Consider the following 477,284-nt stretch of genomic DNA (forward strand, 5'->3'; position numbering starts at 1 on the left):
ATCCTTCCTTCCTTCCGGACAAAGCCACAGCGGGCAGGGGACAAGGCAGAGGTGGCAGAGGCCCCCAGTCACAACAGCGGCGGAGGGTGGGGGCCAGGGCCAAGGCCCTTGCACAAATTCCGTGCATTGGGCCTCTAGTTCTTTATGAAATGTGTCCCTAAGTTCCAGATTTTTATAATATGGAAACAGAGCCAGCTTCCTGGGTATGCCACCTATGCAATTATCCAAAGCTCCATGACTACATGGGCCCCACACTTAGTTTAAGGCTCTGCTGTCACCATCTTGAAATATTTAATAATCCTATATAATAAAGAGGTAATATGCTAATTGACCATCATGCCCTCACAAGATGGCAGCACCCAGTCCCCTCAGCCCCACGGGGGGGAGGGGGGGAGAGGGGGAGGGAGGCAGCAGGTGCATGGCTGGGCCTGCCCCCAGGTGGGTCCAGCCTCTCTGTGCACCTGCTGCCAGAGTCCCCCAGTCCCCTCAGCCCCACTGGCAGTGAATTTTCATGTAACCATTACCTTTTTAAAAAATCCTTAGCAAAGGATATGATTATTTCTTTTAGATGATCTGTTCTTGGGGAGCAGGCCTAAACCAGCAGGTGGGCATCCCCCAAGGGTCCCAGACTATGAGAGGGTGCAGGCTGGGCTAAGGGACCCCCCATTGCATGAATTTTCATGCACCAGGCCTCTAGTTTTTAAATAATTTTTAATGTTTAATAATTTAAAAAACATTTTCTTTTGCACTGAGCCTTGCAAATTATGTAACCAGTTCTGCATGGATAAGTCAATACTCACCAGAATTTAAATTGCTTCCACAGTATCACTGCCAAGTTCTCTGCTTACATACAGTCTATGCTTCAGTACTTCCAATCAGGAGAAATGGACTACCGTTCCCCCCCCACCCCGCCCGGGCACTCTCTCTCTCCCACTCTCTAAAAAATCAATAAAAACATATCCTCAGGTGAGCTATAGGTCATTAACAGTGTCACCCTTTTTAATAATTTTAATAGGTCTATGAAAACATTTTGACTGTCATGTTTAATTAATTCACATGTAATCCTTCAGGTCTAATGGAAGGCTCTCTCTTGAGCAGTTGCTAAGATTAGAATTACAGTTCTGTTACTCAAGTTTTACATAACTTTTTCATACCTCATTTTTCTCATCTGTAAAATGGGGGTCATGTTTCTTAGTATTATATTTCAGCGAATGATATATGAGAATGATGCCTGGCATAGAGTAAATATATAGATATTAGTTCTCATCTTTCTTAATAAAATTAATGGTGTTAGTGCTCCTTTGGTGAATGATTAGGAGCTGTGGATCAAGTCCTTCCATTAAGTGGAGTTGAAATTTAAGAGGAAATTGTGACAAGTAGAACCCATATCATAGGCATCTCCAAGCCCCAAACTGTCATCAGTCCTATCCGTCCCCTGGGCCATTCTTCACAAGGTACCTAAAGTGCCAGGACATGCCACTGTGTCCACAGAGAGCTTGTGGTGGCCTCTTGCTGAGCTATCCAAGCCAGTCCCTGAAGTCCAGACAAGGACAACGTGAACCAGTGATGGCTAGACTTATTACTTTCGGTCTCACCTTTTCAAACTGCCCCTACCAACCCCACATCCAGGTAGCACCTGGGAAATTGATTCCCAATTCCCCTGCATTTCTCTAGAAGTTATTTTGGGCTTCAATGTCTTTCTGTTTCATTCCTTGAAGACCAAAAGGCATCATCTCTTTTCTTCATGCTTAGGTCCAGTTGTTTCAGGAGACCGGAAATCAGCGCCAGGAGAGATCAGATAGTAGGCTGACTTACCCACACCACACATACATGCCCAGTTCTGTGTTCTCAGACTATGAGTATGTAGGGTTGGGTATTACCAGGAGAATTGAACCAGAATGGCACCAGGTAATGCTGGGACAGCATCCTAAAGCCCCCTCCTATGTTGGCATTAGTCCTTTAGTTGCTGGATCATGGGGAGGCTGGAGGAGGAGGTGTTGTCAGGGTGTGGCTATTGCCACCTGCCCTGTGCCTTCTCAAACAGGGTGTCTAAAGTTCCTATTCTTACCTGGAGCGGGATGTGGTTAGAATTTCTTAGTTTAGTGTATGATCAGTTGCAGATAGTAGAGACTTCTTTTTCATTAAATTTGTGCTTGTTTTCTTCCCTTCAGACTCAGGCAAGAATATCATTTTCCATTAAAGTCCAACTAATGACCTCACTTTTCTGGATTTCACTATAGCCTGAAAGCAGAATTTTTGTGTACCCCAGTATTTTAACAACCAGAATGCTTATACAGATGTGAACTACTTGTTAGCTCTCTCCAGGGCTCCCATACCTAACAATGGAGTTTCATGGTGATGCATTTTGGGAGCAGGAAAGTTATCACTTAGCCACTAGATCTGGGAAACTGACTTACTGTAAAATTTCACCAGAAAAGAAAATTGAGGATTTGCCTCAGGACTGGCTCAGGAAACCAGGCAAGAAGGGAGCTGAGAAGTAGGCTTTTTGAAGTAAGGAGAGTTTATGGAGTTACATGGCAATTTTGTTCACCACTTTATCCTCATTGTGCCTAATACATGTCGTATAGTAAATGCTCAATAAACATTTATAAGTGAGTGAGTTAAGTGTAAAGCAGAACCAGAAGAAGAAATGAGATTGGTCTTACTATTGAGAGATGACATAAGTCATCTACTAGAAAACTGTTAGAATTAATAAATGAGCTCAGTAAAGTAGCAGGATGCAGAGTCATTATATAAAAATCAGTTACATTTCTATACACTAACAACAAACTATCTGAAAGAAAAGTCAAGAAAGCAATTCCATTTACAGTTGCATCAAAAACAATAAAATGCTTAGGAATAAATTTAACCAAGGAGGTGGAAGACCTGTTCACTGAAAACTACAAGACACTGATGCCAGAGATTAAAGAAGACACAAACAGAAAGATACCCTGTTCTTAGATTGGAATAATTCATATTGTGAAAAATGTTCATACCACCCAAAGCAATCTACAGAGTCAATGCAATCCCAATGAAAATTCTAGTGGCATTTTTTTTCTCACAGAAATAGAAAAAGCAATCCCCAAATTTGTATAGATTTAGAACCACAAAAGACCCTACAGAGCCAAAGAAATCCTGAGTAAGAACAAAGCTAGATTCTTCTGAAGATAGCAGCAGAGTAGGTGGACGTTACACTCATCTCTTCCCAGGACCAAATCAGAATTACAGCTAAATTATAGAAAAACCAACCTGAATAACCAACTGAAGACCAGCTGAACAGAAGTCTTATAAGCAAGGATTTCCAGAAACCGCATAGAGACTAGTAGGAAGGGCAGAGATGGGGAGGGTGAGAAGCTGGAAGGATGTCTCAGCTGCAAAGGTTCCCCCTGAGGAGTGTGGGATTTCAACCTCACGCCAGGTTACACAGCCCAGAGCATCAGAGCCAAGAAGAGGAGCCCACATAACACCTGGCTGTGAAAATCAGTGTGGATTCTGCCCACCAGGATGAGATGGGAGTCGGTTAGAAACCCAGATGCCCATCAAAGGACCCATACACATAATTTCATTCTCAGCTATTCGCCCAGGGCTCTGGCGGAGAAAAGGCAGCTCTGAGAGGACTGGAGTCACAGAGTAGGACTGGTTTGTGTGTTCCCGAGGAGAGGGTTAGAGGGACAGCCACCTAGGTCCCTGTGCTGATTCTCACTTCCACTGCCCACAGACACCATCTTTACACCATCTTTCCTGGGTCAGGTACTCCCCTCCATAGGGCACTAGCCTGGAGAATGCACTATCACCATCCTCCTGACTCCCTGTGGCTCTGCCCTGCTGAGCTCGAGCTCTGTGGAGGAGTCTGTTGGCTATGGCCAGGCTGAGCACATGATGCAGACTTCCTTGGTGAGCTCTTGAGGAGGACTGGGCAGTATTAGGAAGTGTCCGAGATAGACACAGGGAGAGACTAAATTGTGTGACTCTGGGGTGAGGGCCATTCCAACCCAACACACACACTTGTGGGCCTGACTAGATCACCCCCACACAGGAGATCCAGTAACCCACTCTCCCCACTCAAGGTGGCCACACCCTGCTGAGTTTACACCCTGTGAAGGAGTCTACTGGCTGCAGCCAGTCTGGACCTGCAATGCAGACTTCCTGGGAGAGCTCTTAAGAAAGTTTGGACAGTCTCGGCATATTGGTGATGGGCATGTGGAGAGACTGAGCTGTGTGCCTGACCAGAGTCACCCCCAGCATAGGAAATCCACTAGCCACATCCTCCCAACTCTCAGTGGTCCCTTCCTGCAAACTCTACCATGCAGAGGAGACTGCTGGCTGAAGCCAGCTTGGGCCCACTGTGCAGACTTTCTTAGAAAGCCCTCAAGGGAGTCCGGGAAGATTCAAGGGGTGGTGGAGCAGCTGGCAGGTGGAGGCAGATCTCGGAGGGCCTTGGGCCTTTTGCTGATCTGCCTTTAGGCTCAGTGATGGTGGAAGCTGTGCTTGGTCTACAGCTTGTCCCCTTCCACATGCACCCAGCCCCAGCAGAGGGAGCCACAAACTGTAGGTCACTTTGTAGCTCCAGGATGGGTCACAGGCAGTGCCTGACATTGACCTATACTGGAGTTCCTCCCATGAGGCTCCAGAACTAACATGCCCAGAGGCAGGCTTCAGATCACATCAGAGCATGGCCCAGTTAGCCATGAAAAATAAATGAAATTTTACCATTGCGACAGCATGGATGGACCTAGAGGGTATTATGCTAAGTGAAGTCAGTTAGAGAAAGGCAAATATCTTGTGATTTCACTTGTATGTGGAATCTAACAGATGGAATAAACAAACAAAATTGGAACAGACTCATTGATACTGAGAACAAACTGATGGTAGTCAGAGGGGAGGTGGGTTAGAGAACTGGGTGAAAAAAGTGAAGGGATTGAGTACAAATTGGTAGTTACAACATAATTTCAGGGATGTAAAGTACAGCATAGGGGAATATAGTCAATAATATTGTAATAACTATGTAAAATATATGCTGTCTATCCACTATGCTGTACACCTGAAACTAATACAAAATAATATTGAATGTAAATTGTAATTGAAAAGTAAAAGAACAACAAAGCTAGAGGCATCACACTTACTGATTTCAAGCTACATTACAATGCTATAGTAATCAAACAGCATGATACTGGTATTAAAAACAGGCCCATAGATCAATGAAACAGAATAGGGAGCCCAGACATAGTCCCCCACATGTACGGTCAAGTAATTTTTTGCAAGGAAGCCAAGAGCATAAAATGGAGAAAGGACAATTTTTTCAATAAATGGTGGTGGGGAAACTGGACAACCACATGCAAAAGAAAGAAACTGGGCCCCTTATTCCACTTGCAAAAATTAGCTCGAAATAGATCAAAGATTTAAATGTAAGACATGAAACCATAAAACCCCTAGAAGAAAACAGAAAGAAAACATCCTTGATAACAGTCTTGGCAATGAATTCTCACATAAGTAACCAAAAGCACAGACAACAAAAATTAAAACAAGTGGGACTACATTAAGCTAAAGAGCTTCCACACTGCAAAGGAAACCACCAATGAATTGAAAAGACAACCTATAGAAGGGGACAAAATATTCTTTTTCCCTGTTTTAAGTTTTCAATTTAGTATTTGAGAATGCGTTCTTCACCTCCTAAATACTGTAATATGCCTTCTAGGGAAGCATGTTTTTCTGATGGAAAATGATTCTTGTAGATCCCATTACTCTAATGATATAATCTAAGATCAAATCATTTTTTATTGTTTGACAGCTGCCTATGTTAATCTTGCTTTCAGATAAAACTCCTACGTCATTTCATAGGTTATTGTTTAACTTTCTCCACATTCTGTAGCTTGGTGATTCATTTTTAGATAAAAGTGCTCGATCTTTTATCAATCCCTATCAAATTTCATCTTGATAGTTTTAGTGCATTGTTCCTTTTGATTTGATGGTACTCTTCATTGCATTCACAGTTCTTTCCAATAGCATGTCATCCATAAAGTTGATGCATCTATCCATAATACAGAGTGAAAGGAAGCAGGACTTTTTAAGGTAAAAAATATATTATTTATGGGGCTCTCTACTCCTGCAGAAAAAAATTTCTGTGGCATCTATTTATATAAAAACCCTGGGTGTAAGGCATCACGTCCGAGGCTTGACCAACTGGAAGGAAGTCAGTCCTGCAGGGGTTGTCTTGGCAACAGCTGCACCCTCCCCAAGCTGTTTCCTGCGAGGGCAAGGTTTCAGGCAGGAACCTGCCCTCGGAGCATGGACGCACTGAGTCCTGGGTCACCTTGCCAAGGGCTGCATACTCCCCAAGCTGTTTCCCTAAAGGCCTGAAGGAAGAACCCACCGTCAGAGCGCCAGGAGCGCCCAGCAGCAGTCAGTCTTGGGTTGCTGCTGTGGGTAGAACTCTGGGTCTGGCCCAGCAGGGGGCGTGGCCAGCCTTCAAACCAGACCCTGACAGTAGGGAGAAGGGAGCCCCATTCCTCACAGAATCCGCTGTTGGATAGCTTGCTGTCAGTGGCCTGCCAGCCAGGAACCCCATTCACCTGCACCCTGGACCCTGACAGGAGGGAAGAGGGAGCCCCATTCCTCACGGAATCGACAGGTGGCCAGCTTGCTGTCAGGGGCCTGCCAGCTAGGAATCCTATTCACCTGCATATCTGTATAAAGTTTTAATACATTATATTAGAGGTCATGGTGGTACTGTTTTACCCACAGCGTCTACAGGAATTGCTGCAAATTTACGTCTCGGTGAAAGCACCTTTCATTCCCAATATAAATTACCGATTCCATTAAATGAAACTTTAATTTCTAGACTCGATATAAACAGTGAAGTTGCTAAAACTATTATAAAGGCCCAACTTCTCATTATTGATGAATGCACCATGGCATCCAGTCATGCTATAAACACCATAGACAGATTATTAAGAGAAATTATGAATTTGAATGTTGTAGTTGGTGGGAAAGTTCTCCTTCTTGGAGGGGATTTTCGACAATGTCTCAGTAATGTACGGCATGCTATGCGATCGGCCATAGTACAAATGAGTTTAAAGTACTGTAATGTTTGGGGATGTTTCAGAAAGTTGTCTCTTACAACAAATATGAGATCAGAGGATTCTGCTTATAGTGGATGGTTAGTAAAACTTGGAGATGGCAAACTTGATAGCAGTTTTTATTTAGGAATGGATATTATTGAAATCCCCTGTGAAATGATTTGTAATGGATCTATTATTGAAGCTACCTTTGGAAATACTATATCTGTAGATAATAAAAATATATCATGTTTTTGTTGTTTTTATATCATGCCTCTGTTGTTGTTGTTTATCCTTTTGTTGCTGTTTATTTATTAATAAATTTATATATTATTTTCATATACATTTTACTAATTTCCTTTCATCTCTCACACTTATATTATAGAGAAAGGGCAAATAGCAATATTAAAATATTTCCGCTAATTAATTCCCTTTTAATGTGGACGAATTTCGTGCACTGGGCCACTAGTTTGAATATAAGAGTACAATAAAGTAAAACATTCCCAAAGCTTCTTTCATCCTCTTGGTCCCATGTTCTTAATAGGACCTAACTTTGCATATTTAACATAAAGTCTCTTGTTTTGTTAAAGGCACCAGAAAAGTTTGTAAAAGTGTTGTTCAACTATTTATAACTCCACGTATTATATTTTTAAACTGGTGGTACTTATGGAAACTGAAACAGAGAGAATTAAGTAAACACTTCTTAACTGGTAGAACTAAATCCGAATGCAGCAGCTTGGCTCCAGTGTTCTTTCCCTGAAGGATTCATACTAAAATGTAAAAATTGAACTTGAAAATTTATATACACCTACATCTTATAGTGAATGAACAAAAATAGATAGAGGCCAAGAAGCATTGAACAGACTGTCAAACTACAGCGGGAAGGTAGGGGAGGGTTGGAGGGGTAAGAGATCAGCCAAAGGAGTTGTATGCATGCATAAAAGCACAACCAACAGACATAAGACACTGGTGGAGGCGGGGGGTGGGGGGTGTTGAGGGCAAGTGCCAAGGGTTAGGGGAGGCCGGGGGGAGGTCAATGGGGGAAAAGAAAGAGGGAGAGACATATGTACTACTATTTGTGATACCTTAAACAATAAAAAAATGAAAAATGAAGTTAAAAATGAATGCAGCATATTTGTGTACAATTCAAGTTTATTACACATAATTTGCCATTCACAGTAAAAATCACACCTCTGTTTTATCATTTACGTTTGAAAATTTACAGCACATATACCATAATCATTTCCAACTCTTTAGGGAATTTTAGAAAATTTCAGCTCAAATATTAGAATTAAGGATGAGGAGCACAGCCAAAATTAAAAATGTACAAATACTGATTCCACACATTCTTTGGTGAAAAACAAGTGTTAAAGTTACTCTCAGTGGCATAGACAGGGTCACAGATCAGGATGGCAGAACTCTGTCCAGGGCGATGTCTGAGGCTCCTGCAGATGAGCCACGGTGCTGAATCAGTGTGGTGCCCTCAGCTGTCCCAGGTTAACTGTATTGCTGACGGCCGCACTGCATATTCTGCATGAAATTCTACGAAGACCCGATGTGAGGAGGCCACAAAGGGAGCTATGTTAGTGTCCTAAAATTGAAAAAAAAAAGTAACAAGTTATATTATTCACAAATCTGAACCTTTTTCAAAAAATGTTAACATACTAAAAGGTACTACAAAAAGCAGTAACAAAATTACAGTAAATTGTTAAATATGTCTAGAAGTAATCTTGCTAGGAATTAATATACATACTTTATAAAAGAATATTACTGGTGTTAGGGGTTGAAGGGAAATAGGGTGTTATGAATATAGTTTACTGGGGTCATTGGGGGTAATGGAAAATGTTTAAAATTGGTTGTAGTGATGATAGCTACACAACTTTCAGTCTAATAAAACTATTGAATTATATACTTTAAGTAGATGAATTGCATGGTATGTGAATTGTATCTCAGAATAATTGTCATTAAAAATTGAATTTCCATCCTAGCTGGTTTGGCTCAGTAGTTAGAGCATCAGCCCGTGGACTGAAAGGTCTCAGGTTCAATTCCGGTCAAGGGCACATACCTCGGTTGCAGGCTCGATCCCCAAGTGCAGGAGGCAACCAATTGATGTATTTCATGTCAATGTTTCTCTCTGTGTCTCTCCTTCTCCCTTTTATTCTGTCTAAGAATCAACAGGGGGAAAATATCCTCGGGTGAGTATTAACAACACAAAAAATTGAATTTCCAATTCAAGTTCTTACTAAAATTTTAATTTTTCTAATGAAAACACATACTTATATTTGCAACCGAAACAGTCATGTAAGTAAAGTATGCAACTCTCTCCCCTTAATATCTATAGTTTTCTTTGGGGATTTATTTTCATTTCCCTTTCTGTGGAACAATGTGTGTTTGGGGATGAGGTCTCAGCTTTCTCCCATTTCCTAATCATTTAACAAATATTATCCTGGTATCAAGAGACTTCCATGTTGCAGGCACTTTTTTTTTTTTTAGCACTGGAGTTATAAAAAAATGAGCCAAACGGACAAAAGGTCTTGTTCTCGTGAGCTACATTCTAAATGGGAGTCGGTGAACTGTGAGCCAAATATGTCAGTAAACTATACAGTGGGTTGAGATTCCTTGCAGTTTGGAATCTGGCCTCCATTCTACTGAGCCTCACTGCATCAATTCTCCCAAAGACTCATCAAAGGCAGACATTTCCATGACAGTGAATTATTCAAGTGAGTACAGCACAGAATATTTTCCCAAAGAGATATATATCAAGGTATATTCTATATTGCATATTTCTGCATGCATGCAATTTTGTCTTTCCATTTTAATCTCAGCAAATTTTTCAATTATTATTTTACTTTAACAAACTAGTGTGAATAGTTAACCAAAGTTTTAACTCTTCTTTGATTCTCTGAATTTTTCCTGTTATTCTTTCATGCTTAGATTTTGTTACTTAGGTTAACAATCTAAGGAGTGGCTTTTATCACTCTGGAAGTAAACTGATTTTATTGAACTTGAAATGCTAAAGAAATCAGTTGTATCTGTAATTTTAAAAAGAAAACAATTATACTTAAAATGATGTCCTCATTTATCAAAGAAAATGTAAAACTGGTGAAATATTATAAATACCCACAATTTTAAAAAAACCTGACATATCTAATTATAGACTTTGCCTTAGTGTGCCATTAATTTAAATGACAGTTAAGTTCTACCCTCAGTTTCTTTTATCTGCAAAGTCCTGGTTATCCTTGTTCTTCCCACATCACTGAATTACCTCTGTGGGGAGCAAATGGGGTTGTATGTTTGAAAGTCACTGAAAACAAAACAAAGCCAAGCAGATACAAAATAATGGTGTTGTTAAAGGTGACCTCTTTTTTCCCCTTTTGAAATGTTTATGAATTTCAAATAAATTCTAAGACCTAGTCAGTCTCTAAATTTGAAATGTGACACATTGACTGGCTTCTCTTTCCTGTGAATCCCCTGAGAATAACAGGGATTCAGTATCTACTGGCCAGGTGACTCAGACTGCTCCCAGGTGATTAACTCTGTACATAAGGATACAGCTAAAGAGAGTTTTTCACAGTATTGTCTATAAACCAGAGAGGATTCATCAAATAAATTAGGTGGTACCTGTGCAATAGAATACCCATCCAATGATTAAATATGATACCCCAGTGTTTTTATTGGTATAAGATGGTAATGATATTTTGGTAAGTGAAAAATCCATATGACAAAACAGTATAAAATATATTGTGCATCTGCAAATATACTCAAAAGGTGTTTTAAAAGAATGCATAGGAGAATTCCCAGGGCTTTGGAAAGTCATTTATTTTCTGATAATTCTGAAAATAAACATTTGATAATTTTACAAATCATGTTATATTTTTTTAAAAAACTATCTAGATTGCCCAGCTGGCATGGTTCAGTGGTTGAGCATGGACCTATGAAACAAGAGGTCACGGTTCGATTCCCAATCAGGGCACATGCCTGAGTTGTGGGCTCAATTTCCAGTGTAGGACATGCAGAGGGCAGCTGATCAATGATACTCTCTCATCGTTGATGTTTCATTTCCCTCTCCCTTTCTGAAATCAATAAAAATATATTTTGAAAAAAACTATGTAGATTTCCAAATGACATAATTCTCAGTCAGGTTTGGTTAGAAAGCCTAAGTGGCTGAAAAGTAGAACAGTGAGAAGTAGATACCCTCCCATCAGCAATCACATTTGCTTACTTGAAAGCTCTGTTAGTATCTACTTTCAGTAAAACGAGAGGGCAGTGCAGGCACATGCAAACAGTGTTGAGTCAATGTCAGAAATCTACCAGTCCATCAGAACTTTGCAAAAACTATCAAACGCCTGGTCACCAGACCAGTCTTTAATATCTGTGTCTTCTTCAAAGAGTCTGCACAATTTTCAACAAGAAGTATATGAAATGGAGCCAGGCACCTAAATTTTCTGAAGTCCTAATCATGCAGAAACAAATTCGGGTATTCAACCTTTAGTGGTGCATTGAAATGGAACTTTTAAAAAACAATGTGCCACACCTCCTCCCCCAGAAATTCTGATTTAGTAGGTGTGTGTACTGGAAGTCTGCAATTAATAACTGTAACAGCATAGGTGATTCCTATGTAAAAACTGTATAACTGTATGTAATTCCGATGCACACAAACCCACACTTGGGTTTGGAAACTATATTACTATTAATTTAATGCAATGACCACTAGGTGGCACTCATTCTCCCCCAAATAGAACGAAAAATCTGAAAACTGTACGGAATATGTAACAGTACATTGTGCTTTGTACTTTGCATGTGTCTGCCTTTAAAAGTGTATGCTGAGTTACTTTCATTATTTAAACATAACAAATGGGAATTTGAAAATCTTGCTCTACTCACTGTGCCACAATATGGTCCGGAGGATGGAGAATTAACATCTGGCCCATCATAGAGCAGAAGATAGTTCTGGACACAGTCTCCAGGATCGTCGATGCTGATGAAGTAAAAGTTGACGGTGACAAGCCTTCCAGCAGGAGCGATGATGGCCCATTCGCAGTGAGTGTGGTTTGGGTAAGTGCCCGGATAGCCAGGGCTGGTGAAGGAGCCATGGTCGCCAGAAAGAGTTCCACCACAGCCTGCAAGAAAGAATTGCAGGAAATTTGATTCAACAAAGAAGAAAACAGTTGGAGTCCTTTAGTGCACTTGTACGGCAATAAGATGGGGCTGCTGTTTCCTTAAGGTGCTGAGACCCTCTGCAAGAGCAGTGGAGGGGGAGACCCTTTTCCTGTTTCTCCTCTGAGCTTAGTCCCTCCCACTCCCTCACCACCAGGCTGCCCCCCAAGCCTCCCCCACCCCTTTCTGCACCACATCTTCCTTTCCCTCTATCATGACTTAGGGGCAGCTTCCTCCAGGTCAGTTCTTTGAAAATGGTGGGCTGCAAACAAAATGGGAAAACCGAGAACTAAATTAGGTAACTGTAGGGGAGGGTAATTGAAGTTGCTGTGTACTTTTTATGGTAGAGTTCTCCATAAGCAGTGAGTTCTTATAATGACGTGGGTGAAATAAAAGTGAAATTTCAGGGCCGAACAGAAAACATGTTACTGGATGTTTGGGCAGTAATTATTATAAAAGTGACTTGACTGGGCTTATCACTGGCAGTTCCAAGATTGACATACTTAAAGCCACAAAAAGTAAGTGTTGGTGTTAATTTGTTTATTTGTATACTATCATTATTCAGACCAGATAGCCTTGCGTATCCAGATATGGTGCGTCACGGGAGGAAGATACATGACATGGCATGACAAAACAAGCAAATGGGCCGGGTTCTGACCGCCGGCGTCTGGTCCTGCCTCCACCACGATCTACTGGTAGCTCTGCGTGTTGCGCAACTCGTTAGTTCGGTGTTGTCTGTCCTCATCTGTGAAATTAGGGCATTGAAGCTCATCTTTAAGTATCTTTAGGCGCCAAGATTCCATTACCTATGATTGTCTTGATAGAACCCTTTTCTTGTTCCTCAGTGTATTTAAAATGTCATTTTTATCATTCTTATTTTGAAAGTTTTTAGGTATCTGGAGGACATGTCACAAAGTATTCTTTCTCTTTTGAGTTTAAAGATAATGACATGACTTAAATTTCCTTCATTATTTGATAAACAACCAATCAAAGATGCAGAAAGGTACTTATTGCCCTGAAAAAGCAATTAACCTCCAGGACTGCCCAGAAATGACAGGAGCTGCCCAGAGCACAGCTGCTTATGTAAGCACAAGGATGGGGTTGTAATGTGCCTTTTTAAAAAAACTTTTCCTTTTAATTCTCAGAGAACTACCTTGATGATTAACTCAAAAGTAAAAAATATGACAAAATCAGGATTTATAAAGGAATTTTTAAAATCTTTATACTATATGTAAATGTATATTCTTTAACATATCATAATCTACAGAAATGAGTAAAAGTAGAATTAAATCGAATCTTTGTACGTTCATTGTTAAAAATCTCTACTTTTATCAGAAAATATTCAAGTATACAGATGGCTAAAAAGATAGGCCACTTTTAATGGCCTTTTTCTATTAGGCACATTATGTTTTTCTCACCTACTTGCTTTACCACACAAAGTGCAAATGTCTTACCAGAGGGGGATGAGGTCCAGATAATTTCATATCCATGACTGGAAGTTGCACTATCACTCTTAAATCGCAGGTACAGTTCATTATTTTGAGAGAAGATAGGATTTGGCAACAGAGTTCCACAATATGTGCCGAGTAATGGCGAACTGCTATCACTTCCATTTCTTACCTTTAAAAATGAGTCATGAATTATTATCCTTGAGTATGTTATACTTCTTTGATTTATCATTGCCACACATTAGCATATAATCTATAATAATAAAAGCGTAATATGCTAATTAGATCGGACAGTCGGATGTCATTCCGGATATCCTTCAGGATGAAGCCGCGGCTGCAGGGGCCGAGGCAGAGGGGGTTAGGGGCAATCAAGCAGGCAGGCAGAGGTGGTTAGGGGTGATGAGGTAGGCAGACAGAGTGGTTAGGGGCAATCAGGCAGGCAGGCAAGCGGTAAGGGGCGATCAGACAGGCAGACAGAGTGGTTAGGGGTGATCAGGCAGACAAAGTGGTTAGGGGCAATCAGGCAGGCAGGCAGAGTGGTTAGGGGTGATAAGGCAGCCAGGTGAGCAGTTGGGATAAGGCAGGCAGGTGAGTGGTTAGGGGAGATCAGGCAGGTAGTGAGAGTGGTTAGGGGCAATCAGGCAGGCAGGCTGAGTGGTTAGGGGTGATCAGGCTGGCAGGCTGAGTGGTTAGGGGTGATCAGGCAGGCAGGTGAACAGTTAGGGGTGATAAGGCAGCTAGGCAAGTGGTTAGGGGCGATCAGGCAGGCAGAGTGGTTAGGGGTGATCAGGCAGGCAGGCAGAGGGGTTAGGACGATCAGGCAGGCAGGCAGGCGAGAGGTTTGGAGCCAGCAGTCCCAGATTGTGAGAGGGATGTCCCACTGTGGGATCGGGCCTAAACCAGCAGTCGGACATCCCCTGAGGGCTCCCAGATTGTGAGATGGTGCAGGCCAGGCTAAGGGACCCCCACCCCATGCACAAATTTTGTGCACATGCCTCTAGTAAAGCATATAATGTTCAAACAAAAGAAATTTCTATATGAAAAAAGGAGACAACTCAATGGACAAAATTTCTTACTGTTAAGATATATTTTAAAAATACATTTTATAGCTGATTAGATTTTTTTTTTTTAAATTCACTGCATGGAGTAGACACACAGAAAACCAGGAAGCGAGTCAACATGTCTATAACCACATACACACTGTGAACTTAGCCTCGTTCTGTCCTCAGGCCTGGCTCCTCCTGTGCATTTGAGGAGGACTCCAGGCAAAGCAGAGGTGATGGTTTTATTAATATAGGTACTCAGAATCTTGGAAGTTCCTCCTTTATAGTTTCGTAGTTTAACATTTGGTCCACTGCTGATTGTTCTAAGTCATAGCGTGTCTTCAGAGGTCCAGGGCCTCATCTTGCTGGGTTGTGTTAACCTGCAGAGTTTCCTTTTAGGTCTATGTAGTAGCCAATCGAGGGAATAATGCCTCTCTGGTGCTTTTTGGAGTGCCTTGCCATGGACAGAGTAGCCAGTTATCTACCAGGAGACAGAGACGGGTGCCAATCCAAGGGTGCTGGAGGACCAGATGTGCCATCACAAATACTCTTGGCTTTGGGCCTTTTTCCTGTTGATTATCTTTAGGAAAGCTGATGCTCTGAGAGATGAGCAAAGTATTGATTCCCACGGAACATGCTAATGACTTATTCTATACATTTTTCTCTTCGCAGGAACCATGAGAGTGGTAGACATCTCTGGGACATTAGAGGACCTTGAGAAGAGAGGGTCTCAAAGATCTGAAGACAACTGCAAATTCCAAATGTGATCTAGGGCTTGGCCTTTGAGTTGATTAATACAGTTGGGATCCTCAGAAATTTCTGTTCCTGCCATAGCTCACCGATGGAATGCCGAGGTTTGCTGGGATGGCTGCCACATGAACCGTGCCACGATCTTCCCACCAACAACCAGAGGCAGCTGCACTTCACAGGCCTAAATAGCAGTTTCCTGTTTTTGTTCGTAAGACAAGAAGTTTCAGACCCATTTCTATGGGATAAGGAAGGAAAGCTGGGAGGAGAAGTCCTCATCCGTCAGTGTTCGAGAGCTGGCCTTCACTCCCAGCGGACAAAGGCGAAGGACAAACACTAACTCCAGTCAGCGATGATCAACTCAGGCTTGAGGTGAGCAGGATGTAGCTTCAGTGGGATTCCAAAATGATTGGGTAGTCTGTCCTTCCCGGTATCCCACTCCTCCCTTCCTTTCTGTTTGCGCTTCATACAAATGTTTAGATTCCGTGGTGCATGAGGTACATAGGTCTGAGTTGAACACCCTGATTGACACAAACAGTACTGTATTTCTCTCCTCGACTCCTCGACTCCTCCCTGCCCAGTTTCCTACCAGGGCAAGTATTCCCCATGGAAAAGGCAGGAGCTTCCTCCCACTACTTGTCACATTATAGGTTAAGAATATTCATCAACAAAGGACTTAGGTCAGCGGTTCTCAACCTGTGGCTCGAGACCCCTTTGGTGGTCGAACGACCCTTTCACAGGAGTCGCCTAAGACCATCCTGCATATCAGATATTTACATTACAATTCATAACAGTAGCAACATTACAGATATGAAGTAGCAACGAAAATAATTTTATGGTTGGGTCACAACATGAGGAACTGTATTAAAAGGGCCAGAAGGTTGAGAACCACTGACTTAGATGAATTCTGTAGAGGAGAGCTTTCCAGGAAAATTAAACTTCATAACAGATGTAAAGGAGTGAACAAACCTTATGGAAACCTTACTGCAGACTCAAAGAGAGCAGAGAATTCAGCATCCTCTGTGTAGACCACTTTATTTCCTCCTGAATTCATTTTCCACAGAGCTTGTAAAGGACACCCAGGGGAGCCCTGGGACTTTCATGGCAAAATAGAGGCATTGGGCTACATACACAGCCTGCACCAGTTATGGCCTCATTCAGAACATCTTCCCATGAATAACAGCGCCACAGTCCTTCTCACTTCCACAACGTGGGTGATGTTGGGGCAGAAAGGGCGCAGAGGGCGCTCTGCTGGTGCCCCGGGAATCACGGGAATCACAGAGGGGCAAGAGCTGGAGGAGCATGCCTCTGCTTGCTCCAGGCCCAGGAGGCTGCTCCCTTGTGTTTGGGGAGGAGTGGAGGGTGGAAGGAGGACGCGAAGCTTCAAGAAGCTTTCTCTGTCCCCCACGTGACTCTGTTCGTCCTTCTCACATCCTGTGGGAGTTGAGTATTTCCTGCCTGGCCTTCCCACTGGACCATGTGCCTCCTGGGAGCCCTATTGCATTTCTGGTGCCTGGCCATAGGAGACTTATGGAGTGAAATAATAAGAAATAAATTAATGAAATGAGTAAGGGATATATTTTTAGCAGCAGCAGAGAAAGAGGTGAAAAACTTGAAGTGATCCATCATCTTTTAAATAATTCATTTGCATGAGATCCAAATGTATGTTACCTCCAAGAAGTCATGTCTGCATTCACTTGAGTCCTCGATGCCAAAGGAGTGGAAGAAGAGGGAAATGGAGTGGTTCTGTGGGGCTCTGAGAGTAACAGTGCAATCCATGTCACTGTTATAATTAGCGGGCCATCCGGGGCTCTTCAGATTGCCAAATGCCTTTTTATAGTGTCTGTTACAACCTTAGATTAAAAAAAAAAATCACAATTAATGTATGTATCCCAATAGTTAGTGTTCTTTCAACCTGACAGGAATAATTCAAGAAATGACTAAATTTAAACACTCTAGAAAAAAACTAACCCAGCCTCTGCATCTACCTTTGAGGTCACTGAGATCCCCGAGGGGAGGTGAAGGGCACGGGGAGCAAATGCTACGCAGGGTCTTGGCAACAGGAAACACCCGCAGGTGAAATGTGAAATAGGAGCACTCACCTTTAAAGATGAATATTCTAGAATTCTCTGTGCTTTTTCTGATCACACTGTGGTGGTTGGCTGACATTTAGACTCTTTCACGAATAAAGTCTCTACCTCCAAGACAGAGTCTTGTATGAGGATTTCCCTTTAATGGGTTATTTGTTCTGACTGAAATGGCAAATTGTTGTTCTTAACCATTTTTGGTGAAAACACCATAGTGTTTTTATTTGTTTGTTTTAATCAAAGGCAGTATTAATTTTAATCAAGCTCGGAATGAACATGAAAGAAAATATTCTCTGAAAATAAACTTCTCAGTTTTAGTAATCAAATAGCCTTTCAAAGCTTCCTGGTTTTGACGAAAAATGTTCTAAGCTACAGTGATTTCTATAAATGTTCAAGTGGAGAACTAATAAAATAACATATAATTTTAAATTGTTAACTATGTGAACTTTGAAGAGTATGCTGACATTATAAACATTTGAATTAGTATTATATTAGCTTGACCTCTTCAGAAACCAGCTTTAGTAACTTGCTAAATTGGGCCTGGTTTCTGGTGAAGGGTCTCACCTCATATGGGTGTGGCTCAAGTTAACAAGCCCTAATTTACCCTCAGGAGTCCATTCCAGCAATAATTGTACTGATGGAAGATGTTTGGCACAAAAGATAAAGTTCCAGGGCTCACCTGCAATCTGATAGGTAAAACTCACTCTAGAGTTGTTACTAAAAACTTCGGACTTGAAAATGACAATGGCAGTGCTCATAGAAGAATAAAACGTCGGTACAGCTGAAGCATTTCTGCCACAGAGGTGAATCCTTGCATTTCCACTGCTCTGAAAAAAAATGGAAGCCAAATCACATTATATTTTGCTTCAAAAGAAGATAGGCCATAGCAGAAATGAAATGCATATGAAAGTGTGCTTCAATATTCAGCCATGGAAACTAGTTATATTGTTTGACACTTGGCAATAAGACTGGCATTAGCCTTGGAATCCACAACTGTCTCACATTCTCTAAGGGAGAGGAAGTAGGGGAGGTCAAGTTTATGTTGAAATCACCAGACAGATAAGTTGCCTCCTGAGAATGAGACCATGCTCCTCTCTTCATAGCCAAGGCCTGTGCCCTTGCTCTGAGCACAGTGCTGTCCAAGCGAGCTACAGTTCGTCTACTTGTATCAAAGTCAGGGCATCTGTTGCCTCTCACACAGATATGCCTCTAATACCTATAATTCTTAAACATCTGAAAGGCTCACTCCCCACTCCTGCTGCAAACTCCTAGTACTGATCTGAGCTTCTACCCCACAATATCTCCTGCTGTTGGTCCTTTCCTAAACTCCCCTATTGTATACTTGGACTTTAATTGCATTGTTAACCATTCCTGTACACATCCTTAGCCTTGAGTGATACCTGGGTCTCCATCATTCTCCTGGTAGAGGCCTTTCTTTCCCACAGTCCACAGTTTACTGAGTAAGAATGAGGGGTGGGAGGAAGGGCAGGGATCCCCAGGCTGCTCTCTGCAGCCTACGTCCTTGCATCAAAGCTAGTTCTCCTTTGAGAGTCTCCACATCTGGCCAAAGATACTCTCTGACACTTCTCATTATTCTCACTTTCTTCCTGGTTACTTCCCTTCCTTAATTAAAGACTTGTGGTATTTTAGCTCAGAGTCATTTTATGAGCACTTGGAGGTTTCAGTGTTCTTACAGAGAACCCATTAAATATCCTAATTTGCATTCCTTAATACCACTGACTTTCATCTCTACTCTCTGTGGTTGCCAACTCCGAAGCCAGCTATCCAGGCAGATCTTTTTATTATCTGCAATGCCTCCACCACAGGATTCTTTCATGATCTTCCAACTATATCTTCTCTTTCTACTTTTGGACACCCTGAGAGTTTCAGTTTTTCTGTTATCAGTTGATTTATTAACTTTTCTCCCTCCCTACTCATGCTGAAACTGTTTGTTATTTCCTTTATTCATTCAGCTGAATTATTTATTCATGACAAATATAGGGTCTTATTTGAGGCTAATCTAGCTGCCATTATAATACAGAACTGTCTGGTGCCCTGTGAGTAGCATGTCTGCACCCAGTGGGAAATTTGGATTCACGAAGCAATGGGAAATAGAAACAGCTTTAACTAAAGCGTTTTGTTTGGCTCTAAGTCCTTCCAGGAAGGGTACCACTGGGATATACAAATAGTGTTCTGATAGCCATTGGAATGATGATAACCCAGCATCTTGACCACCATGGGATAATAGGATATACCTCAGTGTCTGTGCTTTGTAATAATTCAACATATCTGGTGTCTGCTCAGCAGCCAGTAGTTCTCAAATCTCTCTCCAATTGGAGTCAGCCTCCACCAAGATACATGTGCAATACAGGGGACCCGGATATAGAATGAGGAGGACTTGAAAACTCAGAAGTGGTAGATTGGATCCTCTTCTATTGCAAGCCAGCACATGGGGGTTTGAACATGACCCTCCTAAAATTAACTTGGGTAGATTAACTAATCTCACACTGTAGGCATTCCCAAGTGTTCCCCCAGGCATCTGTCCTCTGTTCCCAACTCCTCGCTTTACAGTTCCCTGGATAATCTCATTACTCTCATTGTTTTAACTACTGACTCATATGATGATGACAACCAAATCTTCAAACCTTTTCTCACTATCACACTTTTATATCCAACTGTCTCCTCAATAACTTATCCCATCGGAATTTGGACTTTTTTTTAAACCAAAACAACTCCTCCCCACTTTTTCTCTCTTACATTACCATAAATATAGTCCCAATAGAGTGGGGCTAAATGGCCTCTTTTTAAAAATATATTTTTTTGCTGAAACCAGTTTGGCTCAGTGGATAGAGCGTCGGCCTGCGGACTGAAAGGTCCCAGGTTCGATTCCGGTCAAGGGCACGTACCTGGGTTGCAGGCACATCCCCGGTAGGAGATGTGCAGGAGGCAGCTGATCGATGTTTCTCTCTCATCGATGTTTCTAACTCTCTATCTTTCTCCATTCCTCTCTGTAAAAAAGCAATAAAATATATTTAAAAATATATATATATTTTTAGTGATTTCAGAGAGAGGAAGGGAGAGGTAGAAACATCACTAATAAGAGAGAATCACTGATCGGCCACCTCTTGCACACCCCACCCTGGGGGTCGAGCCCGAAACCTGAGTATGTGCCCTGACAATGGTCGAATCATGACCTCCCAGTTCATCAACACTCAACCACTGAGCCATGCCAGCCAGGCTAAATGGCCTCTTCATTGATTTCCCTGTGTTTGCATTGACCCCTTCATCTCACCCTATACTTAGATTCCACTAATTACAGAAGTGTTTCTCCAAGCATGGCCCATGGAACACCAGAATCAGAACACCAGAGATGCTCATCAAAAACTAATAGTAATGGAAAAATTAAGATACCTAGGAGTAAACTTAACTAAGGAGGTAAAAGACCTGTACTCGGAAAACTACAGGACATTGAAAAAAGATAGAGGAAGACATAAACAAATAGAAGAACATACCATGTTCGTGGATTGGTAGATTCAACATCATTAAAATATTCATACTACCCAAAGCAATCTACAAATTCAATGCAATCCCCATTAAAATATCAATGGCATACTTCAAAGATCTAGAACAAACTCTCCAAAAATTCATCTGGAATAAACAAACAAACAAAACAAAACAAAACAAAACAACAACAACAACAACAAAAACGAATGGCCACAGCAATCCTGAGAAAGAAGAACAAAGTTGGAGGGATCACAATACCAGATATCAAGTTATATTACCAAGCCACTGTTCTCAAAACTGCCTGGTACTGGCACATGAACAGACATATAGACCAATGGAACAGAACAGAGAACCCAGAAATCGACCCAAGTCATTATGCTCAATTAATATTTGACAAAGGAGGCAAGAGCATATAATGGAGTCAAGACAGTCTCTTCAATAAAAATGCTGGGAAATTTGGTCAGATACATGCAAAAAAGTGAAACTACATCACCAACTTACACCATACACAAAAACAAACTCAAAAAGGCTAAAGGACTTAAATGTAAGACAGTAAACCATAAAAATCCTACAAGACTCCATAGGCAGCAAAACAGAGGACGTATGTTGTAGCAATATCTTTACCAACACAGCTCCTAGGGCAGTGGAAACTAAGGGGAAAATAAACAAATGGGATTACCTCAAAATAAAAGCTTCTGCACAGCAAAAGAAACTATCAACAAAACAAGAAAGCCCACTGCATAGGAGAACATATTTGCTAATGATATTTCAGATAAGAGTTTAATCTTCAAAGTTTACAGGGAACTCATACAACTTAACAAAAGGAAGATAAATGATCCAATCAATAAATGGGCATAGAACCTAAATAGACACTTTTTGAAGAGGACATACAGAAGGCCAAGAGACATATGAAAACATGCTTAAAGTCATTAATCATCTGAGAGATGCAAATCAAAATGACAATGAGATGCCATCTCACACCTGTCAGAATGGCTATCATCAACAAATCAACAAACGACAAGTACTGGAGAGGATGTGGAGAAAAAGGAAGCCTGCTGCACTGCTGGTGGGAATGCAGACTGGTGCAGCCACTGTGGAAGACAGTATGGAGTTTTCTCAAAAAGTTAAAAATGGAACTCCCATTTGGAGAAACCAGAAACACCAATCAGAAAGGATATATGCACCCCTATGTTCATAGCAGCACAATTTACAATAGCTAAGATTTGGAAACAACCTAAGTGCCCATCAATAGATGAGTGGATTAAAAAACTCTGGTACATCTACACAATGAAATACTACGCTGCTATAAAAAAGAAGGAACTTTTACCATTTGCAACAGCATGGATGGAACTGGAGAGCATCATGCTAAGTGAAATAAGCCAGTCAGAGAAAGATAAATATCACATGATCTCACTCATATGTAGGATATAATGATCAACATAATTTGATGAACAAGAATAGATCCAAAGACAAATGGCAGGGGAGCGGGGGCAGTTAGAGAGCAACCAAAGGACTTGTATGCATGCATATTAGCATAACTAAGATGAAGGCTTGCCTGGGGTGGGAATGGCTTGGGGTGGGGGGGTTAATTGGAGAAAAAGGAGACATATGTAAAACTTTAGACAATAAGTAAAAAAAAAAAATACATAAACCTAAAAAAATTCACAGTAATGGGTGCTATGTGGGGGAATCATTCTCTGAGAGAGAGGCCCAGGGGTATGCACCTGTATAAGGATACCCAGATGTTCCTTATGCTCATGAAAGTCTGAGAGTTCCTGACCTAAGGGCCACGTTCAAATTTCTCAACACCTAAATAGAGGGTTTGTGTATAGCTAAAAAACACATTAAGCTAGGAGAAATTTTGACAATTTATTTCATTATTCATACTTCAAGTGTTATGCAAGACTGGTAAAAAGGTCACTAGATGTGAACGCCATTCACACTGTAATGATTACCTCCGGTGTGTCCTGAAACTCCAAGTAATTCTGGTGGCAGTCCCGCGACTGCAGCTGGAATGCCCACACGGTTATCTCGACCTGCTGATGCGGAGGAGCTTCGAAGACCCACGTGCAGGTGGAAAGTGGGACATCTGGGTTTGATGCATTGGGTGACGAAATATTTTGTGGGGTCCAAGTTGCATTATATGTTCCACCACAAGTCACTGAGATGGGAAAAAAGAACAATTTTCAAGACAAATTTTACTCATGTCTCATCACACATGCAATATTTAAAATTCTGCCTTCTCTACCCCTCCAGCCCAAAGGAATTATATTTACATCGATCACTCCATGAAGAATTTAGAATATATATTCTTGGCTAAGAATTGTACCAGATTTATACTCTGAATTAAACATAGAGTAAGTAACATGGTGTTTAGTAATTGACATTGAACTTAGATGATAATTAACACTGAGTTTAAATATAAGTGTGACATTATTTTTAGTGCATAAGTACACGCGTTTCATAATATATAAAAATGTCTCCATTTACTCACTGTCGATGAAGGTATATGTGGCATTAAATCCTTCCCTTTCTAAACTTATGTCACTGACAAACTGAACTGTCAGGAAGTTCCCAGAAGAGACAAAGGGAGCGGGTACAGTGGAACCACAGAATGTTCCAGCCAGCTTGGCATTTTCACTCTCCCCGTCATATAACTGAAAGGAAAATAGTTCATTAGTTCTCCATTATTCACCAAGAAGTTGAAAATTTTATACTAAAATGGATGTGAAGTCCCAATAAGTCATGATTAAGAATCTTACATTGATGTTCTTAGAGCTAGTTTTAATTTAGGAACAGAATAGTTATTAAATTGAATATAATATAAAACGAGTTTCAGTAAAAACCTGATACAATGTCTAAAAAGTTTTTTCTGATTGTGAAAGCAATATATGATTTTAAAAATAATGTGTCACTACAGTCAGCAAACCCATCACTACCCTCACATCCACTCACTATGGTGCGGGTCCCACCCTTGCCTGGGTCCTCAACATGTCAGCCAGAGGAAACAGTTAAAATGCAAGTCGGGCCATATATACTCTGCCAAGAACCCTCCTCACTGCTTCCCTTCCACTCAGTACAAAGGCCACGCCATGAAAGTGGCCTCGAAGGCCTAACAGAATCTGCTCTCCACCCCACCCCTGACCTTTCCACTCTATTTCCTACTGTCTCCGCTTTGTTTCCTCTGCTCCCTGAGCAAAGAGGCCCGCAGCTGCCTCCTGTCTGCCGCCTGCGTTGCTCCCTCTGCCTGACCACTCTCTTAGATGGCATCCTTCCCACCATTCTCTTCTGTCTTTCTTGTGTTCTGTTTTCTTTAGCGAATGCAGTTCCTCTACACACGGTACATGTTAGTTATGTTACTATCTTCTGTCCTGAAGGAAGTAAAAGGTGTATGAAAGCACAGGTTGCTGTCTGTTCTGTGCACTGCAAGTCCCGTTTTTAGAGGAGTGTCTGGCACAGGAGAGGAACTCAGTAAAGAGCTAATAAATAAGTCCTCTCTCCCAATACCCACTCCTGCAACCCTGTTCTCTCCCTGACTTCTTTATATCAATGAACGGCTCTAGGCTACAACTTGAGAGTCATCCTTGGTACCTGCCTCTCTCCTCTACCCAGCTTCTATTCCACTCGCCTTCAAAATCAATCCCAGAGGGCTCCGTCTCCACTGTCGCCAGCATCTCCTTCACCTTTGTTCTTGTAACACCTTCCTGACAGATGTGTTTAGCCAGAGCAGCCAGAGTGTTCTCCATTGAGCTGCTCCTGCTCAGCCTAAAATGCTCCAGGGGATTCCCACTGCATTTAATGTAAAACCAAACTCTATGGGGCTTGCAAGCCCCTACCTAGTCTGGCCTGGGCCTGCCTCAGCCTCCCTCCCATTTCCCGGCTCCCTGTAGTTCCTCCATCCAGGACGAGTTCCTACCCAGGCCCAGGCCCTGCACTCACTATTCTTCTGCCAGAAGCATTTCTCTCCTCAGCTCTTGGACAGACCATACTCAAGGGATCTCAGCTCAAATGTCTCTTTTTGAGAGAGGCCAAGCCAATCTAATGTGGCCCTCCCCCTCTTCTATTTTCTTATTATAATAAAAACGTATCTTATTTGTTGCTTATTTATTTTTTCTGGTCTTTCTCCCAACAAGATTGTAAATGCCATGCGTGGGAAGGCTAATTATTCACGTGGTATCACCAGTACCTAGAATAAGTGGGTACTTGGATTTCTGCCAATTACTAGAAAACTGTTTTCTCCAGCTCAGTAATCATGGTATTGCTAAAATCAGTATGTGTGTAGATGTAAATATTGAATTTCTAAAAGAACTGTGGTGTGCTATAAGCCTGGGAATAGACATGACCACTGGCCTAGTTTAAAATGTTAGGAATATATAAAATAGAAATGGATAGAGTAATTGAACAGTGAACCGAAGAAAGGACAGACCACTAGATGGCACTGTCTCACCTGCTTGAACACGATTTTAGTAAATTTAGAGCCAGAAGAGATTCAAGAGTTAAGCCATGTATCCCCCCCTCACTTTATAAAAGAGTAGTTTGGTCAAATTTTAGCTAATGTACTTTTTCAGGTAAGCAAGTTAAACTTCTATTGGAAACATTGCTGCCTTTATCAGCACATTCATATTAGCAGCGCTTTTATTCTATGTACTGTGTGCCTGGCCTCGTGCTAGTCCTATGCATACAACGATTATAATGCCCTTTCCACACATTCAAGACACTTCATTGTACACTCACAAATTAGTGGGAGAAAGAGATCCATAAATTAAATATAATACATATATGTGTATGAATTATATATAAAATAAAGAAAATAAGTGTTACAATGAAATAGTAATGTAATAGGGGAACCCAGATGATGGAGCCAGGAAAGACCTCACACAGATATTTGTTTGAACTATTATTTAAAATTAAGAACTTGTATCCATATATGCATAGCCATGGACACAGACAACAGTGTGGTGAAGGCTTGGTGTGGGGCAGAGGCTGGGAAGAAGGGCAAAGGCGGGGGAAAACCAGGCAGGATGTGCATTTGTAATACTGTCAACAATAAACACACAAACGCGCACACACACACACACAGTAGGTGGAGCCCTTCCAGTCCTATGGAAGAGGAAGCAGATGGAAGGCTATGCAGAAAGCCTCAGGAGTACCGAAGGCATGGCATGTCTCAACAGCTCACCACCTTTTGATGTGCCTGGAGATTAGGGTGAGAGAATTGGGATTGGGAAACACATTGGGACAAGACTGAAGTTCTATATGCTTCATGCTAAGGAGGTTGCATCTTCTCCTGTGGAAGTTGTAAGATCTGATTTGGGTTTTGAATAAATAGCTGGTAAAAGTGATGGAAGGTAATTGCATAATGCCTGGCTTTGAGCTGATGTTTGCATTTGTTCACTCACTGCCACAATAAGATTTCTCTTAATTGAGTTGAAATAGACAGGTTGTGGCCTCTGGACAACTGACATGGGCTCCTGGACTCTTGGTAGCCGAAGCCAACATTTTTTCATCTGCCATCCCATTCGCTGATAATGCTAAATCTCCACTGTGGACTTCTGCAGGGGGCTCCAGAGTGCACAGTGCTGGAGATGGGGACATTCGGACCAGGACAGGGGTGGTGCCCTTGGGACCTGCACAATCATTGCTGCTGCTGATTGCATACTGGGCGTATATGTGGCCTGGCACCAGGGCTTCAGACCCGGAGTTTAAGTTATGTTCTAAGTCTTGTGGATGTAGATGAGTTCCGAAAAGTACTCTATGTTTTCTCAGCTTTTAAAACTCTTTGATAGTGGAGCACATTAGAATCTACTTAAGATCCCGAAGGAATTGCACAAAAAATTTAGGGGAAGACAGCTTCTACCCACAATGACTGAAAGACCCTGCACTTTACCCAGCCATTAATTTGAGCCAAGAAGAAAGTGGGGAAGGAAGTGTTTGAATGTTAATTTCTGTGAACTTGAATGCTAAAGGGCAAGAGACTTTGATAGTGGACTTTCTTTCCCATTTAATTTCATTTCAGACACTAATTTTCTTAGGACTTTATCTTTTAATATTTTCCTGGGAATTAGATAACAGGAAGATTTTTATATTCTTATTTGGAGCATCTCTACATTGCCTCTTACAAATTCCTTAACTTCGTTGAGAAGCCTCTGTTAGAATCCACGGGCCAACATGCCAGGGCAAAATTTAGGATGGGAAACAGAGCACAGTGACTTTTCAAGTTTAGGGCTGAACTCTAATCATTTCAGAACCTTCTGGGGAAAATGTCATCCTGGTCCCTGTGGTTTCAGGAAGAGCCACAAGAAGCAATTAGAATCAGCTCTATAAATGCAGGAATTTTTACAACACAATTTTTAGAATTACTACTAGTAGTAGTATGGTATTTTATCTTGATGTTCTTTTCCAGTACTCAAAATAGTATCTGGAACATAATGGGTGCTCAAATAAATATTTATCCCATGAATGAATGAGTGAATGAACAGTAGTAGGTACTGCCTCATAAGGATGGGAACCTGGTGCCTGGATAGATTGCTGATCTTCTTCCCAGAGGTGAACAACCCCCTCTCCAGTGGCTGACCACAGACTGAACGGGGAAGCCCAGTGGGTTAAGATAGATGTTCTCAATGGGGCAGAACTGCTCCCTGGGGAGTGCTTTGCGAAGAACGTGTGGTGTTTTGTGGTCATCACAATAACCTGGTGCTCTAACTGGCATTTACCACTCAGCAGTCATATGGTAGGATCCCATCTTATAATTCACAGGAGAGTTCTGCAAAGTGAAGGTTTACTCTATGTCCAACATTATTGAATGTCCTGCCAGACATTTGTGTATAAAAAACTGTTTCTAATTATTTGATCTGAGAACCTAAACCCATTCAATATTCAAACATAAAAATATTTTTGCACAGCTTTAATATTCACCAAATTCCCAAAAATGCAATTGCTGTGTAAGTTGAAGGGTAGTTTTTGTTTTCTTTACAACTGTTTTATTTTAGTTTTACCATTATTTAGAAATTCATATTGCAGATGGTGATACTGCTACTCCATTTACGTTACAAGTGCAGCCCACTCATATTAGTTTAAACTTAAACTTTTATATCTGCCATGATTCCACATACTATAGAAGAATCTGACTATGTTATCACCTGACTTAGTGTAGTTGTATCAGAGAATTGATAACATTGAAATCTGCACTATTTTATATACTTTCCTTTTATTACTCCTTTTCATTGCAGTTAGTACATTATATTGATTTATGAAACTACTAGAGGCCTGGTGCATGAAAATCCGTGCACTCAGGGGGTTTCCTCAGCCTGGACTACGTCCTCTCGCAGTCCAGGACCCCTCAGGGGATGTCCAACTGCCGAGGAGGCGGAAGAGGCTCCCACCACCACTGCTGTGCTTGCAGCCATCAGCCAGGCTTGTGGCTGAGCAGTGCTCCCGCTGTGGGAGTACACTGACCACCAAGGGGCAGCTCCTGCTTTGAGCGCCTGCCCCTGGTGGTCAGTGTGCATCATAGTGACCAGTTGTTCAGCCGTTAGGGTCAATTTGCATATTACCCTTTTATTATATAGGATGTATATGGGGAGGCTATAGCATAGATGACTGTCTTTAGATGGTCAAGGAAGTATTACAAAGTATTGGTGGGAATGTTAGGAAGAAGCCATCTCCTTTCGGCTAGTTCCATATTTCCTGAGAGAAACGCGTCAGCCAGGGTACCAGTTCTGAGCCCTCTCTGCCATTTTACTCACTGCTCACCACAGAGGAGTCTTAGCCAATCGGCAAGCTGGTGTCCAGAAGCTGGGCCTCCTCTGCATAGCTCGCAGCCCCTCTGACTTGCCTTCTCCTCGCAGCCAGCCTCACACAGGAAGCTTACTTTTGTGATGTTCCTCCAAAGCCCAGCTTAGCCATCCCATGTAGGAAGCCTTTCCTGACCCCAAAATGACATCAACCATTCTTGCTTCTGTTCTGCTTTCCTATGTGGCCCATATTTGTCATTTTGTCATGTTGTCTGATTTATGTCTGTCTCCTCACTCTTCAGCTCCTTGAGGAACTGTATTTTTACTTTTCCACATCTTGAGTGCAGGGGACAATGCCCAGTACGTAATGATGCCACATGACTCTTTATGGAATGGATGTGATGTTAACTTCAGCACATCCACTCAGTGACATGCACAGTTCACTGCATATTTGAATAACCTTCCAAATCAACCCTTTAAAAAATAGTTATATAATTACAGATGAATAATAGAATTGGCAAGTTTTCACTTGTATATCTACCTACTGAATTGAATTGTTAGCTTTTCTCAAAAGTGATTTGATTATAATATCCAAGAAACAATCTAAAAGGAATCAAAAGTCCCATTTGTCACAGAGAATCTCTGTCATAAAGACCCCTCCAGGCTTCCCATTCCAAGGGGTGCTCTTTTATCTGCCCATTTCATATAAGCTGAAAAATTACCAAGTGAGGAAAATTGCTTTCCCAAGCAGTAAAATAAGGGTAGATCTGAACATATTGTTTTTTATTATATCTAAAAGCTAGAAAGTAACTCTTTGTTTTCAATATTGCTATTTCTGTCTTAAAGTTACTATTATTTTAATGACATTATCAAATCACAATCTCCTATATGGAAATTGACCTCGAGAATAAATCCTATCAACCTTCCCAGCAGAACCAAGCCCAAACACCCTTTATGAATTTATACTTAAAATAATGTAAATGCAAATCAATTATTTTTAATATTTTTAAGAAAAGGAGATTGTACAGCCTCATGTCTTCTGTAATTTTGCAAAGGGGAAAATAAAAAAATAAATTTGTTTACAAATTATATGTCAGGCATAGTGCTGAACAGTCTAGCATACATTATCCTCAAAATAGCTTTGCAAGATAGGTATGATTATGTGATTTTTTGTTTTTTTTTTAGTAGATGCAGTGATAAGAATCAAGGAGACAAAATTTGTAAGGTGGCAAAATTAGGTTTGAGTGCATGTTATTTGTCTCTATCACTTAGTACCTTGCTGTAAAATCAAGGTCTCTTTCCCTAAAATCAAGGTACCTTTGAACTTTCTTGAACATCAGCTGTTCTGCTGTTCCTGGCCATTTTGGTCTCATTTCAGAAAGGAATATTTCAATCTGAACTGACATTTATTGTTAGCTCTAGGTTTTCAAGAACTCCCTCTGATCTTGTTCCTGTGTCAATACTTTATTTAAAGTTGTCATCCAATCTAATGAGTTTTTCCTTCATCTTAACCTTTCCCGGCCTCTAATTTACCACTTAAACGCATTGACCACCCATCCTTGGTAAAGGCTCTCTCCTTGACTCGCTGATACTATGCATTCCTGATTGTTGTTGTTTTCCATGACTCATGTTTCTTGTCTTTTGTTCTCCAGTTGCCTCACTGTGAACCTTTCATGGAGTTGAGTGGGACCCTAGCTGTCTAGCTCTATGCTGTCCCCCTAAATGAAAGCACCGTTTCCCCTGATTTCAGAAGGGCTCTTCTGCTCTCTCCCCTCTGCTCTGTTCTCTTGCTGGAACTCTGTTCCGTCCTCTGCCCACAGGCAATGCCATTTGTCCGCCCTGCTATGACCCAACCTGCCCCGATCCTTCACAAAAAGCATGTTCTCTTCCTAATAGCACTAACATTCTTCTACTCTATGAGGCTTGGGGCTTATCACAGTGAAATATGAGACAGTATATAATTAAGGGCACAAGTGTGTACTCCACCTATGACTTTTCATTCTCTGTTTAAAACCACACACACACACACACACACACACACACACACACACACACACACACGATTTCTTTAAAGTTTAACGTGATTTTGAACTTAAAAGTTTCTCTTGCACCAGACTTGTCATCTCTACCATCTCTATACCCTCCTGACATAAAGGTAATCTCACCTCGGGGCCCTAACTCCAGACACCCTCTGTGGCAATTTACCTGGAATCCTGATTCCAGATTAGACTTCTACAATTCTGTTCAATTTGGATTTTAATGATATTTTGGAACTAAGATATTTTCCACATCTAAAGGTAATATGAAAAGTAAGTCTATATACTTTAAAAATAGATAAGGGGTTGTTTTTTATATGCAGGGTTTACCAAAGGTCCTTTGAGTATCTCTTTCTATACAAGCTTATTTCACAGATCATCTCCTTATGAGACACGGTTAAACAGTGAATCTTAAAGCTAATGTTAGAAGCCACCCAAAGTTTTTGAGTCTTCCATATTAAAGATTAATTTGATATAAAGATAGAGCATCTGTTATATTATCCTATATAATAAAAGGCTAATATGCAAATCTACCAAACGGTGGAATGACCGGTCACTATGATGTGCACTGACCACCAGGGGCAGACGCTCAACACAGGAGCTGCCCCCTGGTGGTCAGTGCACTCCCACAGGTGGAGTGCCGCTCAGCTAGAAGCCAGGCTCATGGCTGGTGAGTGCAGCTGTGGTGGTGGAAGCTTCTCCTGCCTCCAAGGCAGTGCTAAAGATGTCAGGGAGCGGGCCTAAGCCATCAGTTGGACATCCCCCGTGGGCTCTGGTACTGTAAGAGGTTGCAGGCCGGGCTGAGAGACCCCCCACCTCCATGCACGAATTTCATGTACCCAGGCCTCTAGTACATTATATCATTGAAGTATAGGTCATTTTAAAAATTAGCAGTACACACAATTTTCAAAACCTCCTGTATGGCATAAAGTGGAATATACCATATGAAAGTCTGGATTAGAATACTTCTGTAGAGAAATATAATAGCCTTACCTTTACATAGTCATAAATGCATCTTTGCAAAGCAGATGCTGACTCCAGAGCAAATGTATTGAAGGTGAGTTTAATGAGTTTGTTTACAGGGGCAATTATGAACCATATGCAGTTTAAATTCTTGTCATATCTTCCATTTGCATCAGAATCAGGAGAGGCAAAGGTGCCATTGGAGCCTGTTAGATAGCCACCACATCCTTGTTGAGGCCCTGTGTCAAAATAAAGGCATCATTAAGCAAACCGAGAGGAACACATCTTAGTTTCCACATGGAGGCTTTTAAAATTCATATTGTTTCTACTTTCTCTCAATGTTTATAACTATTGTCAGACTGTTCCCTGAGCTTCAGTGGGCTTGTGCAGGTGCTGTTGCTACTGGCCTTAACTTCTCCATTACCTAGTTCCTCTCCACTCCTCTCACCACCCCTCAATCTCTTTCTTCTCACTCAAACAGAGTTGCTTAGAAAAGTGGGGAATCAGAGTTGGTTCTGTGCATTTTTAGACCTGCTGATGTGATTTATTAAAGCCTTTTCTAGCCTTGAGAAATCCAATTTTCTAGAAAAAGGTGTTTTGCATAATGAAACTGGTGGAAACTGTGAACATGTTTTATTTTTATGTTTTGCTTTTATGAACACTATCCAGTTGAAAACTGAATTTATGAAGAATTTACCCAACATGCCAAGAAAATTGGCTCCCAACAAACCTTTTATTTAAATAATCTGTCAGAAAGAGGCTGAGAGGCATTTAGCACTTCCAGTTTATACTAAACCACATTCTAAATTTAATTTTCCCTTTTCCAGAAAAAAAGAAGAGCTAAAGAAGAAGACCACTAGTGAAGAAAATAGTCTACTTTTAAATAAAAATTTTGAAATTTAGACTAAAACGAGAGGGATAAAAAAATACCCATGAGATGACTAAATGATTTACTATGAAAAAATATGGAAAATCCTCAGAACATTGGATTTAGTTTCATCCACTCCACAGCCTAAGTCAATGCCTCAGAAAAGATTTAAGAAGGAAGAAAACTATGGACAATTTCAACAGAAATAGTGAGGATGAATTAAGCTCAAAATAGTCGTAAGAGGACTAGGGATTAAATACTAGAACTAATGTCCATAAATTTTGCATTCTACACAAACATAGATCATTACTACTTTCAAAGTTAAATTTCACTGACTTTGGTCTTCATTTATTATTCGTATCCCATTTATTTTGCTGTTAATAGTGAAAGGGTTGCTTTCAACATTAGGGGGCGCTAAGATTTTGGACTTGGCCCTTGGCAGGAAATGCGCACAATGGCAGCCCTCCTCAGAGGCAAAGGCTATCAACCTATAGTGTTGTTCAGGACTGAGGCATTATTTAGTGCAGTGGTTCTCAACCTTGGCTGTGAGGCCCAGAAATCAGGATTTTAAAAAGATTCCCAGGTGATTCTAATGTGCAGCCAAGGTTGAGAACCACTGATTTAGGAGGTCAGACTGCCTTGTCCACCGCTCCTAACTCAGGTCAAACTATAGATTATGGGCACAGTCAGATGTTTTCTGGAGCTGAAATTCTTCCAAAGGCCCAGTTTCTGATATTTTCCCATATGGTGGTATCTAGGACAAAATTATTCTGAAACCAAAGCAATGTGCAGTGCTTCATGGTATAATTCTAATAATTCTTTTCATATTAAATAGGCTTGCAAACTAAAAAAAGAATTGGAGTTTGCACAGCTTTTATTTTAGTATTGCTACTTAAGGAAACCACTTAAGCTTATTGACATGCATAGCAGGGGAGAACAATTACGGTATTAATGAATTGATACATTTATTTATTAATTCAATAACTGTTGTTTTAATAGTGAAGGAAATATATTTAGTATTGAAGTGTGAAAAAGATGAATAGTAGTCCAGGAACAATGCTATGAATAGATAAATAATGAGAGCCCAATTTAGAAACTGATAGGTGCCATAAAGGAGGCAGGAAAGCCCTATGAGTTTAGCAAGAAGGGGAAATTACCTCAGGCTATGAAGATTTAGAATGCTCAAGGAGGAGGTGGCATCTGATCTGGGTTTTGAAGGATAAATAGGACAAGATCAGGTAGAGATGGGCTTGGTGCTGGCAATTCCAGGCTGACAGCACCTCATAACCAAAGGTGCATATAATTTATATTATATGCTTAGAAGAGCAAAATTCTGTTTGTGAAAACAACAGAGTACATGAAAGAGAATAATGAGAAGGTTAGAAAACAGGATGGGTTGTTCTATAGAGGGCCTCAAATGTCAGAGTACAGAATTTGACATTTAGACTTTTTTTCTGTGGACAATGGGGTCCACTTGAAAGTCTTTTGTCAGAGGAGTGGTAGGGTCAGAATGTACTTTCTAGTCAAGTCTGATCTAAAATTGTATCTGGTAGTAGTGTTTACATGTAGGGGAATAGGAGTGGAGGAGGTGACACCAGGTAAGAGGACATTGCCCATTTAGGGCTGGAGTTAGCAAGGGGCAATAAAGACTTGGAGGTTTTCATACAGGAAAATGATGATGCTGGTTGGCTTAATTCTATTACTACATCAGCTCCAAAAAACTAAATACTGTTTTTAAAAATTCAAGTTATATATTTTATCACTACTTGTTTATTGTTATTAATAAGTTACTAAGGGCAGAATGATAACTGTAAAAAGTGGGGACAGTAAGTGCCATTAAAAACACTTACCATACAACTAGTGGCCCTGAGCATGAATCCGTGCACAAGTAGCTCACTGCTGCTTGCCTCAGCTGAGCTTACCGCCGCTCATAGCTCTCCACCACATGTAGCTCACTGTCCCGCCCTCCTGTAGCTCTCTGCCTCTTGTAGCTCACTGCCCAGCCCTCCTGCTATTCGGTCGTTACATGACAGTGTTGTGACTAATTTGCATATTACCCTATTATAAGTATAGGTACTATTACTACTACCACCACTACTACTGCTGTCATAAGACAGAAACACCCTTCCTCCTCCAAGGAACCCCAGAGCAAAAATCCATAAATCATTGGCATGTATTGGCATAGATTGAGTGGTAGACTGAATGATTCTTAATCCTTCAATCCCCCTGTCATCGGTTTCTCTCTTTGAAGTGCACTAGAATGGCGGAGGATATTTTTCTGTCCACTTGATGTTAGGCTTGGTCATATGACTTGCTTTAGACATTGGAATCTTTGTGGTCATGAAGTGGAAAGAGGCCTTAAATGGGCTTGTGATTTTTGCTTGGCCTTTTGTGCTCCTGTGATTCACCCAGAGCTCATGCCCCGGGTGACTGCTGGTGAAAGAGAAAGTGGATGGAGAGCAGACATGAGCCCAGCCTGAAGTCTGGAACCAACCACAGTTAACCTGCAGCTGGGAGCAGAGGCAGTCAAACCAGTGACTGATACAAATAAATGCTCTAGGCATAAACCACTGAAATTTGGATAGTTTGTTATGTACCCCTATTTTGGCAATAACTGACAATAAGTAGCTTGTTTGAGTAATCAAACTGTAATAAAGCACATTGCTTAATTCTTGAAATATACACAGAATATAATGAAAGTGAAAAGCTAACATTATCACAGATAATTCTTTCCAAAGTAGTCAAATAATTAAGTAAATAAAACATTATATGAGTGAATTATATAATTCACATTATCTATAAATATGAGTAAATATAGTACTATATGGGTGAATAGTCAAATTATTGAAGTAAATGTGTGAGTAACAAGTAAAGTCACACGAGTAAACACTTTTTGGTGTTTGTATGATACAGGAAATTGTTATAATTGCTCTTATTACACTACTCTTTAAAAATGTTTTTTCAATTTCATTCAATATTATTCTGTACTGGAGGCCTGTTGCATGAATTTGTGTACAGGTGGGGTCTGTCCAGCCTGCGCTGATGGCGGGGGTGGTGGGAGGGGAGGAAGAGAAGGGGGGCTGATAGGGGGAGGGGCTGGCTGGGGGGAGGGGCCGTGGGCAGTTGGCTGGCCAGCACTCCTGGTGGAACTCCCAGTCGAGGGGACAATTTGCATATTAGTCTTTTATTATATAGGATATTCCCCTATTTTTATATTTAAACATAGTACAAATGCTCTGTGCTCTTGCTCCTCCTATGGCAAAATGTAAATATAAACATGTGTCTTTGGGAAATATAAAGATGAATATTAACAAAAGAAGGGTTATTCACCAAAAAGTATTATTGTCACATTACTATTTCTATATTTCAACAATAGCTGAGTAGAATAGGAGAACTCTGACTATGAAATAGTTTCATACATAAGAAAATAATATTTATTTGCTGTACTGATATTTTAAAATTCCTTTTAAAACACTAGTATAAGATCCTAACCTCAACATGTGGTTTAGCACCATAAATCCATCATCTTCCTTGTTATTACACATTTTCTACCAACTAGTGAACTCCCATCCATCAGTGGCTCTTCCATCCATCAAGTTGTGTCAGAAACACTCTGTAATGTCACTCTAACCTTCTTCCCCAAGTCGGAAACACTTCCGCAAAAGAACTACTTCTTCAGAGAAAGAAAATGGTTGGCTACAAAAATATTGGAAATGTGAACCCAGAGTATGCAGTGAGATCTGGGTCAAGATCTACTTAATTAAAAATCAGTAACTGAATCCTAAATTACTCCTCTCTAATTATTAAACTTCAGAGTGAAGCTCAAGCCAGGATAAATCTGATAATGTAAGAAAGGGCTATATTATCTAAGCAACTCATCTCAAAGGCTTTGTGGAGTCATACCCATTTCTGAATAGTTATTTTGAGAATTGACATTTTTGTGGCTGATATTTTATTGAGGCCTTTTGGATAGCATCTCTATCCATCGCTGGGCAGCCACCACTTGGACAAAGGGTAGATAGCTGGCATACTTAGGACAAAGATTGGCCTGAGTTCAGGCATTTTCCTGTTCCCAGGAGCCGGCTGCAGCCCTAGGTGTAGCTGGAGGAAACCCAGTGATGCACAGGAAGAAGGACATAAAAGCATTGTAAGCTGTAGCCTTGGGGAAATGGGGGTGAACCACAGACAGCCTGTGATTTTCAAAGCCTGGCATACAACTGCCCGAAAGCAGTGAATTCGTTCTCTAAATTCAACTAAATTCCACATGAGCCCATTTGTCTTTTTTATCTAAAAGTAAATTGTATTTATTATTGTACTCATTAATCTCAAGTATGTATAACCTTTTAGGTGTTATATTTATGTTATGCAAAATAAAATCTTAATGGTTTTATAACATGAGTTGTCTGGTTTTCTTTTAAATTTCTATTGGTTTGTTTTTACTAGCATCATTCGATTGGACTCATTTTAGATATCCTAATTTGAAACTCAGCCTACTTTAACTTAGAATATGTCTTTAGTCTGGTAATATTGGGAAGCATAAAACTAAAACACTGAAAGAAAGGTAATTTACTAAAGGAAAAGTCATTTAGCACCTAATCAGTAGCTAAAGTCACTAGGAAAAGATCAATGCAATGTATAAAGAATTTAGGATAATGATAATTGTATTATCCTTTTAATTTATGTTGAATTATTTTGGTATTATTTAAAACATCATAAGTATGTATCATTAGTTACAGGGCATTTCATGTGAATCATTCTTGCCAACTTTGAAATTTCAAAAATGATTTACTAAGCAAAATGATATGACCATACCAATTGATGCAGAAAATGAATTTGACAAGATCCAACACACATTCATGATAAGAACACTTCAGCAACAAGGAATTAAAGGCTATTTTCTCAACTTGATAAAGAATATCTATAAAAATTCCACAGTTAACATGACACTTAATGGTGAAAAACTAAATGCTCTTCTTCCAAGATTAGAAACAAGGCAAGAATATTTTTTCTCATCTTATTTGGCATAGCATTGAAAATTCGTGCCAGTGGAATCGGCAAGGAAAACAGTATACACACTGGAATGGAAAAAATAAAATTGCTATTATTTGTGTATCTAAGAATCCCAAGGAATCTGAACAAAAATTCCTAGAACACTTATTGTGAGTTCAGCAAAAACTCTGGATCTAAAAACAATGCACCAAAAATCAATCCCATTTATATATGCTAACAATACACATGTGGAAAACAAAATTAAAAACCCAATTGCTCCAAAGAAAATGCTACTCTTAGGTATACACAATGAGACATATATAGGATCTATGTGCTAAAAGTTACAAATGATAAAAGCAATCAAAGATCTCAACATAGTAAAGATAATAATTATTCCCAAACTGATGCATATGTATAATGCAACTCCTAGCAAAACTCCAGCAAGATTTTTCCATTAACATAAAAATGTTTATATAAAGTTTACATGGAGAGGCACAGGCCTTCGAATAGCTAAAACAATCTTGAGAAAGAAGAATAAAGTAGGAAGAATCAGTCTATCTCAAGTTAAGTCTTACTATAAAGCAATAGTAATCAAAACAGTGCAATACTGGTGGAGGTTTAGACATCTAGATCAATGGAACAGAATAGAAAACCCAGAGATAGACCCCCCACAAATATGCCCGACTGCTTTTTTCCCAAAGGTGCAAAAGCAATTTAATGAAGGAGAGACAGTCTTTTCAACATATAGTGCTAGAGCAATTGGACATCAGAGGCAAAAATTAACTTCGACCTAAACCTCAGACATTAAACAAAAATTACTTCAAAACAACCACAGACATAAAATGAAAACCGTAAACCATGAAACTTTTATATAAATTCAGAACAGAAACTCTTTCATACCTCAGGATAGGCAGAGTCTTTAGCATTGACACCAAAAGCATGATACATAAAAGAAAAAATGATAAACTGGGCTTTAGTAAAATTAAAAGCCTTTGTGCTAAGAAAGGCCTTTAAGAGGATGAAAAGATAAGCTATGGACTGGGAGAAAATCTTTGTAAACCACATAGGACTACTTTTTCAGTATATATAAAAATTTTCAAAACCCAATAGTGAAAAAACAAATAATCCAATTAGAAAACAGGCAAAAGATAGGAATAGACATTTCAGCAAAGATGATTTACATATGACAAAAAAAGCACATGAAAATTGTTCACCAAAGGGAAATGCAAATTAAAACCACCACATATCGTCTGGTAATCCTGGCCAAAATAATAGTCTCTAGTCACTCTGCCTCTCTCTCTCTGCCTCTCTCTCTCTCTCTTTCTCTCTCTCTCTCTCTCTCTCTCTCTCTCTCTCTCTCTCTCTCTCTCTCTTACATACACACACACACACACACACAGTGATAGGTCATTGTAGAACACAGCACTCTACAATGGGATGTTGATGGGGTTGGGGGTCCCAAAGTATGGATAGCACAGAAAGTACTCCTCAGTGTTTCCTAACCAAAATAATAGAATCCAGATGGCATCTTAAAGTGCTGAATAAAATAAATGGAAAATTATAATTCTATATTCAGAAAAAAATATCCAACAAAATTTAAGACAAAATAAAGCCTTTTTCAGAAAAACCAAGATACGTTTTTACCAGAAGTTTTGCAATAAATAAAAAACCACTAAATGAAGCTCTTCTAAAAGAAAGAAATTGATCCCATATGGAAGCACAGAAATTCAGGAAGAAAAACAACAATGGGAAGTATTACTCATTGCATAAAACAATGAAAATGTTTTATCGCTTAAAATAGACATAGAATTAATATAATTAACATTAATAGCAAAAAGACAGTAAGTGGCTAAATGAATTTAAAAGGTTTTAAGGTCCTTGACTTATCATGAAGTACTAAAATGACTAGTTTTAAGTTAGATTCAAATGAGTCAAGAATATTGTAATCTCTAACATAACCACCAAAAGAAGAATAAAAAATAATGTACAAGTAATATATGTTTAAAAGATATACACAATGAGACATATATAGGTTTTATGTGCTAAAAATTACACATTAATATAGTAATTAAACTGATCAATTTAAAAAGACAAGAAAGAATAATTTAAAAACATAAGAACAGGTGGGACCAACAGGGTCCAAGTAAAACAATGGTTTGTTTAAATTCAATAATGTTTGTAATTTTATTCTATGTAAAGACATTAAATCCCCCAACTGAAATATAAAGCAAAACAAAATCCCAATATATTCTTTGAGATGGCAAAAGGTTGAAAGTGAAGAGGCTGTACAATATAGCATGCAAACATGAATTGAAAGAAAGCTAAGGAAGCTATACTACATCAGAGGAAGTAGAGAGTAAAGCAAGAAGCATTTAAAAAGTATATTGCAGAATGATATGAGTCAATTCACTGGGATGATACAATAATTTTAAATGTATACCCGCCATGTGAAAGAGGATGAAACTCTAGCCCAGACCTTTCAACCGAGCTTCTAATTCTTATATCTGTTATCTATCTTATATCAAAACAATCGACTGTTTCCCTTTGCACATGAGACAAGCCCTGGGCATCTAGTCCCTGCTTATCTCTCCTGTCTCAGCTTTTGCCCCAAAGCATTACCATTCAATGTGCAGGTCAGTCTCTATAGCCGCTGAAATGCTATGTGTCTGTATCTTTGTACATGCTTTATTTTCCTCATAGAATGTCTGTTTCCCAGTGAGTGTCTTCTCACCCTTCTAAGTTAATACTATATATAGCTAACATTTATCGCATGCCAAATAAGAGCCAGCCATAAGAGGTAGTTACTATTAGTGTGTCCATTATATAGAGGAGAAAATCAAGACAAAGGACAGGTCATTTGTTCAAGGTTGAACTTGGGATGTATAAGAATTGGGTTTGAATTTAGGAAGTCTAGCTCCAGAGATTACGTTCATAACAATTACACTATAATTCAAGGTTCATATTCTCTAAGCTGCTCTCTCTAACAGTCTTGTGTCCTCTTTACTATATACCAAAGTATCACAGATCCTTTCTTCTCTGCCTCCACTGTCCTTTGCACATATTTATGTCAAAAAGCATTTACCATGCTGAATTTACGATTATTTACTGATTCTTTTACCTTGTAAACTTCCCAAGAATAGGGAAAAGCTCATTGCCTGCATAAGTAGCTGGTGAATATTATTGAACAAGCAATGAAGGAGTGAATAGAAAATATAGTTATTAGGTGGATTTTTGCTTTCTAGCCTAAATTTATAAGGGGGATTCTTTAAATTAAATAAATTTCTTGATTTATAAAGTTGTTACATATTATAAACATTACCTATGTATGAATGTATGTGTATATATATAATTTTCATATATTTTTATTGATTTTTAGAGCAAGAGGAAGAGAGAGGATAGAGAGATAGAAACATAGATGGGAGAGAAAGATAATTGATTGGCTGCCTCCTGCATGCCTCCTACTGGGGATCAAGACCACAACCTAGGCATATGCTCTGACAGGGAGTTGAACCAGTGACCCCCCGATTCCTGGGTTGATGTTCAACCGCTAAGCAACACTGGCCAGGCCATCCTATCTAATAAAAGAGAAACATGGTAATTAGCGTACAACCGCTACCCTTCCCATTGGCTAATCAGGGCGATATGCAAATTAACTGCCAGCCAAGATGGCGGCCTGCAGCCAGGCAGCTGGAAGCTAACATGAGGCTTGCTTGCTTCAGTGACGGAAGACTCCAACGTTCCCTGCCTGCCTTGCCGGCCTCTGAGCTTGCCGTTTGAAACATTGTAACAAATATAGAGGCTAAACAAAACCCCAGAAACCAGCTTTCAGCTGACCTGGATCTCAGAGCTGGAGTTGATACAGTGTTTCGATTATAGAACCTAAACAAACCAGATAGCTGCTTTCAGCAGCAGAGGCCTCAGAGCTGGAGCCAGAGCTAAAGCTGGCACAGAATAAAAAAGAAAAAGAAAAAAAGGAGCAGTTGGGAGCTACAGTCATCCGCCAGCCTGAAAACAGCCCTCAGCCCCTCACCCAGACTGGCCAGGCACCCCAGTGGGGACCCCCACCCTGAAGGGTGTGTGACCAGCTGCAAACAGCCATCATCCCCACACCCAGGCTGGCCAGGCACCCCAGTGGGGACCCCCACCCTGATCCAGGACATCCTTCAGGGCAAACCATCTGGCCCCCATCCATGCACCAGGCCTCTATCCTATATAGTAAAAGGGTAATATGCCTCCCAGCACCGGGATCAGTGGAGCCGAGAGGCCTCTCGGCACCGGGATCAGCATGACAGGGGGCAGCGCCCAAACCCCCTGATCGCCCTGCAGCTCTGTGTGTGACAGGGGGCGGGGCCACAACCTCCCTATCCGCCCTGCTCTGTTCATGACAGGGGAAGGCGCCCCAACACCCTGATCAGCCCTGCTCTGTGCCTGATAGAGGGGAGCTCCCCAACCCCCTGATCTCCCTGCAGCTCTGGGTGTGACAGGGTGCGGTGCCCCAATCCCCCCACCCCCCATGGGCCCTGCTCTGTGTGTGATGGGGTAGAGCCATAACCTCCCCATCGGCCCTGCCCTGAGTGTGACAGTGGCACCGCAACCTCCCCATCGACCCTGCCTTGAGTGTGACAGGGGGCGGTGCCCCAACCCCCCAACTGGCCCTACCCTGAGCGTGACTGAGGGTGGCATTGCAACCTCCCAATCCGCCCTGCTCTGTGCATGACAGGGGGCGGCGCCCCAACTCCCCAATCGGCCCTGCTCTGAGCCCGACCAGGGGCTGCACCTAGGGATTGGGCCTGCCTTCTGTCACCCAGGAGCAGGCCTAAGCCAGCAGGTCGTTATCTCCCGAGGGGTCCCAGACTGCGAGAGGGCACAGGCCAGGCTGAGGGACGCCCCCCTCCCTCCCGAGTGCACAAATTTTTGTGCACCGGGCCTCTAGTCTATACTAATAAAAGGGTAATATGCTAATTAAACCGGATTGACTGGACATGTTCTGGATGTCCGAAATCCTTGCAGACAAAGCCACAGTGGCAAGGGCCAAGGTAGAGGCAGTTAGGGGCCATCAGGCCGGCAGGGGAGGGCAATTGAGGGCGATCAGGCAGGCAGGCAAGCGGTTAGGAGCCTGTGGTCCCGGATTATGAGAGGGATGTCCAACTGCCAGTGTAGGCCTAATCCCACAGAGATCGGGCCTAAACCGGAAGTCAGACATCCCCTGAGAGGTCTCAGATTGGAGAGGGTGCAGGTCGGGCTGAGGGACAACACCCCCATACACAAATTTCGTGCACCAAGACTCTAGTCTATATATATATGGCTAATATGCTAAGTGTCCTTCCCTCTGTCCAACGGGTCACTATGACATGCACTGACCACCAGGGGGAAGACACTCAATGTAGGAGCTGCCATGATGCACAGAGAAATGACACCACCAACCTGGCACCTACAAAGCAACACTTGGCTTCCCCCATGTGGGACATAGGCCCTGGCGACAGACCACCAAATCACAGCCAACGCTGCCAAGACCCCGTGGGCTAAGACCCCGTGGAGCAAAATTCAGCCCATAGCCCAGTCCAGCCCAGAAATGGTCGCTGTAGGCACTGGGTAATGACGTCATGTAGCAACACCCAGCTTTCCCTCCCGAGTGACGACTAGCCTCCTTATAGTTTCTTCAGCCCAGGAACACAACTTGCTTTATAACCAGGTGGAAACACTTTACACTGTAACTAAATGTCTGTGAAGCATTTTTCTGTGCCTCATCTCATTTGATCCTCACAGAAGTCCTGGAGTAGGTAGATAGCAGACTCAGTGGAATCCTATTTTCTTTTCATTAGCTGGAAAATGGAGATTTAGAAAGTTTAGAAAGTTGACCCAATTGAAAATAAGTAAGAAATGCTGGACCTTGAAAATTACTTAAGGTTTTCTCACTGCACAAAAGATAGTCAAACACTGCTGCAGTTAAAATATTTTACCCTTTGTTCTCCCTGAGTGATCTACAATAATAATCTGCTTCATGTTGATATTTACTGCTGTGTTGCTGACAATTACCTGAAAGAGAAGTTGTGTTGCTTCACTGGGCTGGAAAAAGTGTAGCTACATCAGAAAGTAGGTCTAATTAAGCAAGTTCATTCTATATATATATATATAAAAGGCAAGGTTGACTTGCGCATGTGCAAGTCATAAAAAGTTCTCCCTGGTGCCAATCGCACGTGTATGTGTTCCCATCTGTCATTGTCAACCGTGAATTTGGTTGACACTTCTATTATAAAGAAAGGGCGAATAGCGGTATTAAAATATTTCTTCTAATTAATTTCCTTTCAATGTGCACAAATTCATGCACTGGGCCACTATTATATAATATTTTTAAACAAATGACTTTTTGGTTCTTTTTAAACCTGTTTTAAAAGCAAATTTAGTTGACTTTTGTGACATATTTGATTGTGAAAACACAATCAGCAGGACAACAATAAAAATATCACTAAACGGCCCTAGCCAGTTTGGCTCAGTGCATACAGCATTGGTCTGCTGACTAAAGGGTCCCAGATTTGATTCCAGTCAAGGGCATGTACCTCAGCTGAAGGTTCATTCCTGGCTCTGGGAGGCAACCAATCATGTGCTTCTCTCACAGTGATGTTTCTCTCTCTATGTTTCTCCCCCTCCCTTCCATTCTCTCTAAAAATCAATGGGAAAATATCCTTGGGTAAGGATTAACATATATAACTAAAAGATTTTAAATGTTGCCTAAGGGGTAGGTTTTTAGTAGAAAAATGCTTCTCTAGCTAAAAACTTGCAATGACAAATGACCTTAGGTCTGTTACTTAAGAAAATTTAATCTTAGTATTAGATTTTAGCAGACAGAGCAAAATTCACAAATTTGTAAAATTCAGGACACATTAGTGTACAGCAATACTATTTTAAAAAAGTAAAACTACTCAAAATTACCAAATCAAAACTTAATCAAAAGTTGAAAATGTTCTGTTTAGAGGGGTCAGGATCAATAGCAATGTGCTACTTAGTACTCATATATAGGTTACAATAAAAAGATGTGAGATTTATAAAATCAGGCCAATCACTGAATAGATTTTAGTAATAATTAAAACAAGGAATTGTTCATTGTTCTTGTGGATATATTAGGTTGTGCATGGTGCCATGTGTATTTCAACTTTTACTAGTCTAGTGGCAATATTATTTCATTGACACAGGGATTATTTTTCCAATTCTGCTCTAAACTTGCTAAGGGACATTTTAGTTCCCCAATTTATAAATTAAATTATATGCTAAGAATACCACTCAGGGTTACATCATAAAAACAAGTGTCTGAATTTCTTCTTTTTGCTAGACTGTTGTGGTAAGGAATTTTTCTAAATTGGAGGCCATAATATGGGACTAGAGTTCTTTGGTTATAGAGATTTATTATTCTTATATTCCAATTCAATTATCCTATATAATAAAGAGCTAATATGCTAATTAGACCAAACAGCAGAACAACCATCCGGACGGCCTTCTAGAAGAAGCCGGGGCAGCGAGGGCCAAGGCAACCAGGGCTGCTAAGGCCAAGGCAGCCGGGACTGCGACGGCAGAGCCCCTTGCACAAATTTCATGCATCAGGCCTCTAGTAATTTACATAACTGTGTTAATTCTTTACCATTATGCCATGCAAAGCCAATAAAACATGTGACATTTGTCTGTCACCAGCAGACAGCTAATTGGCTTTTACTCCTTATATAATATACTAGAGGCCTGATGCATAAAGATTAGTGCAAGAACGGGCCTTTCTTCCCCTGGCTGCTGGCACCGCCTTCACTCCAGCCAGAACCGCCTTTCTGCCTTCGCTCCTGCCTAGCACAGCCTTTCTGCTTTCATTCTGGCCTGGAGCCACCTTTCTGCCTTCCCATGCTGCCCAGAGGCCTGGAGTGGCTGGGTTGGTGCGGAACGTTTACGTTGTCACCATGGCGATGATGCAAGCATCCTGCCTCGCCCCCCGCCACTCAGTGCCTGCATATGCAAATTAACCTGCCATCTTTGTTGGGTTAATTTGCATACTCACTCCTGATTGGCTTGTGAGCATCACAAAGGTATGGTCAATTTGCATCTTTCTCTTTTATTAGTGTAGACTAGAGGCCCAGTGCATGAAATTCTGCACTCAGGGGGGTCCCTCAGCCCAGCCTGTGCCCTCTCGCAGTTTAGGACCCCTCAGGGGATGTCCACCTGCCAGCAGTCAGACATCCCTCTAGCAGTCCGGGGCTCTTGCAGCCCAGGACCCTTCGGTCCTTATCACCTGCCTACAGCGGAGGTGGGAGAGGATCCCGACACTGCTGCTGCACTTGCTAGCCAAGAACCCGGCTTCAGGCTGAGTGGCACTCCCCCTGTGGGAGCACACTGACCATCAGGGGGTAGCTCCTGCATTGAGTGTCTGCCCCCCTGGTGGTCAGTGCACATCATAGTGACTGGTCGACTGGTTGTTTGGGCATCCAGTTGTTCAGTCACTTAGGCTTTTATATATATAGATTGTATTATAAAGTACATATATTGTACATATATGTGTATAAAATATATGCATAGATATTTCATGTACTATAATAGTAAATATAGTACTATAATAGTAAATATAGTACTATTTGTAAATATAAATATTTCTAATATAAATACAATAAATATTTAAATATCTTTTATATTATAAAATATATATTATATAAGGTTTAAAATATGTAATATATAAATTGTTATATCTAATAATATAAACATTATATAATATATAAGTATTTATAATAAAAAGTTATATAATATAAATGTTGTGAATATAATTACACTGCATTATACTATTTACAAACAGTGTATTTTATTGAAATATATATTATATCTTTCTTTGTGGAAAGGAGGAGAGAGTGATTGCTACAGTTATGTGCAATATTTAGATACAATAGGATATTACCAAATGCACTATTTGGGACTAAGTACAAATTAGAATGCTGCCACTAGAAAGCAGGCAGTGTCAAATGAGGAGATAAAAGTGGAGAAAAGTAGCTCTTTCTACCTAAAAGAGTATGAAAAGAAATGACTTGCCTCTCAGAAAATTCCCCCAGAACCTCCCCTGGTCTCTGGGTTATCAATGGCCAGAAGTGATTTGAGCTGATTAAGAAACCTATGAATTTGGAGACAGTGCTACCTGGTTCAAACTTGGCTTTACCTTTTAGGAACCCTGGGACTGCAGAAAAATTACCTAATCTCTTTACTTCTTACTTCCTCCTTCGTAAACTGGGATAGTCCCTGTCTTTGGGGTAGTTGTGAGGATTAGATAAAATAATGTGTGTAGGTGTTCAGTGACAGGGGCCCATTATCATTGTGCCCAGGGATTTTTGTGACAAGTCTTCACTTGGGAGTGAGTAGAATATAAACCTAACACATAAAGTTAATAGATTTTTTAATATATCAATATGAAGAATACATGCCCTAACCGGTTTGGCTCAGTGGATAGAGCGTTGGCCTGAGGACTGAAAGGTCCCAGGTTTAATTCTGGTCAAGGGCATGTACCTTGGTTGCGGGCACATCCCCAGTAGGAGGTGTGCAGGAGGCGGATGATTGATGTTTCTCTCATCAATGTTTCTTAGTCTCTATCCCTCTCCCTTCCTCTCTGTAAAAAACTAATAAAATATATATTTTTTAAAAAATGAAGAATACAGTCCTGTAAACCTAATAATGTTTTGTTTTTAAAAAACTGATTTACAGCCAAAGAATTTTTAAAAATGTTTACTGCTAACCAGATATAGCTTGCATGCTCCTGGGGACACTACACCAAAGGCAGGCTGATCTGAGTAAGGATAATGATTATAGGGAATTTACGGTTACAAAAATTTAACCCAAAAGGTCCAATTATCTGAGGAAACTGGGTTACATTTTTGGGGAGGTCTGGCATGGCTTAAGTTATAAATAATAACTGTTTCCAAGCTCTTGTTTATCTGAATACTTTTCAAAATGTTACCTTATAATTTACCATTAATTCACTTTTATCTCTTCGCTTGGTCTCCATAATAGCATCTGGTCACGTGGGGAGGGGGCGAGCATGGACTCTGATACTGGAATATATTTAAATAAAAACCTTTCCTTTATTTTTGCTGATCTGCAATTTTACTCCTGTCTATTTGCTTTTGTAAGGTTTGGGTGAACTAAGCATTTGTTAGTTTCTTTATCCTCTTTCCACATTCTCAGCCCAGCAAAAAACCCTTTTCAGTAAAACCCACAAAGGACAAACTGCAGATAACCTTGTCTTTGGCATCAGCTCCCAAGAGAAGTCCAATCACTAGTGAGAGACTTACAAAGGGCGGAAATAAGTTTAGTCTAGTTTTCTGCAAATGGGTTTACAATTCCAGCTCATCTCATTCTCAGACGTTAGCAGAGAGAACAAATGACATTAAGAGAATAGACAAACAACATGCTTTCTAGTAAAACCCCCATTATTGCTAAACCCCGAGCTATTTGACAGTGACTTATCAAATTATTCAAGCTATAATTCAACTATTTTATTGCACTTGTGGTTCTAAAAGCAATGTGGTTTTGCAGCTTATACCAGGCTGCTAAGAAGCAAATAGCGACATATACACACTGATGTTTATTGTCATTGAATATTTTTAAGTTTATTCTTGTATTGTTTTGCTACAGAATTTTAGAATGCCTCTCAAGGTCCAAACTTAACATCAAAACTGTGAAACTTAAAAATAACTAGAAGTCAAAAGGAATTTGACATGTCTTTATATTTTTCTCTATTTCTTGTGATCCTATTTTCCATCATTGGGGCCCAGTCTCATCAGCTTTCTCGGTCTCGCTTTCCATCTTCCCGATTCCCTCTCACTAGTGAACCCTTGTTCGACTCCCTCAGCATCATTGCACCTCGGCTCTGTTTTCCTGTAGCACCTTTCAGAGGAATTTCCAGATGTTAAGGTAGCAGGTAAAGACCTAGAGGCCAGACACACGTGACCCAAATGTTGAGTCTGATCTTATATTCCTAAATCTGTAAGAGTGAAAGTGATCCAATTTACTATCCCAAGTAGTAGCTGAACTACATGAACCACAATTGCATTTTGAGAGTGAAGCATATCTAGGTATAAAATAATGTATAAAATGATGTATACACTGAGTGGCCAGATTATTATGACGGGCCAGATTATTACGACCACCCCATCAGTACTTCATTGACACTTCCAAAAATACTGAATATTGAAAACTTCCTAAGCAAATACTCTCAAGGTATTATTATTATTATTATTATTATTATTTGCATAACTAATTCACTTCATTGTACTGATGGGGTGGTCATAATAATCTAGCCACTCAGTGTATATTATGTATAACATAATGTAATTATAGAGTGGGCATGATTTATTCACGTACTCTTTAATTTGTCCATACAGCCAATATTGTTGGAGTGAGGATTATGTGTTAAGCCTCTGCAAGGCCTTAGAATTAATCAGAATTAGCTTTTGATTTCACATTTAAGTTATGAAATATACTTTAAGGCTTGCTGGTAAGATTTCATTGCAAAATGAGTAAGAACCAGAAACCATTGTACCACGAAGTGGTCCTGTTGATAGTAATGACCCCTCACCCCTACCCCAGTTTAGAGATGAGGTGGGTGGGCCTGGAGCCCTGCAGAAAGCCAAGACTTCAGTATTGCTTTCTAACACAGCCTTTCTCTTTGACACGTACGGCACTTTACAGAACTGTCTACTCCATCCCCATCACATTCTGAAAAGATAGAAAGTGTCATGCTTCAAACTGACTCTTTTTAGTGGATAAAGTTGAGCTCAGAATTATTATAGGACTTTTCTAAAGCATCTCACCAGGCAATGAGGTAATGAAGCAATTGAGTCCTGGCTACCTACTTTCTGGTCTGCAGCACTTTCAATTTGGGGCGATTCACCTAGTGGACCGTGATTGACTTTGTCCTTGTTAAACATGCACTTTGGTATTATTGCTTTTCTTTCATAGCAAAGGTGAGTGAGTCTGATTTAATGTCAACTGACTCATTCTCCATATGACAAATACTCCAGATGAAGGAAGATGGACAGCGGCCTTCATCCCCAGCACGTGGGCTCTGAGCTACAAGGGGCCAGGAGTGTTAGTCATGTGTCCAGGATTTACAGCACTTGGTGACATGAACCTCTGGTCACTGATGTCCCCTGGTCCCTAATATTTCCATCGTCTCCAGGGCAACGCCTTGTCCTTCTAGGATGTTATCCTGAAGGGGTCATGCCTCACACTCTCCTGGGCAACTCACATATCCAAATGCCTGTGAACTTCATACCTTACTGGGCCAAGTTCAGTTTCTGAGTCTGACATTTTGCCTAAGTGTTACACAATACATTGCTTTAGAAACAACAAAATGACTGTGGTACTCCACAGGAAATTCATGTACTGTAAATCCTTGATCTAAACTATATCCACCAGTTTGGTGTCTAGTGTGATGAGCACATCACGAATAGGCTGACTGAGCAGCACTGTGTTATGACACCAGTACAGTAAACAGATGTGGGGTTTTGCTGGTTTAAAAACACATTTGCAAGTCTTAAGTGCTTCATGAGTGAGACAGGTGAGCAAGGTCATGGCCAAAGCAGATCCTGTGGTAAAGGCGGGGCAGAATCTCAACCAGCAGAAGTTAATAGAATAAAAGGATACTAGTAAGTGTAGATTCTGTACTGTGGAGCGTGCCCACCTCAGCCAAATGCACAGGACCCGTGGCTTTTGAGCTTTAGGAGGTCAGCGACACCGTTGACAATGAGATAAAAGCTACATACTTTCTGGAGAAAAATGCTCCAATTTGCAGATACTTGCAGGGTTTCGCAGATCCCCAGGGCCCAGTATGGTCATTTTGCTGGTTGTCAGTCATTCAGGATCAATTATTCATGACGTGTTGGAGTGCAGGAAGCAAGAGGAAGGCAGACTCCACTGCAGCTGGAGGTCAGCTCCTGGACGTGCCTGCTCTGCCTTCCCGCCCTGTGTCCCACCACGTGGCCCTTCACAGCGCAGCTCCATGAAAGAACAGGCCCGGTTTCACTCCACATTTATAATCAACAGCAAACCAGGGGATATTTCCCCAAAATGTATTCAGGCCCGTTAGCAATGCAAATATAAAACATGCACGAGGAGAGTTTACCTGATAATCACATAATTATGTGAGCTGGCTCTTTACTAATTTCTGAGAAATTAAAATAGATGTTTATAAAGTATCGCCAAGTGCATCATCTAAATAGTAAAACTGCAAATCTCTAGTGCTTTAAGATAAACTGAGCTGAGATGTTGCAGGCTAAAACGGTTTCCTCTTCACATCAACTATTTACTCTGTGCAGAGACTGTTTTCCAGGCCGAGGTGACTGCGCTGGAAACAAGAAGCCGCTGGGTGGACCACAAAGTTGCTTTCTCCTCTTTATGGGAGACACAGGGTAGTGTTATATGGATGGGATGGGTGTGAAGGGTGCATCTAGATCTGTAACTAAAATATCTCGTATTATGCTGAATGAAATAAGTCAGTTAGAAAAAGCTAAGACCCATATGATCTCACTCATATGTGGGATATAAAACTGAAACTCGTGCACACAAACAGCAGTGTGGTGGCTGCCAGAGGGGAGGGGTTGGGGGAGAAGTGGATCCAAATACATGGTGACGGGAGAAGATTTGACTTTGGGTGGTGGGCACTTGATGCAATACAGATCTTGTAACATAGAAACCCACCCTGAAACCTATATGACCATATTAACCAATGTCACGCCAATAAATTTAATTAAAAAGGGGAAAATTAGCCGAAACCGGTTTGGCTCAGTGGATGGAGCGTCGGCCTGTGGACTGAAAGGTCCCAGGTTCGATTCCGGTCAAGGGCATGTGACTGGGTTGCGGGCACATCCCCAGTGGGGAGTGTGCAGGAGGCAGCTGGTCGATGTTTCTCTCTCATCGATGTTTCTAACTCTCTATCTCTCTCCTTTCCTCTCTGTAAAAACTCAATAAAATATATTTAAAAAAAAAATAAAAAAATAAAAAGGGGAAAATTAAAAAAAATGTACATCCAAAAAAATTAAATAAACTCAGTGTTTCACATAATCACAGCTATAAACCTACTTTTGTATTTTACCTTGTCCCTGTGGATTTGCCTATCCTGGACATCCTATCTGATAAAGAGGGAATATGTTAATTGACCCTTATGTTGTCACAAAGATGGCGGAACCCACAGCCAATAAGGAGGAAATATGCTAATTGACTGCCCCACCCTCAAAGATGGAAGCACCCACAGACAATAAGGAAGGAATATGCTAATTGTCTGCCATGCCCTCAAAGATGGTGGCACCCACAGCCAATAAGGAGGGAATATGCTAATTGACTGCCACACCCTCAAAGATGGTGGTTCCCACAGCCACAAGATGGCAGCACCCAGTCCCCTCAGCCATGCACCTGCCTCTGGAGTCCCCCAGTACCCACAGCCCCCCTGCCACCCAGGGCTGCCCAAGACTCAGGTAACCAGAGCCAGCTGAGGCTTGCGCTGCCAGCAGTGGCGGCAGTAGTGGTGTGATGGGGGCATCGCCTTCCCCTGATCGCCAGGTCACCTTCTGCCCCTGAGGGCCCCTGGACTGTGAGAGAGGGCAGGCCGGGCTGAGGGACGCCCCCCTCCAGTGCATGAATTTTCATGCACCAGGCCTCTAGTTTCATATAAATGGACATACAAAAAAATAAAAGATTTCATAAACTCCAGAATTCAATCTATTCTTATTCTTCCTCTCCTTTTCCTTACCACAAACAACAACAACAAAAAACAAGATTAACATTCTGCAGATGAAACGTTAATTCAGATGTAAGGTCTTGAAAGCTTTGTGACACCACACAATTCAAAATTATGACACTTGGGTTTTCAATAAAAAATTACCACTGAAAATTACCTTAATACTTCCAAGTGATTGATGATGTGTGAAGAAGAAGAAGAGGTAAAAGTCACCATCATGACATGCAGCTGTGAGCTCCATTTTTGCTCTCTATACACAGACACTTTCTCTAACTGTGACCCAGGAAATACTAATAACCTAAAAGTGCCTGATGCTCAGGGATGAACAATGCCTCTGACAGTGTAAGATTTTTCCTTCTGTGCCTTTTCAGTGCAGTAAAAATCACAATAAATCCAAAAGTGTCTTCTTTGTAGCCCAGAAAAGCATAGTAATTTAATGAGGCTGGGGAACACGAGCTAGCAGGCCTCATGCAGATGAACGCGTGTGGAGTGCTTTGAGACTATTTCAATGGCCATGAGAGAAAGCATGAGGAAAAAGAAAAACAACCTGAAAGCAGGTAACAAGAGCTATGCAAATATATGCCATTTGACTCTAAAGTCTGTGCTAAAGGCAAGAGTTTGTGAGTTATTTTGCACAAAAACAATCTCCAAGGGAAAATTAATTTGTCTTTCAGCCTCCTGTGTTCTGCCCCTGAGACTTGCTTTCAAGTTATTGGTGATATCACTAAGTAGGGTAGGTGGCAAAGTGATTTTCTGATGCAATTTGTCATGGTGACTGTGGCTTACTGTGAAGCTTTTAAAACACTATCTAATTGCTTCCCTCAAGAAATGCACACACACAAAAAAACTCACGCCAAATGCAAACAAGTTTAAGGTAAGCTCTGCTTTGAATCGGAGGCATAAAGGTTATCCACAGGATGGGGTAAAGAGAAAGAAAGAGTTTGAACAATAAGTCAGGATTCTCATTGTAGAAATTTCCCCAGGTTTCTCTGAGATGAGAGTTCACAGGAGATGTGATTTGTTTGGTGACCTGTTCATTTCCAGAACACCGATCAAATGGAAAAATCAACACATTTTCCAGAGTCAAATATAAATGACCTAGATTGTGTCACTGATGCTGTGACAATAGATAAACAGAGGATTGATTAACTACCTTATATGATTTAAAGTTCTGTGTTGATTTTATATAGATAATTATTTCTCACATGGAGTGGTAATAAATCAGGGTTCTGTTTTTTATTGATCCTCACATTGAGCTCTTCCCTTTACCTCTAGATCATTATTTCCAGCCCAAATTGTTTCTTAAGCTTCAACTTCCTCCTGTAGTCTTCATTTAGTTATCTCATAGGCCCTCCAACTCCAAATGCTTCAAACTAAACATAATATTTCTTCCCGAAATCATAGTCTCCTAAGGCACCCTATCCAACAAGTTACTCATAAGAAGTCATCAACAACTTATGTTCTCGTGTAATATATCAAGTTCCAAATGCTGTATTTCCAATGTATTCTAACTTCTGAATACCTCTGGGATCTCTACGTTTTCTTCTATTTCTATTCTTGTTGTGTTAATTTGAACCTCCAACATTTCCCATCCAGAATTCTATGATAAGCTTCTTCCTTCTCAGGCCAGAGGGTCCTTTGGGCTTTTCTCCAGACTAGTACCACTATGATCTTTCCAGAAGTCATCTGACCATTCAGTCTTTACGTAACATTCTCCAAGGATCTTAACCATTTTAAGGATAAAGTCAACATAGGCTATGGGTCCTCTGTCTTGATCTGTACCTAGACTGCCTTTAGGCTCAACTTTCACCATTTTCATGGATGATTAATAAGGTTTGGGTCTTATTTCAGATGGTTGTGTAGACAGACTTTACCGTAGTATACTATAGAAGTACACTTGTTATTTTTTAAAAAATCAGAATACATTATTAGTAATTTAAAAAACCAAAACTTTGTGTGACTTTCCTCAACTTAAATGAAAAGCAACTTTAGTCAGGTGAAATAAAATAAAGCAAAAAATAACAGTCATGAAAAATAGATTTACATGTCCAAAATTCTTACCCAGTGTCTGCCGGAAAGTTATCACCCAACCTCTTGCTGTTTGAAATGCATCTGTCTTGAACACCAGGAGCATACTGTTATTACTGCTCTTAACATTTGGTGGAAGCTTGGAACCACAGAATTTGCCAAGAAGAGGATCACTGATGTTGTAACCATCATAAATTGCCAGGTAGTCTTGGGAGCAGGAGGTGGAGAGAACCACATCAAAATCAGTGAACCTGTAAAATGAATCTTATTAATACTGATGTTCTTCATTTGGATTTCCATGAAATAGTACCTTGAGTTTTTGTCTTAAAAAAAAAAGACAAAGGCTAAAAGTGAATGTCCAAGTTTTATTTAATAGGAAATATTAGAAACAGTATACTAATCAGTTCAAAAGTTTAGCCAAATTTTTTTGAGTAATTCAATATGTCAAAAATTGTGATAAGCACTTGGGATAAAAAAATACATTAGATATGGCCCTGAACTTCTAAGAGTTTATAATCAAGGGCATATTAATTCTCCTGAGATTAAGTTTTGACAAGTTTAATTGCTATCATTTCAGCAACACTTTAGTATTTCAGTCTCATTGAAAGTATGGCACTTACTCTATTCTCTGGTTATTTTGGGGCCATCAAGTGGTACTATCATCCTATTCTTTACTTATGGGAAGATGCTAACAAGTGGAGGAAATACTGGTTTTAGAATCAGAGCTCCATTCTTATTCCCACAGTCATTGTTTCCTTCTTTGAAAATGGAGTTTAGAGTAAAGTTAACTGAAACAATAGGCAAAAACCAAACCGTGGTGTCAGGCATAAAACAGATGTTCTTAAAAAACAAGTGATCATTATTATCATTTTGAAAATGAGGAATATGAAATAAGTTATTTCTCATAAAATAAATTGAAAAATCAATGGTAGAAAAGAATGAATTAAATTCTCTTGAATCTTAGTTGATTGCCATAGCCAGAAATTCACATTTAAGATTACTGTGGTGGTCCCAGGAACTTCACCACATATCTTGGCTCTCTGCTTTCTGATATTTGCTTAAAACTGCCTTTCTGTGTACACTCTGAGCTTTGACATGGCTCTAAGACTCACATCTCCATGGCCAAAGCAAGTTTTAGGTGTGATATGTTCTACCTTTTGGAAGAATTTTATGAAACCACCACTCAGTTTGCCACATTGCCTGCCCACTGCAGTAATGATCCTGGAAGCAAATGCAGAAATGAAGTTTCCATCAGCCTGAGCCCCTGAGTGACCACAAGGAGCCAGGCCTCTGGGCAGGCCACAACGGACATACTCATTCGAGTGAGAAATAAACTCACTGAGTTAAGCTACTGTGCCTTCAGGTTGTATCACTTATAACCTATCCTGACAGATACATCCCTAACTTTTCTTTAAAAATATATTTTATTGATTTTTTACAGAGAAGAAGGGAGAGGGATAGAGAGTCAGAAACATCGATGAGAGAGAAACATCCATCAGCTGCCTCCTGCACACCCCCTACTGGGGATGTGCCCACAACCAAGGTACATGCCCTTGACCAGAATCGAACCTGGGACCCTTCAGTCCGCAGGCTGACACTCTATCCACTGAGCCAAACCGGTTAGGGCCCTAATTCTTCTTATGGCCTAATATGGTATTTTCTTATGGCCTAATATGGTATTTTAGTCTAGGCCTTATGCTTTGTCATTTCAAGTAACTATTCACAGAGTTCCCAAATAAGCAAGGCCTTCTGACATGTCTTTTTTCTTCAGGATTTTATGACTTGTTTACTAGTGGCTTACTTTTAAAAATTTTGTTTAAATTATTATTTGGAAAAAAATAAAATAAAAGTTATTTGCTCTCCTGACCTCATTTTTACACTCTTCTGCTTTCTTTGTTTTCTTTCGCTAGCAGTTGTAATAAATAACACATAGCACAGAGTAATTTGATAATATTTAACAATAAAATACTTGGAAGAGCTTTAAGAAAAAAAGGATCAATTTTTATTTTTTCAAAAAGGTTCAATTGGCTGATTTTTTTCAAACTGATGATGAAGATCCAGATGAAAAAATTATTTAACCACACTTAACACTAAATGTTCTTGTAAAGGAAGATGAAGGTAGAACAATAGCTAGATAATTTCTACTTTTATTCTCAATAGGCAACATATTTATTTTCTACAACATAAATTTACAAAGAAAAAGAACAATTTGAGTGTCTAGGAGGACTCAAAGCTATTTTGGCTTTTTATTTTGCACCATTTTCCCAAAAGAGCAGAGAACCTTTCTGGAAAAATCCCATGGGCAGAAATCCCATGGAATATCCCATGGCATATTTTGAGAGCCTTCCTACAAGGAAGTATGTTTTACTAATGTCTACAACTTCTGCACCACCTAGAATACTAGAATAATATCTGTTTCATAGACAGTAGTCTCAGAATATTACAATAAATTTTTCAAACATGGTGATATAAACTTTGATATAGTGTGAGGCCCAGAGCCCAGGCAGGAAACAGAAAGAAAAACACACACATGCATACATACACACACACACACACACCATAATCCTATACATGTAAGAAACAAGTGTTGGGCTATAATGGCAAATGACAAGAACCATTCCTTATGCTTCCATTCTGGGCAGGCCATCCCTTCACAGGCCTCCTGCACTGGTCATTTGGCAATGTTTTATTTTTTCTTTTGTTTGTTTTTTTGCTCCTAGGATTTAAAGGACTTTTTGGCTCTGGGGCACAGCTTCCTTACCAATCGTCCCAGGTGAGATCTGCAGTTTCCTTCAAGGCCCTGCCTATAGACCACTCGCTGTCTGACACAGTCCAGTCCTTGGACCCATCTAGTACCCGAGGCCTCTGGAGGTAAATTGCAGAGACTTTATGATTTTTAGGGGGAGGTGGGTAGGAGTGGGCCTAGTCCATCAAGCTCCTATAAAAGTTCTATATTGCTGCGAACTCTGCCAACCCTACCATAGATTTTCCTACCACAAACTGTGCATTCCTGAATACCCATTTAGATGAAAGCAATGTGGGACTTTATCACTGGAAAACTGGAGGCTACATTCCCTTCATCAGACTTGGGAGAAAGTAGGATTAGGGAAAATTCCACTGATGTGAGATATCTTGAATAGAGGTGTTCGGATACACAAAAATACATTTCTTAAGTAGTTAGAAGAAATTTTACCCTTTCAGAGATAGCATAGGACTATACTAGAGACATGGTATTGGGAGGAAACCTGACATGGATTCAGATATTGACCCTTCATTTAATAGTGCATCACTTTGGGAAAGTTATTTAACCTTTCTGGAGCCTCAGTTTCTTATCAATACAATAAGATGAATAATATATACCTTACATGCCTGTTTTAAGAAATGAATGACAGAATTATGGAAAGTGTTAAAGGTTTTTTGTGTGTATAAGTGCCCAACAACTGGAAACTCTTTCTCTTACCCTTGGATTTCAAGATTGTCTTATAACTTTACACCCATTATAAGCTCCTTTGAAACGGTTAGAGCATTTTAACGGGTGGAACGCCTGTTTTTCTTCCTTACCTGGTAGCCATGCGCTATCGGCTTGTGTAGAGGGGAGCAGGCCTGTTTCCCAGGTTTCCACAAGGACCTCAATCTCCCTTCCTCCCGTCTGTGTCCTGATGAGAGTCGATGCTCTCCATTATTAAGGAAAGCCTAGCTGTAAATCAAGCTAAAATGGTTTTCTTAAGAAGGTGAACTTGTCTTACATACTTGAGCAGAATCACTTTGTTGTCTCTCACAGTGATGTTATACAAGCAGTACATGTTGTTAGGGTAGTCTGAGTATGAATAGGCAGGGCTTTTGATAATTCCAGTGGAGAAGTTGAACACACCACCACAGGCTGCAATGAAAGACGGGAATATGAGGAGAACAATTAGTACTCACACCATGGAAAAATAGTTTTGAAATAACCTTTACTACTGTACCTTTTTCTCCTGAGAGATAACTATTATTTTTTTCTTAAAGCAACTTAAAGCTCCCTTCAGTGTGCTTACAATTAATTCTGATTTTTCTACCAAGGCAGAAGGAGGAAACAGTATGGTGAGAAGCAGGGAAGAATATTTAAGGCACATCTTGGATGGAATAAGTCTGAGTCAAATTAATGGCCAGAGTGAAAACAATGAGGAGAAACATTTCACGTGTTGGGTGTAACTGTCCCTTCTCTATATTTAATTCATAGGCTCAGAGGGATGAGAGTGATAACTGGAAATGTAGAAAAGGCAAGCAGAATCCAAGGCACATTGTGGGCATATGAACCCAGGAAGGTCTGCCCACTAGAAATCTTCAATATCGATTCGAGTTTCCTCTGTCAAAGATAGGCTATTCGAAAGTGAAGTACTGGAAATCATTTTTGGAACATTTGAGCGTAGTTCCCTCTGTGGGCCCCAATTCATAGCTCCTGGGTCCTATGTATTTCTATTCAGCGTGAGGCTGGTAAGGATTCTACTTGCCCACATTGGTGTTACTGGCATGAGGAGGCCAGGCCCACTCCCCAGCCGGACCCCAGCACTCAACTGCCCAGAGCCCTTAGTTACTCCAATTAGTCAATAAACCTACAGTCATAATATTATAATAAACCTATTGTTTTTAATATAAAATTATTATTTTTGCTTGGACTTACATATCAGGAGGATCAGGTTGTGCCACTTAATGATGGAAAATGCCCTCCCATTATTACAGTGAGAAAGGTTTATGTTTATTTTATTATGTGATTCTAAAATTAGAATGGGGTTAGTATATTTTGATGCTATCTCTGTGGTTTGTAAACTATCAATGGACATTTTCTACTTGCATCTCTTAGAAATGAGAAACAAATGGTGGCTGCCAGGTAAGGCTGTTTGCTTATTGATGTATTTCACCTCAGCTGAGCCCACTTTGCAGGGAAAGCTACTCTCCATATGTATGCATGTGCTCAGACCCCTGTGGACATATGGAGTGAATTAAATGTCAGATTTGTGTGGCCTTTACTCTGTTTCATCTTGTACACAATTATGTGGCCTCTGAACGCTTATCAAAGCCTAAATAACCCCCAAATTTGTACATGTCAGGATTTGAAATCTTATCAACAAAACTCTCTATTCATCCAACATTAGTGAAAGGTGAACAGAGATCTTGCAAAGTATATTGTTTTGTGTTTTGTCTTTACTTGGCCAAACCCATTGCTAAAAGTAGGAAGTTAAATAATTATCTTTCAAATAAATTACTGTTCCCATCCACAGAGAAGACTGGAATATTTACTTACTCACGATAAAGGGCCTTCACAGTTCATTCATGTGAGCTGCTACCTGAGTCCTGACCCCATTTGTAAAGTGTTATTGTCTGTAGCTTTGTAGGTCTGTTGGCACAACCAGAATAGAACCGAGCAATGGGCATCCCCCCAGTTGTCTTATGATAAAGAAATAGATTATTTGTTTTATTCTTTTGGTACAACTGGTGTTTTGGAAAGTTACGTCATTGCTTTATATTCTTTTAGCCTTTAATGCCTCATTTTTCTAAAACACTGTGTGCAAACTTCCACACAGCCACCAGTAGAGTCTGATATGAATGAAGTGGGGAAAAACACTGCCAGAAAACTAACCAACCAAGTTTATTGCAAGAGAAGAAAGGGCTACTCAAAATAGGGAAATATAGTTTCATGATTTTCAAATAAGCAGGTTGAATTGTCTTTAAAGAATTAAAAGATCCTGGTAGCCACAAAGGCCTTTGTCCAGACTATGACTTGTCTTCTCACTTTGACATGAGAAGCTGCAAATTATCAATGTTTCCTTTCCCTTTAAGACAGTGGTTCTCAACCTGTGGGTCACGACCTCTTTGTGGGTCAAACGACCCTTTCACAGGGGTCGCCTAAGACCATTGGAAAACACATATATAATTACATATTGTTTTTGTGATTAATCACTATGCTTTAATTATGTTCAATTTGTAACAATTAAAATACATCCTGCATATCAGATATTAACATTAGGATTCATAACAGTAGCAAAATTACAGTTATGAAGTAGCAACAAAAATAATTTTATGGTTGGGGGTCACCACAACATGAGGAACTGTATTAAAGGGTGGCAGCATTAGGAAGGATGAAAACCACTGCTTTAAGGCCTGCGCTTTTTGTATGTTGTTGAAAAAAATCCTACCAGAAGACCATAAAGATATTCTTTTAGTTTTTTCTTAAATTTATGCAAATTGCTTTTCTTTTTGTTAATAATCCTCACCTGAGGATACATCTTTATCGATTTTTAGAGAGAGAGGAATGGGAAGGAGAGAGAGAGAGAGAAACATCAATAGGATGCCTCCCAAATGAGCCCCGACCAGGGTTCGAACTGCAACTGAGGTATATATGTGCCCTGACCAGGAATTGAACACTCAATTGTGTGTGTGTGTGTGTGTGTGTGTGTGTGTGTGTGTACAGACTGATGCTCTAACTGAGCCAGCTGGCCAGGGCCAATATCGCTTTTCACATTAGCAAACTGACGAAATGAAATGGGCATCTGGATAGTCCAGGCCAAAAAAGTCACTTCAAAGTAATGTCCAAACAGCTAAAGATAGCAGGAATGTTCATTTTAACTTAAATTATCAAAATAAATCTCAACCTTCCGTTTGATTTTCAGAGTAGCTCTAGCTAAAATTCATGAAAAAGAGCCACCCCATTTCTTAAAAAATAAAAATGTCTAAGTATTTTTGGATCATGAACCTAATTAATCATTTTTACCCTTAAAGTTTTTGAATTTCAAATTGGTGATTTATGAATCACAATGAAAACTCCTGAGGACATTAGTCAAGAAAAATATTTCACACATCATTATGGCTACTCACAGGTTATCTGGTAGGAAAGCTTAAATCCGAAGTCGGTGGTGTGCGAGTTAGAGTAGAAGTTAAGCAGCACTGGACCAGAGATGGTAACAGGAGACAGGACCTCATCACCACACACGGTAGCAAAAGGTGTGGAGGCTACGCGGTGGCCCCTGATAATGTGCAGGCCGTCATTGTCACAGCTCCCCGTTACGGCTGAGCGAGCTGTAGGAAGCATGGAACAACCAGCATTTTAATCAGAAGCACATAAACCATCAATGCGGTAAACACCAAACAGAAATGTAAGGAAGATTCATGCAACTTACATAGAAATGGTAACTCCCTATTTAATTGGTTTCCTGAGGTTTACCCTAGTGACAAAACCAGCACAGGCCTGAGGACACAGGTACTGGTAGAACTTCACAACAGATAGATCCACTTTGAAATAACCCAGAATTTTCTTCCTTTATCAAATGGTTCCTTAATTCAGTGATTATAACCTGGGAACAATTTTGCCTCCCAGGGACCTTCAATAGTACCTGAAGACACTTTCTGCTGTGCGCGGGGGTACCCACTGGCACGGAGTGGGTAGAGCCAGGGATGCTGCTAAGGACGCTGCAATGCTCCGGGCAGCCCCGTGCCCCTGCCCTGAAGCCACAGCAAAGGTGGCCTGGCCCCAAATGCCCACAGGGCTGCTCCTGAAAAACCCGGCTTTCACTTGAGCTATGTACAGATAAAGAACTCCCACCACGAAGAGATAATTAGAAATTCCTTAATATTTTTTGAACAATGGTTATAAATGTTCATATAATCAATATTAGCTTGAGTTCAGTGATTGTAAAATATATATTATCATTTTGTTTTCTAATTATAAATAAGTTCCAACCCACCCTAAAGAGAAAAACAAAACAAAACAACAGAATAAACAAAAATTATAAAGCCTTTTATTACCACAACTTATGCAGTCATCTTTACATGTTAATTATACTGTTAAATCATTAATTGGGATCATATTGAACATGCTCTTGTATAACTCAATTTTTATTAACCAAGAATAACATAACACATGCAGTTTTATGTGATTAAATATTTTTCTAAAACATTAAATTTAGTAGATATAGCAAATTCTGACACATAGATGCACCATTCTGTGTTCAATTAATCCCTAGGATTGATAATTCTATTTTTCCCACTGTTTGTGATAAAAAATGCTGTTCAAACAAACATTCTGTACATAAATATTTGTGGAAGTTTCTCATTATTTCATTAGAATACTTTTTAGATGTCGAGTTACTGGTACTGAAGTAAGTCTTTTTCAGGTTTCTCGAATGGCCCTTTGGAAAGGTGTTACCAGCTGACAGTCCCTTTCGCTAGCTGACATCTCCCCCAAACTACATTTCATCCCCCATAGAGAAACCTTGTACCTGTTCAAAATAGCTCCCCACTTACCCCTCCCTATTTACTGCTCCCCAACTCTAGGCAGCCAATTCCATACTAACTTACTTTCAGTCTGTATGGATTTGTCTGTTCTGAACGTTTTGAATAAACAGAATCATATAATATGTGGTCTTTTGCAACTGGCTGCTTTTACTTAACATAATGTTTTTGAAGTTCATTCATGTTGTAGCAAAGGGTCAATACTGCATTATCTCCAAGGTTGGATGGTATTCCATGCCATATACAAACCACATTTTGTTTATCCATTCAGCAGCTGATGGACGTTTGAGTTGTTTCTGCTTTGGGCTATTATGAATAATATGGTTATGAACATTCATGTACAAGGTTTTGTGTGGATATGCTTTCAATTAATTTGAGTATATAATAGGAGTAGAATTGCTGACTTGTATGGCAACTCTGTGTTTAATTTTTTGAGGACCTATCAGGTTGTTTTCCAAAGAGGTTGCACCATTTTACCACACCACTAGAAATGCATGAGGGTTCCAATTTCCCACATAATTACAACACTATGATTGTCTGTCTTTTTTATTAGAGCCATCCTTGTGGGTTTGAAGTGGTAGCTCACTGTGGTTTTGATTTGCATTTCCTTGGGACTAATTAGGCTTAGAGTCTTTCATGTCCTACTTGACCAAATATTATAATTTTCTCAATTTATTGAGTCAGGCTTTGAGAAACTAAATTTTAATATTTTATATGATTGCATGCTATGACATGGTGGACTCTGAAACCGGACTGCCTGTTTGCTATCAGAACACTCTTATAAATTAAGGAAATTAATATATACATTTATGTTGTAATTTCAAGTTCCCTGGCCATAGATTTTGCTTCAAGGCAGGTTGGGGGGCATGTGACCTAAGCCAACTCAGTTAGAATAAGTTTCAAGACCCTTGTTTGAAACTTGAAGTAGACAGTAGTGTACTGGTAAATATAACAACCAGTTCTCTGAATGAAAAAAAAATTGCTCTGATTTCTGCATTTGCCAATTTCCATGGAATAAATATTCCCCCATAGCCAATTTCAAGCTACCAACATGAGATCACTAAATGCAGAATTTGGACTAGAGGAGCATGACTGACTATTGCAAGATGGTATAAGCCAACTCCACATGCCACTGGTTGGCTGCCCTCCTAGATGTGCCTGAGGAGTACACAACCCTCACTGTGAGGGCAGCTACCCTACAGCCAGGCCCAGGCCAGCCAAGTGATCTCACCCCATGCCTGTTGCTTGCAGAGGGAGGTGACCAATGGCAGGGAAGAGGAGCAGCGCTGCACAGATGGCAAGCAGTGGCAGCGGAGGGGCAGGGCCCGCTGCCAGCAACCAAGGGAAGGAAAGGCCCATGTGCCCTGATCGCTGGCCAGGCCTGGGGACCCTACCGGAGGGGTCCTGGATTGTGAGAAGGTGCAGGGTGGGCTGAGGGACAACCTTCCTGCTCCCCCTCCCCGCCCCTTGCACACATTTCACATACTGGGCCTCTAGTCAACAATAAAAACCAAAGATGTTCAACTTGGAAAACATCAGCAGCCATCTCCTGACACATGAAGGAAGCCAGGCTGCAGTCAGGGAAAATGGAGTTGTCATGCAGAAAGCCACAACACGCGAGGGGGAAAGAGAGAGCATGCTGAGGTTATTGTTCTGGCTTCCACATGTTCTGGAAGCCATTCCTGCCCTTCTAATTTTTAAACCTTCCTTTGAGGCGATGAGATAACTTATAAACTCTAATTGATATTTAAGTTAATTTAAAGGTAATCTACCACTTTAAACTGAAAGACGCTTGGTGAATGCATGTTTTACATATCTGTACATTAAAACATTCACTCCTCTTTTTAGATCTGAGTGTTATCTACACTAATAAAAGAGAAAAATGGTAATTGGCGTACGGCGCTACCCTTTTCATTGGCTAATCAGGGCTATATGCAAATTAACTGCCAACTAAGATTGGCAGTTAACTGCCAACAAGATGGCGGTTAATTTGCATATGTAGGCATAATGCAGGGAGGCGAAAGGGAAAGCAGGAAGAAGCCCCCTGCCACTGACAGTGATCGGAAACCCAGGGGGGAGCTAAGAGCTGGGGGGCAGGGCAAAGGCGGCCCTGGTGGAGCCAGTGATCGGGGGGAGATGGGGGTCCCCTGTCCAAGCCTGACACCTCTGGCGGAGGCGTCAGGCCTGGGCAAGGGGCAGAGCCAGCAATCGGAGGGGTCTGGGGGTCCCCTGCCCAGGCCTGATGCCTGGGCCAGAGGCATCAGGCCTGGGCTGGGGGCAGAACCAGTGATGGGGGGAAATGAGGGTCCCCTGCCCAGGCCTGACGCCTCTGTCAGAGGCGTCAGGCCTGGGCAAGGGGCCGATCATGCGATTGGAGGGTGATGGGGGTCAACGCCTGAGGGCTCCCAGTATGTGAGAGGGGGCAGGATGGGCTGAGGGACACTCCCCCCCCCCCCCACACACACACCCAGTGCACGAATTTCGTGCACTGGGCCCCTAGTCTTAGATAAAATTGATTTTTTTCCAGAAAATATCTATGCAATATAAATCTTAAGTCATTTTAAGAATGTATTTGGCTCCTCAGTTAAGTTTCTATCTAGCTTGAAGAAATCTTGAGGTATCAATTCCAGGTACATTTATTAAATTAACCAAAAAAAATTCCTTCATTTTGAAAATCCTGGAACAGAAATGCTTCTAATTGGGCATAAACCTACAAGTTACAAAATGTGAAATACTTAATGTCAATGACCTTATCATGTAATTAGAAGCAACATGATGTTAGAAAAATAGAAATAAAGAAATAAATTAAACTCAGATTTGAATACTACCAGATTATGTACCTTAATTATAACCTCAGACTTTGTCTTGAAGACACCAATAGCTCCACTGGAATTTTTAAAATTTAGAGTAGGTGAGTTTGAGGGAAAAAATGTTATGTATTATTTATAGAAATATATTTAGCCTGAAAAAATACAACACCCAGAGAGTTATAAAACCAAGACCATGGAATTAAAAGAAATATTGCTGATGCTAGATTAAAATCTTGGCCTCACATTGATCAAATAGCCTGCTATGCAGGTGTCCTCTGAGTATTAGTTTTTAAGTTGTTGGCCTACTGATATAGATGATCACAGTGACAGTTGTCTTAGAAAATTATGAAAGGACTGTGAAAAATAGAGTAAAGTTTAGCATATGCCCGATTATTTCTTTCAAATAATTAATTAAAGTAATTAGTTCAATTATAAAAAGGTCACCATGAAATAGAAGTGGTATATCTCTGTTAAGACATAATCAAAACTCATTAACTATTTATAAAAGATCTCTATTCAACAATAAGGAAGTTGGGAAGCAGAGGAAGTTGAGAGAGGATTTTAATATTTTGTAGATAGCAACAGAATAGCAAATAACTAAACAAACCATTAAAGATAATCTACTCATTCTCAAAGCCTGACTCAATAAATTGCAAAAGTTATGATATTTAGAAAGTTGCTTGATGGATTAAACATTCTTGTATCCTTTTCAGTAGTCATTTCTTTAAGGCAGGGTGTCCTTCCAATTTTTTCCACAAGAAATTAAATATTACATAATATAAGATCTTATAAAGTTACCTAAAGTCTAAAAACATATCAAGGATTATTATAAAGAAGATAATATGCAAGAAAATGAGATATAAAAATGCCATTAGGCATAAAGTAATTCGCCAACATACATCTTTTTCTCAAGCTCTGCATCACTGCATTAGATCAGAGATATCAGCCTGATTCTTCCATGAGAAGATACTTGGTGACAGGCATCAGAAAATAATGATATTAAATACTTTTCCATAATCATAGGGAGAACCAATTGAATATATAACCAAAGCATACACAAAACTCTCAAGTAGAATAGGTATAGTTAAATGCAACCAGGATGATTGTCTTTTAGGGAGAGAAAGGAACTTAGTCAAGGTCTGGAAAAAAATTCTCCAAGGAGCAAAATGAATATTAAAGTTGAGTTTATGACCAGGAGATAGCATTCAATCAAGCATCTGAGAACATGTCAGGAAGAGAAGAGAAATTGAACACTACTTTTTCCTTGGACTAGAGCCTCTGTCATGGGACAAGGAGCTACATTTATTCTTAATTCTATCTTCAGTAAACAATTTGATGTATATTTACTACTGAAATCTCTGAAATGTAAGATGACCCTCCATAATTTGCTTTGATCTAGTCTCCATTTCTCTAAAAACCTTCAAAATACATTTATTATTTAAAATGAGTAAGGCTCTACTCAACATATTGAAATATAATCTTTAACATATTGGGCTTTATTACAGAGCAATGCTCAGTTCTAAATTCCATTATGATTCCAAGAATTTGGAGAAAATTGAAAGAAAGTCAAGAATGAGTAATTCAGCAAATTGCATAAACTTGTGGAATTTAGATTCAGACTGACAGCAATTTTTTTCCTAAGAGTCATAGAGAGGCAGAGTGGCCTAAGAGGAGTAGAGATAGGGGGAAATCCTTTTGTTTGAAATATTTTAATGTTGTAGATAAGATAAAGTGTTTTTCCGTAAAGTTGAAAAGAGTTCAACTTTCAACTTTCAAGAGGGAGAGGCAGATGAATTGGGGACAACAGTGAATGGGGTCTATTGTCTGTCTGATTAACTTTGCTGTAAGTTGCTGGAAATCTCAACAGAGAGCATGATTCAGCGAGAGGGAGAAGTGAGTACTCGTATAAAACTATGCTCCTTAGAGTGTGCAGGCCAAAGTTTTAAACACAGGCAAGTGAAGAATCTCACATAACTGAGTGTCTTCTCTAGAGCTCAACCAATTTGAATAAACTATCAATAGGAACTATTTCAAAAGAACCATTGCACAATGCTTTCTAAGGTAATGAATTGTGAAATGTGCCTATATTCTGATTTCTTCAGAAACGATTGAGAAAACAAAGAGAAGAAATGGTAAAAGCATGGCAAATGGTAAACGGATCATGCCACTTAAAAAAAACCACCAACTTAGACTAAATGGGGGAAGGGGGATGTGAACTAAGACAAATGACAAAAGTCAATTTTTGAGCTTCTTAGTAAAAAAGGGGGCAAAAGGAAAAATCTGAAATCAAATTTTCTTTCCTTTTAGCTATATATTGGGGTATTGCCTTTAAGCCAGGACTTCTAAGTTAATAAAAAGAATTCAAGCAAATATTTTATAGGACTTCCTATCTGGCTGTCCTAGAAACTTATCCCCATTCCTCTTGGGGCTTTTGAGGCCATCCTAGAGGACAGTGAGTAAAAGCATCGGCCTTTCTGGTTCTCTTCATTTTCTCTGCTCCAGGGCTCCTCTTCTCTCCAAATCTTACCAAGAAATACTCTAGATCTGAGAAAAACGGAGTTTAAAATTTGCCTCGATACAGGAATTTTTCAGTTAAGAATTTCAAAACCCCTCATTATCCATCAAGGTGAATCAATGTTACTACTTAATGACAGAAAAATCAAGGCATAGAAGGCATTCACTTGCCTTAGGTTACTTTATCCACAAACTGCTTTATTTATGAAGTTAAAAAAAAAATCCTATAAACTTGGAGGCATCTACTTGGCCACATGAACAGTAAAAACACAAAAATATACTTTTAGACTCAATATTTAGGAAAGTGAAGTAAGTATTTAATGAGATCTGATTGCAAAATAAGAACAAACATTAGAGGTTTCTCTCATCATTCACTGTATTTGTCTGTTTCTGGTTGTATTTTTGACCAAAAGAAATTTTTTTATTTGTTAATTCCAAATTTTGTTTTACAACTTTTGAAGATACTATTCAGAATACCAAGAACTATTTTAGTCTTGAGTTTACATTCAGGAAAAAAAAAAGTTGTCTTAAAATCTATCCTATATAATAAAAGAGAAACATGTAAATTGACCATCCCGCTGCTACACTCACCAGCCAATCAGGAGTGAGTATGTAAATTAATCTGACAAAGATGGTGGGTTAATTTGCATACACAGGTGTCAAGCGCCCTAGGAGGCAACACCAGCCACAGGCTCCCAGGACCTTCGCTGGGCCCAGGAGGCGAGGCCATAGCCACGCCCATGGGCTCCTGGGACCTTTGCCAGTGGAGAGCAGAGTGGGAGAGTGGGCAGAGAGCAGGAGGTTTGGAAGACTTGGCAGAGCAGGAGGCCGCTGGACATAGAGCAGAGCGAGAGAGAGGGCAGCTTGGAGGGCGTGGCTCCCTCTGTCACCACAGCTTCCTCATCACAGCTGTGGAAACAGACAGCAGGGAGGAGGAAGTCCCACCCACACAGAATCAGCCAGAATCAGCTGTTGGTCAGACAGCTCTCAGCTACCTGACAGCCAGGACTCTCATTCACCTGCATCTCAGACCATGACAATAGAGAGGTGGGACTATGTCTAAAGAACAACTGTTGATACAACATAGCTCTGCAGCCTAAAGATGCCGGCGTTATTGACAGAAAATGTCTGAAAAGCAACATATGTCCGATTTTAAAAGAAGGCGGCGCCTGCAACAGAATGTATCTAAAGACTAGCTATTGGAAACACATTGCTCTGATGCCAAAAAACACCGGCGTCATTAACAGAAAATGTCTAAAGACCAGTGTGCCTTTGAAGTTGAAAGAAGGCAGTGGTGACGATAGAATATGTCTAGAGAACAGTCATCAACAAGTACAACCAATACTGGTAGAAACTGCCTTCTCAGCGAAAATGGAGTACATGAGGATATAATTCTCATAGTTGTGGTGGAATGACTGTTAGATGTGAATTTTGCTTATAACTAAATTTCTCTGATGAAAAACCATCTGATGAGAAATTTACTCAATGTTGTAGCAAAGGGAAAGTCTGTCCAAATGATATACATTTTCCAGATTACTCGGCATATTTAAAAAGATTGACAAACGAAGATTCTGACAGTAAAAATTTCATGGAAAATATTCATTCCATAAATAGTTCTTTTGCTTTTGCTTCCATGGGTGCAAATATTGCATCACCATTAGGATATGGGCCATACTGTTTTAGAATACATGGACAAGTTTACCACCGTACTGGAACTTTACATCCTTTGGATGGTGCTTCTCAGGAGTTTGCTCAACTCTATATTTTGGATACGGCTGAAGCCACAAGTAAAAGATTAGTAATGCCAGAAAACCAGGGCTGCTCAGAAAGACTCATGATCAACATCAACAACCTCATGCATGAAATAAATGAATTAACAAAATCGTACAAGATGCTACATGAGGTAGAAAAGGAAGACCAATCTGAAGTAGCAGCAAAATGGATTGCTCCCACAGAAGTAACAATGACAATTAAATACAATTTTAACAGTGACCCAGGTAGATATAATTCTCCCCGTGTAACCGAGGTTGCTGTCATATTCAGAAACGAAGATGGAGAACCTCCTTTAGAAAGGAACTTGCTCATTCATTGTAAACCAGATCCCAATAATCCAAATGCCACTGAAATGAAACAAATCAATATCCTGTTTCCCACATTAGATGCAATGACATACCCTATTCTTTTTCCACATGGTGAAAAAGGCTAGGGGACAGATATTGCATTGAGACTCAGAGACAACAGTGTAATCGACAATAATACTAGACAAAATATAAAGACACAAGTCAGACAAATGCAGTATGATGGATTTCATCTCTCTGTGCGGGACACATTCAATCCTATTTTAAATGCAGGAAAATTAACTCAACAGCTTATTGTGGAGTCATATTAAAAAATGGAGGCCAATCGGATAAATTTCATCAAAGCAAACCAATCTAAGCTGAGAGTTGAAAAATATAGTGGTTTGATAGATTATCTCAAATCTAGATCTGAAAGTGACAATGCGTCGATTGGTAAAATGATAATACTTTCATCACCTTTTGAGGGTAGTCCCAGAAATATGCAGCAGCGATATCAGGATGCTATGGCAATTGTAACAAAGTATGGCAAGCCCAATTTATTCATAACCATACATGCAACCCCAAATGAGCAGATATTGCAAACAATTTACAGCTCTGGAAAAAAAGTTGAAAGCAGACCTGACTTGGTAGCCAGAGTTTTTAATATTAAGCTGAATGCTCTTTTAAATGATATATGTAAAGTCCATTTATTTAGCAAAGTAATAGCTAAAATTCATGTCATTGAATTTCAGAAATGTGGACTGCCTCACACTCACATATTATTGATATAAGATAGTGAGTCCAAATTACATTCCTCTAATTAATTCCCTTTCAATGTGCACAAATTTCATGCACTGGGCCACTAGAATATATATATACATATAACTAGAGACCCAGTACACAAAAATTTGTGCACTCGGGCGGGGGGGCGGGGGCAGTCCCTCAGCCCGGGCTGTGCCCTCTCGCAGTCTGGGACCCCTCGGGGGATGACCACCTGCTGGCTTAGGCCTGCTCCCCAGGGGATTGGCCCTAAGCTGGCAATCAGACATCCCTCTGGAAGCCCGGCAGCCCTTGGGGGATGTCCACTTGCCAGCGGGGAGCATACCTAAGGGGCAATCGGACATCCTTAGTGCTGCTGAGGAGGCAGGAGAGGCTCCCACCTCCACCGCTGTACTGGCAGCCGTCAGCCTGGTTTGTGGCTGAGCAGAGCTCCCCCTGTGGGAGCGCACTGACCACCAGGGGGAAGCTCCTGCATTGAGCATCTGCCCCCTGGTGGTCAGTGTGTGTCATAGTGACCAGTCATTCCCAGTCTTTCTGCTGTTAGGGTCAGTTTGCATATTACCCTTTTACTATATAGGATAAAGGTCTGGTGCATGGGTGGGGGCCAGCTGGTTTGCCCTGAAGGGTGTCCTGGATCAGTTTCAATTATAGAAGCTAAAAAAACCCAGATACATACTTTCAGCAGGCCGTGGCCTCAGAGCTGGAGCGAGCAGGAGCCTGGCTCTCAGCTCCAGTGATGGCAACAAAGTTTCAATTATAGAAGGTAAATAAACCCCAGAATTAAAAAAAAAAGAAAAAAAGGAGAGGCTGGGAGCTTCAGTAGCTGGCCAGCCTGAAAACAGCCCTCAATCCCTCACCCAGACTGGCCAGGCACCCCAGTGGGAACCTCCACCCTAAAGGGGGTGTGGCCAGCCTGAAAACAGCCATCAGCCCCTCACCCAGGCTGGCCAGGCACCCCAGTGGGGACCCCCACCGTGATGAGGGTGTGACCAGCTGCAAACACCCATCAGCCCCTCACCATGACTGTTTAGGGTAAGTGTAGGTTCCCTTGTAAATAATACATATCCCATTGATATCAGCAGTGCTTTTCGTGGCAACATTTCATAGCATAAATATAGGTGTCTCCTTTTTCACTCTAAATGATATTGGCATATGACATTCATCCATTGTGTAATTTAGTGAGAACAGATGTCCATACCAAGGCCACATGTTTTCCCCTGTTGCTGAAACAACTTTCCTCTGACTATAAAATAATAGGAAAGGTATAAAGAAGAAAATAAATATCACAATCTATGGCACAGTGGTAATAACTCTTCAACTATGGCTTAAGCGCCTTACAGATTTTAATCACATGTATGTTATTTTAAAGAGAAAACTGAATCATCTTACACAAACTGTTTTATTTTTCCGAATACTATATATGTCATGGGAAAAGGGAAGAAATTAACCAAAGAATGTACATGCATATATGTATAACACTTGGATACAGACAATAGTGCAGTGAAGGCCTGGGCTGGGAAGGGACCAGGTGAAGGGGGCAAAGCTGGAAAAATGGGGGACATCTGTAAGATTCTCAAAAATAAATATTAAAGAAATCAATTGTAATTCACATAAGAATAAACTTACCTTCCAAATGGAAAGACACAAAAGTCAAGGAGACCACAGACAGAGGATTAGCCTCTATGAAATAAGTGCAATTCATGTTGTTGTCATATTGCTTCGGATAGTTTGGAGAAATAATGTAGCCTGAAGGTTTAGTGAAATTGCTTCCACATCCTATGTAGGAAAAAAGGCATTATCAGAATATACAGTATCTTTTTATCAGTGAAGAAAAAACTCAAATTTCCTAAATTGTATAGAGACATATTCCCTGAGGTACTCCAAGTGCAAGAAACAATAACTAAGAAAATGGAGTTCTCTTGCCGAAACTGGTTTGGCTCAGTGGATAGAGCGTCGGCCTGCGGACTGAAAGGTCCCAGGTTCGATTCCGGTCAAGGGCATGTACCTGGGTTGCGGGCATATCCCCAGTAGGAGATGTGCAGGAGGCAGCTGATCGATGTTTCTCTCTCATCGATGTTTCTATCTCTCTGTCTCTCTCCTTTCCTCTCTGTAAAAAATCGGTAAAATATATTTAAAAAAAATGGAGTTCTCATTTAAAAATAAATAAATGAGAACATTACATATTTTTAGAAAATACTGCAGGGTTTTGGGCTAAGTAGTAGAAATTTTACCACAAATCTATTGAAAATCATTTAATTTTAAGATAGTAAAGAATAACTTAGAAAAGATTTAATATGGTTCATGTAGATAAAGAAATAAGACTGATAAAAAGTGATTTGTACATGATTGGTACAGAAATATCTTATTATATTACTAGAAAACTATATTATTGCATTACCATTTTAATCTTTCCATAAAAATACCTGCTTTTCTGCTTTTTTAAAAAAAAGTTGAATGTACTAATCCCAATTAATAAAATTCTCACATGCATCCCTGGTGTCAGAAATAGAACTACCTTTTATTAGTAAAATAACATGTTTCCATATAGCCACTAGCTAGTTAATCCACATCAGTTGCTAATCTATCATATAAAAAATATCAGTATCCCTTAAACTGATATTAAATCACACAGTTATGCACATACACACAGATGAGGAACGAGGTGAAGACCTAAGGTTTGGTCTGTGGTTGTCTTTTATTACTTCCTTTACACCACCCTCATTCTTTTATTTGTGTCTAAACCATCCTTTTTCTGCATTATTTCCTCTAATTTCTTTCATCAGATTTTACTCAATTTGCTTCTGCCAACAGGTACACACCATTGGTTCCCAGGCTTAAAAACTGCTCCATTTCCCAGTAACCTAATTTGTAAGTAGTAATAAGAGAAGGAAGAAAAAAATTCTGAAGAAGGTGGCTCTCAAGGTTACTGACCATGAGCACCATCTGGGTGAGAGTTAAAGCATACCAGTCCCCACCCATGGAAATTCTGAATTCAGAGGGATCCGGTGAGACCTGAGAACCAGTTCATTTTGAAAGGCCCAGGTGACTTCAGAGCAGGCAGTCAATGTGCCACATGTCAGGGACCTGGTCGCCTACTCATTACCAACCTCCTGAGCTCCTGCCAAATTCTCCTGCACTCCAAATGTTAGGCTTCTTTCTGGATGTGTTAATGGCTCTCAGGCCTTTTACAGCATTTCTCGATTGACCTACCATTGAGTTCAGTTCCATTTTCATTGGTTTTTGAAGGATGGGGGAACTTTCAGGATGAGGTGACCAAGCCACACTGCTCCCCAGGGACCCCCAGTTCCAGCCAACCCCGGCGCAGTCTCCCACTCTTCCCCAGGCCTGCCTGTGGCAGCCACACCCTTTCGAGGACCTCTCCGTTTGGTGTTTGGTGTTACTTACGGCTTACAAAGGAGGCAGAGAAGCCCGGGGCTGGGGCCTCCTGAGACTGGAACACGGCCGTGAATGCATTTCTTGGAGTGATGATGGCACCGGGAGCCACATTCCCACAGCCCGTGGCTAACAGGGCTTTGTCCATCTCCTCAGTTCCTGCCCACACCTAGCAAAGCGACAAACACAACTTAATGCTCAAGGTTTTCCTGTCAGTATCTTAATGTGCCTGTGCTGGAAAACAATGGCTCTAAGGTATATATCGACCTAAACATAATACTATAGCAAATAAACTGCATGCAAATCTGAAATATTTGATTTTGAGAGCAATATTTTAAGCTGCATTTTAATAGCATATCTGATTTTTTACTCTTTCAAGAGTAGCTAGATAGTAATTTTTAAAAACTCAATCGCTACTCAGTTTCTTCTTGACTTCTCCTAGTTGACCTGATCTAGGTAGCTTAGCTAGGTAGAGAGAGAGAGAGAGAGAGAGAGAGAGAGAGAGAGAGAGAGAGAACAGTAATGTGCACTACTATGTCAATAGACGAGTGGATATAAAAGGCTAATATGCAAATTGTCCCCACAGGCGAGAGTTCGACAGACCAGTAGTTAGACATGTACTGACCACCAGGGGGCGGCATGGAATGTGGTGGGTGTCGGCGACACGGTGCTGGCAGCGGGCAGCAGTGAAGGTGCTGCTGGCCCCAATGGGCTCTGACAAGAGTGGGACCGTGGCGGGATGGTGGAGCAGGTGAGTGGGTGGTGCCAGGCCAAGGCGGGTGGAAGCGGGGGTCCCGATTGCCTCACTGATTGCCCCATAGATCAGCTCTTATCACCAGCCAGGCCTTGGGACCCTACCCATGCACAAATGTTATGCACGGGGCCTCTAGTATATATATATAATAGAGTATTACTTGGGTATATGCCCGTGTGGTAGGCTCAATCCCAAGTAGGGGGGTGCAGGAGGCAGCAGATTGATTTTCTGCTCTCACACTCACATCGATGTTTCTGTTTCTCTCCCTCTTCCTTCCTCTCTCTCTCTCTAAAAATCAATTTAAAAAATGAACAAACAAAATTGAAAGAGGCTGATAAATATAGAGAACAGACTGATGGTTGCCAGAGGGATTGGGGACTGGGTAAAAAATGTGAATGGATTTAGAAGTACAAACTGGTAGTTACAAAGTAGTCATAGGGGTGAAAAATACAAGATAGGGAATATACTCAATAATATTATAATAACTATGTCTGGTGTCAGGTGGGTACGAGAAATACCAGAACACTTTGTAAAGTATATGATTGTCTAACTACTATACAGTACACAAATAATACAAAATAATATTAAATGTAAATTGTATTTTAAAAATGTGTCAGGAAAGAAATGCACAATAACATTTTCCCTAATATCCCTTTTAATATTTTTTAATTTTCCCCTTTAATTATCCAGGGAAACAGTCTACAAAAGTTTTCTCTCTATATTTTGTAAAATTATAAACATGATTTACTAACACATATACTACTTTTACAAACATTATTAAAAGGCAAAGTGATAGGAACTAACTTTTAATAAGGAAGTTCTTTAATGAAGAACTTCAAGACTACTCATGTGCTTATACCTTTCTGAAGTCATTAATTATGGATCTGCCAGCTGCACCTTTTGGTCCAAGACCACAAATGTTGTAATGATAATAATGGCAAAGAGTTATTAAGTATTCATTTCTGCCTTTTCAGTCAAGAATTCATGTCATTGGCTAAATGACCCAGGACTCATCAACCTATATTGGATCTACAAAATGCTATGATTTTGTCATCCGGTCAAAAACTTTTTGACTTAAGTTTTTCTATAACTCTTCCTGGTTGTAAGTGATATCTTATCATTCAAGTAACTTTTTTAAAAAATTAATGTTTATTGAGATTACTCCAGATTCATATCTGGTTGTAAGATATAAAATATAGAAGTCCCTGTACATAGTTTCCAGTTTCCCCTAATGTTGATATCCTGAAAAACTATAGCATAAAAATAATTACATCAATAAAATCCAGCAGTCTTGCTCAGTTTCCCAGTCTTACTTGTATTTGCACTTGTGTGTATATATTTAGTTATATACTAATGGCCCGGTGCACAGATTCATGCATATTGAAAGGAAATTAATTAGAAGGTGGCTGGCAGGGTGGGACTGGGTGAGATGGGCCTGACACATCCTAAAGCCAACCTCCGGCAGTCCCTCCCTGGCCGGCTGCACCTGGGGTAGCTCCATGGCTCGAAGGCATCTGCAGAGTGAGTGGAGTCTCTCCAGCAGGTAGTGTCCCTTGTCCTGCGGGGATCGGCTGAAACCGGTTCTCCAACATCCCCCGAGGGGTCCCGGAGTGCAAGAGGGCACTCTGCAAAATTGCTGTTGTACAGGGTGTGGAACGCAAACCCAAGTGTGTAGTAAATAAGATTTGGGGCTGGCAGTGCCCCAGCAACAACATAACCCACAGGTGAATGTGGAATCGTGCGGCTCCGCGAGGAATTGGGCTCCCTCCTCTCTGGTTTTGGGGTGCGTCAGCCGAGAACCGCCACTGCCAAGTCATTGCAACTGCACAGCTCCTGCATTGAGCATCTGCCCCCTGGTCGTGAGTGCACGTCATAGCAACCAGTCGGACAGATAGAAGGATACTTAGCATATTAGCCTTTTATATATATAGATAAGGTCTATGCTACCACTTTCAACAGCTCCAGCACCATGAGGATCCTTAGAGTTGCCCTTTCACCAGTATAACCACACAATTGACATCTACACCCCTCCTCTCTGACCTCTGGTTCTCTGTCCTCCATTCTCAAAATATTGCCATTTCCAAAACATTATATAAATGGAACAATGGTTATGTAACCTTTTGAGATTGTTTTTTTTTTTTTCCCCACTTGGTAAAACTCCCTGGTGATTTGTCTAAATTGTTAGTCTGTCAGTAGTCTGTTTTTATGGAGGATTGTATTCCATGGTGTGTACGTACTAAAGTTCATTTAACCATTCAACTGTTGAAGGACATTTGCACTGATTCTAGTTTGGGGCTATTACAAATAAAGCTTCTGTGAACATTGATATACAGGTTTTTGTGTAAATACAGTTTGCATTACTTTGGGATAAATGCCCAAAGTGAAATTGCTAGATCTTATGGTAAGTGTAGGTTTAGATGCATAAGAAACTGCCAAACTATTTTTCAGAGTGGCTGTACCACTTTCAGAGTGGCTGTCCCACCAGCAATGGATAAGTGACACAGCTTTCCACTCTTTGGCAGGATTCAGTGTTTGTCACTGTTTTCAATTTTAGCCATTTTGAGAGGTGAATAGCAATATCTGATTGTGGCTTTAATTTGCATTTTCCCTAGCAGCTAGTGATGTGGAACATCTTTCTATGTGTTTATTTATCATGTATATATTGTCTTTGGTGAAATATCTGTTCATATCTTTTCCCCATATGCTAGTTGAAATTTTGCATTTTTATTGTTGGGTTTGAGAGTTGTGTGTATTTTCTAAATAGTAGTCTGTTGCCAGATACACGGCTTGTGAATCTTTTCTCCCAGTCTGTAGCCTGTCTTTTCATCCTCTGCACAGAGGCATTCACAAGCAACATATTTTTACTTTTGATGAGATAAAATTTATTAATTACCTTTTTATGAATCATTCTGTTTATATTTAGTCTAGGAGTTTTTCACCTACCTCTAGATCCTGAAGATCTGCTATTTTTTCCCGTGAAAGTTTATAGCTATATATTTTACAGTCTATGGTCTATTTTGAGTAAATTTTTGTATATGGTGTGAGGTTTAAGTTTGCTTGCTATAGGTGGGTTATTCTCGCTGGTTCTGCCTACCAATCTGTGTATCCCTTGTCAGAAACAAGAGTCTCAGGGCAGCAGGAGTAAGAGTGCTTCCCCAGGCCACTCAGTTGGGCAGGGCTCTGACTTGCCCCTGCCCCTGGTGGTGCTGGCTTGGTCTGCTGTCACAGGGACTCCCAGTCTGTCCAGAGGAAAAATGGGCCTCGGCAATTTTTGAGATCCATTTTTATAATTAAAGAACTTTCCAGTCTTACATCTATGCATTAGATGGTGACTCAGTCCATGAGGGAGAGAGTTCATTTGTTTCATGAAAAAAGCAGTTAGGAAAAGTGTATATTAAATGCATTTAATTATGTATATTTTTTATATAAGTATGGGATTCTTATTTAAACAGTAAGCATAGATCAATTAGATATAAAAAATAATTTGAGAGACAATGTAATAATAACATTAACAATACAGGTCACTTTTATGTATTAGGTGGTGTTATATTCCAAGTACTGAACACTAGGTTATTATATCATATTGCCTCTAATGCTTAAACAATCCTACTAAAGTAGGACTTGTGCTTTTTATTTTATGGTTGAGTAATTTAAAGTTCAAACATTTAATTAGTTCACAGAGCAACATGCAGGTGGTAAATGCAAGAGATATGAATAGAGTCCAGGCTAATGTGAACTTAAGGCTGCTGTTCTTTCCACTAAAAGGCCTAGCCTGCCTATTAGAGACTAAACATATAAGATGCAAAAGAGCACAGATGGAATGAATTTATAATACAGTCATCATAGGCAATGAAAAGTGCCACATGAGCAGTATGTGTAAGACAGCCTTATCAGCTGCCTCACTGTCATGATTTTACATGGGCCTGTCTCATGGTCTTTTCAGCTTGTGGTCTCTTAAGGTCAAAGTGAAGGTTGCACTAGCCACCGCTCTAGCCTATGTAAATTTTATGGCATACTTTAAATGCTGTCTACAGTGGAACCTTACATTCACTTTGTCAGAGAGGGAGGGAGGGAGGGAGGGAGGGAGAGAGGGAGAGAGAGAGACACACTAAGATACAAACAGCCCCAGCAGGTTTGGCTCAGTGGATTGAGTGTCGGACTGAAGGGTTCCAGGTTCAATTCTGGTCAAGGGCACATGCCCAGGTTGTGGGCTCCATCCTGAGTTGGGGGGGGGGGTGCAGGGGGCAGCTGATCAATGATTGTCTCCCATCATTGATGTTTCTATCACTCCCTCTTTCTTCCTCACTGAAATCAATAAAAATATTTTTTAAAGAAAGAAAGAAACAAACAAATCTGGCCTCTGTCTTTAAATTCTATAGGGAGGAAGAACCATTCATGTTCATGAGAATTTAAAAAGTCCAGAAAATAATCTCTTTAAGTTACTTTGCTTATGTATTAGCAAATGAAAAGTCGCATGGCAACATGAGTTATGGTTCAAAGTTTAATTCCTAATAGTTGAGATTTCTCACTTTTTAAAAAATCTCCCCTGTTTTCATTGATTTTTAGAGAGAGAAGAAGGGAAATAGAGAAAAACATTGATGTGTGAGAGAAACATCAATCAACTGCCTCCCATATGTGCCCTGACCTGGGATCAAATCCCCAATCTTTTGGTGTATAGGACGACACTCTAACCAACTGAGCCATCCAGCCAGGGTGAGATTTCTTACTTTTTAATTCAAGAAATCTAAGAAGCAAAATTGTCCTTTCCTTGCTTTAAGAGGCAATGAGTCATTTCTATTCTAAATGTTTATATTCACAAAACCAGTTCTGCTTCAATTAAATAAACAAGCCCACTGACCTTCACAAAGCTGTAATGACACTGTCCATCACCACTGGGGATTAGGAAGTTATTGTCAAAGCTGATTTCCAAGTGATTACTTTCGTGAGTAATGACTGTCCAGGAACATCTGCTGTTCTCAGGAAAATTCTGAGGCCAGTGAGGGGATCTGATTGTACCGTTATCTGAGTGAAGTATTCCACCACAGCCTTAAAGAGTGTCATGGAAAAAAGTCATTAATTTGTGAGGAAAATAACAATTTTGATAAACCAAGACTTTCAGATAAAACACATTTCTAAATATGAGATTCAGCTCATCTTTCCTTTTTTATGAGTCACTGGCCTTTGGGGCAGGTATACAAGAACATTCCATGAATATAAGGTGCATTGAATCCACAGGAAGCCAGGAAGCGTCAGCTGTTGCTGTTTTGTTATACCCCTATGAACTCAACAAAGAACTCTAATCCTTGTCATAAAGAGGATGGACTTCTATTCTGTCTTCAAATGATATCAATATGCTTTACTCCTGTGAGGCTATATAGCCATTGTGGCCCAGCAATCCCAAATTCTGTATTTTATTACCACTAACACATGAGAATACAAGTCTACAGTCATTTGTAATTTAACTCTAACACACAGGACTAGAGCAAATGATTTTGAGGAAGGGAAAATTATTCCATTAAGCACCATGATTCATTCATATTAAAGCACTCATGGATGAAAATAAATTACATAGATTGACATAAAGGAAAATCTAGAATTATTTTATACTACTGAAATACATACTTACTGGTAAGACATGATAAAAGAAAAAAGTAGGGACTCAAGACAAAATGAAGTCAAATTAAAGAGTATTCCCTGAATCTTCTGCTTTTAAACCCTTGGAAAATCAGTGGTTCATCTAAAACTCCCCTCTGACTTCAACAGTAACCAGTGGTTTAATGAGGGAAAATGTGACTCATTCCATAAAGATCTTCCTGATAACTGACTCTCCTGGAAAGAATTGCCCTGTGTGTGTGTGTGTGACATTGCAGGCTTGAAAGCAATCCTGATTAAAGTCTCCAATGCAAGTTCTCATATTTTCTGGGAACTTCACATCTTACTAGTATATACACAAAAGTTACATCCTTTGAACTCAAATGTATGATTATTTGCCATGTACTACAGGCAGAGCATTCATTCTTAAATCACAAATATTATCTTGTGATTTTGTAGCTCAGCACTCTTCAATAGCTCCCCCCTGCTTAAGGGGTAATATGGAAGCCCAGGCTCTTCATGAGGTAGACTCTTCCTGCCTCAACTCACCACTCATCAGTCCTCCTCCAGGCTCCAAATATATTAAATTACATGTGATTCTGTGGCTATGGAGGTAGAATGGTGAAGTGTTAAGATCAACGTTTCTGGGCTCCACTGTCTTTATTCAAATCCTGACTTCAGTGATTATTCGCTACATGACCTAGGCAAATGCTTAACCCATGTATCCTAGATTTCCGCCTGTGCAAAAGAGAAAAAATATGTATTGGTATTGTGTCTTCCTTGCAGGGCTGCTTCATGAGATGACACGTTTAGAATTTAGTCTTACAGAGAGTAGTTACAAAATATATACTTGTTGAATTTGTTATTAAATGTTTTAAATAACTCAATGAAAAAAGACAATAAGTGCAGAGAATGTTTCTTTTACCTAAAGTGTGAATGCTCCACGTCGCGTAAAATCCACCATTTTGCACCGAATGGTCTGAATTGAAAATCACCACCAGCTGGTTAGAGCCTGACTGAATTGGACTGGGGCTTGACGTTCCACAGTAGTGTCCTATGATGGGCGATCCGGGAGAACCACCATTCCTGACAGTGACAGAGTCCCAAGCACAGGTGCTATGGCTTTCAATGTCAAAGTCACTAAACGTAAGCTGCAGAGGAGAGAAGCAATAATGAGGCACCCTTATTATTTTATAAGCGAGTTGTGAGTTTATCTACCTAGAGTGGGGTAAGGTCCCCCAAATCATTTTATTTTGTCTTAATTTATACAATTTAATATTTATGTCTCTTATTTAATTCTCCCCTGCCCTCCTCTCTTTTTCCTTATTGAAGTTTCTCTTGGAAACTGTGAGAAGGGATATTTCTCCCCAAACTGGAGCACTAAGGACCTCCTCAGTGCCCTGGGCCGGGATGGCAAGCAGATCAAGAACATGAACACACCGCTCTCCAGGTGCGGAATTATCTCCTATGTAGACTTCTGCAATGCTGGAGAATGAGAGTTCCTCTTCCATTAATTGTAAACTTATAGATGTCAACGTATATACTCTAATAAGAGAATTTTAGGGAGAAAATGATCTAATTATAAGATCAAAGCCTAATATTTGCTTATTAAAAGAACTCTGTTCCTACACAGGACATGATATTGTAGTTCGAATGGTCTCAGGAGTAATTTACTCGGGCATCTGAACTCACAGTGATGGTGTCACCTTGTGGGACTTCCAACAACCAAGCACAGTGGGTCAAGCTGTCATACGAAGCTGGATAGTTGGGGCTTGTGATCACTCCACTCTCACCTGTTTGTATTCCACCGCAGTCTGAAATTAGATTTGTGACATTCTAAATAAGATAGGAAAAAATACCTGCAAATCCAAGGTAAAGTAATACGTAAAACTGTCATATTTTATTATTTAAAAATACAATAAATGAATAAATATGTGAAATTGGATAAAAGCAAAGTAAGACTGGGTTAAAGACTAGAAATACACAGAATGCCATATAAAGAATCACATAGAGAAAACAGGCTCAAGTTTAGTATGAAGCAAAAGGAAGATAATCTGTACCATAAATGGAGAATAATTAGGTGTGTGTCTGACCGAGAGTAAATGCACCAGAGACAAAGTAAGTAACATTGCCTTTCTGGAAAAAACTAGACCAGTGAAAAAAATATGATTAGTACTATAATTTAAGACTTTGTCGCCTGTTAATAAACATATATGTCTATAGTAAGCTTTCACAGTACACATTAGCATAGCAATTTGAAGAACAGATACACTTAATAAGCATAGCATGGTATGATGTTTTATACAAATAATACTGCTTCCTGAAGTCTGACTTATTTATTTCAATTTAATAAAGAAAAATAAACTGACAAGATGGTTGATTGAGTAATCAATCTCACTCTTCCCAATCAACCATTTGGTTGTAACAGAAAAGATGTTAGATAAAACCATAACCAAAACACTTTGATTCATACCCAAACATAATGGAAAGAAAGATCTCCCAAACCAGCAAATAATAAATGTACTCAAATTCTGAGGTGTAATCTCAAACTGAAATTGCATTCGTCTGAAAGAATACAGGACCAAGATATGGGCCACAGGGATTGGGGCCTAAGGTTTTGATGTTCTCTTGATGACAGCAAGAGAACATATTGCCTTGCACCTCCACAAAACCAAGGAATGGAGCTGAGAGTTTTGCATCAAGTTGGGAACCTAAAAGAACTGCCAAGTTGGTGAAAAGGAGCTAGAAAAACTTTAATGGCCCAAAGAAGCAACAGGAGTCCTGCCTGTATTGGGTGAAATTTTCAGGCATTAAAACAAATGTCACAGATACAGCTACAACACAAAACATTAGCAAGTAATATCCAATAATATGTTTAAAACATACACCATGACCATGTTAGATTTATTTCTGGATTGGGTTTATCTTGGAAATCAAAGAATGGTTTAACAAGAGAAAAAATATTTCAATATAATTTATTTTATTAACATATTAAAGGGGAAAATAGGACCATCTCAATAGATGCAGAAGAATTATTTGATAAAATCGTATATATCCATTCACAGAAAAAAAAGAACAAATAACTTTTCATATGCTAAGAATTTAAAGGACTTACTTTATTCTGATAAGGAGTATTTATTGAAAACCCAAGAACAACCAATATATTTAACAATGAAATATCATAGGCACCGACATTAGGGTTAAAAAAAAAGATGCTATTATGATAATGGCTTAGCTAATGAAATAATATAAGAAAAAGAAATAAAATATTGGGGCTGAAAATAAAGCACTATTAGTTGCAGAAGATATAATGATTTACACAGAAAAAAAAACACAAAGAAAATTATAGACAAAATACTAAAACTAATGAAAGTCTAGCAAAATCTCTGTGCTAAAGATCAATGTAAAAAAATTAAAAATTCATAGATATCAGCAACAACCAAACAGAAAATGTAATTTAGAATGTCTTATTGACATTGGCAACAAAACCAATAGCAACTTAGAAATAAATCTAAAAAAATATATATGTGATCTTTACAGAAACTATTATAAAAAATTTATCTATTATTTTATTGCCAGAATTTGAGAGCTTAATCAGAAGTCTTACCTGTAAAGAAATACTCTGCATGGAATCCAGTATGTTCAACACGTTCATTGGTGACAAAGTGTATCCATACCTGAGAATAAGGTATAACCAATGGCACTGTAGATGCCACAGGTCCACAAAGTCTCCATATGAGAGGCCCATCAGCATTACCTGAACAAAATGTCACACCAAGTGCCATTATTTATATAGATTTTAAGTGAATTCAGTAAGAATCAATACTAACAACATTTCAAGGTATTCATGACACATGTTTAAATTATTTAATAGCAGACATTTCAAAAATTTCCTTTCCATCTTTGTCAACTGCAAAAGAAAGAGTCCCTCCAGCAGGGTAAAAATAAAATATATATATATATATATATATATATATATATATATATATATATATCTTTCTCTAATATAGATGCCATTTTAATCTAATTTATATTTTCATAATTATTTTAGCATATCTAAACAGAGATGGAACTAGATGGAACGTTTTACTGCTTTCATTTTTTTTTACGTGAAGTCAAGGGTCCCTCTTTTTTAGGGAGTAAGAAATATAAAAAAAACAGTGACAGCCGAAACCGGTTTGGCTCAGTGGATAGAGCGTCGGCCTGCGGACTGAAGGGTCCCAGGTTCGATTCCAGTCAAGGGCATGTGCCTGGGTTGCGGGCACATCCCCAGTGGGAGATGTGCAGGAGGCAGCTGATCGATGTTTCTCTCTCATTGATGTTTCTAACTCTCTATCCTTCTCCCTTCCTCTCTGTAAAAAATCAATAAAATATATTTAAAAAACGAAACAAAACAAAAAACAGTGACAAAATATGTTATCAAGATAAAAGTGATAGAGTTCCAAAATGGCAGCCGGTAAAGTGGAAGCTACACTGACACTCTCCCAGGACCAAACTGGAATTACAACTAAAATACAGAAAAACCATCCTGAATAGTCAACTGAAGACTGGCTGGAGAGAAACCTGACAACCAAGGACAGAAAGTGGAGACTGCATAGAGACACTCCTAGAAGAGGCGGGCAGGGGGTCTTTTGAGAGAAGTGCCCAGGGAGCTGGCTCAACAAGCAGGTGGGGAGCCCAGAGAGAGTGAAGGCCCTTGAGCAAGTGCCTTTATTGGGGGTCAGGGTGGAGAATGCACCCAAAGGTGTGAGGGATTCCCCTGGTGCATTTGAATGTCACCAGGCCACAGTCAGGGGAGGGCAAGAAGGGGAGCTTGTGGCAGGGACCGGCCTTATCACTCTGGCTCACCTGGTCACCCAGGCGGGTTGCTCACAGCCTGTTTGTGAGGATGTTGAGGCATCAGGAAAACATGAAGTTTTTAAATTTGCAATAAGCTTTTGTATAAAGTTCTGATGTGAACACAGTTTAAATTTCTCTTGGCTAAATACCTAGAAGTGTGATCACTGTCTTATATAGAAATGTATTTTTAATTTTATAGAAAATGTTTTCTAAAGTGGATGCACCATTTCGTTATTATCGGCAATGTATGAATATTCAGGTTGCTCTGTATTCTCACTAGTATTTGGTATTGTTGGTATGTGTGTGTTTTTAAATTTTAACTTTCTAATGTCTTATTGTGATTTTAATTAGAATTTATCTAATGACTAATGAGGTTGAGCTTTTCCCCCTTTGCTGTTTGTATTTCTTCTTTGATAAAAATATCAATTCAATTATTTCACCCAGTGTTTTATTTGTTTTCTTATTGAGTTTGACATAATTAGCAAATACCTTATCCTTATCCTTTCATTCTCTTAGTGTAATTCACAGAGCAAAAGTTTTGGTTTTGATGAAGTCCAATTTACCATTTTTAAAAATGATTTTAGTGTTGTAATTAAGAACACATTGCCTAACCAAGATTACAAAGAATTTTTCTTCTAGAAGTTTTGTAGTTTTAGATTTACATTTCAATTTATAATACATCTTAAGTGTTGTATATAATGTGAGGTATGGGTTGAAGTTCTCTCTCTTTCTCTTTCTGCATATAGAGGTCTATTTGCTCTAGCACAGTGATGGCGAACCTATGACATGCGTGTCAGAGGTGACACGCGAACTCATTTTTTTGGTTGATTTTTCTTTGTTAAATGGCATTTAAATATATAAAATAAATATCAAAACTATAAGTCTTTGTTTTACTATGGTTGCAAATATCAAAAAATTTCTATATGTGACACGGCACCAGAGTTAAGTTAGGGTTTTCAAAATGCTGACACGCCGAGCTTAAAAGGTTCGCCATCACTGCGAGTCTAGCACATTATTTGAAAGGGCGATATTCCTACATTGAATTGCCTTGTGCTTTTGTCCAAATTCAAATGTCCTTATTTTTGTAGGCGAATCTGTGCTATTCTGTTACATTGAACTGTATATTTAGACTGTTTCCAATACTATATTGTTTTCACAATGTAGCTTTACTGTTTTTATTCCTACAGATTTACAGTAAGTTTTGAAATAAATTAGTATATGTTCTCTAATTTTGTGCTTTTTAAAAGTTGTTTTGGCTATTCTAGTTGTATTTGAATCAGTTTGTAGATATCCCAAATTGCCTGAGATTTTGATTGGGATTATACTAAATCTAGAAATCAATGTGGTAAATGTTTCATGTGCCCTTGAGAAGAATGTGTATTTGGTTGTGATTTGGTGAAGCTTTCTATAAAATGTCAATTAGGTCATGTTGCTTGATAGTGTTACTAAAGTCTCCTATATCCTTAAAATAAATAAATAAATAAAGAAGGTAAGTGCCTAATATTTCAATGATTTCTTCACTGAATTTAATAAACTAAAATAAAAGATATTAGTGCTCAGACCAAGAACTATCACACCGGAGCTGAATATTTTATGAAGATTACTTTTCACAGTAATGTAATTAACATTTATAGTGCACCTGCAGCACTCACAATGATATGCTCTCTGTTTTTTGAGTCAAACAACATCACTGATCTTATAAGTCAACAAAAGATAGTATTTTCACTGTCTGTAAACTAGGGGAGTAGAGAGATTGCATTTAACTGCTTTATTTGATTCTATGAGCCAGTGGCTTGGAGCCAGGTGGCAGTGGTGAGGGTTTACCAGAATTCCATGGAGAACATTCTCAACTACAACATCCATTTCTCTCATAAGCCTCCTCTAGATTTATCTATCTTGGGGAGCCCAGATGGTTCTCCTGTTGAGGTAGTTGGTTTATGACCATAGACTTTATCTAATTCTCCTTCTAGAAAATGCTATCTTCCACGTTCTCAAACCTATCATTGATTCCTAAGGTTGCCCCAGAACATTGCCACCAGCAAACTACATTAGTTCTTTCTGCTTTCAGCCTATTTTTCTTTACATTTTGCAATAACATGGAACTTGGTGAACCTTGGACAAAATAGATGGTCTACAATATTACTTTCCTTCTCTATTGGTTGTTTGTTTGTTTTTTAACCCAGAAAAAAAATATCAATGGATAATGTATGCCTTGACTATGGGAAAGAACTAAAATGTATTCATCTTTCATGAATGAAGATATTTAAACATCCTTAAGAGAACTATGGTTTACCAAGTACACCTCAATCCTTTTCTATCCTGAAATCAAAGACAAACTTGACCGCTCTGGGGATGATTCCTCAAATGACTTCCACGTGCTTCTCCATCTGGTGTATTTCGAAACTTCTTTTGACTTCTAAGGCCTAAGCAGACTTCCACAGCTGCTTTTATGAATCTTATAAGTTCAGTAAACCACTGATACTGATAATTTTATGTTCCAGTCTCTGAGGAAAGGAGTCTGGAGTCCTGGGTTACAGTGAAGGGGCCACCTGAACGCATTAAGAGAGCAAAGACAAACCAGAATCTCTCATCAGTTGAACCACACGGTCTGGTTATGAACACGGATTCATCTCTCTCACTGCTCATAGGGCATGTGTTCCTCAGCTGGGCACACACAGAATTATGGCTTTTCTGACCAACATTCTTTTGGACCCTATGTGCATATATTATAGCCATCTGGTTCCTCTCATCCTGGGTGATCTCCAGGCATAAGAAGAATACTGTAGATAAATAGATCATGATCCAATTGGACTCACCCACTCGGAACTCTAGGACATCAAACTGACAGTCTTGGTGACTTTCTAGGTAAAAATTCTCAAAATGAATGTAAATGGATGAATTTCCCTGATTTGGATTGCTGAGAGTCCATTCACAGTTTAGGTTTCTTGAGTAATTGCTGACTCCATTATAGCCAGGAGAAGTAAAGTTTCCTTCCGGGGAATTGGTAAGGGCCCCACCACACACTAAAGACACAAAAGGCAACAGAGGAAATAGTAAAACTCATGCCATAACAGAAGACACAAACAATATAGGAACAATCAGTAACATAACAGCAGCAACATTTTTACTTTTATTTTTCTTTTCTAGGTGAAGTCAAGTCTGTGGGTAAACAGCTGGCTCATGCATGCAAACTATGGAAGAACTTTCTGTGGGTTTAGAACAAAATATTTGCAAAAATGAGCAGTTTCTTTATTTTCCTGTAGTTGAAGAATAAGTGGGTAGAGTTTGGCTCTGCATCAATATCTCCTCATTTGGGGCCTACTGCTCATTAATATTTAATTTAGAGGAATACTGAAATATAACAGTGGTCTCAGTGGCTTCTAATTAGCAATTCTCCACTTGATCCAATAATTTAATTGGAAGAAAACAGATCATATAACATTATAGTGCCAATAAATTGACCCTTTAAATAGGAAATAAAGACTTCATATATCAATAACTTAAAGTCTTTTAATATGTAGTTCAAATTTTTCTAAATTTAAAACCTCTTAGATAATAACATAAATCCAGAGGGTAGGAGGATATTTAGAATAGAAAGGCCATACCCTGCTTAATTTTCAAATACTCTACGTCAAATGTGAACTCCTCATTCATTTATGCTGGAAATGTGTATAAGGATGGATTACAAGAAACAGTAAACTATCTCTGTCTTAAATTAATGTAGATACTTTCTGGAAGGGAATTACCTTCTATCTAAGAGGAAGATGGTCTACTAGCACAAAAGAATGACAGAAGACTGCGGGACTGAAAACCAGCTATAGTCATGGAATTGAGCTAGCACCTCTTCTAACAGCATTTTTAAAAGTTTTAATCCACAATGGCAGTCTTCGTTCCAAAACCAAAGGAATTTTTATTTTTTAAATTTTTATCCATCATGGGTTTTCTATCTGGTTATGCATGTCTGTCTACGTAGAAGATCCTTGCTGTAACTTTAATCACTGAAGTTGAAGTAGATGGCTCTGCTGCTGTGGGCAGTAGCTGCGGGGACATCTGCAAGCATATGTATTTAGAACACCCTGTATTACCTGCATCTTCACTGGATGTGTAGGAAGCACTGAAGCCTCCATATGGCCTGGACCCATCGGTGAAATAAATGACTTTCATTGTATTTCCTGAAGATTTGATCTCCTCACTTATATTCACACTGCTACATAGCTTCCCGAGCACGGGTGAGTTACTTCTAATGCCATTGAACACCTGTTAGAAAAACAGTTTAACCTTTAGACACACAGTCCATCTTACTGAGTACTTTTTAGGAGGTTATATTTCCAGCCCAGACGCACTTCCTTCTAAGGAAACTCTGTGCTAAAATGAATTAACAATTCGGGCTCCTAGCCCAGTGCTACAAACCACTATGTTACCCAGAGCACATTTTGTGGCCTCAGGGTCATTTCACTAAATGAAAATACAGCAGCAATGCCCTCCTGCCATGTGGTGACAAATGAAAAACTGTTGTACTCTTTGCAACAGGAAACTGTGCTCTAAATGTAAAGTAGATATGCCAACATGCTTACATCTCAGTTCACAGAGTTTACTGCTGGGCAGTTTTTCATAACAATGCATCAGGACCTTTGATATTTAGGATGAAGGCTGAAATGTTTGTCTCTGATGATGTAAAGAATGAAATCAAATATTTTAAATGCCTTGAAAAGTAATTTAAAACATCAATCTCATTATCAATTGTTCTTTCCTAATTACTAATGGATTCAAGCTTCCATTCTCTTAATAATTCGAATTTTAAAAAGTTGATTAGAGTATCGGTGACTCCAACATATTAAACAATAACTCTAGTTATGCACATATTTATAATAATTGGCAAAGTATGATTTAGCATTCTTGGTTTTTACAGTTCAAGGACGGTCAAGAAGTAACTACACAATAATTGAATGAGTGATTGTTTGACATTCCTTTTTTTTTCTTTTTTTTAAGAAAGGATTTGAATGGCTCACAATTAGACATAATGTGCCAGAAAATGACACTAAGAGCTATGGAGAAAGAGAATGTACTCCATCACAAAAATATAAGCTTTTTTATTTACTATAATTGATTATTAAATTTAGCTCCTTCCTTTTCTTCCTCTCTCCCTAGCCCCTCTCTCCCTCCCCCTTTCTTCCTTCCTTCTTTTTTTTTTTTCCTTTCTCTCTGAGAAATTCTCAAATAAATAAAGGGTGAGCAAAGGGCAGCCCAATCCCCTTGTTTGGAGTAGAGTGAAGAACAAACAAAACAAACCTCGAATCTGTAAAAATATATCACAAGGGAAAGGAATGTGGACATCAGATTAAAAATTCAGAAATTAATTCTGAAGGTGTTTCTTTGTTGGAGTTTTAACCTTCCCAGGAGAAATGACCTATAGATATGACATCTGTAGTTTCCTCAAATTAAATAGTCATCTCCCCACTTGTCACCTCCCATGAAGCACACAAATGTACAACCCCAGTCATGTGCACAGAGCTTCCCATTAGGCGTTTAGTACTTCATTATTAAATAGAAATGAACAGCCAAGGCTACCAGACATTTAGGGAAACATGGCAAAGGCAGAGACAAATATAGGTAAATAGGAAACCGGAACTTAAAGGAAATTGGCCACAAAAAGAGGAAAATACTTCAAAATTATGATTAATATATTCATATAGTAATATTAATATATTGAACACATGTGATATTTTTAAATATGCAATACGTTGAAAGACTAAGGATAAAGTAAGTACAATTCTAGGCATACACATTCTTAAAACTTTGTCATTCATCTCCACTTCCTTAAGAAGCTGCAAGAGCATATGCCTCACTACACAGAGAAACTTAACCAAAAAAGGGAAATGCACATGTCATACAGCCAGGCCTCCAGCCCGGAAGAGAAAGGAAGGGACTTGGACATTTGGTGAAGGGAAACCCCAACATGACAGCTGGCACCAGGATTGCAGAACAAGGCTCAAGGAGGGCTATTGCTAGGATATTGCTTACTTCATTATATAAGGTGGGGACATATGTCTGGAGTGGAAAGTGTGTGAACGAATTAGTGATAGATGCATAGAAAACCAAGAAAATGTACAAAGGGCACTACTAGTATTATTACAAAAAAACAAAAGCAAACGCTATCATAGTACACTACCTGGCTTCATTGCTAATGGTGTTTACATAATCATAATAATGTAAACATTAAATAACAATTTAAACAAAATCTGTGATCTAAGTATTTTTGGAGAAAGTTGGGGGAGTATGTGAAATGTGCACACCACTGTGTGCATTTGTGGTGGTGGTAGGGGCTGGTTTGTGAAGAGAGCTAAATCTCATCGTCCATAGCTGGACGATGTATAAGACTCCAAAATAAAGAAGTAGCAGAATAGGAATATTATTTTTAAATAATGACAGAAATTCCTCAAGAAGTAGACAACAGAGTTGAGAGTGGATGCCTTCGGCATATATGATTCAGAGATGAGAAAATGACAAAACATAATTCAGAATTTGTGGCTATCACTGTGAATTTTATTGTAATTATTTGAGTTCTAAAGCTAGAATTATTCATATTATCTTTTCTGCAGGGCATGTGGATATTCTGCTGGTAAGATTCTTAATCATTATATTCAATTTGATCTCAACTATGAAAACCATTTCAAAGGAAAAACCCCCAGCATACACATCAAAATTTTAATGAGTGTGTAGAATTCCAAGTATTTTATATTTTTTATTTTTCTGAACTCTCCTAATTTTGGTCAATAAGCATCCATTGTATTTGTAATCAGTAAAAATAGATTAAAATTAGTATACAAATGAATTTATGAAATATGATACTTTTTTTCAGATAGCAGAACTCGGCAAAATTTTAAGCTTGAATGTAATCATTTTGGGGTAATAAAAAGTGGTAGATACATACAAAGATGTTTCATATTTTTGAAACTCACTATGCAACAGGAGACAATTAAATGGAAAACAAAAGTGGCTTGTTTTTAAAATGAATAATGATAGTACTTCCATTTATTCATTCAACAACTTTTGTCCTTCTTATGTGCCAGGCACTGGGCATTGGGCATTGAAGGCGGCCAAGTGCGCGTCCTAATGGAGCTCGCATCCTGGTTGGGGGAGCAGACAATTAGCAGGAAGCAAATAAATGTGGAATATCAAGTGGTCTGAAATGCTGTGAAAGCATAATAGAGGGAAATGAAGAGGCCACGATGAGGTTTATTGAATATGGGGTGCTTGGTGTAGGCCTCATGGATCAAATCATTTGAGCAGAGACCTCAGTGAAGTGAAAGAATGAACTGGGCAGCCATCTAGACAAGGCAGTAGTGCATGCGAAGTGAGTTGGGAGTGTGTGTGTGGGGGGGGGGGGGAGGTCCAGGAGGGGGTTTATGCATATTCAATGAACTGAAAAGAAGCCAGTGAGCAAAAGGGGAAGGGAGTGTGAGATAAGGTGCAGAGGTAGGAAAGGAAGGGGCAAAAGTAATGTAGGGCCAGTGGTCTATTATAAGGATTTGGGATTTTCCATTAGAAGATTTTCAATGAAAGCAACATGATATGATTTACATTTAAACCTATCAGCCTGGCTGCTGTGTTGAGAATGCAGGGAGACAGGGTGGAAGTTATTAAAATAAATCTAAGTGATTGGCGATAGTAATAATAATGGATATGATGAAAAGTAGTTTGATTCTGGATCTTTTAAAAACATACAGCCAATAGTACTTGCTTATGGATGTAACATAAGGTGTGAGAGAAAGGTATCCAAAACAGACATCAAGGTTTTTGACCTGAGCAATCAGGAGTTTGGAATTATTATTTACTGAGCTAACAAAGCCTGAAGAAAGGACAAGTTGGGTAGGAAAATATACTTATATTAATCTACAATCCATACAGTAGATGCATATAGATCTGTCATTTCACAATTAGTAATCTCCTTTCACACTCATGGATCTTACTTTTGTTTTCTGCTAAGGGAAGGTAAAAAAATTTGAGGCTATATTTCAAAGCATTTGAGCTACATGGAGGCCAAGCAGCCATGGCCCCTCAAAGGGGTCACTCAGAACCTCTGGCATAGAACGGTGTTATGCAGAGATACTCATCTGCTTAAAACTTGTGGTGGTGGGTTGTTCTGTGACTAGTCCCATTCAGCCATGTGTTACCTATAGGCTTAATTTCTCTGTTGACTCCATTTTGCCATTTGCTCTTAAAATTTATCCTACCGATGGCCCTGATGTATGTTGTGATAACTAATAGCCTCTTAAAGCAGCTTTTACAAATATTGTGGCAGTTTATTGAGATTTCGTCCTGTCTAAAATACTTAGAGTTTGTCTGAGATACAGTTGTACAACGGGAATATTCCTGACCTAGTTTCCTGACTATAATTTATGAGACAATGAACTCCGTAACTAATGAAATATAATACCCGTGACTGCACAGGATACTTACTGTCACACGCTCGCTGCTGCAGGACGGATGAGCTTCCAGCCTCAGGTTGTTAAAAGTTAGTGTGACCTGCCTTCCCTCCTGCACAGTGATTCTCCACTCACAGATCCGGCCATGAGGATTTGGGTTAGGGTAGTTGGGAGAAGTAAATGTTCCAGCAGGGCCCTGTAGATCTCCACCGCATTCTGAAGGAGGAAGAAAATAGGATTTCCAATGAAACCAAATTGACCCTTTCTATAAAGAATGTCCTCAAAATTAAAGTGGTTTCTTTTCCCATTATCATATTCGACAGAATTATTGCCCTATTTATGTGGATTCTGAGAAAGAAGATACCTACTAAGAAGAGCTCGTGGTGGCTAACTGGGCTCAAATATAAAAAACAAAGCCTAGCAGCCACTTCTACACAGGTAACTCTTATGAAAACTGCACTTCAGGGAGAAGCTCGCACTGACCTGTCGACCTGCACTGTGTCCCCGCCACACAGCCCTAGCATAATGTCTATCCAGTGTAGGTGCTCAATAATATATATATATTTACATAAATCCATGAACTTACCTTCCAGACTGGATTCAAACCGTAGTCTAAATCCTGAGGCAGTAAGAGAGTCATCTGTGACAAACCGGACCAAAGCAACATTGCTAGAAGTGTCCACGCTGTCAGGAATGATGTTTCCACAGTATCTGCCCAGTAAATTTCCTGTGAGAGTCAAATAAGTAAGTATGTATATGTCCAGGTAATTGATTTTATTTAAACTCTGCTGGAAGTGTTCTGCACATATGAAGAAAATAATAAAAGATAAGACCCTGTCCATGAAGAAATGATAACCTCTGTCAAGAGAAGCAGGACAAATATGAATAAAAATAAATATATTCAAATATATGATGTGTAAGATAAATGGCAACCAGTCATGGCAATGGCATCTCAACACAATGAGGAAGGCTAGCTCATTTGTTTAAAGAAATGGTCAGAATAAATAGAGTGACATGTGTTCATCTCATATTATTTTCAGGCTACATTACCCTTTCTTCTCCTTACTCCACATAATGTCCCTTAAATAACTACATATGGCCCTGGAAGAATATGCTCTCTCTGTGGTCTCCAGAGTAAGCTATAGGACAGTGATGGCGAACCTTTTGAGCTCGGCGTGTCAGCATTTTGAAAAACCCTAACTTAACTCTGGTGCTGTGTCACATGTAGAAATTTTTTGATATTTGCAACCATAGTAAAACAAAGATTTATATTTTTGATATTTATTTTATATATTTAAATGCCATTTAACAAAGAAAAATCAACCAAAAAAATGAGTTCGCGTGTCACCTCTGACACGTGTGTCATAAGTTCGCCATCACTGCTATAGGAGGACACGTGCGGCTCAGGACACCCATTGTTTTTGGGTGTGTGGAGGGAGAGAAAGGCTGGCACTCCCCACATCTGATTGAGCTGCACTTCTTTGCCAAGAACAGACATAGTTTTGCCTTTCTTGGAAGTGAGGAATCTTTAGAGGCTGAGTGAGTACATGTGAAAATAAACACCCCCCAAAGATAGCAGGCATATTTTACTGACCAGAGGTATGGTTTTCCCAGATCTCAACAAAGTCTTTTTCACAGCCAGAGGAGTTCTGAAGGTTAAAGTCTTCAAAATGGATGGTGAGATAGTGTCCCGAGGGACCCCTGAGATGCCACTCACATAATAAATCGTCTGAATATGCAAGTGTTGGATATCCGATGCTTTGGATGACACCACTTTGCCCTGTCAATGTTCCCCCACACCGGGCTGCAAAAAAGAGAGAGCAATATTCTATTATAGATTTTTTACAATTTCACCAGCACATTTGAAAACTTTTATATGCCAAGTGAACATGAAGTGAAGTTCCAAAAATTCTGAAAAAGCTTGGTTAGTGCTCCCTTACTATTGGAAATCTACTATTGATGTACAGAGAAATGAAAGCACAAGTTCAATCCAATAATGGGAAATGAAAGACTGAAAGATTTGGACATATTCTGTAATATCTCTTTAATTCTTGGGGTGCCATGTAAAATCTGTCAGTTGCAATAACATTTCATTTCACGAACCAACTGATAGATTGATAGGGCCTGCCCAGTATCCTGTGTTGGATTCTGAAGACTGAGTCCAACTTCAGCTGGGAAGGGTGCTGTGGTTCCTTTGTGATGCTGACCATTTCTAGTTTAACTATCAAATACACATTTTACTGCAGTAACTTGTAGCTCAAGGCCTGAAAATTACTATTCGATTATTTTTCATTAGTCAGGTGTGATAGATTGAGTTATACATAATTTGCATCAGCTATGAAACAACCTAAGGTATAGGTTAAATGTTTGAATTATATACAATTTGCATCAGCTATGAAACAACCTAAGGTATAGGTTAAATGTTATTACAACTGGTCTTTCCAAGTGTTGTATGCATCAAATATGTTTGGTTAATGTCCAGGACATATTATAGTGAATTTTTTTAAGTAAGGAAATCAAAACACTGAAGAACTATTTGCTTTTTGTCTACTGACTGATTTGGCACTAAAGGCTTAGGGGGGAAATCGACTCAATTGTCTGTTAATGATGAGGAGTTCAAAGTCACTATTTTAAATATAGTTAACATTTACTAAAGAGTTTTGCTATTTAAAATAATAAATATTTCATAATAATAGGAAGAAACAATAATTTGATTTGACTAATGTGTTTTTCACAAACAAGTTAGGACAAAATACAAAATATTCAAATATATAAAAGTGTTTTAAAATGGAAATCAAAGTAAAAATCAATGACTTGCAGTTTTAAACATTTATATTCCTTACTTATTTCTATCATTAAAATTAGGCAGATGGAAAGACTTCTTTTAAAATTGTGTGTGTGTTTTGTTTTAATGTATTTATTCTATCCCTACTTTCTTACTGAATATAAAAAGTGTTACCTATAGAATACTTGGCCTTGAATCCCACATGAGTGGAGTTGTTGTCAGACCGGAATCTCAAATATATCACCTCTCCTGAGGACAACTGACTTCTGGGCAAAGAGGTACCACAGAGCTTGGAAATTATTGGTGCATTGGAATCAGCTCCATCTCGCAACTCAAGATAATTGGATGTACAGCTAAAGTGAAAGAAAATTCTGTTATATGAAGACAATTGCTTTGACATATTTTGCTAGAAAAAGATTTCACTTACTTTTTCCAAGGGCATTATTAAGTTAGCTTTTCTGGAGCAGAAGACACTGCAACAGAGTCAATTTAAGTGTCATTTCACTGCAGAATACTCTATAATATTCTTCCTAACCATGACACACAGTTTAGTTAGAAGGTAAAAAAAGGGAGTGGGGGTTTACATGTACCACACTGAAGAATATTCATATTCCTTCCATATTCTGCATTAGTTTTATGTTTAAAAGTCATTCTCAAATTACCCCCTTGGAATTTAAAAAGCACTCAAGTATTTTATTTCACATGACGATTCAACGCATTTCATATGACAAAGTAGAACTCTCTTTTGACAGCTCTGTGACCAGGCTAATGGACAGTCTAAGCTGGAATTTTCTATGTCCATAAAAGGGATCAAGTATTTACCCAGTATTTCTTGGGTCGATCAGCCAATTAATGCTCAATGAGTGGGAGAGTGGCCTGGCATAAGGTGCCCATACATGGTAAACAAGAGCTCTTGTAACTAAGATTTGTACCAGACACATATTCATGCAAATGTATGCACACTTTTGTTAAATGAGAAAAAATACAGATTTTTTTCTTTTTGCCTACTCCCTTTGTGTTTAACATAGTAAAACTTATTTTCTGGTGTGTTATCTTTCAGAATTCTTATTAAATAGAAATTAGAAATTGTACTGTACTTGCTTTAGTCCTGTTTCTGGAACTGGTGACCTCTGATGTCACATAATACAAATTTCCATTTGTTAAACAGATATTTTATCATTTATGACACTCAGAGTGAGGCTGGGCAAATAAATCCTCATCTAGCAGAGACACTACACTTTTCCTGTGAGAGGAAAAGCAGATCACATAAATCTCAAACAGCCGTCCTCAGTGTCTCTTGGAGGATGTGCATGGGGTCACGAGGGACAATATCTGTAAACGATCGGCTCAGCTGACGGGAGAGTGTCTGGCAGGCAACGTTTTCAGCCTGGAGGCAGTAAGCATCTCCCTTCTGCATCCCTAGATTATCTATGCAGTACATGTTGCTAAGAAATGAAGAAGAAAATTGTACTGAGACATAACAGCTAACAAAACAAAGCAAAACAAACAGCTCTGGCGAGGAGAAAAATTAAATGTAGGTGACCTACTTGGGTGTTACTTCAATATTGAATTGATCTTCAAACTGTAGCCTTATGAGCTTTCCAGGAGGAGCAGCTATGAGCCAAATGCAATCAGCGTGCGGCGGATAATTGTCCGGGTGGTTGGGCGAGGTCACGTAGCCAACAGAATCCACATCATGGATGTAGATATTACCCCCACAGGCTGTCAGGAAACACAGTTAAATCAATCAACAGTCTGGAGAAAGAGCACGGAGTCAACGGCCCCTATCATTTACAAAAAAAAAAAAAAAAAAAAAATGCTCTTCATCTGTATTTCCAATCTCAATTTTCTTTCATCTGAAATTATTCTTATTTACTTTTTAAGCAAATAAATTCTGAATTTGCTATCAAGGAAGCTAACAAGTGTGCCACTTTTTAATTTTCCAAACCATTTATTTTCTCTGGAAGTTGCATTTTTCCTTAAAGTCAACACAATGATATGGCGCACAGGGCAAGCAGCAGGACATTATGGGAGCACTACCATAGACCACCACTTAATAAGCATGTGAATGCACTAGTGCTAATAACTGCCCACTGGCTGTTCAGTTCAGTAGAATGATGCAGTGCCGTGATCTTAATGTGTTTAAAAGACTTAGCAGGTATACTAGTATATTTACACAACTCTGCGGGCAATCACTCATTATGTTTCTTCAGGTTTTAGACGCATTTTTGCAAGAAGAAAAACAAGCTTTTAGACTTTTCTAGAAGACCAAAGTATTATGTAAAAAATACTTTCATTTTATCAACAAATATGTTGGGCACTCTTAGCAAACAAACCAAGCAATAAACTGGCTAACCTGGGTACTAATCATACCAATGAAATGAACCTGTCCAATACCTTAGCCTCACAGATGCCAGATCTACTAAATCCTATTGATATTTATTTTCACTCTCATTAAGCCACATCTGGTTGTTTCCTGAATTTTGTTGTCATTACCCAGAACTCCTTCATCTCTGAAGATGTAAATTTCTTTGCCTTAAACTCCCTCGCTTCTGGTGTTTCTTTCAGAATTCTTACAAAATCTCAATTTTATGGTTGTATTCTATTCAAATCATTCATCAAAATTGCTGCCACTACAATTGCATGTTCTCCAATCTCAACACTGTGAAGCAGTCCTCCCATGTTTTATGTAAATTACAACAGTTATTTAAAGCTTGACTGTATGCCCTATCCCTTCTAGAAATGTCCTTTCTAGTCTCAGCCCCTGACTAGGAGGTCTCCTTCAGCAAGAAAGCAGAAGTCAGATGAGACAGCTCTCCATTTGCAATCCTTTCATTTGTTACCATCCTTAATAAATTCATTTGTTTCTCCACCCACCTTTACTTCCCCTTGTAAACTGCCTTCCTGTATATCTGGGTGGGGCTCCCATTCCTCAGGGACCTTGCCCTATTCAATCCCTCCACTTATGCTTTTAATCTGTCTCTCTCCTCCTTGCTCCTTTGATCTTTCCATATATCACAAGCTCAAGTAATTTACAGTCACTTTACTTCCTCACTACCTATTTTTTTATCTTCTTCACCCTCCCTTCACTTTTCAACCCTATGAAAGCACTTTTGTCTGGGTCCACACTCGCCTCACAGTTGTGTACCCAAAGGTCTTTTTAAGTCTTCATTCTGTATCCACAGCATTTAATATGTTTGGCCACATCTTCCCTTTTTATATTTTTGTCTCTTAGCTTCCTGGACACTAAGCTCTTCTCTCCTTGTTTTATCCCTCTCACCATGCCTCCTTGAGGGCCTTTTATTAGGCCTTTCCTGGCATTGCTGGAGATCCCCAGGAATCCCTCTGCAGGCCCTTCATCTTCTCAATCTAAATACTTTTCTGATTGTCATTCATCCTCATGATAAACTACAACCAACCTGTTAATGGTTCAGATATTTCTAAATTCAATCCATATCCCTGTTCTCACTTTACACCCCTGTTCCAACAGCCTATTGGACATCTCCAATGAATGTGTTTCAGAGATTTCACACTGACCATGTCCTAAATGGACCTTATTATCTACTCACCATCTATTCTAGAGGTCCATATGAGTACATGACAGCATCATCTTCCCTTCTAATTAAGTCCATCTTTGTTACCTTATTTTTTCCTTAATACTTTTTACCATATGACATACTGTATATTTTATGTTATATGTGTTTTAACACTAAAATTAAGTTTCTGAAGACATAAATTTTATTTGTTTATTGCTATATCTCTAGGACCTAGTATAGTGTCTGTCACATAGCAAGTTCTTAATGTTTGTGAAATAAAAGTATCCACCCAGCCAGAAACCTATGGGCCATCTAAGGTGCTTCCCATCCCTTCCCCCCTCCCCCCCACATCCAGCTGACCCCCAAATCCACTCAAGTCCATATTTATAATATCTCTCAATATGCCTTCTCTTCTACATTCTCACTGACATTGCCTTAGTTTAGGGCTTAATACATTTTTGCTGAATTACTCTTTCATCTGGTCTCTCTACCTTAGTCTTCCTTCTTTCAATGTGTTTTCAGTGCTGCAGCCACACTGATGTTTCTAACCTGATCATGCTTTGGATTAAGATCGTCCAAGGGCTCCCCATTGCCTTTCAGTTAAGATCATAACTCCTTATGGTGGCAGCTATGGCCCTTAGCATTATGATTCCTGCCTGCTTCACCATTATTTTTAACTCCTTTTTTTTTTTTTTTGAATTTGTACTATTTTATCTGCACTTTTTTTTTAATCTTTAAATTCTTTCCTTAACTAACTCCTTTTGACTCAGTTTTGAGTTATTTCAAATCCATGGATATGCCTTGTTGCATGAGCATTGAGAATTTATATGTTGTCCCATCTTTTCCTCACCGATTGGCATATCTCTATTCATCTCGTTCCTCTGCAGCCTTCTCTAATCCTCCAGGCTGGGCGAGGTGTTTCTCTCACATGTTGGCATGGCTCCTGATGCATTCCTCTCTCTAGCACTCACCATGCCATGTTCTAATTGTACCTTTGCTTGTCTGTCTCTTCCCCTGCACTATGAACTCCTTGGTAGTTTGCAAGGTGTAAAGCACTTGGTAAATGTTTGCTTAATTAATTAATAGGTCAATTAATTGATGAAAATAAAAAGTATTGAGCACAGGAACATGGAAATCTCAATCAGTTGTCTCTGGGGAAAGATGGTTTAGAAATAGGAGAATTTGGTGTCAAAGGCTGAGGAATGGTAGTGGCAAAGAAGTTAAGTGTGGTGGAAAGATAGATGGGGGAAGTAAAAGGCTGACTGTGTAACTTGGGGAAATGGTTGAATTAGAAAGTTGGGAGAAACGAGTGATCAACATGTTGGGGTTGCCCAGCAATAGAAATATAAAGACGGCTAAGTCTAATATTAAGGTCAGAAAGATGGGGAGACAGTAATAGCCATACCATTCTTACATGAATAGAGGCACACAAAGGAATAATAAAAGAGTCACAGTGTTTGCGAATAGACCTTTAGTTTATCCAAATTCCCACTAAATGTTGATTTAAGAAATATAATTCAAAACTAAGTCTAGCATGGGTATAGATGGAGAGGCAGAATTCTGTGGTGTGGGCTGAAGTCTCCTCTCTAGACACACGCACTGTTACTCCACCAAGTCTCAGGGCCTGGTGAAATCCTGCCCAGCCATGACTCAGCAGCAAAGCTCAGCATGGAGACAGGAGGGAGGAGGAGTCCCGACCTACAGTGTGATGGTGCTATTGTCACAGAGATGTGTCTTCAAAGGATCCTTTCAAGTGCCAGAGCCACTGTGCTGGGAAGTGACGGAACCTACTTGAGCTATTAGATGATTTTCTGTATCTGTTGGTGGAGACTTATTTTTCTTTCCCAAAATGAAGAAATTATGCTGACATTAATTCTAATATTTTGGAGATGTGTAATAAAGCCTATAATGTCATAGATTAATATGTATTTGAAATATATTCAAGAATCTGAGACTGAGATCATAGAATTATCCTAAAATCCTATTACCTAAGCTTGAAGCAAAGACACACTCTCTACTGATAATTCAACCTAATTTGAAGTTATGCTTTTTTACTTACTTATTCAATTAAAAATTATGCAAAAATAAATGTCACAAAATTAAATTGTTACAGTAGAATTAAATTCAATTATAATCAAGTATAATTAAGCAAATATAATTAAGTAAAGATTAGTACTGTAATATATAATTAAATGGATAACAGAATCAGAGGATTATGTATTCATTTAAAAAGAAACATAAAAATGATGACAAAACAATGTAATTATCATTCTTTACAATGTTTCTGTATGTGAATGTAACTTATAGTTAGGTATTTTATAATGGAGAAGTCTAAGGAATTTCATAGATCATTAAGATCAATTCAATTTATGTTCATGGAGAATTTTACTTTTTTTATTCTCTTGTTATGTGGCCTTGGGGTGGGGGTGGGGGGGGGGGGCGGAAATCTAAGCCTTCTTTTACTTATCTGTATAATGGGAACAATGATACCTTCCTTTAAAAGTAGTTATGATGACATGTTGAATGTATATAGCATAAAGTAAGTGCTTGATAATAGGTAGCTATTCTCATTACTCTTATTTCAGAAAAGAAAGCTTTACATATTTTTTCTCAAGTCTATTTAAACAAGGAAGACCAAACAACCACAGGAAAATTACAGACATTATTCTCAGTGAAAGTACTTACCTAAACTCTTTGCCTCATATTTGATCTTAAATCCTTGCCCTCCATTACTATTATCAGAAATAAACTGAACGAACATTTGATTATCTGAGGTGAACAGAGTGGATGAAGGGCGACTGCCACAAAAATGACCATTTCCTCCATGAGGTCCCATGGGTGGAGAAGAGATGTCAGGTCCATTTTTTAGCTGGAAATACAAATTAAAATTCTATACATTTCTTCATATTAATAAGGATCAAGTATAAAAGTTTATTGACTTATGTTCCAGGAGAGAAATATCATCATTTTGTTTTCTGAATGAAGTCTGAAGAGAAATAATCAAAAAGAGTAGCAAACAAGACCTACCCCCAGGTAATCCCCCTCGTTACAAGAAGAGTCCCCATTTGCAATCTGGAAGGGCTGCTCAAAATGGACAGCGATGGTCAGGCCACTCTGAACCAGGACGTGCCAAGAGCAGTTGAGGTTGGGAGGGTAGGTCTCCGGATAGTTGGGTGATGTGATAATTCCTCTGTTTGCATGCAAATACCCACCACAACCTTCCCAAGAAGAAACAAAGAAATTTAATTTTTAAATTGAAAAGTTAAAGAAACCCTTTAAATGACATTAGGCTTTTCTATTTTTCTTGAGGATTTTTAAACTTAGGCAATAGAAATGTGGTTTGAAAATAACTGAGGCCAAAGTGTGGAAAATGAATAGCACAACAAGTATTTTTGGGTGCACATTATTGGGTACTAGTTTTGTTGTTGTTGCTAATATTAGCAAAGGGAAGTAAGCAACAGAAACAAATTGCTTTCATGAAGTTTACTTTCCAGATGAGTAAGACACACAATAAACACATATAATATGTGAGATGGTGTTAAGTTCTGTAAAGAAAAATGAACAGGGAGAGGGCTAGTGGGCCTGTATTGTCTGTGGAAGTTAGAGGAGGCCATGTTGTTGGGGTAACATCTGAGCAGGACCTGAATGAAATGAGAGACTGGGCCTTAGGCTTTGTGAGAGAAAAGCATTCCAGTCCAGAAAACATTTGGTGGAAAGGCTTGACATGTTAATGGTAGGTATGTCATGAAAGTCAGAATGTATGCAGCTGAGTGAGAGATCGAAAAGGTAGCAGGGTAGGTCATGCAGGAAACTAAAAAGACTGATTTTTAATCAGAAAAGGAAGACATTGAAGAGTTTTGAGCATCTTCAGGGCATGCTCTGACTTAACTTTTAGAAGAATCACTCTTTCTGCAATATTTAAGCTGTGAGGCGGTAGAGAAAAGCAGCAGCAGGGGGCTAAAGGGGTGGGCTAAAGGGGTGATTTCTTGAGTGTAAGGAGAGATGATAGATGCCTAGTCTGGAGGTAGAAATGGTGGGAAGTGGTGAGAATCTAGACATATTGTGAGAGTAGAACCATTTTGATCTGCTGATGATTAGGATTTATAGAGTGAGAAAAGATGAATCAAGAATGATGCCAAGCTTTTTGGTTTCAATAGCTAGAAAAAAATATACTTAAAATAAAATTGAGAAGAGTGTAGCATGAGAAAATTTGGGAGGGGTGGTGGAAAATAGTGAGGGTCAAGGGTTCAGTTTTCCACATGGCAACTTTATTTATCATGAGCTGTCATACATATGAGATACATGAGAGAGTGAGAGGCTGAGAGTTCAGGAAAGAGAATGGTCGGAGCAGGCAGTAATTTGCCAGTTGTCAGGCACTGAACAGCTCATCAGTGAGTGAGAGCTGCGAGTTCACACAACCAGCTAAATCGCAGAGGTGGGAATTTATCTTAGGTCTGTCTGATTGCAAAGCCCATTCTGTTAAACCACTATGCAGCCTGCCTCCCTTGAGAAAGACAATATATCTTCAATCGCTCTCTACTCTATAAAAGACATAAATAGTGAGAGAACGTTAATTTTTAAGGTCTAAGTTGATAATCTACTTTAAAATTATGTTTTTCAGTTAAAAGCATGAGAGCCGTTTGATATTTCATATTCCATGAAATACTTCTTGAACTTTAATCTAGCTTGAATTGAAAGTTATTATTGGACTTCACATTTTGTCAAGATCTGAAAGTCTCAATCACACTGCACTTGATAGCCTGCCATATACTGTGCACATTCTCTAACTCATCAAATCCCTATTTCAAGACCGGCAAACTCTTCCCGTCACCCTCCACATGAATGATTTCGACCAAGGGATTTATGAAGGTATCTACTACATTGCTTTGACTGGTTATTTCCGGAACTGATGATAACTCTTACTTACTGCTCCTTTGATGTGTTATGACTTTGTGCTGTCTCCGAGTTCCAGCTGCAGCTAGGCTGAAATTTTGTTTTCAAGATCTTACTCTTGTGCCTACCGTGGAGGGAAGATACCCCACCCAGATACCCCACCGTTTTGTATAACTTGGCCTGTTTCTTGGATCAGGACTCAGTACCTGACATACGGACAGCCATCCAGAGGCTGGGCAGACACCGTGTGCTCTGACTTACCACAAACCTGTGTCCTAGCATGGAAAAATGAGCAGAGTAGATTAGAGAAAGAGCAAGAGATAGGCGAAATGAAGGAGATACGACTAATAAATTAGGCCACATTACTCTTGTGAAAGGAGGCATTGAAGCCCGCCCTGGTCACACTGAAGTCCGAGGTGAACCGGAGCCACATGAACTCTCCCGTGGACCGGATGGGTCCCGGGATCTCTCTGCCACAGAGAACCGCCAGCTGCTGGGCCATGTTATTGTCTCCTGGAATCAAGGAAAGGAAACACCGGCGTAAAAATATGCCTACAGGCTCTCCTCCACCATCATTTGCAACCCAACCAAAGCAGCTCACAACTTTTCTCAGAACATCTGCATCCCCAGTACATAATGTGATTCTCAAATAGAAGGGCAGTCCAGGGACTACATCATTCTGGCTCCAGTTTGTCATGGTACCACCTGCCTTTTTCTTTACTCTTTTTGACAAGCACTTCTCTGAAAGTCCCCACTGTCTTTCTAAACTGACTGACAGTTCTTGCCGACATTGAAACTCAAAATCAGAGCACAGGATTGGGAGCGGCTGTGGACCAGTGCTGATGTGTGCGTTAGACACCGATCTAAATGATTCCTGTTGCTGAAGGTCAAGCATCTAAAACAGGAACAAGGACGGTTCTTCAGCCTCAGACCCTATGCTCATGTTATAGGGTCATTTGCCAAGATGTGTGCCTTCAGCTCCAGAGGTGTTTTTAGTTTTTCTTGTTTAACTCTTCATTTGTTAGTTGTTGTTTGTTCTGCTGATAAAAGGACATGTGTGTCCATGTGTGGAGGATGAGAAAAAATAGGTCCCGCAAGTGCGCGCCTCCAGAGACTCGAAGGAGGCTGAGTCACCTCATGCCCCTTTTCCTTCGGCTTCTCTTGGATAAGTGTCAGTCAAAACAACTGTGCCAGTCCAAGCTGGAATGGTGCAGAGGAAATTATAACAGACTTGGATTCCTTGGCTGGGAAAACACATTGTATTTTTTCCCAAAGGCAGAGAATTAATGAATGTCAAGCTTATAAAAACAAAAATAGGATATGAGACATGAGGAGAGTTGCCCTTTCACATAACCAGCAAAATGAGTCCTTCTGGACACTGACCACTACCTAAAACTCATTATTAACTACTTCAGTAAACAAGTCATTCTCTGTAATTACAAACGTGATGGCATAGCTATAAATCCAAGATGCTTGAAAAGGCATTCTTTGGAGGGTTTCTGACTTCGAGAAACTTTTGTATTTTTTGTCGTTTAAAATTTTGTCTCTAACTTTTTTTGCATTTATCTTCACTATGCTATTTCGCTACACATTTCACACAAATTGCTTTTGTTAGCTTATTCTGTAATCATGTGTATTGCCAAATTTTGAAGTTATTATACATTAGTATTTACTTAATATGTGTATATTTTGCCTCTCAGGGAGACTGAGGATTTCTTTTCTAAACTTCACCAAGACTGCTGAAGCAATGCTTGTCTGTAAATAACCACTTATTGGTAAACTAAAGACTTAGTAGATACCCAATAACCACAAGATGGTTTGTCCTCCCCAAGTCTCCATAATAAACACTGCAGTATTTCTAGAGCTTCCCACAACCGCGGTATATGGATTGCAGCAGGAATGAAACTGATCTTTAGAAGAGACGGACAAGTCAAAGAACAGTAAAGGAATAGGACGAGAAGGTCATTTGGGGATTCGCTCTCCAGCCCAGCATCATCATTTTAAAGACGTGGAAGCGAAGGCCCCAAGAGTATTAGTAGCTGACCTTTATTGAGCAATTGCTATTAGCACTTTGAGTGCCTAATGGGTAATGCTTGATTATATCCCCACAGTAACACTATTCGGTAGGTGTCACTATTATCCTCAATTTGTAGACAGGAAACAGTCTTAGAGGAGATATATAATTTGTCTAAGGGCATTGAGCATAAAAGTCAACAAGGGTTTGAAACCTTAGCCAATTAACTCCAGATGCCCAAATTATGCTATTAAATGATTTATTTAAGAGCATAAAGAAAGATCTAGGAATAAAAGGATTACTGATTTTTGGTACACTTTTTTCTTTTCCCTTTTTCTTTCTCCTTCCTCTCTTCCTCCCTCCCTTCCTTCTTTTCTTAACTTTTTTTTAGGTCTAATGTAGTGTCATGGAGCCTCAGTTTATGTAAATCTTTGGTATGCAGAATTTGTTGGGGCATGGTCTGGAAAAGGCTGATTCAATTTTGAAGTACGACAAAATGAGTAAGCAGGTGGGAGAGTAACTCAGCTCTCCCAGGAAAGCTACGGGGCCTCTGTGGGGGCCCAGGAATGCCCACAGCCATCAGAGGGCCCTGAGGCTATGAAGACTGGCCAATGGCCTCTAGATATTTGCTTCAAAATGTTCTATGACATTGCTACTCAGAAGTAAAAATATGGTTGGACAAAGAACAAATAATTGAAGTGGGACTTAAAATTTAATTCTAAAATATATTACCACTGTGCATATGAATAAAACACAGCAATTAACACATAGTAGGCATTCAATAACTATTTCTTGAAGGAATAAATAAACAGATACAGAAAGAATTAACTTATTGGGCATCTACTCAATCTGTTGGTGAACAAAAAGGAATCTATATGGATAACTCATACAACCAATTAAAAATATTGTTGCCCTAACTGGTTTGGCTCAGTGGATAGAGCATCAGCCTGCAGACTGAAAGGTCCCAGGTTCAATTCTGGTCAAAGGCATGTACCTTGGTTGCAGGCAAATTCCCAGTTGGGGGTGTGCAGAAGGCAGCTGATCGATGTTTCTCTCTCATCGATGTTTCTAACTCTCTATCCCTCTCCTTTCCTCTCTGTAAAAAAATCAATAAAGCATATTTAAAAAATAAAATAAAATAAAAATATTGTCATTGTTTTGGCATATACTTCAATTAACGGAGTTCTTTAAAGCAGCTCTATGTCTCAGTAAGAACACCTTCATTCTATAAAGAGAATATGATGAAAACTCTTTTAGAAATATCTCAAAATAAGTTGAAATTTAAATCAAACTATTCAAATTCTCCATATACCAAAGGCCAGGGTTTTTGCAATCATTACTTTTCCTGTTCCAGGAGGTTCACAACAACCTCCTGAGTTAGATGTTAGTCTCTTTCACAGACGATAGAACATTCTTGGAGCCATTTAGTAATGTGTGCAAGGTCACCCAGAAGAAAAGTTATTGGTGGGACAAAATCAATAAAAATGATTTTTTAAAATAACCATAATTCACCCATTGACATAGTTACCTACTGAAGATATATATTTTTTAATTTCCACTGGGTTCTGAATATTTGGAATATGCATGTCAGGATGCACAAATGTTATTGCATGAAAAACTTAAACTTTTAATATCCACGGGAATGCCTTGATATGAGGAAAGATGATAGTTCCTCTGGGAAATGTCCTGACAGCTGATTATTGATAGGAAAAGGGGGGAAAGTTATGATTTATTACATCATCCTGTTTGTATGATTAATTTGAGTCTTCACTTAGGATCCAACCCCATAGAAGGAAAATAAAGCACCTTTGCCATTGATTTTTCTCACTGTTTAAAGCAAGAGCTTGCACACTAGCAACCTGCGAGCCAAAAGCAAGCAAGCACATGTTTGTTTGAGCCCCCGAATTACTCTGAAGCATTTTTCATTAATTTAACATTTGGGAAATTCATAGAAAATTCTATATTTCTTACATCTCCTAAAAAATAAGATCCATAACATTGAGCTTGCATTCCTAAGAGCTGCCCCTTCAGTTCTGTTCTCTAGTTTGACACTAGCATTGGTTATGCTACCTCTTGTCTAGGTAGTTCATTTGAAGTTGCAACATCTACCATGTAGAGAAGTGGTTCTCAAACTTTAGAGGCCACCAGAATCACTGGGGGCAGGGACGGGGGCAGGCAAGTGAACCACTTCAAATCAAGGGCAAAATGTAAGGAGGTGCTAAAGATCTTAAAAGATAAATAATATTTTAGTGCAATATTTAAAAATTGACTTTAATGTAAAATGAACAAAACACTAAAATTTTAAATAAAGGCAGGACCTGACTATTCAGTCTGCCCAGTACTGCCTTACTCTCCTGACCCTAATCTTGGCCCTGCCTGACGAGCTTTTGAAATCACAGATCTGGGATCCATCCAGAGACTTTCTGGTTTAGTAGGTCTGGGATGGGGCTCAGAATTTGCATTTCTAACAAATTCCCAGGTGATGTTGATATTACTGGGCTGGGGACCACACTGTGGGAAACACTGGCTGGAGGTTATGGCCTCCTTAATCTTCTTGGTGCCGTGCAAATGGTGAAGCATGGTGTGTACAGGTGCATGTCAGCATTATTCATTTCCCTCAACCAATGCATAGCAATACCACGCCTGTGTATAGAGGAAAAGATGAAAAATATTAGCCCTTAATGCTACCCATTCCACCCCGAGATTCAGTAGACAAAGATAATTAAATATATTGTAGTTACAAATACTTTTCACACTTGGATCTTAAAGTCACAGGTATAAAATATCAAGATTTATTCCCAAAGCCTTTCAACAAGACAGCAGTGCTACCTGGAAACTCAGACTATTAGTTCCTACTTAAACCAAAGGCAGTGTTTCTTCTTCAGAATGTAGTGCTGCCCCTGACATAGTAGTGTTGGATGATTTTCTTAGAGACAATTTCATGGTTTCCTTATGTTCTTCAGAAACGGTAGCCGATTCTAGTATTTGATACCTTCATTGACCTTAATATCTGTGAAATTCCATGCAAACAGATGAAGGTAGTAAACAAGTCTGATTATAATGGAATGTAATTTAATATGCGGTAAGGTAGAAATGTAGTAGCTTTTTGTTTTATTTTGTGTTTTAAAGGTTTCTCACCATCTCGTATCACAAGTTTATCATAGTTGCATGTCCCATGCGATTCGATATCCAGGGAGAGGATGTTGAGTTCCACTGTGGAGTCAGGAGCCTGGATCAGCCACACACAGTCAGCCCGGTTCCCGTAGTTTTGGGGCCAGCCCGGGGAGAAAAGAAAGGCTGGCGTCTCTCCTGTCCTCAGGAACCCGCCGCAGGCACCTGCGGAGTGAACAGGAAACGGCTCTGATGACAGACACTAGTACTTTCACTGTAAGGTGTCAGTCCTGTGCTGAAATGAAACGGCCAATTAAAACAATTTTCTCAAAACCCATACGTATTTATGACACTCACTGATTCAGATAGCTGTGCTTAAAATATTTATTTTTTAAAATATTTTTTGTGTGAATACTAGTAAACCCACATTGTATTCTACTTTTTCACTGTAATTTTGCCATACAACCCTTTCATTAATTGTTTATTAAGCATGAAGCAAGTCCAATGGAAAACCCTATTATCCTTATTCTTATTTTATTCTTATTCTTATTCTTATTATTTAAGTAGAACTCTGATTCCAATGTACTTTAATCTTTACCTCTTTAGTATAGCTATGCATCATGCAATTTTATCTAGGCAATTTTGAAACAATTTTCAATTTAGTAAACTGAAATACTTATTAAAAAAGCAAATGGGTTTATAACAAGAACAGCCTTCATTATTTTTATTCCGTGTTTTTTTTAATAACGCCTTTATTGAGCTTTTATTCACACATAAAATTTAGCCTTTTAAAACATACAGTTCAGAGGTTTTTAGTATACTCACAAGTTCTGCAACCATCACTAGTGTCTAATTTTAGAACATTTTTACCACTCTGAAAAGAAACGCCATACCCATTACCATTGAGTCTCTGTTCTCCACTCCACCAGCCCACGAAAATCTCTAATCTATTTTCTATCTCCATGGGTTTGCCGATTCAGGACATTTCATGTAAATATAACCATACAGCCCTAGCTGGTTTGACTCAGTGGATGGAGCATCAGCCTGTGGACCAAAGGGTCCTGGATTCAGTTCCAGTCAAGGGCACGTATCTTGGTTGTAGGCTCCTCCCTGGCTTAGGCCCTGGTCAGGTCTCCTGCAGGAGGCAACCAATCGATGTGTTTTTCTCACATCGATGTTTCTCTGTCTTTCCCTCTCTCTTCCATTCTCTCTAAAAATCAATGGGAAAATATCATCAGGTGAGGATTAACAACAACAAACAAACAATAAATATAACCATACAACATGTGGCCTTTGGTAACTGGCTTCATTTACTTACATAACAATTAAACTTTACCAATATTCTAGCCTGTATCAATACTGCCTTCATTTTAAGGCCAGATAGTAGTATTACACTGTAAGAATATACCCCATTTAGCTTTCCCATTCATCACTTGTTGGACATTGGGGTCATTTCCCTTTTTACACTATTATGAATAATGTTTCTGTAAATATCCATGTATACATTTTTGTGTAGATGTACATTTTCATTTCTCTTAAGTATATAACTAGGAATGAAATTGCTGGATTAATTGGTGGTAACATTGTATTTCAATTTTTGAGGAACTGCTAAACTGTTTTCCTAAGTGGCTCTATCCTTTCGCATTCCCACCAGCAATGTACAGGGTCCCTACCTGACATGTTTATGTCCTTCAGGTGACCTTAGTCCACATTAGGCTTCTTTACCTTCTAGTGCTTTTTTTTTTTTTTTTTTTTTTTTTTTGCTGTTTACACTACCTGATTTGTCACTTAATTACTATATTGTTACTTAACTGAAATAATTAATGTTTTATATTTTCCAAATACTGTTAAGCTTCTAGAGCAGTGATAGCGAACCTATGACACTTGTGTCAGAGGTGACATGCAAACTCATTTTTTTGGTTGATTTTTCTTTGTTAAATGGCATTTAAATATATAAAATAAACATCAAAAATATAAGTCTTTGTTTTACTATGGTTGCAAATATCAAAAAATTTCTATATGTGACACGGCACCAGAGTTAAGTTAGGGATTTTCAAAATGCTGACATGCTGAGCTCAAAAGGTTCTCCATCACTGTTCTAGAAGGTAAAGAATATATCTTGGTTTCATTTCTTAGTCAGTGTATCTATAATAAATATGTATTGAATATGTATTCTATGTATGCATAAGAAATTCTGATGAGTCAATGTTCAATATATTAATACATTTTAAAATGTTAAGCTCTTTGTCATCTTAATGAAAATCTCAGTGTGATCTCATTATGAGAGAATCATTTATACTATTTAGACAACTAGTAAGTTATAAAATTCTCTCACCCTCTTACTTTTTCCTTCCTTGGTTCTTGATTAAGAAAAATGAGATTTATTATATTGTATTTACTCATCCACTAAAATTATATGATTATAAAATACATGTGTAAGAGGAAAACATTTTTTGTGAATACTAAATTGTATTTGCTGATACAATGCTTTGCATAAGTTAGTAATTCCTTCTCTAACTTGATATTTGTGTATATGTAAAAGCTTAACTCAAGTGTACTTACAAGAGCTATCCAGACTTAAATGAATAGCTCTAAATTACATTTGGCAATCTTGCCAATGGCTCTTTGCTCTAGGATAGATTAATATGTTAAGAAAGAGATTCATATTCATGTTATGAAGGAGGCAAAAATAAAATCTCAGAAGAAAATGCTAAGAGTCACTAAATAAAAATAATATGAGTTATACCTTCAGTAATCTTTGTTAATACAAACTCTCAAGAAATTAGAAGCAAGTAGGTTCTAATCATCTAAGGTCCCTTTATTCCTACAATAACTTCACAGTTTGCCTATTCTTCAATGAAATCCTATGATAATGTGTCCCAATAAAATATTTCAAGAGCTAAGACTATCCTCCAAGAAGTATATGTTGAATTTCTGCTATGTCAATCCTCAAATCTATAAAAGCCATTCAAAGTTGCTTAAACAAATTTTTAAGGAAAAAGCACAGTCTCCCAAAACACTGCTCAGTGAGGGAACTGAGGATGTCTTAAAAATAGCAAATTAAAAGCTTAAAATGTATGCCAGCCCAGCCGGTGTGGCTCAGTGGCTGAGTGTTGACCTATGAACCAGCAGGCCACAGTTCAATTCCAGGTCAGGGCACATGCCTGGGTTGGCTGCTCAGTTTCTAGGAGGGGGCAGGCAGGAGTCAGCCGATCAATGATCCTCTCTCATCACTGATGTTTCTCTCTCTCTCTCCCTTGCCCTTCCTCTCTGAAATGAATTTAAAAAGGAAAAAGAAAAGAGAAATTCCATTCTTAGCCTAGCTGGTTTGACTCAGTGGTAAGAGTGTTGGCACAAAGACTGAAGGCTTTTGGGTTTGATTCCAGTCAGTGGCTCATACTTCGGTTGCAGGCTTCACACCTGGCCCCAGTCAGAATGCATGCAGGAGGCAACCAGTTGATGTGTCTCTCACATCGGTGTTTTCTTCCCCTCCTTTCCATTCTCTCTTAAAAAAAATAGGCCAATTTTACCTTGAAACATGAAGGTTTACAACCAGCAAAGGGGAAAGTGAAGCATTTCTGAAGGCAAATTTAAAATGAAATACAGAAGTTAGTGGATCCTTAACTAACGTGTGTGTATATATATGTGTGTGTGTGTGTGCATGTTGTATTTGAAAATCAAATTTTCAGAGATCTCTAAGGTGATCTCTAACTATTGTAAGTAGAATATCTTATGGATATTAAACCATTAATTAATATGAAAAATATATGGGAAACTAGCATTTTTAGAAATAAACATACAATTTTTAAAATATATTTTTATTGATTTCAGAGAGGAAGGGAGAAGGAGAGAGAGCTAGAAACATCAATGATGAGAATCACTGATTGTCTGCTCCCTGCATGTCCCTTCCTGGGGACCGAACCCTCAACCCCGGCATGTGCCCTGACCTGGAATTGAAGCGTGACCTCCTGGTTTTTAGATTGATGCTCAACCACTGAGCCACACAAGCAGGGCTTATTGTTATTAAATATTTTTTATTGAATTTTAGAGAGAGGGGAAAGGAGAGGGAGAGAGAAATAAAAACATGATGTGAGAGCAGAACATTGATCAGCTGGGTCTTGCACGCCGCCAACGGGGATCTAGCCTACAACCCGGGCATGTGCCCTGACTGGGAATCGAATCAGCAACCTTTTGGGCATGAGATGACACCTAACCCACCGAGCCACACCAACCAGGGCAAACATACAATTTTTACATGTCTATGAAAGTAAAAGAACACCTGGACATATGGAAGGAGGTTTGGGGACTGTATTTATTCTTCTTACTCATTTGCATATTTGGCCCTATTATGTTAGAACCCTTTGAAATACTGGCCTACACATACCATCCCCTAATAAGAATTTCATTTGTTACCAAACACACCTGTAGCAATGGTAGGTAAGGGTCCAACAGCAGCATTCACTGCAAACCACTCTAGAAGGAATCCTTTCCCTGAGACTGAAGAGTCAGAAGAAAACTGAAATGTCAAAGAACTTCCTGTGGAGCTAAAAGAGTCAGTCTGAGCACCACAGTACGTTCCAATGGGGCGAGAATGAATGCCAGCGCCATCATAAATCTGCAGGTAAAACACAGATAATAAGACAATGAATTAAGGCAATTACCTCTATTTTTCTTCATTAAAAAAAATTAAAAGGGTGTATTATATTATTATAATTTATCATAATGGAAAAATAAGCGAGTAAACATATCTGTTTTAAAATAAAAAAATGCTGTTAAATATGTAACATAATTGCAATAATTTAATGTTTTAAAATTATTTATATATTTGCTGCTGAATTATATTAATAAATGTATTCTATGTGATATAGCTCCTTGTATGATACAGTAAAATTTGGTGGTGGAGAGTAAAAAACCAAGAGAGGTGTGCAAAACTAGCAGTTATTGAATGTGCTTTGGGGCCTCAAAGGAAATTAGAGAGAAAGAAAATAAAAAAAAACAAGGAAGAGGAAAGGTTTAATGAGAGAAAGTGACGAGGTATCCTAAAGGAATTCCTATCTCCACAGAAGTAAAGACGCAGAATTAATAACAACAAAAGAATTGTAGCTTGCAATTGCTCAGCACACCTTCAAAGCACTCAATAAATCTTTTTCATTTGGTTTAAAAATATTGAGTACCTATTTAGAGACACATTTTATGCTAGCTCCCAAACACACAGCATGGAGCACACTTTCTCTTTATTGCACATGTGATGGATGCTGTCCAGCTACATTTCCTATCTTTCCCTCCACCTTCTCCTAAATAATTTGGAACAAATTCATTATAATTATTATCATAAATTTTTCTACTGAAGCTACTGTATGTAATAGTTATATTCTCATGTACTGAATTCTATGTTAGCCATTGTGAACCCAAGATGAATACGGTGGAATCATGGACTTCAAGAATCTGATAGTAAAACAGTCAAACTCATATATTTCACATATATCAAAACATCAACTTGTACATCTTTAATATGTACAATATTTGTTTCTCAAATATACTTCAATAAAGCTGGAGATAAAATCTGATGGTGTGTCTGAAATTGATACAATAATCAGTCTCCGGATGGCAATGATCATCACAATTTTAATATATTTATTAATTTATTTTAAAAGGATTCTTTAAATTTTAATACTCTAACATAAGAATAAGCAGGAAATGGGATATAAGATAGAATAATTAAGAAATACATATGTACTTAGATAAAGCTCAAGAGGCATTTTTACAATAATGATAAAAACAAAGAACTATAATACCAGAATTACCGTTGGTACAGGTAATAGGGGGTAATCATGATTTAAGGGAGATAGACCATTCCATACAATTTGCAAATGCTGAATAAACACTAACTTGGATTTGTTTTTGCCAACAGCAGTTCACCTGTCATAAGCATCAGTTGCACTTGGAAACTCACCCTTAACTTATCATAATAGCAGTTGTGTGTTGATTCAATGTCCATCTCCAGGATCCTACCATGGACAACTTGAGAGGCATTCACATTCACTATCCATTGGTAATCAGAGTTGTGAGGGTAATTTCCAGGCCATAAGGGAGAGGCAACTTTCCCGTGAGTTCCCACAATATTGTCATTGCCAAATACTAGGAGGAAAAACGAAGTAATAAGTCAGACCTACTTAGGACAGCTCTTTAGTCAGATGAAAGAAAAAGGCAAGGGGTGTTGAAAGGATGCACTTTTAATTGGCTGTGATTTCTTTTCTGACCACTGAAAGAAATACTGCTTCCCTTTTGGTTTCTGTGCTATCTATTAAATGCTGGAGAAGGGTAATTTTGTGAATGGAATTCCATCTCCTTAGAAGGTTGCTGGTGTGAAAATAAAGGATAACTTCTGATTTGAAAGGGATTCCCAAACCCAAAGGGACTTGGGGACATGGGGTTGCCAGCCCCATTTTCTCATTTTGGTTTACCTACTTTACTTTGTCTTATAAGAGACTAAAACATGATTATAAAAATTATATAAGAGAAGGGGATCTGACATTTGGGAAACACACACACACACTCACACACATTAGCTAATTATAGAAAAGTTGAGTTAGAAAAAAAAAATTAACATTTATGCTTTTAGAAGAATACCCTGTTGTTATAATTGAGCAACTTAGTCAATTCCAAAGTATTATTAAATGTTTTTAATTTGAAGAATATAAATTTTATGGGATCAAACACATTTGATTCTAAATATACCAACCCTGAACTATAATACCTTCAAAGATTAACACACTATCAAGAAAAATTCAATTTAACAATTAGGTAGAACTAAGCTTAAGAAAAATATTAGAACCCTTGAGCATTCTTACTGGCTCTTAATGAGCCATTCATATGTGATGTAGTTTTTCTAATATATTATATAATGAAGTAATCCCACAAGGACAATACACATAGGAGAATTGTGTAGAGTTCAGGACTATTCCCAGCACATTCCTGAAAGTAGTGTTCGCCTTTCCAGTTTGTAGGATTCATTCTGGAAGCCATCACTAAAACAGAACCAACTTACTGTTAGCAAACGTGGCCTGGAAGCCGGTGCCACCGCCTGAGCCATCGGATACAAATCTGATCCACAGGCTGTGCGCAACAATGGATGAGTAATTGAGGGGGAGGGTGTTTCCACAGTATCGCCCCACCAGGTGACCGGTGGCATTTTCTTCCCGGATCTCTACAAAATCTCTGCTACAGTCCTGAGAATCCTCCAATTGGAACGTTCTGATTTGAAAATAAAATAAAATAGGGGATTAAATTAACAGAATAAATTTTGGGATTATCCTGAACCCCAGGCTGGGTTAACCTGGTCACTTTTTTAAATGTTCTTTAATTTTAATCACAAATTTATTTCACTAAAATATGTTGAAATGTCTAGTCAAGAGATACAAAGGTAATTAATACACTGCCTTCTAGAAGAGGTTTTCTTTCTAGGGATAAAATTGGTCAAGAATACAGAAAAAAATATAAGGCAGGATATCCTGACTGCCATTAGAGCTACAACATGGTGTAAGAACTTTGAGGTGAAGGTATCACATTTGTTTGTTAGGCTCAGTATCAGCTTGATGGAGAGAGTTTTAGAGATGGAAATGTAAATATTAGGTGAATTCAGGTGCAGAAATGGTGGACAGAGAATGCATGCCAGCAATAGCGCATGCAAAAAAGGGTGGAGTATATGTAGAAATCTGTGAGAGGTTTAGTTTGCTTAGAACTTTCAGTACTTTTAAGAAAAGTTACCAGACATAGCTAGAGCAGTATGAGGGGCTAATTTTGACAGAGCTTAAATGTCGATCAAAGGCACACGCACTTAATTTCTAGAAAGGTAGAAAAAATATGGCATTCATAATAACATAGATTTGTTCAAGCATATCCTATTCAACTTGTATTATATTCTAATTATGATGATATGAGGGAATAGAGGGTAGGAAATAATGTCTACTTTACATGATGGTCATTAGTAACATATATCGAGTCTGAAATAGGTACTAAATGGATGCTTTCAAAACTTTAATGCTTTAAAAACCTGGATATAATTAAGATAGTGTGGAATTGGTGTAAGGGTAGATAAATGAATGACAGAAGAGAAATTCCAGAGAAAAATCCACAAATATAGGGCCAATATAATTCAATCCACAGTGTTAAGATAAGCCAATGGGGGGTTGTTTTAACAAGTGGTGCTGCATTAACTGGATATCCTTATGGAGGAGAAGAAAAAGAACACCAACCCCTGCCTCTCTCCATACACAAATTAATTTAATATTTCTCATAGATATAAACCTAAAACCATAAAACTCCTAGAAGAAAACATAGACTATCTTTATAACTTAAGGGTAGGCAAATATTTCTTAGAATGAAAAGGCACTAAATATAAAATTAAAAATTTAATAAATTTGACTTCATAAAAATAAAAATGTATCCTTATAGAATGCATGAATTAAAAAATAAGTAGGCAAGTCAGAGTTTGGGGAAGAGGAGAGGAGAGATCATTCCAAAACATATATCTAACAAAAGACTCAGATCTGGAATATAAAAGGAATTCCTACAAAAAAAAAATGAAAAAAACAAATAGCCAAATTAGAAATGAACAAAAGACTTGAACATACACTTCATAAAAGATGATGAGTGAATGGTCAATGAAATTGTGAAAAAGTGCATTACATCATTAGTCATCAGAGCAACATAAATTATATATCACAATAATATACCATTTCATACTTATCAAATGGCTAAAATTATAAAGATTGACAAGATCAAAGGTTTTTAAGTATGCAGAGCAACTGGAAGTCTCATAAATTTATTGTAGGAAAGTATATATATATATATATATATATATATATATATATATATATTGCAAATCAGGCCGGGACACCATAACAGTCATGACCAGCTCAGGAGGAGGCTGCATCACAACGTCTCAGGAGGAGCTGCATGCGCATATGGGCGGGAGGGGACTGAGTGCTGCCCCCACCCCAGCGGACACACACGGGGGGGGGGGTGCTCCCAGCAGCCGTGGGCAGCTCGGAGCATGCCCACGGTGGCAGTGGCAGCTGGAGCGAAGCAGCCCAGGTCCCGGGTGCCAGAGGGAAGCTGGTGCCAGCAGCCAGGGAAAGGAAAGCCTATTCTTGCATGAATCTTTGTGCATTGGGCCTCTAGTATTAATATAAGCACTTTGAATAATTACTTGGCAGTTTCTTATAAAACTAATTTCCAGAAAGTTTACTCCTTGATTTTTATCAAAAAGAAATAAAAACAGATGACCATGCTAATATCATGAGTATAATAGAACTCTTGCAACTCAAAAGTAGCAAGACAGCCTGGCCAGTGTGGCTCAGTGGTTGAGCGTCAACCCATGAATCAGTAGGTCCTCATTCAATTCCCGGTCAGGGCACATGTCTGGGTTGTGGGCTCAGTCCCCAGTAGGAAGTGTGTGGGAGGCAACCAATCAATGATTCTCATCCTTGATATTTCTATCCCTTTGTCTTTCTCCTGTCCTCTCTCTAATATCAATAAGAACATATTTTTAAAAAATATTTTACAAAATAAAAAGACAAATAACTTTATTTTAAAATGGCAAGGTACTGAATAAACATTTCTCCAACGAAGATATGTGACTGGCCAATAAAACATGAAAAAAAATACTCATCATCCTTAGTTATTATGGGAATGGAAATCCAAACCACAGTGAGATAGTACTTTATATCCATTAGGATGGCTTTTATTAAAAAAATGGACATTAACCAGTATTGATAAAGATATGCAGAAATTGGAACTCTTCTGCATTGCTGATGAAAATATAAAATGGTGTTGCCACTGTGGAAGTCAATTAGGTGGTTCCTCAAAAACTTAAACATAGAATAATCATAAGGTCCAGTAATTCAAATTCTAGGTGTATACCCAAAGGATATATTTAAAAGTATATAAAGATATGTAAATCCTATATAATGAAAGCCTAATATGCCAAGTGTCTGGTCATCCAGTCATCTGTTTAACCAATCAAAGTGTAATATGCTAATGATATGCTAAGGCCATGCAACCACTCTCTATGACATGCACTGAATCACCAGGGGGCAGACAGTTGACTGGTCGACCAGTCACTATGACGTGCACTAACCACCAGTGGGAAGACGCTCCAACTGGTAGGCTAGCCTGCTGCTGGGGTCCGGCTGATCAGGACTGAACGAGATGGGCCAGACATGCCCTCGATCCCTACCGCAGTCCCTCCCTGGCTGGCCAATTTCCCGCATCCATCCCTGGCCCCAGTCATGCACTGGTGGGGGTCCCTCAGCCTTGCCTGAGCCCTCTCGCAATCTGGCACTCCTCGGAGGTTGGAGAACTAGTTTCGGCCTGATTCCTGCAGGCCAGGCGGAGGGACCCCACTGGTGCATGAATTCGTGCACTGGGCCTGTAGTGTATATATATAATATATAAGCAAGTAAAACTCTATATACCTATATATAATGTAGATAAACAAAACTATATAGGCAATTATATATATATATATAACTTCTTTGATAAATAAACAAAACAATGTATAAACACATATACAACTATATATATATATATATATATATAATACCACATTTTATGTATATACATATACTCTAGAATATTATTCAGCCTTAAAAAAGATTGAAATTCTGATATATGCTACAGCACAGATATATGAGCCTTGAAAACGTTCTGTAAATGAAATAAGCTAGACACAAAAGGACACATATTGTATGATTCTACTTACATGAGGGGCTTAGAGCAGAGGAAATGGGGAGTTACTATTTCATGGGTACAGAGTTTCTGTTTAGTATGATGAAAGAGTAGAGCAAGGATCCCTTGGCTCTGAAGAAAAATATCACCCTCTTTCAGCCGGAAGCAGCTGCAGAAGAGACCCTGCACCCCTTTTCTCAGAAAGATTTCAGAGCCAAGATCCTTGAGGGGGAATATTGTAGGCCAGCATGTTAAACTAGTGTCCCACAGGCCGCTAGTGGCCAACAACGAATATTTTTTTTTTAATATATTTTATTGATTTTTTACAGAGAGGAAGGGAGAGAGATAGAGAGTTAGAAACATCGATCAGCTGCCTCCTGCACACCTCCTACCGGGGATGTGCCCGCAACCCAGGTACATGCCCTTGACCGGAATCGAACCTGGGACCTTTCAGTCCGCAGGCCGACGCTCTATCCACTGAGCCAAACCGGTTTCGGCAACAACGAATATTTTTGCGGCCCAGCCAATATAACAGAATGTAAGTGTAAGGAACGTTTTAATAAAAATTCGTAACTGAATTTTACAATATCCTGTTATACATAATTATTAATAACAAACTACAATGTTTGCTAATGACTGATTACTATAATCGTGTTGCATTCATTTCCCTTTCGCACCTTACGCGCAGGTGCACCATTTCTCTCCACTAATACTAGCAGCGGATGTTTTAGCAGCCGATTGCCACGTAATTAGTCTTGGACTAATTTGTTTGGTGTGTGCAACAGAAAATATTTTGCTTTTGGAGAACAAGAAAAATAGGTTTATTTGTGTTATGTTTATTAATTTGTGCAGTTATTCAGTGTCTGGTAAGTTAATGTTGAAGAAAAAATATTAATTTTTATTAAAATGTTCTATTGTTTTATGTTAATGATTACTCATTTATTTCAGCCCTTTGTATTCGGCATGTCTCCATCAAAAATAAACCTACGTTTCTATGAAAATTGAAGCTTTTGTTTTTTGGTGGCCCACATAAACGTAAACCTTGTTTATTTGGCCCGTGTTAACCTTTGAGTTTGACATGCTTGTTGTAGGCAGTTAGACAGACATGAGAAGAACAAGGACCGGGTGCCTGGCCATGGACAATCAATTGTGAGGTGGGGCCTTGCCCCCAGGGTGACATTTCCTCTCCTCGCATAGCTCTGGTCCTGCAGTTTGGACCCCCCAGACCTTTCCTCCCTAGAGATAACATCCAGGCCTCAGTTGTGTTTCAGCTCCAGGCCCAGAGAAGCAGCAAAACCAGCCACCTGACCGTAGGACCAGGTGCACTGAATAATGACCCCCTGCCCTGGTGCCAGCCAATCAACCAGTGGAGACCACACACTGGAAAGCTACTCAGTATTCTACTGAGATCTTCTCCTGGGACCTCCTCTAAAATCTCCCCCTTAAAACCTTAGGATGGAGGACCCAGTGCCCTCTCCCTCTTGGGAGCATGCCCCTGCCTTTCCCTTTCCCTTCCCCTTTTCCCTCTCTCCCACCCCAGTCACCTTACCATTAGCTTCCTCACTCCCAAGCTCCAAGGGCCCTTCCTTTATCTCCATAACTTATTTCCTAAGCCCAAGGAATTACTTTATGTACCTCTCTAATTTACCCAATAAATGTTCTCTTACAAAAAAAAAAAAGGTGATAGTAGATGGTTACAGAAAATTGTGGGCACATGTAATGCCATTGAAATATGCACATAGAAATGGGTAAAATGCTGATCTTTATGTTATGCATATTTTACAACATTAAAAAAATATTGAATTCTGAGTGGTAAAACTAGATAATCAGAGTTCTGCTTGAGAATATTATCTTGCAGTAATATAATAATAATAATGACTGTGAGCAGCAGAAAAATATATTTTTTATCTTTGCTATATTGAATCTAACAGAATGGTATATCACTCAAGTGGAGCTATCTATGGGAGCCAATATGCAGGTTTGGACTTCAGAAGAGACTTTGGGGCTGTACTTGGAAATTACCTATATGTATATGGTAATAGTTGAAAGTATGGCCAGATTGAGGGTATAGAAATGAAAGGCTGGGAATAATAAGTAGAGAGAGATGAGGGATGAGAGCAGTAGCTTAGAAAGTACCCATATTGTGAGTATAGTGAAGGAGGAGAAAACAACAGACACAGGAGTGGTCTGAGAAGTAGGATAAAAACATATCCAACATCTATCACAGAAGCCAAGAGGAAATTCGATGAAGAGTTATGAAGAATATCAAATGATGCAAAGATCCAGGACTTATGAACAGGCCATAGATTTGGTTCCTCAAAATAAATTAGTAACTTTTAAAGAAGCAGTTTCAGAGAGTCAACTATAGAATTATTTTTCAAACATATTAAGGAGTAAATTGGTGATTTCCACAAGATGGTAAATTACAATAAAAGCAGCAACAAAACAATAATAAGATTTCTATAACATCTAACAATAGAATTCACACATTCTCTATGATTATTCTTTTCATATGCCCATTAACATGTATAAAAATGTACCAATATAATTGACCACAAATTAAGTCTCAGAAAATATTAAAACTATTAAAAACCATGTTCTCTGACCACTACAGAATAAAATTAGAACACATTAACAAAGATATAACAATAATATCCTATAATTTGGAAGCATAAAACATCTTTCTGTATAAACCATGTGGTAATAGCAAAGTACTTCTTTACTGTGTGTGTCTTTCAGTCACTACCCAACACTGCAAGATTTCACAGGGTCGTAAGCACAGTGCTCTCCTGGGGCTCTGTCACATCTCCTGGATTCGGATGCTCTTAAGGCAGAGACAATGGCCTGGAGGCTCTGGTCACCGCAAGCCCCGCCATGGGAGGGGTCAATGTATCCGGGACACCTCTGAGCATTCACTGCCAACCAGAGCACTAAGGCAGACTGACTGGTGAACTCTGTTCTACCACCTGCTTCTCAAGCCAGATACCAGCATCCGTAGGTCTCTAGCCAGAGGAACAGGGAGTCTGTGGCTCTCACAATCCCATCAAGGTGGGTTACTACAGGATAAATCTTCTGGACCTGTGTTTCGGACACAGTTCTAACAGCCAGCTACGACTGACAAAAAAAACCAGAAATACCCATATCAGGCTAGGCAAACTTTACTTTAGTCATGACCCTCATTGTCTTCCTTGACGACTTGATTTTTTACAATACAAAATTTAGGCCTACAATCGTTTTTGGCAGGGAGCTATTCTGAATTCATCTTTAAGATGGTGCCCAAGTTTGGTGCTTGGCTTTATATTCCATAATAATATCCACACTGTAAAATATGCTAAAACTATTTTCTTTTGCTTCTCAGAAAAAAAAGGATGAAGGGAGATCATTTTGTTCAGCAGGTGATTTACATGAAACCTTTCTACTCAAGGTGTGGTATGTGCTCCAGCAGCCTCAGCCTCACCCGAGAGCCTGTGTGAAATGAAGAATCAGAGTCCATCAACCAAGTGCATCGGACTGTGGGATTCCGAAAGGTCAGGATGCATATTAAAGTTTGGCCCATAGGTCCAGAAGATTATTAAGTGCAGGTTTTCTGTTTTAGTACCACACATTTTTATTAGAAGTGATGGTAAGATAATACTTACAAGGATCAAATTAAGCTTAGGTCAGTACATTTTAAAAGCAAACCTCCCTTCTTTCCAAACACTTTAGCTAAGATCTGTGAGTAAAACTGATGTGAAACAAAAATAGTACAATCACTGTTTCTCATTATCTCATTTTGATTCTTGAACCAAGATCAATCACTTTCTTTCTAAAAGCACTCTGAAGCATAAAATATATTTTTTGTTAATCCCTTTACAAAAAACTGCTTTTTGGTTTTTATTTCACCCTCGTCGTTTCTGTTGCAGAGCAACCATAATTTCTTCAATTTTTCTCCCTACTCAGTTTCACCACAGTGTCCACAATCCAAACCCCATGGTTTAGAACTTGATGTATGGCATATGCTTCTCATATGCTCCTCTCACGCCCCAGAGGAACACTTCCAACCACCCATCTGGATGTAGTTTAGACCATGGCAGAAATAACTTGCAGGCCTTCGTCAGCATCATCCACATAAAGGGGAACATTGCATTCTGCAGAATTTATTTAAAAAATAAAACTCAAGCGAGTAACAGGAAACAATAAAAATTAACATCTTATGCATGAGAAAGCGAAAAGCTGGGCCATGAAAATTTGTCTATACAAAAATTAAAACTTTGTGTCCCTTAAACAATAAAATAGATGCAATTTTCTTGTTGTGTCTATCTCCCACCTTCTAGGAGAGTCAAGTGTTGTCCAATTGAATCTAACTGTGAACTACCACCCAAGATACTTGAGAAATGACAACGTGAGAGAATTTAATGTTCACTGAACATCTGGGATGCATCAGCCTTGTGCTATACATTTTAAACTCGAGACCTTTCATCTCAACAGTGCCCCTATATGATTATCTGCTATAGATGAAATGCATCTCTTTAGGCTTTAAATAAATAGCTTCTTGACATTAACGTATTAGTAACTTACCAAGAAAGGGAATCTTATTGATTTTAAACAGTCCCAGTGCATGGCCCAGTTCCTGTCACTATCAAATGTAAGATTGGTCAACAATGTAAATGTGGTATTGACAGAGAGGAAAAAGATGAAAAAAAAAATCCCTTTTATTTGGCAATTATGAGGCCTACTAAGCCATGTGAAGGACTTTGGACTTCATCGTAAGGATAATGATCATGTTTTATTCGCTATTACTAGCATCTAGCATAGGAGTAACATCTGCCCAATATGTGCCTAGCATATAGCAGGGGCTTAATAAATATTGAATAAAGGAATACATATATATCTGATATATATATATATGATATATATATATGACATATATATATATATCATATATATATACACACACACACATATCTTCCCATACAGAACTTTGCTTTTAGTAAAGACAAAAGCAAGCAAAAACCTCTTTCCCTTGTGGCAACTGAAACTTTCTTTGACTCTCAGGGGCTCGGGAGGGTGCCTTTGTTTCAACACAATGCCACTTGTCCCCAAGGAGGCCTGTCTGATTGATGGGCTGAAAGAAAGCAACTTGAGATGTTTGAACATGGTCCACAAATAAGATTGTTCTCTCATTTTTTTTATCCATTCTTAATGCACAGAATGGCATGTCTAGGAGAAGCAGCAAGATTTTTGTTTTTTAATAAACAGGCCAAGCAAAACAATCCTCTTTCCTCAGCACTAACTTATTATATTCTCTTCAAAAACAGGATTAGCCACCCAACCAAAGCTTAACAATATACATTATAGTATTATAAATAACTTTTAATTAAAAATGTGAATTTAAATACTAGTCTTATCATTCAACATTTGTTCAGCTTTCATTATGAGTGTGGCAGTTCACAGGCTCCTTTCTATGGATGATTAAAAAGTCCCACTTCACTTAGCATGTGTTTTTCACTATCTACTTCTAGAAAAATTAAATTAAATTTAAACTGTTGTTTCATTTAATTTAAGACCACTCAGATCGTTGTGGGACCCTATATTCATAAGTCTTGCAGTTCACTGAGGAACAGGAGGGTGATTTTACAAATAAACCACTAGTTCCAAAAAACGTCCCAACTATTCTTTGTAGGAGTGGAAGGAAAGGTGGATTAGGGTGGGGTAGGGGGGTCATAAGGCTTCACTGAGATAGGATTTCTGCTGGAAAAAAGAATGTTAGTGATTCTCTGGTAGAATATAAATGTTCCTAATTTTTTTAAAAAAATGAAATTACTGTTCTCTAAAAATGAAGACTCCACAAATAAATAAGTGCTCAGGCATGTATTCCTGGTGATAGTAGTCAGGCCGCTAGGGCCATTCTCAAGAGAACTGTAATACTATTTATAACCCGAACTGTGACTAAACCAAAGGAACTTTGGAAACAGAGCTCCTCAAGTTCCCACCGTGTTCTCGGACACAGTTGCTTGGACACATGTGCTATTAGCTGTCCTCCCTTTTAGTAACAGCGCTTCCTTCCTGCAGATCCACTGAAACAATACTCCATAAAAAAGGATTTACATGAAAGACAGCTGGAGCCGGTTGCCAGGGGAACTGACAATGTTCCAGACACATTCCACATTCGAGGGATAAACTTCAGGGTAGCCAGGGCTGTCGAAGGTGCCTTCAGCCATGTGGAAGTCCCCACCACAAGCTGGAAGAAAGGAGAAAACAGTGAGTGCCAGGGCAAAGATCAAATACAAGGCACACTAGATAAAGGAGGAGGAGCGCCAGGGGAGCTGTTAACAGCATCTATTTCACACACAAAAAATCCAGGTCATATAAAATAAGGAAAAAATTCTGAAAACTAACAGCCACGAGGTACATCCTTTGCTCAAAGCCTTCTCTCCCTGTGTGCTATAACTTCGTGCAAAAAAGACTTGTTTTAATCCTACAACCACGCAGTATTTCTGACCAGGATGATTTTCAAGCCTGGCCTACAGTGGGGGCAGTGCTCCGCCATTTCCCCCTCCAGTGAAGAATGAGCCACACACAAATCTCCTGAGTTGGAAGGCTTTTAAATGCCATAACAAGGCGCTGGCAGCTGACAAACAGCACTGACTAAGGGGCCCAGGGCTAGTGGCTCCGCCTTCCTCTCATTCCCATGTGCCACCAACCATCAAGCCAGCAGTGACAGCACGCAGACCCTGCCTGAGCCAACCTCAAGGCCATGGAGACAGGAGAACAGCGGCTGTCGGTTCTTAAGAGATGCCCTCAGACTCTGTTAATTGCAGCTGCCGTAACCAACTTGTCACGGAGGAGAACGCCAACACACTGACAAGCCACCCAAGATCATTCCAGCCAATTCTCCTCACTCCCAGAGTTCCCTTTCTAAAAGCATTAGTCACAATAGCCAAGGTGTGCACACACCCTACGTGTCGACAGGTGGGTGAATGGATAAAGTTGTGGAACAGAGTTCACCGCTGCCGGAATTGACAAGCGTGCTAACCGAATTTGGAAGATGCAAGGTTAGACACAGGAAACTAGCTTCCAGCTGTAAAGGTAAAGGAGTCCCACCTAACAAACCTAGGAATTCAACCACCTTCTTGTTAACCTAGTAGCACCGCTTGTTGATGTGTCTTACCTGATGATGATGCGGCATATGTAGCATGGAAACCATCAAAACTCACGCTAGAGTCAGAGATGAACCTCAGTGTCAGAGCATTGCTGAAGGAAGTGATGGGATGGGGCATGGAGGTGCCACAATATCGGCCTAAATAATGACAAGGGGAATGAATGATAACAGGGCATAGGCCATTATTTCTAGTAAACACAGATTTACTAGAATTACAAGAAACCGAAGCAAACAGAGGCAATCACTATTAGGGGAACCATTGAAGTCAGGTCAGTGTTGGGAACAATGCCTGAGAATTAAAAATAAACTACAAATAGAAACATAGGAGAGATGATTTATAAACATGATAAAGAACACTAGGGGAAGATGAGAACAATGTCAATGGCCTGGCTCCACATGTAACTAATGTTAAGATCTCCAGCACAGTAATCAATGCACGAATAAATGCACCAGTGCTTAAAAGCAAAATATTATAGCCAAGAAAAGTGTGAATGCTAGAACCAGAATAGCTGGATTTAACTCTGAGCTCTACCATTTACTAGTCACGTGACCTGGGCAAGTTAAGTTCTCTGTGCCTCAGTTTCCCCACTTGAGAAAAGAGAATATCAATAAATAATGAAACCTCTATCATAAAGGTATGAGGATTAATTGAGGTACTATTTACTAAGTTCTCAAAATAGTGCTCAGCACAAGGTGAGTTCTAGATGTGTTTGTTAAATAATATACCCTCCTTCTTGGTCAAATGCTTAGAGATAAAAAGCATTACAATCAGAAGTGGGTGCAGAGCAGAGCGTATTCACTGATTGCCTGCACATATTGTCTCAGGCACTGTTCTGGGCACTGGAATTTAGCTCAACAAAATCCGTTTCTGAGGGCGCTCATCTTCTACTTTACCAGGAGATGCTCAAATATAAGTAACTCATAGAAAACGTTTAAATAACTTGAGATTATTTTTTAGGACATTTTAGAACCTAGCTAGCTGCAATATTTAGTCTTACTGGGTTGTCTTACAAACCCAGTCCAGATTACTTATTTACTTATAATTATTTTTTTTGCTTCTACTGAAGACAAAACCAGAAAAAAACAACATGCTTAATTTAATATAATAACTGTGGTTAAATATTAAGAAATTTCTCATAGAATGCTATTTAATGCTGGGGTAGAATGCATTTCACTACTATGTAAGTGTTTGCAACTTTTAAATTTAAAAAAAGGCATAAACTATTCATGTCCTTGAATATGACAAGCTGAGTTTCTTGAACCCCACACTGAATTCCAGTTTCTTATTCTCTAATTATCTTTACTTGGCTTATGCTGCTCTTCATGTTTATTGGAAACATTCTGACCTTGAATGACAGCACACAGATATGCCAGAATATAAACAAAACCCAGCCAAGGCCACAGACAGAAACGAGAGCACTCCAGGCACGGTACCTCGGAGGGGCGCGTCGTCATAGTTGCCATCCAAAATTTCTAAAAAGTCTTGTGTGCATGTTGTGCTGCTTTCAAGTCCAAAGTGAGTAAAAGAGAGGGTGATATGATTGACTGTAAGAAAAAGCGAAGTCTATTTAGTAGCGTACCGGCGAACAAAACATACAGGGCTGGAAAGTTTACCTCTGAGGATTCATGCGTGGGTTCTCCAGCAGGAAGCACTGAAATGGGCAGGTCTGCCCAGGGGTTGAGGGGATGAAGAGGGAAAGTGACAAGTTCTCTGCTGACAGGTTTCCTTTGAAGAGCATCAATCCATGTTGTTGAAAACACCTAGAGAATCTGAAATGCCAGTAAGGAAGAAGACTCCTGGGTAGGTGTCCTCCATGCACTATGGGGAACAGCTTGTTGGAAAATGTAGTCTTTACACATTTTTATATCAGCCCTAGCTATGTTCTTCTCCTAAGTACTTTTCTCAGTAGAATTGGTCCTTAAGTCCTGGTTCTTTACGTGCGGTTGTAAATAAGACACATTCTTCTTCCTGGCAGCATATCCTACCTAGCACTGTCCGCTTCGCTGTAAGGCCAGGGCCCTGTGGTTCAGTCATTTAAAAAGAAAGCTTTGGATTACTTGCAGAACAGCAAGTGCTGGGGTATGCTTTCCTTTTGTCATTATTCCAGGGTCCCTGTCTTCTGAATAGGATCTTCCCCTGATGCTGGCTTTGAACCAGTGAGATCTCATCTAAATGCATTACAACTCATCATAAAGTATCCTGAGGCGCAGAACCGCTGGCTCAGGCAGGGGGCCTCTTTACCTAAGGCCCAGTTTCTGGAGGGCTGGCAACTTGCTTTGTGGCTCCAGGCTCCAGGCAGCACTGTGGCTAAGGATTACATCACCAGCCACCAAAGCCTATGCATGTCAGGAAAGATATCCATTTGTTAACTCTTGACATCCGGGAAATGTGTTAGAGAATAGTGAAGCCAAACTCTTCACTTTTTTAGATTAGCTAATGGGGCCTCATTAGCTTAAGTGACTTCCCTGTTATCACCCAGGTCATTAATTGTAGAGTGGAGTCGAGAGCTTAATGCCTTTCTCGCATTATGACTGAAATCATAAATTTTTCCTGAAAACCTCAAGGAATGGTAGAACTCATCTAAAACATGATTCATAATGGCCCCAGGGTCACCCGCTCTCAGGTCACTGCTTGAGTCCTGACGGGTCTCCTCATTCTCTTTGTCTGTAATATGTGGTAAGGTTTTACCACCAGATTATTACCAGGTCAGAAAATAAGACTTCAGGATTCCAAAACTGAAATAATGTAAGTACTCATTAAGTGTTTCTTCCAGGCCTATGCTGGAATTTTTTTTTTTTTTTTTTTAATACAAGCACTGCAGCAGAGACCAGGTTTTATAATTAGCTTCCACTTTGATTAAAGAGCAATATGCTCATGGCATTGTATTTCCAAACTATGAATTATTAATTTTCCAGTCTATGGTTCTTATTTATTTATCCATTTGGCAACTATTTTTGTGCATCTGCTACACTTAAGGCGTAAGTGTCAAAAACGATTTACTTATTTATCAATTAGTTTTGCTTTCCCCCAATCTCACATGCCTGTCAATACAGTAAGGTTCGGGTGTTTCTTTTTCTTTGCTAGGCTCTGAAACTTAAAAAAAAAAAATTTAAATTAAGAATAAAATGTAGCCGAAACCGGTTTGGCTCAGTGGATAGAGCGTCGGCCTGCGGACTGAAAGGTCCCAGGTTCGATTCCGGTCAAGGGCATGTACCTGGGTTGCGGGCACATCCCCCATGGGAGGTGTGCAGGAGGCAGCTGATCGATGTTTCTCTCTCATCGATGTTTCTGGCTCTCTATCTCTCTCCCTTCCTCTCTGTAAAAAAATCAATAAAAATATATTTAAAAAAAAAAAAGAATAAAATGTAAAATAACTTTTCTATCAAATTAGGAAATGTTTGTTCTTGTGCAGAGCAGGAATTGGGACTTCAAAAAAAAAAAAGAGGAAGGCCATCAATTGTTATCTCGGAAGAGATAAGAACATTAGTCATGGACGGACTTTCCCACAGACACCGTCCACCAGAACTCCTTTCCTTCTTTGTTTTTGTTACTTACATGGGGGTTGAGCTTGAATTATCCAGCTGCAGTTCTGATTGTCTGGATACTTGGCAGGGAACAATGGAGAGGATATTGTATCAAAGGAGTCGGTGAGGATGTAGCCTCCACAGACTGAGGACACACAAACACACACACAGTCATGTACTCTGGATGTCCACTGGCTATGCACAACAATTATTTGATGAATGAAAACATAATTGATTTTTCCTCATTTCCGAAATTCAGGCCAAGGAAGTAATCTGCCGAGGAAGCTGCACAAGAGCCATGAGAAAATGGCTTTTCACTGTACATTTATAACTGTTTCCTTCAATTACAGGAAGTGGGGAGCCACACAGAACAGCAGATTAAATGGCTATGAATTGAATGAATCACTCAAACAAAACTCTGGCATTGATTCACTTACTCTGCCTACTCATAATTATAGGTATAGAAATAATCTTTTTATGGACACCTTTTTTTCTAGGAAAATCAATATACAATTGAACAAGACTTCACAAGAATGGCTGTGGATTATCAGAAAAGTGCAAAACTCTATGGGAATGAGGAGAGGGAGAAGCTGCTGCCAGTGAGAGTGTGAGAGGAGTGTCACGGGGGAGATAGTGGCCGGAGGGGGAATTGGGGGTGAGAAAGGGTAGTTCTGGGGGAGGGCAGCCTGAGCAGAAACGCAGAGGACAGTAAGGACGGCATCTACACAGACTTGGCTGAAGTGTGGGGCCCTGGGGGGAGTTGGAAGTGGCACTGAATGCAAAATCAGAGCAGGTTCCTGGGCTCTTGGGTACCGTCTGAGGGAGCTCGGGCTCCATTCCCTAGGGCCGAGGCAGTGCAGCCGGACAGATATTGTCACTTTCAAGGGCATGATCAGAACGAGGCTTTTGCGAGTTCACCTTGAAGGAAGATGGAGAAAGGATGGTGAGATTGAGGAGACTGTTCTAATAGTCCAAGAGAAGATCCACTGGGGACTTTTTTTTTTTCACTCCCAAGCAAAGCAAAGTGATTAATTAAATGGGGAAAAATGTATTTAGAAATTGTTCTTTCTTTGAAAACACAGAGAATGGTTGATTTATTCAGTCTGTCTTGCTCCAAAGTGTACAGTGTGTCTTTGGGAGACCTCGATCCAGAAACTCTCCCTAGCCAGGGCTCTCTACTTTAGAATGCAAGCAAGCGCACTGAAACAGACAAGTGGCCAAGCAGACTAAACTTATTTGAAATGACAAAGGTCATCTGAATAAAATCAGAGGCCTACAGAAGCCAACTCACACCCCTTCTTGTTCTGGGTTCCCTCTCTGAGGGTAGGGTAAAGGATTGATCTCTAAGAATTACCAGATCAAAGGCAATGAATAAAAAGGTCAGAAGAACTGGAAAGTGGTGATTTAAGAACAAAAACAATGGAAAACAACACTGGCAGGTGGACAGTGGCAAGATTCAAGGGTTAAAATCTGACTCTACATTACAAGAAAGTTTCTAGTTCACTAGGGGCCCGGTGTATTCAATTCATGCACGGAGGTGGGGCAGGAGGGGTGGGGGTGGGGGGGGAGAATGTGTCCGGCAGCCTCTCACAATCCAGGACCGCTGGCTCCTAACCACTCGCCTGCCTGCCTGATTGCCCCCTAACTGCTCCCCTGCCAGCCTGATCGCTCCCAACTGCCCTCCCCTGCCGCAACCTGCCTCCTTCGCCAGGACCCACCTCCTCTGCGCTGCACAGAGCTGCGGAACCCCCAGGCCTCACCACGCAGAGCGGCCACCAGGCCCTGCCTCCGCTGTGCGTGTGGCCATCTTGCGATAATGTCATACGCAAGGGCAGGAGGACCACCTAGGCTTTTATTAGTATAGATAATTTATAGTGGTTTACCTCCTTTGGACATACAACCTTGGATAAATGTTACATAATTTATCTATGGACAAAAGAATTTGGAGAGGCACTTAGAAATCGTATCTCTAGTATTAAAACTGCTTGTGCGTATTATTCTGAAAACTTGTCAGAGAGTTCCAGAGATCCAAAGGAAGATGGCACCAAGCTAGACAATGGTAAATTGAAAGGATCAATAAATGGAATAATTGCAAATCATGGTTCCTTGGTTCTATTTAAGTTGTTGCATATGAAGTAGAAAGCCAGGATCAATTTCTAAGGATTGGTCTCATTTTATTGTAGCACCGAGAGTGGCACTTAAGGAGAGATGGCCGGTGCCTCAGAGAGACCCACCCTGTACCTACCTTGCCTGAAATGAGCTTGGAAGCCCCTGCTCTGTCTAGAAGGGCCAGACTGAAATCTCACAAAGAGGCTATTTCCTGAAGAGGTGATGGGGTTAGTCAGCTGCTGTCTTCCACAAGCACGGGCAAGGCGGGTAGTTGCGGAGCTTAAACCATCGTATGCCTACAAAGAAAGACAATGGGAAAATAACGGTTCAGAACTTCATACTTTCATCTAAAAGGCCTATGTTCCATGGACTATCTGCACATTGGTGAGATGGTGGAAAACAAAACATTTGCCAGATCGAATGCTTTACTCTGTTGTCGTGTGGCACAGTTTCATGGGAATGTCTGAGTCTTCGGCCATTTCTCGGGACATGCTAGTGATTTCAGTAGGAGAGTCTCTGCCAGAAGCACTAGTAGATCCCCAGATGTCTTCATAAACACCATCGCTCTCACTGCCCTCCTTCCTCCTCTAACTCCAAGGCAGTCACACCATAGGCCATACCCACAACATGTACTGAAAATGTTTGATGCAAGAATGAATTCAGGAGCAATCGATGAAAAACAATGATGAGTCACCATTACTTTTCAGAAACCCAACATTTGCTAGCACTTTTTGTTTTTTAGATGGTCATGGTTAAGAAGGAAGAGAAATGACAGAGTTCATCCAAATGATATGGTGATGTGAGTTTAATTTAGAAAATTATCTCAAAAATTAAGAAAATATATTGGGTTCTGTGTCCACTCAGTACTATGCTGGAACTAGGTGACCTCCCATACTTACCAATGGAATAGAGTTTTCATTACATGCACTCAAAATTGCTGTATTGGTTGGTGAAATTGAAGTTGGCTCATTTCCTTGGAACTCTGCGTGAAATTTTTAATGCTCTTATGTGTAAACCAGTGGTAAATGAGTTCTTTTTCTTTGAGTGACAATAATAATAGCAACTATTCATTAAGTGCTTACTATGTGCCAGGAACTGGACTCAGCCCTTCACGTACATTTATCCCATTTTTTCCTCCCAAGAATCCCTCCATCTGATGCACAAAGAGCCCAAATAATGTGGCCAAGTCACATGTTCCTGTGAGGGAGCAGGTCATGTGGAAACAGACAGCTAGATTCTAGAGCACAGAACTGAAACTCTCATTTTATCAAATGCAAGATACCAACTGAGTGGAATAGATGCATCAACTGGCCAACTATCAGAGTGGGATTAAAATATGAAATTAAAGTTCTGTTGTTTCACTCAAAAAATGTCATTTATATATAATAAGAAAATCTTAGGGAAAATTTTAAAGTTCATGGATTTAACACAAGGAAGGGATACATCAATGACTATCTAGTCATGATTAAAATCAATGTTCTTTTTAGAGCATGAATATAATTGGGAGGCTATTCTCAGTTGAATTTATACAAGTATGTGAATCAAACATTTATAGAGTTTGTAACTTTCTCACAAAAGGGGCTAAAGATTTTATAATAATGAATTTTAAATAAATGTGATTCTGATGCAGCAATTATTTTCTTTTTTAAAAATTAATGGTCAAATTTTAAATCTATATATCCCACAAATAAACATTAAAACTGATTTTTATTCATTTAAAGGTAGATTAAACTCTAGATTACATTTTCTTTTCTTTTTTAAAATATATTTTTATTGATATCAGAGAGAAGGGAAAGGGAGAGAGAGATAGATACATCAATGATGAGAGTGAATCATTGATCAGCTGCCTCTTGTATGCTCCCTACTGGGGGTTGAGCCCTCAACCCAGGCATGTGCCCTGACCTGAAACCATGACCACCTGGTTCATAGGTTGATGCTCAACCACTGAGCCACACCAGCCGAGCTTACATTTTCTTAACCAATTCAAAATATACTTTCTAATCTAGTCTGATTGCTTTTTTATTTTATTTTATTTTTTTTAACATTTTGGACACCTTAAAAAATAGTCAAAGTAACGTATAAACCATATTACAGAATCTCTTAGGACATTTACACTTAACCCTACTTTCCAATATTATCATCATTGGTTTAATTAAAGACTTTATTATTTCTATACTTGGTTTTCTACTTTCCTAAGGTGATAACAATAACGACCTAGGGTTTCAGTAATGTTATATTAATACTTGCTCTAGAGACTACCTTCTGTCCAGGGTTACAGGGTCTGGGAAAGAATGCCAACTGATTCTTGGTCAAGACTACTTGCTTCTCTAAGGTGATTTGTTTGTTTGTTCATTTAGAACAACATTTCTTAAATTCTAGTGGAACACTAGGGTTCTATGAAGTTTATAGACATCCCCAAGTAACAACAACACATCATTCAGGGTATTTTTACAAATTCACGAACTTACAAAAGCAAGATTCTTCTAGACTCCTTTATTCCTCCCTAAAGTCAGAGCTCTAGTGAGTGAATGGATATTGTTCCTAAACTCTCTTTTTCTCTCTGAATGATTGCAATCCTCTTAAGGAAAAAAAAAGAGTAATGTCGAAAGTCAAAGCTGGAAACTTCAGAAAGTCACATGAAGGAGGCAGTGCCTGCAATCCTTTGAGAGGGCACATCTTCCAGGGGGTCTCCACATTTTCCAGCCCCCCACCCCAACCTCAGAGACCTTGGATTTGCAGGACCTCTGCTGAAATTCATATGGCTGAAGCATTGCTTCACAAGGAATGGATCCAAAGTTGAAGGATCCCAAATTTCCCCAAATCAAAAGTATATACCAATGGCACCCTAAACATGATTCACACTGTAGAACTTTCACATTCTAACTTAGTCCTCAATACCATGTGATTTTTAAAAAATGATTAAAGTGAGACTTAACACGTATGCTAGCTATTAAGTACTGTCTTATCCAATGGGAACTAGTGACAATGGAAGCTCGTGACAATGGAAGCCGGTGCAATGGAGGCTAGTGACAATGGGAGCTCATGACAATGGAAGCCGGTGCAATGGAGGCTAGTGACAATGGGAGCTGGTGCAATGGAGGCTAGTGACAATGGGAGCTAGTGACAATGGAGGCTAGTGACAATGGGAGCTAGTGACAATGGGAGCTAGTGACAATGGGAGCTCGTGACAATGGAAGCTGGTGCAATGGAGGCTAGTGACAATGGAGGCTAGTGACAATGGAGGCTAGTGACAATGGGAGCTTATGACAATGGGAGCTAGTGACAATGGAAGCCGGTGCAATGGAGGCTAGTGACAATGGAGGCTAGTGACAATGGGAGCTTGTGACAATGGGAGCTTGTGACAATGGGAGCTTGTGACAATGGAAGCTGGTGCAATGGAGGCTAGTGACAATGGAGGCTAGTGACAATGGGAGCTCGTGACAATGGGAGCTAGTGACAATGGAAGCCAGTGCAATGGAGGCTAGTGACAATGGAGGCTAGTGACAATGGAGGCTAGTGACAATGGAGGCTAGTGATCCAAGAGTCAGGAACTTAATTCTTTCTCCAATTTCTACATTATATCATGTTACTACCCTTTAAAATGCTTTTTAGGCCCTAGCTGGTTTGGCTCAGTGGATAGAGCATTGGCCTATGGACTGAAGGTCCCAAGTTCGATTCCGATCAAGAGCATGTACCTCTGTTGCAGGCTCCTCCCCAGCCTGGGCCCTGGTTGGGCGTGTGCAGGAGGCAACCAATTGATGCATTTCTCTCACATCAATATTTCTCTCTGTCTTTCTGTCTCTTTTCCACTCTCTAAAATTCAATGGAAAAATATCCTTGGGTGAGGATTTAAAATAATAATACTAAAATGCTTTTTAGAATTATTAAGTTATATGTATCTAATTGTTATTATATAAAAGTATAATACCTCAGGTTATCAAAGAGACAGTTGATTTTTTTAAGTAGTTTAGAATAGCAATTCTTTTATTTAAGAGTGTTGTTACATTTGTGATATCAAATCAGCTTAACTTTTAATTTTAAAATTGTAAGGAAAAATGCAAGGAAGAAAATATAGGAAACTTGTTCCTATTTATTTAAAATTCTAAGGTCATGAAAATTATCAATATGCATTTTTCCTTACTTCCAATTAGTGCCCCAGAAAAAGCTAGCAAATTATACTGCTATTAGCTACACGTGTAGTCATATAACTTATAGATGTAGAATTCTTGTTGAAGTCTACTGCTGAGAGTTTTCTAGACCTGGGAATTGATTTTTCTGATCTGATGTTAGTAAAATAAAATTTTAAAGTTGAATCCACCAAAGAAAAAGTAGCCAGTATTCCTGGGAGTTAACACTACAGGGGCTCTGAAAACAGGCAGATCTAGTCAAGTGGTAATCTAATTTTAACAGAAAAGTTGGTCTCTTTAGAAAGTATCCAGAGTTTTGTAAAATTTCCAGATACCAGAATACATATTCATAATATCAAACCTTAATTTTATTGTATAAATAGGAGACTTTTTAAAGGAAAAGAATGTGCACGTCACAGGCTACAAATGTTTGGTGTTCAAATAAATAAATGCACACAGGAGTCTACGGCCCTCCAAAATAGGATAAGATTGAGAAAAACCCAGAGTTGAGAAAAAACTGTCCCCTCTCTTGGATTAGAGTGTGTAATGCATAGCAGACATGGCTGTGGGTAAAGGAGGCTATTCACAGTGGGTTAGAGGTCAGTTGGGGCTGCTTTCTGGGCAGGCTTTCTACATTCTGGTCCCAAAGGGCAATGGAGGAAGGTCCAATCCCAGGGCACAGGCCACACACACTGCTCCCAGATGCCTTCTCGCTGACTGTACCAGCCTTTCTCTGGCTGTGAGAGGGCATGGAAAGCGGAAGGTGGGCGGAGGACATCAGACCAATCCCCAAGGCCGAGTAGGCAGTACTGTCAGGAACCATCCATACCTTAAGCCAGCGATTTTCAACTGGTGTGCCAGAAGAAATTTTAAAACATGCAATACTTGACTATTTAGTCACAGGCACTGACCTTTTCCCTTAGATTGTCAAATAAGAAATGACAATAGGCAACAGAGCAATAGTTGTCTGGTGTGAATGAATAAAAATTATACTTTTTTCTGTCAGATCAGCAAAAAATATATTTTTTGATGTGCCATAGAATTTTAGTAATTAAGTTTATGTGTCCAGTGAGATGAAAAAGGTTGAAAATCTCTGCCCTAAATTCTATCGAGAGTTAAAACCAACCCAATCATTTATGAATTTTAGCACTGATGCTTTAAAATCTTAAGGAGATCTGGGTAAACACCAGCCCCTTTTCCAAGTTCACACATGTTATCTCCAGCATAAAGTGATGTGGGGAGGGAAACTGAGGCAGAGACCAGCATCCCTTTCTGATGATATTTATAGGGCCTATGGTCAGAGTCCTAAGGACTGGCAATTTGAGAAAATAAAGGAGCTAAGCAGAAGGAACCCTTTCCGTGGCCATACACGTAATACTCAGAGAAATATGCATTATTTTACAGGATGCATTATTTAGAAGCCGGTGCCAGAATTTCTCTTAGAGAGAAAAAACTCTTTATATAGCAAAACACCTTCACAGGCTCTCAGAGAATGGCTGTGAGATACGTTGTGTGCTTTTTAAAATATTATTTTAGACACGTTTCTCACCTCTCTAACCTCCAGCTTCCAAATCTGTAAAATAAAATGGACATGAGCACACAGCTCATATTGTTCATCAGAATGAAATGAGTTAAAAGATATAAAGTACTTAGGATAGTTCCTGGTACGTTTTAAGTACTTAATATCAGCCTCTACTACTAAAGTGAGATGGGGGAGAGCTACATTGCTATTTAAGAAATGAATAAGGCTTCGCGGGAGGAAACTGGAGCTCTATGGAGGCAAAAACAAAAAGTCCGAAGGACGGAGGTTTGTCCAGCCATGCTGCTGCAGCAGGAGCCTGAGTAGGAGCCATAATCCACGGAAATTACTCAGTTGGGACTATGGGGGCTGCAACTTCTGATGACCTGGCTCCACCCATCCGTGCTCTTGTGCAATCTCCTCCCCTGGCATGGGGAGTGGTCCTAGTGACTTGTCTCTAATAAGTAGATTACAAGCAAAAGTAATAGGATGCCACTTCCATGATTAGGTGATGGAAGATGGACACTTCCACCTTGCCAGCATTCTCCCTCCTGTTGTCACTCTCTTTTCCAGTCTATATTGCTTACTCTGATGAAGCTAGCTCTGTGTTATGACACACCCTGTAGAGAGGCCCACATGGCATTCCAGTCACTGGCTTTTTATATATCTATAATAATAAAAGCATAATATGCTAATTAGACCAGAAAACCGAACGGCCTTCCAGACATCATTCCAGATGTCCTTCTGGATGAAACCACAGAGGTGGGTGCTGAGGCAGAGGCCATTATGGGTACCCAGGCAGGCAGGCAAGTGGTTAGAGTGATCAGGCAGGCAGGAAGGCCAGCATTTAGGAGTCAGCAGTTCCAAATTGCAAGAAGGATGTCCGACTGCCGGTTTAGTGAGATTATTAAGTACTTAAAACGTACCAGGAACTATCCTAAGTACTTTATATCTTTTAACTCATTTCATTCTGATGAACAATATGAGCTGTGTGCCCATGTCCATTTCATTTTACAGATTTGGAAGCTGGAGGTTAGAGAGGTGAGAAATGTGTCTAAAATAATATTTAAAAAAGCACACATGTCCGATCCACCATGGGATCGGGCCTAAACTGTCAGTCAGACATCCCTCGAGGGGTCCTGGATTGTGCGAGGGTGCAGGCCAGGCTGAGGGACCACCCCACCTCCGTGCACGAATCTTATGCACTGAGCCTCTAGTAGATAATAATAAAAGTATACTATGCTAATTAGACCAAACATCCTTCCAGATGTCCTTCCCAGTGACCTTCCAGACGAAGTTGGGGCTGCAAGGGAAGCCTGGGTCCTGGGTGCCTGCTGGCGGCCAGAGGGAAGCCCTGGTCCCAGGTGCCTGTGGTGGCCAAAAGAAAACCTGAGTCCTGGATGCTGCTGATGGCTGGAAGGAAGCCCGGGTCCTGGGTGCCAGAGGGAAGCCAGTACCAGCAGCCGGGGCAAGGAAGGCCTACTGTTGCACGAATTTCGTGCATCAGGTCTCTAGTAAAGGATAAGCAAGATATGGAAGCAACCTAGGTGTCCATTGATAGATGGTTAAAGAAGATATATATATATATATATATATATATATATATATATATATATACTGAACAATAAAAAAGAATAAAATCTTACCATTTGTGACAACCTGGATGGCCCTAGCAGATATTGTGCTAAGTGAAATAAGTCAGACAGAAAAAGACAAATACTGTATTATTTCACTTAAATATAGAATCTGAAAAACACACAAACAAACAAAAACAAAACAGAAATGGAGTCATAGATACAGAGAACAAACTGATGGTTGCCAGAGGAAAGGAGAGTGGAGGAGTGGGTGAAAAAAGTGGAAGGAGAAATAAGAGGTACAACCTTCAGTTATGAAATAAATAAGTCTTGAGGATGTAATGCATAGGACAGGGAACATGGTCAATAATATCATAACAACTTTGTATGGTGATAGATAGTTACCAGACTTATTGTGGTAATCATATTATAAGGTATAAGATGTAAGAATAACTATGCTTTATACCTGAAACTCATATAATGTTGTATGTAAACTATAGTTTAATAAAAAAAATAGCCATGAGAATCATAAACCCAAATTCTCTTGAGTGGTTTCCTCTAGGACTGGGGGCAGGAAAAGGTATCAGTGTGGGCTACACATGGGACATCACTGTCTTTTTAGCAATTTGTTTCTTTTGGAGAAAAAAAAGGATTTAAAACAAATATGGAAAAAATATTAATATTTGGCAAGTCTGGACAGTGGGATGTTTTTGTTCATTATATACTTTACATGCATTATGTAGACTGTACTTTACCATATACCTAAAATATTTCATAATTTCATATTATTAATTCTAAAGAAAAGAGAATGGGGGGGGTGGCACGCAGAAAGAGATTAACCAAAGAACTTATGGGCATATATGCATAACTCATGTACATGGACAATAGTGCAGTAAAGGTCTGGGGCAGGCAGTGGGAGTAGGGTGGAGGACGTCAATGGGGGGGGGAAAGGGAGCATCTGTAATACTTTCAACAATAAAGGTAAATTTTTAAAAAAGAAAAGAGAATTTATATAAAAGAAATAATAGGAAATGTAGACTAAGATTCACATATAAATACACTCTTCATAGTATTTTTATAATAATAAGAAAAAGCCCAATGTTATCTAAGTGGAAAATAGTAAACTAATGGCTAACTGAATCTGGTATTTCCATATGATTGATTATATAGTCAAAGATAATATTTTTAAGAATAAATGTATTAAGTAATGCTAAGTGATAAAGGCAGGATACAAAATGATGTGCAGTATTTCCTCAACTATCTATGTTTATATGTGTATAAGTCTGCATGTGTGTGTTCGTAAGTATATGTTTGTGTAGGAAATAAGCCAAACTTTTAATAGTTTGTCTCAGTGTTGAAATATATGGATGGCACCAATTTCTTATTTCTTCTTTTCTGTATCATAAAAATGTGATATGAGGAGCATGTAAACTTTTAAAATGACATACATATTTGAAATGCTTAAGTGTTTAGTGTTTAGCCAGCCATACATGTAAATGATCACATACAGAGACATAACGAAATGCTATTCACATAACAGTACTGCAGTATCTGAGCCAGATGGGTATTAATGGCACTTAATCTGCCTTTTGTTGCCTGTCAGGAATGTATCAAGTCAAACGGATATGCTTCTGTTTTAAGATCTCCAAGGTATTTGTTAGGTGACCAATATCTACAATGGAAATAGACCCCTCTCCAAGCTCCAGGCTCATATATCCAATGGCATTCCAGACCTCATGGCTTGTATGGTCCCATAAGCTTTGAAAGTAAACATCGCAAACTGAGGTCATCTCCCTCTCCTCCTAATTCCTCCTTCCCTTTTCTTTTTTGCCTCAGAAAATGCCATTTTAGATCTCTCCCACCACCGCCCCTGCCCCCCATCCAGTGGATCCTGTGTTCTGTGCACTCTCTCTGTGGTATATCTCTTGGATGCCTTCCCACCACCTCCCATGCAGGGCCTCCTCTTGGTGGAGGACCTCATCACATCTGGTCTCAATCACCACAGCAGCCAGAAATCCTCCCTGCTTCATGTGCCCCCTTCAATTCAAACCATAGCCACTGTGCAGTGTGTTCTTGGGAAAAATGTAAAATGCAATACAAAAGGAAAGCTGAGCATCCCAATACTTTAAAAATTGTACTAAATAAAGACAAGCAATCACTGGTCTCTGCTTGAAAACTAAAGAACAAGGACTGATAGGGATGCAGTGCATATAACACTTCAGCCCACAGCCCCTCCTCTAGGATCAAAACCCAGGCTATCAGAGTGACTTGTGATCACCTTACTGAAACAGTCATTACTTACTGTCCAAAGCACATGACTGAGGGGGGGAAATGAGCATAGCTCCATCAGTAGTGTTTGTATTTTCACTTCTAGGAACTGGAATATATTCACTCAGCTTATTGGAGAGTAAATGGGGGGAAGGGGTATATATCTACTGAATCTCCTATCTTCTTGTTTTATTAACTTTCATCTTGCTCATGCAGAAAATAAGCCAACTAAATGTGTGGGCTAAAATTATTAAAATCTGGAGTAAGCAAAAACTATTTTAATTCACAAGCAAAACACACAGCATATTTTACAATTCCCAAGGTATGACAATGCTTCAACATTGAGCTTTTTATGCAAATAAACTCTAAATATACATATGAATATGCTTCTATTTTCATTTTCTACACTATTACTTTTTTCTTCTTAACTCATTTGTGGATATTCTAGAAGGTATCAAAATAACACACTTATGAAATGATGAAATTCACTGAAATGATTTTGAAGTATATGTGCATAAAATTATCTATAATAATAAAAGTGTAATATGCTAACTGGACTGGACAACTGAATGACCTTCCAGATGTTATTTCAGATATCCTTCCAGATGAAGTTGCAGCTGCGGGGCTGAGCAGAGGTGGTTAGGGGTGATCAGGCAGGCAGACAAGTAGTTAGGGATAATCAGGCAGGCTGGTAGAGTGGTTAAGGGCGATGAGGCAGGCAGGTGAGAGGTTAGAGGCAATGAGGCAGGCAGAGAGAGTGGTTAGGGGCAAAAGTCAGGCATGCAAAGTGGTTAGGGGTGATCAGGAAGGCAGGCGAGTGGTTAGGGGTGATCAGGCAGGCAGGCAGAGGCAGTTAGGGGTGATCAGGCAGGCAGGCAGAGGCAATTAGGAGCAATCAGGCAGGCGGGCAGGCAGTTAAGGGCAATGAGGCAGGCAGAAGAGTGGTTAGGGATGACCAGGAAGGCAAGCGAGTAGTTAGGGGTGATCAGGCAGGAAGGCGGAGGCAGCTAGGGGCAATCAGGCAGGCAGGCAGTTAAGGGCAATGAGGCAGGCAGGAGAGTGGTTAGGGGTGATCAGGCAGGCAGGCAGGCAAGCGAGCAGTTAGGAGCCAGTGGTCCCGGATTGCGAGAGGGATGTCCTCCAACTGCTGGTTTAAGCCCGATCCCTGGGGACATCCCTTGAGGGCTCCCGGATTGCGAGAGGGTGCAGGCTGGACTGAGGGGACCCCCCCCCCATGCACGAATTCCATGCACCAGGCCTCTAGCATATATATATATATATATATATATATATATATATATATATATATATTTTAAGATTAAACAAAATTAAGCTATTTAAAAACTAATGGTGATAATTAGCAATGAACTGAGGATTATGAACCCAGTTCTGTAGTTCTGTGTGCCTTAAGTTTCACAAATTTTGAAAGATAAATTAAGACCTTTAAAGTAGTATGAGTGGTAATAGAAGTAGTAGTAGCAGTAACAGAAATATTAGGAGTAGCAGCCAACACTTATCTGTACCAGACACTGTGATAAATGCTTTAAATACATTTCAAAAATTCAATCCTGCCCTAGCTGGTTTGGCTCAGTGGATAGAGTGTCAGCCTGTGGACTGAAAGGTCCCAGGTTCGATTCCAGGCAAGGGCACATGCCCGGGTTGCAGGCTTGATCCCCAGTGGGGGGGGGGGGGGCATGCAGGAGGCAGCCAATCAATGATTCTCTTTCATCATTGATGTTTCTATCTCTCTCTCCCTCTTTCTTCCCCTCTGAAATCAATAAAAATATATTTTTTAAATTCAATCCTTCTTATAATTTTATTTTTCAGTTGGTAAGACTGAGGTTCAGGAAACATGTAATTAACTTGCTCACAGTCACACACTGAGGAGTGTAGAAACAGTATCCCTCTGATCCCATCCTTCTGACATCTGATCCGTTATCATTAAACCAACTGGAAAGACAAAATCAAGTATCATCCATTGAGGATAGAATATTGAGGCTATGAATCTACGAAGCTAAATGAGATGTCCATGGCTTCCTAGAAAGATAATTATGGGCACTCTAGAAGTAGAATGGAAGTCTCCTCTCACTTACCCAGGCCTGCAATAAAGCATCCTTAGTGGCATTTGAGACATTCTTCTTTGGGGCCCCTGTGGACTTCAGAGTGCTTGGCACCTGCCATGCATTCCCTCCCACTGAACATGCATGGGATTCCCAGCACGGCTAGTTTAGCAGACTATGTAACAAAGTGTGCAGTGCCTGGACCAATAATAAACGGAAACTTACATCCCTGATTCCTACGCTCAGCGCTATTCTTGAATTCAGATAGACATCCACACCTGTCCTTTTCCAATTACAGTCTAACTTTCTGGTGCAGCATGGCTTCTTTCCTCACTTTGCCCCTGCTGTAACTTGGCTTTCACTCTGATATTTACTCTTCACTTCAAGTTGAACTCCTTGCAACACATGTCCACTGCTTTAGATTGCCTTAAAACTTACCAGGGTAAAAAATGTGCTGAAGAATAAAATATTTAGGCTACAGAATAGATCATGCCCATGAGGGCGCAAAGTCCTTTTTGAGGGTGAGAATCCATGAAACATTTTCACACATTACATTTGGTAGTATAGGGGCTGATGGAATTTCTATTTTTGGAATTAGAACTGCTCTATGATAGAGGAAATATCAAGTGATAGGGAAGGGAATCCCTCAGGAAATTATCCAAGCTGTTAGAGTCATAAACGCGAGGACAGAGAGGAAAATATTACTCACTCTAGCAGCTTTTCTTTTGGGGTGGGGAGTAGGAAGCATCAGTTTCCTGTCAGTGGTACTTTCCAGCTACCCTGCCCTGAAATTAGTACCAAGTGAAATGTGTAGTCACTCACCTCATGGACATTGTCACTCGCGGTCCTGTGTTCTACATTATCACACTCAGTCTTCAAATTTTACAGGAGACTACCAAGTCTAAGAATTTGCAACTGTTCTAAGCAGTGACTCCAATGTTCATACAAAAAAAATCCAAGAAATTCATTTTATTCTCGAAAGAAACAAGCCTGTAAGGAGATTCTGAGCTGACTTGTAAGCAAAGCAAAACAAAGCCCGGGTCCACTGACTGAGAGCTGTGGCCTCCCTTCCATTGTTCTTTGCTTTGGGATGTAAAGTACTGGCCCAGCGTCTGGTGCCTGCTTTGGAGCTGGAGTGCAAAAGGGCTAAGAAGGTTATCTATCAAAAGTAAGTCACAAACGTTTTAAAGAGATGGTCAGAAACCATCCTCAACTTTCAAATGGAAAGTAAATTTTCTGTGGTGAGGAGTGAAGAAGAGAGGGAAGAAATAAGGCGGGGGGGGGGGGGGGGGGCGCGGTGAGGAGGAGGAGATTGATTTCTGTCTTGGATTATTTGTAAAACAATAAATATTTAAGGAAGAGTTGTTTCCACTGTCTCTTTGAAGCCCAGAGTTCTATTATTCCTGTGTCTATTTGATCTGTTTTGAAAATGATCAATGTTTTAAAAGGAAACACGTCTTGGGTAGTGTCTTAAAAAAATAAAACAAAATGTGGAAATTGCAGTCAGTGTTTGCACTGTTCCACCTTGCACCTTATCGTCAAACAATGTTCGTAAAAACAGACCCTGCAGCTCTGGGGTGGGGGTGGGGCGCATCTGGTTTTCTTCAGTTCTAACCAGACCCTTTGCTTTCTTCCTCCTAGATTAGTACAAAAAGCTGCGGAACAGAAACCGGCTACTCATCCTGGGTCCTTTCTTTGTTCTAGGCTCGGTCAGCCCTAGTGAGTGTGTGTTTTCTCCCAATGAGAGCCTGGCTCTGGACTGTGGTCTGCTTGCTTTTATCTCTTTCTCACTGGTTCTCACAAGGCAGACATTCCATTGTGCTGAGCAAAGCGGATGCAGAAATCAGAGGTTGGAGGCTCCCGGGGCCACGGGTGCTGCTGAACTGACTTCTCTCCCTGCTCTCTCTCACAGGGAACTACAGGCAGCGTGTCCCAGGGATCAATAAGCTCTTGCAGGGCCATGTGAATTTGAGGCTCAGAAGAGAGACTCTAATTAAGCAATTAAACTGTCAGTCGGAGGTCACGTTAAAACAGCCTTCCTGAAAGGGAACATAATGGAGCCATTTTCACGTTGACCATAGAATCCTGCCTCGCCAGTGCTCCCACTGCTGCCTCAGCAAGAACTGCTCACAATGTGTGTCATTCAGGAGCCCGGGGTTAATGAAACTGGCCACTGTAAAGGGATGGAGCAAACATTATCACCAAATTCGTTGAAACTTGAGTGCAAGTCCAGCTTTGTCCTTAGGACCCCATGATGCCATTGCCATTTCAATAGAAGTCAGAAGATTCAGTGTCTCTCTTTTTTCACTATGGCAACCTGTAATTCTAGAAAACACACGTCTGCGATGTTATCTAAGTTCTCATGTGGCTCAAAATAGTGAGAATGTCTATCAATAATTGTGCCAGGAAGTGAACTCTACACAGCACATTCCCAAATGTGTCACCTGCAATTTCCCACTGCTCATCACAGAGTGGAGACAGCAAAAAATGCCCCTTTTCCTTAATTCAGCCATCCATCAAAAGACAGACGCCTTTGGAATACAAAGTCTGCTGCTACGGGTTATACAGAGGGGATGGAAGTTGTGTATTTTACTGCTCCATTTAAATGTTTTCATTCATTTCTTCCACTTGCTGAGCCTTGCCTTTAGTTCCACGAAACCAGGAGTGATAGCTTGGGGCTGCCTGTGGGGTTACCCTGCCTCCACTTGGCACCACTGGGGACCAGGCCAACTACAGGAGGAGCTCTCCTCCGTGCAGCAGGTGGAACTGCTCTTCTAACCAACGCCTGGTGGACGTGCACCCCAGGGGGTGACCAGAAGTTTAGTGTGGGCGGGTCTGGTTGTGAATTCAGAAATGAACCCACTGATGACATTGCCCGACCCTTAGTGTCTGTCAAACTCCCAGCATGTTCTCCTCTTTCTAAATACAACTCTTAAACAGGATCCTCTTCCCTAGCTTCTCTCTTTCTGCTTGGGTTCCCCAGGCACTCGATTTTATAAGTGAGCGAGCACTCTAAGGTCCCCAGGCCATGAGAGAGTGAGTGGTGGGGCCAACCCCAGACACTAGTGCCTGGTGCCCAGCCATAGTTGACACCAAAGACGGAATGGACGGATGGGACACAGACCACCCCACTTCAGAGCACAGACACTGTCCACTTCATAGTTAAATCCTAACACTTTTCCTCATGTTGGGCTTATCTGTAAGAGAATTCGCAATGTTCTAAAGTAACCCCAATTTTATTTTCTCTCCCTATTTTTCTACTTGTCTTTTATTCTTCCAGTTCCCTGTATAGGCCATAATTTTTATATTTTACCCAAATACTTATTCTTACTTTAGACTTGCTTGCATTTTAGTGCTGATCCTACTATTAATTTCTACCTTGTATTGATGCTGACCCATCTGAACATCCGTTTTCTTTTTTTAAAAATAAGGAGATGACAGTAAATAATTTCTAATCTCTCATTTTCCAACTTTAACATTCTATGTATCTATGTGTTTATGATTATTAATAATAGTGACTGTTAATGTTTCTGCTTCTGACAATACAAATTGTTATGGGAGTGTGGGGAAAAAAACACACTTGATGGCTGGTCTCATCCAAGCACAATTCGCCTCAGTATTAAACAGTGCACTTGAGGTCTATTAAAAATTCCATGAACACAAACATTATCTGGGAACATCATTGGTAGCTGAATATTTTTCTCTTTGCCAGTGACTCTGTATAAGCGACAGGACCATGAAATTAACTTGCATGTCTCCAGAATGAATGATTGGCTTGGTATGAACTGAAACTGGAGAGATATTGTGTAAGATATTGGACAGTAAGTTAAGTTTCACATCCAGTGTCCATCGAGCTGTAAAGGATAGATGGCTGCTGCCTCAATGCCTGCCTTCATGAAGCCCTGGACAACTAACTGTAAGTTGGAGCCAAGCCTCCAGCCTCGCCAGGACATTGCCTGCCTGGTTCCAAACCTCCACCCACCTCCCATCTCCATAATTGAGTCCACTTGGCAACCATACAGGTCTCTGCCCCAATTTACCTGAACAGTCCTTTTTCACATTTCTTCATATTTTCATAAGGGTGATTTATAAATTATAGAAACAAAAATGATTTAGTTTGCGTATGATTTATATAATTTTCAATAAATACATTTGCAAGTAAAAAATAGCTTATGGTTGGTGTGTGTTCCAGTTTCTCATTCTAAAAGCATGAAATCAATAGGATCAATCTGTCTCTTCTCTAGGTCTCTGTCCTGATAACATGCCTTCATCAGTTATTCCATTTACTTCTTACATTTAGCTGCTCCTTTTCCACCAGCATCTTGCTCTTTTGATATGCTTACGCTTCTCCATATTTAAAAAGATAACTTTCCATTGATCTTGCCTTCCCTCTAAATCATTCACTTCCATCATTCTGGGAAAGGGCGAAGGTCTGGAGTCTTCCACTACCACACACCCCATCTTGGTCCTTACAAGGTCATCAAAGACCAAATCCAATGGTTTCGTTTCAACCTATTCTACCCACGCTCTCTGAGTGTCCTTCCTCGGTCTCCTTCTCCTCTGTTCCTTCATCTGCCCCTAACTGTTTCCCAGTTTACTTGGCCCTTTTGTCTTTACAAAATTCTCCTATAAGTGGACACACCTACCTCTGTGGTGTCAATAACCATCCAAATATACAGAACTTATCCTCAAATAGATATGTCCAGCTCACACCCCATCCGGAGCACTGAATTCACGTGTTGAACTCCGTAAGGGTTCCAAACTCAGTAGTCTGCCCTTTTACTCAGTTAGTTAATGGCATCACCATTACCTATTCTTCAAGAGAATAGTCTAAACTCTTCTACCTCTTATCGCCCAGCCCACCCTCCACCACGGAATTAGCCTCTAATTTCATTCTAAGAGTTATTCAATATGGCTTTTTTCTCCATCCCCAAGGCCACTACCCACGGTTTCATAGCTTCCGAAACAGCCTTTATACCATCTTTCTCTGCCAACGGTGTTGTAACAACTGTCTGTTATCATTGTAAAATATGGTTTTGAGTGTATTACTCCTCTGTTTTATAGAAAGCTTTCATTTCACATTCTTCACAGAACATATAAGAGTTTGTTCAATTTGGCATCTTCTATAGTCCCGTGGTCTCTACATGTTCTCCAACACATAGCTCACTCCAAGTACAGCGCTCTCCTTTCCTATTCCCAAACGTCTGTGCGTGTTCAGACCTCTGTGCACAACTGCCCTCATCCTCTCCCTACAGCGTCCTCTCCTGGCCCCGCTACCACATTTCTCCCAGGGAATGAATCTTCAGTGTGAAACTTTCTCTGGCTCCCAGGCCTAAATGAGTCACTCTTGTTTTCTCCTGATTATTATTATAATCTATTGAGTCCTAGGTACACTAAATGCTCGGCACTGTGCTGTGACAAAGATTCATAAACAGGTTCTTCTTTTACTGAAGACCTTGAGGCCCAGGTTCACAGGTGGGAGGTCCCGGCTCCTAAGGCCACTGCCCCTTCTGGGAGCTCAGGACATGTTCCCCATCTCGGTGCGGCTTGAACATGCCTCTGAGGGCGCTCATCATCAGCGTTATTACGATTATGGGAGCACGAATTGAGAACTTTCTATGTGACAGGCAGGTCACGTGCGTAATTTCAAATACCCCGACAACAAATCTGACACAGACGTTATTACTACCCCCATTTCCTAGTTAAGGAAACTGAAGTGGAATGATTAGCTTTCTCCCAGCTAGAAAGTGGCAAAACCCAGACTCAGTTCAGGTCCCCTCCACCACAGAGCTAGATCTCCTCACCATGGGGCTGCTGGGGTAATTCACTTGGTATATCAGTGTGTTACCCAAGTGCGTAGTGCCATTAGCTTCTGAATGCCCCATTTGTAGTTGGCGGGGACACTCCAACTACTTCATACAGAATGTTCTGATTCCAACAACTTGCTTGGACTAATACTTTTTGGTTTTTACCTTATCTGCCAGACTGGACTCTTCCCAGCACCTGTCTTTGGGCTTATTTTCCAGTCTCCATGCCAGATCATAGTTGAGGTTTCACTTTTTCCAATCTGTTCCCTCTTATTTCAGTTTAAGTCAAGCCCAGCTGCATGCTGAGATAAGGCAGTGGCTAATAGGAAAGCCAGGCTGTGTGTTTATATCTCAGGTAGGGGGGAAAGCCTACTCATGACCATGGGAGGGAAATGATGCATCCATGCTGGGTGTGCCTTTGACCTAGGTCTTGTTTCAGTCCCACACCATTGTACGTTGAATTCTATGGTTTATGGACTTTAAGAAACTGTACTTGGCACCATACAAAGGGAGGGAAGAAGTGATGGAGAAATGCCCACAGCGGGCAAAACTACGAGGTAGACAATGTGTCCCTGGCCCATTCACACTTCTTTTGAAGGCCCCTCTTCTGCTTCAATGCTTGATTTTGCCATCATCTTTACAGGCTATTTCAGAGAGTGCCGAGTTCCTGGTTTGTAATTATTTTCTTTCCTCAAACTGAAAATACCATCCATTGTCATTTTTGCTTCTAATTATCCCAACTGCAAAGTCAACACTGAGTCTGCCCCTTCCTAAAAGGTAATCTGTTCTCCCACCCACCCACTCCCCAGGCTGAATGTAACATTTTTTTCTTTATCTTTAAGTGTTTTTGTTTTTTTGTTTGTTTGTCAATAAGTATGTATTTCTATTTGTTCTGCTTGGCTGTTTGGGTTCCTTGGAATTCTTGTTTTTGTCTTGTTGATGTCTTTCATCAGTTTTAGAAAAGTCTTAGTCATTAGCTCTTCAAATATTGATTCTGCTCCATTTTTCTCTCTTTTCCTTCTGGAATTACAATGAAATGTATGTTATATCTTCTTAACTCTACCCTCTGTGTGTCTTTACCTCTCCTCTGCATTTTTTATCCTTTTGCTTATCCATACTTTTTGCCAGATAGGTTTTTCTGATTTACCTTTCAATTCACTATTTCTATCTTCATCTCGGTCTAATATGCAAAAAATTTATCTAATATGCAAAAAAAAAACTTCCACTGAGAATTTAATTTCAGCTACTGTATTTATCCACTTATAAATGTTCAGTTAATTCCTTTTCTTTCTTTCAATGCTACTTTTTATTGTTTGCAACCCTTGTTAAAAGTTTTAAGTTTTACCTTTACTTCCCTAAGCTTAGTAACTATAGTTGTTTACCAACTTGTGTCTGGTAATTTTAGTATCTGGCATATCGGTGTATTGTTTCCACTGTCTGTTATTAATGTTGTATCGCATTTTTGTTATATTATCGTCTCATATATATGATGGTACACTGGCTATTACATATGAAAAATTATGGGTAGAAATGAGATGTAGGATGATATTTATCTCCCTTAAATTACTGGATGTCCAATGCTTAAAGGGTTCCCATCATTATTCCATGGCTTGAGATTTTGGAGGCCACTCAGGTGACTTGAAGCTAAGAAGCAGCCTCTATGAAGGCTGTTTTACTCTCATTTTACCTAGGCTTTAGGATGGTTTACCAGGGCCTCCAACCTATTTAGGGTCTGGACTGGAACTTCGCTCCTCTTTGTCCTGAGAGGCTCTCAGTAGTGTTGCTACCCCCTTCTGGATCAGCAAATGCCCTACAGGCAAAAGCAGTCCCAGTACTAGGCTCAGGTCTCTCTCTGACATTAACTCAGAAATTTCAAGCTACTTGGGAGGTCTTTCTTGCACTTAGGAAGATGTTTTTAAATATCATCCAAAGTTTTCAAATTGTCTTTTTTAGGAGAGTTGGTGTAAGTTACCATTACAGAAAGTAGATATCCTAAACCATAAGTTTGTATAATGCTTTGCTAGTTTAGATTCTGAAGACTCATTTAGAAGGTTAATATGTAATCATAATTCAACTGAACTTTTAAGTACATTAATGATTTAATATTATAAAATAACTAGAGGCCCGGTGCACAAAAATTTGTGCCCTTGGGGAGGAGGGGGGTGTCCCTCAGCCTGGCCTGTGCCCTCTCTCAGTCTGGGACCCCTCAGGAGATAACGACCTGCTGGCTTAGGCCTGCTCCCGGGTAGCAGAGGGCAGGCCCAATCCCTAGGTGCAGCCCCTGGTCGGGCTCAGAGCAGGGCCTATTAGGGAGTTGGGGCACCTTCCCCTGTCATGCACAGAGCCGGGCAGACTGGGAGGTTGCGATGCCACCCGCAGTCATGCTCAGGGTAGGGCCGATTGGGGGGTTGGAGCAATGCCCCCTGTCACACTCAAGGCAGGGTCGATGGGGAGGTTGCGGCGCCATCCCCTGTCACGCACAGAGCAGGGCCAATCCGGGGGTTGGGGCGCTTCCCCCTGTCACGCACAGAGCAGGGCCATCAGGGGGGTTGGGGCTCCTTACCCTGTCACACACAGAGCAGGGCTGATCAGGGGGTTGGGGTGCTGCCCCCTGTCACGCACAGAGCAGGGCCGATAGGGGAGTTGGGGCACCGCCCCCTGTCACACTCAGGGCAGGGAGGATCAGGGGGTGGGGGCACCGCCCTCTATCACCCACAGAGCAGGGCCAATCAGGTGGCTGGGGCGCCGCCACTGTCACACTCAGGGCAGGGCCAATGGGGAGGTTATGGCTCTACCCCGTCACACACAGAGCAGGGCCCCTGGGGGGGGGGGTATTGGGGCACCGCACCCTGTCACACACAGAGCCGCAGGGCAATCAGGGGGTTGGGGAGCTCCCCCCTATCAGGCACAGAGCAGGGCTAATCAGGGGGTTGGGGCACTGCCCCCTGTCACGCTGATCCCGGTGCTGGGAGGCCTCGCGGCTCCGCTGATCCCAGTGCTGGGAGGCATATTACCCTTTTACTATATAGGATAAAGGCCTGGTGCATGGGTGGGGCTGGCTGGTTTGCCCTGAAGGGTGTCCTGGATCAGGGTGGGGGTCCCACTGGGGTGCCTGGCCAGCCTGGGTGAGGGGATGATGGCTGTTTGCAGCTGGTCACACACCCTTCAGGGTGGGGGTCCCCACTGGGGTGCCTGGCCAGTCTGGGTGAGGGCTGAGGGCTGTTTTCAGGCCGACTGAAGCTCCCAACCTCTCCTTTTTTTCTTTTTTATTCTGGGCCAGCTTTAGCTCTGGCTCCAGCTCTGAGGCCTCTGCTGCTGAAAGAAGGTATCTGGTTTGTTTAGGTTCTATAATCAAAACAATGTGTAACTCCAGCTCTGAGATCCCAGCTCACTGAAAGCAGGTTTCTGGGGTTTTGTTTAGCTTCTATATTTGTTACAATGTTTCTTAAACTGCAAGCTCAGAGGCCGGCAAGGCAGGCAGGGAATGTTGTAGTCCTCGGTCACTGAAACAAGCAAGCCTCATGTTAGTTTCAAGCTGCCTGGCTGCCGGCCGCCATCTTGGATGGCAATTAATTTGCATATCTCGCTGATTAGCCAATGGGAAGGGTAGCAGTCATACGCCAATTACCATGTTTCTCTTTTATTAGATAGGATACTTACAATTATACCCTTAGACTGGACTACTTTGAAAAATCTAAAACAATTTTGATTTTTCTTAAGTTAACTTTGAAAGATAGCCAGTTGGAGTTTGTATAAGAATCTGTCAGGAAACTAAAATAGAAATATCCATTAGCTAGGAGAATCTGGTTGGTATTTGAATAAAGTGTTACAAAATACAAATAAGAGGTGGAAAACCTTTTGTTAAAAATAATTCAATTAAAACCAAAAAGAAATCTCAAAATTCAATCTCACTTACTCACACATTAAACATATAGCATTAGGTACAGGTGTTGATAGTAACAGAACCTACCTTTCATCTAAACAACTAATGGCCATATCCCTTCCCTCTCACCCCCTTCTCCCAATATATTCTTTCCTATCAGCCACATTTGTTCAAATATCCTGATCTCAAGAAAAGGAGAACCCTCCTAGAGGCTTAAAAATAATTGATTTAAAGTAGTTATGATAAATTCATCCTTCCATTCCACTATACTTTCCTAACCTTTATTGCAGCCAATTTTGGACAATGATATGTAAAAGGGCTTCTATGAAAAATTTTCATTTTTGATGAAAAAAATATAAAATGGAAACAACTAACACTATTTCTTCTCCCTTTTCTCAGATTTGAACTCATTAAAAAATGTTTGGAATTCATGCAGTCATTTTTTAAATTGTTTATACTATTACATGTCTCCTTTTTCCCCCCGATTAGCCCCTGGCCCATATACACACACCCGGCCACTCCCATCCCCAAGGGCAAGCTCCCACTGCCCCGGTGTCTGTGTCCACTGGTCATGCTAATATGCATGCATACAAGTCCTTTGGTTGATCTCTAACCCCCCCTCCCTGCCTTCTCCCAAGGTTGGACAGTCTGCTCCATGAGGTCACAAAACAAGAAGCCAACATGCTAAGAATGGTAGAGCAGAAACTGAAGCTCTAAACAACCCTGAGATTATCTACCTCCTGGTTTGTACGTAGGTAAAAAATAACTGTCTTCATATTTTAAGTTGCTAATTGGTAGGTTTCCTATGATTTGATGTCCAAAACACTCATAACTAATATATTTGCAAAATATGCTCATATGGCAATGTTTTGACCCAGGTTTGACTCTAGACAAGGCTTGAAATTTGTGTCACTTACTATAATACAAGAGTCCTGAGGTTCAAGATCAAAGTCAGTGAAGTTCAAGAGAACACGGTGATTTCTTTCCGCTCGAATGACCCAGGAACAGTCAGTGTTACTTCTATAAGGACTGGGGTAATTTGGAGAATGAATCTCTCCACTGGGAGCCAGGAAAATCCCACCACAACCTGCAAGTAGAAAACCCAATTCATTAATGAGATGAAACCCTGATACATAAAACTTTACCCCATAACAAGGAGATACTTTGACTACCACTTTTATGTAATCTATGCCAAACATTTTGTAGACATGAATATCCACTATTCATTCATCCAAACAAAACAAATAAGAACAACTAAGAAAATACTTCAAATATTTTATACTAATGCCAAAAGTTATTTTAAAAATACTGAAAAGTTGCCTGGCCAGTGTGGCTAAGCAGTTGAGCATCAACCCAGGTACCACTAGGTCGTCAGTTCCATTTCTGGTCAGGGCACATGCCTAAGTTGTGGCTCTACCCCCAGGGGGCGCCATGCAGGAGGCAGCCGATCCATAATGTTTCTCTCTTATCGATGTTTCTATCTTTCTATTCCTCTCCCTTCCTCTCTCTCTAAAAATCAATAAAAACATTTTTTAAAAAAATACTGAAAAGTATGTGCAAATGAAATCATGTTTTCATAAAGCTATAAAATGCCTTGTCATGCTTCTCTAACAATATAGTAAACTGTAAGAATAACACATCTCCTTCCAAGAAATTTGATTACTTCAGTAATGTATGCTTTTATAAATAATTTAATATCTGCCTTTTAAATTACATATGCATAGCCCATGAACACAGAAAACACCATTTTCATGTGTGGTGAAAGCCAGGGGAGATGGGCTGTGGGGGGTGGAGGTGGGCAAAGGGGGTGAAAATGAGAAACATCTGTAATAGTGTAAACAATAAACAAAATTAGTATTTGGGACCTGGTACATTTATTCAGTTTTTTATTCTTATGTTATTATCAAATACCCATCAATGTCCACCTCTATGACCCATTATTTCTTGGATTGATAATGATACAAACCAATAATGGAAACATTCAGTATTATCTATCTATCTATCTATCTATCTATCTATCCTATCTAATAATAGACAAACATGGTAATTGACCGTACCTTTGCTACGCCTCCCATTGGCTAATCAGCACGATATGCAAATTAACTGCCAACAAAGATGGTGGCTAATTTGCATACTGCAGGCAGGGTGGGACAGCGCCTTCCCGGCTGCCCCGCCACCATCCGGGCCTGCTATCTGCGACCTGGGGTGGCAGGCATCCCGTGTGCGACCCGACCCGGGGCATCCGGGCTGGAAAGCGAAGGCTTGAAGGCAGCTCCGGCCAGAGAAGCGAAGGCTTGACGGTGGCTCCGGCCGGAGCAAAGGCCTGGGTCCTGGGTGCCAGAGGAAAACCAGTGCTGGCAGCCAGGGGAAGGAAGGGCCTATTGCATGAATCTTTTCGTGCAACAGGCCTCTAGTATATATTTAAAAGCCTAATCAACCGTTTGACTGGTAGCTATAACATGCAATGACCACCAGGGGGCAGATGCTTCAACCGGTAGCTATGATGCACACTGACCACCAGGGAAGAGATGCTCAATTCAGGCGCTGCCGAGCTGCAGTGACTTGGTAGCTGGGGTTCTCGGGTGACTCACCAGGAACCAGAGATTAGTGAGCCAGTTTCTGGGGTACATCACCAGAGAATCGCCCTCTCACAATCTGGGACCCCTCGGGGGATGTCAGAGAACTGGTTTTGACCTGATCCCCACAGGCCAGGTAGAGGGGCCTCTAGTTTTCTAATAACTGCAAATCATTTTTGGGTAATCTAAATAATATGTATTTATAATTATAATTAAACTAGAGGCCCAGTGCATGAAATTCGTGCGGGGGGGGGGGGGTGTCCCTCAGCCCGGCCTGCACCCTCTCCAATATGGGACCCCTTGGGGGATGTCCGATTGCTGGTTTAGGCCCGATCCTTGCTGGCCTGATTGCCCCCAACTGCCCTTCCCTGCCAGCCATCTTGTGGCGGCCATCTTGTGATGATGTTGCATGTGACGCCACCTAGGCTTTTATTATATAGGATTCATATATTATTGACTTCAGGAAACATGAAATATACTTGTTATATTACCTTAAGAGTTACAAAAGTGGGGCCATAAGGTAGCTTGAGGTTACATTTTTGCTTTGGCACTTTCTAGAAGTCACTAACTTTTCTATGCTTTGATTTCCTCTTTACTATGATGAGTGTAAGAAATGAACTACCCTCCCAGGGTGGAAATGAGATGAGTCTTATAAAATAGTAAAGTTCCTGGCACATGGTAAGCATTCAATAAATTCAGATAATATGAGTAGTTGTACAGGTTAATATCTGCTAAAATATTTTGTGCATTAAGTTTTTAGTTAAACAATCTGCAACAGGTAATTTATTCAGACTGCCTAAGTTCTTGGGCAGAATGTCACTATCTAACCCCTGGTAACTCCTTGGAATTCACAAATTTAACATTTACAGTTTTGACATTTGCCAAGAATGCAAGGGTCTAAACCAGTGATGGTGAACCTATGACACGCGTGTCAGAGGTGACATGCAAACTCATTTTTTTGGTTGATTTTTCTTTGTTAAATGGCATTTAAATATATAAAATAAATATCAAAAATATAAATCTTTGTTTTACTATGGTTGCAAATATCAAAAAATTTCTATATGTGACACGGCACCAGAGTTAAGTTAGGGTTTTTCAAAATGCAGACACGCCGAGCTCAAAAGGTTCGCCATCACTGGTCTAAACTGTGGCATGAAGAAATTTACCACTTTGCTGCTTCCCAGCTTAAGGCTGGTGAACAGGCACAGTCCTTAGAGAGGAAGTGAATCTAACCAGTCACCCACTCCCACTCTCACCATTGATTCACATATGTTCCTTGTTTTCACATGCACTGTGACTCTTCAGAAGTTAAACTCTATCCCATTTTTTAGAGAAGAGTATATGCCAAAGCAGTATTCACCACTAGGGAAGTCACAGAGTTGTCAGGGTGGAGCCTTCATACCTCTCTCCAATCATTTCATCAAAGTTCACAAGGGCTAAGCTTCAGTACTTTGAGATTTCTCTTTGGTTCACTCACCTCCAGGGACAGCTTGCCATGAGACATTGAAGCCTCTCCCACTGATCATGCTGTCAGTCTTAAATCGGATGGCGAGCTCATGTCCTGTGCTGGAGACCTGCATGGGATTCTCAGGTGACCTCCGGGTACACAGCTGGGCTATTCTGGGAGAGTGGAAATCGGGGCCTCCATAGATCTAGGATAGGAAAAAAAGTACTTAAATGAGGGGAGATATTTGAGCAAATACAGGCCTCCATGACTCACTTTGCCACCAGCTCTTGAACTTTATTATCACTAGAAATTGCAGTCTTGGCCTCCCTGGGTGGGGATGAACTGTAAACTTGAGCTGGATTTTCAAAGGCACTCCCTCTGCCCTGAGAACTCACAAGTTGCACCACCCACGAAATGCTTGCTTATTTTATCAGCCAGAATTGCAGAGCTGAACTGTATCGATGATTCCAGAGTGTCCCCTACCTCCTCTCTTCCTCTTTTTCATGTCTTCAAAGGGATTTCCTGCTTTCTTTGGCAGAGGCATTGCTGGTAATGTAGAATCAAGTCTGATTTTCTAACTCTTCTACGTACTTTAAAGCCATCTTGTTGGTGAAAATTCATTGAAGGCTATTGATCTCCCAGTTATATTTTTAAGATTTTCCACTTTGTAATCTGAATATTTTATAAGATTAGGCATTTAATTAATATTTCTGCTTCTTCAGAAGGAGTGAGTCTACGGTCATACCACCCTGACATGCCAATCTCGTCAGAAGGAGTGAGAATATAACCTGTATAGTGTGTTCTATGGTATCCTCAGGAAAGGAATCTTCCCCTTTCCAGCATGCCCATGCTCAGGAATATGACCAAGAGCGTCCAACTTTGCTCAGGAATTGCCCTGTGCTCGGCCTCAGTCTCTGGATGGTTGCCCCTAGATTTATCTCAGTTGTCCTCAGACCTAGGCTCCTCCAATTTGCAACTGTCTGTTTGACTGGGCTCTAACATCCCAGTGATGCATTCCCCCCAGCAAGTAATCCTTTGGTCTCACATCCAGCATCTCGCAAGCAAGTCTAGTCCAGCCCAGGCCGGGCCTCCAGGACACCTCACACACCAGTGGATCCTGCTTATCCAGTGTATGGGTTGCATAGAGGGGGGTGGGGAAGATAATCAAACAGAAGATATTAAAAAATAAAATTAAGGCCCTAGCCAGGTGGCTCAGTCAGTTGGGGCATTGCTCTATACACCAAAATGTTGCAGGTTTGATTTTTGGTCAGGGCTTCCAGTTAAGATGGTGGCATAGGTAAATGCTCTACTCATATTCTTTCATAACCACATCAAAATTACAACTAAACTACAGAACAGCCATCTATCAGAATTATCTGAAATCTAACTGAACAGAATCCTGCAACTAAGCATATAAAGAAGCAGGGACATCGAGACTGGTAGGAGGGGTGGAGATGTGGAACAAACTGGTCCCACACCGACATGTGTCAGATAAAAAAGGGAGAGTGAGCCTGGCCAATGTGGCTCAATGGATTGAGCATCAACCCATGCACCAAGAGATCACCAGTTCAATTCCCAGTCAGGGTTCATGTCTGGGTTGGGGGCTTGATCCCCAGTAGGGGTGTGCAGGAGGAGCTGATGGATGTTCCTCTCACATCAGTGTTTCTCTCTCTCTCTCTCTCTCTCTCTCTCTCTCTCTCTCTCTCTCTCTCTCCCTTCCTATCTCTAAAAACTCAATAAGAAAAAAACACGTTTAAAAATAAGGAAGGATCTCAGCTACTAAGGAGCAAGGGAAGGGGTTCCAGGCCCACACTAAGCCCCCAGCCCAGGGTTCCAGTGCCAGGAAGAGAAGACCATAACCTCTGGTTGTAACAGGGATTGGGTTGAGTGAGATGGAGGGCTTCTAGAGTCCCAGGTGTTCCTGTTAAAGGATTCACAGCAAGTGAAAAGGAGTCAGTTACCTTTGCAGCCTTACCCATAAGACTGTCAGATGAAATTTTACAGGCCAGAGGGAGTGGTAAGAAATATTCAAAGTGATGAAAAGCAAGGTCCTACACCCAAGATTACTCTACCTAGCAAAGCTGTCATTTAGTAGCTCTACCACATACATAGAAACAAACACAGGGAACAACCCAGATGAGGAGACAAAGAAATAGCTCCCAAGCAAAAGGATAAGATAAGGAACTAAATGAAATGGAGACAAGCAAACTAATTGGTACAGAGTTCAAAACAGTGGTTATAAGGATGCTGAAGGTGCTTAGTGAGAGTTTCAACAGTATAAAGAAGGACATGGAAACCATAAAAAAGAAACAGTCAGACATGAAGAATACACTAACTGAAATAAAGAAAATTTACAGGCAATCAGCAGTAGAGAAGATAAAGCTGAGAATCAAATCAGCAATTTTGGAATATAAGGAAGCAAAAAACACCCACTCAGAACAGCAAAAAAAAAAAACAACACCCAAAAAACAAATGAGGATAGTGTGAGGAGCTTCTGGGATAACTTCAAGTGTTCCCACATTCACATCATGGGGATGCCAATAGCAGAAGAGAAAGAGCAAGAAATTGAAAAACTATTTGAAAATATAATGATAGGAAACTTCCCTAACTTAGTGAAGGAAATAGATGTACAAGTCTGGGAAGTGCAGAAACTCTCAAGAGGCCCGCACCAAGGCACATCATAATTAAAATGCAAAAGGTTAAATGCACAGAGAATCTTAAAAGCAGCAAGTGAAAAGGAGTTAGTTACCTTTGCAGTCTTACCCATAAGACTGTCAGCTGAAACTTTACAGGCCAGAGGGAGTGGTAAGAAATATTCAAAGTGATGAAAAGCAAGGACCTACACCCAAGATTACTCTACCTAGCAAAGCTGTCATTTAGAATCGAAGAACAGATAAAGAGCTTCTCAGATAAGAAAAAGCTAAAGGAGGTCATCACCACCAATTCAAGAGTACATGAAATGATCAATGGTCTTCTTTAAGAAGAAGGGGGCGAGGGGATGTCAAAAATATGAATAACAAAATGGCAATAAATACATATCTATAAAAAATAATATGATTGCAGAAAATAAAATATTGAAAATTTATGAAACTGGATAAAACATCACTGAACAGGACGCTCTGGATTTTGAGTAACAAAAAAGAAAATGAGGCAGTTTCCCTTAATTTCAGAGAGATAAGATGACATCTAAGAAAACTGACAGAATTTACAATCAGAGGCTGTTTCTGAGTTTATCATATGATTCTCTTTTTTATATTTACCATGTTTGTGCATTGATATGTTGGGCTAAAGGAATAAGTGGTAGCATTTTCAACTTTAAAATAAATAATCTTTTTTCAAAGAAGAAGATATTAATCCCCTACCATCAGGTCTTGAGAAACGTAAATTTGTGGAAGAAAGACAATTTTGGACAACAGTTTTCAAGCATATTAGTGTTTGGGTCCTTCCCTCTGCCCCACGTGTGTGATCATAATCCTATGCTCAGGATGGGAACCAGGAAAGCAGTGCCCAGTAAGATTTGTGTGCTGCGCCCTCCCACCTCTGTGATCTGTGCTGCTTTCCACCTCCAGTTACTCTCCCCCATCCCTGAGGCCCCCTGCCCTTGCCCACCCTCAAGGAAGCTGTTGACTGATAGGGAAAACTCTCAAGTGTTCCCTGGGGAGAGAGAGTAAGAACAACAAGCCTACTTTGGGGGAGTATGTGATTTGAATCTATAATGATTTCTTTGTCCAATTAATTCCCTCAGTCATGCGGGAAAGACCAAAATGAATGAAACTGCTGTTGCACAGAGGCCTGAGCGCAAGGACTGTAATGGCCAAGGAATGAAGCACTGACAGCTTCATGCTTATTTTCATGAGGAGGAGCTGTGTTTGTGTGGCCCGCTCCATCCCATCCAAAGCAGGACTTCGGGAAGAGCCCTGTGTGGCCCTCTCCACGTCCACATATGCAAATGCAAGGAGCAGCACTGCTTCTTGTTTCTGAAGATTTCCCTGCCCCCTCGCCCTGGGCGGAGTTCTCAGAGCATGAAACTGACAGCATGTGCTCCTAATCATCCAAGCCCAATAGGCAGCACGTATTTGGAGAGAACATCGGGTACCAGGGTTTAGTTCTAACGAAGAAAACTTGCACATTGGCAAAATATTCTTTGTTTTCCCTGCCCATGGGTCCCCTTGAGAATACAAACAAAACGGATGTGAGTTGGCTAGGCCTAGAAGCCTCCATAAGAATAAACACAACCACTTCTGCTTCCCTTCTTACTGGGCTGGGCTCACAAAAGACCATCACAGAGACCAGAGGGAACTAACTGCCCACATCAAGCAATTGTCTAGGTTTATTGCACCAAGGAGTGGATTTCCTTTCCGGCTTTGTGCCGGTTTGGGCTCCTTTCTCAGAGACTGAAGAAACACCAGCCAGTGTTTCCACGACCCAAACAACAGAAAGGCACTTCAGGCTTTCACAAATAACACCAATGGTTAACATATGCCTCTTCAAAAGAGGGAAAGTTGGAAAGAATTTCAGGGTGTGGTTCATTCGATTACAGCATATGACTAAACTTTAGGGGAACGAGAACTGGTCTGGTGATCAGAGATTTAAAAATGTGCTCTTAGCAAATTCTTGGGATATGAAACATTTCAAAGCCTATGGTTTTAATCTGTTTTGAACATTTCTTTCTGCTCTGTTAGCTCCATTTGCTGTTATAATCAAGTCAGCATTCCAGGGTTATGAGTAACCGAATGGCTTTTGAAAAATGCAATGGCCGGTATCTGGACTCGGATTTTTGAGGGAGAAAAACATTGACTCCGGCTTAAATTTGGCGAAAACCAAGTAAGCCCAGTACACTGAGGTCCTACTTGGCTCTCTCAGCACAGCAGGAAAGGATAATGTGCAAGCTGAGAACAGATGGGTCAAAATAGCCAGCAGTGCTTCTAGGCCACACACCCACCAAGGGTAACAAATTTTGAAACCACTTGCTAACACCTTATCAGTATCTGTGGTCTGAGGCGTGGAAAAAATCATTTTACCATGTAGACAAAAAAGGGGCCACATACTAAATCTGACAAGCCCTGGGGAGGCCAGCATGGAAGGCCATAAAACTCAGATACCAAACTAACCAAATAGCATGGTTTGAACATAAAACTTCCTAACTAAAAAGTAGGTCATGATGGGTAGTCACATCCTAGGTCTGTAGCTTCTTTATCAAAGGTCAGTCTTTACCTTAACTGAGCCTGTCTATTGTCATTTTGCATCTAAGAAAACAAACCTTGATAATGTCAGAGTAATCTCCTTTTACAGACCCCTCAGAGCAAGAGACCACAGAACTGCTCATGGTTATCTTGTTCCCCCAAAACCATTTCTATGGTGCTCTGAATGTTAATTATTGACTATCCTGAACCCACCAATGTAAAAGAAGTATGCATCTCTCTTGTTTTACTCTTTATCTAATCCCAGAGATTTCCCTGCTTTGCTTTCTCCCGCCTCCCTAATCTACCACCAATGGATTTCATGTAACGCTCCTTTGACTCTAATATATAAAACTAGAGTCCTGGTGCACAAAAATTTGTGCACTGGGGGTGGGGGGTGTGCCTCAGCCCAGCCTGTGCCCTCTCGCAGTCTGGGACCCCTTGGGGGATGACCACTTGCTGGCTTAGGCCTGCTCCCTGGGAATTGGGCCTAAGATGGCAATCAGACATCCCTCTGGCAGCCCGGCAGCCCTCGGGGGATGTCCACTTGCCAGTGGGGAGCAGACCTAAGCTGCAGTCGGACATCCTTAGCGCTGCTGAGGAGGCAGGAGAGGCTCCTACCACTACCGCTGTACTGGCAGCCATCAGCCTGGCTTGTGGCTGAGGAGAGCTCCCCCATGTGGAAGTACACTGACCACCAGAGGGTAGCTCCTGCATTGAGCATCTGCCCCCTGGTGGTCAGTATGTGTCATAGTGACCAGTCATTCCCAGTCTTTCTGCTGTTAGGGTCAGTTTGCATATTACTCTTTTACTATATAGGATAGAGGCCTGGTGCACAGGTGGGAGCCGGCTGGTTTGCCCTGAAAGGTGTCCCAGATCAGGGAGGGGGTCCTGCTTGGGTGTCTGGCCAGCCTGGATGAGGGGCTGATCACTATATGCAGCTGGTCACACCCCCTTCAGGGTGGGGGTCCCCACTGGGGTGCCTGGCCAGCCTGGGTGAGGGGCTGATGACTGTTTGCAGCTGTTCACACCCCCTTCAGGGTGGGGGTCCCCACTGGGGTGCCTGGCCAGCCTGGATGAGGGGCTGATGGCTGTTTTCAGGCTGGCCACACCCACTTTAGTGTGGGGGTCCCCACTGGGGTGCCTGGCCAGCCTGGGTTAGGGGCTGAGGGCCATTTTCAGGCTGGCCAGCGACTGAAGCTCCCAGCCTCTCCTTTTCTTCTTTTTTTATATTCTGGGATTTATTTACCTTCTATAATTGAAACTTCGTTTCTGTCACTGGAGCTAAGAGTCGGCTCCATGGCCACGGCCAACTGAAGCAGGTATCTGGGGTTTGTTTAGCTTCTATAATTGAAACTTTGCTGCTTTCGGAGCTCAGAGCTGGGCCGCGGCAGGCGGGGAACCTTGGCTTCCTCCATTACTGGAGCAAGCAAGCCTCCTGCTCGCTTCAGCTGTGTGGCTGCTGGCCGCCATCTTGGTTGGCGGTTAATTTGCATATCACCCTGATTAGCCAATGGGAAGCATAGCGAAGGTACAGTCAATTACCCTTTTGTCTTTTATTAGATAGGATAAACTGAAAAATTGCCATTCTCCAGAGTATTTGTTGTGATTTTTGCTTTCAGCAATTGTCAGTTTGGCTCAAATAAACTCATAAAAATTCTCTACAGGTTTGGATGTTTCTTATATCAACAAATAGAGGCCCGAGCACAAAATTCATGCACTTGGGGGTGCAGGGGTCCCTCAGCCTGGCCTGCATGCTCTCGCATTCTGAGAGCCCTCAGGCAATGTCCGACTGACGGTTTAGGCCTGCTCCCCACAGGAAGCAGGCCTAAGCTGGCAGTTGGGCATCCTTAGTGCTGCCACAGAGGCAGGAGAGGCTCCTGTCACCACCGCCGCTGCACTCGCCAGCCATGACCCCGACTTCTGGCTAAGTGGCACTCCCTCTATGGGAGTGCACTGACCACCAGAGGGCAGCTCCTTCATTGAGCATCTGCCCCTGGTAGTCAGTGTGCATCATAGTGACCGGTCATTCCATCATTCAGTTGATTTTCATAGTAGCCTTTTATTATATAGGATCATTATTAGTGCAACTTATTACAGCATTTTCCACCTGACTTGAATACAGTGGGGCCTTGACTTATGAGTGTCCCGACTAATGAGTTTTTCGAGATACGAGCCATCTCTTGACCGATTTTTTGCTTTGAGTTGCAAGCTAAAATTCGGGTTACGAGCCAGCTTAAGAAATCCCACTGCTAGTTGGTGCAGCGAACATCACAGTGAACGCCACAACATCAGCCCAGCATCATGTGTCTCACTTGTTCACTTTTTGATTTGACATACGAGTAAATTTGAGTTATGAGCTCAGTCACGGAATGAATTAAACTTGTAAGTCAAGGCCCCACTGTATTTGCAGAGAGGTCAAATAAGATTTTTTAACAAAAAGTAAGGAAGAGCCCTAGCTAGTTTGGCTCAGTGAATAGAGCATTGGCCTGCTTACTGAAGGATCCCAGGTTCAATTTCAGTCAAGGGCACATGCCCAGGTTTCAGGCTCCATTCCCTGTTGGGAGTATGTAGGAGGCAGCTGATCAATGATTTTCTCTCATCGTTGATGTTTCTATCTCTCTCTCCCTCTCCCCTTCTCTCTGAAATCAATTTTTTTTTAAGTAAGGAAGATACTTATTTTAGCCTTAAGAAAAAACTCACAAAATATTTAAGGGCCTCAAAGTATCCCTCCAAACCCTGATTTTGATGGAACATTGGAAGACTACCTTGTCCTAAAAACATAAGCCCTAAGCAGACTACAGCCACTTCTCACGGCCCTTCCTGTGCAGTCACAGTAAGTGCCTGGCTTGAGTGCTGCCGCCTGCAGACCCTGCTTTGTCCTTCTGTCCCCAGGCAGCTTGCAAGGAGCAGCCCCAGTCTTTGCTTTCTCACGTAATGGGTGTGACAAAGCCCAAAGCACAATGAACCTATTTACATTTGCCAACTACGCTGTGGATATGAACATGAAGGTTTTGGAACATTTCACATTGTGGAAAAGTCTGCTGCCAGCCCTTTGTAAGTGTCCAGGGTTTTATGCAACTGAGAAATACCCTTGCTAGCAAGAGGGACCATCTGAAGATTCCACATTTGAGTGTTAGTCGCACTTTGTACTGTGAGTGTGAATTTCGGTTGCCACCTTGTTCTCTCCTCCCAAAAATCAGGTCTTCTGAGATGGAGTCATGACTTGGCAACAGAACTTACATGATGATGAGGGGATGGGTTCGCCCAAGGACTTACCAGCTCTGTCTCTGATTTCATTCCCTGCAGCATATCCTCCTTTATAGATACTTGAGCTGCTAAATGCAGTTCCTAGTGACTGCAACCACTCAGTGAGGGCATGACTCGAGAACCCCATTTCTTTTCAAGGAAAGAATCTGTTTTGTAATTAAAGTTTTTAAGTGTTAAAGATTCCTTGAAATACCTGCCACTCATTTCAATATCTGGCATACTGCCCACCTCTATCTTTTCATACTGGCTTACATGAAGGGTTGAGTGGTGGATGCATTCAGTTGATAGTAATACTATTCTAATAACCTGGCTATTAATTAATAACAGGAAAGGAGTAAAGCGAAGGCCAGATACTAGAGGCATGCCATTTGTACAGCTTTGCCAGGAAGCTGCAGTTTAACACTCTCCAGGTATGATTCCTGCATATTGCTGGGGAAAGGGACTGGACAATGGACGCATGCCCAGTAGGGTCTGGGTGATGTGGGAAGGTGCTTGCCTGTCACTCATACCTAGGAATAGGGCGTTGCCCAGAATAGGCATGTAGGCATGGGCACTGCAAGCACAGGAGGATTTGGCATTTAAACTCTTGAACAAAGAAGTCCTCCTTCTTGGTGCTCTTGGTCCTCTTGAGCTCCTGGCTCTCCTGTGACATGGGGCACACTCCCCTGCATCTGCCCACCTGGCTCAGGGCCATGTGGACCCACACAATGGACTGATGGACTGGGACTAGCCTGTTGTTGTACCAGACTCAATTCCACTATGAAACAGAAATTCTGGGCACTGACTCTGCTTCTAGCTCTGCTGAAGCCCTGGCTACACATTTTCCAGGACTGATTTAAGGGATATGAGACTTTGCTACCCAAAGGATATAATTTCACATGAATAAACCTTTCTACCCCATCTCATCCTCCTGTGGGAATCTTAGAAAATTCTTTGGCTTAAGATATCGAAAGAAGCAGACTCCAAGCTCCCAGTGGGAAAAGGGATACCCCAATCTCAGTAGCAACGGAGGAATTTTACCTGTACAATCCTCCGATAACAATAGCTCTTCCACTCACCATCTAGTAGTCATGGGAAAACCCATCAACCTTTCTGAGCCTCTGTTGACAATGGTAAAATGGGAACAAAATTCCACCCCCCGACCCTTAACTCACAGGATTATTGAACATTTAAGTGGGGGAAATGGATGTCAAAATCCCTTTGTAAACCACCATAAATGTGTGCTATTATGGTGTGTCAATCATAGACACATTTGTGTTTTCATTCATTAAATACATATAGAGTGTTTGCTATTTGACAAGCAATCTGTGGCCCTAGGGGAATAGCAGTAAAACAAAACAAAAGCAGACCCAATACCCAGCTCTCATGGCATCTAAGTTCTACCAGATATATAGAGAGAAACACTTGTCATGACTGTCACGTGCAATAGCATCCCTTTTCCTATGGTGATATTTCTGTGCATACTTAGAAGCCTTAAATTTTGCAGGTAGGTCAAAGTTCAGGATGTCTACCCTATGTATAATCCCCTAATGACTAGATTCCTGCAATAAAAACCTGATTGTAATAGATTCCCAAAGGCCATTGTAATTATCTGAGATAAACCCTTTGCAGTAATGTTGGAAAATGCCTCAAACTGTCTAAGTGACCATTTTGTTAAAAGCCTCTGCAGCAGATGTGCTTCGCCCCTGGCCCCACGTGAACCCCCTCAGGTTGCAGCTGCAGGTACGGTGGACAACTCCTCTGCTTACTGCCCTGCCCCACCCCAGTGCCCGCAGCCCATGGCCTTCCCTGCACGCGCTCTGCCTCCCCAGTGCCTTTCCCAGGCTGCAAGTGTGGGGCACTAACAATGCCAAGTACTTCCTCCATCAGTGGGGGTGGGACTGCAGGACCAATGCTTCAGCCTGGTGTCCTGAGAGGGATGATTCTGAAGAGTAGGCCTCACTAGAGCTCAGAGGGTCCCAGCAGGATGAAGCCCAGGTTGCTCACAGAGCCTCCCTTCACTGGCTCTTCATCCTGCACCCTCCCTCACGTGCTCCCTTCACGCCTGCTTCCTGGCATCACCTCCTGGAAGCTGCCAGCCACCACGTCCTTCGGGAACTTCTTTTAGAGAAAGCCAAACTGAGATGTTAATCCCATGTGTCTGCAAATGTCATCACAATTTCTAATAGAACACTGATCGGAATACTGGAAAGAATGAAGGGATTTTTGCAGTGATTTCCAATTCTACCCCAGATTTTGGAATGTGCTGAAAAATAATGTAAATTCCTACCTCCAGGACGTCAAACCCGCAGCTTTCATGATACTCCACATCAAAGTCATGGATGGTGAGCTGAATGCTACTCCCGGGAGCAGTGTGAATGTACCATATACACTCCTTGCTGGGCGGGTACGTGTTCGGGTATCCGGGGCTGCTGAAGGAGCCCATGGCCCCAGACAACTCCGCACCACAACCTGTTAAAACAGCAAGGCTCAGTCAGTTCCAAGTGAGCTCTGGCCAGTGGGAAGAATTTAACAATCCAACTAATCAAAAGGTAATTGAAAATGCAGATAGCTATTTTAAGAGAAAAATCATAAAGTTACAATAAAGCTATAATTAAGCAGCTATAAACAATGAGGAAAAAATCATGGCTACAGGTTATTACATTTATTCTTTTTAAAAAACATGATTATATTATTTGTGCAATAATTTTCAATCCTTATTCTCATCACATTAAGCCTTTGGTAATATTTTCAAAATGTCATTCTAATTTTTAGATTTTTTTTTCATTATATGTAGGTAAGAATTTCAAAGTAGGAAGTACAATGAAAGCAAAAGAAACCATCAACAAAACAACAAGAAAGACCACTGCATGGTAGAACATATTTGCCAATGTTATATCCAATAAGGGCCTATTCTCCAAAATTTACAAGGAGCTCATACATCTTAACAAAAGGAAGATAAACAATCCAATAAAAAAAATGGGCAAAGGACCTAAATAGACAATTTTCAAAAGAGGACATACAGAAAGCCAAGAGACATATGAAAACATGCTCAAAGTCACTAATCAGCCAAAACCGGTTTGGCTCAGTGGATAGAGCGTCGGCTTGCGGACTGAAAGGTCCCGGGTTCGATTCCGGTCAAGGGCATGTACCTGGGTTGCGGGCACCTCCCCAGTGGGAGATGTGCAGGAGGCAGCTGATCGATGTTTCTCTCTCATCGATGTTTCTAACTCTCTATCTCTCTCCCTTCCTCTCTGTAAAAAAATCAATAAAATATATTTAAAAAAAAAAGTCACTAATCATCTGAGAGATGCAAATAAAAATGACAATGAGATGCCATCTCACACCTGTCAGAATGGCTATCATAAACAAATCAACTAATGACAAGTGCTGGAAAGGATGCAGCGGAAAAATAGGAACCCTCATGCACTGCTGGTGAGAATGCAGACTGGTGCAGGCACTGTGGAGAACAGTATGGAGTTTCCTCAAAAAATTAAAAATGGAACTCCCATTTGACCCAGTGATCCCACTTCTAGGAATATATCCCAAGAAACCAGAAACACCAATCAGAAAGGACATATGCACCCCAATGTTCATAGCAGCACAATTTACAATAGCTAACATTTGGAAACAGCCTAAGTGCTCATCAGCAGATGAGTGGATTAGAAAAATGTGGTACAGCTACACAATTGAATACTATGCTGCTGTAACAAAAAAAGAACTCTTACCATTCGCAACAGCATGGATGGATACGGAGAGCATTATGCTAAGCGAAATAACCCAGTTGGAGAAAGATAAATATCACATGATCTCACTCATTTGTGGAATATAATGAGCAACATCAACTGATGAACAAAAACAGATCCAGAGACAGAGAAGCATGGAACAGACCGTCAAACTTCAGAGGGAAGACAAGGGAGGGAGAGGGGGATAAGAGATCAACCAAAGGACTTGTATGCATGCATATAAGCATAACCAATGGACACAGATGCTAGGGGGTGAGGGCATGTGTGGGGGATTGGGGGGTGGCCAGGGAGAGATCAATGGGAGAAAAAGGAGACATATCTACTACTATATGTAATACTTTAAACAATAAAGAATTTTTTAAAAAGTATAATGGACAGTAAACACTATGTCTCTGAGTCTTTGGTTTCCTGTATTTAATACATTATTTCTAAGTGCTTTTCAGAGCTAAGATCTAGAATTGTAAATGCATATTAATAAGAGAAAGAAACCAGTGTAAAAAGGTATGGTTCCAAATATATTACAAAACCCATAGAATGTAGAACACTACGCTGAACCCTATGGACTCCGGGGATGAGGATGTTAATGTGGGGTCATCAACTGTAACAAATGGCCCACCCTGGTGGGGAATGTTGATCATGGCGGAGGCTGTGCATGTATGGGAAGGGGGAGGGGGGGATATGGGAGCTTTACCTTCCACTCAATTTTGCAATGAACCTAAAACTCTTCCAAAAAATTAATTCTATTAAAAAATTATACAGGCCCTGACCCAAGCAATTTATACCTAAAAACCAAAGAACAAACAAAAACCAATATATAAAACACAAGCACAGAAGACTGCAGCCTATGTTTTATGAATGTTTATATACATAAAAAAGTGATTAAGGCAAATCATTACAACAAATAATTAACTTGGTACACAGTAAAAACTTGTCACCACTTACTGAGTGCTTAGATGTGTTTGACAAGTGTTTTCCATTTTAGTTCTCGTAGTAACCATATGAAGCAGGCACTGTTAGTATCTGCTTTTCTCAAGTGAGCAAATCAACGCAAACAGCGCTCACGTGGCTGCCCAGGGTCATCAGGCTTGTAGGTGGTGGGGCCCGGACAGGACGCAGGTGATTTGGTTCTGTCAGGGCGCTTCACTCCTACATTCTACAGACTCAGTGTGCAGGATCCAGACAGAACTTTCAGAACCAGAGAGGGAGAGAAAACTTATGGAAGAAATAAAATTTAAGGAAGGCTCGAATTCTAAAGAGGAAATTAGAAAAAAGGAGAGATTATCTTGTTTTCTAATAGCAAGTTTTAGTGATTAAAAAATGTTGTTTGCTTTGCTAACATATCTGGGCCTTTTTTTCTGTTTTTTCAAATATTCTTTATTGATTGGTAAATTCTTTCAAATACCTTCTCTTACTCTTCATCAAGGCTTTGTCATGTTTAAAAATAATAATGCCGCCTTTGGTGGGCTAGAAGAGGTCAATGGGGGGGAAAGAGGGCATTATGTACTACTTTCAACAATAAAGATTTTTTAAAAAATAAAAATAATAGTGCTCCCTCATTCCATTATGAATATGTGTGCATTTTCACATGAATGAAACTTAACTGTTGTGACTGAAAATGTAAGACACTAAAGCTAAGATCAGGTCTACTATCACCCTATGCTAATTCATCCTGTATGGTGAGTTAAAAAAGAAGTTATTAAAAAGTTCAAAAATATATATTCTCTACATAGAATCTCCACTTAACTAAAAATAACTGAGAATTCTAAGAAGACTCTTGATGCAGTAAAGAAATCTGATTCCAGCTCAACATGTTACCATCTTGAGTTGCTCGTCTCCTGCTTCCATTTGAAAACTTCCTTTTTTCAGACTTTAAATTTTTTGCACAGAGCAGTATCTTTTCTATGGCTTATAAACATCTTACTTTATTTCGGGTTAAAATCCTGCAAAAAAGCTGCTTAAAATTAGATATGTGGGCATTATTTATATACTACCATGAATGTTTAAAAAAATAAATGCCGTGAAAGATTAGAAAATATTTTTCCTACTATGACAACCCATGGAAAGTATTCCTGAAGCCAAAATCAGCAGATTGTATATATGGTCAGTACCACTGCACAAGTCTAGGGGGCACCAGTGACAGAATATTTCATCAAAGGATACTCTCTAAAGTTTTCCAATGCTGTGGCCCATATAAATCATCTTAACATGAAATACCTTTTACTAAATTGCATTATAGGTAAGCAATGCCATTCTGTTACCCCAATATTTTTTAACGTACATTTCAGCTCCTCTAGTTCTTCATATCAGTTATACCATATTAAGTAATTCAATGGAAAAATCTTTGGAGAAAAATAACTCTGTAGCTAAATACTATAAAAGAGAACAGGGAAATGAAAGCTTGGCTATCTCATCTCTGCGTTTTTATTAGCTTCAGTTCACCAGACAATCCAACTCAATTTTTTTTATTTAGCTGATTTGTCTAAAAATCTGTACAACATTTTCCATTGTCTTTTCCAATTGTTTTAGGTTTCCTTGTAAATTCCTTTGCAAATAACAGGATGCCAATACCCTTTTATTAGTCACTGGAATGATAATATCAGATTCTTGGCATTCATTAATGCTCTAAAAAATTATAGCACTTATTTTATGTACCCACTGACAGCTCTTAAGAACCACCATGTACTTTTCCTAAGATTTAAACAAATATAAACAAGGTTTATAAAAACATAAGGAAATATTACTTTTAGGTTTCTCATGTTCTCTTCTCATTAATAGTGCTTATGTGTGTCTTCTAAAGAGAAATTCCAATACTATTAAAAGTGATACCATATTGGTGAAAAATATTGTGTGGTTGTGAGAAGAAGAGAAAAACAGTTGGAGTTTGAAAACTCTTTGAAGCTTTCTACTTTTACTTCCTGCTCTCACTATCTCTGAGGTTTAACACATCAGAAGTTAACAACTTGGATTCAAAAGTTCACATTGAATGCAAAATAGTATAAATTAATTTAGTGATTCTATATTATAGTAAAAACTATAAAGTACTGGAAAAATAGAGTTAATTCTGATACTTATGGTAGAAACTCTGCCTTTGACTATTTAAATCTTGAAATAGATAACAATAAATTTTTAATTCCCATCCGTGCATCCATTCAATAAATATTTATTGAGCATATGCCATAGAACAGTTCTGCTGTGGAAGCCAGGTGTACTTAATGTCTATTTTTAAAAATGCAGTTATAGACATAAAAACTGCTATTGCCACATGCCCTCCTGTGAGTCATTAAACTCTTTTTGCTTTTTCTTCAGTTTTCAAAGAGTAATTTCAATAAGTATTTATTTTTAAAAAGCAATCAGTGAATTATACTTTATTCTTCACATGTTAATTGGTGATAAGCTACAAATAAGAATTAAAAAAAATCATCATACTGAGGTGCTAACAGATATTTTTAAATTTGTTAGTTTTGGTAGTACAAGTTAGCAGGATTCTCTTTGATACTAGTCCATAGGTGAGAGATTTTTGATCAACATTCAGCCAGTTATGGCTCACTCTCTTGAGTATCATCACTTTTTCCTAGATTTTGGGACACTTTGACATTGTGTACTTGGTCTCAGGCAAAAGAAAATACGACAAAAGTATATATTTTAAAAACTGAAAAATAAAAGAACAATGTCTGTTTTTCCTATGCTCTTTTTTTAGTGACAAGGGAACACATATTCACAACAAAATTAAGAAAATGTCTGTTAATAAAAAAAATAAAATATGTAATGAATTATTTGATACTTTGTTTCATAAGCTCAAGCTATCATTAGGCTAACAGTAAAACATTAGAACATGAATTTGGAATTGTATAATTATGGATAAAAATTTAAAAATCATAAATTCACAAAAATTGAACTTTTTAATTATAAATGAAAGCAATTAACAATTACAATTCACAATAGATAGTAGAGTTTTTAATGTATAATGTGAGTCTTTTGAATTGTGTTAGTGCATTTTTTTCCATTTCATTCGCTGCAGAAAAGGGAGTCAATTACAATATAGACAATGTGATTTAGAACCTGTATCAACATGTACTATCCCATTGTCAGCAAAAGAAATACTGAAATAATCTAGAAAACTATTGTGTGTAATTCTGAAGAAGAGAAATGTGTTCTAAATGCTGAAATGAATCAAGACTCCCAAAGCTAAATGATTAATTCTGCCTCATCAACAATTTCTTGTTCAGAATGGGTAGCAAAGCTGTTCATTTAATTTGACTTACTATTTCTCTATTACCTGTGGTAAAAACAAGATTTGTTTTTTTAATAAAGATTGTGGAATTTAAAAAAACTTATTTGGTAAGCTGTTTTACCTATGTAGTTGTTATCAGTGTTGCTAATGTCTAATACTAAAAACTTTCTGCATAAACAAGTATCCTAATTTACTTTCCTATTAAATTTAAATTTATTCAGGGCCTAGAAGAGGGGAAAGTGTTTTGTTCACTGCACTATTTCCCTCAGTGTACCCCTCAAAGGGAAACCTTTTGTTAAATGCACTCTCTCCTGCATGAGTCACAGAAGAAAATCTGTTTCTAAGTCCATCTGCCCATTTTGGGGATGGAAGCAATAAGGCTTCTGGAAAAATCTCAGGTATCTGCATTTCATTTAGAGGAAAAAATAATAGTACAAACATATTTGCAAATATTAAAACAAGTGAAACTCCTGAGAAAACACAGGTTAGCAAGTATGCAGTAATTTTTAAAAATCATGACACTGTCAGTCATGTCTGTGATTTCGGGTGGATGACTTGGGGGTCAGAAGGGTAGAAAAGAGAGACGGAGGAGAGACAAAGCTGTAGATGAAAGAAGTTATATCAACCAATAGTCATCAGGAAATAAAACAGGAGATGTTTAGACTCCCAATATCCTCTTCCTCATCATGCTATATAATAAAAGCCTAATATGCTAAGTGTACAGTAGTCCGTTCAACCAATCAAAGCATAATATGCTAAGGCCGCTCAACCACTCGTTATGATGTGCTCTGACCACCAGGGGGCAGACAGTCACTCTGACGTGCACTGACCACTAGGGGGCAGACTCTCTGACCAGTATGTTAGCTTGCTGCTGGGGTCCGGCCGACCGGGACTGAGCAAGATGGGCCAGACATGCCCTGGAGCCCTCCCATGGTCCCTCTCTGACTGGCCAACCTACCATGTCCCTCCCCAGCCTTGATCATGCACCGGTGGGGTCCCTCGGCCTGGCCTGCACCCTCTCGGATTCCAGGAACCCTTGGGGGATGTCAGAGAGCCGGTTTCAGCCAGGTTGAGGGACCCCACTGGTGCACAAATTCGCACACTGGGCCTCTAGTAAAATATAAAAGAAATTTCTCAACTTCTTTATTTGTAATAGAATTAGTATTTAAGCTCATTGGTTTGTTATATAGATTAAATGAAATAACCAAAGTAAGGTTTTTAACTAAGTGTCTTGCATATGATGATCCTCTATATGTGTTGTAATTTAACAGAAGTTTATCCAGATATGGGATGATATTAGAAAAATACTTGGAGCTAGAAGAGAAATTACCATACCAGCTAAAGAGCCATCATAAATAGCTGAGATGTAAAAAATCAATCATTCATTAAGCTATAATAAAGGTAGTTCATATTTGCATGGCAATTTAGTTTTTCAAAGAGCTTTTAACAAGCATATTATTTTATTGAAAATTCATAACCACTCTACGATGTGGGCCTATTTTAGAGATGAGCAAAGTGAGATTCAGGAATGCCACTGGATTTGAAGCTCCCAGAGTGAAGGACAGATTTAGGGCCAGTGCCCCCATCCTTTCTCACTCTACCCTCAGCACCCCACTCCCAGTTCTGTGTTCTCGCTATGCCTTATTGGGCGCTGGAATGGCAGCACTGAACACTGACTGCCCTCGTTACTGTTTGGCCCATCTACTGAGGAAATCATCACCATAGCAACCTGAAAAAACAAATACAGCAAAGATACTGTTCATTTAATTTGAGGCATCATTAGACATCAGCTGAACTGGAATAAAATAATGTCCCAACGAGTATCATATGTGTTTCAGTTTTAATTAGTTCATCTTTATAAAACTTACAGTACTGGTGACTGATAATCCATTTGATCCTAGTTTCCTCCAAACTCCCAGTCAGGAGATCAGAGGAAGCACTTCCCTTATCAGCAGGAAGCATGCTGATGTACTGCACTCATACCAAAGAAGAGTTAAAAACTGTTTCTAAACCTGTTTACTAGTGAAGATAATTTAAATCTTTTTTTTAAAAGGACTTTGCTAATACTTTCTTTTTTCTTTTTGGTCTAAAGCAAGCAATGAGTCATAAGTTGTTTTTTAATTAAGCATAGCCTATTTATGCTCTATCTTCAAAGTTTGGGGTGGTTGTTTTTAAATGAAAAAACTTTAATAAATGCAAACCACCCATGGACACAGACAATAGAGTGGGAAGGCCTGGGAGGGGTGGGTGTGGGGTGGAGGGGGTCAATGGGAAAAAATAATGCAAACAAACAAAGGGGACATCTGTAATACTTTCAACAATAAAGATAAATTTAACAAGAAAAAGCAAACTGGCAATGAAACTGCTAAGCAGAATCAGGGGCACAGAGTTTCAAAGGTTACATTTCTTATTTCCCTATAACTGCTCAAATGCAGTCACCTCTTTACACTGGCATTTTCCTCAAACTATCTTCCATAAACCAATAACACCCAGAGGACTTCCAGCTTGGAACTGACATGGGCCACCTAGGCTAGAAGAAAAGGAATAGAGAATGGCCCCCCAAAAGACATTTTCACATCCTCGTCATCTAATTTTCGAGGAAAATGCCTGAGAAATTAGTGGTCAATGTTGAAAAGCCTATGTATAGCAAAAGCATAAAATTTAAACACTACATTATGATGCTCACATGCTTCATTAAAATGACTGATTTATATTTTAGTAGTTTTTCTATAATTAAAAAAAAATCTTTCTCTTCTTCAATACCTTAAGAGAGTCCTCACTGGTTAGTCCACTTTCCCCCTGAAAGGTACAAAGGAAGCATGGGGAGGGTGTAGAGTCACAGGGAGAAGTTGCCAATAAGGACTCTTCTAGTGGGACAAGTATGATGTGAAATGGCAACTAAAAGCTCAGAATTTGAGGAAGATACAAACCAAGGCAAAATTAAACTATTTTCTAGAATAAACAGGCCTCACTTCTGATACAATGATATCCTATGTAATAAAAGGCTAATATGCAAATCAACCGAACATCGGAACGACCAGTCACTATGACACACACTGACCACCAGGGGGCAGACGCTTAATGCAGGAGCTGCCCCCTGGTGGTCAGTGTGCTCCCACAGGGAGAGCATCGCTCAGCCAGAAGCCAGGCTCACAGCTGGTGAGCACAGTGGTGGTGGCGGAAGCCTCTCCCGCCTCCGTGGCAGCGCTACGGATGTCCAACTGCCAGCTTAGGACCGCTCCCTGTGGGCTATCAGTTGGACATCCCTGAAGGCTTCCTGACTGCAAGAGGGTGCAGGCCAGGCTGAGCTTCCCTCCCCCTACCCCCACCCCAGTGCAAGAATTTCATGCACCAGGCCTGTAGTATGCAAATAATGTGATTAAGGTGATTTTGAACTGAAACTTTCAGGTTGGGGGTGGGGTGTGGAGGTGAAGAAGAATGTGAGCTTCTTAAAATGACCAAAGTTGTCTGAAGGTAACTGTGGCATGTATAAGAACCATAAAAAGTCAGCAATTCCAGTTAATTCCCCAATAGTATAAAAGTGTATGCCCCTCTCCTGAGAAAGGCAAATGATAAGTATCTACTCTCTGAAGAGAGAAGGCTAAAATCAGATTACTGGTCCTCTTTGAAGATGTAGTCAAGGGTGGAGCCCCCGAATTCAGATGATCTTAGGGATTTGAAAGTTAGTTTTCTGAGGGACTCCAGGAGGTTGGCTCCAGGGCATATCCGACACGTCTCGCCCAGTCCCGCCCCACTGGCCACCTTCTAATTAATTTCCTTTCAATGTGCACGAATTCATGCACTGGATCACTAATTATTAATAACGAACTACAACGTTCGCTAATGACTGATTACTACAATCATGTTGCATTCATTTCCCTTACCCGCCTTACACGCAGGTGCACCATTTCTCTCCACTAATATGAGCAGCAAATATTTTAGCAGCCAATTACCACGTCATTAATCTTGTGCTGACCTATTTGGTGTGCACAACAGGAAATATTTTGCTTTCAGAGCACAAGAAAAATAGGTTTATTTGCATTATGCTTATTAATTTGTGCAGTTTCTCAATGTCTAGTAAGTTAATGTTCAAGACAAAATATTAATTTTTATTAAAATGTTCTATTATTTTATGTTAATGATTACTCATTTATTTCAGCCCTTTGTATTTGGCACGTCTCCATCAAAATAAACCTACATTTCTATGAAGATTGAAGCTTTTGTTTTTTTGCAGCCCACATAAACTTAAACCTTTTTTATTTGGCCAGTGTTAGCCTTTGAGTTTGACATGCTTGGAGTAGAGTTATCTGTTTTCAATGGCAGGGACAAATACATTTTTTTAAGAAGAGTGAAAGAATAGGCCATAGTTAATGACTTGTAAAATAGACACAGGAAGCTTAAACATCAATGCTGTTCATAGTTATAAAGTGACTTTTAAATTACTACATAAGATGTCATATGAATATTCAAAGTTAAGATTATCATAGCTTTCTGACATTCTAAAATGTCCTAAGTCTTAATATTGAAGTGTTCTACCTTAGTACACCATTAAAGAGAAATGAACACAATGAACCATATTTTAGGACTTTTCATAAAATATAAATTTTAATTTCCTACATATTAAAGGATAAAAAATCTTTCATTTTCACTCAGAAAATTATAGTCAATCTCATCATCTTTTCATTTTGATTAACTATATATTTTTTCTTCTAACCTGCTCATTCCAACCAAATAAAAAATGCTTTCCCAGCAGAAATTCTTTGCTTTCAATTCAGGAGAAATCAAAAAAATTAGTCTTTCTTAAAACATTTTTTAAATTACTAAAGATTTCTGAACAAGATATATATATATATATATATATATATATATATATATATATATATCCTATCTAATAAAAGAGAAACATGGTAATTAGCATATGACCGCTACCCCTCCCATTGGCTAATCAGGGCAATATGCAAATTAACTGCCAGCCAAGATGGCGGCCAGCAGCCAGGCAGCTTAAAGCGCACATAAGGCTTGCTTGCTTCAGTGATGGAGGACTCCAACGTTCCCCGCCTGCCGCTGCCGGCCTCTGAGCTGCAACTCTAAGGAACTATGTTACAAATATAGAAGCTAAACAAAACCCCAGAAACCTGCTTTAGTCTGTTTGGCTTCAGCCAGCAGGATCGCAACATTGTTTCAAATACAGAAGGTAAACAAAGGCCAGAAACCTGCTTTCAGCAGCGGAGGCCTAAGAGCTGGAGCCTCAGAGCTAAAATAAAAAAAAAATAAAAAAAGGAGCGGTTGGGAGCTTCAGTCACCTGCCAGCCTAAAAACAGCCCTCAGCCCCTCACCCAGGCTGGCCAGGCACCCCAGTGGGGACCCCCCACCCTGAAGGGTGTGTGACCAGCTGCAAACAGCCATCATCCCCTCATCCAGGCTGGCCAGGCATTCCAGTGAGGACCCCCACCCTGATCCAGGACACCCTTCAGGGCAAACCAGCCAGCCCCCACCCAGGCCTCTATCCTATATAGTAAAAGGGTAATATGCCTCCCGGCACCGGGATCAGCGTGACAGGGGGCAGCGCCCAAACCCCCTGATCGCCCTGCGGCTCTGAGTGTGACAGGGGGCGGGGCCACAGCCTCCCTATCCGCCCTGCTCTGTGTGTGACAGGGTGCGGTGCCCCAACCTCCTGATCAGCCCTGCTCTGTGCCTGATATGGGGGAGCTCCCCAACCCCCTGATCGCCACTCTGTGTGTGACAGGGTGCAGCACCCCAATCCCCTGATCGGCCCTGCTCTGTGACAGGGTGTGGCGCCCTAACCCCACCCCCCCACCCCCCACGGGCCCTGCTCTGTGTGTGACAGGGTAGAGCCAAAACCTCCCCATCGGCCCTGCCCTGAGTGTGATAGTGGTGGCGCCCCAACCCCCTGATCAGCCTGCTCTGTGTGTGATAGAGGGTGGCGCCCCAACTCCCCTATTGGCCCTATTCTGTGAGTGACAGGGGGGAGCTCCCCAACCCCCTGATCGACCCTGCTCTGTGCGTGACAGGGTAAGGTGCCCCAACCCCCTGATTGGCCCTGCTCTGTGCATGACAGGGGGTGGCGCCGCAACCTCCCCATCGACCCTGTCTTGAGTGTGACAGGGGGTGGTGCCCCAACCCTCCAGTGGGCCCTACCCTGAGCGTGACTGAGGGTGGCATCGCAACCTCCAGATCCACCCTGCTCTGTGCATGACAGGGGACGGTGCCCCAACTCCCCAATCGTCCCTGCTCTGAGCCCGACCAGGGGCTGCACCTAGGATTTGGGCCTGCCCTCTGCCACCCGGGAGCAGGCCTAAGCCAGCAGGTCGTTATTTCCCGAGGGGTCCCAGACTGCGAGAGGGCACAGGCCGGGCTGAGGGACCCCCTCTTCCCCCCCGAGTGCACAAATTTTTGTGCACCGGGCCTCTAGTATATATATAATCTTCCAAGGAAATGAAATGAGACCAAGTCAACTGGACTAATTTCCCCTAGTCAGTGTCAGTAGTCAGGCCTAAGGCTACTTTATGGAATCCCCAAACCAGCAAAGACAGAGGACATATGTTCTCTTTCTGTGATTTCCATGTTCAACCTTCATGCTTCTACTTAAAACTATTCATTCTATCCTGCTTTCTCTCAGTTTAATTATTTTGATACATAGCGCTCTTGTGGGAAAAGGCTCACCAGCACCCCCACAGAGGGCTCTGCATCACTGACCGCCCCTTCTCCCCACCCCACCCCCACCCCCAAATTCCTCCTCTCACCTTTCCCCAACTCCCAGCCATTTTTCCACAGGGAGGTTGCTCCACATGACAAATGAACAGATAGATGTGGGCAGCACCATGCCAGTGGTTGTGATGTTCTCTGACCCATGCTCTGCCCCTGCCCAAGCCTGAGCCAGGAGAGTGCTTTCTGTGATGGTAATGCCAGGGATGAGGGTCCCTCGCAGGGCACATGCTGCAGGCAGCCAGCCAGCCAGCCAAAGTCCTTAGCTTACAAGGTATAGTTCTGGCTGGGCTCCTAAATGAACCAAATCCTTAAGTGCGCCACTCCATCCGCATTGTTCACCTCTAGTCAAACCGATCTGTCTTATGGGCAGCTCTCCTTTCACTTCTCATTTTCTTATAACTGCCCTGGTAAACTAGTTTGTGTAACTAAACCGTGGTAATGAACAATCTCTGGGGTCTATATCAGCTCAGAAGTGTATGCTTCCATCGGCCATACATAGCAGCTCCAAACGAAGAGTACTTTTACATGCCTATAAAGCAGATGTTGTGGTGAACAACAGACAAACAACTGCTATTTTGAACTCATCATTTGCTAAGTAATGTGCTTCCTGGCATTATTACTACGTAAATCTGAAGAAAGAATGAATTGTGCATTTTAATGGGAAGAGCTTGAGACCAGGACATTTTTTACTTGGAAACGACAGCAGAGGTTCATTTAAAAACATTCATTTTCCTCCGTGGGAATTTAGTTACAAAATAACTGACTCCAAGCGCTGGCCTGCTCTGCATTATGGTACCATTTAAGCTTTGCAATGGAGAGTTGTGGGGAAAACTACCTGCTTCCCGGCAGAGTGCAGCTACTAAAGCACAAGCCGTGGGGTGGGACACACACACTTGGTTCTGGGTCCTGGTTTTGTCACTTCCTCGATTTGTGAGTTTGGGGAAATGAATTAACTTCTTTACAACTCTTTCCTCAGTTCTCTTATCCATAAGATGGGGATAATGATGCTTATTTCAGAGAATTTTTGGGAGGAAACATAATATTTTTAAAATGCTAACCAAAGGGCCCAGCACATGGGATTATCTTTTAAAATGAGAATATCAAGTGTTATTTTTAAAATGATTCTCAACATTTTAAAGTGACAACATCAGTTTTAAATGATAATATCAACATTTTAAAGATAATTGCTTGGTCCAGTAATAATATTTTCATTCACTCTATCTATGGCAACATGGTTTGTTTTTATTATAACTAATATCTTAAAATAAAATTTAAATTGTATTTTGGTGGTCAAATCAATATTATTTAGCCTGTAAGTAGTCTGTAAGTATAACTAGAAGGAGGAAAAATCAGGGACAAAGTACATTAATGTCATTACTTATATAGAGAGTATGAAATTCTAAATCTTCTGGAATGTAATTACTCTCCTATACCAGAGGTTCCTTCTTTGTTTTGGGAGTCACTGCCACTGAAAGCTGGCATCAGTTCCTTTGAGCACACAGTGACATACACATAAAACGAGGCCTTAGTAACATGATGGTAGAGACAAATATAGCAATATTTAAGTAAATGTTCAAAAAAAGAAATCTCTGAGGACAAAAAATGAATGTTCTATATTGAACCTCCTGTTTGTTCTGTCTAGGTTTAGTCATTTTTGGTTGCTACAAAATTTGAAACTGTGAAAAAAAAAAAGTAGTTTCTTTTTCAATGTATGAAAAACTGTGGAATCCCCTAGAAAGTATGTACAATCTCTCTCAGAGATGTTGTTGCTAGGGAACCCGAACACAAACAGAAGATTCCAAAAGCCCTTCCTTTGGCCCAAATCTCAAGGACGATTACAAATTGTGCAGTACGTGATTTGGGAAGGTCATGGTTGTTTGAGGGAGATTTTTTTTTTCTTTTTATAACTGTTTCAGAAAGTAGCAAAGGAAATTGACCTCCAACTTTTTCAAAAGTAGTGTCATGGGAATTGAGAGGCAAGACTCCTAAAAGGCCCCCACTGGTTACAAGACTTAGAGACAACATTAAATGAAGGTCAACTGTGTGTATGTGTATCTCTGGCTGTTGTCAAGGAGGCAAATACTGTCAGGATTTAGCTTTTCCACTCATTTTTAGCTTTTCATTCTGAAATGTCTGCATTTGCTTATTGCCACCTCTGACCTTGCTGGAAAAGTCCCGGAGCCAAGGCAAAAAGAGCTGCAAGAGTTGTTTTGTAAATCATTATCTGAATTTAACAAATGTGAATTACTTTATAAACAGATTTTTTTAATTGGCATCATCCATTAGGAACTTTTTTGCAAAAAAAAGATTTAAGTGAGAATTTGCCCAAAATAAAAATCAGACACAGTGCCATAATGCAGAAATCTTTGCTTTGGCTCTATGCTAGGACTGCATTCATTTGCAGTCTCCATGCTTAAAATTTTCCTAAGAGTATCACAAAGACAAAGGTTCAAGGTATCCAATAGGCTGAAGTGACTAGAATAAGCAGGAAGACATAGCATCTATGAATGTGAAAGAAAGTCTAGTCGGCATTTAGGGAAGTAAGTTTTAATTTAAACAGAAATGGACTTAAATTTCTACTCAAACTGAACAGGATTTGTTTCTCTTCTATCACACCATATAATAAAAGAATCCCAGGAGTCTGTCTAAACCGAGAGATTGCTTACAGACTACTGAACAAAGGATGTTTTGTTTTGTTTTGTTTTTTTAATCATAAATAAGGTTACTTTAGAGGCAGATCGGGACAGGTGTTTTACCACTTCTCTCTCTGTGACATTACATATCAGCCACCCAGCAGGAAGTGACACTATGAAAGCGATTCGTCACCAGCAGAGAGAAAGGTCTGCCTGAGATTAGAACCAGACAGTGTGATTCACAACCCACCCCCCCTGGAATCTTTGCAAAGCACAACTCATAAATTCACTTTCACTGCAAACATCATACCTCCAGATTGTGAATGCTTGCACTGTGCAGAAGCAAGGCTCCAGGCAGACGAGACACAAAATCCAAGTTCTTGCACGGGTCTTATCAATTGGTCTCTGACACCTGCCCTGCCTCAACTTCTATCACTACCTCTAGCTCAGTATTTTTCAACCATTGTTGGTTCACTATTGCCCTTCTAAGGAGCTTTCTGAGATTTGTTTTCCCTAAATTCACCCTCATAAAAGTTTAATATCACAGATATACTATATACTATATATCTGTTATGTGTTACAGATATCTGTACTTTATACATAAAGCATATGATTTTTTTTCATCCTTCCAAGAACCAGTTTTTACCCCCTTGGGGTTGATGCTGAGAATATGTGCTCTAGCTGAAACACTTGCTAGTGGCAAAACTTTGGTGTCATCCTAAGCCTTAGAAATGTCTTCCTCTCTGGGACCTTTGTCTGACGGATGATTCCTGTACAAAAGCTGCCTGGAGGGCCTCCTGAACTCCCGCAGGCTCTCCTGGATTTCCTCTGTGTCCTACAGCATCATGGATTATGGACTTATTTCTACACTTGTTTATTTGCCTGTTCCCCTTACTACATGACTAACTCCTGAGGTCAAGGGTACTAGCTCCTTCTTCTCTGCTGGACTAAATTGCATCCCCCCAAATTCATGTACCTCAGAATGTCACTGTGTTTGGACATAGGAGTATTTATAGAGGTGACTAAGTCTAAATAAGGCCCCTAGGGTGAATTCTGATCTAATCTGATTGGTGCCCTGATATGAAGAGAAAATCAGGACACAGGAAGAGACACAGGATATACACTCACAGAGCAGTCATGGGAGGATACAGCAAGAGGGCCATCTGCAAGCCAACCAGAGAGATCTCCAGAGAAACTCGTTCCACCAACGCCTTAATCTTGGACTTCTAGCCTCCAGAGGGGTGAGAAATACTAGTAAATTTCTGCTGTTTATCTACCCAACCTGATGTCTTTTGTTACGGTCTCCTGAGCTAACTAATACACTCTCTATGTTATAAATACCACACCCAGAACCTGGTAGTGAATCAATATGTGTTGGTTGGTTGGCTGAACGAATGACTGAATGAAAAACGTTCTCAATAAATATCTGCTTACAAAGGGTACGTGTAATCACTATAACATTATTAACAATGGCGAACTGTCTGTCCTTTGCAGATCTCCTTATGGAGCCCAATTTATTCACCCTCACACCCTCCGGGTGACTACCCAGCATTCACATTAAAGGCAAATGGATAATGAAAATACAAAACTTTTGTCCTCAAAGGGTCAAACTCCCGGAACCTCCCCTCCCCCCGCCCCCTGTCCTCCACCCCTCCCATCCCTCACACATACTCTAAGTCCCAAAAGTAATAAACATTACAAGTTAGAAGGATTTCCCCTAAAAGACCAGCAATAAACAAACACTGTTGAAAAGTCTGAGTGAGGGAAAGAGAACTGGAGGGAAGGTTTAAGAGAAACATTGCTGACCTCATGGAGGTTCTTTGCCAGGGCTCGCTCTCTCTATATTTTTGTAAAGCCCTTTGATACAGTGCTGCATGTCCCCAGGTAGTCAGGAAAGGGCTGGCTCAGGCTCAAACCAAGCCAGCCACGGAGGATCTTGACAAAGTTTTAAAAATGTTTTCCCCAGGCCAATTTTTGAAAACCCTCAGGGCTTGAGAAATCTCATTAATAGCTGAAAAGAAGATAAAATGAAAAACCAGCCCCCATTCGAGGGGCTGATGTCATCCATCTCCCCAAAGAAAAGGCTACCCTTTCCTTTGTGAGAGTCCAGGGTGACATCACCTCCTGATCACAAGCCACTTAGCCCTCCCCCTGCTATTCCCAGCTGAGGGGCTCTCTTCCTTTGCAAATGTCACTCTTTCTCTCACAAAGCTCCTTGACCTTGTTTGCATGTGGGATTCCATTGCCAAGTGAAAGCAGCAGGCCTCTGGGAGAAAGGAGCAGAGGAGAGAGGGTGTGCACAGCTGGCGGGAGGCCCCTATTCACACAGCTCGCAGAAAGCTCTAGATTGCCTTCAGCCACCCGGGCGGGCGGAGACCCCCGGCTGAATTCAGCCCCTGGACAATGCCGTCAGCAGCTGAGCCAGGCAGGGCACTGTGGCTGTTTCTTTCTTCGCAGGGCGGGCCTCCTTGGAGGGCTCGAAGAAAGGCAAGGCAGTGCGCTTTCATCTCGGGCCTACAGCGCCACTTTAGAAATGAGCCCACAAATAAAGCCCGATTGTAGATCCGTTCTCTCAAAGCAAATAGGTTTGTGCCGTCAACAAAGAAGCACATTTTGCAAACGGGGTTATTTATTAATTGGCGCCATGAAGCATATGGGGCTTCTTCCTCAGCAGCGATGCTCAGAAATGACGCGTCAGGCTAGGAGTCGTGGGTGCCAGCATGGGAACCCAATTCTGAGAGTGAGGCTTAGAGAGGTGATGCAGAAACGATCGCTTTCGTTACACACACAAGCACACACTCAAGAGCACTACTGTCACCGTTCTTAAATTGAAATCTCATTTTCTGATTATAAAAGTAACATAGACTTATTATAAAAGTTCAATCACTTCAAATCTGTAGCAGTAATTTCATTCTCCAGTTTTAAAGAAGTGTTACTATTACACTTGAAAATCGAGACTAATTTTTACAGTTACTTTGCATCTGTTTGCTTTGTATTTTATTTCATATTCCGAGTCCCAGAACATGCCATGTTACTTCAGTCCTTCAAGATCCCACTCAAAACTTGGTTATTTGAAATCTGACAGACATACATAAAAGAGACCGTGGGGCCCCTCTGCCTGCCATGGGTGACCCTAATGCTCTGGCCACCACTTAGCTCAGTACTGCTCCTCTTGACTCTGACTCCAGCCACTCTGGACTTCGGGGTCCCTCACACTCACTCTTCACGCTCCATTCACGGGGTCTTCCTTCTACTTGGAATCTTTTCCTTCTATTTGTCTAGTTGACGCCTGCTTACTCTTAGATTTTCATGCAAGTCTTCTCTGACCCCCTGTCGATGTCAAATCCTCTTTTGTGGGCTCCCTGGCACTTAGCGTTTATATGGATTTGTGTGCTTCTTGCTTGATGGCTACTTCTCCCAATCACTGTAAGCTCTAGGAGAGTGGGAGCAGGCCTGCTGGTCGCAGCCACACCCTGTCCCCAGCCCTTACACAGCACATGGCCCCCAGAGTTCCTTAACATCTGTGGAATGAAGACACGGATAACTGAGAGATCAGATTTATGTCTTCAGTTTACCTCCCGTGGGTAGGAAGCAGGGGAATGTGCCCATTGAAACCTCTTTCCTGACCCCGAGCTATTCTGTGGCCCCTCTTCTCAGGCTACATCTCAGGCTGCAGACCTGGTTCAGATGCTGAGTATGGACTCGGGGTACCTGTGCCGTTGCATAACCATCATACACGACGATTTCATTAATTCTTCACTGATCTAGACCACTAACCATCCCCTTCCAGAAGGTTTTTCCCATGCATAATTTACAAACAGTGGGCAACACAGAGTTAAATTTTTTTTTTCAGTTCTGGTCCCAGCTGGCAAAAATTTTGTTGCATAACTCTAGATCCAAGCTTCGCAAGTTTTCAGCAATTGGGAGAAAGTTTTGAAATAGTAAACAGGAAAAGACAATAGACAGAGGGTGTCTCTGACTCCTCCTAGGAAGACAGATTTCAAATGGAGCTGATAGAAAAACAATTCCCCAACAGAAATGCTGTCAGCAGAGGAGACAGCCACCTCTAGCATGTTGGCGGGAAGAACCCAGTGACACAGTAACTGGTACAGTTACTAATGACCATTAAATCATGCCCCTCAGGTGGCCTTGGGCTAGCATGGATAGAACAGCCTGGATGGGAGGGGAAGCAGCCCACGGAGGAGAAAGACATGACCAGCAAAGTCACTGCTCCTAAGACTCTTCTTCCGGAATTACTGAGGGAGTTGTTGTTGTTGTTGTTTTAAGTCAGCAATAGTCAAGGTCCCACTGCAGAATAATTGAATCCTCTCCCTGGAAACTGGAACCCAGGCACAGAACTCTTTAGAAACTAAGGTTCTTTTTCTTACAGGAGTGCCCACTCTTATCCTATTGACATAGAAAAATTGAAGATATTATTCTGCTACTAGTACAATGAGTCCAGGGAGCACCCCGAAGTTTTCTCTAGACTCAATGGATGCTGTCTTTCTATCATTTGATTTCTCCAGCCTCAACATCTGCTCTTACCTGCTTCTCAAAGTGTGGTCTACAGAGTAGCGCCACAGGCATTGCCTGGGACCTTTTTATAAATGAGGGTTTATAAATGAGCGCCACCCCCACCCCAGCCCTGCACCAGAATCTGCATTTGACCAAGTGGTTCATGTGTATATAAAACCCTGAGAATCGCTGCCTGGAAAATAACACTTGTCCTTGAAGATCTGGGTCATTTCCCAAGATTTTCATTTCTTCTAGGTCTTTTCACACTGTCTCCAGTTTCCTTAGAATCACACCATTTCTAAGTCACAGAATAGTAGAGACAAACTGCATTATAGAGATGAATCAATCCAGCCCCTTCATTTAACAGATCCACAAACTGGCATTCCAAGGTTAAATTTACCTGCTTGGTGAAGAGGACGGTCAAGAACTTCTACAAGCTTAATCATTACAGTTCATTTACTGTGGGAATTCATTATAGTTCATTTCAAGCTATAAGTGGCTCTGTGGATAACCACTGAATAGTTTTAAACACTGAAAATCCCATTCTTATTTTTTAACAGAAATATACTCAGTCTCCAGTTTATAGTCTCAGGATGTCTAACACTCTTAAATATATAACAGGACTATTCAGTTATATATAGCATGAGATTCATATAATAAATGCACTATGATGTTAACCCTCAAGAGTCAACCATGACACACATTCAGGCCCTCGCCGTGGGCTCACCCTTGGCTTTGACAGTGTGGCCATAGCTTGGATGTCTGTGTGTGGTGCCTGGTATAACACTGCAGCTCCTCTTCTCTTTCAAATTGAAACAGACCAGTGAGTCCTGAACGGTGGTTGAGAACTGCTACTATAATTTTCACAAGGACTGTAATTTTCAAGTCTGGATTACACTAGGGGGGTAGTTCTCAAACATTAATCACCAGGGAGACCAGTTAAGAGAGATTATTGGGCCTCCTGTTTGTGATTTTGAAAGTCTGGGATGGGGCCTGAGAATTTGCATTTCTAACAAGTTCCGGGTGACTCTGCTGCTGCTTTTGGGAGTAGGTTTAGAGAATCACTCCCTTTAGACTGGGCCACATGAGGTCAGTCTAGAACAGTGGTTCTCAGTATGTGGGTCGCGGCCTCTTTAGGGGTCAAATGACCCTTTCACAGGGGTCGCCTAAGACCATCGGAAAACACACATATAATTACATATTGTTTTTGTGATTAATCACTATGTTTTAATTATGTTCAATTTGTAACAATGAAAATACATCCTGCATATCAGATATTTGCATTATGATTCATAACAGTAGCAAAATTACAGTTATGAAGTAGCAACAAAAATAATTTTATGGTTGGGGGTCACCACAACATGAGGAACTGTATTAAAGGGTCGAGGCATTAGGAAGGTTGAGAACCACTGGTCTAGAAGTTTCAGGACTACTGTTAAAAATGAACTTTCAGGTGGTGGACACACGGTGCAATATACAGGTCTTGTAACATAGAAACTCACACCTGAAACCTATATGTTCATGTTGACCAATGTCACCCTAATCAATTTAATAAATAAATATTTTTAAATGAATTTTCATCTTCAGAAAAATGAAAAGTTTTTTTAAAATTTTTATTTATTGCATTTTTTTTAGGGAGAAAGGGGGAGGGAAACATCGATTTGTTGTTTCAATTATTTATGCATTCCTTGGTTGATTCTTGTATGTGGCCCTGACTGGATCGAACCCAAACCTTGTCATATTGTAACAATGCTCTAACCATCTGAGCGACCCTACCTGCTTCCTGAACCACCAGTTCGTTGATGTGCCCCTACCTATGTGGCAGGCACCACACACATTCCTGGCTTGGGGCATCACTAGTTCTCCTCCTGCTTCCCTGGCAGTGCAATCCTTGCTCCTCCCTTTCTCTCTCTAATTGATTCCTTTTTCCTTCTAACCCATCATTCCTTCTCTCCTTATGTCAGGGTAAGCCTTACATCTCATTCTATTCCACTCTCCCTAGGAGGCCCCCACCCTACCTTGCAATTTCCTTGCCATACCCACATACAGGTCTTCACTCTTAGAAACTTCATTCTGCTCCTTTCTTTCTCTTAAGCAATGTATGACTGCACCTACCTAAGCAGTTATCCAAATCCTGTCCACTTTGACTGCACTTCCTCTCTTGTCCTTAACAGCTTTAACTCTCCAAGAGCCAACAATGACTGAGTAAAATTTTCTAAGGCCCAGCACGAGATTACTACTCAGTTTAATTGGTGTTGATGGTATAGTTTCCAAATAGACTTGCAACGGGGCCAGTTCTTGTCAAATAGCAACTACGAACTATGACTGAGGTCGGCCTTGGGCTTACCGTGAACGAACCACTGCATCTGGAATCCTTTCTCGTCATTACCAACCCCATCGGTGTGGAACAGCACTTGAAGAGCCGAGCCCGTGGTGCTCCCTGAAGGTGGCATATCTTCTCCACAATAGCGTCCTATCCTCCGTGAGCCGTCATAGAGCTGAAATCAAAGGGAAACCTCCCAATGAAAAAAAAGCTTCACATGGTTTGTCAGATGGAAAAAGTAAAGTCTACTCATATAGCAAAATCTGTTCCTTGGTTCAAAAGTTAAGGTTAAATCTGCTTAGGTGGGTCGAGTACCAGATGCTTAACATAGGAATGCAAAATAGAAAACTAGAGAGAGAGAGAGAGTCATGGGGATGATTTCTAAGCCAAATAATTTGGAAATCCAAATATTCTTTGGTGTTATGTCAGCCTAGCAAATTCCCTCCAAAGTATAATTCAGACACAGAATAAGGAAATAGTAGGCTGAATGAGATGTGTTCACATACTGACACATAAGAGAAGCTCAATAAATGTACTGTAATTGTAAGATGTAAATTTTTAAATAAATACTAACTATAAAAAATCAGACATTTTAGAAAGCAATGAAAAAGGAAAATAAAAAATTAATCACATTGAAGATAATCACTTTTGATATGTTGTTAATACCAGAAGTTTAGCTTGCCAATATTTTTTTCATTTGTATGTGTGTATATACATACATGTGTAAGTGGATATGTATGTATAATTTGGGCTACCATGTCATTGTGTTCCCTGTTTTATACTAAGCATGTCATTATATCATCCATGTAAATGTTTTTAATGGTAGCATAAGATATTGTTTACATTACAATTCTGTTGTTGTTCAGTTAGGATGTTTCCAATATTTTTGCCAAAATAAATATTTGCCTAATATTTAAAGTTCTCCCCAGGAAATATTCCTATAAGGGAAATGAATCAAAGAGTATAATCTTTCTTGGCTCTTCATGTATATAATTTAATTTCTTACCAGAAAGTTTGTCCCAATGTCCCCTCCCACCAGCAGTTTACAGAAATGCTTTGTGTGGTGGAACTTTGGCAACTGTGGCTATTACTTTTAAAGCTGGTGCTGACAGTGAAAATTTGTGTGTGTTTTTTATAATTGTCTTAATTTGTGTTATTTTGAGGTTGATTTTTTTTTCATGTTTATTGCCCATTTGTAATTCTTCTCTGGGAACTTTTTTGCTAAGGCCCATTTTCCCATTGAGGTATTTATATATCCTATTGTGCACCCTTTACCTGCCTCATTTAATAATTTCGCCAGGTATACCTTTAAACTAAAAAAAAAAAAACACAGCCTCTCTGCCATATTTCTCCAATCAGGAAAGATAATCCAAAAGCACTGGCTTCCTTATGGTTTGTGAGATGGAAAAAGTAAAGGCCATTATATTTTCTTTTGACCCCCGACTGTTCACTTAAACACTTGGTTCCAGTTATCCTTGGGATGGCAACAAAACGGAAGGTACTGATCATGGACTTCCTTGATTATTCTCTTGGAGATTACACGTATGTAAGGGTATGTGAGAGCATATGTGTTTGCATGTGTCTGAAAGGAAAATGTATAATCTAGATTCAACAAATTCCAAACTGACCAAATTATTTTTATTTACTAAAATATTATGATATAAAACTGACTGCATAGTTAGATACAGATTAGGGTCTTTCAGTCCTAAATTCTAGCATGCTCTATTTAGGCAGCAAAGGGTTTGGATCTGTTTGAGGTCATGTGAATCTCAGGTTCATAAATCTTGGCTTGTCTCATTCTGAGTTCTCAGCATTGGCTGTTCAATAGCCATACATGCTTGTGAGATTTGGAGGGAGGTCAGCAGAGATTTAAAAAGAAGCTCAGAAGTCCATTGTATCACTCACTGTAAACCTAGGCATTTGAAATTTATTTTTCAGGCTTATCCTTTCAGTTTCTTTTTTTAATATTGCTGCTTCAAATATGTACATTTATTATCAAGTGTCTAATATTCTAGATATTTGATGGAAGCCATAATGAAGAAACAAAAATAAGAAAAAGAATAAAGCAACATGAAAAGAATAGGTAACCACAACCGAAGCCTTTGGCCTCAGCCCTCAGGCCCCACTCCAATGCAGGAGGTGGAGGTGGGGCAGAAGGTCCGTGTTGCATTCTGTTTACTGCTAAAGTGCTGCTTCACTGTAGGGTATTTATCTCCACTCTTTTTAAGTTCAGTGTACGAATCCCAATCAAAACGAATTAATTCAGAAATAAACATACTGTTCCCAAGCAGAGGCAAGAAAACACTTACTGTTTTCCACTCCAAAAGGCTCATTCTTAACTTTGTAGTCTAATGACCAAACCTTTAATTATTTCATTTTCATCCAATAAAACATAAGGTAAGATTTCTCTATAACCATATTGCTCTAAGCTTGGTGGATCTTCTGAAATACTAGCCAGTGACATTCAGAGGAACCATATTTTAGATTCTATTCAGAGTCTTAAGCAGTATAGTAATTTGTCTCCCAGCTCAGCAAGGTTAAGAAACCCGACATTTTCAAATGATTTCGATGGGATTTTTTTTCCTTCTTTCCAGATAGGATTACTTCATTGAAAGAGAATCCCTGAATCCCAATCATTTTTAAATAACACCTTGTGAATGGGGTGGGGACAGGGGTAAAGGAAGTGGGTTTTGGGGGATCACTGATCACGGATAATTAGTTTCTTTTTGCCTTTGGGAGGGAGGATGGTACATTAAAATAAATATCAAATAGACATTTGGTGAAAGTGCTTAAACATAATGTCAAATAAATTAATAAATTAATTAGTACAAAATAATAACACCTCTATACAAAAAGTAATCTCATATCCCCAATTTTATGTCCTTCTAAAGTTTACACTTAATTAAATCAGGTTATTTGTTTGTATTCACACAGATGGCTAACGTCACCTGTGCAATTCATTCCCCGGTAAATTTACCACACAAAACAGGAACAGTCATTTTTCAAAGTATACAAATACTGGTTACCATGGCAACCCCTTGGAGCCCTCTGATTCTGTTTTCAGAGCAAAATGTTAACCACAGGACATTCCAGCTGTGAGTCATTGCAACTACTGGCAAGCATTGGTCCTGCTAAGAGTATGATTTCCCCTCTTTTGGAAAGCCTAAACATCAACTAGGTCTGAACAAATATGTGAGGTTGGAATTAAATCCATATAAAGGCAACCAATAGAAATTAAGAAGAGAAAGAGTGAGATTCTCACTTTGAATATGCACTTCTAATTTGTGTAACTGTGTTTAGAGGTGTGTTTTTTTTAAATACCTGAAATGATGCTTATATTTTCAAGTTAGCCATTAAATGTATCTTCAAATGTGGATATGTGTCTACACAAAACCTCTTTTGTAGAATGTTTTCAGTTACTCCCTTAAGGAGACTATTCATTTAGGATTTTTGTGGTTTGGATCCTTCCCCCACTATGAAATATCTCAACCACTCTTAGGACATTCAAAGAGGAAGGAAATCTCTTGCCTAGCCACATTTACCAATTTCTATCTACTTCCTTTGATAATTTGATACATGCATAGGCTATCAGACTATTTGTGACTTCAGACTCCAGTTGCAATATAAAATGATTTGTGGATTCCTACCAAATATTAAGTTGGAAAATATGAAACCAAAAATGCATCACTGACAGAAAACGTATCTTACAATTTCTATAAGATTAAGGGTTTTATAGGTATGTTAGCAGTCATTGGAACTCAAGTCTGGAGGAACCCAGTCAGCTAATGTGCACTTCAGCCTGCTCCCTCAGTGGGAATCAAGTTCATGAACTGTAAGGACTCTCAGAACAGAGTGTACTTTCAAAGTGTCTCTTGCTGCTTAATTACTGGGGGGGGGGGGTGTAACTGGAAAGAATAAAATTATCTCATATGTATGAGATTGGGATATATATAGACTAACTTCTAAACACATTTTAGAAACATGGTAACAACTAAAACTCAGTCCTTTCTATTTCAGATTGGAATCTAATTCATACTTTTAAAAACTATTGTTTTTCTTATTTACTTGAAAATTTTCTGGAAAGACATTCTTTTTTATAGTAGAGTACTAATTTTAAGAACTAAATAAGTATAGTAAATGTAGTTAAATTAAACCAAAAGTTTCTTTGGGGTAATGTCATTAAAATATGGAGACACTTCTGGAAAAAAATTTTTTGGTCCATTTTCTATTATAAATCTTTAAAAATTCCAAAAACTTTATCCTTCAGAGTTTAATATGTAATTAAAATAACTTATCTGGGAGAGTTCTAGGTGTAATGGAGAATCCCCTAATAATTGTAGAGAACAAAAATTCTAGTCAGTATAAAGAAAGATAGTTAAATTTCTGAGGACTATACATAATGAGTTCATACAGTGGTGTGTTTTTTAAGTCAATGTCACTAATAGAAGATTAGAATTCATTTGGAAGCAGGAAAGAAATTGCATTGTAGGAACACAGTAGGGTATATTCAATATGGTCAGGGTCTGTCTAGGTTCACAGTCCAGGCCAGCTCTAAAATATGCTGAGAATATCCTATTGCAAAAATTGCTTAACCTCTTTAATTAAAAGTATTTTTATAAATTTGGCCGCATGAGGGTTCTTATCTCATAAGGTTGTTTTAAATAGCAAGTGAGACAAATCATGTACTAGTTTAAATGTGAGGCCTGGCATTTGGAATATGCTCAAAATGTTATTCTAACTCTTGGTCAGAGGCAAAGGGAACCAACATTTTTTTCCAAAGAAACTATTCCAGAAATAGCGTTGAGAGAGGGGGGGAAAAAAAAAAGATAGTGGCTAGAGAGAACTTGAGCTGACTTATGTACAACAGTTCACAGAAATCACCCCTGACCGACCAGACAGGGAAGCAACAAATCAATGAATCACTTTGAGGAGGTGGACGGCCATGGCTTACCACGTGTTGCTAAGACAACCTAGTGGTGTGTGGAGACTGAACCCTTTCCTGATGTGCAGGGTGCACGGCCCTACACAAATCACACTGTGGAGGGAAATGAAAACGTGGTGTTTGTGTCCGGGAGGAGGCAGATGGGGGATCATGGCAGGAGGTGGTGGTAAAGGGAACCTTAGGAAGTCGGTCAGCGCTGCCCTGGTGAGGTGGAGAGGGGAGAGACACCGGGTAAGGAAAATGGCTCTACATGTGTTTTTTCCTGTTGCAGCCTCCTCTGCCCTTTCTGTTGGGCCAGCCCACAGCTCTCCCTGCTTAGCCACTGGAGCTCCAAAGGGGTGGAGGTTGGTGAATTCTTGGAGCATCTCTGCAGATTTCCCCACCCTGAAAAACAACTGTAACAGATCATGGGAACTGCCTTCTTAGAGTACTTGTTAAGAATGTTGCTGCCAAAGTTTATTCACAAATCTCCTGGATAAACTTGGAACTTATGGAGTTAACGTTAAATGTGAAGGGCTTTGAACTGGCCCTGTAACCACAGTAGAAATTGTCCAACAAGCATCACAGAGTGGGGTAAAAGGCTCCCACGGTGGGTGAGAAAAGCCCAGGGATGGAAACTAATCAAATTGTGGAGCATAAATTACACGGACATTGAGAGGAGAGCGGATACACAGAGCATGGTGGACACTAGGTGGCTCTGGGATGGCCCCAGGAGGCGAAGTCTCCTCCATGATATGGTGGGCACTTAGGCATGAGCGGAGCAAGATGACAAGCCTGCGGCAGAAAGCCCGGGTGCCTAGCAACCAAAAAACTGAGAAAACAAGGACCTCACCCCCAGAGTGACCTTTCCTCCCCTAGCACATGGCTGGTCATGCACTTTAGACCTCCTGACCTTTCATATGGCTGACCATGCGGTTCAAACCCTCCCCTGGCATGTTGCCAGTCACACAGTAGGTCCATTTAGAGGAGGAGCAAGGGGCCTAGAGAATAGCTTCATACAGGTCCCATGCAATCCCTTGCACAACCAGTCCCTTAAGCACTAAACCCTCGGACAATGATGTCCCGACCCGCATCAAATGATCTTGGAAGCAGAGCCTTCAGTCTGTTGCCCACAGAGACAGAGTTTTGGTCAAACTAGAGATAATATTGAGGCCTCACTTGTGTTTCAGCTCCAGGCCCAGAAAAGCAGCAAAACCAAACAGAGGGATACCATGGCTGATATCAGGACCAGCTGTGATGACTAATGGCCCTGCCTTGGTACCAATCCATCAGTGGAGACCTGGACCCTGAGGAGACACACCTGGAAAGCTAAAGAATATTCTACAGAGATCCTCCCCCTGAGACCTCCCCTAAGTCCCCACCATGAAGACAAAGAACCCAGGGCACTCTCGCTCTCTAGAGTTCGCCCCTCGAATCTTCTCCGGTGTGCTTTTCTTTCTTTCTCCTAAGTTCCAAGGGCCCTTCTTTTGTCTCTGTAACTTGTTTCCTGAGCCCCCGCCCAGCTGGTTCACTTTTCCTACCCCTGGGACGTTCTAAATAAACGTTGACTATGGTTTGAGTTGCTTGGCTCTGAATTCTTCTCTTACTGGTAGCTGAACTCAGGAACCAAGGTTGCTGAACCAAGGCCTAATCGCTGGGAACAGCCGGTGCCATTTCACCACCAACAATTAGACACGTGGTCCCACACAGAGCACTCTGATACAGGCACACATCTTCCCCGAGGCACAGGAAAAGCCATACAGCCATGTGCTGACAGGGTGGGGCAGGAAATGTGAAACACCGGTCTAAAATTAAAGCATGACTCACAGTGCTGGGCATCGCATGACAACATGAAACCCATCGAGAGACCACATTACTCTGTGTCACTCAGCATGAGAGATCTGTCACAAATAGAGACCATATAGTCTCTTTTCCAGGCAGTGGTTGGCTGCTGTCTGCTTTTAATGGTGCATTTGCATTTTTATTTCTGCTTTCTTTCTATTACTCATTTTGGAAGCCACCGAGGCTGATTTGGTTCTTTTTTTTTTTTTTTAATCATTGTCTGATCATGATGGTGTGCAGAGATTTAACTACAAAGATGTTTATGGCAGCATTGTTTATAACAGTAGGTATTTGAAAAGACTCCAAATGCTCTGTGACAAGAATTGGTGGCTGCACTATGATGCTGGAAGATGCAGCGTTGTAAAAGATGTGGTATAATAAGTGACATGGAGAAACATTCACAAGCTCTTGTTTCATGGGAAAAAAGTTATGGGGGGATGAGTATGTACAGGATGATCCCCTAAGAATATTAAAATAAACACATAGGGAGAAGCTACAGGAAAGAAATACAGCCAAATATTATCAATAGTGATATAATCTAGGTTGTTTTTATTTTATCTAGTCTTTTCTATATTTTCCAAATTTCCTGCAATGACAATATGTGGATTCTGGTTTGATCAGATAAGCCTATTTTTGAAGCATTATCTTTGGGGACCAATTAACATAGCAATGTAGATATGCACTGGTAATGTTTTTCCAACCTCAAAATTTCATACCCTTTTAGGTTCTCAGTCCCCAGCTGGTCTAGTAAAAATATTATTCTGTCTATCTGTATAGTCTTTTGTATGTATCTCAAGATTACACATGAAAATGAGTCCATTAAAATGTTATTATATAAGGTAATCTCCCCCAACATTAATTTAAAACCATATTCTGTTCCTAGTGCTTCCTTTTTTATAGTCACTAAGTTTTTATTATTAATTAGACTAATTCTTTATTTAAAAGCACTGTTTGAGATGTTCACGGACTAAAGACTTCTTACAAACGTAAGTTGTGATAGTCACTGATGGAATACTAGATGCCTAATTCCCTCCCTAGTGGTGAGGGAAATGCTTTGAAAGCCTGGCACACTCTCCCGTGTGTACATGAACATTTAATTCCATAAACCGCAGCCTTCCCTCTGCCAACTGGATTGCTACAGTGAAGTACTAAACATTTTAAAGAATTATTCTGCCTCCTAAAAGCCTCACCATCTGCTACAGATGGACTCAGAAACAGGGAGGAATATTCCCTGTTCACAGAACAAGGTGAAATCACAGATCCTGGAGCCAGAGACCCTAACGCCCTGCCATGCAGACTCGTCCCCACTCAGGACAGTGGGAAAGACAGCCCGTTAAACAGTAAATGTAAGAACTGAAGAGTAGAGTTGACATGAAAAAAACAAACTTCTGAGATATTACAATAGAAAATCTTTCCTATTTTAAAAAGTAGAAAATTAATATAATGAACTAAAACAAGGATTCCTAAATTTAAAATTTGTAAGTCTGATCGCCGTGGGCCTGTTAGATGGTGGGAGAGGCCTCCACTACTTGCCAACGGTGCCTCGCTGAGCAGACTGAGGCTAGGAAAGGAAGGCAGAGAGAGCAATTTGACCCCCGAGCATCTAAAGTAATGTTAGTGGCTTCCGGGTAGTGTGGAAAGTATCTTTAGATCTCATTATTACTGGTCCGGATTCTGTATTCATGTTTGAGAGAATAGTGAGGCGGAAACACACAGACTTTCTTTGGAATCTGAGAGCAAAGGCTCTCTGTGGAAAGCTGGTGGGCTTGCCTCATTAACTGCAGCAAAGTAAAGCAACGGCATGAAGATCCTTTATTGTGAGGGATGGTCAGGAAAGAGCAGCATTTCCTTTTGAGAAAAGGGATCATAATCACACTGATATATCACTCATTTTAACTTTTTATAATTAAATAACATTTTACTTGGGCAAGTTTAGCATCTTTAATTTCTTATAAAATGCTTCTGGTTACCCTTATTGACACTACAACATATTTGGCTTAATTAACCAATAGATACACTTCATCCTAAACTCCTTTTGAATCCAGACCACGCTTTGTGCAATGCTAGGCTCACATGGTAGAGAGACATACACTGAATTGTTTGGAATACTGTTGTCGCTTTTATGCATGTGTTTGAATAGCAGTTGGACACAGAATTGAAATAACTTATCTCTGAATTCTAAGCCAAATGCCAGGCCTCCTAGAAGAGAACTTTCTGTGAAAGACAGTTCCAGGAAGCATGACTCATCTGTCAGGAAGTGTCTGTGGAGGTGCCATGATGATGAAAGTCAGCGCAGACCCATAAATCTCAGCTGCTTCTCTGCCTTTCTCCAACTGGCAAAGAGGACTACAGCACACTTCTTAGGTTCAGACAGAGAATCCTGAGGCTTCTGTAGTAAGGCTGAAAGGAGGACAGAAGCCCTGCTTTCAGCACATGAGGCCAATCTGTGCTCATCACAATTGGGAAATAGCTCTTCATTTATGCAGAACGTTTTAGATGGCCAAAATTAACCCATGAAATTGCGTTTATGTTGAAGTAATGATAAACAATATTTATTTAATAAATATGATAAATATGTATCAGCTGAGTATTGTTATAAGCCCTTCATTTGTTTTTTTTCTAATTTTTATTGTTAAAAGTATTACACATGTCCCTTTTTGCCCCCCCCCCCCAGTTCCCCACCCCAAGCCTTCACCACCCTATTGTCCCTGTCCATGGGTTATGCATATATGCATACAAGTTTTTTGCTATATGTCTTCCCACCCACAAACCCACCCCTGCTGTCCCTCTGAGATTCAACAATCTGTTTCATGCTTCTATGTCTCTAGATTGGTTTTGTTCATCAGTTTATTTTGTTCATTAGATTCCACATATGAGTGAGAACATGTGATACTTGTCTTTCTCTGACTGGCTTATTTCGCTTAGCATAATACTCTCCAGGTCTTTCCATGCTGCCTCAAAGGGTCAGAGATACTTCTTTGTTACTGCTGCAGAGTATTCCATGGTGTAAATGTACCACAGCTTTTTTATCTACTCATCTACTGATGGGCACTTGAGCTATTTCCAGATCTTAGCTATTACTAATTGTGGTGTTATGAACATATGGGGTACATACATTCTTTCTGATTGGTGTTCGGTTTCTTAGAATATATTCATAGAAGTGGGATCACTGGGTCAAACAGCAGTTCCATATTTAATTTTTTGAGGAAACTCCATACTGTTTCCCATAGTGGCATAGTGGCTGCATTCCCACCAGCAGTTTCTTCACAACCTCACCACCACTTGTCACCTGTTGATCTGTTGATGGTAACCATTCTGACAGGTGTGAGGTGATAGCTCACTGTCATTTTAATTTTCATCACTCTGATGATCAGTGACTTAGAGTATTTTTTCATATGTCTCTTGGTAATCTGTATGACCACTTTGGAGAAGTGTATATTTAGGGCCTTTGCCCATTTTTTAATTGGATTGTTTGTCTTCCTTTTGTTAAGTTGTATGAGTTCCTTGTATATTTTGGATACTAACCCTTTATCAAGTGTATCATTGGCAAATATGTTCTTCCATACAGTGGGCTCCCTTTACAATTTGTTGATGGTTTCTTTTGCTCTAAAGATTTTTTTATGTGTCCCATTTGTTTATTTTCTCCTTAGCTTCCCTTGCCCAAGGAGCTATATCCCCAAACATATTGCTATGAGCAATATACCTGAGATTTTCTGCCTGTGGTTTCTTCTAGGATTTTTATGGTTTTATGACTTACATTTAAGTCTTTTACCCATTTTGAGTTTATTTTTGTGTATGGTGTAAGTTGATGGTCTAGTGACTAGACTCTAGTCTCATTTTTTTACATGCATCTCTCCAATTTTCCCATCACCATTTATTGAAGAGATTCTCTTGACTCCATTGTATGCTCTTGCCTCCTTTGTCAAATATTGAGTGCAATGGCTTGGGATAATTTCTGGATTGTCTGTTCTGTTCCATTGGTCTATATGTCTGTTCTTGTGCCAGTGAAAGGCTGTTTTGAGCACAGTAGCTTTGTAACACAGCTTGATATCTGGTATTATGATCCCTTCAACTTTGTTCTTCTTTTTCAAGATTGCCGCAGCTATTCCTATTTGGGGTCTTTTGTGGTTCTATATAAATAAATGTTTAAAGTATTTTTTCTAGGTCTATGAAATATGCCAATGGCATTTTAATAGGGATTGCATTGAATTTATAGATTGCTTTGGGTAGTATGGACATTTTAATTATGTTAATTCTACTAATCCATGAATGCAATATATTCTTCCACTTATTTATATCTTCCTCTATTTCCTTTTTCAACATCCTATAATTTTCCAAGTACAAATCTTTTACCTCCTTGGTTAAGTTTATTCCTAAGTATCTTAATTTATTTTTGTTGCAATGGTAAATGGTATTATTTATCTAGTTTCTCTTTCTGGGAATTCATTATTGATGTATAAAAATTCCATTGATTTCTGGCTGTGAATTTTGTATACTGCTACATTGCCAAATTCATTTATTAAATCGAATAATTTATTAGTGGAGTCTTTAGGATTTTGCAAGTAAAATATCATATTATCTGCAAATAAAGACAGTTTTACTTCCTTCTTTACAATTTGGATTCCTTTTATCTTTTCTTCTTGTCTGCTCACTGAGGCTAAGAGTTTCAATACTATCCTATATAATAAAGGTCTAATATACTAAGTGTCCGGTTGTCCGGTCAGCCATTCAACCAATCAAAGTGTGTAATATGCTAATGATATGTTAAAGCTGCTCAACCGCTCACTATGATGTGAACTGACCACCAGGGGGCAGACGGTTGATGAGTCACTATGACATGCATTGACCACCAGGGAGAAGATGCTCCGATTGGTAGGTTATATTGCTGCTGAGGTCTGGCTGATTGAGACTGAGTGAGATAGGCTAGACATGCCCTGGAACCCCCCTGGCTGGCCAACCTCCCACATCCATCCCCAGCCCTGATCATGCACCAGTGGGGTCCCTCGACCTGGCCTGCACCCTCTCGCAATTCAGGATGTTGAGAGTTGGTTTCAGCCTGATCCCACAAGCCAGACTGAGGGACCCCACTGGTGCACAAATTCATGCACTGGGCCTCTTTGTTGAATAAGATGGTGAAAAGGGGAATCCCTGTCTTGTTCCTATTCTTAAGGGAAATAGTTTTAGTTTATGCCCATTGAGTTTGATGTTGGTTGTAGGTTTGTCATATATGGCCTCTATTAAGTTGAGGTCTGATTCCTCTATTCCCACTTTGCAGAGAGTTTTTATCAAAAAAGGGTGCTGGATTTTGTGAAATGCCTTTTCTGAATCTATTGATATGATCATGTGATTTTTATCTTTCAATTTGTTTATGTGATGTATCACATTTATTAATTTGTGAATATTGGACCAGTCTTGCATCCCTGGAGTAAATCCCACTTGGTCGTGGTGTATGATCTTTTAAAAATATTGATGGATATAGTACTCTTGGTTTCAGATCCTTGCTTTTTATTACCTTGAATACTTCATTCCATTCCCTTCTGGCTTATAGAGTTTCTTATGAAAGATCAGTTGACAGCCTTATGAGAGCTCCTTCGTAAGTAACAGATTGCTTTTCTCTTGCTGCCTTTAAGTTCTCTGTTTGTCTTTAATTTTTGGCATTTTTATTATGATGTGTCTAGGTGTGAGCTTGTTTGGGCTCTTCTTGCTTGGAACTCTCTGTGTCTCCTGAACTTGTGTGACATTTACTTTACCAGGTTAGGGATGTTTTCAGCCATTATTTCTTCAAACATGTTCTCTATTCCTTGCTCACTTTGTTCACCTTATGGCACTCCTATAATGCAAATATTGTTACATTTCATGTTGACCCACAGCTCCCTTAAGCTGTTCTCCTGTTTTTTAATTGCTTTTTCTTTTTGGTTGTCTAATCAAGTGATTTTTTTCTAGCCTGTCTTCTAATTCACTGATCCAATCTTGAACTCCTCCTAATCTGTTGTGTATTCCTTCCAATTTGTTTTTTATTAGTTCTATGTCATTCTTCATTTCTGACTGGTCTTTTTCATAGTTTCTATATCTTCTCTCATGTTGTTGAGTACTCTTGTAATCATTATTCTGAACTCTATATCTGATAAATTTCTTATCTTCATTTCATTTAGTTGTTCTTCTAGAGAATTCTCTTGTTCTTTCATTTGGCTTTTTTTTTTTCTTTTCTTTTTGTCTCCTCATTTTGGCTGCCAGTCTCTATGCAGTCTCCATTTTCCATCCTTGGTTATCAGGGTTCTTTCCAGCTAGTCTTCATTTGTGATTCAGGATTTTCTGTCCGTATTTTTGTTGTAATCCCAGTTTTTTCCTGGAAGAGTGTCATTGTAGCTTCCACTTACTGTGTCTCCATGTTGGAATTCCATAATCCCTTTATATGTATTACCTAATTTAAAATTCCTAGCAGTTCTATAGGGCAGTGGTATTATTATTCCCATTATAGAGTTCTGGAAACTGAGATATGTAAAAGTTTAGTAATTCAACATTTTAAAAGCCATAAACTCCTCGAGAATATTTTCTTGTTTCCTTCATTGGTAATTATTTGTTTTTAAACAAGAATTTTTAAAGTCAAGTATATATTGAAGTCCTTATTCTCTGTAATAATAGAGAATAATGAAAACTATTTTAAGTTACAGTGATAATAGCAAAAACTCCTGTAAGTCAAAGGAATCAACATATTTTTCATTATATTTCTCCACAGGGCTTTTAGTACAATGAGTGGACTAAAATTTGAGAAGTGTCAAAATACATTAATGAAATAGGCTGCAGACAGAAAGCAAGAGGGAAATTAAGCATCTTAAGAAATAAACTATTAATCGTATCTCAACCTAAAAAAGTAAAGGCTCTTTATTTGCAAATTTCTCTATATCTGAGGTTCTTCTCTTACATTAGGATTATTGCAAATAATGGCAGTGAATATTTATGTGTTTACTATGTGTCAAGCTTTATTCTGACTAAATATAGATCAATATATAGATAGATCTATACAGGGGCTGGCAAAGTATGTTTATAGTTGTGAGTATGCAAAACAGAGTTAATTTTATGTGATAATCATGATATGCATGTTTCTTTCCATACCAACAACTGTAAACCTACTTTTTACCACCCTCACTTATCTATCTATATCTATATATAGGTAGCTATAGATATAGATATATACTCATTTACAATGATTATCCCATTTTATAGATGGGGAAAGTGAGGCACCTGGAAACTAAGTGACTTGCTCAAGGTTACCTGGCTATTGAGTAATGAGGTCTGGTTTAAACCCAGTCTATCTGGTTCCAGTCTTCAATCTTAAGCACTAGGCTAGTCTGAACAAGTACCGAGACTGCTGAACAAGGTTGTACATTCTATTGTGTAGCCTGGGCACCTATAAGACATTTTCTTATGAGTGAGCAATAGATGAGTTACTAAATCTTTGCTTATTATTAACCTCCCATAGTAGTGAGCAGATATAAGAGCTGGTTTAAGCAGTTCTAATTCTAGAGAATCCCCCAGAAAAAGACAGGAAGAGTCACAACAGAAAGAGTAGTGTCTGGAGTTGTTTCCAATTTTGGTTTATCTTTAAACCAACATATTTGGAAACTGAGGTCATTGTGTCTGAGACCTCTACAGAATCTTGTAACCAATACTGATGTGTACTGCAAACACAAACTATTTACATCTCACTTATTAGACAGGATGCAAAGTCTTTAAAAGATAAAAGAAATCAAAGTCCTATCAAGCGCTGCATATATGGAGGGAGGGAACTTGGAAGAGAGAGAAAAATTCTGAATTATCAGAGCTTCTAAACAGACCAGACCGAGGCTCTGCCTGAGAGCGGAGGTCAGACCTCACAAGGGTGGAGCGGCCATTCATAAGTGACAGGTCACAAGGGATGGAGATGGCGTTTGCAAGAGAGAGAGAGAGAGGGTGTTATAAGGATAAGAAACAATAGATGTTGCCTAACTTACAGCAGACTCAGCCTAATCACACTTACACTGCCCAAGTGAACCTTAGAAGGCAGAAAATGAATGACCATGAAAGAATTGTGCTCCCTCCAGAGAAGTGTGGGAGTATAATAGGAAACTTTTCTTGAGTACTGAATATGTGCCAGGTGTGTAGATTATCTTATAACAATTTTATGAGTAGGTGTACTTGTTCCCTTTATTTTACACATGAGTAAACTGAGGCGGCAACAGGTTACACTCCATGCCCAAGGTCACAGCTAATGTGGAGAATCCAAGCTTTGAGACCAGGTGGCTTCAGAGCCCTCACTCCAGTTAGAAGGACCTGAGTCTGAATGGAGCTTCATATCCCCTAGACCAGTGGTTGGCAAACTTATTGGTCAACAGAGCCAAATATCAACAGTACAATGATTGAAATTTCTTTTGAGAGCCAAATTTTTTAAACTTAAACTATATAGGTAGGTACATTGTTATTTACTTAATTAGGGTACTCCTAAGGCTTAGGAAGAGCCGCACTCAAGGGGCCAAAGAGCCGCATGTGGCTTGCGAGCCGCAGTTTGCCGACCACGGCCCTAGACAATGTAGTCTTAAGTATTCTTACTTATCTCAGTCCCAGTTCTCTTATCTATTAAATGAGTGTAAAAATATCCAGTTGCTGAACTATCCACATAAGAATGAGGATAAGCAATAATATTTATCAAAGAGTCTATAATAGTGTCTAGTGCATAGTGGACATTTATTATTGTCATTCTCAAAATAAACATCCTAGATGTGAAGGAGAACTTTCTAGTATCTCATGAACTTAAAAGTTTCACTTATTTGTTTGAGAATTAAAATGGGAAAATTTTAGAAAATATCCCTAGAATAATGTTTTCCTAAGAATGTTCTGTGGAATACTAATGCCCAATAGATGTTAGTGAGTCAGAATTCTGGGCAAACACCAATCTGTGTGATGCTGCCTTTGGTGTCCCCCCAGTGTTCCCCTCTTCAGGGGCAGCCCCACTCTCTCCCCTGCTTGTTACCCCTGCACGCAGTTCTAGAAGGCTTTATCCTAACATCCTTGTTTTTTTCACTGTATTACCTACCTCCCATCCAAACATTTATCCAATTCTGTGGATTTTAGTTCCTAGGTGCTCTTGAGTCTGTCTATTACAGTCTTCCCCATACAAGGAGAAGAACTGCTATCATCTCTCTTTCCTGGACTGCAGCAGCCCCTCACTGGATCTCCAGAGTTACCCTTACCTCCCTTCAATTTATTCTGGAAACCAGAGTTTTTAAAAGTGTTACTCTGAGCAATCAATTTCTCTGGTCACACTTGAAATATCTCTTGCTGTTCTTCAGGGGGTCACTGAAACTCTACATACACCCACGCTTTATGCTTGCAGGTCCCGCCCACCTGGAAGCTCACTCGACCTCAGCCCACTGGTCTTCTTTAAGGTCTGACAAAGATTCTCTCCTTGACCCAACTCTAGTCAGGCAGCCATCTATACTAGGCCTCAAGCCTGGCCTATAAAAACTACAAACTCTCAGTGCAAATTATTTCATCCCCTCATTCCCCCACATTAAAGACTTAAACACCTAATATAGTTGCTAACAGCTCTAGGCAGCATCCCTAGTTTGCCCCATCCCCTTTAAAGTGCCTGCCTGAGGAAGCTGAAGACTGCCACCACCAGCCAACCCTGAAGACAGGACAGGCCTGACCACCTTTCTTAGAGCATCTACCGAAAAGGACTTAGAACTGTGCATCCTTCCTCTCTCCCTTTGAGAGGTACAGGCATCTCCTATATTCAGGAGTATCTTTCTCAAGGATCTGAAAACCACTCCTTTGAAATGTCATCATCAGAAAGAGCAAGGCCCTGTCTCCCAGTCTCTGTGGGAGGAAGACTCCTATCTTCCATCATTGTGTAACTTGCAACAGACTCAGCGTAATCACACTGACACTGCACAAGCCTTTGGAATTTTTCACTTCCCTGACTCTGCTGGAATCCCTGCTGGTTCCCTGCAGTCTCCCTCATTCTTCCTTTATGAGTTCAGTTCATACTGGGCTCCCTTCCCTATTGCAGCAGTATATTCCTTATTAAAATCTGTCCTTACCACTGAAACTAGTGTCTGGCTTTCTCCTCAACAGTTCTTCAAACTCAACCTCCCTAATTTTCCTTCACATCTTGTTCAGTTTTTCTTCCTCAGGGCAACTTCCCTGACCCACAGATGAGCTGGGTTCTCCCGTTTCAAGTCTTCAGAGCACCCAATAATATTGCCTAATGGCAGTTTACACATCTTGTAATTAAATTTGTATGGTGTGATAAATTGATTAATACCTGTCTCCTCCATCAAGACAAGAAAAACTGATTCTAAGACAGTGATATTTTCGTGGCCGATGTGTCTAAAATTTGACACATATTTGAATAACTGAATGAATGGATAAATTAATGAGCAATGCATAGTTATAATAGTAACAGCTGGAGTCAGTACCACAGCAAAAAAAAACCCCAGAAAATCAAAACCTATTTGTGTTTTATCTGGCTTTCCCAGATTTATTAGCATTTAGGTCCCTTTATTTGTTAAACATCTATCAACATTTGTCAAAGAAAGAGCTATGGGGTTTCCGCATAGCTCCTTGGGACTTCCTCTTTCTCTGGGTTCCTGAATCACCATGTGGAAAGCAAGGAACACCCACACTGAACTCTGATATCATTGAGAAATAAACTTGTATCAAGCATCTGAGAATTTAGGAGCTCTCCGCAACAACTAGTATTACCTTCACTAACTACATATCACAGGGCCCCTGATGTTTTATAGTTGCAGTTGGAAACTGCTGCTCAGACTTAGAAAACATAGATGTAGGGCTGAAAGGTTCAGGTATATTGATATTTCCATCCATTCTTTCATTTAAAATGCATTCTTTTGCCATTGAAAGGAGGACATGGGAGTGTAACAAACAATGATATAAACATCTGGTGAACATGATGACATCAGCAAGAGGATTTGGCAAGAGACAAAATGAATCTTATAAAGACTAGTGGGAAATGCATTTGACAGAAGTCACTGACATAATCAAGAGGACTAGGAAATGACTTAAGTGAAAAGGGAAAAGGCACAGAAAGGCATGAAAGGGTGTAAAGGAAGACAATAGTGGCAAACAAGGAAAGATAAGAGAATGTTTAGAATCAAAATCCCAAAAAATTAAAGTAATCTGACATTTTCCCATAATGAGATAAATATAATAGTATCACCAGGCCTTGATAAGACAAAGCATATAATTCTGCTCTACCAATGAAAAAATAAGACCTGTTGAAAAAAAAAGTTTAGTGGTATTCAAAGGTAATATGTTAAGAGGATACTATTAAAATATTTATAACTGCCCAGGAGAGAGTTATTTATTTATTTATGCTGATTTTATTTTATTTTATTATTGTCTAAAGTTTTACATATGTCTACCTTTTCCCCAATTGACCCCCTCCCCCATCCTTTCCCAGCCCCGGCAAGCCCCCACCACCCCAGTGTCTATGTCCATTGGTTATGCTAATATGCATGCATATAAGTCCTTTGGTTTAAGAGAGCTGTCCTGGAAGAGGTGGGCTATAGAGACTGGCCTCAAGTGCTGCACCAGGGCCTTGTGGGGGCCCCCAAAGATTTTGATTAAGTAGGTCTGGGGTGAGGTCTAAGAATATGTTTTTCTAACAAGATCCCCAGGTGATTCTGGAATGCAGCCAGATTTAGCAGCTAGTTGTAGGGACTTGATCTTCTAGTATCAGCTTCTTCCTCAGTAGAGACTACAGATTTTTATAGAGAAAAAAAGTGGAACAAAAAAAGATAAACAGGGGTGACCATGGGGAGACCATTTCAACTATCTAGACATCTTTCAGATGTCTTTTTCTGGAAAAAAGCATGGCACCTGATAAGTTCTTTTTATGTTCTCCTCTCTCAGAAAGTAAATAGTGAAGAAAAGTGCTACCCTGGACTAATTCTGGCCAGCAACGAAATGGTGGCTAATGCAGAAGAGACCAAAAGAGAAGAGTGGGTAGATTTCCTCAGAGCCTGAATGATGCACACATCATCACAAGCCTCAGGTTTTAAAGAGCCAGACTTCAAAAGGAGACAGGAGTCCATGGACCCCAAACATTAGCAAAGAAAGAAAAGAAAATCAATAAAAAAGGAAAGAATTTTTTTAATGACAAATTCTAAAAAAATTAAATTTTGTCCACAAAATCAGGGATAACTTTTACAACAATAAAAGGGGAAACCTCTGAATAAAATCAATTAAGAGGCTACACAGAAGCTTCCTGATCTTTTTCTGAGAACACATACAAATTAGCTAAACTGTGGGAAACAGCACAGTTAGGGGGAAAAAATGTCTATTTTTTAAAGCTATCATTAGGGCAAAAGGAAGATAAAAAATGTGGATTGAGCCGACACCTGCAGAAGATAGCATACCATGATGAAGGGGAAGTGGAAACTTGCCTGGTATGATTTTGAAGCTGGAAGAAAGACAATGAAGTCCAATTTAGAAGATATGACAGTTAATCCTTTAAATGAAATTTTCCAGGTTGAAATGAATTACATCCTCTAGCACTGAAAGGTACAGTCACTACAGAACTAATTTTGTAATCTTGCTGAATGTGTATAACAAATGTTTTAGGGTGACAGCAGAATCCATGCCCCTGCTCACAGAGTCTGCCTCTGCCCACACATGTGATCGGTGACCAGAGAGATCTGGGATCTGGTTGTACTGCCTGGAGGGGCACCCGTCCTTAAACAGGTTACATCCATGCCTTTGCTGTCAGGCTCAACAAGATGAGCCACCTGTGCAGTAATTTTTTGATAAGGGAAAGACTAGTTGCTTGTAAGTGCTTGAGGTAAACGGTCATGATGTGGCTTAGTCGGTTGTAGTCCTGTGCACCAAAAAGCTGCAGGTTCGATCGATCCCTGGCTGGGAGAGTGTGGGAGGCAACCAATGATGTTTTTCTCTCATCTCTCTCTCTCTCTCTCTCTCTCTCTCTCTCTCTCTCTCTCTCTCTCTCTCTCTCTTTCTCTCTCATCAAAAAGCATATCCTCAGATGAGGATTTAAAAAAATATGTAAAGCCATGGCTGGGGTGGCAATGTTGAAACTAAAATTGTGAGGTTGCAAAAACTCAGAGGAAGTTTGGAGGGAGAGAGATGGGAATGATGTATGCAATGCAGGGAGAAGCCACAAAGCAGCAAGACAGAGAAGAGAATCCACTAAGCTGCCTCTGTTCCTGCCCTCTCCCAGCTTTTTCATTTACTCTGTGTGTCAGGAGGTTTCTTACTTTCCTCAGAGTAACAGTCCTTTCACAAACACTAATCTTTTCTACATGGTTTAGTCTGAGTGTGTACCTGCAACAAATAATATAAAACAGAGCAATGAAACACAGGACTGCCAGAGGTCTGAAGGAAAAAGTAGTCAAGTTCCAAAATGTGGGAAAGATTTATTCTGGAACTTCACAGATGAGTAAGACTGACAGTAATTTTTTTTGAAAAATTCTAAATTAGACACTAAAAATAATTTGTCAGCAATTAGCAGAGAAAGGGGTGATCATAATACATGGCCATGCTTATCTGTGGAGAAGCCATGCTAAAATAACAAATTTCTCTTTGTGACAGTGTCACTAGAGTGGTAGACTAAGGGCTCATGGCCACTCCTTCGCATCACCTTTGAGGGGGACTGAAAATTATGAAAGAGTGTAAAGACAGAGGTGTGTAGTATTACAGCTAAACGCATCAGCCTGGAGCTGCAGAACCTGCTAGAAAGACTAGCTTAGCCCCTTATAACCTCTGTGATGGTGGATAACCTGCATTTACCTCAATTGTCTCACCTGTCAGATGGGTATGTTTCCAACATTAGAGGACTGGTGTCTAATTACCTAGCAAATAATAAGTGCTCAATAAAGATCAGCTGCTATTATTACCAAGTTGTTTAAATAGTGCTATTATAAAAGTGTTCAATAATAGATAATTTTAACCAAAGAAATCTATCATTTTGGAGTGTCCCATCTAATAATAGACAAACATGGTAATTGACCGTACCTTTGCTACACCCTCCATGGGTTAATCGGCACGATATGCAAATTAACCACCAACAAAGATGGCAGTTAATTTGCATATGTAGGCTCCAAGTGGTGGAGCGAAGCCTAAAGGTCCTGGGATGGCAGAGCAGCAAGGCCTGACGTTTCCAGGTCAGGCTCCAGCCAGAACTCGGCCAGAGCGAAGGCCTGGGCCCCGGGTGCCAGAGGCAAACCGTTGCCAGCAGCCAGGGGAAAAGAAGGCCTATTGCACGAATCTCTTCATGCAACAGGCCTCTAGTTTGAAATAAGCATCATCCAATGGCCAAAGAGTCTACGTGCAAATGAATAATGCTCTCTACAGACCAGAGTATCAGGATTTAGAGGAGTCATGAAGTGATGAAATTCTCAGGCAAAACAGTCAAATGTAACTTACTAGGAGTAATATCCTGGGGATGGCCATAAAGCCATTACAATTCATGTAAAAGTGACCTGGAGATTATAGGTCTTACATAGTCCAACATTACGAACTGACTGATGATAAACTCATTTAACCTCAGCCTACAATACCAGACATATGTGAACCAGATGACATAGTCCTAGCATACCTGGTCCTGAATAGGTTAGTTGGAGTGTTGCATCCAATCCTGGGCCACATTTTAAGAAACACTGACATACAAGAGAACAGGCAAAGGAGGGTGTCCCATGAGAATTTGTCACTTGAGAACCAGTTAGGGAAATAAAGGATAAGGATTGGAGAAAAGAGACCAAGAATTAATGATTTTCTAGACCAGTGATGGTGAACCTATGACACGCGTGTCAGAGGTGACATGCAAACTCATTTTTTTGGTTGATTTTTCTTTGTTAAATGGTATTTAAATATATAAAATAAATATCAAAAATATAAATCTTTGTTTTACTATGGTTGCAAATATCAAAAAATTTCTATATGTGACACGGCACCAGAGTTAAGTTAGGGTTTTTCAAAATGCTGACACGCCGAGCTCAAAAGGTTCGCCATCACTGTTCTAGACAGAACTCAGACATTAAATTCATGGACTTAGACTTCTACATTTACTCTCTCCCCTTCATGCCCCTTCACACTACAGCCTTGTTCCTGCCCCCACCGTCCCTCAAACTGGGCTCTGCCCACAGTCATGCTGGTCTCCAAGGGACACTGCTCAACCCTGACCTTTCTTGACCCCTTGGGAGAATCTCACCTTATTTATCCCTGTCACATTCTAGTATATTCTTTTCCCTCAACTTCCATAACATGATAACCTCCTAATTTTCTTCTTTCCTTTCCTTCCTGTTGATCTATAACACGTGCTCTGGCCTCCCTGTACATCTCTGTGATGATTTCTCCCAAATCCATCACTTCTGTTTGTATAGTCAATCACCCATAACAAATCTCCTCTTCCACATGGAGACTCAGACTCAAAGCAAAAATGACAAAGTGAAATCAAGTTGTAAAATATAGGAATAATTCTTAAAGTTAGCTTCCCGTAACTGTATAATCAATATGGTGTTACTCCTTTAAGCAAATGACGCTTCCTCCCATTGAGTATTTTATTTCTAAAGTTCAATCATTTTGAAGGAAAAGAAAGCTAGGGTAGCAATACTTATATCAGACAAAATAGACCTCAAAGTGAAGGCCATAACAAGAGATAAGGAAGGCCACTTCATAATACTAAAGGGATCAATACAACAAGAAGATATAACCCTGGTAAACATATATGCACCCAATGCAGGAGCACCCAAATACATAAAAAATAATCCCGGAAGATATCAAAGGAGAGATCGACAACAATACAATCATAGTAGGGGACTTTAATACACCACTGACATCACTGGATAAATCCTCTACACAAACACTCAGCAAAGAAATAGCAATTCTAAATGACTCACTAGATCAGATGGACTTAATTGACATCTTCAGAACGCTTCACCCCAAAGCCACGGAATATACATTCTACTCAAGTGCTCATAAGACACATTCAAAAATAGACCACATATTGGGTCACAAACAAAGTCTCCCCAAATTCAAGAAGATTGAAATCATACCAAGCATCATCTCAGACCACGATAGCATAATATTAGAAATAAATTACAATAAAAACAACCGAAAATACTCAAACACTTGGAAGCTGAATTGCATGTTATTAAATATTGATTGGGTTACCAATGAGATCAAAGAAGAAATAAAAAACATCCTGGAAACTAATGACAATGAAAACACAACAATCCAAAACCTATGGGACACAATGAAAGCAGTCCTGAGAGGGAAGTTTATAGCTCTACAGGCCTATCTCAAAAAAAGAAGAAAAAATGGTAGTAAATCATCTAAATCTACAACTCAAAGAATTAGAAAGAGAGCAACAGGAAAACCCCAGAGTGAGCAGAAGGAAGGAGATAATAAAGATTAGAGCAGAAATAAATGACATAGAGACCAAAAAAAAATACAGAAAATCAATGAAACCAAGAACTGGTTCTTTGAAAGGATAAACAAGATTGACAAACCTCTAGCCAGACTCACCAAGAAGCAAAGAGAGAGGACCCAAATAAACAAAATCAGAAACGATAGAGGCGAAATAACAACAGACCCCACAGAAATACAAATGATTGTTAAAAAATACTATGGACAGCTCTACTCCAACAAACTAGACAACCTGGAGGAAATGGACAAATTCCTAGACAAATACAACATTCCAACACTCAATCAGGAAGAATCTAAAAATCTCAACAGGCCAATAACTATGGAAGAAATTGAAACAGTCATCAAAAAGCTTCCAGCAAACAAAAGGCCAGGACCAGACAGCTTCACAGGGGAGTTTTACCAAACATTCAAGGAAGAACTAAAACCTATCCTCCTCAGACTACTACAAAAAATTCAAGAGGAAGGAACACTTCCAAGCTCATTCTATGAAGCCAGCATCACTCTAATACCAAAACCAGGTAAAGACAACACAATGAAAGAGAATTACAGGCCAATATCCCTCATGAACATAGATGCCAAAATCCTCAACAAAATCTTAGCAAATCGGATCCAGCAGTATATCAGAAAGATCATACATCATGACCAAGTAGGATTTATCCCAGGGATGCAAGGATGGTACAATATCTGCAAATCAATAAACGTGACACATTACATAAACAAACTGAAAGAAAAAAAACACATGGTCATATCAACTGATGCAGAAAAAGCATCTGACAAAATCCAACACCCATTTTTGATAAAAACTCTCAGCAAGGTGGGAGTAGAAGGATCATACCTCAACATAATAAAAGCCATATATGACAGGCCCACAGCCAACATCATACTCAATGGACAAAAACTAACACCATTTCCCCTAAGGACAGGAACAAGACAGGGATGCCCACTCTCATCACTCCTGTTCAACATAGTACTGGAAGTATTAGCCATTGCAATTAGACAAGAAGAAGAAATAAAAGGCATCCAAATTGGAAAAGAGGAAGTAAAACTGTCCTTATTTGCAGACGACATGATATTATACATACAAAACCCTAGAGACTCCATCAAAAAACCACTAGACTTAATACACGAATTTGGCAATGTGGCAGGATACAAAATTAACCCCAAGAAATCTGAGGCATTTCTATACACCCATAGTGAACTTTCAGAAAGAGAAACTAAAAAAACAATCCCATTTACCATCGCACCAAAAAAATTAAGCTACCTAGGAATAAACTTAACTAAAGAGGTAAAAGACCTCTACTCAGAAAACTACAGGATGTTGAAAAAAGAGATAGAGGAAGACATAAACAGATGGAAGAACATACCGTGTTCATGGATTGGTAGAATCAACATCATTAAAATGTCCATACTACCCAAAGCAATCTATAAATTCAACACACTTCCCATTAAAATACCAATGGCATACTTCACAGATCTAGAACGAACTCTCCAAAAATTCATCTGGAATAAAAAAAGATCCCGAATAGCTGCAGCAATCCTGAGAAAGAACAAAGTAGGTGGGATCTCAATACCAGATATCAAGCTGTATTACAAAGCCACTGTTCTCAAAACTGCCTGGTACTGGCACAAGAACAGACATATAGATCAATGTAATAGAATAGAGAGCCCAGAAATCGGCCCGAACCTATATACTCAATTAATATTTGACAAAGGAGGCAAGAACATACAATGGAGTCAAGATAGTCTCTTCAATAAATTGTGTTGGGAAAATTGGACAGATATATTCAAGAAAATGAAACTAGACCACCAACTTACACCATACACAAAAATAAACTCAAAATGGATAAAGGACTTAAATGTACGACGGGAAACCATAAAAATTCTAGAAGAATCCAAAGGCAATAAAATCTCAGACATATGCCGAAGCAATTTCTCCACTGATAAAGCTTCTAGGGCACTTGAAACTAAAGAGAAAATGAACAAGTGGGACTACATCAAAATAAAAAGCTTCTGCACAACAAAAGAAACCATCAACAGAACAACAAGAAAACCCACTGCGTGGGAAAACATATTTGCCAATGTCATATCTGATAAGGGCCTAATCTCCAAAATTTATAGGGAACTCATACAACTTAACAAAAGGAAGATAAACAATCCAATCAAAAAATGGGCAAAGGATCTAAATAAACACCTTTCAAAAGAGGACATTCAGAAAGCCAAGAGACATATGAAAACATGCTCAAAGTCACTAATCATCCGAGAGATGCAAATCAAAACAACAATGAAGTACCATCTCACACCTGTCAGATTGGCTATCATCAACAAATCAACAAACGACAAGTGCTGGAGAGGATGTGGAGAAAAAGGAACACTCGTGCGCTGCTGATGGGAATGCAGACTGGTGCAGCCACTATGGAAGACAGTATGGAGTTTCCTCAAAAAACTAAAAATGGAACTCACATTTGACCCTGTGATCCCACTTCTAGGAATATATCCCAAGAAACCAGAAACACCAATCAGAAAGGATATATGCACCCCTATGTTCATAGCAGCACAATTCACCATAGCTAAGATCTGGAAACAGCCTAAGTGCCCATCAGTAGATGACTGGATTAGAAAACTGTGGTACATCTACACGATGGAATACTATGCTGCTGTAAAAAAGAAGGAACTCTTACCATTTGCAACAGCATGGATGGAACTGGAGAGCATTATGCTAAGTGAAATAAGCCAGTCAATGAAGGAAAAATACCACATGACCTCACTCATTCATGGATAATAGAGACCATTATAAACTTATGAACAATAATAGATACAGAGGCAGAGCTGCCTCAAACAGATTGTCAAACTGCATCAGGAAGGCTGGAAAGGGTTGGGGGGGCAGGAGGGAGTGGGGTAAGAGATCAACCGAAGGACTTGTATGCATGAATATAAGCATAACCAATGGACATAAGACACTGGGCGGTAGGGGAGGAAGGGGGATTGTCAAGGGCGGGGGAAAAAAAAGGACACATATGTAATACCCTTTGTAGTACTTTAAGCAATAAAACTAAAAAAAAAAAAAAAAAAAAGAAAAAGAAAAAAGTTCAGTCATTTTGTTTTGCCCAGAAGACGAAATATTGAAGGATGGAGTAGATTCCCAGTAGGCTCCTTAGGTGCCCAAAACCCTCAGCAAAGTTGGGCACAATGTCCTACCAGCACCTAATCAAGTCCTTTCAGAGTTTTAGTTTTATTAATTCAACATAACGCAATGCTGGCTGTAGTAATGGTCGCTCAATTTAGACTTGGCTAAGTCACTTGAAATAATAACTACAAGTTATTAAAATAATGAAAATAGATTTTGTGTTTGTGGTTCTGCTCTCCTTAAATGGTTATTTGTGCTTTTACATTTCCCTCCTGGACCAGCCGCTGCAGAGATCGCTCTTTCTTTAAGCCCCTTGGCTTAAAGAAATGGAAAAAAGTCACCTCCCTCTGGCAACAGCATCATTCCTTGGAAGCCTTTGCTGAACTTCTGGTTCTCGTTCTGTATTTTTGCTGCTTTCACCATCCATGTTGCACAAGATAGATGGCATGCCTGTAACACCTTCTGTGAAGGGCCTCTCATGAGCTGCTCTGCAGTTACTGGAATACATAATTTTTATTTGACAGTTTTCAAATGCCTCCAAAAATTATCTGATGGGCATTGTTACCATGCCATCCTCAAGTAAGTCCAGCGAGATGGAGTCCAGTCCCTGGAGTGGTTTCCTCTCATTTCCTCCCCACTCTCTCTGCCTAAGCCTCCTTTAAAGTCCAGTTCCGAGCTCCCTCCTCTCTGCGTCATCACCTCGTGCTTTCTCACACCACAACATGGCGCCTAGAATACTGCATCACCCACAGCGCTGGGCAAGGCTGTGAGTTCTATTCTGGTTTGTGCCCAAGGTGATAGGATTGCCTTGACTATGTAGGGCTTATACCAAAAGGCCAGTTTAGAATTCAGTTATTTCTCATTAATTAATAGCTGTCATTAGGCGGATCCTAAAATATGTCTGTGATACTCGATTTAACCTTAACTTACTGAGCTCCTGTAAGATTCCCAACGCTATAATCAGTGCCTGGATCACAAAGTGAGTAGAAGACGGCTCCTACCTTCACAAAGCTCAGAGTCCCGGGGAGCATGTGGACACAGTCACAACCAGAAAAATATAATTTGATAAACTACTGCACTTGTGGTACGATAAAGGGCTTTAACATCAACTTTTCATTTAATTTTTAAAGAATGATCAAGATCTTGCTACATGAAGAAAAAAAACAGGCTACTCCTGATAAATGGAATGAGACAAGCACACCATTATGAAGTGTGTGAAGACTATCTAATCACTGTATCAAGGAAAGGGGACTTTAAAACTGTGTCCAGTTCGTGCTTGTAAGTTTGTTTTATGTTGTGTCACATTTTGAATACCACTATGGTTAGTATTTCTATAATACTGTTTTCTAAATATAAAGCAAGGTTTTCTTTAACCTATAAAATTATCCCTCAGAAACAAGGAAATCCTTATTACAGAACCTCAGAAAGTCTCTCAGAGTACAGGAAGTTTCTCTTATGTGTTTTGAAAAAGAAATGTGCCATTTGGAAAAGATATGTTAACCTCAAACAACCTCAATCAAAGATACTTTTTTAAAGAATTGGTAAAAAGAGAGTTAAACTTTTTTTTTACAAGGATAAAGTATTTTTTCCTGAGAATATGTCCTCAACATTACAAATGCTGGATGTTGGAAGTCTTTACAAACAAGGCTTCTAAAAATCATTGATCACCTTAAAAAATAAACACTACCTCATCTCCTTGTAGACAGGTGGGATGGGGGAATGCCCTAATGTTATCAGAGTTGGTACTTCACTTCAGAAAAGATTCCTAGTGAAAACATCATCGTGTGGATTCAAAGTATTATATATTAACAATGTAAATGGATATAAAGTTGATGTGTTAGATGACTCAAAAGTGATTTCATTAAAGATGAAAACTAGATGTCAAAATATATGTAAATTGAGTAAAATTGCTTTATGAAGTGTGAGAGTAGAAATCAATATTTCTAAATTAACATATTATCTCATAATTTTATACATGAATGCATAATTACATTTATAAGTAGCTGCCTAACTTTACAATCTGTAGCCCTAAAAATGTTGCATATAAAATATATAAAAATGTTGTAAATAAAATATCATAAAAATAGCAGATTACCTCATATTTTGGGTTCCCTAATTTTCAAGCAATTTTTATTGTATAGCGTTGTACCATATATGGAGAGCTGAATAAGTGTCACTGGTGGTCATTATTACAACAAATAGAGACTTCTGTTTTACAAAAAGGAAAGTCAACTAAGTGAGCATAAATTTAAATAAAAACAAAAATCTAAATCATGATTCTTAATTTCAGGCAAATTAAGTATTAAATAAAGCTGTGACACCCAACATGTTTCTGATCCCTTGTTTATAAAGAACAAACATAAAAATAACCAACCAAAAATAAAAGTTATTCTTCCCCTTCTGCATTATTTAATTTACATGAGGTCGGTCAGCCCAAAAGTTATAATGAAGCTAAAAATATAGATAGTTCTTTGTGTATATAATTTAAGAGCTTAAATATCTTTAATATTACAATGATGCAGAGAAAGAGGCATGAAATATTCCTGCTCAAACAGCATGGCTAGTGGTATATTAAAGATGTGTAAGGCAGGGTTCGGGATTCGGTTCTTCAAGGCGTGATGCCTTCTAGTTTGGCTTGCCTAACTTTATTTGAAAATACGGTCATGTACTTAATTTCAGAATACATACCTCTAAGTAGTCATGGGAGCAGTTTAGGTGATATTCCAATTCAAATTCCAAAAATGTGTAATTCACAGTGTTGCCAGTTGTTGCTTGGATGGTCCAGTTGCAACGCTGATTGTGAGAATAGGGATTTGGATAATGTATACTCTCTAGGATGCCATAGGTTCGATTCACAATCATCACGTTCTCACAGGCTGGGAAAAATAATCATGATTGTTAAGAACCACCATCAAATATGTCAAAATTACTCCAAGATGTGTGTGATATTGCCTTTAAAAACTCTAGTTTTAAAATGTATATGTATGTGTGTGTGTGTGTGTGTGTGTGTGTGTGTATACTTTGAATAATTATTAATTCCAATGGCTTAAATCTGAAAAGAAAGAAATATCAGTAGAGCTATCAGCTGTTAAAGTGTGTATACATTTTGTGGACACCCAGTATATTTGGTGTGGCATATTTATAGTGAAAAGGTCTTCATTTAGAACAAGGTAAAATATTGCTTAAGTGAATTCAGCAACTTGAAAGTGTCATGAAAACTGCCCATGTTAGAATGGACATCCAATTCCTGTGAATCCATGGAAAGCCAAATAGCTCAGCACTACTCAGAGATCCGTTTGTTTAGAGAAGTGTGTTAAACATTCTATGCTTCTGTTTTTCTAACTTTAACATTTGGAAAGGACAGAAATCTTGACCTTTAAATTCAACAGTTTAAAAACACAAAGTTCTATGTGAATGCTAAACATAAATAACAACATGGCTTTGTTGAATTCAAAAGTCAGCCTGTAGTTCATAACAAAGACTCTGTTATGCCTGTAGTTAGTCATCAGGAAGTACCAAAGGCCTACAGGGAATGCACAGGATTTGAAGAAAAATAAAAATCTTAAATGTTTAAAACAGTCTTCAATCCAATGGTGGCATTTTCTTCAGCTTAATTTTCAACAAGACTACACTAGGTACCTCTAGACTAGGTATGGCTTGTCCTGGAGTCAGAGCCAAATTCAGCCAAACTTAATGACTGAAGGCATATGCATGCCTTTTCTCAAGCCTTTCTTATATTATCTGTATGAAATGGAATACAAGAGAATGGCAAAATAAATGTTATATTGAAAGGGTTGTCTCTGAAGACTGTGGTTCATATATGCATTCCTACCACAATACAGCTTCCTGGCAGGTGGCTGGAACACCATTTATAAACTTTGGTTTGAAAAGTATACACTTGTGGCTGGCTCTTCAAAAACCTTCTTTTGCTAAAGCAGGGGGTATTCAAACTATTTGTCTTTGAATATTTTTAGGTAACACTTTTGTCCACACAGGATTTTCAAAGAATGATTTTGTGATTTCAGGTGCCTGCAAGAAATGACACCTATTAGGCAGACAGGTATCATGTGCCTCACTGACAACAAAACAGGGCAGAGGAAAATGTATTCATTAACCACATGGGCTGTTCTCGGTGCTCAAAAATTATACTATGTGCCAGCCTCAAATTTCAAATGGCAAATTATATGGAAAATCTCACTGGTTCCTCTGATTTTTACTTTTAAGGACGTAAGTGCACTAAATTACTTATTTAGTGTTCTGAAATGATGGGAGAGAATAAAATATCATAGAAATAAAAGGTGGCTGAGAAACAAATTAGGATAGCAATAACAAAACTGGAAATACGATTATATGCTCAACCAAACAGATATATCCCTGCTGGAATCTGGGAGGCCTTTTATGCTCTAATGATGAATTTCTGAGGAACAAAGCTATATATCATTAAACCTTATTATTCAAAACTAGAGTTCACTCTAACACCATATATAAGTGAGTGTGAATCCTCAAATTCATACAGAATCAAAGTTAAACATTAATCCTCTCAACTAATCGGAAGGGATATTGTATATTGATTATGATTTTGTGACTTTCGGTTCTATTTTTAGGTAATTGTGTCAAAATTATGGGTAAACATAGATTTAATGGGGGCAAGGGACTGTATTTTCAAAACACAAGTAGCCCTGACCGGTGTCACAATGGTTAGTGTCGGCCCACATACAAAGGGTTGCAGGTGCGATTCAGGTCAAGGGCACGTACATGTACCTGGGTTGCTGGTTTGATCCCCAGCCCCAGTTGCGGTGATTGTGAGAGAGGCACAATTGATGTGCCTCTCTCACACTCTCTCCTTCTCTCTCTCTCACTCTCTCTCTCTCTCCCCCCCCCTTTTTCCCTCTATCCCTCCCTCCCTCTTTCCATCCCTTCTATTTTCTCTAAAAATTAATGAAAAAAAAATCCTCAGGTGAGGATTAACAAAATATAAAACCATACAAGTAAAGTGTTTATTAAATAACATAAATTCAAGAAAACCTTGTTTGTTGAATGTTCATTTTAAAGCTAACTTTAGAAAGTATTTAATTCTAGAGCTAGAAGGGAGCTTTCACAATCACCGAATTTAATCTCCTTTCTTTAAGAGAAAAAAATCATGGAACCCAGAGAAGAAAAGTGACCTTCCCAGGCAGGACAAACCCCTGAGCCCCTGGATTTCTGTTCAATACTCGTTTAATCCCACCAGGTTGCCTCATGGGAAAGCAGATTTTAAAATGGCATCACTACAAAGACCATATTTTTCTCCAGTAAAGAATGTGCCTACTCCACGTGTGACTCACAAGGACCACAGTTTCCCTTAATAAAATTAATACCTTTTGAAATCCATGACCAAAAAAATGTGTTAGAAACACTATGTACAATGGAATAATGTCTAATTAGAGGATCTTAATGTTTAATACAAATAAAAACCGATTAGCTGTTAACCTGTTATACTGATCTTTAGCTGAATTGCAACTGTTTCAGCATATTAAATACTCCTCTAAGTTTCTATAGCTTACCACATGCTTTAGTCAGATGATAAATTTAATGCATAAGCATTTCTTCCCTAATAGACTTACATTTTTCTCAATAAGGAGATAAGATTTATTTTAATGGCTCGAACCAATGGCTTATACTTATTTCCGTTGGTTTCATTCATCAAAAGATTGAGACCTGCCCTGGCCAGGTTGTTTAGTTGGTTAGAGCGTCCTCCCATACACCGAAAGGTTGCTGCTTCGCTTGGGTCCCTGGTTGGGGCGAGTACAGGAAGCAGTTGATTGATATTTTTCTCTCATATAGATCTCTCTCTCTCTCTCTCTCTCTCTCTCTCTCTCTCTCTCTCTCTGTCTCTTTTCCTTTCTCTGAACATATTCTTGAATGGGGATTTAAAAATATATATATTGAAGATCCCTACGGGCATCTAGCAGCCAGTACACATACTTACTCTGGTGGTATTTGGCCAGGAAGCCACCTCCTTGTTGGCCTTCATCCGTCCTCAGTTTTAAAAACATGCTGTCTCCACTAGAACGAATTAGAGGCGGTTTCTCATCCCCACAAAGCTGAGTTAGCAGGTGAGAGCTGGTACCTGGACCATCATATACCTTTAATAAAACATTTTAAATGTCAAATGATTATGGCTATACACATTATATAAAGGTCTCTGTAAATCTCAAGAACTGGAAAAAGAATATATATATGACATAACAAAAGAATAACCCTGAATCAAAATATCTTTAAAATTATAGCTAATTATCTATAAACTTGGGCCATGAACTCTGGCCATTTCGCCATGGCAGTATATAGTTGTGTGTGAACCCAGGTTGAAATCTGAAGATTGAAAATAAAAGATTAATACTTATTTTGAGACCATAGCTGTTATCAGTAGTCTTCCTTGCTTTTTTAATTTTATAGTTTATAATTTATGACACTTTAATAAATTTTAAAATGTAGATTGTTTTTTAATGGAAAAGCCTGAATAGCTGGTTCTATAAAAAGTTATACCTGGAGGACTTCAATTATCCTCTCTAATTCACCAATAAAATCCTCTATATTATTATTTTGCACTACATATATAGAAAGTACATTGATAATAATTATGATAAATCTCATAACCCCTTTTAGTAGTCGTATATCTTAATAGTCCATATTTCATATATTTTAATATCTTAGTGTATATAGTTCATATTTAATGTATTTTAATACTTACATATATAAATATCAAGTCATTGAGTAATACATGCTATATTTAGAAGGCAAATCATTTTCATAAAATTTTCTTTTAATTTTTTATTTTGCTTAAAATGTTTATGTGGCTGTTTTGTTTAAATGTTCCCCTTTCTCAAATCTCAAAAATAAAAATAAATGCATTTATGTGTGTTGGGCAAGGAGGAAGCAGTGAATTATAAAACTGAAACTGTATACATACGGCCAGATAATCTAAAGTGCAGTTAGGATGATGCTCCAAGTGAAACTCTTCAAATTCCAGTTCAAATGGGCTGCCCTGGCTGGCTTTCAGCCACCAGTAGCATTCAGAGCTGTGGTAATAGGGCATCGGGTAGTTGGGAGATGTGAAGGTGCCAGTGGGAGTGGTGAGATTGCCTCCACAACCTACAGGAGAAAGAGATGGAATGATGCATAACTTTCTTTCTGGTCACATTGAATTTTCTTGTCTATATCAAACTGGTGCTACTATTACTCCCCTTTAAGCCAAAACAAAACAACTACATCACCAAAGAGTAGCTAGCCTAGAATCTTAATTCATGTCAATCAATGTACTTTCCTTTTCCTAACCAAGATGACCAGTTTGATTAAATATACCAGGGAATCAAACCATCTTTCCTAACTTTGTATTTCAAAAACAAAAGGCTGCTGTGAATTCAGAAGTACTTACAATGTTGAAGTTTATTACAAATTAGAGGCCCAGTGCACGAAATTCATGCACGGAAGCGGGGATGTGGGGGGGAGGGGGCGGGGGGAAGGCCCTCAGCCTGGCCTGCACCCTCTCACAATCTGGGACCCCTCGGGGGATGTCCGACTGCTGGTTTAGGCCCAATCCTGCAGGATCCCACAGGGATCGGGCCTAAACTGGCAGTTGGGCATCCCTCTTGCAATCCAGGACTGCTGGCTCCTAACTGCTCACCTGCCTGCCTGCCTGATCACCCCTAACCACTCTGTCTGCCTGCTTCATCACCCATAACCACTCACCTGCCTGCCTGATCGCCCCTAATCACTCTGCCTGCCTTCCTGATCGCCCCTAACTGCTCACCTGCCTGCCTGATTGCCTCTAACTGCCTCTGCCTCAGCCCCACACCACTGCAGCTTCATCCAGAAGGACATCTGGAAGGTCATTTGGCTGTCCAGTCTAATTAGCATATTACGCTTTTATTATTATAGATCAGCGGTTCTCAACCTGTGGGTCGCAACCCCTTTGGCAGTCGAACAACCCTTTCACAGGGGTCGCCTAACACCATCCTGCATATCAGATATTTATATTATGATTCATAACAGTAGCAACATTACAGTTATGAAAATAATTTTATGGTTGGGTCACAATATGAGGAACTGTATTTAAAGGGCCAAAAGGTTGAGAACCACTGTTTATAGATAGTAATCACAAGACACAGATGGAAAAATATGGATAAGAGTATGGCAATACAAGAACCAAGAAACCAACCCAATTGGACTCACCAATAAAAGATGGTTCTTTGATCTTTACCTGTTAATGATCCATCCCAGTAAGCTGAGAATCCAGAACTTGAAGAAACGATGTCACTCTTAAATTTCAACCATAATTTATTACTGTGAGAGATGATTCTTGGAGGTGTAGTTGAGCCACAGTATTTTCCCAGGAGTGGTGACGTTTCATAGCCTCCATCTCTGTGACAAAATGCAGATGTAAACATTCATCAGGTTATTGATAATATTACTGAATAAACATTTAACATATTTGAACTTTCAGATTGCAAGCACATTAATTTATGTCAATCAATGTTTCTCAAAAATACTCTAAAAACATCATTTTAAGTTTTCAATTTATCAAATAGTACTTGAATAATTTAATAAAGAATAACCATCAGTTATGGTTGGCATAACATTTTATATAATCAATGGCCAACTGAAAAAAAGCGTTTAGTCTTCTTCTCAAATAAAGTGTCTGGCAAATGTCAGAGAGCACCAGACAGAGAACTCATAATTATTAAAAGTATAAGCAAATGTTGCTTAATTTTACGGAGAAGCCTTAAATGTTTTTCTTCTAAATAATGTTTTTCCTATGAAAATTTTCAAATTTTACTATATCATATTTGACTTATATAGCAATATGTTTTAATTAAATTTTATTTTCCCCATCACCATTTACCCCCCTGTACCCTCTGCCACCTCCACCCACCCCTCACTGCTGCCCCCGCAATCATCACACTGTTGTCCATGTCAATGAGTTAGTTTCCTTTTTTCCTTTTTGTACCATATGATTTCACTCATATGTGGAATCTAATGAACAACTGAACTAACTAGCAAATTTTTAAAAATAATTCTTTCCTCAATAACTTTTGGGTTCTTAACTCTGTAGTTTATAGTCTGTAGTGGTGTTTGTTGTTGTTTTTTTCCCCATTGTTAATCCTCACCAGAGGATATTTTTCCATTGATTTTTAGAGAAAGTTGAAGGGAGGGGGAGAGACAGAGAGAGAGAGACACATTGATTGGTTGCCTCCCTCAGGCGCTCCAACCAGGGCCAGGGATTGAGTTTGCAACCGAAGCAGGTGCCCTTGACCAGAATCAAACCCAGGGCCCTTCAGTCCTTGGCCAATGCTCTATCCACTGAGTCAAACCAGCTGGGGCTGTAGCTCTTTTGGACCTGGAGAGTATAATGCTAAGCGTAATAAGCCAGTTAGGGAAAGAGAAGTATCACATGATCTCATTCATGTGTGTAATCTAATGAACAAAATAAACTTGAACAAAATAGATCCAGAGACATAGAAGCATGGAACAGACTGATGAATTTCAGAGGGAAGGCAGGCGTGAGAGTGGGTGGGGTGGGGAGAGATTAACCGGAGAAGTTATATGCATATATGCATAGCCCTTGGACACAGATAATAGTGTGGTAAAGACCTGGGAGGTGTGGGTGCGGGGTGGAGAGGGTCAATGGGGAAAACAACAACAAAGGGAACATCTGTAATACTTTCCACAATAAAGATGAATTTTTTAAAAATATGATTCACTCAATATAAAAGTTCAATGGTTAACTGTTATAAATTAAGACAATTATGTTATTTTAGCATGATACAGTACAAGTATGACTTTTTTAGTACCTTACTTTATATCATAGCATAAAATTTACCATAAAATAGAATAAGATTCTAGGCTTTTGAAATGCCAATAAAATATTTAAAACTGATGCATGCCAAATTGATAAGCCAAATTTAACTCAATTAAGCTAACTTACCTTTACTATAAATATAACTTTTTAAACACATTTTATCAAATAATTAAAGAAAAAATGCCATGCACTGAAATTGACAAGACTAGACTTATTACTTAACACAAAAAAACTTTGTGAAAACCTTAAGATAAGGTTGCTATCTTAGCATCATTTTGTGATCTAATTAGACTAAATGGACACTGAACAGCCTAAAATGTAAACTAATTTTATATAAAGTAGATATGCAACAATAATTAGTATCTAATTTCAGAGTGGAAGTACATTTGTTTACTCTGCCCAAATAAAATCTGGAGTTTATTTTCAAATACTTTCAATAAAAGAATCACTTCAAAATAATTGGAATCTTATGCAATTCTCTGTTTTTCTTCTGGTAAGTCAGGCTCCAAATGAAAAACATTATGGCTTATAAGAAAGAGAACTGCAAGGAGTTTTATAGAGAAAATCTATATATTTTCCTTAACCTTTCCAGGAAAGATTGTGAATAAAAATAATGAAAAGCATTATGATAAAACAAAGGTGCTTACTTAATTTCCACAAAATCTGCTAGACATTTTCCACCAAGTTCCTCCTCCAAGGAGAAGTTCGTGAAATGCAATGCAATCTGGTGGCTGGTTCCCACTGTGATCCTATAAATGCACTGCCAGTTGTTGGGGTAATTATTGGGGAAGTTTGGAGAAGTAAGTGTACCAGATTCTTCTGTATAGTCTTTCAAGCATACTGTGAAAAGAAATAGACCACGAGAGAGAAAATAAAAAATATTATGCTACGTTTCACTCATAAGACATTCAGTAATACACACTTGATTAATTTGTGCCAATGTACTTGATTTTTAATAGGCTGTTTTGGAAAGTTCAAAGAGTAATTTCATTTCAAAATGAAGTTTTGAATTTGATGGCAAAACAATTTTTAGTAGTAAACCTAAGCTAAGTAGTGTAAATTTGTTATATATTTCAAAAGGAAACTAATGTTTATGTTCTTGGGGGTGTTGTAATGTTTCTAATTCAGGCAAATTACCATGAACATTATGAATGAAACTCAACTACAGAAATCATAGAGGGGGCTGAGAAATAATTTAGTTCTGTTCTCTTTTTCACAAGCTTCATTTCGAATGGTTTCAACCAAAGCTTGCACTTATGAGAAATGACAAAGCAGGTACCTCAGTCATAAGAGTGAAGACTAGGAGATGAGACTCAGACCAGAGTGACCATGAGTCAATGCCCAGCTCAAATGCTGATAAGCTGTGCAACCTTGGGCAAGTTACTTCACCTCTCTGAGCCTCATCTCTAAAACAGAGATGGTAACTACCTTTGAGTACACATTTAAGGCTTAGAGACAATGCAATTAAAGGCCTTGGCACATGGTATGTGCTCAATAAATGGTAGTAATCATCATTGGGTTTCAAAATAGACCAGAAAGGTATCAGAAAAACAGAGCACAAATTACGGGGAATAAATTAGATCACACAAAACATTTAGGTAATACTTGGACAATTTTATGTCCTAAACAAATATTAACTGTTCTACTTTAAGAGTTTTAACTTTAGCTCTAACCAGTTTGGCTCAGTGGATAGAGCGTCAGCCTGTGGACTGAAGGGTCCCAGGTTCAATTCCTGTCAAGGGCATGTACCTTGGTTGCTGGCACATGCCTAGTAGGGGGTGTACAGGAGGCAGCTGATCGATGTTTCTAACTCTCTATCCCTCTCCCTTCCTCTCTGTAAAAAATCAATAAAATATATTTTAGAAAGAGTTTTAACTTTACCTTTTCAGACTTTCAGACTCCATATTTACCAACCAACCCACTCAACCTCTTCTGCTCTCCAAATCTGAGATATTTTCCAAAGAAAATCTGGTTTCAGTGCATTTTAATGTATATTCAATTAAACCCAGTAATAACATAAATCCAGGGTCCAGGAGTAGACACAGATCTACTGAAATGTTTTGGGGGACAATGCACTATTCTACTTAATCATGAGTAAAAAAAGAAAATGAGGATGTTTAGGTATGCTATTTCCCTGGTCACTGTTGTGTAATCATACTCAGAGTAACAGAGGAACCACTGATATTGAGAGCAGAGAGACATATATCAAATATTATAGGCTCTACTACCTCCGTATAGCCCTCAGAGTACCAGGCATTCACCAAATATCTGGTTTACTTGGTTTGAAGCAGTAAGCAATCAAGGCTTTACTGTATTGAAGGAATCAACAGTGATATTTAGCTTCAAAGATGAATATCATATACTTTTCTATATATTTGTATCATCTGCTAGGACAGTACTTGAAGGAGGAAAAAGAGGAAGGAAGGGAGGGAGGAAAAAGACAGGGAGAAGGCAGGCGAGGGAGGGAGAGGGATCAGGGAAAGAGAAGTGGGAGAGAGGTGGGAGATTAAGTATTTCAGACCCAGTAATAAGTATTACTAAGATAAAAATTCATGGATCCCATGGACATTAAGTAAAGGCTATGACCCTGAGCTGGCAGAACTGAGACTCATTGACCACCCCGACATTCAGGTAGCTTCAGTCAGTAAATCAAATATCTAGAGCAAATTATCTGTTCATGTCATTTGTACTTAAAGAGATAATGTTCCTTGCTTACCCACTCTACTCCCAGAATGGAAATGCAATCCCATTGACTATTTCTAATGTAACTTGCAATTATTCTGAAGAAGAAAGGTATATGTAATCAGGTTCCCATGTAAAGAAATTTAATTTAATGAAATTTTGAGAAGTAATGATGAGTAATTTTCCTGTACTTTGTCCAGATATAAGTCATTATTGCTACATAATGGTGGTTGTTTGTTAATCCCTGCTGAAATTTTGATATAGATATTAATCTTATTTTATCTTACTGGCACAAAGGTAAACACAGTCCCTGATGTATTCAAATGATCTTTACACTTCACTTTGTCTAAAATGTTTTATCTAACAACTTCCCCCTTTCCCCAAACATACCCTTTAACCAATAAACTCTTACTTATCATTTAAGGTCAAATTCAAATATCACTTCCTCTGTGAAGCCTTTCCTAATCAAGTAGAATTCATTTCCTTTTGCTCAATAAAACTTTATGCAAATGGTAATTTGAGTCCTAAACCTATTATATTGTGACTGTTTTTATGTGAACATATTTCCTCTACTAGGCCTTCAAATATGAATAGGGATTTATTAACCATTATTAATTTTCACTTATACTACTGGCCAAGATCACATATAGTAAATATCTATTAAAATCACCCTATATAATAAAAGCCTAATATGCTAAGTGTCCGACCATTTGACCAGTCGCTATCATGCACACTGACCACCAGGGGGAAGATTCCCCAATCAGTACGGTAGCTTGCTGCTGGGGTCCGGCTGATTGCAACTGGATGAGACGGGCAGGACATTCCCTGGAGCCCTCCTGCAGTCCCTCCCCAGTCCCGATCATGCACTGGTGAGGTCCTTTGGCCTGGCCTGCACCCTCTCACAATCAGGGACCCCTCAAGGGATATCCACAGGACAGGACAAGGGACCCTACCAGTGCATAAATCTATGCACTGGGACTCTAGTATTACATAATGTATTGAAAACTAAGAAGGGTAGGATAACTATCTAATCTCCCAACATATTACCCCCTCCATTTTCTCATCTCATTTTTCCTTTCCTTCCTATCCTCTCTCCTGAGTAAGATGATATTCTTTAACATTTTATAATGTCTATTAATTCTAAATTACAGAAATTGTTTGCTTCCAGCCCTGATGAGTAACTGGTACTAAACTAGTCCCTCTCCATTGCAACGATAATAATAGTGCAATTCTATCTACCTGCCCTCTTCTTTATGCAATTTTAGTTCTATCATTTAATTATATTTATATTATAAACTCTAACTTACTATTATTTTTGCTTTCAATCATTAGTTGTCTTTTAAAGAAATAATGAGAGTAAAAAGCAGTCTACATATTTATCCAGTTATTTATCATTTCTGGCATTCTTCATTCCTTCTTGTAAATATATATTTCTCTTTGGTATAACTTCCCTTTGACATAATGGACTTGCTAATATTTCTTGGAGTATAGGTACTCTAGTAGTAAGTTCTCTCAGCTTCTGTTTGTCTATAGATATCTTTTTTGCATTCTCATTTTGAAAACATTTTTCCTGAATATTTAAATGTTTTTCCTCTCACAACTTTTAATATTGCATTCCATTTTCTTTTTAGCTCCATTTTTTTAATTAGAAACCAGCTGTCATTGATATCATGGTTTCCCTGTGTACAATGTGTCCTTTTTCTCTTTATTTCCCAGATATTTGTGAAGTGGATAGAGGAGTGTGTGAAATATAAAGTGTCAGGTATGAAGTAGAAGGTGTGAAGTGTGAAGTTGTAGCATATTAACTCTAAGCAGACTTACTGATTAGTTAAGAACGAATATTGTTAGCCTTTGAGAAAATACACCAAAAAATTAGGTATCATTGAAAAGCCAATGAGGAAAAAAGAATGGAATTCCAAAAATGAAAGTAGCAACAGAAGATGAAGGACATCTATGAAACGCAAATCTATATCACTCTTCTGTAGTAAAGGACTAAATGCTTTCCTCACAAGACTATGAACAAGGCCAATATGTCCAATCTCATCCTTTCTAGCCAGCATTGTACAGAAGGCACTAGTCACTGCAGTAAGGCAAAAGAGAGAGGCAGACAGACAGGGAGATATTGAAAAGGAAAATATAAAACTGTCCTTATTCACAGATATGATCAACTGTGAGAATATACTAAGGAATCTAGAAAAAATTTACTAGAACTAACAAATGAGTTTAACAAGAAACAGAATACAAGATAAGAATCTTTTAAAAAAAATAAAGCTTGAACAACTAAACACCATTTGCTAAGCAAGCAAACAAACTTGGATACAAAACTCACATGATATGGAAAAATTAACTCAAAGTGGATTATAAACATAAATGTACAAAATCAAACCACAAAATTTGTAGAAGAATGCACAGAGGAAAATCTTCACAGCTTTAATAGATACACATCTCTTAGCCAAAATACAAAAACACGAACCATAACAGAAGAAAAGGATATATTAGACTTCTGCTCTTCAAACGATACCATTAAGAAAAATAAAATGCTAGCTGTACATACTAGGAGAAAATATTTGCAATACATTTATCCAACAAAGGACATACTTGTATCCAGAATATGTACCATACAATAAGACAAATAATACTAACATAAATGAACAAAATGATTTTAATTGTACACCTCACAAAACAAGATATATGAATTGTGAATATATGAAAAGGTACTCAGCGCTATTAATCACCAGAGACATGCAAATTAAAACAACACTGAGGCACCACTACACAACTACTGGAGGCTAAAAATGAAAAGACTGACAATACCAAGGGCTGGCAAAGATGAGGAGAAAGTGGAATTCTCATTCATTGTAGGTGGGAATATAAATTGATACAACCACTTCATTAAAAATGTCTAGCAGTTCCTCATAAAATCCTATATAATAAAGAGCTAATATGCTAATTAGACCAGACGGCAGGACGAACTTCCAGGATGATCTTCCTGGATGATCTTCCAGAATAACCAGTGGGTGGGGGACAGGGCGGCGAGGCATAGGACTGCAAGGGCCAAGCCCCTTGCACGAATTTTGTGCATCGATCCTCTAGTTAAACATAATATTACCATATGACCCAGAAATTCTATTCTTAGGTATTGCCCCAAGAGAAAGGATAACACAAGCCCACAAAATAACTTGTATATCAATGTTCACAGCAGCCTATTTCATAGTAGCTAAAAACTAGAAATAACCCCACTGTCCAAATAATCAAGTTTTGATATATCCATACAAAGGCTTTTTCATTAATAAAAAGAAAGCCCTAGCTGATTTGGTTCAGTGAATAAAGCGCTGGCTTGAGGACTGAAGGTTCCTGGATTCAATTCTGCTCAAGGACACATGCCCAGGTTGCAGGCTTGATCCCAGTAGGGGGCGTGCAGGAGGCAGCCAATCAATGATTCTCATCATTGATGTTTCTATCTCTTTTTCCCTTTCCCTTCCTCTATGAAATCAATAAAATATATTTTTTAAAAATAAAGCAAAAGAAAAAACTAGTTATAAATATAACCACATAAACAAATTATAGGAGCATTATGCTTAATGAAGAAGCCAAAGATAAAAGGGTGCATTCTGTGTGTTCACACTCATACCTGCCTTTGAATAGGCAGAACTAATCAATAGTGATAATAATCAGGTCTTCAGTTGTTGAGATGGAATCTATGGAGGGATTGATCAAGGAAACACTAGAATATTTTCTTGGATGATAAAAGTACTATATATTTTGAATGGAGTAGTGATTACATGGATATACACATTTTTAAAACTCCAGATGAATTTTACTTACTAAATTACTAACAATAATTGCAATATAAGCCGTAACTGGTTTGGCTCAGTGGATAGAGCATTGGCCTGCAGACTGAAAGGTCCCAGGTTCGATTCCGGTCAAGGGCATGTACCTTGGTTGTGGGCACATCCCCAGTAGGGGGTGTGCAGGAGGCAGCTGATCAGTGTTTCTCTCTCATCGATGTTTCTAACGCTCTATCCCTCTCCCTTCCTCTCTGTAAAAAGTCAATAAGATATATTTTTTAAAAAATCTATGTTAAGGCCCTGGCCAGGTGGCTCAGTTGGTTGGAAGTTTGTCTCTTACACCAAAAGGCTGGTCAGGGACATACCCAGGTTGTGGGTTTGATCCCCAGTTGAGGGCATGTACAAGAGGCAACTGATCCATTATTTTTCTCTCTTTCTCTTCCTCTCTCTCTAAAATCAATAAAACCATATCCTGGGGTGAGGATTTTAAAAAAAATCTATGCTATGTTAAAAGTTTAAAATTTCTGTGCAAAAACAAGTTGGTTCTCTAAAGAAAATCCAATAAACAATTCAGATATCAAATAAATAATCAATAAAATTATTGATTATTTATTTTATTGATTATTTATTTGCTATAAATATTAACAAGAATGTTTAATATTAAAATCTGATTGTAGTTTTATCAGTTTCCCATACCCAACTTTATAGGGAAAAGAACAATAGCTCTCTGAACTTACTGTGTCTACTTCTTGAAAGGCTAGTAACTCCTCTTATCTAACACTGAAGTCTGTATACAGTGTTCATGTTTTCTTCCCTTAACAGAATAAATGACTCTTTTTAGAATAATATTAATACAGAGAAATACTAATGCTAGGCTTTTGTTTCATCTTATGCTTTGTAATAAGCACAAATAAGCAAAATTGAATGTATTCCCACAATCATCTTGTTGGCATAATTCTTACTACATCAATACAAAATGCAAACATAAAAGTGCTTCTTGTTTATAACTTATGTTGGCAAAGGAATGCTCATTTCCAATGGCTCTTCACCTTTTGTGATAGTCTAGTAACGTTTACAAAGAGATGAAAAAGAAAAGTATATTTCTCCCATTCACTACTAGCATATTCAACTGAGCTGCGATGGAAAAGGATATCTCTGAAGATCAAAAACAACTATTGGCAGGCCTCACAGATCTTTCTTTCTGACCAACCTCAAAAAAAAAAATGTCAAGAAAGAAAAGAGAATATATACAAATTTCCCTGGTGGACCATTACAAAACACAAAGCTGTATCTTTCTAAAAATCATGATGTATCTTTGTCTCCACTAAGCATTTTCAAAAAGTTTTAGTAACAGCATTCAACTCATTATGAAAGGGGAAAATCCAAAACATGGATAATCCCTCCAACCCACAAAGCAGTGATGATATCAGCCCCATACAATTTGGGGGACAGGAATAGAATAAAGGGATCTGAGAATGAATCTTTTAGGAAGACCCTAGATTATGGGTAACTGCTCCACCATCTCCCTTCCTCGCCTTATGCAATAACATGATTATTGAATTATGTGATTATTGAATTACATTAGGGATCAATCTATAAGTGGTGCTTTCTCTTCTTTTTTCTAATGTTTTAATTTATTTCAGAGAGGAAGGGAGAAGGAGAGAGAGAAAGAAACATCAATGATGAGAGAGAATCACTGATTGTCTGCCTCCTGCACGCGCCCTACTGGGGATTGAGCCTGCAACCTGGGCATGTGCCCTTGACCAGAATCGAACCTAGAGCCCTTCAGTCCGCAGGCGGACACTCTATGCACTGAGCCAAACTGGCCAGGGCAAGTGGTGCTTTCTGAAATCACTCATGAGACGTTTGTGTCTGCATGAATCCATTTGACCTCCGATTTTCTAGATATGTGTTAAATAATAGTCAAACCAGGAACCATCATCAGCTTCTATTGGCATCTTTGGCTTAACATTCTTCAAAGTGAAGCCTTGAGGGAAGATAAAATTACAGGTTCAATTGCTCCCTCTAGGAAAGAAGAAGCCTCCCTAATCAAAATCTAACATTTTGCTCTACAATTCGCTGTTCAGCAGTCACAGAATTCGCTTTTGATTCTCCCTCACAGGTGACCAATGCAGATGGATGTGAATGTAAGCTAACTCACTACAGCCCCTAGTGTAATAAACTGCACGTGGACATCAGTCATTCTATTTTACACCTGGCACAGTTGTGTTTCACAGCTACTGTGTAATTTTCCCATAGAATGTCTCCTTTTATTGTCCCCAACTACGTGAGAGAGCCAGTTATTATAACTCCACTTTTTAGAGAGGTATGGATGAGGGAGCTTCTGAGACTCCCAGAGGTTAAGTTTTAAAATCACTTAGTTTCGACAAACCAAAGATAAAAATTCAAAGCCAAGTCCTCCCTTTCCAAAACCTGTACTATTTAATAATCCTTGGTTTCTCTGTACAGGAAATGCCAATTCAGGAATGAGAATGAGTAGAAGATTAGGAATATTACTATTAGATGTTTTCTTTTTGTCCCCCCACAAGAAAAATTGTTGATTTTATTGGTATTACAGTGGTTTTAGTACAAGCTAAATACAACACAGTTGTTAATCAATCATCTATCCTTCAAAGATGGATTGTATATAATATCTTCCTTGCCCAGTTGGCATGGCCCAGTGGTTGATAGTCAACCTATGAACCAGGAGGTCACGGTTTAATTCCCAGTCAGGCCATGTGCCCAGGTTGCGGGCTCAGTCCCCAGTAGGGGGTGTGCAGGAGGCAGCTGATGAATGATTCTCTCATGATTGATGTTTTTATCTCTCCCTCTCCCTTCCTCTCTGAAATCAATAAAAATATGTTAAAAATATCTTCTTTAAAAAGTTCTAAGGACTCCATATATAAATGCAAAAATTTGTACTTGTCAACAATCATATCAAATGTTGAGCTACTGACTGAGAGTAAAAAGCACGATTTCTGATTTTAAAATTAAGTATCTACAGGCAAAAGTATGCAATTTCCCACGTCTCCTATCTTTGTATTCTGTGCAAAGTCCCAAGGCAACGATTGGTTTTGGCTTTCTGAATTACCTGTGTGGCTAACTTATCTCAGGCCTTTAGTGTTTTTTCCTAGTAGATCCTTAGTCTTTGGGAGGAGGCCTATGAGTAGATTTCCAGGAATTAGATTATAAAGGGCTGGTTTTGAATAAGAATTTCCACTGTAAAATTCTGTAAGTTTTCCATTGGCATACCATAGCTCTTTGTAGCTGGAGGAGGTTCATTTTTTGCGTTTTCCAACCACTCCTTAAACACTTTTCTGCAATTTCTGTTTTTTTCCTGTAATTCAGCTTGATGTTGTTTCTCTTTTTCCTTTTCTTTCTTCTACTCACATTCTTTGGCATTTTTCCCTTAACCATTCTTTTTCTTTTGCTTTTTCTTACAAACAATCTTTCTCCAGTCCTTTTGCTGCTTTTTCCTCCATTTCATTAATTTTTTGTTCACTTTCTTTTCTGTTTATTCTTTTTCTCAACCCAGTCTTTGTGCTTTTCTTCAGCAATTATCTTTCTTTATTCACATTCTGCCTTTTATTTTCTTTTTTTCTGATTTAATTCCTCTAGAGCAGCGGTTCTCAACTTGTGGGTCTCGACTCCTTTGGCGGTTGAACGGCCCTTTCACAGGGGTCGCCTAAGACCATCCTGCATATCAGATATTTACATTACGATTCATAAGAGTAGCAACATTACAGTTATGAAGTAGCAACAAAAATACTTTTATGGTTGGGTCACAACATGAGGAACTGTATTTAAAGGGCCAGAAGGCTGAGAACCAATGGTCTAGAGCTTCCTGTTGCAGTCACGTTTTTTTTCTTTGCCAACAAACCACACTTCCCCTGGCATCAGGCTGCTCGCTGGTAAGTGCACCTGTTTCTGCTCTTCTTGGTTATCTTTGGATTCAACCACACTGGCGCACCCCTGTCACCCCATTCCTCCCAGGCTCCCCCTTGGCCACTGAGATGTGGGCATCTTCGTCCACTCATTCTTCATTCTCCCCGTCACCATCACCATCGTTGTCAAACAGGAAGCTCTAATGGCGAAGGGGAGACAACAGGTTCGTGGAGGAATTGCTGCCGCCCAGCCACAGAGATGGAGATGGGGAGCACACGGCCACCCTCTCCAGCCCCTGTCCTCCCGCGTCTGCCATGAGGGCGGAGCAGGAGCCCCAAGGAAGGCCGAGACCTGGCCCTACACCCAGGGTGTCAGAAGGAGCCAAACAGCCCGCCACCTCCCCACCGCCTTCACTGGGCCCAAGTGCAAACCCACGGAGCAGGGGCAGGGCACAGTTAGATGTTTTCTTCAGCATTTCCATTCTAGGACTAAGAAATTAAATAATAAATATGCCTGAGCTGGGAAGTGCCAGGACACCCATATACACAAAAGTATGAGAAAATACTGACCAATAAGGAAATAAATCTTTAAAAGATTAATGGACTGACTAACACCCTTCGAGAGGGAAAAATATCTGAATATCTCACAGCAGAAAACACAGAATTCAAGAAGCAGAGAGGATTCTGATTTGCCCAAAGCATTTTAGTATCGAAGCCAAGACAAGAACCAAGACTTCTGACTTGTTTTCAGCCTTCTTTGACCCTGTCATGGAAAGTACTTTCCACCGTGAGCAGTTACAATCCTGTCCACAATTACATCCCAGTTGTAATTATATACTGCAATTTATGTGTTAAGATTGACTTTCGGAGTCTCTGGGGAACTCCAAACTTCCATTACAATAACTTAAATTGCTTGGTGAAAACCCACTCTAGACCTATTTGAATTTGAATTAGAATTTCTGGGGGGAACCCTAATACCTGAATGTGTAATAAGAAAATCCCACCCTAAGTTTTTTATGAACAATAGAGTTTGGGAAAACTGCTCTATGGGATTTAACTTTTAAAATAGAATCAGGCCTTGACAGGTGTGGCTCAGTTGGTTAGAGCATTGCCCTATGCACTGGTCAGGGCACATACCTAAGTTTCAGGTTGAATTCCCAGTGGAGGTAGGGGTGCATACAGAGTCAACCTATTGTTTCTCTCCCCCTGCCTTCCTCTCTCTAAAATCAATAAACATTTCTTCTAGTGAGGATTTAAAAAATTATATGCCTAAGCGACCATCTGACTGTTCGACCATCTGACTAATACCTATGATGTGCAATGACCACCAGGGAGCAGTCGCTCAATGCAGGAGCTGCCAAGCTGCGATGACTTGGCAGATGCAGTTCTCAGGTGACGCACCCAGAACCAGAGAGGAAAGAGCCCGATTCCAGGTTGTGTCATCCAAGAATGGCCCTCTGGCAATCTGGGACCCTCAGGGGATGTCAGAGAGCTGGTTTCAGCCCAATCCCACAAGCCAGGCCAAGGGACCCACCTGCAGGAGGGACCCCACTCACGTCACAGATGACCTTCGAGCCGCGGTTCCACCCCAGGTGCAGCCGGCGGGGGAGAGACTGCGGGAGGTTGGCTCCAGGGTGTGGCTGGCCCTTCTTACCCAGTCCCACCTGGCCTGCCACCTTCTAATTAATTTCCTTTCAATGTGCACGAATCCATGCACCGGGGCACTAGTAGTAACATAAAATAGAAACAGAACTCTATTCTTTTCTTCTAAAGAAATATTCTCTTGCCCTTCTGGTTATCATTTCTTTTTTAAAAATCTATTTTTAGAGAAAGAGGAAGGGAGAGTGGGAGAAACATTGATGTGAGAATGAACCATTGGCTGTCTCCAGCACACCCCCTACCTGGAATCTAGCACACAACTGAGAGATGTGCCCTGACCAGGAATCCAACCAGCAACTTTTCAGTGATAGGAGGACGCCTAACCAACTAAATCACACCGGCCAAGGCTGAATAACATTTCTGACCTCTAACTCTTAGGTAACTCTAGGGACATTTCAAAATGACTGACTAGAAACAGCACTAAACACACACTGGGGGAGAGGCGGGGGGAGGATCGGGGAGGGGGGGGACAGGCACTCTTAATTGGGAATAAGGAGACTGAGAAATCCCACCAGGGCACACTTTTAACCCTATGTTGATGTGGTTCTGATACTTCCTGTCATTTCCCTAGGTGGTTAGAAAGCACTTCTCTTTTAAGAAAATAGGAAAGTCTACCACAATTTTACCATAGCTGTGAATTGAATGTTACCAGCCACACAATGGGCAGTTCATGTAGGGCATTTCCAAGAGCTAACCTAGACATGGCAAAACAAACAGATTGGATGTTGGGACTGGATTGTTAGGTTTTGGCTTCTAAACCAACTAGCTGTGTATTCTTGGGAGGATAAATTCAATTCTTGATTTCAATTTCCCTCATTTAAAAAATCAGGTAACCGAACTAGATTGGTGTTTTGAACTTTCTGACACACCATAAAAATATATTTACATCAATCACACACACACACAATAGATATAGCAAACAGGTTTGGTGAAATAATACCTAACTCAGTATGATAAACTCTGATACTTTCTATTCTATTCCATACTTTTAACAAATGTAGGTAGTAACCTAAGTTAATTTCATGGCCTACTAATGAGGCATGAATGTTTTAATGTTTGAAAAACATTAAATTAGATGTTATGTAGGTTTTCATCTAATGTTAATGTAGAAAATGTATCAGGTACATTTCTCAACTCTTATACTTTTAAAATTCTCTCTGTAATGTTATATTAGTGTCTATGAAGTAAATGTTAATAGAATATAAAATTGCAGTTTAAATCAGTAAGATTAACTAATCAAAGAAATTTGTAACAAGAAAGTTCCACCCCAAATTTCTTATGAACAGTAGAATTTGGAAACACTGCATTACTGGACCTAATTTACAAATTAAATGAGTAAAGTTAAGTATCTCTCAGAATTCAAATATTTCATACTTTAAATAAGCAAACATTTAAAACCTAATCTTATGATCAGTTACTAAGCAAATCGTAAGAGTTTCTACCCTCAGACATTTTACTTGTTAGTTTGTTGTTTCTACTTCCCAGGCACATCTGGACAAAGGCAGAAACAGTGATGAGGGAGGGAGTCAAAGCAATGACCAGAAGCCAATCTCTTCCTCCCACACACATACTTAGAGGCTGACATCATAGCCCATAGTCTGCACTGCAGATGGAAACGGAACTGGAGTCCAGTCAGGAAATACAGCCTTTATCAGAGAAAGACAGGAAAGACTTCAGCAGAGAAACTCACACCTGTTGTGCCGAGGAACTAGACATCAAGAACCAAAAATGTAATTATTGCTCTGAAAGTAACTCCTGCTAAAGCCATAAAATAGAATGAGGGCCAATGGCTGAGCGTCCATCAATGCTTTTCTGTGATAAGGTTTTATTAGGCTGAGGTCTAAACAAATAAGGTGACAACTGAAAAGGAAAGTGTCCTAACAACTGCCTATTTCCAGGTGGGAACTCACTTGGACTCTGGCTGTCTGGCGGGCTCCCCCACTGCCTGGTTGTCACCAGCCCAACCCCCACAGCAGCCTCCTTCCTGAGCTAGTCCAGTCCTTCCCTGAGCAAAACAGCAGGCACCCAGGGAGCGGCCAGGCTTAGCCAAAGGGTGGAAAGGGAACACTCCCTGGTCTGTGATTTCAGCCCTGCCTGGACCAGAGGCCAAAGCCGTGGTCAGCACCCAGGGAGGCGGACCGTGAGCCTTCCCAGTTTGCCACCTCAGGGTCCTCTTCTCTTTCATCACTTGTCTTTCCTCTTTCTTCATCAGTTTCCCTTTCTGTCCAGCTTGCTCCCTTCCTTTTTCTCAACTTACTTTTATTTTACCTGTATCTTATCTTTCTGAAAAAAATATGTAATTAGAATTTAACTTTAACACCCTCCCTGCCAGATTATTTTGCTTGCTCTGGGTTCTTATCGCACTAGATATTGACTGCCTTACAAGCTAGTGTGGTATTAGCAGAGCTGTTTTAGTCATCACAGAGATATGTCTTACTTTTCATATTATTACAAAAATTCCCATAACATTTCCAAGAGGCCCTGCCTGCATCATATGTTATCTAAGATACAGCTAGCTTATTCATGCAGCAAATTAAACTGTGGTCATATAGTTGATTAAAGCTAGAAGACATCTCAAAGGTCATCAGATTTAATCCCTTAATTTTACAGATGAGAAAACTGTGGCCCAGAGAGTTCAAGTGATTTTATCCAAAACCTAATCTAAAATTCAGTGTGGTTCTGGCCAAATATATGAGGCAGAAGAAACTATAGAAGGATGGAAAATTGTGTGCACACTGGAATTTCTTGAAAAGTCAATTTTAGTCATTGGATGTTAAACAACTGAAAAAAGTCCAGTGAATAAGTCAATCATATAACATAACCTGTTTTAAACGATGAGGATTCAATTTCCCGTGAGCTTAGGCCGGAAAATGAACCGTTTCCTAGAGAGGGTCCCGCAGGAGAGAAAGGTCTATGATTCCCTCACAGTCTTCTGAAGAGCTCTAAAGCCATGCTACCAAGACATAGAACTTCAATTACTGCACAGAACAGCAGTTTTGCCTGAAATGAATGGTAGTGTCTAGCCACTCTGAAGAGAAATAAATGAAAAATTGGGTAGGGATTCTGAGTGGGAGATTTTTTTTTAATTTTATTTATTTATTTATTTACTAGAGGCCCGGTACATGAAATTCATGCACGGGTAGGGTCCCTAGGCCAGGCTGGTGATCAGGGCCGATCAGGGACTTCGGGCTGCTGGTCAGGGCCTCCCTTCCCCAGCTGCCGGCTGCTGGCCGGGGCCTCCCTTCATTCTGAGCCACCCCCTGGTGATCAGCGCACATCATAGCAAGCGACCAGTCTCCCGGTCCAACTCCCCCAGGGACAATTTGCATACAGTATTAGGCTTTTATATTTATTTATGTATTTTTTTATTTTTTTATTTATGGGAGTGGGAGCTTTAAAAGATGAGCACCTGGGATCTCTGGGCACATGACGCTGTCAGAGGGAGCACGTCCTGGCACAGGCAAAGCTCCCAGTGCTTTCCGAAGGGGCATCAGGGAGTCATACCATGTTTCTGGGGAATCCAAAGGCTAGGATATGCTTGGGAAACTCAGCATCTGTCCACTATAGACTTACACTGGATAGTATCTTGGATCATTAAATTTTTTTCTAAATATGATGAAAAAGGAAAACCCAGACTCTCTAAACTGGTACCCATCCCAGGTGGGAACATAAACATAATAAACATAATACTCCTAAACCCCACAGGTTTTAGGGTTGGGGCATCTCTGGTTTACATATTACATCAAGCATGTCAAACTCATGGCTGGTGGGCTGTGAGTTTGACATGCTTGTATTACATTAAAGACTCTCCTTGCAAAAGGTAATTGTTCCTACACTGCAATTACAAAGAGCAAAATAATGATGAAAATTAATTAATAAGAAAAATACAATAAAATTTATAAATACCGAAAAGGTTCAATTTTATTAAGCCAAATTTAGAAATGTCTATTTTGTCAAGAAATCTTTTATTTCCTGCCATAAAATTCTGTGTAAGTAGCCTCTTATTTTATCTGCTGTTGTTCTTTTTTAATTTCTTAAAATGCATATTTGATTTCTTTGGTAGAAGAAATTGAACTTTATTTTGGTAGAATTTTAAACTCATAGAAAAATTGCAATAAATAGCTCCTGAATTCCTTTTAGCCAGATTTACTGCATATTTGCATGTCGCCCCCATTGCTTTCCCTCCCCCACCCTTTCTCCCGCTCTGACTTGCTCACTCCTTTATTCTCTGAACCACTTAAAAGTAATCTGAAAACACTCCATATCTTTAGACCTGAAAACGTAAGTGTGTAGTTCCTAAGAACAAAAACATCCTCTTATAAAACCTCCTTCTAATTTTGAAAATTAGAAAATTTTTATCATTGAAACAATACTCATTTAATCATTCCTCTATTTTTAATAGGAAAGATACTGAAGTCACTACATGTTGTTCTAAATATAGCTTTCATTGGGGGGAGATGAAGTATTTTCACAGTAACACTAATAATGGAGTAAAGGAATCCAAGTATACAAATGCTGTTTTGTTACCTGCTGATGCATTAGTTGATTCATATTCTATTAAAAAGCCTTCATAAGCAAGGTCAGAGTCAGCCACAAACACAAGCATTAATGAGCTGTTACTGCTGATAAGAGAGGGTGGGACTGATTTTCCACAATATCTATTTGGAACAAAAACAAAAAAGAACACAGGTTTAAAATCTTTTAGTACACTTTAGATAATACACCAAAATTAGGGCATGTAAAAATAATAATAATATCCCCTATTACCTTTAGGCACAAACCTTTACAAAATTGCAAATATCTCCCTACTCATGATTACTTCCCTAAAAGTTTTATGTGTGTACCTGGCTATATGACTTGTCATATAAGTTTAATGAAATTCGAAATTACAAGCTATGCTAGGTCACCATATAGCATATTATTGAACTTATTAACAGAAATGTAATGAACTTTTCACAACAAAAGGAAACCCCATGACATAAACGCATAGAGCGTAGACTTGAGTCAGTTCTATCATTTCCAGCCATTGTGGCTTTGAGCAGGCCACTCAACCTCTATGCCTCCGTTCCTCCATCTCTAAACTGAGGCTGATAATAGTAACTACGTCATAGGGTTGTTTTGAAAATTTCATGAGTCAATATACTGTACATAAAGGACCTAAAATAGTGCCTAGGATAACAAACCCTATATTGGTAAAATATATTCTCCTTTGACAGCTGGCCTATGCAGAGGTAAGAGTTTGATTACTAAGCCATGTCAAATTTTGGCTGAATAAAAGCAGCTTTATTCAGAAAAACGATTCTAGTCATGCTAAAAGTAGAGTTGTGATCAAAAACATGCCAGGAGCAGCTTTCTAGAGAAACACTTGTAAGAAGGAGTGACTAGATATGCCACAGTTTTTTAATCCACTCAACTGATGATGGGCACTTGGGCTGTTTCCAAATCTTAGCTATGGTAAATTGTGCTGTTAAAACTGTGGTACATCTACACAGTGGAATACTATGCTGCTGTAAAAAAGAAGGAAATCTTAGCATTCACAACAGCATGGATAGACATGGAGAGCATAGTTCTAAGCAAAATAAGTCAGTCAGGGAAAGGTAAATACCACTCGATCTCACGCATTTATGCAATATAATGAACAACATAAACTGATGAACAAAAATAGATCCAGAGACAAAGAAGCATTGAACAGACCATCAAACCTCAGAGGGAAGGCAGGGGAGAGTGAGGGGTGGAGTAAGAGATCAGCCAAAGGACTTGTATGCATGCATATAAGTATAACCAATGGACTCAGATACTAGGGGGGTGAAGACATGTGCTGTGGGGAGCGAGTGGCCAGGGAGAGATCAATGGGGGAAAAAGGAGACTTATGTAATACTTTAATCAATAAAGAATTTAAAAAAAGGAGTGACTATGAAATAGAAATCTCAAATCAATGCACACTTGGTGAGATTAACCAAATGCAAAGGGAAAAAATAGAAACCAAATATATGGAAACTAGACTGATTAATTTCTGAAGGAGAAAAAGAAAAAATGGTGTGTAATACTATTTCAATGTTAAAATAGATTTGATATCTTGATAAAAATAAAATTGGATGAATTTATTAATATTTTATTTTTTGAATTCATTAATATTTTAAATGATTCTGTATATGCCCATATCTGCCAAACTGGGTGAGAACATTATGGCAGTTTATTCCATTCAGCAAAAAATATGTGTTTTTCAGTGATTATGAGTCAAGTACCATTAAAAATAAAAAGTTTTTAAAATGAAAGATTAAGACAAATAAGAGCAAAAAATGAAAAGGGAGATTAAAAGCAGGTGAGAAATAAGTTTAAGAAAATAATGGGTAAAGGAAGAACATCTAAAAAGTAGATGAAAAAATGAAATGCAAGAAATTTTAAAAACATTAGGAAATTTTCATTTTTCAACAAAGAGGAGCTGGATATAACCTTGAACCTAAAAATACTAAAATACATAAAACAATGGCTTTCAAGACACTGAATATCAAGCAGCAAAGGTAAACAAGTGACTTGAAAAGCAAAACTGGACATGATCAAACTGTTCCCAAATAACTTCATTGCATCCCAAAACAAACCTCAAGAATACTTATAGGAATACAATAATGTTCAGTGCACAAAAACACAAAATTAAAAATGTCTGGCATCCTATCAAATATTACCAGACATGAGAGGAAAGTATAAACCATAATGAGAAGAAAGACCGACCCACCAAAACATAGCAAGAAATGCCACAGATGACTGAATTCACAGTCAAAGACATTAAAATAGTTATAACTGAATCTCACAGATTTAGGAAGCTAGAGGAAAACATCAATGTGCAAAGTAGAAACATGGAAGATAAAAAAGATGGCCCAAAGCAAACTTCTAGAAATGAAAACTATAATGTTTGAGATGAAAACTACACATGGCAGGGTTAATAACAGAACAGGCATTGCAGAAAACCAGATTAGGGCACTTGAATACATAACAATACAAGTTTTCCAAAATGAAACACAGAGAGCAAAGACTCAAAATCAAATGAACAGAGTATCAGTGAGTCCTGGGACAATATCAAAATGACCTAAGATACAAGTAATCAGAGTCGAGTCCTCAAAGTTATTTCAAGAACTAATGGCCAAAAATTTTTCAAATTTGATAAAATTATAAGCTCTCAGATCCAAGAAATCAACCAATACATTATGCTGACCAGGAAAGCCAGTTTAAAAAAAAAATAGTATGTACAGTCTGACTCCACTTCCAGAATATGCAAACCAATTTACAGTGAGAGAAAGCAGGGCAGTGGTTTCCTAGGGGTGGGGGCAGAGTGAGAAATTATCATGGCAGAAAGAAGGATTTGGGGATAATGGACGTGTGCATTATTTTGATTTTAGTGATGCCTTCATGGGTATACACATATGCCAAAACTTAAATATATAAAGTGCCAAGGCTACAGAGTAGTAATGCAGGAGTGGCCATTGAGAAGCATGTTAATCTCACCTGGTTTTTATAACACAACATGGTGGACTTTAACATCCTTCAATGACACAAGAAATTTTTTTGTGTGAAAAAAAACTAAACCAAAATAATCTCACCTCCCAAGAGATGTCCCAGAACCAGTGTCATAAACTTCCAGATAGTCACTTGTGCAATTGTAATGAAACTCCAGATGAAATCTCCTGAATATCAAATTTATCAAGAAGCCAGGTTGGACTGATATATACCAGGTACAGTTGATGCCATGGGGGTAGATATTTGGATGACCAGGACTTTGAATAATTCCTGTTGGCTCTGTGAGAGTTTTTCCACATGCTGTTGAAGTAAAAATAATAATTGTTAGAACGAGTAACCAACAAGCTACCTGAAAATCAAGATAAAATAATCTGATAACTTCTTAAAAGTTCAAAAAGAAAAAGTTTCCTTATATGCTACTTCAGATAAATTGGTTTTAATCTTATTAATAGACATCAATTAACTCTTGCTATGTGCTGATTACAAAATATATATTTTTCTTTAGAGTGTACATTAAAAATTTACAGTGTAGATAAGTATACATCTACAGTATGGATAGATTTTTTGTAATAGTACATTTCTATTGTTTACTTATTCTGACATAAGCCGGAGAAACAAAGCAGAAGAAAGTGTCGATCACTTACCCAAATCTTTAGTACTGAACTTAGCCATGAAACCATGATTTTCAGTAGAAGAACTTTTCACAAATATTACATAAAGAAAATTGTACACAGATGTTATAAGCGAAGGTATGTCTGTGCCACAATATTTTTTATTTTCAGTAGAACCCAAAATAGGACTGCTACCAATCTAAGGTTAAAAAGATATATTCAAATTTATTATTAAATAATTATTATGAAAAACTGCTTTAAGAATAATTACTTCTGAAATGTTTTTATTAATATAGTAACATTCAATTTTAGAATATTTTTGTCATCCCAAAAGAATCTCCATGCCTGTTAGCTGTCATTCCCCATTCTCCTCAAACCCCAGCTCCAGGCAGCCACTAATTTACTTTCTATCTCCATAGTCTAGTCTGTGTTTCAAATAAATGGAATCATATAATATATGGCTTTTGTGACTAGCTTCTTTCACTTAGCATAATATTTTCAAAGTTATGTGTCATTATATCATTCCTTTTTAATGCCATATAATATTCCATGTGTGGATAAAGCACATTACATTAATTCATTCATTAGTTGATGAACACATAGATTATTATACTACTTTGCTATTATGACTAATAATTGTAGTCACTCATGTACACATCATTGTGTAGACACATTTTATTTTCCTTGGGTATATACCTAAGAGTGGAATTGCTGGATCAAATGATAACTCTAGATAACTTTTTGAGGAACTGCCAACTCTTTTCCAAAGCAGCTATGCCATTTTAAATGCTTACCAGCAGTGTACAAGTGTAAAAGGGTTTCCATTTCTCCAAATCCTTGCCAACACTTGTTATTATCTGACCTCTTGTTTATAGCCATCCTAGTTGGTATGAAGCACTACCTCATTGTGGTTTGACTTGTATTTCCCTGATGATTAGTGATGTTGAGCATCTTTTCGTGTACTTATTGGCCATTTGTATATCTTCTTTGAAGAAATATATATTAATATTTTTGAATATTTTAAAAATTAGGTTCTTTTTAATTTTGATGAAGTCTAATTTTCCTAGTTTTTCTTTTGTTGTTTGTCTTTTTGTGTCCTATCTAAAAATGTTTTGTCTAACCTAAAGTCACAAATACCTACTCCTATGTTTTCTTCTAGAAGTAAAGGGTTTTAGCTCCCATATTTAGTTCTATGATTCATTTTGAGTGAATTTTTGTGAATGGTATAGGAAGGGGTCCAGTTTCATAATTTTGCATGTAGCTATTCCACACTATTTGTTGAAAAACTATTTTTTTTTCTCATTGAAATTGTTTGGCACTGTTTTTAAAAATCAATTAGCCAGAAAGGTATAGATTTATTTCTAGATGTTCACATTTTGTTCCATTGTTTCATATTTTTATCCTTACTCAAATAACACACTTGATTACCACACCTTTGTTCTAAATTTTAAAATAAATAAGTGTGAGTCCTCCAACTTTCTTCTTTCTCAAGAATGCTTTGGTTATTCTGATTCCTTTGCATTTCCATGTGAATTTTATAATTAGCTTGTAAATTTTTGCAAAAGTGCCAGCTGGGGTTTTGATAGGGATTGAATTAAATCTTTAGATAAATTTGGGAGGTATTGCCATCTTAACAACTTTATGTCTTATAATCCATGACCATGAGCTGTCTTTCCATTTATTTAGGACTTTAATATCCTTTAACAATGGTTTGTGGTTTTTAGAGTGCATGTATTACACATCTTTTTCAATATGTACTCATCAATACTTATTTTTTTATGCTATTATAAATAGAATTGTTTCCTTGATTTTATTTTCATTGCTAATGTATAGAAAAAGAAATGACTTTCATATTTTGATCTTGTATCCTGCAACTTGCTGAATTTATTAGTTCTAATAGTTCATGTGTGTTCATGATTTTTCTATATACAAGATCACATTATCTGTGAATAGAGATAGTTTAAATCCTTCCTTTACATTTGAGAGCATTTTATTTCCTTTCCTTGTTTAATTGCCCTACCTAGAATTTCCAGTACAATGTTGAAGTGAGAATAGACATCTTTATGTTTTTATTGACCATAGGGGCAAAGCATTTAGTGTTTCATCATTAAATGTGCTGTTAGTTGTGGGGTGTGTGTGTTTTTTACAGATGCCCTTTACCAGATTAAGGAAGTGTCCTTCTATTCTTAATTAGTTGAGTGTTTTTATCATGAAAGGGTATTGGACTTTGCCAAGTGCCTTTTCGGCATCTATTGAGGTAATCATGTGGCTTTTTCCTTTATTTCCTTTTACATTAAGTGATTTGGGGATGCATACCAAGCTTGCATTCCTGAGATAAGTCCCACTTGGCTATTATATATAATCATTTTTATATCCTGAGGCATTCAATTAGCTAGTATTTTGTTGAGGATTTTTACATCTATATTCATAAGAAATATTGGTCTGTGCAAACTAGTTTTGTTTCATGTAACTGATTTGAAGATAATATAACATAATATTTTAATAATATCCAACCAAATATAAATACTCACAGGTGTTTTACTCTTACCTCAATATAATCTGTATCACAGTGGACAGAGCTTCCAATTTCAAAGCCAGTGAAGCTGAGAAGAACTACTTGGCTTTGGGGCTGGTGGATAGCCCACCTGCAGGTCCGTTCTCCTGGATACACACTGGGATAAAAGGGCGAGCGAATGACCCCTTCTCCAGTTAATTCACCTCCACAAGCTGTAAGTGTGGAAATGAGAGTAGTATTTGTGCAGAGAGAAATGATCTTTGCCCTCAATTTTATTGTAAATTCTAATTATGTGCAAGGATATAATTGAATGTGACATTACTATTAGATTTTTTTCTTCCTTGCTGCTTAAGGACATAAAATGACAAAACTATTTCAAGAAACTAAAATGTTACAATCAGGGAAATTATACATTTAAAAATTGAGGCATAGGTGTTCTTACCCACTTGATAAACAGCACTGAAACCAGCTTTTTCAACAGAAGCATCGATTATAAACCTGATCCAGATACTATTAGTAATGGATTTAATGTGAGAGAGGGTTTCATTGCCACAAACTTTTCCAAGTAAGGTCTCATCATCTCGAACCTAAACAGAAAAATAAAATAGATCTATAATTCTAATCGACAAAATTATCTTGGTAGGGTAGTATTCTTTGGATATGAGAAGATGGCAGATTCAAAATGAGTTATAATCTCATTTGGGTCACATTTTTCTATTACACTTGAAAGTAGTAGGTGGGTCATTATTAGCACAATCAGATAACACTAACAAAATCTGAAGCCAAAAGGATCCAAAAGCATAAGATCCATAAGCAAAAAAAAAAAAAGAAAAAGTTCCTCTAATAATTGCCACAATGTCAAAGAGAAAATAAAAGTACAATTTTGGACTATTTAGAAAACAACAAAATGTGATAAGATAGCATATTTAGCCACATCTGTAACTAGAGGAACTCATAGACTAAACTGCTTTTGTTATTGAAAAAATAACAACAACAGAAAAGTACTTTTAAAAAGAGGGAGATTCAAAGGAGTTAACTTAAAAATTAGAAAATATTAAAATGAGAAGTAAGAAAGGAAAAATAAAATAGAAATCTAATAAAATACAAAAAAGGAATTCATGAATATATTCATGAACTGTTTATCAAGGAAAGTTAGGGTGTGGGAATATAAAAGACATATATTTGGCAATAAAGATAAAAGAAAGTAAAGAAAAGGAAATTAAAAAAATAAGTACAAATACACAAAATTAAAAATGACAAAGATGAGCCCCTGCCGGGTGACTCAGTTGGAGCGTCATCCCGTACACAAAGAAGGTTGCAGGTTCAATCCCGGCTATAGCCGGGGCCTGTATGGGGGGCAACTGATCAATGTTTCTCCCTCACATCAATGTTTTCCTCTCTTTCTTCCTCTCCCTTCCTGTCACTCTAAAAACAATAACATATTCTTAGGTGAGGATTTAAAAAAATGACAAAGATGATATAAATGCACAGATACTGAGGAATTTGTTTAATATGATAATTCCATGTATTACTCTATGTTAATATTGTTGAATTTTTGAAATAGTTATTTCCAGAAAAAAATATAAATTGCTAAAATTATATCAAGAAAGAAAAATAAGATTTGAATAAACAAAGCACAGATAAAATTGAAAACAGTATCACAGAAGATGCTCTGCTTGGTAAGTTATTTTAAACTTTTAAGGAACAGATAATTCCCATATATAATTTATTCAAAGACACCCTCAAACATAGAACAATTCCCAACTAACTTTTCTCAGAACTATCTTATCAAAGCCCAACATTAATACAAAGGAAAACTATGGATTGATCTCACCTATTAACATCAATACAAAAATTCTAAACACCATCCTAGAAAAATGAATTCACTCCATCATTAAGCTTATACACCAAATTAAATATAAGAATAAATGTTATGCAAGGATTATCTGAAATGAGAAATTATAAATTAAGCCTATCAATAGGTTCAATAAGATAATATTTCCATAGATGTCAGAAAGTTTGTTAACATTTCTATTTATTAGAAACAAAACTCTTAGAAAGTTAGGAGTAAAATAAAAAGGTTTTCATATAATAAAGATCAATTGGTTTAATCAATAGTCAATATCCTTTAGTGTAATAGCCATGAGTACCATCTATGGAGTCATAGAGACTTGGATTCAAATCTGTCACAAATCTCCTCACTTAAAAGCTCGAACAACTTACTAAGTCTAAGCTTAGCTCAAGGATCTTTTGAAGCAAGTAGATAAAACAAGTGTGAATTCCATAGCACAATGCCTACTAATAGAAAATGTGGACTGTTATTATACTTGACACTAGAGCTTCCTCACCAAAATCGGAAATTCTTCCATGGATATACATGCTACTCCTTATATAGAATTCTTTTGGATGACCTAGCCATCTAAATATTAGCTCATCCTCTCCATGAGTATTATCAAGGCATCAATACATGCCAGCGCCTGCTGCTGGGGACAGCACTACGAGAGAGACACTGTTCACAGGGAACTTACAACAAGCAAGCCCATTTAAAAAAACACACACAAAAAAAAAAAAACAGGAACATCATGTCTGAAAAGTGAAGAGTACTATATTATTACTTCACCATGGTTCTCAGTAGGTCTCACAGTTGGACATCTGTGAAGGCATTTTTTGTTTTTGTTTCAATTATTAACACAATGGTGGAGAGGCGCTATTGGCAAGTAATGGCTGGGACCACAGATACTAGCTATCCTGAAATGTGAGAGACAGTCACACACAACAAGAATTCTCCTATGCCCTGCGACGTTCATGTAAGTGACAGTTCGCTACAAAGTGTAAAATTGAGCTCTTTCTGACATACTAAACACAACATATTTTTGCCCAATTAAAATCACACTGAATCTTCCAGGAGGACAAGTAGAGTGTAAATCGAAAGAAGTTCTTTCTTTTTTCTCCTGGAAACCTGCCAAGAGTCAGTCACCATTTCAGAAAATTGGTCACTAGCCTCCCCAGCCATGCCAGCATTCACAGCAGCTCAGGGAGCTAGCAACTTCACTGCTTTCGCTTTGCCTTCAAGCGCATCTTGGCCAGGCTTTTTTAAATTTATTTCTCCTAAATATTATACTTTGAACCAAAATGTTTCATATAAATGTGTATATTGAAGTTCTATCATCCATGGATTTCATTTCAGAATAGTGAAAAGGTGATAGGAAAAGGTCTTAAAGTGTAGAGAATCCTGGATTTAACCAAACACTCTGAACTCATACAGGGGATTAGGGAATACTCAGCAGAAATGGGATTTAAAGGATTACCCAGGCTGAGGGGAGCAGGCAGTAGAGGGAAGATTTCGAAAGTATGATACTCAAAGCTGGAGAGGATATGGTAACACAGCTACTCTCATCTGTAACTGTGAAAGTATAAACTTCTGGAAAATAATTTGACAGTATGTCCCAGGAGTCTTCAAAATAGTCCTAGTTTGGGACCCTGCGACTCCACTCTGACACACTGCCATAAGGAAATCATTCGAGATACAGGCAAAGACACACAAGGATCCACATCAAAGAATATTCTATGATAACAAAAACTGAAAGTATTCCAAACGTCTCATAATAGGAGGGTGATTAAGTAAATTATGGCACAGCCATATGACAGTCTCACAGAGACATTAAAAAAGCACACACCTCTACACTGATTCACACCAAACCAGTTCCTTTCTATGAGCTGTAATACACATTTTTTTTTGCATACTGTCATTAAGTTATGCTAAATACCTCCCTAATCAAATAGCAATTCTCTGAAAGAAGAAAAAATTCTGTATCCCCTTTAGCACCTAAACACGGAACTTTGTAAACAGGTATTCAACAAATGCTTGTTGATTCATTAATTTTAAGACAGGGCAAGATAGTTCATTACTAAGTGTAAAATTGAACTCTATCTGACATCTAAACACAAAACATTTTTGCCCAGTTATCATACACACTGAATTAGAAATCTATTAGAGATGCAGACAAACCAGAAAGCATGAACACAGGGTAAGATATCTTCCTGCTTTCTAACTCTCCAGGGTTCCATTTGCTTCTGCTAAGATTGTAGTCTCTCTTCTCTATTTTGTCCATTAGAAGATGACAAGAAGGAAGAAAAACAGCCACATAGCATCAGACCAGCTAAAGCGGCCTTTCCCCTGGGCCTCACTAATGAAATTCAAGGGCATTAGGAAGGAGAAAGGCAGCTGCAGTCCAAATGTTTGCAGAGGAACTTATCGTGCTCGAGGGCCCTAAACCTAGAGGCACAATTGATTTTAGCTGTGTTTCTCTCTGTGTGAAAATGAAACCTCATTAATTCTGAAAGCCTGTATTCTCCCTGGATCCCAGACAGAGCAATATCTCAACCACAACCTCTTTGAAAATGACATTCAAATAAAATCCATTAAACGTTCTAAAGTGACCCCAAATGCTTTTGTAGCACATCTTGCATTCAGTATTCTAGGACTTATGAGTTTGCAATGCCCCATTCCCCCCAAAGCCCTCTCTGCTTTGTGCTTGTGCACTGGAATAGACTGTATTATTTCCTTGTGCTCACTGCCATGTGACTTGCAATGCTTCCCCATGGAGAATAAAGATGTACCCTTCCCACTGGCTGTGGGCTTGGCCATAGGGCTAGCAGAATGTGAGCAGAAGTGGTGTATGATTTCTGAGTAGAAGCTTTGGGAGTCATATTATTCAACAGTCTCTTACTTGCCTGCTCACAAGACCAAGAGCCTGGGTCCCAGGGGCTGCTGGGACAGGGAACAGATCAGAAGAGCTGCTATTGACCCCACACCAACATGTTAACATGAGCAAAGGATAAATAAATGAACATTGTTGTAAGCCACAGGAATTTTTTGTTTGTTACTGTTTTTGATTTGTTTTATTGTTACTGACTATTGGTTATTATAGCACCATCTGGAGAAAGATGACTCCTGTTTGAACATGGTTTGTATTAACGAAGAGTTTTTCTTAAGAAGTCAGGTGAAGCCGTGCCATAGTCACTTGCAGTGTCACAGCAAATCCAGTCTTTATGCCGCATCACATATGCAAAGAAATGAAAAGGACCAATTCGATGTTCTAGTTCTCTGAGGACCAGACCCAGATTTCTCATTGATTGCTTTATTCATCCAGCAAACACTGATTGTTGCAGGCCCAGAGACCCAATAATAACATGTGACCCATGATATTTAGCCTATGGTAAGAGCTAAAATTAACTGGGCCAAAAAACACAGTTTCTCTGAAATGTTAAAAGTGAAATCCAGTGCCCTGCCAGTAGCTTTAACATCTGCAGTGGATCAGGTCCCACAGCCACATTTCAACGCATGTGTTCATTTGTTTTTATCTGCTATGTCTCCAGATTTGTTTTTATATAACAATTTTAAAAATCTAATTTAGCATTAAATTTTAATTCACAACAAGACAAATATGCTGGTATTGGGCTTGACCCAACCAAGAGCTGAAAATAGAATCCTACCACGCAGCAGTGTTTGACATGTGGCTTCTTGCGGTGTGAGCTTCAGGTTGAAATGCCCCTTATCTATATATATAAAAGTGTAATATGCAAATCGACTGGACATAGGAACAACCAGCCGGCTATGATGTGCACTGACCACCAGGGGGCAGATGCTCAATTCAGGATGTGGGCAGATGCTCCCAGCCCACAGGCCCTGATTGCCCAATGGAGAATGGGGAACCGGGGGTGGGTGGCGGTGGACACAGGTGGCACTGGGGCCCTGATTGCCCTACTGGTTGCCCCACACTTAGAGGGTGACCAGCGATGGGGGGTGGGGCCAGCGAGCAGGCAGGAACAGCCAACCTCTCAGTTCCTCCCCCCGGCTGGCAGGCTCCAATTGTCCAATGGGGAACTGGGAACTGGGTGTGGGTGGTAGCTGATGCGAGCAGTGCTGGGGTGCCATCACCCCGCCAATTGCCCCAGATACAGAGGGCGACCGGCGGCAGGGGTAGGGCTGGGAAAGATGGCCCTGATTGCTGGCCAGGCATAGGGACCCTACCCATGCACGAATTTCATGCACCAGGCTTCTAGTCTATATATATAAAAGGCTAATATGCAAAGTGTTCCCTTGGGACTTCAACCGGGAGACTGGGAGTTCGATTACTTGCTATGATGTGTGTTGACCACCAGGGTTGCCATGGAATATGGCAGGTGACCAGCAGCAGTGGTGGGGCATTGAGGGAGCGAGGGAAGGAGGAGGCGGGGAGGTGGGGAGGCAGGGAGGCAGGGAACCTGATAGGCCCTGATCGACAGCCAGGCCTAGGGACCCTACCTGTGCACGAATTTCGTGCACTGGGCCTCTAGTATAAAATAAAGATGATCCTGGAGAGCAGCTGTGGGTTAGTCTGGGTGCACAGGAAAGGGGATGTGGTCCCACTTGAAATGAGAGAATTGATGGTGAGGGATAAGAGATGAGAGAAGCTACACAGGCACCAAAGAACATTTTCTTAGGTTATTATCTTTTGTTATTCATTATTACGTTTCATGATTTCATAGTTAAAATTTTAAAGCTTTTTATGCCTCATGAATAAGTGCCCCTTTTAATATATCTGTCAATAAACTTATCTTTTATCTGTTGTTTTAAAAATCCGCTTTTCTATAATCAGGAATACTTGTCTAGTTTTACTTAGAGTATGTTCTTAGATGATTGCAAACTCAATATGTCACCTTCTTCTCCCTGTCATTGTCGTCATCATCATCATCATCATCATGTTACTATTGAGTAGCCAATCACTGGTGTGCAAGGCATTGAACCAAGCCCATTCTGATTATTTTTCTTTTCATTTTGCCAAGCTAAGTTCTTTATCTCCAGCTACAAAGCTGTACTAGATCTAGCTGCTAAATCCTACGTTTCCTTTCTCTACATGTCAAGGAGGAAAGAGAGCAGAGGTTATATAGGTTTTTCCTAGAACACTGAATTAGTCTAACACACATGAGCAAACAAAATTGTCAATGCCTCTCTGAGTTTACATAAAATGATTGTGCTCAACAAAGAGTGATTTGTTTCATTTGCTCAGCACTTTAATTTGTGGCTAGACCAATAATTAAGCAAAAGAAATACCAGGCCAGGAAAACAAAAACTGCCTTTTTGTTTCAAATATCCTTCTGACAATTATTACACACACTTAAACCATAATTAAGGTTTTCTGAAGGAGAGTAAGCAGAACAAATGAGAAAAAAAATCTAAACTTTATAACAAGAGTTTTCAATGCTTTAACTTAACTCTCTGCCACTGACCAGCTGGCTCACCTGGGCAAATCCTTTTACTTCTCTGGGTCAAGTGCCCTCACATAGGATATTGTCCGGAGAACCTCTGAAATCTGTATTCCATTAGTGAATCCTATTATTCCTACTATTTGCAGTCACCTTAGTTACCAGAGCTCAATTTAATAGCTTGTAATTTAGCATTTTTATGAGTTTCTAGTTTCAGCTTTCATTTTTGTCCTTTGGTATTCCATCACCAATGTCCTGTTTTGCCATCCATAGGTCTATTTTTGGCAAATTCTTCCAAACTCTCTAAAGCAGCTGTTCTCAGACTCTAGCCTGCATCAGAATTACCTAGAGGGTCTGTTAAAAGGCAGATGGCTGGCCTACCCCTAGAGGTTCTGACTCAGGCCACCTGAAATAGGGTATTGAATTGCTTCTCACCTGGGTGATCTGGATACTGCCGACCCAACTGTTAGGGGCAGAAATAGAATATTCGAAATTAACTATAATTATAAAAAATACTAGAGGCCCAAGGCACAAAATTTATGCAAGGGTAGGCCCTTGCAGCCCCAGCCACCTCAGCTGCGGCCTGTCCCCTGCCCACTGGTCGTTCTGGAAGGTCATTCCAGCAGATCGTTCTGGCAGGTTGTTCTGCAGTCCAGTCTAATTAGCATATTAGCTTTTTATTGTATAGGATTAATCGTGCTCTATAAACATGACTGTTCCTTTCTGATTAGAGAAAGCACCCTTTAACCTTGCTGAGAGTTGTATGCATTGAGACATGGGAACTAACATCGGAAAGCAGTCTGTCCTCCTTCATAGAGCTGCCTATCATTATGGAAAGATTTACAACCTCGTGGCACCTAATCCTGGAAGCTCCTGCTCTTTACAACCCCCAGCCCCTATTACCTGTAATCTGGTCCCAGGCCACCCGCTCTCTGTGACTCCCCTGCCACCCAGCCCACATGACCTGCAACCTGTAATGATTATCCCATGCCCACTTTCCCATATCTGCAATTCCTACTTCCCCACATAATCTTGTCCTTCTACCCAATATAAGCTGTTGGTTTATGGTGGGGTGCAGAGTAGATTTTTGCGGATGACCTGCTGCTCTCCCATACTGCCGGCATTATTGGAATAAACCTCATATATGATTCAACCGTGTCTCTGCTTAACTGGCTGGAGTAGTGACAGGCAGCCCAGACCCCTTGATTGTCTGGTTACACAACAACCATTTGAAGACCACAGCTCTACAGAACAGAAAAACATTGAAAAACATCATCTAAGGCCATAGTAGTAAAAGTTACCTCAATGTAACTCGGAGAACAGCCACTCTGGCCTTCCAGCTCCACGTGGGTGAAGTTGACCTGTATTTGCTCTCCCAGGGGCTGCTGTATGATATAGATGCAATGTTTGTTCTCAGTGAAAGGCCCACTCAAGTCAAGGGAGAGAACACCCTCTGGGTCTGTGTAGTTCCCTCCACAAGGTAGATCCGCTGAAGAGAAGGGAGAAGGAAAACGTCATGTGGATGGGCATTCTTCTGGCTCCCAGCCATTAGATACAATTTTCAAAAGCTTACACATACACATGCAGTCACATATCAACTTTATTCACCCTGTACAGGTTTATCTATAATAATAAAAGCATAATATGCTAATTAGACCGGACATCCTTCTGGATGACCTTCCGGACAAAGCTGGGGCTGCGAGGGAAGCACTGGTCCCGGGTGCCAGAGGGAAGCCGGTGCCAGCAGCCGGGGGAAGGAAGGCCTACTCCTGCACGAATTTCATGCATCGGGCTCTAGTGCCTCTGACTGTGAGATTTCCAATTGATGTGTGTTTGTGGAACAACCATGTAGTGCCTGAATGCTGGGGTCCAACCTCAGCAGGTCCAGGGGTCCCCAAAGGTGTGGACGGAGTCAGCGAAGAAGGAATGACACGGAGAGGGCATTCAGATGATCATCATAGTGAGGTTCTCTAGCCAAGTTCTGGTCTGGATCTCCAGCGAAGTTCTGGTTAGGATCTCCAGCCAGGTTCTGTGTCCATGTTCTCTTGCTAGGTTCCCCAGCCAGGTTCTGTCCAGGTTCTTTTGCCAGGTTCTGTAGCCATGTTCCCTCGCTAGGTTTTCCAGTCAGGTTCTGTCCAGGTTCTCCAGCCAGGTTCAGTCACCAGGTTCTAGTCAGGTTCTCTTGCCAATTTCTGTAGTCAGGTTCAGTCCAGGATCTTTTGCCATGTTCTCTCGCTAGGTTCTGTCTCTAGGTTCTGAGGCCAGTTTCTGTCCAGGATCTTTTGCCATGTTCTCTCCAGCGAAGTTCTTCTGTCTCTAGAGAACGTTCTGTGTAGGTTCTGTTCCTAGGTTCTGTCTCTCTTGGTTCTGTCTTCTTACATCTGTATTTATACCAGTTGATTCCAATCCTATCAATCTCTATTTCAAAGGTTAGGGCGTTTCTTATCTCCATTCCAGGGAGTAAAGATTATGTAGCTTAAGCATGATTGTTCGTAAAGTGATTAATTACCCACCTGGCACTTAGTTAAGAGGTTTTATTCCCTCCCTAACTTCAGGGGAAAATCCCTACCTGGGGAAACAACCTTTCTCAGAGACCTTGGTTAAAACACATAGTGCCAAGAAGGTGAGCAAACATATTAAGAACAGTATGCCATATATGCCAGGTCCCTTGAAACAGCAAGCATGGACTGGCTCCCGGCACCTAAGGAAATAGAGATGTGTGATCTAAATTCCAATCTACCATCTTCTTCTACAAATTGCTTTTTAAATACATTTATAATCTGCTCCATTCCAAAAAGATCTGAGGCAGTTTATAAAATACATGTAACAACATAAATATGTAACTAGAAAAATGAATCAGATTAAAGGAATAATGAATACAGAATAGCAAGATGTGGTCAGGGGCAGGTTGATAGGCATAGAAAGCAGGTATGGACCACCGAAATTACAGAAGGCAGCTGCACATCCTGCCTGAAGCCAAAGTAAATGGAGAAAGTGGACCAGAAAAAAGATGTTCATTGTTAGTTTCCTGATATTGAGACCTAAACATTGTGCTTTGATGTGAATTCTCATCAAGGCACAATGATGTATGTTAAGAACAAAATCCTTGCTCTGCCAGTGTGGCTCAATGGTTGAGAATCTACCCATGAACCAGGAGGTCATGATTCGATTCTAGGTCAGGGCACATGCCCGGGTTGTGAGCTCATCATTGATGTTTCTATCCCTCTATCCCTTTCCCTCCCTCTCTCTGAAATAAATAATAATTTAAAAAGAAAAAAATCCTCTACAGTCCTAAAATAAAAATCATACAGCATTTAATTGTTGTTTTTTTGTTGGCTTATTGCTTTGTGATAAGGTATCAATGCAAATTAAAGGCATACTAGCTATAAACCTGGCATAATTCAAGATAGACTGAATTCCATGAACAACATCTATCAACAAAACTGAGTAATAGCCAGGGAACTCAAGTGTAAATTATCCAATTTTAGGTGCCTCGCACATATTTACCATGATATGAATCCCATAATTTAGGAACAGAGGGGTATTGTAGCACTAATAATAGAACATTGGAAAGATAAAGAAAAATCTGGAACTATGACAGAAATGTTTATAAACACATATTATTAGTCTAAGAAAATAAGTCATCTGCAGTCTCACACTAAAAAAACAGCTATAAGCATAACATGTCCTTCAGACTCATATTAAGCTCCCAATTATCCAGTTACTTACAAGGTGATGTTAAGTAGGTGATGTAGAAGCCTTGGTCATTAATCTGGTCGTCCGAATGAAAGTGAACTCTGGCGAAGGGACCTGTCGTCTGGAGTGGAGGGACAGACAGGGTGGTGCAGAATTTCCCAAGAACAGGATCCTGACTCAAAGGGCCATCTCGGATCTAAATCAACAACAAAACTAATCATTAAGCTCTAATGGTCAGATTCTAACAAACAAAATCATGTTGGACATTAATTTCAGAAAATCTGTCATTTAAAAGTAATGGCTCTGGGAGGTGCTTTTGTTTGTTTTAACCTTTTGCATTTTATTTTATTTTTAATTTATATTTATTGTTGAAAGTATTACAGATTTCCCCTTTCTTTCCCCATTGACTCCACCACTGCCCTCCCCTCAGGCCTTCCCCACATTATTTTCTGTGTCCATGGGTTATGCATATATGCATACAAATTCTTTGGTTAATCTCTCCCCCATATCCCTGCCTTCCCTCTGAGGTTCGTCAGTCTGTTCCAAGCTTCTATGTCTCTGGATCTATTTTGTTCATTAGATTCCACATGTGAGTGAGATTGTGTGATACTTGTCTTTCTCTGACTGGCTTATTTCACTTAGCATAACACTCTCCATTCACGTATATAGCTAATACAAGCTTGGGGATCAGTAAAGGGTAGTTTCCTTCTCCCATTAATCCCTGGTGCCTTATCTTCTGTCTCAATTTCAATTCAGAGGTTGGACTTCTACTTTGAATTTTTCTCATGATGTCACTAATCTCAACATTTTCTTTCCTAGGTTTTCTCCCTAGCTATTTGTTTGGAAATTTTAAGGCCCTAGTAATCTAGAAGAAAATGAATATTCGCATAGAAAATAGGAGAAAGAATACCAGCAGTGTCAGTTAACTTACAGCTTTGTCTAGGTATCTGGGAGAATGAGAAGGGAAAAGGAAGTAAAGTCAGATTAGACACAACAGAAAGATGGATTAATGAAATTTAAAAAGTGAAACTTTAATAGTGATGAAGTAGCATAACAATGACTATGAGGGTTAGAAATCAAGTCATTTTAATTGTTGGTTTTTAATCTATTAAATATCATGTATTGCAATTGCAAATTCTATACTACATAGAACACCAAGGTAGCAAAGGAGAATCTCAGCTAGGCACAATGTAATTTTGTCCTTTCAAATTACTTTTACTATTGTCAGCAAAGTTATAGGGCAGCATGACTTTATTCCTATATTTAATTCATTCCTTAAATATTATTGCTTGTTGAGAAATGAGAGACATTTAAATATTGTCAGTGATTGATACTTTCTATTAACTTTATATCTAAATTAATATGCAGAAGTGAGAAAAGGCTTATAATATTCATTTGATGGAATTTATTGAAAACTAATTTCAAGAAAGTTCGCTTTAATGTCAATATTCAAAAGATTGTCTTGATGAAATTTTCCAGGGAGAGGTGGGTAGATCTTCCAGTCATTCCCAAGGTTTCAAAGCCATTACAACAGTTAAATTACTAATGGCTTTAACTTGTGGAGATCCCTGTTTGACATCCACACACTTCTGTCCTTTATGAACAATTCCATAGTGTCACCTTCTCCTCTAATGGACTTGGAAAGCATATTATCTTTTATCACTACTGCAAGAGGTACTGAGACTTATGGCGATAAGACAGGAACAACATAAGAACAGAATCTTCTCGATGATATTTCAGTCTACAATGGAGAGCACATATTTTTATGTACCTATATGCATATTGCATTGGACTATAATAGCCTTTTCTTTCTCCATATATTAAACTTTTACTAACGGTAAACAGGAGGCACACAGACTGACTCTATTCCTCCCAATGACTATTATTATATCCCAGCAAGGCTCATCCTCTATCAATGCATTTCAACACAATGGCTATTAAATGTCTTCATGGAACACTATGGTCAATTTGTGAAATACCTTAACAGTTTACCACAAGATAGGAATCTGCATTGGAGAAAAAACCGTTACTTAGTGATTATTTCATTAATTCTGCTATCCCCATGGGCACTGGGCTTCTAGGAAATAATAGGGGCAAGCAAGGCAGTCTCTTTCCCAGGTTCAAGTGGGACTCAGAAGTAAGAATCTGGCTCAATTAAGAATAAGGACTTAGCAAGACTTAGACATTGGCTGCCTATTGAACAACACATCCAACTACTGCTAATAAATTGTGGCCATCCACGGACATCACCAAAGTATAGTTTCTTGTGTCCTAATTATATCATAGTAAGTTCTATCTAAATACAATTGTTTACCTCAAGATAATCTTTGCTGCAATCATCATGGTGCTCCAGACTTAAGGTCCCAAAAGCAAATGTTATCACAAGGCCAGGACTGGTTATAACTCTCCAGACACAATCTCTTCCTGGGGGATAGTTTCCAGGATATCCCGGAGACTTAATAGAACCGTAAGTACCAGTCAGTATACCTCCACATTCTAAAATAAGGAGAAAAAATAACTTTACATTTGTGTACAAGTTATAATTCATGTAGATTTACCATAGTCCTTGCTGTGGGAAGCCAAGCTTCATTTAAATAACTATGTGTAGCTTCAGACACCCCCTTAAATTAAACAAGACTTTCGGTTTTCCAGTTTGATAAAGTTATAAACCTAGAAGTACCAATTTATAAATAAATGAATCACCCATGTATTGAGCTTTATACTTGTCAACCATCATATGGTGTTATATGGTTTAAAACACAGTGCTAACCTGTCTGAGGGACAAATAATAGGCTGATTGATTCACTTTTTTCACTTTAAGGGAGATTCACTCTGCACATTAACTCTTCAAATTCTGGAAATTCTGTCAGTTCCTATGTCTTTCTACAAACCAGATCATTTTATACGTTAGAATAGTTAAGCACTACATAATTTTCATATGAGGTTTCCTAGCATTATGATATAGTTTATTTAAATATTCATTTTATAAGTGAAGAAAATCAAATATCACCCTAGTTGGTTTGGCTCAGCAGATAGAGCGTCAGCCTGTGGACTGAAGGGTTCCGAGTTCTATTCTGGTCAAGGGCACATCCTCGGATTGTGGCTCGACCCTGTAGGGGGCATGCAGGACACAGCCAATAATTGATTCTCTCTCATCATGGATGTTTCTACCTCTCTCTCCCTCTCCCTTCCTCTCTGAAATCAATAAAAATATATATTTTAAAAAAAGAAAGAAGTTCAAATATCTATAGTGGTTGCCCAGGGATGGAGCAAATGAAAGAGTGGGCCAGGCTTTCTGACACCCACTTCACCATCTGCACTAAACCCCATCAGCCCTATAAAGTTGTTTATCAATGATGGGAAGAATCTTTTCTTTACTAATACCCACATTTATTTAACAGAAAACCTATGGTGGCTTATGAAAAGTGCTACTGCGAAAAAAAAATAAATAAATACACTAAATAAAAATCTCGACTGCCATAAATACAAATTGGGGAAAAACAAAAGAAGATGACATTTCAGATATGCAAGATATGAGATTTACATAGTTATGCAGGTTATTCAAACAAAAAATTTGCTTCCTAGGCAAAAAGAGAAACAAATAAGTTACATGATTTTCATTGTTTCTAATGAGAAAACATCACAGTTGCTCAAAGGAAAAGACTTTTTCAAAACTTAGTACTTAAAACATTATCATATGGGTAAAAAAAAAATAAAACATCATAAGCAGAGTGGAATGTTAATGGCAAACTAGGAAAATGCAATATGTAATATAAAGAATTAATATTCCTAATATCTGAAGAGCTCTAAAAATTGTGATATAAACAAAGCTCACTGAAAAAATTCAAATACCCTTTAAAAATATATATGAAAAGACATTCAACCTCATTCATAATAAGGAAAATACAAATATACTAACAAATGGAAAATGAAATCTTAGAAAAATAATGTCATTTAACATAATAAATATCAAATATCTAGGAAGAAATAAGAAAAGATGTGAAATAAGTAAACACTGAAATCATAAACCACTACGAAGACAAATTAAAAGAAAACTAAACAAATATAGAGTCCACATTCATGAATTGATAGGATCTGAATTTTTAAGAAGTCATTACTTTCCCAAGTGATTATAGATTCCATGCAATGCCAACGAAATCCCAACGGACTGTTGGGGGAAATTGATGCTAACATTTATATGGAAATGTAAAGAACCCAGCATATTTTAAAAGAACAAACCTAGAGGATTTACACAACCGGACTTCAAGCTTCAGTAACTCAGCCAATGCGGCACAAGGATAGATTAATAGAACAACAGAAAAAATGAGAAATTCCAGAAATAGTTCCACAGATTTATTGATAAATGAATTGGAGTTTTGGTATAATGTTTTTTCTATTTTTTTATGTTTAAAAAATCACATAGTAAATGTTTTAAATAAACCACCAAAACAAAAATACAACAAAAACAAATGATCAAATAGTCATTAAGACAAGGAATACTCAGTGAAGGAGAGGTCAGTGTCCTCACTAACATCCCTGCAGTAATTTACAAGTTGAGCTTATAAAAATTCTGTTCAGTAATTTCAGAAGGGACTCATTAAGACTAATGTTTTTTAAACTCTTCCATTTCATCCACATTTTATTATTTCTGAAAACAAAATCAAATACAAATTAATGTAGATTTATTTGATATAAAAATAATTATAATATATATATATATATATATATATATATATATATATACCTAAGTGACTATTCAACCGGTAGCTATGACACACACTGACAGTCAGGGGACAGACGCTCAATGCACAGGCATGGAAACATGGAATAGACTGATGAATCTCAGAGGGAAAGGGGGAGGGGGGAAGCAAGAAGAGATTAATCAAAGATCTTATATATGCATACTAGAGGCCCAGTGCATGGATTCGTGCACTGGTGGGGTCCAGGGCCTGGCCTGCGGAGATCAGGCCAAAACCGGCACTCCAACATCCCCCTCAGATTGCCAGAGGGTGCATTCGTGCACCGTGCCTCTAGTATATAACACCGGGTCTCCAAATATTCAATGTATCAAAGAAGATTAATATTGATTAAAAAATTAATAACCTCAAGACTTGGCTTTATTGTGCTCCATATTTACACTTACCTGGTTGTTGTGTTTCCCATCTTATTGTAAAGCCTCTCTCATTTCTTAAATGTTCAGAATAGAAATGAAAGTAGAGAGCATTGTCACTGCTGAGGAGTTCATGTGGAGTGCTGGAGCCACAGAACCTTCCAAGCTGAAATGCTGCAGAGGAATCTCCATCGTGAATCTGAAGAAACTCATGTGGACAGTTGCTCACTGATTCTAATTGGAAAAAAGTGAAAGTGATACGCAGCACCTAAAAATATAAAGGTCACAAGATATTATCCTTCATACTCATGTTAAGTCTAGAGTCTGCCTCCCACTAATTAGGAAGCATTTACAGTGAGTCACTTTTAAGAGATATATCTAAAATGCCCCAATTATCCACAAATACATATGAAAAATCTATTTGTTAAGTGACTTGTGTTAAAAATTGCTTACACTTCAACTAATATCAACATATATCAAAAATCTTTTTTTTTTGGTGTGAGGTAAAATCCCATCGTTTCCCCCCTCACATATATAAACAACTATGCCAAAATCTTAATGTTAATTACATACATTTCACAGCTTTATTGAGTTATAAGTGATACACAAAGAACTACACATATTTAATGTAAAATTTCATGAGTTTGGACATATACAAACACCTGTGATATCATCACAACAATCAATAGATATATCCAACACCTCCCAAAGCTTTCTTTCTCTCTCTCTCTCTCTATCTCTCTCTCAAAAATTTTTATAGTAAAAACATAATCTATTCTCTTAAAAAATTTTGAACTGCAAAATACTGTATTGTTAACTATAGGCACTGTGCTGTACAGCATATCTCTAGAATGTATTTATCTAGCATAACTAAAACGTTGTATTCCTTGAGTTGTTATTCAATGGATTAATGAAATATATTTTCCCTAGATTTCATTAAACTGTTAGGTCAATTAAACAAATGCTTCCACATTAGTAAAACACATTAGACATTTGAAAAATTTACCTTAAATTAAATTTAACTGATTAATATTACCATTCACAAGAATTTATATCGTGATCCCCTGAATAGCCTATAGCTCACTCACAGATGTTCTTAGGAATCTGTGAAACTTTCAACCAGATACTGATGCCCAACCCACACTGGGAACCCCAGGTGTAGACTGAGTAGGTATGGTATTGGCAAGTATAAAGTCTGCAAGTCTTCATTGTTGCACATCATAAGAGATGAATAATAAGAGCAGAGAATGGGCAAAGGGAATATGAAGAGTTCTGCACATACAAGTAGGAGAGAATAAACACAAAGTGTGTCTCCAAGTTAAGATGTTGGAATATACAGAAAAGCATAGTAATATAGTTAATTATATATAAAACTAGAGGCCTGGTGCACAAAATTCATGCACTCGGGGAGGGGGGGAGCCCTTGAGGGATGTCCAACTGATGGCTTAGGACCACTCTGCTCTGAGCCATCAGCCAGACATCCTTAGCGCTGCCATGGAGGCGGGAGAGGTTCCTGCCACTGCCGCTGTGCTCGCCAGCCATGAGCCCCGCTTCTAGCTGAGTGGCACTCCCCCTGTGGGAGAACACTGACCACCAGGGGACAGCTCCTGCATTGAGCATCTGTCCCCTGGTGGTCAGTGTGTGTCACAGTGACCAATCATTCTGCCATTCAGTCGATTTGCATATTTGCCTTTTATTATATATAAAATATTTTTTATTGACAACCTCACTTAAAACAGTCAAACAACCAAAAGAAGGCTGTTGAATTTATTTTATAATCTAAAACCACAACAGTATTCAACAAGTGAAAAAGGAAATCAAGATATTTTTGAAATTCTATACTAGGATATTTTTAAGATCTGTTACCTAACATTACATCATGCTTTCCCTTGAAGCAATTTCAATAAAAATAAAATAAATGTCCATGATTTGTACATAATTTTCTAATCCTTTATGTAAATTATGTTGGGGATAAAAAGATATAGAATCACAATCATCAAGAAAACAGCATAAATTTTCTTACAGATTGAAAATAAAAATGTCAAAATTTTTCACAAAATAATTTTTTTGAAAAAAATTTGTTTTCAATGTCACGAAATATAATTCATGAAAACTAAGTGGAAAGAAGGAAATTCATATCAAATATTCACTGAAAAATTGATTTTGGAGTTTATTCTATTATGGGTTAACAGGTCCTCTTTTAGAGGGGGTGGAAAATGTTTTCTGACCTTACACAATGACCTCTATAATATTGCTGAAATGTTAATGGGATTTAAGGGAAACCTTCTCTCAGAAGTATAACTTTATTTCAGTGAGCCTACAACCTGGTTGGAAAATAAGTATTTGGAAAAGTTGAATAATAAATACTGGAGACAAAAGCACTAAAAACCTCCAGCTCAGATTTTAATTTGAAGATTGTTTTTGCAGCAGTTCGGGTTCAGAGTTATTGATGTTGAATGGCCTGGGTTCAAGTGACAGCATGGCATTTAAAACCACACGCCCCGGACGAACTTCTCAGCTGCTCTAGGCTCCATTTCCTTATATGCAAAATGAGGATATATATGTAATTCTTTTGGGTTATGAGTGTTAATGATATAATCTGTGGAACAATTAGCATTGAACACTGGCACATGCAGTGGCCCAGAGAAGACACTAATAAGAAAATCATCTTTTTAAATAATATATGTATTTTTATCTATTTCAGAGAGGAAGGGAGAGGAAGAGAGAGATAGAAACATCCATGATGAGAGAGAATCATCAATCAGCTGCCTCATGCATGTCCCTCACTGGGGATCAAGCCTACAGCCCAGGCATGTGCCCTGAGCAGGAATGGAACTGTGACTCCTGGTTCATAGGTCAATGCTCAACCACTGGGCCATATTGGTCAGGCAAGAAAATCATCTTAATAGAAGTTCCCATTTTTGTATATAATCAACATTATTGAGTGATGACCTTCAAACATGACTGTATCAGTAAGGACATGCCTTTAAAACATCACTGACTTGCTGTCAGCCAACCCATGTAGAGCATCATCCATAGAGCATCATCCATGGTGGGCATCATCCACAAAATACCGTGTGTGGGCGTGCACATACAGTGCGATTGAAACTTCGTGGCCCATGCGCAGAAGTTGGTATTTTGTGGAAGAGCCACACTCAAGGGGCCAAAGAGCCGTATGTGGCTCGCAAGCTGCAGTTTGCCGACCACTGGCCTAGCCCAAAGCCTGACATTTAGTAAATCCTCAATATATAATTGACAAATTATCACTATATGTATTTTATGTAATACACATGCCTATATATAAATGAAATCTACATTAGACAGGAGACACTACAGTTACCTTTCTCTCTTCGGTTCGGACAACCCAGAAGCAGTTAACGTCATGAACATAGCCAACATCAGGGCTCTTATAGCTGAAGCTCCCGTTCACCCCTGAGAGGGACCCTCCACAGACTGCAAAGGAAAAGAAGGGGAACTGTGCTTTTCAGAGACTCCATAGAGGAAGAGGCTAGGGGCAACTCTAACCGTGCTGATGAGACATTTAGAAAAGTCTGAGTAATTAACATTAGAGACAAAAGTCCTGCCATTCTTCTCCCCTGTCCCCTTTGCCTTGGGTATCCACCCAAATCTCACTTCTTGTTGAAAGTCTAGTTCACTTCTCCTCATCTCCACCATGAATTTCCCTGACCTTTGTATGCTCACTGCCTCCCATTCTACCTTTGCAACGTTTGACTTGACCCCACACAATTTAGTTCTTATCTTTAGTTCTTGTTTATTCTCTGCCAATTTTGTATTAGTCTTGTCTCCTCAACTGGAAGATAAGCAGATTATATGTGGAGAGAGTATTTTATGCTTTTTTGTTTCTTCATGGGGTCTACCACCATCCTGAACACACAGAAAAGCCTTGGTAGACATGCTGATTCAGAATAAGGGGTAATAAGGGAGGGGTGGAGACGTTATAAGAGGTTTTCTGGTGGAGGTTGAATATGACATACATTTCGATGGGAAGCAAAGAAAGAATTTGGAAAGATTTGAGGGAGAACTATCTAGAATAAAGAAAAAAGGCAGAAATATTCATGGCAGCTCATGAGGTCAGGTAAGGAAAGATGTCTGTCTTAAAAAGAGTCCTTTTAGAGAACTAATGAAAAGTAGAGGTATAGGAAGAGGCCTGGTTATAGAGGAGAATTGAAAAGCAGTCCCAATATTTATTTAACAGGCAATGGGGAACCCAGTATATTCTAGAGCAGAAGAGTGACATGATTAAATAGAATATTCTAGGGAAATTAAATGACTGCTTTAGAGAAAACCCACTATTAGAAAACTATAATACCTGAGCATATTTTGTTTTCAGAATGGACATAATGCAAAGAGAAAAATTTTCCTTTGAGGAAAAGGCATTTCTGGCTTAAATTGAGATATAAATTCACCTTGTCAATTCTATACAATTTCTGCAAGGAAACACTTAGTTCTAAGCATTGGAGCAATTAGACAAGAACCTGCAGTAGGACTCATTAAACGATGATAAATTTAAGCTGTGAGCATCTGTGGTCTAAGAAATGCTGAGCATACCTTGCTGGGGAATGTGGCAGAGAAATCCAGTCCAGAAACGTGTGCATTCACAACTGAAGGCATTAATGCCATCAACACAGGTTCCCCCATTCAAACAGGGGTTGCTCAGACACTCATTGATGTTTTCTGTGCAGTTGATACCAGCCCAACCCGATTCACACTTACAAAGATAACCAGACACTGTGTCCTAAGGAAAGAAACAACATAATGCCATAGAACAAATGGATAGACAATCAACTCAAATCAACCCAAATAATAAAGAAAAGTGAAACATGATGTATGCAGCAGGTGTTGAGTCTAACTTGCACTCATTCATTTAAATGGTGATTGCTAAGTATAAGTTAAATCTACCGGGATCAAACTGTAGGCATTGTTTTACTTCTTTGTAAATCACTAATTAACTCATTGGTTTTTCCTGGGAACTAAAATTAATAGTTACCTTTCATCTCAGAGTTATTGACAGTTCCTTATCTTAAGTTTTATCATTACCTTAAAAGTAATAAATCATAGAAAACATATTGCATAGATATGAAACTAAAATTATTCTCAAGTACAGTTTCCTCAGGAATAAAGAACTCACGATGCATTGTCCATTTAAACACGGGCGACTCAGGCACATATTACTGAGTTGCACACATCCATTTGGGCCAAAACCATTTCCAGTATATCCCGGGAGACAACTACAGAAAGGTAAGGAACCTGTTCAGAAATAAAAGTGAAAGTGTAAATACAGGTCTTTTCAACTCAGACCCAGTAACAAAACTCAGGCTCTCTTGTCTAGACAAGCAATCATCCAACTCAAGTGTGCAGATCTCTAGGGGCAGGCAAGACACGGTGTAAGGGGAATACACTGGAATCTTTATTTTTCCATTTTTACCTTAAAAATAAGGAAGGCATTACATGTCTTCAATACTTTATATACAATGACACTGACCTATATGTCATGGTCTTGCGCAAGGGTGAGGTACGCTAAGGAAAAGGGGAATTTCTCATCATGGAGGGGTTGACAGCAGAAACGAGTAATTGAGTTAACGAGTAATCTTATGATGATCGCATCTATTGCATGCATTGTACAGATATTGACTCACTTAATCCTCTCAAGTGGGTATTATTATTATTATCCCACTTATAGATGAAGACAAAGCTAGAATATGGTGGAGTCAAGGGAAAATCAAAATCCAAGTAGTCTTTTTCTAGAACTCATGCTCTTAACCACTTTAATATGCTGTTAATCAATAAACACTTTAATAATCACAAGCGAGTATATATGTCACATACATATTCTTTGATATATGTGCATATATATGACATGTTAGTAAAAATAAAAGTGCTATTTTGAAATAGCAAAAGATATGATAAAATTATTCAATAAATGGAGTTGGGGCCAGCCACCCATTTGAACGAAAATATCAAGGTAGATCTCTATTTGAAGCTATAGATAAGAATGAATCCTAAAAAGATCAAAGATCTTAATGTTTAAATAAATAAAAATATAAAAGAATATGTACTTGAATATTTTTAAAAGGTTTGTTTGGTAGGAAAGGACAAATTCTGAGGGGGGGTGGGATTTTAAAAGAAAAGATTTTACCATTTTGACTACATAAAACTTTTAAACTTCTAAATAGAAAATTCCATCACAAAATGAAAAAATAAAAACAACATGCCAAGAAAAATACATGTAAAATATGAGACAGATAACAAGGTAATATCCTTAATACACAATGAAATTTTACAAATCAATAAGAAATTGATGAACAAAGGACATGGACAAATAGAAACAATGGCCAGTACTATGTGAAAAGCATTAATTATTAATTATTAGTAATCAAAATCTTAATTTTTATTTAATCAAAATTGAAATAACTGGAAGGCAAAATTTGGCTATAAAATTGACTAAAATTAAAAATAACAATAGTATTCATTGTTGCTAAGAGTGGGGTAAATGTATGTTTTCATACACTGTTGTTGAGTATATAAATTGATTCAACATTTCTGAGAGAAAGCTTAGCAATATATATTTCAAAAATTATATGGGTTGAAGTTTCTTTTAAACAGCATTGCAGACGCTATTGGTATTTTCCCTAGCTCCATTTTTCCCTTCCTTACGTTTTATTTTAATTGAGGGTATGGGCACCTGAAATAAAAACTACATATCTCAGCCTTCCTTGCAGCCAGGGTTAGCCGCCAGGCTCAGCCCTGGCCAACAGCATAGAAATAAAAATATCCTTAAAAGAAGTAGACTTGCCCTCCTTCCTCCTTTTCTCCTTCCTGCTTGCTGAAATACAATTATGAGTTAAGTAGCTGAGATAATTATCTTGAAAAATAATTGCTAAATTAGAACCGATCATAAAAGAACACAGTCTATTGCATTTTTTAAAATCCCAATGTACAGTTTTGTGACATGGATTCATTTTTTTGTTTGAAGATCAAAAAAAAAATTATTTTAAAAAGTTGATTTGTTTTATAACATTATATTAAAATACCCCAAAGCAGAGGGAGAGTGAGTCATTACCTGGGCCGGGGGAGCATGTCGCCTGTGGGTGGCAGCCTCCATTATTGACCGAGCAGACGTCTATGAGTGTGCACACTCTTCCATCGCCCTGGTACCCTGACCACAGCAAGAGCAGGGGCACGACAAACAACGTTAAGACTATTCAAGAAGAAGAAGATCCCCAATCCGAGAATCAAACATCATGAACAAACCAACCAGAGATCCTCTATCATCAAACAGAAAATCTAAAGTGTCATAAACAAAATTTCATAATTAAGAAAAAGGACGAGAATTAGGAACCTGATTTCATAAACAATGTTTGTGGTTGTTTCTAATTACAAAATAAAAAAATTAAAAAGGTATATGAAACTACTGATACAGTTAGTGCTGACACTAAAAAGTTGACACTTTTTCATTTCAATGACTTGATGATCTTAGAGCTAAATTATTATAGAAGTCCAAAGTACTGTTGTTTTGTGTTAATGAAACATAGTGTTGCAGTTAATCCCTTAGAACTCGTTGAACTTCCTGGATAGTAACTCAATTCAGATTAGAGAAGAGCAGTAATGACTCCTTTCTGAAAGAGAAAGAAAACTAACGTGTATTACATACCTACCTTCAGACCTGTTATTCAGTAAACTTTATATGTAAAACACTTCATGTGTACATTATAGAAATAAATTATTTGTGGGAACAATGGAGCTATAGGTCTGGGATTCACGGAGACATTTTTTCAAATTCTGCATTACCTCAGTAAGCTATTTCAGTTTTTAATAAAGGCTTGTTGTCCTTTGATATTCAAAAATTTTTTTCCCTTCTTTCTTATAATACAGCTAGTACTAATGCACCCTGAATCTGTAAGTTAAGTAAAACTTTCCAGACTATTCAGTTTATCTCCTTGGACAGAAGTCATATTTAAAATGGAGGGAAAAAATCCCTTTTTTAAATGTATGGTTTGCCTGTAATGGAATCAGAAAATTACTGTAGTACCTGGTGGACAGGCCTGACAGTGGAAAGACCCAGGTGTATTCACACACTCAACAGGTGGAGCCACAGAACAACCGCCATTATTTGTCTCACATTCATTGATATCTTGGCAATAATATCCATTTCCTTGCCAGCCTAGAAAAATAAGATTTGAAAAGTTAGCTCTACAGATGAGTCAACAAAGAAAAAAAAACAAATAGTCACAAACATATAAAAACTTGCTTAGCTATAAGGAACTCTACATTTAAATGAGATATGCTCTACCTATCAGGTTGACAAAAATTGTTTTAAATTTTTAGAATCAAATTCGGCAAAGAGGTGGGCAATAGGAGTACACTTATATGCTGTTAATCAGAAGCTAAATTAATAAAACCTACTTGGAAAGAGATCTAGCAGTATTCGTTGCATTTCTTAAAATACATACCTTTTGACTACCAATTCCGCTTCTTAAAATGTATTCTACAGTGATAAAACTGGCAGTATATAGAGAAATAGGCAAGAATAAAAATAAAGAAAGAAATAGGCAAGCACATGTCTAAATGGGGAAAAGACTCTCTGTGGTCAATAGGGCCATAGCTGATTACATTATGACTCATCTGTTCCATTGAATTCTACAAACTATTTTTTTAATTTTTTTCTTTATTGATTAAGGTACTGGTATTACAAATGTGTCCTTATCCCCCCATTGTCCCCCTCCTCTGCTCATGCCCTCACCCCCCTGGTGTCTGTGTCCATTGGTTATGCTTATATGCATGCATACAAGTCCTTTGGTTGGTCTCTCTACAAACTATTTTTAGTAACATGCACACACATATAGAAAGGAATGAATGAAAATACAAAATGTTGGGATAATGTGTAGAATGTGATCCCAATGTGGGGATTTTTTTTTAACCTGCGTATGTATCTATGTGTTTGTAAAAGAAAAGGTAGAAGAGGAGCAAGGACAAATTGTAACAGTGGTCTCCTTAGAAGGAGACTGAGGCGACAGAAAAGGAATGTTGTTTTACTTTAAACATGTCTGTTTTAGTCAATTGTTGTGAGTTTTATTACCCAGAATTCAAATGATCAAAACTATAAGAATGTCTCAAACCTTTTGCAATGAATTCACTAAGCCAAAAGTCACTAAACAAGGCAATGGGGGGTGGGGTCTTTGGTGACTCAGAAGGACAGTCTTCAGCGCACAGCTCAGACCCAGAGCCAGGCAGGCCCAGTGTGAAGCTGGTGCTTACAAGCGGTGTGATCTTGGGTATGTTACTTGCCTGCTCTAAGCCTCAAGGCCTTCTATTTTAAAACGGGAATAATACTCATTGCTGGCATTTCTTGTTTTTGTTGTAGTTGCAAGAATTAAAAATTGCCTAGCACAGTGCCTCTATGACATTTCCATAAAAGAATAGCTGCTATTATTCTGTTGTCTTTGTGCTCCACTTTCTAAGAACATCCATGGAGTGCAGCCAGCCTCGTAAACTCTGAGATCTGGTGCATTCTTCCCAGTGCACCCAGCACAGTGCTTTGTTCACAGTAAGTGGACAGACATCATCATTATATGGATGATGACGACCCTATATAATAAGGGATGAAACTGGACTCAAACCCAGGCGCTCTCTGAGTCCAGAGTCCACATTTCTAATTACCACATTTGACCTCCCCTGGAGATTTGGTCCCTGTACGTCTGTGATGGAGCTGGACATCCCTATTCACAGCAAGGCCATCGGACCTTCTAATGCCACACCCAGATGAGAACTACTGGACTCAAGAGAAGACAATAATTTTCCCAAGTTTACAAACATCTGGCTAGTAGGTAAGGCAGAACTAGAGCACATGTCCTTTGGCCTCAAGTCTAGTTAGTTGATGGCAATATAAAATGTTTGACCTCACAAACTATGGCTCACCCTGCCCCCAATGTTTGACTCGAGCACAGCTTCGGACAAACCTCCCATTTCTGTTGTTCAACTGTCACAGCAGGAAGATGGTCGGGAGTAGGAGTTAGTAAAATAGGACATGAAGCGGGATTGGAACACCTCCTAAGAACGGGCTTCTTATCCTTGGGCAGCAGAAGGAAATTGGTTCTGGTACCATGCCTGGCTGGCAGGCAGAACCCAGCACAGTGCCTCTGGCTGGCGCAGACATGCCCACATACCTGTGGGACAGGCCCCACAATAGAAAGAGCCTGGAGTGTTGAAACACTGCACAAGTTCTGAGCAAGGCGCAGGCCAGAGGTTGCACTCGTCTCTGTCCAGTGTGCAGGCGGAGCTGTTCTGTGGGGACGTCCAACCAGCATCGCAGATGCAGCTGTACTTGGGCTGGCAGGAGGACAGGAGCGTGAATAAAGAAAATCAAAATGAGCAAGAAAACCTTTGAAAATCTCACCAAGCCCCCAACTGTTTATCCCCCAATGTTCAGTTCCATAAGGTAATTGAGTGGCTTCTCTTTTTCCTCCCAATGATTAAGCATTTAGACCAGACCACGCATAAAGAGAAACATCTTTATTTCAGAGTAAGGGAAACCTATAATTTGCCCCCAAAGATGCCAGGGAAAGAGCAACAACAATCAAGAACTGTAAGTCAATATAATTAAAGTCAATCAACTCAGCCTGCTATGTTTTTAGAGGGGAAAAACACCCATGTAGGCACAGACCTCGGAAAATCAATTCTGTTTGTTTCCCTTTTGCAAGTCTCTCCTTCCTTCCCATCCACCATCTTTGGAAGGGAACCATTTTCCATCACGTAAGTAGGAATAAACAGAACTAAAAATAAAGACCTGAAGGTCTCCTGCAAGGCCAGGCGGCAGCACTGTGCAACCCTGCGGGCCAGGAGCCAAGGTTGTCAGGACCCAGAGCAAGGGCAGCAGGGACGTGGTCTCAGCGTCTGCAGCAGTCACAGGGGCCAGAGAAATCCAGCCTCCTGAAAACTGCATGTTGCACCCTAGCCAGTTTGGCTCAGTGGATAGAGCATCGGCCTGAGGACTGAAGGGTCCCGGGTTTGATTCCAGCCAAGGGCACATGCCGGGGTTGCAGGCTCGATCCCCAGTAGGGGGCGTGCAGGAGACAGCCGATCAATGATTCTCATCATTGATGTTTCTCTCTCTCTCTCTCTCTCTCTCTCTCTCTCTCTCTCTCTCTCCCCCTTTCTCTCTGAAATTAATAAAAAAAATATATTTTTTTAAAAACTGCATGTTGCTGGCAAGACGGGGCCTTTTGTGTTTCCATGTCTTGTCACTGTTAAAACTCACACGGTCAAAAGGAAATCATATCTCACAGGAAGACTCATGAAGGAATAATAAAAATGTTAATCATTTATATAATGAAATCTTAACTTCTTGGCTGAGTTTTCTGCTTATTTGTGGACACCCTCATCCCCTTCCTCACCTGTGCCCTGCTTAAGGGCAGGAAGTGGCTTCCCCTCTGCAGCCTCGCAGGGCCATGCCTGTGCACAGTCACGCAGGATGACACACTAAGGACCCTGACTCCCTCCAAGGAGTCACAGTACGAAAGGACCCACCTGTCCAGCCTGTGTGCGGACTTGGTCCTCACAGATGCCGTGGACACAGAGTGCCTTGGAGCCCGCTTCACAGTCGTCATATCTGGATGCACACTGGGGGCCATGTGTCTCAGGTGAGCAGCGACAACTGTTAGTTACACAGAGCACAACGTCAGGGCTTGTATCAGGGTGAGTGCCTGTTTCTTAGCATCATTTAAAAAAATAATTCCAATTGCAGGTCAATGATCTTCATGTGGAAGCATAAACCTGCAAACTAGATTTGCTGGGTGAGGTCTTGGGAGAAAACCGCTCTGCTCTGCTTCAAGCAGTGCAATCAGCAAATGCGTCTTCGTCTCAACTAGTGGGAGAGGGCACGACTTACTACCTGGGCATGACTGCCACGTGCATTTTTCTGCTATCATGTCATCAAACCTTTCAGGGGACAGACATCTATAAGAGTTTGTTCAAGATGGTCCAGGGAGAGATCCGCAAGTCCATTCGTTTGTCCAACTGGACCCACTGGTAAGCCAGGTAACCCACTGAGCAGACAAGTTCCTGAATGTTCTCCAGGACTGCATAACCCACAAGCAACATGATATCCACATCTATGATAATTCTTATTCTACTACAAAGGGCAATACTTCTTCTACCCATGAGATGCACTTAATATAGTCACATTTCTTTCGTAGCCACATTTTAACTCACAAGAAGGAATTATTACATAACACCGAAGCTGGTGAACATTTCAGTTCAACTATAACCTAATAAAGCAAAGTTGTTTTAAATTTTCTTTAAGCTTTGTATAATTCTTAAAATCGCTGAGTCAGCTTAATATCTGCCGTGCGTCTTCAAAAGGAATGTGGAAGGTATGAGAATGGCCCTGGGGGAGCTGGAAGGGGTGGAGGAGTCACCGAGCCCAGTCTTATTTGCACGTATCTGAGCATAGTGGGCGGGGCGGGGAGCCGGGCTCAGAGGTCACTGTGTGCCTGACTTGAACAGCGTTGGACCTCATGGAGGAAACTGGCCACTGGGGCTAGGAGTCAGAGGCGAGGAACCAAGAGAAGCTGCATAACCATAGACCATGAACTTGTTTCTGAGGGTCCTGGAAAAGGCGGCACTCTACCAGATAAAGAAGATGTTTTAACAACACACATTGAGGTTCAAGTTCAGCTGATGTCTATGGATAAAGACAAACCTGTGACTGATTGTGGGAAAGGAGAGTTTGCTGTTTGAGAAGCAACAAGGGTCACACTCAGCACAGAACTTGGTGTCCCCATGGAACAGCACAGAACTAACTGCTGGGGTGGCACCTTTGAGTGGGTTCCTTGGAAGAAGATATCAATGAACGTGGCCAGAAATGGAGAGTAAGAATAGGGTGAGTACCATTCAGGCCCTCACATGAAGTGTCAACAGACCTAGCACATAAAGTTACAGGATGCTCAGTTAAATCAGAATTTCAAATGAGTGAATACATTTTTTGGTACACATACATCCTGTGCAATTTGCAATACCAATATATACACATATATAATTGTATAAAAGTTGTTCCAACAAGAAACCATATTTCTGAGCATTCCAAGGTTGCCTTTATCATTAACATTAAGTCATAGATTAGTAGCAATAGATGATTAAACCTAAATAGAAATTCAACTATTCATTCCCTACCAAAAGTTATTTAACTTCCTTTTCTCTCTACAACTCTCCCTTTCCTCTTCTTTCTCCCATCCTTACAAAGACTATAATAATAAAAACATAATATGCTAATTAAACCAGACAGCTGAACGACCTTCCTGACATCATTCTGTTCATCCTTCCAGAAGAAGCCATGGTGGCAGTGGCCAAGACAGAGGCAGTTAGGGGCGATCAGGCAGGTGGGTGAGCAGTTAGGGGCTATCAGTCAGGCAGACAAGTGGTTAGGGGCAATCAGGCAGGCAGGCAGAGTGGTTAGGGGTGATTAGGCAGGCAGGCAGGTGAGCAGTTAAGAGCCAGTGGTCCCGGATTGTGAGAGGGTTGTCCGACTGCCAATTTAAATAGAAATTCAACTATTCATTCCCTACCAAAAGTTATTTAACTTCCTTTTCTCTCTACAACTCTCCCTAAACTGGCAATCAAAAATCCCTGGAGGGGTCCCAGATTGCGAGAGGGTGCAGGCCTGGCTGAGGGACCCTCCCGCACCCCCAGCCCTGTGCAGGAATTTCATGCACCGGGCCTCTAGTTTTTGAAGATAATTTAATTAGATTCTTAGAGAGATTATAATCTGAAGTTCTATAATCTATAGTCTGAAGTTCATGTACATATTTTTTTCTCTTTTCTTTTTGTAAATATATTTTTATTGGTTTCAGAGAAGAAGGAAGAGGAAGAGAGAGATAGAAACATCAATGATGAAAGAGAATCATTGCTTGGCTGCCTCCTGCATGCCCCACACTGGGGATTTGAGCCTGCAACCCGGGCATGTGCCCTGACCAGGAATCAAACCATGACCTCTTGGTTCATAGGTTGACACTCAACCATTGAGCCAGGTCGTCCTGGCTCATGTACATATTTGAGCATTTGATCCAAGTGGCCCCCTTGTTAAAAGTTTATTTTATCACCATCACCACTTGTCAAAAGTTTGTGTTTGTTTTTTTAATTTTTAATAGGCTTTCTGAGTCTATCATAGATGAAACATCTGAGTGTTCTGAACCTCACGGGACTTGACTGACCATACCTATTAACTGTTCATCTCAGACAATGTAATAACTTGCTGTTTCTGTTTCTTATAAAATAACTAGGGCCTGGTGCATGACATTTGTGCACTGGGGGGGTGGGGTGTAGGGGCCCCTTAGCCTGACCTGCACCCTCTCCAATCTGGGAGCCCTCAGAGGAGCCCTCTCCAATCAGGGAGTTTCTGTCTGTCTTTGCAATCATATGAGCGAGTTGTCTGAGACCCCAACTTGGTTTGGTTTGTTGCTCACAGAAAAATAAAAGCATTTTTTTTTTTTTTTGCTTCATTGGTAGAGATTTCCTGGAAGTTTTAGGATATCTTCCCTTTAATTTTTCCTAGACACTCTGATTTTACTTATGTCTCTCACCTTTGCTTTCCCTCCATCCCCTACCACAACAGTAACTTGCTTTAAGCTCACTTTGCTCTATTGTCTAGGACAGGGGTTCTCAAACTATGGCCCACGGGCCACATGCAAATACAAATATTGTGTTTGTTCCCATTTTGTTTTTTTACTTCAAAATAAGATATGTGCAGTGTGCATAGGAATTTGTTCATAGTTTTTTTTTTTTAAACTATAGTCCGGACCTTCAGCGGTCTTAAGGACAGTGAACTGGCCCACTATTTAAAAAGTTTGAGGAATCCGGGTCTAGGAGATCTCTCTATCACCAAAACTACTATTCCCAGAATTCCTGGTGCTCCCCGTGCTCTTGGTTTTCCCTTCCTACTCTGTCTCTGTCCCATGGCCTCCCACTCTGCCAAGTCCTCCAAGCCACCAGCTCTCTCTCTCTCTCTGCTCTCCGTCTGGCGGCTTTGGGAGCCAATTTCCCCAAGCCGCTCCACTCTCCGCCTGCTCTCCTGCTCTGCTCTCTGTCCAGTGCCTGTGTATGCAAATTAACCTGCCATCTTTGTTGGGTTGATTTGCATATTCACTCCTGATTGGCTGGTGAGTGTAGCAGAGGGACAGTCAATTTACATGTTTCTCTTTTATTATATAGGATAGTGCCAATCTATAGACACTATTTTCATCTTGGGACCTAAAGGCATTTTCCTGTAGGATGTGTTCAGGAAATTGTGTTCATCTCATCACTAAGAGCTCTACTTTTGGACAGTAGCTTAAGATTTGAGAGGAGATTCTGGTTCATGGACTTTCAGTTGAATCCTCCCATTTTATCTCTCGCTCCTTCTTGCTCTTATCACTTAGAGATGAATTCATTTTAATCCTATGCTCTCGTCTACACAGCTACAAAGTACACTTCTTTCATGATATGATAACAAAGAAGTGGGGAGGAAGAAGCCAGTAGACTATGCACTCCCTTGTTGTGATCCTCAAAGACAAGTATTATTAATCCCATTTTATGGGTGAGGCTCACATTGCCCAAGGAAACTTATATCTGTGTTATGTCTGCATGATTGTTTTTCTTTCTTTTTTTAAAAAAGATTTTTAAAATTGATTTTTAGAGAGAGAGGAAAGGAGAGGGAGAGAGAGAAATATCAATGTGAAGCCTGCATGCCCCTCACCAGGAATGGAACAGGCAACCTTTCAGTGCACGGACGATGCTCAACCACTGAGCCACATCAACTAGGATACACCATTGTTTTTCTAGATCACATTCCCACATCCAAAAGCTAAAGTTCGTTGAAGACTTTCCCTTTTTATGTCTTTTTAACAAACAGTGTTTGTATGTAAAACTTATTCTCAAAGTATCTGAATATGGCCTTTAAAGAAAAGGAGTAATGAATTATAAACCTCCCTGCAGAAGTCACTTTTGTAATGGCTAGGTTTTTCAGTCTTCAAAAACACGGCAAGTGCTCTTGGCAATTGGAAGAGGTCAAGTGCACTTTCATAGTCTTAGTTTAACTTGCTTTAGAGTCCATGGTTCAATGCTGATGTAACTGACTAACTGAAAGAGGTAATGAGCTTAATACCTAACTACTATTTAAGCTAAAACCAGACAGTCTTCATGGTTTAAGCTCTCCACGTTTTAAAATCCACCAGTGATAAGAATGGAGATAAATAAAATAAAACCTGCTAAACATCCTTGTGTTCCTAAAGAAAGGAAAACTTACAAACTCAACCTCTTTTCCTAGAAACCTTCTCAAACGGAGCCTGAAGTGTATAATATACACCACCCAGGCATGGCAAATTTGGACCCTTAGGGCTGTCTTAATCCAAAGTAAACAGGAGAATAATAAGAATCAATTCTTCAGAACAAAGATGCAATAGCAGCATTGTGTCAAAATATTAGCTGTTAGCTGCCTGAAGCAGTTGAGGGCAAGCCCTGGAGTCACAAGAACTCCTAGGCAGAAACAGATAATGAACGGTATTCCTTGCTCTGCTTTCAGTAACTCTAAAAAATAATTTTAACCAGAAACTTTCTTGTAAAATAGGGCTTTTGATTAATTAGCATTTGCATAATGATTTATCTTTCAAAGTAAGAATTATAATCCCTTTAAATAAAGACTCCTTTGTCTCCCCAAATCACTGGACTCCCAGAGTTAGAGGCTGAAGGAGGCCCCCCAACCAGAGCAAACTGCCCACCCTATTGCCACAGCTCCAGACTATCCAACAGCCTCTCAAGTTTAACTTTAGCAAATGTCTGAAGTTTCCCGAGGGGGTTACTAACCTCAGAGAAGCTACTGATTAACAAGGATTTAACCTCACTTAATTAATAGAACTCAAGGAAGCCTCCAAGTGATTGCTGTTTCCTTACGTAGACTCCACAGAGCAAGAATTTAATCTTACACTCATGCACATTTCCTATGAACTTTTATTCCTTCAAAAATCTCTCTCATGTCCAGCCAGTGTGGCTCAGTGGTTGAGTGTCGACTATGAACCAGGAGGTCATGGTTTGAATCCCCATCAGGGCACATGCCCAGGTTGCAGGCTCCATCCCCAGTGTGGGGCATGCAGGAGGCAGCTGCTGACCAATGATTCTCTCTCATCATTGATGTTTCTATCTCTCTCTCCCACTTCTTTCTTCTCTGAAATCAATAAAAATATGTTTTTTTAAAGTCTCTATCATATGCCTGAATTAGAGTGTTTATGTTGTAGAAAATGAAGTGGAATTCCTGAGACTTCATAAACTATCCCCATGTCAAGAAGAACCTAGATTTAAATGTTCTGCTCTCAGCCTTCAGCAGATCCCTAAAGGGCAGAGATTAGAAACCAGAATTATTTCCAGAGTCAGCACAATGAGTCTCGGGCTTTCTTTTATAACGGGTGCAAGAAAGAATTCAGCATTGCTCTTAAAGTTTGAGTCTGCTGTTTAGGTAGCTCTCAACTGAAAGAAATCTCTAACATTCCCCCTGCCCCCCGTTTGTATCTGGACAAAGAATTTTCACCCCTGGCATGCAGCAAGTAGTTGTGTCAAAGTTTTTCTTTTCTATTTGCAGGGGAAGGGGGGAGAGTGGTGCTGGGAGAAAAATAATTTTGCCTTGGTTTATGGATCTCATCCCACTTGCACACTTTGATATTCTGTTGCCATGTAAGACCCTAGAAGACAGTGATGATAAAGGAAAGTCAGAGTGAGATCTAATTTCCAGGACATTCCTAGATATCAGGAAGGCAATAAAGTATTAGTGCTAGAAGCTGGGACATTTGCCACCTAATGTCTGTAAGCAGCAATTCTCTTTGATAAATGCCCATAAACATATATCAGGAGATAATGCTTTCAAGAGAATGAAAGATTAGACCCACATTCTGGATCTAGCCCAAGCTTGAATGTTTATAAAAGCAGCAATGGGGGAGGGTCATTTCAGTGAGAAACAAAATACTGATAGCAAAAGCTCTTTAATAACACAATATTTAAGTTAGAGGTGGTTAATTTTAGTTTTGAACCAATTATTAACTCACTGATGTATCTATCAGGAGTTTCAATGAGTCAAAACTTGTAACTTAGAATGAGAAAAAAGAAAAAGTTTCAATAAATGGTGTTGGGAAAATTGGACAGATATATGCAAGAAAATGAAACTAGACCACCAACTTACACCATACACAAAAATAAACTCAAAATGGATAAAGGACTTAAATGTACGACAGGAAACCATAAAAATTCTAGAAGAATCCAAAGGCAACAAAATCTCAGACATATGCCGAAGCAATTTCTTCACTGATACAGCTCCTAGGGCACTTGAAACTAAAGAGAAAATGAACAAATGGGACTACATCAAAATAAAAAGCTTCTGCACAGCAAAAGAAACCATCAACAAAACAACGAGAAAACCCACTGTGTGGGAAAACATATTTGCCAATGTCATATCTGATAAGGGCCTAATCTCCAAAATCTATAGGGAACTCATACAACTTAACAAAAGGAAGATAAACAATCCAATCAAAAAATGGGCAAAGGACCTAAATAGACACCTTTCAAAAGAGGACATTCAGAAAGCCAAGAGACATATGAAAACATGCTCAAAGTCACTAATCATCCGAGAGATGCAAATCAAAACAACAATGAGGTACCATCTCACACCTGTCAGACTGGCTATCATCAACAAATCAACAAACGACAAGTGCTGGAGAGGATGTGGAGAAAAAGGAACACTTGTGCACTGCTGGTGGGAATGCAGACTGGTGCAGCCACTATGGAAGACAGTATGGAGTTTCCTTAAAAAACTGAAAATGGAACTCCCATTTGACCCTGTGATCCCACTTCTAGGAATATATCCCAAGAAACCAGAAACACCAATCAGAAAAGATATATGCACCCCTATGTTCATAGCAGCACAATTCACCATAGCTAAGATCTGGAAACAGCCTAAGTGCCCATCAGTAGATGAATGGATTAGAAAACTGTGGTACATCTACACGATGGAATACTATGCTGCTCTAAAAAGGAAGGAACTCTTACCATTTGCAACGTCATGGATGGAACTGGAGAGCATTATGCTAAGTGAAATAAGCCAGTCAATGAAGGAAAAATACCACATGATCTCACTCATTCATGGATAATAGAGACCATTATAAACTTTTGAACAATAATAGATTCAGAGGCAGAGCTGCCTCAAACAGATTGTCAAACTGCAGTGGGAAGGCCGGGGAGGGTTGGGGGGCAGGAGGGAGGGGGGTAAGAGATCAACTAAAGGACTTGTATGCATGCGTATAAGCATAACCAATGGACATAAGACACTGGGGGATAGGGGAGGCTGGGGGACTGTCTAGGGCGGGGGGATAAAATGGACACATATGTAATACCCTTTGTAATACTTTAAGCAATAAAAAAATTAAAAAAAAAAGAAAGAAAAAGTTAAGATCAGATCAAAAGAACAAAAGACAATGGGGGGGGGGGTATAAGGACACATATGTAATACCTTAATCCAGTGGTCGGCAAACTCATTAGTCAACAGAGCCAAATATCAACAGTACAACAATTGAAATTTCTTTTGAGAGCCAAATTTTTTAAACTTAAACTATATAGGTAGGTACATTGTTATTAACTTAATTAGGGTACTCCTAAACTGGCCTTTGCTAAAAACGTCCTCAATCTGATTGAGGTACGTTCGCTGATGTCGACCCCTTCCAACTCTCCGGTCCTCAACTCATGCTCTGCGTATCCCCCTGCCCGCCTGCGCTGCATCTCCTGTCATCCTGTCACCCGACCGACCGACACCCCCCACTTCTTCTAAAGCTACTTCTTCAAAATAGACTCTCCCATGCCGAAAACCGACTTTTGCGCATGGGCCATGAAGTTTCAATAGCACTGTATGTGCGTGCGTGTCTGCACGTGGTATTTTGTGGAAGAGCCACAATCTAGGGGCCAAAGAGACACATGTGGCTTGTGAGCTGCAGTTTGCCAACCACTGCCTCAATCAATAAAGAAAAAAAAAATTTAAAACAACAACAAAAGAATAAACTAAATGAAAAAGAGAAGGGTTGTGACTGCTTTTTGAAACAATATAGTGTGTTTACAGATGACCAGGAAAGAAAAAACAAAATTACTGTACTTATTTTTTGCTGGAAAGAACAGAATGAATATCGTTGTGAGGGAATTGAAGGACAAGATAGTAGAGACGATAGTAAGAGAGCAAATAATTGCTCTTCACTCTGGTGAGATTACACTCCAGTGTATTCATGCACGACAAAACCAATTCCTTTATCTTTTAATAATCACAGAGTGCAAGCTACCAACCAATATACGGAGAAAGATAATGTATTTTAGAAAGTAATTGTAAGAAACCATACAGAAATAAGTTTGAGGTTGATCTGCCATAAATTTTGGACTTGATTATTCAAAAAGATAATGTGCCAGCCAGTCTTCCTAGAGTTTGATGGAAACCTGGAGGTGGAGTGAGGCTTAACTCTTAGCAAGGAAAGGGAAGTTTTCCTGGAGAGGGCAGTGCCTGAGCTGAGCAGGAAAATGCTGTAGACAAGCCATTGGACAGGGTCAGTCAGAAGATAGGGGCTGCATGATGATTGTCGTGAGGAGCCTTGTAACTAATTGAAGAAAGTCGGTGAGAGTTAACTATTTGAAAAAACTGCAGTTCAATTCCTGATTCTTATTATGGTTAACATGTTGCATAGGACTTGAATAAAGGCATCCTCACTAAATCTATTGCTATGGTGGGGTAACCCTTGATGATGTAAAAACATCCAAAACCTGTGGAGAATTTTCATAACAATTTATTTGACTCCAATCAGGATATTCCTGGAAGCAAGATCTCAGCAGGCTGAGAAAAAATGCTCATAAGAATAATAGTTTTCAGTTTCTCGTTTGCATTTGAGATTAAGGAGAGAACCTAAGGAAGATGGCATGAAGGTGGGAGAGAGGAAGGCAAGAATTGGATTACAGAATAGTTAAAGGTATGTACTGTTTTGAAGGTGGCCAAGTTTTAGAAGGAGGGTTCTAAAGGGACATTTCAAAGGTGTGTTGACCTAAATGCACAGAAACAATGGACAGGGCTTGCTTAAAGCAAAGATAAGCCTTTTACTGAAGAAGTTATGTGCCTGACTATCCGCCATGACCTACCCACTCAGGAATTCATGATCAGACCACCCTGAGAGGCTACTTTCCTGGGCATCCCTTTTTCATCTACACCTGCGTCTATTTAAAGCTCTTAGATGGCTGCTCCTTCGATCTCTGAGTGTTACTAACCCTCAGCCTCACCCTGCATCATGCCCTCCATACTCTCTATGCCGGCCACAGTGGCCCTCCTCCAGTTCCTCGGGGCCTCTAGAAAGAGGAATTCCTTGTGGGGTGAGAGTTGAGGATGCACAGCTTTTCTTGCTCTAGGTAAATAGTTGTGTGTAAAGTTTAAATAGAGCCACATATTCCCCCATGGAGCACCTAATTTTGCTGCCAATACAGATAGTTAATCTTGGATGCTTTTAACTATGGGATGTTTTAACCCTTCAAAAACACATCTTAATATATATAATGTAATATATATATATATATATATATATATGTATATATATATATATATATATATATATATATATATATGAAATTGCTTTTTTAGAAAGAGAAGGGTAGAGGAAGAGAGAAACACAGACCAGCTGCCTCCTGCACACCCCCCACTGGGGATTGAGCCCGAAACACAGGCAAGTGCCCTTGACTGAAATTGACCTGTCAACCTCCTGGTGCATGGGATAATGCACAACCACCTGGGCCACACCGGCCAGGGCAATATATATTTTTAAATATGCGCAAGTGATAGTTTTTACCCAAAGCTTTAAGAGACTTTACATGTTTCTGCTCATCCCTCTGGGGCTTTTGACCTCAGCCATAAGAAGGGCATTCCTCAGGTAGCTGCTGCTCCTCAGGCCCCAGGCCAATAACAAGACATGCAGACCAAACCTAAGCTGAAGCAGAGCCACCATGGCCAATCTACAGACCCAGGAGCAGGAAAAGTAAAAGCTTGTTGTTTAAAGGAAACGGTTACCTGTAGCTCCCTACTGTATTAATACACGTGGCTCCATTCTGGCAGCCGAAGGGTGTTCCCGCGTAGATCTCACATTCATTAACGTCCACGGAGCACAGAGGACCCTGTGTTTGTGTAAAGAACAAAGTCAGGTGCCACAGGTTACGAGGCATCCGGGGCCCACATGCCAATGAGATGTTTACGGATTTACACACAGACAGTAAAGACAGTCAAGCCAAATCCAATTAACAGCAGTACTAATATTAATCTCTGGTTCGCCTTCCTCTGGAACTCAGATTTCACCTCATAGGAAAACACCAGTCACACAAGAAGGATCCTATGCAAACTAATTCTCATTTCACTATGGCGCTGTGCCTGGGAACGCTCACCAACTGTATTTTAATAAGCATGTCAGGTACATTGACACCATGAATAGGAAAGAACAAGAAAATGCACATGGCTATGTCAGATTTCTTTAGTACATTTGATGCTAAATGATTTAAGTGGATGTTAGCTGAAATAGTATACGCTTCCATGTAGTTATACACTCCAGTGAACCCCTCTTTACAATGGCTTAGCATTTAGTGGGTTATATAGGCATGCTTGCCATTGTTTGGATTTTGGCATACATAGTATAATTCATTCCGATTCAGAAGACCACAGAATCCTAGAAACTTTGGATGGAAAATGAAATATGTCTGAATGACTCCAAGGAAACCACAGATGCTGACTCACCACCGCTTTTAACCAAAGACCCAGTGACTCACCTTCCACTGTGAAGGACAGATACAAAAAAAGGAATCATGAAGATTGAGGCAGGTTCCACCGTTTTGGCAGGGATTGCTGCTGCAAACCTTTTTGTCAACTGTCTGAAACAAAGACAGGGCGGTCAGAGAGGGAGTGGTTCTTGCCGCTGGCGGCAGTAAAAGGCCTGTCTCAGTGCAGGTGTGTATGTACAGCTACATTTTACCCCAGTCCCTGAGGGTCTTCCTCCAGATGTTAAATCAGTTACTTAATTCTTCTTCGAATCAATGCTCTTGTGAAAAAAATACGTGTTTCACATAGGTCCTATTCATGTTCCTTCACTATTTGCATGGACTTAACCATGGATGGGATGAAGCATGAGGTGAGACAATTCTCACTCTATTCTTTGGGAAAGCATTTTTCACCAGAGAAATATATGTTGGTAGACAAGCGTAAAGAGTTCAGGTGTGAGAATAATAATGGACATTCTTATCGTGCTAAGAAAATAAAATGGAAATGCCGGTTCTTTTGCTGTTGCTGTTACCTTTAGTGCCTCCAGATAAGCATTTGAAATAGGATCATCTTTTGCTGTCACCCCTCCTCCAAGGGTCAAGATGACTGAACTCCTTTCATCCAGACCCCTTTGTTTGCAATGTGACCCCCTTAGTTACACCCTCCACTCTCATGCTCACATGACTACTTTCAACCTCGATTCACAAACAGACCACCTTTGTCTACACAACCTGGGGAATACGTCAGTTACCAGTTCCAATCTTGTAAGATTTGTAATGGTTCGGAGGAGGAGGGGGCAGAAAAAACTCCTTTAGAGAGGACAAGTGATTAGGTAAGGAAAGGTATGCTATTCATTTCACCTAATCATAGTCTAATTCTATGTTTTAAAAATGAAAATAGGGGTAAAGTGTTCACTATATTCCTGTTAATATTCAGCAACTCACAAAGAAAATCAAGCCTGTAGCTGTCATTCTACAGAGGAACTGGGGGCCGGAGGACAGCCAACCAAATGTCTCGGCACCATTTATTGCAAAGCCCATTCTCGCTTCACCTTTGTCCTAAGTCAGGTGACGATACACGTGAGGGTCTCTTTCTGGACTACGTTTTCTTCCATTATTCTATTTGTCTCTCTTTGTGCCAATACCACAATTAGCCCTGTCCATCAAAGGACACTATTGAGAAAGTTAACCACATTCTCTTTAAACGTTTTCCTGGCGTACAAAAGCAACTTTGTCTGGGGAACAGAAACGAATAAGCGGATGGGAGCCCGACAGGAAATGGAATCGCTGAGCACTCAGGAGGAAGGCAATAGGGAACGTGGAGACTGTCCTGCCCAGAGAGCACCGGCCCTCTCTGGAGGCATAGAGGCACTTACATTCGACATCATCACAAACTCTTCCTGGGGGATAACAAGGACAGTCTGAGCTGATTTGATCACGGCACCTAGTTCTAGAAGTCGGGTAGAAATAGTGAAGCACTCCATGAGACTGAAAACGCTAGTGCTGGGTCTTGATCCACAGGTGTGATTCATTGTTCACTTTCATTCACTTAGTTCAGGGGTGGGCAAGCTTTTTTGACTCGAGGGCCACAATGGGTTCTTAAACTGGTCCGGAGGGCCAGAACAAAAGCATGGATGGAGTGTTTGTGTGAACTAATATAAATTCAAAGTAAACATCATTACATAAAAGAGTACGGTCTTTTTTTTTTTAGTTTTATTCATTTCAAACGGGCTGATTACTCCTTTAAAAGATCAAGGCTAAGCGTACGATTTATTATCTAAGTCAGGAAGAGGAATAAATTAACTTGTTTGCCAAATATGAAACACCAAAGCAGAAGACATCATTTGAAGCATACTCAAATCAGATCAAGAACATTAGGGCAGAGCCCTAGCTGGCTTGGCTCAATGGATAGAGCATTAGCCTGCAGACTGAAGGGTCCCAGGTTCGATTCTGGCCAAGGGCACATGCCTGGGTTGCAGGCTCGATCCCCATTTGCGGGTGTGCAGGAGGCAGCCGATCAATGATTCTCTCTCATTGATGTTTCTCTCTCTCTTCTTCTCCCTTCCTCTCTAAAATAAATAAAGAAATATATTTTTTAAAAAAAGAAAGAAAGAACATTATGGCAGAGATTGTTAACCTGGAATCCCCTGCCTTTTATTTAAATATTTAAATATGGAACACTCTGTGCATTTCTTTGGGTAGAAGGTTATGACTTCCATGAAACTCTCAAAAACACCAGCCTCCTACAAAAGGGATTTAAAAAAAAACAAAACAAACAAACAAAAAAAACCCTGACAAGGAGTAGTTTATAAGTGTGTAGTACAACAATGAAAGGTATACCCTAAGACAAGCATGTCAAACTCAAAGGCTAACACAGGCTAAAGAAGAGGCATGCAGCCTGCCTGCGGGCCAAGAGTTTGACATGCTTGCCCTAAGAGATTGTTCAAATTTACCAGCAAGCCTACTTTTATTTTTTAAAAATATATTTTATTGATTTTTTACAGAGAGGAAGGGAGAGAGACAGAGAGCTAGAAACATCAATGAGAGAGAAACATCAATCAGCTGCCTCCTGCACATCCCCAAAGCTCTATCCACAGAGCCAAACAGGTTAGGGCAGCAAGCCTACTTTTAAAGAAGTTTGGAATATTTTGTGATACACCTCAAACTTCTTAATTTAATGTTAGAGAGGACGAATGGCTTCAAAACTTAGTCCTTGATGCCAGAATCAGCAAGCTGGGTGGTCAGTAGCTGAGCAGAGAGAGCACACTTAAGCCCATCATATCACCACTGAAGGGTGACGGCATAAGAGGCAGAGCACGTGGACTGCTGAGCGAGTCAGAGGCCGCAATGCTCACATGCCCAGTGGCCTTGGGCTGGTCACTTCATCTCTCTGAGACTCAAGTTCCTCATCTCTATCCTGGGAAGCATAAAGTATGATGATAATTAAACTATAGCAAAAATCAAAGTCCTTGATATGAATCATCCATCCATCTCAAGATAAGAATACTAGATTCATTAATGATGTTAGATATGTAGTACTTATGGGACTTACCTGCTGTAAGCTTTGAACTTTTCTCTCAAGATCCACAAACTAGAAGTGGGGAGGAAAGAGCATAAGTTACCTGATTCAAAGGCATTTTACATAAAGTGTTATCCCCCTGACATGCTTTTCTAATGCCCTCTTTTGGGGACTCACTTTATCTGTTTGTTTCTTCTTTTAGTGCCAGACCCCTCATCATTCCTCTCCTCTCCAAAATTCCTTTTCTTTCTACTTTCATCACATAGACTTTTTTAAAAAGAACTACAACTCACTGATGGATTGATTCATTGCTTCTCTGCACACAATGACTCTGGGAATTTTTATCAATGACAGGGATTCATCCACTTCTCCAATACGGTGGTTGTTATCAGAACATGAGCAAGGCTACTTATGCAACAAGTTCCTGCTACAGTATTTCCAACATTCCGCCCATCACCACATCCACATCCACATCCTCTATGAGAGCTGTGTCATTGAACCAAAACGTCCATGATTGCAATGTAAAATTTCTACAGAAGACACAAAGTTGGTATGTTTCCTGCCAAATGGTTGCTTATGACGGTGAATTGAGGAGACCCCACTTGCTTTAATGGTATAGATGTCAGACTTACCTTAGAATTAAGCTGATGTATTTGACTAGAAATATTTTGAGGCAGACCACCTGCACTCCTTTTTAAATCTGCAATATCGTCTTTGTTTTTCTGGATCTAATTTTAAAAAGAAGAAGAAGAAGGAGGAGGAGGAGGAGGAGGAGGGAAAGAGGGGGAAGAAGAAAATGCGAGTGAAAAATGTTTGTATGTGTTACAGGAACAAAATTTTAAAATTTGAGGATTATTTTATTTTAAGCACTAAAATCTTGCCCATTATTATAAAAACCAAAACACTGCCATGTATAATAAACTTCAGACTAAAATAGCCGTGGCATAGTTCCATTCACCATTTTCAGCAACAATCTCTCAAAGTATTTTCCATTTGCAGTTTTCCCCCATAATAACAGTTTAGAGTGTTTGTTAAAAGGCCTGGCTTGGAATCAGACTGTTCAGGTTTCAAATCCTGACTCAGCCATTCTGTGTGTGCCCTTGTGCAAGTGACAGAACTGCTGCAGGGTCCCCTTGCCCCCTATAAACGGGGACATCATCAGCCAGCTTCCTGGGCAGCTGTGCGGGTTAGATGAGATAATGTACATAAAGTGCAGAGCACAGTGGGCAGCCCACAGCGAGCTCCAAACAATGCCCGCTGCTGCACCGCGGCTCACACACCAGCATGCTGCAGCTAAGAAGGAGCACAGGAAACACTCAAGAAGAAGGGAAATACTTGGCCAATTCTGCTCTGTGGTAAAAGTGCACTGGTCACTTCTCCTTTCTCTGGTGCCCCTCCTTCCTTGGTCCCCGTGTGGAGGAGTCCCCAGTATTACCTCTGGACGAGAGTGCGTAAGCCTGCACAGCACTAGCAGCACACCCTCTGCCCATCGTTAACCCGAGGGCATGGCTCTTTACACGGACTTGCGCCCCCTCCAATTATGTCCCCTGTGCTAAAGATTCAAGGTACAGATTAATAAGTAACTGGTCAATTAAGTGACCATACATGGGTATACAAAATTACTTCCCTATATTTCCAGTGTATTACCTGTTGTAAACATTCGCCAAGGTCTTCATCATTTAATTTAATTTTCCCCAGGGATCCCGTTTTAAATTCAATGTTTTGAGCAGACCCAGTAAGAAACACTAAATTTCCTCTCTCTGTAGTCATTCGAGGCCTATATAATACAAACCAGAGAATGCATCATTAATTAGGATATAATTTTTTAAAATATATTTTTATTGATTTCAGAAAAATCAATGATGAGACAGAATCATTGATCAGCTGCCTCCTACACACCTCACACTGGAGATTGAGCTTGCAACCCAACATGTGCCCTGACCAAGAATTGAACAGTAACCTCCTGATTCATAAGTCAACGCTCAACCACTGAGCTATGCCGGCCGGGCAGAACATATAATTTTTAAATCCAAAAAAATGAAGTTTCTCACTGAATATTTATAGACTGCATATAACTTCACTTTTGGTCAACTCAAGTAAATTCTCCCTGTTCATATGCCATTCATGTCTCCACATATTTCCAAGAGATATCTCCATTTTGCATACTTGCTTTATTTGCAAAATGATAAATAAATGATTTGTGTAGAAGATAATTCCACATATTTTTTCCAATTTGGTTTTAATATCATTATTTTTCTCAGGAAAAATTACTCCTTTGCTTATCTGGCTATTTGGGAAAATGGATGAGGAACAACCCTAGTCTATCAGCAGAAAAAATATGCATGGATCTACTTACTGTTGGAGGTCAGTAATCCTTGTTTGGCTCTGCAACTCAAGTCGTCCAGTTTCACCATCTGATTTTGCAAATGTCAATAAAATAACCACATGCCAAAGGAAAGATGAGGACATGTTCCTCACCAACCCTCCTAGGTTGTCGGGTAAGAGGGAGGCCACTCCAACCGAGTGTGGGAGTCTGGAGAAAACAGACCAGGCAGGTGTACTTTGACCTCTGGAATGTCCTGCAAGTTTTTAATTCTTTCTTCTCTGCCCTAGAAGGCTAAATTGGTCTCCTCCCCCCCTCCACCCCCACCCCAGGGATGTAAATGATCTTAGCTCTTCTGTACTCTTCAACCTTTAAGTGATGTGCAACTTAATCATTATCTATTTGACCTTTGAAATGGTAACGCACTGCTTTGGAAACACCCACTGAAACAATCCTTGCTTAAGAAGTAGCTGCCTTTTGCCCTAGCTGGTTTGGTTCAGTGGATAGAGTGTCAGCCTGTGGACTGAAGGGTCCTGGGTTTGATTCCAGTCAAGGGCACATGCCCAGGTTGTGGGGTTTGTCCCCGGTGGGGGTCATGCAGGAGGCAGCCAATCAATGGTTCTCTCTCATCATTGATATTTCTCTCTCTTGCTCTCCCTCTCCTTTCCTCTCTGAAATCAATATGTACATTTGAAGTAGCTGCCTTTTAATGAATGGTGCTGGGAAAATGTTTGCACGTTATCCACAGGCAGGACCCTTACCCTTCAGCATACACAAAGATGAACTCAAAATGAATCAAATACCTAAATATAGGATCTAAAACTATAACATTCTTAGAAGAGAACATAGGGGGAAAGCTTCATGACAGTGGATTTGGTATGATTTCTTGGATATGACACCAAAAAAGCAGGCAACAAAAAATGAATAAGTTGGACTACTTCAAAGTGAAAAACTTGTGTATCAAAGGACACCATCAACAGAGTGTAAAGGCAACTCACACTCTGGTAAACGATATTTACAAATCATCCTATCTAATAAAAGAGAAATATGGTAATTAGCGTACAACCGCTACCCTTCCCATTGGCTAATCAGGGTGATATGCAAATTAACTGCCAGCTAAGATGGCGGCCAGCAGCCAGGCAGCTTAAACTGAACATGAGGCTTGCTTGCTTCAGTGACAGAGGAAACCAACGTTCCCCGCCTGCCTTGCCGGCCTCTGAGCCTGCAGTTTGAACATTGTAACAAATATAGAAACTAAACAAAACCCCAAAAACCTGGTTTCAGCGAGCGGGGATCTCAGAGCTGGAGTTGATACAGAGTTTCGAATATAGAACTGAAACAAACCAGATACCTGCTTTCAGGAGCGGAGGCCTAAGAGCTGGAGCTAGGCTAAAACTGGCCCAGAATAAAAAAACAAAAAAGAAAAGAAAAAAAGGACCAGTTGGGAGCTTCAGTCCCAGCCTGAAAACAGCCCTCAGCCCCTCACCCAGACTGGCCAGGCACCCCAGTGGGGACCCCCACCCTGAAGGGGGTGTGACCAGCTGCAAACAGCCATCATCCCCTCACCCAGGCTGGCCAGGCACCCCAGTGGGGACCCCCACCCTGATCCAGGACACCCTTCAGGGCAAACCAGCCAGGCCCCACCCATGCACCAGGCCTCTATCCTATACAGTAAAAGGGTAATATGCCTCCCAGCACCGGGATCAGCGGAGCCGCGAGGCCTCCTGGCACCGGGATCAGAGTGACAGGGGCAGCGCCCAAACCCCCTGATCACCCTGAGGCTCTGTGTGTGACAGGGGGTGGGGCCACAACCTCCCTATCTGCCCTGCTCTGTTTCTGACAGGAGAAGACGCCCCAACCTCCTGATCAGCCCTGCTCTGTGCCTGATACAGGGGAGCTCCCCAAACCCCTGATTGGCCCTGCTCTGTGTGTGATAGTGTGCGGCGCCCCAACCCTCCCCCCCACCACGGGCCCTGCTCTGTGTGTGACAGGGTAGAGCCATAACCTCCCCATTGGCCCTGCCCTGATTGTGACAGTGCCGGTGCCCCAACCCCCTGATCTGCCCTGCTCTGTGTGTGACAGGGGGGAGCTCCCCAACCCGCTGATCAACCCTGCTCTGTGTGTGACAGGGGGGAGCTCCCCAACCCCCCTGATGGGCCCTGCTCTGTGCATGACAGGGGATGGCGCCGCAACCTCCCCATCGACCCTGCCTTCAGTGTGACAGGGGGTGGTGCCCCAACCCCCCAATCGGCCCTACCCTGAGCGTGACTGAGGGTGGCATCGCAACCTCCCGATCTGCCCTGCTCTGTGCATGACAGGGGGCAGCGCCCCAACTCCCCAATCAGCCCTGCTCTGAGCCCGACCAGGGGCTGCACCTAGGGATTGGGCCTACCCTCTGCCACCCGGGAGCAGGCCTAAGCCAGCAGGTCATTATCTCCTGAGGGGTCCCAGACTGCGAGAGGACACAGGCTGGCCTGAGGGACCCCCCCCCCCCCGCCCGAGTGCACAAATTTTTGTGCACCGGGCCTCTAGTAGATATGATAAAAGGTTAATATTCAGAATATATGGAGAATTCATAATTGGACAACAAAAAACAAATAATCCAATTGAGAAATTGGCAAAGGAATTTGTAAGTCCAATGAAGATGTACAAATGCCAAAAAGCACATGAAAAGATGCTCAACATCATTAATCTTTAGGAAAATGCAAATCAAAACCGCAATGAGATATCACTTCACACCCATTAGGATGGCCACTGTCAACAAACAAACAAAAAAAACCACAACAAGTTGTTGGTAGGATGTATAGAAATTAAAACCTTGTGCACTGTTGGTAAAATGTTGCAACCACTATAAAACAGTATGGTGGTTTCTCAAAAAATTAAATACAGAATTACCATATAGTCTAGCATTGCCTGGGCATATAGCCCATAGAATCGAAAACAGGGACTCAAAAATGTATTTGTACAATCATGTTCATAGCGGCATTATTCACAGTAGCTAAAAGGTAGAAACAACCCAAGTGACCATTGGCAGATATAAATGGAAAAACAAAATGTGTTACATACATACAAGAAATATTATTCAGCTTTACAAAGGAAGGAAATTCTGAAACATGCTACAACATGGATGATACTATGCTAAGTAAAATAAGCCAGACACAAAAAGACAAATACTCTATGATTCCACTTATAAAAGAACCTAAAGTAGTCAAAATCATTGAGACAGAAAGTAAAATGGTGTTTTCTATGGCTCGGGGAAAGGACAATGGGAGTTATTGTTTAATGGGTATAGAATTTCACTTTGGAAAAATGAAAATAAGTTCTAAAGATGAATAATTATAATGGTTGCACAACAATGTGAATGTGTGTGATGCCACTAAATTTTAAAAATTATTAAAATGGAAATTTTATGTTATGTATATTTTATAACTTTTTAAAACTTGAAACCAGAATTAGGAAGATGGGATAGGAATTAGTTACTATACAAACTTTCTTAAGAAATAAAAGAGTTGCCCTAACCGGTTTGGTTCAGTGGATAGAGTGCTGGCCTGCGGACTGAAGGGTCCCGGGTTCGATTCCGGTCGGGGGCATGTGCCTTGGTTGCGGGCACATCCCCACTGGGAGGTGTGCAGGAGGCAGCTGATCAATGTTTCTCTCTCATCGATGTTTCTAACTCTCTACCCCTCTCCCTTCCTCTCTGTAAAAAATTAATAAAATATATTTTAAAAAAAGAAATAAAAGAGTGCTTTTGTATGAAGACACATTGGTTTTAAAATTTTTGAAAATAGTCTGTGTAAATTTTAGATAGCATCTATATAAAATTGCCCCCTTAAATAACGTGGTGCAATTTAATATTACAGAGAAATGTAACACTGTTTTACACCTGTTCTATTCAGCCTCAACAACAAAAATAGCTGGCAAGTTGTTTTTTATGCGAGGTGATACTGGGGTCAAGTGATGAGTTTTTTATTATTTTGCTGTTTTAAGAAATGAGTGTAACAACAATAAATGGCATTTCAAGTTGAATACATTTCTTTAAAGTTATATCAGTCCAAGGTTTGTTTAAAAGCTTAACAACTTTGGTTAGGGGTGGGAGAAAAGCTTAACATTATGAACTCTCTGTCAATTTTAGGATTAAACAGAATAGGTTAGAATCTCCCAACACAGGACAATTCTAACTCTCTCAGCTCAGAACATAGCTATGGTCAGGATTATATTTTTTGAAGATCACTGCACCTAGCAAATCTTTTAGTGAAATAGAAAAGGTTTTCAGCATGATCTCCATAAGAACTTCCTCTTTTACTGGGTTTTCCTATTCCCAGAATGCATTCCACAAATATTCTGTATGTGCCCTTTACGTATTACACATGCTGCAAAATGACAGGAATACAAAGTGGAATACATTGCAGATTTTTCCAGCTAAGGTCATGTCTAGGAAAGACCATACGGTTGAAGGATTAAGAACATGAGCTCTGGAGTTCATCTGGGTTCAAATTCAGCTCCATCATTTCCTGTGGATCCTATGTGTGCTTTTAAATTTAAGAATAAGACACTAAAGAGTGGGTGATAAGCTCTGTGTATGGCTGATTGATGTTCATAACTAGTAGGCTTTATCATGGGGTGATTGACTGTCAATCAGGCAATTTCATTGGGGAACCTCAAATGTCATTTTTAAGGAATTTTCTCCCCCCTGGGCATATTCATTTTGTTCAGATAAAAAAAATCCTTCAGTTTTCTACCTGGCTGAGGAAAGTTTCTTGGAAATTTTATTGCTAAATGTGAAGACTTTATTTAGCCCTTTGTTTTTTATCTTTTCTCCAAATTCTTAGAGAGTATTCCATTACTACATTAATATTGAAGCATCCATCTTATATAAAAACTGCTGTTTGAAATTTTAACCCTGCATTTTGGCTTCTGTAAATGCTTGCTGGCTTAAATAATAAGGAAAATAAGACTACTCCCATTTCATAGAGGCCATTAAACCTTCCCCAGATGAAGTTATCAGGGCTGGCACCAGGCCAAACCTTTGGTTGAGATCTTAAAGCCCCAGCATATAGGGGCTCTTTAAGAACTTGCAAAGGGGACCGGAACAGAACCCCATATTTGGGAGACAAAGAGGGTAAAAAGGTATAAATACAGGAAACTTACTGCGTGACTTCGCCCAGAATTCTAGAGACATTTTTCTCTGGGCCCACGCGTAATAATAATAATAATAATAATAATAATAATAAATGTAACTCCATCTCTCTAAGCGTTGCTTGGTTCTTCTCTGGTTTTCTGTAACAATATAATTTCTATAACTATTATATATACCAAAGTTTGTTTTTAATTTTTACTAGATTCATCCAAATGCCATTGTTTCATAGTCTTAATAAGCATTTATTGCAGACATATGACACCCACAACGAGAGAAATTCAAAAGAAATAAAGGTCATGACCTTCTCTGGTTTGCAATAAAGGCATATGTATAAATCTAGAAAGCAGCAATAAAGCAACATTATCAAAATGGGTGTGACAACATTGGACAAAATATATACCAATACACTGTTAGGAAAACAGCATGTATCAAGCTGAAAATGAGATCCTAAACCCAGTTGGGCAGACTGCTGGCACAGAGGTTCTGTAAGTCCAGGAGGTCATTTTGGAGAAAAGTGATGGTGAAGCGGAATTTTTGGACTGGAACACGCAGTGTTCCCTGGGCAGGATGGTTCCCCGGATTCTTTGTCCGATGGAATCGAAGAATGACTCCACGGATGAAGGTGGTATAGCAAATGTGGAAATTTTATTGAAGAACAAGTACAGACTCCCACGTGGGGAAAGGGAAAGACTCTCATGGCACAGATCCCCACGTAGGGAGGGGGAAAGAGTCCCACTGAGTTCCTTTTCCCTACTGCTTATAAAGGCTACAGATCTTGTTGCCTTGATATCCACACTGATTGGTCACTATTTCCTTGGACAGGTTACTATAGTAACTTCTGAGCTCAAAGGTCAAACCTCACTTCACATGTGAGGTTTTCCTCCCCTCCTTCCTTATTGTTTTCCTATTCCCTTTGGGCTTTCTTCTTCTCCTTCTGGATGAGGGGCTTCCTTCCCTTTATTTTGTAAATATAGACCTTTTGCTGTTTCCAGCTCCCTCATTCTATGGAAATGTACCTGTTGTAGCTTTTCAGCGCCCCTATTCATGTCCCCTATTCAGTTCCCCTCTGCAGCCCTGTGCTCCTTCCATGGTCCCCTTAGTTTCTACAATTTCTAAAATTTCCTAAGCCTGTCTTTTTCACCCCTAGAAATTCCTGTTTTAATTGATTATGGGCCTTAAGTGGCAGGTTGAAAATAGGATACTGCTCATATACCTCGAGTGAAATAACCCTTAGTGATATTTCTGGTAAGCGTGCTGAATTTACAGGAAAGGCCTGATCAGTATGGCAGGTATGAGAATGAGGAGAGAGGGTTGAAAAGGGGAGAGGTGTTTGGGAGGAAGAATGGCAAGATTCTCATACCCTCTGTTCCAGCTCCTGTCTCATTGCATAGTTTCAGTCTGGCTTTGGTGCTTTCTTTAGTCTCTTCATTTTCATATCAGTTTAAAACAAAACACTGTAGGATTAATCTGTGCTTTTAGTATTAATAAAAGCATTTGTGAATATAATATTCTCCTTTAACCTTGTGATAATTCATTCTCTATTTCAGGAACATAACATTGTTTAAATAGTGTATGTATATATGCCAGTTTTGTGATTTTCTATAAAATTTCTGGGCAATATAATGTTGCTCCAATTTTCTATTTATTTTCCATGAAGCCTTGCATAAATTATGGAAATTCATGTAAGTTTAAAACTCCTCATTTTCTGATTTCATCTGAAATGCATTACCTTCTAAGAAATTACCAAATCCACTACTACGATGAACTGATCTCTTTGAATGCAGTGTGGTCTTGACTCAGGGAACATAATCCGGGCATTTGTTCTCCATGCTCATTACTGCACTGATTGCAATTATCCTTGAGTATAATGAAAAGGAATGATGAGTTAGTCATTACCATTTGAATAATTCAGGTTTGGCAGAGATTTTCCTGAGAAGGTAGACTGTTACACATTATTGAGGGTTTGGAGGACTTTCCTGCTTTTTTCCCCCCCAGATATTTTTCTAAAGTACAAAAATAAACAAGAGAATATAATCAGAAAATTCATATCCAGGGGAAGAACTATAATAGGGAAATAGGTCTTTAGGTAAGGACCATGGGTGTGCTAATGCCACGTGTTACACACACACACACACACACACACACACACACACACACATACACACACACGCATAATGTATCTACTCAAGTTGTAGAAAACATAAAATACGTACTGGGAGGTCTTGTGAGAGATAGGGCACAGAGCGGAGGAAATAGAAATTGCTAGGATCAATGGCCCCAAAAGCCAGCGTGGAAACAAACACAGCTTGCTCTACCTCCCACAGCTCTGGTCACCAAAATTTCAGCACTTCCACTGCATTAATCCAAGTGTGGGCTTACCATGGGTAAATGTTCCAGGTTCCTGGCATCCCTTTCCAAGGTAGCCTAAAAAGAACAAAATAAGTTGTCTGCTTGGTGACTCCTATAATTCCCTGAACAAGGCAATAAAGTGAGAGATTTAGACACCATTTATACTAGGATGAAAGGCAATGCAAAATGGCATTAACACTTCAATGTGATTGGTTGTAGCATTGTAGGTGGTAAACAATTGCAACCTATATTGAATCGGATCTTTTGAAAAGGAGGAAATGAATTTTTATCACAATGTGTTTTGCGTTTGATGAGAGGAAGAGAGCCAGTGAGGTAGGTGTGTCGCCACTGAGGGGAAGGGAGAAAGAAGAGTCTGGGAAGAGGTGGCCTTAAAGAACACTGCCTCCTGCGTTTTTAATCGGAAAGACACAAATGGAAGCAGGACAGAGGCATCTTTATCTGGTGATGGGAGGCTTTGCTCCATTGATGTGATTTATGATGGGAGGAGTGTTTTAATGAGGCTGATGCTTTACAAAGGGCCATCACTCCCAGGGGATTTGTCCATTGAAGTGCCACACAGATCTGTGGGAAGATATAAGGTGTTGCCATCAAGGGCAGGAAGAAGGATGAGATGACCTCACCTCTCAGCTTTTCAGTGCCATTATTCTAAGATCTATAAAAAACCAAAACCTTTGTCCTTTTGTAAGTTTTCTTTCGCAGTGGCTTGGGCTATATTTATTACGGAAGTACTGCTAACTCAGGCTTTGTCCACAATTCTTAGACTATGTTTAGAGCAGACATAAACAATCCTCTAGGAGTGATACACAATTCGAGTATTAAATACTTTTCCTTTAGCATCTACTAGTAATGTGCAATTCTTGTTTAGGTTGACTGATAGAATTATTCCAACAAGTCATGAAAGACCGTAATGATTCTGTTATAGTACTCAGCATACATATATTTAAGTCAGGTTAACTGGACAATTATATATTAGATACCCACAATTTGTCATCATCTGAGGCAGGCGCTGAAGAGACAGAGCTGGGTAAGATACAGTCTGTCCAGGAGGAAAAGAGTCTGGGGAGGAGCCTGCATTACAGGCATCAGAATGCAAATGAACTAGTGACTTGAAAGCTAGTTTACAATGATCAGACTCTATGGTAGAGACTTGAAATAGAGTATTGGCTTTGAATGAAAGAATGTTTTTAATTATAAAAGTAATGTAACTATATTACATCCAATTTGTAAAACATAAACAGGGAGATTTAGAATTCAATTACTTTAACATAATTCCTACCTATTATTTTATTCCAATCTATTTTCAGATGAATAATTTCAGAGTTATAATCACAGAATATACATGGATAAAACCGTGTCCCTTCCTCTCTTCTTTGTTTTATTTCACCTGAGCCTAATTCAATGTCACTACCTGGTCTCCTTAACAATAACTGTAAAAAGTTGTACAAGGTCTTATATGCACGCAGACACATGGAGATATACTCAGAGAGACAGAGACAGACAGATACAATCCATATACCATAAAGTTCACCCTATTAAAGTGTACAATTATATGCTTTTTTAGTATATTCAGAGTTGTATCACCATCACCGCAATCTAGCTCCATAACATTTTCATCATCCCAAAAAGAAATCCTGTACTTTTCTGAATTCCCCTCTTTCCTCTTCCCTGGAAATCACTAATCTACCTTGCCTATGCTGGACATTTCACATAAAATGAAATTGTATGTGTTCTTTTGTATCTGGCTTCTTTCACTTAATGTAATGCTTTCAAGATTCACCCATTATAGCAAGTATCACTACTTCATTCTTTATATGACAAATCCATTGTATGGATGTACACATTTTGTTTATGCATTCATCAATTGATAAACATAATAGCCTTTTCCACTTTTTGGCTATTATGGGTAATGCTGCTATGAACATGGGTGTACAAGTTTGTGTGTAGACATGTTTTCAGTTGTCTTCAGTATATACCCATCAGTAGAATTGCTGGGTCATACGGTGACTCAACTTTTTGAAGAACTGCCAGTTTTTCAAAGTGGCTGCATCATTGCATAATGTTTTATTGATTGGCTTCACCATTGTCTAATTGTAGAACTTTTAATCTGCTCCCAGTTTTTGTCTTCATTCCTATAACTTTTTGTCATTTTGACATATCGTTAAGACAGATTCCCTTTGCGGGTCTTATTTTTACCAGCCTTTTACTTTCAACCGACCTACCTCATTTTATTTGAAGTTTCTTATAAATGACACATAATTAAATCATGTTTTTAACCCACTCTGTTAATCTCTGTATTCTAATTAGGGTATTTTGACCAATTATATTTAAGATAATTGTTGATATGGTAGAGCTTGTGTGACATTTAATCATTTGTTTTCTGCTTCTCGCTCTTCTGTTTCCCTTTTCTAGCCTTCCTACGGGGTATGTGAACACTTTAAGTGTTCCATCTTGATTTATTTATAGTGGTTTTGCCTGAACTTTTGTATATTTTTTGCAGTGGTTGCTCTGAGCATTACACTATACATACATGATTTCTCAGTTAACTGGTCTCAGCATTTTAACACTTTGAGTGAAATGAAATCTCACTTCTATTTAGGTCCCCTTACCTTCCCCACTTTTAAATATTATTGTCTTGAGCATCAGATGCTATAATTCTTATTTCAATCATCAAATGTGATTTATAAAATTCATGAGAATAGTTTATTGTATGTATCCATATTTCTGCTCTTTCCATTATTCTGTCTTCCTTCCTGATACTCCAAGATGTCTAATTTTATCATTTTACTTTTTTAAGAACTTCCATTAGCCATTCTTTGTGGATAGGATTGCTAAGAACAAATGCTTTTAGTTTTGCTTCATTTGAGAATATCATTATTTCCCCTTTATTCCCGAAGAAGAGTTTGGACTAATACAGAATTTGCAGTTAACAATTCTTTTCTTTAAGCATTTGAAAAATTTTGTACCTGCTTCTGGCCTTCATGGTTTCTGGTGAGAAATCTCTGTCATTCAAAGTGTATTTCTCTATAGTAATGTGTCACTTCTCTCTGCTGCTTTTGATATTTTTTTCTGTTTTCACATGTTTAATTGTAATATTTCTTGGCATAGATTTCTTTCTGTTTACCTTGTTTGGAGTTCGCTCACCTTCTTGAACCTGCATTTCTCTCTTTTGCTAATTTTGAAATGTTTATCCATTATTTCTTTGTATGGTCTTCCAGCTCTTCTTTATTTTCTCCTCTGCTTATGAGACTCCAAGTGTGAGTGTTGGCACGTATGCCATTGCCCCACACCGTCCTGAGGTTCGTTTCCTCCCAGTCTTTCTTCTCTCTCTTATTCAGATTGGATTAATTCTATTGACTTATTTTTATGTTCACTGATTCTGTCATTTCTACTCCACTATTGGGTCTATGCGATGAGTTTTAAAAATTTGGTTACTTGTTTTTCAGTTATACCCATTATTTCTTTTTAATGGGATAAAATGTACATACCATAGTAATCTTTTGCACTTTAAAAAAATTTTGTTAACTATTTCTTGCTGAGCCTTCTTATTTGTGTTTGTTTCAAGAGATTTTGTAATTGCTTGTTAAGACATTTTTATGATGGCTGCTTTTAAATCCTTGTCAGATAATTCCAACATCTGATTCATCTTTGTAGTGTCATCAGTAGACTGTTTTCTCTTATTCAAGTTGTGATTTTTTAAAATATTTTCATTAATTGCAGAGAGGAAGAGAGAGGGTGAGGGAGGGGGGGAAAAGAGAGAGAGAGAAAGAAACATCAATGATGGGAGAAAATCATTGATCAGCCGCCTCCTGCACACCCCACACTGGGAATCAAGCCCACAACCCAGGCATGTGCCCTTAACTGGAATTGAACCTGGGACCCTTTAGTCCACAGGCCAATGCTCTATCCACTGAGACAACCCAGCTAAGGCTCAAGTTGTGATTTTTTTGGTTCTTGGTATAACGAGTGATTTTAGAATTGTATCCTGGAGATTTTGTCTATTACATTAGGAGTCTCTGCATCCTATATTAATCTTATTTTAGCAGGCAGTCAGTGTGTTATGTTTAGCATGCAGCTTCAGGCCTACATTTTGGTGTGATTCCAGTAACAGTTCATTGTCAGCACCTTTGCAATGCTATTTTGGTCTGCTCAGTATTCTGGTGCTGCTAGGGCTCCCAATGGTCCTTGATGATGCTACTCTAGGCCAGGTCACCTGTGCCTCTAGGTTGGGGGAGGGAGCCTCCTGCCCATGGGATGAAAAGGCTTCCTGGATCAGGCACTTTTGTGGTGGGATCCTCCTTGCTGGTGCCTCTGGCTGCCCAAACGTCTCAGCAAGAGAGAAGTCTCAGGCCTGGCAGGGAAGTAAAATGCTTCCCTAGATATTTGTCAGTGGGAAATCCTATATACTGCCCTTGCTGGTGGTATCAGACTCACCTGGTTTTATCAACAGGACTCCAGTTCCATCTGGGGTAGAAATGAGCCATTCTGGGCTCCTTTATGTTGCTAGGTTGGGGGTGGGGAACACCAAGCCTGGGTTACCTTATTTTGTTGGGCGAGAGATCGTAAGATATCCATCCTGCAACTATGTTCCCCCTCCAGTCTTTGGAGTACTTAGCTAGTTTGTTTTCTTCATCCCATCTTTCAGCGTTCTCTTTCTGACGCCTCTTGCATTAACTTATAATTGTACTTATCCAGAAATGATCACTACATTGGCAGTGAAATAGCACCAGATGTTAGAGCTCAGTTCAACAACCTTGGTACTTGAGTTCTGGCTAAGAAAGAATTTAGAGTCAAGACTCAAATTATAAAAATAAGTTTATTTAGAAAGTCACAGAGGTGGAACAAAGTGAGCCATAGAAGCAATGTGTTCACGAAATTAGTTACAGAGGAGAGGAGAGGAGAGGAGAGGAGAGGAGAGGAGAGGAGAGGAGAGGAGAGGAGAGGAGAGGAGAGAGAGAGAGAGAGAGAGAGAGAGAGAGAGAGAGAGAGAGAGAGAGAGAGATTGCCTTGAGAGATGAAAGAGGGAGGAAAGGTGTGGGCATGCTCTGGAAAAAGATAGAGAGCATTTGCCTGGGGCCCCTGTCTTAAAGGCTTTTATCTGGAGGTCCCAGGGAAGGATCTCAATAGAATATTCATCAGTTTTCCAGGTGAGTCCCTCAGGGTCGTCATCTCCACTAATTGGCCAGCACCAGGGCAGGTGTAATCAGTCATTGCAGCTGGTCCTCATGTCGGCCGCGGCGCTGATCCATCTGATTTTGCTGCTTCTCTGGGTCTGGAGCTGAAACACACCTGAAGCCTAGATGTCATCTTCAGGGATTAATGCTTAAAGGAGTGGTGGTGCAAGAGCTTGTAGTTTTGTCCATTGCTAGGCACCAGGGGTTCTCCACCCTGGTGACCCTCTGCATGTGGTCTATGGTCCCTATTCTGCTCTTGTCTACCTACCTACTACAGTTATTCTTATCCAGGATGAACAAGAAGAAATGAGTCTGTGCTCTTGTCCAGACAAGAAGTCAGAATACAACATTTTAAAATTTTTCTATCTGCCACAACTTTCCCTAAAGCCAAGGTGCAAGTACCATCTTAGAATTATTGTTTAAAGCACATGTTTCAAACATGAGCAAATTTGGCTCTGCCTCTGTGTGCAGACAAAGTGGCAATAACACAAATTAAACAGTTTTCAGGAGAATGACTTAAAGACAGTTTAAACCTCACGGTGTCATGACTTTATGCAGCTTTTATATCAATCCATATGGTAACTATAGTCACTCATTTAACAAATATTTATTGTGACTATGAGCCAGGTATTGTAATCACTGAAAAGGCAGCACTGAAAAATAACTTAAATCTCTGCCCTTCAGGAGGTTTACATTCTCTAAAACATGGAGCATTTTTATTTAAAGTCAATTCAAATGATAACAACTATCCAGCTTATTGTCTATTCATCATAGGATGGGCTCTCACATAGCCCACTCAGCTTATATATACTGCACAAGAAATATCACACTCCACTAGGTATTTTCAATCATTTGTGTGTGTATAAAAATGTAACTGTATTTGTGTAAGGAATTAGCTAAGTGAGCAAAATAACTATTTTACTAAAAATTATATCCATGATAGATTAAATTCAGAAGACTGAAATCTGTTAAATGTCCACTTGTTTAGCCAAACATACAAATCTGGTTGCAAACATAGAGGTATGTTTTTAGATTTTTAAAATGACTTTTGCTGTTTTCCTAAAATATATCATGGTTCAGGAAAGGCCTTCTTGGAAAGGCTACTTTATTAACAGAAGTTTATAAATGGAAAGAAATAGAGGAGAAAGAAGGTGAAGATGATCTTGGCTGGAGAGGTTTGAACTTAGGAGACTGGGAGAGAAGCAGTACCATAAAGAGAAATATTAAAGTTAGTCATGAGTGGAACTGATTTTATAATGGAGAAAAATTGATCTGTTTTCAAATATACTAAATTTGATGTGACAGGAAGATATTCAAGTTAAAAGTCTTCTTGCATGAAAATTTTAGAATAGGGCTTAGGAAAAATATCAGATCTGGAATCATCTGGGTGTCCTGAGCAAAATGATAGATGTTGTAGGAAAAAGTGAGATCTCGGAGAAAAATGGCCTGGACATGAAGGGTAGAATCCTGATGACTGCATCGTTAGCAAGAGTTAAGAGTTCAGCTCCAAACCTCTGCAATTTCTCTCTCTCTTTGTGTCTTTAGACTCTTTAGATTGTGATCTCATCTGATTATAGAGCTGACTTGGCTAAATAAACATGCTCCCTATTTACAGCCTTATAATTTAAATCTTCTTTGATATGAATAGATATAAAGATGCAAACAAAATACTGGGCAAATGCTTGAAGTAAACAGTAAAACCGTAGTATGTTCAAGCAGAGAAATGAGGACTACCTAAGGCTATAAAGAAGAGTTCTTTGGGAAAATTAACTTCCTATGTTTTAGTTTTTGTGAAAATTTCTATCTAGATTTATATATTTTGTTAAATAAGATTTTTAAAGCTTTAGGAGTCAAATATGGTGTACTTGAGGGAGAGTTGTGTTGGAAATAACTGAAAATAAGACTCAGAACCCATATTTACCTATGGCAAGTATAAAATAATTTATTTGAGAATTGGGGAGTAAGAAGTCAAAGAAGTTATTTTCACATGCTCATATTTATTGAAAAAATAAACTTAAAAAGGAATAATCTCACAAGTCAAGACAAAAATAGTAATGTAGTTTTTGGGTCATGGTTTCATAAAATTTTTGAAGAGTACAAGTATCTTAGTGCAAGGCATTCTTAGAAGTCCTAAAGAGCGAAACAGAGTGGCTAGGGAAATACATTTTTTAAAACCTGAAGTTTTAAAATTTTAGTAGCAAAGTGAAGGAATGACAGGAGAAAGAAAAGGGTGCAGACAGGTTCACTGGTACAGACCGAATTTGAAGAACATGTTTAGAATTCTTACTGCCTTCTAATAAAGTGAAATATTATGGGCATAACTAGATATCTTGGTGAGTATGATGAATGAAGAAAGAAGAGGCTAGATTGGAGGTGGATCCAAAAATGCATGTTAAGAAGTTGATCTGGTAGTTGTATGCAGCACACTTTGACGTTAGAAGTTGAGAGGAAGAGAGTTCTAAGTACAGGAAGGTTCAAAGGCTATCTTGAAAAATTACATAATGAGTTCAATCACAGACTACAAAAAAAACTGCTGAGGCCATCTGACCCTCACTCAATTTCAAAGTCCAAAGTTATTAGTGAGTTTATAACTGGTAGCCTAAACTAGTCATAGTTCCAAGCTGAAGACCAAATTATGAAAAGTTAACCTTTTCAATAACATAATCAACTCAGGAAAATACATTTAAAAAAATATTTTTATTGATTTCAGAGAGGAAGGAAGAGGGAGAGATAGAAACATCAATGATGAGAGAGAATCATTGATTGGCTGCCTCCTGCACACCCCTCACTGGGGATCGAGGCCGCAACCTGGGCATATGCCCTTGACTGTTATCAAACCTGGGACCCTTCAGTCCACAGGCTGACACTCTATCCACCGAGCCAAACCGATAAGGGCAGGAAAATACATTTTTAACTACTTTGTCTATATGGGTTTAAAATTAGATCCTTAGTGTGTTATCTTGGCTTATTTGGGAACCCCTTGATTCTAAATTTTGGTTTTAATAATGAAGTTATCAAAACAAAAAGAACAACCAGAACTATTTTACTTTGGGTGCAGATACAACAGCTGGCCTGCAGACTATACCCTTTAGTATGTGCTTACAGTTGGCTGACATAGTAGCTATTTTTTTTAAAATTTATTTTTATTGAACTTATTGGGGTGACATTGGTTGATAAAATTATTTAGGTTTCAGGTGTACAATTCTATATCATCTGTGTATTGTATGGTGTGTTCACCACCCAAAGTCAAAGTCTCCTTCCTTCACCATTTATCCCTATTTTACCTTTACTACTATCTTCCCCTCTCCCCTTTCCCTCTGGTAACCACCACACTGTTCCCTGTTTTTCTTTTTCTCTTTTTGCTATTCCTTCACCTTTTTCACCCAGCCCCCCAAGTCCCCTCCCTCTGACAGCTGTCAGTCTATTCTCTTCTTTATTCTGTACTGCGATGGCTAGAATTGAACCACTTTAATTTGTTCTCAGCTTCATTTCTCTATCCTCAGAAGCCTTCGATTTAGTAACGTCTGACCTGAACTAGGTTGAAGTTGGAGCAAACGACAGATTGTGATTTTTGTGAAGGAATCCTACCCACTACTCTGATTATTTTTTAAAGTTCTGGGTAGTCCCTCAATGTCAACTACTGTTTTTGACTTTTCAAAAGGCTCTATCTTGTGAGAAAGAGCAAGTTGGTTGATAGAGATATTTCCTCACTCTTTAAGGCACAGGGCACTGCCCACTGTGCAGACCTGACTTATTAGACAGAACACAATGTTCAGGGTGCTCTGAAGGGGGTCCCTCAGGGTGATCCCTCAGGGTGACTCACATCTTCCCATCTGTCGTTTGGCTCTACTGCCTACCACTAAGGATTAGGATGCATAAATGTTGAATCACTATGTTGTACACTTAAAACTAATGTAATATTGAATGTCAACTATACTTTAATTTTTTAAAAAAGAATGCAATGCCATGTTAGACAAAGGGAGAAACTGTATCAAGAAAGAGAGTTTAGACTGTTGTTAAGTCAGGGAAGATAAGGTCTGAAAACCTCAGGCACACATAGATCCTTGATCATGATAGTAAATGCTCTTTAGGCAGTTTGACCAAGGCCAAAGCTACATTGGAGCAGTGGAGGAGTTAGAGGAGAGATTAAGAAGTGGAGATAAGTTACAGATTACCTTTCTAAGAGGTTTGGCTATGAAAGGGAAGCGATGAAAGAAGACAAGAATCTAGGGAGGTTTCTACCTGCTGTCATTGTTTTTAATATAGAAGAGACTTGAACACAGTAAATGCTAGGAATGATAGAGGTGGTGAGTTTGAATATTTATGAGGGAGAAGAAACAATAATGAAGTTTCCTGAGAAGGTAAAAGTATCTTGACACCAAACAAATTAATAAAAACCTATATGTCAACTTAACAAAAGAAAGATAAACAATCCAGTCAAAAAATGGGCAATGGACCTATATAGATACTTTTCAAAAGAGGACATAAGGAAGGCCACGAGACATATGAAAACACGCTCCAAGTCACTAATCATCCGAGAGTTGCAAATCAAACCGACAACGTGGTACCATCTCACACCTGTCAGAATGGCTATCATCAACAAATCAACAAATGACAAGTGCTGGAGAGGATGTGGAGAAAAAGGAACTCTCGTGCACTGCTGGTGGGAATGCAGACTGGTGCAGCCACTGTGTAGAACAGTATGGAGTTTCCTCAAAAAACTACAAATGGAACTCCCATTTGACCCAGTGATCCCACTTCTAGGAATAAATCCTAAGAAACCAGAAACACCAATCAGAATGGATATATGCACCCCTGTGTTCATAGCAGCACAATTCACCATAGCTAAGATCTGGAAACAGCCTAAGTGCCCATCAGCAGATGAGTGGATTAAAAAACCGTGGTACATCTACACAATGGAATACTACGCTGCAGTAAAAAAGAAGGAATTCTTACCATTTGCAACAGCATGGATGGAACTGGAGAGCATTATGCTAAGCAAAATAAGCCAGTCAGAGAAAGACGAATATCACATGATCTCACTCATTTGTGGAATATAATGAAAAACATAAACTTATAAACAAAAACAGATCCAGAGACAGAGAAGCATTGATCAGACCATCAAACCTCAGGGGGAAGGTAGGGGAGGGCAGGGGTAATGGGGAGAGATCAACCAAAGGACTTATATGCATGCATATAAGCCTAACCAATGTACTCAGACAACAGGGGGGTGAGGGCATGAGTGGGGTGTAAGGGGGGCAATGGAAGGATAAGGACACATATGTAATACCTTAATCAATAAAGAAAAAAATAACTAAAAAAAAATAAAATTTAAGAAAAAAACACCCTATATGTGCCCAGCTGGTGTGGCTCAGTGGTTGAGCATTGACTTATGAACCAGAAAGTCATGATTTGATCACCAATCAGGGCACATGCCTGGGTTGCAGGCTTGTAGGACTCTCCAGTAGGGAGTGTGCAGGAAGCACCAATCAATAATTCTCTCTCATCATTGATATTTCTATCCTTCTCTCCCTCTCTCTTCCTCTCTCTGAAATGAATTTAAAAAGTTAAAAAACCTATATGAGACCCCCTCATAAAAGATTATCAAGCTCTGGCTCTTTCTCCTATGATGACGACCCAATCTCCTCTTCAAAATAATTTTCTAATATGACTCATTTTGTTTGTATTAAGTCATTTGATTATCTCTTATTTATCATTTTTGGGCCTGAAAAACCTACTAAAAACATGAGGTAGGTTAATGAATACCTTAAAGTTATTTGGCAAGCTATTTAAAAGAATACAAGTGATGCAAATAAGAGAATGAAAAATCATGTTAGAAATGACACAGATTTAATTACATATAATTCATTGTAAAAGAAGAGGCTATATTTTCTAAAATATTGAATAAATATATAAATCCAAATATCAGAAATTTCCTGGGCAAATTATGCATATTACCAAGAGTATATAGTGGGCATTCAATAAAACGACATTTCTAAATTAATTATGCATGTAAATATACATCAGTTAAGGTGTGAGTCTTATGTTTGCTACTATATATTTTCAATTATGAATTAAGGGCAAGCATCACCATCTGCCCATGAATATACTTCAATAATTTAAACTCTCTCACCAAGCTGCAGTCTACCCTCCAGTTTGCAAAGGAATGGCTCCATAGAGCTTTCATGTGTTTATAATTAGTGCACTGCAACCCAACACTTAATTTGTGTAACATTGCTCAGTGGAGCATAGAACCCTACTATTCTAGCATAATCATAGAAACACTCTTAAAAAAGTTAAGAGTAAAAAAAAAAAAGTGAAGAGAATCTAGTAAAAGTGTGCCAAAATAATTTCAAATTGTTGTATACCAACACTTATGAAACTTATATAAGGTATGTCTTTAAACACATATATAAAATGTAGATAGCAATATTGGTATATGCAGGGGTGAGCCAAAGTAGGTTTAAAGTTGTTTATATGAAAAAGACATGCAGATTATGATTATAATACAAATATAAACTCTGTGTTTTGTGACCTCACAACTGTAAGCCTACTTTTGCCCACACCTGTATATGCATTGGCCTATATCCATGTTTATGAGTTCTTCTGAAAAAAAAAAAAAAATGGTGAGGGGGAATGACTGTTGGGTTTTTTTGTGGTAAAATGTAGTACATGACATAACATTTGCCATTTTAATGATTTTTAAGTATACAGTTCAGTGGCATTAATTACATTCATATTGTTGTGCAACTATCACCATCACCCATCTCCAGAGCTTTTTCCACAGCAAACAAAACTCTGCAGCCTTGGAACACCACTCCCCTTCCCAAAGTGCCAAGCCCTGGCGACATCTAGCCTACTTTCTATCACTAAGAACTGGATTCTTTCACATACTTCATGTAAGTGGAATCACACAAAATGTCCCCTTTTGTGTCTGGTTTATTTCACTGAGCATAATGTCTTCAGGGTTCATCCATGTTGTATCAGAATTTTCTTTTTAGGTCTGAATAATATTCCGTTGTAGGTATACACCATATTTTGTTTCTCCATTCATTTCCTGTTGGGCACTTTGACTGTTTCCACTTTTTAGCTATTGTGAATAATGCTGCTCTGAACATCGGTGTACAGATATCAGACAAAGTCCCCACTTTGAATCTTTTTGGGTAATACTCAGAAGTGGAATTGCTAGATCATATGATAATTCTGTTTATATATTTTTAAGAAATCACCATCTATTTTCTACAGTGGCTGTACCATTTTACATTCTCACCAGCAGCACACAGGGTTCTAATTTCTCCACATCAAACTATTGTTTTTTTTTTAAAGATAATAATATAAATTAAAATTTTATAAAATTTCTGTTCATGTTTCTTTTCATTTTTTCATCCATTTTTCACTTGATTCTACCCCTGAAATAAAAACCACAGGATTTCTGATGCAAGACTTAGGCTGGATAGGAACTTCAATTCCGAGGAGTCTACTGCAAAGGTAGAAACAGAGAACGTTAAAAGTTATTGAAGTGAATTCACAGAAGAGTTACAAGGAAGGGGGTCAAAGGCAGAGTTTCCTCCCCAAAATTGTTTTTTAAAAACATATTCTTATTGATTTCAAAGAGGAAAGGAGAAGAAGAGAAAAACATAAATGATGAGAGAGGATCATTGATTGGTTGCCTCCTGCACACCCCACACTGGAGACTGAGCCCACAACCTGGGCATGTGCCCTGAAAGGGAATCAAACCTCCTGGTTCACAGGTCAACACTCAACTAAAATCTTAATGTCACACTACATTCCTTAGAATGTGATGACAAAATCAACTTACAACAAGAAGCTGAGAACAAGGACAAAAGCAAGCTCTGCTAACAGCAAACTGAAGGGAAATATGCACAAATGAAGAAGGAAGGAGTTTAACCTTTCAGATGGAGATAGGATTAAAGGTAATGTGCACCTCCATATTCTGTGGCTTCCTGATAAAAAGGTAATCAAGAATTTAGGATTATTTTTTCTGACACTTTCTTCAGACTGTTGTATAAAATGAATGATGATAATTTGATTTAAAATATTATAAGCATTTAAGTAAAACAAGAAATGTTTAAGGAATTGAAATTAAGTAAAATATTCAATATTTGAAACAGGCTAGAATTAGAATCATTATTTTAGAATTAAAAATAATAATCTAACAAAAAAGTAAATGACAAGACTCATAAAACAACTTCTTTAATTAACACAAAAAAATACAACTTCTCAGATTCATTACAATATGCCTATTATGCCTCTGTATAAAATATTGATAAAAACATTAAAATTCTAATGTTCCTAAAGTTATTTAATACCATATTATAAAAAAGAATATTAGATATATATTTAATGACTTCATATGAAAATATATTCACCTAAAGAATAACAATAATTTCACTTTACAAAAGACATAATATAAATGTAAGGAAACAAATTGGCATTTTTATGATACATTCAAATTTGTTATGAGAGATTAAGGTAATGTAGTTGAATTTCATCAAAATTAATTAAACTGGAATTTCAGAATTACCGTCTAGATATGAAGGAATACTGTAACCATCTTTCAAAGTCATTTAAGATTATCCATATAGTACTTTGATTAGTTTAGCTACTACATGTACGTTGAGACTATTTCCAAGTAGTCGATAACGCTGTTTCACTGTTATATTCTCGGGAAATCCTAGAAATGAGAGAGAACAATTTGTAATATAATCATTTGTAATAATAACTTCAGAGATAAAAGGATATATACTTCAGTAAGAGCACAGTGGTCATTTACATAAATAAGTCCCTAAGGTCTCTACGAAGTTCAATTAACAAATGAGAATTTAGAGATTTAGAGCAAAAAACAGTATGTAAGAGTACCTTGTGTACACAATGTGACGTTGTCATATCACATTACATATCATACTATGCACTGTGCACACACACATACACATATAACATCCACAGTACTCCTAGATATTTGTATATTAGTGTACTTTAGAAAAATCAGTGGCTACCATTATTTCACAGTGTTTTATTTAATAACAGGTTTTTGAAGATACAATTCACATTCTATAAAAGTCACCTTTTTAAAATGTACAATTCAGTGGTTTTTAGTATGTATAGTGACAAGTTTTGCATACATCTCCATTATAATTCTAGAGCATTTTGTTGTTAATCTTCACCTGAGGATATTTTTTCCAATGATTTTTAGAAAGAGTGGAAAGCAGGGAGGGGGAGAGAGAGAAAGATATGGCGGGGGGGGGGGGGGGGGGGAGAACATTGATGTGAGAGAGACACATAGATTAGTTGCCTCCCACCTGAGTCTCAGCCAGGGCTGGGGGTTGAACCTGCAACCTAGGTGCATGCCCTTGACTGGAAATGAACCCTTGATCTTTCCATGCATGGGCAGATGCTCTAACCACTGAGAACATTGGCCATGGCAATTCCAGAACATTTTAATCATCTGAAAAAGAAAGCCAACCCATAGCTAACATTATACTAAATGGTGAAAAGCTGAAAATTTTCTTCTATGATCAAGAACAAGACAAGAATGTCCATTCTCACCACTTTTAGTCTACATAGTATTGGAAGTTCTCGTCAGAATTGTTATACAAGAAAAAGAAAGAAAAGGCATCCAAATTGGAAAGGAAGAAGTAACACAATCACTATTTGTAGATAATGTGACATTGTATACAAAAACCCTAACTACTAAACCAAAAACGGTTAGAATAAACAAATCAGTAAAGTTGCAGATACAAAATTAACTTACAAAAATTTGTTGTGTTGCTATACACTAATAATGAACTATCAGAAGGAGAAATTAAGAAAACAATCCAATTTATACTAGTAACTGCATCAAAAAGAATATAATACTTAGGAAGAAATTCAACCAAGGATGTGAAAGAGCTGTATGCTAAAAACTATGACACACTGATGAAAGAAATTGAAGAAGACAGAAATAAATGTAAAGATATCATGTACCCATGGATTAGAAGAACTAATATTATTAAAATGTCCATATTACTTAAAGCAATCTACAGATTCAATGCAATACCTAATATAATCCCCATGACTATTTTCACAGAAATAGAGCATATAGTCCTAAAATTTATTTGGAATCACAAAAGACCCAAATAGCAAAAACAATTTTGAGAAAGAAGAACAAAGCTGGAAGCATCACACTCCCTTATTTCAAACTATATTAGAAACATAAAGTAATCAAAACAGTATGGTATTGGTATAAAAACAGAGTTATTGATCAATGGAACAGAATAGAGCACCCAGAAATAAACCAATGGATATATGGCCAATTAATTTACAACAAAGGAGGCAAGAATATAAAATGGGGAAAGGATAGTTTTTTCAATTACCAGTGTTGGAAAATTTGGATAGTCACATACAAAAGAATGAAAATAGACTATCTTACATTGTACACAAAAATTAACTCAAAATTAAGCCTTTAATCTTGAACATAGACTTGAAACCATCAAACTCCTAGAAGAAAACATAGGTGATAAGGTCTTGTAGATGATATTTTTGTATATAACTCCAAAAGCAACGGCAAAAATAAACAAGTAAGACTAAAACGAAAAAGCTTCTACACAGAAAAAAAAAATCATCAACAAAACAAAAAGCCAGCTCTGGCTGGTTGTGCAGTGGTTAGAGCATTGGCCTGTAGTCCTCAGTTGCTGGCTTGATCCCTGGCCCCCCGTTGGGGTGTGTGCAGGAGGCAACCAGTTAATGTGTCTCTCTCACATGGATATCTCTTTCTCTCTCTCTCTCTCTCTCTCTCTCTCTGTCTCTCTCTCTGTCTCTCTCTTTCTCTATCTCTCTCTTTCTCTTCCACTCCCGCCCTCCCTTTTTCCCTTCCTTCCCCTTCTCTCCCTTCCACTCTCTCTAAAAATCAATGGAAAAATATACTTGGGTGTTGATTAAAAAAAAACCAACCTACTGAATGGGAGAAAATATTAAACACTTGTAAATTAGATATCTGATAAAGGGTTAATATCCAAAATATATAAAGAACTCATATAACTCCACAGCAAAAAACAAAACAAAATAAAAAAAACAAGCAATTCAATTAAAAATTAGCAGAGGAATAGACATTTTTCCAAAGAAGACATACAAACAGTCAATAGTCTCATAAAAACAAGCCTAACATCACTAAGCATCAGGGAAATAAAAATCAACACTACAATGAGATATTACTCCACACCTGTTAGAATGGCTATCATCAAAAAGACAAGTACTATAAAGTGTTGGCAAGGATATACACTGTTGATGGGACTACAAACTGGTTAAGCCACTGTGAAAAATATATGGAAGCTTCTCAAAAAATTAAAAAATAGAACTACCATATGATTCAGTAATTTCACTTCTGGGTATTTACCCAATAAAAACAAAAACACTAATTAGAAAAGATATACACACTTACATACCCACTACATCATTATTTACTGTAACCAAGGTATGGTAATAACCTAAGTGTCCATCAATAAATGAATAGAAAAGAAAATGTCGTATATACAGTATATACAACCGAATACTATGAGCCATAAAAAAAAAAAAATGACATCTCACCATTTGTGACAACATGGACGGAGAGGGCATTATGCTAAGTGAGGACAGAGAGAGAAAGACCGTATGATCTTACTCATATGTGGAATCTAAAAAGTAAACCAAGCAAGAAAACCAACAAAAAAGCTCATAGACACTGAGAACATATAGGTGGTGATGGAGGGGGGCAAAATGAGTGAAGAGGATCAAAAGGTACAAAATTCCAGCTATAAAATAAATAAGTTATGAAGATGTAATATACAGCATGATGACTATCCTATCTAATAATAGAGAAACATGGTAATTAACCGTAACTTCGCTACCCTTCCCATTGGCTAATCAGCGAGATATGCAAATTAACTGCCAACCAAGATGGCGGCCGGCAGCCAGGCAGCTGAAGCGAACAGGAGGCTTGCTTGCTCCAGTGAAGGAGGAAGCCAAAGTTCCCCACCTGCCACTGCCAGTCTCTGAGCTGCAACTCTAAGAAACAATGTTTCAATTATAGAAGCTAAACAAACCCCAGAAACCTGCTTTCAGCCAGCTGGCCTTGGAGCTGGAGCTGAAACAGTGTTTCAATTATAGAAGCCAAACAAACCCAGATATCTGCTTCCAGCAGCCAAGGTCTCAGAGCTGGAGCCGAGCCTCAGAGCTAAAGCCGGCTCTCAGTTCCAGTGACAGCCATAGAAGGTAAATAAATCCCAGAATAAAAAAAAAGAAAAAAAGGAGAGGTTGGGAGCTTCAGTCGCCCACCAGCCTGAAAACAGCCCTCAGCCCCTCTCCCAGACTGGCCAGGCACCCCAGTGGGGACCCCCACCCTGATCCGGGACACCCTTCAGGGCAAACCAGCCGGCCCCTACCCATGCACCAGGCTCTATCCTATATAGTAAAAGGGTAATATGCCTCCCAGCACCGGGATCAGCGGAGCCTCCCAGCACTGGGATCAGCAGAGCCTCCCAGCACCGGGATCAGCTGAGCAGTGAGGCCTCACTGCCCCGATGTCAAGCGGAGCCGCAAGGCCTCCCAGCACTGGGATCAGTGGAGCCGCGAGGCCTCCTGGCCCCTGAAGCAGCGTGACAGGGGGCAGCGCCCAAACCCCCTGATTGCCCTGTGGCTCTGTGTGTGACAGGGGGCGGGGCCACAACCCCCTGATCCACCCTGCTCTGTGTGTGACTGGGGGCAGTGCCCCAACTCCCCTATCGGCCCTACTCTGTGAGTGACAGGGGGGAGCTCCCCAAACCCCTGATCGGCCCTGCTCTGTGCGTGACAGGGGGCAGCACCCCAACCCCCCGATGGGCCCTGCTCTGTGTGTGACAGGGGGCAGCACCCCAACCCCCTGATTGGCCCTGCTCTGTGTGTGACAGGGGGTGGCGCCACAACCTCCCCATCGACCCTGCCTTGAGTGTGACAGGGGGCGGTGCCCCAACCCCCCAATTGGCCCTACCCTGAGCGTGACTGGGGGTGGCATTGCAACCTCCCGATCCGCCCTGCTCTGTGCATGACAGGGGGCGGTGCCCCAACTCCCCAATCGGCCCTGCTCTGAGCCCGACCAGGGGCTGTGGGGCGGGCACCTAGATATTGGGCCTGCCCTCTGCTACCTGGGAGCGGGCCTAAGCCAACAGGTCGTTATCTCCCGAGGGGTCCCAGACTGTGAGAGGGCACAAGTGGGGCTGAGGGACACCCCCCTGCCAGTGCATAAGTTTCTGTGCACCAGGCCTCTAGTCCTATATAATAAAGACGTGATATGCAAATTAACCCTCATGCCTTCACAGGATGGCTTCCTATGACCAGGCCAGCAGGGGGGTTAGTGAGGGACGACTAAATGACTGAACAAGCAGGCTGCGTGGGGCGACCAGGCTGGTGGTGGGGGGGGGGGGGGGGTGGCGTGAGGGGCAACCAAGCCAGCAGGGAGGGCAGTTGGGGGCGACCAGGCCGGCAGGGCGGGGAAGTAGGGGGCAACCGGGCCAGCAGAGGGGGGCAGTTGGGGGCGACCAGGCTGGCAGGGGGTTAGTTGGGGGTGATTAGGCTGGCAGGGGGGGCAATAAGGGGTGACTAGGCCGGCGGGGGGTGGGGGCAGTTAGGGGCAATCAGGCCGGCACACAGAGGCAGTGAGGGGCGATCAGGCTGGGGGGCGGGGGGAGAGCAGTTAGGGGCAACCAGGCAGGCAGGCAGGCAGGTGAGCAATTAGGAGCCAGTGGTCCAGGATTGTGAGAGCGATGTCCAGAATCAGGCCTAAATCAGCAGTCAGACATCCCCGGAAGGGTCCTAGATTGGAGAGGGTGCAGGCTGGGCTGAGGGAACCCCCCCACCCTCGTGCATGAATTTTGTGCACCAGGCCTTTAGTAGTTAATAATACTGTATTCCATATTTGCAAGCTGCTAAGAAGGTATATCTTAAAAGTCATCATCACACAAAAAAAATTGTAACTATGTATGGTGAAAGATGTTAACTAGACTTATTGTTAACTAATTGTGTTGACCATTTCACAATGTATACAAATATCCAATCACTGTTGTACACCTGAAACTGACATAATATTATATGTCAATTACACCTCAATTTTTTAAAAAGCTAGTACCCATTAGTGGTCACTTACCATTTCCCTTCCCTGCCCCTCAACCAGTAATCTACGTTCTGTTTCTGTGGATTCGCCAGTTCTGAACATCTATATAATAAAAGCTTAAGCGACCGTTACAGCAGAACAAGCAGAATGACTGGTTGCTATGATGCACACTGACCACCAGGGGGGCAGACGCTCAATGCAGAAGCTTCCCCTGGTGGTCAGTGTGCTCCCAGAGGGGGAGCGCTGATCAGCCAGAAGCCAGGCTCATGGCTGGCGAGCACAGCGGCGGTGGCAGGAGCCTCTCTCACCTCAGCGGTAGCACTGAGGAGCAGCAAGCCAAGCAGTAAGGAGCAGCAAGCAGGCGGGCGGTAAGGAGCGAGGGGTCCCAGACTGCGAGAAGGCACAGGCCGCACGGGCTTCTAGTTTCATATAAAAGGAACCATACAACATGCTGCTTTTGTGTCTGGCTTCTTTCACTAAGCATAATGTTTTCCAGGTTCACTTACGTGCCAGAATGTAACAATATTTCATTCCCCTTCTATAGCCAAGTATATTCTATTGTATGGATATACTGCATTTTATTTATCCATTCATTCATTGATAGAAGTTTGGGGGTTTTTTCTACTTTTTAATTATTATGAATAAACCTGTTATGAACATTAAGTATACGTTTTTGCATGGACATTTATTTTTCATTCTCTGGGACACCTGCAGGGGTAAAATTGCTGGGTCACACAAAAACTCTACATGTAACATCTGAGAAACTGTCAGACTGTTTTTCCAAAGCGGCTGTGTCATTTGATATTCCCATCAGCAATATACACGTGATCTGCTTTCTCCACATCTTTTTCGGCACTGTTCCTGGCTTTTTTTGTGAAATGGTATCTACTGTAGTTTTGATTTACATTTCCCTCATAACTAATGATGTTGAACATCTTCTCATGTGCTTATTGGCCATTTGTCTATCTTCTTCAGAGAAATGTCTATACAAATCCTTTGCCCATTTTAAAACTTTATTATTTTTCTTTTTATAGTTGAGTTGTAAGAGTTCTTTATATATATTTTGGGTAAAAGTTCCTCACAGCTGTTTTTTTTTAATATTGTGCTTCCAAAAATTAACTTTCTCATAGTGAACTTGTATTTGTTACATTCTTTTTTAAAACAAAATGGCCCACAAGAGACTACATATGCTGGAACAAAGCCTTGTGAGTATCAACATAAAAGATTATATATGCCTCACAGTGTAGAGCATGTTAGTTACAATGTTAGAAATTCACAGTCAGTATCCTTTGGCATAGCAATTATATAAAAGAGAAGCAAGGAGATAATAAAATGAAGGAAGGCAGGGTGGGGAGTAGAGGTTAGAGATTAACCAGAGAACTTATATGCATATATGCATAGCCCATGGCGAAGGCCTGGGAAGTGCCAGTGTGGAGTGGAGTGGGTCCATGGGAAACAGAAAAAAAAGAAAAGAAAACAAAGGGGACATCTATAATACTTTCAACAATAAAGATAAATTTTTTAAAAATTATACAAAAAATCAATAGAAAATACTTTAAAAAAAAGAATAGCAACATTTCATACACTTGTGAGAACGAAAAGGTAGAGCTGATTAGGGTAAAGTTGCTTCATCAACACTTGACATTATATTTACTACAATAAAATAACAGTGATTGCCATAGTAAAACTATATTTGCGATTTACTATGCAATTGCATAGTAAAACTATATTTGCAATATAATAACAAAATTGCTATTATAAAGATAGTATGTCTTAGGCAAGCATATTAGTCATCTGAAAAATTAGTAAGTTCAAAGTATCCAGAGGTACAAATATACCTACAAACAGACTTTTAAAATATTGTAAAGACGATCTTTTGCAATATAAATTTGAAAACAAGTCAGATTTGTAAAAATTTTATATGTCTGTATATTTTGTATTTAAATATAGATATTAAAATCTAAGCTAGCTCATGGAAAGATTACATCATTTTTTAAAAGATGTCTTTTAAAAAAACTTAGATACATTAAAAATAATAATAATCCTCATAGACAAATAAAAAAAAGAACAGAATTAATGAGGTCAAGGTAGCAGCTTTCCTTTAGTAAGTATAGATGAGTGTTCCTCTCTTCCAAAGCCTGCTGTCTCACAAATGCATGCCACCAGTCACAAAGGGAACCAGGACAAGTGTATGGAAAAGTCAATGAACATCCATCATTGCCAGTGGGCGGGCAGCTCACACAGTGCCCATTTTGGACTGGAGTCAATGTCAAAAGCGCATGCGAAGGACAGTTCTGTCAGAGTGCTGCTCAGTGAGGACATCAGGGCAAGTCTGACTATACAAACAGATCACATATTTGAAAAAAGGTTAACCAATGGAAAAGGCTTTTTTGTGTGTACTATACATATATTTTCAGAGAGCTATGAAAAACTCTAATTTTATCCATCTAAAATTTTTAAATAATGAGAAAAAATCTTTACAAAGTAAAGGCTATAAAAACAAATAAATGTTTATGATTTACAAAATAAAGGCTGACACTTAAATTTTATATTATGTGTCAGGGTGTAAACATTTTACATATACCAACTTACTTGTCACAACAACCCTTTGAATTTGGTGCTGCAATTACAGATGTGTAAACTAAGGCAGAGAGTGGTTAGGTAGACCGAGGATTCAGACTCAGCCAGTCTGAATCTGGGGTACATGCTTAGTTTCAATGTTATGAAACTGATGAGTACTATTTGAAAAAGAACTCAAATAAAACTTAGGAATTATTTGTTATTACATAGTAAATCTCTTTTCTCCCTTTAGTACTGTTGAAAATACCTTTGATTGTTCATTGTAAAAAAGAAAAAATAACAAGGAGAGCAGACTGAGAATTAAATTCTTGAGTTTAACTCTCAGCTCTTCGTTTGTTTTATGATGTTCTCTCTCATTTTGTGACATAAACTAGACCCAAAAAAAGTCTGTTTTTCTTAAATAACACTCCCGAGGATATCTGTGACTGAATGAGCTCACCAAGAAAAAGGGAGACTACAAAACTGCTGTGACTATGCTCAGAGAACCAATTACCAAGAGGGTAGTCAGATTGTATTAGCAGTTTGTTATCTGCACAAAGGAATGTGCTCTAAAACTTCATCTGTAAATCCATTATTTAGAATTTAAAACATGATCTATTTAGCCCATTATGTGCTTCAAGAACAGTACTGCATTACTCTTACAATAGCATTGGATTTAGCAATTTGGCTTTTCTGCCTTCAAACTTCAGAGTTATCAAAAACACATGCCCTCCTGGTGTAGCCCTGGAAGCACGTTAAGGAGGCCTGTCTTTCCCCTTCTCGTGAGCCAGGTACTGGGAGCACAGCCACCCCAGCCTAAGACACGCCATCCATACAGGGGAGAGCACAGGTGCCCAGGAAAAGGGACCAGGAAGAGACAGGGCAGCTCTAAGAAGGAAAGGCAATGTGTCCCCATCTCTTAATAGCAACAGCCCCTGGAATTCCTGGACTGGGAAAAGAGTTAGGACTTTGTCTTCCTCTACAGCTGCATCTGTCTTAGTTTTGTTCTTGGGATTCCCTGCGTCAGATCCCCTCATTTTCATAGGTTCTGGCACCTGTGTCCTGAGTCACCCTTTCTTTCCATTAGGACAGCTCCTTCCTAGACTGCTTCTCCACCTTCTCTTTTCTCCACTTACACTTTATAGGAAAGGACAAAAACGCATGAGTGATAAGAATGCATCTTCGAGGAGAATAAATCCCTCACACAAAAATAATAAATAAGTTCCTCAACCTCCTTTTAATTTCTTCATAAAAAAGACAATTCTAGGCATTTTTCCACACAATCTAATGTTGGGTTATTATTAAAACAGGACCTCTGGGAGAAAGAAAATAAGCTGGAGAAAGATACTATCAACATCCATCCATGAAGGAGGCGGGAAATTGCTGATTTGGCCCCTTGTCCCTGAAAATCACTCAGGACCGTAACTGGAGTGAAAGAGGAGGGACACACAATTGAAGGGGCTGGTCTGAGGCAGGTATAAATGAATGTGAAAGGTGAGGAAAGAAAAATGTCAGTAATTGCACAATCAGGAAAGAAATGAGGTTTCTTACATCCATCTGTCTAAGCAAAGATTTCTTCATAAAATACACATATGATTCCCTAATGCATTTTTGGGATCTTTAATAAACAAAAGCTGAGGTCTGCGTGTACCCCACATACCAAACTCTGGAGGAAATCCAAGAAGATTTGCGATTTCTTTAGGAGTGAAATATCGAAGTTTAAGCATTAACAATTTTGTTATCTTTTCTTCCTGTGACAAATTGGTAAGAGATTTGTAGATATCCTCAATCTGTAAGAAAAGCCCCAAGGTAACTGATGAAGTAGACGGCAAATAGATTTGTTAAGATAAGATCACCTTTTGTGAGACAGCTTAAAAAATGATGGAATGTCTGCTGTAACACATGACAGCCCAGGGCAAAATGTCTCTTCAATAAACTACGTAATCAATGGCAATATAAACTTTGAAAATGGACAAAACCTTAATGTTCAACAGATCAGGATACTTGCAATGTATCTGTCATTTTTGATTCCTCAAAAATTAAATAAGAATATAAATAATAAAAGACAATATAACAAAAAATAGAGGGAAATATAAAAAAAACTTGATCAATGAGGTCAATTTTACAATGTTTAACAGATACATCATTAAAATGTTTACTGTTTATTATCAATTTCATAACATTTCCTTAAAACAATAAAATATATTTAATAAACTTGATTTCTCAAATACAGACATTCAGTTGCCTCTGATAGGATGTTAAATAGGCAGATCTTATTAATAGTGAGTTTAAATCATTATAAAAGAAGATAATGTGATTTCATTTCAAACTTATCCAAAAGTATAAAGCTTGCAAAATATCAAGCTTACATTCAACCATGATACTATAAAGAGTTTAAAATTGAAATATTAATAAAATGCTTTGCTAAAACATAGACTTCTCTCCTTAAAAGTCACAGTATGTGCTCCAAAAGAAGTCCCCATTTTAAGATATTTGCACATAATTTTAGAGAAATTAACTGTTGCACACTGCATGTCAACTTACTCTTTATAGAATAAAAAATACAGAAGGCAAGAATAAAAACATAAAATATTCTTTTTATATAAACTTATGCAGCAAGAAAATTTTCTATAGTAAAGATTACTACATATGAATATAAATATGAATAATATATATCCATTTCCAATAGAACATATAAAATTATTTTGACATTCTCAAATTTTAAGTATTAAAAATAATTTTATTTAAAATAATTTTCAAATAATTAAGTTCTAAAGCATGCATAGTACCTGCACATCCTCTGCAGTCTGTAACACAGATCCTGTCCCTTCTATGTACCTCCCATAACTGAAAAATTAACACAAATATTATCTAATGTATTTAATGCAAAATTTCTTAAATATTTCCTGAATAAATTAATCAATCTACATAATTCTATCCTTCTGCAATATTCTGGATATCATCACATAAATAGGCTTAATGATTTAATAATAACTGGGTGAGGGGTATAAGGTCATTTTATTTAAGCTTCTCAGACACTAAATTTGGAAGTTTTTTGAGTTGTGTAAATACTATTTTGAATTATGTATTATCAATTGCCATTTCTTTGTACTGTCATTTTTTAAATGTTCATCACTTGTAAGTATGAACTTGTTCCAATTTTATATCTAAAAACTATTCCATACTTATATCCCTTCTACTTTAAACCAAATGTTAGGCAGGTAAAAATAAATTGCTGCTCTTTTTTTTATAATGCCAGACCATCATTTCTTCTCATGAACACAAGGTCCCACTCTCCAGTATCATGACAAACGTGCGCCCACTCAATATGCATCTGCCTCTGTAACACAGTACATTTTTCCTCTTTCTGTACAACAATGAGAATACTACAAGGTATTAGTAATATTTCTTCCCCTAAGATCATTGCCAAGCTGGTTGTTCAACATATTATCAGTATTATTTTTCCTAATAGATCAATTTTAAGTATAAATTAAAGAAAGGAGGCAGCTGATCGATGTTTCTCTCTCATCGATGTTTCTAACTCTCTATCTCTCTCCCTTCCTCTCTGTAAAAAATCAATAAAATATATAAAAAATAAAAATAAAAAAAATAAATTAAAGAAAGTCACAGCAGGGAAAAATTGTTATCAAATTGTTTTCTCACATATTATATATGTATATTTGTATTATCCACACTAAAATGGACTTTTACAGTAAGGCTTCTTTTATACCATCTTTATAGCTACAAAAAATGCAAAGCTGTTTTTTATTATAAAATTGATGTCTTGTTTTATTAGAATCCTAAAAAGAACCTATTAGACTTGGAAAAAGACAACAGCTGAGTGAAGTCTTTTAAGGTAATGAAAAGCAATAAACCTGTTCTCCCGGAAGTACAGGGGCAAAGTATGATAAAATCAGAATGAATCTGGTATGATTATATCATGAACATAGTGTCTTGTGCAAGATAGGTAGCTAGTAAGTAAAAAGAGAAGACTACATATCAAATGAAGTTGAATGGAATTAACAAAGCTGAATCAGGGATCTTTCACATTTTCTGAAAAGACCTAAATTTTCCCTTCTTTCTAGGTTTTAAAATATTGGTGTGAAAACATATTAACATTCAAGAAATAACCCAAAGGTAACCAGTAAAAGAAATGATGCTATACCCATACCACGAGAATAGAAAAGTTCTTTATGTACTTATATGCAATAATACCCAATTTATATTGTGCAAAATAAAAGGGGGGCACATACATAAAAATAGATATAATATGTTACCACTTCTTAAAGGAGGGGGCAAAATATAGATGTGTATTTAAATGCACCTTCACACATAATACCTCTGGAAGATGAGACAGTAAATTGAAATCACTGGTTACATGTAGTGAGGAAAACTGAATGGCCAAGACAGAGTAGAAGGGAGTCTTAAAATCTTAGTGCCTTTTGTAATTTGAACTAGGAGAATTTATTCTTATTTAAAAAACGGAATAAAATTTAAAATACACTCTAACATGAGCTAGATGATTCAATTTTGTATTTTGATACTAAAATTTAATTTCTTCTTATATATTGATCATGAGAGAAGACATAAACTTTTGAGGTCTGATGTGGCATAAAATGAAAGGTGCTAAAAAATTAGTAATTTACCCTGTATAGAAACCATGTTTTACGCTCCCATGGAAGTCACCAGACAAATGGCATCATCTTTTATGAGCACTTTTATGGGTTGTTTATATAATGTTCTGCCAGAAGGACTTTTCACTCATGTATTCTACTGGAACATGAAAGCAGGTAATTAAGGGTGAAAAAAAACATTCTAGCAGAAACATTTTATAAAATGCTCCTTGTTTTGAGAAGAACTAAAAGAGACAACAGGTATAAAAAAAAAACCACCTGGTTATTTTGGATATACCATGAAGAGTCTCTCTTTAAAACCTACCCTTTTGTAAAGCACATGGATCTTCTGCAAGTGGGCTTAACAATGTCTAACAAAAGAGCATATCGCAGCAATGACTTTGGTGGTAAAAAGTACTGATTCATGTCAATATCATCTTCAAGAAAACCTTTTAGCATTTGCACAGAGAGGTCACTGTCCTGTTGATGTTTCCGCTCAATTTCTTCTGCAGTTTCAAGCTTAAAAAGAATGGCTTCTTTCCCTGAACACCGTCTGCTGCTATCAAAGCAAATATTTGGTTCAATTTTCTTTCCTTCAATTTTATTTACTGCATCTATTGCATGTTGTTGAGGATGTTCAGATTCCATTTTGGGAAACTCCATCAGTACCTGGCATTAAACAAAAATATACACATTGTCCAAAGCTTTATTAAAAATAAACGAAATTAATAATGTCCAGTCAACATTATGCAAAAATTATTTTAGCCTTTATAAAGTTGTCATTTGAAAGATAAAAAGTGTGGTTTATTTGTACTTATACGAGTTATTACAAGTTATTCTTCATATAGCTATAGTATCATCTGACTGCAGATTATTTACTTCATGGAGTTGCTGCTTTGTGTATTTATTAATAAAAAAATTCAACAAAGTAACAGGAAATATGTTGACTAAATGTAGAGCATCATATCTGTGAAAAAAGTTTAGAAGCAACATTAACATTTCTAGAAAATGCACTTTGGATTCAAGTTTGCCATCCCCTTCATCAAAGAAGAAAAACTGGAACATACCCAAGATCTAAAGGAAAACTAGTAATTAAAAAAAGAAAAGCACTTTTCACTCTGAAAGGGTATTTCTACTCCTGATTCCCATAGGAAAAACTTGTTTATGCAAAACATGTAACCATGTATAATGTCCTATTTTGTACAAAAAAAAAAAAAAAAGTTCCAGGAATTTTTAATGAAGTCTTTGTTACAATGCTTTGTACATTCTTTTTGGAATTGCCCACTATGGGAAGGGAGATGTATTGGGACTGTATTGCAGGGGATTAAAATGACACTATTGACCCCCTGTAGGACATGACTTTTAGGTTCTCACCTGTGATAGTTATGGAGAGCTTCACTGAACCACTGAAACTCTATTATTCAGACCAATTGCTGAGAGAAGGATGTTTAACTACTTGCACAATTAGATAGACTATCTATAGCAACTGAGCATTTTATTGTAGTTTGTAGTACTCATTACTACATTTAATCAATTAAAGCTAAATAGCACTGACTTCAATGAAAACGGAACCAACGGATTTTGTTGAGAGAAAAAGAGGGTAACTGCACTAATGGTAATTTTTTAAACTTTTAACTCATTCTTTTTTCTAATGATGAAAGAAAATTTTTGTTTTGTTTAAACCGCAGTGGTTCTCAACCTGTGGGTTGCGAACAATGAAAATACATCCTGCATATCAGATGTTTACATTACGATTCATAACAGTAGCAAAATTACAGTTATGAAGTAGCAACAAAAATAATTTTATGGTTGGGGGTCACCACAACATGAGGAACTATATTAAACGGTCGCAGCATTAGGAAGGTTGAGAACCACTAGTTTAAGGCAATAAATATGGCACCAGGAGAAAAAAAAGCCTAGCAGTGGTCAGCAAACTCATTAGTCAACAGAGCCAAATATCAACAGTACAATGATTAAAGTTTCTTTTGAGAGCCCAATTTTTTAAACTTAAACTATATAGGTAGGTACATTGTTATTAACTTAATTAGGGTACTCCAAAGGCTTAGGAAGAGCCACACTCAAGGGGCCAAAGAGCCGCATGTGGCTCACGAGCCGCAGTTTGCCGACCACGGGCTAGGCCCAGGGGATAGACCTATGCATGGTCTATATTACAGACTCAATAAGATACATAGAAGCCTCTACAACGTAGTTCTTGAAATAAATGAGCAGATTCAATATATTTACTATATATATATATATATTATAATGATGATGATAACAACAACCATAACAATACCTGACCAGGGGCTTGAAAAGGTAATGGCTCTGACTGAAGCTTTGCAATAAGGAAATACCGTAGTCTTGAATTTGGAATGCCAAGCTGGAAATAAAAGAGATCTCTATCAACTGTTAGCACCTAGTAAAGAGCCTCATACAGGTATATATTTAGCCTGTGCAATAAAAAATTCTGTTACTGAGTTGTGGAAGACTACTTTGCACAAACCCTTAAACCCTTTAAACTGCTGCTTTGTACCTTTATTTTGAATTAAATAAAGATTGAATCTGATAAATCATATGTCTATGAGTCACTTTAATTTTATATTTTCCAGGTAAGAAGTTATATAGAAATTTTTACATTCATTATTGATAATATAGTAACTATAAAATATAGTTATTCTTGGGTATTTATTAACTCATTTTATTAAAAAAAAGAAGGATTCACTACATTTTAAAGTTAAAGGGCAATAAATATTAAAATTAGAGATCAGATACATTGCCAATTTTCACAGTGGGACATCTAATTTTTTTATTGGTGTTAATTTCTTTTTAGGTTTAAAGTGTAATATTAGCTTATACAGTCCATGAAGAACAGTTCCACATGCAAAGTAAGTGTTCATTCAATAAAGATTTATTGAATAAATGAACAGGCTGAAAGGAGTAAGATGGATAGAGGTTACAATCCCCTTACTATCTACAGCATCTATTTTCCCCCTTGATATCTGGGTTGACGATAATGTAGTTGACTATAAACCCTGGTCCAAAGAGAAGTCATTGTGAATGATAAGAATTTTTTAATGTACTTGCTTTGTAATCTTAGGATACACTTAAGTTCAATAAGAACAACAAAAAAATGAAAACAAAAACATGGACATCTAATTTTTGAAATGGGTTTTCTTTTCATTTCAGGGCAAAGTACTGTAAAACAGAAAAAGATGATAATAGGCTAACAAATAGAAAGACAAAATAAAAATAGACAATGATAATTATAATATCAAAGATGTACCAAATTCTTATAATAAGTTTCTTACCCATGAAATAGAAGCAATGTTTGCATATTAATGAAATGTCCCAATAAAAGGAATTAAAATATTATGATATGTTCATTTTTGTCTATTTTGGATTATTCTGAAGCATTACTAAACTATAGCACACCCATTTTGGAAATACCATATGGCACATAATTTCAAAACACACTTATTTTTTCTGTATAGAAAGAAAAATATATTCTCTATGAGCCTCAAGTTATATATTTTTCATAAAATAAGTATAAGTGAATCTATAAGCCTGTACTATATTCTTTAGAAAATAAAACCCATGTCTGAAGTAATTTTAAGATTTACCTATAATATTATCCAAATAGATCTATTCAGTGGTTGGCAAACTGCGGCTCGCGAGCCACATGCGGCTCTTTGGCCCCTAGAGTGTAGCTCTTCCACAAAATACCAACTTCTGCGCATGGGCCACGAAGTTTCAATCACACTGTAGGGTGGACCCGCATGTGGTATTTTGTGGAAGAGCCACACTCAAGGGGCCAAAGAGCCGCATGTGGCTCGCCAGCCGCAGTTTGCCGACCACTGTTCTTACTGATTCAAATTCCCTTTGAGAAAATGTATAAGAGTTTATAATTGCGGTACCTACAGAGGTTGGCGATAATAGAAATTCTTGGTACTGAAAGCCGCAATTTTCTATTGTTTTTATTAACAGGTCTCTGAAAAGACAAAAATAAAGGAAAATAAAAAAGAAACGCTTTCACCTTAAAGTTGGGAATCAGGTTCTTATATAAAATATTACATAAATTTCATTTTAACTGAAAACTGTTCCTCCACTCAAGTTGTTAGAAGTAGAATGATCCAAGGTCTTAAGTGCAGTACTTGAGAAATTACATTTCTCAAAAAAAAAAATGATAATTTCTATTTTAAATAAATACAGCTCTCAGATAATTTATCCAAACTGGTGAGAGATAGAATTGCCAATCTACTGATGCTAAATTTGCTATGGGAAATGGAACTATCTGTAGTAAGTCAGATGGGAGAACACTGCTAAAGACAGCAGCTAAATAAAAAGTGTGCATGCTTTCTCTCCAGCTGGGCTACCATCTTAAAGGGCTCCAACACATAGCTTACTGTATGACTGAAAAAGCCTGTCCACCGGACCAATTCTTTTTTTTTAATTTTTAAATTAAATTTATTGCAGTGACATGAGTTAATAAAATTATATAGGTTTCAAGTATACAATTCTATGATACATGATCCGTATATTGCATTGTGTGCCCATCACCTAAAGTCAAGTCTCCTTCTGTCACCATATATTTGGCCCCTTTACCCTTTATTACTCCCCCACACCTCCCTTCCCTCTGGCAACCACCAACCATGCTGTTGTCCGTGTCTGTGAGTTCTTATTTGCTTGTTTTTCTTATTTGTTCATTGTTGCTTACAGTTTTATATCCCACATATGAGTGAAATCATATGGTTCTTAACTTTTTATGTCTAACTTACTTTACTTAACATGATATTCTAAAGATTCTTCAACAGATGATTGGATAAAGAAGATATGGTACACATACACACTACTCAACCATAAGAAAAGATAAAATACTGCCATTTATGACAACATAAATGGATCTTAAGGGCCAATTCTTACTGAAAACATTTCTACTTCTAAAGAACTAAGCACCAATATAAGCAAGCTAAAATTGAGAAATATCATTCTTATTAAAATAATTGCTCATTCTAGAAAATTTCAAACATCAGAATGGGAGAGAATCAATTTAACTTAACTTAGTGATGCTTTTCAAAATCAATATTAATGAATAAAATATATAACATAAAATGTCAGAATGTACATGTTTATTTTTAAGATCTTTATTTCACAACAGCTAAGATGAACACAGGACAAATACATGCTTTACCTTGCAGAAGATACTTCAAAACCTTTAACATTTTCTAAAAGAATATACTTCGGTAATGTCTGTAACCTAAAAACAATACAAAAACAAAACCAATAGAATTCCAAAAATCTCATTGTTAAGAAGAACAAAATGAAGAAATTCCTTATTTGTGGGAAATATGAGGTAAGCAATTTTCTAAACTCTCATTTTTTATAAAAGAATTATATAAGGGATGAAGATAACTCATATTTTATTCATTTTCCCCATAATCACAGCATACCTGATAAATTTAACATTTGAAATGTTAATTTCCATTGAGTTTATCTCAAAACATGGGTTCACACAGAGCCTCTGATGCAACTCAAAGGCTGCCATTTACACAGGGCTAGCACAGGCTTCCAGGCCATGGACAACAGCATTCGCTAACAGACGCTTCATCTGCATTAATACTATGAGCAGAGGCAACAGAATTTAGCTATTAGGCTGTAATTCCCTGTCACTCACTGTAGTGGCAACTGTGGAATCAGCGAACATTTGCAGTTATCTTATTCCTCATGGCAGAAGATAAATGACATGCACAGTATCTGCAGGCAGCATGTATAAACTGCTAATCTCTATAAAATGTCCATCACATTCTGCCAGATCCACGGTTTTAAATTTAAGGTAAGCTTGTACAGGAATCTATGGTTTTTACCTTGGGAGAATATCTAGAATATATAAGAAGCTATTCGTCCTTGGATCAGTCACATCACCTTGCAGACCAATTCTAAAGGGATTGAGAAAGCACAAGTAAGTTTATCAAAAATCTTATATAAAGATATCAAATCTCTTTTAAAAAGTCACAACTGCCCTAACAGGTTTGGCTCAGTGGATAGAGCATTGGCCTGCAGACTGAAAGGTCCCAGGTTCGATTCCGGTCAAGGGCATGTACCTTGGTTGTGGGCACATCCCCAGTAGGGAATATGCAGGAGGCAGCTGATCAATGCTTCTCTCTTCATCGATGTTTCTAATTCTCTATCCCTCTCCCCTCCTCTCTGTAAAAAATCAATAAAATATATTTTAAAAGTAAAAATAAATAAAAAAATAAAAAGTCACAACCAAGTGAATTAAAATTAATTGGTCTTCACAATAAATATGATCATCTTTGTTGCACAGAGAACAAAATGCACTTTTTCATTTATTTTTTTTAAAAAGCCTTGCCTATCTAATAAACAAACTTAAAATTTATTTCTACAAAACAAAATGCCAAACAATTTACATGAGACAAAGAAGAAAAAAAAGTGAATGAAGAATAAAATCAATCACTCTCCTAATATAGCTTGGATTGGGAAAGATACACACACACAATTGCTGATGGCACTATTTGCTCTGTCCAGGTGAGACAACAAAAGTTCTAATGAATGAGCTGGTTGGGTAGGAAGGCTATATGAGCTGATAGCGTTGGTGACTTATCATCATCTAAGCCGATCAGAGTAGTAGATAAGACTAAGACAATCTTGTCCAATGTAAAAAGGAAAAACTTAAGCTGAAGGCTTGATTCTACAAGCAGGAGTTGTAACTTGGTTGCACTAATAAGATCAAAACAGATCATGTAAACAGGCAGTAGCTGGACTAGTAGTTATTCCTTACAAATAAGATTTAATGTAATTATCTAACCATTATGCTATACACCTGAAACTAATCTACAGGTGTATAGCAGGCAGGTGAGGGGTTAGTAGCCAGCAGTCCCGGATTGCGAGAGGGATATCCGACTGCCGGTTTAGGCCCGATCCCTGTAAACCAGCAGTAGGACATCATTCGAGGGGTCCCAGATTGAGAGGGTGCAGGCCGGGCTGAGGAACACCCCTTCCCCCATGCACAAATTTCATGCACCAGGCCACTAGTCCTATCTAATAAAAGAGAAACATGGTAATTAGCGTACGACCACTAATAAAAGAAAAACATGCAAATTGGTGTCACTCTGCTACACCCACAAGCCATGCCCACCAGCCAATCAGGAGCAAGTATGCAAATTAACCCAACTAAGATGGCGGCGGCCACGGAGCTGCGAGCAGGAGGCTTGGGTTGCCCCCGGCAATGGAGGAAGCCAAGCTTCCCACCAGCCCTGGAATCTGCTCAAGGCAACAAAGTTTCAATTATAGAAGATAAATAAATCCCAGATACCTGCTTCCCGCCACTCAAGGAGGCGCTAAAAAAAAATGAAAAAAAGAAGGGGCTGGGAGCTTGGGTCGCCAGGAGCAGTGGCCATCCAGCAAACAGCCATCAGTCCCTCACCCAGGCTGGCCAGGCACCCCAGTGGGACCCCCTACCCTGAAGAGGGTGTGGCCAGCCTGAAAACAGCTCTCAGCCCCTCACCCAGGCTGGCCATACACTCATGGGGTGAGGGTCCCTGCTGGGGGCTTGGCCAGCCTGCAAACAGCCATCAGCCTCTCACCCAAGCTGGCCACGCACCCCCAGCCGGGACCCTCACCCCATGGGGGCGTGGCTGGCCTGCAAACCACCACAGGCTCCTCGCCCAGGCCACCCCACACCCCAAAGGTACCCCCACCCTGATCCGGGACACCCTTCAGGGCAAACCAGCCAGCCCCACCCATGCACCAGCCCTCTAGCTATACTAATAAAAGGGTAATATACTAATTAGACTGGGAGACCTTCCAGGAGACCTTCCGGACATTGTTCTGGACAAAGCCATGGTGGTGGGGCCAAGGTATTGGTGGTTAGAGGCCAAGAGGGGAGGGCAGTTGTGGGTGATAAGGCTGGTGGGGGACGGGGCCGTTGGGGGTAAGCATACCATCAAGGGGGCCAGTTGGGGGCAAGCAGTCCGTCAATGGGGGTCAGTTGGACGTGATCAGGACAGCGGGGGGAACAGTTTGGAGTGAGCAGGCCAGCATGGGGGGCAATGGGGAGGTGAGCAGACTGGCAGGGGAGGCAGTTGGGGGCGAGCAGGAAGAGTGATTAGGGGCAATCAGGCAGGCAGGCAGGCAGGTGAGCGGTTAGTAGCCAGCAGTCCCGGATTGCGAGAGGGATGTCTGACTGCCGGTTTAGGCCCGATCCCTGTAAACCAGCAGTAGGACATCATTCGAGGGGTCCCAGATTGAAGAGGGTGCAGGACGGGCTAAGGAACACCCCCTCCCCCATGCACAAATTTCATGCACCAGGCCACTAGTCCTATCTAATAAAAGAGAAACATGGTAATTAGCATACGACCACTACCCTTCCCATTGGCTAATCAGGGCGATATGCAAATTAACTGCTAGCCAAGATGGCAGCTGGCAGCCAGGCAGCTGGAAGCGAACATGAGGCTTGCTTGCTTCAGTGATGGAGGACTCCAACGTTCCCCACCTGCCGCTGCCGGTCTCTGAGCTGCAACTCTAAGCAACTATGTTACAAATATAGAAGCTAAACAAAACCCCCGAAACCTGCTTTAGGCGCCAGGCTTCAGCCAGCAGGATCGCAACATTGTTTCAAATACAGAAGGTAAACAAAGGCCAGAAACCTGCTTTCAGGAGCGGAGGCCTAAGAGCAGGAGCCTCAGAGCTAAAGCTAGCCCAGAATAAAAAAAAGAAAAAGAAAAAAAGGAGAGGTTGGGAGCTTCAGTCGGCCTGAAAACAGCCCTCAGCCCCTCACCCAGACTGGCCAGGCACCCCAGTGGGGACCCCCACCCTGAAGGGGGTGTGACCAGATGCAAACAGCCATCATCCCCTCATCCAGGCTGGCCAGGCACCCCAGTGGGGACCCCCACCCTGATCCAGGACACCCTTCAGAGCAAACCAGCTGGCCCCCAACCGTGCACCCGGCCTCTATCCTATATAGTAAAAGGGTAATATGCCTCCCAACACCGGGATCAGTGTGACGGGGGCAGCGCCCAAACCCCCTGATCGCCCTGCGGCTCTGTGTGTGACAGGGGGCGGGGCCACAACCTCCCTATCTTCCCTGCTCTGTTCATGACAGGGGAAGGCTCACCAACCCCCTGATCAGCCCTGCTCTGTGCCTGATAGGGGGGAGCTCCCCAACCCCCTGATTGCCCTGCAGCTCTGTGTGTGACAGGGTGCGGCGCCCCAACTCCCCCCCCCACCCCCGCCATGGGCCCTGATCTGTGTGTGACGGGGTAGAGCCATAACCTCCCCATCGGCCCTGCCCTGAGTGTGACAGTGGTGGCGGCCCAACCCCCTGATCTGCCCTGCACTGTGTGTGACAGGGGGCGGTGCCCCAACTGCCCTATCGGCCCTACTCTGTGAGTGACAGGGGGGAACTCCCCAAACCCCTGATGGGCCCTACTCTGTGCATGACAGGGGGGAGCTCCCCAACTCCCTGATTGAGCCTGCTCTGTGCGTGACAGGGTACGGAGCCCCAACCCCCCAGATGGGCCCTGCTCTGTGAGTGACAGGGGGCAGCGCCCCAACCCCCCGATTGGCCCTGCTCTGTGCATGACAGGGGGTGGTGCCGCAACATCCCCATCAACCCTGCCTTGAGTGTGACAGGGGAAGTGCCCCAACCCCCCAATCAGCCCTACCCTGAGCATGACTGAGGGTGGCATCGCAACCTTCCGATCCGCCCTGCTGTGCATGACAGGGGCGGCGCCTCAACTCCCCAATTGGCCCTGCTCTGAGCCCGACCAGGGGCTGCACCTAGGGAATGGGCCTGCCCTCTGCCACCCGGAAGCAGACCTAAGCCAGCAGGTCGTCATCTCCCTAGGGGTCCCAGACTGCAAGAGGGCACTGGCCGGGCTGAGGGACCCCCCCCTTCCCCCTGAGTGCACAAATTTTTGTGCACCGGGCCTCTAGTCTATATAATAAAAGCCTAAGCAATGGTTATGGCAGAACAACCAGAATGACTGGTCGCTATGATGCACACTGACCACCAGGGGGCAGACACTCAATGCAGGAGCTGCCCCCTGGTGGTCAGTGCGCTCTTACAGGGGGAGCACCGCTCAGCCAAAAGCAGGGCTCAGGGCTGGTAAGTGCCACGATGGTGGTGGGAGCCTTTCCCGCATCCGTGGCAGCGCTAAGGAGCAGCAAGCCATGTAGTAAGGAGCAGTAAGCAGGCGGGTGGTAAGGAGTGAGGGGTCCTGGACTGTGAGAGGGATGTGCGACTGTCGGCTTAGGCGCCTACCCCAGGCAGGAGAAAGAAATTAATACCTGGGTGCATTAAAAGTAGTCAGAAGAAAACCTGTAGGAGGACATCCCCCAAGGGGTCCCGGACTGCGAGAGGGCATAGGCTGGGCTGAGGGAACCCTCCCGCCTGGTGCACAAATTTCATGCACTGGGCCTCTAGTGTAAAATAATATTGAATGTCAATTGTAATTATAAACTTTTTTGAAAAAGATTTAAATGATCAAACAGAAAGGAAGACTTGGATTGGGCCTCAGGTGTAGAAAGAGAGGACCTTGCTACTTACTAGCTTCATAGTCTTACATAAGTAACTTAATATCATGTGTCAGTTTCCTCATTCATACCTAACAACAGGGCCAAAACCATCAGTGAACTTGAGGCTCCATGGGAAATTAGAGTGGACTTGAATAGACTACTCCGAAACCTTGGTTCCTCTCATTCTGCCCTTTCCTTTCAGCATTCTAACTGATGACAGTACTACAGAGTCAGTTACTGCTGCCAGCAGCATAAGACTATCACCTAGAACAGTGATGGCGAACCTATGACACGCGTGTCAGAGGTGACATGCGAACTCATTATTTTGGTTGATTTTTCTTTGTTAAATGGCATTTAAATATATAAAATAAATATCAAAAATATAAGTCTTTGTTTTACTATGGTTGCAAATATCAAAAAATTTCTATATGTGACATGGCACCAGAGTTCAGTTAGGGTTTTTCAAAATGCTGACACGCCGAGCTCAAAAGGTTCGCCATCACTGACCTAGAAACACTATAGCCATCATAACACCATATGCAGTGCAATGCATTACTCACATATTTGTGGTGATATTGACATAAACAAACCTACTGTGCTGCCAGTCCTATGAAAGTACAGCACATATAATTATTTATAGTACGTAATACTTGATAATGATAATAACCAACTATGTTGGTTACTTAATGGTTTATGTATTTACTATACTATATTTTTTATCATTATTCTAGAATGTACTCTTTCTACTTACTAAAATAAGTTTGCTGTAAAACAGTATGCCAGGTTACACTGGCAAGAGACATATATATACTAGGGGCCCAGTGCACGAATTTGTGCACCCTGAAAGGAACTGTGGGCCGCAAGGCTGTGGTGGGCACAGGGGCGGGTCTTGGCTCATCCTCCACGCCCCCTCCCAGCTCCTTCCGCCACGGACCCCGGTCCCCTTTCTGCCGGCAGTCCCACTCCCGCCACCACTGCTCCCACATGCTGATGGCACTGGCTCCACTCGCACCTGCTGATGGCGCAGAGCAATTGGGGCCAGTGCCAGAAGTGGGTGCGAGCAGGGCCAGCATCATCAGTGGGCGTGAGCGGTGGCTGCTGCCCCGATCACCTCTAAGGAATAGGGGGAGGTGGAGAAGCCCTCAGGGGCAATTGTGACTGGCAGCCATCACTCACACCTGCTGATGGTGTCGAGCAATCAGGACTGGGGCCAGGCACCGGCAGTGGGTACAAATGGCAGCTCTGGCGCCAGCTTTGGGTGCAAGCTGGGCCAGCGCCAGCAGTGGGTGCGAGCAGCGGCTCTCTCGCCAGCAGCAGGTGTGAGAAGTGGCTGCAGGCCCCAATCGCCCCTCAGGAACAAGGGGAAGTGGAGAAGCCCTGAGGGGCAATCGAGGCTGGCAGCCGCCACTCACACCCACTGACAGTGCTGAGCAATCGGGGCCAGCACTGGGTGTGAGCAGCAGCTCTGGTGCAGGCAGGGCTGGCGCCAGCAGCAGCACTGGGCAGGACCGCGGCACACGGGAGCAAAGAATTTTTAGTAACCACCAGAGGCTCATCCTGATGACAGCAACAGGCACCCCGCCTTGGTCTGGCACCCCCGCTCACCTGCTCCACCATCCCACCGTGGCCCATACCCACCATGTTCTGTGCTCTGCCACCTGCTGCCAATGCCTGCCATGTTCCCCACACGCCCCCTGGTGGTCAGCGCACGTCATAGTGACCAGTTGTTCAGTTGTTCAATTGTTCCACCATTCGGTCTATTTGCATATTAGGGTTTTATATATATAGATTATTTTTGCCATGTCTTTGATTGCATCATTTTGTCTTGTTTGATTTAATCTCATGTTGTTTCATAAGTTCAGTGTAGCCTAAGTGTACAGTGCGCATAAAGCCTACAGTAGTGTATAGCAATGTCCTAGGTCTTTAAATTCACTCACATTTACTTACTGACTCACCCAGAGCAACTTCCTGTCTTGCAAGTTCCATTCATGGTAAATACCCTATACAGGTGTAACATTTTTAATCTTTTATACCATATTTTTACTGTTCCTTTTCTATGTTTAGATATATAAATACTTACCATTGTGTTATAATTGCCTACAGTATTCAATTCTATACTGTAACATGCTGCACAGGTTTGTAGCCTGGGAGCAATAGGCTATGCCATGTAGCCTTGTTGTGTAGCAGGCTACACTGTCTAAGTTTGTGTAGGTGCGTCCTATGATGTTTGCACAATGACAAAATCGCCTAACTACACTTTTCTCAGAATGCATCTCCATAGTAAAGTGGTGCATGACTATATCTTCTCAGGTAGGTATAGAGGTCTGTCATAGTCACTGTATATCTACTGACCAAATTACTTTGCTCATTTGGCAGTAATTGCTATATCCTTCATAATTAATACTAAATTATAAATAAACTAGAGGCCCGGTACACAAATTCGTACATGGGTGAGGTCCGGCCAGTCCGCCCTGATCGGGGTCAATTGGGCCGGGCCGGCCTGGGGAAGGGGCCACGGGTGGTTGGCGGGCTGGCCCTGCTCCCTGGTTGAACTCCTGGTTGAACTCCCAGTCGAACTCCCGATCGAGGGGACAATTTGCATATTAGCCTTATACAGGATGAGTAGATAAAAGGAATTATTTATAAAAAATTCAAAACTATGAAAATACAGCTAATAGACTTCAAAGTGTCCATGCTCAAAACTATGGTATGATTTGATTTAATAAGTTCTTCAAAAGTACTCTTTCTCAACAGAGAAATATTTATTATACATACCTTGTGAATGGTTGACAGGGAGGGCTCATTAAAATCATATTGAAAGATAATCTATCAAACTCTTCTAATGAAATGCCCTAAGGAAAGAACAATTGGGGGAATGAAAAAAAAATGTATAGAATAGGAAAGGAGAAAAATGCTAATTATAACTAAATATATCAAAAATTATACCAGTTAATAGTTTTATTTACAATACTTAAAAGTTTATATAACACAATACTTTTCAAATCAACGTCAGTTAGACTAATTTTCCAAAGGAATCTTGTGATGGAACCAAAGTTATGAAAAATTAAGTGTCTGTCCCCAAGTCCCATAGCCAGCCAAAGCAGAGCTGTCACACTCCTTTCCTGGACCCACAACACCTCAAGTTTAGCACTGTTGTATTTCCCAGAGTCAAACATGGAGAATTATATAACTAATGATTTTCAGCCTAGGGTCTAAGAAATTTTTAAACACCTCTCTAACAATATTTTTTAATTTAGGAAATGTGATGTACTGACCAGTAGCCATCCCTTTCATGTATATCTGTTAATATACCAGCAAATGGAAAAAGGTACCATTTTTCAATTATGCACACTATTTATTGTTTTATACTTGTATGTAAGCAAAAAATTTCAAAAGGCTGTAGATAAGATTATCCGAAATAATCCCTACCAGACTAAGTAGTTGGAAAATGTGTTATTTTGCTCCTGTTTTATACAATATAGAGAAGCATAAATCCATGGGTTTGCCACTCATGAAGTCCTCTTAGAGTGCACTCTTAACCAGAAACTTAAATCGACAAGCCTAGAAACACAACATTCCTAATTATGACACATTTCTAAGAAGTTTAAGTATATACTAGTAAATAAAGCAGGAAAAAACTTTATTCTGAGTTCTGTAAAGGCTGAATTAATCCAGGGAATACATATTATTAGTTGTCTCTATTGTATTAAAAGTTTAAATGTACGTGTACATCATTTTTAAATCTCAGGCTTTTAAGTAGTTCAGCATATATATGTAAAATGAAATCGAAATTAAATACGAATGCTGAAGAAAATCTGAAAATCATGCAATGACCAGTCTGTCAGAAAACACGAGGTAAGGCAATACAAGTAGACAGCACGTCACACTCAAGACAATGGCGCCAGCACAGGGCCATGTGATAAGCAACTTACAGATTTCACAACTGAAATGTGGATTGATTAAAACTAAATTCTTAAAACTGAAGTAAAAATAAAACAATAGCCCTGGCTGGTTTGGCTCAGTGGATAGAGCGTTCGTCTGTGGACTGAAAGGCCCCATGTTTGATTCCGGTCAAGAGCACATGCCTGGGTTGTGGGCTCGATCCCCAGTTCGGGGCGTGCAGGAGGCAGCTGATCAATGATTCTCTCTCATTGATATTTTTCTCTTTCTCTCCCTTCCTCTCTGAAATCAATAAAAATATATTTTAAAAAATAAATAAAAAATAAAACAATAATCTTTTATATCAGGAACATCCTATGTCTAGAATCTAAAGGAAGTAAAGAGTTAATATCGCCAATACAGCTAGACATAAAAAATTACACTTTTCAAGGAATGTAGTGATTGTTTTTAAATTAATCCACAATGGAGGATATTTTTTCCATTGATTTTTTAGAGAGAGTGAAAAGGAGGGATGGGGGGAGAGAGAAGGAGAGAGAGAAATATCGATTTCAGAGAGACACAGTGACTGGTTGCCTCCAGCATGCACCCTGACTGGGGCCAGGGATCAAACCTGCAACCCAGGTATATACACTTGATGGGGAATTGAACCTGTAACCTTTCGGTGCTCACAGTTGACACTCTAACTACTGACCCACACCAGCCACCAGTGATTTTTCATAGTGCAATCCAAATGATAGAGCAGTTATACAAAAAATAATCACTCACACTTTTCACAACTTTATTTAACCTGGCATTCTAGGTCAGTAAATGTGTTGGGATTCAAGTAATGGAGATACACAAATTATTTTTAATACAGTTAACCCTTGAACAACATGGGTATGAACTCCATGGGTCCATTTATTCATGAATTTTTAAAAATAAATACCTGTGGAGAAACCAAGATGGTGGCATAGGTAAATACCGGAAATTGCTGCCTCGCACACCACTTCAAAAATACAACTAAAAGACAAAACGGACATCATCCAGAAGCACAAGAAGGCTGGCTGAGTAGAAATTCTACAACTAGAAAGAAAGAGAAAAGCACACTGAGACTCAGAGGAGGTGCGGAAGTAAAGTGCAGAGGTACGGAGGCGCACGCAGAAAGGGCTGGTGACTGAGGACACGGCTGTCTTTTTCAATCGGGAGGGAGTCTCAAGCTCCCGACTGCTCTGAACTCCAGTTCCGTAAGTCTCTGGGGACCAGACTCATACGGGGAGAAACTGGACTGTCTGGCATAGGTCGGAACTCAAGGGCAGCTTTCTCTCAGAGGTGCTTGCAGCAATTACCGGGACAGAGATGCGGGTCCTCTTAGGGTCAGACTGAGGAGCAGCCATAGCTGCTTGCTCCACCCTGTTGATCCCCTAAGACCCCGCCCCACTCAAGCTGTGCGCAGAGGCTTTTGCATATGAAAGGCCTAGCCCTTTGCAATGTGAAAATTACCTAAAAACTGCAGCTGGGTCAGAGAGACCCAGAACTTCCAAAAGAAGGCCCAAGGCCCCACAGCAGCTTGCATTGCTTCACAGCTGGGCCTCAATCTGGGCACCTCCAAACCCCAAACAGAGAAGAGGAATCTGCAGATCTCTCCATAGCTCCTGCTGGGTAGCCTCAGGCAGAGGCTAAATTAGCACCTCCTTAGAGATCCAAGAGCCAGCGTACCCAGTGGTCAGAGTGGGACCATCCAGATTACAACTCCTCCGATCCATAAGGGACACACTCAGGGGGAAGACTCAGTGAGCACCAAAGCCCCACTGAAGCAAGTCTTGCCCCAGAAGGGTGTCTCTAGCACAGAAGTTCTCCCACTGCAAACACAGCTGATTCTCACAGCCAAAAGGCCTGGAGGTCAATTCCTCCCAGTAATACCTACAACAATCAAGGCTTAACTACAACAAGACTGTGCACAAAGCCCACAAAGGGGTGCACCAAGAGTGTCCACCTCAGGTAATTGGGGAGGCTGAGCCACTGGGCCCTACAGGACACCTAGCACAGAAAGCCACTCTATCAACACAGGGAAGCATAAAAAATGTGGAGACAAGGAAACAGGTCATAAATGACAGAAATGGAGGAAAGCAAACTACTGGATAGAGTTCAAAACCACACTTAAAAGGTTTTTCAAGAATTTTCTAGAAACCGCCAGTAAATTTAGTGAGGCCCTCAAGAAATCTAGTGAGACCCTCGAGGTTATGAAAAAGGACCAACTAGAAATTAAGCATATACTGACTGAAATAAAGAATATATTACAGCCCTGGCTGGTTTGGCTCAGTGGATAGAGCATCAGCCTGCAGACTCAAGGGTCCCAGGTTCGATTCCGGTCAAGGGCAACTTTTTTCAGAGTCGAAAGTTGTATGTGATGCATCTATTTGACAGACCTGGAGCAAGTACTCTCTGCTGCAAAGGTTCCAGTGCAGATGCAAGAAAAAAGGGTCATTGTGCTTTTACCTGTCTGATTGTGGCAGCCAAAATTGAATGGGGGAGTACAGGAGGGAACAAAAAAAAAAAAAGGTTGAACATGGAGTTTTGATGCACAAGGGTCAGTGCCCCTGCCTTCCATGTTGTTCAAGGGCCAACTGTAATTTGACTTTATTTTTAAATCTTCACCTGAGGATGTTCTTCTTGATTTGCGAGAGCGATAAAGAGAAACACTGAGGTGAAAAAAACATTGATCGCTTGCCTTCCATATGCACCCTAACCAGGGATTGAAACCACACAATGTAGGTAGTACGTGCCCTGACCAGGAATCTTACCTGTAACCCTTTAGTGTATGGGACAACACTCCAATCAACTGAGCCACCCAGCCAGGGCTCTAGTTTGACATTTTAGAGCTAATGGAAATCTATTCTTTTTTCATAACCTGGTCATACAAGTAAATAAAAACATCTTTGATTTCATAGAACATTAGATGAACTCAGTGTGGTAACAATGTTTATCACATGTTGATGAGCAGTTTTATTTGTCCCCCTATATTTTATTGATTTTTTTACAGAGAGGAAGGGAGAGGGAGAGTTAGAAACATTGATGAGAGAGAAACATCAATCAGCTGCCTCCTGCACAGTCCCCACTGGGGATGTGCCCACAACCAAGGTATATGCCTTTGACCGGAATCGAACCCGGAACCCCCCAGTCTGCAGGCCAACACTCTATCCACTGAGCCAACTGGGTCAGGGCACCCCTACTTTCTTTATTCCTCCTTTTCTCAGAATTTATTGGCTATTCTTATACTTAATTTAAACATTAGGAAGAACTTTGTAGATTAGAAAACAATTTTTGACAATTTTAGTGAATGTATAGTTAATCTAACTAAAATTTATATAATATTGTCATCCTATTCAATACCACAATGTGTTTCCATTTTTCAAATCTCTTTTATTCCCATGTGGGTTATGCAGTTTTCTTGTAAAGTTTATTTCTTGGTGTTTATAACTTTTACTTTGCTACTATAAATAGAAACTTTATTCTATTATATTTTATAACGTACTTTGCTTACATATAGTAAGTTGCTGGCTATCATAGCTTCGTAACCAGCCTATTTATTTATTTATTCAATTTATTAAGGTGACATTGGTTAATAAAATTATACAAGTTTCAGGTATTCAACTCTACAATGCATCATCTATATATTGTACTGTGTTTATCACCTCAAGTCTCCTTCCATCATCAGTTATCTCCCCTTACCTTCTTCTACCTCACCCCACACCCCTGCTCCCCTCTGGGACTCACCATACTGTTGTCTGTGTCATGAGTCTTTCTTTTATTTCCCCATTGCTTAATCCCTTCATCCTTCTCACCCAGGCCCGAAACCCCTCCCCTCTGACAGATGTCAGTTTCTTCTCTATATCCATGAGTCTGTTTTCACGCTGTTTGTTAATTTTATTCATTAGATTCCACATATAAGTGAAATCATATGGCACTTGTCTTTCTCTACTCAGCCTCCTCATTAAGTGCAACAATTGTTCTTCATACTATTTTAAGTTAACTATTAAATATACTGATAGCTCCTGTGCTATTTTTAGTACATTTTGTGTTTTCCAAGCATATACAATTATTCTTTGGAATCCTCCTTAGCATTTACATCAGTGGTTCTCAACGTTCTGGCCCTTTAAATACAGTTCCTCATGTTGTGACCCAACCATAAAATTATTTTCGTTGCTACTTCATAACTGTAATGTTGCTACTGTTATGAGTTGTAATGTAAATATCTGATATGCAGGATGGTCTTAGGCGACCCCTGTGAAAGGGTCGTTCGACCGCCAAAGGGGTCGCGACCCACAGATTGAGAACCACTGATTAATATACTATTTCTCTTGTGTGAGTGCATTAGCTAATATCCAAAACAATATTAAATAATAGTTCAAATCCTTCTCTTTTTTTATTATTTTAATGAGAATGCTTTTTTGAAGATTCTCCATTTAACATGTTACTGGATTTGGAGATATGTATATATGTGTGTGTATGTGTTTAAACACAAATATAGACACGTGCATGTGCACACATAAAACCAGTAGTAAGTGTCATATATATATTTTGTGGTATTATTCATTTGTTCTAATTTACTGAAAGATTAAAAATGACCAGGAAGATAATGGATTTTGTCAAATGTTTCCTAACATATAGCTTTGCTCTTTGTAATTATTAACATGTTGATTAATATTAATAGAATTTCTATATATTAAACTATTTTTGTATTCCCAAAACAAAATCCATTTTGGTTATGCTATATTATTCTTTTAATGTGCTTCAGATGTATTTAATTATATTTTACTCAGAATTACTGAGTTTAAATTCATAAAATAATGGTTTCCCTATTTTGTGGCATATAGTAGATATTCAATAAAATTCACTGAGTGGGTATTTCTTACCATTTCCTGCCCTATGAACTCTGATGTTATTTTGTACATTAATACACATGAGAATGGAACCTTTCTTAAGCATTTCAACAGTCATTATAAAGTAACTTTCTAAGACTCTTAAATGCTTTTTTGCCTTAAAGTCCATCTTTTCTAATATTAATTCTGAAACCCCTGTTGTCCTTTGTTGCCACTTGCCTGGTGTTTGCCCACTTTTTAGGTACAATATGATGTTCATTAAACAGTGTTCATCAATTAATTCACTAATATTTCAGAGTATCTACCATATGCCAGGCATTGTGCTAGGTGGGGGAATACAAAAATGAACATATACAAGCACGGTTTCCACTCACATATAGTTTATATAGTAGTGACTAAATAAATTACAGATTTTAGTTTTATTACTAGTTACCTTTATAACCGAGGAATCTGCTCCTGGTTAAAAACCTATATGTGATTTTTTTTAGGCTCATATATAGGCAATTACAAAGGCTGTCCCCAGCAGAAAAAGGCTTCACTGGGTAAGCTGTCCTAATACTCCAGAACTGGTGCATGGCCAGTGCATCTTAGTCTCAGAGGGAGATTGCAGTCAAGGTCTTGGGTCTCTTGGCCAGTCACGCTCTTCACATATTTGTATTTCTAGGTGTCTTTAGCTGAGGCCTTGGGCAGAGGTCCTCTTCAGGCGCCATCTATTTCTGCCAAAACCTCCTTACAGGAGGGAGAAACCGTGAAGATATTTCTCCCCTCTTTGACTAACAGCACTTTCCGCACCTAGCCTGACCCTCCCGGCCCCGACCTTCCACAACACTAAGGGCTCCCTCAACAGTGGGCTGGCCCCCATGTCTGAGCTGATCCACCAACTCCACCAACGTGCTCTTACAGGGGAAATAAAACAGGGGTGTTTGCATGTTCTTTGCTTTTTCAGAGACTTGCTTTTATCAACACAATATGTGATTAAGGCCTCACTCTTCCATTTTGCCATGTTGTTTTTATCAGCTACTCAACCCTCTGACAGCTCAGTTGTCTTTCCCAGCTCAGCTGAGCTCTTTACAATAACATTAAATATTGTCCTAAAAATCTATAGCTTCATTTACTTTTCAAAGAACAGACATAGTTTTTTTTTTTAATATATTTTATTGGTTTTTTACAGAGAGGAAGGGAGAGAGATAGTTAGAAACATCGATGAGAGAGAAACATCGGTCAGCTGCCTCCTGCACACCTCCTACTGGGGATGTGCCCGCAACCCAGGTACGTGCCCTTGACCGGAACCGAACCTGGGACCTTTCAGTCCGCAGGCCGATGCTCTAGCCACTGAGCCAAACCGGTTTCGGCAGAACAGACATAGTTTTTGAGTCTCATTTTCCTTTTCTACTCTAATTACATTATTATGTCTATACTGCAACAATTTACATATTCACCCTGATTTCTAACCATAATTTCTTTCCTAACAAGGCAGCTTCATTCCTAGGTTTTCTACTTTGATTCATCTCTTGCTTAGATTAAGTGACTGAGTCTTTTTTTTTTTTTTTTTTTTTTCAGAAGCACTATGGGTCCTGTAGTTCATGAGTTGCTGTAGGTTTTCTTTTTAGGAATTTTTTCATCTATTTCAGTTAATATTTTGGTTCCATTTGTTTTATCGTCTTCAGAGGCACTAATTACGTTTATTATGGATCACTTTTGTCTTTAGTAGTTATTATTTATTCTGCAACATTCTGATCTATATTCTTTTCCATTTATTTTGCTTTATTTTTCTCAAGCTCCATTCTTTTCTCAATTCTGACATGACTTTTATTTCTTTAATCATTTCATTTTTCTCCTGTTTGGTTTTTTCCAGACCACTGATACTTTTCAATTCCTACTATTTATTGTCTTATTGATTTTTGAGCTGTTATATATGTTTGAGTTCTTGTTTTAAAGATATCATGTTTTATTTTAATGCTTCAAGCTCCTGGAGATGTGTTTGAAATTTTATTGTTTCTTAACATAATTTTTCTGTTGTATATTCTGCTTTTTATATGTTCTTTGCCTTATTTAAAACATACTATCTTAGTATAGCCTCCAACTGGTTCCTGTCTAATTATTATTCATTTTTTAATGAAGGTTACGTGAATCTAGAACTTTGCTAAAAGATAGGTGAAACTGTGGCAGCTCTATTCAGAACAACCACACTGTCCCCAGGAAGAACCTGCAGTGTCCTTTAACCTAAGAGCGCGCCTCTGGCCCTGATCCATGTTCTCATATTCAGGGCAGGCAGGAAGCCTGCAGAGGCTGCAATGACTCTTTCAGCCTAGTTATCTATATTTTTAAATGTCTCTTCTGATTTTGAACAATCGCTGAGTATATTTTGTCTTTTCCCTTGTCATTCTTCCCTTTTTAATTTTGCACAAACTACGTAGAGGTTTGCATGCAATTTTGCCACCGTCATTCAATTTTGTACCAACTCCACTGCACTGACACTATTTTTCATAGTTTTTGTTGTAGCTTATGGCTAAATCCTATTTTAGTTAGTAATGATTTTCCATCCTCTCTTTTCTCTTCTTATTTCTATTAGGAAAATAAATAAAGTTTTGGAGTAGAAATCTATTTTCTATGCCACATTCAATCAGTCATTCCCAAAAAAATGGTTTACAAATCCAACTTCTGCTCTAAATAGTAAGTTCTTAAAGGCAAAGACTATATCTTAGTCATATTCAACTTCCCTTGAGAAGTTGAATGCCTTTCATAAAGCAAATGTTCAAATGATGAGTATATATGGTTCTATAACTTAAAATCCCTAAAGCCTCTCATTACTCCTAAGTTCTCCATTAACTTTCTAACCCTTTTCAAATATGAGGTGGAATCTATCAATAGAAAAAGACCCAGCAATGAAAAAGATGATGAAATTAGCCAAGATTTTACAACAGTCATTATCAATATTATCAATTTGTTCAAAGACATAAAGGAAAACAAAAACATGAGGAGACAAATTGAAAATATGAAAAAGAATTGAAACTTCTAAAAGTGAAAAAGAAAATAACTGAAATGAAAAATTACACAATGAAAAATAAAACACACAAAACCCTGAATATATAGCAATATAGTATCTTCCAGTAGAATGATATGAATATATGTTAATATATATATATTTAGTGGCCAGATTATTATGACCACCTGACGTTTGTAGGCAAATTAGCTATAATTTCACGCTGAAGTTGCTAGAGGGCCAGACCATTATAAACGTCTGAATAGCACAACATACCTAAGTGTCATTGCTGATCAAGTTCATCCTATCATGTTGATGGCATATCCCAATGGAGATGGCTTCTTCCAACAAGACAATGCGCCATGCCACAGTGCTCGTATTGTGCAGGAGTGGTTTCAAGAACATGAGGGAGACTTTACCTTGCTTAGGTGGCCCCCACAATCACCAGATCTCAATCCAATTGAGCATTTGTGGGATGAAGTTAAAAGAGCCATCAGGCAGCTGGTTCCACAACCATCAAATCTCACAGAACTGGACAGTGCTATTCATCAGGCATGGTGTCAGATTCCTCGCATCACCTTTCAACATCTCATGGAGTCAGTGCCAAGAAGAATCGCTACAGTATTGAAGGCAAAAGTGGCCCAACAAAGTATTGATGAGGTGGTCATAATAATCTGGCCACTGCGTGTGTGTGTGTGTGTGTGTGTGTGTGTATTTAAGAGACATAAATAAAATATTTAATACACACACACACACACACACACATATAAAATCATAGGTAAGTGAAGATAGTAAGCAGCCTTCGCCTGACACAAGGACAGTGCTTAGTAACTGCCAGCTTTTAGTGCTGTGACTCGTGCATGGTCGGGGGCGACCTGCAGGGATCAGCCTGCTGTAGGAGTGCCATGCACTGACCTCCAGGGGGCAGCTCCTGCATTGAGCGTCTGGTTGAACGGTCATTCTGGTCATTCCACCGTTTGGTCGCTGGGCTTTATTACATAGGACTAGAGGCCCATTGCACGAAGAGCACTCGGAACCCAGGCCTTCGCTCCAGCCACTCGCTCCAGCCGCAGCGGAGAAGCCAAGCCTCTTCAGCCATCAGTCTTCGCTCCATGCCTGCGTATGCAAATTAACTGCCATCTTTGTTGGGTTAATTTGCATACTCATCTGATTGGCTGGTGGGCATAGCGGAGTGACACCAATTTGCATGTTTCTCTTTTATTAGTGTAGGTAACTTATCATTGAATTAAGATAACAGTATCTTGCAGGGTTTTTCAAACACATTCTCCTTGCTATATGCTTATTAAAATAATAATAATAGCTACTCACTTCAATTGTCTTGGCTAGTAACTGTGTTTGAGGAAAATTATACTTGTATACTTCATTAGCAACATCGTTTACATCAATGGCAGCCACCACATGTGCAGGTATACCGCTTTCTGTAATGAGAAATGGAATATCTTAAAATGTAAAGTCCTTAACATCGATTTTTTCATTATAGAGAAGTCAAAATAATGAATTTTGTAGTACATTTCCTCAATTCTTCAATTATCTAGTTCAGTGATTTTCAACCACTGTGCCACAAAAACTTTTAAAACATGCAATACCTGGCTATTTAGTCAGGGGCACTGATTCTTTTTCCTTAGATTGTCAAATAAAAAAATGACAACAGTAAACACAATAGCTGTCCAGTGTGAATGAATCAAAATTATACCTATTTTTTTGGCAGATCGGCAAAAAATATATTTTTTGGTGTGCTGCAGAATTTTAGTAATTAGTTTATGTTACTAATGAGATGGAAAAGGTTGAAAATCGCCGATCTAGTTGAATTTCAGATTATCAACTGACGGCCAGCCCAGGTATGAAGTGGAATATTTAGTACCTCTGGTTCATCTCTCTAACAGCATTCCAAAGCTAAAAATAAGATTTAAATGTTTTAGTCATTATCTCTTATATTTGCTTCCCATCCTCCATTAAGATATATATATTTATGAGTTAAATAGAAGGTTTTCCTAAGTTAAACCAAAAATAGGAAACAAATATATTCTTAAAAGCCATATCACTTGGAACCTTAGATAAATAACTATTAATTGTTCCTCACCTTCTAACGTCAATACAAAGCTGCTCTTAATACCACTGATAATGCTTTTCAGTAAGTTGTTTTTTTTTTTTAAGTAATAGGCTGATTGAGATATAACTCTCATGACACAAAATTAACCCATTTAAGATTTAGGTAAGCTTTTAAATGAGATGAACAATTAATGGGCATCCAAATGTAAAAAGTTCACAGATCAAATATTAAAAATCTGAACAGAATGGGAGAGAATATAAGAAGAGTAATGAAAATAATTACAAGGGCATACCTTCAACTGTCTTGCTGCTAAAGAAAAGCATGTTGAAAACGCTTTCAGATTCAGAAAATTCCGCCATAGTCTTTAAATGGCAATCAAAATTTGAACTACTAGTATGTAAGAATAGCTGCTGTTATATTTTGCAATTACCATCTTCTTTGCCCTTCTTCCCCAAAGCACACTATGTGTTTACCCTGTTCCAAGTCAAGGGAAAAACTGAAGAGTTTTAAAAATAAAAGTATTTCAGACCTCTTAGGAAAACCATCAGAGAAAATATTACAAAAGTACATAGTAGCTTCCAGTAGCTATTTCTTTAATACTCATTTCTGTTACTAGCTTAGATAACCCAAGGATCAAAAAAAAAAAAAAAAAAAAAAAAAAAAAGGATGAAGAGCTAGGGTTCATGAAGTAGGCATCTATAATAAAAGCGTAATATGCTAATTAGACTGGATGACCTTCCAGATGAAGCCAGGGCTGCGAAGGAAGGCCTACTCTTGCACGAATTTCGTCTAGACATAAACACAAGATGGGGCAACAGAGAAGGCTCACACATTTAGAAATCACAACCATACACTGAGGCCTAGAGGAGATGATGCCAGAGAGAAAAAAAGTGCATGTATGCCTTTTAAGTAAATATATACTCCCTCTGTCCCATAATAATAGTAGCAGTTGATGAATGTAATTTGTCCCATAATAATAGTAGCAAAAGAAAATAAATATAGAAGGCAACATTTATTATCAAAAAACTAGATTAAATTAAAAATAAATTAAAAATAGTACTCCTAATTTTTACTTTGAGTGTTCAGATAGTTTCTGGATTTTTCAATAATTTCGTTACTGCATTTTATAGGTAGGATCCCTTGGCTGCGAAGCTTTGCTTTCCCTATATGCGTGAGCTTAAAATTATTGGAGCCATTGTTCTTCATTGCTTCCAGCATAACTTGTTGAACTGATGGAAATGTATTATCCAGTATTTCGGGAGAAATATAATCAAAGGCTAATATGGTGCCTCTTCTGCCAAGAGGAATATGTCTAACTTTTTCAAGTTTTTCTCCATAATCTTTGCATTTACATCCACAGTTTTGTTTTTTCAAAGAATTAACATTAGTATAAGATTCTCCTTGACAATTATTTTCGGAAGCACGTTTCCAAATTCTTGATATGGTCATTCTGTTGCACTTAAATTGTTTTGCAGCTAATGTAATTGGACCTTTCTGAAACATTTCCTTTTTCTTTTGATGCATCAAGAACTGGACAATCGCAACTCGATCTTTGCTTGAAAACTCTTTTTTTCATCTTACTTTTACAATGGGTTGATATTCAACTGAAATAAAACAATTGATTTCAATCAGCAGATGAAATTAGAAAAATAGTTACAATTCGTAATAATTAGATTAACCTAAAAATTGAAAGATGTGTCAAAACAAATGACAGATGTCATGAAACATTGATTTTGATTGAAAGCTTCACAATTTTGCACTACAACACAACTTACAGCTGCATTCGCCAATAATTCCCATTTAATTATTCACTTGCTTCTATTATTATGGGACAGAGGGAGTACTAAATATCTACTGGGCTCAAAACACTGGGTTAGGACCAATTATCTCCTAGGTACCCTGCTGCCTTGTATACAGGTCACAGGAAACTTTGAATTCCTATTAGTAATATCACAGGTAGCTACCTCGAATTGAGTGTAAATTAAATAACTAGTTGCCATAATCTAATCTAATAAAAGAGAAACATGCAAATTAACCATACCTTCACTCCCCCGAGCCACGCCCACCAGCCAATCAGAGCAACTATATGCAAATTAACCCAATCAAGATGGCGGCTGGCAGCCACGGAGCTGGACCAAGCAGAAGGCTTGGTTGCCCTGGCGATGGAGAAAGCCAAGCTGCCCACCTGCCCTGGCTGGCTGTGGCCTCTGCTAAAGGCAACAAAGTTTCAATTATAGAAGATAAATAAATCAATAAATCCCAGATACCTGCTTCCAGCCAGCCTCCACTGGGAGTTTGGGTGGCTGGGGGGTGTGGCCAGGCTGCAAACAGCCATCAGCCCCTCACCCAGGCTGGCCACACCCTCATGGGGTGAGGGTCCCTGCTGGGGGTCTTGGCCAGCCTGCAAACAGCCATCAGCCCCTCACCCAGGCTGGCCACACCCTCATGGGGTGAGGGTCCCTGCTGGGGGTCTTGGCCAGCCTGCAAACAGCCATCAGCCACTCATCCAGGCTGGCCAGGCACTCCAGCAGGACCCCTACTCCCTGAAGGGGGTGTGGCCAGTCTGAAAATGACCCTCAGCCACTCACCCAGGCTGGCCAGGCACCCCAGTGGGACCCCCACCCTTTTCTTTTTTTTTTAATATATTTTATTGATTTTTCACAGAGAGGAAGGGAGAGAGACAGAGAGCCAGAAACATCGATGAGAGAGAAACATCGACCAGCTGCCTCCTGCACATCCCCCACTGGGGATATGCCCACAACCCAGGCACATGCCCTTGACCAGAATCGAACCCGGGACCCCTCAGTCCGCAGGCCGACGCTCTATCCACTGAGCCAAACCGGTCTTGGCTTGGGACCCCCACCCTGATCCGAGACACCCTTCAGGGCAAACCAGCCAGCCCCCAGCCATGCACCAGGCATATAATAAAAGGGTAATATGCAAATTGACACTAACAGCAGAACAACTGGGAATGACTGGTCACTATGACACACACTGACCACCAGGGGGCAGATGCTCAATGCAGGAGCTGCTTCCTGGTGGTCAGTGCACTCCCACAAGGGGAGCTCTGCTCAGCAACAAGCCAGGCTGATGTCTGCCAGCACAGCAGTGATGGCGGGAGCCCCTCTCGCCTCCTCAGCAGCGCTAAGGATGTCCAACTGCAGCTTAGGCCTGGTCCCCGCTGGCAAGTGGACATCCCCTGAGGGTTCCTGGGCTGCCAGAGGGATGTCTGACTGCCAGCTTAGGCTCAATCCCCTGGGGAGTGGGCCTAAGCCAGCAGGTGGACATCCCCCGAGGGGTCCCAGACTGCAAGAGGGCACAAGCTGGGCTGAGGGACCCCCCCGAGTGCACAAATTTTTGTGCACTGGCCCTCTAGTATAAAATAAAGATATAAACTATATCTTTGTCAAAAGCATCAGAGAGATCTTGAAACATAAATAAAAAAGGCTTTTAAACAATAAAAAAAATTAGTATATAAAGATCACTTTGCAAAATCACCTATTATAATTCAGGTCAAGAACTAAGCTACTACTAACCATCATAAAAGCTCAGAATTAAATAAACTTCACTGAATAATTTAATTGTTTTGCTAAATAAAAGATGTAATTTGCAATATAGGCAACAAGTTGAAAGTGCCTGGAGTTGGTTAATACAATTATCTAAGCAAGCAAGAATCATGCACGCATATGCACACACACACACACACACACACACACACGCACACGCGCACGCACACAGCATTTAAACAGCAATAATGTTCCTTCTTTTTCTGATCACTCTTTCTGGAAAGATTGTGTGGAAGTGTCACTCTGCTTAGTAGTAGTGAACAAGTGCATTTCTTCTTTTCCTTCTTTACAATTTATTTTCTGATCTACATCTCATATAGGTGAGTAATTATTTGAATTACCTTCTTAAAAGCACACCTGAGACATCTAATCAGGTATGTTAACACTGACATCTAGTTGTGAAATGGACGATCAGCTGAAGACATCCAATGTCTGTTTCATTTAAAGTAATAGCTTCATTAAGAATAAAAGTACTAAGCAAAACCAGACCTGCAAGGACTCTAAATTTAAAATCATTGCCAAACATTTTATCACTATTAGCAAAGTACATTTGTTGTTTTGTTATTTGAATACTTTTGTATTTCAAAAATCACAAATTATTTCTGTGAAATAAGATAAAAAGTAAGCTTAAAAAATATAATTTTTAACCCTTATAAGTTTAACTAGTAGTCAACCAAAACCAATTTACTTTGGGTTAAGGCATACTCAAGGGTGGGGAACATCTGGCCATATAAGGCCTCAAAATCATTTGGTCTGGCCCTGCCAAGGCATTAGGGGTGAGTTAATTAAATGCTTGACCAAATATTGTAAGCTAATTTTTAAGTTGATAATTTTGTATGGCCCATAAATGACGTTATAAATACCCAAATGGCCTTTCCGCACCTGCTTTTATTATGGCCAACCAAAATATATTTTTTAAATAATTTTTATAGATTTCAGAGATGAAGGGAGAGGGAGAGATAGAAACATCAATGAGAGAGAATCATTGATTCGCTGCCTCCAACACACCTCTTACTGGGGATCGAGCCCTACAACCCAGGCATGTGTCCTTGACCAAAATCAAAGCCAGGACCCTTCAGTCCCCAGACCAACGTTCTATACATTGAGCTAAGCCAGCTAGGGCCCAATTCCTGCTTTTAGATCATTGTTACACAGATCTGACTAAATACAACAGCCCTTCAATCAGAAAGTGGATGGAACTGTTTGAGGTTTGTGTACAGACCAGAAATGGGGAAGTGAGGTGCTAAATTAATGTTTTAAAAAAGGCACATCTACAGAGTTCACTTTGAAAGGAAAATAAAGATGCTATGCCAGATAATATAAAGAGAAGAGGAGGAAATGAATCTTGAAGAGGACCTTGAGAAAACAAGTTAAGCTGTAAGAAATTTTTCCAGTAAGTCTCTAGAAAAGTCCACTTAAAATGATGTTGGCATCTTGAGGTAGTTAATACAGCTACTGCTTTCCCTATTCTCTCTTTCTCTCTTTCCCTCTCTTGCTTTCACTTTCTTACCATACCTTAAGCTTCCCGGTGCAGAAGAATAGCAAGAAAAAAGGCAGTTTGGTAGAGGCCACACAATCCTGCATAGCCCTGCATCACCCTTATCCTTGGGCATGCAGGAAGTCTCAATTTCCAGGGACATATCTGGTCCCTAAAGGAAAGTTTAATAGGCAGTTGAAATTAGAGTTAACTTGAAACTCTAAAACTGCTTAGTACATCAATGATGAACTGTAATGATGAAAATGTTCTGTATCTGTGCTGTCCAATATGGTAGTCACTAGCCACGTGATTACTAAGTGCTTAAAATGTGGCTAGTGCAACTAAGGAACTGACTTTTTCATTTAATTTAATTTTAATTAATTTAAATCTCAATTGCTACATATAGCTGTGGCTACCATACTGGGTAGCACAGCTCTCTCTGAACAGCATAAAAAGCCTTATATAGAGTGGGTATCATGCCAAGACAGCCTATGGAGTCAGAGAACTCATGTTCAAATTCTGGATCTGACAGTTATGTAGCCCCTTATCAATGAAGTGGACATACAGTATTTTTCCGTGTATAAGATGCTATTTTTTTCTAAAATCGTTAGACTGAAAATCAAGGGGTGTTTTATACAAGGAAGTCAGCCGAGGAGGGAGCAGCACGGGTGCATAGCTGCCCACACCTTGTCAAACAGGCTCCCTCCAATCGAGCCTCATTGTTACTGATATCAGCTGATGCCGTAAGTGGAGGTGGAGGTGGAGAGTGTGCAGATGCAACAGGGACTAGAGCATTCTGAGCCCATGAAGATGTCAAAAAATAAACAATAAATACCAGTAAGCAATTGTTTTACTCTGCAAAATTCAAACTGTATATAATCAGCTATGTAAAAGAGCATGGAAATAGAGCTGCAGAGACAATTTGGACCTCCTCTCACTGAGTGTATGATCAGACAGTGGAAAAAACAGGAAGAACAACTCCTTAAGATGCCAAAAAAGAAGGCCTTAAGAGGAAAACCAACAAAATTGGCAAACTTGGAGCAGACTTGGATTATGGAGCAACACCAGAGTGGCTTATATGTGTCAACCAAGCTTATTCAAATCAGGCAAGAATGATTGCAAGCGAAATGAACATTGATTTTACAGGAAAGACAAAATGGTGCTTCAAATTCATGAGGAAAGAAGGATTGGCCATGAGAACATGAACAAAGTTAGCTCAGAAAATGCCACCAATTTATGAGGATGATCTCACATACATAGACAGTGAGTCAGAAGACAGCAGTGATACAAGTTGAAAAATTTGATATGTCTAGAACTAAATAGTGATGAAGAAGAGAGCAGTGATGCAACAGAGGCTGAATAAAGTGATATGCTGCATAATATTATAGTACTGGTATGCAAACATTACCTGCGGTAATCTATAAGAATAAAAACGTAATATGCAAATTGACCGAACAGCTGAACAGCAGAATGACCATCCGGAAGACCACACTATGACATGCACTAGCGCCAGGCCAGCTGAGGCTGGTGTGATGCAATTGGTTGGGGGCCCCGCCATCACCCCACGATCGCCCCGCAGAGGAAGGCCCAGGCCATCCTCTGCAGATGATCGATCAGGGGGCTCCAAGAAACCGGGGGTGTGTGGCGGTGAACACAGGCAAGTGTCAGGCCAAGGCGGGCGCGGGTGGGGGTGGGACTGTAAAGCCAGCAGCCTGAGCTGTGAAGCCGGCAGCTGGGGGGGAAGGAAGGCCTACCCTTGCAAGAATTTCATGCATCAGGCCTCTAGTTACTAAATAAATATGTTTTGTGTTTTATGTTTAAAATATTGATTTCTTAATTTGGGTTGGAAAAGTGAGGGGCATCTTATACATGGGGGCATCTTATACAAGGAAAAATACAGTAATAGCAGTTCCCACAAAGAGCTGCTATAAAAAAGAAAATGAAATATGTAAAACACCTAGTATATAGATTTTCGATAATTATTAAAATTCCTATTCATTGCCTGACTTCTCATTGCCTGACTTCTAACTGGAATATTATAGATTAAACTAGGGACCTAGTGCATGAATTTGTGCACCTTGAAAGGAACTGTGGGCCACAAGGCTGCTGTGGGCACGGGGGGGGGGGGTGTCTCGGTCCATCCTCCATGCCCCTGCCTAGCCCCTTCCGCCGTAGCCCCCGGTCTTCTTTCTGCTGGCAGCCCCACTCCCACTGCCGCCACTCCCATACACTGACAGCACCGACCCTACTATCACTATCACCTGCTGATGGCGCAAAGCGATTGGGGCCGGTGCCAACAGCAGGTATGAGCAGGGCCATCACCAGAAGCTGGTGCCAGAGGCAGCTACTGGCCCCAATCACCCTTCAGGAGCAGGGGGAGGTGGAGAAGCCCTGAGGGGTGATCAGGGCCAGCAGCTGCTGCTCGCATTCACTGACAGCACCCAGTGATCGGAGCCAGCACCGGGTGTGAGAGGCGGCTCCAGCGCTGGCAGCGGGTGCGAGCACTGGGCAGGACCACGGCATGCAGGAGCAAAGAATTTTCAATAACCACAAGAGGCTCGCCCCGATGACAGTGACTGGTGCCCCACCTTGATCTGGTGCCCCCGCTCACCTGCTCCACCATCCTGCCACAGCCGATGCCCACTATGTTCCGCGCACGCCCCATGGTGGTCAGTGCATGTCATGGGGCCAGTTGTTTGGTTGTTCCACCATTCAGTTTATTTGCATATTAGGGTTTTAGATAGATAGATAGATAGATAGATAGACAGACAGACAGACAGACAGATAGATAGATAGATAGATAAACAGATAGACAAAATAATAATTGTTATTTTATGAAAGCTAAGAAATTATACAGTGAGAAAAGTTAAGCTAGAACTGTTTATCTGGAAGACAAATTTCAGGAAAAACATTCTGAAAGATTTTAGAGTGACATAAGAAGAAGGGATCTTCAAAATAACTAGATGGTTCTAATCCAGCCGTGGGCAAACTACGGCCCACGGGCCGGATCCGGCCCATTTGAAATGAATTAAACTAAAAAATAAAAAGACCGTACCCTTTTATGTAATGATGTTTACTTTGAATTTATATTAGTTCACACAAACACTCCATCCATGCTTTTGTTCCGGCCCTCCGGTCCAGTTTAAGAACCCATTGTGGCCCTCGAGTCAAAAAGTTTGCCCACCCCTGTATCTAATCTCTACTATAAACACTGAGAGAAAATAGACTAAAATTGAATCCCAAGCGATCAGCATTATCTAAAGGAAAAATTTTCCTTTTTATCTTTCAATTGTTAGGTAACAATCAAAGCAGCATCATTCCAAAGGGAAAACAGAGCTTCTTTAGTGATAGCTGTTCTGTCTCTTTCTAATAGCCAATGTTATGATAAAAATAATCTAAATAAGTCTGGCCATGCACAAATATTTAGCAAGAGATTACTGAGGGCAGAAAATATGTGAGGTTGATTATCATTGTGCCAAAATTCCAACAGTTTTGCTTCTGAGATTTTGAATATAACATGGTATAGTTATTAATATTGGTATTGCTATTAATGTCATTCATATTAGAGCTTTGAGTTGTTTATTTAATGTAAGATTGTGGTAAGTTTTTTAAATGTTGATAATGATTACTAATAATAAAATAAATCTTAATTTTTTTAATTTTTCAGACTTTCATTTCACAGCTCTTTGAATGATTACTACTCCACAGCTCTTTTTACAAAAGATGTTTGATGTTTAAAACAATCTATTGTCCTAAAATTAAGAAATCACTCCTTACATCAAGTTTTAATAACTTTTAAGATTAAATCACTTAGAAAGTGATATGAGATTGTTTATTTTAAAATTACATTTTGTTTTAAAGGGAAAATAAACACTTCGTTGTTTTTGTTTCTTATTTTAGAGACCTTACAAAGGGAGATGATCAGTGTTCTATGTGGACATTTTATTTATAAAATACACTTAGGTCAATTTTTAAAAAAATCTGAAAGCTTCAAATGCTCTTTTTATGAACTCACATCAGTAAATTTACACTTATGGGGTTCTCCGGGATTTTTCTGGATTCTAGCCAAGTCGTTTACTGCTTACAAATCTAGTACTTCACCAAACACCTTCCTGTTAAAATCCAAAGTTCTTAATTAACATAACCTGGACCCTGCGTACCCATACAGCACCCTCTCTCAACATTATCCCTGACCATCCCCACGTTCTCTTCCAATTCACACTTGCCACACTCATACACATATACTTTTCCCTTGGGTAATAGCAAACTACTTAATACTTATGGGCCATAATTTCTCAAACCTAGTGTCGCTGCATAAAGTTACAAGGCCTTTCCCATGCTGCCCAACCACTAACACTGGCTCTCTTATACTGGATCATTCTTAGTGGTTCCTCAGGACTCATTCAGCTCCAGGAAGCCCTCAGGAGGAAAGTTTTGCTTTTATACCAGGACACTGTCTCTCTCACTAGACGATGCGATCTGACAGAGCTCAGGCCTAAACCAGTAATCAGACATCCCTCTCACAATCCTGGAATGCTGGCTCTTAATCACTCACCTGCCTGCCTGCCTGGTTGCCCCTAACTGCCCACCCTTGTCAGCCTGATTGCCCCTCACTGCCTCTGCGTGCAGGCCAGGTTGCCCCTAACTGCCCCCCCCCCCCGCCCCCGCCGGCCTAATCGCCCCTAACTGCCCCCCCTGCTGGCCTGGTTGCCCCTAACTGCCTCCCCCAGCCACCACCAACCTGATTGCCCCTAACTGCCCCCTCCACCAGCCTAGTCACCCCTCACTGCCCCCCATGCCACCCTAATCACCCCCACTGCCCCCCCTGCCAGCCTGGTCATCCCCAACTGCACCTCCCCTGCCGGCCTGATCACCCCTAACTGCCCCCCATGCAGCCTGTTTTTCAGTCGTTTGGTCGTCCCTCACTAACCCCTCTACCAGCCTGGTCACCCCACGCAGCCTGCTGTTCAGTCCTTTGGTCATTTCTCACTAACCCCCCTGCCAGCCTGGTCGTAGGCAGCCATCTTGTGAGGGTGTGAGGGTTAATTTGCATATTACCTCTTTATTATATAGGACTAGAAGCCCGGTGCACAAAAATTTGTGCACTCGGGGGGGGGGGGGGGGGGGGAGAGGTGGCCTCTCAGCCCGGCCTGTGCCCTCTAGCAGTCTGGGACTCCTCAGGAGATAAGGACCTGCTGGCTTAGGCCCGCTCCCAGGTGGCAGAGGGAAGGCCCAATCCCTAGGTGCAGCCCCTGGTCAGGCTCAGAGCAGGGCCGACTGGGGGGTTGGGGCGCCAGCCCCTGTCATGCACAGAGCAGGGAGGATTAGGAGGTTGCGATGCCACTGCTAGTCACGCTCAGGGTAGGGCTGATTGGGGGGTTGGGACACTGCCCCCGTTACACTAAAGGCAGGGTCCATGGGGAGGTTGCGGCACCACCCCCTGTCACGCACAGAGCAGGGCCAATCAGGGGGTTGGGGCGCTGCCCCCTATCACGCACAGAGCAGGGCCCATCAGGGGGGTTGGGGCTCCGTACCCTGTCACGCACAGAGCAGGGTCAATCAGGGGGTTGAGGAACTCCCCCCTGTCACGCACAGAGCAGGGCCCATCAGGGGGTTGGGGAGCTCCCCCCTGTCACTCACAGAGTAGGGCCGATAGAGGAGTTGGGGCACCACATACTCTCACACACAGAGCAGGGCGGATCAGGGGGTTGGGGTGCCGCCACTGTCACTCAGGGCAGGGCCGATGGGGGGGGGGGGGTTGGAGCGCCGCACCCTGTCACACACAGAGCCGCAGGGCGATCAGGGGGTTGGGGAGCTCCCCCCCTGTCATGCACAGAGCAGGGCTGATCAGGGGGTTGAGGAGCTCCCCACTGTCACAAACAAAGCAGGGCAGATAGGGAGGTTGTGGCCCCGCCCCATCACAAAGAACTGCAGGGCGATCAGGGGGTTTGGTAGCTGCCCCTTGTCACACTGATCCCGGTGCTGGGAGGCCTTGCTGCTCCGCTGATCCCGGTGCTGGGAGGCATATTACCCTTTTCCTATATAGGAAAGAAGCCTGGTGCATGGGTGAGGGCTGGCTGGTTTGCCCTGAAGGGTGTCCTGGATCAGGGTGGGGGTCCAGCTTGGGAGCCTGGCCAGCCTGGGGGAGGAGATGATGGCTGTTTGCATCTGGTCACACCCCCTTCAGGGTGGGGGTCCCGCTTGGGTGCCTGGCCAGCCTGGGTGAGGGGATGATGGCTGTTTGCATCTGGTAACACACCCTTTAGGGTGGGGGTCTCCACTGTGGTGCCTGGCGAGCCTGGGTGAGGGGCTGAGGGCTGCTTTCAGGCTGGCGGGTGACTGAAGCTCCCAACCTGTCCTTTTTTCCTTTTTTTTAAATTCTGGGCCAGCTTTAGCTCTGAGGCTTGGCTCCAGCTATGAGACCTCCGCCGCTGAAAGCAGGTTTCTGGCCTTTGTTTACCTTCTGTATTTGAAACAATGTTGCGGTCCTGCTGGCTGAAGCCCGGGGTTTTGTTTAGCTTCTATATTTGTTACAATGTTGCTTAGAGTGCAGCTGAGAGGCCGGCAAGGCAGGCAGGGAACGTTGGTTTCCTTCGTCACTGAAGCAAGCAAGCCTCATGTTCGCTTCAAGCTGCCTGGCCGCTGGCTACCATCTTGGCTGGCAATTAATTTGCATATCACCCTGATTAGCCAATGGGAAGGGTAGCGGTCGTACGCTAATTACCATTTTTCTCTTTTATTAGATAGGATTGACTATACTAGAGGACCAGTGCCCAAAATTCATGCATGGGTGGGGTCCCTAGGCCTGGTGAGCAATCAGGGCCTATCGAGACTATCTCGCCCAGTCCCAATTGGGGCCCGGCCAGCCACCAGTTTAGGGGAGGTTTGCCAGCCACGGGAGGTTGGCTGTGGGAGCACACTGACCACTAAGGGACAGCTCCTGCATTGAGCATGTGCCCCCTGGTGGTCAGTGCACATCATAGCGACTGGTCAACTGGTTGTTCTGGTTATTCAGCCATAAGGGTCACTTAGGCTTTTATATATGAATTCCCCATGCTGTACTTTATATTCTTGTGACTATTCTGTAACAACCAACTTGTACTTCTTAGTCCCTTCACCTTTTTCACCCACCTCCCAATCCCCTCCCATCTGGCAACTGTCAAAATGTTCTCTGTATATGAGTCTGTTTCTATTCTGCTTATTAGTTTATTTTGTTTTTTAAATACTTTTTTTAAAAAATATATATTTTATTGATTTTTTACAGAGAGGAAGGGAGAGAGATAGAGAGTTAGAAACATTGATGGGAGAGAAACATCAATCAGCCGCCTCCTGCACATCTCCTACTGGGGATGTGCCCACAACCCAGGTACATGCCCTTGACCGGAATCGAACCTGGGACCTTTCAGTCCGCAGGCCAACGCTCTATCCACTGAGCCAAACCGGTTTCGGCTATTTTGTTTTTTAGAGTCAATGCTTGATATGTATTTATTGTCATTGTATTATTCATATTTTTTGTCCTTTCTTTTTCTTAAAGAAGACCTTTTAGCAATTCATATGATACTGGTTTGGTGATGAACTCCTTTAGCTTTTTCTTGTCTGTGAATCTCTTTTTCTGACCCTAAATTCTAAATGAGAGCTTTGCTGGATAGAGTAATCTTGGCTGTAGGTCTTTACTATTCATCACTTTGAATATTTCTTGCCACTCCCTTAAGGCCTGCAAAATTTTGTTAAGAAATCAACTGAGTCTTATGGGAGTTCCCTTGTAAATAACTAACTGCTTTTCTCTTGCACCTTTGAAGATTCTCTGTCTTTGACCTTTTGCATTTTATTTATGATGTGTCCTGGTGTGGGCCTCTGGGTACATTTGTTTTGGACTCTGCACTTCCTGAACTTGTATGTCCATTTTCTGCACCAGGTTAGGGAAGTATTCTGTCATTATTTTTTCAAATAGGTTTTCAATTTCTTGCTGTTTCTCTTCTTCCAGAACTCCCATTATGCAAATTTTGGTATGATTGAAGTTGTCCCAGAGGTTCCTTATGCTATACTCATTTTTAAAAATTTATTTGACTTTGGAGAGTGGAAGGGAGAGGGAGAGGGAGAGGGAGAGGGAGAGGGAGAGAGAAGCACTGATTTGTTGTTCCACTTATTTGTACATTCATAGGTTCATTCTTGTATGTGCCCTGACTAGGGATTGAACCCAAAACCTTAGCATATTGGAATGATGCTCTAACCAGCTGAGCTAACTGGGCAGGGTATCACTTTTTAAAATTTTCTTTTCTTTTTTGCTGTTCTGATTACATGAGTTTTGCTTCCTTATATCCCAAATTGCTGATTTGATTCTCAGCTTTATCTACTCCACTCTTAATTCCCTATAAATCATTCATTTGTTAAGATTCTCTGTCTTCCTTTTCTGACTGGCTTTTTTCACCCCATGGTTTCCATGTCTTTTTTTATGCTATTAAAGATCTCACTAAATTCAATGAGCATCTTATAACCAGTGTTTTTATTCTGCATCTAACAGATTGCTTATTTCCATTTTATTTTTTTTCTGGAGTTTTGTTCTGTTCTTTCATTTAGGCCATGTTTCTTTGTCTTCTCATTTTGGCAGCCTCCCTGTGCTCATTGCTATGTATTAGATAGAGCTGCTATATCCCCCAGGCTTGATAGAGTGGCCTTATGTAGTAAGCGTTCATAGCATCCAGTGGCACAGCCTCCCCAATCATTCCAGGAGAGCTGGGCACTCTAGGTGTGACACCATCCCCCACTATGTGGCCTGTGTATACCCTCCAGTTGTAGTTGAGCCTTGAATGCTGTTGGCACAACATTGGGAGGGATTTACCTCCATGCTATTGGCTTCAGGGACTAGCTGGGACCACCTATCACTATGGAGGATCAGGAGCCTACCCTATGGAACAGGACTTACTTCAGTGGGGCTCTGGTGCCCACTGAGTTTGCCCCTTGAGTGTGTTGCTTATGTAGGTGATTGGGTTGTGCTTCCACATGGTCTGAAGCTGTCCACTGGGTGTGCTGGTTCTGGGGCCTCCTGGGATGCGCAAGCCAAGGTCAGCCACAGCCTGTGTTTTGTCCAGAACTACCTGGCATGTGCTACAAAGTAATCTACATATGGCTGCTATTTGTGTGGAGCTTGGATGTGGCCAGGTGAGGCCAAGCCGTGAACCAAGGCCGGCTGCTGCTAGTTCCGGAACTGGTGTCATGTAGCAGAGGTAAAGGGCACACTGAGGCCAGATGCTGCTTGTTTGAGAGATTTTAGGGAAGTCTGAAACATGAGCCCAGTCAGGCCATTCATATGAAAAAGACAATGGAAACAGTTTGGGTGGGCCCACAAGGTGGGTGGGGCAAGGCCTAAAGGAATCCCCAGGGAGGATGAACAGTGATAGCCAGGTGGATGGAGATTCAGATGTGGTGACCATCTGCCAGCTTTTTGGGGTCAGGGGGTCTCAAAAAACAAAGCATGGGCTCTGCCAGCACTCTGTCTGGCAGAAAGCTGCCTCCCTCCACCAGCTCTCACCCTGATGCCAGACAATTCAGTTCTTGCTTGTATGTCCCTGATGCCTTTTGAACTGCTGCTCTACTGCTGGAGCTGAGAGGGAGTGAACCCGAGTAGGTCCATGTGTGGGTCCTTTAAGAGAAATTGCCTGGGCCTCCATCTGCCCTCCAACTCAGCCACACTTCCTGCTGGTTTTTATAGCCAGAAGTTATGGGGACCTGTCTTCCTGGCACTGGAATCCTGGGCCTGGTGTGGGGCTGGGACCACTTGCTTCTCAGGGAGGCCCTCTGCAGCCGACACATCCTCCCAATTTTTATCCAATATATAGGGATGTGGGACTAGGTCATTCCAAGTCTCTGCCCCTCCTACCAGTCTCAATGTGGCTTCTTCTTCTTCTTTTTTAAAAAAATATTTTTATTGATTTTAGAGAGGAAGAGAGGAGAGAGAGAAACATCAATGATGAGAAAGAATCATTGATCAGCTGCCTCCTGCACACCCCCTACTGGGGATCAAGCCTGCCACTCAGGCATATACCCTGGACTAGAACTGAACCTGGGACCCTTCACCGAAGGCCAAAGCTCTATCCACTGAGCCAAACCGGCTAGGGCTATGGTCAGCAAACTGTGGCTCATGAGCCACATGCAGCTCTTTGGCCCCTTGAGTGTGGCTCTTCCTAAGCCTTAGGAGTACCCTAATTAAGTTAATAACAATGCACCTACCTATACAGTTTAAGTTTAAAAAATTTGGCTCTCAAAAGAACTTTCAATCATTGTACTGTTGATATTTGGCTCTGTTGACTAATGAGTTTGCCGACCACTGGGCTAGGGCATGGCTTCTTCTTTATATCTTAGTTGTAAAACTTCCATTCAGCTAGATTCAGACAGTTCTAAATAACAGCTGCTCTGTTATCTATATATATATATATATAAAAGCCTAAGCAACCATTACAATCAAATGACCAGAATGACTGGAACAACCAGACCAGTCGCTATGACATGCACTGACCACCAGGGGGCAGATGCTTAACGCAGGAGCTGCCCCTGGTGGTCAGTGCGCTCCCACAGCCAACCTCCCAGGGCCAGCCAACCGCCTGCAGTCCCTCTCCCCATCCCTCCCTCCAGGCCGGCAGGCCCCTATCAGCCCCTGCCCACCCACCGTGGTGAGGGAAGGGGGAGAAAGGGGGAGATGGGGAACTGCGCAGTGGTGAGGTGCTGGCATCGGCGTCCAGCGTCCATTCCTTCCGCGCCCAGTCTGGCAACCATTGCCTCCTCTCCCAACCCCGCCATGGCCTTCGGGTCCCAGGCTGGGATGGGGAACCAGGGGTAGTTGTCAGCAGATGTGGCGCCTTTCCAAGGGGGGTTGAGAGCTGACTCCCTCCTTGGGGCTGGTGGCCCACCTCCCATGCCTCCTCCCTCGCCTGATTGCCAGCCAGGCCTAGGGACCCCACCCCTGCACAAATTCGTGCACCAGGCCTCTAGTTTAGTTACAATTTTGATCTGGTGGTGTGAGGATTTGAGTACCACATTTTTTGGACTTAGAAGTCTATATTTGGGCACATATCCTTAGGTGTGGTAGGCAGAACTTACATGACAATAGGGATTTTACAGATATGTTAAGGACCCTAAAAAGAGAAGATTATCCTGGGTTACACAGATAGGCACAATGTCATCACAAGAAGGATGGACAAGGATTAAAGTCAGAGAAGTAGATGTAATGAGGGATGGAGAGGTCAGAGACAAAGACTGGAAGATGTTACACTTCTGGCTTTGAAAAAAATTCAAGCTATTCCAAGTGAAAACAGAAAGCTATAATTTATTATAATATTCATGGGCATATGTAGAATTAATATTGAAAAGATATAATCTAAATCCTCAACAGTTTATTACTACAGATCATCATATGATTTTTATTTTTAGATTCCTTTTTACCTGTATAGCATCAGTATTTCCCAGTAGACCATAATCTCTGGACAAAAAGAAAACAGTTGTCCTGTTAATGCTGCATCCCCAGCACAGTAACTGACATAGAAACCACTCAATAATAACGCTCTGAATGAATAAATGTATGTTTTCAATATTTCCCAATTTATTGTTTTTTAATTTATCTTTATTGTTGAAAGTATTACAGATGTCTCATTTGTTTGTTTTTTCCCATTGACTCCCTCCACCCCACACCCATCCCTCCCAGGCCTTCACCACACTATTGTCTGTGTCTATGGGTTATGCATATATGCATATGTTTCCCAGTTACTCTCTCCCCGTCCCACCCCCGACCCTACCTTCCCTCTGAAATTCGTCAGTCTGTTCCATGCTTCTATGTCTCTAGATCTATATTGTTCATTAGATTCCACATGTGAGTGAGATCATGTGATACATGTCTTTCTCTGACTGGCTTATTTCAGTTAGCATAATACTTTCCAGATCCATCCATTCTGTTGCAAATGGTAAGAATTCCTTCTTTTTTACTGCTGTAAATGTACCACAACTTTTTTTATCCAAGTAACCCATTGGCACTTGGGCTGTTTCCAAATCCTAGCTATTGCAAATTGTGCTGCTATGAACATAGGGCTGCATATATTCTTTCTGATTGGTGTTTTGGGTTTCTTAAGATATATTCCTAGAAGTGAGATCATTGGGTCAAATGGGAGTTCCATTTTTAATTTTTTGAGGAAACTCCATACTGATTTCCACCGTGGCTGCACCAGTCTGCATTCCCACCAGCAGTGTACCAGGGTTCCCTTTCTAAATGTATCATACAAGACAAAAAGAATATAAATGTAAAATGGCATTTTAAAATATTCAACTTCACTAATAATCAAAAAGTTAAAATAATTTCACCTAATAAATTATGTCAGTTTAAATGTTATATTAGCATATTTATGGTAACACAATTTATTGGATATATCCCTTTAAAATATAAGTTGACAATATCAACTTTTAAAATGTCCATGCTCTATAACTAATGTACTCATTCAACAAATGTTTATTGAGCATCCACTATGCAACAATCACTATTCTAGGTGCCGAGAATATAGCAGTGAACAACATGGGAAATAAGCAAATCCCACACAGAACAAAAAAAAATATCTCCACCCTCAAGGAGCTTACATTTTAGAAGGGGAGGTAGTTGATTAAAAACATAAACAAGTAAAATACGTAGTATAATAGGCAGCAATACATGCTAAGAGTAAAATAAAACAATAAGGGCGATAGGCAGAATGGGCAGAGACTGCAGTTTTCTATAGCGGTCTGAGAAGATGATATTGAAGACAGCAATGGAATACTCCATGGCCATAAAAAAGAAGAAAATCTTACCTTTTGTGACAGCATGGATGGACATGGAGATAATTATGCTAAGTGAAATAAGCCAGTCAGAGAAAGACTTATATGTGGGATGTAATGAACAAAATAAACGGATGAACTAAATAGAAACAGAGGCATGAATACATGGAACTGACTGAGGGCTGTCAGAGGGGAGAGGGAGGGTGGACTGGATGAAAGGTGAAGGGATTAGCCAAAGAACATATATGTGTAACCCATGAACACAGACAACAGTGTGGTGATGGACAGAGGGAAGGGGGTCAGGGCCTGGGTAGAGGTGGGTAAAGGAGGGGGAGGGAAATGGGGACATCTGTAATAATGTCAACAATAACAATAAAGTAATAACATAAAATAAAGACAAGGAACTAGTCGTGTGGCTCTCTAGGGACAGCATTCCAGACAGAGGGAACAGCAAGTACAATGGCCCTGAGGCTCAGATGTTCTTGGTGTGTTTACTGGTAGCAGGGAGACCATCATCCCTAATCCACTCTCAAGGAGTTAATATTGGTAATAGGACAATGTGCACCTTCCCAACCTTTTTCTAAGATCAAACTATACACACACACACACACATGCTGTATGTATGTGTCCAAATATGAAACTAGAATAAAAGTCCATCCGCCATCATTTTCCCTATGAGAAAATCCAAATATGATTTATGAACATTTTCATTATAAATGATGAAAGAATATAGCTGAAATATTCAAGTAATGTCATATTATGTAACATTAATTTAGCACAGAGGCAGCAGGAAGGCTCTGTGGATCACAGGGTCAGCCAAGGAAAGCTACTCTGAAGAGGCCACATACGAACCAAGACATGGAAAATGAAATGCATCTGCTTTGGAAAAATCTGGGGTTAAAGCACTGTGGATAGATAGAGACTATAGCAAAGGCCAGAATGTAGCAGGAACATGAGGGTTTGAGAATATAGACAAAGAAGACCAGTGTGCCTGAAAAAGAGAACCAGAGGCAGACAGAAGCCAGATGTCACAGGCCTAGTAAGAATATGGGACTGTGATTCTAACCTCAAATGGAAGCCAGTTAAGCAAGAAGTGACATCATCCAGTTTACTTTGCAAAAAGATCATTCTGTTACTATGTGGAGAAAGGATGGAGTGAGAAAGCAGAGTGGAGGCAGGGGGGCAGTGAGGAAATTACTTCAATATTTTAAATAAGAGAAAGTATAGCTTAGGTTCACAATGGTGGCAATGATAACAGAAATAAATATGTGTACAAATTCAGGTTGCATTGGCTGAGAGGAGAGAAAATATGTAAGTGTTTCATTAACAAAAAAAATTAAAATTATGCAATTGCCCCTATCAAATTAGCAAAAGTTAAAACTGGATAATACCAATTCTGAAGACTATGTAGTTCATAAACCTCTGAAAAGCAATTAGTTATTATTATCAAAAGCCTTAAAAATATTCTCATAATTTTCGACTTAGTAACTGGCACAAAATCAAGTCTTTTGTTGTTGAATGAATTAATTCAACTTTTAGAAAACATGCTTAATGAGAAAATCAGGATTTATGCTCCAGGATATAACGAGCACATTTATCCTTGCAATACCCAACACTTACGGAGTGGCTTAACGACAGCGTATGATGAAGTACTGAGCAACATTTAAAATAGCGTTTCAAGATCTGAGGGAAAACTAACTAAGGAAGCAAATTGTACTGGAGTTTTGTTTACATGCTGGCAAGTTGGGTTTTTTTTAATATATTTTATTGATTTTTTACAGAGAGGAAGGGAGAGGGATAGAGAATCAGAAACATCGATGAGAGAGAAGCATCAATCAGCTGCCTCCTGCACATCTCCTATTGGGGATGTGCCTGAAACCCAGGTACATGCCCTTGACCGGAATCGAACCCGGGACCCTTCAGTCCGCAGGCCGATGCTCTATCCACTGAGCCAAACCGGTTTCGGCAACTGGCAAGTTTTGATATGACAACTGAACAGGGGAGAGCTAGCAAATAATTGGTAATAAAAATTTAACAATAATCTAGTCTAAAATCAAATCAATGCATATTTTCAGAAAACTTACATGCTCAACTCATTCCACACTGTCTGTACCTTACACTATTCAGCCTCTTGTTACCCTTGGTACTAAAAAAGGAAGCGGGGACGTTTCAGTTTTGTGGTTGTCTTGGTAATTTAAGTATAAACATGCACAAAGTCTATTTGTCTCTCTGTCTCCAGTGCCCAGCACAGGACCTGGCACAGAACAGGGACTTGCTCAATCCATCTTTTTGGAGTGAAAATCACCAAAAAAAAAAACCCCAACCTTTTCAGTCCCAACTTAGCACCGAAAATTTTAAAACGTCAAACTGGAAGAGGTCCATAAAAGCGACAGTGCTAATAGCAATTGATAATATTGTGAGCGGCTACAATCTACCAGGCATTATTAAACTGTATGCTCCCTCTCTCCACTCCTCACATTAATCCTTCTCTGAAAGAATTACTTTGCACATTTTAAAGCCAGGGAACAGGTTCAAAAATGGTAAAGAACCAGCCCAAGGTCACAGAGCGACTGAGTTCCACCTCGACCCCTCTCGCGCCTAAACGCACCTAGACTCGATGCACCACGAAGCGTGTGGCTTCTCGGTGATGGGAAGGGACCCGCTCTGGGGGTTCACTGTTTCTACCGGGAACCGCAGTGATCCCCTAGAGCCCGGGGTCCCCAGGGAGACCCGACCGGACCAGCGACCGCCCCTCCCCACGGGGACTTCCGGGGCCGGGACCCTCTTCCCCCGCCGCTCGGCGCTGCCACACTGGGCCTGGGCGTCGGCACCGGCCGGGGGCTCGCCCCTCCGCCCCGGGGGTTCCCTGTAGGATGGCTCAGAGCCCAGCCTGGAGGATCAGGACCCAGGAACCGAGCTCTCTAAGGTTCGGGGCAGGAGGAAGAGTGTCCACCACAGAGCAGCGGGAGGCGGCGGCCCGCAGGCGCTGTTTCCAGGACAACCGAGGCCCCCACCCCCCGCCTCCCAGCGTCTCCGCCCCCGGCGTCTCGCCGCTCCTCCCCTCGCTGGAGCCAGAGCTCCGAGCAGCGCCCGGCGGGAAAGGAGGCGCTCGGTGCACTCTCACCTCTCAGCGCCTGGTGCATGCCCCCCACGCCGCTGTACAGCTCCAGCACCCGCAGGGGTTCCATTCCCGCGCCGCCACCGCCACCCCGGAACTAGGCCTGCCGGTCCCCCAGCTTCTCCTCCCTCCGCCGGCGCTGCGCCCTGGCCTCGGGTTCCGCGGCTTTTCAGTTCCGCCCCTTCCTGCAGCTCAGGCTCAGGGCTTCACCTGGCAGCTGGGGCCTGGGACTGGAGGGGCCGAAGGGGACACAGGGCATGGAACAGTGAGGTCTCACCAGTGAATAGCAGCCGCTCTGTGGTCTCATGTGCGCTTCGTCACCCTTCTAAGTGCTTTGTAGGGCCTTGGGAGGGAAGGAATCTGGAGCTCAGTGGATGGGCAAAGTTTGCCTTTGCCTCAAAATCATTGGAATCCAGAAAACTCACTTTTCAGGCATGCCGCTTCTCCAGAAGTCCCTCGAACGCCTGAATTGTTCCAACCTTTTCCCATCAGCCTGGAGCACCTAACACGTGCTTGGGTCATGGCGATAAATCTGACGCCTCTTCCCCAGAGAAGGTCCCAGAGCTACACGGAGGGAAGTAGCACCTGTGCAGCAGAGCCCCGGTGCCTGCTATCACTGTTAGCGGTGATACTTATATTTTAGCTTGGAAAACACCCTCCATAGGCTATGCGATCAGTGCAATATGGGACTATTTATGGTCCTCCAAGGGCTAGGGCCCTGCTTCTCCAGGATGGTCCAGTGACCAAATTACTATAAATTGGATTACAGACCAAGAAAGAAAAAAAGGCTATATGCCGGAGAGGCAATGTTCTCATTATGAAGTGTCCCTGTGTTGTTCCCATTACCGCCTCGGGTCTTGTAAGAAAAAATGATGGAAGACCACTTGTACTAAGTTAACTGATTTCTCAGAAACTTTGCATGTGTGCTAACATAACAAAAGTATGACTACTGTTATCTGAATTACAGAACTGTCTGATCCACACTGATGTGTCCTATGAATGTTTAAATTGTAAAAGTGTATTATACTTCAAATGTTTTGCATTTGTTGGTCACTTATTTCAGATAAGAAGGGTTGTGTGGTAGAAAGATAGCAGAGACCTGAGGTTAGCCCTGGCATTGCCAATAACTGGTTGTGTGTGACTCTGCACTGAGCCTGGTTTCTTCATCTGTATCATGAAGGGGAAGGAAGAAAGGGAAATGATTGCTGAGGGCCATGCAGCTTCAAGGAAGGTCCTGTGGCTGACTCTACTTGCAAAGGAGGTCCTGATTGGGCCACACGTTAATTATCCGCTCAAATTGAAATGATCTAGAAAGGAGACATTTCAAAAATCTGCTTTAAGCAAATGTACTCTTAAACCAACTCACAGAAATCATGCACACACTAACATCATATATGATGCATGAAGCAAACTTTTCTAATATGTATTACATAATATTAGTGCCGTAAATAGAGATCATGCCATATACAGTCAATAATCAACACATTAAATAAATCTAGAATCTGTTTAGCATTAGTGCTATAAATCAAAATAAATATGACCAAGGATCTTACCCTGGAGGGGAGAGACAGGACAGAAATATGTGGAAGAGTTCATGAAAAATACCAACCTCCTGGGAGAACAGGAGGTAGAATCTCATCCCCACACAGGCTGGTTACAGACTATTCACTCTGATATTGTGAAGAGTCTTCACAGTAGAACCCCAGACTTACCTTTATTTGTTAACTTTGCTTTCACCCTTCTTGAACTCCAACTCCACTGTAAATCAGACGGCTCCGCATTCCCCAAGCACCATTTCCTACTTATATGCCTACTTTACTGGCCTAGAATTCTTCAAGACCCACACTTCAAGGGGAACCCTCCTTCCAGACCCCCAGGCTAGGCACCCCCGCTTGTTTCAGTTCCTTAATCCACCCCATCCAGTTCTCCGAAACACAGATTCCACCTGCTCCTATCACCACTCCTTTCAGTTCTCTTTGGCCCGGTTTTGACTTCCTACTAATGTATGCCACATAATTTCTTTACACAGTATTTCTTCTCTAAAAACTATCGTGTGTGCTAGTCATTTCAAGAATATAAACTTCTCCACAGTCATAATGTACAACTATCTCCATAGAAGATAGTTGTAGATGTTAGGTCCCTTGGCTTATGTGTGCGTTCTCTTCCAACCACTTGCACAAGTTTTGTGAGTTGAGGGTGGGAGGAATGCCCCAATCAGGAGTAGTTGGGGAGGAATATAGGATGGGCAGATAAATGTTAAAAAGAAGATATATATTGAAACTCAGTATCCTTTTTGAAAATACAAATATCAAAACGTGGACTTCAGGATATTCCATGCATTTGCCTTCAAAACAGAGAAACATGCCTGGCCAGTATAGCTCAGTGGATGAGCATCAACCTAGGAACCAGGAGGTCATGATTTGATTCCCAGTCAGGGCACATGCCCAGGTTGCAGGCTCAATCCCCAGTGTGGGGAATGCAGGAAGCTGCCAATCAATGTCTCTCTCATCATTGGTGTTTCTACCTCTCTCTCCCTCTCCCTTCCTCTCTGAAATCAATAAAATATATATTTTTAAAACACACACACAAAGAGAAAACACACTTGTAAAAAAAATGCTTCTCATGCACTGGCTAGGTGGCTCGGTTGGAGCAGCAGCCCATGCAGGTTTGATTCTCAGGTAGGGCACATACCTAGGTTTCAGGTTCGATCCCTGATCGGGGTGGGCATAGGAGGTAAATGATCAATGTTTCTCTCTCTCTCTCTCTCTCTCTCTCTCTCTCTCTCTCTCTCTCTCTTCAGATGAGGATTTTTAAAAATGCTATTTATCACCTGGCACATGTGAAGTATATTAGAAATAATTAAAGGTTACAATATAATTCTAAGGATTATATCAAAATGATAATAGCATACTCAGTTATTTAAGGGATCATTATTAACTTGAAATCTAATAATATTCTATTCTTCCTCTCCTGTGTTTCGCTGGTCATTAATATCTAACTAAATTAAGTCTGTCAAATTCTTAACATACTTTTTGACATCATTTTTGAGGTTCCATGATCCTGGCAATTTTTTATTCCTCTGTGAAACATGAGGTGGATTCCTATACAGGCTCACCCACAGGTAGAGTATACCCTCTTATGCCAATTGGAATAATGAATAAATTGCATTCTGGTTTTACATGGGAAAAAGTGGTCTTTATGAATTACATGGAAAAAATTTTAAAAGTAGTCATATGGGAGTAAATTGGCAAAAATGTCCTCAGGAGAGGAAATTACATTCAGAAGAAACTTGAATTGGAAAGGCCCGGAGTGCTCATCTGCCACTTGTGAGTTCCACTTATTCTAAATGCCTTTTACGGTGTTTCTGCTCAGCCAGCACCAGTCCTTGGTTGGTGAGCTGCTAATGAGAGGCCCAGAGTACTTCACAGAGTGGGGTGGTGGTGAAGGGCTTGAATTACTAAAAATTCTTCTTTAAAGTGACCTAAAATCCAGTTCCTTTGAGATTTGCCCTCTGTACTAATTGTGAAGAACTCTCTGTGTTCTGTAAGGAATTATGTTGTGGTTAAAACTGCACGCTTCAGAGTCAAAGAGTGCAAACAGGAATCCTAAATCTGTTGCTTCCTAACTTGGTGACTTGGGGAAAGTCACCCAACCTCTCTGAGACTAGCATCATCTGCAATGTGTAGAACTAGGACACGCGGTTGCTGTAAGGATTATGTGTAAATTAAAAGCAGTTAGCCCAGTGCCTAGCACAATATACATGCATGTTTTATAAATAGTATCTATGTAATAACATTCTCTGAGTGATGCGCTCTCAGTCCCTTCAGCTGTGCCATGTGGCATGACTGATCCCTGGAGTCAATCACAGTTTGGTGATGCCCATTTTAGGAGCCGTAACTGAACACTGGGCCCTTAACAAGGTCAGATCATCAGGCTACAGAGTGGTCCAGATGGCACAGGCATCGAAGGCCCTAGGCAAGCTGGTGGTAGGAGGAGCCTGCCCAGAGCAGAGTGAAGGAAAGGCTGGAAGTCCGGAAGCCATAGGCACGACTGAAGGGGTGCTGAGCGTAGACGCATAGCAAGTCAGAAGGCAGCAGCACACGGCGGGAGAGACAAACGCCTAGCTCTTAACTCCCAGAAAGGCCAGGGGAGCTGTGAAAGGTGGGTGTCTGGCAGTCTTAGGGCAAAATTGTCCAAGTGACCTTAAAAGCAGGATGTATGAGCTGGGAGACCTGGGGTAGAGGTGAGGGCGAACCTATCAGTACCATCCAATCATTTATTGATTTTTTTTCTTGTGCTGGGCACAGAAGAAACTTTTAATCAAAACAACTTTAAAAGTGTAAAACTCTATACTTTATTTCTGACCATAAAGGAGCCAATAATAATAATAATATTAATAATAATAAAAAACAATTTAATACTTTCTACTTCCAAAGCATAGCACTATTTTTAAAATTTCAAAAATAAATAAAAATTTCATTGATTCTCTAGAGCTCCATTGTCCATCGGGTAGCCTCTGGACACATTTGGTGATTTGAGTTTAATTAACTTGCAAAATTTAGCTCCGCAGTCACACTGGGCACCTTTCAAGCGTCCAATGGCCGCCATGGCTGTTGGCGACTGTGCTGCTCCGCAAGGAGAGAGGACGTTCCCATCACCACAGGAAGCCCTGCTGGACGGAGGTGCTGGAGAGGGGCAGTCTCTGCACGTTATGACCCTCCTGGGAGGCCCATCATTCCATGAACAGCAATTGCTTAATTATTGCATATTGGACCTGATTTAAAGCAAGTGCCCCAAAAATACAGAGTGAAAGGGACCCACATAAAAGCAGACCTTGTAGCCAAAGATTCGTCTTTTTTCTCTGGTGTCCAGTCATCTTATTCATAGGCTGTCACAGGGGAAGAGAAACAGGAGACAGTGGGTGTGTTCTCTCAGTGACATGATAAACTTCCAGGAGAAAAAGAGCAGACGGAAAAGGACGAACCTCGTGGTGTCTTAGAGGAGTGGAACTCTTCTGTCGTGAGGTAAAGTCTAGTGACTTTTGGTTGTGCATACTCTCTACACTTACCTCTAAAGAAGAAAAAGAATAATTTTTAATTGGAATCAAGAGGATCAGAATTATAGGCTTTCTGATGAAAAGCATGGCCACCATGAAGTTTGTAGTGTAGCTTGCCATTTCAAAGTACTCAAAGATTTTGACACTGATTTTTCTCTTTGAGGTTATTTCTGACAAATGTAACTTAAAAATGGTTGGAAAATAAATGAAATAAAAATAAAAAATGATTTTCAGCAAATGTGCAACATTACATTTTAGTTAAAGGTAGTGAAATTCTCTGTCTTTAAAACTGCTTTCATATGCTCATGGAAAGTTAGAACTAGAAGGAACCTATTTCCTTAGGCCCAGCTAGAAGGCCTGCTTTCCAGTGTTTTGTTTCAACTATTTTTAAATATAGCACTCTTTGTTCAAACAAAACGTCACCTAGAATCAGAGCATAGAGGGAGAGGGAGAGGGAGAGGGAGGGGGAGGGGGAGGGGGAGGGGGAGAGTGAGCACACACGTGCGCGCACACAGCTGTTGTGTTGCTGAAGCTTGGTGATGGGAGGCCCGGACCTTCCGCCCCCATTAACCCCCATAGCTGCCTTTAAGGGACCCTGCAGGACATGACTGTGAACCACTGGTTTCTTCCAGCCTCAGTTTTACAGATGGAGACACAGAGACCCAGAGGTCCAGAGGTTTAGATAACTTGTCCCAGCCCATGACGAAGTGGAGAGCAGGGAATTCCAACTCAGGTTTCTCCCAGAGGTCTTCCCAGAATACCCTGAGATGTAGCCGAGGGTCCAAACCAAAGCAGCCCTAGTCAGCAGAATGCATTGCTTCCTGAGAACAGATAGGTCGGCCTGAGGAATGAAGGCAGCTTGTGAGCTCAGTGAAGGAAACCTGAAGTGACAGGGCAATGCATGGTCAAACAGGTTAATTCTGCTTCACAAAAAAGGAACCATCTCGAAGGCTAATTACTAACATTTATAACAGACTAGAGGCCCAAAGCAGCTGTGGCTTCGTCCCGAAGGTCATCTGAAGGTCATCCAGTCTAGCATATTATGCTTTTATTATTATAGATTCTCTGCCCAGTCACTCCTGCAAAGACAACTTGATACAGTGCAAGAAACATGGTCCTGAGAACAGATAGATTAATATGAATCCTGCTTCTAATACTTTCTTCATCTATGAAACAGGAATAATATTTGTTAAGAAGGTAGTTGTCTTTATTCAATTATTAATTATATATATACATATATATGTACATTAGAACAATAAATACTGACTTCTTCCCACTTTCTTAACAACTTTGTCATAGCATAAAACACAACTATTTTTTTCTAACAATTATATAGAGAAATTGTTTTTCTAGTATGTTTTCAAAAAGAATGTACTACCAAGAGACTAATGGGCACGTTATCTAACAAGATGTATTTCTTTATTGTTTTCTGTGAAGCCTGAATTATTTCAGGTGGAAAAGCAAACCCCACGATGGGACTAGAGGAGATAAAAATGTAATGGTTTTGAGAGCTGTTATTACTTTGCTCCTTTCTCTAGTAATTTATCTGAACATGGAGAACTGTTTGAGTTCTAAATCCCACAAACCAGATCCAGCAAGACCAGGGAAAGGAAATCACACACACACACACACACACACACACACACACACACACACACAGCAGGCACATACACACACACACACAGCAGGCACATACACACACGCTCAAACTCCACAAAAGCCCTTATTCTTCTTCATAGTCTTTTTTTTTTCATTGCTATAGTTGTCGGTACTGACAAACCAAAATCCAGCGGAAAATCATCTGTAAGGTTTTTCACTTCATCCTTGCTAGTTAGGTACTAGTTTAGATACACTACGGCATCAGTTAGCATCATTCTCACTTGATCCAATAGTGATAAAAATAACTGACATGTAATTACATAACAGTTCCATTGTACTCCCATTACTGTATTGATTCACCATGTAAGATAAAAACAAACCAACTTTGTTATTTACTTAAAATTGTTAAAATTTACCTTATCAGTTTTCAAAGTCACTCATGTAAACATTATACTACACAAGCACAACTTCGCAGCTGGAATGCACCAGAGGCCAATACCCCTTATATTACAGAGTTAACTGAATTCTGCAAATCAAGACTATCAGTGTTGCATTTCCATCTAAGGTAATGACTGAGGAGTGAAAATACAGTACAAGTCCCAAAGGAATTTGTTCTATGTTTAGTCATTCAGGGAATTCATAATGACTAAAATTGACTATATTTCAGAAGACGGCAAAAGTATATTTGAATAATAAGATAATATCAATAATAAATGATAATATAGGCCTGCAAGTTTCAAAGAACTTCATGAATGTTTAAAATGCTTATTAATTTATTTCAGACTGATCAGCTTTTCTTCCTTATTACTCTGTTTTTTTCACAAAGAATAGGGAAATAAGGCTGTCAGAGAAAGACGAGTATCACATGATCTCACTTATATATGGAATCTAAGGAACAAAATAAACTGACAAGAAAAATAGGACCACAGACATGGAAGCATGAAACAGACTGACAATCTCAGAAGGAAGGCGGAGAGGAGGGTGGGAAGAGATGATCAAAGAATTTATATGCATATATGCATAACCCATGGCCACAGACAATAGACAGGTGAAGGCCTGGTGTCGTGTAGGAGTTGGGTGGAGAGGGCAAAGGGGGTAAAATGGAGGACATTTATAATACTCTCAACAATAAAATATTATTTTTTTAAAAAAAAACCTTCATGTGATCTGCTCAATATTACATAAGTCAATCAATAGTCATTGATTTATTAACATTTATTATTCATTCATTCATGAACAGATTTATTTATAGGTCACAGAATCACATTTTTAAAAAGAGAAATTGAAAGAAAGCATTCAGTTTTTTGTTTTCTTAATAACTGGAAGGCATCAGATAATAAATGAAAGAAGAGAGGCAGTATATATTTTGGGGGAAAACCACATTAGGGGCTAAAAATCATTCTGGTTAGGAAAGAACGTCAGGAATCTGCATGTCATATCTTTTTTTATTCCTTTCATTTTAGGACTAAATCCTCAGATAGGCTGGGAAAAGAATGCAACAAAGAGCATTATTTGTATGTCCTTGTAGAATTCACAGTTTTAAAATCCAAAAGCTTCAGATGGTAGTTTCATTATATGACTTGTGCTATAAAGATGTGACTTTTTTTTGAAAAACAGATTTTTATTATTACCAAAAGGGAAAGAGACTCAATAAACACACATTAGAAATGCCCAGCATATTGAAAGCCAAACCCAATTCTAAGAGCCTCTCCTCTACGCATTTTTTCTCTTTTTTAGTAATATTAGCGAAATTAAGAAATGTATACAAAACAAAATTTAAAAACCACAAGAGAGAACTGTGGCTAACATTATGATGTTTCTCCTTCTGGTCTTTGCACTAATTATATTTTACCAAAATCGTAATCTTCTTGCATATATATTTTATATCCTGACTTTCTTCACCTAACATTTTATGATTACCAGTTCTGAATTTCATTCAATATACCAAAGAGGTACACAGATTTTGTTATCTTGATTTTTTTTTCTGAATTTTAGAAATAATACATGCTAATTTTGATGGGTAAAACAAATTATCTATACTAATAAAAGTGTAATGTGCTAATTGGACCAAACAGCCAAACGACCTTCCGGATGTCGTTCCTGATGAAGCTGTGGCGGCGGGGCTGAGGCAGAGGGGTTAGGGGCAATCAGGCAGGCAGAGGCGGTTAGGGGTGATCAAGCAGGCAGGCGAGGAGTTAGGGGCATCAGGCAGGCAGGAGACTTACATGACATTCCAAGCCCAGGTTTATATTTTACTTAGGTACCCACCTACAGAACTATCACAAGGCCATCAGAGACATTTTTGGCATGAGCTCAGAGTTGCACATATCTGTACACATATGTCTGTGTCTGAATTTTAACATTAAAAATATATATGCCTGCAATGCAAAAGAAAACATAATTTAAGCACAGTACAAAATACATTTTGTTTAAATTGTTTCAAGACTAGTTTATTTGAATACATGCAGGAATGGAATGTCATCTTAAAGTGATAAAAGTTAATAGTTTTTTAACTTCATGTGATCATGATTTTTTTATTTTAATTTATCTTTATTGTTGAAAGTATTACAGATGTCCCTTTTTTTTTCTCTACTGACACCCTAACCTGTCCCCACCCTCCACCCCGGGCTTCACCACCCTATTGTCTGTGTCCAAGGGTTATGCATATATGCATGCACGTTCTTTGGTTCATCTCTTCCCACCCACCCACCCTGCCTTCCCTCTGAGATTCCACAGTCTGTTCCACACTTCTTTGTCTCTGGATCTATTTTTGAACATAACTTTTAAAAGCATTTTAGTTCCTAAAACAGTAACATAACTTACTTTCAAGTGATGCCAGTCTCTTTTTAAAAAGCTGCCTATAAGGAAAAGACTAAATATCAACACCTTAAAAAACACTCACTCTCATTTAAAGCTTTCCTCTGTGATTAGCATGAGCACTCCGGAGTCCCAATCACAATGCAGGTGCACCCCCAGCACCAGCGACTCTGGGCGATGGTCTGTGAAGGCAGAGCATTCCCAAAGTGATCGCTCCCCTTTCGCCTCAGTAGGAGCTGACGTGCAATTTTTGACTAAAAGTACCAAACACCAGATGCCAATACCAAAGTAAAATACAACAGTATAATGCAATGTTTTTAACGGAAGATTCCAGAAAGAGTTCTATAACATTTATAACCGTTTACCCAGGGGAAGGTAAAAAGATGAAGGTTTTTGGAGAAAGTTACCAGCATGCCTCTCCTCAGAAGACCGATGGGGCCCTTTGCCACGCACCTCAAGCACAGGTTCAGTGCTTCAAAGAACTACCCAGGAAGTTAGTTTCCTCATTACCCTCTGAGGTTTTTTTTTTTATTTTTCAATTACAGTTGACTTTCTTTCTTTCTTTTTTTTATCTATTTTATTGATTTTTTACAGAGAGGAAGGGAGAGAGATAGAGAGTTAGAAACATCGATGAGAGAGAAACATCGATCAGCAGCCTCCTGTACACTTCCCACTGGGGATGTGCCCACAACCTGTACATGTCCTTGACCGGAATCCAACCTGGGACCCTTCAGTCCACAGGCTGACACTTTATCCACTGAGCCAAACTGGTTAGGGCTACAGTTGACTTTCAACACTAGCTTATATTAGTTTCAGGTTATAGCATGGCTGTTAGACAATTATATAATTTTTGAAGTGACACCCCCATGATAATCCTAGTACCCACCTGACACCATAATAGTTATTACAGCCCTGGCTGGTTTGGCTCAGTGGATAGAGCGTCGGCCTGCGGACTAAAGGGTCCCAGGTTCGATTCCAGCCAAGGGCACATGCCTGGGTTGCGGGCTCGATCCCCAGTAGGGGGCGTGCAGGAGGCAGCTGATCGATGATTCTCTATCACCACTGATGTTTCTATCTCTCTCTATCCCTCTCCCTTCCTCTCTAAAATCAATAAAAAATATGTTAAAAAAATAGTTATTACAATATTGACTATCTTCCCTATGCTGTACTTTACATCTCCATCACTCTTTTGAGACTACCACTTTGTACTCCTTACTCCCCTTTTTACCCAGCCCCCCAAAACTCCTTTCACCTGGCAACCCTCATTTTGTTCTTTGTATCTATGACTCTGTTTTTTGGTTCATTTACGTTGTTCTTAAGATTCCACATACAAGTGAAATCATATGGTATTTGTCTTTTCTCTGTCTGGCTTATTTCACTAACATAATACCCTCTCTAGAGGGTACCCTCTGAGGTTTAGAATGTAAAGTGCGTCCCTTGGACCAGATCTAAGCCACAGAAGAGAGAGCTAGCTGTCTTGGGCTCTGTTCAAGAATCACCCGCTGGAAAGAAGACATCAGAGCATACAGAAGCAAGGAGTGCCCTTCTGAAAAACTCCTACCTTCTGTGGAAGCCAAAATAAAAATGCACTTCTGTGTGTCAAGGGAGCGTTGGGAGAGACATCCCAATAATGAGAAGTCTCCCAAGAAGCACCTGCTAGAAAACGGGCAAGTTTTAAACGCAAGCTGAAACCAGAGGTGTAAACCAACACTCGATCATCAATAGCACCTGCCCAGTAAGAACTTTTTCTCCCCCACCTCTTCTGTTTATGAGGAAGGAGGACGGAGAGAGGGAGAGAGGGGAGGAGAGGAGAAGGGAGGGGAGGGGGAAATCCAGTATTCTCATTTTCTATGGCTCCTTGCCTCCAGCACTCAAGCTAGGAGAGAGAAGACACGTAACGTTAACACAAGATTGAAATTTTGCTTATTACAGGACTTGCAGATTGTAAATCACGTGATTAATGTTCTCAATTAGAAGTGATCAGAGAATTGTTTGACTTTTAATTAAAGTGACCAGGAAAGTCATGGGAACTCCTTGAATTTTCATTTTCAAAATGATCGGACCCTTTTACCAGCTGCCCTCTTCTTTTATTCTTCCTTGCCCTTGACTTCCAGGCGTCTGTCCTCTTCTTCCTGCTAGAGTTCAATAACAAACACCCACATTATTGAGTACTTACTCTGTGCTAGGCACTCACCTATGTATTGCATGAACATTTCCCTTCATCTTCATGCAACCGTGAAATATGACCACCCCATTTCAGTATGAGGACACTGAGCCTTCTCCATGGTTGCACCATAGGAAGCAGAGGATCTGGGAATTTACCCACGTAGCCTGACTCCACAGTCATCGTTCCACCAAAGGATGAGTGAAGTGTAATCTCTTAGTTCAAAGGATAAAAAATGTCAGGCTTACTTTCTTTAATTAAACATATGTGGGTCTCCCTTATTTCATGAGAAAGTGGAAACATTCCACTGATGGAGAATCAGTAGAAAAGTCAACACAGCTATTTTTTTGTAATCATACAAGCTGCTGACACACGTATTCTAAACTCCTGGGTGATGTCATTGTGTCAACAATCACAAAGCCTCTCCAATCCAGACATAAAACAACAACAACATCTAAAATTTGTAATGTTTGACCTTTAGAAACTGCATTTTCATATTTTAATCCAACTTTATTCTCACAGGGATCCTCTGGGTCTGCATCATCCGTGCCGTGTTTTTTATGAGGAAACTAAGATTAGAAGCTCTAAAAACCTGTGTTTCACTTAACATCACAAACTAATACATGACAGAGCCAGAACTAAAAGGGGCAGATGTCAAAGGGAAGTTGAAAAATTAACCCATTTTTGTATCAACTTCCAAACCTCTCTGCACCATCAATATTTATATTAATCATGCTTGACCCTTACGCTCCGCATTTTTCCATGCTCCAAGTGCCGTGCAAATCCTCTAACATATATTGAAGCCCTCACTTCATCCCAGTGAGATAATTTATGGAAAGTAACAACACACGTGGTTTTCAGATGCAGAGACTGGGGTTTCAAGGGGCCAACAAGTTCGCCTAGTCAATGCAATACAATAATCTTACAGAGTTTTACAAACTTGAGTTGAATTTATTCTTTAATATGGAAAGACATGTCTTTTCTCACGGGAGAGGTTATTCTAGAATTTCAGAGCTGTGCAAACATATTTTCCGTAACCTCGTCATCTGGATTGCCCTTCTCTGAGAAAGCAAAGGTTCATGCAAGCAATTAGTTCTGCTGATTATGTTCCAGGCTTTCTCTTTGTTCTTTTTTGGAATTCTAAGAGGTAAAATATTTTTTCTCTCTATTCTTCCTTTCCTTATGAGCAAAGACTCATCAACATGCCCGCTCTCCAACCTCTGTATTTTTCATACCCTCCCTGGCCACAAGCACTAACAGTTCATTAGCACAATGGTTCTCAGACTTTAGCATTCCTCAGAATCATCTGGAATCATCTTGTTAAAACGCAGATTGCTAACCCCCCCGCCCCAGCCCCCGGGGTTTCTGATTCAGTCTGTCTGGAGCGGGGAAGGATAGCTGGCATTTCTAACAAATGTCCAGGGGATGCTGCTGCCGAGCTGGTCTGGGGACCACACTTTGGGAACCACGGGACTGTACTTCCCCCACATGTTCCCCGTCCCCACAGAAAAGCTTCCAGCAGCTAAGGTTCATGAGCACAAACGGTGCTCAGTGCCTTGGCCGCACACTAAGGCTTCTATCTGGAGGGGAAAGAATGGTTGGCCTGACTCACGGTCTTTTCAAGCTTTGCCAGCCACAAAATTAAAAACAGAAAAGGGCTGCAGTGAAAGCAAAATGGGAACAGCCACAGTGACACTGTCTACATGGTGAGCCTTACAGCATGACTTCTGGAGTCAGGACAAGAGATCTCGGGATGGTTCAGGTGCCTGTAGGTGGAGCGCGCTAGGAACGGGCACCACAGGCCTCACAGGAAACCGGGGCTCCTGTCCGGACCCCAGGAGCCAGTCGGATGCTTGGCTCCCAGTTTTCTTCAACTGTCGACAGTACGTTCTTCCACTGACTTCTCCAAACACACACCGACCTGAAACGCTTTGGATGAACTAACTTCTTCCACAACGTCTCTACTATTTTTTTTAAGCCAATAAGCAAATACCGTTGGAGCATCAGGCAGGTAGACAGAAAATCTGGAGAGAGACGCTGGCAAAGGAGTTTCCTTCCAGCTCCTTTATTTTTATTACCATCGCCTCTAGACAACTCTCAAAGGAGACTTGAATCCCATTTTTCATCTCCTTGAAAAAAGGAAGGCATTTTAATGTAGTGGTATAAAGTACTTCAGTATTCTAGTTTATCAAAAGTGTGACTAGTATTTTAAGTAACACAGATTAAATAACAAAATGAAACTGACAAGAAATATTATTATAAGACATAGCATTTCTGCTTAGAAAATAAGCTATTAATTCTACCTTTATTTAATTTAGCAATATTTTGCAGAAACTACTGACCTTCATTCTGATCACCGTGAGTCCATTAAATTTCAAGATATGGGCCAGCCAGTGAACAATACGCTACTAAGTAATAAACCCATACCATCCAATGCGCTTTTTCTGCCCTGGTCCAAAGAAAAAGAAGAGAGATGCATAATGGTAAGGTCCCTGAATGCACCAGTTTTGAAGGAAGGAAGCCACTCGGTAGGAGCATGAGTCACCAGAACTACTTCCTTAGTGATAAAAGTTGCCTAAGTAACCTAGATGCCTGGGCAGTCGGCTGGGTTTCAAACCACTAGTCATTTCCGTTACTTAATTGCTAACTGTTCTTCCCCACTGCAGTTTGGAGCCTGTGTTTTATGTAGTAACCCAGCAACTACTTGTTTTGTTATATTTTATCAAGGACAACAGAACAGGAAATTTTACATTTCCATGGATTTCAGAGTAAAAGTCGGTGTTATTTCATTCTAACTTTAAGGGGGGATAATGACGTTACTCACACTAGGTCTCCCTGCGGTAGGATGATTATGTAAGGCTTGGAGACAAAATGATTTAACGGAGAAGGGAGAAGTAGACCAGATGCCCTCTGAGCCAAAGGAAGGTGCTGGATTCATTTCTGGGTCCTTAGCACCCAGCAGAGAACCAGGCACACACTAGGACTCCAAATACATTGACTGAAGGGGGTCACTAATTCTCCGCAGAATAATCCAACCTGTTAAGTAATTGTGCCACTACCGAGTTAGGATTTCATCAGGCTGTTTAACACTTTCATGCATTCTTTTACCCTTGAATCTACAAAGAACTGTCATATCTGTTACTCTTGCCCTTATACACACGTGAAGCACTCTCCCCTCCTTTAATCCTTACCAAAGATATGTTCCTATTGATTTAAGACAGAGAGAAGAGAGAGGAGAGAGAGGAGAGAGGAGAGAGGAGAGAGGAGAGAGGAGAGAGGAGAGGGAGAGAGAGAGAGAGAGAGAGAGAGAGAGAGAGAGAGAGAGATTGACTAGCTGCCTTCTGTAGGCACCCTGACCAGGGATGGAACCCACAACCTGCATATGTGCCCTCACCAGGAATCGAACCTGCAGGATGACACTCCAACCAACAGAGCCACATTGGCCTGGGCACATGTAAAGTACTTTAAAGTATTTTAAATAGAATTGGTGTTGATGAGCATTACTTGGAAACAATCTTAAGTGTATTGACAATAAGATTACTATGGTGCAAGAAATTTTAAAAGCTGGATAGCAAGCTCATATGTGTTATCAGTAATGTTCCTTTAGCTTTGCCGTGAGAATCTTGGTTTTCCTGTAATTCACTGGACTTCTCATTTCACACAACTCTCTCATGATTCTTGAATGGTACAATATTAGTACCCCACATGTTAATAAATCTCCCTAAAATTCAAACTAATGGGGAGTAAGTATGAGTTAGAGGTACAGTTAGGGTTATGTGTTCCAAACATGTGGGCAGTTTATTTCTTTTCCACTAGCAAATGTGGTTAAGGGTTTTTATCCACTTAATTGTATGCAGGAGTCATATGTCATATATATCAAATCATTCTGGTGGTTGAGTCAGAATTAAGAAATGAGATCTCCATAGAAAACCCCTAAAACTGTCCAGAAATGTCTTGATGATTCATTAAGGACATCATATTCTCTGAATTCAGAGGGGTCCTATTGCAACAGAACAGGAGAAAAAGAAGTCCAAAGAGATAAACTGACACTCTGATAAGAATGCCAAAGAGACCTGAGGATGTCACCAACAGCGGTACAACAACACCATGGCATGTGAGGTGCCACAGTACAGTGACATTAGAGTGTAGAGTCTAGAACCTTAAGTCCTGGGTTCAAATCTTAAGTCCAGGTCTGCCACTTCCTGGCTGTGTGAGCCTAAGTGAGTTACTCTCTGAAGTAACTTACTATTACTTACTTTCTTCATATGTCTAATAGGGCTGTTGTGAGGATTAAATAAGTTAGCGCATGCTAAATAAGTTAACACTTGGCATACAGCAGGGGCTCAGTATATGCCAGTAATCGTTATGATTGCCATTAGCTTTCCTACCTGGGCCAGACTCCGATTCTAGTAATGACATCACAGCATGCCTAGTTATCATGGACATGAAACTAACCCTGATCTAGACATGCAAGGATCTCTGCACTGGGTGGTCCTCACACATGTCTTAACTACTAAAGTTCTAGCCATGGCAGAGAGATAGATTACAATATTGTATCAGAATAATGTTTCATAATTTATGCTATGAAAAAAAATGTACTGAGTCTACATTAAATTCAAGTTCCCTGATATTTTTTGCAGTTATTCCACATTTCCATGAGTCACTTTAGAGAGCATATTTCAGTACTTAGCTAATTAGAAATACAAAACCTTACACAATAGTTTAGAAACCACTGCAATAGAATTATGAAGAGGGCTGTCAATCCCTTTATTCTGCTAAAGTTTACTCAGAATGGCTTTTCTTTACTTATTTCTTATGATTTTAATACATCTTGATTATATTTTGCCTTGCATAGTTTCAACATTATGCCATCTTATATAATTTTCACAATAGTACCTGGGATCCACAAGGACAAGCACACCAATACAGGAGACTTACATGACATTCCCAGTCCATATTCACATTTTACTGAGGCACCCACCTCCAGAACTATCACACGGCCAGTAGGGATGTTTTAGGCATGAGCTCAGAGTTGCATTGCTCTGTACACATATGTCTGTGTCTGAATTTTCACATTTAAGAAGTTATGCCTGCAATGCAAAAGCAAAGATAATTTAAACACAATACATAATATATTTCATTTAATTTGTCTCAAGTCTAGTATACATGAATACAGACAGGAATCCAGGATTAGTTTACCAACTGATAAAAGCCAACACTTTTTTAAAAAACTTTATGTGAACATCATTTTAAAACACATTTTAGCTCCCAAAGCCATAACATAAATTAGTCCCAAGATATATGTCAGTTGCTTTAAAAAAAAAAAAAAGCTTCCTACAAAGAAAAGATTAAATATCCATATCTAGAAAGCCACTCATGCACATTTAAAGCTCTCCTCTGCAATTAGCATGGGCCTTTTGTCCTCCACAGGACATCACGTAGTGTCACTCTGATGTATGTGTTTATTGTTTTTCTCATACTTGGTCTTTGGATTTTCACTTCTAAGCTCTTCAATGACCTCTGTCAGCATACATGGAGACCGAAGTTCGATGGGGTGTATTTTAAACTGCGAATTTATCGAACATATTTAAAAGTAAATTAAATATTCAAGATTCTAATGAATGTCATTTCGCTGGCTAAATGAATGTGGTATACCAGAACTAAAGCACCCCCAAAGTGTTGGGAAGATCAGTCCATTCATTACTCAGTTTTGAGATAAGTGAGATGGACTTCTTTCATTTTTCCCAAATTCACAGGAAAGAGATTTGGGCTATACACATAATGATATCTCCTTTCTAACCTCACAGGCTGTCATAAATACAAACCAGAAATTAGTTTTTGATTTGTTCAGTTCTTTAAAAGAAACCTGTGCTATTAAACCGTTATTATCATTAGACCCATTACCCAAATATCTCCTGAAGAAAACTTCCACCACTTGGGAACCAGATGATGACAACAAATAGGCAGAGCAAATTTCCAGGATGCTGAAGCACTTGGCAAAATGTCTCCAGTAACAGGACCTTCCCCTTTATCCTAAAAAATGGCAAAAACATTAAAGGTCAAAGGTCAGGTACCTGCATGCTTTCTGTGGTAGTCTCACTAAACTGATGGTATTGGTTAGGTCTCTTTTAAATAAGGTCCAGTTTTTATAACTGGTTTGTGTTTGTTTGGATCAGGTGAACCAACATTGAAAATGGAGCTTCATGTCTTGGGCTAATATTGACTTGACTTTTTTTTTTTTTTGGCACTAGGTTTTCCCTCTATATGTTAATTGACATCTTTTGTTCCTTCTACATACTTTCTACCTTCTTTTCCCTTAATCATAAACTGTGCATTAGACTTGATGAAATTATAAACTACACACAGTTCAATGGGAAATTCTAACCTCTTTTTTTCCCAAGAAAAAGATTCAAAGAGATTTCTAGGAGTTTGTCTTTAAGCTTCTTTTTCTCTGAACTTTAGAAAATTTAGAGGAAACTGAAGTGCCTGATTTATCATTACCTGTGGAGACCAGACCAACACACTCACACCAGGTAAGGAACAATATAAGGCAATCGACGACATTCATTTATGTCAACAGACTAGAACTGCTGTAACGGGTAAAACTGCATTATTCAGCTTTTACCCACCTTTCCCATAAAGTTAGGCTTTATATAGACTAGAGAAGGGAAGACACTTCCAGGTAAAGGGATTTCAATGAATCATCTTTCACTTCAAATTAATTTCCCACTGACATTGTTTTCCTGTCTAATGCGTCCATTCGCTCAGAGCCCTGTGACTTGCCTGTCCTCTCTGGCTTCACAGCCTTCATCATCATTGTATCCCCCAAGATCACCTCCTTTTTACCATTCACCTGATCTACTGCAAACAGCCATCTAATTGGCCTCCCCCGCTCCTCCTCCAGCATGCCAGCACCATCGTCCTCAAATGCAGCTACAAGCATGCCTTTCTCCTAGTCACAAAGGCAGTGAATTCCCACTGCCCACCACATCAGTTATACACTCCTCTCTCTGGCATTTTGTCCTCCAATGCATGGTCCCATGTTCGCGTTCAATGCCCTCTCTCCCCTACAACTGCTGCATCATCCAGCCACCCTGGGATTCTTGCTACTGCCGGAATGTGCCCGGAACTCTGTCATCTATGCAATCTTTGCGTATGCTGTCTCACCTGTCTTAAACATCCTTTCTCTACCATGGTAAGCTGTAAAAATCATACCCATGCCCCCAAATACCACCTCTTCAAACTACATTTTCTAATCTCCCTAAAATGGACATGATCATGCCTCCATCAAAACCCTCCCATATTTCCCTCATATCTCCATCAGGTCTCTCTCTCGCCACGTCCCGCTGGGTATGACAGCACTGCCCGGGGTTCCTAATCCTTTCACAAGCGTAGGAGCTCCCAGAGGCATGCAAAGTGCACATACTGAGAAGCATGGCAGGCAGTGCAGAAAACGGGAAACACCTACCTGTTGAATAGAATGTGAGGAAGGACCTGAGGCGGGGAAAATGTGGTGTGTTCGTGGAGCAGAGAGAAGCGTAGGGCCCCCCTGAAATTGCTGTCTGGTGGGCAGCAGTGGCAATAAGGATGGACGTGATACCTAGCACGGCTTTCAAAGGCCACAGTTGAGCTATGCTCTTCAGCCTCCAGCTGCAGCAAAGTCTCTGGTTCCTTCATCATCTTTATTGCAAATTGTAGCTACTTTGTTCTTTTACTTGAGTATGGTCTCTGAGCCACACATTCCAGGAGTGCATGCGTTAAGCCTGCCTTGTTGATCTTTCCCAGTGTCTAGCAGAGTGACTGGCATGTGTCAATATTCAATAAATGTGTTTTGAGTAAGTTAATAAAATTTGCGGATCATAATAGCCTGTAAAGACGAAATGAAGTCACATGTAAAGTAACTAGCACAATGCTTGAACATAATAAGCACTAGAAAATATTAGTCGCCTCCCTCCCTTTCTCCCTCCTTCCCTCCCTCTTTCCTTCCCTCCCTCCCTTCCTCTCTGACTACTCCTGCATCAGTCCCTACATTAAAAACAATGTATCAGGTTTCTCTCTAGGCACTGAAAATAGGATAGTGAACAAAAGAGAGAGAAAAACCTGCCCTCAGGGAGCTTAATGAGGGGATGAGTGGTTCACTTCGGATCTCCAGGGGATCTGACGATGCAGTTATTAAGAAAAGGGGATGGTGGTGTGGCTCAGTGGATAGAGTATCGGCCTGTGAACTGAAGGGCCCCGGGTTTGATTCTGGTGCCCGGGTTGCGGGCTTGGTCCCCAGTAGGGAGCGTGCAGGAGGCAGTCAATCAATGATTCTCTCTCATCATTGATGTTTCTAACTCTCTCTCCCTTTCCCTTCCTCACAGAAATCAATAAAAATATCTTTTTTTTTTTTTAAGAAAAGGGGGTTGTGGCTTGAAGACAGACACACTGGCGGGGGTAAGGAGAGCACAGAGGGAGGGAAGCCAGTTACAGTGTTGCAGGATGAGGTATAAAGGCTTGGATAAGTGACAGCAACAGCAGGAGAGGATACAGGAAGTAATGGGGTAGGGCACCCATTGGTCTAAGATCCCCAAGTAAGGAAGTGGCAATGATGGTGAAAGTTTCCAATCTTGTGAGTTTGCTGTGCTGCCCTGAATAGACAGGGAAGTTGGGAGGGGAAATAGCTGTGGTTGGTGGGTTTTAGGGTGTGGGATGAGCTACATCCAATTTTGGATATGCTGCCTCTGAAGAAACGGAAAGGAATCTAGGTGAGAATGTTTAACTCTCAAAGTAAGGATTTAGGGTGCAGGTGAAAACCAAACTCCCTTCTTATCACTGCTACATCATCTGAATAACGTACACATGGTATTCTAAGGACCTGCCGAGCTCCTCTAGGAATCTGCTCCTTCACAACAGAATCTGCGAGTTCTCCTGTCTTTTCAGTTCCTGGAACACGGTAGGGCCCTGAATAATATTTATGAATTGAGTTGGTTGACAGTAAGTAAAATGTTATCGTTGGGCCAAAGAGGCAAGTATGTTTGGAGTCAGAAAGGCCTCAATTCAAATTCTTGCCTCCTCCCTCCTTCTCCTACTAGTTATACGACCATGAGCAAATTGATAGCCTGCATCTCAGACTTCTCATCTGCAAAATGAATGATCAAATCTATCTTGCAGTATCCTATGAGAGCAATTAAGTTAAGTTCCAGTAGGCACAAGAATCAAAGCATTTACCATAGTACTGATGATTATGTTTATTACCAGGGCCTTTTAGGTTTTGCCATGCCTTTCGCCTCCTCATTTAACCCATCTTCTCTTTCGTTACATTCCATCCAGGCGGTCCTGCCGGAAGCTGTCCTCTTGGGGTGGCCACCTGCCAGCCAGCTCTCCTAAAGCCGCCACTAAGCTCCTCTCCACATGGATGGCTGGTCCGTCAGCTCAAATCACCCAATTCAACTGACATCACCCGAGCTTGCAAATTCCAAAATCACTGTTAGTGCTTTAGATTTGGCCATGTTTATGTCTGGCTTACAAACTGTACCGCTGTGTCCTTATTTATACACAACTTGCATCGCGCAGTGTTTGAAGCAGTTTCCCAGTCCAGAATTTAAAAACACTCCCGAGATAGCTTTTCACAGCAAATCAAAAACTAAATACACCGAGAAAGCTGTATCTACATACTGTGTACTCCCAAAAGGTAAGTAAGAACCCGTGTTGCAGGTACAGCAGGATTAGTTGTGATACTCAAGGATGTTAGTTCAGAGAGAGTGATTTCCCTCAGCGGTGGCTATCACCCATGGCTCCGGCACTGTGCTAGGCACTGTATAATTTACCTTGGGAGGGAATTAAATTTTTTCAAAAGGCTCATACACTCTACATAAATGAGTAAAAGAGCTTTTGTAACCTTCATTCTTCTATACTCTACAGTCGACCCCAAGCTATGGCAATGTCTAATAGCAAAGACACATGGAACATTGCCTATCTGTGTGTGTGTCTGTGTGTGTCTGCATGCGCATGTGTGTGCTATATGGCAAGTGCTAGGGAATGAATGTTTGTGTTCCTCTTCTCCTTCCAAATTCATAGGCTGGAGACCTAATCTCCAGAGTGATGGTATTTGGAGGTGGGGCCTTTGGGCGGTACATGGGTTTAGATGTGGATGGTAGAGCCCCCACGATGGGATAAATGTCCTTATAAGAAAAGGGAGAGAACAGAGCTTGCTTGCTCTCTCTTCCATCTGAAGGCGGCCGCCTGGCAACCAGGAAGCAGGTCCTCATCAGACAGCAAATCTGCCTTGCACCTTGATCTTAAACTTCCTGCCTCCAGAACTGTGAAAAATAAGTGTCTGTTGTCTAAGCCACCCAGTCTGTGGTGTTTTGTTACAGCAGCCTGAGCTACAACAGCAAGTGAGCAAGGCACAGTCCTGAGGACACAGAGTGGGCACAGTTTTGAAAAGAGAAGGAATCCCTGAGATGATGAGGAGGGCCGGAGTCATCCCCGAGGAAGTCACCACAGTCCTGAGGAATTTGCTGTGGTCACCAGCAGAGCACACTGCCACACCACACCACAGCCTTGCCCTCATTTTCCATAGTGAGTCAGTCAGCAAGCGTCCTGATAGCATTGCCCTGGGATCGGCATTTTAGGTGGGAGGAAGGTCTTCCCCCAGATTGAGATGGCTTTTCTCATCCTAAGGGTTCCAGGCACACTCACAATGGTGACATTTGCTGGGCTTGAATAAAGGGCTCTCAGAGAGCAAGATGATAACATGGAGCACAGCTAGTCTGCCAGGGCACAGAGCCCAAGGAATGCTCCTTGGGAGGGACCCACAGCCTCCAGAGACTGAGAGAATTAAAAAAAAAAAACAACCCACAGCAGGAGAGCTGTGCAGCAAAGGGTCCTGCAGCTCGACCTTGACGCGCCATCAGCCAGAACTAACTGAAATGAGGTAAACAAAAATATTGCCTCAAAGAGGTTTGTACAAAGAAGCTAGAATAAACCCTCCTTTTGATTCTAAACTACTTTTTTTTAAATGCCAGGTAACCTTCAGTACCCCATCCCCCCCCCCCAAAAAAAAAAAACGGAGGAAAGAATTTTACTCCCCCCCACCCCATCTGTTCACTATAGTATCAAGCTGTTTCCATCTTCACAGAGGTTTTGGAGCTCAGTACTCCTCAAGTCCTCTAAACATTAATAATAAAAAAAAAAACCCTGAGATTTTTAAATTACTACCTAAATAACAAAGTCTGGCTTGCCGTAGCTGTCTTCACCTCTCTTTAAAGGTAAGCATTCGGTTCTGCATGTTACTAACACTGCAATAATAGCCCCTGAGCGATTCACCTAGGAAGGTTTTGGTGGCGGGAGGGTGGAATCTGAACACTGCCTTGGTGCCCTGGACCAAAAGTTTGTTGCTCTGCAGTTTTATCTGCATGAATTCTGAAAAACAGGCCAGAATGACCTGTGGTATTTTCCAGCGGAGTCACCAGAATCCTGCAGTGTGCATTGCTGAACTGCAATGAACGCATAAATCTATTACCAGAAAACATTCTGGCATTTGCGCTATATAATTGCCATTTATGAATCAAATTGGAGTTTTAAAGCAACACCTAATTTTTTCCATAATTGGCGCAGGTTATACCTTTAATGACTCTCACTGGAGTGTGCGTGCGCACACACACACACACACACACACACGAACACACACACACGAACACACACGAACACAAAACAGTGATCACTTAATTTGACTTTGAAACTGGATTTTGAGTTTCCTCTTTCACCCAGAACTTTCAGATGGTGTTCAAAGTCGGGTGTGGTTCCACGGGTTGGGGGTGGGGGGGGGGGTGAAGAGGGCGGGGGTGCGGGGAGGATGAAAGGAGGCCGGAAGGAAGGATGGGAGGGAACTTGGCAAGAAAAACCCTTTAGGGACGCCTATGGAGGGTCTGCAGAAATTTCTTGCTAAGGAGAAATCCGCACGTTGGAGTAAAATCGGGCTTTGGCGAGTTCTTGAGAACTTCGAGGCGCTCTAGTCTCCGCTACAGGCGAACTGCACACAAGAAATCTGAGGCCCAGCTTAAAGTTGGGTAAAACTTTGGGACAAACTGCGCGCGGGCCCCGGGGAGCTCTGAGTCAGTCCCGTCTAACGGTTCACAAAAACCGCTAGGAGCCCGCAATCTCGGCGGGCAAAGGGCGCGGTGACTCACAGCCAGTGACTCAGTGGCCCCACCCGGATGTCCCTGAGCTGTTCGGCCGCCGCCCAGCCGCTCCAGAGGTCCAAAGCCGAACCTCGCCTGTAGGTCTCTGAACAGCAACCCCAAAACCAGAGGGTGAAAAAATATGCGGGCCCAAGCTGTACCCCTTTCGAATCGCACGGTGCACACGGCTGCGCGGGGCCGAGCTCTGACTGCGCCCTGGGCTGTGCGCCCACCGCCTCGCGCTCCAATCTCAGGCGCTCTTTGTTTCTTTCTCAGCGCCTTCCGATGCGCTGGAACCTTCCTCCCCTCTTCCTGCTCCTTTGCTCGGGGTCTCCCCACCCACTCGCCCGCTCCCAGCCCGCGACAGCTGCCCGCTGGCCGCGTGCCCCTCCCACCCGCGCGCCTCCTCCCACGCCTATCTGGCGCGGTGCTCAGGACCCCTTTGATCCGGTTCTGGGTGCGCTCCCCCACCACTGGACGCCGCCGCCTTTTTCAGCCCAGGGGTGAGCGGAGCTCGCTCGGGCCATCATCAGGAAAGCCCCCAAAAGTCCTAGTCCAGCCAAGAAGTAACGGGACTGTGCTTAGTTCCGAGGAGCAGAGCTAACAGGAGGAAGGCTCCAGGGAACCCCCGCCCCAAACCCCTGCCCACCCTTCCCGCTACTTGCCGGGTCCCCATTGGCTGGGACGGTAGTGGGAGGGAAGGTAACAGGTTATAAAAACTGCGCCCTGGGCGGGGTCGGATCCTCTGCTACTCTCGCTCCAGGGTCCCCGCGCCAGAGACGCAGCAGCGCTCCCACCGCCCACGTCCACCGCGCCCTCGTTCGCCTCTCCGCCCGGAGCCGTCCACGCCGCCCAGCTCACCGTACCCTCCGCAGCCATGTCCAGCAGGTCCGTGTCCTCGTCCTCCTACCGCAGGATGTTCGGCGGCCCCGGCACCGGCATTCGGCCGAGCTCCAGCCGGAGCTTTGTGACCTCGTCCACTCGCGCCTACAGCCTGGGCAGCTCGCTGCGCCCCAGCACCAGCCGCAGCGTCTACTCCTCGTCCCCGGGCGGCGTGTACGCCACGCGCTCCTCGGCCACGCGCCTGCGGAGCAGCGCGCCCAGTATGCGGCTGCTGCAGGACTCCATAGACTTCTCGTTGGCCGACGCCATCAATACCGAGTTCAAGAATACCCGCACCAACGAGAAGGTGGAGCTGCAGGAGCTGAATGACCGCTTCGCCAACTACATCGACAAGGTGCGCTTCCTGGAGCAGCAGAACAAGATCCTGCTGGCCGAGCTCGAGCAGCTCAAGGGCCAGGGCAAGTCGCGCCTGGGCGACCTCTACGAGGAAGAGATGCGGGAGCTACGCCGGCAGGTGGACCAGGTCACCAACGACAAGGCCCGCGTCGAGGTGGAGCGCGACAACCTGGCCGAGGACCTAATGCGGCTGCGGGAGAAGTAAGGCTGCGCCCACGCGGGGCCGAGGGCGGGAGGGAGGGAGGTGGGAACGCTCCTTCCACCCGCAGGGGCTGCCACACCCTGGGGGATGTTGTCCGCAGCGGCTGAGGGAGGTGGGGGTGGGGGGCGGCCGGGAACGGAGCTGTGCTTGCGGAGGCGCAGCCCCACCCAGAGCCCAGCAGTTGCAAGTAGCGTTTCCCCTCTCCCCCTCCCCCTCATTGCCTAAGAGCGCTCTTTTCAAGTTACAGATTTCTTGAAACTACCACTTTCTAGTGGATGGCCCTTGCAAACTATGAGCGTGACATCTCCAAACTTTTGGAGTTCCCTGGCGGGCGGCCAGCCCTGGGCGGAGGTGGGAGGAAGGGATGGCTGTGCAGCAAGAGAAACAAAGGGCTGCCCGGGCTTCTCGGGGGTGGAGGGGCGGCATTCTACTGGCAGGTCCGTGCGGCGCCCGTGATTGCTTAGCCACGCCGCGGTCCAAGTCCCGCTAAACCTGCGGAGAACGGCCGTTCTCACCCCGCAGTCGCTCGCTGGCAGCCCGCGGAGGTGGCGCACCAACTTTTGTCTGGCGGAGCCGCGACGCGGTGGTTGGGTGTGGCCGCCCCGCCCCTCGCGGTTTCCCGGTTCCCCTTTGGTTAATGTGCAACTGTTTCAGGTTGCAGGAGGAGATGCTTCAGAGAGAGGAAGCCGAGGGCACCCTCCAGTCTTTCCGACAGGTTTGTAAATCCTCTTCCACTCGCAACTACCGGACCCCCCCACCCCCACCCCGAACCCACGGCCGCGGGCAATTCTAAAAGTTAATTACCCCAAGTCTAAATAATGCAAAACTTCACACGTCTGTGCGCAAGGCCCCCTAGTGGCAGAAAGGTCAGATTGGTGCCTCTCCGGATAAAAACCCTTGGAGGACTTAAACCGTCCCTTAGGACATAAAGAAAGTCTTTAAATTTTTACTTCGTTTCCAAATTTCTTACAAAAAATTTTTTTTTTGCCGTTTCAATTTTGGAACACATAGATATTCTGATTTCGAACAGTTACAAGTTGAGTTAGATTGCAGTTTGCTAAGTTAGCTAACTTTACAAGGCCACAGAAATCGCAATTCTGCCCTGTAGTTAAAAATGTAACCGTGTTGGAGCATAAGAAACTTTAGTTAAACTGGCATTAAGCCAACAAGTTTTAGGTTCTATTGTGGCAGTAAAGTTAGATGGAAGTACCGCTAGGCACAACTATTTTGTGATCTAGTAAGGGTGAAAAGGAGCCATCTGTGCCCTGGCTGGAAGGTATTAATGGTTTCTCTGGGCTGCCCTATGGAATGTAGAAAGAGACCTTCTGGCTAGTGTGGTGGTTCTGAAGAGAAATAATAGGAGTCTTTGTGTTCCTAGGAGAAGCTTTGCAACAGGCTACATTCTTATTGAATATGTAATGATGTAAGCACAGTTCTCATTGGACACAAGTATTTGCTAACATCCGTTATCTAATATCTGGCCCAGACTTGTGAAGTATGTGATGTGAAAAGTCCTTAAAGCTACAGTCATGCCTCACGTTTGGAAAGGCCTTTTTTTTTTATTTTTTATTGATTCCTTGTATTGTTGGGTCCTTAGTATTCTCTTCATAAATAAAAATTAACCCTAAAGCTGAAGAATGGAAGTTTAATTAAAGGGTGTTTATTTTTCCTCCAAATTAAGATGGACGTAAAAGAATTTTTTAACTTAAAATTGAAATCCAAAAGCAGGAAGAGTTCCCAGCACAGTTTTATTCTCCTGAACACTTATTGGGATTGGGTATAAAAGCACTCTGACATGCAAAGTCTAGAATAACATTTGAAGCAGAAATACATTTGCCAAATTAACTTAAACACATCGGTGTGTGATCATTACATCTGTTAAAGTTTCCTGCAGAGAAGCGAGTTAATATAAAACAATATTAGTATAAAAGGTCTATTCAGGGATCAGGTAACATTTCCCATATTCTCTTTAATGAAATGTCACGTTGCACTTTTTTATAGAGGCTAGTAAAATTATCTTTTATATAATTTTTCAGGCTTTAACAACAAGCAAAAAAGAATTTTTTTCCCCAACCTGATTTTTTTTTTTTATCATCACCTATTCCTCATTCACTTTTCATGAAGGTGATAGAAGTGTCTCAACATTTTAAGAATGTAAGGCTATAAACTGTACTGCAAATAGAATTGCTTATAAGACAAGAGGTATAAAAATCCTCATGGCATTCCCTTGAGGGGAAATAAAATCTGAGTTGCAAAATGATATATTCTGATTTGAAATGTAGCAGTTAACAAATGGTGAAAACTCAGCGAAGAGCCAGAGCAGCAAGAATTCTACACAGACAGTAGTTTCATTATAGGTAAGCCTTTTGACGAGTCATTCTGAAACAAGCTAAGCAACTGAATTGACAGGCACGGTGCTAAGTGAAAAGGATGGACACACCCTTATAGGAGGAGATGGTGGGGGAGGGGGAGGGCCAGTTTCAGGAAAAGAAGGTCCAGCAGAGAAAGCAAAGCAAATACAGTTCAGAGTTACATTTCTTTCCTGATTAGCCTATCCTGCATCTTTGCTTTTGCCCATCCTAAATTGGAGTATAAATCTAGCCTTGTAACCTGAGTGCCAAATGACTACACATTTGCTTTGGATCATAATGATGTTTTAGGTGATTTGAGTGGAGGAAAAAAGAGCTCAGGTATACACTAAAACTTCTGACGCAGGAATTTCTGTTTTGTATGGACTCATGTATTAAAGTATGAGACCTGGTGAACACCTGTCTTGATGTTATTCCATAATATTAATACGGTGGCATTGATTTTTCTAGATTTAAAGAAAAACACTTCACTGGTATAATGTAGATTCAGTAACAATTCATGGAGTACAGTTTACCATGTTGGCATACATTTATTTATTTTTAAATTGTCTATTAGCTACCTTGATATAACATAGTAGGTCCCAGTTCAAATTTGTTAATAAGAAAACATAGTATATTGGCACTGGGTGATTTATAAAGTTATTCGAAAGTCATGAGCTTGTCAACGCCATTTTTATGATGAAGACAATAAGCTCATGTGATTAATAAGAATGAATAAATTAGATAAGCCATAGACTTTAGCATGCTTCATGTCCCATCTTTCCTCTTTGAAACAGGATGTGGACAATGCCTCTTTGGCACGTCTTGACCTTGAGCGTAAAGTGGAATCCTTGCAAGAAGAGATTGCCTTTTTGAAGAAACTCCACGATGAGGTAAGTGGAGTCGCTTTCCGCGAACGAACATGGGGGAAGCTGTTCCCATCCTCCACACGGCTGACCTGCTGTCTGTTCTTCTTGCTGTTCCTTAGGAGATCCATGAGCTTCAGGCCCAGATTCAGGAGCAGCATGTCCAGATCGATGTGGATGTCTCCAAGCCTGACCTCACCGCTGCCCTGCGCGACGTCCGGCAGCAGTACGAAAGCGTAGCTGCCAAGAACCTTCAGGAGGCTGAGGAGTGGTACAAGTCCAAGGTATGGAACAGAGAAATGCCCTGTGTTCACGCCCTGTAGCTCCAGTCAGAAAGCAGGCCCTAACTTCAAGGCCAAGGGGTATTTGTTGCTCCAGCCTCTCCGCCCACAGCAGACTCCCTTCCCTTGACTCGCCTCTGATTCTACTTCAGAGTAAACCCTACACCACGCCCTTGACCTCCACACTTTTAAAATGAGGGTAATAGCATGAATTTCTACTTGAAACTATCAACGTCAGCATTCCATTACTTTTTCTCTGGTTTCCAAGACGTAATTATTCTTTTCATTTTTAAATATATTTTTTATTGTTGACAGTATTAGAGATCTCTCCCATCCCCCCCTTCCCCTCGCCTCCCAACCCCACATCAAGGTATGTCATTCTCACATGGTCTCACTTATTTGTGGAATCTAATGAACAAAATGAATGGTCCGAAACAGAAATTTAGACATAGTTTGGCAGACACTGAGATTTGAACTTAAAATAGAAAGTTCGGTTTGTGTTATGCCTTTGTTTGTTTGCGACCTTTAAGCTTTCTCATTTGCTCAGGTAAAGTAGAATCTTAGAATCGAGTCGCCTGGGTGATCTACATTTCTCTTTCCTTCCTGACAGTTTGCTGACCTCTCCGAGGCTGCTAACCGGAACAATGATGCCCTGCGCCAGGCGAAGCAGGAGTCAAATGAGTACCGGAGACAGGTGCAGTCCCTCACCTGCGAAGTGGATGCCCTTAAAGGAACTGTGAGTATCACACACAATAAAAGAGGGGAAATGGCCCATTTGGACCCATTCAATTGACCAAGCTCGTAGTGACATCTGAACAAAACTCCCAACCAAGAAAAATAGATATTTTCATCCAAAGAAAATGAGTTGCTAAGACAGATCCAAAAAGCACTTGAGATCTGTAAGTTTTAGCTGACGTTATGACTGCTATTAAGGAGGGAATTGGTACTTGTATTCTTTACCTAACATCGAAGTGTTCGCCATTTGCCACTGAGGGAAATGGTTGCGAGTGGTCTGCGAATGGTTCTGGGAACAGCAGGGTTTTTCTGGAGAGTCACCATGGAAGCCTTTCTCACCTCCTGCAGAACGAGTCTCTGGAACGCCAGATGCGTGAGATGGAAGAGAACTTTGCTGTTGAAGCTGCTAACTACCAAGACACTATCGGCCGCCTGCAGGATGAGATCCAGAACATGAAGGAAGAAATGGCTCGCCACCTTCGGGAGTACCAAGACCTGCTGAACGTTAAGATGGCCCTGGACATTGAGATTGCCACCTACAGGAAGCTGCTGGAAGGCGAGGAGAGCAGGTATGGGACAAGGTCGAGTGCCTGTGAATTAGCAGCTGCCATTTGCTCGGTTGTATGCCACTCGCTTAACATATTGTATCTCATACCCTCTTTCGAGCATTTCTTCAAGGTGGCTGTTTACCTACCACTTTTTATCAATAAAGAACCTTAGGTTCAAAGAGATTGAGCAACTCGCCCTAGTCAGTAGCAGAGCTGGGGTTTGAAGCTATGATTCTCTGAAAGCCAATGCTTTCCCCACTCTGTAAGGCCTCCAGCTCACGAACCCTGCGCAGGAAATGCTTGGGGTAAAACGTTTAAATGTACCAATGAGATCAATCAGGGGTAAATGCTTCTGAAGCAAATCCCTCACGAAACACATGAGTACATTTTCTTATTTGATGAAAACTATAAGTGTATAAATTTATTCCTTGTCGTTCGAGTTATTTTTCAAACATTTACTGTTTTTCTCTTTCATAGGATTTCTCTGCCTCTTCCCACTTTTGCTTCCCTGAACCTGAGAGGTAAGCATTTGATTGCTACTTATGAGTAATTTCAGTAGCTTGTAACCGTTCTCTTTATAAAGCACTCATTTTAAAAATGACACTTGGAAAATGCTATACCAGAGAAAGTTCTAGAAAACATCCTATTTTCAAACCCAACTACTGTCTTACCTTCTGTGCCAACTCTGCTGACTTGCCCCTGCTGGCGCATACACTGCAGTAGTTTATCTCATCCTGACGCTCCAGTGCTGTCAGCCTGGGTTTTAAAATAGGTGACGGTCTTTAGAATTATTTTGGGAGTAGTGCTTTAAACAGTTGTGAACAAAAACCGTAATTCTTTGGGGAAAATGGTTACTTGTCTTGCTAAAAAATAATTTTTACTCATTTGGGCTCATTTTTTTTTATTCAGAAACCAATCTGGATTCACTCCCTCTGGTGGACACCCACTCAAAAAGGACACTTCTGATTAAGACAGTTGAAACTAGAGATGGACAGGTTGGTATCTTCAAATCAAAATTGGAGTAATCTCAGGCGCTGATCTTCTTTTAAATCAATAAGTCTAGCTCAGATACAGCCAGCTGATTTGGGAGGTTTCTGTTTCACTGGTGCCAACTAGAAGGAGAATTGGCCCCTTCTTCCAGCACTATATACAGCCAACTAAGTATTTGGCTCCTGGATGTGAAAGGCAGATAACAGTCTTCCAATTAGTGATTTTCCTATGTTCCTTAATTTAAAATGGGAGTACAGCTTCCTTAAGTCACTTCCTAGACTAGCTTTATGAACTATTGCATTAGATTACCAATGTCGTGATCCTGGACACACCGCCTTCCCTGAACACTCCTAGGCCCTCTTACACAACACAAACATGCCATGTGATCAGGTCCTTTTCATGTCAGCTCTGTGCCAGGAAAGAAATGGTCCAAAGTGATTGTAATCCTCGTATAATCTTCCCTTGCACACAAACTTAAAATATGTTATAGTTGTTTTTAAACTTTGCTGCATAGAATTATTACAGCATCCTTCCTCATAAACACAGGCCTTTTTAAGATGTTGTTTTTCAGTCATGATATTCCATTGGCTACTTAGTTTGCTTATGGGTGAAGAGCGGTTTGCATAGTATCTATCCCCCTGCACCCCCCCAGCTGTAACCCTGGTCATGCAGAACCAATATAACCTTCCAGCTTCCCCAATAAATTACATATAATTAGTAGGGTTTTTCTTTGTCATGCTTAATGGAGTAATTTACTCTTTGGCATGTAGTATTATACTTTATTTGAATTTTATCTTTTTTTAACAGGTCATCAATGAAACTCAGCATCACGATGATCTGGAGTGAATATTGCATGCACTCAGTGCTGCAACACATTACCAGCAAGAATAAAAAGGAAATCCATATCTTAAAGAAACAGCTTTCAAGTGCCTTTCTGCAGTTTTTCAGGAGCGCAAGATAGATTTGGAATAAGAATAAGCTCTAGTTCTTAAGAACCAACACTTCTAAGAGAATTAGAAAAAAAGTTTACAACATAACCTAGTTTATGAAGAAGGCTTGTGCTAGAATACTTTTTAAGAAGTATTTTTGAATACCATTAAAACTGCTTTTTTCCAACAAGTTATCTGACCAATCTGTTTCTGCTTCAATAAATCTTTGAAAAACTCTTTTGGTGTCTTATTTAATAATAGCTTCTCTCAATTTTATGAGACTATGTTTTAGTTAAAAAAATATTTGGTCCTATTAGTTAATTTGACACAAAAATCAAGTTTAGGTTAATTCAATAAATTCAACTTGTTTATGCTTGAGACGTAGCCCTTAATTGGTTATTTAGGTAGACTTCAATTTTTTTTTTTTCTAAATAAACTAGAGGCCTGGCCTGAGGGGATTAGGCCTCCAACATCCCCTGAGGGGTCCTGGATTACGAGGGCAGCCAGGCTAAGGGACCCCACTGGTGCCAAGTAGATTGGGGTGGGGGGGATCCGAGGGAGGGCTCCAGGCATGTCTGGCTCATTTCGCCCGCCTAGTCCCAGTCCTGATCGGCTGGACCCCAGCAGCAAGCTAACCTGCCAGTTGGAGCATCTGTCCACTGGTGGTCTGTGCATCATAGTGACTGGTCAAATGGTCGGACACTTAGCATATTAGGCTTTTATATATATAGACTAGAGGCCCGATGCATGGAAATTTGTCCAACAGTAGGCCTTCCTTCCCCCAGCTGCTGGCTCCGGCTTCCCTCCGGGACCTGGGCTGGCTTCCCTCCAGCCCTGGCTTGGTCAGGAAGGACGTCCAGAAGATGTCCAGTCTACTTAGCATATTACCCTTTTATTATTATAGATGATACATCCTATCTAATAAAGAGGGAATATGCTAAGTGACCATCATGCCCTCACAAGATGGTGGTGCCCACAGCCTATAAAGAGGGAATATGCTAATTGACTGCCACACCCTCACAGGATGGAGGCGCCCACAGCCACAAGATGGCGGCACCCAGTCCCCTCAGCCCCACCTCATCCAGCCTCAGTCCCCCAGTCCCTTCAGCCCTGCCTCATCCAGCCTCAGTCCCCCAGTCCCTTCAGCCCTGCCTCATCCAGCCTCAGTCCCCCAGTCCCTTCAGCCCTGCCTCATCCAGCCGGAGTTGCCCAGTCCCTTCAGCCTCACAAGGGAAAGGCAGTCGGAGGCAATCAAACTGTCAGGGGAGGGTAGTTGGAGGCAATTGGGCCGGTAGGGGAGGGCCAGTTGGGGACAATCATGCCGGCAGGGGAGCAGTTAGGCATCAATCAGGCTGGCAGGGGAGCAGTTAGGGGGCTATCAGGCAGGCAGGCAGGCGAGTGGTTAGGAGCCAGCAGTCGGACATCCCCCAAGGGGTCCCGGTTTGGAGAGGGTGCAGGTTGGGCTGAGGGATCCCCCTTCCCTATGCACGAATTTCATGCACCAGGCCTCTAGTAATAAAATAACGTACAAAATTTACAGCAGCTCTTTTCATAGAATGATTCTAGCTGGGTCCATACCCTTGTGTAATTTCAGTTCTAACAAATAGACTTCCTAAAATTGAAAACTTTGACTAAAATGAAAATCTTTTTTTGGTTTATGTAGCAAATGAGTAGCACAAATTCCACTTGTGGGAGTTAAAGCATAGGACAATAGGCAGGATACTGGGGCTTCATCTTCCATTAGCAAGATGCAAGGAAAGGGGACAAGTTCAAGTTTCCACATGAAACTGCCCAGTTTTTCTGTGTGTGCATCTATGTAAAGGATACCTAAATCTATATTTACCTATAGATGGATATTCTTAAAGACCTTTGCAGGTGGGGAACAATGCTGACACAAGATAAGGGAAAATCCTTACCTTTTCATCTGGGAGATGAGACTAATCCATGTGAGTCAGATGGTGAAATGATGCTAACTGTAACTGTAATAAACTGTCCTTGAAGCAAGGACAATGAAGTATGGTCATGACAATCTGTCGCTAGACCATGCAACGTGAGAAGGCTCTAGGAACGGGTACAGTTTAGGGGGGCCCTGGCCAGGCAGCACAGTTGGTGAGAGCGTTGTCTCAGGTCCAATCTCCAGTCAGGGCACATACAAGAATCAACCAAGGCATGCATCAATGCGTGGAACAACAAATTGATGTCTCTCCATTCCTCTCTCTAAAAAAAAAATCTTTTTTTAATAAAAATTAAAAAAGGAGAAGGGAGGGTATTACCTGAAGGCAATGAAGTTGTAAAGGTAGATTGTGTTTTTCTGAAGGGAAACTCCTTCGGGAAATTTTCTGGATTCTCCAAGTCCCAATTTACTATATTACTATTATGCCCTCTCCCCCAGGAATGATGTGGTCGGCACTTGTAGTTTTTAGGTGTTTATGTCAATGAGGGAAATAGTGAAATAGTTCACGCAAAGCCCACCTAGGCGCCAGGCATTGTGCTCAGTAATGTTAGCTGCGCGTTTCATGGTTTTTGTTACTGCGGACACTGGGTGAGTACAGAAAGGATAGGCCTGGTGGTGACCCCTGGTGGGTGACTTCCCATCCTAGTTCCCTTAGGGTGGACAGGGTCTATGCTTGCTCAGTAGCAGTGTCCCCTTTCAGACTCACACGTGTACCAGCTTGGTCAATAGCTCTCCGGTCATCCTACCCTTGCAGGGAAGGACAGTCATCCTGGCAGTCCCTAGTGTGTCCCCCCAGCCCCTCACCCCCCATCTGTGAACAACTGGCATGTTGAAAGGCATGAGCAGCATCGCTAGAGCAAATATCCAGGTCTTTGGGCCCTTACGGTACTTTTTCTATTTGGTTTTGTTTTCTGTTCTCTAGCTATTCTCACCATATTCCCCTCCGTCTCCTAACCTCACTTACTCCATCTCTTCTTCCATTTCTACCTGCCTTTGGCTTAGGAGGCTCATCCAGGGAAGACACCAGCCTGTGTTGGTTTTCTTCAAGCACGTGACCTTTTGTTAAATTATTATTTTCAACGGAAGCTATAGGGTTTTGTTTTTTTGGTGTGTTTTTCTCAGGGCAAATGAACCAGGATGACCGGTTCTGCCTATATATTTTGAGTGGGCTCCCCACCCTTAAAAAAAATCTTGCAGCTCTTTCTACATCGGCCTCCCTGAAATGGAAAGGATGAGCTGGCCTCCCTTATCTGTGACTCTCAGAAATTAGCCCTTAATGAGGAGCCTCAAAGTGGCCCAGCTCATAGGAATTCAAATCTATTTAAGTATTTTTTTTATTTTTATCTTTAATTATACTATTAGCATTTTCCTTATCTTCTGTTTAGAAAAACGAATAAAAAGAAACTATGTTCTCACCACCTATGGTGAAGCAAAGATGGATGCTCGGTTCTTTTATGTATAACATTAGCCAAGATTAAAGGAGATAAAATAAAGTAGGGGGTGGGGAGAAGGAAATGATGACATAAAGTATAAGTCTGAGAGAAGTTACCAAGGGGACCATGAAGTCCATGGAAATAATGTGAAAATTGAGTCTTGCTATGTTTTCTCACAGTAGTGGCAGCTGGAGCGGGGGCTGGTGAGTGAGACAAGTGTCTGTTTTAGTTATAACACGCCTAACTGAAGAGCCACCTTCCCATGACCAGCCTCCGACAAAGGCACCTGGAAACTAAATCTCTTTTCTGAGGTTGTGAGACTGAGGGAGGGAATGTGTTCAGTGAAGGGAGATGGGTGAGGAGAGGGAGGGGAGCTGGGAGGACACCAGCTTTTACCCCTTGAAAGCGAGGATAGAGCAGACACTATGCCTGCAAGAAGGCTCTCGCTCTCTCCAACCCCCTGGACTTCAGTGAAGGTGTCTGCCGCCTTCCTCTTGGGCTGCCATCACAAAATGCTACAAACTGGGTAGCGCAAACAACAAACATTCATTTTTCTCACAGTTCTGGAGGCTAGAAGTCCAAGATCAACGTGTCTAGCAGGAAAGGTTTCTTGTGAGGTTTCTTTCCTTCGCTAATCTCTTCTTATGAGGAAACCAGCTCCAGTCAGACGTCGCTCAGTGATGGGGATTCATTCTGAGATATGTGGCCTTAGGCTATTTTGTCATTTTGTGAGCATCGTAGAGCAACTTATGCAAACCTAGATGGCATAGCTTACCACACCTGGGCCACATGTTACAGCCTATTCCTCCCAGGCCACAAACCTGCACCTCATGTTACTGTATTGAACGCTGTAGGCCCGTGGTCGGCAAACTGTGGCTCATGAGCCACATGTGGCTCTTTGGCCCCTTGAGTGTGGCTCTTCCTAAGCCTTAGGAGTGCCCTAATTAAGTTAATAACAATGTACTTACCTATATAGTTTGAGTTTAAAAAATTTGGCTCTCAAAAGAAATTTCAATCGTTGTACTGTTGATATTCGGCTCTGTTGACTAATGAGGTTGCTGACCACTGCTGTAGGCAATTGTAACACAGGAGTATTTTTTTATCTGAACATATCTAAACATAGGAAAGGTACAGTAAAAATATGACATAAAGTGGGTCACCTGTAAGGGCACTTACCATGAATGGAACTTGCTCCGATGAGTCTGAATGTGAGTGAATGTGAAGGCTCAGGACATCGCTGTACAGCTCCCTCTGCTTCCTTCTCACGGGGTCAGAAATAAAATATAGAAGCTGCCCGTGCTGCTCCGTGAACAGGGATGTAGACTGGAGTGACTGGAAATACTGAGGAGAACCTGGCTGGGTAAGGCATAGATCACCAGGGTAGTGACTGTCAAAAGGGAGTGAAAGTGGGTGGCCTGCAGATCAGTAAAAATAAGAAATCAAGATGGAGAGATAAAGGAGCACAGGGGATTGTCATAGCAATGTGGTTTTGGCTATTGCATGCTGGAGCAGTGGCCAGATTAAGGAACTTTCTGCTGTTTATTTAAAGGGAAAAGACGAGAAAGAGTGTTTAACATGAAGAAGGTATAGAACTGAGGACTCGACGTTGTTGATCAGTTTTGGTTCCATTGACTGTGTCTGGTACAGAGGGCTCTCTCTGACATTGGATTGGCAGAGGAAATAAGATTTATATATGCTTTACATCATTACAACCTGAAAATATGTCCAAAGTCCAGGGACAGGCTGGCTCCCACTACCACAGAGAGCTTTTATTAAAGTAGCAGAGGCACTTCATACTTGTTGAGGTAGCTCCTGCGGACCTGTGTCCTTGGACAGGATCTTGGGTCCTTGACAAAGAACTTACAGCAACGTACTCTGAAGACCACCGAGCTAGATCTAGGAGGCTGTAGCACTCTCTGAGTATGTACCTCTGGGCTGAAACAAGTCAGTGGCCAACTAGGAAGTGATCTGTGCACTCAAAATTAAAGTGCTGTGAGTGAGATGAAATCTACTGCAAAGCCCCATAGGTATTCCTCCATCAGTTGGGGCTGTCAGTCAATTTTGCTCCTTGAAACAGGAGATGCAAGTGATGTATTTTCCGTGCTGCTACACAAATCTAGCGAAAGGTTTTGAAAACATAAGTATGAATTATCTATACTAATAAAAGCATAATATGCTAATTAGACCAGACAGTCGAATGACCTTTCGGACATCATTCCAGACATCCTTCCAGGTGAAGCTGCAGTGGCAGGAGCCAAGGCAGAGGCGGTTAGGGGTGATCAGGCAGGCAGGCAGAGTGGTTAGGAGCCAGTGGTCCCAGATTGCAAGTCGGATATCCCCTGAGGGGTCCCGAATTTCAAGAGAGTCCAGGCCAGGCTAAGCCCCCTCCTCTCCCCCGATGTGAATTTTGTGCACCAGGCCTCTAGTAAGTATATAAAAATAATAAATCTTGGCCATGGCTCAGGGATACATGATTATTTTTTATTGTAGTTAACATAGTTTAACATTTTAAAGGAGAAAATCACATGATCTGCTTGATATAGAAAAAACATTCCATAAAAGTCAGCATTTTATCATTATAAAAACTTTTAGAAAAATAGGAATATAAGGGACCTTCCTTTTTTTTTTCTTAATCCCCACTCGAGGATATCTTTCCACTGGTTTTTTTAGAGAGAGTGGAAGAGAGAGGGAAAGACAGAGAGAAACATTGATGTGAGAGGAACACATTGATTGGTTACCTCCTGCATGAGCCCTCACCAGGGCCTGGGCCGGGGAGGAGCCTGCAACCGAGGTATGTGCCCTTGACCAGAATGAAACCCAGGACCCTTCATTCCATAGACTGACACTCTACCCACTGAGCCACACTGGCTGGCCTAAGGGTCACTATGACGCACACTGACCACCAGGGAGCAGATGCTCCTACCAGTAGGTTAGTTGCTTCTGGGGTCCGGCCGATTGGGACTGGGTGAGATGGGCCAGACACGCCTTGGAGCCCCCCTTGGTCCCTCCCCAGCTGGCAGCACGTGGGGTGGCACCGGGGCTTGAAGGGTATCTGCAGAGTTAGTGGGGCCCCTCCAGCAAGTGGGGTCCCTCGGCCTGCCTTGCAGGGATCGGGTCAAAACCAGTAGCCCGACATCCTGGATTGCAAGAGGGTGCAGGCCAGGCTGAGGGACCCCACCAGTGCACGATTGGGGAGGGACTGCGGGAGGGCTCCGGGGTATGTCTGGCCCATGTCGCCCAGTCCCAATTGGCCGGACCCCAGCAGCAAGCTAACCTACCAGTTGGAACGTCTGCTCCCTGGTGGTCAGTGTGCGTCATAGCGACTGGTTGAACACTTAGCACATTAGACTTTTATTATATAGGATGGGTGCAGAGAGAGACATCAAGAGAATATAATGGAGTACTCTCAAAATAAACTCAAGTATCTTAGTTAGTTTGGGCTGTTATAACAAAATACCACAGACTGGGTTGCTTAACCAACAAACATTTATTTCTCACAGTTCTGGAGAGTAACAGTCCAAGATCAAGGTCCTGGCAGATTTGGTGTCTTATGAGAGCCTACTTTTTGGTTTTTAGACAGCCATCTTTTTGCTCTGTCCTCACATGGGGGAGAGAGAGCAAGAGGTTGCTCTCTGATCTCTTATAAAGGTACTAATTCCATCATGAGGACCCACTCTCATCACTTCATCTAGCTCTAATTACCTCAAAGGTCCCACAGTACCAAATCCTCTCCAAATACCATCACATTGGGGGTTAGGCCTTTCAACATATGAATTTTGAGGGGGCACAAATATTCAGTGCATAACACCAGGTACATGAAAACGTGCTTTATGATAGAGTGAGCATTGTTCTAATATTAATTGAAAAATCATTTTGAAAAGGACCCTTAAACCTTTTTCAGGAGGCTTTCTATAATATGGGCCCAATATTCTCCTTCTGGCCAGTTTCTTCTTGCACTTGAAGAAATATGTGCCTCCTTGAGGAAAAGAGATGATGACTGAATGGTTTTAAGGTCCTTTTAAGAGCTGACAAAGATTTTTTTGAGAACATACAAATTTCATGCCTAATTGTTCACCATCTATAAACAAGGCTAATTTTATATAAGTATACTAGAAGCCTGATGCATGGAGGGGTTCCCTCAGCCCACGCCAATCAGGGACCCCTAAGGGGATATCCAACTGCTGGTTTAGGCCTGTAGGATTGGGTCTAAACTGGCAGTCAGACACCCCTCTCACAATCTGGGACCGCTGGCTCCTAACCACTCACCTGCCTGCCTGCATGATTGCCCCTAACCCCTCAGCCTGCCTGCCTGATCACCCCTAACCTCTCTGCCTGCCTACCTAATTGCCCCTAAGTGCCTCTGCCTGCCTGATAGCCCCCAACTGCTCTCCCTTGCTGGCCTTATTGCCCCTAACTGCCCTCCCCTGCCTGCCGGATCTCACCCACAACTGCCCTTCCCTACCAGCCTGGTTGCCCCCAAAGGCCCTCCTCTGTGGCCAATTTGGTTCTGATTGGTCAGTTTCTATGCCAGTCAGCATCAAAAGTTCCACCTCCTAGGCAGCTGTTGGCTCCTCACAGTTGACACAGATTTGGTTCTGATTGGTCAGTTTCTATGCCAGTCAGTGTCTCTGAGCCTATAAATGGGGCCTGATCAGAAAGGCAGGGCTGATCAGCAGCTCTGGTGGAGGCCTGGAGAGAAATGGAGGTGCGGCTGTTAGCCAGGCAGGGAGAGAAAGAGAGGCAAGTTCTGATCAACAGCTGCCACAGAGGCTACGGATCAGACCCTGACTCTCTCTCTGCAGGCCTCTCTCAGGGCCTGATCCACAGCCCCCTAGGCAGTCAGTACTGGTTTGGGACGCCGGCAGTGGCCCCAGTCAGTGCTGGGTCGCCAAGGCAACCCAGTGTGGTTGAGTCTTCAGTAGTAATCAGTAATCTGTCATTAAGACCCTGGCTCTTTATTATATAGATAGTCTAACATTAACTTTAGGAAGCCTGCACCCTGCTTATTAATCACAAAACCTTCCTCTTCCCATGAATTACCTATTTCTTTTTTTTTTTTAAATATATATATTTTATTGATTTTTTACAGAGAGGAAGGGAGAGAGATAGAGAGTTAGAAACATCGATGAGAGAGAAACATCGATTAGCTGCCTCCCGCACATCTCCTACTGGGGATGTGCCCGCAACCCAGGTACATGCCCTTGACCGGAATCGAACCTGGGACCTTTCAGTCCGCAGGCCGACGCTCTATCCACTGAGCCAAACCGGTTTCGGCCCCATGAATTACCTATTTCAAAAGCAACACAACATATTCCGTCTTCCATTTCCATTTAAATATGGATAATATAAACTATCTTTATATATAGTTTGGTATGTGGGGGGTTGTGGGAATAGTCAACTAATCAAATGATCTCCTCACCACCTCCAGGTAAACTCTTCCCCTCTGTGATTCACTGATCAGAAATTGGTTTACTGCTAGAAGAAAAAACGGAAGCTGTCTCAGGTGTTAGATAGGATGAACTGCCTATGAAATAGTACAATCAGATCCAGGAGGAATACATTTAAACTGTTTCTCCCTATAGGATTTGATGGAAACAGACCATTTTGTTCCAATTGCCATGTGCTTCAGCAAATCATTCTGGCTGTTCTGAGTAGTCGCCTTGCAAGCCCATGAGCTACCGTTTGAGATTTTACTTCATACTCACAGTGCAAAGCTGAAGCAGAATGGCATCCATGCAGTTCCAGTCTGTTCTATTCAAGAGTTTGACAGATTCAGACCCAGGCCTGGCTTTCAGTACCATGGAGCAATGGTATTTCCTGGCTTGATCATAAAGTTCTCTTGGCAATACTGTGTTGAGTTTTTATGGTTTATCTAAAATCAACAAGTGAGAGTTTATGATGAGAACAACCTTCTAAAATGTTTGATCAGAAAAAATACCAGGTAACCTATTCCACAGCAACTCTGCATTTACATAATTAATAATGTTATTACATACATATATGGGTGTTTGTTTACCTGATCACTTTTCTGGGTAACTTCCACAAAAGCAGGAACCTCCTTTGTCTTGTTCACAGTCATATCTTCAGTATTCAGCACATACACGCTTGACACAGTATGTACTTAATACTTGGGTTACGTAGGAGGTCCAATCCTACGGCGCGATTTTCGCCGTAAGTCGGAACCCACCTACATAAATAAGCACCTATGTCACTCACATGGAGCACATACACAGCAGTAATAAAGTGAAACAGTAAAAAAAAATTTAAAAGAAATATAACAATTCCTGACCTTTACTTGTGGTAAATAAATAATAAAAAACATAAAGTACATGTGTACATACATCGAAATGAAGTAACTTTTTCTTTTTTTTATAAATAAACTAGGGGCCTGGTGCACAAAAATTTGTGCACTCGGGCGGGTCCCTCAGCCTGGCCTGTGCCCTCTTGCAGCCTGGGACCCCTCGGGGGGATGTCCACCTGCTGACTTAGGCCCACTCCCCGGGGGATAGGGCCTAAGCTGGCAGTCAGACAGCCCTCTGGCAGCCTGGGAGCCCTCGGGAATGTCTACTTGCCAGTGGGGAGCAGACCTAAGCTGCAGTTGGACATCCTTAAAGCTGCTGAGGAAGCGGGAGAGGCTCCCACCACCACCGCTGTGCTGGCAGACATCAGCCTGGCTTGTGGCTGAGCAGAGCTCCCCCTGTGGGAGTACACTGACCACCAAGGTGCAGCTCCTGCATTGAGCATCTGCCCCCTGGTGGTCAGTGTGTGTCATAGTGACCAGTCATTCCCAGTCATTTTGCTGTTAGGGTCAATTTGCATATTGCCCTTTTATTATATAGGATGGGAGATGGCGGCATAACCACGAAACAACGTATGTCAAGTCTGATGTAAGCTGAGGACTGTCTGTATATGATTATTGAATATATACATCAACTCTTACCAGGCCAGCCCTGACTGGGTGGCTCAGTTGGTTAGAGCATTTATCTAGTGTCCCAAAAGGCTGTGGGTTCAATTCCCTGTGAGAGCACATACCTAGGTTGTGGGTTTGATCCTCGGTCGGGGAATGTACAGGAGCCAACCAATAGCTCTCTCTCTCTCTCTCTCTCTCTCTCTCTCTCTCTCTCTCTCATTCTCTTTTTCTGTGTGTGTGTGTGTGTGTGTGTGTCTACCTTCCTTTTTCTAAAAAAAAATAATTGCATACTCAGTGAGGATTTAAAAAAAATAAACTTGCCAGGCCAGCCTCTCCCGCATATATCTAAAACCAGTCCATGGGTTAGGAAACGCAATAGAGAAAAGATGTTCTCCTGGTTATGTTATAACTCATAATGATCCTACAAGTCAAGCAAAATGTCCCAGTTTTACAGATAAGAAACAGGTAATATTCAGAAAGTCATCCAGCTAGCAAATTAGGAAGCTGTGACTTGACATCAAATCCAAAGTGTGTGCTCTCAAGCATCACAGGATACCAACAGCAACAACCCCCCAAACCTCGCTTGCAAATAGATGAGTTCCAAGAAACACTCGCTCCATTTCCAAACTTCTTGAACAGAATGAATCTCACCATCAATCGACATAATTGCTAAATTACAAAACAGGCATTGCGAGTAACCCTAAAACACTTCTAAATTTTCTCGCTAACAACCGATTACATCCTCTTTTGCAAAGTAAGTAAAATTGTTTGCTATTCAGGCCTCCGAAAGGCTTAAATGTTCCATACAGAATATATGAGATCTAGAGAACCATTAAGTCATTACCTAGTGCCAGATTGAATGTTACAGTGTATTTTTCTGGTATTTTAACCTGTCTAGCAGCTAATGACTCGGAAAGTGTTCCTCTTATTTAATCCCTCTCAAAATTTTTTCCTCACCAAGAAGCTACTAATAACCTCCCTTGTCAGGGAAGTTAGTCTCTTCAGATACCTGTCAAATGATTTTATGTGATTAATCTAAAGCAAAGGTGTTTTTTTGTTTTTTGTTTTTTTTTAAAGAAGTAGCAGAATCATTCTGGAAAGCAAACAAGAAAAAGCACTCAGCTGGGAAGTGTCGTTATTACACATCCACCACTGGCAGGAGCACGAAAAAGGCACACAAGTCATACACCGGCATCTAAAATCAAATGCACGTCAACTTACATCCTAGTCTTCTGTTAAGCTGATAAATTATTCAGCCTTCTTACACATTTAATAACTCTCTGAAACAGGTCCCAGAAAGTATTTGCATATAAAATATAATTTGAGAATTAAACAAAGCTTTGGTAGAAGGCTACAGCCTTATCCAAGCTAACTGACAAAAATATTCAAAGCAAGCTCTCCATCCTGATGATTCATTCCCCAGTCACTTTCCTCAAAGAACAATTCTTTCTGGATGGGCCTTTACCATCCTGGTAGCTGCCTAATTCCTGGAGAGTGAGGTGGGCTTGATTGACCAGCCAGAGGGCTTGATGAAATCTGCCTTTAATATCCTCAAATGTTTTTTTCCCAACCTCTGCACAGAAAGATCTTCTTGGGAGGTGATCCTTTATTTGGATCTTTCTCATAAATGTGAGAGAGAGAGAGAGAGAGAGAGAGAGAGAGAGAGAGAAAGAAAGAAAGAGAGAAGTTGGTTGCTTTTGGGTCATTAACACCTTTGAAGATATTTATCTCAGAAGATTGTGCCAACAAAATGAAAATATAGAAGAAACGACTGCCCATTCTTCACAGACAGTTAACAACAGGCAGAATGGCAGGGCAAACACCAAGCGGTCTTTGTGGTGCGCAAAGAAATACTGACATCTGCTGGTGGGTCTGGAAGGCACAGGCCTCTCCCAAGGGTCCCCTTTAGCTGTTCGGAATTAAAGGGATTAAAATCCAACAGACAAAATCCAGAACTATTATAAGAAAAAAAAAATGAACTTATTATTAATACTGACTATTTCTATTATTTATTATACTTGTTTTATCTACGAGATAGATAATCATTGACGAAATCCCTACACCCCAAATAGTTAGCCAGCAAGACCCATGGTCAAGGCAAGAGTAAAAGGAACCAAATTCCCTACTAACTTTTTATGATCCCAAAACATACATCTTCAAAATCAGTGCTTCTAAAAGCAGCAAGAACAATGGGACGTGATGGTGCTTAGTCAGAAGATGGACCTTTGTTCAAATCCAGGGACCTCCACTTGGCTATGTCATTTCTGCCAGTTAAGTTAATTTCTCAATATTCCCAGTCGAAAAGGAGGATCAAGAATACTCCCATTATGCATATAAGCCTAACCAAAGGACACAGACACCAGGGGGGTGAGAGCATGAATGGGGGTTTTGGGAGGGGGGGCAATGGGGGGCATAAAGACACATATGTAATACTTTAATCAAAAATAAATAAATAAATAAATAAATACTCACATTAAATACTCAATAATGGTGTTGTTCTAGTTAAAGGACAGGAACCATCCTGGGACCATTTGGTTCTTGACTGGCCAAGCTGGGACTGAGGAGAGTGCTTCTCAAACTTTGATTGGCACACAAACCACCAGGGAACCTGATTAAAATGAAGATTCTGACTCAGGTACCTGGAGGCCAGCTCTCCACGGAGCTCCCTGGTGCTGCCCTGGCTGGAGGGGACGGCCCTGGGGAGCCTCCCACGCCCTCAGGTGCTCAGGAGGGTTGAAAAGTTTCAAATGAGCGTAAATCATTCTACACTTCAGTCATTCTAATTCATGGATGAAGAGTGTGTAAGAAAGCTCTGGGAGAAAAAGAATTTGGAGGATGTAGAAAAATTGAAAACTTCATCCTCAGCCCTAGAAAGTTTTATGGATTCCACTTCTCAGGAGAGACACGAGGAGTTTCGGTTCTGAATCAAAACTTCCCGATAAGAGGGCGTAAGCACAGCAGTTCATTTCCACGCTAGGCTTTCTGTAGCCTCCCCCACGGCCAGCAGTGAAGATCCTGGAGTTTGGAGGCACAGGCCAGTTTGCACCCTGGCTTTGCCACCCACCATCTGCAAGGTGTTGGGCAAGTTGTGGTTCTTTAACTTGTCAAGGTCTTAGATTTCTCAGAGAATATTGTGCAAGTTAAACAAGATAATACAGATAAGACTCTAGCTAGCATATAGCTTGCTCAATAGATGGTAGCATTATTATTGTTTTCATGATGATATAGCAAGCTGCTGTTTTCATTCTTTCCTAAATTCAGTGCTGCAATTGGGTAGCACATGTTAGAGCAGGTTGTGGACATCACAGAACAAGGTTTTGGAGGAAGCAAGATGGTAGCTTTAAATCCAATGTCCACCACCAACTGGGATAACTTCAGGCAAAATGATATAAATCTCTGGGCCTCAGGGTCCATCTGCAGGACAGGGAAAGTATGACCTACTCGGATGGTGTGAGGATTAGAAGTGCCAGTGGATCAGAAGCCCTCACAATCAGTAGCCGTTAGTATCAATGGGAAAACCATTATACTGGAGTCAGGAGACGCGTTCTAAAGCTCCTCATTCTTCTGACTTTTCAACCTGGATACATGACATTTTAGGTAAGTCAGTTAATATCCTCGGACTAGTAAACTGCCAAATAGAGACAGGAAGTTTTGGTCACAGCATTACTGTGTGAGTCAGGTTTTAAAAAATTATCATTATTGAAACCAGTTAAATTATATTATAAAGTATTTTTACATGCATGTGGTTTTTAAAGGATAGAGAGTGCTTTATGCATTATCACAATTATTGTGTACAACAAGGTCATAGGGTAGAAAGAATGGGGTTGCCATTCAAGGGGTTGTCCAACATTCAAACTACCCCTGTGTTAGCACCCTGTTCTCCGCTTTAGGAAATCTATTTCTGTGGCCATCTTTCTATGTGATCAGACCTTCTGTCTCTGCACCACAAAGCTCTCCTTGGACCTCAGCTCCGCGGTGAGTGTTAGGATAGCAGAGGGATGGCGAGTTCATAGTCACGGCCTCTCGTGATGACTGTGGCTGGACTCCAGCGTGCCCTCCTGCACAGTTCCTGCTGTCTAGGGTTCCCATGCTTCCGTGTTTCTTGGCTGTTTTCCGCGCCTGATCCCCCAGCTCTCCTACCATTCCAATACATTCCCTTTATGTTTAAGAGGGCCACAGCTGGACTCTGTTGCTTGCCACTAGGACCCTGACTAACTGCATAAGCATCTGCTTTGCATTTTCTTTGCTGAAGCTACTGCCAACGTTCTTGTAATGAGCTGAGCCAACACAATTCAAACCGTAGTTTATAACTGTGCAATGTACAGGAGGCGCCAGCAAAGGCAGAGGAAGGAATTTAAAAGTGGTTATCCTCCTTTAGAAATTTTTAATTTGAATGTCACTTCATTTTCTGTGAATCAGGCATTCATGTCCCTTTCTAAAAAGGCGCCACCATACTAATAAATGAAAATCTTCATGATCAGATGTATTTATGTACAAGACTGGTACCATACAATACTGTGAGCAGAGTTGACAAGTGCTATGTGCTTCGTAAATTTAGAACTTCATTTCCTAAATGTCAAGTGTTTATTACCTACAACAAAAAAGGAAAAACAATTCTACATTTAAACGTGTTCTGTAGCTTTTTTGATGAGACATTTTAGGGATCATTAGTTGTCTAAATAGAAATGATATTTTAGAGAGGGGAAGAATATGAAAGATTGTTCTCTAGTTTAAGACTATGCCCTTAAACTTGCAATAAAGCTGTAAACTCAAGTAGGCAGTTTGCATGCTGGGTATTCCAAGTTCTATCTCCTTGTGCTCTCCCCTCTAAGGTTCCTTCTTCATTTTAAAGACAATTGCATACGAAAGCAGCCAGCACACGCCCTGGCCGGGAGGCCCAGTCAGTTGGAACGTAGTCCCATGCACCAAAAGGTTGTGTGTTCGTTCCCCAGTCAGGCCCAGTTAGGGGATCGATGTTTTCCTCTCACACTGATGCTTCTCTCTGATGAAAGAAAAGATAAAAAAAAGCACCAGCACAGGGCCAGCCTCCAGTGAGGGCTTAAAAATAAGATTACCTCCCTTTCCTCTTTCACTTAATAGACAAAGTAAACTCTACACATGTCATCTGAGGGTTAAAGAAAAGTTCATCTCTGGATTTCATGAACTTGCTGTATCTTGTGCTGTGGTTTCCGGAAATGAATTTTGTCAGAAGGGAATAATCATTTTGAAAATAAATAAATAAATAGAACTTCTCATGATTTCCAGAAAGGATAATAACATAAAAACTATTGGTTTTCTATCTCTGGCACACTGTTCTTCATCCGATTTCTTTTGCATCTGTTCTGCTTTAATTTGGGACTCTAGGGAATACATGTCTAATTGTCTAGAGGTCAGCTTCAGAGCGTTCAGGCCTCAGAGAAGTTCTGTTGGATTTTTTGCATGATGGTTTATGATGTGGATCATTCAAGGGACTCTTTCCTCAATTGTCTCCTTCGTTTTTCCTTTTGTTTGGCTCTGTGGCGTCTGGGGGATAGCCAGGCTCAGGGCTGACATTTCCCAGAAATTAATGTCAGGTATGAATGCTGGGAGGTGTGCTGTCACAAGTGAGAACTGTCGAGGAGAGCCATCTCTCATGGGTGCAGGCCCCACAGTAAGAACGCTCACGGGAAAGTAAACATAATTCTCCTGGAAGAAGCAAGCAGTCTGCACCTGCTTCTCTTGACCTCATTTTCGTAGGCTGCAGAATTGATTTCAAGGTGGTCCCTCTAAATCTCTGCAACTTTTCGTAAATTGGTGCTTGCTACAAGCAGCTTCAAAATCTCAAGTAACTGCCTCTCCATCCGCCCCCATGTATTACACACACTATCTGTGAAGAGCAACTGAGTAAGGCGGGAAACTACAATGGCAATACATCGTTTCAAAAAATGTGCATGCGTCACAACCATCTAGGCATTATATATCCCTTAGAAGAGAGAGTTCAGTGGCTGGAGACAGGGAGTCCCTTTTATGGGACTATTAAGCACAAAGGGACACGGAATGAGGGTCAGTGGAGCAGTCAGCAGTGTTCCCAGAGAGGAAATGGTCCAACCTGTACTAAGAGAAATGCACTCTTGAAGCAGGTGAATGGCAATCAGACAACTGGTAGAGCCTCAGTCTCCAATTTACAGCATGACGCTGGAGCCTTCATTAGCCAAACACCTGGCTTGCTAATGTGATACTTGGAAAGTCAGCAAATTGTGCCCTTTTCCTTCTCCATCAAATGAATCTCCCCAGTGGTGAGCTGGCTCTCCCGAGGACAGCTTTTCTGTGGTTTAAAGAATTTAGGATCTTCTGGAGAACCTCTAGGATGAAGACTTCTAGCTCTTGAATGACACTGCAAGATGAACTAGAACCTATTGCATGATGCCACAGTCCTTCACAGGAAATGCGTCTAGAAAGGTCAAGCTTCAGCCCAACATTCATTAGGATGACCATTGAGCATCATTGCTGTCTTTTATCCAGTGGGCATCTTAAAAACTCAGTGCACGGAATGGACAGTCGTCTGGGCCTCCAGGCCAGAAGTTCCACACTGGCCCTGGCTTTGCCATCCATCAGCTACAGGATTGATGTGGGGGTCACCCAACCTCACTGAGCTGCAGCTTCCCTTTACGAAATGGAGATGAGCATCATGATGGGCTGTATGAGGCAGTGATATATGTAAAATCACTATGAATACAATGTTCCACCCACCTATCAGTATCTCATTATTATTGATGACCAGTGAATTGGGGGGTGAAAAGACTCTGATTTATGATCCACAGAAGAGTGAAAACTTGCAAAAGGAAATTAATGAGGAATAGAGATTTAAATAATTAAGGATGAAGAGATTTGCCAGCACAGGCCAACTTTTATGTCCCTTTCAAGTTCATGTGATCAGGGTACATAATGTGTCCCAGAAATAAGCTAAAATCATTTAGCTGAGGTGATGTGCAGGGAGGGCGATTATTTCCTATCAAACGCACATGACAAAGATGGGCAGCCTCATTTCCCATAAGAACATACTGAGGCTCAATTAGCTGCATAATTAAAGGCATTTTTCTATCAAAACACTCCCAATATAAAAAAATGAAGCAAGCATGTTATATATGATGGTGCAAGGGTTATGGATGAGTAAAGAAGGATCAATATGATAAATTTTTTCTTCCTTCAAGAATAAAAAGAGTTTCATTTTAACCTGAGAAATAAAAACCATTATACCATGATATAATCTATAGTTAGCAAATCAAGAACTCCATAAAAATATTCAATGTTTTGAGGAAGCCTTAAAGCCTACTGCATAATAAACCACATTGCCAGAAGATTAAATCCAAATTATGGCATTATTCAGAAAGAAATTGGCTCAGTCAAAATAGCTATTTCCTGCCTGTCCTCCAAACCCTCTAATTGTTTTCTTAACCTTGAGCTCTATTCGACTTACAATGATATTTTTTTAAGTTTATATGAAATGAATTTCAAAGTTTGAATGAGATTCCTTTACAATTCTTTCAAACTCTTCATTCTGCAGGTGGAGAAAACCCAGTATCATGATAAAACTTTAATTCCCACTTTATTTTGATACCCTAAAAGGAGTTGAGTTGGAGATGATCAAACAAACAAACAAAAAAACTCCAAGTAAATACAACATCACCCTCATTCATTTAGAAATGTAAGCATTTACAACTTGTTTTATTAAAGAAAATGAAAATTTGTATTGTGTTCCTTAAAATTCAACCCGGTCTCCAATTTAATGTTAACCCCACATTATTACTCTTTTTGTTTATTTTAAAATCTGAGATGATACTCATCCATTAGTCTAAACATAAGTCAATTACCCCATATTTACCTCCATGTTTTGTTGATTTGTGTCTTTTCCTTCTATCTTGAACTGTAAATATAAAAATCTCAGGTTAGTAGGTGTCTCAAATTTGGAGGTAAAGTAACACTATAAATGACTATGAAAGAATTTTGCTTCTGTCGGCTTAGCCATGGTATATATCAGTCCTCCTATAGAACTCTAAAATACCTATTACTGCCATAGATCAAAATTATGAAGTCCATTTACACTTTTGCACTTATTTCAAATATTTTCAAAAAAACTTTAAAAATGTGAAAGCTTGTCCTATTTCTCTCTTACCAAACAGATGGTGTCTGATATTCCTGAAATACTAGCCTCATTATAGATTCTACTTTTACATATTTATTTCCTATGAAAGTGGGGGAAATGAGGCAGAGAAAAGATTCCTTGGAAGCCTGAGAAAATTAGTTTTTAGGACCTCATCCCCACGACTTATATCAGTGTCCTCAGGTATTTTGCATACTCTCTTTACAAAACAGATTCCTGGCCTGCAAATTAAGGAATATGTAATATGTTGAGGTGGTTTTTGCTTGCTTTTCCCTAAATAAGCAATAACCGTGCAAACCTCATGGGCTTTCCTGTGAAAATAAACACTGGAAACGATGACTCTGAATTGATAAAGCAAAATGAATAAAAATAAGATGAAACATAATAAAGCCAGGAAGTAAGTGAAAGCTTTATGAGAAATCAAGTATATAGAGTCTCCTCCATCTTTGTTTTTATTAGCATCTGAAATTTGATATACATGTTAATATCTAGTAAGGAATTCTTTGTGGTTGCAGGAAGACATTTGAAATATCTACACTAATAAAAGAGAAAAATGGTAATTGGCGTATGGCGATACCTTTTTCATTGGCTAATCAGGGCTATATGCAAATTAACTGCCAACTAAGATTGGCAGTTAACTGTCAACTAAGATTGGCAGTTAACTGCCAACAAGATGGCGGCTAATTTGCATATGTAGGCACAATGCAGGGAGGCGAAAGGGAAAGCAGGAAGAAGCCCCCTGCCACTGACAGTGATCGGAAACCCAGGGGGGAGCTAAGAGCTGGGGGGCAGGGCAAAGGCGACCCTGGGGCCGCCTTTGCCCTGCCCCCCAGCCATGATTGGAGAATCAGGCGCCTTTGCCGCCCTGGCCAGTGATAGCAGGAAGTAGGGGTGGAGCCAGCGATGGGAGCTGGGCACGGTCGAAGCTGGCAGTCCCAGGAGCTAGGGGTCCCTTGCCTGGGCCTAAAGCGAAGCCCATGATCGTGGCGCCCCCCGCAGCCACTGCAGGTCCCCGCTGCCCGGGCCGGATGCCTCGGCCAGAGGCATTAGGCCTGGGCAGGGGCGGAGCCTGCAACCGCGGGGAGCTGGGGGTCCCCTGCCCAGGCCTGACACCTCTGCCGGAGGCCTCAGGCCTGGTCAAGGGGCCGATCCGGTGATTGGTGATCGGAGGGTGATGAGGGTCAACTCCTCTGGCTGAGGCATCAGGCCTGGGCGGGGGGCGGAGCCGGGGATTGGGGGAATATGATGGTCCCCTTGCCCAGGCCTGAAGCCTGGGTCAGAGGCGTCAGGCTTGGGCGGGGGGTGGAGCAAGCGATCAGAGGGAGATGGGGGTCCCCTGCCCAGGCATGATTCCTGGGCCAGAGGCCTCAGGCCTGGGTGGGGGCCAGAGCCAGTGATCGGGGGGAGATGGGGGTCCCCTGTCCAAGCCTGACACCTCTGGCGGAGGCGTCAGGCCTGGGCAAGGGGCTGATCAGGCGATCGGAGGGTGATGGGGGTCAACGCCTGAGGGCTCCCAGTATGTGAGAGGGGGCAGGCTGGGCTGAGGGACACTCCCCCCCCCCCCCCCCCACACACACACAGTGCACGAATTTCGTGCACCGGGCCCCTAGTCAAAATATATGACTCAAAATGTTAAAGCTATAGCAAGAAAATCACAAGAAAAAAAATCCATGGGTATAATTCAAAAAATACTCAGTCCCTACTGTGTTCCAGGAAATACACAGTGAGCAGAGTCCCTGCCCTCTGGGGTCACTTCAAATATTCCTAACATGAACTGAAAAAGATATATTGGATTCTTACTTTTTCTTTTCTTAGACTATAAGCTTAAGGGAAAATTTGAAGCAATACATTCATGGAGGTGAACACAAAATATATACCTCATAAAGGAAGTATTAACCCCTCCGCCCCCACCTTCTCCAGAAATGAAATCTTTCCTCTGTATTAACCATCTGGACCAGATGACTCACAGGGTAAATGATCATTTGTGAAACTCTTGTGATTAATGGCAATTAACTAATTTATTGAGTGCCATATGAAAGATGCGGTCAGGCACTAGGACAGATACAGTTAAGGTGAGATAGGATAGACTACCTAGCCTTTCAGGCAGCTGGAATTTACATATTTGAAAAACAAACATATAAGATAAAGTTGAGCCGAAACCGGTTTGGCTCAGTGGATGGAGCGTCGGCCTGCAGACTGAAGGGTCCCCGGTTCGATTCCGGTCAGGGGTATGTGCCTGGGTTGCGGGCACGTCCCCAGTGGGGGGTGTGCAGGAGGCGGCTGATCGATGTTTCTCTCTCATCGATGTTTCTAACTCTCTATCTCTCTCCCTTCCTCTCTGTAGAAGAAATCAATAAAATATATTTTAAAAAAAAAGAAGATAAAGTTGATAAAATATTTTCCTAAGCCATGTAAAGCAGAGGATCTGCTTTGTAGATGAATAACATATTTTGACTTAAAGTTTCTCTTTGCCCTGGTCCAGTTGAAGGTAAATAGGCCAGCAGTTCATAAAATTATTGTTTCAAAAATTCCCATCCTTGGACCCCAGCTATGCCTTCAGCATCTTCCCATTTCTGCCACAGGAAAACTTCATGATATGCTCCTTTTGGGCATCCAGAATACTGCTATTCCTGTTGTTCCCTCTCTGTTACCAAATTGGGAAGGTTCCAAGACAGTCTGACAAAAACCAATTCATTCTAAAATGTTTGTTCAACATGACATTGCATTTTCTTTAAACGTCTCATCTTATGCTCTTCTCCACCCTGCATCTCTCTACAACCCTCGTTACCCAAAACTTCCCACAGAAAGGTTTGAACATTTTCAGGATCCAGGGGACTCCTGAGATCACAGACCTTTTCAACTGGTCCAATGGATTACAAGGCAAAGGGAAGTCAAACAGGCAGTCACGGGATGTGCTCCCATCATGACTGAAGGAGGCCGGAGGTGTTGGGAGACTCTTATTCCAGGTTGCATTGCTAAATGAGAAAGATGCTAGGTCTCCTCATCCCTGACATCTTTTTTTTTTTTTTTTTTTTGGAATTTTTGTAAGTTTATTTGAGCCAAACTGATGACATATGCCAGGGAGCAAGATCTCAAATGTTCCTGGACATTTTTAAATAGCATAATTTTTTCATTTCAAGACTCTAAGGTTTGTGTTGTTTTTAAAAATAATATAGAAGATAGAAGTTTTTACTTGGAAATAAAAATTCTTTCACAAATAGAAATTGAATTCACTAAACATTTAATTTTATAAGTGGAGAAATTGCCAATTATAATATCTCCATCTTTTGCCTTGGCTAGTGTGGCTTATTTGGTTGGAATGTTGTCCCATGTACGAAAAGGTGGTGAGTTTGATTCCCTGTTGTGGGCTTGATACCCCCACCTCCTACACACACACACACACACACACACACACACACACACACACACACACTGTCAGGGCTCATGTGAGAGGCAACTGATTGATGTTCCTCTCTCAAATCAATGTTTCTCTTTCTTCCTCTCTCTAAAATCAATAACAATTGTTAAAATATATCTCCCTTCTTCAAATCTTTCCACCAACCTGCCCACTCCTTAAGCTAATCTTCTATTAGAACTGTCTTTAAAAATAAACAAACCTAGCCCAGCCGTATGACTCAGTGGTTGAGCATTAACCCATGGACCAAGAGGTCACCAACTGATTCTCAGTCAGGGTACATGCCTGGATTCCCAGTTAGATTCCCAGTGGGTACGTGTGGGAGACAGCCAATGGATGTTGATGTTTCTCTCTCCCTCTCCCTTCTTCTCTCTCTAAAAATCAATTAAAAATATTAAAAGCAAACCTGTTTATAAAAGTGTGTATAAATATGATTATTGTACCTGCAGAATATAACTCATCTCAGGAACACAAAAAGGCAAATAATTATCTCTTTTACTTCTTCCCAGAATTTCTGCAAAGAATTATAGTATTTTATTTTACCCTCCCTATAAAAATCAGACCATTCTAGATAATGTGTTTTCTAGATCAATCTCTCTGTTGAACATGTGAGATCACTTGGTTCTTTTTTTTTAATATCTCAAAAACAATTTTAAATATGATAATTTTACATGCAAAAAACACTAATTATTCAAGAAAAATGATCTTACATATAATATTACATACAATAAACATTAATATTTCAAGAATAAAAGTATTTTAAGTATAATAATATTACCAAAACTGTACTGACAGAGTATATCACAAAAGTTGTAGGAAATATTAAAAATCTGCAAATAATAGGATTACTTCTATTATATTCCAGTATATTTTTCCCTGCTCTGGCTCTATTTTTGTTCATCAGTTTATGTTATTCATTATATTCCACAAATGAGTAAGATCATGTGATATGTATCTTTCTCTGACTGGCTTATTTCACTTAGCATGATGCTCTCCAGGTCTATCCATGCTTTTGAAAATGGTAAGAGTTCCTTCTTTTTTACTGCAGCATAGTTTTCCATTGTGTAGATGTATCACAGTTTTCTAATCCACTCATCTGCTGATTGGTACTTAGGCTGTTTCCAAATCTTAGCTATTGTAAATTGTGCTGCTATGAACTTAGGGGTGCATATATCCTTTCTCATTGAAGTTTCTGATTTCTTGGGATATATTCCTAGAAGTGGGATTATTTGGTCAAGTAGGAGTTCCATTTTTAATTTTTTGAGGAAACGCCATTCTTTTGTGTGCACTTAAGAAGAATGTACATTCTGCTACATTGGGGTGAAATGTTCTATAAAGGTCTATTAAATCCATCTGATTCCGTGTGTCCTTTAGAGTCTCTGTTTCCTTGTTAAGTTTTTGTCAGGAAATCTGTCCAGGGAAGTCAGAGGGGTGTTACTATTACTGTATTGTTGTCGATCTCTCTGTTAAAGTCCTCTAGAAGTTATATATATATATATATATATACACATACATATATATATATATATATACACATATATGTATATATGTATATATACATACATACATATATATATGTATATATGTATGTATGTAGGTGTTCCTATATTGGGTGCATTTATGTTTACCAGGATTATATCTTCTTGTTGGATCAATCCCTTGAGTATTATGTAGTGACCTTTGATGTCTCTTGTGATGGCCTTCATTTTAAAGTCTATTTTGTTGGATATGAGTATTGTTACTCCAGTTTTTTTTTTCTTTTCCATTTGCATGGAAAAAATGTTTACCATCCCGTTACTTTCATCCTATGTGTGTCTTTTGTTTTAAGGTGGGTCTCTTGTAGACAACATATAGTTGGGTCATGTTTTTGTATCCATTCAGCTACCCTGCGTGTTTTGACTGGAGCATTTAATCTATTTACAATTAGGGTTATTATTGAGATGCACTTATTTATAACCATTTTAATTCTGTATGGCTAGGTTTCTTTCTGTGTTTCTTCATCTCAGCAATCCCTTACAGCAATCCCTTTAGCATTTCTTGTAATGCTGGCTTGGTGGAGATAAACTCCTTTAGCCTTTTTTTTTTTTTTGTCTGGGAAGCTCTTTATTTGACTATTTTGAATGATAGCCTTGCTGGATATAGTAATCTTGGCCTCAGATCCTTGCTTTCCATTACTTTGAATACTTCATGCCATTTCCTTCTTGCCTGTAGAGTTTCTGATGAGAAATCAGGTGTCAGCCTTATGGAAACTCCTTTGTAGGTAACAGTTTTCTTTTCTCTTGCTGCCTTTAAGATTCTCTCTTTGTCTTTAATTTTTGGCATTTTAATTATGATGTGCCTGGGCCTGGGTATGTTTGGATCCTTCTTGTTTGGGGTTCTCTGTGCCTCCTCAACTTGTGTGACTTTTTTCTTTATCAGGTTAGGAAAGTTTTCTACTATTATTTCTTCAAACACCTCCTCTTTTCCTTTCTCCCTTTCTGCCTCTTCTGGCACACTTACTATTCTAATATTGTTATGTTTCACTTTATCCCACAGTTCCCTTAAGCTGTCCTCCTGTTTTTTAATTTTTTCTTTTTGGTTTTCTAATTGAGAGATATTTTCAACTCTGTCTTCTAATTCATTGATTCGATCCTCAGCTTCCCCTAATTTGCTCTGTATTCCTTCCAATGTGTTCTTTATTTGTGTCATGTCATTCTTTATCTCAGATTGTTCTTTTTTCACAGTTACTATATCTTTTTTTCATACTGTTGAGCATTTTTAACATCATTATTCTGAACTCTGTTTCAGATAAACTTCTTATCTCTGCTTCATTTATCTCTTCTTCTGGAGAATTCTCTAGTTCTTTCATTTGGGTGTTGTTTCTTTGTTTCCTCATTTTGGTTGTCTGTTTGGGTTTGTGACTATGTTTTAGGTCAGTGATGGCGAACCTATGACACGCGTGTCAGAGGTGACACGCGAACTCATTTTTTTGGTTGATTTTTCTTTGTTAAATGGCATTTAAATATATAAAATAAATATCAAAAATATAAATCTTTGTTTTACTATGGTTTCAAATATCAAAAAATTTCTATATGTGACACGGCCCCAGAGTTAAGTTAGGGTTTTTCAAAATGCTGACACACCGAGCTCAAAAGGTTCGCCATCACTGTTTTAGGTAGATCCTCTATACCTCTCAATCTCTAGTGCAGGACAGTATTAAAGGCTGTTTCTGACTAATTGGATCAGGCAAAGACTCAAAGCATCCAGAGACCACCTCTGTCTACAGACTAATAGGATTCGACTTGAATTGCCCCAGGCAATCCTCCTCAGGTATGGCGAGAGTTTTTTCAACAGCTTGGGGCAGTTGCTTCTGCCTGGAGGCTAATTGTTACTTTTAATCTCTTAAGTGGCCTCAGGGCCAGGTGTTTTCCAACAGGGTGTGTCAACTGTCTTCCCCCAGACAAGGCAGGTGTCTATGTGGGAAAGATGCCCTCTGCTGTGTGAGAGGATGACTCAGCCCAGGAAACGGGGTGTCTGCCTTCTGAGCTCTATCCCCCAAGTCCCTAGTGCTGGGTTCTGCTCTCACAGCTCCAGTCCACTTCACCCTCCCTCTGCCCGAGCACAAGGTGGGCGGCTTCACAGGGAGTTTTGTGCATTGGCCCTTTAAGAGGGTGCCCAAACTTTCAGCTGCCACTCCCTGGCAGACAGCACCCCACTGCTTTTCACAGCTAGATGTTATGTGGGTACCCTCCTCAGTTTGGTGCTCTCTGCTGGGGAGCCCAGCTTCAGGATTAGATACCAGAGTTCTCAGTGGCACCGCCCCCCCCACCCCCTGCCCAGCTGAGATATCTCTCAGGGACTTCAGTTGCCATCTGTGGGTGCCCGGCTAGCTCTTTCGTGCCTCCACCCCTCCTACCAGTCTCGATGCGGTCTCTACCTTTGGTTCTTGGATATCAGGGTTCTTTCCTGTGAGTTTTCTAGTGATTATTCAGAAAGTCTTTCTGTATTTCAGTTGTACTTCCAGGTTGTTCTCATCACTGACATCTTTAAAACATTTTTTAAATCCCCAAAACCCTTACCACAGGCTTCTCTAGGTGAGCAGTTTTCAATTTTGTCTCAATTGGTATTTGTGAAAGATGTGAGTCTAGTCTACCATGCGACTCACTCTGAGCTACCCAGGAAACATGCAACCTTGCTCAGTAGCTGTAACTATCTTTCTTTCCCAAAGAAAGCACTCCAGAGCTGTTCATAGAGATAACCTTGAATTCATTACATTTTATTATTGTTAAGTAAATCATTTACAAACATGGGCAATTTAACTCTTACTAGTTACAAGGTACTCAGCATGTACCTCACAGCTCATCCTGCTATTTTTATTGAGAGCTACCACCAGAGTCCTAAAACCAAGAGGCCAGCAAACTTCCTTTGTAAAGGGTCAGATCATAGATATTTTCAATTCTGTGGGCCATACAGAGTTTGTGGCAACTATTAAATTCTGTCACTGTAGCCCATAAATGATTCTTAAGTGAATGAGTGAGCTGTGTTTCAATAAAACTTTATTTACAACAGCAAGCAAGCTGGATTAGACCCATGGGCCACAGTTTGCGGACTCCCCTCCAACCAGCTTTCTCCCTCTTCTCAGGCTCAGACAAGGCCCCTCCTAGCTCATCTAGCCTTGAGCCATCTCTGGTGGCCTTCTCTCCTTTTATTCAATACACCATCCTCTCCCCTCCAAGCAAGACCTCCCCCGTATGTATTTTATGCTTTCCTGATGTTATTTTACTTGCATTTCTTAAGCTGCTGTTTCCCTTCAGCCTGATAGCCTGAAACATATCCCTACGCCTTCTCTTATTCTGCCCATTATAATACATATTTTTGATAGAGAAATGCATTTTCCTCATTAAGTAGGAGTGCACTTCCTCCATTAAAAAGAGTAACTACTGCATTTATAAATTTTCCAGTCAGCAGTAATTATTGCCAGAGACATCAAGACTTCTAATTAACAAGTAAATTCCAAATTCTAAATGGTGTGCTAGAATGCTTTATTCGATCTGTTGCTTTTAAATTCCCCAGCAGAAGTTTCAGGCTTGACTTTAGCTCCATGCAGTCAGTTTTGTTCTTTACCTTCATCTTGGGTGTAGTCTGGGTCATGTTAATTATTCTCACTAACATGTCCACTTACCTTAGGTAGAGGATCTTTGAGCCCCTAGACTTCAGGGAATGTCAAAATCTCCCTGACCTGTAGTTATACTAGCTTCACCTCACACAACAAAAGCAATTCCTGACTGTGGCTTTGTCTATTTTTCAGGCCTAACTATTTTTCTCTCTCTCTTTCTTTTTTTGCCAGCAACCTTTACTTTTATAACCTAATTGAACATTAAAATTTAAACAAATAACACAAAAACTTTTCTCAGTTTTACTAGAGAAATAAAATCCAGAGATAAAGTGAAGATACTGGGTTAAAGAATGGCAGGGACAAGGTTGAAAAAGTAAGAATATGAAGATTAGAAATTAGAGACTTAACTTTTTGACCTTAGTTATAGAAATCTAATTTGCAACTTTAATTGATGGGAAACCTTGAAAAGAAACTAGTCTTGATGATATACATCTTCAAGTTTTGTGTTGACATTGCTTTTTTTAGCAAGACAAGAAAGAGGATGATGAAACATGTTTATATCCTGGTGACTGCTAGAGCACTCTAAACACACACAAAATGAACAAACAAACAAGCAAGCAGAGCTGGAAACTACACAGAGAGTCCATCAGATTAAATTTACTTATTTAAAAAAATAAGACTTCTGGAGAAATATAAATACTTGACAATCAGGCTTGTAAATATGATGGTTTAACCACAAAGCTTGAAAACATTGTTGTAGAAAATTGATTTTGTTCACTCCAGCTGTAAATTAACTCATCAGACTTGTGATAAATAACCCACCGCTCAGAATGTTAACTTTCTGGCCTTGTGATAATGAGTCTACCACACTGCACCTTCTGTTTTTCAAAAAGCTCTCATTTATTTTTGTCTCTTCCCAACAGCTACAGAAGATTTTTATACACAAACCTCATCCATATACAGCCCAAAGTTTCTTTCTTCCACACGCCGTGCTTGAAATGCTAATAATCTGGTACTAAAAAGTATAAACTCAGCAACCTTAGGAGGTAAGGGAATGGGAGAGGGTAAAGTCACATGAAAAGCATTCTAAATATATCTTCTCTCTGGTGCAGGGGGAGAAGCAGTGGGGAAACAGAATATCTAAGTGTAAAGAAATAATATTTTGTTTTCACATAATAGTAAAATAATGATATTTGATTATGAATGTACTTGTTCACAAAGAGAAAACAATGAACACATTTTTAAAAACTGGAATTTTAAAGACCATGTTCTCCCATAACTATCTAAATAAAATTAGATACAAAATAAAAATATGCCTTTATTACTCAGAAAATAAGGAATTCACCTCTAAATATATCTTGGGTAGAAGAGAATAGTCAAAATGAAATGATGAACTGTAGGAAAAGTAATGAAAGGAAGACCAATGCACTCCCAAGCCTCTGGAACACAGTGAAAACTATACTCAGTGGAAAATGGTAACGTGAATGCTCTGCCTGGGGTCCTCAAGACCACCCGCGGGCTGGATGATGCACCAGAAGGACTCACCGGACTCAGAAAAGCTATTATACCCATAGTTACAGTTTATTGCAAGAAAAGATACGGATTAGAACCAGCAAAGGGAAAACGCGCATGGGATGATGTCCAGGGAAACCCAGGTGCGAGCTTTCACATAACTTCTCCCAGTGGAGAAACACAGATGCACATCATTCTCCCAGCAACGTGTCGCCAACCAGGAAAGCTCACCTGAGCTTTGGTGTCCAGGGCTTTTCCTGCAAGTCAGAAACATAGCCACACAGTGTCTGGGTGACCAGCTTCAGCTATTCAGACTCCAGCGCCTCAAAAGCAAGAAATAGACGTTCGCAAAGAATCACATACACTCTGATGAAACTGGTACCACGTGGCCCACGGCCTCAGGCATGCAAAAAGACTCTGGTCAAGTAGAATATTCTAAGGGCTAGGAGCTCATCTCCCAGGAGCCAGGCAAGGGCCAGTCTTGAAGACAGATCTTTCTTGGAAATGTGCAAAGCTTGATCAGCCAGACCTGCTTTGTTAGCACTTTCCTGCACAAATACCTTCATGGTTATAAAACAAATAATGAAGGTATTGTAATAATAGATTTAAGAAATTATAAACAAAACTAAAAACAAAATAGCAGAAAAGGGAATTAAGATAACAAAAAGAAATTTAAAAAAAGATAATAGGTTGAATGTATCCCAAAGCCAATTATTCCAAAAGACCAATAAAATAGACAAACTCTCATGAGCTTAATCAAGAAAGAAAGAAAACAGAGGTTATAATTGATGCCACAGAAATAAAAAGGATTCTAAGAGACTATTATAAACAAGTATATGCCAAGAAAATGGATAACAGAAAAAAATGAATTCCTAGAAACATAAAACCCGCCCAGGTTGAATCATGAAGAAATGTAAAACTTGAACAGATATATATATATACACATATAGCCAGCAACTGGAATGCTATAATGACCACAACAACCGGTCGCTATGATCTGGGGGTGGGGCCAGCTGGCCAACCTCCTATGGCCCCTCCCCCTAGCAGCCCCACCCCTGATAGGCCTCTCCCACCCAGATTGGCCCAAAGCCCCTCCCCCCAGATGGCCCCTCCCAATAGGGGGCAGGGCCAGCAGCCAACCTCCTGCAGCCACTCCCCCACCCGGCCCCACCCCAGATCAGCCCCCCTCCCCCATCAGGGGCAGGACCGGCGGGCCAATTGCCTGCAGCCCCTCCCCCCAGCCAGATCCACCTCGATTGGCCCCCAAGCCCAATCAGGGGTGGGGCTCACTGGCCAATCACCTGCAGCCCCTCCCTCCAGCCAGCCTGGGCCCTGATCGGCCCTGATAGGGGCAGGCCGGCCAGCCAACCTCTTGACGTCTCCTCCTCCTGACAGGCCCAGCCCTGATCCACCCTGATTGGGGCCAGGCCAGCCGGACCCTATCCACACACATTTCCTGCACTGGGCCTCTAGTAATCAATAATGAGATTAGATCAGTAATCAAAAGTCTTCCAACAAAGAAAAAGCCCAGGACCAGATGGCTTCACTGGTGAATTCTATCAAACATGTAAAGGATTAACATCAATCCTTTTTTTTTTTTTTTAAATATATTTTATTGATTTTTTACAGAGAGGAAGGGAGAGAGATAGAGAGCTAGAAACATCGATGAGAGAGAAACATAGATCAGCTGCCTCCTGCACACCCCCCACTGGGGATGTGCCCGCAACCCAGGTACATGCCCTTGACCGGAATCGAACCTGGGACCCTTCAGTCCGCAGGCCGACGCTCTATCCACTGAGCCAAACCGGTTTCGGCCATCAATCCTTTTTAAGCTCTTTCAAAAGAATTGAAGAAGAAGAAATACTTCCAAACCTATTTGATAAGGCCAGCAAGACACCAGAGCCAGACACTACAACAAAAAAAAACTACAGATCAATGTCCCTGATAGTGAACATAAATGCAAAAATCCTCAATAAAATCTAACTGAATTCAATAGCACATTAAAAGGATCATTCACCATGAGCAAGTGGGATTTATCCCTGAGATGCAAGGATGATCAACATATGCAAATCAATCAGTATGATAGGCTACATTAACAAATTGAAAGATAAAAATCAGATGACCACATAATCAGAAACAGAAAAAAACATTTGACAAAATTCAACATTTTTTCATGATAAAAACTATCAACAAACTAGGTATAGAAGGAATATATCTAAACACAATAAAGGTCATATGTAAAAAGTCCACAGCTAATATCATACTCAATAGTGAAAAACTATGTGATAAAGCAATCCCATTTGTGGGTATTTATCCAAAAGAATTAAAATCATTATTATAATGAAGAGATATTAACATCTTGATGTTCATTGTAGCATTATTCACAACTAGAGGCCTGATGCATGAAATTCATGCATTTGGCGGGGAGGGCCCTTAGCCCGGCCTGTGCCCTCTTGCAGACTAGGAGCCCTTGGGGTATGTCCAACTACCGGCTTAGGCCCGTTCCCAGTCGGACATCCTTAGCCCTGCCGCGGAGGGGGGACAGGCTCCCACCACGGCCCACTGCACTCACCAGCCATGAGCCCAGCTTCTAGCTGAGCAGCACTCCCCCTGTGGGAGTGCACTGACCACCAGAGGGCAGGTCCTGCATTGAGCGTCTTCCCCCTGGTGATCAGTGTGCATCATAGTGACCAGTTGTTCTGCCATTTGATCGATTTGCATATTACCCTGTTATTATGTAGGATAGCCAAGATATAACCCTTGAGGGCTGAATGAATAAAGAAAATGTGATATGTACTTAAAATAAAATGTTATTCAATCTAAAAAAAAAAAAAAAAAGGAGGGAATCCTGCCAAATGCAACAACATGGATAAACTTAGACATTATGCTAAATGAAATATGACAATTATGGAAAGACAAATACTGTAGAAGCCTATTTCTATGAGGTATGTAAATAGTCAAACTCAGAAACAGAGAGTAGATTGGTGGTTACCAGGGCCTAGAGGCTGGGGGAAATGGATAGTTGGATATAAAGTTTCGGTTATATAAGATGAATAAGTTTTAGAGATCTGCAGTACAACATAATGCCTGCAGTTAACAACACTGTATTTTGTACACTGACAAGTTTGATAAGACGGATTTAAAGTTAAGTGTTTTATCACAAAAAGGGGGGGATAGAAGGAAATTTTTGAAGGTGATGAATAAGTTTATTACTTTGACTCTGGTGGTGGTTTCCCAGGTATATGTTTATGTTGAAACTCATCATATGTGCACATTAAATACATGTGGCTTTTTGTATATCAATTACACCTCTATAGAGCTCTTAAAAATAAAACAAAGAGCTTCCAAAAATAAAAGAGAACAAAAATATATAGATTAGGACTGAGAAAGAAAACATAAAAAACAGATAAGACATTAAAATAATTTTAAGCCCTAGCCTGTTTGGCTCAGTGGCTAGAACATCAGCTAATTGAATGAAGGGTCCCAGGTTGGATTCTGGTCAAGGGCACATGCCTGGGTTGTAGGCTCAATCCCTGGCCCTGGTCAGGATACACAGGTGTGTGGAGGCAACCAGTCCCATGTCTCTCTCACCACGATGTTTCTCTCTCTCTCCCTTTCTGCCAGGGCTGACCAGCACCCCCTGAATGATGGATGAACAGATTATTCCGAACAGTTTCAATGGGAAAGAGAGGGCTAAGGCTCAAGAGACTGAGCAGCCTTGATTGCCTGTCTTGTTAGGCTTTTACTGTACCAGCAGTTTGAGATAAAGTTTATAGTCTAGATATAATCAGCAGGGTAAGTAATCTTGGGAGGACACATGTGTTTGTAGTGTCTTTTAAGCAAGGACACCCAAAAATTAAGTATAAGAGTTCCAGTAAACACCCGGGGGTCTGCACGTGCATAGACTTGTTTGGAAAGATCAAGGAATTATTTGGGGCACCACCTTCAACATTCCCCTAAGTCAGAATTCCCATAAACAGGCCTTCCACACACTTCCCTTCTCTCAGAATGTCCTCCTTACAAACTTTCCAAACAAGTCTCCTGTGCTCCCCAACACCTTCTACTCTCTCTAAAAATCAATGGAAAAATATCCTCAGGTGAGGATTAACAACAACAAAAATCATTTTAAGAAAATCTTAGATATAATTCATAGCAATAAAGTTCAAAACCTAGAGGAAATGTATATTTTTTGAGCAAAATATAAACTTCCAAAATTGATCCCAGATCAAGCACAGCTGAGTTCTAACAACAAAAAGTCTAATTTTGGTGTCATTTATACAATTCTGGACTCTAAAAAATATTAAAAGCTTCCAAATTCATCTTATGAAATCATCATAACTTCTTTTTAAAATGGATAAAAGAGGAATAAAAGGAAAAAGAAACAGACCAATTTCACATAAATATAAATGCAGAACATTCTATTACCAAATAGAATCCAGCAATATATCAAAGGAATAATACATTATGATCAATTAATTCATTATATTAATAACTGAAAGAGTAAAAGCATAACAATGGATGATGAAAGTCAGTTGATAAAACTAAACAGCTTAGTCTAATAAAAATCTAAGTAATAAGAATAGAAGAGAGGAGGGGGAAACCAAGATGGCGGCATAGGTTAACGCCGGAGTTTGCTGCCTCGAACAACCACTTCAAAAATACAACTAAAAGACGGAACGGACATCATCCAGAACCACAGGAAAGCTGGCTGAGTGGAAATTCTACAACTAGGAGGAAAGAGAATATCATACCCAGACTCAGAGGAGGCGCAGTGCTGAAGTGAAATACTAAGGTGCTGAGTGCATGCTGAGCGGGCTGGTTGTTTTCAATCGGGAGGGAGTTTCAGACTCTGAGCTCCAGATCCAGGCGAATCTCTAGGGACCCAGATTCAAACGGGAGAAGCGTGACTGTCTGGCTTCAGTCAGAACTCGAAGGCAGCTTTCTCTCCGAGGTTTGCAGAGGTTGCTGGGACTCTGTGAGGCAGAGCCCCTGGGGATGGAACTGAGAGCAGCCATAACTGCTCGCTCCGCCCACCCTGTAGATCCCCGGGGACCCACCCCGCCCAAGCCCTGCACTGAGGCATTTGCCGGATAGCCTCAGGCAAACGCTAGATTAGCACCGCCCTAGAGATCCAGCACAGAAGCTCTCCCACTGCAGACACAGCTGACTCTCATAGCAAGTTAGCCTGGAGGTCAAATCACCCCCGGTATTGCAGACAACAATCAAGGCTTAACTACAACAAGACTGCGCACAAAGACCACAAGAGGGTGCACCAAGAAAGCATAAATAATGCGGAGACAAAGAAACATGACAGAAAGGGAGGATATAGAGCTAAAAAATGCACTTTTAAGGTCTTTCAATAATTTGCTAGAAACTGCCGATAAATGTAGTGAGATCCTCAAGAAATCTAATGAGACCCTCGATGTTGTGATAAAGAACCAACTAGAAATTAAGCATACACTGACTGAAATAAAGAAAATTATACAGACATCCAAGAGCAGACCAGAGGAGCACAAGAATCAAGTCAAAGATTTGAAATGCGAAGAAGCAAAAAACACCCAACCAGAAAAGCAAAATGAAAAAAGAATCCGAAAATACCAAGATAGTGTAAGGAGCCTCTGGGACAGCTTCAAGCGTACCAACATCAGAATTATAGGGGTGCCAGAAGATGAGAGAGACCAAGATATTGAAAACCTATTTGAAGAAATAATGACAGAAAACTTCCCCCACCTGGTGAAAGAAATAGACTTACAGGTCCAGGAAGCGCAGAGAACCCCAAACAAAAGGAATCCAAAGAGGACCACACCAAGACACATCATAATTAAAATGCCAAGAGCAAAAGACAAAGAGAGAATCTTAAAAGCAGCAAGAGAAAGAAACTCAGTTACCTACAAGGGAATACCCATACGACTGTCAGCTGATTTCTCAACAGAAACTTTGCAGGCCAGAAGGGAGTGGCAAGAAATATTCGAAGTGATGAATACCAAGAACCTACAACCAAGATTACTTTATCCAGCAAAGCTATCATTCAGAACTGAAGGTCAAATAAAGAGCTTCACAGATAAGGAAAAGCTAAAGGAGTTCATCACCACCAAACCAGGATTATATGAAATGCTGAAAGGTATCCTTTAAGAAGAGGAAGAAGAAGAAAAAGGTAAAGATACAAATTATGAACAACAAACATGCATCTATCAACAAGTGAATCTAAGAATCAAGTGAATAAATAATCTGGTGATCATAATAGAATCAGGGACATAGAAAGGGAATGGACTGACAATTCTTGGGGGAGAAAGGGGTGTGGGAGATGTGGGAAGAGACTGGACAAAAATCGTGCACCTATGGATGAGGACAGTGGGTGGGGAGTGAGGGCGGAGGGTGGGGCGGGAACTGGGAGGAGGGGAGTTATGGGGGGAAAAAAGAGGAACAAATGTTATAATCTGAACAATAAAAATTTAATAAAAAATATAAAAAAGAATAGAAGAGAGCTACATAAGATAAATTCTGCTTATAAAAAGCAATATCAAACATCATTCTAAATTGTATAGCACAAAGCCATGTTCACTAAAACCAGAAATAAGGCAAGGATACCTGTTATTTACATTAAGGTGCAATACTGCTTTAGAAAATCGGGTAGAATAACATGGGGCAGGGGGAATGGTGATGTATTTGAAGAGGAAAAAGCTTTGTTTTGTTTTGTTTTAATTTCTTTATTGATTAAGTTATTACATATGTGTCCTTATCCCCACATTTAACCCCCACCCCCTTACTCATGCCCTCACCCCCCTGTTGATTGTATCCATTGGTTAGGCCTATATGCTTGCATTTAAGTCCTTTGGTTGATCTCTCCCCCTTGCCCGCCCCCACCCTCCCCTACCTTCCCTCTGAGGTTTTACAGTCTGATCAATGCTTCCCTGCCTCTGGATCTGTTTTTGTTCATCAGTTTCTGTTGTTCATTATATTTCACAAATGAGTGAGATCATGTGATATTTATCTTTCTCTGACTGGCTTATTTCGCTTAGCATAATGCTCTCCAGTTCCATCCATGCTGTTGCAAATGGTTTTTTTTTTTAACCTCAACATAGGAGGGAAAAGTTTTTGCTACATATAATATTGTCTACCTAGAAAACCCAAAAGCCCTAAGTTAAAAGAAAAACTATTACCTTAATACAGAAATTATTTATGGTGTATAGATACAAGAAAAATATACAAAATCCATGTAGTAATAATTGTCTCCATATCGTAATAACCAGCTAGAAATTGAGGTAGGAAAAGTTGCATTCTCAATTGTATCAAAAATTGAAAATATACAGAATAAAATTATTGTAGCAAGGGACCTATAATAATAACTATAAAGTTTTAATAAAAGACATAAAGGTAAACAAAACAAAGTAAATGATATACTATGAAAAGACATAAAGATATAATATCTCAGACAATTTATAAGTGCAAGTCTCATATGAATATCCTTTTTTCTATATTTAATTCAGATAAATAAACCAATTTATATGAAAGACAAATGTTTGAGACTAGTCAAAAAATTTTAAAAATGAATAATGAAAGGAAACTTGACTTGCCAAGTATTTTAAAGTCATTGTAATCAAAATAGTATGTTACTTGCATTTGAATGGAAAATATATTTGGGGAGTAGATTTTCCTAGATACATATCATGTAGGACATATATCTCACTATGTAAGATAACATTCAATTCACTGGAGGGAAAAGATAATTATATTTAATAAATGGTGCTGACATAACTGTGTCTGTCTGGGTCTGTTTGGTCTCAGATTCATTCATTGTCCTTCTGCCACTGGCCTCTGAGTAACGGGAGCTGAGCCCCGCAGGCTGCACTTTCCTGTCTCCCTTGACAAATGGCCTGTCTGGGCTCAGTCAGTAGTAGGTTACGGAGGATATCTGGATAGCGGGAGGAAAGGAAAAGACAAGGTGTTCCTCTGCCTCCAGTGGCATCTCTACCAGCTGCTGCACCTTTTCATCTTAGGAAGCTTCAGCTCCTATACAGCAGGGCTTCTGGGGAATCCAGCTTCAATCAAGAAAACACATCAATAGACAATTCCTATAAAACAATAAAATGGCTATTCTTTGGGCTAGATTCCCCCAGGCACAGACTCAGAGACAAGGATTCAAGTGTATTTGGGAGTGGGAAAGTAAGACAGGAAGTTAAGGAGCCAATAAAAGGTGTCTCATTAAGTAAATCACCATTGTTAGGAACTGGAGCTGACTGTGGGTGGGAACTCTGGGAGACAGTGCAGACATGTACTTCAGAGGAATTGCGTTATCCCACTCACGAGGTGAGAGAGCTCCCATCACTCACCCATGGAGGACGCTCCCAGTATTAACTCCCCAGCATCTGGGCTTGTCATGTGTATGGGCAAAGTGGATCCCAGCAGCAAAACAAAACCCTCTCCAAAAGGAGTGTGCTAGGCCCCATGTGAGCGAGGCTCAGCCAGGGCAGCCTTCGCTCATGGGTGCTGGCACCCAAAGTGCACATTCCTCCTCTACAGTCCCCCCAACTATCCCACTGTTTCACTGGGTTCTTGATCTTGAACGCTGACTGAAGGCACCTCAGAGAGGGCCACCCGTGCCCACCAGGTGTGTCTGTCTGCACCTGCTCCCGCCTCAGCACCTGCATTAACCCTCCAGAGGTGATCTCATAGCTGCACTGGCCTCCGTGGGAACAGGGCATCGCCACTCCGCCCTCTCACTGTCATCTCACAGGCGCCCACCCTCAGCACCCAGAACACCCAGGCACTCTCCAAAGGACGTGAGCGCATCAGAGGGGATGTGTGCACATCTTGTGGGGGTGTTAGGCATGCTGGGTTGATGGAAGTGCGGTGGAGAGGTGGGGGGAACTTGTGCACGCCTTGGTTTGCAACTGTTGCAGGCGCGGGAGGGTGACAGTGTGCTGGGGGAATGTTCGCACGCCAGGGCGGGATGTGCACACCAGAGACCTCTGGCTTTGCAGATTCTCAAACCCCTGTGGTGAGGCCAGGAGGACGTCAGTCTGGCCCGCCACGGTGGCTGTCCCTGTGATCCTGCACCTTCTGGGCCAGGAGGCTGACCTTGCGCAGCCACTCCTGGGCGCTGATGGCCTGCAGGTGCTACTTCAGCTCAGCCTGCAGGCTCACAGCTGTCATGTGGGGAGTACATGCCGCCCTCCGCTGGCCTGCCTTCCCTGTCCAGAGGCTCTCGGCGGTGCTCACCTGCCCAGAGTGACTGGGGCTGGGCGGAAGCCAGGCATCCTGCCCTGCCCAACCCTGGCCGATCCGGCCCTGTGCGAGCTGCTGCCCCGCCAGGAAGGGTCATGGATCCGGGTCCCAGAACCGAGTCAGCCTCAAGCACTGCCCCCCGCCCGGCAGGGTCACAGATCCAGTCCCGGGACCGCGGACAGCCTCAAGCACTGCCCCCTGTCTGGCAGGGTCACAGATCCGGGTCCCGGGACAGTGGACAGCCTTGCCCTCTGCCACCTGCCTTCAGTATGCAAATTAGCCGCCATCTGTTGCTTTAGGGTGGGGGTCCCCACTGGGGTGCCTGGCCAGTCTGGGTGAGGGGCTGAGGGCCGTTTTCAGGCTGGTGGGTGACTGAAGCTCCCAACTTCTCCTTTTTTTCTTTATCTTTTTTTATTCTGGGATTTATTTACCTTCTATGGCTGTCACTGGAACTGAGAGCCGGCTTTAGCTCTGAGGCCTGGCTGCAGTTCTGAGACCTCGACTGCTGAAAGCAGGTATCTGATTTGTTTGGGTTCTATAATTGAAACACTGTTGCGATCCTGCTGGCTGAGGCCCGCTGGCCAAAAGCAGGTTTCTGGGTTTTGTTTAACTTCTATAATTGCAACATTGTTTCTTAGACTGCAGCTCAGAAGCCGGCAGCGGCAGGCGGGGAACATTGACTTCCTCCATCATTAGAGCAAGCAAGCCTCCTGTTCGCTTCAGCTGCCTGGCTGCCAGCCGCCATCTTGGTTGGCAGATAATTTGCATATTGCCCTGATTAGCCAATGGGAAGCGTGTCGGAGCTACGGTTAATTACCATGCTTGTCTATTATTAGATAGGACTAGAAGCCCATTGCAGGAAGATTCTTGCAAGAATAGGGCTTCCCTCCCATCTCTGCCATTCCTATCCTGCCTGTCTCTGCCCCTTCTCTGCTGTTCCTACCCCGCCCTTCTCTGCCTCTCCTACCCCACTCATCTCTTCCACTCCTACCCGGCCCATCTCTGCCGCTTCTCTCCCTCCCATCTCTGCTACCTCGGCTCTGTTGCTTGGCTTCCTTTTATGGTGTCTTCAGTCTTTGCTCCCAGCCAGTATATGCAAATTAGCCGCCATCTTTGTTGGCAGTTAATTTGCATATCACTCTGATTAACCAATGGTGGGCGTAGTGAGGGTATGGTCAATTTGCATCTTTGTCTATTATTAGAGAGTATATATATATATATATATATTTATATTTATATTATATATATATATATATATATATATATATATGTAGTACATTTTCTTTTCTTTTATTAGTTGTACCTGAATTAAGAACTCTGTCATCAAATAAGTTCAGGAAATACTGAAATAAATGAAGTGAAGTAATTTTTACTTTCGATCTTTAGAGCCTCCCATGTGCTGATGTGCATGGTCAGTCCCTCAGAATAGGATGTGGTACAAATGTTTCTTGACCTTATTTAACCATAGAACTCCCCAACCCGTGTCTTTTTGGGGAAATGAGGAGCACTTTGAGACTCTAATATTCCCTGGACCGTATCTAAGGACGGGAAAGCCACTGAAGCCTTTTGAGCAAGTAAGTAAATGTTTTAGGAAAATAATGTAGAGCGATGTGCTAGACTAGCACTTTTCAACCTTTTTATTCTCATGGCACACATAAACTAATTACTAACATTCTTCAGCCCACTGAAATGTATATTACAATTTTTGCATATCTGATAAAAAATAGGTACAATTTTGATTGATGTAAAATAATAATAATTACCTACTTTTTTGCCTCGTAGTGACATTTTTAAAAATCAGGTGTCTATGGGAGTGGGCTAGAAGGGGTCAATGGGAAGAAAGGAGGGCATATGTAAAACTTTCAACAATAAAGACTTTTAAAAATAATAAATAAATAAATAAATAAATAAATAAATAAATAAATAAATCAGGTACCTATGCTTGTATATAAAGATTTCTGGTACAAAGAATTAATCAATCAGATTCAACCTTATTATGCAAAGTAACCAATAAGATGCAACTCTATTTTTTTTTAAATTTATCAATCTAAGGTAAAAGAGGTCAATGCCCCTGACTAAATAGTCAGGTACTGCACGTTTTAAAAATTCTTGCAGCACACCAATTGAAAATCGCTGTACTAGACACTAATGGGTTATCTTTGTGAAGACATAAATTCCCGTCTGGCAGCTGAGTGTTTCACAGTCTCAGATCACCAATGGAACATTTTTTTTTCACTTATCACTTGGATGCCCTTAGTGATATACATAACTTTGCAACTTTGTAGTTTCTTTATCTATGGAATAGGAAAAGGAAGAGAAAAGAGGCTAATGTAAACTATATTCTAGAATACCTGGTGGAAAGAGACCTCATGGAATCTCACTGATGAATTTTGCTATGATTGATGTTAAAAGAAATAGAGTAGCACTATACCCATCTTAATGAATGATATTAGCATTCTTCTTTTAATTTTATTTTAAACATTTTTTATCTTCAATTATAGTAGACATATCCTATATAATAAAAGGCTAATAGGCAAATCAACCAAACAGTAAAACAACTGGTTGCTATGACATGGACTGACCACTTGGGGCAGACGCTCATTTCAGGAGCAGTCTCCTGGTGGTCAGTGCACTCCCACAGGGGAGCACCGCTCAGTCACAAGCCAGGCTGATGGCTGGGGAGTGCAATGGCTTGCCTCCACGGCAGCACTAAGGATGTCTGACTGCGGTTTGTGTTAGACATTACATAGCTTAAATAATCACCCCAATAAATCTCACACCCTTCTGGCACCACACATAGTTATTAGAGTATTATTGACTATATTCCCTATGCTGTACACCATGATTATTCTGTAACAACCAGTTTGTACTTCCTTAATCCCTTCACCTTTTTTACCCAACTTCCCAATCCCCCTTCCCTCTGTTAAAATGTTCTCTGTATCTATGAATCTGTTTCTGTTCTGCTTGCTCATTTTGTTATTAGATTCAGTTGCTGATAGATATGTATTTATTGCCATTTTAATTTTTATCTTTTTTCTTCTTATAAAGATGACCCTTTAACATTTCATATAATACTGGTTTAGTAGTGATGAACTCCTTTAGCTTTTCCTTGTCTGGGAAGTTCTTTATCTGTCCTTTGATCTAAATATAGCTCTACAGGGTAGAGTACTGTAATCTTGTTTGTAGGTCCTTGCTTCTCATCACTTTTTGTAAAAATTTATCTTTATTATTGAAAGTATTACAGATGTCCCCTTTGTTGTATGAAGCTGTACAGGTTTCTCATATATTTTGGAAATTAACCCCTTATCAAATGTATCATTGGCAAATATGTTCTCCCATGCAGTGGGCTCACTTATCATTTTGTTGATGGTTTCTTTTGCTTGTAGAAGCTTTTTATTTTGATGTAGTTTCATTTGTTTATTTCCCCCTTAGTTTTCCTTGCCCGAGGAGATGTATCAGCAAACATATTGCTTTCTCTCTCTCTTCTCCTTCCAGCATCCCCATGATACAAATGTTGGTATGCTTGAAGTTGTCCCAGAGGCTTCTTACACTATCCTCATTTTTTTGGATTCTTTCTTCTTGTTGTTCTGATTAAGTGTTTTTTGCTTCCTTATATTCCAAATCACCATCTTGATTCTCTGCTTCATCTACTCTACTGTTGATTCTCTGTAAATTATTCTTTATTTCAATTAGTGTATCCTTCACTTCTGACTGGTTCTATTTCATTTGTTGAAATCCTCACTAAGTTCCTGAGCCTTATTTTTTTTAAAATAAATATATTTTATTGATTTTTTACAGAGAGGAAGGGAGAGGGATAGAGAGTTAGAAACATCGATCAGCTGCCTCCTGCACACCCCCTATTGGGGATGTGCCTGTAACCAAGGTACATGCCCATGACCGGAATCGAACCTGGGACCTTTCAGTCCGCAGGTCGACGCTCTATCCACTAAACCAAAACAGTTACAGCCTGAGCCTTCTTATAACCAGTGTTTTAAACCCTGCATCCAATAGATTGCTTATCTCCATTTTATTTAGTTCTTTTTCTGGAGTTTTGTTCTGTTCTTTCATTAGGGCCAAGTTTCTTTGTCTCTTCATTTTGGTAGCCTCCGTATGTTTATTTCTATGTATTAGGTAAAGCTGCGATGTCTCCCAGGCTTGTAGAGTGGCCTAATGTAGTAGGTGTCCTATAAAGTCCAATGACATAACCTCCCCAATCACCTAAGTTGGGTACTTGAAGTGCACCCCACATGTTGGCTGTGCACACCCTCCTCTTGTAGTTGAGACATGATTACTGTTGGCACATTAGTGGGAGGGATTTACTCAGGCCAATCAGATGCAAGGACTGGCTCTGACCACCAACCTCAGACCACTTGGAGAATCAGCTGTGCAGAGGCCCACACCACAGAGCCAGACTTACTTCAGCAGGGATCTGGTACCTGCTGAGTCCCCCCACTTGAGGTAGGACTTATGGAGGTGGGTGGGTGGTGGTGTTGCTTGTGAAGGTGAGTGGCTAACGGTGCTTCGATGTGGCTTGACACTATCCTTGGGTACACTGGCTCTGGGGCCTCCCAGTAGGTGGAGGCCAAGGTCATCCACCACATGTATTCTGCCCAGGGCCCCCCAGCATAAGCTACAAAGTGATCTGCAGATGGCTGCTTCTTGTGCTGGGCTTGGCATTTCCCAGGCAAGGTCATGCTGTGAACCAAGGCTAGCTGCTGCCTGTGCCAGGCCTGGGGCCACTTAGCAAGAGGTATGGGGCTTGCTGAAGCCTGATGCTTCTTGCTTGAGAGATTTTAAGAAAGTCTGAAGCCTGAGCGAAGACAGGCTATTTGTATGGAAAAACCACTGGAAACAGCTTGAGTGGGCCTACAAGTTGGGTGAGGCAGGGCCTCAGGGAATCACAGGGCAGGGTCAACAGTGATAGCCAGCTTGATAGAGTCAGAGATGTAGCGCCCGCCTTTCAGCTCTGTAGGGGAAGGGCTCATCAAAGGAGCCATGGTTTTTGCCAGCACTTGTGTCTGGGAGAAAGCTGCCCCTCCAGCTCTCACCCTGATGCCAAACAATTCAGTTGCTCCTCATATGTCTCTGATGCCTTTCAAGCTGCTACCCCTGTGCTATACCTCAGAGTGAGTGAGTCAGAGTAAGTCCATGTGCAGGATCTTTAAAGAGGAGCTACATTGGACTCCAGCAGCCTCAGCTTCCTTCAGCCACAATCCTGGCTGACCTTTTCAGCCTGAATTTATGGGGACTTCTCTTCCTGGCACTGGGACCCTGGACTGGGGGTCCTGGTGTGGGGCTGGAACCAGCTGAGATATCTCCCATTTTTTATCTTCCCCATGTGAGTGTGGGAGAAGCCCATTCCACTGCTCCTTTGGCCAGTCTTGATGTGGCTTCTTCTTTAATTTCCTGGTTGTAGGACTTCCATTCAAGTTCATTTCAGGCAGTTCCAAATGATGGTTGTTCTGTAATTTAGTTGTAATTTTGATGTGGTTGTGGGAGGAAGCGAGTATCATGTTTAATTACGCTGCCATCTTGGCTGGAATTATTTGACATTTATTATTTAAACCATTTCATACTTATTTTTAAATATGCCAAGACTTTATTTTATTATTACTCTTATCCACCTCAGAGAGAGGCCCAGCTCAAATGGCCCCTTATCTCTGCAGTCTTTCCTAATTCCTAACTAGCTTGTAAGCTTCTTGAGCACAAAAGATCCATATTTCATTTATTCTTGGAAAGGTGCAAAGTTGTGACAGAGTTGAAGGGACCTGGAAAGTCATGACAGAAAACATATCATCAGTCATTTATTTCTGCAGTAATTATCTCTCCCCAATACATAATGCCTCATGGTGTGAAGTCAAGATGTCCTCAACTTCTGTGATTATTTAGTTGATTGTCCTTAGCACCTTCACCTTCTGAGTACTGTACAATAGTTGAATGTCCTGACAGTGATCTATTATTTATGAGGGAGTTATATTTCACCTGCTTCCTAAATACTGTTTCTTCTTTGATAGTGGCAGGAAGTTAAGTGAGTCCAACAATATGTAGTACTCTGTACTTAATTGAACTCATTTCCCAACCCACTTAGAGAAACATTCTATCTGACATTATGCAAGTATAACATTAATTTCAGACATTTATTAAAATTTAACCATATGCCTGGTAAGAGTTCAGGTTAGTTGAATAGTTGGCACAGACTATAGAAGGCATTCAGTAAATATTTCTGGTTTGAATAAACCTAATTCAACTCTTCCTTCTACTTATGGAAGGTGCATAAGTCAAATAGGCAAACAAAGACTTCTGCTATATACACTAGGACAAGTCTAAATGATCTGCCTTCTCAGTAATCCTTTAAAAAATGACCCTCACACCCTCACAAGATGGCTGCCTATGACCAGGCCAGCACAGGGGTTAGTGAGGGGCGACTAAACGACGGAGCAGCAGGCTGTGTGGGGCAACCAGGCTGGCGGGGGCGGGGGGGGGGGTCCATGAGGGCGACCAAACGACTGAGTAGCAGGCTGCATGGGGCAACCAGGCCGGCGGGGGGGGCAGTTGGGGGCAACCAGGCTGGCGGGGGGCGGGGGGGAGGGCGGTTCAGGCAGTTTGGGGCTATCAGGCTAGTAGGCAGAGGCTGTTAGGGGTGATCAGGCCAGCGGGGCGGGGGGGAGGTTAGGGGCAATCAGGCAGGTAGGCAGGCAGGTGAGCAGTTAGGAACCATCGGTTCAGGATTGTGAGAGGGATGTCTGACTGCAGTCAGACATCCCTTGAGGGGTCCTGGATTGGAGAGGGTGCAGGCTGGGCTGAGGGGACCCTCCCCAACCCCATGTGTGAATTTCATGCACTGGGCCTCTAGTATATACATAAAAAGCAAGAAACATTTCCTTTGACTGATGTATTTCAGAATGACAGGATAACTATTCTAGTTTGAGAAAGCTGGGAAAGAGAACTAGCTTTTTATTGAGTTGGATTTTATTTAAAAAGTAATACTTATTATTTCATTTCCACCAGTCACTTGCACTATATCATAAATATATGAATCAATAAATATTTTTTCATTCCCACTAAATCATTTATAAAACAGAAGATTCACTTTATCTAATAAACCCAGGCTAGAATTTTTCAAATTGTCTACAAGAGAGATCCCATGAATTGAAATTTATGAGTGCTGGAGGCTTTACAAGCCAAAGCCAGAGCAAGTGAATTGAAGAATTCCTCTATTGCACTTTTATTCGAGGGTGTAAAATTGTTCCCACATCCAGGAGGTGAGAATTTTATTTCCCCATGAAACAAAAAGAAGTGTTGAGCACTGAGTAAACCAAAGTATCCTTAGAAACTTCGAAAGTCAGGCACTGCAGATTCCTATCACTATTGAAAAATCTGGAGAGCTTGGTTTAATTCTTAATGAGTCCCATGGTGGTGATCTAAGAAGTAGCAGTGCCAATTTTTGACTATCCAGAGTTAATAGCTTGTTAGCATCCTTCTGTGTATACACAAGAGAAAATCATCTATTAGAGCAAATCCATTTCCAATGGCTGTCAGCATTCTGCATTCTACTGTACACCATTGTGTTCCATTCAGCACCAACTACTCTTGCCTCTCTTAAACTGCAGAAAATAGAAGCTTACATCAAATTGACATTTCACTAATCTCTCGTTTCAGTAGGAACAGAAATCTGATTTTGCCACAGTGCAAGTTATTAGGAGACAGTGGTGATTATGAGACTTCTGTCCCCTGACAGCTACTCTTAGCTAAAAATAATAATAATCCTTTAAGAAAATATGACTATTCCCTTCCTCCATCCCATATTTGTTTTGCACTCAGTGAATGAAGTCAAATAACACATTGAAGAAAATCTCTTGACGGCAAGATTGAGCTGAAGACTTACGTGACCTGAAACATCATTTCACCTCTCATTCTGGGGTCTGGTTAAAATGAGCTTTGGAGATTGTGGTGCAGTCTCTAGGGTCCTTCAGGATAGTAAATCCGTATCAAAAAGCCACTGTATGTGTGAATTTGTACTGATTTGATGGGACAGCTTATTTCCATTAAGACAGATTCAAGCACCACAGAACAGAATCACTTCTCTCCTTCTTTTGAGACTAAAAATGGAACCATTTTTTTTTTAACAGAATCATTTGCCTGGTAGTCCACTTAATTATTTCTGTTTTCCCAGAATCATAAAATCTTTGACAGTAAACATTTCACCCTCTGTTCACCTTCATTTTTCCTTATAGAACAGAAGTACCATAAGCAGGAAGCCAGCTGGTTTAACATGCATTCCTTCATTTTGGTTATGAAGGAGAATTATAAGGCTTCAACAGCCAATAACCAGCCTCCAGAATTAAAAACTGTCACTTCATGGGGAGAGAACCATATCTACTCAATGGGTCTCACATTTCTGCCTCTTGATGAATTAAACATTTTTAAAAATATCTTTATTGATTTCATAGAGTAAGGGAGAGGGAGAGAGATATATAAACATCAATGATGAGAGAGAATCATTGATCAGCTACCTCCTGCATGTCCCCTACTGGGGATTGAGCCTGCAACCCGGGCATGTGCTCTGACCAGATATCAGACTGTGACCTCCTGGTTCATAAGTCGATGCTCAACCACTGAGCCAAGGTGGCCAGGCTAAACACCTTTTGATATTTAATTTTTTGGGAAATGCAAATGGATTTAGAGAGAAAATAAATTAACAGAAAGGATTTTAAGTCTTATTTATTTTTTTCTTATTTTTATTTCTTCAGCATAGATTAATGTTGGAAAAATCTTAAGGGAGAAGACTAGTTCCTTGAAAATTTATTAAAACCTCTAATAACAGTTGTTATGACCATAACGGCCTATCTATTCATTTAGGATTTATACACACCTGAGCCCAGACAGTGAAAGCAGAAGATAGTGAGTCAAAGGGCTGCCGATGAATACTCTATACAGTGAGCAGAGTAAAAATTCAACAATAGGAGCTTTTAATTCATACAGACCAAAGTTAAAGTCCTGCTGGTTCTCTCCTTATTAGAAACTTTACCTAAATTACTTATCTTCACAATGTCTCAGTTCCCATATTTTTAGAATGGTGGTTGGAGTACATATATTTTTAGGGTGTCTGCTTAGCTCAGGATACACATACAGCACCTATTCTCTCAGGTCCCTCAGGTCCCCTCCTCTCACTGGGGCATCCATGGCCATGTGTTGGGCTGTGTGACTTTTACCTGAAATGGACACTTGACCCATAGTAGGACCCTCAGGCTTCCTCTCCAGAAGTTATCATTGAAATGGAGTAGCTGTCACTGAGAGTCTGCCTGGGGCTGGAACCGCAGAATAGTAGAGGTTCCCTGTGCCAGGAGAGGCAGAGCAAGGCAGCAAAGAGAAAGGAAACTAAGAGTCAGATGCAGAGATAAAAATCAAGGTGGTTCAGAAAAAGGGGGCAAGGCTGAAGTGGCTGTCTTGGTTCCCAATGACTTTCCATTTCTTGGCATAAACCACACGTGAGGCCAAATTGCTCCTTAGCAAGAGAGTAAACTTCAGCCAATCTCCTCTTTTGTTTGTTTTTAGATAGTTTAAAGTGTATTTCCTGCTGATAGAAATCAAAATAACCATGACTACTAGAGAAATAATAGTATGTATGTGAGAGAAATTGAGAAAGTTAAATGATACAAGTAAAATGTTAGCTCAGTTGCATTCAATAAATGGTGACTATTATTATGTCACTTTTCTTAGAATAAAATGGGGATACACTTGCAATAAAGACAAAAATTAGAGATTTAACATATGTTCAGTTAATAGAGAAAAACAGTAAATTGGCAGAAAACACAATTGTTATAATTTATGCTAACATGCTTTTTTAGTAACGCAGACATGAAGTTTCTGTAATGTCTTTCTCAGTAGCATTGTTAATGGGTCACAGGACTCTCACTTGGGTGCATGTGTGTGTCTATGCGTGTGGTTGCTTGTGAATGTGTAAGTGTGTGTGTGTGTGTGTGTGTGCGCTTGCGCATGTGTATTTATAGATGAAGATAATACGTTTTCATCACTTATTGAAGTCAGATAACTATTATAAGGACAATTGAATAGCATCTAATGAAGATTACATTAGATTTCATTACATGCTTATTCCATTTATGCAATCACTAAATAAGCTGGTAATTACAAGTAATATTTATGAATACTAAAGTTTCAACTGAAACTAAGTAGTTCACAGCAGCACTTAATACTATAAAATCATGATGTTTGGCCAGTGGCAACCTTAGAAAAAAATTGCTCTTATTTCATGACAAGGGTCCCAAAGCAAGGCCTTCCCCATCTTTCCAGTCACCAGGTTCATTGTCTCCCTCTATTCTCTTCCGTCATCTCTGCCGCAAACCAGCCGTCTCTTTCTTGCGATACTTCGCTAAATATGATAACAACCAATTACCATTCCTAATGTTCTGTGTTCCAAGTTTTTGCCTCGGCGCTAGAGTTTCAGTAAGCACTTGGTCTGCTCTCTAAGCAGTTGCAGTGTCAGCTCGGCCAAATGTTTGGTTCAGCCTACCAAGCCTTTCCGGCCTTCTAGGCTGCTGTACCTGCTTCACCTGGCTGCGAGGCAACCAAGGAATAAGTGGAGAGAAAGAGGCAAGAGAGGAAGCCAAAAAATTAGTCTTGATGACTATATTGAGGAAAAAACATGGACTTTGATAGTAGCAGAAACAATCAACTAAAAATAAAAAAATCTGAGTCTTCTTAAGATTTTGAAGGAATCACATTGCCAGAGAAGTCATGAACCTAGAATAAGAGAAATGCCTTTGACTGGTCACTCCTTAAAACATTCCTTAGTCTCCCAAATTTACACAACTAGGAAGTAGACTATATATCTTCCAAAGAGGGACACACACACACACACACACACACACACACACACACACATATCACTAATGTACCTCCCAAAGAGGGACTCACACACACACACACACACACACACACACACACATATCACTAATGTACCTCCCAAAGAGGGACTCACACACACACACACACACACACATATCACTAATGTACCTCCCAAAGAGGGACTCACACACACACACACACACACACACACACACACACACACGTATATAATTGTGGAAGGAAATTAGATGAGGAAAAACCTCCTAGAAGGCCATGCTAGAGGTCAGTAACAGGGGAATTCTCCAACAAGATGCATCAGAGACTAACATAAAATTCATTTCTTTCAAAGAAAAGGACCTCACTCTGCCTGCCCAGTCCTCATAGGATCTCATATGGTGTTGGAATAGTGATTGCCCTATGTGTCTCATGCTTCTCTTGTCTCTTACAGATTATATACTATGGTTATCCTGACCATGAGGGCAAGAGGTGCAGATAACTGGCCCTTTAATTCATAGATCTTCAAAATGGCAAGAGCCACATCTAGCTAAGCCTTACGGAGAAGATTGCTCATTAACCAGAGACTCTGGTCTTTGAGGTTGATTCAGGAACTGGTTGATATTTTGGGTTGTCCTCCTTTGGGGAGAGAGTATGTGTATTGTATATGTGGAGGAAAAGTGTGCAAAAAAGATGTCTAATTTCAAGAGATTTACAGCTGCTCATCCAAACCTGTTCTTTCTCCTTCCTACACAAATAGGTGACTTTTCTTACCCTTCTGTGTAATATGTGTGGCCGTGTGACTCTGCCAGTGACATGTGAGTAGAAGTGTTGGGCACCATACTCAGATCTTGCCCCTAAAGAGCACTCAAACCTGTACTCCATGTTTGTTCCCTTCTAGTGGGTAGATGTGGATGGGAAAATTTAGAAATCATGTGTTGAAGACGGCAGAACACAAAAAGCAAAGAGTCGGAGTCCTATCATTTCTACTTGGTACTGAGTTGCTTATCAATTATTTACTTTACAAAAATTAGAAATGAACATCAACATTGTTTGAACCATTGCATATCTTGAGGTTTGTTGGTTATGCTCACTTGCCTTACCCTACATCACATGCTTAATACTTTTAATTTATTTAAATGTTTGATATAATTTGCTAATCAAAGTGTTTGTTCTGCATGTCAGAAATTTCTTGAAATGCAAATAATAAGAGAGTGTGTATATTCTACTTAGCAATAGTTCATGAAATTAAATATCTGAAGAAATCCATTAGACAAATACTCTTTTAGAATTTACATCAGTGAAGGCACAAAACTATGTATAGCACATTCTTATTATTATGAAACATAAATACTAAAATATCAATAATAGATATTGAGTTCTAAAGAAATGGCCAATAATGAACCAAATTGATTTTTATAGCTCTTCAAGGATTTAAGCACGAAGCAAAACTACTGAAATAACACCAAATATATACTTTAAAAGCAAACACAAATGCAATAATTTTGCCACTTTCAAATATTAATTAATATTTTAAAACTCCACTTTAATATATCTTAGGAGCCAGTTACTATTGATTTATTTTGAAAAAATAACAATTCAAGTATAGGTTTCTGAAACCTATAAGAAGTTGCTATGATAGGGTCAATTACACTGCAACAAAAATAATCTAGGAGAAATGCAAGGTACCTACTAAAATTCCTCCACTCACAAATAAAAAATAAAAGACAATAATTTATTTACCACAAGAAAAAAATGGTATAAGACACTTTACAGCATATTGTCTTGATTAATTGAAATATAAATATAATTGCAGAGAAGTCTCTTTAAATATATCATATTGACTTTATTTAGTTAGAAGTTACATTTGCATATCATTCACTTTTAGGATTTTTCTCATTGACACATCTATGATGCACATTTTAAAAAATACAAAAGGAATGTATGTGAGATGATGATGATGATGATGATAATGATGATAATGATAGCAATGGCTGTATGTATTGAACCCTTATATACTGAACATTGTGTTTACCATTTTACATGAATCCTTTAATCTTCCCTAAAGCCTTATGGGTAGGTACTGTTAATGACTGCACAACTCCAGGGGGTGCCACTCATGTAATAATGTATGTAAATGATGCCTTTTGGAGCTGTGAGTGCACAGATTCCAAAGCCACATATGGCAGTCTTGACTTTTATTAATCCCATATTAAAGATAAGGAAAAAGAGAGTCATAAAGGGAGAGGACAAAAATTTTTTTAAAAAGTAAAACCTGCCGAAACCGGCTTGGCTCAGTGGATAGAACGTCGGCCTGCGGACTGAAGGGTCCTGGGTTCGATTCCAGTCAAGGGCATGTACTTGGGTTGCGGGCACATCCCCAGTAGGAGATGTGCAGGAGGCAGCTGATCGATGTTTCTAACTCTCTGTCTCTCTCCTTTCCTCTCTGTAAAAAATCAATAAAATATATTAAAAAAAAAAAGTAAAACCTATAGCAGAGGCTCTCTTTGCTTGAGGAGTAGGCTTTAAATTAATTCATTTTGAAAAGATCAGTAACACTCATGCAGCTAATAGGTATTAAAGTAATGAAATTAAGTTTGGCAAGAGTCTAGAATCCCTGACTAGTACTCAGAATCTTCCTTTAAATGGATGGTAAAATCTTTATCTACCAACGTGCAACCAGGCATAGTTAGGGCAATGAACACTTCTGTGTTCCTATAGTTTTGCAGGCATTTATATCTGATTAGATCACTGCATTATATTACAATTTTAACATGCTAATCTTCTCCCTAGACTCTTGGTTCCTTAAAGGCAGACTGTCCCATATTCATCTTGCTAGGAACCACATAATAGACATTATATTCATTTTAGGAGATTTAATGAAAGGGGCATTAGTTTTCATATAAAACAGAATGCTAGATATTAACATTGGTTTTCTATCAATCACATTTGAGAATCAAAGCCTCAACACAATTCAGAGGTCAAGCTGGAAAGAAATACAGAAAAATGTTATAACAATCAAAGGCAGCTTTCTAAAAGAATTTCCTTATTGTGAAATCCAATGAGTTGAACTATGTATGGTTATTTGGCAAAAATCAATATCATATATTTCATATTAAGACAAATTTAGCAGTAAAAATATGTGATTTCTTATTATAGTTCCAAGGGTTCATTTCCTGAAATTTGAATTAATTTGAGCTCTTAAATTATTTAATGTTGAAGAAAAAAATATTTATAGTTCAGAGCTAACCACTTCCAAAGTTTTTAAGGCCACTTGAAGAAATAATTAGCTGTATCTAAAATTATTTGAAGTGCTGTTTTGCTTCAAAAATGTCCTCTTTTTTTTTCTTGCATGTTTGTTTGTTTTTAATCCTGAACAAAACACTCTCCACTGGTTTGTTGATTTCTTTTTAATAAAGTAAATCTCCAGGTTTGGAGATGAGGACAAGGAAGCCTCTAAGAGCATGCGTCCGGAGACCGTTGTTGGGACCTGGCAGGCTGCTATGCAGAGGGACGGAGTCACGCTCATAAATTCAGTGGATCTGATACAGGGTGAACACACTGGAAGCATAGAATATGACAGATTTAAGCTATGAGGCCTTGGATATATGGGAAATAAAGTTGGAATATCACGTCTCCTCAGAAATCTGCCTTATCTGAAGTGTCTGAGGCAAGACAGATGTTACGTTTAGTGTCAGCAATGCCACTGCATACTGCTCATTATTAAACAAAGGTGCTTTGCAATCCCATTTATCTCAGGAGGTGAGAAGTCATACCTCCATGTGTCTAATTTTAGTGTGTATCTACTGAGAAGCTTGATTTAAAAATAAAATTCATCATTTGTGCTGGAATAACGTGGGGGCTGGGTTGAGCTTTGTGCCTGGCCGCAGTGCCAATGTTGAGAGATCACAAAGTGCTGGCTCCACGCAGGAAATGGAAATGAGTCATGAAGATCAGAATTCATTGGTTCCAACACATGTAATGGAGAGGAAAGGAAAACGTCCTTAGGATGCATGCCAGGGACCTTCAGAGTTCCCTGCTCAAGGAAATTCTCAAAGCAGGCTCACTGTTCCGCTGGTAGAGGAGTGAAAGACGGGGGAACCATAAAACCTCCCAGTCTTTAGTCATAACCCTCAGGAAGCCCATGAGAAGATGAACGACTTTACCGTTTTCTTAGGGCATTGGAACAGAAGTCAGAGACTTTGAAGACCCAAGGGCTCTGTTTTGTTTGATTCACTACAGCAACTTGATTGAATAATATTGTGGAAGAGGAAACCTGCTGACTCTCATTTCTTACTCAGTTTCCTAATTTGCAACCAGAGGCTATATAGGGTGTTTAAAAGCTGGCTTAGAGTCAGTTATAATAATAAGAATTTTGTGAACAGTTTCAGACTGAAGTTACTGACTAATGAAAATAACACTCACTGCTTAACTACAAATATGTCAAAGTACAGCGAAAACTAGAAACCGTTATTCTCAGGAAGAAAATCAATGCACTGACTCAAAGGTCATATACATAAGTAACGATCACGTTCCTCATCTAAAGAGGGGAGACAATCATAATATTGGTTAGGAAGGAAATTTGCTCTCTGAAATCCATTACTAATTATGCTGTGCTTATGTAAGAGAATGACCTTTTATTAGAACATACATGTTGATTTAGAATAAAGGATCATGATATCCTCACTTTACCTTCAAATAAATAGTTGATTCTATATGCAGGAGTATATGAAGTATTTATTATACTAATCTTGCTAATTTTCTATAAGTTTACATATTTAAAAAGAAAAAGTTTAAGAATATAGGTTCTCCAATCTTCCACTTATCAGCTGTATAATCTAATTCAAGGTACTTGTGTTTTGAAACCCCAATATTCTCATCTATTAAATGAGAATAACACTGGTAACAATCTCAGAAAATTCAGTGAAATAATAACTCAGAAAAGTTGGTGATAGTTTAACATAAATCTTAAAAATTATTTTCTACTGATGCTTAATTACACATTTCAGTTTTGACCAATTAGAAGTAGCTTAGTTCCTACATGAAATACACTGATACCAAAATATGCTGGTATCATCTTTATTAAATGACTCTTAGTGCTCAATGATATTCAATTTTTGTAAATGCAAACATTATATAGCAGGGTATTATTGAAGTGTATGTTCATCCAAAGATATCCTATCTAATAAAAGAGTAATATACAAATTGACCATCACTCCAACACACAAGGTGGCCGCCCCATGTGGACACAAGATGGCCAGCAGGGGAGGGCAGTTAGGGGCAACCAGGCCTGCAGAGAAGGGCAGTTAGGGGTGACCAGGCTGGCAAGGGAGGGCAGTTAGGAATGACTGGGCCAGCAGGGGAAGGCAGTTAGGTGTCAATCAGGCTGGCAGGCAGGCGAGCAGTTGGGAGCCAGCAGTCCTGGATTGTGAGAGGGATGTCCTACTGTCCGTTTAGGCCTGATCCTCGTTTAGGCCCAATCCCAATCTAGGGGTCCCAGATTGGAGAGAGTGCAGGCTGGGCTGAGGGACGCCCCCCACCCCCGCATGAATTTCATGCACCGGGCCTCTAGTTTATTAAATAAAACTGAATGCACTGGGAATTAATGAGATGTTAAAATGTATGTAGAAACTCTGGAATTTTTAGTAGTTAAAAAAAAACACAGAGAAGACAGACAAAAAAAACAGGAATCAAATTAATGTTTCCTTAAGTTTTTCTAGATGCAGTAAAAATGTTAATTCTTTGGCATTTATAGACAATGAAGCCATTTACTGTTATCACTGTCATAGCGGTGGGAGAAATATTTTATCTACAAAGAAAATAAGTATCAACACCTCCTCTTGGGTAAGCAATACCAGTGTTAGAATAAAATCAGATGCTATTTTTCACACAGTGGATTTATTTATTTATTTATTTTTTTGCATCCTCATGAGAGCTATAACTACTCTAGCAACTTCAGTCTAATTTTAATCTACTTATAAATATTTTGACAAACTGATAGTACTTAAATGTTAAAACAATGAAAATGATAGGTTGCCCTGCCTTTAAAACACTGAACATATTAGCCTACGGAGATATTCTGTGGGCAGGTACATCTATCCACATTCCTTAGCATAGGAAAGAAAGGACATTAAGTATATTTACAGCCTTCAAAGAAAGCTGGCATTAGAATGGCCTGAAAAGTCCTGGAAAGAACCGCATAGCCCTCTAACTAAGTACTTTTTCTAGAGAGCTCCACATTCAGAAAACAAAGTCCATTCACTCTGGAGACAAGAAAACATTCAAAATCCAAAGAATTCTCATGAACTTTACACTCCAGTGAAACCAGGTACCACTGTTCTCTTGAATCTCAGAGTGGTGGAAATATTGTATCTCTGGCTAAGAGTTTTTAAAACCATAACTTCAAACTTTTGACAAAATTATGTGACACAGCCCCACTAAATCGTGTTTATGAAATTCTAATTTCAAATAACCTGGTGACCACATATGTTACCATTAAAACTGAACACTTCTAAGAATGAAAGGGGATAAACTAGACTAGGATAACCAGGACATATTATTATTAACTAGAGGCCTGGTGCATGCTCGTACATGTGGGCGGGGGTGGAGGGGTGGGGGGAGGGTGTCCCTCAGCCCAGCCTGCACCCTCTCAAATCTGGGACATCTCTCTCAATCCAGGACTGCTTGTTCCCAGCCTCTTGCCTGCCTGCCTGCCTGATTGCCCCTAACCTCTTCTGCCTGCCAGCCTGATCACCTCCTAACCACTCCCCTGTCAGCCTGATTGATGCCTAACTGCTCCCCTGCTGGCCCGATCACCCCCAACTGCCCTCCCCTGCAGGCCTGATTGCCCACAACTGCCCTCCCCTGCCAGCCATCTTGTGGTGGCCATCTTGTGTCCACATGGGAGTACCATCTTGTGTGTTGGAGTCACACAAGATGGTCAATTTGCATATCACCTCTTTATTATATAGGATAATCAACTTTCAATGAACTATTACTTTATTTTTCCTTTTTTTGTTTTTCAATAAACTATTTAATGATGCAGTATGGAAGGATGCATTCTCTTCACAGTACACTAAAGGATCAACAATTCATTTATGACTAGAACTACGTACTCTAGTGCTAATATATAGGAACCTGCATGATTCATAGAAGAGCAACTTGGGTAAATATCCAATGAGAAAGCTGCCATTTGGAAAGCCATCAGCATTGGTTTCTTTATACAAAGTTGTTAAAATATCACTGTATTTACCCAAAGACAAGTAAACCCAGAAAGTGTACTATATGGTAAAGTCTTAATAGCTATTGCTAAGACTTTGCACCTGAGCAAACATTTCATTCCACATATTTGATGGAAATTAACCAAGGCACTGTCTTACAAGTAAAACAAATAGGAGTACTGGATCCTACATATTACATTTCGATTAACACAGAAGAGAGATCAGTGCCCAAACTGAAAATTCAAAAGGTATCATTCATGTAAGAATTGCTTCTGGAGTGAATGCATTTAATGTATAGTAATTAATTCCAAGGAAAAAGTGTAAATGTCACATAGCACATTTTCTCCATGATCAGGATGGCATACTAAGAAGCTTCAGGGCTTAAAAGACCGTGGAATTTGGAGTCAGGACTACTTGGGCTCAAACTCTAGTTCAGTCACTTAGTAGATGAGTGACAGAGGTAAAACTGGTTGTAGCAAGTACAGTTAGATGCCTGTGTAACATCAACAGAGCCCTGAGTTTGTTCAGGTACACGTGTGTTCCCCTTCATGCCCACGTATCCCAGGAATAGGATTAATTTTATTTATTTATGTATTTATTTATTTTTGTCTTTATTGTTGAAAGTATTACAGATGTCCCCCTTTTACACCCAATTGACCCCTCCACCCCACTCTCTTCCCCTCCCCAGGCCTTCCCCGCAGGAGCAGGACTAATTTTTTTTCAAGTTTATGCTATTTATTTATTATAGTTAGTTAGTTTCCTTTTTTGTATTAAATTTATTGGGGTAACATTGGTTAATATGGCCATATAGGTTTCAGGTTGGTTTCTGTGTTGCAAGATCTCTATATTGCACCATGTACCCACCACCCAAAGTCAAATTATCTCCCGTCTCCACATATTAGGACTCCCTTTACTCCCCACCCCCTTACCTCTAGCAACCACCACACTGCTGTTTTGTGTTCACAAGTTTCAGTTTTATATTCCACACATGAGTGAAATCATATTGTTCTTAGTTTTTTCTGACTGACTTACGTCACTCAGCATAATGTTCTCAAGGCCCATCCATGTTGTTGCTAATGGCACTATTCCATCCTTTCTTATGGCTGTGTAGTACTCCATTGTGTACATGTACCACATCATTATCCAGTCCTCTATCGCAGGACACTTTGGTTATTTCCATGTCTTGGCCACTGTGAATAATGCTGCAATGAACATAGAGGTATATATATATATATATATATATATATATATATATATATATATATATATATCTTTGCAAATACATGTTTTTTGAGTTTTTCAGGTATATACCCAGGAGAGGGATTATTAGGTTTTATGGTAGCTCCATTTTTAATTTTTTTGAGGACTCACCAGACTGCTTTCCATAGTGGTTGTACCAGTCTACATTTCCACCAGCAGTGAATGAGGGTTCCCTTTCTTCCACAACCTCTCCAGCACTTGTTGCTTGTCTTGTTGATAATGGCCACTCTAACAGGTGTGAGGTGGTATCTCCTTGTAGATTTGATTTGCATTTCCCTGATTGCCAGTGAGGTTGAACATCTTTTCATATATCTATTGGCTGTTTGTATGTCTTCTTGGGAGAAGTGTATTTGCAGGTCTTCTGCCGACTTTTTGACTGGGTTGTTTGGTGCTGAGTTTTATGAGTTCTTTACATATTTTGGAAATTAAACCTTTGTCAGCATTACTGTTTGCAAATATCTCCCATCTGGTTGGCTGCCTTCTTGTTTTGTTGTCAGTTTCTTTTGTTGTGCAGAAGCTCTTCAGTTTGATATAGTCCCATTCATTTATTTTTGCCTTTACTTCCTTTGCCTTTGGGTCAAGTTCATAAAATGTTCTCTACGATCAAGGTCCATAAGTTTGGTACTTATGTTTTCTTCTATGTAACTTATTGTTTCAGGTCTTATATTTAGGTCTTTGATCTATTTTGAATTAATTTTTGTACACGGGGACAAACTATACTCCAATTGCCTTCCTTTGTATGTGGCTTTCCAGTTTTCCTAGCACCATTTATTGAAGAGACTATCTTTACTCCATTGTGTGTTTCTGGCTCCTTCCTTGAAGATTATCTGCCATATTCATGTGGTTTTATAGTTGGGCTCTCTATTCTGTTCCAATGATCTACTAGTAGGTGTCTGTTTCTCTGCCAATACCATGCTGTTTTGATCATTGTAGCTCCGTAGTATAATTTGAAGTCAGGTAGTGTGATACCGCCAGCTTCTTTATTTTTACTCAGGATTGCTTTGGCTATTCAGGGTTTTGTATGTGTGTGTGGTTCCATACAAATCTGAAGATTTCTTGTTCTATTTCTTTAAAAAATGATATTGGGATTTTGATGGGAATTACATTAAATCTGTGTAATGCTTTGGGTAATATGGCCATTTTAAGTGTGTTGGTTCTTCCAATCCATGAACAAGGGATATTTTTCCATTTTGTTGTGTCTTTTTTGATCTCTTTTAATAATGTTTTATAATTTTCAATATATAGGTCTTTCACGTTCCTTGTTAAGTTTATTTGTAGGTACTTTATTCTTTTGGTTGCAATTGCAAAATATGTTTAATTTCTTTTTCTGAAGTTTTGTTGTCAGTATATAGAAAGGCAATGCATTTTTGCACATTGATTTTTGTATCTTGCAACTTAACTGCATTTGTTTATTGTTTCTAATAGTTTTTGGTGGAGTGTTTAGGTTAAGGGTTTTCTGTATGCAGAATCACGTCATCCACAAAAAAGTGACAGTTTCACTTCTTTCTTCCCTGTTTGGATGCCTTTATTTCTTTCTCTTGCCTTAGTACTCTGGCTAGGGTTTACGACACTTTGTTGAATAAGAGGTGTGAGAGTGGACATCCTTGTCTTGTTCCTGATCTTAGAGGAAAGCTTTTAGTTTTTCACCATTGAGTATATTAGCTGAAGGTTTATCATATATGGCCTTTATTATGTTGAGATACTTTTCTTCTGTTCCTATTTTATTGAGTTTTAATCATAAATAGATGTTGTACCTTCTCAAATGCTTTTTCTGCATCTATTGATAAGATCATATGGTTGTTATCCTTTCTGTTGTTAATGTGGTATCTCACATTGATTGATTTGGATATATTGAACCATCCTTATACCCCTTGATCGTGATTTAATATTTTTGTCCTCACCATGATGGTTATTCCTGACTTCTGTGGGGTCCCACCCCAAGCACTCCACCTGTGGATCAGTCACAGAGAGAAAGGACAGTTCTACTACAATAGCTATTGGTTTACTGATAATATGTCCTCCACCTGACTCCAAGGGCAACAGGAGGCTAGTTTGGGGAGTTCAAGAGGTGGTGGGGCTCTGTGGTTGCCTTTCTTTGTCTGAAACACCACCACCCGCTGAACAGTAGAGAGCCACACAGCAGAACCCCATGCTCTGTCAGGTGTCTGCTGGCTCAGACACTGTTTGCTTCCATCACCCTGCTGGACTGTGCCCCACAGCTCTCTGCTCCTCCTGGCTAAAGGAAGTGCCTGCTCCCACTGGCTTCTCCCCCTCTCCAGGCCACAAGCTCCCAACTACAGGGCTGTATCTGCAGGCTGACTGGGCTCTCCTCTCTTCTTGTCTCCACATTTATTCCAAGTTGCCCACCTTAAGATGTTTCAATTAGCAGGTCTCTCAGACATGCCTCTGTATTGAGCAGAGAATTCTTTGTTGAATTATAGTTGGTGAACCTGTTGACATTTCAGAGAGGAGAGACCAAGAGGATCTCTCACACCACCATTCCTCTGACATCTAGGACTAATTTTAAAGGTTAACTCCATATTCCCTTTACCAGTGATTAGTTCAGGAATGTACATGTGACCAATTTGAATATTTTTTGCCCTTACCATAATGGTTACACCTGACTTCTGTGGGGACCCACCCCAACCACTCCACTGGGGGACCAGTCACAGAGACAAACAAGGAAAAGTTTTCTGAGGCATTGGGGAAAGTTCTTCATCCTTTTGAGATATTGTCAAGAAGTTACTTTCTCCTCTTCTTTGTTTTTGTTTTGTTTTTTTTTAATATATATTTTATTGATTTTTTACAGAGAGGAAGGGAGAGAGAGATAGAGAGTTAGAAACATCGATGAGAGAGAAACATCGATCAGCTGCCTCCTGCACATCTCCCACTGGGGATGTGCCCGCAACCCAGGTACATGCCCTTGACCGGAATCGAACCTGGGACCTTTCAGTCCACAGGCCGACGCTCTATCCACTGAGCCAAACCGGTTTCGGCACCTCTCCTCTTCTTTGAATATGTACAGGTGTATGTAAATGAGGCCTGAATGTACTGCTTTTGTTGAACTCTCAGTCTTATCATGAAATCAACACACAGAGGTAAACTGCATTAAGACTTTCACAGGGATATAGAGGCAGAACTAAAGTTCTTACTTACCTTATCTCTGGGCTTCTAGATCTGTGGGCAAAGAATTCTAAAGAATTTCAGCCATTTTGATGGTGCTCTTTGATATTTTCAGCTAAAGACACTTTGATCTTCCTTAGTTTCTCATCTTTGAAAATCAGGTTGATAGCTATACTGCAGTCTTGCAAGAATTCATAATCCATGTAAAGTATGCACAGTTCCTTGGTGCAATGCAAGCTATCAATAAATGATATAGGGCTTGAGGGGCTGGTTGCTGACACACTGAGTGCCTACTATTAACTTCGGCAAATCTTTAGCAGCCTTAATATTTGATTGCTCATTTTTTTTTATATCACAAGAGGCTGGTGAAATTAACCTCCAAAGACCACGTTCTAATAGCTGACGTAAGAATTTTATTTTTTTTCCAGTTCAAGAAAGTTTTATTTGTTTAAAACTATTTATTGAATGCCTCCTGTACTTTAGATATTCAAACTAAAAATTGTGGACAGAAATGGATTCTAGGCCTAGTCACTATACCTGTAATTAGTGACCTGTGTATGGTTTGTATTCTAAAATTATTTTCACACAGGAAGGAATGTTTTGTTGTACTCATGACTGATTGGACAGTCATGACTTATGATCAGGGAAAAAAGGAAGAGAGGATAAAAAGGTAAGGGTTTTAAATATCTTTGAGATCCTCAAAAGACAAGGAATAGAGTTCAAATACATTAGCATTTTATTGGGTAACATAGACACACACACACACACACACACACACACATACTTTAAAATAAAGAAAATAAAATCAGGCTGAGAAAAGAAATTAATTTATTACATTAGATTCACATTTTAAAAGGAATTCAAAAATGCAACGTATTGGATACTTAAAAATTCATTAAACTTTAAAATGAATATAATAGAATATATAAAGATTTATGGTGTAAGTTTAATCATAATTCCTTAATTTAGAAAAACTAATATTTAAAACTTATCAAGAATAAAGCAATTTAAAAAAATAAAATCCAATGCAATGAAAATTTTTGAGTTGTCAACATCAACAACAATAAAACTAAAGACAAGATAAAGTACTGATTAAGCGCACAGGTTTTGGGCATTCAACCTGAACTTGAAACTTGGCTCTGACACTTGTATTCTACATAATCTTGGGCAAGTTTCTTAGCCTCTTTTAGCCTCAATTTTCTTTTTTTTTTAATATATTTTATTGATTTTTTACAGAGAAGAAGGGAGAGGGATAGAAAGTCAGAAACATCGATGAGAGAGATCGATCAGCTGCCTCATGCACAGCCCCTACTGGGGATGTGCCCACAACCAACGTACATGCCCTTGACCGGAATTGAACCTGGGACCCTTCAGTCCGCAGGCCGACGCTCTATCCACTGAGCCAAACCGGTTCGGCTAGCCTCAATTTTCTTATATATAAAATGGTGACAATAAAATCTACCTCACATACTTAGGTTTAAATATGATAAGATAATGTAAGCCAAGTTCTTATGTAGGTGCCAAGTGTATAGTAAGCACCCAATAGAAGATTGTTATTATATTCTTATAATAAAATCTATTATACAACACTGGGTTTAAAAAAAATGAGCACAAATTTCAGATGGGTAAGGGGAAATCCTGGAAGATATTTTCAGCAACCCCAACAACAACAAAAAAACACAGATGGAAAACACTATGAAAATAAAATTTTTATATGGGAATTTCTCCTTCTGGAAAAGGGTAACAGGATTGGATTTAACCTCCTGTCTGAAACAGCAACATTTAGGTAAAATATAAGCAACAATGGTTTTCAGACAGTGGACATTGGACAACTCAGGACAGTGATACCTGACAAAAGGGAAATAAATGAGGTGAGCCCAACAATTGTCCAAACTCACTGCCTGGAGGATCTCCAGACCTTAGCACAGGAAGAGAAATTGAGGGGGGTCAGTGGTCTGTGAGTATAGGTTATAGATCTAGGAGTCTGTGGAGGCCAAGGTAGACCCACAGTGGAGGGAATTTCACAGAGAAAAATCTCCACAGAGAATTCTTCTAGTCTTCAGCTGAATACTGACGAGCATATGTGAGTGAGGACGCTACTGGAATCTGAAGAAACAATCACCCAAAGGAGCAGAAGGAATAACTCCTGGTACTTAAAAAAAAAGAAAAAACAAGGAATAAGTCATGGTTCCACCAGACAGAAGGGACAACTAAGCAACATGGGATATCGAGTAGGGTATTATAAATATATTCCCTCTGTGTGGGAAAACAAATTACCCTAGAATAAATGCTGCTCTGGTTCCAACTGAGAGAGTAAAAGTAAACCTCTGAAAGGAACAAACTGTTTACAAGTATCTTAATTTCTTCTCAGAACAAATATTAACATATGTATTGAAACACTGAAATATTCAATTCCTACTAAAGTAAAATTCACAATATCTGGCATTCAATAAAAAAAAATTATCAGACATTCAAAGGAGCAGGGAAAGACAATTCATATTGAAGAGAAAAAATCTATCAATAGAAATAGAGTCTGGAATTATATCAATGAAAGAATTAGAAGAAAATGACATTAAAGGGGTTATAAATATATTCCATATGTTCCAAAAGGCAGAGGCATGATCATATGTGCTAAATTTAGACTTGTAAGATATAAAAAGACCCAAATCAAACTTCTATAATGTTTGAAATGGAAAACATACTGGATGGGATTAACAGCCCATTAGACACTACAAAAAAATATTAGTGAACTTAAATACATAAGAATAGGAACTATCCAAAATGAAGGACAGACTAGGAAAAGAAAGAAAATAATGAACAGAGAATCAGTGAGCTGCAGAACAAACGGGCTTAATATATGTATAACTGGAGTCCCTAAAAAAGGGGGTGGAGGGAGAGGAGAGATAGAAAAAAACATTTGAAAATAATGGTCAAAATCTTTCCAAATCTGATGAAAGGTGTAAGTCCACAATGCAAGAAACCAAAGAACCTCAAGTACAAAAACATTTAAACAAGTACATCAACACACATAATAATAATTTAAAAAGTGCTCATTAGTGATAGAAGAAAAATTTAAAAAGAACCAAAGGGGGAAAAAAGATACAGTTCACGGAAACAAAGATAAGAACAACAGACTTCTGGGGAAAAACGGGGACATATGTAATACTTTCAACAATAAAGATTTTTAAAAATAAAGAACAACAGACTTCTGTTTTAAAACAAGGCAATTCAGAAGAGAGTCCCAATGAAAATGGAAATCTACACAAAATATGAAGAGCACTGAAACTGCTAAATAGATGGGTAAATATAACTTATTTTTAATTTTTAAAAAGATAACTGATGCCCTGGCTGGTTTTTCTCAGTGGTTAGAGCATTAGCCCATGTAGCTAAGGGTTGATTTCTGGCCAAGAGCACATACCTGGGTTGCAGGTTTGACCCCTGGCTGGTCAGGGTGCATGCGGGAGGCAACCAGTCAATGTGTCTCACATTGATGTTCTCCTCCTCCTCCTCCTCCTCCTTCTCCTCCTCCTCCTCCTCCTCCTCCTCCCTTCCTCCCACTCTCTCTAAAAGGAAATGAAAAAAATATCCTCGGGCGAGGATTAACAACAACAACAAAAGATAACTGACACTTTAAAGTAAAAAATATAATAAGGTATTGTGGGATTTATAATATATGTAGACATAAAATGTCTGGCATTAAGTCAGAAAGTAATTTGAACTGAATGAAAATGAACACATGACATATCAAAATTTGTGGGAAGCAGCTAAAGGTTTCAGAGGAAAATCTATAGCACTAAAACCCATGTTAAAAACCAAAAGAGGTCACATCAATCACCTTAAACAACTATAAAAAGAAAAGTAAATGAAACCCCAACCAAGGAGAAGTAAGGAAATAATAAAAATCAGAGCAGAAATTAAAGAAACCCAAAAGCTGTTTCTTTTAGATGATGAATAAAACTGATAAATCTCTAACCATATATATAAGGGATAAAAGAGAGAAAGCAGACACAAATAACTAATATGAGAAATGAGATAGGGGGCATCACTGTAGACTCTACTATATTAAAAAGATAAGAGAATATTATGAACAACTTTATGACAATAAAAGCCACAGCTTCGATGAAGGGTGTAAATTCTCTGAAAGCCATAGACTACCAAACATAAAAAATAAATAGATAACCTGAATGGCCCCATGTCTATTAAAAAATTGGTCATAATTAAAAATGTTCCCTCAAGGGAAATTGTAGAGCTAGGTAGCTTCACTGCTGAATTTTATCAAACATGTAAGAAATAAGTAATAATTTTTAGAGAAACTCTTCTAGAATCGCTTCTCCCCCCCCAAAAAAAACCCACATTGTAAAAGAATAAAATTGTCTTATTTCAAGTCTTATAAAATTATATTAATCAAGATAGTATAGTATTGGCATAAAGACAAATAAATCAATGGAACAGAATAGAGAGCACACAAATAAGTAAACCCAAATGTAAATCAGTTGATTTTCAATGTAAGTGCCAAAGCAATACAGTGAGGGAAGTCTCTTCAACAAATTCTACTTGAACAATTGAATGCAAAATCTGAGTTTTGACCTTTACCCCACACCATAACATACTCACACAAAATGTAAGAATGGCTCTAAATGTTAAGAGCCAAACTATAAACCTTCTAGAAAAAAAACCATAAACAAAATCTCAGTGATCATGAGTTTGGCAAATATATATTTTTAATATTTTAATTGACTTTAGAAAGAGGGAGGAAGGGAGGGAGAAACCTCAACCAGTTGCTCCCCGCACACAACCTAACCATGGATTAAACCTGGGCATGTGCCCTGACATGGGATCAAACCGGCCACACTTTGCAGTACGGCACGATGCTCCAGCTAACTGAGCCACAAGGGCCAGGGCAAAGATTTCCTAAAGTTGACACAAAAAAAATTAAAAATAAATAAACTAGACTTTAGTAAAATTTAAAATTTTTGCTATTCAAAAAACACTATTAAGGAAATGAAAAGGCAAACCACAGACTAAGAGAACATAGTCGTAAGACCTATATCTGACAAAAAACTTGTATCTACAATATATAAAGACCTCTGATAATTCTACTATGAAAAGACAATCCAATTAAAAATGATTAAAATATTTGAACAGATACTTCGCCAAAATGCAAAAAGTAAATAAACATTTGAAATACAATCATAAGGGAAATTCAAATTTAAATCATGAGACACATTATACACCCAACAGAATGTCTAACATTTGAAAGACTGACCATACCATTGGCAGTTACAGAATAGTCACTGGATATGAAGTACAGCATAGGGAATACAGTCAATAATACTGTAATAACCATGTATGGTGTTTGGTGGATACTAGAGTTATCATGGGGATCGTCACTTCATAAGTTATATAAATGTCTCACCACTATATGTACACCTGAAAATAATATACTGCAATACTGAATGTTAACCACAGCTAATGTCACACGATCTCACTTATATGTGGAATCTAATGAACAAAATAAACTGATGAATAAAATAGAACCAGAGACATGGAAACAGACTGAGAAATCTCAGAGGGAAGGGGAGTGGGAATCCGGGGGAGGGGAGCAGGACCAGATTAACCAAATAACTTATATGCATATACATAGAGCCCATGGACATAGAGTGGTGGAGGCCTGAGGGGAAGCTGGAACCAGGGAGAGGGTGGGCAAAGGGGGATTTAAAGGCGGGGGGACTTCTGTAATACTTTCAACAATAAAGATTTTCTAAAAAGAAAATTAAAAACATTTTTAATAAAAAAACTGGACCATATCAAATTTTATAAAAGATGTGAGGGAGCTGCAACCGGTATATGCTATGGATAGAAACATAAAATGTTACAACCACTATGGAAAACAGTTAGTAGTTTTTAAAAAATGTTAGGTATACATTGATCCTGTTCCCCAGCCATTCCAATCCTAGATATTTGCACCAAAGAAATGAAAATATATGTCCACACACACACTTGTACATGAAAGCTCATGATATCTGTATTTGTAACAGCCCAAACCTGGATTCAACTAAAATGTACATCAACAGATGACTGGATAAACAAATTGTGTTGCATCCATATGATAGAATTCTACTCAGCAAATGAATAAACTATTGATATACAAACAACATGAATGAATCTTATGTTGAGGGAGGACAGCACTAGAAAACATTTTGGGGTAATGGACATGTACACTGTTTATTGTGCAGATGGTTTCATGGGTGTACACATGGCTTTAGAGTCAGACAGATGTGAGTTTGAATGTCAGCTCTACTCTTTTATAATGTAACCTTAGCGGAAGTTACCCACTTGAGTCTCAGCTTCTATAATTATGTAGTAGTAAGATTATTTTTTGTATGGATAAGAATATATGTGTCCAAGGCTTGCTCTATTAAATATGTTGACAGATATAAAGCAACCTACATAGTACTGGCATAATATAACTGTTCATTTCCATATAGCATATATTTACTCATTTGTACTGTATCTTCCCCTTCTATAACAATACCTCATTAACACTTCTATTTTTCTGCCAAAGGATGCCTGTCCTCTCCTCTTGGAAGACAGAAAATTTATTTTGATGTTGTTTTTACAACTTGGAGTCTTTTCAAACTAACATATGTTCTTCCTTTTGACCTTATTTTATTCTTGCCTCAAATTGAGAGTTGGGTTGATCATTAGGCTCTTTGTTCATGGCATAATCTGCCAGGTCCTTTCCTTGTGTTATTCATTCCTTCCCCCGCATTATCCCTAAAACAAATCCTACTGATCTCTCCTAAATGGGCACTCATCTTGTGTTTAGTACATGTCCTTGACTATGTATATGTATTATGTATGTATAGGCTTTAATGTATCTAAGCGGCATTGTGCCACAGCTCTTATTTTCCCCTTTACACTGTATTTTAAGGATCTATCCTAGCTGCTCTCTGTATACAAGTTGCTTCTAATTGCTGCCCTGTATTTCATACTATGTATTTGTCAAAGTTAACTCATGAATTTCCTTAGACATGGCCACCTGTGCACCAAATTCCTGCTACCACAAACAATAATGAAATAAATATCCTAGTATTGTTCTCCTTGTGGACATTTACAAGAAGTGCTCTGGGCATGTGCCCAACAGGTGGGATTGCTGGGCCATAGGACAAATAATTACTTTGACAAACTCAGTACTTCCAGACTACTTTCCAAGATGGTTGAATCAGTTTAAACTTCCACTAGCATTTGGAATGAATGACCTTACTAATTCTTGCCAATAATATATTATCTCCTCTTAATTTTTATTTCTTAGATACTAGTAAGCTTGAGCATCACTCTTTTATTAGCTACTTAACATTTCCCTTTGTAGACCGCATTCTTATATTGAGATTCCTGTCTTTTACTTCTTGATTTGCAACATATCCTAGGAATGTTTCTATATTAATGTCATTAATTTAACACACTGATAAAAGCTATTCCAGTCTGTCACCAGCCTATTCACTTTTTTAAGGTGCTGCTCATTGACTAGAAATCAGCCATTTTAAGATAGCCATAGACATTACTTCTCAACTGAATTTTTAAAAAATTATTTTGGGTTATAGTTAAGAAGTACAGCCCCTCACTGTTAGTTCTGGTAGCTTTATGGTTTACCTTTCAATCCATCTTTAATCTATCTGGAGCCCAACTTTTTCTAACATGCAATGTAGGAATTCTTCTCCAAGACCATCTGCTAAAGAGTTTATCTTTTCTCCATTATGTGAGCAATGCATCTTTATCATATGTTGCTCACATTTTTTTTTATTAAAAACAGAATAGTTTGGAAGAAATGACCCAGATAAGATACAATGGACAAGATAAATTGTCCTGCCCATATATCTTCAAAGGGGGACTTCGCCACGGAGTCAGCCTATTGAAGCCACATGCAAATTAGGAAACCAAGCAGCTCGAAATGGCTTTTCAAAAATCAAGAATAAAGAAATAAATCATCATATTAGGTCAAAGGCTTCAGATATTTTATGTGAATTTCTGTAATTCCTTTAGTGTTTAGTAGCATAACAATGTGTTTTCATGTCATGTTACATAAATAAAATGTTTTATTTTAACTATCCTTCTGCAGTAGCTATTTAGGATACGAACAGAGCCGTTATCCACAAAATTTTCCAATTTCCCAAAGATTTCTGAGATGCATGGAATGATTTAAGGTACCTGACATGATAGAGCATTTGACTGGCAAATTTTTTGTCAGCAAGGGAAAAAAAATCTAGCCCCAAACGGGTCTGATTTATGGCTTAATTCAGTATGCTAGAGATAGAAAGTCCTCCAAAAAATGTCCTTGGCTGATTACCTGGCTGAGAGCCCACACATTTACTGGGTTGGAATTTACATGCAGAAAGAAATCTTCTTTCATGAAAGTCACAACCTATTTGCCTTTCCCTTTTGTTAGGAGGGAAAAATACCAGAGACGTCAAGGGCTAGTCTATTAGGTGAAACTTAAATCTCTGGAGCCCTTTCCAAAGACCAGACAGCACTATGACTACACGCTTCAATGACTATTTCTGCCTTACTTTTGGATTTGGATGGAAATCCGTTTTGACTCTCATTATTCAGTTACATTGCCCAGTGATGCTGCACGACAAGCAGAACATAGAATCAAGCAAGCCAGTATTTCCCTTAGAGACTGGTGGCATCGGGGTTTAGGAGCCCGAGTCTGAGCTAAAGGTTTAGTAGTCTCTACCAGCAGTGCTCAGACTTTCTCTCTTCAACATCCAGGGATGCATTTGAAGTTTAAGAGCAGACGATCAAATCCAACCCTGCTAACAACATTTAAGCAATACTCGTTACCCCTGGAGATTTCTTGAGAGTGCCACAGTTTGACCTGGTAGTGGTTCATCTGTAAATCTACAAGATGGAGTGCATAGCTTTTCTTCTTCTTCTTTTAAATATATTTCATTGATTTTTTTTACAGAGAGGAAGGGAGAGGAATAGAGAGTTAGAAACATCGATGAGAGAGAAACATCGATCAGCTGCCTCCTGCACACCCCCTACTGGGGATGTGCCCACAACCAAGATACATGCCCTTGACTGGAATCGAACCTGGGACCTTTTAGTCCACAGGCTGACGCTCTATCCACTGAGCCAAACCGGTTAGGGCTTTTCTTCTAGTTTTGATTTTGGTGAAAAAAACTTGTAATAATTCACCATTCCAAAACAAAAAGAACTGTGACTTATGATTTACCATTCTCATAAGCTGATATGTTACATTATAAAAATTCATGTTCTATTTTATTTTAGAAAAGATTTTAAAATTCCGTTTAGGAAAAGAAGGACATTATTGGCACATCACAGTGAATATGGGGAAGGTCATCCTCTGCTGGGGAGGAAATGTTATGATGTGAATGAGGCCACCCACTCTGCTTATTTCTCCACAACCCGCTAACTACAACAATGTGAAGGAGATTTTCAGCTCCTGGCGAATGACTACAAGGTGTTGTTATTTCACAACAGCTACAGACCCAATTGGGAAACAGAGATGAAAAGATAACACTTTTTTTTTCCAACCAAAGTTTTCTGGCTAATGTGAATCTAACTGGGATTGTTTTGTAATTTCAACGTGCAGTTAGGATGATAATACAAATGTTAAGATCAATATTAAACAAGAAATCAACTTCAGTTGTGCTCATGTGGGTAGGTCTACAATTTTCTCTACAGCTTAAACATTTGTTTTCTGCTGAACTTTTACTCGGACATGGGTTTCATGAGGACATTGCTCTTCAGGCTCATACCATTTTCAATATTTCTGAAATCCTGATCAGTGTTAATAAATATATTGTTTTAATATTCTACAGGAAATTTCCAAAGTTAAAATGGGAAGTTATATGGGAAAAATTTAAGCAAGCTATAAATGTCCTAATCAAATGTAGTTTGCATTAAAATAACTAATAAAGTTTCCCTATTGTATGTTTAATGATTTATTTCAGTATATTCTACTAGAGGCCTGGTGCACAAAAATTTGTGCACTCAGGGGGTGGGGTCCCTCAGCCCGGCCTGTGCCCTCTTGCAGCCTGGGACCCCTGGGGGAATGTCCACCTGCTGGCTTAGGCCCACTCCCTGGGGGAACAGGCCTAAGCTGGCAGTCAGACATCCCTCTGGCAGCCCAGAAGCCCTCAGGGGATGTCCACTTGCCAGCGGGGAGCAGGCCTAAGCTGCAGTCGGACATCCTTAGTGCTGCTTGAGGAGGCGGGAGAGGCTCCTGCCACCACCGCTGTACTGGCAGCCATCAGCCTGGCTTGTGGCTGAGCAGAGCTCCCCCTGTAGGAGCGCAACGACCACCAGGGGGCAGCTCCTGCATTGAGCGTCTGCCCCCTGATAGTCAGTGTGTGGCATAGTGACCATTCCCAGTCGTTCTGCTGTTAGGGTCAATTTGCATATTACCCTTTTATTATATAGGATAGAGGCCTGGTGCATGGGTGGGGGGGTGGCTGGTTTGCCCCGAAGGTTGTCCCGGATCAGGGTGGGGGGGTCCCGCTTGGGGTCCCTGGCCAGCCTGGGTGAGGGCTGTTTTCAGGCTGGCCACAGCCCCTTCAGGGTGGGGGGGGGGGGTCCCACTGGGGTGTCTTGCCAGCCTGGGTGAGGGGCTGATGATGGTTTTCAGGCTGGCCATGACCCCCGGTGACACAAGCTACCAGCCTCTCCTTGAGCAGAGGCTACGGCCAGCTGGAAGCAGGTATCTGGGATTTATTTATCTTCTATAATTGAATCTTTTTAGCCTTGAGTGAAGCCCAGGACCAGCCAGGGCAGGTGGGAAGCTTGGCTTCCTCCAACGCCAGGGGTAACCCAAGCCTCCTGCTTGCTCCAGTTCTGTGGCCATCACCTTCTTAGTTGGGTTAATTTGCATACTCGCTCATGATTGGTTGGTGGGTGTGGCTTGTGGATGTAGCAGAGTGGCAGAGTGCTTGTTAATTTGCATGTTTCTCTTTTATTAGTGTACTAGAGGCCCGGTGCACAAAAATTTGTGCACTCGGGGGGTAGGGGAGGGTCCCTCAGCCCGGCCTGTGCCCTCTCGCAGTCTGGGACCCCTCGGGAGATAACGACTTGCTGGCTTAGGCCGGCTCCCGGCTGGCAGCGGGCAGGACCAATCCCTAGGTGCAGTCCCTGGTCCGGCTCAGAGCAGGGCCAATTGGGGAGTTGGGGCATCGCCCCCTGTCATGCACACACAGAGCAGGGCGGATCAGGAGGTTGTGATGCCACCCTCAGTCATGCTCAGGGTAGGGCCGATTGGGGGGTTGGGGCACCGCCCCGTACCACTCAAGGCAGGGTCGATGGGGAGGT

At 40.3% G+C, this 477,284-nt stretch overlaps 3 protein-coding genes and 1 pseudogene across 5 annotated transcripts; 1 reads left to right on the forward strand and 3 right to left on the reverse strand.

The window, feature by feature from the left end:
- Positions 1 to 8,191: 8,191 nt before the first annotated feature.
- Positions 8,192 to 294,749, reverse strand: CUBN (cubilin; the record flags this gene model as incomplete). Its single annotated transcript, XM_081091329.1, has 67 exons — positions 8,192 to 8,646; positions 11,940 to 12,175; positions 13,667 to 13,832; positions 17,122 to 17,303; positions 18,217 to 18,364; positions 22,997 to 23,202; positions 23,536 to 23,698; positions 31,804 to 32,012; positions 54,438 to 54,655; positions 58,155 to 58,284; positions 61,257 to 61,457; positions 72,457 to 72,606; positions 74,236 to 74,392; positions 79,836 to 80,023; positions 81,495 to 81,720; positions 82,262 to 82,383; positions 84,177 to 84,326; positions 88,225 to 88,431; positions 89,494 to 89,665; positions 93,869 to 94,050; positions 94,421 to 94,561; positions 95,429 to 95,638; positions 96,794 to 96,972; positions 98,167 to 98,341; positions 102,841 to 103,024; positions 103,183 to 103,373; positions 105,415 to 105,561; positions 110,201 to 110,398; positions 114,596 to 114,788; positions 116,127 to 116,311; positions 117,222 to 117,427; positions 126,992 to 127,124; positions 128,055 to 128,183; positions 129,480 to 129,590; positions 131,602 to 131,715; positions 133,816 to 133,975; positions 155,835 to 156,004; positions 158,971 to 159,145; positions 169,660 to 169,841; positions 191,571 to 191,721; positions 220,565 to 220,752; positions 223,845 to 224,001; positions 224,826 to 225,007; positions 226,116 to 226,276; positions 228,362 to 228,554; positions 244,255 to 244,385; positions 247,323 to 247,539; positions 247,884 to 248,049; positions 250,399 to 250,577; positions 250,808 to 250,952; positions 258,915 to 259,102; positions 261,343 to 261,505; positions 263,624 to 263,805; positions 266,453 to 266,687; positions 269,760 to 269,872; positions 270,989 to 271,175; positions 271,569 to 271,687; positions 273,501 to 273,596; positions 274,470 to 274,601; positions 276,604 to 276,766; positions 277,964 to 278,090; positions 288,528 to 288,631; positions 289,274 to 289,375; positions 292,314 to 292,352; positions 292,913 to 293,008; positions 293,928 to 294,057; positions 294,637 to 294,749. 67 exons carry the CDS (start codon positions 294,747 to 294,749, stop codon positions 8,539 to 8,541), a joined length of 10,863 nt encoding a protein of 3,620 aa, XP_080947455.1. The 3' UTR covers positions 8,192 to 8,538.
- LOC308529257 (coiled-coil domain-containing protein 34-like) lies at positions 237,289 to 238,385 on the reverse strand (annotated as a pseudogene). Its single transcript has 2 exons — positions 238,042 to 238,385; positions 237,289 to 237,831 (listed from the first exon to the last, which is right to left on the reverse strand). The product of its transcript is annotated as a coiled-coil domain-containing protein 34-like (transcript).
- Positions 294,750 to 314,664: 19,915 nt separating the features above from the next.
- Positions 314,665 to 373,955, reverse strand: TRDMT1 (tRNA aspartic acid methyltransferase 1). 2 transcript variants are annotated; one of them, XM_081093753.1, is made up of 11 exons: positions 373,875 to 373,955; positions 352,177 to 352,286; positions 341,881 to 341,957; positions 334,434 to 334,505; positions 333,761 to 333,826; positions 332,491 to 332,560; positions 330,869 to 330,952; positions 328,898 to 329,241; positions 326,749 to 326,806; positions 325,620 to 325,749; positions 314,665 to 315,976 (listed from the first exon to the last, which is right to left on the reverse strand). In XM_081093753.1, the coding sequence occupies exons 1-11, from the start codon at positions 373,936 to 373,938 to the stop codon at positions 315,876 to 315,878; spliced, it is 1,176 nt and encodes a 391-aa protein (XP_080949879.1). In that variant the 5' UTR covers positions 373,939 to 373,955; the 3' UTR covers positions 314,665 to 315,875. The 2 variants fall into 2 exon arrangements, with proteins under 2 accessions (XP_080949879.1, XP_080949880.1); XM_081093754.1 differs by lacking the exon at positions 325,620 to 325,749 and having other exon boundaries at positions 315,482 to 315,976.
- A 24,451-nt stretch (positions 373,956 to 398,406) lies between these two features.
- Positions 398,407 to 406,043, forward strand: VIM (vimentin). Its single transcript, XM_081087939.1, has 9 exons — positions 398,407 to 399,108; positions 399,764 to 399,824; positions 402,255 to 402,350; positions 402,446 to 402,607; positions 403,215 to 403,340; positions 403,688 to 403,908; positions 404,365 to 404,408; positions 404,797 to 404,882; positions 405,685 to 406,043. Exons 1-9 carry the CDS (start codon positions 398,546 to 398,548, stop codon positions 405,721 to 405,723), a joined length of 1,398 nt encoding a protein of 465 aa, XP_080944065.1. The 5' UTR covers positions 398,407 to 398,545; the 3' UTR covers positions 405,724 to 406,043.
- The last annotated feature ends 71,241 nt before the right edge of the window (positions 406,044 to 477,284 follow it).

The sequence above is a fragment of the Myotis nattereri genome (assembly GCF_964212035.1).
Source record: "Myotis nattereri genome assembly, chromosome: 1".
NCBI classification, from domain to species: domain Eukaryota; kingdom Metazoa; phylum Chordata; class Mammalia; order Chiroptera; family Vespertilionidae; genus Myotis; species Myotis nattereri.

Excerpts from the sequence above, each read along its gene's own strand:
- TRDMT1 (XM_081093753.1), bottom strand. The coding sequence starts at position 373,938 with ATGGAACCCCTGCGGGTGCTGGAGCTGTACAGCGGCGTGGGGGGCATG. Across the intron at positions 332,561-333,760 it reads TTTGAAGTATCTTCTGCAAG|AGACCTGTTAATAAAAACAA; the intron begins GTAAAGCATGTA and ends TTGTCTTTTCAG. Across the intron at positions 329,242-330,868 it reads CTTTTCAAGCCCCTGGTCAG|GTACTGATGGAGTTTCCCAA; the intron begins GTATTGTTATGG and ends GTTTAATGCCAG.
- VIM (XM_081087939.1), top strand. The coding sequence starts at position 398,546 with ATGTCCAGCAGGTCCGTGTCCTCGTCCTCCTACCGCAGGATGTTCGGC. Across the intron at positions 399,825-402,254 it reads CCCTCCAGTCTTTCCGACAG|GATGTGGACAATGCCTCTTT; the intron begins GTTTGTAAATCC and ends TCTTTGAAACAG. Across the intron at positions 402,351-402,445 it reads TGAAGAAACTCCACGATGAG|GAGATCCATGAGCTTCAGGC; the intron begins GTAAGTGGAGTC and ends GCTGTTCCTTAG.